This window comes from Hippopotamus amphibius, chromosome 3, assembly GCF_030028045.1.
Source record: "Hippopotamus amphibius kiboko isolate mHipAmp2 chromosome 3, mHipAmp2.hap2, whole genome shotgun sequence".
Lineage (NCBI taxonomy): Eukaryota > Metazoa > Chordata > Mammalia > Artiodactyla > Hippopotamidae > Hippopotamus > Hippopotamus amphibius.
Genome location: NC_080188.1, coordinates 77082930 through 77541593, shown reverse-complemented (window position 1 = coordinate 77541593; position 458664 = coordinate 77082930). Strand labels below are relative to the sequence as shown.

General features: G+C 39.9%; 5 protein-coding genes and 1 long non-coding RNA gene across 18 annotated transcripts; 1 reads left to right on the top strand and 5 right to left on the bottom strand.

Moving 5' to 3' along the window:
- Positions 1-55629: 55629 nt before the first annotated feature.
- Positions 55630-57319, bottom strand: POU4F2 (POU class 4 homeobox 2). The gene is made up of 2 exons (XM_057729217.1): positions 57035-57319; positions 55630-56571 (listed from the first exon to the last, which is right to left on the bottom strand). The coding sequence occupies exons 1-2, from the start codon at positions 57317-57319 to the stop codon at positions 55630-55632; spliced, it is 1227 nt and encodes a 408-aa protein (XP_057585200.1).
- Positions 57320-124484: 67165 nt separating this feature from the next.
- LOC130848471 (uncharacterized) lies at positions 124485-139892 on the bottom strand. Its single transcript, XM_057726954.1, has 5 exons — positions 139864-139892; positions 139635-139749; positions 138992-139448; positions 126179-126271; positions 124485-124742 (listed from the first exon to the last, which is right to left on the bottom strand). Exons 1-5 carry the CDS (start codon positions 139890-139892, stop codon positions 124684-124686), a joined length of 753 nt encoding a protein of 250 aa, XP_057582937.1. The 3' UTR covers positions 124485-124683.
- SLC10A7 (solute carrier family 10 member 7) lies at positions 139798-388990 on the top strand. 10 transcript variants are annotated; one of them, XR_009052642.1, is made up of 12 exons: positions 139798-140100; positions 146263-146345; positions 152810-152946; positions 157878-157953; positions 215457-215495; positions 320155-320190; positions 339379-339462; positions 349316-349481; positions 350579-350630; positions 357503-357576; positions 368237-368348; positions 383509-383579. XR_009052642.1 is itself a non-coding variant. In XM_057727482.1 (12 exons), the coding sequence occupies exons 1-12, from the start codon at positions 140001-140003 to the stop codon at positions 386497-386499; spliced, it is 1023 nt and encodes a 340-aa protein (XP_057583465.1). In that variant the 5' UTR covers positions 139798-140000; the 3' UTR covers positions 386500-388990. The 10 variants fall into 10 exon arrangements, 9 of the variants coding, with proteins under 9 accessions (XP_057583465.1, XP_057583468.1, XP_057583466.1 ...); XM_057727482.1 differs by lacking the exon at positions 368237-368348 and adding an exon at positions 386470-388990 and having other exon boundaries at positions 383509-383654; XM_057727485.1 differs by lacking the exons at positions 146263-146345; positions 368237-368348 and adding an exon at positions 386470-388990 and having other exon boundaries at positions 383509-383654.
- Positions 334781-340392, bottom strand: LOC130848993 (uncharacterized). Its single transcript, XR_009052643.1, has 3 exons — positions 340299-340392; positions 339761-339874; positions 334781-334831 (listed from the first exon to the last, which is right to left on the bottom strand). It is a non-coding gene; the product is annotated as an uncharacterized LOC130848993 (long non-coding RNA).
- A 21646-nt stretch (positions 388991-410636) lies between the features above and the next one.
- On the bottom strand, positions 410637-421274 carry REELD1 (reeler domain containing 1). The gene is made up of 6 exons (XM_057725823.1): positions 421067-421274; positions 417875-418097; positions 415867-416030; positions 412646-412958; positions 412037-412100; positions 410637-411242 (listed from the first exon to the last, which is right to left on the bottom strand). Exons 1-6 carry the CDS (start codon positions 421272-421274, stop codon positions 410637-410639), a joined length of 1578 nt encoding a protein of 525 aa, XP_057581806.1.
- Positions 421275-444483: 23209 nt separating this feature from the next.
- LSM6 (LSM6 homolog, U6 small nuclear RNA and mRNA degradation associated) lies at positions 444484-457995 on the bottom strand. Of its 4 annotated transcripts, XM_057728274.1 has the most exons (5): positions 457310-457394; positions 456439-456470; positions 450517-450632; positions 447097-447210; positions 444484-444669 (listed from the first exon to the last, which is right to left on the bottom strand). In XM_057728274.1, the coding sequence occupies exons 3-5, from the start codon at positions 450608-450610 to the stop codon at positions 444635-444637; spliced, it is 243 nt and encodes an 80-aa protein (XP_057584257.1). In that variant the 5' UTR covers positions 450611-450632; positions 456439-456470; positions 457310-457394; the 3' UTR covers positions 444484-444634. The 4 variants fall into 4 exon arrangements, with proteins under 4 accessions (XP_057584257.1, XP_057584255.1, XP_057584258.1 ...); XM_057728272.1 differs by lacking the exons at positions 456439-456470; positions 457310-457394 and adding an exon at positions 457861-457995; XM_057728275.1 differs by lacking the exon at positions 456439-456470 and having other exon boundaries at positions 457310-457746.
- Between the last annotated feature and the right edge of the window lie 669 nt (positions 457996-458664).

Sequence of the window (458664 nt, the reverse complement as noted above, 5' to 3'; positions counted from 1 at the left end):
AATCAAAAGACATTGAGTAGCTGAATGGAAATATATAGAGATATACTGCCTACAAGATATTCTCTTGAGCTTTAAGGACAAATGGGACTGAAAGTAAAGGGATGGAAAAAGATATTCCATGTAAATGGAAATCAAAAGAAAGCTGGGGTAGCTATATTTATATCAGTCAAAATAAACTTTAAGTCAAAAGACTATAATAAAAGACAAGGACATTATATAATGATAAAGGGGTCAATCCAACAAGAGGATATAACATTGGTAAATATTTATGCACCCAACATAGGATCATCTAAATATACAGAGCAAACATTAACAGACCTAAAGGGAGAAATAGACAACATACAACAATAGTAGGGGATTTTAATACCTCACTTTCATCAATAAATAAATCACCCAAACAGAAAATCAACAAGGACACATTGGCCTTAAATGTTAGATCTGATGGACTTAATAGCCATAACTAGATCAGATGGACTTAACAGACATATCTAGAACATTCCATCCAAAAGCAACAGAATATATATTCTTCTCAAGCACACACAGAATATTTTATAATAGGTCACAAAACAAATCTTAATAAATTAGAGATTAATTACAAGAAGAAAAGTGAAAAAAATCACAAATACGTGGAAATTAAAGGACATGTTACAGGGTCATAAACAAAATGACCAATGGGTAAAAGAAAAAAAAATCAAAAGACAAATTAAAAAATAACTTGAGGGCTTCCCTGGTGGTACAGTGGTTAAGAATCTGCCTGCCAATGCATGGGTTCAAACCCTGGGCCAGGAAGATCCCACATGCTGTGGAGCAACTAAGCCTGTGCACCACAACTACTGAATCTGCACTCTAGAGCCTGTAAGCCACAACTATAGAGCCCACGTACCACAACTACTGAAGCCCGCACATCTAGAGCCCATGTTACACAACAAGAGAAGCCACCTCAATGAGAAGCCTGCACACAACAATGAAGAGTAGCCGCTGCTAACCATAACTAGAGAAAGCCTGTGTGCAGCAACAAAAACCCAATGCAGCCAATAAATAAATTTAAAAAAAATTTTTTTATATTTATAAAAAAGAAAGAAATGGAAAATTTTTTTTTAAAATGACAAAACAAATGAAAATGGAAATACAACATACCAAAACTTATGGGATGCAACAAAAGATGTTGTTGCACTATGAACGAAAGGCACCTACATTAAAAAAAGAAATATCTCAAATAAACAACCTAACTTTACACCTCAAGGAACTAGAAAAATAAGAACAAATGAAGCCCAAAGCTAGTGCAAGGAAGGAAATTTTAAAATATCAGAACAGAAATAAATAAGACACTAAAGAGAAAATAGCAAAGATGAACAAACTAAGAGCTATTTTTTTAAAGATAAACAAAATATACAAAGCTTTAGCTAGACTCAGCAAAGAAAAAAAAACAAGGAGAGAGGACTGAAATAAATAAAATCAGAAATGAAAAAGTAGATGTTAAAATTTATACCACAGAAATACAAAAGATTATACAAAAATACTATGAACAGGGCTTCCCTGGTAGCACAGTGGTTAAAAATCCGCCTGCCAATGGAGGGGACACGGGTTCAATCTCTGGGCTGGGAAGATCCCACATGCTGAGGAGAACTAAGCCTGTGTACCACAAGCTTAAGCCTGTGGCTCGTGGGCTCTGAGCCTGCACTCTAGAGCCCGTGAGCCACAACTATTGAGCCCATGTGCTGCAACTACTGAAGTCCAAGTGCCTAGAGCCCATGCTCCACAACAAGAGAAGCCACCGCAATGAGAAACCCACACACCGCAGCAAGGAGTAGCTCCTGCTCACTGCAATTAGACAAAGCCCACAGGCAGCAATGAAGACCCAACACAGCCAACAAATTAAATAAATAAATAAATAAATAAATAAATAAATAAATAAATGTATTTTAAAAAAAAGAAAATACTGTGAACAATTATATGGCAGCAAACTGAGCAACATAGAAGAAATGGATAAATTCCTACAAACATACAATCTACCAAGACTGAATCATGAAGAAATAGAAAATATGAACAGACTGATTACTAGTAAGGGGATTGACTCAATTATCAAAAACCTTCCAACAAACAAAAGTCCAGGACTGGATGGCTTCGCTGGCAAAATCTACCAAACATTTAAAGAAGAATTAATATCACTCCTTCTCAAACTCTTCCAAAAATAGAATAGGAAGGAACACTGCTAAACTCTTTTTAAAAAACCAGCATTACCCTGATATCAAAATCAGACAAGGACATCACATAAAAAGAAAATTATAGGCCAACATTCCTGATAAACAACAATGCATTAATCCTCAACAAAACATTAGCAAACCAAATTCAACAATACATTAAAAGGATCATATACCATGGTCAAATGGGATTTATTCCAAGAATGCAAGGATGTTTCAACATCTGCCAATCTATCAATGTAATATACCACATTAACAATATGAAGGATAAAAATCATAAGATCACCTCAACAAATGCGGAAAAAGCATTTGACAAAATTCAACATCCATTCACCATAAAAACTCTCAACAAAGTGAGTATAGACAGAATACATCTCAATATATCAAAGGCCATATATAAAAAAACTATAGTTAACATCATTCTCAGTGGTGAAAAGCTGAAATCTTTTCCCTTATATCAGGAACAAGACAAGGATGCCCACTCTTGCCACTTTGATTCAACATAATATTGGAAGTTCTACCCAGGGCAATTAAGCAATAAAAAAGAAATAACAGGCATCCAAACCAGAAAGGAAGAAGTAAAACTGTCTCTATTTGTAGATGACACGGTATTATATATAGAAAACCCTGAAGACTCCACCAAAAGACTGTTAGAACTATTAAGTGAATTTAGTAAAGTTGCAGGATAAAAAAAAAATTATATACAAAAATCAGTTGCATTTTTATACACAAATTATCAGAGAAATTAAGAAAACAATCCTATTTACAATTGCATCAGAAAAGAATAAAATACCTAGGAATAAATTTAACCAAGGTGGTGAAAGACTTGTATATTGAAAACTAATAGGACATTGATGGAAGAAATTGAAGACACAAATAAATGTGAAGATAGATCATGCTCAGTATTAGAAGAATCAATGTTGTTAAAATGTCCATACTAGCCAAAGCAATCTACAGATTCAATGTAATCCCAATGAAAATTCCAATGGCATTTTTGACAGAAATAGAACAAACTTCTAAAATTGGTATGGGAGCACAAAAGATCCCAAATAATCAAAGCAATCTTCAGAAAGAAGAACAAAGCTGGAGGAATCTCATTTCCTGATTTCAAGCTGTATTACAAGTCTCTAGTAATCAAAACAATATGGTATTGCCATAAAAACAGACACATAGATCAATAGAATAGAACAGAGAGCCCAGAATAAACACAGCATACATGGTCAATTATTTATGACAAAAGAGCCAAGAATATACAGGGGGAAAAGATAGTCACTCCATTAAGTAGTGTTGGGAAAACTGAACAGCCACATGCAAAATATTGAAACTGGACCACTATCTTACACCATACACAAAAATTAACTCCAAATGGATTGAAAATTGAATGCAAGACCGGAAATCATAAAACTCCTAAAAGAAAACATAAGGGGTAAGTTCCTTGACATTAGTCTTGGCAATGATAATTTTGGAATTGACACTAAAAGCAAAGGCAACAAAAGTAAAATAAATGACATTAAACTAAAAAGCTTCTTACACAGCAAAGGAGACGATCAACAAAATGTAAAGGAAACCTATGAATAGGAGAAAATATTTGCAAAACATCTATCTGATAAGAACTTGTATTGAGACTATATAAAGAACTCTCATAACTCAGTAATAAGACAAAGAATGCAATTTAAGAAATAGGCAAAAGATTTGAACAGGCATTCTGCCAAAGATACACATATAGCAAATAAGCACATGAAAAGATTCTCAGCACCATTAGTCATTAGAGAAATGCAAATTAAAACCATAATGAGATATCACTACACTCCTAACTAAAATGGCTAAAATTAAAGAGTCTGAAATATCAAATGCTGGAGAAATTAGAATTCTCAGAATCACTATTTGAAATGCAAAACTGTACAGCTGCTTTGGAAAAAAGTTTAGCAGTTTCTTATAAATTGAAACATACACCATACGACCAGCAACCCACTCTTAACCACCTAAGAGAAATGAAAACGTGTCCACACAAAGACCTGTATGTGAATATTTACAGCAATTTTATTCTTAATATCCAAAAACTTGAAATTAACCAAATGTCCATCAATGGTGTGTAAATAAACAAATTGTAGTACATATGAAATGAAATACAACTCAACAACAAAATGAAAGCAACTGTTATTAAATATAACAAGATGAACATCAAAAGCAGTACGTTAAGTGAAAAAAGCCTATCGCAAAAATGCCATTCATATAACATTCTAGAAAAGACAAAATTATAGAACAGAAATCAGATCAGTAGTGCAAGTAGCTAGGGGTAGAGAAAAGGAAGTGACTGTTAAAGGGTATGAGGGAATTTGGGGGGGGGGACGATAGAAATATTCTGATTGTGATAGTGGTTGTACTATGAACATTTCTCAAAGTTAACTGAACTGTACACTAGAGGGTAGATTTTACTATATAAATTATAACAATAAATCTGACTTTTAAAAAAAGCAAAAGACAAAGAATGTGATTAGAGAGCAAATTCACTCTGATCACAGTGTTATTTAAATATAGTTTTGTGTGTTTGTGGTTATGTATATATTTATATGTGCATAGAAAAAGGTCTTAAATGTTCTAAACCCAAGTGTGAACTGTGATTATCGCTAGGGAATAGGAAAGGGGGGATAATTTTACCTTTTATACATATATTGGTTAAAATTTTTCCACATATGTGACTATACGTTGTGTGTATGTGTTTTAACAATAAAAAATATTAACGATAAAAAAGATTCTGCCACCATGGTGTAAAGTGTTTCCTTAAACATTTTATTACAAATAAACCCCATCTCATCTCACTCTACTTAAAAAGTGATATTAACCATGAGAAAACTGCTTTTTTTCCTTTATAAGAACAATTCTAAGCTTTGAAGTTCTAAATCCAAATACCAAATACTTATTTTTCCTCTGAAGCCCTTTCTGTAATAATAGCCTTTTGCTGTAGTGTCTTCTTAAATTAATTTTAAGATCCCTTAAAAAGATGTTTGGAAAGTTTTGTAGGAATATTTTTAATCAAATTCTCACATTTTTGAAAACACTTCAGGAAATTAGATGAATCAAACATAAACCTATCGGGAAGGTCAACAGAAACCAGATTTTACAATCAAATGTTAAACAGCCACACTGCTATCCCTTCTGATAGATGTAATCAAAAGGTTTCTTTGGCGATTTGTCCTTAAATTTCAATTTGAGTCATTTTTATTTGTGAAACTGAAAACAAATCTGAAAACAAAATCAAGATTTCATGATGACAGATGCAAATCACAATTGCATCAAATGCTAGTTCTTATCTATAAAAGGCCCTTCCATAAATAATGAAGGGAGGACCACTCACTGAGAAGGTATAAGTATTTACAATGGCCTCTAATTCCTCTTTTATCAAAATGACAGCGCCTAAAATACAACATGCCATAATGTACCACAATTACTTCAGCTTTCAGTTTCTCCTTTAAAAATTGCTATGATATCATCGTGCCTTTTCAGTTTTTCACACTTTCTAATAAGATTCCCTAAAAGTGGTAAAAAAAAAAATATTGTATCCCAGGTTACAGTAAACAAATATCTTTGTGCTCCCATATTTTAGGTAACACTGATAACATCCTGATGTAGATAGGAACTGATCTAATTTTTAAAGGACCCTTTATCTTTATTCTCTCCCCTTACTTCTTCCCTTCTAGGGGCCTTCCTTTCCTCTCCTAGGATAGTGATAACATATCTGCACAGGAATGATGGTATATATAGAAATGTAGAAGATATATTTTGTTAACTTTCAAGGGTCTCATTTAATGGTGAAATATAGGGAGTATTTAGAAAAAGAAATGAACATAACTTCCATTAAGGTGAAAAGCTTTAAATGCCTTTTTTTTTCCAAATTTACTTTACCCAGATATTTTTCAAGGAAAGTATTGTATTATCATTATTATTAACTGATATTTATCTCTTCTTCTCCCCTCCCCAACACACACACACACCATAGAAATTATAAAGTATGCCCTGGAGAGTAATGTGGCCGTATAGTTATTTGGAGATTCTATTTTTTAAAAAAAGATGACCCGAATTGACTGAAAATAGAAGAAAGAAAAGGATTCAAATGCTCTAGGTTAAATTAATGCTTCACAAAAATTGCTTTTCTTTACAGACCTCTTACTTTTGTTTCTAACTTCTCAAGCTCTATCTAAAATAAGCAGTTCTTCATAAAATCATACCCATAAACTTTATGAAATTGCGATTGATTATATTGTTATTGTCTCAAAAATTGTATATATATACAACTTTATATTTTATAAAACTATATATTTTACATATGTATATGCAAGTATGAGTTGTCTCAATAGTTTAAGAAAACATTTTCATTGTTATTTGCTTGGACAATCTAATAGAATTTACCAGAGTGAATCAATTTGGCATCAGCAAACAATTAGCTTCTCACCACTTGTAAGCCCTAAACTTTAAGACATGTTCTGCATCCACTGGTGGTCAAAGAAATGCAAATTAAAACAACAATGTAATCCTAACATTTTACCTACCATATGATCAAAATTTTTAAAGAATAAAAGTAACCAGTGTTGCAATCGTCAGTAAAATAAGGCATTAGAAAAAATCTTTTTGATATAAGCGCAATTTGACAGCAGCCAATAAGCCTTTAAAAACATTTTGACTCTGCAATTTCATCTCTAAGAATTTATCTCAGGAAACAATCAGACAAATGAGTAATGTTGAAGGTGCAAAGCTACTTATTGAAGTTCCTTTCTCATGCTAGCATAAGAACAAACAAACAAAACTAAGATTCAACCTAAATAGCCAATAGCAAGCAATTGGTCAAATAACTTACAGTACATTCATACTAGGTATAGGTATCTATTGTTGCTGCAACAATTTACTATAAATTTAGCATTTATATTTACATTTATATTACTGAATATGCATAGAAGCAATTCCTGAAAGATATACCACAAAATGTTAACAGTTATTTCTAAAAGGTAGAATTTTAGGTGATATAATTTTTTTTTAATTTTCTGTATTTAAATCTATGAACATGTATTGTTGGCATATTAATACATAAATAAATATAAATATAAGACAAACTAATTTCTGGACTTTTTCTGTTATGACCTCGGGGAAAAAATTTCCCTCATTTTTGAACCTCTGTCTCTTAATCAGTAAAATGAGCTGCACGATATTTTTCTTATCCTTTCCAACTATAAGAGTTTCTGATTATAAATCTGCCACTCAACTATGTACTCAGGTTCAATCTAGGTTTAAAGAAAAAAGGAAAGAAGGAGGGAAATTTTAAGGAAGGAGAGAGGCCATCAGGGTTACAAGAAGTTGTCTTCATTTTGTCAATTTCACACGTAGAAAACTATAATTGCTTTGTAAGGTGACATAATTCATTCAAGACTGAGATTCCCAGTGCAGTTATTTATTCACCTTTGCTAATTGTCAAGATGCTGTAGATTTATTCTAGCTTTTAAACTACATGTCCTGAATTGCCATTATTGAAGCAACAAGCACCAAGGATACTGTAAATTACAGTAGACGAGACAGAGAGGCTACATCCATGGAGCCAACATTCAAGATGGAGAACTCAAATGATGTCTTATCAAGTGAGTGAATAAACAAGACAGATTGCTACAAAAACTTGAAGGATATAAATGAGATGTGGTAGATAATAACGGAGAAGGTCCATAAGGGAGGGACTCTGAGGAAATAGCTTTTGAACTGAGACCTGCAAGATCACTTCACACCCACTTGAATGACTAACAAAAAAAGATGGACAATTACAGGTGCTGAGGAGAATGTAGAGAAATTGGAACCCTCACACATCGATGCTCGGAATATCAAATGATGCAGCTGTTTTGGAAAACTGTTTGGCAGTGCCTCAAAAAATTAAACATAGAGCTATGACTTAGCAATTCTGCTCCTAGGTATCTTCCCCAAAGAAGTGGAAACATACATTCAAACAAAAACGTGTACATAAATGTTCATAGCAGCATTAATCATAATAGCCAAAACGTAGAACAACCCAAATGTCCATAGACTAGATGGATGGATAGATAAATAAAATGTGGTCTATCATACAATAGAATGTATAATGGTTGCACACCTTTGTGAATATGGTAAAATCACAGAACTGTACAGAATAAAATACAGAAAAGGGTATTTTAGGATATGTGAATTTTATCTCAATAAAACTGTTATTTTTGAGGTAACAATAAAAGTAATATGGGATAATGACAGCACCTATCTCACCTATCTCATGGGTTTTATCAAATTTAAAATGAATTATTATGTGTAAAGTGCTTAAAGCAAAATACTTGACCCATTGTAAGTACTATGTAAGTGATAAATAAGAAAACTTCCTGTCAAGGTAACAGTTTATGTTTTGGTATACATTCCCACACCTTCCAAACACATAATATTAATAGAGTAAATATAAAGATAATTTTCAATAAAATATTAGTATTTAGAATGTGATAAATCATACAAAATCAATGAGAAAAAACACAACAGAAAAATGAGCAGAGTATAAGAACAATTCATAAGCAAAGAACTCCAAATAGCCCATAAAAATATGAAAAGGTAATCAACTTCACAGTTAATCTGGAAAATGCATAGTCAGATAAGAAGACACATTTTATACTCAACCACTTTGGCAAAAAATAGAAAATTCTAATAACCTCAAGTGTCGATGAGGATATGGAGAAATGAGCACTTTACAGAACAATTTGACACTATCTAGTATAAGCTTGACACCATACTAGATAATAAAGTTGAAGATACTTAGAATGAATGAACAAGAAATTCCATTTCTAAGCACATTCCATAAAGAAATAGGGAGACAGACTGTGAATTTTTATTGTATCCTTGATTATGGTAATGAAAATTGAAAAATGTCTATTAAAATGAAATTGGATGCACTGTGGTATTCATACAATGGAAACCACATGCAGTAGTTGATAAATGAACTAGAGCTATATGTATTAGCATGGACAAATCTCCAAAAACATAATTTTGTACAAAGAGAAATGTTGAAACAATGCTATATATTTTACATATGCATATACATGTATATAGCTGAAAAACAAAAATAACATGAAAAAAAATTAACAACAAATTCAGGATAGTGATTACCTCTACAGAGGGAAGGAAGAAAATGAGATCATAGAGGGATACACATAAAATAGTAATTATATCTGTAATGTTGTATTTCTTTAAAAATTCCTAACTGAAGTAAATACAGAATAAGATAAAGACTTGATAAAGGTGACTGGTGGGAACATGGGTATATATTATATTTTCCAACCTTGTCTATATAATGTTAAAAAAAGAAATAACAGGCCCAAGTTGGAGTTATTCCACAGGACTGCAAACCAAGACTTAATTGTAGTTTCAACATCTCCCAGGAATGTGTTTTAAACAGACGGTCTGAAATATCCTGATCTGCACTAGTGAAGTAATCTGTATAATAAGACCCCTGCCCTTCCTTTTCCCCAAAAAGAAGATGACGTGGACTGAAACAATTCTGTCTTTTCTTTTGCTAATAATTCCCTCGCCCCGCCCTCCTTCTTCGTATACAAAGCTTCCATTTCGTACAACTCCTTGAAGCACCCTTCTATGTACTAGACGGGATGCTGTTCAATTCATGAATTGTTGTATAAAGCCAATTAGATTTTCAAATTTACTCAGTTGAATTTTGCTTTTTACCAGATTTGGTGGCATCACCTGATCAGCATTTGGGGACAATGAGAAAAACAAGTGTAGCACCCTGGTATGCTTTTGAGTTTTCTATCTTTCTCACCATTTCCAAGGGGCCATTATTGAGTTCCTCTTTTTTTGAGCTCTGCTCTTCTTTCATTCAAGCTCTCAATCTCATAAAACCTTTACCCTCACTTGAACTTGTAAGTGATTCTGCCTGAAGCCCAGTTGAGCTGGCAGAGGATTCTGCCGAGACCCAAGCCCCTAGGCTTTCAGACTGAAATTTTTGAGTGGATAACACCAGCCCTTGATTCTGTTGGCAGATTTCACCTTGGGAACTGCTGATGGTTTAGTCTACAATTCCCTGTTTCTTGGGAATCTGATACCCAGCAGGGCCCTGTGGCGCTCCTGGGCACAAAGCCTTTCTGTGTCCCTGATTTCTTTGATTATAGGAAACAACCTTCATTCAGCCTCCATGATCTTCCGTGAGTTCCAATGGGCAGATCCAAGCAGTTGTTCATTAGGAAAGGGAGGGGATGCGCGAGACCTGGGAGAAGCAGTCCAGAGCAGCCTTGGGGCAGGTCCTGTTTCCCATCAACAATACACACAATGATATCTTTGAGCCCTTTTGCAGATGTTGAAACCCCCTCCACGTGGGAGAAGTTGTTGATTAATGATGGGATGCTGCCCACAAGCATGGAGACTCCAGACCTGCTGGACTTGAAGGCTGATGGTGCTGCCTCTTACCTCACCACCCGCCCATCAGAAGAATGCACGGCTGTGGCTGCCTTGATCCTTATCACCTCCCCCTGACCATGAGCGCCGACTATAAGCCCTCTCCCTATTTCCCAGAGAGGGGGGCACCGTTCTTGAGGTGCTAGCCACTGTGTCCCCCCTTTGTCTGGAAAAGTAAGAAAGCTATTGCTTTCTACGCCTCCAAAGCTCTGTCTCTGTATTTCTATTCAGCATCACTGAACAGAGGCCGGGTTTTTTTCAGCAACAAATTCATCCCCAGATTCCACACTGGGAACTTGGTGGCAGCTGCAGTTCTTCATTTTGTTTCAAATCAGTCCACAGTTCCCAATCCTTGGGGTTTATTGGTTCAATCCTTTCCCATGTCCAAGGTTCCACAGGAATTGGTAGTGGTACACACAGGGTCTTCTTTTGGCCAGCATGCAGTAACATCTCTTGGTTTCTTCTAAAACCGAGCACCTCAGATTGGGACTTGAACCCGCATACTGGGACTCAAACCCAGCCAAAATCCTGATTGGGACTTGAACCCACACAGCTGGGACTCTGAACCCACACACTGGGACTTGAACGCATATGACTGGGACTCAAACCAGCCAAAACCCAAGATCTTCCAACTGGGATCACACACCTGGTTTCAGGACTTAATGAAGCTCAGGTTCTTGGTGTCTCATCACAGAAAGAATTCAGTGAGAGGCAAAGTGATAGGTAAGAAGTTTATTTAGAGATTTAGAGAGAAACACACTCTGCAGACAGAGTGTGGGCCATCTCAGAAGGTGAGAAAGGCACCAGGGCATGGGGGTTGTCAGTTTTTGTAAGGGTGGGTAATTTCATAGGCTAATGAGTGGGTGGAGTATTCCAGAATTGGGCCACTGCCCACTTTTTGATCCTCACGGTAAGCGTTGGAATTGTCCTGGCACCTGGGAGTTGAATTGTCTGCCTGGAAGTTGACTTGTCTGCCATCTTGGACCCATTTGGTTCTAATCAGTTTATGTTATGTCCTCGGGCTATGTCATTCTTTCAAAGGTTGTGCCCTGCCTGCTTCCCTCCTGTTTCACTTCCAATATATCCCTGTTCCTTTGTCTTGATCATGTAGATAAAGGCTAATTGATAATGGGATCCTTTATATTCAAGGAGTTGGGCACTTCCACCTCTGGCACACCTGCTTATTTTATGTCTGGAACTGTGGTGTCGAAAGCTGTGGATGTCTACAAAAAAATGGCATAATTTTATTCCAATTAGACAAGATCACTCATTTAAGAAATGCACTTGAGAGCAAGAGATCTCAAGTTGAACAAATAGAATGGGATGCCTATTTTAATTGGTACATAGACACTTACAAAAGGCTTCAGTTTTCCAGAATGGCCTCATAGAAAGATTTGTTACAAAAGGCTAATGAAAAATTAAAGATGCAAAAGGCATCTAAAACAACTCCTAGGTCTCCCACATTACACCCTCCTAGGGGTTCATCATCAAAACACTGACCCAAAAATCAATGTTTCAATTGTAATTAACTGGGATACTGGAAAAGAGATTGTCCTCAAAGGCCCTATGAAAATTCTTCAATGCCCTCTTATCTACCTTCAGAAAGGCCCTATGTGGACCCCTCCCAAAGTTGATGAGACTCTGAAGGTTTTTCTGGGAAAACCGCGGTTATTCTCTAAAACAGCCAAAGGAAACTAAAATTAAAATTAATGAGGTTGTTTAACACTGCCAGAAATATTTGCTGTTTGTCCCAGCTGAAACCTGAAAAGATATTGATATTTGAAAGGATTTAATAACTTTATGATCAGAAATTTGGTCAAATTGGAAGCTGATAACCAGAGTCTGGTAGGAAAATTTTTTTCAGGCCTTCTCTTCCAAGCTAAAATAAAATAATATGCCCAGAGGGAAAGAAGCAAATTAGAGAAAATGTAGTTGGAAGGGTGAGTCAACCTCTTTATCATTCAGGCTGCAATCCAGTTCTTTGGGGAATTAGAAACAACTGTCTTTGTCTTGCAAATTTCTGCTGCAGGGCCAAAGGTGTGACTCTAAAAGTTCAAAGTTCATCTGCCTTTTTTTTTTTCTCACCAATTCCCCAAACCTTGCCTATTCCTCTCAAAATGCTAAAAAAAAATCAGAACATCTTTAATGTTTTTCCAGATTTAACGAAATCTTTTCTTTGAAGTTATCAATGATTTGGTAAGATATATCTTTGGGAACAAAGATGAAACATTCAATTTTTCTCCCTATATGATCCCTCCAGAATTCAAAACCTCTCCGTGAGTATTCTTATTATCAACAAATCAGTCTTAAAAAGAATTTATAGGGACTTCCCTGGTAGTGCAGTGGTTAAGAATCCGCCTGCCAATGCAGGGGACACGGATTCAATCCCTACCTCAGAGCAACTAAAGCCCGTGTGCCACAACTACTGAAGCCCACGTGCCTAGAGCCCGCGCTGGGCAACAAGGGAAGCCACTGCAATGAGAAGCACATGCACCGCAACAAAGAGTAGCCCCCCGCTCACCATAACTAGAGAAAGCCTACACACAGCAACAAAGGCCCAACGCAGTCAAAACAAAAAAAACACAAAACAAAAACACTTATGTGATCAATCACAATTCTAGCTGCACTTATAAAAATAATCAGGACAAGTTTAATACAAACAAATTAGTTTTACTGTGATTAACTTTGGTAAAAAATGGAAGTAATTGTAGAGAGAAAAATTATAATTGCAGCTTTGTGGATATTAGATTCTAGTCCTGTTAATTGTCTCTCAGGTTTTGTTATACACCTATAAACTGGATTGGATCCTAAATTCTTCTGGTTTCCTCAAATATCTGGCTATGTTTCACCAGACTAACTTTCCCACCCTTCTGATCTGGAATCCCTAAGAACGAAGACAACTCTTGAACCCTGCTGGGAGGGACTTTTCCAAGTATTCCTGAACACTGGTGCTGCTGAAAAACTAGAAAGCATTGAGCCTTGGATATACATCTCACCATATCTGATCCTGTACAGATGCCAAAGACCTCTGAATCAAATTGATGAGGAAAGGAAATAGCTGACAGGTAGTCTATGAGGTAGACTACCTCCATCCAAGATAATGGATCAAAACTTCTCACTTTAACTAAACAGGAAACCCTTTCTCCTTCTTTTCCTTTTCTGTACTCTAGCATTTGCCTGGAAAGATAAAGCCTTAATCTGTATCTCCCAGGCCATTGCTAAGGGGGGATAACCTTTCAGATTGCTGGACTTATCATCAAAGATTCTGATCCGTCCCTAATTATCTAGATCATAATTGTCCCCACTCACTAAGAGATCTTACCAGCAGCTCCCATCTTTGCAAGGGATTTAGGATGACTCTATATTTCAGGCTGTGAGAGTCTCTTCCCACATGTACTAAAACCCTGGCTAACTCCTGGACTGAACACGTAAACACAGAAATCCCTGTGACTAAATACATTCCCTGGTGAGAAGTAAACACAAATGAGAATATAATCAGAAACCTCTTCTTAACTCTTGAAGATATTGCACATTCCATTGCTGAGGTACTGGCTTCCCAGAATAGATCCGTAGACTCTCTGGCCGAGGTTGTTCTTGATAAAAGATGGCCCTTGATTATCTTTTACCGAACAAAGAGGTGCCTGTTCTGCAGCCAACACCACCTGCTGTACCAGGACTGACACTTCTGGGGAAGTTGAAACACAGTTATGTAAAATCACTTGCTCAACCCACTTGGCTTAAAAAGGTGACTCCTTCAATGGGGTCTTTCTCTGATTCATCTGGGTCTTAGGGACAATGGTTCCAAACTGCACTCCAAACATTGGAAATTATCCTGCTTATTGTAATCATAATGATCCCCCAGGCATGCTGTTTTCTCTCAAATGTTTAAATGCACGTGAAGCCACTAACCACCAAGCAAATAATCTCCCTAAGTCTAAAACGTCAAAAAATAAATGAAGAGAATGACCGACTTAAGGATAATGAACCTGACTGGTGAGTGTCACAGGAATTAAGCAAAACGTCATGACCCATGGATATCACACCAAATATCAAGAAAGCTGAGATAACTACAGAGAGGTATGAGAATGGTTTAATTCTTTAATTTTTTATCACATCTCTCCTACTGACAGTTTGATCAAAAGGGAGAATTGTTAAGAAAAGAAACGGAAAAGGAAAAGGAAGGAAAGGAAAAGAAAAGAGAAAAGAAATAACAGGTGCAAGGTGGATTCATTTGTCTCCACAACAGCAAACTAAGACAACTGCAGTTTTAACCTCTCCCAGGAATGTGACTTTTAAACAAACAATATGAAATTTCCTAATTAGCTCTAGTGAGGTAATCTCTATATCTTCCCCCCAAAAAATGACCTAGCAGGAAACAATCTTTCTTTTCTTTTTCTGATAATTTCCTAACCCCTCCCTTCCTTTGCCTATACAAACCTTCCATTTTGTACAACGCCTTGGAGCACCCTTCTATTAAAACTAGATGGGATGCTGCCCAGCTCATGAATAGTTCAATAAAGTCAATTAGATCTTCAAATTTACTCTGTGAAATTTTATTTTTTTAACAATAACAAAGAACAATTTTTAAGGAGTAAAATTTTTTAAATATGTATGCCTTCCAGCCCACAATCAAAAAGAATATTTTTTCAGTCAAAAGCACTAATTTTTTGAATTTTTTTAATATTTTATCTTTTTTTGGTGGAATTTCTTCCCTAATAGCCTCAATGACTAAGTACGTTTGATTGTAATTAAATAACCACTTAATTAAGGATATTTTAAACATTTAAAAAATAATATGCAAAATAATTACAAGTTTGCAATATAGTTCCTTTCATACACTGAATTTTTATTATGAATGTATCAGTAATACTCTAGTTGCTCTTCCATTTCTAGACTTACTGTAGAGTTTTGTTTTTTGTTTTTTTTTAGCAGCTTATACACTTTTAATGTCATACGATGATTCATGGAAGAAATTATTCAGTCAAATTTTAACATCATTCTCTAATAACAATTTAGTCAATTTAGGTTATTCTATCCTTCTAAAAAGGTATGACTATAATCAGCTTCTAATATATCAATATTAGAATAGTATCAATTTCTTAAACCTGTGACTTTTTGACAGGCATAAACAAGAAAAAGGAATAGTCTTCAATCTTTCTTTACCCAATTAATCCACCAGAAACAACTTATGTGAAAATAACTTAGCAATCATTAAATTCCCAATAAAAAACTTAAAGAGAAATATAAGCTTCCGAATTTAGTGCAATAACTTAGCTAACAAAGCAAGCAGGATATGATTAGGAAAATCAAATTCACTCTCATACACGTACAGAATGAACAGAATTCTCCTTTTTTCAAACCCTCTGGATTAACAATTTAATATTTTCTAATAGTTAACCTGTTAGTCAAAAAGCATTAGGGAGAGATTGTATTGTGAGAATACTATAATGGGCTGTGAGCACATATTTTTTAATAGGCCAGGAAGATCTCTGCTCTTAAGAAGCGATTATAGGAGCTGAGGAGTAAAGACTCCACAGGATAAACTTTGTAAATACTCACAATGCAACACATTAGCAAATTATTCAACCCCAGCATCTTATTTCTAATATACACTTCAGATGTCAAGAATAATGACACATCATTATCTTCTACATCTAGCGCACAAAATTATGGCAGAATCAGGAAGTACTCAAGAAGTTTGGTTTTGCTACCCCAGACTTGCAATTCTATTCCAGTTTTTCTTCAACAGCCAGACCCCCTCAAGACCTTATTTATTTATTTATTCATTCATTCATTCATTCATCTATTTTACAATATGTGTCAGATACACTACGCATCAGTTTAAAATAGCATGTTTAATAATAATCATGTTAAAATAATTCTTTTGTATCAGTAAAATTAGGCTACATAAGACAGCAATAAAAAATAACCCCAAATATCAATGGCTCACAACAACAAAGTAGATATCTCACTCATATTATATGTTGATTTTGGGTGTGGTTCTGCCTCATAATCTCTTTACTCCAGGATCCAGGCTGAAGAAACCCCTATCTGAGACATCACCATTCTCATGACAGAGAGAAAAGAGGGAGTGGTGGATATATACGATGGCTCTTAAAATTTTCTGCTTGTAAGCTGTATGTGTATCACATCCACTCACATTTTGCAGGCCCTCCTCTTGCACCTGGGCTGTGGAGAGGTCAGAAATCCAGACCCTCCAGAGCAGGGCCTGCTGTCCTCATCGATTGGGATGAGATCCAATTCTGATTTTACTTTATTCGAGTCTATTTTTCTTTCATCTACCCTCAATCCCAAAGCTCACTTCTTTCCTCAGGCACGTCACCCCCTACTCGACTGTGCCTTAACGTGCGTGTCCTTGACAGACATAAAGTGTTGTTAGGTGTGTGTTTGTGTCTTTAATGGACAGAGACGAGATTGTGCCAGATCTTGTGTCTACCGCATTATAGTTTTCCATTCCCCTAGGATTAAACCTTCACATAGCTTCCAATTTTCCATCCTACAATCTTCAACGAAGACCCTTGTACAAATCCCTCCAGGACTAGGTACAGGGGTCTGAAAGGTATGATCCAGAGTAGGGGTATTGGCCAAAGGGCACACAGGTAATGTTACAGAGGGCTGCCCAAAGGTTTTCTGCACTGCACCAGTTACCCACCCACAGTAGTGTGCTAGAGTCAGTTTACACAGGTTTGCAAGAGCCAATTGTTAAATTTTAAGAATTTTACAAGTTTGTTGTTAAACACAGCCATTATTAAAAGTTAAATTTCACTTTATTGCATTCATTTTACTCCTCTACTTGTTACAATGTATTTTACCTCATTTCACTGTTACCCATGCTCGAAATGTTATTTACATCTATTATAACTAGACAGTAGAAATGCTATATAACACCATACATCTCACCCCATTTCCACTTTCTTTGATGCCACATCAGCAGCTTGGACTCAGTAACAGTGGAACCATTTACACCATGGATATTGGCAAAGCTACAAATCAGGGCTTGACTGATTGCTTAAGGTCTTTGCTCAAATATCACCTACTCAGACAAGCCTTTCCTCACAACTATTTTTAAGAGTACACATGCATCTTCATCACAATAATTACCTCCTTTACTCTTTTTCTTCATAGAATACTCACTTTGTGTGGTTACTTATTTCCTTATTATTAGTCTCCCCCACTGTTAAATTAACATTTGTTAGGTAGAGCACAGGGTGCCAGATGACGAGCAATAAATGACCACAAGAGAAATTGAAATAAAGAAGTTTATTGCTCACAGGTCCTTGAGGAAGTACACAGCACATATTGAGGGGCCACACTGGGAGGCCGGGCAGGATGCAAGCAGAGAGGGGGCAGGACCTGGGTACATGCCTTTATTAGCATCCATGACTGGAGTGCTTTGGGGTTCCTAGACTAAGACCAGATTGGTCAATTCAAATCAAAAGAAGCAGGGTTTCAGTAAGCTCCACATGGGTCTTATCTAAGAGGCACACGAGGAGAAGGTCCTGGGAAGTAGGGAAGACTGTTTATCACAAGCACTGCTGGGGAAGTCATGCCAAGAACTTAAAATTACTTGTGCCTTTGCTATCTAGGGCGTGCTCTTGCATAAAGGGAGTGTCTGTTTAAGGCCCCTGCAGGCTGGTTAGCCAAACAAAATGCATGCCAAGGCAGCAATACCATGGAGTAGCTAGGCCAAACTCTCCATACCCACTAACATTAGTTCTATGAGGGTATGAACACTGTTCATCTTATTCACTGTTGTAATCACAGCACTAGGACAGGAACTGGCATATAGTAGGTTCTCAATAAGTATTTGTTGAGTGAACAGATGAATAGATGTATGTGAGTGAATGAATGAACTCAATGTTTGATACTCATAAAATTGGAGTAAAACTAGCTATGGAAGAAATACTGGAGCAAAGCCCAAAGGACCACAGCAAGACATCCTTCATATTCATTAAAATAATAACTTTTATTGAGTGCCAGCTGTGTGTCAAATCCCGTGACTACAGAAAGCTATAAAATGAATATCCATCCCTGAGGCTCACAATATAATTAAGGAAATAGAATATACTTACAAAGAAATTAATAATAATAGAATGTAATAATTTCATGATTAGTAAAATATCTTCAAGTGGTACAACATGTTTCAACTTCATGCAAATAGGTGTGTGTAAATATATAAATGAGAGATTTTTGTAACTTTCACAAATAAGTGTTATATAGGCAAAAATCAAAGCAGACTTATCAGAACCAAAAAGATCTGCCAGTAATTTGTTGTATCTTACAACACAATACTCAACAGCATTCAAAAAAAACAAAAAACCAGTCTCTCAGAAATGTACCATAACAATGTCCAGCATACAATAGTGAATTATTAGATATATAAAAAATTAGAAAACTATGGCTCATAACCAAGAAAAACAGCAGGCAATAGACACAGACCTGAGATGATCTGGATTCTAGTATTAGCAGACAAGGGCTTTAAAGCAGCTATTATAAATTTGTTCATGGACTTAAAGGAAAAGTGATCATAATAAATAAACATATGAGGAATCACAGCAAAGAAACAGAAACTATAAAAAAAGAGCTGAATGGAAATCTTATAACTGTAAATTATGCTGATATATATTTTTAAATTCCCAGATGGGCTTAAGAGTAAACTGGAGACTGTAGAAGAAAATTATAATGAACTTGAAGGCAAATCAAAAGGAATTATCCAACAGAACAGAGAGGAAAATAATTGAAAAAAATTAACAAACTCAGTGACCTGCAGGACAATATAAAATGGTCTAATGCATATAGTATAACTAGAGTCCCAGATGGAGAAGTGAGAGAAGACAAGGGAAGAAAACAAAACAAAACAAACAAAATATATATATATGTATGTATGTATGCATATACATATATATGTATATGAAAAAATAATGGCCCAAATTTTACAAGTGTGGTGGAAAACATCAACTCATAGCTCCAACAAGCTCAGTGAACCCAAGCATAATAAATACAAAGGGGACAAAACCTGGGTACATCATAGTCAAACTGCTGACAACTCAAGTTAAAGAGAAAATCTAATAGATGAAAAAAAGGTACATGATACACCACAACGCAAGCCATGGCAAACTTCACATCAGAAATAGTGGAAGCCAGAAGACAATGAAATGATATTTTTAAACTGCTGAAGGAAAAAACTGTCAAAACAGAACTCTCTGTCGAGTGAATATATCCCAAATGATTGGAATAAAGACATTTGAGGGGACTTCCCTGGTGGCGTAATGAATAAGACTCCGCATTTCCAGTGCAGGGGGTCCAACTTCAATCCCCGGTCAGGGAACTAGATCCCACATGCATACTGCAACTAAAAGAGTTCACATGCCACGACTAAGAAGCCAGCAAGCCGTAACTAAGGAGACTGCCTGCCCCAACTAAGACCCAGCTAAACCTAAATAAATAAATAATAAATAAATAAATAAATATTTTTTAAAGACATTTGAAAATGAACAAAATCACAGACAATTCAAAATCAGCGGCACTCAACTGCTAACGAAAATTATTATGAAAATAAACTCAAACCACAGATTGGGAGAAACTATTCACAGTACAAATATATGACAAAGATCGTATATCCAGAATACAGAAAGAACTCATACAACTCAATGATATCAAGACACAATTCCAATTTTATAAATAGGCAAAAGATTTGAACAGACACCTCACTTAAGAACATCTACAAATGAACAATGAGCGCATGGAAAGGTGCTCAGCATTACTAGTCACCAGTATAATACAAATTAAAAGCATGAGATATTACTTCACAGCCACTAAAATGGCTAAAATTAAAAAGATTGATACCCCTACACATTGGGCAGGGATGTGAACAACCGGAACTCTCATGTATTGCTTGCGGGAATGTAAAATGGTATGGCTGCTTTGGAAATGATTTGGCAGTTTCTTATAAATTTAAACATATTCCTATGCTATCACCCTCCACCTGTACTTTTAGAGCATTCTCTACTTTTAGAGAAATGAAAATGTATGTCCATGCAAAGTACGTGAATATTTAGAGCAGCTTTATGCATAATAGCCAAAAAAGGAAAACAACCCAAGTGACCACCCACAGGAGAATGCACTAACAAACTGTGAGATATCCATGCAGTGGAAAATTACTCAACAATAAAAAAAAATTTTTTTTAAGTATTTGTGTGTACAGAGCTACACAAAACATGAATAAATCTCAAAAACATTATGTTGAGCAAAAAAGCCAGACAGAAAAGAGGACACACCCAATGAATTTATTTAAAATTCAATAAACACACAAAACTAACCTATGACGATAGAAAACCAGAACAGTGGTTGCTTCTGGCAGGTAGGGATTAACTGAAAGGGATCACAAGGGAACTTTTTGAGGTGAGAGAAACATTCTCTATCTTGATTGACTACTGGCTATATAGGGTTATACACTTTTCAAAACTCATTGAATGGTACATTAAAAATCTCTGTTTTATGGTATGTAAAGTTTACTCCAGGAAACAAAAATCACTGCAGAATTTTCAAATGAATTGGCAACCCAATTTTTAAATTTACAAGGAGACACAAAGCTTACAAATAGTCAAGACACTGTTGAAGAAGGAGGAAGAGAACAAGTTAGGAAAACACTTTTTACACTAAAATCAAGACATTATAAATGCATTATAATTTTAAAATGGATCAATAGGGATTCCCCTGGTGGTGCAATGGTTAAGAATCTACCTGTCAATGCAGGAGACATGGGTTCAATCCCTGGGCCGGGAAGATCTCACATGTTGCGGAGCAACAAAGCCCATGCGTCACAACTACTGAGCCCGCGTGCCTAGACCCTGTGCTCTGTGACAAGAGGAACCCTCGCAATGAGAAGGCCATGCACCACAACAAAGAGTAGTAGCCCCCACTCACTACAACTAGAGAAAGCCCTTGCCCAGCAACAAAGACCCAAAGCAGCCAAAAGAAAAGGATTGAAGGATTCAAAGATCAATAGTATTTGTAAATGAACAGATAAACGACCTATGGAATAGAGGCCTAAAGCAGAACCCCACACAGATGGAATTTATGCTAGAGATGACATTGAAAATCACTGCAGCAGACTACGATGACTAGTACTGAAAGAATTGGCTATTCAAATGGAAATAAAATTGGATCATCTTAATACAGACACACAAAAAATAAATTCCAAATCAATTGAAGACTTAAATGTGAAGGGCAAAACTTCAAAACTTCTAGAAAAAAATATAAGAGAATAGCTTTATGACCTCATGTTAGGAAAGAACTCTTCAAACAAAATATACCAATAAACTTGACAAATTAAAATTTAAAATTTCTGTTCATCAAAAGACATCAAAAGCAGAGTGGGGAAACAAAAGCCACAAAATGAATGGTAAAAAAAGGATAAATAAAATTTATGAAGAACTCTTACAAAACTGTAAGAAAAAAAGATACCCATCACCCCTTAAAAAATGGACAAAATGTAAACAAACATTTCAGAGAAGAAAAAAACTACCAAATAAGTCAACAACAAAGAAAAACACAGAGGAAAGATGTCCTACCTCTTTGTAGCACTATGAGCTCTTCCTTTTTTATTTATTATAAGGCGGGAGTGGGGGGTGATGCTTTTAAAAAGGAGAGATCACCAAGTTATGTGGTAACACAAAATAAACAAATGTTAAAATCAATATTCAGCCAAATCTAGGACCAAACCCTTGGGTCACCACCATAGATTGAACTCCTCAGATGTCAGAATCTTGGGATTTTGCCCCCAAAGTAGTTTTTACTATATTTGTCATTAAAACCACTAGTAAAAATTGTTTTAATTTGACATAATATAGGAAGAACAACTCCTCAATACTGTCAGCTGATGGATTGCTCCTGAGTTCACTGTATACTTCATACACTTCTTCTGTGATACTAAATAGATTCACTCTTTCAACTGAGGTTGGTAGACAGGCATATTCAGGAGTTCCTGATTTTTGTTTAACACTGTCTTCCTTTATTCTATATAGTCTTTGTTATGTCTAGATCAAGGATGATTTATTACAGCTGTTGTACATGATTTGGGTTGTTTCCCCACCTTGTCAAATTTAACAAGGCAAACTTAACATTTTACTTTTTATCCATCCTTCAAGATGTGAAGAATTTCTAAAGAGAACTTTTTCCTGAAAGACTCATGGCCTAAACGGAATTAAATAACTAAAAAATACTGTACAATAAGAATAGTTTTAAATGTTATTTTCATTAATATTTGAACACTAATACAACTTCAGAGCTTAATTCTAATCTCTATGCTATGATTTCTATTATTATTTCTTTTTAAATTTTATAAATACTCACTGCCTCTAAGAGGATATAATACTCTTCCTAAAGTTATCTACCTAACATATTTTATCTTAATACTAATCTTTACTTTAGATCTATTTCCTTATACATTTATTATTTGAAATATTTTATTTTGTATATAATTTCTACAACCATTAACTATTGCTGCATTTTACTCCTGCAATAACATTTACATTTATACTTCAACAGATTGACAGACTGTCAACATTTAGAATCTACAGAGATTTTTTTCATCCCAAACTACACATAGAGTGTAATCTGTTTGAAAGTGAATATCCAGGTAGTAGCAGTAAGTCTGAATTATACGCTTGTTCTTGTTGTTGGCGGCGTTGTTTTATGCTGACTCAGCATGGTAGTAACTTATATTTGATCACATTGCTGAATGTATAGGGATGACAGCTGAAGTAGACATTTGTCTAGTCATCCTTCCTAAACCCTTAGCCTGAACGAAAGACAAACATGTTGGCCAAATAGTTTAGCTAACCCCAAACTATGGTGCATCCCTAAAAGGAAGTATCTATCTCCCAGACATCCACCTCCTAGACAGAACCTTATCCCATACCCACATAAATACATACAGAAATTCTCTATCTCCAAACTTTAAATTGTCCCAGATACGAAAACATAGAGATGGGATAGAAGGATGCTCAATGGATCACGTTATGGTCGTTCTTGTTTGTGTTGATGATGATGACGTCTTCTTATCCATAAGCCTCTGCCACTTGTAAAACTCCAGAGCAGCCTCACCACGCGTAGCCCTGTCCCGTGCTCCATGTACGCCCCCCATGGTGATAGCACTGTTTCAGAATAGACAAAGTGGACAAAGTAGGCTTCTTGGTGAACTCTGAATAAAAGAATAAAAACAAGATTATTTAAGGCATGAAAGGTATTGATACAAATAGGAATCATTTGGCTAGAAGCAAAAATGGTAAAAATAGAAACGCGAGGAAAAGACAAAACACATTCACAATAGTTTGGCTCAGTTTGGGCACTATTCTAAAGCTAACAAATTTCCACTTGTGTCAATGGAGACGTGAGAATTGACTCAGAGGGTAGATCATGCACATTTGAAAAAAAAAGAAAACCTAAGGAATGACTTACCTTGAACCTTCAGATCTCACCCATTTTCAAATGCCCAACCCTAACAGAGAAGCAAGAATATGATTCTCAACAATTTTGGTCTCAGGGGCTTCAGATTCTGAAAAATTACTGATGACTCCAAAGAGATTTTGTTTATGTGGGCTATATATATTGATACTTACCATATTAGAAATTGAAACGGAAGTCTTAAAAATGTTTATTTTAAACGTTTTAATAAACCCATTACATGTTAACGCAAATGGCATTCTTTTATTAAAATAACTGCATTTTCCAAAATAAAAAACTTAGTGAGATGTGTTTTAAACTTTTTCAAGTATCTTTAATGTCTGGCTTAATAAAAGACAGTTGGATTCTCATATCTGCTTCTAAATTCAATCTATTAGCAATATATTGCTTTGAAGTATTATAAGAAGAATCCAACCTCACACAAACATGCAGCTGGAAAAAGGTGGAGTATTTAACAGTTTTTCAGATAATTGTGGGTATTCTTTGATACTACACCAAAATTTAGCAAATGATGATTTCATATAAGTTGGAGGATTGACACTATTCAACTGCAAGTCTTACTATATAGCAATCAAGACAGTGTGGTATTGGCAAAATAAAAGACAAATTAGATCGTTAGGACAGAATAGAGCACCCAGAAATAAGCCCACATAAATGCAGTAAACTGAACTCTGACAAAGGACCAAAGGCAATGCAAGGAACAAAAATCTTTTCAACAAAGGTACTGGATCAACTGGACAGCCACATGCATAAAGATTAATCTAGACCCAAACTCATACCCTTCACAAAAATTAACTTAAAATGGATTATAGACCTAAATATAAAATACAAAACTAACTCCTAGAACATAACATAGAAGAAAACCTAGATGACCTTGGGTATGATGAAGACTTTTTAGATACAATAGCAAAGGCACAATCCACAAAAGAAAGAATTGATAAGCAGAACTTCAGTAAAATTAAAAACTTCTGCTCTGCAAAAGACAACATCAAGAGAATGAGAAGTCACAGACCAGGAGAAAATATTTGCAAAAGACACATCTGATGAGAGACTGTTATCCAAAATATACAGAGAACACTTAAAACTCAACAATAAGAAAACAAACAACATAATTTTAAAATGGGCCAAAGAACCAAAGAGATACCTTACCAAAGAAGATATACAGAAGGAAAATAAATGAAAAAATGTTACACATCATATGTCATCAGGAAAATGCAAATAATAATTTAAAAAATGAGATGCAACTATAACTATTTGGTCATTCTTGGCCAAAATCCAGAAAAAAATGATAATACCAAATGCTGGTAGGGATGTGGAGCAACAGGAATTCTCATATGTTGGTGGTGGGAATGGAAAATAGCACAGCCACATGGGAAGACAGTTGGCAGTTGCCTACAAAACCAAACACACTCCTGTCATACCATCCAGCAATCATACTTCTTGGTATTTACACAAAGGAGTTAAAAACTATGTCCAGGACTTCCCTGGTGGCACAGTGGTTAAGAATCCACCTGCCAATGCAGGGGACATGGGTTCGAGCCCTAGTCCCAGAAAATCCCACATGCCTCAGAGCAATTAAGCCTGTGTACCACAACTACCAAGCCTGCGCTCTAGAGCCCGCAAGCCACAACTATTGAGCCCACGTGCCACAACTACTGAAGCCCATTCACCTAGAGCCCATGCTCCACAAGAGAAGCCACCACAATGAGAAGCCCACACACCACAGCCCAAAGAGTAGCCTCCACTTGCTGCAACTAGAGAAAGCCTACTCACAGAAATGAAGACCCTACACAGCCAATAAATTAATTAACTAATTAAAAAAAAAAAAACATGCCCACACAAAAACCTGCACCTAAGTATTTACAGCAGCTTTATTCATCATTGCCAAAACTTGGATGCAAACAGGATGTCCTTCAGTAGGTAAATGGATAAATAAACTATGGTATATCCAGACAGTGGAATATTATTCAGGACTAAAAAGAAATGAAGTATCAAGCTATGAAAAGACATCGAGTAATAATAAATGATCATTACTATGGAAAAGAAGTCAATGTGAAAAGGCTATATACTAGGATTCCAAATACATGACATTCTGGAAAAGGAAAAACCATGGAGACAGTGAAAAAAATCAGTGGTTGCCAGGGGTTAAGGGTGGGGAGAGGGATGAGCAGGCAGAGCACAGAAGATTTTTAAGGCAGTGAAAATACTCTGTATGATATAATAAGTGTGGATCCACTTCATTATACAGTTGTCTACGCCCATAGAATATACAACACCAAGAGTGAACCCTGATATAAAGGACAGACCCTGGGTAATAACGATGTGTCAACGTAGGTTCATCCATTGTAACAAAGGTATCACTCTGGTGGGGGATGCTCATAAAGGGGGAGGCTATGCACGTGTGGGGGCAGGGAGTACAGAAATCTCTGTACCTTTCTCTCAATTTCATTGTCAATCTAAAACTGCTCTAAAAAATATCTTTTAAAATTCTTAATTTAATTAAAAAAACCAAAACGGTGGAAGGATACACATAAATCTAATAAAAGCGGGTCTGGGTAATAGGGAAAACAGAGACATGAATGAAAGCTAGATTTGGAACTGTATACTTTAGTAGATCTTTAAATTTTGTTTCACAAAAATTATGTACTGCCAACTCATAACAAAATAACAAATACATAATATAATCTTTTTTATAAACAGACAGATATAATAGAGCAAAATATTAATGACATCTTTTTATGATTTTTTTGTTCATTTACTTATTTATGATTTTTATTCTCTTTGTTTACTTATTTACATTTTGTGAGTTTTCTACAATAAATTTGTATCATCTGTGTAATTTTAAGCAACTTCAAAAAATTATCATCCCACTTCCCCAAATTAACGGAGAATAATTTCAGTAGTATCTCAGTATAAGCACTTTGGTCAGTCTCAGGAATGCTTATAAATCCCTGGACCCCCAAAGTACATTTTCTCTACTGAAGTGGCTCTACTGATGATCCCCTCAATGAAGAGTGCTCAGTACTAACTTTAAAAGAGCAAACTGCTTATTATTTTCAAACCACCAAATGCATTTTTAATTTTTTTTTTCATTTTTATTTTTTATTTGTTGAAGTATAGCTGATTTACAGTATCGTGTTCGTTTCAGGTACACAGAACAGCGATTCAGATATATACATATTCAGATATTCTTCTTCCCTTATAAGTTATTATAAAATATTGGGTATAGTTCCCTGTGCTACACAGCAGGTCCTTGTTGGTTATTTATTTTATATATAGTAGTGTGTATATGTTAATCCCAACCTCCTAATTTATCTCTCACCCCACCCCCCTTTCCCCTCTGGGGAAGCCGTCAGTTTGTTTTCTATGTCTGTGAGTCTTTTTCTCTTTTGGAAATAAGTTCATTTGTATCTTTTTTTATATATATATTTCACATATAAGCAATCATTTTTTAAATTTAACACCAGTCAATCTACTCTCTTTCCCAGAAACCAATTTTACCACTTAATATCTAGTGAATGGGTGAACGTTACATTATACGTCCATTCACATTTATTTCTGTGTTGAGAATATTTCATTTACACAGACTCCCCTAGAATATGTTTTATCGATAGCCTCGTCTTTACTGCTTAAACTCATTTGGATTCTCTTCCAATACTTGTCCATTCATAAAGATGAAAAGCGTAAAACTATTTTATTAGAAATATTGATTTTAAATTTAAAACTGTTGAGAATAAATTGCTTGTTTAAGAAAAGCCGGAGGGGAAACAGCAAACTAGGACGTTGTGTGTAAATAAGCGCTGTTAGGGCATGCCATTCTTCTTATAATTTCTGTGAGGAGATATGTTGCAATCAAGTGTAATTCCTGTCTCTGAACCTCAGCTGCAAAGAATAAAGAACTCTGCAGCACAGTATTGTCACAGTCGATGTCTATCAACAACTTAAATTCACAGCACATACATAATACCAGTACATTCATTGTTCCCCTCCTCGTCCACTAAATACACTGGCAGATAAACATTTTGCCAGAGGAATATCACAAAGTGCTTTCAGAAAATGTCTGCAACATACTCTAAAGGAAACAAAGGGAGCATTTAATCAGGTCCAATAAGCCATGATCCAGACCGTCAATATCCTTCAACAAACACTGCTCCAGCTCCCAAAAAGCCGGTCTGTCGGTGGGCAGGAAGGATTCTCCCATCAAGTGTTAAAGAAACCCTCATCGGGGGATGATCTGAGTTCTTCCTAGCACGTCCTTCAGTGAGGAGATAAACACTCGTCTACAAACAACTTTCTAGAACTCCATGCAGTGCGGGTAGGAAAATGCTAAAAAGTACAGCCTCCTTTAAGAGAAAAACATGTCATGCTGTGCAGCATTTTAAGTGTAAGAGCAGTAATTCATATCCTGGTGAATGACATTAATGTGGAAGTTTTCAGCAACTACTAAATACATTCATTTCCTTGTTAGATATTCCACATAAGTGAATGTTACTAATTACAGAAGCCATTATCTCAAAGCAGTTTTTTTTTCCATTCTAAACATGTACAAGGAGTCTATTGTACCGCATTACCATTTTTTAAACAGAGTATTATAAAAATAATTTTACTCTTTTAATTCTATGGTGACTCATGTAAAGTCCTATGAAGCAAGCATTGAGGGGTGTAGGGTTGTCCGTTCCTATATATTATGTACCACTGATGGCTGGGCTGTGCTCTTACAGTTTTTCTGTCAACTTTTTGCATTCCTCTCTTTTCCCTGCTATTTGCTATTAATTCAACTTACTAACAGTATGTGTTGCCTCTTTTTCAAACACTGGGTGAGACTGGTAGCACTCAACCTCTCTTACAGAACCCAGTGTGCTCTGGGCAGGTTTTTGGTGTTCAGAAGCTTTTATCAATTACTTCTAGGCTTAAGACAAAATATGTTAGAGCTTAAATCTGGCTTCTGGGAAAGTGGTGGATTCATTTAATATAATTCCAGAATGTTATTAACTGATTCAACATTCTAACCTGCATCTTGTCATAAAAAACAACACTATATTTAAGTCAAAATTCTATGGCATGAAAACAAAACAAAACAAAACAACAAAAACAAAAATTCTACGGCACTATCTCCTCAAGGTTGTCACTGTTTTCAAAATGATGAACTCAATCAGGATCCCAAAGAGCATCCCTCAGAACACAGGATATTCATAGGTGGTACAGTGACTAGTACTACTTAGAACCAGCTCTGCGGCCCCTACCCTAGGCACTCCCCACCACCCTGGTGCTCTGACCTTCCTCAGGACCAGAAGGGTAGACTTTGGATGTTCGCAAACATGCAAGCAAAACCTCTCCTGGGGTGGGAAAAGTAGTGGGAAAGAGACTCAGAAGCAGAGAGCCAGGGCACAAAATGCCAAGGAATCCAAAAATTCTAAATGAACATCTGCATTCCAGGTCATTTTGCAGGTATATCAGTCAAGGTAAGAGCATGGAACACATTTTAACGATTTGTTTGCTTAATATCTAGCTTTTAAATATATAGGCATATAACATACCTGTGCTCATTTGTACTCTTGTTCCAGCAAGACAAATGGCTGATCCACTGTGAGTTCTACAAATTCCGTGAAAGCAGAGAAACTTCTTACTTTGTTTGCTGCTGTATCTCCAGGATCAAACACATAGCTGCTGATGAAAAAGGTTAAAAAAATGTTTTAAAAAAATGTTTGAGAAATGCTACCTTTTGCAGTCTTCTTTGGAGGATTAACTGTGCAAATTAGCATTTTAAAGGCTTTGAGAAGCTACAATTTTAAGCAAGCCCCTCCCACCTTTTCCCCCAGAGGCCTTCTCACATCTACTTTATGGTAGAAGTCTTTTAGGAATTGCTCAAATCGATGACATACATCAACCAGCCTACTTTGCGAGTAACTCAAGACAACTGGAATGGACATCACTTACCCTCAAATATGGTCCCAGATACAATCCAAACATTACAAAAAGCTAAGAAATATATTGGATAACTGTTGAAGGAAATAAATATAAGATTTTCTTTTTCACGAACAAATCAAGAATTTAATGATAGCCAAAAAAAAAAAATCTTTTCCTAGAATTTTTCTCCCTGAGAATAGACAGTTTAGAGAGGGATGCAGAGAGAAAAAGTAGCAAATCTATCATATCAAATTCAAAGTGAAGAATAAACGTCCTATAAACTTTTAATACTCATTCAACACCTCATTTATTAACTTAAAGTGTATTCACTTCTGTTGTCACTAATCTGGATTCAAATTCTGACCAATTCAGCACTTTTCGTTTAACCACGGGGAGCTATTATAATTAATACTGATGCTGAGGGACTCCTAGGTGGCGCAGCGGTTAAGAATCTGCCTGCCAATGCAGGGGACACAGGTTCGAATCCTGGTCCAGAAAGATCCCACATGCTGTGGAGCAACTAAGCCCATGTGCCACAACAATTGAGCCTGAGCTCTAGAGCCCATGAGCCACAATTGAGCCCATGTGCCGCAACTACTGAGCCCATGTGCCGCAACTACTAAGCCCACGTGCCTAGAGCCCATGTTCCGCAACAAAAGAAGCCACCACAATGAGGAGCCCATGCACCACAGTGAAGAGTAGCCCCCGCCCTTTACAACTAGGGACAGCCCACATGCAGCAACGAAGACCGAACGCAGCATAAATAAATTAATTTTAAAAAAATACTGATGCTGATTATGACTGACACTTGGCATCAGAGCAAGGCAGAGTGGGAAATTTACACTATAGACTTTTAGTTTAACCTGAAACTACAGAAAAAAGTGGGGACATATATCAAGACTCTTTCAAAGACAAGTCAAATATATCCTGTTCAAAGTAACTTAACCACATTAAAGGGGTTACTGGCTGATATAACTGGGAAGGATATGGAGGCCATTGACCTCAGAAGTAACTGAATTAAGGAACTCAATTCACTCCTCTGTCTTTCTACTTCTTTTCCCCATTCCCTTCTCCCCTCTCCTCACGTCTCTTATCCTTTCACACAGCTCCAAGTTATAGCATCACAGCTTAGAAACCCCAAAGGACAGAATACCTCAACTTTCAGTGTACAGAAACTCATTGGCCAAGTTTGGGGCACATGTCCCACTAGATCAATTGCTAAGACCTAGGCAGGTATGCCACTGCTTGACATCAATGACATCACGGGGGTGAGATAAATCAACACACAGCAGGTACTCTTACCAGAAAAGGGTAAAGGGATGCTTAACATACACAACTTCAGATGTCCCAGGGAGAGTGTAATTCACAACACTCTTTAAGCGTCTGTGGAGGAGGATGAGGAAAATCATTAAGAATTATCTTCTAAAAAATAAAATTAAAAAAAAAGGATAAAGATGTGGTACGTATGTATACAATGGAATATTACTCAGCCATAAAAAAGAATGAAATTGTGCCATTTGCAGAGACGAGGATGGACCTAGAGACATACAGTGTGAAGTAAGTCAGAAAGAAAAAAACAAATATCATATATTGACACACATATATGGAATCTAGAAATATAGTATAGGGGGAGGTTGGGGTGGGATGAATTTGGAGATTGGGATTGCCATATATACATTACTAATAAGAAAAAAAATCAAATTGTACACTTTAAATATATGCAGTTTATTGTATATTATTTATGTCACAATAAAAGTCCTTTAAAAATAAATAAATAAATAAATAAATAGAATTTAAAATTCAAAAAAAAAAAGAAAAATAGTATAGATGAATTTATTTGCAAAGCAGAAATAGAGACACAGATGTAGAAAACAAACTTATGCATACCAAGGGGGAAGGGGGGTGGCGGTGGGATGGATTGGGAGGTTGGAATTGACATATATACACTACTATGTATAAAATAGATAACTAATGAGAACTGACTGTACAGCACAGGGAACTCAATGCTCTGTGGTGACTTAAATGGGAAGGAAATCCAAGGAAGAGGGGATATGTGTGTAAGCGTGGCTGATTCACTTTGCTGTACAGCAAAAACTAACACAACATTGTAAAGCAATAAAAAAAAAATAAAATTTAAAAAAATTATCTTCTAGTCAAGAGGTCAACAAGGCAAGTCTGGGCAATGGAGAAGAGACAGCTTCAGAGACAGAGGCACACACAACAGCTGCCTCCTCCTAGTTACGCTACTGAGATAGCAAAGACTAGTTTCTTGTCATGGTCTCTCGGAGTTCAGCTCCACAGTCAGCAAAATGAAAAACTGCTTTGAAAATAATTATGATGAAGGTACAAATATAGTGGTTGATACTGGTAATAACTTATTTTGCTTTTAGGTTATCTTAATTTCTTATGAAGTCATCATCCGATGAAAAGGCATATGATAAAATGTCCTTCTACCAAATTCCAGCATCAACTACTGCTAACTTGCTATGTGATGCTGGATAAGTCATTTCATCCCTTTGTTTATAATATGAGAAATTTGGACTAAATCATCTCTCAAACTTGTTTTAACTATAACATTTTAGTAGTCTATGGAAGTCTTTTTACAAAGCTTTAGCTACTGTGTTTCAAAATAAATAACAGGGCACAAAAAATCCACCCTCTTTCGTTAGTACTCACTGGTTGTCTTCATCTTGGGTGCTTCTCGCAGGATGAACTGGAAACTTTTCAGTTTACCAATGTGCATCTTATATATACTAAGACTTTAAGCTCAACCCTAAAATCAAAATGCTAATATTAAAAACAAAAAGAATCGCTTTCATTTAACGCTTTCACAGACAATTTTTAGCTACTAAAATTTAGCTTTATGATTAATATTTAAATAACCACTCTAATGTAAAATAGATTTCAGATAAAATCTCTTCTAAGGAAAAGACGGAGGGGAGCTTTGAAGAAGAGACTGAATACGAGGAATAAGATGTATGGGGAGGGAGAGGTATCAAGGAAGACATGAAAGAAGGGGAGAAGGAAGTTGTTTACCTTAAGGTAACATGGGAACAGCCTTTGAAAACCTAAAGTTCAGTTAAAACTATCATTTGTATTTGAAAAATACATCCAGGGACGTCAACTTTTATCATCCCTTATATCGTATGTAATGTCTACTAAATCTCCCAGACAATAGAGGTCAAACTATCTGTATTATACACACTCGTGCTCCTCAGCTTCCTCCTCAACCTCCCAATAGAATACAAAAGTCACAAGCAGCTGACTTAGCCGCCAGCCACGTCTTGACCCCGCCTGCATTACCTATACTGTGGGCTGCGCTGCGCCAGTTAAAGAGTCTGAGACGCAAATAACCAATTCTGCTCTGTAGATCATGCGTGACATTGCGCTAAGCAGTAGGTTTCTTCTCTCTTTTCCTTCATGGGGTAAAATTTTGCTTTCACATTGGATGAACCAACTTTAGAGTGCCCTTTCTCAGGACTTTGTATTATGTGAGAACAGTACACATTTCTTATTATGAAAAACGTAAAAGACAGAGACAGAGGCCACTAGAGTATGTGACCACTCAAAACTGTTACCTATAAGAATTGGGGGATTTAAAAGGAGCTTTGGGACTTCCTAGGTGGCACAGTGGTTAAGAATCCACCTTCCAATTCAGGGAACATGAGTTGGATCCCTGCCCCAGGAAGATCCCACATGCGGCGGAGCAAATAAGCCCATGCACCACAACTACTGAGCCTGTGCTCTAGAGCCCATGAGTCACAACTATTGAGGCCATGTGCCACAACTATGGAAGCCCACGTGCCTAGAGCCTGTGCTCCGCAACAAGAGAAGCCACTGCAATGAGAAACCAGTGCACCACAATGAAGAGTAGCCCCTGCTCGCCTACAACTAGAGAAAGCCTGTGTGCAGCAACGAAGATGCAACACAACCAATAAAAAATAAATTAATTAATTAATTTAAAAAAATAAATAAAATAAAAGGAGCTTTGTGTGGATAACGTGCCCAGACTAAGGACCTGCAAGGGCCGTAGTCCCCAGGTGTAAATAAACTGAATGTCTGGAAATAGCCAGGTTAGCTGCATACAAATATGTGAGCGGAACATGTTCAAATGTCTTATTACTTTAATAAATGTCACCTCTGCTTTCCATGCCCAGAAGGATGGCTACAATGACTGCAGCAGAGCTCCCAGCTCCTTGAGGTGCCTCAGATCTCTCATCTCTATCCAAATCCTTGCAGTTCCTAGGTCTGCTGAGTATCTTTTTTTTTTTTTAAGAAAAAAAATCTTTTATTGAGATATAATTGACATACAATAAACTGCATATACTTAAAGTGTACAATTTGATATTTTTTTCTTATTAGTAATGTATATATGGCAATCCCAATCTTCCACTTCATCCCACCCCAACCTCCCCCCTCACTTTTCTGAGTATCTTTTTAAAACCTTGCTGTACCTCTGTACTCTCATACATAAAGCTCAGTAAACTGTGTTATCAGTTACTTCAATAAGTGCGCTCATTGAGCATTTGAAGGATAACTGCAGATTTGAGTCTCTACCCATCCCTGCAACAGGAAAGGGTGAGTTAATTAAAAGCTTAGCTAATTCTCCTCACCCGACTTCCACACGGCCTTTTCTTGTGGCCTGGCTCCTTGCCAAGTCCTGAAGGGCAGTCAGAACTGCCAAAGCCAGCTCCCCAGCTGCTGGGAAATGTGGGGCCCAGGTTATTACAGAGTGGCCAGATTGTTATACGTTAAAAGCAAATAAAAAATAGATTTTTAATAGATAACTGATGCTTACTAACGTGTTATCATTTCCTTAAGTTTATCAGCACTATGAGGTTCTCATCTCACAAAACCACTACTCTTCACATCCACAATTGTTAAAGCACAGAGTGGCTGTTTTTCTCCCCAAAATATTTTCCCTAAATATTGAACTATATTTTGCAAATAATAAAAGTGAAATGTCTTTGAAGCAGTAGCACAGAAAATATACTCAAATAGCTCCACAAAGAGAGTGAAAGAGAAATTTTGCCCAGTTGGCAACGTACTAAATTTCTCAAAACCGTGTTGATTCTAAAAATAAAACCATACCATTTTTGTAAAATACAGAAAGGAAAATTCTTTTATAGTTCTAATATTCTGCTTTCTGGAAACCAAAAGGAAATTATCTATTTTCATTAAAGGGATAGTCAATGGAGTATTGTTTTCATTGAGCCAAGAATGTTTACAGTAAATGTGGATAATCCTAAAATTCTTGAACAAATGTATGTATCAAAAAGCATGTTAGGGGACCTCCCTGGTGGCACAATGGTTAAGAATCCACATGCCAAGGCAGGGGACATGGGTTCGATCCTTGGTCCAGGAAGATCCCATATGCCAAGAAGCAACTAAGCCATTGCGCCACAACTACTGAGCCTGTGCTCTAGAGCATTCGAACCACAACTACGGAAGCCCGTGTGCCTAGAGTCATGCTCTGCAACAGGAAAAGCTCCTGCACACCATGGCGAAGAGTAGCCCCGGCTCGCCACGACTAGAGAAAGCCCTCGAGCAGCAATGAAGACCCAACACAGCCAATACATACATACATACACACATACATTAATTAAAATTTTAAAAAAGGAAAAATAAAGCATGTTGACTTCCCTGGCAGTCCAGCAGTCCAGTGGTTAAGACTTCGCCTTCCCATGCAGGAGGTGCAGGTTGGATCCCTGGTCAGGGAGCTAAGATCCACATGCCTCGGGGCCAAAGAACCAAAACATAAAATAGAAGCAATATTGTAACAAGTTCAATAAAGACTTCTAAAGTGGTCTACATCAAAAATATCTTTAAAAAAAAAACGGCATGTTAGTTGAAATGGCAAAGGCATGCAAAATTCAATGGCAAAAGGGAATCTTTCCTTGACCCTCCACGACAGTTATCTCATTTCTCCACTTGACCTTAACAAATAACTATAGTTTCATAGAAGCCAACCTAGGCTCCAAAGAAGAGAAGTTCTTCACTCTTCCTGTGTTATCACAGGGTGTGTGTTGCAGGAGTGAAGCGAAGAGGGGGCTGCTATAACCAAAACCACCGTCTGACGAGATGTAAATTGTTGCTCCAGCTTCCCTCCTGCCACAGCAAGGGTACTTCACCCCATTGCTCTCACCATCTGCTCCTTATCTTCTTTAGGTGTCTCTCTTCCCGCCAATCCATGAACTTTTCAAAGGTAAGACATGTCTTTTCTCCTCAGCATCTCTCAAAATACCTGAAACTCCAAGTTTGTTAAACTCATGATTTCAATGTTCAATTTACTCATTAATATAGCAACTCCAAGAATCTCGTTTAAAAGAATCATATAATGAGCAAAATAAGCTCTTACATCTCATCCAAATCATAAATATTATAGCAGAATTCCCTAAATGGCAATTACCTCCAGAATATGTCTTCAACCTCAGGTTCATATATAAAGCCCAAAAAGTGTAAAGGAAACTAGAGAAAAATACTCTGCTCATTTCTTTACTATGTATCTGTTGATGGTATCATATTTTGAACTACCTTCATTCTCTACACATTGAACTTCTGCCTACCTGGAATATCAAATACTAGTTTCTCATTCCCTGGTTATCAATCTCCTAGATCCCAGACATTTGGCATGTTTCTGATACCTGGTTCTGCTAGAAGCCTGTGTGGCTGTCTCACCCGTTCTGCTCAGCTGCTATTTAAATCCTAGTATTATAGTACTAAAGCCATTACTTACATCTTAGCTTTCCATCTCCAGAGCTGAAGCAGTAATCTGGTCCATATTTCCCTAGATACTCTATAACCATTTAGGATAGTATAGAAAGTGAATTGTATTATCTTCAATTTTCTCAAGAAATATAAGATGAATTTCCACCTAAAACACTAGTTTAAAAAAAAAACTGGGCTTCCTAGGTGGCGCAGTGGTTAAGAATCTGCCTGCCAATGCAGAGGTCACGGGTTCGATCCCAGCTCCAGGAAGATCCCACATGCCGCGGAGCAACTAAGCCTGTGTGCCACAAAAAAAAAAAAAACAACTACATTTTATGTGATTAATACAAAAACCTGATTATTGAAATTAGAAATGACATTCTCAGCATATCAAATTATCTTTCTATCCTTTTCAAGATTATCCTTGATACAATATATGAGCATCTTCAAATACTGTACACATCAGTAGTATTAACAAATAATTCCCTGAGGTGATATATAATGATTATTATTTTCTACATTTTGTAGATAAAGTAATTGAGAGAAACAAGATTATTTTCCCAAGTTCTCAAAAAAATAGAAAATGTAACATTAACACACCAAACCCTCTGGTTATCAAGGATCCTACTTACCTCCCTCCAAAAAGAATTTGAAGTTACATGCCATAAATGGAAAGAAAGAGAACTAATGTTTTCTGAGTACCTAAAATGAGCTGAACTCTGTGCTAATAACTCAGATAATAATTAAAACAATGAAGAAAGTAGTGTTGGTCTCATTTTACACATGAGAAGCCTAAGACACAGAGGGTTTTTTGTTTGTTTTTTTTTTTCCAGGATCACATAGCTAGGAAGTATTGCAATCCAAGTTTGTTCAGAATTTGAATCCAGGTCTTTCCAACACCAAAGCTTATACCACCTCCTCTATAGTATGCTAACATAGGTATAATTAAACCAGAAAGCACATATTTCTGAACGAATGAATGAATGACAAACCACAAAAAAAGCCAGCTTTAAAATGCTGGAGAAAGAGAAGATAACTACATATTCCCAAAATACATATATTGAAAAAAAACCTATTGCATTTTAACCCAAAATTTAGGTTTGCATTATAAGCAAAGGCAAAGAGGGAAATCACAAGGGTAGCAGCTCTCATTTATCTAATAAAAAGAAGACTGTCCATCTATCAAGAAGGAGAAACACCTTACAAGTTCTAAGAGGGATTTCTTAAGTATGCCAAAAACTGAACCTCATACAATAGAATCCACCTTGGCTGTAGCAGTTATTCAAAGATCTCAGAGATGTCACTCACACAGCTGTTTCTTCCACAGACCCACTTCTATAACCAGGTACAGGCAAACCAAAAATAAACTGCTGATAGCATAATTGAAGAAAAACAACAATGTCACCATTCAAAGCTCTAACTGCCTCAAATCATTAGATCTAAGTCTTCCCTTCTCATCCCATGTTCATTAGCAAGACACCTTTCTAATAACAAGTAAGAATGAGTCTGCTGCCTCTGCCAGAACTACTGGTCATTCTTTAAGTTATTTAGCCTATCAATTAATCAGTCAGTCAACAAACATTTATTGAGTGCCCATGATGTACCAAGCACAAGAGAGCTCAACAGATCTTGTCCATTTTAACGAAGCTGACACTCTGGTGGAGGAAACAATTTACCTAGTCACACAAATAGTTATATGTGAACTCCAGTAAGTGTTCTGAAGGCATTACAAAGTGCTATGAGAGCCGGTGATGGGGCATGATCTAGCTTAGGGCAGAGGCAAGGAACAGGTTTAAAAAATGCATCCCTGAAAAAGTGGCATATGAGCTGAGATCTGACTTGCTTTCATTAAGCACATAATTAGGTATTTACAGTTGCTAATTAGGCATCTTGTACACAGTGCCACCAAGGGGTATACAAAGAAGCCTAACATTCACATTTTTGAAGAAGTTTAAATTCAATTACACAGAAAAGACACATGCACATGAGAAATCAATAATACAGGAAAGCATTAGAAAGGCATCAAATATGTGGCTCAAATGGGTGTTAATGGGCAAAGGGATTGATGAATCATTATGGGCTGGTACAATCCAGAAAGAGTTCTCAGAAAAGGCAGGACATGATGTAGACCCCACAACAATGGTTTTCAAAAGTTTTTGACTAAAACACACAATAAGAAATACATTTTACTGAGTCAGTTTGCTGTACAACAGAAACTAACACAACACTGTAAATCAACTATACTTCAATAAAAATTTTTTAAATTTGTTTAAAAACAAATACATTTTACGTTATGGCACAATATAAACATACAGATATGCTTCTATTCTATTTCATTTTCTTAAATTTTTCTTTATGCTGGTCACAATCCACTAAATTAAGTTCATTACCCACTGAGTCACAACCTAATGTTTAAAATTTCCATAACAGAAAAAATTTCTGCACACAGTAAAGGTGCTTCACGAAATAAAGGGAAACCTGAAAGTAATTCTTACCTGCTGCAAAAGTGATCCAAGCCAGCATGACCTCTAACTCTTTCCCACCACTCATCCTGCTTTTCCTCATTTCCGGTTGCATAGCTACCTTAGCAATAAGAAATCCACATTTAGAACCTGGCTACACCTCATATTTGCATGATAATCTTCTGTGAGGCATTATCCCCACTACTACCTTCTACCACCACCAGAGGCACCAGCCTGATTCTCAGTTGGAATGTATGACGCTTCTTCACAGGAGCATAAGTGAAGGTCGCTGTCAGAGATAGGACTAGATCAAGATTTCAGATCAGACCTACAGTTCAGGTCCTGAGGCTACACATCAACAGAGGGAACTTATCCATTAGTTCCATATGTTTCTTCATAAGCATCAGTTTCCAACACAATTCAGTTTTCCAAGGTCAGACCATGGAATTAAAATTAATCAGACCTCTAGTTATAGAGATAGAGTAGGCTACCAATTTTCCATGAATTCTATGGTGATCCCTCACCTGTGCCCACCAATGTTGATAATCTTTTCATCTGGGAAGGAGCGCTCATTCTTTAGTCACGCCTATCTGAAAAACTCACAGACTTAACAGAAGCCTCCAAAATTGTGTCCTATAGATGTGACCTAAGAGCCTAAGAGGAATAGTGCTCACCGTTACCAGCTTCATAAATACTCCACAGAGACATTCCCCAGTGTTTTTTTTAAACAAGAGATAGTTGTTTAAAAATAAAATGTTAATTCCAAACAAACTAACCATCAGTCTGAATTGGGGGGGGGTGCGGGGGGAGGCACCAGGGGGCGGGTGGAACAGACTCAGAAATGCATCCTTTGTATTTATTGATACAAAGGATGGAAATAAATTTATTGATTGGGTATTAAAAATTAAAACACAAATTAATCAAAATATAGTTCTCTTGTTGCCCTACCATTTACAAGCCTCCTTTACAAATCTGGAGGAATGGTGATCTTAGTCTGCTGACAGGCATAACTAATGTTAACAATCTGGGAAGCAACAGGGGAATTCCTCAGCTGACATGTATGTTACTGTGTTTCACAGGCACCTGCAAACCTACCCCAGTACCAACATTACAGCATAGGAGAGACTGGAGCTGCCTCCTGGCCTAGCTTGGCTCACTCAGGGGCGTTCTTTTTTGTTTGATGTGTGTGTGGTGTGTGTGTGGGGTGTGTGTGTGTGTGTGTGTGTGTGTGTGTGTGTGATCTGAAGAGTACTGATGCTGAAAAGAAGGCACTTAATGCTCTAAAGCTAAACCAGGAAGGCGAGGATGCAAGCTCACTTCTGTCTACTCTTAACCACAGCCACTTCAAAGGGCAGCAGTGTCCCTAGAATTGTCATTCTTCTTAAAATGAATCTTCAAACCCACATAAGGCCCCAATTTTAGGACTAAGGCTCCTCAAAGCATGAGTTAGAGGGTCTCTGTGTCAACCAGATCCCGACAGTTATTATTGAGGTTTTAGTGACTAAACGACTTGTTAATGAGATTCGAAGCAGATCTGATTCTTCTTCCTTCTCTAACGCCAAAGATAGTGGTTAAGCAGCACTTACATGTTTAAACTTCCATATAACAAGCTAAGACCAGGCTGCCCCGTCCATTTGAATTATTGCGGGGGGAGGAAATGCATTCACTTACAAATCACTGTATTTGCTCTCCTCGGCATCTAGCTGTTGATAGGTCAGGACTGGGAAAGGCAAGTTGCTGCTATTACATCTTTTAATCAAAAGGCAAGGTGAGTTGTTTTTCTCGGGTTCTTCGTAGGGTAACTTGTACATTTACATCAGGAGGGGCTGGCTTCCTCCAAGGGTGGCCTTAGGGAGTCCAAGGAAGCCCTGTCATGCACTTCCAGGGTGGGAGTCACCGGAGGAATAGGGCCTTGGAGACCCCAGCGCGCAGGTGGGCCGCTTGCAAGGTACTGGGCCGCAACCGTGCGGCCAGCGAGGCGCCAGGGCGGGCTTGGGCTTCCTCGGCCAAAGTGGGCGGTGAAGGCATCTCGGGGGCCTCTTCGCTCTGGTTTGGGAGAAGAGGTGACAAAGGCCCGAAAGCATCCGGGAGGATGGGAAGGCGAAGCGGCTGCTGCGCTCAGCCACCGCGCCCAAGGTCCCTGGCAGGGCGCAGGCGGGGGCGCTGCCGGGAGGCGCGGCTGCGGAGACTCGCCAGTCCTGGCGGCCAGGGAGGGGAGGGACCCCGGAAAGGCCCTGGCACCCGAGTGGCGCCCGCCTCGCGGCCGGTCTGTGGGGGAGCCTGTGGCTCCCGAGGCGCGAGACGCCCCCGCGCGCGACTGTCCAAGCCCGCAGCCGCGCCGCGCCTCCAGAATGCAATTTGACCGGTGTGTCCCCGGTCGGCCGCCTAAGGCCACGGCTGGGAGGACAGAGAGGCCGAGAGAGAGAAGGGGAATCGGTGGGGGAGGGGATCGGGAGCGAGGAAGCGGTGTCATTTCCACCAACTGGGCTCTCTCCTGACCCAGCCGCTCATCTGTCACCGCTGTCTCATTCCTGTTATTTACATCTGTCTTTAGCATTCTAATTACTCGCTTTATTACTTTAGCCTGAAGGAATCCTGTAAAAAACAACGGAGATGAGGATCCTACCACACAATAAAACTGCCCAAAATCCCCACTGCACATTATACAGAGCACTTGAGAATATTTGTGCTGTTATATGACCTCAATATGTCCTTAGATTGATCTTATTATATCTTTCTCCCTTCTCTTTCTCTGTGTGTATGTGATGAACTCTCTTCAGGTGTGGAGTGCAAGAATAAACTGTTTAACAAATGATGAAAATAAGATTATTCTTGGAGCAGGCGGTAAAGGGAGAGATGGGTCTTCTCTAAAAATACTTGGAAGTATTTGAACCAACCCCGTCCAGGTCCAATTCCTAAACTCTTGGTTTTATTTTTTACTTCAATCTGATAAAGTAGAGCTATCTTCCCATGCAAGCTTCTAAGGCTGAAAGAATCTTGGAAATTTAGAGGAGAAAATAAAATGCCTAATGTCTTTCATTATCTTGCATTAATCTCTGAGTTCCCAGAAGGTCTCAGGAGGGGAAGTGAATTTAAAGTAGAGATAAGGAGTGGGGTTCAAAAATGATGATGGTTTGAATGCTTTTCTTTTAATGTGAGGTTTAGAAGGAGGGATGTGATATCTTACTAAACCCCTGATAGCAAGATTCACAGATACACTCAATACTTGAATCCAAAGGAGGCTGATCTAGCCCACCAGAAAATCCGGGACAAAATGCAGCTTTCTGTTATTTATTCCTGCTAGTGGAATTATCGTTGCACTCACTTGCAATTTTCTGGCTGTACTAATGGTTTTCTTTACTGTGTTACACTAACATAATCTCCTCCAGAAAGAAAATGACAAAATATATGGATTTTCAGATAAATAACTGAGGTAATTTATTGGCCTCTATGCTCTTCGGATGGTGTGGTTGATAAATAATGTAATAATATGTACATAATTAAGCGGGTTTACTGTACCTCCCTCAAAATAGGTTCAAGGGCAGTAGCTCTGTCTTTAGGGCTATGGTTTTCTCAATGGATATTTACCTCCTCCATCCTGTGGCATGAAGAGCAGAACCTTAGGAAGTAAACAACTAGGCACTAAATGAGGGATGAAGGTGTGAAGAAAAAAGAAAAGAAAAGAAAACTGGCAAATTCTCTTATAAAAGATTTTATATTAGAGCCCATTTTTTCATATCCCCACCCCAAACCTCATAAGTTTCAGTGAATTGATCAGAAAAAAAAAAAAGAAAGAAAGAAAGAAACACTGAAGGCAAACATACTCCTTCCCAGAGAAATGAGTGACTTACACCCAGGTCAGGGAGGGGGGCTTCAAAAACACCTTTGCAGGATCCAGAGAGCTTCCATCAAGGAAGCATGAAGGCTTCTGGGAAATCTTTAGTAGTGAACTTGGTCACCACGTGCCCCCTTGCCCTGGCTTCTGGAGGTTGCCCATTCAAGGCATGGTGTACTTGCTCTTCCAAACTCATCTAAATTACATCAATAACAGAGCGCACTCTTTAATGAGCTCTCAACTTTAAAGACTTGAAGGATATTAACAAGCCGCTTGACAAATGGTGCTTAGAAGCACATTAAAGACGCTGCTAATGGAGCGCATAATGACGGCTAATTTTCGATCAGATATAAATTAGAGCCCCAACAGTTATTTGCCTTAAGGACTTTATGTAAATGATTCTGTTCTGTATAAACTGAAAAGCGAAGAGAGCCCTGCCATTTTGGCAATCCTTGTGGATATGATTAATAGATCTGCAACAGAACTGGGCAGAGACAACTGATGGCATTTCCATCTAAAAGTCAGTGTATTTAGGTAGTAAATATGACAGCTTCTAGAGTCAATGTGTGCTTCTTCTTCAACCAAAAGAGTAAAAATGTCCTTGGCATCTCCTCCACATGGTTAGAGAGGTTCACAAAAGAAGAGCATCCAGACTCATCTCCCTTAGACATGTACCTCACGCCACCAAGATGCTTAGAACAGGCACAACTTTCTCCTTCACTGGGACCCAAATCCACATTATGTGCTCCCTAAACGCATATCCCAGCATCATCTTCAAAGACACTGTCAACTTTACTGGGATCTAACCTCTACTGATCACTTTTTAGAGTCCGCGCACTGAGAAATTGCTTGAGCTCTCATTCCTAGCTTCCTAGCTTTGCACACAATTCAGCTTCTCCAAGAGCCTGCTGGGAAGAGGAAGATTGGGAGAAGGAAAGTGAAGAAGAGGAGGAGTGGGGGGAGAAGGGAGGAAATTATGATGGTAATGGTGAGGTGGGAAGAAGGACCGTGGAAAAGAATGTGAGAGCAGAAGGAGTTCAGATAGGAAAGATTGGAGGAACTCTAATACCTATCCATTTTAAAGTGAAGGAGACATGTGGCTTTGCTTTTTTTTTTTTTTTTTTTTTTTCTCCTTCTGTACCTCCCACATTATAAGTGTTAAGTCTCAAGCCATCAGAATGCATAAAATGGTTTGAGGATTGATTTTACAAATTGATTTCCTTCCAGCCTGTTCTTGCTCTGGTGGTTCATGGGAAGCCTGGAAGAGGAGCTACTCTAAGATGCTGTTACCTGTGTCCAATTTCTGCTTTATCACGTCTACTTGGCGTCAACTGGCGTGAATGCCACGTTTACCACTGGGATTGCTTAGAGCTGCATCTGGCTGCAGTTTCAGGGATAACATCCTTTCTGCAAGGGGAAAGAATTTGTGTAAGAGTGAGTTTGCAAAACCTGAAAAACCAGTGAACTCTAGCTTGTCAATGACTTTATTATAAATTGCAAACAAACAAAACCTCAGCCTTTCTGCTGCAGGAAAGTCAACATTACTGCATCTCAGGGCATTTTTCTCTGCCTTATAAGTTAATACAGAAATCCTGCCTCAATAAGGGAGCTATTTCTACCAGTGACACAAGCTTCTAAGATTTCCACATGCCAGCCATTTGAGAGATGAGAGTGATGAGAAGAGCACAGGGGAGTGGAAAATGGAAGGGTGAGGGGCTGAGCATTAAAGACATTTTCTCCTAGACGGATTAAATCATTTTATCTTGCAGTAACTGATACCTAATAGCCAGGAGTTAAATGGTGGAGAGTAAGAATGCTTCTTACCATCATTACTGAGTTATGAAGTAGTTTTAAATTGGGGTACAATAAATACGATTGCTCTCATCTTCCATCAAATCTGTCTACTCTTCCCTCTAACCCTCTTCCCCAATCACACACACTTCTAGGTTTAACGGGACATGCAGGAAACATCTGAACATTTTCTCTACCCAGCAGTGTAGGATTCTGTAGCAATGGGATCAAGTAGAAAGAGCAGACTCAGCTCTCATTTTGTCTGACAGCAACATCTCTGTTTTCCACTGGCTATTGGATGCTCTGTGTGATGGCAGAATCAGATGGTAAAAACTAACTTGGAAAAATAAAACTTAGAGTTATGTGAATAGCAAAATTAATCACAAAACTGCAGAATTCTGATCTTACCAGGTTGCAGGAGGGAAAGTGGCTGAGCTTTTCAGATTGGCAAGTGATGTCTGGCACATTTCAGCTTAGACAGCTTGATCTGCTTCTTCTTCCACTTTTTTCTCCTGCCCAGAGTGGATCATTCATGTCATTTTTAGGGAATTTTGTGATTTTATTTACAGTGAATGAACTCACATTATCAAGATTAATGCCCAGCAATGCGGGTACTTCCACTCCTCCTGGGGACACATGGAGGATACCTGACCAAATGGGGCTGCTCTGGTTCCCAGGGATGCACGCTTTCTATTTTATTATAGCTCCCATTTCTCTCTTAGGCATCTACACTGTCTAAGATAGGAAGAGGGCAGATGTGGTCACTCTTCATGTCTTCCTCTCTCCAGAGAAAGGGAGAGATTATCTCCTATTAGCCACCCATTTCCCCCCACACTCCCTCTTTTTCCTTGTTCACCTCCTAAACTCTGAGCGAATCCCGGGGGCGGGGGAGTGGTGGTAAAAAATAAGTCTTACTGAAAAAGAAAACAGCATGGGGGGGGGGAAGTCAATGAAATGATTTAGGAAATGGAAGAATGGGCCCCTCTGACAATACTGTAATTAAAAGCTCTGAGGGCTGCAAAGTGAAAAGTTGATGAAAGAAACGTGCAAGTTGCCAACCGATTCTTATCGAACCCATTTAGGATCGGTTTGCGGAAGTTAGAGACTTAATTTAGGGACGTGAACCCCACGTCCTCAAAAACGACTTTTCTCTCACAAGGAGTCAGAAGTCCTAGCTGGACAGCCAGCCAGGAGCTGGGTTCTCTTCCCCACTCACCCCCACCCCCATCCCAAAGACCAAAGATCCTGGAGGAAGAGGAGGAAGCAGTTGCCTTCCTTCTGGCTCCAGGTGAAGAAGTGAGTGGCATTGTTAGTTAGAACCTTGAAGTTGATACCAAAATGACACTTACAACTGGTGAGCCAGGTCGCCTTCTCCGGAAGCCACACCGACCGGGAGAGCCCAGAGGCTGAAGCACTGAACCCTGATTTCCCAAGGAACCCTCAATCTAATTCTGCCTCCCCATCCCCGCTAAGCCCAGCTGCTGGCCCAGTCCTCATGTCCTTCTTGGGAGTCACAGACTGCTTCCTCCTCAGAACCAGAGGTGCTGCCCCAAAGACACCGTGTTTGACCTCCGTGTAAAGGCAGGGTGGGCAGGAAGGACACCTGTGGCAAAGAGAAGGTCGGAGGCTGTCGGTGCACTAACAAGAGGCACGCACGGAGTCTGGAGCATCTTCCCAGGAGAATCGCGTGTCTCAGGTAGACGAAGAAGGAAAGATTTTGAGTGAGTTTGAGAAGTTTCACCAAGGCATGCAGGCCCCAGGGAATGCTCTAAGTGTACCTGTGTGTTGGTTTGTGAATGTCCAGCTACTCATGTTATTGGATAACAAGTAGCGAGGAAAATGCCCGAGTTGCAGAAGAGGATCTCCACTTCTCTTCCGGTCTGTGGCTTCAGGCCAAGCCTGCAGAGGCTCAATGCTGCAAAGTGATTTGGTTCACCTAGGACTGGAGCAGAAAAAGTGACTATTCTGGGCAAGGGTCAGGGGCCTTCCTATGAAATCTACACTTGCATAGCTGGGCCCTGGACTGCTGTTGAACTTGGAGCATAAGGTGACTTTTTTCCTCAAAGGGATTCCTGCCTTCCCCCACCTCCATCTCCAATACCTTACACAACCAGGCCAATAACTTCCTAAACCAAGGACCTACTCTGTCTCTAGAAATGAGGGATCCTCCACCCCCGTTTAACCAAAATGCACAGAAATGCAGACTGCCACTTAGCAAAGCCCTGGGGGCATACTGGGAAAGTCGGACTGTCTGGCCTTGTGTGTATTAACCCTCCATCTCCTGGTGAGTCTACCAACCTCCAAGTCACACAGGCCTTCTGAAAACACAGTCACAGTCCCAGCCACTGGTGCAGAGGGTGTTGATTTATGCCTTTCAATCACTTACAAACCCATCAATTGCCTGTTTGTTTGTTTGTTTGTTTGTTTAACCAAGTCCCATTGATTAACAGGACCACCCTGGCATCTTACAAGTACTCCGGAAGCCAGCTGGTTTCTTTCAAAACTATTGGACACATACGTCTCATTTTCTTGTGGCCTCAATTTATTCAGGGAAACCTGGAAGTTACGAGAGAACCTACCCATCAAAAACAAAACAAAACCAAAAAACAAACAAAAACTCACCAATAGACACAAATAAGACTTTGAATATACTCCCAGGGCCCCCAAAATGGGAGGGTTATGGCGAAAGAGGAGCTAATGTGTTTGTGACAAATTATAACAAAATTTTAAGAACCACGACTCAGACCCTAGGGGAGCGCGAGGGGGGCGCCAGCTTCTGTTGGCTACAGCAAAGTCTGGGAATGGGGGAGGGCTCTTGCTCTCCGCCGAGTGACAGCTGGAGTAATGGCTGCAGACCCAGTGCGGGGGTGGGGGCGGGTGAGGCGGGGTGGGGGCAGTAATTACTAGCCAGGCTTACCCGCCTCCCTACTTTAGAGCGAATGCGTTCTTTTTTGCGCGTCCAGCTGCGCGCTCGGCTAGCTGCTCGGCCTCGGGGCATCCTGGAGCCCGAATGGCGGGGAGAGGGGGGTGAGTGCTAGAGGACTTTAAATGGAGGTTCCTAAAAGGCTTCTGAACTAGAATGTCCCCAAGGTCTCACCCGTGCAGGGCTGTGGAGTAAAAGGAGGCTGAGCAGAAACCGCTCTGCGCCCAGTAGCCCTCAACCACTCGACCCTCATTAGGGACCCGCCAGAAAGTGAGGAGTCGGGGGTCGATGCTGAAGGGGGTAGCAGCCCGGGAAACAGTGATCCATCTGATCTGGCTGCACGGGGCTGAAACCTTTCCACAAGGGGGAAAGGAAAAGCGAAGCCAGGTCCCAGCCTACTCCCAGCACCTCCCCTCCCGGTCCACAAAGCGCAAACCCTCAGAAGGCGCACGCGCTCCCTTGGGCCTCAGAACCCTGAAGTTAAGTGTTCACCAAGGGCTCCGCGCTGGGGGGGGGGGGGGGGGGGGCGGAGAGCAGGGGAGAAGGGTAGGGGCTAGGTTCTCCACCTCCTCCCGCCGCCTCCCTCCCGCAGGCTGGAAGCCTCACGTAGTCTGGGATTTTTTCAGAATAATTGATGGGTCCAGTTCTCCAGAGCTTTCCCGGTGAGAGCGCGGCGGACCGCGCTAGAATTTAAATAGACGTGATTAGTAAAATGCAAGGGGGCGAGGCGCCCGGGCCTCTCTTTCTCGCAGGTTCCTGGATGCGCGCTTGGCAAGGCGCCTGCTCCCCCCAGGCTCTAGGGGCCATGCGGGGCCAGGGCAAGCTCGTCCGGCGCGGAGGAAAGCCCTGCTCCCCACTCCCTCACTGTGGACTCTAACACTCACCCCCTCCCAACCAGTTTCTCGTCAACTTGCACCCCGAACTGGATGAGAGGGGAGTTGGAGCTGGCAGGCAACCCAAGGCTGGCGGGTGCAAAGAGATGGCAAGCCAGCGGACGGGGGCAGCGATCGTGATTCCTCCGCACCGTCAGAGCCGCCAGGCAAGCACGAAGCCTTAGCCTTGAGCAGAGCGGAAAGCCTCTCGGTGATCACTGTCCCCGCGCCCTGCTTCTCACGCTCACTGTCCTCTTTCTCTACCTCCGCCCTCACCGGTAGTCCTCGCTCCGGGCTGCCGAGCCCAAGCAGCCAGGGTCGTGGAACTCAAGGCGCCCCTTCACTTACCCAAAGCTCTAAGAAGGTCCCCTCCACAAAGAAGTGACCTGGGCTGGGGAAAGCCTTCGCCTTCGAGCTCTCTCTCACATCCCTATCTCACCGATTTGTTCCTGAAAGGGGGGCTGTGCATTCTTATAACATCTACAGCCAATTAATATTGCATTAACTCTATTAAAAAAAAAAAAACAAAAGCACCAGAATACTGCACCCTATCAAAACCATCTATTATTCACGGAAATGTAATTGGAGACCTAAGATATGTGTATTACGGGCCAATGGAGAAAAACAGTCGTGACAATATTTCAGAAAGGAAGGGGATCCGAGGGTATCTAATATTTAATTTCAAGTCTGTGGTTTTCTAATTTGAGATTAAAAGCAGTCACGTCTTTGAAGCCAGGCAGTTGGTATAAATGTACAGTTAAAATATTCTATTCCACAGTCCCTAGACAGAGCTCTCTGCTCGTCCCAGGCTTCATTAAATTTTTATCATCATCCCAGACTAGAGCAGGGAATGAGCGGAAAGACTGTCCATCTAATTGCAATTGATAAAAAAAAAAAAAAAGCTCTTAGATTTCCCCCCTCATTTTAATATATTAACAGCAGTTTTCTTCGTATGTCCAGCCTTTTCCCAGCCCTGTGATACACATACTTAATCACACAGATATATTTTCCACTTTCCAACAGGCACCGGGCTTGGCTGTCTTCCCTGCCCTTTGAGAAGGCCTGGGGTGGGGGTGGGGGGATTGGTGGGAGTAGAAGGAGAGAGGGTAGTGGAACCTGGCTTCAGAAAGTGATGCTATATGGGGGTGGGGGGGAAGGTGACATCAGTTCTTGAAGCATCTGGTGAAAGAAGAGACAACATTTGCACTAAGCTGGTTCTTCGTGTGGCAAGATGAAAGCATATTGTTACCTAAACAAAACAAACAGTTTATTAGACCAGGCTGCACTTTTTTTGACAGGCGTTCCACTGTGTGGGATGAAAGCAAAGCGTAATATTTTCATTTTCTTTCTTTCTTTCTCGCAGCTGCCCCCCAACACAGACACACACACACATACACACCCCAAAAGGTTTGTTCTTCTTGAGCCTTCTTTATGTGCTACTAATCTGACTGTCACACTAGATGACTGGGTGTGTGTGTGTGTGTGTGTTCAGGAAGCCTGTCTCAACAAGGGTACTTCAAAAAATTTTGAAACTGGTGTAAATAGAGCTTTTCATCTCCAGGCAGAATAAAACCCATAGTTTGCTTTCTGAGCAGCTTCCTATTATCACATCGCCACTTAATTTTATTTCTATTCTCTCCAAGTTAAATAGAAAGACTGGCTCACAAGGGAGCTGCCATGTGCCTACAGACTGGGGATGTCAAGCAGAGAGACTCACTGTGCAAAGTTAATTTCAATTCCCGAGGAGGATTTCACATTCCGGCTGGCTGTGACCCACAGTAATTAGCTGAGATAACTAATGATTACTTACTTATTCCTTGTAATTATCTGGATTTAATAATTCGCTGTGTAATTTATTAATTTGCTCATAATAGCCTTTCAGGACTGGGAATGGCTCCTTTAAAGGAGCAAAGCAGGGAAAATTTAGTGATTTTTTTCTCATTGTCATAAATCTGTCTCCTGACAAATGTAGACTTCAGGAACATTTCTATCATCATAACTATCTGGGAACCTTTGTCTTCCTTTTTGTCCTATCAGGATACCAATCCAACTTCTTTTTTCTTTTTCTTTACCCCCTTCTGTTACAGTCCCTCCCTCCAAGGCCAACCGAAAAGTAAAGTGCAGTTTTGAGTTCTAATGGGGACCATTTACCTAGAAATATAAATTGTTGTTGCCAAACAAGTGAAAGGATGAATTTCTAAACTTACTGTCATGGCTTGCTTAGAAAAACTTGAGCTTCATCCCCTGAATAACATGCCTTTTAATATCAAGTGAATGTTTTAATGCCTTTTCCACCATCTCCTCAAGAGCTTCCCCAACAGATACATCAAAATGAATTGATTTATTTAAAGTTTGAAATAAAGCATTTTTACCCCCCAAATTCCAATTCTCTTTGCAAAAAGAGGTCCCAGAATCTGTCCTTGATAATAAAAAGACTTAGTGACGTATTGTTATTTATTATTAAAGTACATTTTATAGAAGATAGGAGAGTGTTACACTGAATGTAAAACCCAGTTATTTCATTTGCTTTTTTCATATTTCCAGTATTTTTCCCCAAGTTGTGTGTCAATGAAACAATCTATAAAGGATTGACCAACTGATTTAATGTCAAATATCAAAAAAAATTGCAGATAATAGTATTATCCAATTGGTGTAGAGAGTACTTCGCTATCAACCAGGCTGTAAGGATCTTTGCTATTAGTCACTATTCCATTCCATTTTATACTTATATTATTATCCATTGAATCATCTGGATCATTTGCCTTTAAAGAAATTAAAAGAAGATAAACTACATAGTTCTGAAACATCAAATTGAGCAAGACTAGGTATGCCGCTAAGTCAATTCATAAAATATCTTTTTCCAATAAAATAGCCATTGTGGACCTTTAGGAGAAAAAAATAAGAAATGAGTCATGTATACCAATGGATTTGATTGATATGACAAGGATCTTCAGCCACAATTTGCTATTTATCCATCTGAATATTTTGAAAGCCAATACCAAATGGATATTTCTCAACAATTTATACACAATTCCTTCTAGTCTTACCTTTAATTTCTTCAAGACCAATCCTCTTCTCTTCAAATCTCTTTGTTTTGGTATATCTCTGCAACTATCATTAATAAAAAAAAAAACTTCAGAATATATTTCTTTTTAAAATTCTGCTTTTTTCATAAAAACAAACACATTTAAGCAGACTTAAATAATGGATATAATTTCTGTTTTGTAGGCAAGAAAGTTTTTTTTATGATAACATAAAGAAGATGAACTTAAAATGTGATAGTTGTAAAAGTCCGGGAACACAAGAGAAAAACAACAGTTAATGAATGAAGGGGGAAATATAGGCCTTCACTCTCAGTTGTTGAAGTGAATGGATAGTTGCTTTTCTGTCACATTCCTCACAAAAATCTAGGACAAACATGCCTACATGCAAGTTATCATATATTTCAAAATGCACTAAAGAGAACACCTATTTTATTTCTATCCATTATATTTCTCAATTTCTACAACTCTTACAGGATTCCTCTCTTCATTTAAAGATGTTATATTTGTAGAGGAAAACACAAGCACACCTGTCTTTCCCCTGACTCCCCTTTCTCCTAACTCACATTTCCTAGACCCTTAGATAACAGCCAGATATGGGAAGGAGGAGGTGTTATTTATTGAAGATAATTTTTATTCTAGATCAGAAAGTCTGATTTGCTATATATTCAAGCCATTTAATTCATTTTCTCCACTCTGGAAAGAAGTAAGCACACAGAAAGTTCTCCAACTGACTAGAACTGTATAGTCAGATGTGTGTTGAAGCAAGACTGTGTTACCTGGTTACTATCCGTGGTGCTGAAACCAGTACCCAGTACAGTGAGATTGGAGGTTGGCTGTTTCAAAAGACTTTCAGGAAAACTGAACCTAGTAAGAGGGGGTAAAGTGGAAGAAGGAACATTCAGCCTTCACAAAACAGAAATAAAATTAAACCATGAATATCACTATACATGAAATTACAATTTTTTCTTTTAAATCCCCACAACTTTCTGTATTTCCTTAGATATCTATGCAAAATATCTCATTCTTAAATGGATTTTGTTCTTTCAGGTGTCTTTTTTATTTCTGTTATAGAGAAAGAAGTCGCTCTACCCATTATCCATCCAACTTTCACAACTCTTTTTGTTACATCTGAAAGTCATAATCAATTTTCCAACAACATTTAATTCTAACTTGAGCTACTATAACAATTTTCATTGATTCATGGGATATTTCCTAACCCCATCCTCAAAATGAGAAATATTCCAAGACAGTTCCATATTAGAGGGGTAACAGCTCAGGTTAGCAGAATTACCCATGGAGGATGGCCTGATTCCTCTCTCTTGCTGGACTTATGATTAATATGATGCTTTCATCATTAATAATGTAAATATCAAAACCAGAGCTTTCTTGAAAAGAAAAAAAAATAACTCTGAAAACTTAATACATTGCCCAACTGTTGTAGGAAGTCTAAAATTATTAAAATTTGTGAGGAAGTTTCCTTAAACTAGGATCAGAAAAAGAAAAGTCAGTGTATCAAATGGGCAGAGTTTCTTTGTGCCAAACCACCAATAGACAGACTTCCACCAACTCTGGTGTCTAGATGAGTCATAGAAAGGGGGCAAAATTTTGCTCCCTCTAACCACCCAGGATTTCTTCCTCAGCCCTACTCTGCCTCTTGCACAATGTGAGTTTCCTTAAATGTCGTGGGAATGGAAAGAGAGACAGAGAGAGGGAGAGGGGTTCTTTTCTTCATAACCCAGTAACCCAGGTACTTCCTGCTCTGGCTGTGGGGCACTGCTCTCCAGGAGTGGTGACTGAACTGAGAACTCTGGAGGCCAGCCCCTAGGCCTCAACCAGAGTGTCCTACTCTCCCAACCAGGCCCTGACATTTGCCACACCCAGTCTCCCAGTGCTGCTGAAAACTCAACAGAGTTCCTTTCTTCCTTTTACCCATGCAATACCTCTGCTCACAAAGATTCTCTTTGCAGAATTTTGCCGATCTGGAGAAAGAACTTCAAGTGAGGCATTTGGAGCCAAATGTTGTGACCTCCTCTGGGCAGAAAAGCAAAGCACCCTGTGAGATGAGCTCTGGTTATTAGAAGGCTATTATAAATCCTGTTCTTTTATACTTTCCTAGAGAAACACCCTCTACTAAATCCAAGTCAGACTTTGGCAGCAACCACTGCATAATAAACCATTAAAATGTGTTTCTGCTTTAAAAAAATCCCCCATCAAAATAATTCCCATGTAAATGATTTAAAACAACATCACATTTTAAAAGCCATTTAATTTTAATAGCATATTTTAATGAAAAAAGCAGCATACTTTGCCAATAAAACATTAAAATCATCTCTTCAATGAAAGACAATCAAACAACACCAAAAATAACTTAATACATTACCATAGTAAATAAACCATCTATTAACAAAAACAAGAAACCAGATCATATACAGAACTCAAGACTTCAGAGAGCCTTAAATGGAACAGCAATACAGCAAAATTTGTAAGAATATATCTATATGTGCATCATTTTGAATGGAATATTTACAATAGATAAGGTACTAGTCATCATGTACCTAATTTTTTTTTGTTCCAAAAGAATTCTACCAAACAATGTGAATTTACAAGCAGTGCACTGTCTTTCTTATAGTTCAAAGTAGTTTTTCTACAAACAAACCTCCAAAAGGAAAAATGGAAGGATTCTTGTAAATGTTAAAATGTAGTCAGCAAAGCAATTGAAAACTAGAAGATTGAAATACCTTGGTGAAATCTTAGAATCTGGAAGGACAAACACCAAGTGACAAATGCACCTAAAGCTAGAAAGTGATGCATCATATCGTGCTTTCAACTGCTTGACTTCTCTTCCATTAGAGGTGTGTGTGTGTGAGTGTGTGTAAGGGTGAGTGAGAGAGTGTGTGTGTAGCAGGGACAATGTGGGAATCCCCATTAAATATGTAATGAAGTAAACAATACTTTGGACAGTGAATCAGGTCTACACAATTAAGACATCCATTACTGAGTGTCGAATCACAAATCAGAACACTACCAGTAAAAACAAAGAAAAAGCAATCTTCATTCAAAGTGAGAATATACAAATGGGCCAAAAGGAACACAGTTTAAGAGGAAAGCTGTAAAAATTCAGTAAACTCATCAAACATAAAAAAAATTGTAATTCACTAGCCATACGTTTCCCCCATTTTTTAAGAGTAAAGAAGTTTAATTAATTAGAATGTGCACAAATTAAGTTGCTAGAGATAAATTAATAATTTACAGAGGGTTGTTCAGCAATAATCTAATAATAGCTTTCAAAATCAGTGAACACAGCAGGCGCAACTCCTTTCTTAAGCATTAACACTTCAGAGAAGGAAGGGGGTAAGAACCACAATAAAAATATATATATAATATACAGTGTAAATGCAGAAAATCTGCCATCTTTCTTTAAAATTCAAAATACTTTAGAGATGTCTCTATCACATTAAGCATCAACTCTAGGTTAAAGTTTCAGTCCTGAATCAATTTCTATTTCTGAAAAATAGCTGCAAAGTGTACTTTTAAACTTGAACAAGGGTGATGTCTTTAGGAATAAAAACAAATCTTACTTGATCATTCTGGGGGCCTTTTAAAAGGCTGTCTCGTCTGCCTTCCTGCAAACAGCCAGCTCCAGACTTCCTCTGAAGAGGCCGAGGTGCCTTTTCCGGATGGGGTGGGGTCGAAAGGGACAACTTTGCTACAACTTGACAAATCCCTTCTTTTGTTTTTTTTTTCCTTTGCGAAATCGTTTCACATTCTCACCGGGCTTGGGCTCAGCTGCTCGCTCGTTTGCTCGCTCTCCAATCCCCGCTTTCTCTGGATTCACATTTACTGGAATTGTTTCTGGTCGCGAAAAGTGGAAAGAAAAGAGGCAGGAGAGAGAGGGAGGGAAAAGAGGAGATGAGGAGGGGCCTGTCCCTGGAGAGGCCTTGGGTCTCCTAAATGCCCGCGGAATATTTCATTCTTTTCTGTTTCTGCCTCTGGTTGCAGAACCAGACGCGCACCACATTTTTCTTAAGGTCCAGCTTCTCCGCGATGGCGGCGATCTTCTCGGAGGAGGGCCGCGGCTGGATGGCGAAATAGGCTTCGAGCGAGCGCTTCTCCGGCGCCGCGATGGACGTGCGCTTGCGCTTCTTCTCCACGCCGTTGAAGAGCTCCGGCTTGGTGAGCTTCTCGCGGTGGGACTTCTCCGCCTCCTCCAGCCACGCTTGCAGGATGGGTTTGAGCGCGATCATATTGTTGTGAGACAACGTGAGGGACTCGAACCTGCAGATGGTGCTCTGGCTGAGCGAGCCCACGCCGGGGATCTTGAGGTTGGCCAGCGCGGAGCCCACATCGGCCTGGGTCACCCCCAGCTTGATGCGTCGCTGCTTGAAGCGTTCGGCGAATGCCTCCAGGTCCCGGGGGTCGGCGTCCACGTCGCTCATGCAGCCCATGTGTGAGGGCAGCCCGTGCGCGTGGGCCATGCTGAGAGCAGCTTGGTGCATGGGGTTCATGGTAGCCATGTGCGGCGCGTGAGCTGGAGTGGACACCACGGCGCCGTCGGGGCCCGCCATGGCTCCCAGCGCCAGCCCGGGACTCAGATGCTCCAGCAGCTCGCCCTCAAGCGCCTGATGCGGCTGGTGGTGGTGATGGTGGTGATGGTGGTGGTGGTGGTGCGTGCCCGCCAGCGCGGAGGGGTGCGAGATGGGCACCGACGAAGAGGAGGCAGCCGACGTGCACGGGATGGTATTCATGGTGTGGTAGGTGGCGTCCGGCTTGAAGGGGCTGTGGTGGGGCGGGTGATGGTGGTGGCTCTTGCTCTGGGAGACGATATCCACCGCCGCCAGAGCCTCGGCGCGGGCCAGCAGACTCTCATCCAGCCCGCCGAATATATTGCTCTGTAATTGCAAGTAAAAGGCACACATTACTCTCAGCAGGGAATTGTGCGCACTCTCTCCGGAAGCTCCGGCCCAGCGCTCGACACCGCCGCCGCGCCTACAACATTCCCAGAACGTTAAAATAATAATAATAATAATAATAATAATAATAATAATAATAATAATGGCCCGAAACTAGCAGGTGAAGAGGAGAGGAGGGAAGCCACGGAGAGAAGCCAAGCGTGCACAAGGAGGAGGAAAGGGAGCCTGCAAACACAACGCAACACAACACGCGCACAGGCAACATTCCAGGTCATAAAAATTAATATGAAAGGAAAGACCCGCTGAATACATAAGAGAGAGAGGGGGGAAAATTGGTTGGAGGTGTGGGGTGATTTGCTGTGCAGACATGAAAAAAACATCAAGCAGATAAAGGGGGCTGTCAAAATGTGCCTTTAAGCGGTGATTATGCAGAAATACGCACCGGTGGGGTTGGAAGACACGCTCTCCGCATCGCCTCGGAGCCCCCGCCGCTGCCGCCGCTGCTGCCGCTGCTGCTGGAGCTGCTGCTCCGGCCTCCGCCGCCCCCGCCACTGCCGCCCCCGCCGCCAGCGTTGCTCGAGCTGCTTGGAGAGCTGGCGGAGGGCGCCGCGGGTGCGGAGGAGCCGGGCGAGGCGCTGTGCAATGCCGAGTACTTGGGCTCCACGTGCAGGCTGCCGCCGTGCGGCATGCTGAACGCCTGCTTGCTGTTCAGGGACATCATCATCATCTTCCCCGCCCGCCCGGGCGCTTGTCGGCGGCGCACGCAGCTGGCCCCGGCTGCCTGGACCCTCCGGAGAAGCGCTGGGCGAGAGCGGGAGCGGGGAAGGGCGATGGAAAGTTGTGCTCTCTCGCCACCGCTCCGAGCTCTGCGCGCCTTGCCCCGGCTACGCGCTCCACCGCTGGCCACGAGGTCAGTCTGAGCGGACGCCGGGCTCCGCTTGGCGCTGGCTGCAGACCTGGGAGCCCGAAACTGCCCCCGCGCTTCGCGGCCGCCGAGTTATACTCGCCTCTCCCCGCGCCTGCCCCCGCACCCCCGCCCTCCCTCCCTCCCGCGCGCCTCCGCCCTCCCCTGCCTGGAAGTGTCGGTTTCTCCAGCGCGGGCTCTGGCGTCGCCCCTTCTCGCTCTTGGCTTCCTCCAGGCTTTGGTCCTTTCTGCTCTCCTGACACCCGCCTCCTGTTCCCCCGCCGCGCCCTCCGCCTCCCCTTCCCGCCCCCGCCCGCGCTCCGACGCCGCCGCCCCTTCCCGGCGCCCCGCAGCTCTCACTTGGGAGTGTCCCTGCTCCACCCCACCCCGCCGGCCAGGTCTGCGCTCCGGTCGCGGGGCAGGTCCTACCTAAGAGCCGGCCTCCAGCCCCTCCTGCTTCTTCACCCCGGTCTCTGCCTCGCTGGGAAAAGAAACTGCTAAATAAAGTTGCGGGCCAAGGCAGCCTCGGGTGGGTTTTTCCCTAGACTGCAAGGAACGCCTCCTACCTGGCTGCCTCCCCCGCCTCCTGCTCACCGATAAGTTCCAGGCCTCCGCCCCCAACTCGGCCCGCCCCTCCCCGCCGCTCAGGTGACCCTGATCCCTGGCTCGCGACCACAGTGGAGAGCGCGGACCCTGCCGCCGACCTGGATCCTCGGCGCTGCTCTGCGCTTCCGGCTGGTAGCGCAGCGGTTGGCGCTCGACTCTGCGCCCCCTCGGCCCGGCGGGTGCCTGATGCGGAAGAGACCCGGGGTCGACAGGGCTGCAGGGCTTTCTCTCACTCGGTTTCTCACAGCTCTCAGCGGATTGGACCGCGGAGAAGCCGGCTCCGGGAGCCTGTGCGCATGCGACTCCCCCCCACCCCTGCCCGCCAGGCCCGCGTGTACTCCCCCAACGCCACCACCGACATACACTCCTCTCCACCCTCTTTTTCTCTTCCTCCGGATCTTCCTCCTCCTCCTCCCCGTCTCCAGTTCAGTGTGAGTTGGGTCTTGGGCGGATCCACTGGCAAACCCTGCCACTGGATTTATTATTCTTCATTAGCCACAATCAAAGGAGGAAGGGGCAACTGACGGAGAGGCAGGGCCAGAGATCACAGAGCGCATGTGCTGCAGAACATCCCCCCCGCCCCAACACACACACACACACACACACACACACACACACACACACACACGCCCTCAGGGGCTGGCACAAGCCCCACTTATCTTCATTTCCACAGCCGATCAGTGCAGAGGGCCTATTTTTAGCCAACACTTTGCTCGCACTTTTGTCCCAGTGTGAACCACTTTTCTTAGAAGTGGACACACACTCTTAGTTCCAGTTGTAAAAGAAGCAGATAACCTCTCCTACACACAGACACGCACCCATACACATACACACACACCCCCGCCTTCCTCTCCTCCCCGCTCCGGTCTTCTCTCTACTTCCCTCAGTGTTGGGGGCTGCTGCCACCTGCCCGGAGCGCGGAAGGAGCGAGGTACAGGCGAGGGTGAGAAGGCCCGGAGACCCGGACGCTGGAGCCCGCGGGTGGCCCGACCCGGACGGGGGTGGCTGGGAGCAGGTGCAGGCACACAGTGCCTGGGGAAGGCGAGCAGGTGCGAGAGCAGGCGGCAGGCCTGAGAGGCGCTGGCGCGCGCTGGGACAAAACAGAGTGGGAAAGAGAGTGGCGAAGGGGGGCCCTCGAGTGGTCAGCGCCTGGAAGCCCCGCGGCAGCGGCAAGTAGGGGGTCTCTCGTTCACCCATGACCCCTGCGGGGCAGGATGGCAGGTTCAAGTCGGGAGCGCAGTCCTCCGGAGTCGCCAGAGTCCTAGGAAGACTGCAGCAAAAGCCGCGCGACGGGCTCTGTCCATGGTGCTTAACCCGCTTGCAACTCCGAGGCTTGCCTTCCTCCTCCCCGATGTGGAGGAAAATAATAAATCGTAGCCGAAGGGAATTCCTACCAGCAGTGTTCCGAGCAGAAGCCCAAAGAAAACTGGACACGGGACTGGAGAGGGGGTGTTCACATGAATGAATGTGTCTTGCGCCGGTCGGTTCGAGTAAATGCTTAGGTGTTTAATTTCTACCTCAACAACAGCCAGGGTAATTTCAAGGAAATAAATTTTAAAAAATGACATTGCACAGCTCTCACTGTCTCAAGCTTCGAGAAATGAAATAAATCAAAGTTAAAGGCTTGAGTATCATTTAATTATAGTGCGAATAGCGCTTTGAAAGAAGTAGAACAACATCTCTAAACAAATTATGACTGGGCCAGGAAGGAATTATTAGATTGAAATTTCATTTAGGCTCGGGAGACACCGCGCTTCGCTGTGTAATCTGCTATGCCTCATCTGATTTGTATGCTTAATTCAGCTTGACGAATTTATTAGTTTTCATAATAGTGAAAAAATTGAGCAGCACTATGGGCTAATGCATTGTGTGTACTATAAATTGTATGTCATCGTGGAAAGGCTGAAGTCTATAGAAATCTTTTATTAATGTCGATATAGGAGGGAGGATTTTCGTGCAAACCTTGGAGAGGTTCATGCCAAACTCCAGTGTTCCTGGGTCTCACTGGTCCATTAACATATCGTCATGCTAATTAGACTACTTCATCAGTGATATAATTTCAAACTTCAAATTATGTTCTAATTAACAAGGGTTGTCCAATTTGCTTAATCTTCAAAAGGCTTTGGATGGTCTAATTAGTATAAACTGTTGAGCACCTTTAAAGTCTAAAAAAAATCATTAAAATATTTTCCGTAGGTATTCTATCAGTGCTGTGCAAGAACCAAAGGGCTAAAAGTGAGAGTGGAGGAGGAAAATAACTGGAAGGCAAAGGTCTGCACCTACCAGTTTCCCCAGATTATAATAGTAAGTGAATCACAGGAGAAATTTTTGGGTATTGCACCTCCTAGACAGGGTGTTTATGTGTTTAGATAAAGGCATAAGAATATCAAGGAGAAAAAAATCACAAGGGGAAAAAATTCTTCTCTTTCATTAGGTGCCTAATTAGATGTAAAGTGAAAAGCAACCCTGAGGAGTTTCCCAAGCATTATTGTGGCATCAGTCAGCTGAACTTGGATTGCAAAACCAAATATTTGGGGGTGTTTTGAACCTCTCCGTCTCCCCTCCCCCTTCATTGAGCTTAATTACTTGCAATAGTTGTTTTAATGTATGTTGTCACCTGGGAGTATTGAGAAATGCATATCGTTAATATGAATTAATCTTGATTTTAATAGCAACTGACAACTCATCTCCAAAATGCTAAACACTTGTCACCCCTTCATATGGTAAATAAGGTAGTATGATAAATTCATGAAATAAAGAGGGCACTGTTGAAATGACTGGACAAACTTTGATATGGAATTTAGTCATTAAAACTATTTTAAGCAGGGCAACTCCCAAGAGAATATTTTTCTGATGGCTAGAATCCATATATCATTAAATTAATTCAATATAACTTTTAAAAGTCTTTCAGATATTTCTCAGTGATATCTCTAACTCCAGACAGAAAAAAAAAAGGAAGCCCTTTATCCTACTTATCACAGTAAGATAAATTAATACGTAGTTGTCGAGCAATTCAACAGCTTATTTACCTGTACTCACTTCCTCTTAGAAAACACAGACATTTTTTTCAAAAGGAGGTCAGCGTTACAGTTCTCCTTTTCTCCCTCAAAGTGAAAAGTGAACTGCAGTGATTGTGTTGTATTAGAGTGAAAATGCAATTCTTCTTTCATCACCACAACTTACAATCTTGCAATCTCTTCTACTGGGAGTGTCCAGAATATCAACGTCTTTGCAGTGATATCAATAAAACCCATTTCGGTTTTGCCCACAGGCAATGTTGCAAAGTGCTCCGGCAAGCGTAGAAGCTGCTCTCTGAGGAAGTAAGACTCCAGCCCCCCAGGTCGTGGAAACCATCTAAACAACTGAAAGTTAGGAATACCAAGGGGTGGCAGCAAATGGCCCAACACTGGAAATCTGCTTCATATGACTTCAACATACACTTTTACGTCCAAGCACCTTTCCGTGCTGGCGCCTATGCAAACCCTCAGATCCACCTAATAAACCGAAAACAGAGAAGTGACTTCTTTAAAAATAGAGAAATGGAAAACGAATCAACTGTGTGACTACACAAGGGGTGCCTTTCTTCTCGCCAAGCCTCTTTGTTTGACAATAGCTTCTGTCCCATCCGCTGCCAGATGTGGATAGATAAGACCAGCTTCCCTCCCGGCTCGGGAAGAATCGCTTGAGGTTCCACCCAAGCTCCCAAGCAGCGGGGTCCCTGCAATAGGCACCCCCCCACCCCGAAATCAGCCCTTAGCCATCCCGAAGGGAGAAATCACTGTCTCCTCTCCTGTTTCTGGGACCTAATTTACTATTAAAATTTTAAGCAGTGCATTCATATTTTACTGGACCTAATGTGTTTTATTAAATTTTAATCCATTGAGGGCAGTGTGATTTCTCTGTATTTCAAACAGAATTGAGTTGGATTACAAGGAAGACTTCTTAAAAGAAAGATCTGACCCTATTTGTGCACCATCTCCACCTCGGGTAGACAAGGCTTGAGGGAGGAAAGAGGGAAAGGATGGATTCTCCTCCATCCCATCTCCTCAAGGTCAATCTGCGCTGGATTCTGAATAGAGTCAGATCCACTGAGCTATCTCTGCACTCGGTAGTTTGGGGCAGAAGGGTGTGGGGTGATTAAACTCCTCCATGGCCTCCGCTGTTCCAAGAAAGAAAAAAGGAGGGAATTATTCCTGAAATTGAGACCTCTAGAAGCGCCCAGAGAGCCTGGTACAGGGCAAAGGGCCGGGAAGGAGAGCTCTCCTGGGTTTCTTAGGTCCAGGTGCTAAATTCGAGGAGTATGTGTGCGTTTTGCTCAAACACCTTTTCTCTTCCGAGCAAGTCCACCACTGTTCTTGTGTTTGTCGCTTTCCCTCTCCACTGGCTCCCCCGTGAGCTCCAAGTCCCCCTCGCTTAGAGATTCGAAGGACCCCCTCTTTTGCCCAAAGCTGCCAGGCACCTCCTGTGCCCGAGGGCACAGCCTCGCCCCAGCGCCTTCCTGGCTAACTCTCACTCTCAGCGCCCACTGCAAGCGCTCAGTAAGTGTCTCCGGAAACCTCTGCATCTGGCAGTTCACAGGCCCTCCTAGATCAAAATTCGGGCTCGCCAACTCCTGCCTTCCCGTCTTGACCTGGCAGCGCTAAGGGAGGAGAACTAAAACAAGTGGCTGTTGGAGCCTGGCAGGGCGCACTTTGAGGGTAGGGGGAGACTTGCGCCAGGGCCAGGCCCCTGTAGTCACCGAATGAGCCGAGTGGGACTGTCTCTGGATAATTCTGGACTGAGGACAGTGGCCGGGCAGGAGACAAGAGGATGAAAAGAGGCAAGGCAGAAAGGAAAGTAACGGCTCCCTCTTTCCCCAGCGGATCGAAAGGCGCAGAGCTGAATTTCCAATCAAACAGACTGGGAAGAAGGGACGCGGGACCCAGCCAGCCCCAGGCCCGTGAATGCCCACGAGGCTCCTAGATGCCTTTACAATTCCGCGGGGTACGGCGGCTGAGGCCGAGTGTGGCGAGGAACCCGCACCCGGGAACAGCTCGTTGCACCCACTGGATTCGACCAACCTTTGGAGCAAACACAACAGGCGCCGAGAAATTAACATCGGCCAGGGGGAAAGCGTAAGTCCTCAGTTTCCAACTCCGCACTCCCCAGAGCGCGGGGGCGCAAATTCACACACTCAGGCACGGACACACACAGACACGCTCACACCCACGCATGCAGACACACAAGTGCTAACACACGCACACTCACTCAGATTCACACCTGTTTCTCCCCTCCCCACTTTCCTTGGAAGGGGCTGGCTGCGGGGGAGGAGGCAGAGCTCCGAGTTCTATCCACATGCAAACGCCCCTGTGTTTACTTTCCACGACGAAACTGTTATCTTTCGTAGTAGTGAATTTCCTTGGTTGGTGTGTTTACCTCTACCCAAAGTTAAGTCCAGTCACGAAATCAAACTTAAAGCATTGGAACAATCAATGAAGACTTTTGCAATCCATGGCGCCTTGCGCTTCCTGGAACTAAAATAAATGCAAGAAATCGAAACTTAATTACTTGAAAGAAATCCAGAAATCCCTCTGCATAATTTATCCAGTCATTTTTCGTAGCGTTCGTGTTCGGTGCAGTGTATGTTAACCATACTTTAGGCTAAGATCTGGCTTCTTCGTGGATTCCTTAGGGGTGGCTTCACCCGACCTCAGCCAGGAATTTTGCCCTGCACTAGACTCCCTCTTCCTCCCACTCCTCACAGCTGATCTAGTAATTTTTTTTTTCCAGAAGTCACCAACTGTAACGGTGCAAGAATCCCTGGGGCTGAATTGTGTGCAGCTAAAAAAAAAAAAAAAAATCTCACCCATTCTGTCTTCTTTTTGCTCGCTGGGGCTATTCTTGAATTTGTGTGAGTTGCTTAAAACTAAATCTGAAATCAGGACCCTTAGTAAATACAAGGCAGGAACATTTCTCTGAAGGAACAGTGCCCCATCAAAAAGTGCCATTCCGCTGGTGATGGAAAAATTGATTAAAAGGTGGACTTTTTTTCCTGCTCTCCAGGGAAATTCCCTCTCTTTCTCTCTCATCTCCCCACATCTCTCTTGCTCTCTCTCTCTCCATTATCTTCCTAAGGCACACTACTTGAATATTTGTCCTGACTAAACTACCATTCCAGGTATTCAGCTGGACCACAAACCCAGGGCACTAATTTCTTCCTCTGATGTCTGTTCCTTTCAAACTCACTCATTTTCTCCTCTCCTTTGGTTTCTAATTAATTGAGAGTCTTCATAACTATAAAGTGCCAAAAGATCTTCATGTGGGGGCACTAAACAAAATAGATGTTCCTGCATTCAGCTTAAAAATACCGGCTCATATCAGATGACTTCCGTACATATTGTGATTCTGACTTTGAGTACAATAGGGAATTTAGAAATTTTGTGATTACTAAAGCTATGGCCAGTGGCTCTGCAAAACAGAATGATCCCTGAATCTATTAGTATGGTGAGGGTGATTCCAGAAACACAAGCTTTCTCATAGACACCTTACAGAAATCTGAAGTAATGTTATGAAAGAATGAAAAATACATTGGGGAACAGCTTGGAAACTGAAGTACATTTTGATTTAACTTACATTAACAGAAATGTAATGTAAAAGTGAAAGGATCTAACAAAACCATTAATAATTAAAAAATAATTACAGATAGTCTATCCTTACTATTCATAACCACTCAACACTTTAGACAAAGAAAACGGAATACTCTTAATGGGAATGAGATGTGAGCAGACTGCTAATGAGAAGTTAACCAAAGACTGTGCATTAGTCAAAGGAGACGAGTTTCCTTGTTTCCTACCTCTCCCCACCGCCCCCACATATTTAAATTCTCTCAGAGTTAGCTTGGACCGTCCTCTTCATATACGCTGAGTGTCGGAGTTTATGCAACAGAAATCTCTTGAGCAGTAACAATACAGACCTTAGCAAATTGTGAAGATCAGGGGCACCAGATGGCTTGCCTATTAACCATCCTCACTGACAAATATTTATAGGTGCCTAAGAGATCTATGCTTCTATAATAGATTTTGGTTGGACAATCCCATCCCACAAGGATTTCCACAAAATAATGACCCTATGAAGACAGCAGTTTGTCCCCTGTTCTTGTTTGTGACCACTTTTTTAAAAAAGATGAGTCATCCTTTAAGGATTCATTGTCATCCTTTTTCTTATACTCCTCGCCAGAGGAGTTGCGTTCCAGTATTTTTTTTTAATGTGTGTGTATTTTTCTGTTACCTAAATTATATTTATTTTTCTTTCCAGTATGTATTTTACAATGTTCCAAGGCTTTTAGAGCAGTTTTCTGCATATAACCATGCAGTAAACTTTTAATCATGCACTAGACCTTTAAAAAGATGTTGGGAAGGAAAATACAGTGACTGCATTCTGATTTTCACTGCATATTCTTCTTTATTTTGTTTGAGAGACAAATGGGACTGCCCTAGAGTGCTCGGTTGATGTTTGGAGACACAGGGTGGAAATCAAAGCAGCCTGGCAGAAAGCAAACTTCACTGCCTCTTTTCAGAGATAAAGGAAATTCTTACAAAAGGAGAGATTTGCAGACATACAACTGGAATTCAATGAAGTCATGGCTGAGGCATCTGCTGGGAAGCTACTAGGAAGCGGAGACCTACAGCCCATGTCAACTCTTTCGATTCTAAAGAATTTGAAGCTTCCTTCCTTCCTTCCCCATCCCCAGATGAATTAGAAACAGCACAGCATGCCTTTTGTAGGAAACAGAAAAACCAAAGGAGGAATGCTAATAGATTGCCTGCAAAGATTATAAATACTTCTTAGCTGTATAAATATGACCTGAGTGCATAAAATATGAAAGAGTCCATGTAGGCATCCACTCTCAGTTTTTGTTTATTGCTGCAGAAGGACGTTGCCACAACAATGACAATAAACTCACATCTAAACATTTTACCCTTTCTTGAAATTTTACATATTGCCTATGATTTGCCTGTTAATCTCACGTGTATATGAGTCAATCAATCATAGAATTATAATATTTGAACCTAAGTATGTGTTGTTGTCTCTGTCTTTCTCTCCTTTATATGTGTATACAGAACACCAAGATAGACTTCAGCTAACATGTGCTCTGGAAGATGTCATAATTTTGTGTCTTGACTAGTTTTTCCTGATATGCACTTACAGGAAATTGCTCTAGCATTATGACAAGCCAGCTGTATTTGAAAGCATTAAGGTGTCTCTTCTTCAAAGCATGAACTTTATATACTTTGTGATGCCATGTGCTCATTGCACCCCTTCTTTGCTTGTCAAGGGCAAGGCCAAAGAAGGCGTTGTCAACATCGTGCTTATCTGGCATACTGGGCGTATCTGACGTACAGTGGAATTACTCGTATTCCATTGGTTTCTCCTGGACTCCACTGTCTAGTCTGGACCACATGACAAGTCATTTCTACAGTAACCCTGCTAGACACCTTGATCTCTTTGCTCCCTTACCTTTCCCATATCAAACTTACCTTTCCTGTTTTCTCCACTTTTGCCAGTAGGCTGCTGATTTCACTGGCAATAGAAGAATAGGCTAGTTTCTCTTTAAATTATAATTTATTATATATTCATGGTATGCATCTGATATATATATATATATCAGATATGTACAGATATGTATATCTGTAATAGCTTGAAACTCAATTTCCTTCTGATGAGCCTTCTTCTACTGTGCAGACTGTGAAGAGTTCAGGTACTGGCTGTGACCAAGAGGCAAAGGTGTAGCTCAGGTATTCTCTCTCAGTGTGAATCTAAGAGGAGTTATACTTCCTTAGAGCCAACAGTTATGTGCTGCTAAGACGGAATATTCCTAAAGTCTGTAGTTTCATCCTTGTCTTTCTTTTTCCCCTCCTTCTTAACTGTGGTAGAGCTCACAGCTTTCCTGGCAAGCTAGTCCTGCACTTTGGTTCTGGGAGTTGTTCCCAGAAGTTCATTGTAGAGTCTGCTACTTCATTCTTTCCAAAGATGTGAAAGCACCTGCCTGTGTGAAATCTCTCTTTGTTTAAAAGAGATAAAGTAGTTTCTGTTATTTGCAGCGTTAAGATGTCTTTCCTTCAAAACATGAACTTTACATATTTTGTGATGCCATGTGCTCACTGCACCCCTTCTTCGCTCGTCAAGGGCAAGGCCCTGACCTATACTGCAGCCTTTACGTTATTTTCTCTACTGCGCAGTATCCTTCTTACTCACCTCTCAATTGACTCTCCTTCTCACTCCCTACGGAATCTACTGCAAACATTTTCCACCTCTGCCATCATGACTTTGAGCACATAATCTCACCTCATAGTTACACTAAGAAATCAGTTTACTGCCACACATTCTCTTAAGTTTTCTACCTCCACTTAGGCATGTTTTCTGTGTTTTTACCCAGTGTCTCCTCCTTTGATTCTCTCAGAAGTGTTCACTTCTTCCTTTAAGTTAACCCTTTAATGTGCTCATGATTTCTTATCCTCTAACTGCCTTCTGAACCTTGGTCTGTCAATTTACTCTTGCATCTTCAATATTTCCTCTCCAGTCTATCTCTCCTTACCCTACTAATACATTCAAAATGAGTTGGCCGTAAATTTTAAATAAAAAGAAACTCTTTCCATTTCTCTCCTCCAATATCTCTCTTCTTTTGCCATCAAGTTTTGGAAATGGTTGCATTTCCAAAAGCAGTTGCATTTACTGCTTCTTCCATCTTCTCACCACCCAATCTCTTCTTAACTTCTTAACTCTCTACTGATGATGCTGCCTCATAAGATACCAATGGCCTTTTAGTTTACACACTCTGTGGTACTTGTTCCAAAAGCCTTGGCTTCAAATGGAATTTTGTGCTAGTTCTACTAGTTATTGACCCCAATTCCCATTTTACCGCTCTGAAAAATGTGGATTGTAATAGCATATTCTTCCCCCAGATTTCTGAGTGGATTAAACAACACATAGTATGTAAAAGGCTTAGCATATTTCCTTGTATGTGATAAAGTACTTGATAAATATTAGCTAATGATACAACAATACCAATAATAATCTTTGCAGAATATGGGAGCTGGCAATTCTCTCTTTCCTGAAATGGGTTGCTTGGATCTCAGCATATGATCGGTAAAGGCAGGATTTACCAGCCTCAACAGAATCATCCTTTAAACCAGGTTTTGGCCTTTCTCAGTATTTTTTTCAATCCTCTTCTGCCCATCAAACAAGGTCAGCAGCTCAGTGACCTATCTCCCCAAGGATGTTATAGCAAAAATGTGCGCTTATATATCACTTATTCATTAACCCAGAGACACATTCAGAGAAACCAGGGATTAATTATTGTTGATTAAATGCTTTATCTTGCTCAGGAAGACCCAAAATTTTGTCACCAGGCTTCCCCTACCACTTTAACATGATTTCTAACTTATTTCCTCAAAAAGCTAATAAATTTTGAAAGAATGACATACCCAATATTTACACCTGGGCATATGAATTCCTTTCTCGAGTCAAGAGTAGTCTGCATATCTAGCTTCTGAAATAGTTTCCTTCCTTCTATTCTTTGGCTACTTTTCCATTTTCTGTAAAGTAGTGATTACCTAAGGATATATCAACTCTGTTTCTGCTTCTCCCTTGATAATTAAATTATTTTCATAGTTTCTACTCTCACCAAAATGCCACCCCAAACTATATTACTCTGATCTCTTCTGAAAGTCAGTTTCACATTCCAACAGTTTACTCAATTTCTCCACCTGGATACCTGCTATACCTTCAGACCAATCCCTACAGACCGGACCACTTTATCAATATTTCATTAATGAAATGTATTATTTTCCATTTGTATAATTTTTTATTCTGGTCTGATTTACTAGATGAAACTGTGAGATCCCTGAAGACAGGGTCTATGTTTAACTTCTCCTGCGCCCTTAACAAGCTTATCATCGCATCCTGTGTAGAGTAGGTCCTTGATACTTATTTGCTGGTTGACAATGGATGATAGTATGATAGCAAATGATGAGACTGCTATGCATTAAAATCACACCAATCTGAATCTTTTCAGTACCTTACCTCAAATTACCAGGTAAATGAGAGACTAAGAGGAAACATTTGTATTGGCTAAAAACGACAAAGAAAAAACTAGATTATACAAAGTACCCCTGCAAACTAACATGAAAAGAAATATAATAGAAAAAGATACAAATAGGCAATTTGTAGACTGGCAAAGCCAAGCACTAACTAAGATTGAAGAAGTGCCAAATCTCACTTAAGTGACCACACAAATGCTGATAAAAACAGTGACGTACCAATTTATAGCTATCATCTTCATAAAATTGAAAAGTTAGATAATCCCAAAAGTTATTAAGGATGTAGGATAGAAACCATAATGCACTATTGATAGAAGTGCAAGTATTGGATGGCCATTGTGAAATGCAAACTGGTAATCTTTAGTAAACAGATACTGTCTGACCTGTCAATTCCATTGTTGGGTTATACTCCAAAGAAATTTTTCTACAGGTCCAAAAGGTGATATTTGAAGAATTTCCTATCAGTGTTGTTTATAATGTCAGAGTGGTAGAGGCAGCAGATAGAAGCAATGACTCTAATGGCAATATAGAAAGGCTTTAAAAAGTTGAATGAAAAATGAAAGAGGTATGCAATATAATGCTATTTTTACACGTGAACACAAAAAATAGCTGTGTATTTTTCAAGGATATATATATACACACACAGATAGATTCCACTCATTAGCATAAGTGCCACTGGCTAGTAGGAATGTAACTGGGAAATAAATTCATTAAGATACATCAAAGGCCTTAAAGGTTCATTTTCTCCTATGAATCCTACTTCTAGGAATTTCTCTTAAGAAAATAATTTTTTTCAATGCCCATAAAGATGAAAGGAAGCTTTGATTATAAGAGTAAAAATTGGAGAGTGTCCAGTAACAGAGAAATAGTTTAATAAACTGCAGCACAGCAATATTATTAAATAGTATTCAGTCACTACAAGCATGTTTTCAGAGAATATTTAATGACATGGAAAAATACACTCTTTAAGAAAAAGCAAAAAAAACAAAAAAAAAAACAAAAAAAAAAGAAAAAGCAAACATGATATAAAACAATGGTTCTTTTTGTTCAAAAGAAGTATATAGATGCACATAAAATAGTGAAAAAAAGCATTTCATTTAAGTATTTCATTGTAAGAGATTTTAATTTTCCAAATTGTCAGTGATGAACTGTATTCCTTTAATTATCAGAATTACATGTGTATACAGATTTAGATGTAGTTATATGTAACTTTCCCAGGTTGCATACTTTATTGTATAAGATTCATTGTATCTCTTATTTAAAGTGCTGTAACTAAGTGATCCATCAGCTGGTCCATAAGCTGAAGTCATACACTATCACTAACTGTGATGAGTATTTATAGACTGAAAATGGTATTTAATTGATTTGAGAAGGATGTATTTTACCATCTAAGTTTTATGATACATCCCTGAAATGTGGAGAAGCTCACAGGATTACATAAAGAAGCCAGTCTTCACTATCACATACTTAGCTGGGGACCCCACAAAATGATCCTCTAAGTATGGCCTAAATCATTTCAGCTTCAATCCATATTGCCTCTCTTTGCCTAGAGCGAGACCAAGATGCTCCCTAGGTAGCTAAGAGAAAGGGACAAGAAGGGGTATGTTATCAGACTCCTTATTTTCACCCTTTCCAATATTTTATTAGGGAAAAAAGGCATACTTGGTTAGTTTAAGAGAAACAAAGACACTTTGAGAAAGTGTTAACATAGCATCTTTATTTTCAGAGGCAGGATCCATTATATTCTCTACCTTGGTTCCCTAGCTGATATACACTTGGAGAACTTCTGTAAACAAGTGGTTGTTGTTGACTGAAAAATTAACACACAATGATGATTGGATTTATGCTGAAGATGGTGTAGTAACTTCAATCTTTGACTACCCCATTAGCTGCAAACACATGGCAAATTTAGATAAAATATAAGAAAACAAAACCTCATAGGACTTTGTCTATATAAATAATTTGGTCAAGAAATATATTATGAGATTCATGGGCCTATGTGAAATGGAGGGATTTACTGATAAAGATTTAGAATGATGGATAGAGAAGAGGTACTTACATATGCATTTATTGTCCAATCAGTTCGTGTGAAGATTCTTTCTTCATACTATGCAGGCACCATTTCTTCCTGTACATGACCATGAACCATCACCACATTCTTTATTGTTAAATATGCTCTTTCTGGCTGATTTCATATCTCCCATGATAAGAAGAACATGGCTCTTTAGAATCTGTTTGGGTTCATGTGATATAGATTTTCTCGCTCTGCAGTGTCTTAATACCATTTACTTAATATTAGTTTCATCATTACTCATGAGTCTGCATTCTCCATCCTGTGGTCCATGAATACTGTCTTCCACTGACTCTTTCAAACATAATGTTGTACTCTATTGATGATGACCTCAAATGCAAGTCACACTCAGAGTGTGCAGAAAAATGTGAATTATAATTTGTTTTCTGGTGATTTTAAATTTACCTTTCAGAATTTTATAGAAAAAAGGTAAATAATGTATTTTCCAACCCTGTTTTCTCTTGAACATTTTTAGGCCATAATCAGTGCCTTTCTAGACTGTACAGTGTAAACTGTACCCCTGCCTTCCACACACCACCACCAGCAAAGAGGATAGGTGAGGCCCATATGAGCAGAGAAAAAAGAGTGGTCCTATTTACTCAAGGATATCCATCCCTAATTCAGCGTGGCATAAAACCGATCCAGAAGAATATGGCATCTATCTGGGAATACTGCCAAGAGAGGACATTAATCAGAAGAGCTTTGGTATTGTGGACCCATGTTTTCAAAATCTCTCAGAGGAGGAAGGCATGGCCATCCAAAGGATGCCTGACATGAATGGTAAAGACAGTGAGATAACGACTTTTGGTTCCAGGGACAGAAGACAATAGTAAAACCCTGACAGCCTCCCCTCCTCCACTGCCCTTGGGTGTTGTAGACCAGAGGTGACATTGTGGTTAGAAAACAGATGGGCAAAGTCAACACACAGTCTGAGACACTTGACTCAAGCCCCCAGTCAGAGTGCCGACAGCATTCTGGTGGTCCAATCTTGTACTCTCCTGTGAAAGAAATATTACACAGGTCAGCAGTAACTATCCATTTACTAAACTGCCCTCCTGGAACAAGAATAAGGCCACAGAAATTTAGGATAACCCATAGACTCCAGTCCTGGAGGTCTTTGGAGTATCTGGTTGAAACCACGGGTAGAGAAGAGGGTCTAAAAGCAAGCTGAGGATGAAAACTGGGACAGGATCCATGCAGGTCCCAGTACAGGCATGAGATGCACTTCCCAGACAGCCTTATTGGCCAAGTCCCATTTTGGCAACAGAAGAGGAATTAGAAAATTTCACAAAGTGCTTCTGGCAGCTAGGACCCATGCAAGACAGGGTCTGAGCATGGTAAGCCCTGTCTGGATGGTACTACTGGTCCTGGCCAACTTAAGGCATCAGAAGATGACTTTAAAATTTCAAGGAAGGTAGGGAATTCCCTGGTGATCCGGTGGTTAGGATTCCACGCTCTCACTGCTGAGGGCCTGGGTTCAATCCCTGGTCAGGGAACTAAGATCCCACAAGCTGTGTAGCACAGCCAAAAAACAAACAAACAAACAAGCAAACAAAAAACTAAGGGAGGTACACCAAAGCACAAGCACACCCACCAGTGTGGTCCTGGTATAGTGCCTAGTTGGTCCTGGTTTAAAAGCAGTATTGCCTGAATGGACTGTCCCTGAGAATAGAGAGGTTTTTTTTAAAACAATGTAAGGCATTTATGAAAAAAATGTATCAATAATACAAGGAAATAGACCAAAAGACCAAAAAATAAGGGAAAAAAAAAAAACAGTTGAGAGAATGGCCCCTCTAGGTGATAGAGATATTTGGTCAGCAGACAAACACTTTTAAATAACTGTGATTAATATGCTTAAGAAAGTAGATGACGGTTATAATCCATAAAAAACCAAATGGAAATACTGGAGGTGAATAAAATAACAAAATATGTTTAATATCAGATTAGATACAGCAGAAGAGAGGAGTATTGGCCTGGAATATGGGTTTGGACTGAATCATGGGGAGAAAAAAGGATGGAGTATGTAGAAAAAACCTGCAGCTTCAAAAAGCTCTATGAACTTCCAGTAGAATAAGTGCAAAGAAAACAATACTTAGGTACTTCATAGTAAAACTGCTGAAAGCAAAGAGAAAGTCTTAACATAGCAAGGGGAAAAACATATATGAATTTCAAAGGAGCAAAAATAAGATTTACGGCAGACTTTCCGAGGAAAATATGGCATGAGATCTTTAGAGCCCTGAACGACAGTACCTGCCAATCTGAAACCCGGTGACTGAGAAAGGTGCTTTGAAATGAAGATGTTTCAGACAAACCACCAAAAGAATTTTTTACCAACAGACTTCTACTCAAAGGAATTCTGAAGTGAGTTCTTCAAGAAGAAGAAAAATGATTAAAAAAAGCAGCATTGAAAGTCACGAAGAATTGGTGAGCATTGTAATAGATTAACACAGAGTAAATATAAATGTATACAGACTCAAAATATATGACAACAATTACACAAAAGAGGGGGAAGGAATTAAATAGAGTCCAAGTGTGCTAAAATCCCTGCATTATCCAAGAGAGGATAAAATCCTAATGTATAGTTAACTCTATTAAGTTAAGGATGCAAGCTGTAATATTCAGGTAACTACTAAAAGAATAATAAAAGCTAGTAAAGAGGCGTGATAGAATTTTTAAATACCCAATTGACACAAAAGAAGTATGAAAGTAAATAATAAGGAACAAAGACCAGAGGCAATAAAGAAAAGACAAATAGTAATATGGTTGATTTAAATCAAATATACCAGTAATTACATCAAATGTGAATGGACTAAATATTCCAATTAAACAGGCCTCCTTTCAAAAAGACAAGGGGGTGGCAAACTTCTATGTAACAGGCCAGGTAGTGTTTTAAGTTTTGAGGGCTACATATCCCTCAGCTGCATATTCTTCTTTGTTTTTTCATTTATAACCATTTAAATGTGTAAAAATTATTCTTAGCTGGCAGGCAATATTTGGATCCCAAGTTTGCCAATCCTGCTCTAGACTGTGATTATGATGGTAATCATAATAACAATATTTACTTAGGGCCTATGATGTACTGGGAACACATCAGATGTATGTGTGTAAATTCATTCAAATATTTATTTCACATTATGAAATAAATACTGCTATAATCTCCATTTTACCGAAGAGGAACTTGAAGCACAGACAAGTCTTATGTCTTACCATGAGTAAAATAGCAAAACCAAGCAGTCTGGCTACAGAGCTAACCTTCTTACTGAGTTGATTCGGAGCATGTCTGGCTAATGTGTGGTGGGCAAGAAAACAGTAGCATAGGATTAGAAGGATCTTGCATCTGAAGGCTAGAGATTAGAACCAGTTTGGAACTTGAAATATCCTAAAAAATCTAGATTCTAGCAAGAATTATTTTCTGTAATAATCAAGGCTGTTGATTTATGCCACTTTTAGTGGTAGCTTGGAATTGATTTTCCTTTATCAAATTTCAATATTTTCAGTCTTCATGGAAGGACATTTCTAAGATATCTGTTGTCCCAGCACAATGTTGATCTGTGATGGATTTTAAGAGAATCTAGACAACTGCCCATTTCAATCCTATGATCTTACAGAGGGACATGGATCAACTGTACAACAACAGCTTATGAAGTTCTAATGAAGTTGCAGTCTGTATTTCAATCAATAACATTTTTTTGTGTGTATTTTTAAAAGTAACAACTACAAAATTAAGTTGTTTCTTGCTCAAATTACAGGTTAATGTTTTTATTAGCTAGTGTGTAATGTATAAATGTTTATCCATTATCAACACACAAGTGGTCATTTTCAAAATCTTAATATTTTTGTTTCCTAAAGACCTTATAGATGAAAAGTGAATACAATTAAGATGTATAGTTTACAAATAACTATAGGTGTGAAGACTAGTTTTACCCTTTTCTTTCTTTTAGAAAAAAGCAGATGAAAGAAAATGTTTAAACATCAGTGATAGTATGATGCAATGAATTTTTATTTGAGGTTCAAATGTTCGATTAAGCATTTTATGTACTGTAATTTGGACACCAAAGTATATTGTCTGAGAGTTATAGATTAGGCAATTAAGAAAGTGCTCTAGTAAAAATTGTATCATACAAAGGCTAGGTTACAGACTATTTCCAGAGTCAATTTTACCAATAAATTAAAATATATTCAGTAATATCTTTATGTCCTTATTGATTTCTCCCTAAGAGTTAATTTAGCTCTTAAAATAAGCAGTAGTGCTGTATTTTAAAATATTATTTTGAACAGAAGTAAATCTGAAAGAAGTATTGTGGCATCAGAAAGAAACAAGTTTCCCCTTAAATCTCAGTTCATTTTGTGCAACACTAAACCCTGTAAGTAAATCACTTACATATGTGAAACCATTAAGTGAATCAAGCTTTATTACAGTGAACACACACACAAAAGTTTGATTCCAGTTGGCATTAAATATATAAGCACAAGTTTAAAATTTCCTTCCCCTTACAGATGGGATGTTTAAAATCCCCAGTGGTAAATTCATTTTAATTTTGCTTGTTTTCATTCTTCATTCCTCTGGCAACTTCAGTCTCTTACCAAATAATTGTCCCTATAATTTGGCCTAATTTCTGCTGGCAACACAAAAAGGGAGGGGGAATCATTGGAGATGTTCTTACTGAAACCAAACATGTGGGGTTGCAGTCGTTGGCAGCTTTTAATTATTCTTCAATAACCAGAGCCTGCAAAGAAGTTTCAGGGGCGGTACATTTTTTTCACTGAAGATTTCCCTATAAAGACGTTTTCCACAGGAAAATAGCCTGCACATCTCTTTATTTTTTGATTTATTTATTTTTTCCTCCAGTTTTATTGAGACATAATTGACATACAACTTTGTATATGTTTAAGTTGTACAGCATGATGATTTGACTTAGATCATGAAATGTTTATCAAAGTAGGTTTAGTGAACATCCATTATCACATATAGATACAAAATTAAAGAACTAGAAAAACATTTTGTCTGTGATGAGAACTCTTAGGATTTACTCTCTTAAAAACTTTCATGTATAACATACAATCTACAGATTCAATGCAATCCCTATCAAAATACCAATGGCATTTTTCATAGAACTAGAGCAAATAATTCTAAAATTTGTATGGAAACACAAAAGACCCCCCCCCAATAGTCAAAACAATACTGAGAAAGAACAAAGTTGGAAATCACGCTCCCTGATTTCAAACTACGCTACAAACCTACAGTCCTCAAAACAGTATGGTCCTGGCACAAAAACAGACACATAGATCAATGGAACAGACTAGAGAGCCCAGAAATAAACTCACACTTGTATGGGCAAATAATCTATGGCAAAGGAGGCAAGAATATACAGTGGAGAAAGGACAGCCTCTTTAATAAATGGTATTGGGAAAACTGAACAGCTACATACAAAAGTATCAAACTGGACTGCTTTCTCAAACCATGCACAAAATGGATTAAAGACAAATGTAAGGCCTGAAACCATAAAACTTCTAGAAGAAAACAAAGGCAATACTTTCTTTGATATGGGTCTTAGCAATATTTTTTGGATATGTCTCCTCAGGCAAGGGAAACAAAAGCAAAAATAAAGAAACGGATTCCATCAAACTGAAAAGCTTGTGCACAGCAAAGAAAATTATCAACAAAATAAAAAGGAAGCCTACTGAATGGGAGAAGATATTTGCAAACAATTTATTTGATAATGGGTTAATACCAAAAAATGTCAATAGGAAGAACTCATAAAACTCAATAGCAAAAAAGCAAATGATCTGATTAAAAAAATGGGCAGAAGATCTGAATAGATATTTTCCCAAAGAAGATATACAGAGGATCAACAGGCACAAAAAGAGATGCTCACCATTACTAATCAACAGGGAAATACAAATCAAAATCACAATAACACCTCACATCTGTCAGAATGGCAATTATCAAAAAGACAACAAAAAACAAGTGTTGGCAAGGATGTGGAGAAAAGGGAACCCTCATGGGCTGTTGGTAGAAATGTAAATTGGTGCAGCCACTACAGAAAAGAGTATGGAGATTCCTCAACAAATTAAAAACAGAATTACCGTATGATCCAGGAATTCCACTCTTAGGTTTCTATCAGAGGAAAAGAAAAACACTAATTCAAAAAGATACATGCCCTCAGTGTTCACAGCAGCATTATTTGCAATAGCCAAAATACAGAAGAAACCCAAGTGTACATCAACAGATGAATGGATAAAGAAGCTGTGGCGTGTGTGCGTGTGTGCGTGTGTGTGTGTGTGTGTGTGTGTGTGTATGTAATGGAATATTACTTGGCTTGCACGCCTCTTTAAAAGAACTGTCTGGATCCTCTGTCTTTTCTCTTTCTTTATCCTGATTGCTTCATTCCCTTTTTTCTTTCAGGGTCCTCTGCTCCCACCATGCTCAAAACCAGCTCTCAGGAAAGGCTCTGACACATTCATTCACATTAAGGTGTAGTTGACTTGTTGCTCTATTAGGCAGGAATCATGAATCACTTTTTCTGGGAAAATCTGCATTTTAATAGAATTTCTCAAAGAGAATCTCTAGTTGTAGAGGGTACAAATTAGCAAAGAAGACAATGGTGGAGAAAGAGAAGTAACCTGAAATCATAGCATGCAAGTTGCTGTTTAGTCTACCTACTTGTTAGGGTGGACATGACAAAAAAAGGCTAAACTACTTAGGATCACTTGGTAATATAAGCAGAGAGTTGATCTATCACCAAGAAAACTTAAACCTGTGAATAGGCAATATGTAAACTGAAGACAATATTGAGGTATTATCTTCAATAATTCAACATGCATGTAAGTATCCACATGCATATAAGATTGATGAGAGATGACACATTTGTCAAAGGAAATATACATTTAAATTTTACTCATGTTGGCCTTATTACTTCTTTCAATTACTTTTTGCCATTTTTATGGACTGAACAACAGAGGTGAAGGAAAACATGGCTTTAAAATGGTGAAGAGAATTCCCTGGCAGTCCAGTGGTTAGGACTCTGCACTTCCAGCACCACACAGTGCAGTCAAAAAAATAAAATAAAATAAATAAGATGGTGAAAAAATATCAGGGATATAGCTGGAATTCTTTCTTAAGGAAAGCCATTTTGCAACTTGTGCAATTTGAAATGGCAGCAATTAGTTTCTTAGTGGGACTAATCACTTGCACAAAGAGAAAACATATCATTTTAGATACAGAATCAGCATTTGATTTGATCAGCAAATTCCTAATTTGAAGGAAGAAAAATAGCTTCAGGGCCTGGGTGGGCCAGAGTAGTGAGCCATGAATGTAAAATGCCAAGCCTTTGATTAAGAATATAAATAATTATTAGCTTATACCACATGGTGTTTCTCCTTCTTTCTCTCTCATGGTCTGTCTCTGCAGGGTATTTTATAAAATTTAACTGTGGGGAGGAGGACAAGCTAGGGGCGGGGCCCTGATCCTCGATTATCTCTTGTTAACACAGAATTCTGAATGCGTTAATAAATGCAGATTCCAGTTGTTAGAGGGGTAAGGAAAATCACAGGCATCCACTGTGGACAGATTACAGTAATACTGGGGGGATGCTAAGAACCTTCTTTCTTTCTTCTTTTTTTTTTTTTTTTTTTGCCTTTTTTTGTTCACTTTTACTAATTGTTTTATTAAGCAAATAACATATTTATTTTTTGAGAAAGTACATAACTTGGATTAATTTTTTTTCAAATCAACCATAATCCCGTTACACTGAGATACTGATTGTTAGTTGAAAATTTAATGTCTAATCTCCACAGTGTGTTAAAGCTTTTCTTTAGGAAATCAAGTCTGTGTTCTTTAGCTTGTTCACAATAGGAAAAAATAAAAAGAAACCTCCTTAATGTCCAGGAATCCACTGACGGTAAATGTTGTTATGTATAAGTACCTATGTGTTTATATGCCTGAGGCTTATTTAAATGGTATCAGACTATATGTATTATAAGACACCTTGTTTCTGGTTTCTTTTTTCTAAAACAGCAAGTAATTGTTTATTCAAAAATTAAATATGGACATATTCAGTTTTAGGTAATAGGGCTTTTCTGCCAAAATTACCATGGAGATCATACGGCCTTTTTTTTTCAGAATTTTATTTATGGAATTAATTTTAATTAAGTAATTCTTATTCATCTCCAGTGAGATAAAGCACTACTATTATCTCAGTTTCTTAGTAAAGAAAAAAAAGATATATTTTGGCTAAATGTTTTTTTCTGAGAATCAAAACAATGAAATTTGATGGAGTGGCTTTGTGGACTTTAGAAAAATGTATTATGCCTAAACTTGAACAAACTCTGCCTGAATATACAGACGTACACAATAATGTGGGAAATCTGTGTAATTATTCAGAAGAATTCAATATATACTCTCAGCCTGTTTCCTTTCAAGGAAGGATTAGTCTAAGTACTAAATAATCCAAATGTATTGTATGTGTCAATTGAAAGGACAAACCTCCTAAACAGAAATGAGGGCTAGAGAGCCATTTTACACTTACATTTCTGTCTCTGAGGACGCAAATGTCAGAGCAGACCTCCCAGCTCACCTCCTTAACATCTAAAGGAATAGTGTTTGCTCAGTTCTTTACTGAGACAACAAACAGATAAATTAACTGCAACCCCATTATAAGCAGTTTATTTTCAGGTAATTTAAACAAAGAACCGGCCATGGTGCCCAGTGTTGATCTGTAGTTTACCTCCAAGTCCCCAGTGCCCAGTGGAATCTTCATGACTCATTGTCTTAGCTGTGTGCCTCTGACCCACCATTTATTCCTCATTTTACTCTGACCCACATTTGTCTGGCCACTTGCAAATACTAATATTTATTCAGTAGTTGTAGAGAACTTGAGTCACTTTGTCTGCAACTGTTCTAGGTTTTTTCCTTAGATGTAGGCTTTCTGTTTCTTGGCAGAGTTCATTCACTTTTGCCTTCTCTGTTTCAATCTTGTCCCTAATTTCCATTGTTCAAATGCATATAACCCAAGACATGCAGAAGACTCTCCTGGGTCATGCTCTTTCTACATGATGTTTTTCTCCTCTTGTCTATTTCCTAAAACTTGGGGAAGGACTTTATAGTCTACCATGGATATAGGTAGGAAGAGAAATAAATCTCTAAACCCAGAGTTGTGTGGAAGTCTTTTCCCAGTATTCAAATTTTTCATTTTTTTTCTCATTCATGTTAAAGGTCCCTTTAACTGCTGCCAAGAAAGATGGAGAGAATTTGGTGGGTACATATATAGGAATGATCATTAGTAACATGATCCATGATCCATGTCTCTTACCAAAAAAACGGAATTTTGTCTCTAATCTTTTATTTCAGAAGTAGAATGTATCTTCAGAAAGTTCAACTTTAGCTGATACATAGAGGTTTTGAGGTGTAGATGTGTTTTAAAATATCAAGAACACAACTCGATGATTGGTGATGACCTAGAGGGGTGGGATAGGGAGTGAGGGAGGGAGGCTCAAGAGGGAGGGGATATGGGGATATGTGTATAAATACAGCGAGTTCACTTTGTTTTACCATGGAAACTAGCACAAAAGTATAAAGCTATTATGCTCCAATAAAGATCAAAAAAAAAAATAAAATATCAAGAACAGATTTATGTTTTAAAACATTCTCAGTTTGGCCTGGATTGGAAGGAAGATGAAAAATGGAGGTTTAAAGTGCTGTATATTCCTCGTACCCGTCATTCAACTATACATGCTTTGTAAGACCAAAAAAAAACATTCATTCACTTGAAAAAAAATTTATCAAGTGCCCACTAAGTGTTGCATATTGTTTTAGGAATCATTTTAGGTGCTATGGAATCAACAGCGAAGAAGATAAACTCCAGAACTTACATTTTAGTGGGATGGGCAGATAATTAACAAGTGGCTAAATAGATGTACAAAATCAGATGCTTAAAAATAATGAAGGAAAATAAAAAAGGGTAAGGAGATAGAGAAGATCAGGGTGTGCTATTTTAGATAAAGTGGGTTTGCGAAGGCCTATCTATGGAAGAAGAGCATTCCAGGAAGAGAAGAGTTACACAAAGGCCGGAAGCAGGAGAGAGCATGATTCTTGAAGGACAGCAAGGAGCCAGTGTGACTAGAGTGGAGTGAAGGGGTTGGGGAGGAGGAAAAGGAGGAGGAGTAGGGCATGAGCTCAGAGAGGTCACCAAGGGACAAACTATGTAGAGCCTAGTAACCATGGAAAAGATGGATTCATTCCCAATGTGACAGGAAACCACTGGAGGACTGAAGTCAGGGAAGTGAATGTGATTCAAACTAAGTTTTGGTTTTAAAAGATCAGTCTGGTTGCTGTGTTGAGAGTAGTCTATAGAAGGTCAATCTGGGAGTAGGGAAACTAATTGAAAGCCTATAGCTATAGTCCAGACAAGAGATGCTGGCACCTCAGATAGGATATTAGCAATGACAAGTAGTGAGAAACAGTTTCAGTTTCACAATATATTTAGAAAGTAAAAAAACACAGGATTTGCTAATACATTGGATATGAGATGGAGAGAAAAAGAGTCTCAAGAATGACTCCAAGATTTTGGCCTGAGCACTGGGATGTATGGACATCCCATTTACTGAGAGGGAGAACTCTGGGAGAGGAAGAAGCTTAAAGAAAGAAAATCAATTAGAAAAACAATTAGAGATTGAACTGTGTATGTTGCAATGTGTCTCATATATTTTTCATTTTTTAATTTTTTAAATATTTATTTAATTATTTGGCCACACCAGGTCTTACTTGCAGCATGTGGGATCTTCGTTGCAGCGTGCAGGATCTTTAGTTGCAGTGTGTGGGATCTTTTGGTTGCGGCATGGGAACCCTTAGTTACGGTATGTGAGACATAGTTCCCTGACCAGGGACCGAACCCGGGCTCCCTGCACTGGGAACCCGGAGTCTTAGCTATTGCACCACCAGGGAAGTCCCTATTTTTCCATTTTAAAGACTTTTTTCTTTGTTGTGAAATAAAACATTCACCCAGAGAAGAACATAAACCACAGATATACAGTTTAACAAATAGTAATAAAACAAACACCTGTATAAGCACCACCTGGGTCACTGATATTTTAAAAATCTTCCCTGATGGTTTAATATGTAGCCAGAATTGTGAATGACTACTTGGTGGTTACAAATTCAACAAGCAATTATAGTCTCTGAGAGAACTTTGGAACAATCTTTCTTGAGACCAGAGGTTTGGATTAGATGAATGTGTACAATCTTTTTGAAGCTGTGGTAAGGTGGAGCAAAATCTTGATTAATTAGAATATGCAGTTGTGGGATGTGGTAGTTAATTGGTGTTTCTGGCCAAAGCTTGTTCTGATTCTTACAGTTAAGGAGGCTTTGAGAAGGCATTCAACGTCTTCTGACTATAGTAACAAAGGCAGAGTAACTCTATATGCCTCTTTTTCCACTGTTGAAGACTGAACCTATATAATATGATGATATTGTTTTCAGTATTATGGTTGTGCTGTCTGGTGAGTAATGCTATAAGTGTTTGAATCTCCTCTGGGTTAAACAAGCAACAATTGGGAATCCCTGGTGGTCCAGTATGTAGGGCTCTGCGCTTCCACTGCAGGAACTCGGGTTTGATCCCTGGTCAGGGAACTACGATTCCACATGCCACGCAGCCAAACAAAAATGAAAGATATATTAATTAATTAATTAAAAAATTAAAAAAGATTAAAAACACATCAATTAATAGCCTTATAAATCCAGCCCATCAAACCAGAAAGCCGCAACACTCTGAAGAGGAACACGGACACAAAGCACCGCACGTGGTCGCCCTGCGGGTCACCCGTGGACCTCTCCCTCCTCGTTATGCCCACTGCCCCGGCCACGGTTTCCAGGAGAGCACCTGTTCCTCGCTCTGGCCTTGGTCGTCACAAAGGATCAGCTGGAGCAGAACTGAAATGGACAAGGAATTTGCAAATGTGTGAGTCACCGACAGCAATAAAGACCGGAGATGAGGACGCTGAATTGGAAGTAGCAATTCCTGACGACCACACCTGACGGTCACACGGGCTGGGGACTGCCGCTCTCCCAGGTCAAGGGCAATAGATGGTCCCGTGACTGAGAAGCTGCATTCCGTTCCAACAACTTCACAGAAATCATTAAATCGTGCTGGAAATTATCAAAAGGCGGTATCAGACCCTAAACTTAATTTATAGATAGAATGCTTGCTTCTCGAAACAGGGCTTAAACACACCTGGAGCTAGATGGCTGTGGACAAGGTCACACACAAGATGACACACACAGCTCATCTGTCAAGACTTCAAAGTCTGATTGAATAACTGCTTTTTCCCTGGGGAGATACATTAGTTTTAAAATTTTTTTCTCTGATCTTGATTCACAAGTATTTTATGTTAAAAAACCAACAAGGAAATACAGAAGAGAACAAAGAAAAATATTATTTTTTAGCATTATCTTTTAAATCAAAGCACCAGAACTATAAGCTATTTCACGCTTTAGACCACCTCTTTAAAACAACTCAGAGCCCCAGGTGAGGCTGAGAAGGGGTATGGAACATTCGCTGTTCTCGGCCACCAGGGGCTCTTCACTGTGGAGTTCTGACATCCTCATACCACTCCACCCCATCTCCACCCAGCCTCCACTCTTACTAACTTACTGAAAACACACTATTACATCTGGAACTATGCTAAGCTCTATATACACATTATCTCATCTACCGTTAAGTCAACAGACTTGAGAATTTGAAGTCTGTACTACCAGACTTAAAAAAAAATCTGCTATTTTTCTTAGAAAAATCATGTATATAATAATAAAATTCAAATGTTATAAAAGGGTAAGCAGTGAAGAATAAACTTCCACTGCCTCCTGGACCTCCCCATGAGCATGTTTCCATGCTATACAACTGTATGTATCTATACACACACACATACCGCCCCCCTGCCACAGACTTAATTTTTACACAAATGTTAGCATCTGTTCTGCACCTTATTCTTGTCAGTTAAAAATGTACACAGTAGATGCCCAATAGAAGTCCAGTATTGCATGTAGAGCTACTTCATTATTTTACACAGTGAAGAGTAGTGCGTCATAATGAAAGCCCCACAATGTATTTAGCCATTTCCCTATTGAACATTTAAATTTTTTCAATATTTTGCTAAAATGAATAAATCTATAAAGAACGCCCTTGTACACATATGTTGGCATATACATAAAAGCATTTTTAGGATAAACTCCTAAAAGCTGAATTGCAAGGTCAAATGGTTTATGCATCTTAAACTTGGACAGGGCCAAATGGTTGTCCCCAGCAGGACTGTCCCCAATTAGGAGTCCCACCAAAGACGTATAAGTATCAGGCTCCCTGCACCCTCTGTAACCCCGTGCCTGATCAAATCATTTTACCCCTATGCTGCCAGAGAGTTTACTAAAATGAAGCCACACTAAGTAATTTGTAAGATTTGTTTTTTTAGTCCTACATTGTGTAAAACACTGTTGTTCAAATCACCATTCATGACATTGAAGAGTTTAAAATGTATGAAGCTGGAGCACCGCGGCATTCACCGTGACACAAGGAAATGCATTTATAAAGCAGTGTATGATCAGCTAGAGGACACCAGAGAGCCCCGCAGAGGTGCAGGAGGAGGAGCAACCCATGCAGGAAATGATGGGATGCATCCACGGAGGAGGCGAGGCCCCAAGAAGATGTCAGTGACGGATGCTCTAAGTCTGGAGAGCCAAGAAGGACCAGGGAAGACACAGCAGATGGTGCGCAGACCAGACAAGCAAAGGCAGAGTTCAAAGTCACAACAGACACTTGGGTGGTGTGCTGGCTGGTCTGACAGCTCGCTAGGCATGCTCAAAATACCAAGTGGCCAGGCAGACAAGTGAAGCAGGACAGCCGCCCAATATCACAGTTTCACAAGTAACAGCTACCAATAAAAAGTTCTAAAAATCAATTATGAGCAGAGACCAGCAACTCAGAAAGGCACCTTCCTCTAGGTGATCACATCCTTGAAAAAAGGCTCCAAACCTAGGGAGGCAGGACTCTCCTCACACATTTCCCAGGCTCATGCTAGGACCCTCTTAAAAACATCTACTTGTTGCTCAAAATAAGGAGATTGAAAGCAACACTACAACTTCACTACTTTGTGTTCCGTAATCTTCTGACAACTGCAGTTCAGTCTTTTCCAAATGGAGACAGCAGCAAACACCAACAAAAACAGAGCTTTGAAAGAAAAAGTCCTCGGTTCAAACTCTAAAAAAAAAAAATTAAAAAAAAATGCAACAATCCCTCTTTGAACCAATAAGGTGAAAAATGTTGATTAGATTGCACAGTCTCTTCTTAATCTCTATTTCTATAATTGATGAAACAGGCTGAGTGGTGGCCATAAGTAACTTTTGTTAGAATTTGCCTTGATCATCCAATAGTACCATGAAGAGTATTCAAGATAAAGTTTTAATTAATTGGGACTTATGTCTGGTTGGGTTTTAGATAATTGAATTTTGCTTCCAAACACAATAAACTCTTCACTCTTTACAGCTGAGTGTCTTCTCTCCCCTTGCTCTGTTCTCCTTCCTTTTTCAATGCCTCATATTTAATAATTATCTTAATAGTGTAGATATAAAGTTCACATGTACGAAGCAAAAAGTCCAGAATGTGTAACACCTATGATCATGTACTCCTTCTATATAAAAGGTTCTGGCAGTTAGGGACAGGGTGGGGACAGAAGACTATACATTTTAACAAATGTAGTTTAAAATCTAAGATGGTTATTATATTTTCCTTCCAAAGGGAAAAATAGCCAACTTTTCAAAATAATTTCTTTGCATGTGTTCTTTAAAATTACAAAACCCACATATTTAGCATTTCCCACACTAGCATTATCTTAAAATGTGTCTTTTCACCAAAAGTCTTATGAAACATATTAGCAGAGCAGTAAAAAGAGTGGACTATACAAAAATTGTTTTTGAGGGCCATCCATCACCACTTCTGGCAATGCCTGGAAAAAAGAGGAAGCCTATCAATCGAAAGGTGCTACATCACATAAGATGCCAGAAGCACGTTCAAAAGTATTGGGAAAGCCAATAAATCATCTAAGATAATTCTCAGCTGACCAGGGTGGAAAGGGTCTCCTGGTGTTTCTAGCTCTTCCGGGAGCACTGATTGCAGACCCAGAGCATCCCCTCTAAGTCTCTGGTGTTTACCTGCTCCGCTCTGTACCCATCTGATGTTGGCATGGCAGCTGTCTTTTTTGGTGATTTTTAACTTTGTGAGTAGCCAATGATGCATTAGGTCTTGCATGGCAGAAGTTTAGACTAATTTGAGGGTCCAGACTTTTGCATGTGTTTGCTAAATAAAGCTTGTTAACTGTGTTCTTCAAGTCTTACTTGTTTACAAATTTTTTTGTTGTTTTATCTATCAATCTTTGGAAGAAAGGTGTTGAAATCTTCCACTATAATTGTGCATTTAACAGTTTCTCTGTAGTTTCATACATTTTTCTTTACACATTTTGAGGTCAATTTATTAGTAGAGGCATATCACTTAAGCATCAACATATCTTTCGTTAAGAAGTAAATTTTTATCATTATATAATGACATCTCTTATCCTTAAAAATAATTTATAAGATAAAGCCTATTTTGTATGACATTGTATAGAAACTCCAGCTTTCTTTTGGTTACATTTCTGACTTTTTAATTTTTATTTTAATTTTTTCCTGTTTCTTTGTTTCCTCATTTCATTATTTTACTGTTTTATTCTGTTAGTAGTAATCTTTGAAATTTTACCATGGTTACTTAACAACTTGAGAAAGCTTAAAGTTGATCAATATATTAACTCCTCTTCCCCAAAAATAGAAGTGCCTTAGAACAATTTTACTTCAATTGCCCTCTCCCCAAATTATATTGATCTATTTTAACATGATAACTTTGGCTTCTGTGAGGAGAATGGAGGGTAGGAAGGGCGAACGTGGATACATGAAACAAGTCAGGAGGCATTGGCCCGGGTGCAGCCAAGCAGTGATGGCGGCTTAGATTGATGGATTGGGTTCAGTAAGACAATTAGGTGCAGTTGCTTCCTAGCATAAGATGGAATCAGAGTGCTGTCTCGTACAATGTAGCTGGCTTCAATGCGTGTTGCCATAAATAATAGCTAATATTAATTGAAGGTCTCTACGGGCCAGGGCCTTGGATAGGACTTAAAATGGATTTCTCCTTTAATCCTCACAAGAATCCTGTAAGATAGATTTTTTGCTTCATTCAGAGAGAGACCCGAGGTTGCAGACTAAGTGCTCAGCCACCTTAACGCATTAGAAAGGTAAGAAGTCAGACCACAATGTGGACAGCTGAGTTAAAGGGCTGTGATTTGGAACAAGAATAAAATCATCCCCCTGAGAACCAAGGATCTAAAACCACCCTGCTTTTGTTGGCTTGTTTGTGTTATATTTCAAAGTAAGGTTAAATATCCTTATCTTTTTGTTCTAGAAACTACAAAGTATGTTACAGAATTGGAATAATTGTGAGAATAGAGAGTCCTTTTTTTTCTATGTTAGGGTAGAAAAATAAATATTCAATTTTTCTGTGAATATACTCAACTGTTGTATAAACATATATAGTATCTATTTTGCATTTCATGATTACAACTCTAAGTTAATAGCTATTGAAAATTCTCCTTTGTATTAAAAGGGTGAAAGTTTTGAAAGCCTGTCTCACATTAAGCAGTTTTTTTGTCAGTAAATGTTAAGAGTGATAAAAACTGTTAGTGAGATATTGATCATGGGTAGTCCCAATTTATAAATAGGTGGTGTTCCCAAAATTGGTTTGAAATCTCATTTATATTTCTGTATAAAGCAAAAATTATAGTCAGCATTTTAAAAAGTGTCTACTATGTATTAAGTGCTTTACAAATATGACTTTCTAGTCTCCCAGAAAATATTATAAAGTGTATCAATTACTCCCATTTTACAGCTGAGGAAACTGAAGCTGAAAGAGGTTAAGGAACTTGCTGACAGTCACACGGCTTACAGATAGCAAAGCTGGGATCGTAACCCAGGTCAGCTCCAAGTCTTGGCCTCATTACGCCATTCTTGACAAGCTCAAAAAGGCTAATGCAGGCACAGACGCAGCTTCAATATTACTCCTAAGAAATCAGAGTTTACCTACTCCCCCTAAGCGTTTCCAAACCCTGAGCACTGTTTGAACTTGGAGTCTTTCTCAGTCCAGAGCCCAATTTCCTGTAAGGTTGGAGCAGCCCCCAAACCAGCATTTCTCTAAAGCCAGATACGATGTAGAACAGGATCAGGGCTGGTGGAGAATCAACACCTGGGCAGCTCCCATAGTGTGCTGTGAGTTAACAAGAGGCTCCAACAACAGCTGGGGCATGAAAGAAATGAGAGGCCTGGCTCAAGAGTTTATACTTTGGGTGTGGGAGGTGGAGGCAGGGACTTGGATGGGGGCAGCCCTGTGGCAGGTACCGGATGGAGAGGGCTCTGTTTACAGGTGGCATAAATAGGATGTTAGAGGGAGTTTCCTGGTGGTACAGTGGTTAGGTCTTGGCGCTTCCACTGCAGGGTCATAGGTCCTATCCCTGGTCGGGGAATTAAGATCCCACAAGCCATGCCTCGGTATGACAAAAAAAAAAAAGAAAGAAAGAAAAGATGTTAAAAAGATATTCTGGGGAAAGCGGGGAGGGTTGGGGGGGAACAAACTGGGAGACTGGGATACCAAATTGTACACTCTAAATATATGCAGTTATTGTAAAAAATCAACAAATAAAAAGTTAAAAAAAAAAGATATTCTGTGTCATAGGGATAGCAGTTTTCCTTAGATTTCAGGTTTTATGTATGAGATGTGTCTGTATATTTTCCTTTTTTTTTTCTCCTTCCAAAGATATCCCATTGGGAAATAAATGTATTTCAGCAAAGAGGAAGGTAAATGAATTTTGGTAAAATAATTCAGAACTAGGTCCTCCTACCCCATACGATCATGTGTTTATTCTTATACAACTTTTGTCACCCTGGGTCATACAAAGTGAAAGACCATGTCTAATTTATTTTTGTACTTTCTATAATGACCTAGACATAATAGGGGTTCAATAAACATGTGATGAAGGAAATTGAATTCTTGACGACCAATGATAAAATCAGAAATACATTTTCCTAATAGACTTCACTGAAAATGTTTGAAGAAGACAGGATTACCAAGGTAGACAGCATTGTAACTCATTTGTAAGGCTATATCTGCTAGGTTTTTACTTTAATCAAGTGTTTCCAACTACTTTTTTTTTTTATTGTGCCAGTTTTTGCTGTACAACAAAGTGAATCAGCTGTATTTATACATATATTCCCATATCCTCTTCCTCCTGCGACTCCCTCCCACCCTCCCTATCCCAGCCCTCTAAGTCATCACCCATCATCGAGTTGATCTCCCTGTGTTATGCAGCAGCTTCCCACTAGCTATCTACCAACTACTTCTTAAAATCACCGACAATCTTAGATCTTTCTGCTGAAACGTAAGTTTCCATTCCCTAAAGAATAAAGTCCAAACTGTTAGTCACAGCCCACTTGGCTCACCAAGGTCTGGTCTCTTACTTAATTCTTCAGTCTTCTTTCTCATTGCCGTGTCTGCCCCAACCTGTCAACAGACACCCAAGACTCTACTCCTGCTGTTCTCGCTGCTGGGAAAAAACCTTTCAAGATAGTTGAGGGCCATTTCCCCCATTTGAAATCTTTGTGCTCCCTCCATCCCCTACCTCAAGTTCAACAGCATATTTACTGACCTTGCTGTTTATAAGGCTGTTTCCCTGTACTAGATGAACTTCTTAGTGACACATCTTCTGAAAGATTTGTATTCTCAATGCTCAGCATATACAAGGTTTTCAACAAAGGTTTATTGTTGAATTGTATGTCAGTAGCTTGTTAGGTAAAAGAGGAAATTATGTTAGCACCGGGAATTAGAAGAACTGGTTATTTATTTATTGTTGTTGCTGTCTCAGAAGCAGGCTAGTGCAAAAGTTTAGTACTAAAAATTGGAAGAGTTTGAATACTTTCTTTACATGCTACAAAATACTCTCTGGCAAACCAATGGCTTCATGCTTCATTCATTCACTCGCCAAAAAGGATTTGTAGACCTCTTGTCCCAGGCGCTGGGATATCACTGTGAATGTGAGAGGGAAGGTCCTACCCACATGGGTCTCGCAATATAGCAGAATAAACAGAGATAAATGTTCATACAGATTACTGTGCCAACACATATGTTGCATGTGAAGAAGTGGAGGGTGCTCTGAGAAGCTCTAATAGGAGGACCTAAACTAATCTGGGATCCAGGGAAGGCTTCTCTGAGGGATGCTTAAGATGAACTCTGAAAGCTGAGTAGAAAGTGAGGCAAATTTACCGTGTGGAGCAAGCATCTTTTCTACATCTTGGCAAATCGTCATACTCCTTTCTAAGTATGGACCAGCCTCCAATATTTTCTTTTGTGCTTTCAGTGTCATAGAATATATCTGAGAGTTTTTCATGAAAAAAAAAGAAAACAGTAGGGCATGTTCTGAGTGGAAGGAAGAGCACGTATGAAGACCTCCAAGGTAAGAAGGATCAAAGTGTGTTCTGTGAACAGAGGGACGTCAGTGTCATCTCTCAACATTACTAATAATCAAAGAAAAGTCGGTCAAAATTTTTAAAAGATTGATAAACCATATTGGATGAAATGGTTTGGAAAGTGGAAAAATATACAATGTTTGCAGAAGTATAATAATTTTCCTGAAGGCAAGTTTGCAGTATGTATCAAAATTTGAAATGTATGTAGTTTTGACTATGAAATGCCCTGATTAAAAATTTAACCAAAAACAAGAACCAGTCAAATGCGCAAAGACCCAGTTACTCTAGGTCACTCCCTGTGATGTTATTTTTATTAGCAAATATTTGGAAACAATTTAAATATTAGTAGAGGATCAGTGGGTTAAGTCGCAGAACTAAATGGGCTTTAGAAATGAATCTGTATAACTAGGGCTTCCCTGGTGGCGCAGTGGTTAGGAATCCGCCTGCCAATGCAGGGGACACAGGTTCAATCCCTGGGCCAGGAAGATCCCACATGCCTCTGAGCAACAAAGCCTGTGGGCCATAACTACAGAGCCTGCATGTCACAACTACTGAACTCTGTGAGCCTAGAGCCTGTGCTCCAAAACAAGAGAAGCCATCACAACGAGAAGCCCACGCACTGCAACAAAGAGTAGCCCCCACTCTCCACAACTAGAGAAAGCTTGTGCACAGCAGTGAAGACCCAACACAGCCAATAAATAAATTAATTAATATAAAAAAAAGAAATGAATCTGTAGAACTATATTTATCATTCAACAAAAAGAGAAAACTTCAACACTACATTTATAATATAATCCCATGTTGTGAAAAATGTGGTGTGGATTTCCAGTCAAGAGGACATTGAAACTTCAGGATGATCTGAAACAATGGTAAAAGAAAGAAATTGGAGAAATTTAATTCAGGGAGAGAGAAATTGGATCCAGAGAGATAAACAGGGAACATATAAACTGGAAAAATTAATAATAACAACTTATATTCATAAGTTATAATTAAATTCCAAACACCAATAACAGGAAAGATGACAGAGGGTTTTCAGTGTGTGGTTAGAGCAAGCCAGGGTCTTCATCTTGAGGAGAAGTGCAGAGACAGTGGATAGCTTGAGATGACTGGAGAAACTTGTTGACTACGCATAGTAAAACTTTATAAGTACCACCATGTGTAACTGCATAAGTCTAGGAGACGTAATATTAAGTAAACAAGCAAACAAAGGACAAAATAACATAGAGAAAAGAATACCACTCATCTAAGGCTTAAACATTTACAAAACCATATTATATTGCTTAGAAGTTCAAAAACATATAGTAAAAGAATAAAAACATGGGTAAAAACAACACCTACTTTGAAATAAAATGCTATTTGCATTCCTTAAAAATCTAAATACTGAAAAAAATAAAAAACAAATAAAACAAAACAAAACAAACCAAAAAAACCAATGCATACTAACCTCAGATACTGTAACTTCCAAAAGAAAAAGGAGAAAGAAAGGAAGATGGGATCATGGGATCATGGAAGGGTACAAAGTTCACTACAGCACATTTTATTTCCTACAATAATATATATACACACAATAATATCTATATGTATATATACACATATACATAAAGCCAATACAGTAAAATGTTAACATTGATTAAATCCGGAGGCGGGTGTGTGGATTTTGCCCTTGGGAACCGTGACCTCCAGTTTGAGCAATGGGATGGCCCCGAGTTGAATGAACTTCATCACTGCCATGGATACCTTCAAAATTCTGGGTGTGCACTTAGAGCGAAATGAAATGGAGATGTGATCTAGGGCCTCATCACCGGGTGCTGATCTTGGTGGGGCTGATACACTTCAAGTCCTGTGCTTGGCTCAGTAGGTCAAGAAACATGATTTTCATCAGTTCACTCCGAGGTAATGATCGAGTTTAGAGTCCCTAAGTCATACTCACCAAGCAGGGAAGAGCCAATGCGTTCATTTAAGAAATGCATAACTTATCAAACGGGCCAGGAAGTTCACTCAGGGAGCCAACTCTGCTTCTGAGTGAATGTGAAATTGGAGCCAAGCATATGTGTGTATCTATATACATATGTATAGATACACACACACACACACATATTTTGGCCTCACTATCCAGCTTGCAGGATCTTAGTTCCCCAACCAGGGATCGAACCAGTTCTCCCTGCAGTGGAAGCGCAGAGTCCTAATCACTGGACTGCCAGGGAATTCCCGAGCCAGGGATATTCTTAATGGTTAGTATTATTGCGTTGTGCTAGGTTAATTTATCTATTTCAAATATTGGGTTGGCCAAAAAGTTCACTCGGGTTGTTCTGTACCATCGTACAAAAAAGCCCGAATGAACTTTTTGGCCAAGCCAATAGAATTAATTTAATTTGGTGATTGTCTGTTGAGCTTCCTCCAAAGCCCCACGAGGAAGGCCCAGCAATTCTGACAGCCTGTTTGTGCAGCCTCTTCTCTGACAGCCCTGGAGACATATTGACAGATACTTCATCTCTGCTTCTCCACTCTCTGACCTTCCTGCTGCCACACCTCTGATGGACCTTTCCTTGGACCAGCCAGGGTGCAAGATGTTAGCTCAAATGTTCTAGATGCTACTGCATTCCGGCTGTGCCTTCGTATGATGTGTCCACATCACCCAAATTCAACCTGTGTCCCCACATGTTTTTTAGCACACTTCACAGATGAGCCCTCAGATTACTAGAACAGCTGGTGATTTTATCATGTTGATGCTCACTAGATTAACCCGTTTAAAATAGAATGATTATTCTTTTAAAAGGTTAACTTTTTTATATACGTAATACATGCACATGATATGAAATGCAACAATGCAAAAGGACATACAGTAAAATCTCCACTTCCTTTCCACCTCTGTCGCCTATTTATTTTTTTATCTTCTTCCAACCATCGTCTTCCTGCTGCCAAAAGCTGAGCAGGTGCTTAGAAAACACATTCTGGGTTAGGTTCCTCTCATGTAAGTTCTCCCAACAAGCCATACTTTCCTATTATTAGCACATAATTTCTTGTTTAGTTGTTTGTCTCTACTATATCTTGTCAGCTTCTTGAAGGATGAGATAGTCTCTATTTTGTTTTATCACCAGCCTCCAGCATAATAAATGTACCTTAGTACACAGTACAATAGATAATTGTTAAATGAATAAATATTATCAGTAATTGACATTTACTAAGTGTTTAGGATAAATTGGAATAGATATTGTACTAAGATCATTATTTATGGCAGTAAAAGGATGTGCCCCACCCACATTTCCCATGCTTTGCTATTTTGTACACACAGGACCAACTTCCAAATGTATTTCTCCACCTGAAGGCTTTCTCTGATCACCCAAGCCCCAAATGCAAAGGGATTAATGACCCCCTTCCCACCACCACGCGTTGCCCTCAGCCAGTGACTGAGGGGAGGTGGAATATTAACATCCAGTTCCTTTGCCTCTAGGGTGGGATAACTCTGAGGTATGCGTCCTACATTTGCTTCGAGGATTTCAAAACAAGATTAAGTCTCAGTTACCTATAATGGTAACTTGTCTGAAAATGTACTGGCTGATACCAACGATGTCCTGAAATTAATATTGTTGTCTCTAACTGGTCTAACTGGAATCACGTTCCCTCTCTGAACTAATCACTATTCCTGGTCTGATTGGCCAGACTTGGGTCACATGTCCGCCCTTGGACTAAATTTCACCAGAATCACAAAGATTGAGAATGAGAAAGAGAAGAAAATCAGAGGCCATTTCCAGAAAGTATTGTGATTAGATGTGAAACAGCCAAAGAACAGCTATGTTCCATTAAAGACAGAGTACTGAGACTCACTGAAAAAGAAAAAAAGATTTTTTTTCATTAAGATTTATAGCTAGTCTGAATTATTTATCAGCTCTTCTAAGGAAAATAATATTTCTCTATTTTAAACTTTCCCATAGAGCATAAAATGAAAGATTTCTGTTTTAAATAAGATAGATATTTTTCTTTGGTGGGAGCAGGATAACATCCATTCCAGTGAGGCCACAGGCCAAGCATTTGGCTTTTACAAACATATTGGAATATTATTCACCTCTGCAAGTATACCTGAATGGACAGAATTTTTTGAAACAATATTTTAAGAAGTTTTCATAAAGAGGTAAATATTTTGAGCAGCTGTCCATAGAAAGTTTGAGGTGTCAGCAATCTGGCACACTTGAAGTTTCTTACATTAAAAAGCGTAAAACTGAGCTTTTCTCTCTAAAGTGTCCCCTTTCTGCAGTCAGTAAATGCCTCAAACATAAAGGATTAAGCTTCTCAGCAAACATTCCTATCCTTTTACTCTCTTACCTTCTACTGTCCTAGAAACACTAAATTTCTCATCAATTCAGTATGTTCAAGTACAGGAATAATAATACCCCTCCATCTTCAGTGTAGAATCTAATTAGTTAAGGAATCGTTTGCTCTGTGGATGGCTGGGGAGCTCAGTCTTATCTTAAGGATGGTTGCTTGGTAAGTTGTCTCTTAAGTCAAGATGCATAATAAAGACCTGTCTGCTGAGCACACATGCTGTCTTTTTTTTTTATTCTTGTTTTGGCCGCACCTCTCGAGATTCTAGTTCCCCAACAAGGGATGGAACCTGGAGGCCCTCAGCAGTGAAAGCATGGAATCTTAACCACTGGACCACCAGGGAATTCCCCTGAGTGTCTTCCTCATGAATAGGAAAAGCAGGAGGTGCATCTAAACTATCCTTAAGATGTTCAGAGAGGGGACAAGCCACTTATTTTCTTCATCGGCCCATTTTCCCTAATAATAGCTCACAATAGAATATTAAATATTGGTGAGGAAATTGGAGAATTGGTTGAGTGGCACTTTTCCCCTGTCTTTGGACAGCAGCATCAAGGTAGGGCAAAGGAAATGGTTGTATCTTTTCTTGTTAATTTTATTGGAGTATAGTTGATTTACAATGTTGTGTTAGTTTCAGGTGTACAGCAAAGTGATTCAGTTATACACATACATATATTCATTCTTTTTCAGGTTCTTTTCTCATATACGTTATCACAGAATATTGAGTCGAGTTCCCTGTGCTACACACTGGGTCCTTGTTGGTTATCTATCTTATGCATAGTGTGTGTTGACTATATCTTAAAGACTAAGTCTCCTTCCTGAGTCTATAGGGATCAAGAGAATGGTTAGAAAGAAATGACCAGAAAGAAAGATCAAACCATTCCTCCAAATCTGATGTTACGTAAGAAATAAAACTGCAAAAACTTTAAAAGTCGAAGAGAAAAGATAGGGGATCCTTTAGTGAGATATTGTTGTTGTTGTTTTTTTTCAATTAATTTTATTCATTTATTTTTTGTCTCTGTTGGGTCTCCGCTGCTGTGCACGGGCTTTTTCTAGCTGTGGTGAGTGGGGGCCCCTCTTCTTTGCGGTACACACGCTTCTCAGTGCATTGGCTTCTCTTGTTGTGGAGCACAGGTTCTAGGCACGTGAGCTTCAGTAGTTGTGGCATACAGGCTCAGTAGTTGTGGCTCACAGGCTCTAGAGCTCAGGCTCAGTAGTTGTGGCACATGGGTTGAAATGTTCTGTGGCATGTGGGATCCTCCCAGACCAGGAATTGAACCTGTGTCCCTTGCATTGGCAGGCAGATTCCCAACCACTGAGCCAGCAGAGAAGTCCCTAGTGAGATATTTTAGAACAGAGAAGAGTAGGGTGAGAAAGAGAACATTTCTACAAAAGCCAATACATGCATGCAATTTTGCATTTTCCTTAGACAACCATGTACAGAAATCCTGCACTTTCCCTCCAGTGCTGGCTTAGACGTTTATGTCCCCAGGGTGATTGACTGAAGCACAATTAAGGCCTGCTTGACTTTCAGTTATATCAATATAAAGGAAAGTTTCTTTTTAACAGAAAGAAAAGACTTTGTGGGGATAGTAATTGCTGGAATGAAATTCCAGCTTGACATCTGTTCCAGATTCACCTGCAGCTGTTGCTTACCTACTTAGAGGCAGCTGGTGACATGACAAAACACAAGATGCACGAGAGAAGGAGCTAGGAAAACAGACTCTTTCCAGGCCGCCACCCCCTCACCCCCAGGCTGAGTTACATGGGGGTCACGATCATTTTCTCTACTGCATTGTCCTCAATTCTAGCGGCACATTAGAATCCCCTGGGAGCTTTAAAAATTCTGATGTCCAGTCTACAGCCTAGACCTCTAAGAATCTCGAAAAGTGAGATTCGAGCATTGACAGTTTGCAAAGCTCCCAGGGGGATTACAATGTGCAGTTAAGGCTGAGAACCATTGCCTAGAACCCTAGGATTTTTGCTTCTTTGCTGGTGGAAGTTAGAAAGAATGGAGAGTAAAGATTTTTTTTAAAAAATTTTATTTATTTGTTTATTTATTTATTGGCTGTGTTGGGTATTTGTTGCTGCACACGGGCTTTCTCTAGTTGCGGTGAGTGCAGGCTACTCTTCGTTGTGGTGTGCAGGCTCCTCATTGCTGTGGCTTCTCTTGTTGCGAAGCATGGGCTCTAGACGCATGGGCTTCAGTAGTTGCAGAACATGGGCTCAATAGTTGTTGCTCATGGACTCTAAAGCGCAGGCTCAATAGTTGTTGCGCATGGGCTTAGTTGCTCCATGGCTTGTGGGATCTTCCTGCAGCAGGGATCGAACCTGTGTCCTCTGCATTGGCAGGTGAATTCTTTTTTTTTTTTTTTTTTTTTTTATTATTTTATTATTTTTTTTTGGGGGGGTACACCAGGTTCAATCAACTGTTTTTATACACATATCCCCATATTCCCTCCCTTCCTTGACGCCCCCCCCTCGAGTCCCCCCCACCCTCCCTGCCCCAGTCCTCTAAGGCATCTTCCATCCTCCAGTTGGACTCCCTTTGTTATACAACAACTTCCCACTGACTATTTTACAGTTGGTAGTATATATATGTCTGTGCTACTCTCTCGCTTCTTCTCAGTTTCCCCTTCACCCCCGCCCCCTCCCATACCTCGAGTTCTCCAGTCCATTCTCTGTATCTGCTTCCTTGTTCTTGTCACTGAGTTCATCAGTACCATTTTTAGATTCCGTATATGTGAGTTAGCATACAATATTTGTCCTTCTCTTTCTGACTTACTTCACTCTGTATGACAGATTGTAGTTCTATCCACCTCATTACATATAGCTCCATCTCATCCCTTTTTATAGCTGAGTAATATTCCATTGTATATATATGCCACATCTTCTGTATCCATTCATTTGTTGATGGGCATTTAGGTTGCTTCCATGTCCTGGCTATTGTAAATAGTGCTGCAATAAACATTATGGTACAAGTTTCTTTTGGGATTATGGTTTTCTTTGGGTATATGCCCAGGAGTGGGATGACTGGATCATATGGTAGTTCTATTTGTAGTTTTTTTTTTTTTTTTTTTTTTTTTTATTTGTAGTTTTTTAAGGAACCTCCAAATTGTTTTCCATAGTGGCTGTACCAACTTACAGTCCCACCAACAGTGCAGGAGAGTTCCCTTTTCTCCACACCCTCTCCAACATTTGTTTCCAGACTTTGTGATGATGGCCATTCTGATTGGTGTGAGGTGATACCTCACTGTGGCTTTGACTTGCATTTCTCTGATGATGAGTGATGTTGAGCATCTTTTCATGTGTTTGTTGGCCATCTGTATGTCTTCTTTGGAGAAATGACTATTTAGGTCTTCTGCCCATTTGTGGATTGGGTTATTTGCTTTTTTGGTATGAAGCTGCATGAGCTGCTTGTATATTTTGGAGGTTAATCCTTTGTCCGTTGTTTCATAGGCAATTATTTTTTCCCATTCTGAGGGTTGCCTTTTAGTCTTGTTTATGGTTTCTTTTGCTGTGCAAAAGCTTTTAAGTTTCATGAGGTCCCATTCGTTTATTCTTGATTTTATTTCCCTGATTCTAGGAGGTGGGTCAAAAAGGATGTTGCTTTGATGTATGTCAAAGAGTGTTCTGGCAGGTGAATTCTTAACCACTGTACCACCTAGGAAGTCCTGAGAGCAAAGGTTAAAAGAATAGAGGCATCTGGGAAAAGACATGGAGGGCAGCGGAGAAAGAAGAGGTTACATTTGTGAAGACTTGGTCATCATGTAGAAGATATATACTTTTGGAAAAACATCGGAGTTAAGATTTGGGACTTCCTGGGAGATCCAGTGGTTAAGACTCTGCACAGGTTCGATCCCTGGTCGGGGATCTAAGATCCAGCATGCGGCATGGTGTGACAAAAACAAACAAACAAAAAACAGTCACTCTCTGTTACCTCTTCCCTCTAGCTCCTGTAAAAAAAATGCAGTCTATCCATACAACGGAATATTATTCAGCAATAAAAGTGGATGAAGTATTGACACATACTATAACATAAATGAACCCTGAAAGAAGCCAGAGACAAAAGACCACATACTCTATGGTCCCATTGATATCGAATGCCCAGAATAGGCAAATCCATAAAGCCATTAGCGTTTTTTTAAATTGTGGTAAAATATGCATAACATAAAATTTGTCATCATAACCGGTTTTATGGTACAGTTGAGTACACTTTGTTAATTTCAGTACAGTTTATTAATGTCATTCACATTATCGTTCAGTCATCACCACCATCCACCTCCAGAACTTTTTCATCACCCCCAAATGAAGCTCTATACTCCTTAAGCCATGACTTCCCATTCCCCCCTCCCCCCAGCCCCTGGCAGCCACCCTTCTGCTATGAATTTGACTCCTCTAGGCATCTCATATAAGAGGAATCATAGAGTGTTCTTCCATGTCTAGTTTACTTCACTTGGCATAACATAAGATACATCCACTCTGTAGCATATGTCAGAATTTCCTTCCTTTTTAAGGTTGTATAATATTCCATTGTATGTATATACCACGCTTTGTTCACCCATTCATCTGTCACTGGGCATTTGGGTTGCTTCCACCCTTGACTTTTGTGGATAATGTTGCCATAAACATGAGTGTACAGAGAGCACGAGTGTCACTGAGGTCTTGCTTTCAATTCTTTTGGGTATAGATCCAGGATGAAATTGCTGGGACGTATGGTGATCTTATTTTTAGTCTTTTCAAGGAACAGCAGTGCTCTTCCCGTTTGCATTTGTAAGGAGTCACAGGAACTTACAGTAAATGAATGCTTCAATCCTACCCATCACTGGTGTGGACAAACCTACCTGATAATAGCTTAATTCCAGGCTCCCAAACAATGAGGTAAGAAACAAGTAATCTACTCCCCATCATTCGCACTGCTTTTCATAAACTATCAAGCTAATAAAATGTCTCATTGTTCAAAATTCAGCGACTAAAACTGATATCCTTCTCAGCGTATTGTCTGCTAACTTAAGGAAAATTTTTAAGTGTTACTTCATTTTTAATAATCCTGTGAGTCAAACTTTTCTTCTTGCTTGAGCAGAGCCTGCCTGTGAATGTTCAGAGGAAAAGCCCATTTATGAATGGGTGGTTTCTGCATGTGGCCCAAACAGTTTGTTATACACTGAATTTTAGTCAGAGAGGATTCAATTTGCATCCCCTAATGGTTTAGTTACAGTCATGCCTCAAGGCATAGGAATAGACTGGATTTTGTATCACTTTATTTTTCTGACTCATGAGGGAAAAGGCAAATTGAAGCAGTTTCTGATTTGGAAAGAAGGAGAGAAGTCTTCCCCATTTTCCCTCACCCTCCAGTGCTTTCCTTTTTTTTTTTTTTTCCCAACCTAAATGTCATTCTCCTTGAAAAGAAGATATTCATAGCCTTAAATTCCTCAGTTTACCACTAACATTTTCTTTGCAGAAGTAATGGATGGAAAACCACCAGATGATCCAATTGGTATCAATGCCCTATGGGGAGGACATTCAGCAACACATAATCTTCCTGTGTCGGGAAACACCCTTCCATGCCCCCTTAAGATGGGCTCCAACTTCATAAGCCCGTGAACATTTTTCCATGAAAAAGTCATCTCTTTCTCAATGCAACTCACAGTAAGTCATCTCAGAATTATTCATCTTGCAAATTCTAAGCCAACCAAGCATATTGAGTGGTTTTGGGGTTTTTGTTTTTTGTTTTTGGGGTTTTTTATGGCTGTGCAGTGAGGCCTGTGGGATCTTAGTTCCCCAACCAGACATCGAACCCTTGCCCCCTGCAGTGGAAGTGTGGCGTCCCAACCCCTGGACCACCAGGGAAGTCCCCAGTAATTTTTTAAATTAACTAATTTGCCTCGTTTATGTAGTTTGTGGAACACTCATCTTCTTACTAAAGAGAATCAATGTGACCCCCACCCACCCCGGTTTTGTAGAGTGATGTGTGTGCTCCCAAGAGTGAGCTCCAGGGGAAACATTTGTTATGTTTGTTATTCTTTTAGATAGAGAAAATTATTTTGCCCATACTGGATGGAAGGCCGTCAAGACTTCTCTCTGCCCATTTCTAAGGCCCCATTGCATCAACTGACTGTGTCAAAGTCCCCAGGGTCCCTGGTGCCGCTGCATCAGCCCCAAAGCCAGCATCAGAATGACTTAGCCGTGAGTCCTCAGAGCTCTACCTGCTGTGGGCAGGAGCCCTGACTTCACGCTTCAATGCACTCCCAGCCTCTGCACCTTTATCTGCCCAAGAATCCACTAGGAAAAATCCCATCATATTCTCCATTCCTTTTCACTTCAGCAACCTCAAGAAAGCCAAGATTCCCAGATCTTACTGGTTTACTCCAACACTCACTCCCTAAGGCTCTGTGAATCCCATAATAATCTGGCCTAATATTTCTTCCCTCTACAATCATGGTCACTTTTGCTGTAACCTCTAGAATTCAGATCTATATCAACAAAATCTCCTAGGGAATTCCCTGGCGGTCCAGTTGTTATGACCCCAAGCTCTCACTACCGAGGGCCCAGGTACAATCCCTCATTGGGGAACTAAGATCCCACGAGCTGTGTGGCATGGCCAAAAAACAAAACAAACAAAACCCCCCATAAAATCTCCTATACCCTCAAACTTGTCTTGCTGCAACTCTAACCCAGCTGTCCCCTGAAAATGCTACTTCCCCTAAAGTCCCCTCAGGTAGTGACTGTTTTTGTCTCCTACCTCTGGGCCCAGATGTGGTAGCTGCTCTTTGTGTCCTTCATGGCCACTTCCAGACCATGCTTTCTCCTCTTCCCTAAACCTAGCAGCTCCTTGGAAGCTCATGCTTTTGTCAATTCTGCCACTATGCCTCCAAGTTGCCATCACCTACAGCTCCCCAGGTCACTCTCCATCCGTCCTGAAAGGTTTTAGCTCTTACCTCACCGTCCACCTCTCCAGTCACGTCATCATCACTGAGATGATCCTTCCATTAAAGTGAGTTCTCGGTGCCTTGACTGCCTCTCTCCAAGGATCTTGTCCTTCATGCTCTTCAGCCACCTACCTCCAACATCACCTAGACCTCTTCACCGCCTTTCCCGTAATTCATTCTCAAGCACTTTACACTCTAACCCCACTTCACTCCCTCCAATATCCAGACACCAGTGATTCTCCAACCTTACCAGAACCTCCAAATCCATTGCTTCAGCCACCATTTCCCTCAGCCTCATTCCCTTCATGTCTTTTTCTTTTCTTTCTTTTTTTTTTTTTTTTCTCTCTTTTGCATTACAAGGCTTGTGGGATCTTAGTTTTCTGACCAGGGATTGGACCTGGGCCCTGGACAGTGAAAATACTGAGTCCTAATCACTGGACCGCCAGGGAATTCCCACTCGCCTCCGGTCTTTACTTCCCTTCTAACATAGTTTAGACTCAATTGTTCTTCATTAAAATGATTCCTTTGGCATACCTTCAAGTCTCTTGATTTTCTTTCCTCAAGCAGTGGTTATGTAGAAAAATGCCGACATGGTTAAACCCAACCCGAACCCTACCCCTTGCCTGCTGGTCTCACTGCAAGTTCGCCACCGCCATCTCAGAGTCCACTTACTACTGCGCTGTGACCCCACCTCACGGCCCCAGTCCAATCACTCTTAATTCCCCCAGATCATTGTTGCTCACTCCTTCTGTTCCTTCTCCTGCCTTTTCTCAGCTCTCAGTTAATGACCTTGATTCTTATTTCCTTGAGAAAATAGAAACAATCAGAAAGTAATTTCTCTTTGCTCCTACAACCAAATTTATAAAATCACCTGTATACTTGCCCACCTCTTATGCTTTCTCTCCTGTTGTAGGGAAACAAAACCAAAAACCATGAGTTTATGTTTATGTATCCTCTTTAACCCCAATTCCCAATTCCATTTCCGTTCCTTCTTTCACCCAAGGATCTCACTCTCCTAGTGGTCTCTTCTCCTGCATCATCGACTTTTTTCCTCTTTACTGCATTATTCCCCTTGGCCTATAAACGTGCAATAATATTACCCAACTTAAATTTAAAAAAAGACATCTCTTGGTCCTACATCTCCACTCAGCGATAAGCTCATTCTTTTCTCCTCTTTGTAGCAAAATTCTTAGGCCAATTTGTCTTATTCTCACTGTCTCCACTTCCTCTTTTCCCACTTTTTTCCTGAGCCCTCTCTAATGTGGCTTTTGTCTCCCCATTTTGTGAGGCAGCTCTTGTCAAGGTCGCTAATGGTCTCTGTGTTTCTCATGTCTCCTCTTACTGTCTGCCCTGTCAGACACAGAAAATCTCTCCCTCCTTCTCGAAACACTTTCTGCACGTGGCCTATGGGACTCCACCCTTCCTAGATTCTCTTTCACTCCCAGGCTCCTTTGCTGATTGCTTCTCAGCTTTGAGATCTGCTCAGATCTCATCTCTATTACGTTCACTCTCTGGAAACTTCATCCAACCCCACGGCTTTAAATACTATCTCCCAAATTTGTATCTTCAGCCCCTGTCTCTTCCCTGGATTCCAGTCCCATACCACCAACTGCATACTGAGACTCTTGGCTTGAGAGTTTGAGAACCTCAAACTTTGCTTTAAAAAAAAAAATTCTTGATTTGAGCTATTGACCCCACCCCTCAAAATCTGCCTCTTCTAATGAAGTGGCAACTCTAGGCTCCTAGCTATTCAGCCCAATGTGCTGGAGTTGTCTTAAATCTTCTCTAATATATTCCACATCTCATCTCAAATTCTGTTGGCTCTACCTTCAAATTACTTCCAAACCTTACCCCTCTTTACTGCTTCTACTAATGCCATCAACTCCTTCTTGACGAAGGCCATTGGCTTCCATGTTGCTGCCCTTAACTCCGCACACGCTATCCTCCACCCAGCAGCCTGGTGAGCCTTCTAACATGCAAGTCAGATCATGCCTCTCTTCTACTCAAGACTGTCTGATGGCTCCCCAGCTCACTCCAAGTATAATCCAGAAGCTGCACCCCAGCCTGCAAGAACTCAAATGAGCTGAGCCCGGGGTATCCCTTGACTTTCCCTCAACACCCCCTCCCTATATCAGGCTCTCTCTGCCCCATCCTCCTAGCCTAACTATGGCCACCCCAACACCCTGGTGTACACTTGCCTCACGGCCTTTGTACTTGCAATCTCTTCTGTGTGGAAACCAGTCACCCCAAATATCCACTTGGCTTCCTTCCTCACTTCCTTTAGGTCCCTACTCAGATACCACCTCCTTTAAGAGGCTTTCTAAAATAGCACATCCATAATGTACAGCATGGTAACTAGAGTCAATACTACTGGTGTGCATATTTGAAAGTTGCCAAGACAGTAAATCTTAGAAGCCCTCAGCACTAGGAAAAGAAAAATTGTAACTTTGTATAGTGACTGATGGTAACTAGACTTATTGTGTAGATCACTTTGCAATGTATACAAATACCAAACTGTTGTACACCTGAAACTACTATGATGTTATATGGCAATTATACCTCAATAAAATAAATAAAGCACATCCACACCATTGCTATCTTCCCCTTCATTCACCGTTTTCTTTTCTGCAGCATTTATCATTTGATGCACTATGTACTGTCCTTCGTTTGTTTGGTTGATTTTTAGTTTATTACTACCTCCTCCCACAAGAACAAGAGTTACAGTTCACCCTAACATTTCACTTCATAAAAGCAGTGACTTCCTATCACCATCACTTTAAATCATACTGTCATCACTTTCTATTATCATCATTTGATATTTCCACTCTATCCACTCAATAAATATCTGTTAATTGACATGAAGAGTCCAAATGCTACAAATACAGGAAATGCTTTCCCCAGAAATATATACCAGCTATGACAGGAATGATCTGTGTAAACATTTCAAAGAATTTTTTAGTCAAAATCCACCTGCTATGTGCCAGACATCATTCTAGGTGCTTGCTATATAATATCGAACAAAACTAAAAAATACTCTACGCTCATGGATCTTCTAGAAGAGGATATTGAATAAATAAGGCAAATAAGCAAAATATTTAGCATGTAAGACAACACTAAGTGCTAAAAAGAAAAAATAAGGACAGAAGATATAAAATAAAAGGGGTTGAGGAAATTGAAATTTAAGTAGGGTGGCCAGGGAATGCCTCAAAGAGAAGGTCATTTTTTGAAAGATGTGAGAGAGCTAGCGAAGCGAGAAAGCATATGAAAAGACCTTGAGAGCATAATTGGCATGTTCTACGACCAGTAAGAAGGGCTGTGTAGCTGCTGCAGAGAGGACAAGGGAGAGAGTAGGTGATGAAGGTTAGAGAGATGAAAGGGCTGCCTTGCCGGTAATAATGGGCAGGTTGTCTTTTACTCTAAGTGATGGGAAGCCATTGGAAAGCTCTGAGCAGGTAAACAACATTACTTGTCTGCAGTTTTTCAAGCTAACTCTGGCCACTGCGCTGAGAACAGCCTTCAGAAAGGTAAGAGCAGAAGAGAGCAAGGCTTTTCATACATAATCCAGATGAGGGATGATTGGTTTGGGACAGAGAGATGATAAAGCAGGTAGTGGAAAGTGGTTTTATGCTAGATATATTTTAAAGGTAGAGCTGCCAGTTTTTACAGATGGACTTGTGTGGATTTTTAGGAAAATAAAGGAGTGAAGGATGACACCAAAGTGATTGGCTTGAGCAACTGTGGGGAGGTAATTGCCATAAACGGAGTTGAGGAAGACTGCAAAAGAAGATGACAGGAGCTCAGTTTTCAATATGTTTACACTGAGGTGCCTATTATACGTGTATCAAAATGTCAAGTAACATTGGGCTGTGTGATTCTGAATGAGAACGTTTTGAACATTAAGTCTAGACTGGTATATTTTTTTAAATCATCGTTTGTAAATAAAAGGAGAAGGTTGGAAGTAGGCTGTATCGGTCATAATAATCTAGGGATTTTGAGCAGGATTGAATTATTCTAGGAGTTAGAAGCGCATATAATTACTGAAAAAAAGAAGGGTGAAGGTCTACCCATGATCACCTCTAGCTTCTTGATGAAGCAGGACAGAAGGTAAAGAGCTAAGCATACGAGGAGTAAAGAAGGCTGAGCAGGAGGTTTCAAGGAATTAGTAAAAGTTGAACTGGGCATCAAAAAGATTCCTCTGAGCCCGCTCATGATATGTCAAACCAAGAGCTAGGTGTGTGACATAATGATATTATATGCTGTTTGTCTTCTTTGGTCTTCTTTGTGGACATTTAAAGTAGTTCTATTCAAAAACTCTTTCATGAGCACAGCTGCACACTAGTTGCCAATAGAAGATGTAAGCAAAGGTTCAACTCTGAGTTCATAAAATGCAGATTTTCAGCCCACCCTAGTGATCCCGATTCATTATGTCCGGGGTAAGATCCAGGAATTTTTAACATACACCATAGATGATTTTGAACACTGTGGTAAACACTGCGCTGAGTTGCTTGCAGACTGGAAGTGTTACTGGAAACAGCTGCTGACTGGGTGGGGTGCCCTTGACTGGTGCTAGAAGACACCGCCGCTGACGAGCAGCCTTTGTTCAAGGTTCAGAGACAGAAAGTTTTCTTATAACACATGCTGAAGATCTCCATTATTCTAGAATGTCCTCCACTATTCTAGAATGAATCACCTTTAAGGAAGAAGTAGGTCAGGCCCCACTGTCTACCTAACAGAGGGGGAAAAGTGGAGATTTATGGTCTTTTGTTGTAGTTTTTAATAAAGAGAAGAAACAGTAATTCTTTCCTTAAAAATTTCCTAGAGTTTAGCTCATAAATGCTAGACTTTGAATCTTTTACAAATTTTAAAATAATAATTCAGCCTTCAAATGCCTAGCCAGGATGATGTATCCAAGAGAAACCAGAAAATAGTAATTTTCCCAGGGCTGGTGTTATTAACTTTTAACTATATTTGGCCAAATAGGAGCTGTGGGCAGAGATAATTATGTGGCTTTTTTTCTTAAGAAATGTTATTGAGATGTAATTGACATACAATAAACTGCATGTATTTAAAGTGTACAATTTGATTTTTTTCTTATTAGTAATGTATATATGGCAATCCCAATCTCCCAATTCATCCCACTCCCCGACCCCCCACCCCTGCTTTCCCCATCATGTGACTTTTTAATGTGCTAATAAATCCCAAGTGAAGCAACTTCATATGATAGTTGCAGATTTTTTTTAATAAGGCTGATTTCATTATAAAAGAGTTCTTTGGCTTTTTTTTTTTTTTTTTTTGCCTTAGAAGATTGTTTAATCAAGGTGTAACTGTATTAACATTAAAGAAGAGGTTTCAACCATTTAAATAAAACCATATCAGTATGTACCTGGAATATTTTCCTAAAAATTTAAAAATTTCTCCCTATTGCTAGCAACCACTCTACAACCTTTAACTACTCAGCTCAATCAATTAAATTAATCCCATGAAATAAAATGTGCAATAGAGATGATATCTGAAATCATTTTTATTCATGGTTAGAGACTATGAAGAGTCTTTTGACAAGCCCTTAAAAACCTTGTGGGTGATGTTGAAAACTTCAACGTACAAGTGCTGATTCAGTTTGAGGGGTGAGAGCGTCCTGGTCTGATAAGAGGCAATTCTACACAGAATACACGAGAATAGCAAACCCCCAAGCTATACAAAGGCTGCTAGAGTTTTCACACGCTCATTACCGCAGTTTTCTAGTGCTGAGCAACTGAGGACTATGAATATGCAAAACTCACAGACTCTCACCAGCATCTGCCCTGCTCAGCCTCTCCTTCTGAAAAGGAAGCTGCTGTGCCCCTGGCTTTCTAGGCTCTGTGTTCTGAATCCCCAAAGCAAGCAGAAAAGCGAAGAGAAGGGGAAGGAGTTTTGTTTGTTTGTTTTTATTGCAAAAAACTGAATTTGCCTTTTACAGAGCATGTGTTTTCAGACAAATATCAGGATTTAGCCAGTGATTTCTCATACGGCTGTTTACCAGGATTAGTTGCACATTGTTTACCAGGATTAGTTGCACATTGCTTATCAGGATTAGTTAGAGGAGAAATAAGAGAAATCCCAATGGCTTGGCATCCTGCATTTCTTCAGTGGTTCTTGAAGTTTCCGTCTCTTGCTCTATTTCTAATTTTTTTTTAATCCAAAAGATAAAAAGCAAATGCACCATCATGTCCACTTTATATATTTACATAACTGTCTTTATACGCAAGGGTTTTTTAAAGTCCCAGTCCTTTTGAGAATTAGTGCTCATTTGTCTATCCTAAAAATAAACAAACAAAAAACACATTGATTTTGTATAAGAATGATTAATCTAATAAAGGAGATCTCTTAAGTCTACTAGCATCCTCTACATTTTACCTGGTGGCAGATCTGCCTTCTCCCCATCACACCCAGTCTATGACCTCCTTCCCTTCTCTATGCTGAACAGCAACCAAGCTATCTCAGACCAACAGCGTCACCTACTGGTCATGGTGGTAAATTGTCTAAAGAAAGGGCTTTAGCATATGCGCTAGGCATAATTCTCCCATGTTCTCTACTTTCGAAACTCAGTAAATTGTTTTGGAAACTTTTCTTCAATTGCAAATCACATATACACATGTTATCTCAGCCATCAAGAGAAACCCCAACACCACTCAACCCTTTAAATCACATCCCCATACAGCTCTGTCCCTCCCTTTATATGGCTCAATCTCACACTCTTCCCAAGGACACAAACGCCACTGTGCCCTCTGGAATGCCTTGTCTGTCATCAGCAAAATTTCCTATATCTTCAAGGTCTTCTCCACATTACCTCCACCTCTTTATTCTTCCTACAGCTGTGAGGACTCACCGCCAATTCCAGATGGTCCCCCTTTTCTTCTCCCTAAACTTTCTTACTTCTTTGAAGCTCAGCCATTGGTCATCCACTTCTCCATGTGTCCAGCATCTACAGACTTTATGGTCACATCTGATCCTTTCTTGAATAGTCTCATGCCTGACCCAATGTCACTCTCTCCAACAGCACTCTTCTCATAATTTTTGGTGATTTCAAAATCATTGGAAAGAGCCTTGCAGTAGACTCACCACAGGCTCTTGATGTCCTCTTCTCCCCTGATCTTATTCTCTGCACCACACCAGCCACCTGCTTCATGGTCACACCCTAAACAGTATCATTACCAGGAACTGCAACCCCTGCGTAATGTTAATTTCAGACATCACGCACTCCCACTCTAATCATTTTTTCACCCAAGAGAAACACCTACCTATTGACCTTAGCATCTGCCCCCATCTCTCTCCTCATTTTACTAAGGAAATATAATCAAATAGGAGGAACTTCCTCATGTTCCCACTACCAAATCCACAGACTTTCCTCCCTCAATGCCCACCCTGTGCCACCCCCTGCCCCCCAATAAAATGGCTCCTCTTCCACTCAAGAACGTCCATCCTGAAGTTGCGTCTTCTCTGCGTTGTCGATATCTCCCTCTCTAACTAGATCATTTTCATCTTTAAAAATAAAACCTAACGTTGATGACACATGCGCCTCCACATACCACCCCCTTTCTCTGCTCCCCTTCATAGCAAAAATTTTCCAAATGGTGAGCTCCCTTTGCTGTCTGCCTGTCTTCTAATATTTTCTGAGCCAATTCCACTTGCAAGCCCTAGCTCTCAAAGATTAACAGTGATTCCCCTGTTGCCAAGCTAATAGTTTTTTTCTCAGTTCTCATTGGCTCCATGATCAGTAGCATTTGTGTCAGTCGATCCTTAAAATGTTCTGTTTGTCTCTTTTTGTCTTCCTATTTCTCTGGTCACTCCCCCATCATATCCTTGCTGGCTCCTCCTCGTATTCCAGACTCCAAACTTGAGAGTGCCAGAGTGTTCACTCCTCAGGTCTCTTCTTTGTCATTCAGCCTTCACATGACCTCACTCAGTCCTCTAAGTTTAAATGCCAACTTATCTGTACATAACTTAAATTTTCTATCTATAGCTCACACCTCCCCTTTGAATTCTAGACTCAAATAATCAACTTCCATCTTGGTATCATCCCACAGAAGTCTAAACAGACATCTCAAAAATAACGTATCACAAACTGGACACATGATCCCATGCTCTCGAATGTGCTCCTCTCCCTGGTTTTGCTCATAACAGTAAATGTAACTCAATACTCTTATTTTCTTGAGCCCAACATCTTGAGTCATCCTAGACTCTTTTTTCACTTTTGTTATGGACATTTTTAACATACACAAAAGTAGAGTGCACCTTGACTCCTTTTTTTTTTTTTGCTCACACTCTACATCTAGTCCACCGACAAATCCTATTTGTTCTACCATCAAAGAATATAAAGACCACTTCCCAGCAGCCCTACCATTATTGCCCTCCTGACCAATAATTAGTACTGCAAGAGATTCTTTGTGGTTTATTCTTTTTTTTTTTTAATTTGTTTAGTACTGCAAGAGGCTCTTAACCGTTCTAGTAGCTTCTGCCCTTGACTCTGTTTTCAACAGGACAACCAGATCCTTCTGAAATTCATGCAAGGTCTCATCATTACTCAGATCAAACTTCTCATCTCTCTCAGAGGAAATGCCAAAGGTCTTAAGACGGCTGTTATGTGGTCAGGCCACCGGAGATGGCTGTTCTCTTGCTCTCTGTACATCCCCTGCTTGACCCCTGCCTGCTTCACCTACGCCCTACTCACATGACTGACTTCCTATTGATACATACTTGCCCCAGGGCTCAGCTAGTAATTGTTCTAAATTTTAGATCAGAACATCTCCACCATGGGAGCTGATCAAAGGGGCGGTGCAGGGCCTGCCCCTCTGCTAGTTTCCCTGGTAACCGAGGAGCCAATCTGACGTCAGTTCCCCCTTTAAGTGGGAACCTCCCCTTCCCTCGGACACTGCTGCTGTGTCCTGCTCCACATGGTGGGGTGTCGCACCAGGACCTTGCTTCAGATGTGTAAGATCCTCCTACCCATTAAACTGTTGATGTCTCTGTTGCTGACTCTGGGCTCTTTCTTCAGTCCTGAAGCTGGGCAAGTACAGGCCTTGGAGGTCTTTGGGGTGCAGCCCAACAGCGGTGCCCTACACCATCTGGCCCACTGCCACATGTCTTATCACTTCCCCACTCATGTTTTCTGTCCCCAGGCTGGTCTCCTTTCTCCTCTAATTCACTGCCCATGCTCCGGCCCCAGGATCTTTGCACTTCCCATTTCTCTGTCTGGAAGGCCATTTCTTTACACGCTTTAAGTCTCTGGTCAAATGTAACCTGGTCAAGGAACTTCCCTGGTGGTGCAGTGTTTAAGACTCCACACTCCCAATTCAGGGGCCCGGGTTAGGGTCAGGGAGCTAGATCCCACAGCCATGCTGCAACTAAGAGTTCTCATGCCACAACTAAGGAGTCCTCGAGCTGCAATTAAGGAGACCGCCTTCTGCAATTAAGACCCAGCACAACCAAATAAATGAATGAATGAATACATACATACATACATACATAAAGTAACCTTATCAAAAAGTCCTTCCCTGACCCCTCTACATATTAGCATCTTTCTTTATCCTCCACCATGACTTATAGCTCTTATTTTGCTTCATTTTTCTTCATATTTCTTATCCCCACTGACTGTACTGATTTGTTTGTTTTATATTTCTTCCCACTAGAATATAAACTCCATGAGAATAGAGACTTTGTTTTATTTATTGTTTCTTACCTAGTGTTTTGAACTGTGCTCAGTGCAGAGAAGAAACCAAATAAGTGCTTGCCATGCAAATCTCCTTTTTTTCTTTCTCTAACCCTTGCATTTCCTTCTCTCCTCTCCTGCTCATCTGTATTTTACTGCTTCTCTTAACATTTCTGTGTTCCAAAGTAACATAATATAGGGGTAAAAAATTCACCTTCAGGACCCCAGGACACTATAAATGTGTGAAGCAACTAGGAGTAGAAATATAGGTGTGGCAGTGTGCATCTGCCTGCCCTAAGCGATTCAAGTTCCGATTTTAAAAGGTTAAATAACACACCTCTGAACACAACTTTTTTTTTTTAAGGGAAGTAATTTATTTATCAGCTGTATTGTGAATATAATTTTTAGACAATCAGATATAGACACTTGAAAATTCCACAGTACTTTACAGAAACGAAGACATAGATACAATTGATTTCCTATGTTTTTAAACAGTGACAAAGGGAATATTAATTCTGGGAGATTTTTGATCAATTCAACACTATTATACACTAGAGAAAAAAAAATTCACAAATATCCCCTCGCAAAGCCAGTAGTTTTATATTCACATAGTATTATAATAGTAATTTTATTTTATTTTTTTAAAATACTTTATTATTTTGGCTGTGCTGGGTCTTAGTTGTGGCACATGGGACCTTCCTTATGCATGCAGGATCTTTCAGTTGCAGCATGCAGGATCTTTCAGTTGCAGCATGCAGGCTTCTCAGTTTTGGCAGGCATGCAGGATCTAGTTCCCTGACCAAAGATGGAATCGGGGCTCCCTGCATTGGGGCATGGAGCCTTACCCACTGGACCACCAGGGAAGTCCCTATAGCAATTTTAAATGTTAATATATGATACAATAATGTTCGTTCAGAAAACATTAAAAAATACGCTTTTTGTTTTTTTTTAAGTAGCCAAGCTCCCATTTTTGATGAGAGCTGGTCAGTTCATCCTAATGTTAGTTTGGCTCTACGTTTTGGCTTAAGGTCCATACATTTGCCATCCTTGCCCTGACAGTGCTAGGCAACTCTTCTATTAAGACCAATTTCATAACTTTTGAAATTAAATTTTTTTAAAAGCTCTTTATTGGAATATAATTGCTTTACACTGTTGTGCCAGTTTTTTCTATACAACAAAGTGAATCAGCTGTATTTACACATCTATCCTCATATGCTCTCCCTCCCGCAACTCCCTTCCGCCCTCCCTATCCCAGCCCTCCAAGCATCGCCCATCAACGAGTTGATCTCCCTGTGTTATACAGCAGCTTCCCACTAGCTATCTATTTTACATTTGGTAGTGTATATATGTCAGTGCTACTCTCTCACTTCGTCCCAGCTTCCCCTTTGCCGCCCCCCCCCACCCTGTGTCCTCAAGTCAGTTCTCTACATCTTTATTCCTGCCCTGTCACTGGGTTCATCAGTACCATTTTTTTAGATTCCATATATATGAGTTAGCATACGGTATGCGGTACTTGAAAGTAAATTTGACAAAATATAAATACATTGCAGTCACTTTCAGAATTTCCTCACATTTCTCCCCAATATTTCATCCACATTAAATTAAACCTACTGTTTCTCAAGTTCTAACACTTTCTTTTGTTCCTTCTATCTTTCTTTCTTTCTTTTTTCCACATAGTGCAGCTTGAAAAATCTTAGTTCCCTGACCAGGGACTGAAATTGGGCCTCAGCAGTGAGAGCATGGAGTCCTAACCACTGGACCACCAGGGAATTCCCTGAGGTGTTTTCTGTAAGTTTTCATTGTTTTCCATGCATTTCGACTAATATTATAAAATTACTTTTTTTCTATTTTCCATGTAAATTTTTCTGTTTAGTACAGAGCATTTTATGGACTCTTTATAAGGTCTCAGACCCCCTAACACAAGCATATAGTGACTCTTCTTAGGGGAAGCAAGTGGGATTAATGAAGTGTGATTAGCATAAGCAAGGTAGATCAAAATCTGTGTGCTTCTTTCTAGAAAATAGATCACAGAGGAAAGAAAATGTGTTGTGTCAAAATTCTCTGCCTAAAGCTCCTTTATGCAAAAACCTTGCTCATTTATACTTATGTTTCTCTAAAAAGAATAGGGAACCATCTCCCTGCAGTGTCCCCAGACAGGGTAAGAGAGCTGTGTTGGAGATTCACACAGGACCATCATTTCTGCCCTAGTTTACTACTAAAATGAGTCAGAACCCAACTCCTGATCCTACCTTTTCTCCTCCTCTCTCCGAATCATCACCCAGTTATACAAACCAGTTATGAGTCACCCTCTGCTGTTGCCGCAAAGCCGAGTCTCCTCATCAAGCCAAGAGGGGCTCAGGGCTCTCTGCTTCTCTCTCAGCATTTGAGAAGGAGTAAAGGCCTGGGCTTTCGTCCAGTATTGTCTGTGTTACTGAAATCTTTAAAAATCGCACACATTCCACTCCACCTTCTTCACTCTTGCCTGACCCCAAATACCTGTGTGTGCATTTCAGCCTTTAATTTTAAACACTGTTTTCATTGGACAATGCATTCCAAGCAGCTAACTAATGAATGAATATGTGAAACACAGTTCAAGTAGAAATTGGGAATACTGCTTCTTCTAGAAAAGGACCAAATTCGACAAAGAATGTTCTGGTCTGGCTGGGTGGCTACCAACGAAGGAGAAGGGAGTTGAGCCCTTGTCATAACTTGTATGTTAGCAGTGTAGGCAGCCCCCCAGATAACCAAGACTTCCAAAACCCATCTGTTTTTCCCCTTGAAATGTATGGCTTTTGCAGAACTAACCAGATAATGCTCGAGAGTGGGTTATGGGGAGAACTATACAAGCATGTCACTCCAATATGGACCCTAAAAAGAACAAGATTTAATTGCTGAGTCCTAAGTGAGGAAACTGGCTGAGTTGTGAAATATGTTGGCAACAAAACTTCACTTGGTATTAGCGCTGGCTTCTGAGCTCAGCTGTAAGATTTTCTACCTCTGAGCAGACTCCTAATATGCAAACGGAAAAGTCAGACTATAAGGCTCACAGGAAATTGTATCGTCTCAGAGGTCAAATTTGCTAAAACTTTTGAATAAGGTACAAAAGGGCAAGAGGACCAAGGACCCTGGTGAAATCAGGACCCTGTCCCCTGAAGCCAGTGACTGACTGGGAAAATAATTTCATATCCTCATGCCTGGATTTTAAGTGCAGAAAGCAATATAGGCTGGCAAAAATATGGGACATAAATTTAATAAAATGAGTTTTATGAGATGGGGCACCGCAGAGCTTCCCTAATTAAACTTTATCCTCACGTTAGGGCAATTTTCTCCTTTTTGAGGCCAGCCTGTCCTTTATTTCTTAACTTCCTGTCATTCTTTTTATTGGTAAAGCAATTATTTTTACTAAAACCTGTGGACAGAGCTCATAAAGTGACACTGTTTTGCCCACACTCTGCATTGTTGAAAGATATAAAGAATAAGTATACATTTTTGGAGGGGAAATAAATCACCTAAATAAGTATTACTCAACATAGTAGATTGTGCCCATGCTTGTGATTTTTTAAAAGTTTATCTTTGTGAAGTATAGTTAATTTACAATGTTGTGTTAGTTTCTGGTGTACAGCAAAGCGATTCAGTTATACATATATATAATAGTTTGCATTTGCTAATCCCAAACTCTCAATCTATCCCTCTCCCCCCCATGATTATAATTTTAAGCTAGGCTTTCTGGGGACTTCCCTGGCAGTCCAGTGGTTAAGATTCTACACTTCTACTGCAGGGGGCATGGGTTCAATACCTGGTCATAGAACTATCCTGCATGCCACAGGAAGCGGCCAAAAAAAAAAAAAAAAAAAAAAAACAACCTAGGTTTTCTGGATATAGACTGGAAAAGTATCCTTTTTAATGGAGGAAAACAATGTCTGTTTTGGGAGACATTATGTAAAACAGATTTTTAAAAATTAATTAACTTATTTGGTTGTTCCAGGTCTTAGTTGCAACGTGCATGTGGGCTCTTGTTTCCTGACCAGGGATCGAACCCAGGCCCCCTGCATTGGGGGCATGGAGTCTTAACCACTGTGCCAACTGGGAAATCCCTAAAAGATTTTAGATTAAAATATTAACTCATAGGACTGAAGGAAGATGTCCCCCAGATGTCCTTAAATATATTTTCTTAGGGCAGAAAACTGTACCCAACCAGTTACTGCTGCTAAAACTATCTCATGAAAGTTACTCAGTGATTTGGTATGGGTGCATAGCTAAAATCTCTTCCTGTAACTATACCCGCAGGCAAAATGAACTCCTGACACAAGTCACTACCAACTTCTATTATTTAAAAAATGCATATCAAGGACTTCCTAGGTGGCTCAGTGGTTAAGAATTCACCTGCCAATGCAGGGGACACGGGTTTGATCCATGCCCCAGGAAGATACCATATGCCGTGGAGCAACAAAGCTCATGCACCACAACTATTGAGCCTGCACTCTAGAGCCTGTGAGCCACAACTATTGAGCCCATGTGCTGCAACTACTGAACCCCACATGCCTAGAACCCGTGCTCCGCAACAGGAGAAGCCACTACAATGAGGAGCCCACACACCACAATGAAGAGTAGCCCCCACTCACTGCAACTGGAGAAAGCCCCTGTGCAGCAATGAAGACCCAACACAGCCAACAAGTAAATAAACAAATTTTTAAAAAAATATATATCAAGTTTCATTGTTAAATATCTTTTTTGGTTATTGAAAAGTCAACCACATGTATACTGAGCACTATCCATTGGTAAAGTACCAGTAGCAATGGAATTTTGTACTGTAAGGTAAAATTTTGTACATGAAAAGATTTCATCACAAATTTATACAAATCACGTGCTTTATTATATTGGGTTAACTTTTGGATAGGTAGATGGATAGATAGATATTTAGGAAAAAGTTAAGAACTATGAGCTCTAGTCTCTTCAAAGAGTTGTATTATCATTTGTAGAAGGGGATGGGACAGATCATACCATTAGGTACAGTTTTGATGTACTAAGTCTTTTCTTTAAGCTGAAAAGACCCTAAGTTATAAGTATAGTGATGTAACATATCCACAAAAGAAATTATAACCACACTCTTTGAAGTCAATATTCTCAAGATATCAAAGAATCCACAACGAAATGCCCAATGATGTTGGCGATAGCCTCAGACTATTTTCCTTTGAAAAACCAAGACTTATTCTGATGAAGCACCAGATGCCATGTGGATACAATTGTTATAAGGAGACCACAAGCACTTCAAAGCTGCTGATCCAAGATGGATTCATGAGGTAGTCTCTGTAAGATTAATTTGCTTTCATTATCTTTTATTAAAAAAAAAAAGGTTTCAGGGATTTTGCCATTACAAAGGGGGTAGAAACCTGTGCAGTGAGAGAGTGGAGGTAAAACTAAGAGGTAGATTGAAGAAGCAAATCTGAAAAAAGGGACTCTATTCTTTCCCATTATACTTTTTCTCCCAGAAATAAAAAATTTTTAGTATAAACATAGGTAGATTATTGGCTTTGGGCTATGTTCAATACAACCTAAATAAAAGGATGCCAAGTGTGGATTCAATCAGTGTCTTTTAGCATCACAATATAGGCTTTCTTAATTTTCAAAAGCAGAAAATTTAAAAAGCGATCCAGTGTTCAGGAATATTTTACTTACTATTTTAATAAACCTTTGTTTATGCCTAGAGGTGCCATTAAATTACCAGCCAGGCATTAATACACAGCTCACTGGGGACTGGCGTATACACAGTGATTATTGCTGGGCGTTTCATTTGGGGCTCGCTCAGCTGTTTATAAACTGGACAGAAAATTTAAAAAAAAAAAAGTCTGGGTTTCATTTATATCCCAAGATTATTTTTCTATCATACTTGGAGATGAATAGCTATTTATGATGTGGATCAAATAATCACAATAGCAGGCTTTTAAAAAGAAGGCATCTTTTAACTGACAAGGACCTACTGTATAGCACAGGGAACTCTACCCAATATTCTATGATAACCCGTATGAGAAAGGAACCTAAAAAAAAATGAATTTATGTATATGCATAACAGAATCACTTTGCTGTACACCTGAAAGTAACACAACATTGTAAGTCAACTATACTCCAATAAAATTAAAACATTAAAAAAATAATAAGGCAGCTTTAGACATTTTTTGTGTGGTTACAGTAGAAGGCAACAATTTTTTCTTACTTGGAGAGGTGACCAAAAATACAATAGTTGATACTGAGTAGTCTTTTGCCCTTTTTCAGTTTATAGTTCAGAGCTTAGCATGAGAGTCAAGTTAAGAGACTGTTATACTTGGGAGGACCACTGAGGCGACACTGATTTCCACCTGTGCAAATATATGCCAGTGATTGTGTATTTCAGGAAATCAATCAGAACATTGCCATGAAACCCGAGCCTAAATGTGTTTGGTATGTTAACTCTAATTATAATAATTAGATTATAAATAATTCATCCTCCATCAGTACAATGGGTTAAATGGCATTATACTTCTTTGATGGGTGATCTTGATTTTTTTTCTAGTACTTAAAAAATAATGCTACCAAGATGTTGTGATTCACAGCTCTAAATTGTCTTTTTTTTTAAGTTTATAATAAAAATCAGAGCATAGAAATTCTAGTCAATGTTTTAAAATGCATTTTTATACTGCTTTCAGGTGCTGAAAGCAACTAGCATAGCAGCAGGATAAAAATCAGAAAGCAGTGCTGGCAAAATGGAGCTGTTTTTGTCTGTGAAATGGGATGCAGAGAGCATTCTTAACTTCAAGAGCTGGTGGAATGAGGAATAACTTCCCACTGTGGCTCTTAGAACTATCGGCTAGAGCTCTATTTGGTTACCTGGCTGAGCTTCAAAAACGTGGTTATTGAAGGCCTGCTTCACTTACTTTTTTTTTTTGGCCGCACTATGCAGCATGCGGGATCCTATTTCCCCAACCAGGGATAGAACCCATACCCCCTGCAGTGGAAAGGCAGAGTTTTAACCGCTGGACCTCCAGGGAAGTCCCTCACTTATTTTTAAAATACAGGTGACAAGATCAATGAGTCAGGGAAAACTTGAATAATAACTGAATTTTTCCAGCATCACTAAAGAAGCAATAAGTGTATAGTAATTACCCCCAATTGTGTGTGCACATATGCATATAAACACTAAAAACAAGCATTGGCTAAAACACAAGGGAATGGGACTTCCCTGGTGGTGCAGTGGTTGGGAATCCGCCTCCCAATGCAGGGGACACGGGTTCGAGCGCTGCTCCAGGAAGATCCCACATTCCGAGGAGCAACTAAGCCCTTGTGCCACAGCTATTGAGCCTGTGTGCCTCAACTACTGAAGCCCTTATGCCTAGAGCCTGTGCTCCACAACAAGAGAAGCCACTGCAATGAGAATCCAGTGCACCACAATGAAGAGTAGCCCCCACTCGCCACAACTACTGAAAGCCTGTGTGCAGCAATGAAGACCCAACACAACCAATAAATAAATAAATAAATATATATATATATAAATAAAACAAAACAACAACAACAAAAAAAAAAACACAAGGGGAAATGCAAACTGTTAACATCTTTTGAGAATGCAATTCTGGACATCTCTACTAAGATTACATGTACACACACCCCCTCTCCTAGCAATACCATAAAAACGAATCTACTACCCCATAGGGGTGCCTGGGAAAGGATGTTTACTGTAGCTTTGTTCACAGGGATAAAAAACAGGACTACAAAAGGAGTGCTCATCACTAGGGATATAGGTAAGTAAACTGAGGTTCATGTTATACATTCACTAAAGAAAACTTATGTCTGTATTATCTGATTTGGAGGCATTTTCACACTGTGTTTTCAAGTGAGAAAAATAGTTTTCTAACATTTTTTACAGTAATGGTGAGGAGGGATGGATACGAGAGGGTGAGGAAAGACATAAAGGACTTAACAACATGCTTTAAAGCATATTCTTGGGCTTCCTAGGTGGCTCACTGGTTGGGAATCTGCCTGCCAGTGCAGGGGACACGGGTTCGATCCCTGCTCCGGGAAGATCCCACATGCCGCAGAGCAACTAAGCCCGTGCGCTACAACTATTGAGCCTGTGCTTTAGAGCCAGTGAGCCACAACTATTGAGCCCATGGGCTGCAATTACTGAAGCCCATGTGCCTAGAGCCCGTGCTCTGCAACAAGAGAAGCCATGGCAATGAGGAGCCCTCACACCACAACGAAGAGTAGCCCCCACTCACCGCAACTAAAGAAAGCCCGCGCACAGCAAAAAAAGACCCAACACAGCCGATAAAATAAATAGATAAATAAATAAATAAATAAAAATGATTGAAGACCTTGAGGAATTTAAAGAAAAAGGGGGGGATTCTTGATAAAATACATGTATAATATGATCCTATTTAATTAAATTTATTTTGGCCAAGTAGCGTGGCTTATGGTATCTTAGTTCCCTGACCAGGGATCAAACCCAGGCCCCCTGCACCCCTACCCTGCAGTGGAAGAGCAGAGTCCTAACCCCTGGACCACCAGGGAATTCCCTCAACATTTTATATATAAGACTGTATATATTAGTCTGAAGAGATATATTAAAGGATGGTTACTAAAGTTTTAATAGTGGTTATCTCAGATGATTTTTAGTTTCTTCCTTAATTTTTTTTTGTCCTGGTTGACTACAATATAGCATATTTTACTTGTGTAATGAGATGAAAAGAGATGTAAAGAATCACCAGGAAAACAGCAATTTTAATGTTCAATTTAATAAAAAACTTTCCAAATTTATAAAATACAGAATATATAAACAGGCTTTCGAAAGGCCAAAAATTAATATGTTTTCAAATATAAGGCATCATGTACGCTCCAGGCAACCAGTAAAAAACATTTTGACTTGGCAAATTTTTAAAATTGCATCAAGGATTTATGGTCCAAGTACAAGACCATTTGCAAAGTCTAATCCTGTTCAACAGTCCTTAAAACCAACTAGAATATCTGTTAAAATGGGATATGCAGCCTTTGAAATGTTGAGTTTTGATATAGCAAGTCAGAATGTATAGCAGATCCTGATCCTGCGGGGGCAGGAGTTAAGTCCTCGTTCCTTCCAAGGACTTGGAGCATGCAAGCCCAAGGTTTGCAAAAATCCCCAAAAGCCATCTAGACAGATGCATGCATCATAGCACCACGGACTTGTCTCGGTTTTGAACATGGTGAATGAATATCTTGGTTGCCATCTATAGACATAACAATAATATCTACTATAGTGGAGGAAAACTATCTTTTTTTCCTCTGCCCTCCTAAGTTCTCACCTGGGATCCCTGTCCCAAAAGATTAACAAGAGAAGAGCATACAAATTTATTTAATGTAAGTTTTACAGGATGCTGGAGACTTCATAAGAAAATAAGACCTGAAGAAGCAGTTAAATGTGAATGCTTTTATGCCAGGTTTGATGAAGAAAGGAGAGTAGTGGGAAAATGTAATAAGACCAAAAGAGGGGTGGGGTGCTTCTCTTGGTGTCCCTCTGTTTTGGTAGAGAAGGATGTTCCTTTCCCAGGGAGGCACCTGTCCTATGAAGATTTTGTGACCTGTCCCAGAGGAAGGTCAGAAAGCCCTTTCTTCACCTGCCATTTCTCATATTCCCTTAGCTTAAAATACTTAATATGCCAAGGCACCACATTTTGGGGTATTGTGTCCTGAACCTCATCACTACCATTTGCTGACCACTGAGATAACTGTTTTCTATGCATAATCTAATTGAATGCTGCAACAACAGGTAGGCCGTACTATCTTTGCATGGTTTGCTCTCTCATTTCATTCAGATCTCAAAGAGCGGCTCCTCCAAGATGCCTTCCCTGGTGACCCAGGCTAAATTAGAATACCTCTGATACCGAGCAGGATCCTGTGGGGCTCCTGGTTACCAAAGCCTTTCTGTGTTTCCCATTTCTTGATTACAGGCAATAGGCATCATTCAGCCTCCATGACTCTCCCTGAGTTCCAATGAGCAGGTTCAAATTGTTATTCATTAGGGAAGGGAGAGGATGCAGAGACAAGGGAGGAGCAGCCAAGAAACAATAGTGCAGCCTTGGGGCAGGGTCCTGGTTCCCCCTCAAGGGTACACATAACAGTATCTTTGAGCTGTTTTGCAGATACTGAAACCCCCACCAGATGGGAGACGTTAACTGTATGCTGCCCACAAACACGCAGACCCCAGATCAGGTGGAACCAGAAGGTTGATGATGCTGACTCCCACTGACCTCACCACCAACCCATCAGCAAATGTCCATGAGCTGATCACGCCATCCTTTTTGAACCGTTACTATAAAACTCCTCACTACCTGCTCCAGCGCGGGACACACATTTTTGAGGGCATTAGCCTGCTGTGGCCCCCTTTGCCTGGCAAAGCAATAAAGCAATTCTTTTCTAATTCACCCAAAACTCTGTCTCCAAGATTTAATTCGATGTTGGGGTACAGAGGCTGGATTTGGCTTCACCTCCCCCAGGCAGTGGTGCAGTGGTTCCAGTTCAGATTCTCTGAATCTCTAGAACTTCTTAGGCATTCAGTCAGCATTTGATGAATAAATGAATTCTTTTTACTTCTCCAATAAAGTAAGGTTGTGAGCCCAAATTTGTTTCCTTTGTCCGTTCATTTATTAACTCAGCAAGTATTTATTAAGTACTTACTATATTCCAGGACTGTTCAAGGCCTTTTGGGGTGTGCCAGTGAACAAAGTGACAAAGTTCCTGCTTCCTTGGAGCTTGCTTTTTAGTCACTAAAATCTTAGGTTCTTTTTTTTTCCACCTAGTTTCACTAAATGCCATAAAAATAGTAACAAATGTAAACACTGTCTTAATTTCCTCTTGTGGTACTTAAAAATGTAGATATGCCCCTTTCAGAATGATAAAAATCAGACAAAATCTTTACTTTTTTTTTTTTTTTGTAAATATTTGATTCTATATCTAAGTTGTCTTGGCTGAAGGAGTAAAATGGACTTCTTTATAAGCTAATGATAGAAATGTCTACTTAATAAAACCAATTTCCTTATATACAAGGTCATGACAAAGAAATCAAGGAAGAATTCATTTTGAACCCATATTTTCTATTCCTTGGTAGTACTGATAGATTTTAACACTTGAAAATTGTTTTACCAAGCTTAAAATGCTGTACCCCATACATTCCCTTCTTAGAAAAAAAGAATGCTTGCAACTGCCTATGCACAAGCTCTTCTCAGGAATCAGACAACTTGATTTGTTTGTTTGTTTTTGAACCAATGTTAACCCTGCCTGGGCAGAGTCCTCAAACCACCCTGAATTTCCTTAGCAGTAAAATGGAGATAATAATACCTACTCTGTGCCATTAGGAGAAGTGAATGAATTCGTGTGGTTTCCATAACTATAAAGTGCTCCATATCATTATAAATAAAATACAATTTTTACTTGGTACGATTTTAAGAATATAAAAATGGAGCCTCTTAACCATACCCCCTGATATGTACATAAATAGTTTTAGAATGAGAAAAATTAAAGTTAGTGATAATTTCCAAACATGCTCCACCTTCATGAATAAATGCCAGACACTAAGAATAACTAATTTCAAGTCTACATTGGTCTTAGAGATGGTACAAGAATAAAAACTCAAGGGACTTCCCTGGCTGTCCAGTGGTTAAGTTTCATCCCTGGTCTGGGAACTAAGATCCTTCATACCTCTTTGCCAAGGCAAGAAAAAAAAAGAAGAAGAAGAAGAAAAACTCAAGAATTCAGTTTGCTTCCAGATCGAATTTGTAGTTCCTATAGAAGTCCAAAAGGCAAGGTCAGGCTGCTGGGAAATTGTAAGTCTTTTGGTATTTCCCCTTGATAATTTAACTGGGCAGATTAATATAAATACAAAAAAATAAGGTGATATTCAATGTAAATAAAGAGAAGATTTTGATAAAAAATGCTAGATTAAAATTGATTCTCAGGAATTCCCTGGAGATCCAGTGGTTAGGACTATGCACTTCCACTGCAAGTGGCCCAGATTTGATGCCTGATCACAGAACTAAGATCTCACAAGTTGCACAGCACAGCCAAATAAAAAATTAAATTAAATTAAAATAAAATTGATTCTCAGCATATATGGGCTAATCCCCCACAGAGTGGGAATTCCCTCTTGGTCCAGTGGTTAGGGCTCCAAGCTTCCACTGCAGGGGGCATGGTTCAATCCCTGGTCAGGGAACTAAGATTCCACAAGCCCTGCAGTGCAGGAAAAAAAAAAAAAAGACCCCCATCCCCCACCCCAGAGGATGGCTCAGGCAGGGAGAATGAGTCCCACAGCTGGGCTTTTTCCTGTTTTGCTCTCCTGCTTAGACACTGGTCCAGCATCCCTGATCCCCCAAGGGCACAGTGACCTTTGATCTTCTCTGTATATTGCTGGTGAATTCTCCTTGCCTTCTTTGCACAGGACAGTCCCCATATCAGAGGCTAGGTGTGTGGGGGATGGAGACATAATAGGAAGCAGACCTCATTTACTGTCTCAGGGGTGTCAGCAGCACTTCCTAGAGGAGGAGACACCTAAAGTGAGTCCTGAAAAACGAGTAGAAATTGTGCAGAAGAGCTAAGCTACTGGGGGAAGAGAAGATGAACCACATCTATAAAAACAGGAAAAAGTCCAAAATACAGAGTGACGCGGAACCCAAGTTTCTGTGTCCAACACACATCGAGGTCAAGCAAACTGAAACGTCAGCGTTTGGAGCCAAAAAGATTTATTGCGAGGGCCATGCAAGAAGAACAGGCGGTTCATGCTTAAAAACCCCAAGGGGTTTTGGGGGAAGAGTATTTATAGGCAAAATTTGGGGGAAGGGCTGCAGGGCATGAGACTTTTCTCTGATTGGTTGGTGACAACAGGGAGCTGTTCCAGGAATCATCCTTCTGGTTTCAACCAGTCTGGGGTCTATGTGCTTGTGCTCAGCCTGAAGTTGCCATCCTCCACGTGGGTGGGCATCCTCGTTCCTGCAGAAGAACTCAGAGATAGGTCGTTATGTATATTCCTTGCCGAGGAACCAGGACTCTGCCCCTCCACTGCACCATTGTTTCATGACTGCCTTTCCTTTGTTTCTGCATTCCCTCACTCCCCTAATTAGTAGCTCTTTGAATCTGCCTTTTGGAACTCACAAAAAGTCTAGGAGGCTGAGAAACTTTCCTACAAGAAAGAAAAGAGGGACATGGAGTCTTTTGTACCCAAAAGGGCCCCACTGGGTCTTGCTCAGTTTCAGTGTTTCCAAAGCATTCTAGTTAGTCTTCATAGAAACATAAATCTCTTTCTTTTCTATTCATATTTTCTTAGTCCAGATAACATTTAATTAAATAACAAAATTCAAATAACTAGTACAAAAGACAGGCTGGTTTGGGAACAAATATAATTGACTCTTGGTAAGAGTCTTTCTGCTATATTCTTGAGTAACTTCACGCTGGTACATAAGGGCACTCCCCAAGCAGCTCTTAACTGGAGTTTAAGAAATTAGGAAGGTCTGGGTTGAATCCAGACTCTGTAGTCTATTTTCACTAGCTGTGTGACCTTGAGTAAGTGATCTATTTTTTCTGAGCCACGGTTTCTTGGCAGGTAGCATGGTAATTATAACTCTCAAAATCCAGTGCCTAAATGAGTTCATCTAAAAGAGCTCCTGGTGCAATGTAGATGCTCAATAAATACTCTTTTCCTTACTTCTTGGTAAAAAAAAGAGATAAATTTCATCACCCTTCCCAACTTTTTTTGTCAATACTCTGTACAGTTATCAAGAGCTCTACTAAATAAATAGTCACATCAAACTGATTTAATCCTTGGAAATAAAAGGTTCTTCAGATATGCTTAATGGATTACGCTAATTATTTGGAAATACCAAATAAAAATGTTGGTCTCTGATCTAGAGACAGGTGAGTATTTCAAATAACAGGATCAATATTTTGAGACAGGAAGAGGGCAGGGCACAACCTTTAAAAGAATGACTCAGTTGTTGAGGACACAACATACACTGGTTAGAACCAACTAAGTTGAAGATGGTGGACAAGTGGACTTTCACTAGACCTTGAGCCTGTTACATACTCATTGTAACACATTAGCATCTAAAGGACACACCCACAGGTGCCATGACAGTTCCAAGGCCCGCGATAAAAGGCCAAAAAGTGGACAGTGGCCCAAATCCTGGAAATTTCCACCCTGTCTTCCGAATAGTTGGAAAAATCCTCCTACTCATGAGCCTAGGAAATTATTCACCCTTATAAAACTGACAACCTCATACCCTGTGGCCTCTTCCGAGATGGCCCACACTCTGTCTATGGAGTGTGTATCTCCCTGAATGAACCTTCTTTCCCTTTACTATGGCTCCCTCTTGAATTCTTTCCTGTGTGAAGCCAAGAACCCACACTCGGCAGCCATCCCAGGGACTTGCCTGAGAATTGTGACGTGACCATCCTCTCCAGCCCCTGCAACAATTTCACAGGCTCGTGGTCCAGTTGGCTCCATGCCTCCCTGCCACTCTTTTCTGTAATGATAATAATAACTGGTAACGGGAGAACCAGAGAAACAAGAAATCAAAAAGGAAGGGTCTTCAACACAATGGGCTCGTTTTGTAGCCTTCTCTTTCTATACCCCTTTCTTCTGCCCTTAAGAAAGTGTTGTTTTCTTGGGTTGAAAGAATTATGCCCCAAATCCTTTGCCAGAGCCTGAACATTCATATACAATCCTAACAGGCCTACTCTTGGGTCCAGTGTGAGTTTTATTCTGCTCTCTAGAAAGCCTTCGTGTGCTTTCATTTGAACACTGAGCCTGGTGATGATGGGGAAGACGATATGGACTATTTTCCCTCACGGAGGTGTCATAAGGATAAATGAAATGATATTCATACAGCACTTTAGGATGTTCTTATAAAATGCACCTTTGTAAATGTGACGTATTCCAAAAGACCAGTGACTGCAACTTCTATTTAAAACCAAAATTGCTGACAACAATTTCAACCCTGGAAAGTAAACACATCAGCTTGAAATTGAAGTGCACTTTGCCAAGTAGCAGCAGGCTGATTGCCTATCTGGGTCCTTACTGCAAATAAGGCTAAAATGTTCACATCGATCGTTGTGTACAGTTCATCTTGCTCTGGTATTTGGAAGCATCGAAAGGCAGTGGCCTGGTCCTGTGTTCTTCATGATCCAGGAACATCTGGAAAGCATGGCTTGGTCTTAGAGTCTCCAAGGGCATTGCTGTCTATCTCAAGAAAACTGTGATTAGAGACATCTTGAGGATATTGAACTGTAGCAGGATCAAACCTATAGATACACATTAAAGCCATTCCATTGGGGTCACTCTGAAACCAGATCAAAGTGATTCTCTGGAAAACCTTCAACCTGGAGACAGGAGTAAAACTCTCATCCCTCAGTGGCCATGGGCTGAGAATGAGGCCACATCCAGGAATACATTTGGAGATCTTTGTATGCAAACACTGCATGTTACCTGCTTACAGCATACTGGGGGATGTTCTAACACTGTCACAGGGCACTGATGTCTTTTATACCCTATGAAGCAAAGGACACCCTAGGACTACCAAGGATCACACAGTAAGTAGCATCCTGGGTGCAGAGGGCGATAACCAGGCAGCAGTGAAGCACATGTGTGTGGACAGAGGGCCAAGCCAGCAAGTGCAATAGGGAGAACTAGGAAAAGAGACAGTCGTGACGAGTGCAGCCCTGGGAGAGACCCCAGGCAACTATGCAAGTGGGACCTGGCTCTAAAGTAGCAGAGAATAAAGTTTCACAGATTCGGCAATAGAAACACAGGAAGTTCAGTAAGAGGCAGAGGAGGAGGATGTCAGTCACTGAAACAAAACAGCTTTTCCACAATGACAGCCATGAGAGCTGCACCTGCACTTGCTTGCTTAAGGCCTCATTCTTTGCTCTCCACTGTGGGTCTCCTTAGGCCTCGTTGCCTTCCTGATCTAAACCTGTAACGAGGTATCTATTTAAAAATGCACAGAAGAAAAACACCACCTAAAAATAACTAGCGATTTCACTACCGGCTGCTGACATGCATACAAATACACCAAATGAGATATCTCCAAAATAATGTGCTTGGTTTTAGAATTTTGCACTTCAAATTTGGAGATTTTGACATTCTTTTTGTATCTGATCTTAAGTTACTTCAGAGAAGGTGTTAACATTTTCATGCCGCTATGTCCATGTTTTCAAAATGAGGGACGTATGATATCTTCCCCGTGCAAAAGGCATTAGAAAGGCATTACAGGTCTTGCCATCATTTTATGTTTATCATTAAAAAGTCTGACACTTTCCTCTTATTCTGTTTCTAAGTCCATTTCGCAAATATTCATGTTTAGGATCACTGCAGACTTTTCTCCTTTTTAGGAACAGGAAGAAAGACAAAACAGAAGGGGAAAAGAATGAACATTTATTGACCATTAACTCCACTGCTTAGGTGCTTTGTCTATATTAAACTGTCATGACAACCTTGTGAAGTGTTATTAACCATAACATGCTTCACTGGGGAGTAAAAGGGTCACTTGCCTCTCAAATGAGATAGCATGAGATTTTTATACAATTCTTTAAAGTGACAACAAAATCATGTCTTCCCTGCGATTTTTGAGAGCTCACATATGCCAGATAGCAACCTTGTTGCTTGACAACTCTGTTCTGTCAGTGAAGAAACAGACCTATAACTGTGGTTAGGTAATTTACTCAAATGGTGGATGTGGAGTTTGAAGGCTCCAGGTTTTCACTCTCTTGCATTCCTGTGTTTTAAAGTAAGGCATTTCAAATGGGTGATTCATCTGTAATCACCACTTAGCCTTCAAAATAAATCTTCAGGTAGATGACTAAAATGATCATGAGAAAGTCATAAAGCATGAAAATGGAATCATTTAGAACATGTTTACTCTTTCCTTCTTTATTGTTTTTAGAGTGTTTGGTCTTAGGACATTCGACAAGTGAAAATAACACCATGACAAGTGATAGACTCCAGCTGTTTGCAATGTGGTACCAAGTGAGGAGGCATATGATTTTAAGAAAAAGGGGGTGGGGGGAAACAGACTGTTTACAAAGTACTTTTTTATTGCTTTCCCCCATGTTCTTCTAGAAAGCAATACAAAAACAGAATTACAAGATCTTGTTTGTGGTTAGTTATTTCTTAAAGCCCCAAGGTTTATGCTTTGCTTTCTTGGGCTAGGTGGTTAGTGGGGTTAGGCATGCTTCCTATAACATATGTCTCAAGTACAGGGACCCATGTTGGGAAGAGATAAAATATTTGTCAGATATTTCCAGCTCTTCATGAAGTGAACCCAATAAAGACATAACACATAACCAGAGGAAATGAAGATCTTCTTATTCTTTGAGATACTCCCAGTCTTCTCACAAGTCCATCAGAGCAGAGAACCAGAAAGAGCTTTTTAAAAAGAGATGTCAGTTTAAAACGCAGCAGATGACAAATTCAGTCCAAGAGCCCTCTGGGGATTTGACTGCCAAACACTGATATATCACAGAAACCTTTATTTTGTAAGTAATGTTAATGACATTCTCAGAGCTCTGTGTTTATTGTTTAACACTGCTATCATTTATTGATGACTAATGGCCAATAAACAGAGCCCCTTGCCTTACTCTGGCTTCCAGTCAGTCTTTATGGGTTAGGTCCATTAGTCTCCTCTTGAAAGCCACCGGGACAATGCAGCTGGCACCCAGCTGCAGAAGAGATGCAAAAAGTATTACATGCCACTCCAGGTAAGACAAAGAAGAGAACTTGTAAGGAAGATGTGCTATTGCCACCACAAAGAAGCACTTAAGTATTATTATGACCTAATTAATATTCCTCAATATCTAGTAGTATGGCTTACCTTTTCATTCTCATTTCTACCTCTAAAACACTCCATACTCTCTAACATGGTTCTACAAAGGACTATGGGAATACAGTGACAGGGATCACTGAAAGGAAAATACAAGCTCAGGTATTTAAGAATGTGGAAATAAAGAGATGATAAGAAAATTTAATTACTGGAAGCAGATGGTAAAAGGAAGATAGCACACAGTTCAGAGAAAAATATGTCAAAAAGTTACAGTAATTAAAACACTCAAAATTGTTCTATTAATTTGTTTACCACATGAGGAAAGAGGAAAAATATTAGTGGAGTTTTCCCTTTCTCTGATCTTAAGATATATTTGGGTTATCAAAGTACTGTTATATTACATTCATTTTGCAGCTAGCACAGGTGCACTTAGGAATTGACTTTATCTTTCAAAGGAACTCCTAAAGGCTTCTCTTCCAATTGTTTAAGGCAACTCTAAATCTCTGAAGGTTTTGGAACTTTCTTTCCCCAGACTGAATTCTGTGCTAATAATCTTCACCATTAAAAGAGCTTCCTGGGAGGGTATGTCCTAATGTAGTGTAGGTGGGAGGAAGCACAGCATGATTAAGAGCTGTGATTGCTTGTCCGAGCTCTGCTACCATGCTGTGATTTTCAAGAGGGGTACAATTGGTTCTTGTTGGTATAATGGGCATGTTAGACTAGAATGGTTTTTTTTTTAAGAACTTTTATTGAGATATAATTGACATACAATAAACCAGAATCATTTTTGGTTTTAAAATTTAGTTTTAGTTTTGAAGCTGAATCTGGCCTCTGTACACCGACAACAAACTAAACCTCCAAGACAGAGTTTTGGGTGAAATAGAAAAGAACAGCTTTATTGCTTTGCCAGGCAAAGGGGGCTACAGTGCGCTAATATCATTAAAATCATGCGTCCCAACTGGGAGGGGCTCGTGCAGAGTTTTATAGTAATAGTTCAAAGGGGCGTGATCAGCTCATGGATATTTTCTGATGGGTGGGTGGTGAGGTACCTGGGAGTCAGCATCATCAGCCTTCTGGTTCCAACCTGTCTGGGGTTTCTGTGCTTGTGGGCAGCATGCAGTTAACGTCTCCCCTCTGGTGGGGGTTTCAGTATCTGCAAAACAGCTCAAACCTTGTTATGTGTACTCTTGAGGGGGAACCAGGACCCTGCCCCAAGGCTGCGCTATTGTTTCTTGACGGCTCCTCCCTTGTCTCTGCTTCCCCTCCCTTCTCTGATGAGCAACTGTTTGAACCTACTCATTGAAACTCAGGGAAAGTTAATCAAGACATGGAGAACACAGAAAGGATGTTGTGTCTAGGAGCCCCCACAGGGTCTTGCTTGGTATGTTTCACCTTCAGTTTTAAATTTCTAAAATCCCAGGAAAATGGTGACACAGGTCACCATAGGGTCAATCTTTTTTGGGTAAACACTCATCTGTTAGGGGAACCACTGACCGAAACCATCCACCCTGGCCAGGCCCAATAGTAACCACTTGCATGAGTTATCTTACAACAGGAGGTCCTGGTAAGGAATACAGAGCTAACAAGCTACCACCAACCAGAAGAATTCGGGAAAAGTCAAAAGGAGAGAGGAGACACCAGTCCATATGTCCTACCAACCTTCTAGAATCCTTCTCGCTAGAATCCACCTTGGCCGAGTGACACGCACGCCCCCAGGAAGGATCCCAAGGCAGAATGATTGGCCAGAAACAACCCCCAAACTAACCCCATTCCCATAAAACCCGAGACTGCGAGCCACATGGCAGAACAGTTCTCCTGGGTTTCCTTACCCTGTTGCTCTCCGCCTGGGCGCCCCTTCCCAATAAAGTCTCTTGCTTTGTCAGCATGTGTGTCTCCTTGGACAATTCATTTCCAAGTGTTAGACAAGAGCCCACTCTTGGGACCTGGAAGGGGTCTCCCTTCCTGCAACACGTGGAAAAAAACATGTGAATAACTTTCAACCAGAAATGAATGACTTGAGACTAGGAAAGTCTATTTGCCTTATTGGAATTATTTCTGCCTACCTTAATACACCTCCTCCCACTGCTTTTCCTCTATGCTACTTTAAATTTCTCCTATCCTTAACTTTACTTCTTTCCCTCAGCCATATATGGTCTGCTGAATCCTTTCTCTGTTTCTTTCCTTAATCTTTTGTTGGTTTCATTTCCTCTGAATTTTTTTCTACATTCCAGAGGGGAGCAAAAATTATGTCATGACATCCTCTGGCTACCCAAGGACATAACTTTCTAGATGCAAGAACTAACATGCATCGATACCATCTTTGGCTTTAGATCTTTATATTGTCAGGAGAGTGTTGCAGGCAAATTTGACAGTGAGACTTGATAATAAATTTCTGCTCATGCCCTAGCAAATAGCTGCACCCAGAAGTAGATATATGTGGGGAGTTAAAAGGAGTTAAAACCAAAGAGGAAGCTTAGCCTTAACTTCTTCTTATCTAAGGTAGTGCTGTATGGGGAGGGAGAGGGCAGCAAACATTTTTTACAGAGACAAACCCCTGGAACAGGCCAGATAATAAAATTTCTTGGCTTTGCTGGGTAACGTCATTGTGCAAACTATTCAACTCTACTTTGTAGTAAAAACAATCATAGATAATACCAAACAGGCAGAACTATGGCTAGGTTTCAATTAATTTTATTTATAAACACAGGATTTGTTTTATCTACCAAAAAAAAAAAAAAAAGCAACAACCAACAAAACCAAATGGGGGCGGGGGTGAGCTTTAATTTGCTCACTGCTGGTATAAGAGAAATACTAGGCTAGTAATTTGGAGATGTGAATTTAAGAGTGCTGCTTTGATAAACTGAACAGATTAGGAAATGCCATTGGTCCAGTTATTCAATCCTCTGTTTCTAGGGAAACACAACTGCCACAGCCCTTCCAGTAGAAGAATAAATGACACTTTCCTTGGAGCATGGTTGTGGCACTTGTTTTCTCCCTCATTGTTCAGGAGTTTCAACACCAGTACCCAGGGCCACTTAAGAGATCAGAAGCCAGCCTCATGAATGATGCTAGGAGATGCAGTGTATTAAAAAATAATATTTATAGACTCCTGGCCAATGCGGCTCTAAACTGTATTCAGATAGAGCTTCTGCCCTCTAGGTTCACCCTCTTTCTTCCTCCAAATAATATGCACAAATTGGATTCACCAAGACAGGTAGGCCAATCACAATAGCAAATTCCAGTCTTAGTTTTTCTACTTAATAATCTATTGCTTTTCTGCAAAGTTGCCAAGGAAGGAAGGCAGGCATGTGAGGCACCGTCAGCCACGCCAGCCAGGCAGCAGGAGAGCCTTCAAGGCACAGCAAAGCCTGTGAGTTCTGAAGATGCATGAAGGTCACTGGGATAAATGTTTTCCAAGGACTTGTCATAGAGGATAGCTGTGAGAAAGCCACTAGGACCCCTAGAAATCAGGTGCTTCCAATCACATTCTATTCCTGGAATTTAGTCACATGACCATTTACTAGCTGCAAAGGAAGCCGTAAACTTTATTTGGTGGCCTTGTGCCCAGCTAGAATCAGGAGTTTTGCCACTAAGAATGAGTCCTACCACCCATTCTAATTACATACACAGCCTTTATATTAATCAATCAAGTCTATGAAACATGAAGCTTTGGGGACTCCATGAACCTGTAATACACACAGGTCTCCATATCACAGAGACTTAAAGCTCTCTGAATTTCTTTTAGATCTTTGCTTTCTTAAAGTGGACTTATAATTCCAGTTGATGCCCCATTTCAGAAGACACTCTGAGATATAGCTATATGTAATTTTCTAGGTGGAGAAAAAACTGCCCTCTGGAGAATTTTAATATGTTTGGCATTTCTCTCAGGAATATGAAGTGGGCAACCACTCTATAAATGATCTTTCACCTGCCCTACAGGAATGCAGGAGGATGTCTCTTCCCTGGAAAGCAACATTAAAAAAAAATTACATGGTGATTATTATATTAATTTTTTTCTGATAATATATGGTAAAGTTATATATTTAAGCAACAACATTCATACTGTTACTCATACTGTTTTCCACACACACACGCTTCTGAATTTTCCCTTTTCATCTCAGTCATTCTTTGTTAAAGGTGCCAAGTTATGTCTGTTTTTAGCTTAGCCAGTTTTTCCAAGTGCTTCTTTGATATTGTTATGCAGTGTTGGCTTTATTTCTTTTACTCTTTCTATCCTTCATCATTTATTAATGACCCAGATTGTGTGATGAAGAGTTGTCAACATTATCATTTTTCTATATTTACAGGTATAATAACTGCATTGAAGTGGATTTGTCATCTAATAGCCTTAAATGATCCCTCTCTTTCGGGCTACATTTCCCTCCATTATTTACTGCTCCTCCCAATAGCTTATCATCCACTGCTGTCCACTCTCCTCTCTGTCCTTAATTTCCTGAGACAGAGTTCCACTTAAGAGACTGAGAAACTATTGATAGAGAGTTTCTACAAACCATGGGAGCAGAAGGTCTTCTGCAAAAAGACACATTCACCCACTATCCGTTAAAGAAAGAAAGCAGCATTGCATCTCCACCTGACAAATCCAGTCCCTATCAACATGAAGAGGGCAGAAACCCATTTAAATTGAGGGAATCTACATGCGTTAACATTCATTAACACAAATACAATAGGAGCTAAGTACCTAAATTCCTGTGCAGGAAAACCCGAAGGGGTATACTTCTAGTCTAATGTAAAACATGGCCTCCTATATTTGAGTTGGAATTTTCATAACTGTTTAATATTAGCCTGTGAGTTGTTCTAGGGAGAGCCAATATCAAAAAAGAAAATACTACTCTATCTCCGTAAAGCATTTTAGCAACGCTCAGAGAAGTGGACTACCAGATATTTATTTTGGAAACTAGCTAGCTAGCTACGATATATTTTCAAATTATGCATGTATTGGTAGTTTTCTGCTGTAATTGGCAAGGCCACTATATATCTTTATCTTTGCTATACTTAGAATACTGTACAGGAAAATAAGTCAGCATTTCCTTTCATGGTAACATTTTGGAGCCAACAATATTCACTAGTGTAAAAGTATTCTCTGATCAAAACAGTTGCTCTTAAATATGTTTGCTGGAAGATGACATGCCATGTTGAAGTCCTTATGGATTTTTTCATTTAATTTGTAATTACTTCCAATGATTAAAAAGAATACAAATGACTTTACTTCTCAAAAGAAAAAATATAAAATAATATCACCATGCTCTATATAATTTTCACAAATTATTTATCAGTGATAAATAAATTACATGGGTTGATTACTGAACCAGACACTACCATCTAAATTGTTTCTATGCATTGTCACGTGTCTTTTTATTAAACTTTTATGCTGTGGGATACATGGAGCCATTGAAGATCTTTGAGTTGATTGGGGCCCTATTTCTGGAAAGAGGGTGGGATTTCTGGACAGTCAGTTGACTCACAGTGCTTTATTTAAAGAAACATTTTTCTGTTCACACTGTCTCTCTGGGTAATCTTATCGAATCACATGGCTTTTAAGAACACTCATGCCTACGACTCCTAAATTTTTCTCTCTCCCTAGTCCTGCTCTCCCTCTGTGAACAGTTTATTCAACTGCTTGATCTCCACCTGAATTTCTTTCCTTTTTTTTTTTGGCCATGGGGTCATGCAGCTTAAGGGATTTTAGTTCCCTGACCAGGGATCAAACCCAGAGCCCAGACAGTGACAGTGCACTGGACTGACAGGGAATTTCCTCCACCTGAATTTATTTTTAAAATAAATAAATAAATTTATTTATTTATTTATTGGCTTCACTGGGTCTTTGTTGTTGTGTGCAGGCTTTCTCTAAGCTGCGGCAAGTGCCGGCTATTCTTCATTGTGGTGCACGGGCTTCTCAGTGTAGTGACTTCTCTTGTTGCAGAGCACGGGCTCTAGGTGCGTGGGCTTCAATAGCTGTGGCACATGAGCTCAATAGTTCTGGCTCTTGGGGTCTAGAGCACTGGCTCAGTAGTTTTGGCGCACAGGCTTAGTTGCTCCGTGGCATGTGGGATCTTCCCAGACCAGGGATCGAAGCCGTGTTCCCTACATTGGTAGGCAAATTCTTAACCACTGCACCACCAGGTAAGTCCCTCCACCTGAATTTCTAACAGGCCCCTCAAAGCTATCTCAAAATAAATTTTGATTTTCCTCACTAAATCTGCTCTTCCTTATCTTTTTCATCTTTGTAAATTGGTACCAACATTCATCCACATAGTGGATTTAGCTAAGCCCGAGGAGCTAAGTCCCTGATGCCTCCTTCTCTAACTCACCTAAATCCAGTCCAGCAGCAAATGCTGTCTCTGCCTCTGTGACATAACTGGAAATGATTGCCTTTTCTCCTCTCCATTTCCAGAGCACCTCCATTACAGGCCAACAGGACCTCTTCTTTCAACTACTCCAAAAGCCTCAACTTCTTTCCTGTCTTCTTTAAAACTCCAGCTCCACCCAACAGTCAGAGTGACTTAAGAACAATTTTTCCGTGCTTAAAAATTTCCTATAGCTTCCCACCACACTTAAATAAAATCTAAACTTTATCATCTAGTCTCCAAATACCTACATGATCTGGATGCTCTGGCCCCTGCCTCCTCTGACCCCCAGCACACTGTATTCCAGGCATCTGGCCTGTCTTCTACCCCTTCAACATGCTGTAGGCAGAATAATGGCCCCTAAAGAGGGACACATGCTAACCCCCAGAAACTGTACTTATGTTATTGTGATTAAATTAAGGATTAACCTAAAATAGGAACATTACCCTGGATTATCTGGGTGTGCTCATTGGAATCTGAAGTGAAAGAAGCCTCTGTAAGTGAAAAAGGCGGTGCCAGAATGATACATCATGAGAAAGACCGGGTGGACCTTCATGAACTTTGAAGATGAAGGGGCCTGAAGCCAAGGAATGCATGAAGCCCCTGGAAGCAGGAAGAGGAAACAGATTCTCCTCTAGAAACCCAGAAAGGAATGCAGAGTTGTGGACACATTGATCTTAGCCCAATGAGAGCCATTTTGAACTTCTGAGCCCCTGAACTGTAAGATAATAAATTTGTGTGTTTTTTAAAACCACTAAGTTGGGGCCATTTGTTACAGCAGCAATAGGAAACTAATACACATGTCAAGATCATTTCCACCTTAAGGCATTTATGAAGGTTGTTCACCAGTTCTCCCACTGCCTGAGGTGCTCATCTCCCAGGTGTCAGCATCATGAAGGATCCCCCATCGTTTGGGTCTCTGCTTAAATTGCACCCCTTCAGAAAGGCCTTCCCAGACCACTCAAACTAGCCTCCTTGTTACTCTCTCAAGCGACCTGTTTCATTTTCATTATGACACTTATCACTACCTGTTACTTTTCTTTTTTATGTCATTATTGGAACACACAAGGAAAGCTGAAACGTTGTCTTTGACTTTTCCTTGTAACCCCAGTATTTAGAATAACACCTGGCACAAAGTAGGAGCTCAATAAATATCTGTGGAATAAACGAATAACTGAGCATTTTTTCCATGCAAAGCAACGTATATACACTATCCCACTGAATCTTTTCAACAGCCTGATGGGATAGGTTCCTATCATCATGAGAGCAATCACAAGGTGTACTCCTATTCTTGGCACATAATAAATGTTCATAAATATTATAAGTAAATGAAGTATATTCAGAGATTCAGTAACCAATGTAAGTAACAAAGTATAAAAGCAAATGTTTGCTACATTAATGCCTATGATTTCCATAATCTATTGTTGAAGAATCTCAGAGCTGTGGCAACTCTGTTTTCATGAGCTCAAACCTCCATTCTACCTGCCTCTGGACGTCTCTATCTGCATGCTCCAATGGCCCTGAACACAAGATATAAAGTGAATTTATAATCTCCTCCCCACATCTACTATAAAAAGTTTCCCTGGCTGAGTGAATAGCACCAGCATCTGCCTAACAAACATATTCTGGGAGTCATTTTACACTGCTTTGCCACTCCCCTGTAGGCAACTGGTCATTTATTTTTGATTCTTCCTGCTTAACAGTTCTCATACAAATTACCTTTTCCACCTCCACTGATTTAGTCACTTCTTCCTGAGCTATTGTTTAGAGACCGCCTCTAAAGTAATCTCTCCAGCAAAACTGGACATGCCTTCACCAGCTAGTTTAAATTTTTTTCTGTGACTTCCTACAATGTTTAGTGATATCTAAATCCTTTAACACAACTTCCAGTTGCCCCTTCTGGAAATTTCAAGCTTCTGCTGGTTGGTTCCAAAATGGAACCTTTGGATTCCTTGGCTTGTAGACACATCACTCCAATCTCTGCTTTCATATTCACGTGATCTCTTCTTCCTGATTTTTTTGTGTGTCTTCACCTGACTTTCTTGTAGGAACACGAATCACTGGATTTAAACCCATCTTAACACAGTATGAGCTTATCTTAACCAATAACATGGGCAAGACCCCATTTCCAAACAAGGTTACATTCTGAAGTTTGGGGTTGACATGAACATTTGGGAGACACCATTCAACAAAGTACAGTTCCCTAATTTGGCAAAACGATATTTGCAGATATAGTTATGGATCTTAAAATGAGATCATTCTTATGACAAATGTCTTTATAGGAGACACACAGAAGAGCAGGGGGCAATGTGAAGATAGATGCAGAGACTGGAGGGTTGTGACCACAAGCCAAGGAAGCCAAGTGATGCCAACAACGAGCAGAAGCTGTAAGAGACCAGGAAGGATTCTCTCCTTAAAATCCCCAGAGGAAGTGTGGCCTTGCCAACACTTTGATTTTAGACTTCTGGCTTCCAGAACTATGAGAGGCTAAATTTCCATTATTTTAAGGCCTCCAGTTTTAGATATTTGTTACAGCATCCACAGGAAACTAATACAGAATTCACAGTGCATTGTAGTCTTTCCCCTTAAGTAACCACCCAAAACAAAAATAATTTCCATGAGTTTGATTCCGCTCTAAGCAGATTAAAGAGTTCTTAATAAATAAGAACACAGCATTTTCCTGATTTATTTATTTGCGTGCATAGTGGGAGGAGTTGATGTTCCTGCAGGGTCTATGGATAGGAAGTCCATTCATGAAACTGTCAGTGTCACTGGTTGCCAGAAAATACTTCAAGGGAGAAATGGGGACGGACAGAATCTAGCACGTGGGGCAATGGGAGGCAGGAGCCCCCCTCCCCCACCCCCGCCCCCCACCCCGATCCCTCACCACTTTTGCCTTGGGGATCCTGACCCCACCTTCCCACAGTTCCCCTGATGCTTGGGTGTGCAAGTTCCAGGGGGTCAAGTGAGAGCGTGCACCCTTCAGACTTGCCACCTCAGACCCCACACTCTGCCCAACGTCAGCTTTACTGGGAGGTAGGGCGGGAGCTCGAGAACTCACCCACCATCCCCAAAGGAAGATCGGGTCCTCGCTTCCCGGCAGGGGGGCTGAACCTCTGCGGTCCCCACTCCCAGGCCGGTGCTGGCGAAGGTGCTCGGGGCCCAACGCCCACCCGCGGGAGACCGACCTGGAGGTCCCGCCCGCCCTCCCGGGTGGCACTGGTCCTGCGTACGCGGGCGTCGCCTCGGTGCCCAATTCTCAACCCATTTCCGGGGCTAAAGCTCCCCCCGCTCGGGTGCCGCTTCCCGCGCTGGTTTACGAGCGCTGCCACCTCCGGAGGCTCCGGCCAGGAACTGCGAGAGCGAGCGCGGCCTCCCCTTCCCTCCGCGTCCACGTCAACGCCGGCGTCGAGGGAGCGCCGTAATGCCTCGAAGAAGCTCGCCGCCGGAAAACCCTGCACCCCGCCGCCGCCGCCGCCGCCGCCCAAGAAATCCCTGCCCGAAAGCGCACGCCGGCCCTTCCCGCAGGTTCAAGGCGAGGCGAAAGAGAGTCTCTCCGTGGACTTACTCCGGGGGCGCGGGAGGCTATGCCGAAAGGTTTGTTGGAGCGGGACCCTTGATAGAGTTAGGAGGCTGTGGCGCCTCACGCCACTCCCCGCCTAAGCTTCGGCAGGTCTTGACGGTGGCGAATTTGTCAGCCCTACGCGGCAGCCGGCTTCCCTTCCCCGATCGCCCGAGCCGGCCAGCCTGGCCCAAACGACCGCTTCAGAGCATTTGCGCTCGAGAGGCGCGGCCAAAGCCGCGGAGGCGTTTGCGCGTCTATTAGGGGGCGCACGGTAGTGATGGCGGCGCTCAGTGAGACTTTCCTGTCACTGGATACTACTACTCCCCGCCCTCAGAGCCGCCGGAGCAACCCCATGGTCTTTAATTTACAAGTAGCAATTTGACTTGCTCTGCTGCATGTCAGGTGGGAGCGTAGAAAGTGTGGAGACGCCCCGGGGATTAAGCGACCGCAGCTTAAAAAGAAAAAAAGCCAAACAAATAAACAGAACGCACCCACCCTAACAAACATGAGGCTGCTGGAGAGAATGAGGAAAGAATGGTTCATGATTGGAATAGTACTGGCGATCGCCGGAGCAAAACTGGAGCCGTCCATAGGGGTGAATGGGGGTAAGTGCTGCACCTCTGCGTGTTCCATCGCGATTCCCACTTCGGAACTAATTTGCGAGTCTTGGGAAGGAGGGAAGACCTCCCTTAGGGGCGCTGACCAGCCCAAGGTGTCTTTTGGCCCTTTTGCTGATTTGTTTAATTTGCCTGCCCCAGAGAGGATTTATCATTAGGAATGGGGCAAGGGAATTTGAACGTAGGTTGCCTTTTTCCGCGAACAATCAATGAGTATCCGCAGTGTCAAGGAGTGAGGTTACCGAGAATGAAACTTATCCCTCTTGCTTTCAAAGCAGCATCCTATCCCAAGGGGCGCTAGGTTGCCAGGATATCCTTATCTGCTTGGGAGTGGACACAGTACCTTGTCTGTTTCCGACACTCCCCTCCCCCACGTAAAAAGGAAAAAGAGTAGGGGAAGAAAAGGGGACACCCGTTCCTCTTCCAACTCAGATTTGGTGGCCCACATGCTGGAGAGTGATGATTTGCTGCAGTTGCTGCCGCTCCACAAACTCCCAAGCCGACTGACACGTTGCACTCACTGCTTCCGTGTGCTGCCGGGACTCAGCTGCTAAACTGAGCAGTCTCACAGATCCAGGCTGTTAGACCCTGTGTAGTGTGTATTTTGGCAAGGAAATGTAGGCGGGCTAAAAATCACACTCAGGTCTTTGAATAGTGGGATCCTTGTCACGTGTGGATGAGCAGTGGTGGAAATGACTGGAAATATCGTTAGGCTTTCATGCTCCCCCCGCACCCCCCCCCGACAATCATGTCTCACTTTTCATAAACATTAATCGAATTTCTTCAGTTCATTGTCTGTTTGACCTTGTTTGGCAGTTTTCACGCTTGTTGACAGGTTTTACACATCAGTCATACACACAGATAAGGACGGATACACAATCTTTATGCTAGGAGGCGCTCAGGAGAATATTTGAAGTTATTTGTACCTTTTTGTTCAAACACGATGGAAGTGAATGAAGTGATGTCTCAGGAGAACAGTGGTTCCTTTTACCCTCTACCCCTCAATACCTCCATTTAGAGGTAGCTTCCGAGAACATTTAAAAGGAATTTTTTGAACAAAGATAGTGGGGATTCAAACTGCTTTGTTTATTTTATGTTCTTTTCTTCTATGTTCGACTTAGTACAAAATGTGGGGGTGTGTAACTGTGAGAGTAAAGCTGTTTGGGGTGGTTACCCAGCTGAAGATACCAGTTTCTCACTTGACACAGTTTCTCTGTGAGCTTTGGAGGAACTTGTGAAAGTTGATATTCAGGTTCTGTCCCATGAGTTCCGGGTCCCTGCGGCTAGGCGGATAGTAAGAGGTAATGTTAGAGAGCATCTTTGTGGTGATCTAGAATGTACATTTCACTTCCTTCACTTGCAGACTTTGTAGCTTCTCGTGTTAGACCTCTGATTCGCTTAGTGTTAAGGTGAAATTACAAGATGATGTGTGATCTTTGAGCTTAGACCTGCAGAGAGGAGGTTTGGTAAAATTCCTTTTCTCTTATGTTCCTGGGCTGCTGGGTGGGAAGGAGAGTTGTTGAATGCTGAATCATTTCGCTAGGGCTTCCCCCCAGTGGATGTGTGAGAGGGATTCTGTAATCTTATTTGTTCCCTCAGACTCTGCTTCTTGAAGTTTTGGGAATTATCGTATCTTAGAAATATTGTTTCCCATTTTCACTAGTCCTTATGCCAGTAATCTAGGAGAGTTCATTTCTTTGCTTAATGATAAAAAAGGAGACTGTTAAGAGCTGAGAGGGATCTTTATTTTAAGCCAATATGCTTCTTTTACAGTTGAAGATACTGAGACCTGAGGTCAGGTGATTCACCGTAGGTCAAGTTAGCTAGCTTAGGGAAGAGGAAGAACTGGGGACCAGGACTCCCCCTTATTTCATACCAGTTGCAACATCCATCCAAATGTTCTTGGGAAAAATCGCTTAAAATGAATAACCATTATAAAGAAAGACTCTCTGTAAAAAAAAGACATTTTCCATGCCCTGATTTTTAGTCCAAAAGAGGCTGAGCAGAATCAACAGTGTACTCATGTGATTGCTTCCAGATCTCTCCAAGTGTAAAGGTTACTGTTTCTAAAAACAAAAGTTAAACAAATAATTGTTTGGGATTTCTTTTATAGGCCATCAGGCTAAGTTCTTGATACAATTGACCTTCCCACTTGTAAAACTTCTTCAATAAAAACAAACTTCCTAATAGTACCAAATAACACTTTGACTTCATCAGTTAACACAAATCTAGGAACAAGGAGAGTAATGGTGGCTGAAAGTGTTCGGTCATTTTCTGCTCTACAGAATGATCTAAAGCACCTCTTTTTGCTTGTCACTTTTAATCAGAAGTTCCATTTTTGGGTCTGTGTACTGGAACACGTGCATTTTTAACGCACTCACATTGACTGAACAATTTTCAATTGAACAGTTTTCTAGGCATTCTTTTCTCTTCAGTAGGAAGTTTTGTTTTCAACTTAAGATACTCACTTAGCCTTTACCTGGATGAATATCTTAATGACTCTCTTTTGAAGTGTAAGACTTCTACACAAAGTATCATACCTTTGCTCTGCCCTCCCTTTAAAAACAATCATTTAGCCAATGGGTGAGTTATGTATGGCAGGAAATTTGCAGAGGTGGGAACCCTGAAGCTAGAGAAGTTGAATGACTTTCCCTGTGGGAAAAAAATGTAACAGGTACCAGCATAGATAATTTAATTTTTAGTTCCCTGTTCTTTTTACGCATTTTTAAATGTATAGCAGGTTGAAAGTAAAGAGTCACAGGAGATATACATGTGTAGATTCTGAGATGTAGATACTCTATTGCACTTCCCAGCAGGGGAGCCCTGGGCTCTGCACATCTTAGAGTTTACCAGAGTTCAACACTGTGCTCCTCCTTCTCCAAGAGAAAGTCTTGCTTCTTTGGAAGTACAGAGTAGGCGTCTCATTTCTACCTGCATCTTAACTGAAATTATTACTGTTAATAAGACATAAATCCTAAAAAGAAAATTGCTTTATTTTTTCCATTAGGAAAACACAACCAGAAACATGCTATAAACTTAAGAATATTAGCGTGAATACCTTAGATTAGGTTTAGGAGTGAAATTTACTTGGTTATAAGTAGATTTTATGAAACGGTAATAGTTCTTTGCATTCTTAAGCATTCCAAATCATTTTCTTTACCTCCACCCCCACCCCCATATTAAAAAGCATGGGCCATAAAAAACAAAGCAAACTTGTCATTTTCTGCTCTACAGAATGATCTAAAGCACCTCTTTTTGCTTGTAAAAAACTTTGTTTTTTATGGCCAATTTTTCTTTTGATGTTGCTACCCCGTTTCATTTTCACTGATATTTCTTTTTTTTTTTTTGGCTTTGGATTGAGGAAGAGTGAAAACTTATATTTCCACTTTGTGCTTTATAGCCTTCTCAAGGTCTGAATCTGGTTATTTTTATGACTTGGAGGATATAATCATTACTTTGGAGAGGGGCCAAATATCATTTCATAGCACAGTTTCAACTCTCACCTCTGTGCAAATGTTTACCAGCTTTTTATTTCAGCCCTGCCTGCTTCTAGTTCCGCATTCACACAGTGGGCAATCCCTTAGCAGCTGTCTCAAAGGGGCCTTAGGTTTCCCCAAATCAGAATTAATTCCTCCTTTTTTAAAAGGTACATTGTAGGTAGCCCTGGAATAGCCTCACCGGTCCTTTCATGGATTAGCGTTATTTAAATTTGCACCTAATACAAAAGATAGTGTACTGTGCACCGTTTTTAGGATTTAAAAATTCAAAGTGAGGAGTCATTCCACTGAATTATGCCAGTTAGTTAATAGCTATCTTGTGTATTTATATATATGTGCATGGAGTGTGGGAAGAGTTAGCTTCTGAAAAAATCCAGTTGTTGGCTAACTAAGGTAGATGCTTTAGCTGCCCCTAAGCAACATGCAGTCTAAGTCAGTGCCGTGTGCTTGCTGTGGAGTTGCATCTTTGCACACGTCCCCTAGCTCTCGCTTGTGAATATACTGCTAACTAGCCCATCCTATACAGAAAATCTGGGGCACCACTGTGGATGGAAGCACAGTTGACAAGAGTGAGTGTCACAAAAAGCAGGGGGTTGGAGGAAAAGAAAAAGGATATGAGTTTGAAAAAAAAAAAAAGAAAAAAGAAAAACAGGATATTAAAAATTCCTGGAAGGCATTTACTTCCAAAACAAGCCAGATTCCTTGAGTTTCAAATCTGCTCCTGAATCACCTTCTTCAGCTTTTGAGGAAATATTATTTCAAATCTGAGACAGATTCACTCACAAGTATGGAAAAAAAACAAAAACAAAAAACTTCTTTTTATGTTTTTGAACCGCTTTCACTGCCCTGAACTGTAATGCCTCTTCCCCTGCGTTCTCCCTTTTGCTACCTTTTCTCAGAGCACAGCAAAATGATTTGAGGAAATGCCAGGTGTCTAAAAGAAGGTATTGCAGCCTTTGAGGAGCTCTTTGTTTCTTTTATTCACTGATGTACTACAGATGCCTAAAATGTAATGTAGTTCCTCGATGAATATTTATTGACCAACTGAGTGGTGATTTTTCTGGAGATTGGTCTTACTGGTTGACCGGTAGCTGTAGGAATGGTGGAAGGTGGCACGCAGTGGAGGGACCATGAATGTGGTCCTGTTGTTTGGCTTGAGAGAGTGTGTTTGTTTCCTAGTGCTGCCACAACAAATTACCACAAACTGGGTGGCTTAAAACAACAGAATTTTTTTTTCCAGAAATTACTCTGGAAGCTAGAATTCAGAAATCAATATGTCAGCAGGGCTCTAGAACCCTTCGAATGCTCTAGAACCCTTCCTTGCTTCTTCTGGCTTGTGCTGGTTGCCAGCTATCCTTGGTTCTTCACATGGCCATCTTCCCTCTGTGTGTGACCGTGTCCACATTTCCCTCTGCTTATTGGAGTACCAGTCGCTGGACTACCCCCTAATCCAGTAAGACCACATCTTAATTTGATTACATCTGCAAAGCCCCAATTTCCACATAAGGTCCCATTCGTAGGTTCTAGTAGACATGAATTTTGGGGGGACACTATTCAACCCAGTGCAAGAGGGCTGAATAGAATGTCAACTATGCGATGATCTCAGATTTTAAAATGTTAATGCACACCAGGGTTTCTCAACCCTGGCACATTTTGGACATGATAACTCTTTGTTGTTGCAAGGGCTGTTCTGTGTCTTCCAGGATGTTTAGGAGAATTCCTGAGCTCTACTAGGTGATAGTAATGCACCCCACCCCCCTGAGTTATAACAACCAAAAAAATGTTTCCAAACACTGCCAAACATCCATGGAGGGGCAAACTTGCTGCAGCTGGAAAACCACTGGTATACAGGTATAAAATGGCATTTTCTCAGAACTGCATCTTTTAAAAGAGTGTTGTTCTTCGGTGAGTGCATTAGGTCTTTAAGCCAATTATAAGCTACAAAATAAATAAATATTAGGATCGCCCCTGTTGTACCCACAGTATTAAGACATCTGGGGTGATGCCAGCCTATCTCCAGAGAGGGTTTTCCAGAGGTCAGAGGTCAGGCCTCTTTGGTTTACTACAGTATGCTGGGGCCTGGCATAATTTAATGATAATTACAATCTTAACAACATATTGTTAAGTACTCTGCTACTCTATATGCATTACCTCATTCACATAGTAAGTGCTCAATAAATATTTGTAGACTGAATGCTCTTGGGTGGAACTGAATATATGCACGAATATAAGCTTTGATCTCTGGTGTCCTAGGAGGAATAAAATAATATTCACTAAAGAGAAGGAAATTTCTTCCATTGATTCTCTTCTTTTGATGGGGGAATTTTGATTGTTATATAAGCACTGATACTGTGGCAGATAAAATTAGGACCTAATATCAAAGGATGCTGCCTATCTGCTCTGCTGTGTGAGAGCAGCATTTATCTTCATTCTTCTGGTCTGAAGATACTGTGCTGTACTGGACAACCATGGTCTTTGCCCTCTGGAAAATCCTCTCTGTGGTTAGGCTGCCTCACAACAAACGTGACGACATTAGTATATTAGAGGGGACACCAAGATTTAAAGTACTTGTTTGTTCTTCAATGGATTCATCTTTCATATCAAGTTATCTACAGGAAATGCTTGTCTAACAGTGACTCCTCTCTCTCTTTAGGACCACTGAAGCCAGAAATAACTGTCTCCTACATTGCTGTCGCAACAATATTCTTTAACAGTGGACTGTCACTAAATACGGAGGTACTGTCACTTATGGGGCACATGAAAAGCAGGGAGAAAAATTTAATTTGTGCTTACTGTTTTGAAATTTCAGATTCCTTTTGTAAAACCGTGTGTAGGTATAGTCTGAAGGCTTCACTATCACAGAAGATAACTTGGACTTCTGCAAAGGACTTGCGTTTTGTACCTACGTATTATAGACACTGTGTAGTTGGGCAGCATGGAGACTGAGGGTGTGGTTATAGTGGGTATATTTTTAATACAGTGACTGAAGTGAAACATGTACTTCAGGTCTACCTCAGATTGTGGTGGTCACTATAGCGGCCTGGGGCACACTGGAGTCATTGATGTTTAGTTAGGTTTCCATAACTTGTGGATCATTTTTTGCTTCCAGGATTCATGCTGCTCAAGTGATGCTTCTTATGTTATAATTTTTAACTAATTTGTGTTTTTTTTTAAAGTATATTTGCTGGCATATCTATTACATATTTTTTAGCACTATTTATTTGTTTATTTATTTATTTATTTGGCTGCATTGGGTCTTTGTTGCTACGCGTGGGCTTTCTCTAGTTGTGGCGAGTGGGGCTACTCTGTTGCAGTGCGTGGCTTCTCATTGTGGTGACTTCTCTTATCGCTGAGCATGGGCTCTAGGTGTGTGGGCTTCAGGAATTGAGGTGTGTGGGCTCAGTAGTTGTGGCTCATGGGCTTAGTTGCTCCGCGGCATGTGGGATCTTTCTGGACCAGGGCTCAAACCTGTGTCCCCTGCTTTGGCAGGTGGATTCTTAACTACCGCACCACCAGGGCAGTCCCTCTATTACATATTAATAAACATTTTAAGAGAAATGCTGGAATTTTTCATACTAAGCCACAATCTATTAATATCATGAAGACACAGGTAATGTTATTTACTGATCTAGGCATCACTGAACATGGGATTCTTTTAGAATTAAACAAATCCAGGCATTTTTACATCCAAGACAGGAATGTGTAGAATTTATGATTCTCTTTTGAATTGTAAGAGAAGAAAAAAAGAGAAGATTCCTACTTACTTTTGAAGAAATTACATTGAGTTTTTAAAGTTGTCATTCTAAGATGCTTATTCTTATGTAGATAGAGAAATCTTACTATGTCAGGATTTTGGAGTTTTTTGGAACAGGCTGTAAAATTCTGTTTCAGCATTATGTCTTGCCTTTATTTTAAGTTTATTTTCTTTTATTTTAAGTGTGCTTGGACCAAATTTAGTTACATTCTTCTTTGACCATCCTAGTAGCGACATGGAAAAAGCATGGTTTTACTAAATTTATGTACTCGGTAGTTGTCAGGTTGGTATAAATCTTATTAATGGGGCATTTTTGATATAGATGGGATCCCTGTGTAGTGTCTGAGAAGTTTCGTCTCAAGAATTCAAAATAGTCTCATTAATTACTTGCTCTTTTGAAAACTGATGTAGAATGGGATTTCCTAAATATGTTGAATTCAGTTCTTATAAATTATACTGACATGAAAGGACTACGATTAGTGCTTGAGGGGGCCCAGGCTTTTTCTGTCAACACCTGAGTTCTACTATTGGTTCTCAACTGTGGGACCCAGTGATACAGAAGGCTCGCTGCCACTCCCGTGGTGCTGGACTGATCTTCCCTGGAGGTCTTCCTGCTGGCCTTGGCTGACACTCTTTGTGGAGCAGCTGCCTCACCCAAGTCCTCTGCTTGGGACGTTGCTCTAACTACGTCCCCTGGTGGCTGCTTAATGGCTACAGCTGTTCCTTATGCCATGGGAAATCTGGCAAGATTTGATTCTCTCCCTCCTTTAGCTTCTTGCTTAATACTCTTCTGTCAAGCAGCCAACTTTGTGGGATGCAGGAGCTGAAGAAGGAAGAATGTCATACTTACCGGCATTTCTCTAAGGACCAAATTCTTCTGTAAGTACCTAGGAAACCTTCAGAGTCATCCAGCTAATTTGGATCTAACGATGAAATGCCTTGATCCTGTGCTTTAGTGTGGTGTCTAAGTAGCCATCAAAGCCACTTCCTCCATTAAAAACCCTTTTCAAACTAATACAACATTAAGTCATTTTCAAGATCCATTTAACTTAAGATGCCCTAGATTGCATCATTGTGTAATGTTAAACCATCTCTAAGCCCTGTTAATTTCCCAGGCAACCGAACAGTTGTAAGTTAGGAGGTAGTGATCTTCTTGTTATTTGTTTTCTAGCGTTAACAATCTTAAATTAGTTTCAGCTGGGACTGCTATTTTTGTATCCTATTCGGTCTTGGAATAGTGCATTTTTGCACACAGGAGACAGTAAGTTATTATCAACTTGAGTTTATTTGAAAGTATTTGCATTGGCCCCACTCAAGTTTGATTTATAGTAAACGTTTCATGTAGTATTACATTATACATTGTTGTAATGATGTGTATTCTAAAATGTTTTGTTCATTTATTAAAGTTATAAAGGACTCTGTTGATACTTCATGCTAAAAAGATTTAACGCTAAATCTTCAGTTTTGTGACTGGTGATTTCTAGTTTGTGAAATACCTGTTGAAATGGTTTCTGAAATTTTGTTGTAGTGAAATGAAATAAGGTTACATTTGAAATATATTTAGCTAACTTCAGACCTACAGTTTCAGAGGATTTGTCGCTTAAGAGACTGTGACAAGACCAGTCTCATTTAAACAAGGACCTATTAAGAGCCTGTGGCCGCAAGGCGCTGCAGTCTTGTACACTTGTACTTGGCCTGAAACAAAAGCAAAGATGAGCAGGAAACTCAGGGCCTGAAAAGGGTCCCCACTAGGCCAGAATATGCAGGGTTTCTCTTATTTTCCTAAACAGATCATTTTTTAAAAATCCCATCAGCTTAGAAGTAAATACAGCAAATTCTAAACTTGAGGCTCTTGCTGCTTGTTTCCAGCCCAGAGCTATGAGCCTGAATCTCAGAAAGCCAATCCAATAAAGGTCAAATAAGGGTTAGGAGGGAAATTGGTATATAATGAAAATATTTCAAAGTCCCAGTCAGAGCCCCTGATTTTAAGCAATTCTTGATGCTGTCAGTGAGGCCCTGGTATGTGGAGTATCTCCTTAAGTTTATTTTAGTGGAATTCGGCCTGTATTACATGTGAATAAATAAAATGTCATGTGGAATCAACTCTTCAATTATTCATGATGATATTTATTTGAGTATGTGGCCCTAAATCCTACACAGATACGTATGGAATAATACTCTTTGGAATTTCGTAGGGTTTACTTGGTTCTTCTTTTCCATTGCAACCTTATTTTATCTTTAAGGTTGAATGAAGAAGATATAGAAAACAGAGAACACTGGGTTTTTGTGACAGTCCTGAAAATCCTTCTTGGAAACACTTCATGTCTGTTATTTCCCTGTTGTTAAGAAGCCCCTGAGGACTCACCGTGGTGGCTCCTTGTGATTCATTTTGCTAGGTTCTTTACTGTTCCATTATTCTGACACAGTGTCAGTTGTTTCTAACTGTCATTTATCAGGTCAACTAGTATTTTCTAACTACATTTTATTTTTTATAACTTTTTTCGTGATTACAAAAGCAGTATTCCCCCATGTAGAAAGATTAGAAAGGATAAAAGTAACTGCTATTAACGTTCGTGTGTATTTTGGTTCTTTTTTCCCTAAACATATTTTTTATAGATAGACTTTTAAAAATAAAATATCTAAAAAATTGTATATCTCAATATATGTATATATGTATACACATACTTGCATAAATGTACACATATACATACATATACAATTTTATTTTTATGTGACTGAATAATAGTAATTTTTCATGTAATATGATATCTCATTTAATTTTTCTTTATATTTGAAAGTAAGATAATTTATATTTTATTTACTTTTATTTACATAAATCAAAAGGTACAAAACTATGTATGATGAGAAGTCTTCTTTTCACCCCTCTACTAAATATTCATTTGTCTTCTCTGGAGGCAACCAATGTTAACAGTTTCTGTGTATCTTTCCAGAGATATTCTATGCAAAACATACATATGTGTATCCCCCCCTGCCCCCGCCTGCGTCAAACGGTGGTATTTTATACGGTTTGCCATCTTACCTTATTTTACTCAAAACACATATCTTGGAGACTGTTTCATATCAACACATAAAAAACTCCCTGTTTCTTTTTGGATGCTGAAAAATATTCCATTTTTGAATGTGTCTCGATATATTTTCCTCGTTTTCTATTGAATGACATTTAGGTAACTTAAGAGGTTTTGCTATTATAAACATTCTGCAAAGGATAACCTAAAAATATGTCATTTCCTACATTTGGGAATATATGTGAAGGATTAATTCCTTGAAGTAGAATTGCTAGGTCAGATGAGATGTGCAGTGTGAGTTGTGAGAGATAGCCCAAGTACCTAGAAAGGAGGCAGGTTCTGGGTGAGTGTTTATTGCCTGAAGGAATGAGTTGCCAGGTTGGTCTCCATAGGTTGTGCCAATGACACGCCTGTTGGTTAAGTAGGGAGAGACCCTGAGTTCTTATATCCTTGTCCTACACAGTGTTAACATAGTTTCTAATAGCTCTTAACACTCTGTTGCTACCGTCAGTTATTTAGTTATTCTCCCACTTTTGGACATTCTTCCAGACTTTACTGTAATAGATAATGCTGTGACCATCGATCAATTCTATATATAAATGCTTGTAACCACTTTTTATATCCTTAGGAGAAATGCCTAGACATAAAATTTCGGAGTCCAAGAATATGAATCATATTATAACCCTTGAGATATTTTCCCAAATTACTTTTCAGAAAAGTTATAACGTTTTATATTCCTATGAGAAGTATATGCAGATGCCTTTGTTACTGCATTCTGGCTAACCATTTTATTTTAATTTTTTTTAAATAAAAAAATCCACTGATGCTTATTTGATATTTATGGAATATCACTGAGTGTGTTTGAGTGAGATTTGGTTTCAAGACTGCTGAGAATTCTTGGAACTACTGGTGCTCAAGTTTTCCCTGGGGTGAAACTACTGGTTTAGTGTAAAGATGGCTCCTTTTATTTTAGCTCTGATCCATGGACCCAGTGTGGCTTCCAGCCTGCCTAGTGTTTCGCAGTTGCCCTGCATTAAACCCAGATTGCCGGAAGTTCCATAGATGCCATTAGGGACGTGTTGTGATTAGGCTGGAACTGCTGTGTAACATGAAGGGAGATGAATGGTGGCAGCTGATGAGACAGATCGCAGAAAGTGGTGACCACTGAATGAGTCTGCATTAACCTGCAGTTTATTACACCATAAACTTTGGCTAACGTCTCTGAGGCTAGTGCATGACTTACTTGAACTAGGGGAGGTGGGAGACATTTTAGTACTATGTTTATAACCAGTGAATCTCTGGCATCTTTGTGTTTAATGACCGCCTGCATGTTTTATATTTCTACTACTTTCTGAATTTATTTCCTCTGAATAACCACATACCTCAAAGAAATTCAAATGTAAGTGCTTTTAGTTTGTCCATATGGAAATCCCAAAGTTTACTGGAGTAGCCTTTTTCAGCCGTGAGACTCACAGCATGTGCCTGGTGTGTCATGTTTCATGCAAATCTCTTCTCTCCTGTGGCAGCGGTGTTGCATGGTGGAAGAAGCAGGCGTGTGTGGGTTTGATAGCATGCCAGAAATGGGTTTGATTCTGAACTTCACTCTCAATCTCGATTTCCTCATCAGTACTGTTGGGATAATAACGTCTTCCTAACGGGGTTGTTGTCAGCGTTAAATGAGATAACATACATAGAGTGGCAAGCTCAGAGCATGGCATAGAGCTGCTCTTCAGTCAATGTTAATAAAGAAATCTAGTGAGTAGATCTGGGGAATAAAGCCCTTTTGAATCGTAGAATATTGTTGGGGAAAACATTTTTAAAAATTAGGATTTGTGTGTAGATTTAGTAACATCTTGCCAAACTGAGGCCTTGCTAGGTCTGGTATCATGAATAGAGGTTAATTATCATATTTAATTAAAATGATAGGTCCTGCCAAAAGTTTTAAACAAGATTTTGTTTTAGATAGTTAAACATACATGTTTGTTTATAGTGTCGACAATTCTGACATCTATACTAGCATAACGGTAGTTAGCTTAGTCCTGTTCCAGAATTTTACACATTTGAATTGTTGGGGTCTATGTTTGAAAGAAATTAGAATGTTTCAGAAATTTTATATAAAAATACTTTATAATCATGAAAACTTTTTTGTTTTCTTAAAGTCTATCTCTTATGTGTATGCTTATAGGTAAAAATTTTAGCTATGTAATAACTCAAAATTGATGGATATTAACTAGACTTATTGTGGTGATCATTTTGCTTTATACACAATGAATCATCCTGTTGTATACCGAAAACCAATATAACGTTATATGTCGATTATATCAATTAAAAAAATCTGATTCATGTGGTGTTGTTTTGGGAGCAGTCTCTGCAGAAATAGTTTTCTTACCTTTGTTATTTTGTGTCCTTCATTTTTACAGGAGCTGACAAGTGCTTTGGTGCATATAAAACTACATCTTTTTATTCAGATCTTTACACTTGCATTCTTCCCAGCAGCAATATGGCTTTTTCTTCAGCTTTTATCAATCACACCCATCAATGAATGGCTTTTAAAAGGGTATGTTTAAATATTTTGAAGGGTCCACTTTTAATGGGGCATCTTTAGTGACATTATCATTTCTATGGCAATTTTATACAAAAGTGCGCATGTGTGAAATCTTATAAGGAAATAAACACTTTTAACATTATTATTATCCCTTAAAATGATAGTATTTCATCAAGGAAGCTCATTAAAGAATTTTATAACAGAATCTTAAAATATCACTCTTGCTTAATCTTAAGGTTCTAGGAGAGACGTTTTTCTGTTGGGAGAAAAATGGAAGGCACTAGAGGATGTTAGATCTGTGTGCATGTGTGTAATGTAGGCTGTCAGTTGGGTGCTTTAACTTTTGCATTCTGTACCTTAACAAATGTATACAGCTACTGGCTGACTATATGTGTTTTAAAAATATATAGGAAAGAAAAAAATGTATAGAGGGTACAAACATTTACTTTTTCACTTGTTCTGTTTTATGTTTGATAGGATAATTGAATTAGCATTAGATTTTTATTAGAATCTTTTCTCCCATTAAAAATGTTCCCATGTGAAGTTGTTGTATAACAAGGGGAGTCCAACTAGAGGATGGAAGATGCCTTAGAGGACTGGGGCGGGGAGGGTGGGGGGGACTCGAGGGGGGGGAGTCAAGGAAGGGAGGGAATACGGGGATATGTGTATAAAAACAGATGATTGAACTTGGTGTACACCCCCCCCCCCAAAAAAAAAGTTCCCATGTTTGTTAAAAGGATTTAATGATTTTTAAAAATTATTTGAAGTGGTTCATAACTAATCACATTTTAGCATCATGGTATAAGAGCTAAAATACTGAACTTAAAGCCTAAAGATTGCATTCTGACCTTGTTCCTAACTTGCTTTGTGACTTTGAGGAAAGTCATTTAATAGTTTTGAACCTCAACTTCCCTGTGTATAAAGTGAGGATAATCATACTTTTATTGCCTGTTTAATAATGATGTTGGGGATCTCAGTTGAGATCACTTATTAATTCATTTGTCATTTATTTAGCTCCTACTGTTTGCCAGGAATTATTATAGGTATGGGAGAAACAACAGTGAACAAAACTGGCAAGTGCCAGTTAGTTTTGCATGTCACGGACACTCTAGGTGTGATTGTCAATAAACAAGTAAATAGATGATCAAGATATAGATAAGTGATGTGAAGTAAAACTGTATGATATGGTTGAGAGGGCAGGCTGGTCATTAATTGAGACTGCAGAGTTCTGGGGGCAGATGATCTAGGCAAAGGAAACAAAATGTGGAAGGACTGGAACAAGCCTGGTGTGTTCTAGGGTCAGAAAAGTGACAGTGATGGTCAAAGCCTGATGATGTGGAGGACAAATAATGTGACTTGGGGTTGGAAAGATGGATAGGATCCCAGTCATGCAGAGCCTTGTAGGCTTGTAAAGCATTCAGGTTTTATTTTGAGTGCTGCAGAAAGCTACTGGAGGGATTTAAATAAGAGAGTGATGTGTTTCTGATTTATATTTGCAAAAGATTCTTCTAGTTCTTGTATGAAGAATAGATAGTAGAAGAGCCTGAGAGAAAGCTGGGAGACCAGCTTGGAGGCTAACGTGGTGAGATAGCAGTGCACTAGAAAGAAATGGAGGTGTAGAGCATATATTTTAAAAGTACAGATCTCAGAACCCATGGGTGGATAGGATGTGGAGAAGAAAGGACAGGGAGGAGTCAAGGATGACTTCTGGATTTTGGGTAATTGGTGGCATCATTTGCTTAGCTGAGGGAGAAATAGGTTAGGACGAGAGGGGGAAGTCAAGAGTGCTGTTATGACCAGATTGAGTTGGTGAGAATGAACATAAAATTTCACCAGAAAGCATAAAATGGTACATAAATATGATGACATTATTTTAGAGCAACAATGTATGATGCGTATTAAGTATCAGTATTTACTGAGTATCTGCCTTTTATGAAGCACTCAAGAAATTGGAAGATATTAACTCATTTTCCTTGTGTTCAGGGAACTTGCAATTTAGCTGGATATGTAGGACATAAATATGTAAAATAGTAACTAATCAAAGTGGGGTGGCATGTGATTTGTTAGATGAGTGGTGTAATCAGTTAAAGGGGAAGAGGTTCAGCAGGGCTTGTGTACCCCTAAAGTAGAGAATTCAAACATGAGGCATTAGTGGGAGACAAAGATAAAAAGTTTCCTTAAGGCCAAGTTGCAGAAGGCCGGAACTACTGGGCTGAGGCGTTTAAGTTTGAATCTGTAGATGCTGGAGAGTTCTTAAATGTGCAAAACAAACAAGAGAACAACACGCTAAAAGTGGTCATTAAGGAAGATTATCTGATAGTACAGTCCGGGGTATGTAAGCAGAGCAGAGCAGAGTTAGTAATCTCAGCATGCTAACTAAAAAAAAGCCTACAATTCTCAGCTCAGGATATTAAACTTAAAGCAGTACAAACTCAGTCTGCCTCACTTAGAGAAAGCTCTTCCTCACTCACTTTTTCTCTCTTCCCCTCCCACTTTGAGAGTACACACCCAGTATGTTAATTGGAGGGAGTTGCTGACTCCTACGTCAGGATCCTGTTTAAATCACTGAAATCACTATATTCTGAGCACACACTCTTTATCTTGCTGTGTTAAAGGGAAAGAGTGGAGGTAGAGAGAGCGTTGAGTAGGCTTTTAGAAATGTCCAGATTTGGGTAAAAAGAATCTGAAGGAGGATGATAACAACAGTCATGGGAGAGAATGGAAAGTTGGTTGTGGCGATTGATTGGTTTATTAAGAGTGAGTGGAGCTCCACTTAACTCCACAGTTTCAGACTGGATCATTAGGAAAAAACTGTCCCACTGACAGAAATAGATTGAGAGGCAAAACTGATTTCTTAGCAAATATATAAATTCAGCTTTAGACATATTTAGTGTGAGGTGGCAGTTATAGGCAGCAACAAATCTGGGAATGGAGGTTAGGGCTAGAAGTATAAATTTGTAAGTATTCTTATAGATTCAGATTGCAGATAGTATTGAGAAGAAGACAGGAGTAGGCAGCAAAAAACTAGAGTGGGTGGGTTTAAAAGATAGGAAATAAGTTAGAATGATGATGTACTATGGCAACGAAAAGAATAGAGTGCTTTGGGAAGCAAGGAGGTAAGAAGAATGAAAAAAAGGAAAAGGATGTTGGGATTTGGTAATTAGGAGATCACTGGTTACTTATAAGTTTACTGCTTTTATTAGAAGGGGCATAAGTCAGATTCCAGGGGAGTAAAGAGAGAATGAGCTTTGGTGTCATGGAGGTAGAGCACAACAGTGAACCACAATGGAAAAGTAGGATTACATCCTGAGGAGGCAACAGTGCTAATTTTGAGGTTAGTTATCTACATTTGTGTGTTGAATGTTCTGCCTCCTTGAAGGCAGGAATGATGTCTTATACTTTTTTTTATACCCTTGTGTAGTATCCTACCTATAGAAAGTATATGTATTCAGTATATATCTTAGTGATTTTTTTTTAAAGATATGGAGAACTCTTCTTTGTGCATAGAAGGGAAGAGGCCAGAAAAGAGGGAAAGATTGAAAAAGTTAGAACGATTGAGAATACCTGAGAGGACTTGTTCCTTGTGTTGGTGGTAGAGAATAAGGCAGAGAGCCTAGAGAAGTAGGCTTTGGTAAGGGTCCCTAGATTCCAGAATAAAAGTTTAACCCTAAATAGGCAGCTTTGTGAGTTTGGTCATATTATTTAACTCCTTTCTTAACTTCATTTTTCAGAAAAATGAGAATAATATCTTAAATACTTGTGAGGAATAAATGAGTAAAGTGTCTAGAACAGTATCTACTACAGATGGTAAAAGCTCAGTAAGTATTAGTGATGGTGAGGGTGATGATCACAAGGGAGGGACAGAGACTGGGAATTCAGAGTAAAACAGGCTACTCCAACATCACTTGGGAAGATAGGCCTTACAAAAAGATCACATTGAAGTGAATTGAATCAGAAATTCCATATAAGGTTTTTTCTTAAGTTTTCAGTCAAAATTAATTAAAACTTTTATTTTTATTTTTTTCTTATTTCAGAGCTAATATCATTTCACTGCATTAAGAGTAGACAATACATTATTACAAAAGTGAATAAAAATCACCTGTGATCCTACATTCAAAATATTAGTCAGATACTGTGTGTTCTTGATTCTTTATATACACTTTTCACTTTAGTTGGGCCTTGTCCCCAGAATGTATACTCTGTATGAATACTGAGGAATGTTTTTTATCTTTAACGCTTGGATTTACTACTCATAATTTCATTTGCTCGTCACGCAATATGTTTTCTGTTCTAAACAAAAAGAATAGACTTCTTGTCACGATCTTGGGAGTATACACATAGTTTAATAAAAAACAAATTTAGAATAGACAGAATTTACTACAGGGTCTGAATCTAAGAAGTATAAGATTGTATCATGCCTATTTTTATAATGATATTACAACAACATGAAAATGTTTTTTATGAGATGTAAGTTTGAGAATTGCTGCTTTGTAGAAAGGAATCAGCAATTGTAAGCTTGTCTTTTGTTAAATACTTTTGAGCTTTGGAAGAGGTTTTAAAGTTTTATTTTTGCCAAAAGCCTTCCTATAAAAAATGTAGGGAAAAGATACCTAATAATAACTAAGATTATATACACTTACCAAATAATTAGCTATTTTGGTTATCTTTCAATGACTACACTCACCACTTGCCTGTTTTTTGAATTGTATAAGAGCTTAAATAATTTAAAAAATGAAACCACCCAAGTCCATGCAGTGGAGTGAGAGCTTCTACTAAGCCATGTTGGGTCGTACAGAATTGTCTAAACTCAACAGGGCATGTGTATCAGTAAACATTCTCCTATTTTCATTTACTCAGCTCTGATATTTTAGAATGAATGTAGTGAAAACTATTTATAATTGAAAAACAATTCTATTTATAGTCGCTTTTTCTTTGTTTTTTAGGTTGCAGACAGTAGGTTGCATGCCTCCCCCTGTGTCTTCTGCAGTGATTTTAACCAAGGCAGTTGGTGGAAATGAGGTGAGTCACGGGGCTAACTTTGTTTACACATAAGTGGGTGCTATCCTTTTATTTTATATTTCATTTTATTTTATGACGAAGGAGTCATGTCACAGAAAGCACATAACCGTGGCAGCTTATAAAAGAGGAGGGTGGATTCATGTATTAGGATGATGCTAAAATTGACGATAATGAATGGGATTTAGGATTTCAAAGAGAAGAGCAAGGGAGGTGAATGAAACAGAGATGGTGATTTTCTACCTCAGTGGAAAATGAGGAGACAGAGGACAAGGAATCCAAGGCAAGGGACTTTTACATCCAAGACTCATGAACTGAGGACACCTGCTACGACCATTCCTCAGTTCTTAAAAAATTTGTAGCAAGCTAAATGTATAGATAAAGGCAGTGTAAGTTTAATGGCAGGTGAAGATGACATAAAAAAGGAGAAATGAGGCTAGATTTCTAAGATGAGTTCAAATAAATTATCCAACTTCTAGGGAACTGTGGCCAGAGAAGAGTGCTTGTATATTGGGATGGCAGTTGTCCATTTCGGAAGCTACCTAGAGGTGGTTCTTCTTGGCCAAAAGGCCCTACAATTTTGTACTGAGGAACTCTGCTTTGTAGTAGCTTATTCCTCCTTTTCCACGAATGTTTTATTTTTCAGAAAAGAATACTGTTGAATGAGGGAGGAGATAAGGGGTTCCCATTGTGATTCAGTCTTGGGATTTTGCTTTCTTTGCATCTGTTTTCATCTTCATTCACTTTATTCAGTACCTGCTATATTACTTTTTTAAAAAGTTTATTGAAGTATCATTGCATACAAAGACATATATATATATATATATATATATATATATGTATATAGTGAAACCATCACCACAGTTGAGATAGTGAACATATTCATCAACCTCTTTTTTTTTTTTTTTTTTTTAATTTTTTATCTGCGCTGCGAGGCATGTGGGATCTTAGTTCCCTAACCAGGAATCAAACTCGTGCCTGTTGCATTGGAAGCACAGATTCTTAACCACTGGACCGCCAGAGGAATCCCATATTCATCACCCTCAAGAGTTTCCTTGTACCCCTTGGTAATCCCTCCCTCCTGCTGTCTTCCCCAGGCAACTTCTGATCTGTTTTCTGTCACTGTAGATGTTTGCATTTTCTAGAGTTTGGTATAACGGAATCATAGTATGTACTCTTAGTTTTTTTCCTTTTCATCTTTTACTCAGCATAAATTATTTTGAGATTCATGTATATTGTGTGTATCAATAATTCAGTCCTTTTTATTGCTGGATAGTAGTATTTTGTATGGATATGCCACAATTTGATTATCTATTCACTTGTTGATGGACATTTGGGCAGTTTCTACTTCTGGGCTCTGCACATTTGTGTACAAATCTTTAAGTGGACATATACTTTCTCTTGGGAATACTTAGGAGTGGAATGGCTGAATCATCTAATAGATCTGTGTTTTAGTGCTTTTTAGCTAAGGGAAGAATCACCAATAAATATGTCATCTATAAATAGCTTCTGGAGTGGACCTTATCTGTCAATATACAAACACTCTTCTTTACTACCAGTGTATGTTTAACTTTTTAAGAAATTGCCAGTATTTTCCAAAGTGATTGTACCATTTTACACTTTAAATAGAAGTGTATGAGAATTCCAGTGTTCCACGTCTCATCAGCAATTCGTGGTGTCATTCTTTTTAATTTTAGCCATTCTAATATGTATGTAGTGGTTTCTCACTGTGGTTTGAATTTAACTTGTGTTTCCCAGTGACTAATAATGGTGACCATTTTTATCTTTCCATGTGCTCATTTGCTATCCATGTCTTTTCTGGGGCAATGTCTAGTAAATTTTTGTTTTTTTAAAAATTGGATGTTTTGTTTTCTTATTGATGAGCTTTGAGAGTTTTATCTATTATGGATACAAGCCCTTTATTTTATCTGTATGCTTTGTAAATATTTCCTCCTAGTCTCTGGTTTGTCTTTTCAATTTCTTACCAGCATCTTTTGAAGAGTAGAATGGTAGTAGAGGAAGTAAAAGGTGGATGGATTCTGTATGTATTTTGAAGACACAGGATATGCTGATGAATTGGATGTGGGGTATGCGAGAAAGAAAGGGGTCAAGAGTGACTTCAAGGTTTTTGACTGAGCAGTTGAAAGGATGGTGTTTGCTGAGATGGAGAAGACTACTATGTGAGAGCAGCTTTGGAGAGTATTTAGTCTGGGTAGGCAAGGCTACACTGTGATAACTAAGAACCCCCAAATCTCAGTGGCTTGTTAGGCATATAGGTTTATTCTTGCTAATGGTACCTGTCCCATGTGGGTCAGTGGGAAGGCCTTTGCCATCACTAAGGAAGCCTGGTTAGTGGAGGCTCCATGTCTTGAAGATACACCACCTGGTTGGAACACAAAGCATTTTCAGTTGCCACAGGAGGGAAAAAGAGAGATTGGAGAATCACAAGTGGGCCTTTCATGTCCAGGCTGGAAGTGATATGTGACACTTGCGCTCGCGTTACATTGGCCAGAACAAGTCATGTGGCCTAACCATGTGTTGTCATTCCTGTGCCTTGAAGGGGAGGGGAATTGGATGTTGATGAACACCTGTAATGTAGCCATTTGATAAAGATCAAAAGCTTGTTTTTATGATGTGTCAAGATGCCTACTACATATCCAAATGAAAATGTCCGTGAGCAAGGAGACATACAAGGGTTGAGAGTTGAGGGAGTGGCCTAAGCCTGGAGACATAAATTAGGGAGTCATCAGTGACTAAATGGTATTTAAAGCCAAGATTGGGGATGGATTTCCTTAGGGAGAGGGCATAGATAGAAAAAAGCAGAGGTTCAATGTTTGAGCCCTGGGACCCTCCAACATTAAGAGGTCAAGACAATGAGGGCAACCAGCAAGGGCAGCGGAGAGAGTGTAATTAGTGAGACGGAAGGAAGAACAAGAGAGGGTAGCATCCTGGAAGCCAGGTGAAGAGGCGGTTTGAAGGAGGGGGGTACGATGAGTGGTGTCAGATTCTGCTGATGTCAGTTGCATAAGATGAGTTCTGAGAGTTGATTGCTGAATTAAGCTATATGGACATTACTGGTAACCTTGACCAGAGTGGTTCTGGTGGAGCATAGGCGCAAAAGCTTGCTTAGAGTGGGTTTAAGGAAAACAGGGAGAGAAGAATTAGAGACAAGAGGTATAGACCACAGTTATGACATCCTTTGTGACAAAAGGGAATAGAGAAATGGGGCTATTATTAGAGAGGAACGGGGGAGGAGGTCAAGATTTTTTTAATCTTGTGGAAAGGATGGCATGTTTCTATCATAATGGGAATTGTACAGTAGAGCGGGAGCTGTGGATTTAAGAGAGAGTGCTGGAGTAATTTATTTGATCAAGTGGGAGAGAATGGTACCAGGTTATATGAGCTTCTGTAGGAGCTTGGACTGTTTATTCATAATAGGTGAGTAGGCAGAGTCTGTGGCTATAGATCTGTGTAAATGAGTAGAGGGGATATACTTGGGAGTTTTCTTCTGATGACTTTTATTTTTCACTGAGAGCAATGGTGGGGGTAAGTGCTATGAACGTTTGAGATGAGAGGAGAAAATGTGGAATTGCCAGCTAGATGAGGAAAATGAGTCAACCAGAGAGGATGGCAGCATTGCCAGGCAGCACCAAGGACCCAGCTGAGTTCTAGCCATACATTTAAAGTGAAGCCAGGCATCATGGATGTCACATGATGATGTCACATAATAAGCCACATTTAACTTCTTGGTGTAGAAATGGAATTGGCAGATAGTTGGATTTAACCAGCATTTCATTATGCCAAGTGATTCTTTCAGTTGCCACATATTTAGTGAGGTAGAGAAGTTATCGAAGCCTTGGATTAGCGCCTGCTATGATTATCTTTCTATTGCCATGAAAGAATTTGAGGGAAGGGTCTCTTTTGGTCTATCTGAGACTAGTGGTAATTGATTTAACAGTGTCATTTATCTCTTCTTTCTAATGTGATTCCTTTAACCTTTTTGTTCTCAAATGACTTTTGGCAGAAGTTCAAAGTTCACTCATTTTCTTGACATTAATATATAGCATTTGAAAGTGTATCTACGTGTTCATTCCCTAGTAGATATGTAAATTATTTACATTAATGTTGCATGTTAGTAATGTTGAATTTATTAACATCTTTGTTTTCTTACATCACTGGTCTAGTTCTTTTTTTTTTTAATAAATTTATTTTATTTATTTATTGGCTGTGCTGGGTCTTCGTTGCTGCACACGGACTTTCTCTAGTTGCTGTGAGCGGGGGCTACTCTTCATTGTGGTGCGCAGGCTCCTCATTGTAGTAGCGTCTCTTGTTGTGGAGCATGGGCCCTAGGCGCATGGGCTTCAATCGTTGCGGCACATGGGCTCAGAAGCTGTGGCTCACGGGCTCTAGAGCGCAGGCTCAATAGTTGTGGCCTACGGGCTTAGTTGCTCTGTGGCATGTGGAATCTTCCCAGGGCAGGGCTCGAACCCATGTCCCCTGCATTGGGAGGCGGATTCTTTACCACTGTGCCACCAGAGAAGTCCACATCACTGGTCTAGCTCTTTAAGTGTTTATAATGTGCAACTTCATGATTGTCACGCATTTTTGTAGTCTTGGGGAGTAAGATACAATTTTTCATAAATATGGAAAATTGAGCTTCAGAAATGAAGCTTGTAAAGTCTAGTTTGGTCATATCTTCTGATGTGAAGTGAACAGATATTTTATATTTATATCAGATTATGGAAGAAAATGATCTGCAGATAAAGATATTAGATAATTTTAAGTTTCATGTTTTTTTAAAATACTGATATAAGATAAATGAATATAGGGTTTTGTTGAAGTAAATGTAAGGGAAGATTAATCTTCTGTATCATATATTGGAAAAACCTAATCTAAGGATAGAAAGTGAGTTTTCTGGTGCATGTAAATGAACAGATCCAAAAGCCAAGCCTAATGTCAGGTGCCATTAGATGAAAGTTTTGATTCTACTTCGCAATGATTGGCTGCCCTGCCTTGCGCACGGTGGCTATCCCTGTGCTTTCCAACTGACCATTCTTTGCAGTGCAAAACTTTTTTCCTTCTAGATTTTGTGTTATTAAACTTTTTGACATTGAGTTTATGCTCTCATATACTTATATATACATCTTAGTTACCTATACGCATGTTTAGCATATGCTCGTCTTAAAATTTTAGTGCGGCTGTGTAGCATGTTTGTATTTAATGATTTTGGGAACGTATGCAGATGTAATAGTGTCATTTGAAATGAGTCTCTTCATTTTATTTTGCAAAGTTGTTGTATAACTTAGGAGGAATTTTTTTCTGTTACTTATATACGTCTTATTGTAAATGCTTTTTCAGTAAAACTGTTAGTTACCAAAAGGTTTTGTCACGGATTGAAAGTTATTGCATCTCTTAAAGTCATATCTTGGACTTTGCTGAGAATAGCCTTATTACTTATTGTTAAAGAACAATTTCCGTTTTTATAACTTAGGTTGTTTTTGTTCAGTGAGCCAGCTAGAATTTATAATCATTTTTAGCAGCAGAGGGAACTCAATGTGTGTGCCTAACAGCGCGTGTGCGCCGGAATGCCAGCACAGCCTTCAGGTGTTAAAGTGAGGCTGTTTAAGGGCAGAGCTGACTGACAGTCTTATTTTGTGGCTTTTAAATTTTAAACTACTTTCATTTAAATATTGGAAACTTGGTTAGGTTCTTTTCGTGACTTATTTATTCATTCCAGTGCTTTAAATGCAAATTCTCAAAACTGCAGGATTGTAGTGTGTGCTGGTGACATGGTCTGATTGGTGGCAATGGTGGTAGTGTGTGTGTGTGTGCGCGTGAAGTTGTAGTTCTTTTTTTGAGTAATAGAGAAAGTGATGACTTGGTGAACCCTAATTTCATTGCCAAGTACAGAAAAGAAGATAGGTCAAATGTATTCTCTTTTAGTCTAACATGGGAGACATAATAAAAATACATATTTTTGTTTAAAACTGTATACATTCTGTTCCAAATGTAAAGTTCTGTGGTATAAAACATGGTTTTTTTTTTAAAGCCATGCATAGATTTTAAACCTTATGGGACTTGCTAAGAGAATCATCGTGTTCAAATTCAAGTAACTTCTGCCTTATAGTAACTACCACAGGGATTTCTTTTATAAAAGAAGTTTCTTTTTTAAAAAACTGGAAAATTGTTTCTCTAAGTTTGGAGAGAATGTATTATGTGGTTTTCGTGTTGCTGTTATAGAGGTATTTTTATTTCATTTGACACTTATACTGTTATTTAATGAAAAAGCAAGAGTGGTAGGGTTTGGAAGAGATGCACTATCTTCTTTTATCTCTGTTTCTTTTTTTGCAAACTGAGATGGGGAAGGATTCAGCTAAAAGCCATTCCTCAAAATGTGAAGTAAACATGAGGTCTTAATTCCTGAGTAAAGTTGCAAAGCTATATAACTTTGTAAAACTTTGTGAGTCTGGGCATTAACCCAAGTAGGAGAGAAATATAATTAAGGATTTCTAGCTTCAAATATCTGCAGGAAAAAAGGAAAGGAAAAGAAAGGCATTAAGAATTATAATAGAGAAAAATCAAAGGAAGTTAGGAAGGAATTTCCAGGTGTATCTGAGAGTAATATTTCATGCTAAATACTGTCTTCTCTGTGTTTAAGTCTAAGCTTGATAATTTGAACCATGAAAATAAGACACCTTCACCACTAATAGCAGTGTACTGATTACAGGCATGTTATTTATGTTGGTTTGTTTATTTTTTGGTCATTTTGTTTCCCAAAGTGAATTGTATAGATCACCCATGTCTGCGTTACCTGGGGTGGTTAGAAAAAAAAAATCCCTTATCTCTACGTTAGACCTGTTGAATTAGAATGCATAGTGGATGGGCCTCAGGATTCTCCTTTTTAAAATTATGAAATATCATATCTATGAAAGGTATGTAACACACATGTATACAGTTTAAAGCATAATACTAAATACCACTGTGCCTACCATCAACCTTTAGAAATAGAATGTGCTAGTCAACAGTAGTTTAGGAACTTCCCTAGTGGTGTAGTGGTTAAGGATCCGTCTGCCAGTGCAGGGGACACGGGTTCAACCCCTGGGCCGGGAAGATCCCACATAGTGCAGCATGTGCCAACTAAGTCTGTGCACCACAACTACTGAGCCTGTGTTCTAGAGCCCGTGAGCCACAACTATGGAGCCTGCGTGCCGCAAGTACTGAAGCCCATGTGCCTAGAGCCTGTGCTTCACAATAAGAGAAGCCACCACAATGAGAAGCCCTCGCACCACAAGGAAGAGTAGCCTCCGCTCACTGCAACTAGAGAAAGCCCATGCGCAGCAACAAAGACCCAACATAGCTAATAAATAAATAAATAAATAAGTTAATTAATTAATAAACAAACAGAAAATACAGTAGTTTAGCACCCGCTTTATGTAGACACTGCCTTCTACGATAGGGAATCAAAAGGAGAGTAAGATCTGGGGCCTGCTTTCAGGAAGCCTGCATTCAGTGTGATGTTATACTATTCAGAACCTCTATTTCATGTTATAAGCCTCACAAAAGTAGGCAAAACAGTAGAATGGCTTTACATTGGTCCATACCATTAAAATCATTGTTGTTGTTTTTTTTTTAGTGTAGGAAAAAAACCAAGATGTACACCAAGTGAGTTCAGCCTCATTCAGCTGTGTGGGGCAGCCAGAAGTTCCATTTGGGGATCTGGGACTGTGTTTGCTTCCTGTAGACAGTAGGCTCTCTTCTTGCTTATTCTAGAGTTAAGACGGTGTGCTTCTTTTACTGTAAACAGATTTAGTTGATATTTTTATTATATTTAATTAACAGGCTGATGATTTTAGAACCCTTTGACAGTCGTGCAGAATTCCAAGTACATTTTAAAGAAAAGTTTTGATTTCAGGTAGGGTAGAAAGGTGACAGGTTGAAAGTGTGTGTGCGCGCACGCACTCGTGATCGCGCCAAATTTCATCCGTGGAGTTATTGCCCAAATCTCTTCAAAGAAAGCTTAAGAATGTCTCCCGAGCAAAGAAAATTATTACATGTGGTGAACTCTTTAAGTCATTGACGAAGGTCATGGCAGTCTGAGTGTATTTAAAAAAGGTGTTCTATCTGCTTGGAAAGCAAATGAAGTGCTCATTATGAACTTTAAAATTATAGCTATGAGAAGATTTTTGCTAGAGGTGAAAGATCAAGATCATCACAGTCCAAATGGAAATGGCAAGTGCAATTTCTGGCTGATCAGCAAGGCATGAAACATTTCAGGGTTATTTTGCATTATCAGTGGGGAGTTGATCTTGCTAATCCAATGCATGAAGATAAGATTCACTGAAACATTTATAAAGGCATTTAGAGTAGATCTGATCAGCGGAGAGAGGACTCCAAGTGAGAAAGAAATCTGATCTGTCAGTCACTGTCTCAGCTTCAGCCATCACTGGGCTTTTGTGTACCTTGCCTTTCTCTTCTGTTAAATGGACTTGGTCACTGCTTTTGCTTGCAGTGGGAGTTTACTGGCCTCCTGGAGCAATCTTGTACAGCCTGAAAAAGGCTGTCAGTGTTGAGCCCTCTTGCAATCTGGCCTGTGTGTACTTTTTACCCTCCTGTGCTCTCACAGAAATGGTAACATTTTTTCCTCTTTGACAGATGAAGAAAGAACTGAAGTAATAGCAGCAAGAAATTCCATGTCCCTACTCATCTTTTTTAACTTTTTTAACATTTCTAACTTTTAACTTTAGTCTCATTTTTTGGATTGGGTTAGCATTCTTAGGAGCCCTGGAAAGAGTTGACTGGGTTTGTTTGAAGCTGCTATAAAACTGGCTTGAAACATACCTAGATTTCTCAAGATTTTTGTGTATCACTTAGAATTCTCTCATTTAACCCCATAAAGCCTCTCAATTGTCTTCCATTTCTACCCCTCCAACCACATGGGCCCTCTCAGTGGTTGGCAGTGACATCTGTTCACCAACTCCAGTGGTCAGCTCTCACTTCTCATCCTCCATGACCTGACTTCAGCCTGTGACACCATGCCTACTTGCCTCCAATTTCCTTTTGCTTCCCTAATTCTCTTTTCTCCTAATTCTCTTGCTACGTCCCTCATCACCCCTTTTCTTCTTATCTGGCTCCTTTCCCATCTGAATGGGAGTATCTTCCAGGGACTTGATCTTGAAACACCTTATTCAGCACCACTAGATTTCTGTTTCTGAGCCCTTCCTTCTGTAGCTGAAGTCATTTGCCCCGCCACCTTTGGGTCCAACTCTGCCTCAGACATAAGGACCAGTCCTGACTTGGGTGAGAAGTATTTAAACAGCACCAGCACAACGTGCTGAGGGACAGCATCACCCCCTGTGCTGCCAGGCCACCTGACCTTTTAGCAAAGGGGACACTTGCCAGGAAATCGAAGCAGGTATTTGATTCCTGCTTTTGCCATTACTCACCTAGTGCTCTGAGTGGTCACCAGGTAAACCCTGGGCCTCTCTGAGCCTTGGTTTTCTCATCTGAGGAGCAATAGTGTTTGCATCCTTATCACATAGAATTGCATACAAGGATCTCCTGCAGTCACATGCAGAAGTACTTATAAGCAGTGAGGGAACGCATCCAGTGTGCATCTGCATTACCCCCGTTGTAGAGGTTTGTCACTGACGAAATCACCTAGTTTTCTGAGTCATTTTCATTGCTTCCTCAAAGTTTGATCTAAGTTCATTCATTCATTCATGCAAAACTATATGTTGAGTACTTGCTATAGCTTCCTATAAATGGTACCTTCCTAGAATTTTCAGTTGAGAAAGTGATATAAAACATCAACAGTAAATTGCAATATAAGAAGGCTGGCGTTTAAATACATTTACAAGATGGCAGGTGTCTAAATAAATTTAACAAACTGGGTAATCCCAGTTTATTATTTTGTATGATAGGTCCTCAATATTTTTTTTATAAATATTTCTTACCATAACATGGGATATTCATGTCAAATACCCAAGATTACCGCCTCTGGAAACTAAAGAGCACGGGAAGTCAAATTAGTTATGGAAAGATTGCTTTGGGAATTTAGAATCAGATAAAGGGGATTGAACAGACCTGCAGGATGTTTCTTCTAAACTGTAAAGCAGGGAAAACCACCCCGGTTCCATTCCAACTAACAAACAAACAGACCACAGAAATAATCAAGACACAAAGGTACCATGTGTTCTTTGAACAAGTCTTCATAAGCATTGGACATTTGTTATCTAATTCTTTTTTCAATATCAGATTGTCTTCATATATTATGACCAGCATAAAACATTTTTCAATGATTTGGTTTATTTCTATTAGTTACATTTTAATTATCAAACTTCCATTTTAGGGAGGTACCCTGGGTCCATTAGTGATTTTGAGGAAACACTAGTCTAAACAACAGCACACTCATACCTTTTTTCTGAGTAAATCTCATTTGAGTGATGTTCATATTTGTTGTATCTTATTATAGAGAATTTGATTATTTATACCTTTATTTCCAAATTCTGGGCAAGTACCTTTTTTAGGTTCTTTGGCTTATCTGTGCATTGACTACATGCCAGTTACATATATATTTGTATATATTTATAAAGTTGTTACTGTTGAAAATAGGAGACTTATTTGCAACCATTTTTAAACCATGGAGTTATGGGAATATTAATAACTTAAATCTGAGAAGACTTAGTTTCTTCTCTTGGCCCCATCGCTAACTAACTCTATGATCTTGGGTGTTTTCTTTTTCAGCTTTTTAATCAGTTGTATATAGGTAGGATTGTTTTAGATGAATATACTTTCGGAAAAAAATATATAAAGATCTATGTAAATTAAAGGAGGTAATCTGTCATTTTAAGCTGTTTGCTTCTTGGTGAAATATGATCTACTCCGTTGCATTAATTGTAGATCTTTGTGCTTTCTCAGTTTATTCTCCCTCTGAGATTATCTACTTCATAACAGAGAATTACATTGTCCATGTATCTTTAGTATGAAGGCGTTCAGCATCTCTCAGTCTAAAGGAAACAAGCATAATCTTGACTGCATTGCTACCAACTTTGGAAATGAGTCTTTTAAACTTTACTTGCTTTATGAAGACATCAAACTGTGTCTTCTAAGTATCTAATGAGAACATCTTGCTTAGTGCAAAAAGGTTTTTCAGGCAGATTATTCATGACCAAGAACACTTGGACCCAAACTAATGGTCTGAATATACTGAGTGAGACTGAGCTGCATTCTAATCAAGTGCCGTGATGTTAGACCTGCAGGGCCCTCTAAATGAGTGATTTTCATTTCTTAAAAAAACACAGCACAGTTAGAAACTGAAACGTTACTCTGTGTGGAATTCACTCTCTCCTCTCCTCTCTTGCCCTCTCCCCTTCCTCCTCCACCTCTCTCCTTTCCTTCCCTTCCTTTTCCTCCGTCTCTTCCATTTTGGAAAATAAATGTGAATCAGTATTCACTAAGTTAGTTTTGGGAGCTACAGTTTGAAAAATACTACCCTAAACTGTAGTGGAAACATGCCATCTGTGTTTCCTCCTGAGTTAGCTCCTTTGATCCTCTGGACAAACTTTCTGGCCTTTGGTCTATTCTCAAGGAAATTCCTGGCCTCCTATTACTTGCAGACAGTTCCTTTGGTGTTGGCCCTCAGACCAGTCTAAGAACTTTGTGTTCCTGAGAAAGTCTTCTGCTGCTTGTGGTCAGCTCACTTGGCTGGTCTGTTCCTGTAATAGAGACTTCCTCATCTTCCAGTATCTGCCAGTGGCGGTTATTGCCTGTCAATCAAGGCCCAGCTCAAATAAGCATTTCCCTCTCAAGAAGCCTGGCAGGTGCCCAGGCAGAATTATTAATCTTTTCTTCCTTCTACGGTAGACACGGTTTTTGTACCCTTAATCAGGTACTTTTGCATGTATTTGGCTCTTTAATCAACTTTTGAATTCTCTTGGCAGGAACTGTTTTTCTTTGTATCCCTTTAATGCAATACAAGAGTATCCATAATACAAATGGTAAAGGATTGGGGAAGCTGGAGAATGACTGCGGGTTCCTCTTAGTCATGCAGTGGTCCCAGCAGAGTTGTTCAGAACAGTGATGAGGTCACTTACATTGCAGTAGTTTCCATAAGTACATGTTCTCAATCTCTCTTTCAATGATCTTTTTGTAAATTTACTGTGCCAGAATAAAGTGGGATAGAATTGAACAATATTCTCTCTAGATTAGACATATTTTCTCATTGATGCACGTACATTTCAGATCCCATTAAGAGTGCTTATTTGCAGGAAGTTTTCAGAATTTATGCTCCATAGTGTTTCTTATTAAATAGTGTTTAAGATCTGGACTCTGAGATGGTGTTACTACCAAGTTCCTGTCTAATTACAATTACATTAAGTTCATATTGTTTGAGAATGGTATATTTTCTCAAATAGGCAGATCATGATAGTTTAATTCTAGAAAACAGTCTGAGAAACTAACTATATGAGGTAAAGTGTTTTTATATATTTATACATACTAATCTTTTTTTTTAAGTGCATGATAGCCTATGAAAAATGCTTTTCAACTTTTGTGGCCCTCCTTATCAAGGATAGCTGGGACTGATATGCCTTAATTCTTGTTTGAATTTACATTAAGCACTTGTCAAAATAAGCCATCGTAGACACTCATTTCATTTATGCGATGGAGTTGCTGGCATGCATTTACTCTTCTTATTCCTCCAGCGTTTGATGTTTCCAGTTCCCCAATAGTTTTAATGACCAGTTATTCTGCTGTGTGTTTGCACGCTTGCTGTTAAAGGTGGGATACGTAGTCACGTTTTCATGTGAAAAATGGAAGCTGACATTAAAATTAAAACAGTATCTACCATGCTCAAGTAGTGTATAAAGAGAGACTTGAATTCTGTTGGTTTGGTGTCATTATCTTTTTGTAGATAAGCAAAAATGGAATTTTTGTTGGAGGATTATGCAGCTCTTTTGAAAAAATTTTTATTTTCAAATTGTGGTTGCAATACTTCTGAGGGTAAAAAAAAACCCTACTTGAAGAAACAGTTTGCCTGCAGTTGATGAACTTGTACAACTTCAGGCCCAATTCATTATAAATTGATTGTCAATAGAGAAAGAGGAAAGAAGTTAATTGAGTTAGAAGCTTGTTTGCTTAATTAAAGGAGCCTTTTACCGGTTGGAAGAAGCCTGACCTCAGGTTTTACAAAGCCTCTTAAGGATGTGAAGAACTGCTAGCATTTTTCTATACTTTCCCAATTTCTGACTTGGAAGGGAAAAAAAAGGGCACAGAAGGATGAGGGAATGACGCAGGACCTCAATAACACACAATTCCGGGAAACATTCTGAACTTTTGTGGGCAATTCCTCTGCCCTAGGTGGATTTATTTAGCTGCTGAGCTGCACAGCAAGAGATGACTGCAGTCACAGTAAGGTCTTGCCATCAAAATAACAACATCCCAGTGCCTTTATGGCTTATGATATGTGTCAGTCCCTGTTCTCAGTTTCTGTATCTGTTAACTCCTTTAAGCCTTTTAACAACCTTTTGAGCTAGGTACTATTATTATCTCCATTTTATAGATGAGAAAACTGACGCGAAAAGAGATTAAGAAACTTGCCCAGGGTTCTGTAGCGCAAAAGAAGAGCGAGGATGTAAACCCAGGCGCTCTGCTTTCAATGCCTGTGCTCCTAGCCTTCCCTTAAATACTAGACTCTCAGTTAACACTGGAGGTAGGACCCATGATACTAAAAGCTCTCCATCTACACATGGCTTAGGACCGGAACTACCTAGGTAAGAAAAGTAAGGGTCGATCTACGAGTAGACTAAAAAGCCAGTAGTTAGCAGGGAAAAAAAAAGGGGTTAGGTGAAAAACTAAGAAGTTGTATAGATATTGATTTTCTCACTTAACTGCAAGCCTCCTTTGAGGAAGCTTTCCCATCTCTCTACCAGGGCTCTGTGGTACTTACCCCATCAAGGCACAAGTAGCAGGGTATTGTAAATGCCTCTGTATCTCACTGTCATCATCAGATGGCAGGAAATGTGTATTTCTTATTCACAGTTTTATCCTCTGTGTCTGGTGCAGTATTTGGCATGTGTTGGTGACACAATAAATACGAGGGTGAGTCAAAAATTATCCGCACTCTGACTGTAGAAGTTATAGATGTTTTGCTATAACTGGAGTGCGGATAATTTTTGACTCACCCTTGTATGTTTGAATGGAATCATATCCTTGAAGGACTTTAAATCTAGCCCTATTAGTGTCTGGATTTAAATGTCTTATTGAAGTAATGACTGATATCTGGTTTTACTTTGTCCTATGTTAAATAAAGTTTTATAGAAAAATCATAATTTTTTTGTAGAAAAATCAAGACACATAATTGGCTGTCTCTTGTCATATTTTTACTTTTCTCCATTATTCACACCTGTTCTGCTTTGTCTAAACATGACAGCCACAGCCACTTACATGGTGGCAGCCTCCAGAATGGCTGGCATAATGCCTAGAAGGAAAGAAGAGATTTCTAGTGCTTGGAAGGAAATAAAAGACTTTTATGTGGTTGATCTGGCCTCGAAGGGAATAAAAGACTTCTGTAGGGTTGATCTTGCATTTTCAAACCTATTAAGTGATGAAAAACATACACAGACATTTTAGTAGCTGAATGGGACCTTTTAGTCTATTTTCTTCCCTTTTAAGTTTTGGATGATCTTTAGTCTAGTAAATATCTCATATGGGAAAAAGGATTTTGACATTAGAGGCATTAGTAGATATTTAAAATATATATATTTTTTGCTTGAATGATGAGGTAAAATTTCTTTTCCTTATTTAAAATAAATAGTGATTTCTGGACGGAAGTTTTAGTATACAGCTGACCCTTGAACAACGTAGGGGTTAGGGGTACCCACTCTCCTTGCAGTTGAAATCCATGTATAATTTATAGTTGGTTTCTCAGTATCCATGGATTCAACTCCTTATACCCAGCCACAGACTCAACCACTGATCATCTAGTACTGTAGTACAGTAAATTCTGTAGTATTTACTGTTGAAAAAAAATCTGCATGTACGTGGACATGGGCAGTCCAAACCCTTGTTCAAGGGTCGACTGTATATGGAATTAAAATATATGACACTACTTGTTTACATCGTCTATAATACATTTATTTTGCATATCTTATGAAATGCTCTTACCTGTATTTTCTTTTCCTAACCTCCCAACAATTATATGAAGTAGATAGGACTGGTATTATGTTAACTTGACTTCTGTAGTTGGTCAGATTAGGAGTTGACTAAAGTCACGCAGTTGGGAAGTGTAGACCCTTTCTCCAGGACCCTTTCATCCTGTTATGCAATATCTTCAGCAAAACCCACAACACTCCAGATATCAGTTATATAAGAAGGAACACCTTGATCTTGTGTTGGCTTCTCATTAAAGGTGGACAGCTTGAAATTTTTCTGAGAAATGAATGTCAGTGTATGATTAAAACAAATGATCGAACATTTGCAATTTACAGAGCACTGAGCTAGTATGAATATTTTGAGGAGTGGGGAGGTTGAGTGCAAAGAGAATGGCACGTCTTGTGCTTTCACAGAGGTTGGTAATGACATAGGGAAAACTGGGAGCATTAACAACAGGTGCGTGTGAGTGAGCAGGTAGGGAAGGTCAGGATGGGGCTGGGGAGGTCACGAGAGCTCGAGCTGGGCCCATGGGTCCTTTTTGGCAACTTGGTTCTTGGTAGTGATAGGCTTTCAGATTCTCTCTTAGGGGTTAGGGCATCTTTTGAAAGGCCTTCCCGGTGGAGTTGAGATAACACACTGGTTGAAAGGTTCAAGAGAATGGATGGGTCTGATGGAAGGGGTGCTGCTCACAAATCCTGTCCCAGTGGCCTGATTGATGCAACATACTTACCTGCATGTGGAAGCCGGAGTGTAGACTGACCGAGGAAGCAATTGCATTGTGGCTGACAATTTGACTGCAAATGTTGCTTCTTTTATACATAGTGAGTTGGTGGCAGAATTATGGTTTTGCTGTGTGACATAGGTACCAAATCTGAACGGTCAGTGGCACAGGGAGGCCAAGCCTGTGTGCCCTGCTTCATGGCAGTTGTAGAGTTAAAAGAAAAGATCACCACTGCCCTAGTCACAGGAAGATTCTTCACATACATCTCAGCAGTTTTCATTCCCTGCAGGATGAAGGGGTGAAAAGCAAAGCTGAGGTTTCCTTCTGTGCCTCGAACATGAGAGGCCTTTTGTCTTGAATTTGTTTTGGTACCACAGAGCCAAATTCTACCACCAGGAAGCCAGTCTCACCCAGAAACACAGCAGCAAATGCATCCCTTTCCAGCAAATGTTATTCCAATATCTGAAACTGTGATAACCACGTACATGCTTTTTCTTTAAATGCTGTTTATTTAAATAGAAAAAATTAATTTCAATGTTAGAAACCCTATAAGTACATACCCACTTTCTCCTCCTATATCCATACCATAGATTATATAAAATATCTCCTGGCAATAGATACATGTTGTTTAGTGTTAGCTTGTTAAATGATTAAATTAACATAATGTGTACATGCTTTGCAAATTACAAAACATTATATAATTATGTTATTGCTATAGATGACTGGCTTTTAAAAGTTTTGTTGATTGGAAAGTCTATTGGATATAGTTAATTGTTCATAAATTAATCACTGCTCTCTTGAAAGATTATTTGAATGGCCTATAGTTTCTAGTTGAGTATTGAATTGTCTTATTGGATGTTGTGTTATTACTTTGGGGGTTAGACATTAAATGTGATATTTTTCACCTTGGTTGAGAAAACTAGTTTTATCATGCTACCTGAAGAAACATTTAGTATTTATTATCTCTCTTACTTGCCTAAGTTGCTTCACGTATTTTTTTTTGCCTCATAAGCCTGGGAAGAGAGGATGCTATGATAGTCTACTTGATTTTTTAAAGCTTATTTCCTTTTTATATTTATATTTTAAAAATCTATGCCTTTGTCATCTGAGCTTTCCCCCTTTCTCTTCCCTGTACTTCTCCTCTTTTTCTTTCACCATTGTTTCTCCCTCTCTTTGCTGGTGCATTGCAGTTCCTCCACTGACTAGGTCTTAACCCAGCTAGATTTTTCTTTTCTTTCTTTCTTTTTTTCTTTTTCTGGCTGTGTTGGGTCTTTGTTGCTGCCTGTGGGCTTTCTCTAGTTGTGGCGAGTGGGGGCTACTCTTCACTCTAGTGCGTGGGCTTCCTATTCCAGTGGCTTCTCTGGTGGCTTCTCTGGTGGCTTCTCCGGTGGCTCAGTGGTTGTGGCGCACGGGCTTAGTTGCTCCTTGGCGTGTGGGATCTTCCTGGACCAGGGATCGAACCCGTGTGCCCTGCATTGGCAGGCGGATTCTCAACCACTGCGCCACCAGGGATGTCCCCCAGCTAGACTTTCCAGTAGGTTCCTGCGTGGTCCTCTGGCGCCTTTGTTGTTGTCACTGCCCTCCTGGTCATCTCGCCATTGTGTGGTCTCTTGGAAGCTCTGGGTGTAACTGTTTTTTAACCCAGAGTGGGACGTCCACTCAGGTCTCCAAATCCTGAACTGGGCCTTATAATGTTGAACGTGTCTACTTTCCTGGCACTATGTATTCTTCCAAAAGCTGTTAGGGTTGGTCAGCCTGCTCCGGCAGTGATGGTCTCTGAAGGTCTCCTAGGACAGGGGACTGCCTTCCACACCAGCTCTGTGGGTAGCAGGTATTTGCAGGGTCCATGGGACTCCATGAATCATTCTGCCCTCAGCACCAAGGTATTAGGAAGCTTCCTCTAGCATGTGTGACCCTGTCGTGCTTGCTGCTACTGTCACGCACCTTTGGGCCTTTCTTCTTGGCAGCCAGCTTTAAATTGGCTGCTTCCAATGTCTTCTCAGAATGAGTCACTGCAGCTTTATATGGATGTTGCAGAAGTTACGGAGATCAATGGCCAAATGAGAGGAATCTAGGCTACGACTGGAACGCTCTGAAATCTCCAGTCAGAGTCCAATCATATAATCTTAAACTCCCTCCTCCATGATTCTGTACAAATAATTCTCCATTTGATCTGGGAGATAGGCCTTAAAGGGAATGGGTTTGGTTATTCTGATTTTCACTCTTTTGCTTCTTTTCTGACTTTTTTTTCCTTAGTGGTGGCAAGGGATGGGGGTGGGGTGATGGAAAATCATTGTCTTCAGTCCACACCTAAAGTTATGTTTTCATCTCTACATTGACTCAGTCTAAGTCAACACACAATATTAACTCATTGGGAGAATCTGCCTGATTCATTTGTTTAGTAAGTACTCAATTCATACTTAATGAAATAAATGAAATTCACTGTGTTGCAAGGAAATGAATTGATTTCCTGTCTCTTTAATTGGATATTATTGATATTTTTTCGAATTGAAACCTAATTTCAAATTTCTTTTTTTCATCATGGTAATTTGTTGATAATTCTTTCTTTCATATGAATTATACTAATCAGATACCAGTAATAGTTAATGGATTTGTTTTCCCCCCCTTTTTTTTTTGACTTGTTTATTTAGCTATAATAGTACTTGTATTTAAGTGACTATCCTGGTTAACATATGTATGAGACACCCCTGTTGCTTTCTAATATCCTTTTCCCTTCATCTTTGGAGCAGAACCCAAACTTTCAGCTGGGCACATTGCCACCAAAATACTGTATTGACTAGACTTCCTGGTGTTTTAGTGGCCATGTAACTAAATTCTGGCCAGTGAAATGTAAACAGAAGTATTGTATATCACATCCAGGACATCTCTTTAAAAGTGGGTGGTACAGCCTTCGTTTTTCCTTCCTCTCTGCTTACTGGAATGTGGATTTGATGACTAGAGCTTGAGGAGAAATCTTAGGCCATGCTAGTGATTAGAGTTTGTAAGGATAGCAGAGCAGCAAGAACAGGATTCTGGGTCCTTTGGACAATGGGTTGCCTGCCTCTGGACTTCCCTCACGTGAAAGAGAAGTGAATACCTCTCTTGTAGAAGCTACTATTATTTGGAGTGTGTGTATGCAGTTAAACTCAATCACAATTAATATACAATATATGTGTATAGTTTTCAAATAATAGAATAAAGTAAGCTTAACGCTGGAACTACACTGAATATAATTAAAAATAATATGATATTTGGAAGACACTTGGAGAGCTGGATTAATTCCTGGGTCCATTATAACTTAATAGTGCACAGTATTGTAAAAAACATCTCATTGGTTGTCTTGAATTTTCTACCTCTTTTGATTCTGGAAATGTAGATTAATACTGAAAAATAGCTTTGTTACTTAGCAGCAGTATTCCTAATGCTAGGTACCAAACTCTAGACTTCTAGGGGAATTTCTGGAAATTTTTTTTGGAATCCATTTTACTAATGTGTTCAGGAACTGATTTGGGGCTTTTTTTCCATTTCATGAGTGATGGTGATAAGAGTGTGTAAATTAAAAGGTGATTGCTGATGCTCCTCATGAACTTTATGTATCTATGGTCAAGGAAAGACATTCAAAATAAGAGATCTCCAGATTTTTGAGTTTTCATATTATTGTTATCTAACATAATTCTTTTAAAAATTGTGGTAAAATACACGTACATAATAAAATTTACCATTTTAGTTATTTTCTTACTTTAAAAAAAATCAGAGGTCATTTCCACCTTTTTTAAAAATTAAAAAAAAATTTTATTATTATTTTTTGGCTATGTTGGGTCTTCGTTGCTGTGCGAGGGCTTCTCATTGTGGTGACTTCTCTTGTGGAGCACAAGCTCTAGACATGTGGACTTCAGTAGTTGCAGCATGCAGGCCCAGTAGTTGTGGGACGCAGGCCCTAGAGCACAGGCTCAGTAGTTGTGGTGCACGCGCTTAGTTGCCCCATGGCATGTGGGATCTTCCTGGCCCAGGGATTGAACCCGTGTCCCCCACACTGGCAGGTGGATTCTTAACCACTGTGCCACCAGGGAAGTCCCTAATTATGTTTAAGTGTTCAGTTCATTGGCACTAATTACATTGCTGTGTAGTCATTACCACCCAGGACTTTTTTAGCTTCCCAAAATAAAACTCCATACCCATGAAACAATAACTCCCCATTTCTCGCTTCCTCCTAGCCCCCGGCAACCGACACTCTTGTTTTGTCTTTATACATTAGACTACTCTAGAAGCCTCATATAAGTGGGATCATATAATATTTGTCTTTTTATGACTGGCTTATTCCACACTAACATAATTCTTTTGCTTTATTTGATAATAAATGAATTGTTATTGCTTAAACTGTATTTCTTATGTTCATCCTCTGAAAAGTTTTGTCTCTAGTGGTAATTATAATGGATGTTAACAGAGTAGATATTGTTAGGATAAAATAGGGTATTAGAATTGTTAACTTATGAAGTACAGTACAAGGTAAAAGTCACTATATAGTTATGTGTCTTGCATATTATAAAGACAATTGAAACATAAAACAAGGACTTTCTTTTAATAGATATGAGATGAATGCATTAGATATTTTAGCCAGTCTCGTGAGTTTTGTCACCCTTGTAATAACATAAATGTCATATCTAGTGTAACCCTTGATTTCATATATTATCTGAATGTATTACAAATAGATAAAATGTGACTTTAGGATAAAATATTGAAGTTCACAGGTTAAGCAGTTATCCCACTTGGCTTATATTCTGTTTGTGTAACAAATGGTAAATTTTTTTTTTTCTCAGAATATATAGACTTGGGGGATTGAACAATAATCCCTAAAAAAAGAATTAAGATGTTGATGGTTATTTGTTGCCTTGGGGGGAAAATATTGATAATCTTTGTCATTTCAAAAATAACATTTTGTCCTTGACCGAATTGTTTGGCTTTTTGTTTTTTTTTTTGAAGCTTCTGTCACTTCTTGTACCCTCTTTTTCCTCAGAGGCACATTACAGAAGTACACTTTAATCAGACCTTTCTGGTAGATTGGTAGCTAAGATTCTTTAAAAAAAAAAAATCTCCCTTAAAAGAAGAAACATGATAGGGAGTTGGCGTAATGGAAGGCATACAAATGTATTTGCAGATCTTAGACATTATCCCACAGTTTTGGTGTAACCCTTCAGCTGACAATTAAAATCTTTATCAGTCATCACCCAGCCCTAACAGATGGGTGAAGAATTAATCCGATTTGTATTTTTCCTCACAACTTTCTCCTACACATTGTAATATTCTATGATTAACATTCAGTGAGTTCTTAAAGATGATTGATGGGCCTTAAAGATATAATATATACATCCTATTTAAATTATGCTGGAGTAAAACCAGAGAACAGAAGCGCTCCTAAGACGCCTGTAGAAATTTGAAGACAATTTTGATACTCTGGTCCACTCGAAAAGAAATCTGCTAATACTGTAATGTTTTTTCCCTTGCCAGGACCCTCCTTGCCTGGTGTCATTTCTTGAGCTCTCCTGGGAGGAGATTAGTCTAAAACAACAAAGTAGCCAGATGTCTGGTTCTGAGAGAGTCCCAGAGGCCAGGCTCCGGTAGGCAACAGAAACCGCGTGGGGCTGAAGATCAAAGATACCTGAGAATTACTTATGGGCACATAGTATGTGTCATTCCCATTATTAACAGTCTGAGAAAATTTGTTTCTCTAATTAACCCTTTTGTTGGAGTAACCTTAAATTTTAGTGAGTATATTTCTTTTTTGATATGTATTCTTTTGTGGAATTTTGAGAAGCGCACGTATCAAAAAAGAGAAATGAAAAGGAAGTCACGTGCTTGACTGAAATCTCTAAGCTATTATCCTTATCCAAATAGATAAGCTATCCAGTGTGTAATCATTTATCATGAAATAAGTGGGCATTATGGTTCTAAGTTAAATTACAAATTAAGAGTCTGGAACTACATGGTTTCTATGTACAAATAGCTGTTCTTAAAGCCCCAGTCCTTACTTTTAAAGTACTATTAGTTCAACTTTTAACCCTTTCAGAGTGGAGATGTTTAGATCACAGCTTCCTGGTCTTAGAATGCATTCGGAATAAATCCCAGTGGTGGGAAATCTGTCCCCTATTAATAGTTGACCTGTTTCTTTTCACATTGGTATTATAATGAAATGCTAATTAAAAATTCTTGCCATCCTTTACCTGTTTGCTTTATAGGTACAATTTTATATTGTTTAGACATATACAGATTTGGACAATATGAATACGTTTGCTTTCTAGAGTTCGTCTTAATCCTAAAGCCTCTCAAAGCTTTTAGCTGAATTTATTCTAAGGTATAATGAAAAATCTAATGATAGCTTCTAATGTCGTAGCCCCTAGATGAGAGTATCAAAGGAGAGAATAAAAGATTTGGGTTGGCCTTGCCTCTTGTTTTTGTTCCTGTTCCGTATCATCATGTAACAACAAAATGATGTAAATGCCTTATTCCTGCTTTCCTTGAGGTATAATCATAAACCATTGTTATCAAGAGTGTGATTAGCCAGCGTTAGCGCTTTTAAGTGCTACCACACATTCTTTAACATCTGGTAATATAAACTTGGCATAAAAGCTGTAAAAATGTCCTTAAACCTAATTGGAGATATGTGTTTGCTATATAGTGCAGAGATTTCATCTCCTTTGTGCGGTGGTCAAGGCTTCTGTTAACTCCTTGAGGAAAAGGAAGCTCCTAGGAGCAGTTTATGAGGATTAATTGATTGATCTCTTTGTTTTTAGATTTAAGCATGGAAGCAAGAATAAAATTGGCTTCTTGCACAAGGAACTGGAGAGGCAACTGTATTTTTTTTCAGAGCAGAATTTGTTGTTCCTTCTGTGACAAAGGGCGATCTGTGTTTTCACTCTTACCACCTGTGTTTCTCTTACTGGCTACCATTGTGAACACCATTTGCTATCACCAGAGGCTGTTTATTGTTTTTTTTTTCCCCTTTTATTTATTTGCCTTTATTTTATGCTGAATTTATTCCCAGGCCATAAGTTTTTATTTCTTCAGTTTCTTCTGGGATATCTTTTTCTCCTCTGCAACCTCCTTGTCTGGTTTAGGAACAGTCTGCTGTGTTTCAGTGAGGATCAGCTCAGTGCGGCAGGGAGAACTCATGCACGGGTTGTCTGTAAGTCCTGCACCGCATCTGGGGGGCTGTGTTCACCTGGATATACTCAACGACCAGACAATCTGCTTCTAGGCCCTGTAGTTCAGCATTACTCTCTGCTTTTTTAAGCATGTGCAGCAAAAACTCAGCACTCTTTTTGGGCCATCGACTCTGTGTCGTTGAACCTCTTGATTGGTATGACTTTGTGGGATTTTCTGGGTCAAGTGACTAGCAAACCATTTTCAGAGGTCACTTCGCTGCTTATAGGAAGAGGAAGCTCTGTTTTCCGGTTTTAATGCAAGTTGTCAGTTACGACCACTGTATCGTAAATATTTCTCAGCCCCAGTTAATGGCTTACTTTAAGCAAGTAGTATTCAGAGTAACAAAATACCTCCCAGTACCACAGTATTAGTCAGTTCCTTGGAATTGGTTATATGGCAAGATTTGATCTGAAGGAATGAGTGTCATTGTTCCAGGACTGAGGTCCAGTGGTAGAAGTAGCATTCCACCCTTTGTAGCCTAGGGGGCTGTTCTTGTTTCCCTCTTTCCCCTCACTCCCAAGACACACAGACTCATGTACACACACACACACACACACAAAACAGGGATTTGCTAAGGAGAAGGCCAAAAGGTAACTCCTCTTTTTGTCTTCCAGGTGTTATCAATGTTGCGGGCCATGAGCTTGTGAATGTCTTCAACTTGGGTGAAGACATTGACTATTGTCACTCTCTCTCCACCCCCTCCACCCGCTTCCCCCCCCTCCATGAACCATTGCTGTGTGAATCAGCTCTTTGTGGGGTATTTCTCTCACAACACTGTGTACACTGTGTACAGAGATGTATTTAATTATGTTTTTTAAAAAGTAGATATTATCAGCTTTAAGGAAGTGAAGAAGTATGGGTTTTCTAGTTTCTGCTTTTTATTTATTCACTCTGTCTTCCTTATTCATAATTTCTTTTTATATTACCTCCTCTAACCTTTCATATTTTATTTCTCTTTTTCTTCATCTTTTAGTTCTTAACTCTGTTTCAGCATTCTGTCTACAGTTTTCTAGGACAGGTTCTGATTTGAAATAAGAACTAGGTTGTTAGAGCAGGCAATTAAGACCGCTTGAAAAATTTTTAAAATAACAATGCATAATGATCTAGTGCTTGAGTGGGCACTGAGGGGGTCATCTGTAAACTTTTTTGATGGGATTATGTGCTAAATAAAAATCTTGTAATATAAATCAAGTTGGCTTTGTTAGAAAGTGATGACAATATGCATTTTAATTTCTCTTAATTTTAAAAGCTTTGAGGGTAAGGGTAGAATCTTAAACTTTACTCTTTAATCTATTATGGTCTGAAATATCTTAAGAGCTACTTACTTATTTACCTTTACTTGCTTGCTAAATTTCTTTAGTTTTAATTTAAAGTTATATTTATCCTTACCTGAGGTTTGAAGTAATAGCCTTGGAACATCTGTTTACTGTTTAAAATGGTGCTCTTTGACTTTAAGTCGCCTGAGAGTCTGAGGCTGCAAAGTGAGGATTAGATCTTAGCAGATGGGAAGGTCCTTTCCCCAGTGGCAAGTGTAGGGTAGCATGCTGCTGGAGAGGGCAGTCCTGGAAGGAAAGTTATGTTTTGAATACAAAATGATCAGTTCTTGAATCCTTGTGACTTCTAACTCTATTACTAAAATTTTAAAAAATTTTTACTAAGTTATAGAAAATTAAATGTTGTCATTGATGGTATCCAATATGAGCGGTTGACTGAAGAGAAATGTTTCCAGTGGAGTATTTTTCCTTTTTCAAGTAAGATTTACATGATTCACTACAAAATGAAACTACAGCCCATAGATAATCAGATACCTAAGTATAATGTTTGGGAAGCTGGGTTTCCTGAAGATATGAGGCTTAGTTATTTTAGCCTGGGGATTTTGCCTGGGGAAAAATGTATGTGCCTCAGCAGCTGAAGGGCTATTCAGGAAGAAACAAAGTAAAATGGCATCTAATTTAACGTGTAATTTCGATATTTCATACTTAATCTTATCCTTGGCAGAAATGTGAGAATACACTAGCTGCAAACCATCTCTAAAACCACATCTACAGTACCAAACTGAACTGGGTACAGTCCTTAAGAATCAAGTAGTTTTCCATGGGGAGGAGAGGGTTCTTTCTAGGTAATTCTCTGGTGGGAAGGGACTACTCTAGTAGAATAAAAATGAAGATGTGGTGTATTTCAAATATAGGTATATGCAGCCTAAAGGAATGGCTGCAGGGAGGGAAGGGGAGAGATTTTAAATTATGGTGTATCATTTTTAAACATAAGTATGGTTTCTTTTGCATTATTTTCTATTTCTATTTACTCCCACTTAAATTTGAAATAGCACTTTCCTTCATTTATGCTTAGTTTTTGTTTTTGTTCTTAATTTTAACCTCATCTAAAATTGAATATCTCATGGTAGAAATGATACTACAGTTCTGTCCCTTATTTCCTTCTCTACCATTCTTTATAGGCTGAATTATTCTAGCTGCATAAGTTGCTGTTTAAGTTAAAATCAAGTTCTTACTAATGGACTAGCTAGATTTCTGTTTTCTATAAATGCTTTTCTTTTGTTTATGCTAGAATAGAAACATACCCCTTGAAGGAAGTAAAATGATAAAGTCTAGGCTGCCATTTATTCTCTCACCACATGGCTGTTGTTTATTGTTTTTTAATCAAAAATCAAGTTTCTGTACTTAATGACTTGGGAGATGCATTACGTTTTGTCAAAATATAAGAATTTATGAAGAATAAAGAGCCTCTGGAATCCCCAAAAGATCAAGGAGGGGATGTATATAATTTTGTTGTTTTAACACATATATAAGCATTAATATTTATTATTGAGTTTAGTATTTTGTATTTACACTCCCATCAACATATAATGTATTATAGTGTATTGTTTAAAGGCTGTTAAACAGCTCTTGATTTATTCACAGAAGAAAAAAAAAATGTTAGGTGTTTTTTTTCTCTCTTTTATTTGAATTTTCCCTAGGTTGTTAGGTAATGAGCAAACAGAGTTGTTCCTGATGAGGGAATTTACATTATATAAAACCTGGTCTCCAGTCTGGTATGTGTGGAAGTAATCAGAGAGCTGACAAGTTGCTGCATGGTCACCATCATCAGTTAACGTAATGCACCAACTGTTAATGCTAAGGTAGCAGACGTAGCCTTGACAGTGAAAATCCGTGGCATGTGCAGACATGGCCCTTGGTACTTAGTTTTTACTCTAATTATTAGAACACACATAAAGCACATCAGGTTGCTTGGCTTAAACAGTAGTATTAGTTCCCTATCATTTAAAATTCATAGAAATATTAGATAAATGCACTTTTGTTTGACTGGAGGATTCATTTTTTATTAAAATAGCCATTTAAAAACCAAAATATAACATTCTAGAAAATCAATTTTTTTTAAGAAATACTTGACCATAAGAAAATGTTTCTCTAGCCAAATTGGTGGCGTCATGATCTTTTAAATAGCATTATTTGGAATGCCTCTAAAAGTACTTTTTCCCATATTAAATTAAATGCCAAATTATGCACCCTCCTTGCAAGCTTTTTAAGGAGAAATTTCATCAAAGAATGAGACTACTGTGTTTAATTTACTGAAGTGAATTATAATTTCAAACATACGTTTATGGTGTTTTAAAGGTGATCTTGTATAACGTATGAATAATTTCTTTTTAGTGGAATATACCCCTTGGCTTTTCCTTACTTGGTAGATATTGCAGCTTGGAAAGAAAACCACACATGGAGTAAATCAAAGACTCCAGGAACTGAGCAGCATTGAAACAAAACTTGGATTTCATACACGTAAAAAAGTAAAAAGGATAAAAATGGGCCGACTTTTTTTTTTTTAAAGAGTCTTCAATAATAATTTGAGATTAACATTTTTTCCATCATATCTTTTGTGATTTTCTACTTTGGCCAGTTGTAGTGATCCATACACTTTCCACATGAGGGGATCGGTATGCTTTGTGGGAACCTTAAAATAGGCTTGGGTTAGAATTAAGAAAAACTACATTTCGAGAAGACATGGGGATAGGATTCCCCCCACCTCTGTCCCCTCAAGGAAATAGTGATGGAAGCCTTTCAGCTCTTTCCCAGACCTCTAGTCCTCTGTATTGATGATGAAAGAATCTTTAGACAACTGGTGACCAAGCAGTTTGCTTTACCAACCTGGGCTCATGTATTTGAAATTTGGTTTTCAGTCTCATTCCTGCCTACCGCAGCGATATGGCCTTTGGACAACTAGACTTTCAAAAGTTAAAAGGCAATAAGTCAGTCCCCTGGAAACGATGCAGAAACGTAGATTCAAATCGTAAATAAGGAAATGCATTGAGTACATTAAATAGACATAGAAAAATGGATTTCTGTCTTTTGTAGTAAGGTAATTGGGCACCACTGCTTGGCAGGAGCTGGTGCTATTGAGCCCGCTGTAGCTGCCACAGGTTGATAGGCAGGTGATCAGGCAGCTTCCACCAGGGTCTGCACAGGAGGCCTACCTAATATGCTGTCTGCCCTAAGGGCCTATGGGAACACAGTTGGATTATTATGTTAATGCCTGAGCCTGCTGCCCTCTTCCTATCCCAGCTGGGTTCCCTGTTGTTAGGAACTGCTTTGCACTGACAGTGGAGTAATATGCTTCATGATTGAAAGGGCAAAGGGGCTTGGAAGGAAAAAAAAAAGAGAGATTAGGCCTGCACAGATATGTAAATGAGGGAAGGCAATCTGTAGGAAGATTTCACTCTAAGTATAGAGAAAAAGTTTATTACAGAGTTCTTTCATAGCATGAGTGATTTTACTCACTTCTTAATTAATTTCTGCCCTTGCTTTCCTTCCTAGCACTGGCATATACAGCACAGGGCAGTGTTTTCCAAAATAGGCACTTAGGTGGATTTGTTTTCAACTAAGATGCTATGACACGTTGGTACCCAGGTAGAGGGCTGACAGTAATGCATTTTTTCGCACATTCATTATTCTTTAATACTCATTCCTTAGTTATTTCACTGTAATTTTTAGAAAAGTTATTTTTTTAAGATGCTGAAGGATTTATACTTTGTGTGGACACCACTTTTATTTCTCTTTATTCTTGATGCAGCTTTAGAAAACTGCCTAAACCTATGTTTTGGGAGTAGGTAGGGATGGATGTGAGGAAATGATTGAATGAGGTGGAAGGATATTTTGGCGAGTTATGTGTTTGATATGAGTAGGTGTTGAAATTGCAGTAGCATTTTGTTTTCAGTTGAGGTTTTTAATGTTAACATCGTAACATAATGAAAAGAGTATGGGCTTTGGTGTCTACAGACCTATACAAATCCTGGCTCTACTAAGTACTAGCTATCTAACTTCAGATAAATTACTTTACTGCTAATCTACCCTATCTGTAAAATGGGTGTGATATGAATTTTAAATGAGAGGAAAATGAATATAAATCATTTAGTCTGATGTAGAGTGAGTACTCATAAATGCTTGCCATAAAGATGATACTTTGTTGCCATTATAACAGTACTAATTTTTGGTTATTAGATGATTATTTTAATATGTATGGCTCTGTACTTTCAGTGGACTGAAGATTTTCTATCTTTCCCCTAGATTATCACCAAGCCTCACCAAGTGAGAGTAACTTTAGCTTCAACCAGAATTTGAGACAGAAAATTATTCAGATAGACATTATTTAACTGAAAGAGTTAATGCTAGAATATGTTCTTAAACAGTTTTATAATAAGCCATTCTTCAAATGCTAAGAGAATAGTGAATGGAAAAGAAAATCTAGTCAGGCCAGTGTTCTAGACAGTTCTGAAGGTACTTCTAGTGTTTGCCTAAATTTGGAAAAGTTTCTAAATATTCCTACATGTGTAACTGTTTCTAATACATTTGTTTATTTGAACTAACTTAAAATGGCGTATATGATTAGTAAGTACTTTTTTTAAAATTTTTAAATTTTAATTTTATATTGGAGTACAGTTGATTAACAATGTTGTTTCAGGTTTACAGTAAAATGATTCAGTTATACATATACTTGTATCTATTATTTCTCCATTTAGGTTATTACAGGATATTGAGCAGAATTCGATTGGGAACTATTTTAAATATATCTCTTGGGTTTTTTACTTAGCACCATATCTGTTGCACAAGATGATTGTGTAAAGATGATCAGTGTGCAGTGCCTGACACACATGCAGGAATTGGGAGGTGGTGGTCACTGATATTAGTGGTAGTGCACGTTCCATACCGACAGACCAGCCTGTGTTAGTAAGTTTGCAGATTAAAAAGGAGAAGCTTCAGGGAGATTCTCAAGGTCAGCAAATGCAGAAAGTCTGGGTCTAGTATAGGCTCCGCAGGGTAGTAGGATGGTTACCATATATCCGGTGAAAAAGGATCTACATGATTCTTTGTCATTTTTTCTAGTCATTTTACTACTCTGTTGAAAACTTTGTTAAAGTTTAAGATGGGTACCTTGTGTTATATTAGGAAAAAGACTCTTTTCTCAAAAGGTAATTGTGCATTTGACTTTGCATGTGCAGATTAAACGCAGAAGGAACCAGTTCTAAGCAATCCTTCTTTGTGGTTATAGCAAAATTTTATAACATGTCTTTACACTGTGGGTAATATGCTATATGTAATGTGTTTTATGTATGGGGTGTGTGTGTGGAAGCAGTAAGACCATGAGATAAGTAGAGGAATAGTCGAACAATTATCCCTTTCTTTACATCTTTATTCTCGTACCGACCATCAGTGCAGGCTGTGTACCCTGCCTGTTGACAGAACATAGTTAAACATCCACCCCAGACGTAGCCATTGTGCACAGAAAGAGGCTCATCACAGAGTAAATAATACACTGTTTTAAAGTTAAAGGAAATCTACTTTGAAGAAAATCTATGCATCTATTTGGTATAAATAAACATTTGTCCAGTGTCTGGTTTTCTTTAAAGTAGCTTTGGATTTGATACACCCTATACTCCCTTGTAGATTGAAATATTCTTGAGGACAGGGGTCACATCTTATATTAAAAAAAGGAATCCCAGTTCCTTATACACAGTAGGAATTCATCAGATACTCATCAGCTGGATAACTGGGTTGGTTTTGATGGTAATACTCAGATTTTAAGTCCACGGATCCAAGTGTTTCTTGCGTTCCCTTCCCTTTCCTTAGTGCTGCTTTCAAGGAAACATTATCCACATGCCCTTTGGCAGCTTTGTGAAGCTGCTGACTGAGTTCAATTTTCAACCTTTCTGACGACAATGGTAACTTCTGGTGACTACCTTTCTACCTCTACTGGCCATTTGTACCTCCTTACACCCTCCCCACATTGTTATTTTATCAGAGGTTCAGGAAAGGCCAGAGGTGGGGAAATGATGACTGGACTGAGATGCACTTCATAGAAGGATGCAGAGATTTTGCCAGACAGGTTGGTTTCTGTTCTCCTGGAAGCCATTAGCTTCTCCAGTGACCGTGCCGTCCCTCTGGTTGTGTTCCCCATTCAGCCTTTGCCTTTCGGGAGACTTTATGAGCACCCTGAATGATTATTTTATTCCAAGCCCCAATCCTAATTAGAATTGTTAGGACCCGCTCCGCTATAAAGGTTCCTTTCCATCTCTTCTCCCAACCCTATTCCAGGACTTCTTTCAGGTTTTTACCCCAAAAGTGGTAAAAAAATTTTTTTGTTGGATAGTTTCTGAGGTCTGACAAATCTCTAAATATTAACAAAGAATACTACATAACAGGTTATAATTCTAAAACATAGTGAGTTATGTTGTGAAAAACAAACACTGCATTTTTAAAAAGCCTCGCTTGCCTCACACCCCAATGTCCATCCTTCCTTCTTTTTCCCACCTTAAGATGTTTGTCTCTATTTTTTCAAATATACCGGAAGTTTTATCTCTATTTCTGGATTTCTAATTTGGCAAGTCATTAATGATTAATGGTTCTTACCAGTTAATAATATAATATTAATGATATTATAAATCATGTAATATATAATATAACATATAATAATTAAGCATTTACTGTGCTAATACTTTCATGAATTGTCTCATTTAATTCTCACTTCGTACTTACAAGTAGATATTAATATTACACCTATTTTTGAGATGAGGAAACAGGCTTGAGATGGTTAAATTGATCTGCTTGGAGGTACCTCTAGCTTTGGCACTGGATTCAGACCTAGGTCAGCTAAGTCTAGCACCCTCTAGTGTGTGCCTGTATATCTCATGGCTGTTTTAGGTGGTAAACTACATACTGAAAACATAGCCCTCAGTTCTCCCTGGTGATGCAGTGGTTAAGAATCCCCCTGCCAATGCAGGGGACACGGATTCAATCCCTGGTCCAGAAAGATCCCACGTGCCGTGCAGCAACTAAGCCCATGAGCCGCAGCTACTGAAGCCTGTGTGCCTAGAGCCCATGCTCCACAACATGAGAAGCCACTGCCATGAGAAGCCCGAGCACCGCAACGAAGAGTAGCTCCCGCTATCTGTAACTAGGGAAAGCCCTCACGCAGCAACAAAGACCCAACACAGCCAAAAAACAAAACAAAAAACAAAACAAAACAAAAAAACCCCATAGCCCTTGTCTCTCTGCGGTCTTTGGGTTCTCTGTATCTATTTTTGCACAGGAGGTTGTGTCACATAGGTCTAGGAGGATGGATCATGGATAAATAAAAGGAAAACCATGCTAGTTAAGTTTTTTTATTAAACTCTACTTTTCAGGGTTGACTGAGTAGGCAGCTTAGTAACTTGGTATTATCTCATAATAATGATCTCAAAGGAAAAAGTAAGAGCTAGCCTAACTAGTCCCTCTTTTACTAGTAAAGCTTGGCAGCAGAGGTTGTGTGGGTAGTAAATAGTTAACAGGAAGGTGACAGGTGAAGGGAGTGAAATTTGTATTAGTTTTCTTAAAGATAAACATTGCCTTGGAGGCAACAGTCTGCTAAGTGCACAGACAGACCCTGAAGAGAAAAGTTACCAAAAGGAAACTGGGTATAAGTTAATAAGTCAGGTCTTGACTTCCTGAGAAAGCCTGTCTTGACTGCCAGACATGGATTGAGAAGGCAGTGAAATAAGCCTGGCTTTCAGCAAGCTTTTGGATTTTGCAGAAAGAGCCCTGAGAATCCCAAGAATGAAACTTCTTGAATCATTTTCCCTAAGCGTCGGACCTGACAGGAAGATGTCTGGTGGGGTGCCTGAAATTCCAGCGGCCTGTTTGAGAGGATTCTAGTTAAAATGGAAAATTGAACAGGTGCTCTATCCTAGGCTTTCTTCCTAAGGTCTTTATTTATTTATTTATTGGCTTTATTTATTTATTTATTGGCTGCATTGGGTCTTTGTTGCTGTGTGCAGGCTTTCTCTAGTTGTGGCGAGTGGAGGCTACTCTTTGTTACGATGCGCTGGCTTCTTGTTTCAATGACTTCTTTTGTTGCAGAGCACGGGTTCTAGGAGCTCGGGCTTCAGTAATTGTAGCCTGCTGGCTCAGTAGTTGTGGCTCATGGGCCTTAGAGCACAGGTTCAGTAGTTGTGGCACACAGGCTTGGTTGCTGCTCGGCACGTGGGACCTTCCCAGACTGGGGATTGAACCCATGTCCCCTGCATTGGCAGGTGGATTCTTAACCACTGTGCCACCAGGGGAGTCACGGCCTCCCATTTATGATACTGTCCTTTTACAAGAGCATGGGTTTAGGAGTCCCAGTGTCACCACTGATTCATTGCACTTATTTCTCTCAACCACTTCACTTCTCTGAACCTTACTTTTCACAATCTATAAAATGGAATTATACCTGATAGGGTTATTTTGAGGATTAAGTGAATTATCACTTGTTTGGCATATAGAAGGTGCTCAAAAAAAGTCATCTTTTTTTTTTCCTTTCTTCCTGCTTATGAAATGCTATTTTGAAGGAAAAGTAAAGTAGAAGAGGTTAAATCATTTCATTGTAATTTCTGGGTCAGAAAACAGGTTTCATCTCCTGATCTTATAGAATATTATGCATCATCTGTCATTTAAGACATTGTGAGCCCTCCATGTAGGGGAAGAAAATGAAATTTAGTTTGGTTAATGAAAACTCTTAGAAGGGAGTTTTTAAACTGTGATGAAGCTAGGTTAAATGGTAGCCAAGCGGGGCTGTTTCCAGGGGTCTTGGAGGTGAAACGATTTGTTTTTGTAGTTGTATCAGTGCTTTTACTCTTTTAAATCTCATTTTCTAGTCCCTTAGGTTCCATAATAAAGTCTTAAGTACTATACATTTTTATTAAACATCTTTTTTGGACTCCAATTTGCATTTCAGATAATGTAACAAAATGTATGTGTTTCAAGTATTCACTGCATAATTGTGATTAGAACATGTAATCCCTCAAAAGATGTTAATTGCAATTTAAATTCATGCTGAATTTAATTAAGTGAGTTGGGGATTAGAAAGTAGATGTAGGGAGTAGTTAAGGGAATACATCTTGAAAAAGCATCCATATTTTTTCTGAAAAATGTAAACCTCTTTCAGGTTTAATATTAGATAAAGGAACTATGGAAGAGCAGGGGAGGAAGCAGGTTAAACGACATATTAGCAAAATCTTAAAACTGTGTTCACAATTTGGATCTTGAATTTAAGCTAGTTGTGGTTAAAGAAGGAGGGTTGGTTTGAGTAACCTTCTCATTTATATTCCTAAAGAGTCTTTCAGCATGTGTTAACTCACTTGATGTCTGATAAAGACTTCAGTTAATCTGAGCTCTTTAAGAACTGCGGAGAATAGGAAGGAAGTATACAGAAACAGAGGTCTTTCAATCCAACCATTACCTGATCCTTCAATCTTCCTTACAATATTCTGGTCAAGGGGGTGTTTTATGAATAGTTAGGTGTAATAGATACTTTGTGCTTGGACAATTCATATTTAAGCAGTGCTCTTCTATGATAACTTCATTATATTAATGGCAATAAAGAGTAGTATTGGAAGGAAAACAAATACCTTATTTTTTTCCCCTAATTTCTGTAGAATACTAAAATTTGAGATTTAAGGTCTTAAGAAAGTGTTGAGAAGTCATATCTCTCAGTGATTGGGGGAATGAAGTATTGAAATTAAATATTTGATATTGAGTCTGAAAACAGTTTTTCAGAAGGAATAAATAACATTGTGTCTCATTTTATTGTTAAAATTTCCCAGGAACACATTTTAAATCAAGAACTCATTTTAAGATGATCTAAACACAGCTTTTAAAAAAATGTTCTGTTTTTATTTTAATTTATATTTTTGGCTGCGCCACACAGCTTGTGGGATCTTAGTTCACCCAATCAGGGATGGAACTCAGGCCCCCAGCAGTGGAAGTGTGGAGTTATAACCACTGGACCACCAGGGAATCCCCTAAACACAGTTGTAAATGCAGCGGTCTTATTCCTACTTTTAAGTCATTTGTTTATTTTCACATGTGTCTACAAGAGGAAAATATTTACTTCATAAATCTGTTTTGAATAAGTCATACCATAAATGTGATACACAAACCACTCTGTGTGTGTGTGTATGTATGTGTGTGTTACACACATGGGCTACCTCATATTTACTGGAATCTATAAACATAATTCTAAAAACATTTTTTTCAAAGACTTTTAGATTGTCTCTTAGTAGAAATATGTCATGTGAAAATTCAAGTGGGAAGCTCTGTCTTTGTTTCATTTGAACTTGAGCATCCTTAAAATAGAAACGTGAATCTGACTTTACATCTGAAACAGAATTCTTTGACTTTATCTGTGCTAAATTGTGAGGAGTATTTAAGGGAATTCATTTTTTTTAAATGAGTAAATAATAAACTCTGTTTTAAAGGAAATAAAAACTGTTTTTACCTAAGGTACTATTTGTGACTTTAAGTATTTAAACCCTCATCCATTTTGCTTGCAACCTAAAATCATTCTATGTAAACATCTTTGCAATTTAATTTCCCAAAAATGACTGTGATAATGACTGTCATAGGTTCTTTTTCTAATAACATAAAATTACTGTTATTCTCAATGAAATAATTTTTTTTTCTTTTGGGTTAGATTGGGTTAGATATCACATAAACATAATTTTTGACCAGTGGCATATCAAAGGCAAGGCTTACCATTTCTTCACTGCCCTAAAGCACATTGTATTGTGGCATTTTGAAGTCACATACAATATTCCAAAATGACTATATAAAATTCTATAGTCTTGTACTGTTTAGAAGATTTTTAATAACTTGTTTTTTTTCTTATTACAAAAGCAGTATGTATTCCTCGTGGATAATCTAGAAAATATAGGTAAACTAAACAAAGAAATATCATAATCCCACTGGTCTGATAACCATAGGGATATTTTAATGTGTACCTTCCAGACCTTTTTTTTTTTTTTTAATTTTTTTTCAGACCTTTTTATTTGTACATATGTTTAATAAAATGAGATCGTATACTATACACTGTTTTGTAACTGTATTTGTCCACTTAACAATACATTGTGAACATGTCTCCATAGGGTTCTAAACATTCTTTTAAAGACTACTGACCATTCTCTTTTCAGCCCTGGATAACTTTTGCTATTAAAAATAATGTTAAAATGGAGATCCTTTTAGTAATCTTTTCTTGGATCTGTATTATTTTCTTAGATAAAATTTTAAAAGTGAAATTCCTGGATTAAGGGATGTGTATGACATTTTTAAGGTTTTGCTACTTACTGCAACATGCTTAGCAAGGTTATAAAGGATGCAAAGCGTCTTTTCCCTGAACTCTGATCAATCATTAGCATTATTAATTTTTTAATTCTTTGCTTGTTTGATATTTTCTTCCAACACGACTTTCATTTTTTCTTCCCAGTACAAGTTGTTCCATGTTGTAAAGATGAGGAGGCCACATAATATTTTATAGAACAGTGTATTTAATAAATAGTTTTGTTTCATCCTCCCCAGCCCCCTCTCAATTTCTGCTGCTCGTATTTTAGAGTAAAATCTTGAGGACAACATTTAAGAAGTTGCCCTGTTTCTTTATTTTACTTCAATGAAAAGAAATACATAGCATAGTTACCCAATGTGTTGTTTAACTAGATCTCTAACCATGTTATAAATGGTGCCTGTAGAAGGTTCTGGGAACAAGACCTTTAAGCTTTTTTTTTTAAATCACGTCTTTTAGATCTCAGAGAATCTGAACTTATATAAGAATGTTTGGGCTGCTGTTATTACAGTGAAACCTTCTGAGAGTATCTTCTCCGGTAATTTTTTTTAGAGAAAGTCACTTACAGATATAAAACGTTTGACCAGAAGAAAGCCTCAGGTTGTCAGAGTTACTTATACACCATTGTTCAGCTGGGCCTCTTTATTAAATCATCTCTTGGCAGTCCATTAGTTGTGGTGCTACAGCTATTGCATGGCCCACTAAGCTAATATACCTTCAATCACTAACAGAAGGATAACCTTAATAAAAATTTGAAGTCGATTTAGTGCTTCACTGCTTGCTGACTAGTGTTTTACGTTTTAGTGTGTCTATATAATTTCCATTCCGTGTATTTTTGATACTCATGTATATCTTACCTACATAATATATTAGAGTCAAATAAAGATTAATGGCCTAGAGAAGGTCCTCAGTCTTTGGGAGCTCTTATAACCCCAACTTGGCTACTTTCAGAAACTGTGTGATCTTGAGCAAGTCACTTCCCATGCTGGGCTTCTGTCCAAACCTTATATGTAAAATTTAGGAAATTGGGAAGATGTTTGCTGATATTTCTTCCTGCATTATTCTATTATTTTGTAGAAAAACTTAAAATACATTCTGCTGAATGTAATACATTGAAACATTTTTAACCTCAGCAATGCTTTTATAGGAAATAAAAACAATTGCTGTATCCTGCCCCCCCATAAAAATTTGAGTAACTAGAATAAAAAAAAAAGCCACATTATTCTATGGTAAACGATATAGAAAAAGCTCACTCAAAGTCAAATAACTTTAAAAAAAGAATTAGCATTTAGTAATAATTACTGAAAAAATATATTTAATTGGTTTTTATTTTTTAAAAAATAGAAATGTAAATCATGGAAATAAGCTTATTTTTTAATTTATTGAACAAGATTCAGGTTATATTATAACTGTCTGCTAATTCTTGGAGTGAATGAAGAAAGAATCAAGTGCTGTTTTGAAAGGCGGAGATTGATGTAATTTTCCCAAGGAGATTGTATGATGATGACATGATGTCACATCCTTTCTCCTGTTTATTTTTATAAAAGAGTCATAAAGATACAGTTTGCAAAAAAAAAAAAAAAATTGAGGCTTCATCAATTTTCACAGGTTGCTCTCATAAAAAAAAATGTCGATTTCTCTCCTTTTAAGTACCTCTCCTGTCATTTATTTTTTTCTCACTTGTCATTGACTTTGTTCTGATTTCATTGACAAATGAAATCCTGCATTTTCTATAGGACTTGCAATTATATTTAGCAGCCTATTTGTGTTGTATTGTCAGGTGCTTAAAGTAGCGTACAGTAGGAGAGAATAAACTAACCAAAGCTGAAGTACAGAGATAGATATTATTGTGAAGTAGCTGGGGTGTGAGTGTGGGAGGAGAAAATATTTTCTTGAGAATCATTTTAGAAATGGTCATTTCTAAAATGCTATGCTGTCTCTTGTTTCCATGTACAATCTAAACCTAAATTCTTCAGGAACTTGGAGAATGAATACTTATATGATGAAGGCTTGCTGGGCCTTGCTGTATATGAGACTTTATATGGTTGGAGAATACCCAGGGAGGTTATATTTGTCATCTTATTTAATCCTTACAAAAATTTTATGAAGTGGATGTTGTTATTCCCATTTAATAAAGTGAAGAAACTGAGATTTAAAGAGTTTTCATAGCCAAGTATGTGATCAGGTTGTTTTGAAACTAAGTCTTCTGACTTTTTTTATCATTACTTTTTCTACTTTTTTCAGAGATGTCTCTGTGATGATTCTATTTTACTTTTTTTAACATTTCTTTTTAAAAAATATTTATTTATTTATTTGGCTGTGCCGGGTCTTAGTTGCAGCACGTGGGATCTTTGTTGCAGCATGTGGGATCTTTAGTTATGGCATGTGGGCTTCTTAGTTACAGCATGCGGGATCTAGTTTCCTGACCAGGGATTGATCCCAGGCCCCCTGCAGTGGGAGCACGGAGTCTTAATCACTGGACCACCAGGGAAGTCCCTTACCATTTCTTTTTTTTAAAGATTTTTTAAAAATAAATTTTTTTGGAGTATAGTTGATTTACAATTTTGTATTAGTTTCTGCTGTACAGCAAAGTGAGTCAGCTATACATATACACATACCCATTCTTTTTTAGCTTCTCTTCCCATGTAGGTCATTACAGAGTACTGAGTAGAGTTCCCTGTGCTATATAGTAGGTTCTCACTAGTTATCTATTTTATACATAGTAGTGTGTATGTGTCAATCTCAGCCTCCCAATTTATCTCTCCCCCACTTTCCCCCTTGGTAACCATAAGTTTGTTTTCTACATCTGTGACTCTATTCCTGTTTTGAAAATAGGTTCATTTGTTCCATTTTTGTCTCTGTGATGACTTTAAATTAAAACAGTTATTTAACATGATACCTTTATCATCTTTAAAACAAGTGTATCTGTTTTGAATATCAGATATACCTTTAGAGTCTAAGTATCCACGTTATGTTATGTTAATGTTTAAAACAATGACTTGGAAAGACATTTTTACAAATTACAGACAGAGCTCTGAAGCTTCAGTTTTCACAGGTAGTAAGTAGTAACAGTAATGCTGTGCTTTTGATTAACTTATGTTTTTATTAAAGACCTGTTAATGCTTATTTATTGAAATTTTCTCTGTACACCTCAAAACAGAGTATGAAAAAGCTAAATCATAATGTCATCTAGTTATATTTCTCTGCTTTTTTGTTTACTTTCAAAATTTTTATAAATCTGCAAAGTCAGGTTTATGGCTATATGACTTACAGATAGTGAAATTCCCTCTTTTGAAGTATATAGTTTGATTAGTTTGGAAAATAAACTTGTGTAGAATATTGCTATCATGCTAACAAATTCTTTTGTGCCTCTTTTCCTTTTCCCTGCCTGCAGTCCCTGACAGCTAGTGATCTGAATTCTGTCTGTATAGTTTTGCCTTTTCCAGAATATCATATCAATGCACTCGTGTAGTACATAGCCTTTTGTGTCTGGCTGCATTCACTCAGCAAAATGCTTTAGAAATCCATCCATGTTGTTCCACATATCAGTAGTCAATTCCTTTTTGTTGCTAAGTAGTATTCTCTTGTACAGATGTGCCATAATGTGTTTATTTACCAGTTGATGGATATTTGGGTAATTTCCAATTATGAGCTATTACAAATAAAGCTGCTCTGAATATTTGAGTACAAGTTTTTGTATGAACATATTAATATCTGTCTCTTGGTTAAATAAATGCCCAGTGGTGGGATAGCTGGGCCATATGATAAGTATATGTGCAACTTTAAAAGAGACTGCTAAACCTTTTCCATGGTGGCTGTATCATTTGAATTCATTCTAGCCATATATGAGAGTTTTATTTGGTCCACATCCTAACCAGCCCTGAACTAAGGTTTGGTTTTGTTTTGTTTTGTTTTTTTAAATTTTAGCCGTTTTAGTAGGTGTGTAGTGGTATCTCATGATTTTAATTTACATACCTCAAATAACTAATGATGTTGAGCATATTTTCTTGTGTTGATTTGTCACTCAAATCTCTTCTTTAGTGAATCATTAGCCCACTTTTTTTACTGGATTGTCATCTTATTATTTACTTGTAAGAATTTTTAAAATATATTCTACCTAAAAGTGCTTTATCAGATATTTTGTAAATATATTCTCTCAATATGTAGCTTGCTTTTGCATTTTTTTAACAGTGTCTTCGAAGGAAAAAAGTTTTAAATTGTGATGAAGTCTAATTTATCATTTTTTAATTTTAAGGTTATGAGTTTTGTGTCCTATCTGAGAAATCTTCTCCTAACCCAAAGTCATGAAGATTTCCTCTTCTAGAAGTTTTATAGATTTAGGTCTTGCATTTAGCTCTACAATCCATTCCAGCTTATGTTTTGTGTACGGTGTGAGGTAAGGGTCAAAGTTCTGGGTTGTTTTGTTCTTTGCATAGAGATGCCAGTTACCACTTAACTAAAAAGGTTATTCTTTTCTGGGACTTCCCTGGTAGTCCAGTGGTAAAGAATCCGCCTTCCAATGCAGGGGACTCAGGGTTCGATCCCTACTTGGGGAACTAAGATCCCACATGCTGCAGGGCAACTAAGTCTGCATGCCACAACTACTGAGCTCACACACTTCAACTAGAGATCCTGTGTGCTGCAAACTACAGAGCCCACATGCTCTGGAACCCCCCCCACCACAACTACAGAGCCCATGTGCTCTGGAGCCTTCACACCACAACTAGAGAAGAGAAAAACCCACACGCCACAACTAGAGAGAAGCCCGCACACACTGCAATGAAGAGCCGCATGCCTCAACTAAGATCCTGCATGCCGCAACTAAGACCCAATACAGCCAAAAATAAACAAAAAAATAAATAAATAAAATGAATATTAAAAAAAGATTAATATTTTCCCATTGAATTACTATAGCGCCCTTGTCAAAAATCAATTTACCATTTGGTTCTATTTCTGGACTTTCTATTCTGTTCCATTGACTTACATACTTGTCCTTAAGCCAGTAGCACACTATCTTAATTAATATAGCTTTGTATTGTGTTGAAATCAAGTAGTGTGAGTCTTCCAAATCTTTTGTTTTTTTTTCCCCAAGAAGAAGCTTTCCGAATAAATTTTAGTTATCTTGTCATTTTCTTCTAAAAATCATGCAGGGATTTTGATTGGCATTACATTAAATCTATAGATCAATCTGGGAAAATTTGACATCTTAATAATAGAGGATTCTAATACATCTCTCTCTATTTGGAACTTTAAATATTTCTCAAATATTTTATGGTTTTGATGTGTTATTGTAAATGGTATTTTTAATAATTTGAATTTTAAATTAGTCCTTGCCAGTATATAGACATTCATTGATTTTTATACCTTGTATTCCTCAACATTGCTAAATTCACTTAATATTTCCTAGAGTTTGTTTGTTTGGTTTTGGTTGAGGTTTTCTAGGATGATACAATTTGTGAAAAATGGGCTTATTTCTTCTTTTCCAGTCTCTCTGCCTTTTATGTCTTTTTCTTGCATTATTGCATGGCAAGGACTTTCAAGCCAATGTTGGATAGAAGTGGTAGTAAGAGTAGACATCCTTACTGTGTTCCTGATTTTAGGCAGAAAGCACTCAGTCTTTTCTCATTAAGTATGATGTTATCTGTTTGGTTTTTGATAAAGATGCACTTTATCAGTTGGAAGAAATTCTCATCAGTTCTAATTTTCCAAGAGTTTTTATCATGAATATATATGGACTTTTGTGAAATACTTTTTCTCCATCTATTGATATGATCATGTTTTTTCTTTTAATCTGTTGATGAGATGAATTGCCTTGATTGATTTCAAATCTTAAGCCAACTTTGCATTTCTGGAATAACTGCACTTGGTCATGATATATTATCCTTTCTGTATATTATTGAGTTTAATTAGCTAAAATTTTGTAAGTTTTGTGTATGTCTACGTGCATGAGAATTATTGTTCTGCAGTTCTTTTATGATATTTTGATTTGGTTTCAGTATCAAGCTAATGATGATTTCATAAAATGGTTTTCCCTCCTTTTGTATTTTCTGGGTCAGTTTTTACAGAATTAATATTAATCTTTAAATGTTTGTTAGAATTCATCAGTGAAGCCATTTGGTCTTGGATATTTCTTTTGTGGGAAAATTTTAAACCGCAGATTCAGTGTCTTTCAATATATAATGAGCTATTTAGGTTATTTATTTATTCTTGAGAGATCTTTGGTTATTTTCATCTTTTAAGGAACTTGTCCATTTCATCTAAGTTGTCAAAGTTGGGGGTATGATGTTGTTCACAATATTCTTATTCTTTAAATATCTAAAGGATCTCAAGATGTCACTTCTTTTATTCCTGATCCTGATTATTTCTATCTTCTCTTTTTCTCCTGGAGCAAAGATGGGCAATCTATGGCTTGCAGGCTAAATCAGGCTTGCAGCATATTTTGTACAGTAAATGAGTTAAGAATGGTTTGTACAGTTTTTAAACAGTTAAAAAAATCAAAAGAAAATAAAATTTCATGACATAAAAATTAAATGAACATGAAATTTTAGTACTCATAGATGAACTTTTATTTCAATACAACCACACTCATCTTATACATTATCTGTGGCTGCTTTTGTGCTATAACAGTAGCACATATGGGCTGCAAAGCCTAAAATATTTATTATGTTGCTGTGGTATAATAAAAAATATATCTAATCTCTGTTCCAGGTTCTTGGTACAGAACTTCAAAAACTCTTGGAATTTCCTGAGTGATTAGAGTATCTTTGTTATGCTAATTAGGTGACTCTTATGGGCTCCTGGATAACTTTAGGTTGGAGGCTGGTCTTAAGAAAGACCAAACGTGATTAGACTGTTGAAACTTTTAGCCATTTGACCTTCTGGGAATGAGAGGGGGCTAGAGATTGAGTTCAATCACATGGTCAGTGATTATGCCTACATAATGAAACCCAAATTAAAAACTCTGAACACTGAAGCTCAATGATGCTTCCTAGTTGGTGAACACATTGATGTGATGAGAGACTGATGTGCTCTGACCCCATGGGGCCCAGCCTGGAAGCTCTCAGACCTCACTCTGTATGTACTCCTTATATAAAACTATATTCACAGCACTTCCATTGAGATCCATGAGTGGTTCTATTGAATTATTGAACCAGAGGGGGTCATGGGAACCCCTATATTTATAGCCAGTTGGTCAGAAATGCTAGTGGTCTGGGGACTCTGAAAGTTCAGCTGACATTTGAAGTGAGGGCAGTCTTGTGGAAGACTGTGCCTTTAACCTGTGGGGTCTGCAGTAATTCCATGTGGTTAGTGTTGGAATTGTATTGCAGTATATGGTTTTGTTAGACCAGTTGGGTTGAAATGAAACAGTAAGTAACCCTTTGCAGAAAAAGTATGCCAGTCCCTCCTCTAAAGGTATATTAGTTTTATTGATTTTTTCCCCCAAAGAACCATCTTTTGATTTCATTGATGTCTATAACCTTTCTGGGTTTGATTTCATTAGTTCCTGCTCACATCTTTATTTAATTTCCTTTCTTTGCTTATTTTGTGTTTAATTTGCCCTTCTATTCCTAATTTTTATGCCTTTGGAATTATACCATCTCTTTCCGTCTTGGTGTTCAGTGACAATCATGTTTACAGCTTGAAACTGGCCATGGGGGGGAGCACTTATAGCACAAAAATCAGCAAATATCGCAAACTGGTAGTTCTCCCTTCATCCTGAGAGCCAGTTGTTAAACCTACCAGCATACTACTTATAATAGCAATTACACAGCTCTGTTCTTTTTTTTAATATAAATTTATTTATTTATTGACTGTGTTGGGTCTTCATTGCTGCACATGGGCATTCTCTAGTTGTGGTGAGCTGGGACTACTCTTCGTTGTGGTGCACAGGCTTCTCATTGTGGTGGCATCTCGTCACGGAGCATGGGCTCTAGGCGCATGGGCTTCAGTAGTTGCAGCACATGGGTTCAATAGTTGTGGCTTACCAGCTCTAGAGCTCAGGCTCAGTAGTTGTGGCACATGGGCTTAGTTGCTCTGTGGTATGTGGGATCTTCCTGGAGCAGAATCAAACCTGTGACCCCTGCATTGGCAGGTGGATTCTTAATCACTGTGCCACTTAGGAAGTCTGCTTTGTTTTTTAATTAAAAGAATTTTTTAAATTGAAGTATAGTTAATTTACCATGCTGTGTTAGTTTCAGGTGTACAGCAAAGTGATTCATATATATCTATTTTTCCACATTCTTTTCCATTATAGGTTATTATAAGATATTGAATATAGTGGTCCTTGTTTATCTATTTTATATATAATTGTATGTATCTGTTAATCCCAAACCCCTTATTTATTCCTTCCCCCTTTTCCCCTTTGGTAACCATAAATTTATTTTCTATGTCTATGAGTCTATTTCTGTTTCGTAAATAAGTTCATTTGTATCATTTTTTTTAGATTGCACATGTAAGTGATATATATTTGCCTTTCTCTGTTTGACTTACTTCACTTAGTATGATAATCTCTAGGTCCATCCATTTTGCAGCAAATGGCATTATTTCATTCTTTTTTATGGGTGAGTAAATAATATATTCCAGAGTGTGTGTGTGTGTGTGTGTGTGTGTGTGTGTGTGTGTGTGTGTGTGTGTGTGTGTGTATGTATGTATGTGTATATATATATATTACATCTTCTTTATCCATTCATCTGTCAATGGACATTTAGGTTGCTTCCATGTCTTGGCTATTGTAAATATTGCTGCAATGAACATTGGGGTGCATGTATCTTTTCAAATTATGGTTTTCTCTGGATACATGCCCTGGAGTGGAATTGCAGAATCATATGGTAGCTCTATTTTTGTTTTTGTTTTTTAAGGAAACTTCATACTGTTTCCCATAGCGGCCACACCAGTTTACATTTCCACCAACATTTCCACCACTCACTCTCCAGCATTTCTTATTTGTAGACTTTTTGATGATGGCCATTTTGACTGGTGTGAGGTGATACCTCATTGTAGTTTTGATTTGCATTTCTCTAATAACTGGTGATATTGAGCATCTCTTCATGTGCCTGTTGGCTATCAACACAGCTCTTTTGTTGCTAGGACCCCTGAGAGGGGTCCTAACATAAAAAGATAATCTCAGAAGTTAATTCAGAAAAGGAGACTTGTTAGTGAAAAAATGTGATTTTACAATATAGATTTTTTTTAAGCTCTTTATTGGAATATAATTGCTTTACACTCTTTTTTTTTAAATTTTATTTATTTATTAATTATTTTTTGGGAGGTACACCAAGTTCAATCATCTGTTTTTATACACATATCCCCGTATTCCCTCCCTTCCTTGACTCCCCCCCCTCGAATTTGCATTACACTCTTGTACTAGCTTTTGAGGTACACCAAAGTGAATCACCTGTATTTATACATATATCCCCATATTCCATTCCTCCTGCGACTCCCTCCCACCCTCTCTGTCCTGGCCCTCTAAGACATCACCCATCATCGAGTTGATCTCCCTTTGTTATACAGCTACTTCCCACTAGCTATCTATTTTACAGCTGGTAGTGTATATATGTCTATGCTACTCTCTCACTTCGTCCCAGCTTCTCCTTCCCACCCCCACCAACCCCGTGTCCTCCAGTCCATTCTCTGCATTTGCATCCTTATTCTTGCCCTGTCACTGGGTTCATCAGTACCATTTTTTAAAATTTTTCTTAGATTCCGTATATATGAGTTAGCATACAATATTTGTTTTTCTCTTTCTGGCTTACTTCACTCTGTATGACAGACTCTAGGTCTATCCACCTCATTACATATAGCTCCATTTCACTCCTTTTTATGGCTGAGTAATATTCCATTGTATATATGTGCCACATCTTCTTTATCCATTCATCTGTTGCTGGGCATTTAGGTTGCTTCCCTTTCCTGGCTATTGTAAATAGTGCTGCAGTGAACATTGTGGTCCATGTTTCTTTTTGGATTATGGTTTTCTCTGGGTATATGCCCAGGAGTGGGATTACTGGAACATATGGTAGTTCTATTTTTAGTTTTTTAAGGAACCGCCAAACTGTTTTCCATAGTGGATGTACCAACTTACATTCCCACCAACAGTGCAGGAGAGTTCCCTTTTCTCCACACCTTCTCCAGCATTTATTGTTTCTAGATTTTTTGATGATGGCCATTCTGACCAGAGTGAGGTGGTACTTCATAGTGGCTTTGACTTGCATTTCTCTAATGATTTGTGATGTTGAGCATCTTTTCATGTGTTTGTTGGCCATTTGTATGTCTGCTCTGGAGAAATATCGTTTTAGGTCTTCTGCCCATTTGTGGATTGGGTTATTTCCTTTTTTGGTATTAAGCTGCATGAACTCCTTGTATATTTTTACAATATAGATTTTAAACATAAAATTCTAAGAGATTATGCAGTCTCTGATCCTGAAGTCATGAAGAACAGGATAGTAGGTTCCATTTGTTAGTGACTTCAGTGTAGTCGTTTTTGAGGAAAAGTGCCTTGATTAGATGATCTGCAGAAGTCCATTGCAGTTCTGTGAATCTATGGTAAGTTATTTCCCAGAAGATGGTAGGAAAGCTATTTTATTGCTAATGAAAAGCTGATGAGAGAGTTATTGCTGAGGGATTGATCCATTGCCCTTTTAAGAAGCTGTAAGATTCCCAGACCTAATGGATGGAAAAGAGCAGAAAAAGCAGAGTTAGGTAGCTCGAATCTAAAATTTGTAAGAAACATTAGATGGTTTGACATAGGTTGTCACTTATGTTTTGTGGATGCCCATCTAAGCAAAGCGTTAGGGGAATTCTTGGCCAATTTCTCTGTTGGTGTGCTGAGAGCTTAGTTCACATGTTTGGCATTAAATAGAGCTTCCATTAATTGATCAGAAAAGTGCTTGTATATCACTAAGAGGCATTGAAAAAGCCCACTTAAAAGGAAATTTTAGTAGTTAATTTCTGTGCTGCCATAACTTTGATCCCATTGATCTTCTTGTATTAGAAGTATTATGATGTCTGTCTGCTGGCCCAATACTGTGAGCAGATACTCTATGGTATTTATTTTTGTATTCTCAGTGCTTAGTGTAGTAAATTGCTTAATAAATGTGTTTTTTGTGTTGAATGAATGAATAATTAAAGGAACATTTATTTTGTTCCTTTTTGGCAGGACATAGGTAACCCAAAAGATTAAGCACAATTAAACTTCAGAAATATTGAGAAAATTGGCATTAAAAAAAAGATGTAATGTCAAGTCATGTGTAATATTTCAAGTATGTTTTGTTCAGCTTCATCTTAGATATTTACGAGTGTTTAATAAGCTATTAATAAATAACATGTTTTCAATTTAATAGTTGATATTCTGAGTTACAGTCACACTTTGTTCCTCTCACTATTCAGTGCTAATATAACAAGTAAGACTATTTAGGTAGTTTCTTCTTGGTATTATCCTCAATTTCACTCAGCTTTTAGTCAGACATCAATTGACTGCAACATAATTCAAGGTTTGCCTAAAGATTAAAGAGAGAATCTCTAAAATGTTAGTTGTATTTAACATATAACATTTACTGTATGCTTTTTTCCCTAATAAATACATAATCAGTACAGAAAACCTTGAAAATCTGGGAAAAGCATGAAGGAAAAAAATGTCCATAATTCTGTTACCCCAGTATAACCACTATGAGTGTTTTGGTGTATGCCCTTTTTATATTATAAATCTATAAATATCATATTAAAAATAATATGTAAAATAGGCAGTGTGGGTGTTATAGAGAGGGTAGAGGGGACATCTGGAGATGAGTTCTATTTTGGCTTTGCCACTAGCCAGTATGACCTTGGGAAAGATCCTTTATCTCTCTAGAGTTCTGTTTCTTCATTTATAAAGGGATTGTCATAGTATCTAAGGGCCTTTTCTCACTTGAAAATTGTGATTTCATTGAAATTGAACACCTTTGAAGACTGAGATTTCAGGAGGATGAAATCAAAAGTGTTTAAGTCTATATTCATCTTAATTATGAGGCAGATTTAAAAATCTTGAACTGGTATAAATATTTCTTGCTAATATCATTAGGTTTTATTACTATGAAGCAGTTATACTTAAAGTAGCAAATTTCTCTTGGAAAAAGAACCACAGTCTGAATTCTAGATGGAGGTATTTGAGCTGATAGATGTTTTTAGGAAAATGCTAAAATAATTCTCATAAGCCTTAAAGTATGTGACCAGAAATAAGAAATACAGTATCACCACTATTTTCAGTACATGGTGTTTTATCAAAAAAGCATGCTGAGGAGAAAAATCAAAGCAACTATTTTACTTGATTCTTTTTGCACCTCAAGAAAATGGATTTTGTCTTCCCTCCTCTCCTCCACACATATTGTAAAAATGTAGGTTGGTATGCAAGAACTTGTGCACATGATAAGTGCATAAAAAGCTTAAAAGTATTCAGCGGTGTCGGGTTTATCTTAGAAGGGTCAGTTTTCACATTAAACAATTTTTGTTGAACAGTTAAGATGTCCTTTTACTTTTACCATTTCTTAGTAGGGTTTTTGGTCTGCATTTTAACGGTTATTTAAGAGTCCCCATATGCTTAGAAAGGAATCTGAATATATGTGCCTTTTTTTTTTTTTTAAAGCCTCAGCACAATGTAGGTTATTCCATCAATACCATCAAATGACTGGGAGCTGGAGTTGGAACAATATGTAAAAATATGGCTTGTGAAAGATTTCCTTTATTAACTGTCATCATACACAGAATATATGTTCAAATAAACGTTGTGTAATAACTAAATTTGAGATTAATAGGCCCCTTAAGAAACAGCGAAGTCATTCAGAATAGTCAGTGAAAAATAGGCTGTAAGACTGTAACATGCACATATTGTCCTGCTTACATGCTCTCTCTGGTGTCATTCCCATTTATCACTGTCGGCGGGCTCGGTTCTCATTAAAACACTCTTGCACAAAAGCAACTTAATTTTCTTAAGAGGAGAGGACACCTGATTCAATTTGGCGCCCAGAAACAGTAACTTGAATATATTTTTTCCTTGCCTGAATTGAGATGAATAGTTACAAATGAGAATAGCCACCCTCCCATTCACCTCAAGATTAAGGATGTTAAATAATTTTTTCCCTTGATATCAAGAAATGGACCCACAGAAATAGGCAAGAAATATCACAGAAAAGCAGCTGGATGGCATTTTCTCATAACTTGCATATAGATGAACTTGTCTTCATTCCTGTAATGTTTTTAAAACAAAGAATGAAGGTGGTCATTAAGATGGTGAATTTTAATGGTATATTAAATAATCTTCTTTAAATTGGAGAATGCCTTGTAGCAGTTCTATAGTCTTCATTTAGATGTATTTTTGAGAAGAAATACTCAGTAATGATTTTAAAACAATATTCTACTTTTTAGCCATTGCTGCTTAAAAAATACAACATAAATAATGGAATCAAATGAATAATGCCCCTTTAATATTGAGCATAGTATATAAACTCTCATTTAAGCTGATGTCTTATATATTTACTTTTGTATAGTATGATTCCATAATACTTAAATGTAATATAGAAATGTATAACTCAAATTTTACTTGTCATGAGATTTATACAGTGAAAATAGTGATAATTAAGTACTCAGTACTAAAATGTCCTAGCAACTAATGTGCTTGTCAGCCAATTATAATTTTTTAAAACAAGCAGAATAAGCTTTTCTTAATTTTTTTTGGCCTTTCTATAGCATTTTGCAAAATACCTTACAAGTAAAAAGAAAATATTTTGTATTTCCTTATTTAATTGGAGACCAATGATAAGAATTCAATCTTTGACGTCTTTATGCATTTTCCAACTACACCTATGCTTAGAAAGGAAATAAATATTAAGGCCAGTTCTCCTTCTTGTGAATTAGAGGCAGCAGTGATATAAATTCACATAGTTGAGGAACTTTTCCAGGGTAGGGTATGCAGCTTTGATCTCCAGCAACTGTCATCAGTAGTCAATTTTTTTTTTCTCTTGGTTTTTCATGATGTGTTATGCCATATGCAATGGGAACAAGAGATTATGCTAAATAAAATTTAATAGCCTACTCAAGTTTATGTCTTGGAAGTGCTTTTGATTTATATAACCTGCCTGATTCATCCTTTATTACTTACGCCTTTGTTTAGGAACATGATTGTATCAGTTAGGCTTCAAGTAAAAGAAAAAAAGACTAAAAGTAGCTTAAACAAGCAGGGACTTATTTCTCTCATATACCAAGATGCCTGGAGGTGAGGGTGGCTGGCATTTGTTCTGTGGCTCAGTGATATTAGAGTGGTTATCTGTGCGTTGCTCTTGGCCTTTCTCTGCTGGCTGCAAGGTAGCTTTCACTGCTCTAGGCAGGAAGAATGGAAGAAGGGCAGTGCCAGAAACTACCTTCCCTAACCTCCGACCATCAAGCAAAAACCAATTTATATCTCATTGGCCAGAACTTTGTTGCATGGCAACCCTGGCTTTTCCTTTTTCATGTGTACTTTTTGTTTCTTATTTAAAAAATTGTTTCCTTTCCAGGAGGCATACAGTTAGTCTCATATTTTCTTCTGAGAGTTTAGAAGTTGTGCCTTCCAAAGCTAGGTCTCTAATTTATATAGTATTTTCTTTTTTTGCATATTGTGAAAAACTCAGTTTCCCTTCCTTTCCTAACTGCGTTACGATGGAGCTGCTGTCATGTACAGCTTTCTCACGTTGTTTGTACTTTTTTTTTTTAATTGTAAACTCCTGTTCCGTGGGGGTTAACTGGGAATCTGCCTTGTTCTGGATTACTGACGTGACTCAAATGAGAAGTTTTGCATGCGCTTCTTTCCGGGCCGCAGGGGTTCCAATGGTCTTTGATCCGTTTTGTCTTTCCTTTGAATTAATCGTTAGTTTGGGATTCCTGAATCACATGGGTAGTGTAAATTCCATCCCGTGCCCACCCTTGATGCAGGCCTTATATTACCTTCTTCACTGTCTGAGGAGAGTGTTCTAGTTGCTCTCACCTGGTTAGCAGCCCCTCCAGCATTCTGCTCTGCTGGCCACAGGTGCCTCAGCTCCGGTCCTCACCCTTTGCAGCCAAAGCCAATACGTCCTAATGCTTCATGCGCATGCGTCAGTTCGCCTGCGCTTGTGCAACTTCAGCGCTTGTGCTTGACCGCTCTGGCTTTGACCGACTTCTGGAATACTCCTACCAGGGTTTTTTGTTTTGTTTTAGCTCAGCTATACATTTAAAATATGTTGTTATTGAGTGGTGTGAATTTGAGGATTATGCACATGAAATGCCGTCTCACGTACTCTTTTTCCCCACTTCTACCCCCTCCTTTAACAATATCTCTTGGCAAATCTCGAGGTTTTTCCCGTCACTTTTTGAACAGAAACAGTCATATATTTAGTAATTAAGTTTAACTTTCAAGTGTTAGTTAATTCCGGACAGTCTAGCTTAACCGGGTTCCCATCTTTGCCAACCTGGGCCTAGTCTATTTGTGTTTTTTTTTCTTTTTTGGTTTTTTTGGGGGGTGGGAGGGTAGAAGGAAGCATTTATTACTTGCAGCAAGTAAGGAGAACACTGGAGATCTTTTCCCAAAGCAGTGTCTCCCTAAACTATAAAATTGGGGAAGTTTTTAGCTACTGGTACATGTATACTCATGAAGAGGCTTGAGCAGAGGAGAATTCAACATAGAATTGGGGCAGAGGTCTACAGAGTCCAAGCTTTAGTTAATTGAAGTCCAGAGGGTCAAGGTCATCATTCCATCCTCCACCTGGGTAGGGGTCTTAGTTCCTGGTGTCTGGACTTTACTGAAGCTCAGGTTCTTTATGCCTTGTCACAGAAAGAATTCAGTGAGGGACAAAGTGATAGGTAAGAAGTGGATTTATTTAGAGAGGTGCACATACCATAGACAGAATGGCGTCCATCTCAAAAGGCTAGAAGCGGCCCTGGGAGAAACACACTCCACAGAGAGGGAGTGTGGGCCATCTCAGAAGGCGAGAGGTCCTAATCTGTGTTTTTAAAGCACAGGAAATTGTACTTTTTTCTTAATGAATATGTACACATGATAAAAATGTAATTTTTTTTTTTTTAATTAAACAGGTAGAACCAGTGGGGAAGAGGGCATAGTCTATTTCACTATTTTTTTACTTTCTCACCCTACTCTTTAGAGTCCGGGGTGAGAGTAGGTCACTGGATTAGAGGGAGAGGCACAGAGTCTGATTTTACCGGCTGTTCTAATCTGGCCCTCAGTGTCCTATGTCATAGCAGGTGTCCACCTTCTATTTCTTTTTCTGTTAGGGAGCTCCCTCCCACACAGGTTAGGGGAGGGAGTTCTTCAGAACTTCTCACCCTCAACATAGCGCTTCAGCCTCTCCTTGCTGGAGTCTTTTCTTTGCTTTTTGGTGTGTTTTTTTGTTTTTAGTTTTTAAATTTACCTTTTTATTTCAAATAGTTCCAAGCAAGTTATGAAGAAATTAATTTGTTATTGAACTTGCTCAATTTTCCAAAATAATTTAATAAAGATATGCTGTAATACATAATGAAACATTAGTAAAACACCATATATCAAGTAAAATTGGGCTGATACTAAAAGCATTATCTAAAAATGCGTAATATAAAGGAAGCCAGTTTACTCACTATTAAAAAACCACCTCAGTATGAACTTTTTTAGTTAGCATTGATCAAATTATCCATCAAACGTGATTACAGCAAGGTATATACTTTGCAGATGGGATTCCTGAGTTAATAATGAAAACATTACTGTGCAGGACATTCAGTTAACATAAGAACTAGTCATTCATTTATTCATTTGTTCTTTGATTCAATAATATTCATTGAGGATTTACTACAAGTCAGGTACTGTTCCAGGCAGTGATGATACAACCTTGTACAAATTAGACAAAATTCTTCTTGTGATGGAGCATTCTAGAGGGGGAATGGGTAATTAAGTTATTTCTAGCAAAAGAGATAACAAATGAAATGCTCTATTTAAAAATCAGTGAGCTCTCTCAGGTATGACTTCCAGAAGGCAGAGGAGATGAAGCTCGTATCCTAAGAGAGTCTGGTCATATAACCTGGAGGATCCTCCTTTCAGAACAAATTGTCTTTGGTAGCTCACGTTTGATCTCAGTACATGAAGTTTGTACACAGTCATGTTTGCTTTAATATAAAAATAAAAGTACATTTTTGGTTTATTTTCAAAACCAAATATTCACATGCTACAGATTCTCATGCAAGATGCCCTCAGTTCATCCTGTGGCTTCTTATACCCCCAGCACAATGATGTCCATTCCAGAGAATTCTCAACCTCCAGCTTGTCAGGCAGCCAGCAAGAGATAGCACTGATGTGCAAAGTAGGGACTGAAATCTTAATTTTCTTTAAAAATGAAACATGTATTGCATTTTTAACACAAAGGGATTTAAAATGCGAACAATAAATGGCTCAACATCTTCCTGCCCAGATGTAGAGATATATAACATGTTAAAGAAAAAGACAAACAGGACAGACAGAACAAAATGAAAAACGAAAAGGACCCCTACGCAATTCCTTTCAACAAATTTAACCATAGTTAAGAGGTTTTTTTTGTGACCCTTTCAGAAAAAAAGTGTTGTGTGTGTGTGTTTACATTTACACAATAGGAATGCGCTATTATGATTATAATAAGAAATATGTATTTGGTCTTTGTCTCAATTCCTGGCACGGAACTCCTAAAACTGGATTTCCTAAGCGAAGAGAGCCAGAAAAGGTGCCTTTTGTTATGCTAATTAGGTGACTTTTGGAAAGCCCTTAGGTAACCTGAGGATGGAGCTGGTTGCCAGGGGAACCAACCAGAGATTAGGAGGCTGGACTTTTGGGGAGGGGAGAAGGGCTAGAGATTGAATTCAGTCACCAATGGCCAATGTTTAAATCAGTCATGCTGTGTAATGCAGCCTCCATAGAAACCCAAAAGGATGGGTTTGGAGAGCTTCTGGGTTGGTGAGCACTGGAGGTGATGAGAGAGAAGTGCGATCAGAGGGCATGGCAGCTCCACCCCCTTTCCCCGTCCCTTGCCCTATGCCTCTCTTCCATCTGGTTGTTCCTGAGGTATAGCCTTTTATGATAAAGCAGTAATCTAGTGAGGAAGCTGGTTTCCTGAGTTCTGTGAAGTGCTCTAGCAAATTAATGAAATTGGAGGACGGGTTTGTGGGAACCTCCGATTTATAGCCAGTTGGTCAGAAGCACAGATGACAACCTTGACTTTTGATTGACAAGCTTGTGGTCCTGAACCCTTAACCAGGGGAATGTGATGCTCTTTCAAGGTAGCTAATGTCAGAACTGTTTTGAATTGTAGGAAACCCAGCTGATGGTGAGTGAATTTCATGGGGGTGTGGAGAAACACATATTGAAGGAATCAAACACACTGTTTTGAAACTTGCTTTTTTTTCCCCTTAAAATATGTTAGCTTCCTTTCATGTCAGTATGTGCAAATCATCTTTTTAATGGCTACAGAGTATTCCTTGGAAATTCTAGATTTTATTTAACTAACTCTATTGCTATATAGCAGTGGCAAATTTTAAAACATCATACTACATTAAGCATATTTCTATAACTATATCAGAATAGGGAGGTTAAGAGAAGTAAAATACAATGCTGTGAAAGAGATAATTATATTGGGTGGGAGACCAAAGTCTAAATGTCATTTCCATTGCTTGGCTGTGGTGCCAGGTGGCAGATCCAGTTTTCTGTGTCTGCCAGTCCTTGGATTTTACCAAACACATAGAATAACGTAGATGGAGAAGTGGGCTTTGGACATGTCTGGGAATCCTATTTGTTTTAGAAATCCAGTTAGCAAACATGGAGGTGCTCAGGATGAGCTTCATCAGATTCCTTCCTTAGAAGACTTGAGTCTGTTGTGGGGCAGGGAGGCATGTAGATAGGTCACTCAATAGTGTGACAGGTACCAGGGCAGAAGTATGCTCAGAATGTTGTGGCAGCAGGTGTGGGGACACTCAGGCCACCTAGAAGTGTGGATGTGTGGGTGTTGAGGAGGTTATTGAAAGCTTCTTGGAAGGATGATGCCTGCGCTGAGTCACTAAGATAAGTAAATGAGAGTTCCCTGGAAGGCAGAAGGGCATTCCAGGCCAAGAAGCAAAGCGGTAAGTAACAGCACGATGAGTGTGAGGAATCACAAGTAGCTTAGTGTTGTCAGAATATAAATTTTGAGGCATTAAATGAGATGGACAGAGACCTGTACAGGGAGGGCCTAGTTCTTCATGCTGAGGAGCTGGGAATTCCCCCTTAAATCAAAAGATATGCATGTCTTTATATATCAATTAACAACTCTCTAGATATTTACCACTCTTTGGAACTCTGGAAAACGTAATTCCTTTCTATGCTGCAACTGCAGAGTTGAGCCAACTGTTAGCTTAATTACCTGTTGCTGTTGAGCCCAAGATCGTTGGTTCGGTGTCCAATGGTTCTTCAGAGAACTCAGAACCTTAATCAGCCTTGTCACCAACGGTTGCCAGAGCCCACTACATGATGAGTGAGTTCAAATCCATCAGCACTGTCAGGAAAACAGCTAAGAAGTTGGCCTGCAGCATCTTTGGATACCTGAGATATCTCATCACTGTCATCACCATCATTTATAAAATGCAAGAACATAGCCAATCCACATAAAATATATCGCTTTGGTTTGGGTTAAAAGAGAACAGGATGGAGTGGGAGTATAACAATGTGATCTGATGAGTAGTAGTTGATACTTATTTTACTTGGACTTCTGAGTCTTTTTCCTTCTAATGTTCCATGTTTTTAAAATTTTTTATAAGATTTTTTAAAATTAATTTTTTATTTTTGGCTGCATTGAGTCTTCATTGCTGTGCGTGTGCTTTCTCTAGTTGTGGCGAGTGGGGGCTACTCTTTGTTGCAGCTTCTTATTGCTGTGGTTTCTTGCAGAGCACGGGTTCTAGGCATGTGGGCTTCAGTAGTTGCGGCACATAGGCTCAGTAGTTGTGGCACACGGGCTTAGTTACTTGGAGGCATGTGGGAGCTTCCCAGACCAGGGATTAAAGCGATGTTCCCTGCATTGGCAGGCAGATTCTTAACCACTGCACCACCAGGGAAGTCCCTCCGTGTTTTTTTTTGTTTTTGTTTTTGATATTGTTGTTTTTTAATTACTAGGCAAAACCATTAGTGATATAAGGTTGGTGAAAAGCACTGCAAAGAAATGAATTCGGAAGAGAGGAGCTCAAACGGGAATACCTCATTCCTTTACTAAAAAGAGATAAATTCATTCTAAGCACAAAATAGGGTCTAGAAATAAACATTGTGGGGAAGGTGCATTTTTATAGAAAGGAAGGCAGTGTTCCATATTGATCTCCCCACAACTCATTTATTTTTACTTATTTTTCTCCACACACAAAACTTTTTCCTGAATCATCCATAATGGGATTCCAGGAAGCTGGGTTAAATATGTTGCTATAGTTTACATTTGTCATCTGTGATGTTTTATTTAGCCAGATCTTTCTGTGTTTTTTTCCATTGCTCCCTGTACAACACGGAACACCATATGCCATTGTCCCTGTCAGGAAGCAAAGGGTTCCCTGGTCTGTGCCTGTGCCTATGTTTATGCCACAGAGGAACTGTGGTCCAGTGCCATCTTTTATTGATAAGGCCAGCAAAGGAGAAATCTAATGAAATTATCAAAGCTTTGAATTAATTATGAACTTGAATAGGAGAGCTAAGCTCTCTGGAGCCAAGGATCTCATTACCCATGCACTCTCATTGCATTCTCTTTTGGAGCAGAAGGCATTTTCAGCTATAGCTCTTAGCTTGGCTTTGGACTTTATTCAAACTTGCTAAACTGACATCTTCTTCTTACTACAATGTGGCTGCTAATGTCCATGATGATTAATTTACTTCTGCTCTGGATCTACAGGAGATGTCAATAGGTTTTGTCTACCCCTCCTCTGCCTTTTGTTGTTTTTCTTTCTCTCCTCTTTTTTCTTTTTCATCAAATTGGATATTATATGAGTTTTTATCTTTTGGGGGTCATGTGAGAAGCTGTCAGAATTCAGAGGTAGCTTCATGGAATATAGTGATTGATATAAAGTTAAGAACTATATTATATCTCCTATGTATTCCCGGGATATTTAGGTAAGCACAAAGTCAAATATTTCTTCTCTGAATTTTGAACAACAAATGGAAGTGTTTCTTGCCTGTTTCTACTTTAGAATTAGTGGTGTAGCAATGACTTCCGTGGTCTTAACAGCATTGTTCATATTTCTAATGTGTGTTGTATGGGAACTACAGATCTCACTTTGTGGATATAGCTCAGAGGACTTATGCTCCCTGATGGAGAGTAGTTAATGTTTGCTTTATAATTCTGGTATTCCTCTTCCCAATGATATGAATTTTCTTTCTTTCCTCCCTTCCTTCCTTCCCTCTCTCTTTCTTTCTCTTTCTTTCTTTCCTTTTTTTTCTTTCTTTCTTTTTTTTTTTTTGGTGAGTAAATCAACCTCTGATTATTTTAAGTGTAGTAGCAAAATCAATAACAACAAGGTTTCGATTTGCTATTGGTGATGATTCTTTAGTACTGTCATATAGGTTGAAAGCATCTTATGGAAAGCCTTTTCTGGTTGCTTTTGAGACCTATTATTTATGAATTCCTAAGCTGCTGCTCATCTGTCTTAGTAAACTACAGGCCACTGGCAATTTTTGTAAGCAGTGACTAACTTTGCTTTACAGAGTCAGTGTTTTAAGGTTTTGAATGGTGGGGGATGGGAGAATGATAATCTTTGATTTCCTTTCGTATTTGAGTTTTTTTCACCCCATTTATTTTCTCTATAGGCAGCTGCAATATTTAATTCAGCCTTTGGAAGTTTTTTGGTAAGTAAACATGGTTTAATTTGTTTTTTATAACTTTTGTTGTGATGTCGTTTGTATGCAAGATTTAGTGAAAATTGGGCTTTTATTTTCTTTTTTACTATTTGGTTAAATATAAAAGTTCTTGAACCCTGTCATGTGCCGTTATCATACCCTAAAGCAAATTAGTTAATAAATAAAGGAAATGTTCTCTTACAATATAATTTGGAGGCTTGGGTTTAATATTCCATTTAATGGATTCAAAGAATCAATTAAAACACTATGTGTCTCCTTATAGAGGTTATGTCAATATATTGATCATTTAATGAGGTCTTTTAGATTATTATTATTTTGTATCAGGGGACTGAGGATTTTGAAAAGGAAACATGACCCAGCTGGTCAGAAAGGGAATGCTAATTTACTTGTTGACATGTCATTTATTTTGTATGTTTCACTGTCAAAGAAGCTACTGTCTTAGATACTTTTGAGAAATCTATGTGAAAAAGAATTTGAAATGAGGAAATAACTAATGAGTAATTTGCAAGAAAATACAATATTTTTTGAGATGTGAACTATAAATTGTATATAAAAAGATTAAAAAATAGTTCACCTTTCATAAGCAGAACCAATATAATTATAAGGACAATCCTAATTTAGCATTTCTTAATCATTATCTTTTAAACAGATGATATAACAGAGACTTGGTTTGTGTTATGAAAGAGTGACAAAGAAACTGAATTTTCTGTCAGTTGAGTATTTTATTTATACCCTCCCTAAAACTTTGCTAAGTTCATGAAAACAAATTAGAATATTGTATTTTTAGATGTATAACTCATTCACAGATAAGTGGTACAGCGATTTACAAAAAATTGAGAATGAAATCGGTGAGGTATATAAATTGATTCATGAGTCTAGGCAAAATATCAATTACTTCTGTTTAAAATGCTCTTTATGTCACTTGTTATGTATGTATTTAAATGTAGTTGAAGCTTTAAAATATATTGTTACATAGTGTTAATTCCGCACAGTGCTATATATAGCTTTTAATGTCCCTGTGTTACAGAGCTTTTAGTGATGTCGCTTCTGCAAAATATATGCTTAGATTCTGTCTAGTTTTTAAAGAAGTAGGATGTTATTCCTGACAGCGTATTATTATTATTGGGTTTTAGAAGAGCGGTAATAGAGTCTATTTGATGAAAACGATCTCTTAAGCTACTTATTTTAGACTCAGTAATGTTTTCTTGTCATTATTTCATGTGTCCAAGTATTATTTTCTATATGTTGTCACAATTGACAAAATAATATCTGTAAGATATGTTCTTAGTAGAAGCCAGTCTTTTTTAATATGGTTTGGATTTGTATATATCCACTATCAAAACATGGTTTCCTAAGCTGGACCTCTTACTATTTAAAATGTCTAGCGTAATTGAGAAAATAACTTTGAGGCAATTTGTCTGAGTAACTAAAGCAAAATACAGTCCTTTAGTTGGAGGACAAGCTCACTAAGTACAGTGTGAGCCTTGTACTGACTGACTGTATGAACAATAAATATATCGTGATACTTGTTCTACCAGGCCCAACTCTTTGATAAGATCCAGTGAAGTAAAACTTGTTCTAGGGATTCTTTCGGATTTTTTTTATGCTCTTTCACTTTTAAAAAGTTGTGCAGTCTCACTGCTTAGTCTTTTGCTCTTTTCCCTCTCTTCACCTTTTTTTGCTTTTATCAATGAGTCAATGAAGAGTATTTATTGATCTCTTGCGCACAGAGATGGTTTTCTAATAGCTATAGAGGTGCAAAAAAATAGGACATGGTCCCACTCTGCTGTGGAGATAAATATAGAAAAAGAAATACAATTAAAAGCTAACAAGTCAAACAAAAGATGCTACTAGATGATGTACCATTGTCAGATATGAACTCTGAGTTGAAAGGTGAGACAGAACTGACTTCACTGTTGGGCCTTGAAGTGTGATAGGACTTAGCTACTAGAGAATAGAGGAGAGGAAAAGGCATGAGCAGTGGCAGAGAAGCAGAGGTATCTTCCATTTTTTTCCTTCCCCTTCCTTTCTCTCCTTTTTGTTCCCCCCTAAAACTGAAAATTACCAGAAGGTGTTGAGAATAAAAATTATGATTGGAAATGTTTTGCTCCAGTGTTGTAAGAGAAATAATTCTATTTCTTCTTTTTCCTTCTTCACCATACTTACAACAAACCTTAGATTATGAACTATGCTCAAGTCTGAACTAAATCAGTTAGAAATTAGGCTCAGCTTATTTGTTTTTTTATTTTTTTATTTTATTTTAGGCTCAGCTTATTTGCCAGAAAAAAAAATAGTAATGGCTTGGACAAAGATAAACGTTTGTTTCTCTATCATGTAAAAGCTGGAAGGAGGCTGTCGTGGGAGCATCATGGTCTCATTGTGGACAGAGACACCTAACTTTCCCCTGTACCATCCACAGCATACAGCTTCCTTCATCAGTGTTGCCTCATGGTGCAAGATAGCTGCTGGAGCTCCAGTCAAAAAGATACCTGGAGAGCAAGGTCTTTACTTTGGGAAAGTACAAAAGAGCTCCCTTAAAAGCTAAGCCTGCTTTCTTTAAACAGCATTCCGGGAATTCCAACGCCATACTTGCAGTAATATCTTATTGCAGAACTTAGTCATATGATCCTATCTAGCCCCTGGAGAGGTTGGGACATGTGGCAATTTGCTAAGAGCTACAAATTGGACTTCTATAACTAAGGAAGAAGAGAATGTATAAGAGGCAGCTAGTCCTTTCTGCAGAAGAACAGTGTACAGCAATTGTCAAAGAGTTTGAAGAACGAGATTAAGCTTAATTGAGTGATATGAGAAGGCTTCAAGGAGAATTTGGTGCTTGAGTTGGGCTTGGGGAAAGGACTTATTTTAGAGGAGGAAAATTCCAGACTATAACCTTCATGTTTTATTTTGTTATTCCTGAAGGATGGTACCTGTTAGAGTTTTTGTGGGTTTTTTTTTTTTAATTTTCTTTATAAATGAAAAATATTCATTTATCCTTAAAATTTAGGGTTATTGGTAGTAGTATGGGTTCTAGAGTCAGACCAGGTTTAAATCCTTACCTGATTGAGTACTATTCTAACCACAAAACCTTCCCTATATATAAAATGGGGTAATGGTAGTACCTAAACTATACAGTTGAGGTAAGGATTAAATGGAATAATCTATATAAAATGCTTGAGTGATGTAGTAGAAATAACTGGTCTAGGTTTTGTGCAAGTTCTACCATGAAATTTTTTGTGTGTGACCATGAACATTCATAAAATGAAGTAATTGGTTATTGTGTCTAAGCCCTGTAATTCTATAATACCCTGATTCAATGGTTATTCTCTGGTTATGAGTGACCATTTCTTTTGTATTTACAACATAGAGTCTGAAAAAGCTGTTTACTTCAGGTTACGTTAAAACTTTGAATGAAAGGCTTTTATTAGAAGAATTTTTGAAGAAAGAACTCTGGGTATTCTTGTTGATTTTCAGACATCTGGGTATATCAAATAAACTACTGTACATGTTTATAGCTAGTTTAATAATGTCCCAGGTCTAATTAAAACACAGTGTTTTTAAGAACTAATTGTTACAGAAAACTTTTTTTTTAAATGTAGCTAGGCTGGTAATAACTAATGATAGATGAATTCAATTTACATAAATTTCAGACCAAGAGAATATTTTAAAATTATGCCACAGAGGATTGCTTTAAGTTAAGAAGTTAATGTTATTATCTCCTCTCATTTGAATTGTTTGGTTTACAGTAATTGTGGATCATAATAAGTGTTTTGAGATTTCCCTCTTGATGAAATTTTAATAAAATTTAATAGTCAACCACCTGAATAATGAAAATGTTATCAAAATTTATATGTATATCTTTTTTTTCTATGTAAAACCATGTATTTCAAGTTCAACCATTTCATATGTTGCTTCCTCATCAAAAGAAAGATTTTTTAAAAATAGATTTAGATATTGGCAACTTTTTGAAAAATTCCAATTGAAAAATCATTAATTTAAAAAGATTCAGCTGTGTTGAAAAAATTGATCACATGATTTGTTAGATTCTTGGCATTTTTGGTTTGGAGGCTAAATTCAATTTTTTCATGTCTTCAAGAATTACAAGTTAAAGTTTAAAAGGAAAAGGTAGAATTTTTTCTTTTTAGATACCTTAGTCTATTTTATTGTTTTTGGTAGTTCCAATCTTAAAGGGAAACCCTAGTGAGTAACAAAGTCTATATGCCAAATTGAGTTTGTAACAGCTGTGTTATACAACATTATAGCAATTCATGGCAGCATAAATGTAAGGAGTTCTGAAACAGCAGCAAACGATTATAAGCAAAGTTACATCATTTTTGTGAATTGATAACACCTAGTCTAAAAGAGATCTTTAAGAGTCACTGTGTAATTTCTAAATCTTGTCATTTAAAGTATCAAGAAACGGGTTTCTTTTACATAATTCTCCTTTAAAATACTCATTGCTGGAACCAGTAGAAGCTATTCTAAGATGAATAATTTTATTTCTTTTTATGCCAGACCAAGGGTTAAAAGAAACTTCTTCCCTTGAGCTGAAGAACTAGTCAACACATGCTTTTCTTCCTGTACCCAACAGTTCTGTTTTCCCTCTTTGCTTTGGCTGGTCTCCTTTATTACGCATCTTTGTAGAACAATTTAATAGTTAACTGATGCTACAGTAGTTGCTGAAAGAAAAGACGTCTCAAATACAAATGCCATGTTTTAATAACTTGGGATATATGTTTATCACCTTCTTTATTCTTACTTTCTTGTACAAAAATGTGCTCAGCCACACTCAGAACAGTTACAGAGGAAGCACATTAACTTTGTTACTCATTGATCACTCTGAAGTACTGCTTTTTAAAAATCAGATCAAGAATCTCAAATATTAACGAAGACGGTTAAGGTTGGTACCATACAAGTCTTGATTATTAATTAGGTTTTCCTTTCACCTAAATCTAGGATGTCAATTTTTAATGTAGTTTATGTTTACAGAATACTCATTTTGTGCAATACTTTTGCAAACTATGCCGATTTTTTTTCTTAATTTGTTTAAAATCTTAACCACCCCGAATTATTCAGTTGAGATCTTGGTTTCCCCACAAAAGTTCATGACTTGTTTATATTACAGGTTTTTCTTTTCATTAAGCTTAAAAGCCCAGACAAACAAACAACTGAATTTTTTAGCAATATTCAGTACTACCTTACAGGATGTTATTTCAAGTTTATCCTTTTATTGCTAAGGACGTGATAAAACCAGGATTTTAAATAACCTGTCCTGGACTTTAAAATAACTTATGAACTATGTTCAGACGATAGGAAGCTGGTTTCTACCTTTATAAAACAGAATCCATCATTATGCTATGGACTTCATTTGATCACCTCTTCAGGCAAATGGACACTATGAAAGCTGAGAACAGACTACTTTCTCTTTGAACAATACCATTGGTTCAATTAACAGTATGGTACAAAATAGGAAAATAGCATGTAAAATTAACACACGTATACTCAGAGTCAGTTAGATTCAAGGCACTTTTCCTGATACTGAAGCAAATACACAAAACATAAATATGTGAAAAAATAAGCAATAGTAAAAGAATTAAGAGGGAAGACAGGAATTGCCTTTAAGGCAGTGTCTTCCAAATTTCAGGCACCTTTATGACTTTTGCCATGTCAACATATTATTTGTATTATTAAGTTAAAACTCACTTCTAAAATTTAAATTTAGTTTAAAGCAAAACTCTACATCAGCACAGCAAGTAAAAAACAATCTTGTTATGAATAGAAGGTAACTGAAATTAAATCAAATGGGAAAGCTACTATAAATTTGAACTCTGCTGCCTTCACAAGGCTCTGAGTCCCATGCCTACCCTCCTTTTGATAAGAAGTGGAATTAGTGTTGGTACCTAACCAGGAACAGTCTCTTCCTGCTATCTGAAAGACTGGGAAAGATTTTTTGAGAAGAGAGTACGTTTTATTACTAATTTGGTCTGTGTGCTGTTTAGATCATCTTGCTTTGACTTCCATTTTGGGCTGCATTGTGCTTACACCCTGGGAAGCACTGTTCTCTGGGGTCGTTTCTCAATCATTTCAGCAAAAAGGTGAATTAGAACCATTTGGGGAGGCCAGATGAGGAAACGCCCAGAATCAGGGACTCTGGCAACATGAACATGTTCGTGTTTCTTTCATTAGAGTATTTTCTATCTAACACTTGTCCAGAAAAGCAGTATGTCTGTGTGCCAAATGTCTTTGTAGAGGTAAAAGTATGCTATATTGCCAGAGTAAGGAAAACCCTGTGATAGCTGCATTTGGATTCATTTCTTAAGCAAACTCTTATCCAAAGTACAGTCACTGTAAATAAAAAATGGTCTTTGTTACTTCATAAAAATGTACAGAATCCTTACCTACTCCATTATAGTAGCATAATGCTCTATGCCGTCTGACAGGACTTGTGTAGCAAGTAAATGCATTAGTCACAGTGACCATTTTTCTTGCAAATTTGTGACATAGATTTAATTATAGGAATGACCAGCAAGTTACAAATCTAATTTTGGTGGAGGCTGAGGCAACTTTTTTTTTTTTTTTTTAATAATGATGGATTTTTTTAAAGCAATGATTTCATTACTATTTAAAGAAATCTACTGGTGTAGAACTAGCCAATTGACTGAAGTTATTTTATTACCCTTTAACAAATGCCGTGTACTTTCATTTTTATTTTTATTAATTTTTAAAATATCATTTGCAAACTGGAAAAGTACTTGTTCCTTGATTTAGGTAAAAATAAATAAATATAAATTGGGTGGGGGGTGGACAGGATATCTGTAAAGGACCTCCTAAGAAACATGATCCTAGTAGTTGGTTAAAAGCAAGACTATTTCCTTAATTTGAATCCAGCCTAACTACAGAACTGCTTAGTCTATAACATTTAGTAGGAGATACCCACTAACTACTAAATGATAATAATATGGTAGATAGTTCTCATTTCTCTGCTTCTATTTCTCCAAACTAAAAATTTACCATGATTAACTTAGTTATTAAGCTAATATTTGGGGGATCTGGGGTTACTTGTGTGGTGAGCCAAACAATTAAGTTTCCTGTCTTCAGCTGCATTAGAGATTCTTAAGGTGAGATTATCAAGTCCCGTGGTGGGGGAGGGGAGGAGGTAATGATTTTCCGTTCTTAATATACCTCATTGACTCAGACCCCACTGCCATTCCAAAATAAACCTGGGCATGAGCAAAGAAGCAGGAGGGCATCTGAGGATGCATAAGCTGTTTAAACTTGTGGATTCCACAAATCAGAAAGAACCTTCCCTTTAAGTACTGGTCTTTAGGATGAAAGCAAAGTTAGAATCTAAACTCCATTGTGGACTCAGGTTTTCAAGTAAACATTTAGCACTTTTAAAAAACAATGGTCTGTGTTATTGGCAATGGCAGATTGTAGTTTGAAATTAAGAAATCAAACTTTTTTTTTTTTTTTTTTAGCTCAATTCACTGTGTGTTTGACCTTCTATCATTAATGAAACAGTAGGAAGTAGCCTGCTATGTGCTAGGCTCTGGGCTAGGTTTTAGAACTAACTAAATTATATATATATAATAACATAATGTATATATATTTTATATATATATAAAATAATGAGGTCTTAGCATCAAGGAGTATAAAATTCCTGGATTTATTATTATTTTATTTTATTTTTTTTGGGGGGTACACCAGGTTCAATCAACTGTTTTTATACACATATCCCCATATTCCCTCCCTTCCTTGACGCCCCCCCCTCGATTCCCCCCCACCCTCCCTGCCCCAGTCCTCTAAGGCATCTTCCATCCTCGAGTTGGACTCCCTTTGTTATACAACAACTTCCCACTGACTATTTTACAGTTGGTAGTATATATATGTCTGTACTACTCTCCCGCTTCTTCTCAGTTTCCCCTTCACCCCCCACCCCCTCCCATACCTCGAGTTCTCCAGTCCATTCTCTGTATCTGCTTCCCTGTTCTTGTCACTGAGTTCATCAGTACCATTTTTAGATTCCGTATATGTGAGTTAGCATACAATATTTGTCTTTCTCTTTCTGACTTACTTCACTCTGTATGACAGATTGTAGTTCTATCCACCTCATTACATAGAGCTCCATCTCATCCCTTTTTATAGCTGAGTAATATTCCATTGTATATATATGCCACATCTTCTGTATCCATTCATTTGTTGATGGGCATTTAGGTTGCTTCCATGTCCTGGCTATTGTAAAGAGTGCTGCAATAAACATTATGGTACAAGTTTCTTTTGGGATTATGGTTTTCTTTGGGTATATGCCCAGGAGTGGGATGACTGGATCATATGGTAGTTCTATTTGTAGTTTTTTAAGGAACCTCCAAATTGTTTTCCATAGTGGCTGTACCAACTTACAGTCCCACCAACAGTGCAGAAGAGTTCCCTTTTCTCCACACCCTCTCCAACATTTGTTGTTTCCAGACTTTGTGATGATGGCCATTCTGATTGGTGTGAGGTGATACCTCATTGTGGCTTTGACTTGCATTTCTCTGATGATTAGTGATGTTGAGCATCTTTTCATGTGTTTGTTGGCCATCTGTATGTCTTCTTTGGAGAAATGTCTATTTAGGTCTTCTGCCCATTTGTGGATTGGGTTATTTGCTTTTTTGGTATGAAGCTGCATGAGCTGCTTGTATATTTTGGAGGTTAATCCTTTGTCCGTTGTTTCATAGGCAATTATTTTTTCCCATTCTGAGGGTTGCCTTTTAGTCTTGTTTATGGTTTCTTTTGCTGTGCAAAAGCTTTTAAGTTTCATGAGGTCCCATTCGTTTATTCTTGATTTTATTTCCATGATTCTAGGAGGTGGGTCAAAAAGGATGTTGCTTTGATGTATGTCAAAGAGTGTTCTGCCTATGTTTTCCTCTAGGAGTTTGATAGTGTCTGGCCTTCCATGTAGGTCTTTAATCCATTTGGAGTTTATTTTTGTGTATGGTGTTAGGAAGTGTTCTAATTTCATTCTTTTACATGTTGCTGTCCAATTTTCCCAGCACCACTTATTGAAGAGGCTGTCTTTTTTCCATTGTATACTCGTTCCTCCTTTGTCAAAGATAAGGTGCCCATATGTGTTTGGGCTTACTTCTGAGTTCTCTATTCTGTTCCATTGATCTTCCTTTCTATTTTTGTGCCAGTACCATACTGTCTTGATCACTATGGCCTTGTAGTATAGTTTGAAGTCAGGAAGCCTGATTCCACCAACTCCATTTTTCCTTCTCAAGATTGCTTTGGCTATTCGGGGTCTTTTGCGTTTCCATACAAATCGTAAGATTTCTTGCTCTAGTTCTGTGAAAAATGCCATTGGTAATCTGATCGGGATTGCATTGAATCTGTAAATTGCTTTGGGTAGTACAGTCATTTTCACGATGTTGATTCTTCCAATCCAGGAACATGGTATATCCCTCCATCTGTTTATGTCATCTTTGATTTCTTTCATCAATGTCTTAAAGTTTTCTGCATACAGATCTTTTGCCTCCTTAGGCAGGTTTATTCCTAGGTATTTTATTCTTTTGGTTGCAATGGTGAATGGGAGAGTTTCCTTCATTTCTCTTTCTGCTCTTCCGTTGTTAGTGTATAGGAATGCAAGAGATTTCTGTGCATTAATTTTGTATCCTGCTACTTTACTAAACTCATCAATGAGTGCTAGCAGTTTTCTGGTAGAGTCTTTAGGGTTTTCTATATATAGTATCATGTCATCTGCAAAGAGTGATAATTTTACTTCTTCTTTTCCAATTTGGATTCCTTTAATTTCTTTTTCTTCTCTGATTGCTGTGGCTAACACTTCCAAAACTATGTTGAATAACAGTGGTGAGAGTGGACACCCTTGTCTTGTTCCTGTTCTTAGAGGGAATTCTTCCAGTTTTTCTCCATTGAGAACAATGTTGGCTTTTGGTTTGTCATATATGGCTTTTATGATGTTGAGGTAATTTCCTTCTATGCCCATTTTCTGGAGAGCTTTTATCATAAATGGATGTTGAACTTTGTCAAAAGCTTTTTCTGCATCTATTGAAATGATCATATGGTTTTTATCCTTCAATTTGTTGATATGATGTATCACGTTGATTGATTTGCGTATATTGAAGAATCCTTGCATCCCAGGGATAAACCCCACTTGATCGTGGTGTATGATTTTTTTAATGTGCTGTTGCAGTCTGTTAGCTAGTATTTTGTTGAGGATTTTTGCATCTCTATTCATCAGTGATATTGGTCTGTAGTTTTCTTTTTTTGTGACATCTTTGCCTGGTTTTGGTATCAGGGTGATGGTAGCCTCATAGAATGAGTTTGGGAGTGCTCCGCCTTCTGCAATATTTTGGAAGAGTTTGAGAAGGATAGGTGTTAACTCTTCTCGAAATGTTTGATAGAATTCGCCTGTGAATCCATCTGGTCCTGGGCTTTTGTGTGTTGGGAGATTTTTAATCACTGCCTCAATTTCTGTACTTGTGATTGGTCTGTTCATGGTTTCTATTTCTTCCTGGTTCAGTCTTGGAAGATTGTATTTTTCTAAGAATGTATCCATTTCTTCCAGGTTATCCAATTGATTGGCATATAGTTGCTTGTAGTAGTCTCTCATGATGTTTTGTATTTCTGAGGTGTCCGTTGTGACTTCTCCTTTTTCATTTCTAATTCTGTTGATTTGCATCTTCTCTCTTTTTTTCTTGATGAGTCTGGCTAATGGTTTATCAATTTTGTTAATCTTCTCAAAGAACCAGCTTTTAGTTTTATTTATTTTTCTTATGGTTTCTTTCCTTTCTTTTTCATTTATTTCTGCTCTGATCTTTACGATTTCTTTCCTTCTGCTCACTTTGGGGTTTCTTTGTTCTTCTTTCTCTAGTTGTTTGAGGTGTAAGCTTAGGTTGTTTATTCGATCATTTTCTTGTTTCTTAAGGTAGGACTGTATTGCTATAAACTTCCCTCTTAGAACTGCTTTTGCTGCGTCCCATAGGTTTTGGGTTGTTGTGTTTTCGTTGTCATTTGTTTCTAGATACTTTTTGATTTCCTCTTTGATTTCTGTAGTGATTCCTTGGTTGTTTAAGAGTGAATTGTTTAGCCTCCATGTGTTTGTATTTTTTGCAGTTTTTTTCCTGTAATTGATATCTAGTCTCATGGCGTTGTGGTCTGAGAAGATGCTTGATATGATTTCAATTTTCTTGAATTTGCTGAGGTTTGATTTGTGACCCAAGATGTGATCTATCCTGGAAAATGTTCCGTGTGCACTTGAGAAGAACGTGTAGTCTGTCGTTTTTGGATGGAATGTCCTATAAATATCAATTAAGTCGAGATGGTCTAATGTGTCATTTAAAGCTTGTGTGTCTTTATTTATTTTCTGTTTGGATGATCTGTCCATTGATGTAAGTGGGGTGTTCAAGTCTCCCACTATTATTGTGTTCCTGTCGATGTCCCCTTTTATAGCTGTTAGCATTTGCCTTATGTATTGAGGTGCTCCTATATTGGGGGCATAGATATTTACCATTGTGATATGTTCTTCTTGGATGGATCCCTTGATCATTATGTAGTGACCTTCCTTGTCTCTTGTAATAGTCTTTACTTTCAAGTCTAATTTGTCTGATATGAGTATTGCTACTCCAGCTTTCTTTTGACTTCCATTTGCATGGAATATCTTTTTCCATCCCTTCACTTTCAGTCTATATGTATCCCTTGGTCTGAAGTGGGTTTCTTGTAGGCAGCATATAGAAGGGTCTTGTTTTTGTATCCATTCAGCCAGTCTGTGTCTTTTGGTTGGAGCATTTAATCCATTGACATTTAAAGTGATTATTGACATGTGTGTTCCAATGACCATTTTCTTAATTGTTTTGGGTTTGTATTTGTAGGTGTTTTCCTTTTCTTGTGTTTCCTACTTAGAGAAGTTCCTTTAGCACTTGTTGTAAGGCTGGTTTGGTGGTGCTGAATTCTCTTAACTTTTGCTTGTCTGGAAAGCTTTTGATTTCTCCCTCAAATCTGAATGAGATTCTTGCTGGGTAAAGTATTCTTGGCTGTAGGTTTCTCTCTTTCAGGACTTTCAGTATATCCTGCCATTCCCTTCTGGCCTGCAGAGTTTCTGTAGAAAGGTCAGCTGTTATCCTGATGGGTTTTCCTTTATATGTTGTTTGTTGCTTTTCTCTTGCTGCTTTTAATATTTTTTCTTTGTGTTGAATTGTCGTTAGTTTGATTAATATGTGTCTTGGTGTATTTCTCCTTGGGTTTATTCTGTATGGGACTCTCTGTGCTTCTTGGACTTGGTGAATTATTTCCTTTCCCATGTTGGGGAAGTTTTCCACTAGAACCTCTTCAAATATTTTCACAGACCCTTTCTTGTTTTCTTCTTCTTCTGGGATGCCTATAATTCGAATGTTGGTACGTTTAAGGTTATCACTGAGGTCTCTGAGGCTGTCTTCTAGTCTTTTTATTTTTTTATCTTTTTCCTGCTCTGTGGCGTTTATTTCTTCCATTCTATCTTCCAACTCACTTATTCGTTCTTCTGCCTCAGTCATTCTGCTGGTTAGAGCATCTAGAGTATTTTTAATTTCAGTTATTTTGTTATCCATTGCTGTTTGTTTTTCTGAGTTCTTATGAACTGTTTCTTGTACTTTCTCTATTTTGTTATCGAGATTTTGTATCATTTTTACTATCATTACTCTAAATTCTTTTTCAGGCATTTTTCCTATTTCCTCCTCATTTATTTGGTCTTGTGGGTTTTTTTCCTGCTCCTTTGCCTGCATGGTGTTTCTTTGTTTCCTCATGGTTGTCCAAGCTTTTGGGGTTGCTTGTCCTGGTGATAGAGGTGTTTATAGAAGACTGTCCAAGCCTCAGACTAATGTCCAAGTATTGGATTAGACGAATATTCAGTCTAGGAAGCACATACATGTATAAGACACACAATTATTGAATCCGTTAGGACATAAGGCTCTAGAAAGACCTGACAGAACCCCAGTGTGCTATCAGATATTCAGAGAGAAACCCAGCAGAAATTGACAACTGAAACAGAACAAATCAGAGACAAAAGCAAAAGCAAACAAACAACAAATAACACCCTACACATACAAACATCAATCCAGGGAGATTTTGTAAGCTAGGATCAAATATAGAAATGAGCTGGAGTACCACCAGAGAGAATGGAGATTCTCAGAATGTAATTAGACAACTGTACTAAGAACTAAGATAAAGACAAAAGCCTAATATTAATACCAAGGCCGTGCATCATCTGGAGAATAGAGCAAGGAGTCTGAGCAGACCGATAGTGTTGCTTATAAGTATGTTAAGATAAAATACACTTAAAATGGCTGGAAGAAAGGGGAACAGAAGAGCGTAATGTGGTTGGAAATATGCAAAGAAAAAGAAAGGAATAGAAGTGTATAAAAGAAAGGGATGAAAGGAAAGTATGAAAGATATTTTGTCCGTACTACCAAAAACTTAGCTAGATATAGAAGTATTTTAAAAGGCAAAAAAAAAAAAAAAAAAAAAGAGTAAAAAATATCCTTATAAAATTATGTTGTAAAACTTGTAGATCCCTTAGGGCTAAGATCGTATTTAATAAATCAAAAAAAAAAAAAAAAAAAAAAAAAAGAGAAAGAAAAAAAAAAAAAAAAATCCAGAACTGATCCCCGAATGGACCAGTTCAATAGGTATTGATACTACTATTTCTGTTTCCTTAGCGTCTCAGCTGTAAGTGTCCTTTTCCTTGCCTTGGGTTTTTTTTTTTTTTTTTTGCGTTATTCTGTGACCAGCAGAGGTTCCTTTATTGTTCGTCTGTAAGCCTCGGTGTGTGGGGAGGGAGAGGGTGCAATAGTGGCTCCTTCTCCTGGGAGGGAGTGAGCAGTGGCGCACTGTTGCTTCAGTCAGGCTTGGAGGTGCCTGTTGCAGAGAGCGCTGGTGGCTCAGGCGTACACAGAAAGTCTTAGAGTTGGGCCTCTCTCGGGGTTTTTTCTTTTTGATGCTGGTTTTTTTTTTTTTTTGTTCTCTCGGCAGCCTCCCTGCTGCTGGCATTGCAAGGAGTTTTAATCTAGCCCCGCCCGAGCGCCTGAGGGTGCTTGTTATCCCTGAGCGCCTTATGTGGCCCCGCAGGGCGTCTCTCCGCTGCCTGTTGCAGAGGCGCAGAAAGAGAGAGAGAGGCTATGCACGCGGCTCCTCCCCCCCGCCCGGGAGCCTGCAGCCTCCAGCCGCCATCATGGCCGGGCAGCTCTCAGGGATCGGCACTCCTCTCCGCGGACCTCCTCCCTCCTGTCCTCTCGGTCCGTCACCCTACCAGCAACAATGTTTCTCCCCCTGAACCAGCTCTCCGGTTCCCACGCTCCCGCTCCTGGACCCTCCGTTCAGCCGCGGATCGATGTCTGGGTCCGGGAACGCTGAGCTGCGCTGCGGACCCTCTGTATGTTTCTCACTCCCTCCCGTCTGCCACAGCTCCGCCGCTTCACCCTCTTTGAGCCCTCGTAGATGCCTCCCTACCGGCTATGTCAGGTTCTCCGCAGCCCTTTCCGGTGTCCGAGGCTGTCTGCTGGTGTTCAGCTGGTTCTCTGTGGGAATGACTGCGTCCTTCCGTGCATTCCCAATGCATCTGTGGAGAGGGATGCACTCCACGTCTCTCTACTTCGCCGCCATCTTTTTCTCTCTAAAATTCCTGGATTTAAATGGCATTTTTCACAATGTGATTCCCCAAGCAACCTGATTCTTAATTACCTCTAAATGATGATTTGGCCCCAAAGAGTTTGAGGACCACTTATTTTGACTATAAAACTTTAAAGCAGAAGATTAGCATCTCTATTAAAACAAAACTCTTTTGTTTTTATTACAAGTCCAAAGAAAACTGAATTTTAAGTTTGTGTCTGCCAATGTAGATTTTTTAAAAAGCAGCTTATCAGATGCTAGATTCAGTTTGTAAGTGTATCAAAAGCTGACTTAGAAAAATACCTTACATATATAACTTGTTCTGTGGGAACATTGTGTTAAAAATTAACTTTTTTGAAAGCTGTTATAATTGTAGTATACCACATCCGAGAATTCAACCAGCTGAGATCAAAAATATTCAGAAGAAAAAAAAAAGATTCCAGAAAGTTTTTTTTTATGTTGAATGCCTATAAGGACTGTTATTTATTTATTTATTTGTTTGTTTATTTATTTATTTATTTATGGCTATGTTGGGTCTTTGTTGCTGCGTGCTGGGCTTTCTCTAGTTGTGGCAAGCAGGGGCTACTCGTTGTTGCGGTGCGGGGGCTTTTCGATGCCGTGGCTTCTCTTGTTGCTGGGCACGGGCTCTAGGGGCACAGGCTTCCGAGGTTGCAGCATGTGAGGTCAGCAGTTGTGGCACATGGGCATAGTTGCTCTGCAGCATGTGAGATCTTCCCAGCCCAGGACTGGAACCTGTGTCCCCTGTGTTGGCAGGTGAATTCTTAACCACTGAGCCACCAGGGAAGTCCCCAGAAAGTTCTAAAAAGGAAAACTTGAACTTACTACACCAAGAACTATTTACATAGCATCTACATGGTATCAGGTGTTATACATAATCTAGAGGTTATTTAAAGTATATAGGAGGATGTGCATAGGTTATATGCAAATACTGCATCATTTTATATAAGGGACTTGAGTGTGGATTTTAGCATCCATGGGGTTCCTAGAATTAATTCCCTGAAGATACTGAGGGACAACTGCATATGTTTAATATATGAAATCCCCAAATTGTTTTCCAAAGTGGTTATACCATTTAACATTTCTACCAGAAATGCTTGAGGAATCTAGTTGTTCCATATCCTGACTAGCCCTTGGTGTTAGCAGTACTTTTTGTTTTAGCCATTCTAATAGGTGTATAGTGATACATCATCATAGCTTTAATTTGTATTTCCCTAATGGCGAATGATGTTGGATATCTTTTTTTGTGCTTATTTGCCACCTTTGTATCTTCTTGGGGGTGTCTGCTCATATCTCTTGTCCATTTTTTAATGGGGTTGTTTTCTTTTAATTGGATTGTGGATTTTTAAATATGTTTTGAACACCAGCCATTTATCAGATATGTACTTTGCAGGTGTTTTCTCCCAGGCTGTGGCTTGTCCTCTCATTTTCTTAATGGTGCCTTTCAAAGAGCAGAAGTTTTAAATTTTGATTAAATCCATTATTTTTTTCTCTTAATGGTTCTTGGTTTTTGTGTCCTCTTGGAAGTTCTTGTTTAATCCAGAATCACAAAATTCTTCACCTATGTTTTCTTCTAGATGTTTTATAGTTTTTGTTTTTACATTTAAGTCTTTAATCCATTTTGAGTTAATGCTCGTACGTGATGCCATATATGAGTTGGGATTCATTATTTTGCATATAGTTGTAGAAGTTTAAAGTTTTTATGTCTGTCAGATGTATCCATCTTTCCCTTTATGGATTTTTCCATAGTCTTTATACTTATAAAGCCCTTCCCTAATCACAGTATCAGGTAAAATTTCACATGTGTTTTCTTTTAGCTTTATAGACAAAATGCACATATATAAAATGTTTAAAAGTAAAGCCTGTCATACAGGTGTTCAGTAAACACAAATAACAGTTTGAAAGTACTTCACCTGATTAAAGTATCATTGGTTAAAGAAGTCAGTTTGTGTTGTTGCTGTCCCTACTGTTGTTTTTTATTTTTTTGTTTTCTTTTCATGTAAGTCCATCTTTGTAGTGATACCCTCATATCTACATAGTGACATATATGCTTGTCCCTGAAAATAATTAGATCAGTATTCATGACTGTTAAAAATGGTTTCTCTATCTTAGGATATTACTCATGACATTAATGTAATTACCTACGATAAAATTATTTGTTTGAAGTATAAAATGGAGATGTACATAGAATAGTGATTGAAAATTATAGGAACCTCATTTTAATCTCTATCAATTTAATTTGCAAATATTCACACGAACTAACAGTAAAATGTTTCTACTTGGAGTATTGTCAAGTAAGGTGAATATCTCTCTTAGTTAAAGTTTCAAATAATAGAGGACTTTTGAAAAGTAAAATGTATGATTTTAGAAACCCTGATCTATTTGATTTTAACTTTTATAACTGAACAGTCTGTGCTAGTCAGGGGAAAGAAACTTTTCATGACGAGAACACAGTACCTTGGAAATTAAAGTCAAAGCATCACAGTTTTCCAGGCTCATGAGATGAACACTGATTCATATTTTACATGTCCACTGATGGTTGTACTTCGAGTTTGCAGTTTGTACATTTTCTTTCTCTTCTGACAGAACCACATACTTGTTTACTTTTCCTGGGTAGCTTTTTCTGTGATGTTTCTAATAAGTAGAGTAATTAAATTGAAAATGTCCACTGTGTTTATAGTTTTACTGTAACAGTGCTTGGTCTCGTGGTCAGTATTTGTGGTTTAGTTTTTTTTTATTATTCTGGCAGTTCTCTTATAAGTAGTTATTTTCTAAAGTGTTCCTATGTTTTCACTTGAAATATTAACATTATTGTGATTTTGGTTATTCTCGAGAACCAGGGTGGTGCATCCTATCTTCTTTCATTTATTTATTTATTTATTTATTTTATTTATTTATTGGCTGCGTTGAGTCTTCGTTGCTGCACACGGGCTTTCTCTAGTTGCTGTGAGTGGAGGTTACTCTTCATTGTGGTGCGAGGGCTCGTCATTGTAGTGGCTTCTCTTGTTGCAGAGCACAGGCTCTAGACGTTGGGCTTCAATAGTTGCGGCACACAGGCTCAATAGTTGTGGCTCATGGGCTCTAGAGCACAGGCTCAATAGTTGTGGCGCATGGGCGCCGCGGCATGTGGGATCTTCCCAGAGAAGGGCTCAAACCCGTGTCCCCTGCAGGTGGATTCCCAACCACTGCGCCACCTAGGAAGTCCCATCCTATCTTCTTTCTCACCATCTTATACATTATTGTAGGATAAACTATCTTCACATACTACTTTTATATGTTACTCCTATGCCTCAATGCCTTAAGTGGCTCTTGGTTGCCCACCACCCAGTTGGCCATTCTGGAGTCCTCTCAGTGCAACCCCACCCCCTCTCTCTTTCATTCGCATTTTAACTGTTGATTCACTCTTCTCCTCCCTCTCCTCCAACACTTGGGGTTCCCACCTCTTTGCTTTTACTATTCTCATCCTTTCCATATCCAATCCATCTCTCAAAAGACTGGCTGCCCCTTCAAGCAAGTTCTCCAGCTTTTCTTTGCTTTTTCTTTTTTTCTTTCAGCTTTTCTTTTATGGTTATTTAGCTCTTGGGATGACTTTCCATCTAGATTATAACTGCTTGATATACTTAGCTTAAAATTCTGATCTTGTCTCCCACCCCTGGCTCCTCCTGTGATCCTGCTCTTATTATTTTTTTTCTAAAATACTTATCTCCTAACATATATATTTGCTTATTATTTTTATTGTCTGTCTCTCTTTATTCCAATAAAACTCTGTGAAGGCAGGTATTATTACTTTTTTTGGGGGTGGTTTGGTTCACTGCTCTACCCACAGCACCTATAATACCTGGCACATGGTCAGAACTAAAGAATATTTCTACTTATTCATTATTTTAACCTCTCTTCTTCATGTATCTAAGATTGTAGAATATCTTATATATAATATGCACTTAAAATGCATGCTAATTATTACAATTATATGTTAAATTAGTTTGACAAAAATCCCAATGTCACTGTAGTTGGTTATCCACCAAATTTTTCTTACTTATGTTAAAGTAATTTTAAATTGTAAGCTTTTAGTCTCAATAAAACATATGCTATAGCCATAGAAATTTGTATTGCTTTATATTCATGGTATTGATGAGGATGCAAACTCTTTCCCACATCTAAATTTGATATTGGGTAGTTTGTAAGATTTTCTTATAATAACTCCCTGTGAGTAGATTAGGGCAGATTAGCTCTATGTAATAGATTACCGACCCATATGCTATTATCATTCAAATAATTTATTTTAAATATCAGAAAGCTTTCCATGAAAAATTGTTACAGGTTTGATTACTACGTATATGTTCATAAAGAACTGGAGGTTTGTAAATAAGAGGATATAATAAATGAGTGCATTTTAAAGAATTGTTGCACTGTTGGTATCAAGGAAAAGGATTTTATCATTAAAGTTTATCCTTTAACAACTTGTGAAATATATAATTACATTGATAGGTGAGAGCCAAATTCCTAGAAAATGCTGAAAAAGAAATTGTATAGTATCCTAGAGAAGTAAAAATACAAGTTAAGTCTGAAAAAAAAAGAAAAAGAACCAATTCAATAAAAATGAGATCAAATCCATATCTGAGAGGCACTGGAAGTACTTAGGAAATAGAAATGACCAAAAACAGAAAAAGAAAGAAAGACAGGCCAAGGTGATGATTAGAATGCAGATAGTTTGAACTTGCAATATGATATGACAGCAAATGAAAGCTAATGCAGTTCCTCCTTTAGAAGGATCAAGTTGCAGCCGTCTGCACTTGAGTTTGGTAAGTTCATGATTCAGAATATTACTTTGATGTTGGTCTTATTATCTTGTCAGAGGTTAAAATTTGTTAAGTGAGATATAGAAAATAATTAAGATGTGACTTTGGCTAGAGGAGCTTTGGAGAGTGAGATATACCTCTATGTAATGGAGTAAAGAAGAGAGAATTTTAAGATACTGAAGGAAAAGATGTATAGTTAATCAGATGATTATGATAACCTTTTCATTTTCTTGTGATAACCTAAAAAATACCTTTGTGCCATTTATATTTGTAATAGCAGCCTAATAAGCCGCTCAGAATTCCTGATCAGTAACTGCTGAGGTATACAAATTTGGAGCAGGACAGCTTTTCAGTTTATTTCAATAACTAAAATCAGCAATAGGAAAGGTTATTTCTTCTTTACTGCCCTCCACCAAAGAAAGCAGGCTTACATATTACTTTTTTTTTCTTCATTTACTTCTACTTCTTTAAACTAAAGAGGAAAAAATTAGTAGAAATAATGGAAAACATTAGAGAAATATATGTGGAGGTCTCTTGCCTTTTGCCCTTTAATTCGTAAGTATTTTCCCTCAAAGATGGTTGAATCCTGATTCTGTATCATTAAATGTCTCTATAGAATTTTGGATCTATATCTTGTGTAGTTTCAAGCCAAACAATTGTTGAAGTCAAAAGGTTAAATTTCCAGCTCTTAAAAAATTGAATAAAAACTCCCACCAGTGCAGACAAGTGGTTTTTAAAAAAAGGCATGTGTGTAATATTAGAAAGTATCTAAATTAGGAATAATACTTCCTCTTATAACAGAGTGCTATTTTTTTTTGTATGAAGCTTCAAGATATATTTGAAAAGTAACGTTAAGATCTCCCTAAGGAGCAATCTCAACAAATAGTCTTAAAAAGAATCTTCCATTAGGTCTAAATTTTTTTCCCAAATTCTATCAACCTGATGCCACAATCACTAAGGGTTTTCTAGTGACAAAAATACCATAAACTAATGGAGATCTAAAGTAGCATTGTGCATCTCTGTCTCAGTATTCCTAGATGTTGTTAGCCTTTCATTTTCTATATGGGAAATGTACATGGTGAGTCACCTAACATATATGTTTTGATATGTGTTATAAAAATACAAACAAACTAGAAGGGGAAGTTTTTCTCCTTTAAGAAGTTGGATGCCACATACTTTGAAAGGAAGTTTTTCTTTCTCTGCTGGAAATCACTCTTGTTGCTTCAAAGATCTGGGACCTCTTTTCTTGGGTTAAGCCTTTTCTTGGCGTGATGTCACCCCTAAGCAGAATCATTTCCAGTAACATTACTGTTTTTTTCTTTGTCTGTTTGAATCATCCACTGTTAAGTTACGGAGCTCCTCATTGCTTGTAAATTTACTATGGTCCTGTTTCAGAAACTGATTTTGTGGCTCCAGCTCGCAGGGATGGACTCACATTAATCATACTCATAGATGATGATATATCAAGCAGATTGCCAGTTTATTAATTGAAAGTGGAAAAGATAATTATGAGAAGCTCTTTGACACATGGGTTGACGCCTTCTCTCCTCATGGTTAAATTCACACGAGAAGATATTTTAATAAGTTTACTTGCTGGGAATTAGAGGAACGAGAGGTAGGGAGATAATTCCCAAGTTTGTAAGTAGATGTGTCTGGCTCCACAACAAGGGTTATGTTGTCCTTGGAAACAGATAGGTCCACCATTTGCATCAGGGATCTTCTTTCCTAGATGGTGCTTAAGTAGGTGTTCTTTTTTTTTTTTAATAAATTTATTTATTTTTTTTATTGGCTGTGTTGCGTCTTTTTTGCTGTGCGCGGGCTTTCTTTAGTTGCGGTCGGTGGGGGCGCCTCTTCATTGTGTTGCACAGGCCCCTCATTGCCGTGGCTTCTGTTGTTGCGGAGCATGGGTTCTAGGCGTGTGTGGGCTTCAGTAGTTGCAGCACATGGGCTCAACAGTTGTGGCTCACGGGTTCTAAATAGCAGGCTCAATAGTTGTGGCACCCAGGCTTAGTTGCTCCACAGCATGTGGGATCTTCCTGGAGCAGGGATCGAACCCATGTCCCCTGAATTGGCAGGCAGATTCTCAACCACTGCGCCACCTAGGAAGCCCTAGGTAGGTGTTCTTAATAGTTACTTTAAGGTACTTTCTCTGCTTCCGTTGCTGACTGGTTTCCCTTTTTATATAGACTTCCCATACCTTAAAGTGAAGTCTTGCTGACATTAATGTTTTAAGGTGATTTTGCATATCTGTGCTGTAAAGGCATTTCCTTTATTTTGAAGTTCAAAGAGGGAAGAAATACAAGTATAAAATCCGATTTTGTATCATCTATATAGTTAAACTGACCGATACGGTAGCCACAAGCTACATGCAGCTATTTAAAATTTAATTAGTTAAAAATTAAACAAAAGTAAACATTCAGTTCCTCAGTCACACATTTCAGGGATTCAGTAACCACATGTGACTGCTGGTTACTGTAGTGAACAGTGCACAATGTTGCACATTTTCATTGTTGCAGCAAGTTCTATTGGACAAGACCAAAGAGATGTTTAATTGAAAAAATAGTTTGAAATTGGCTATTTTAATGTAATTTGCTGTCTAATATCTTTATATGTCTTCATTTTTGTTTGTATATTTCATATATAGCCCAACTTACTATTCTAATCTTCTCTAGTGAATTTGAAGTCGATCATATACAAATGTTCAGCTGGACAGGGATTCTATTAAGATAATTATTGGTTAAGCACTTAAGTATTCTGCTTATTAAAAAGTGCTCATGAATTTTATTTGCAATTCTCCTTCAGTTACTGAGAGGACTGTTTACTTTGAAGTATTGGAAAAACAAAACTCCAGTGTATAGCCAAAACATTTTTAAATGGTTATATTATAATTTTCATAATTTTGACTTATTGTAATGGTAGATTTCTTTCTTTTTCCAACACTTTGCTGTTTTGATAAATTAATAAAGCTCGTTCAGAAGTGCTGACAGAGCCAGGAGAATAAATGTATGAGATGTCCTTTGGAAAATGGTATGATGTTATATAGCTAGAGGTGTCTGAAAATCAATCCATTTTCAAAGTCTGCATATGATTGTATTTTTAATTTTTGTGCCTTCCTCTGCATTTAAGAACTGTTTAAGAATTTTAAAAAAATCTGCTTTAACCCCCAGCACATTCGAAAGATCGTGTTCAATAAGACTGGGCTTTCTTACGTGGTAATTTAATGAGGTCAGTGATTTTCAACATTTGGATTTCTTGATCAGTAAAATTTCAAAAGAAATTTTGGGGAGTGCCTGATGTCTTTAATCCTTTATTTTGCTAAATAAGAACTACCATTTATTAGCATTATCATTCCATGAAAGAATGGACATTTAAACTTAAAGCCCAAAAGGATGTATTTCAGACATCCTTAAATAAATTTAGCTTTATGATAGTCACACTATATTCTTCTTATTTTTCCCATTTATTCCTTTTGAGCTTTTGGCTACTCCCAAGCCTAAGCTCTTCAGTGTTTAAATTACCAACCTTTGTTGATTTTCTTCTTCTCCTTCTTCTCCTTCTTCTCTTTCTTCTTCTTCTTCTCCTTCTTCTCCTTCTCCTTCTCCTTCTCCTTCTCCTTCTCCTTCTCCTTCTTCTTCTTCTTCTTCTTCTTCTTCTTCTCCTTCTCCTTCTCCTTCTTCTTCTTTCTTCTTATATTTTTACCACCTCTATTTGGTGTTTTGAATTATAATTTTGATATAGATTCTTTACTATTAGTTAGGCAAAGACTGTCTCTAGTCAGGGAAATCCTATAATATAATCAAGGCGGTCAGAGCATTACTAAGTGGCAGTGATTTATCAAAAAGTTATTTAAAAGTCTCAACCATGCTAACTGTTAACCAGATTTTCATTTGTCTGATTTATACTCTGAGTTAAGTTTGTCCAAGTTATACTCTGTAGGGACTAGGAAGAAATGGATATCTCTTACAGAACTGGAGGAAGATGAAAACAAAGGGATAAAGACAAAGTAACTTCTTAAGTAGACCTAAGAATTTGTTTTCAAAGAAAAGTCTATTTGGAGAATATTTGGATAATATAGCTCCCTTTTCAGGAGCTTAGAATTTTAGAAAAAATATGTAGTCTGGAAAAATATTTTTAAGGTATCATTAAAAAAATATATATATATATATTATTACCTGTGGAATTTTTATGTGCTTGGTGGACTTGTGAAAGAGCTCCTTGGAAGGTATGTATAAACACTCAAATACTTATTCATCCATATTCTTATTTATTTATTTATTTATTTAGGCTGCATTAGGTCTTCATTGATGAATGCAGGCTTTCTCTAGTTGTGGAGAATGGGGGCTAGTCTTTGTTGTGGTGGCTTCTCTTGTTGTGGAGCATAGGCTCTAGGCACGCAGGCTTCAGTAGTTGCAGCATATGGGCTCAGTAGCTGTGGCTTGCGGGCTTTAAGAGTACAGGCTCAGTAGTGGCACATGGGCTTAGCTAGCCCTGCGCTGAGTGGGATCTTGCCGGACAAGGGATCAAACCTGTGACCCCCGCATTGGCAGGCAGATTCTTAACCACTGCACCACCAGGGAAGTCCCATCCATGCTCTTATACACAATTGTTCTTATCATTAGAAAAGGTCACTTTGTAGTGAGTATTTTAGAGGTAATGGATTCGGTGTAGCTGCTGGGAGGAGCACCAAGAGGTCTCTAGGCACAGATCTTGTTGTCAGAGGGTTTACACTGTAGTAATAAAATTTATACAAAGGTACACATAAAGGATTAGCTATAGTATGGGCGATTGGGAATATTTCTCAGTGGGGATGGTGTGAGAAGAAGCCTTGCAGACTAAATAGAATTTGGGAATATAGTGATGTTCATTCCAGACTAAGGCTAAGGGGGATTTTAGTATTACTGATTCTCTATGCAAAAGTCTCTCTAGTAGGTCTAGTTTATGATGAGTTATAATGTTAGCGTTTTGTAAATAAAATCTGATATAATCCACAATAATAGTCCAACAGGGACAAGTAGTACATAGGAGGAGGCCTCGTCAAATATTTGTCATAGCTGAATTTCTGCAGGAAAGGTGTATTTGACATGAAAAACCTACAAATTCATTTATTAGACTTTCTAGTTACTCTTTTACACATGATTAAGCTATAGTGATATTCTTTTTACATAAATGTAGAAGATATATATATATACACACACACAATAGTCTATATATAGACAATGAAAATGGTCTCTACATATAGAATATTAATCTTTGCTTTGTTGAAAATAATATTCTTTTAAAAATTAAATAAGTAAAGACCTCATTTACTTTTATCAATATTATTGACGTCTTAGCAGAACCCTATTAAATTTGGCCTATGGTATGGTCTCTAAATTATGTTCTACAAAATACACGAATTAAAGAAAAAGACTGATGTTTCATAGAACTTATAAAGTATCACACATGATTGGGAGACAGTTATACCACATAGGAGAAATTTTCCTTTTTGTTCCTCTCCTCTTTTCATTTACATAACTATACCTTTTATATACGTGTTCCTTCGCTAGAGATTTTTTTTTGTATCTCTATTTGCAAAGATAAATTAGATCTTGGTCTATGGTTAGTTTGACTTAGTATTCTAAACCCTTTTCAATACCGAAAGTTTTTATTAAGGACTTTTATTATATGCTGTGTACATATCCATGAATTCAGTTGCATTACATTCAGTTGGGTGAGGAAGAAAAGTATAAGACACAGTTTCTGTTTAAGAGACTTAGTGTGATGGAGGAAATGAGACAGGCGTTAAGTAAAATGCTGGGAGAAAAAGAAGAAAGAAAATAATCTAGTGCTTAAATGTGTGGTACCATCAATTCAGAAAGGAAGAGCAAGGCAGGGTAAAGTGGTCAGGAAAGGATTCCTGGAGGATGTTCAATATAGGACCTTGAAAATCCAGAACAACCCAAGCAGAGAAGGTCAACCTGAGAGTGGATACGACCCAGCAAGGGCAGGGACTGTGCTTGTTAAGCTCTTTGTTCTCTCTCTGTGTACATGTAATGGCAAATATAGTGCCAGGTACATAGTAGATGATCAGCATGTAATGAATAAATAAATGGGTATTGCAGGCAAAACACAGTGAAAAGAGAGGTGTTTACTGGACTAACCCCATTCTTGTTGGTGACTGGTGGAAATTATGTGAGATAGGTTAATGAAGAGCTTTGAATGGGAAGCAAAACTTGAACTTGCTATCAGGTGAGGCATTACTGGGGTGTCTTCTAGGAATATATCATGCTGGAAGTGGTATCTTAAGAGGAGCGGCCTGGCAGGAGTGTGTTTGTTGGTGAGTTTGTATGTGAAAGACTGATGTACACCATTCTGAGTGTAGACAAACGGTGATGAGAAACACCCTGGCTAGAGTCTTTGAATTTTCTTACAAAGAAGGAAACACAAGCACAAAAGAAAAAGGAAAAGCTTTCTTAGCCATTTATTAAATTATTTAGACAGCTATTATTAGCCTCGTGCCTATTGTATGCAGGCCCTGACACAGGAGTCTCACTACCAAGATTTGAACCCGAGATACTTCTCTTCCAGCACTGTTAAAGGGATTCAGTGAGATCAAGTCTCCGAGATGCTTAGCAGAATGTCTGGCACATTAGCAAGCATTATAAGTGATAGCTGCTATTATTATTATCCAGCTTATTTTAGCAACCCTGACCCTCCTCATCCCTGTGGCCAAAATTCTCTCTATAATCCTGTATCTAGACCCTTTATCTAGTCCCTAGGTACAGTATTTTCCTAAACCTCTGGTTCCTTGCCATCTAAAGGCTGGTGTCCAGGAATGGACATGGTTGGAATCTGTTTTTCCTTCATAAATGAAGGACACATGGATATTAAACCAATATAGATTCTTTGGGGTTGACCATTAATTCCCTCCCCCCCCCCCTTTTTTTTTTTTAAAAAAAACTTCTGATCTCATCCTTTCTGTATCCCAGCCTCCACCTCTCTGCTGCCACTCCCCTCCACTCCCATACATTTTTGGTACATTTTTAAACCTTACTTTTCTATTAATTATGTTTGAGTTCATTAGGTTAAAGCTTATTATTTTTTTTTCTTAAAAATAATTTGGCCTATCTGACAGTACTTCAAGTCGGTGATGATTAGGTAATGAATAAATATGCAAATGGGATGATGATAGCTTCAATTTTGATTTTATAGTGATTTCAGCTTAAGATATTTTTCAAAGGAAAAATGTAAAATAGTATCATAACCAAAGTTCCATTCATCAAAGGGAGACATAAATAGTTGCCACTGATTCCTGAAATTAAATTAGAACCAAAAATGCTCGTAAATTAACCACTTTAATTCTTTTTTAAAAAAGTTCTTTGCATTCAAAATGTCTCTTCCTATTTTACTTTGAAAGTAGTGTAAACAATTTAGCTCATAGGCCAAAATAGAAATGTTATTCTTTTTGATGCATAGGTGTCATGACATTAATGCTAATTTGGGTTATGTGTATTCATTGAGAGTAAAAATCAGGCTCATTTTAACACCTGATTTAAGCCTGCAGCAGACTTTCATATTCGAATTAGAAATTTAGAGATTTCCTTTTATAGAAAGTGGAGATATATATGGCTAGGAGCTACTTTGGCTTTTTAACAGGCTCATAATTATTAACCACAGGATCCATGCTGTTAACATTGGATACTGTTTGAATGTTCTGTGGTAATTTATAGGGTTGATTACTCCAGCCTCAAGTGGAACCTTAGGAAGAAGAGCAGCAAATGGTAAATCTTTGTGGTGGTCCCTGGAGTAGCGTTTCAGTTTGAGGCTCTGAGTTATGTGGGTCTCAACCTCGTTTCCTCCCCTGGCCTTTCCTGTGGCTCACCATCATCATCATCATCATCCGTTCAGATCATGCCTGTTCAGAAATCACAGGTCCCCAGGGAGGGGAGAGTGGGGAGAGTCCTGTTATAAGCACACTCGCTGCAAACCTTTCACCTTGCTGTCAAGGTGACAAATGTTTGTCCTTAAGGGAACGCTGGAGGTTAAATCATCAGTGTTTCTCTCACTTATCTTCTTTCCCATACTACCCAAGCGCTTAACCAAATGTATAGCTAAAAGAATCTCAGAAAATTAGGCTCCCCATAACCTTTATGCACCTGGTTCAGAGAGATGTTTTGTATAAGCTCAAAGTACTGACTACCAGTGGGAAGTTGTTGTATAACAAAGGGAGTCCAACTCGAGGATGGAAGATGCCTTAGAGGACTGGGGCGGGGAGGGTGGGGGGGACTTGGGGCGGGGGGGGTCAAGGAAGGGAGAGAATATGGGGATATGTGTATAAAAACAGATGATTGAACTTGGTGTACCCCCCAAAAATAATAAATAAATAAATAAAATTAAAAAAAAAAGTACTGACTACATTATGTATTGAGTAATTAGAATTTCCTAAAAGTCATTATATAAGTACATTTTCAGCTCAGGGTTTATTCAGAAGGAAAAGATATAGGAAAGAAACATTTAAATTTTGAGAGATAGTATTGGGAGCTTTGCAAATATAATTTTGATAAGGTGAGCAATGCCTTCTTTTTACATCAGCATGTATTAAGGGTGTACACATCCTCACATGAAGAGACACCAAAACGTGCATTAACTCTGGAAATGGAAGTTGCTCTGGATTTCTCCATCTCTCTTTTTTGGCCCATTCCATTCCATTCTCTGTATAGCAGTGAGAATGCTCTTGAATGATGTAAATTGATAAGTCATTTTCCTTCAGTGTTTCTTAAAATAAATACCCAAATTCCTTATTTGGCTTACAAGGTCCTGCACGATCTATGCCATGCCATGCTCTCCAGCTTCATCCATGCCACCCTCTTCACCCACAGGGCAGCTTCCATGCGGACATCCTTGAGTTTCTCCAGTTCATTCATTCAACAAATACTTTATTGAGCACGTACTCTATGTTGAGGCTATGGAAATGTATAAAACAGACAAAAACATATAGAGATTACGTTCTAGTGAGGGAATATAACAACTAAAATATATAGATTTGTGACTAAACATACATATATTTCATGTGATTATTATATATTAATTTTATATTATATATTTTAGTTACAAATCTATATATTTTAGTTTATCTATATGTGTATATACATCATATGGAGAAAATGGAGAAAAATGAAGCAGGAAGGGAGAAAGACAAGGAGGAAGCTAGAGGGATTGCAATTATTTTAAAAAGTGATGGTGATGGTCTCACTTAAAATAATGTTTGAACAGAAACTTGAAGCAGGTGAGGGAGAAAGCCATGAGAATATTTGGGGAAGTAGTGTCCATATAAAGAGAATGTCCCCAAAGTGCAAAGGCCCAGACAGGAGAAGGGCCAGAATAGGGTGGGCAGTAGAGATAAATTCAGATATGTGACAAGGGGCCAGATTATATGTGGGCCATTGAAAGACCTTTGATTTAAATCTAAATAAGGTGGTGTATTAGTCAACTTGAGGTGCCAAAACAAAATGCCATGGACTGGGTGGCTTAAGAGAGACAGAGACAGAGAGAAAGAGGGATCCGGTGTCTCTCTTCTAATAAGTCACTACTCCTTCGGATTAGGGCCCCATCCTTATGACCTCATTTAACCTTAATTACCTCCCAAAGGCCACATCTCCAAATACAGTCACATTAGGGGTTAGGGCTTCAACATATGAATTTTAGGGGAACAGAATTCAATTCATAGCAGATGGGAAGACATTTGAGAGTTCTGAGCAGACCAGTAATATAATCTCAATGACCAGTCTGCTGAGAATAGACTGTAGGATTAAGGGCAGGAGCAGAGGGAGCTGTTAGGAAATGATAGTGGCTTGAACCTGGGTAATAGGTACTGAATCAAGGTCATTCTCATAGGCTGTTCCCTGGATTGCTTACATATATATAGTGTCTTATGAATTTCAAAGTTCTTATACATGCATTTTCTCAGGCAAGCACCATACCTCTCCTGTGAGGCAAGCACAGTATTGTGAGACTGAAGTTTTGAATGAGATGAATTCCGGAGCAACTGCCTGGGTGTGTATTTCCTCATGTGCCTCTAATTCCTGGGAATCGCAAATGTGCCTCCTTTGTGTAGTATTGTGCAGATTAAGTGAAATATTCTTTGTTAAATGTTTAGTAGAGTGTGTGGCACACTAGTAAGTAATAAACATTAGCTGTTGTTACTTTTGTCATTTAATAGATAATGAAATTAAGAGTCAGAAAAATCCATTGGTTTGTCCAAACTTACCTAGCTAGTAAAGAGAAGAAACACAGCTAGTATCGAGTTCCTATTATTTCTCATACAGTCTACTTTCCATTAGATCGTGTAGCTGAAGGAGTTCCATTTTAAACCAGAGGAAAGTTCAAGTTTTAGAACGTAGTAAAAGTTTCTTTCTTTTAAAATACTCTATAATTTGAACTTTGCAGCATTCTATCCTGACCCACCTTCCTTCCTTCTGATGGCATTTCCCCCATATCTATTTTTTCATAAAGTTTAGCTTTGTTTCCTTGAAGTAGTCCAAAAGTTTGAACCTCCTTTGAATTATTAAATGATTCCTTCTCTGGAAATTGCTTAATTTCTTTCTGTTATTTTCTCAGCTGTTCACTGCTTACTGTTTTCACTAGGAATGAAAGTACTGATTCTGGGGCTGTAAAATTAAGACTTTAAGGAGATACCTGCTCCCCGAATAGAGAAGTTCAAATGGTTCTTCAGAATCTCTTTCAATGTAATCTGTTAGAAAAATTTTAAATTCATTTATTTAAGGAATTTTTACTTAGTATTTACTGTATGCCTAGGACTAAGCTAGACATTAGGAATAGGGTGATAAATAAGCCAGCGGTGGTCCTTGTCCAGATGGAGTTTACACTCAAATAGGGAAATGAACAACAGATGAAATAATTACATTATCATTTTAATTAGGAAAGAAATAAGCAGAGTGATGATAAAGCAGAAATTGTTCCATTTTAGTCTAGTTCTTTCCTCAACTACTCCCCATTTTTCCTCTTTTCCTAAGATAATTTCTTTATCAGAGAAACTCATTCCTAAAGTTTTTTGCTTAAATCATCCATATGAAGTTGTTTAATACTGGGCAAATAATGTGAGTCATTGACAATAGATGGACAGTCACAGTTTGGCCGGTATTTATGTTGATATACACAAAACTTTAACCTAGGTCACCTTAGGCATGCTAAGCTAGAAGAGTATCATTTTAATAGCAGCCCAATAATAAGTTTAGAAGAGAGATGTGTGTACTTTACAAACAGTATCAGTCATTGTATTTAATTTTTTACTTTGTTCCTAAAACAAAGACACTCATTGCAGAAAAGTGTCGATGCTGTTATTTTTGCCATACCAAATTAATATTTAAAGATGTATACAATAAAAAATGATGATTAGTACCTTGTTTTAAAATTACCTTTGGATAAGATAAAGGAAAATACCTTTCAGAAGATCATGTGAGTTCCTCCCTATCTCTTTTAGGCCAAGTAATTATACTCTATCATGCAATTTTTTTTTTTTGGTTGGAGGGACAGAGTAAAGATAAAAGACAGCCACAGAGATAACAGCCTACTTCACAGCTGACTGAAGCAGGTGTTAGAAATGCAGATGAAGCGTGGTGACTAAAGACTATACAAATTTGAAGTGAAAACGCCGCTGGTCTGCATGCAGCGTTCTGCACATATGAAGTTTCAGGCAGTTCAATTATTCATTGTATTATGTGAACTAGTTCAGGAGTTAGGGAAAAGGTGCCTTTTACATTTAAACTGTTTCTTCCCCTTCTTCCTTTTATCTGCACTTGACAAGCAAAATGAACTTCATTTTGTAAGTTTTATTCTAGCAAGTGACTTACATCTCTATATGAAAAAAAAAAAATACACCTAGGAACAGATAACTCATGGGTTTGAGGGACGATATAAAACAATAGAAACTGGAAATTGTTTTTCTTTCTCATTTTTTTGCTATCATGAAAGCCACTAAAGACAAATGTGAAAGTGGCTTTTCTAATAGTCATTACCATCAAGCTCTCCATGAAATATCTCTCACGTGCCTGCGTGTGTATTATTCCATGCTGCGTAAGAAGATTTAAAAAAAAAATAAGCCATTTGTTTTATAATCTTATAATTGAATCCTGATTTTTAAAAGATAGAACTGAGATATTTTTAAACACTTAATATGTAATTTTAAAGCAGACTTACACTTTAAGGGAAATATCGCAATTCCTGAAATTATTTCTACTCTCATTTTGGCTCATTTTACTTATTGACCTTGTGGGCTGGCTGACCTTGCTACAGAGTACGGCACTAGTACCTGGAGACTGACACTAATGTCAAAACACCCGCTTTTGGTAAACTCAGAGCACTTCAGGACACCCAAAGAGGTTTTATGTATTTTGAGGAGGAAAACATAAACACTTCATTTTAAAGGTGAAGGAGCTATGAACAAGATATGCCTTTCTCCCTCCCTCCCTTCCTTTCTCCCTCCCCTCGCCTCCTTCTTTCCTTCCTTCCTTCCTTCCTTCCTTCCTTCCTTCCTTCCTTCCTTCCTTCCTTCCTTCCTTCCTTCCTTCCTTCCTCTGTTGAACTCAAAGTTTTGAAACTGCTGAAATTTTGACTCAGTCTGTGCAAATGTATAGGTTTAAAATATCTTTCTTTTGCCTCTGAAGACAAAAGGCTTTAGCATCCATGCTTTGTGGCCTCGTGGTAGGAAGATGGCTGCTGCAGCTTCAGGCATTGTGTCTTTGTTCAAGGTAGGATGGAAGGCAAAAGGCATTTCTGGGAAGCTACCTTCTCATCTCTGTCCTTTAAATAAGTAAGAACAAACATTCCCAAGAGGCTCTCAGCAGACTTGCTCTAATATTTTATTGGTCAGAGCTCAATCCCAGGGTTACTGCTAGCTGTAAGGAAAGAAGACAGGGTATCAAAGGGAACAGAGTTTGGCTTAGAACTGTGCTTCTTGTCCCCTTCCCTTCATGACACACGTAAGAAATGTAGCAATTGTATCTCCTAGGGGTAAAAAGAGTGTTCTTCCTGCTCTAGGTCCTGCCCTTCTGCCCTGAGGGTTAAGGGGAATCAATATCTTGGCTATCTGTGGTGCATTTAAGACTCATATTGGTTGGAAATGACTAGTTTAGACTAGTCATGAGTCACATCCTAGATTAGACATATTGTTACTCTAAAGAAAACAGGGTTCTATTAGCATATAAGAAGATGGAGTGGCTTTTAGGTAGCCCATTAATAGAGTCTGGCACAGTAGCTGTTTGCTTACATAAATTATATTTGATCTTGGAATGTGCTGTTTGGATTTGAATAAATATGTATCTGTTACTCTCAGAAGTTACTTTTTTTCCCCCTTTAGTAGTGAAACTATCATATAATGCGAAAGAGGCTTAGAGCTGGAAAGTTGACTTCTATTTTTCAGGTATACTTTCAGCCTCACTTGTGGTAATGTGACTTCTGCATACATTGAGTTATCCTGACAGTTTGTAAAGGGAAAGTGAGGGGCGGGAAAGGGCCTATCACCGAAGTGAACCGGGTTTATACATGAGAGACCAGAATTGCATCGTAAGGAAGCATCCTAGGAACCAGGCACTGAGCAGATTGGTGGTAGTTGGCTGCTGATGTGTCAAACTGCAAAGCCTGCTCTGGCAAATCATTAGGTCTCCAGTGTAGTCAGTCAGGGTGCTCTTTGAAAGTTGTCTGTAACTGAGAGTGGAGATCAGGTAGAAGCTGCATCAGTAGTGAGTTTCAGGGGCTGATAAGGCTTTACTCTGCAAAGCACTAATGAAGAGCTTAAGGATGAGGTGAAACTTATGGTGAAACTTTAATTCTTCTATGCTTCAGAATAGATAGATGGAGTACCTAAGGTAGAAACAGATTAGTTTGTATATTAGGTATTTAGTGATAGTCTTAAAAACCAAATTTCCTCAAGAGCAAGAGTTTCTTAGCCTGGAGGCTTAGAGTCCTAGTATGTTCTGAAAGTTTATATTCAAAATTTATTCTGTAATTGTATATGGATTTTTCTAGACAGGAATGCCATAGCTTTCATCTAATTTTCAAAGATTAAAAACAGAATCTGTTGAATGCTTAAATAACCCAGACTTGAAGCAGTTTTTCAGGTCTCGTTAGAATTATTTTAAGAGAACTGCAGCTTGTAATTGTTCTGTGACCTGATAATCTGTTTAAACAGTAATTTCTCTTTGACATATGTGGTGCTTTACAGTATGTGCAATAGATGGCATAAATGGTTTTATGGAAAAGATATGTTTTTCTGTAAAATATTCATCAGTCTTGAGTCCACGAAATTCAGTTTTTCTCTTGAGAAGGATAAAGTATATTGTATGAGATAACCAAAATTAGGCAGTGTTTCATAAGTGATATTGCAAAGGAGCCGTAAAACTGTTTCTTCTACCTTCAAGATTATGTAAGTTAAGGATAAATTAGTTAGAATAGTCAAATGCTTAATTATTTACTAGTGCTTTCAGAATTTGAATACCCAAGGTATTTGGGTATTTACCTACTTAGACTTTTAATCATGACAAAATAGTGGTAGATGATAGACAGAGAGACAGATAGATATAAAAAATAACTATTTTTCTCTGTTATAAAACAATTCTCAGTTCTTCATTGCCTTCAGAGTTACTCCTACCCTTTAGATGTGTGTGTGTTTAAATAATTTCCCCCCCTGTGGATGAAGCTGACAGCATTTTCCAAATTGATTTTCTATCTGTAATATTCCAACCATATCTCAAACCTCATTAAAGCCCTTTTCATCATTTCTCTGACTCCATTAGTTATGGCAGCATCTCAAAATTTAGTTTTCTCTGTAAATTTCATTATTGTGGTTACTGATTCATTATAAAATGATCAGAGGAGTAGGAGGGAGGGAAGAGGAATTGACACATGAGGACAAAGTGAAAGATTAGGACTCTTTGACTAGGAAAATAGAAATCTATCAAATCATGAATGGCATGGGTGAGGTGAACATGAACCAAGATGCTAGATCTGGAAACAGAAAGATGGAAGGGCGTTCTTGAAACTCCCTTGAAACATAAGAACTGAAGCTACTTAACAGCAACAGAAAAGTAATTTTAAAAGCTTTGGGTGAATTTATTTTCAAACCAAAGAAAAATTAAGATGTAGCAGATCTTCCTATAAACTCTGAACATATCCTAAGTAATTATAAATATTATTATGCTAAACAAGGCCTCCAATTTTTTTTTAAATCATTTTCTCTGGGACATCCTTTAGAAACAGAATTTTGCAAATTAGACAAGATGAGGTCAGGTCTCACCTAGAAAGATGAGGTCATATGCTGTTTTCATATGAAGTTGGCAAATGAGATTGGTAATAGCCAAAACCACTGCAACGGACATTAGTGAAGACTACATCTTCAGTTTATTCTGACAGTGATATGTCAGTGAATTCATCCTCTGTAAAGAAAGTGCCTTCGGTATCCGAAGTTCACCATAACAGAGAGGCAGAATATACACAAGAATGTTTTTCTCTTTAATATATAAACAGTTCTTATAGGTAAAGAAGAAACAAATACATATACCAGGAGGAATGAACAAAGATCTTTAACTGGCCATTCACAGAACAACTATGGATGAGCGATAAACCTATGGAAAGATGTACAACCACACTGCCAATCAGACCAGTGCAAATAATATTTTCCATCTATAAAATTAGCAAAGTTGAGCAAGATTGACAAGACCTATTATTGGTTAGACTGGAAAGACTTAGAAATACACACTGTTGGTAGGTGTGTATGTAGATACAATCTTTCTAGATGGTAGTTTCACAGGGTGAAGCAAAATTGGAAACACTTAAAATAACAGCAGTAATAATAGCATCTATCAAAGCTGCCCTGGACTTGGAGCTGTGCTAAACCTTTAGCATGTATTATATTTTTCCTCACAGTAACTATTATTACTCCTATATTATAAATGAGGAAACCAGAACTTAAAGAGTTTGTGTTCCCCTCTCCCCCAGAGTGATACAGCTATTAAGTGATGAAATCTAGATTTGAACTTACATCTTTCCAACTCCAGATTCCACAGTGATAACCACTGGGTTGTTCAGCCTGCTCTTGGTGGGTGAGTTCCAGTGCTAGGAATTTATCTCAAAAAGACAATCATCAATGGCCCAAGTTGCATGTACAGGAATGTTACATACCTTCATATGTAGGCGCTAAGTATGCTTGTACCTACATGAAATGTAGTTTGGGCATATTGAAAGTAGTTAGCTGGAACTGAGACCACTGAAGAAACTTGGGAACCTCAAAGGTGCCCCCTCAGTGAAAGGGGTACTCGAAAAAACCCTACTCATTGGCCAAGATAAGTGATCGTATTGTCCCAAGCTAGGAGTTTGAATGGAAGAAAAGGAATCTCCTGTGAGCAATGGCAACTCCAAGCCTGTTCTACGGGTGATTGTGGAGTATGAATTTATACTACTTTTATGGGGCCAGAAACTCCAATTAGAAGTTAATTGGAAATTAATCTAAAAACTAGTTTCTGACAAGAGTTCCAAAAAGAGAGAATATTTTAGAATGAGAAGATATGAGTCCCTAGATTGAAGAAGTTTACCAAGTCCCAAGTATGAATAAATGAGAATAAAACTTAATTACAACACAGACTACCAAGACTGCAATTACTACTAATAGTACTAGCAGACGCTTACATAATGGTTACTTTGTGTCGGGTAATCTTCTAAGTGCTTTGTATACATATTAACCCATTTACTTGTGGATAGTAACACAATTATTCGTATTTATTTATTTTTTAATAAATTTATTTATTTATTTATAGTTGTGGCTCACAGGCTCTAGAGCACAGGCTCAATAGTTGTGACGCACAACAGGCTTAGTTGCTCTGTGGCATGTGGGATCTTCCTGGAGCAGGGCTCGAACTGGTGTCCCCTGCATTGGCAGGCAGATTCTTAACCATTGCGCCACCTAGGACGTCCTATTCGTATTTATTGAAGAGGAAAATAAGGCCCAAAAAAGTTACTGAATTTTCCTAAGGCCATTCAGCTACTATGTGGCCAAGCCAGGATTTGAACCCAGATAATCTAGCTCCCAAGTTTGAGCTCTTAACCACTGCACGTAGTGCTCAAGGAGAAAATCTTCAAAACAACCAGAGGGAAAAGACAGTTTTCTAAAGCAACAAGAAAAACTAGTCTGGTAGCTGACTTCTCTAAAGCAGTAAGAGAGGACAAAGTACAATGGAATATCTTCAAGTGCTGTGGGGAAATGACCACCCCGCCCCAAGGTTATTGACAAGTCATCATTCAAGAGTGAGGCTGAGTTCTTCTTCTCCTCTCCCTGTTCCTCCTCCTTTCCTCATCTTCTCTTTACAAAATAATTTGGATCCCCTTCCCTCCTCTTGAGGCAGCTGGGGTTGGGGTACCTGCGGGTCCAGGGCTGAGGAGGCAGTCAGGACCAAGAGGGTTGGTCAGTGGTCAAGCTGAGGAGGCGACTGGGTTCTGGGTGGGAGATGAGACTAAAGAGGCTGACAGGGCCAGGATACTGATTGTATGTAAGAGGTGTGAGAGCATGACTAAATTGAGAATAATATGTGCTTATATGTGGAATTTGAAAAATAAAACAAAATAGTGACTATAACGAGAAAGAAACAGACTTAGGTATAGAGAACCAACTAGTGGTCTACGGCCATACCACCCTGAACGCGCCCGATCTCGTCTGATCTCAGAAGCTAAGCAGGGCCGGGCCTGGTTAGTACTTGGATGGGAGAACCAACTAGTGGTGACCAGTGTGGAAAGAGAAGTGGGGAGGGACAAGGTAGGGTTAGGGGATTAAGAGATCCAAACTATTATGTATAAAATAAATAAGCTACAAGGATATACAACACATGGAACATAGCCAGTATTTTGTAATAACTATTAATGGAATATAACCTTTACAAATTGTGAATCACTGTGCTATACACCTGTAACTTATGTAATATTGTACACCAACTATACTTCAATTTTAAACAATGATGAGGCCATGTCAGAAGTTATACAGGAGCCAACCTGAAAGGATATACACTGGTCAAATCTGGAATTATTTGAGCATCAAAATAAATAATGATAGTAAAAGATTATACCCCACTGAATAAAATAGGAACCCAGGAATCCATACAGATATAAATAAATAACCGAAAACCACAAATCAATGGGGAGAATGGAGCTATAAACATAGAAGTAATGACGGAGTGAGGAAATCACCACTCGGCAACTGTCGTACAAGTAATACTAATAATTGATTCAGGGATGCGTCATCCATGGATGTTAAACTAGCTCACGAAAGTTCATGAAGGAACAGAGTGGTAGTATTCCCAAAGTATTTTAATTAAAAAGGGGAAAATAGGAATTTGCTGGGGGTCCAGTGATTAGGATTCCATGCTTCCACTGCAGGGGGCATGGGTTCAATCCCTGGTCGGGAAACTAAGATCCCACAAGCTGTGCAGCACGGTCAAAAAATAATACTAATAAAATAAATAAATAAAAATAAAAAGGAAAAAAAGCCATGAAAAAAAGAATGACAAAGTTTAAGATAAAAAAGGGAGGGAAATAATGACTCCACTGAGGAGAAACCTAAGAAGACACTATCTTTAAACCAAGCGAGCAAAGTGAACATCCCCAGTAATGGGGCAAATGGACATCATTGTCACCGGGTCTGGTACACTGAGAAAAGCACAGTGTCACTTCTGAGGCATTCTTGTCAAAGTGCATCACCTGAATTTAGTCACGAGAATGATACAGGCAAACCCAAACAGAAGGACACTATGAAGTAACTGGCCTGTATGCTTCAAAAATACCAAGGTTATGAGAAGCATGGAAAGATTAAGGAATTGTTCTAGATAAAGAGACATGGTAACTAAGTACAAAATATGATTCTAGATTGCGACAGTTGGTGAAGTTTGATGAAACTGGATTTAATAGTAGATGGTAGTATCATTATCAAGATAATATCCTAATTTAGCAAGTTTTACTTTAGTTATGTAGGGGAGTATCCTTGTCTTTTAGGAAATACACACTGAAGTATTAATGGTGTATCACATCTGCACCTTACTCTCAGTTGGTTCTAAAGATAATGATTGTGTGTGTGTGCATGTTTATACTTCTTTTGTGGTGGTTGTGTAGATGTAAATTTTTATTTCATTCTAAATAGACCTGTGTAATATGTAATTATTACCCTTTAACCTGTTTTATGAAAATGTTTCATAAAGTTTCTTTTGATTTAGTTTTGGGCTTAGTTGACCTTTGTAATCTCAACAAAAAATGCTGATCCAAAGCACCCCAAATCACAAATTCATTACATTTATACATTTTTTACTTATTATTTTCATGTAATTTCTTATTTATTTGCTTTGTATTTTGTTTGTTTCTAACTTTTTTATTGAGATATACTTGATGCACAATATTATATAAGTTCATAATTTCTAATTAATTTATTTTAAACATATAGGATATACTCCATGGTATTTTATAATTAGAAAATAATGTTATTTAGAGTCAGACAGACCTGGTTTCACACCCCAGCTCTGCTTCTGTCTAGCTGTCAAATGTTGGTAAAATTCCTATCTTTTTTTTTTTTTTGGTCACAGTTTCCTCATCCACAGGCAGCTCAGGATTGTTGTCAGGAACAAACGTGGAAATGTGAGAAGTCTCAGTAGAGTTGCTGGCATGTAAGAGGCATGCATAGGCATGGCCTTCCCTCACTTCATTCTTCCTTTTCTCACCAAAAGCATCCACACAAGCCTCCCAGGCATAGGGAAGTACAAAGCTTATTAATAAGGGACCATAGGAAAGGGCTCTGTCCCTGCCCTTTTGTTCATATTTGGCTTCTCTCCTTGTGGCTGATTCTTTCCGTTATTTCTGTAATTAAGTCATCCATCATCATCCACAAGATGAACCAAGCCAGGCGGTGATCACAGTTTGAGGGGAGGATGGGAGTAGAGCACAGAGAGGACAAGAGGATTGCCAGAGAGGGTTAGTGGGGACCAGCAGCCAGTGTAAGTGAGGAGGATCAGATAGAGCAGGTCTTCCCAACCTGGGGACTGTTATTATCTCTGCTGTTACAGCAGCCGACAGTCTCTAAGAAAAATACTGATCGATCACGGCCCAATGACTGTCTGATTCTCCTCTCTGACTCCTTACTGAGCAAGCAAATTTTAGCTGTCCCTAGTCTTGGGACCATTCAATGTTTACAATTTCTTTCCTTTCACTGAGAGCTTCATTTTTCTTGTGTTCTTTCCTGGGCATTTTTCTTATTGTTAACCTTCTTTACATGTTTATATGTAAATATATATTCCTTAAGTGTCAACATATATTTTACACACTCTTTATTATGTTTTAGTTCATTTCTATTTCCTTTGTATTCTTTCACTTCTTTTTCTTTTACTTTTTCTTTATCTGCAGGAGTGGGGAGTAACCTGGATGAAGGTGGTGAAAAGTTACAAGCATCCAGTTGAAAAATATAAAGAAAAAATGTATATGTCTGCAAGGTCAGACTGGTAATTGTTGTATATGTGTGGAGAGTAGGAACTCTTATTGACAACCTGTCTGTTCATCTGTCTGTCATAAGACATGATGTACAGTTAAGTCCAGTGAGATCTGAAGCTTAGCCTCCTTTTTTGGAACCAAATCCCACAAGTCTAGGGTTAGGGGTCTGCTCCCTATCAAGAGCTCAAGTGCTGAAATTCCAAGCCCATATCCTTTTAAAAAAAAAAATTTTTTTTATCGAAGTATAGTTTCTTTACGATGTTGTGTTAGTTTCAGGTGTACAGCAAAGTGATTCAGAGATATATATATATATATGTATGCATATAAAATCTTTTTAAGATCTTTTCCATTATAGATTATAGTTCCCTGTGCTGTAAGTAAATCCTTGTTGGTTATCTTTTTTATATATAGTAGTGTGTATCTGTTAATCCCAAACTCCTAATTTATCCTTTCCGCCCCTCTTTCTCCTTTGTTTGTTTGAAAACAAACCATATTTGTTTCTATGTCTGTGAGTCTGTTTCTGTTTTGTAAATAATTTCATTTGTATCATTTTTTTTAGATTCCACATATAAGTGATATTATATTTGTCTTTCTCTGTCTTATTTCACTCAGTATGATAAACTCTAGGTCCATCCATGTTGCTGCAAAGGGCATTATTTCATTCTTTTTTTATGGCTGACTAATAGCCATTGTATACATGTACCACATCTTCTTTATCCACTCATCTGTTGATGGACACTTAGGTTGCTTCCATATCTTGGCTATTGTAAACAGTGCTGCTGTGAACATTGAGGTGCGTGTATCTTTTCAAATGAGAATTTTCTTTGGCTATATGTCCAGGAGTGGGATTGCTGGATCATATGGTAGTTCTAGTTTTAGTTTTTTAAGAAACCTCCATACTGTTCTCCATAGTGGCTGCACTAATTTACATTCCCACCAGCAGTGTAGGAGGGTTCCCTTTTCTCCACACCCTCTCCAGCATTTGTTGTTTGTAGATTTTTTGATGATGGCCATCCTGACTCGTGTGAGGTGATACCTCATTGTAGTTTTGATTTCAAGTCCATACCCTTAGTTCTATTCTGACTTCTACCACAGTGGGCATCTTGCATCTCATAGATGTTTAATAAATGTTTCAACAAGTATTTATTGCATCTGCGACTCAGTAAATAACTCAAGATCCTGCTTTCCACCCCAGATATTTATACTAAGCCTACAAACGAGAATAAGTTTGAATGTGGGCCTCTACTGGACTCTTATAACACTTCCCAAGTGCCCTCCAGCCACTGCCCCATTTCACTGCTCATCTTCCAAGCAAGCAAAATTTGAAACAGCTGTCCCAGTCTTCACTACTTAGAACACCGCCTCTTCTCAATTTACGCTAATCAAGCCTCCCTGCACTCTACTTAGAACTTGACTCTGCTGTTGTCGAGGTCACCAGTGACCTCCATCTTGCCAAAGCCCCTGGTAGTTTCTCTGTCCTTGTCTTACTTAAACACTTGACAATACTAGACACAATGGATCACTTTCTCCTTGAAACATGTTTTCCTCTTCATTTCCATGCTACCTCCTTCTTCTGAGATCTCAATATCCTATGTGGGTTCTCTGCTCCGCTTAACTTATGCATGTTAGAGTGTCTCAGGGCTTGGTGGCAGGTTCTGGTCTTTTCTTTGTCTCCCTAGGAAAGTTCATCCAATCTCATGGTTTTGTGGAACATCAAAATGCATAAGGAACACCAACTTGATATCATCAGCTCCAGCTTCTCCCCCAAACGCCAGACTCATGTATCAAAATGCCCATTTGATGTCTCATCTGGGATACGTAGTGAGCATCTCAAGCTTACCATATGCAAAATAGAATTCTTGACCCCCCACCCCTTCTTAAACTGCTTCTCCCTTTATCTTCATCATTTCAGTAAGTGACTCTAGCCAATACTTGGGTTTAAGAGTGTTCCTAGATTTCTCTCTTTTCACCATTTCCTCCTCCCCATATCTAAGTCATCAGCAAATCCTATTGGATCTACCTTCAAAATGTGTCTTGAGTTCATCAACTTCTCTTCGTCTTGACTGTCTATCCAAATGCAAGATGCCATCAACTCTTACCTGTTATGCTGCAATTATGCCCTAATTGGTCCCCCTGCTTCCACTCTGATCCCCCTAAAATTCTGATTGCACATATCAGCTAAAGTACTCTTTTCAGATATAAAACTCACATTGTGTCACCATACTCTGTCCCAGCTCTTCCCTGGTTTTAAGACACCTCTGGTGTCTTCTAGTGCCCTTAGAATGAAATCTAGACTCCTCATTCCAACCAGCGAAGTCCTATTACCTAGCCCTGCCTTCCTCCTTGGCCCTACCATATACCACACCACATACTCAGCACACTTCAGCAACACAAAGTTTCTCTCCTCAGACACACCAAGCCTGTTTTTTTACTTAGGGCCTTTGTACTAGCCACCCCTCTGTCTGGAATGTTCTTTCTTCCAGTCAGGCAGGTGTCAACTCGAATGGCACCTCCTCAGTGACCTTCCCTGAGTGTCTTCCCAGTACTTTCTATCACATCAACCTTTTTTATCTTCTTCAAAGCCATTATCATTATCAAAATTACCTTGTTCATTTATCTATTGTATGTCAGTCCTCTGAGAGAGGATGGTCCTTGTCTGCCTTTTTCACTCCAATATTCCTGCTATTTATATAGTGCCTGGCACCTAGACTGTGCTAAATAGCTACAGAATAAATTAACCATTTTCCAGGACTCAGAGTAGAACAAAAAGCCTGGGGATTTGCAAGTCTTACTAGTTAGCAGTCTGTCTGTGATACATATTCACAGACAAGGTTTCACTTTTCCCACCTTGGCTATTTTTTTCTCTCCCTCTTTTCTCTTCTCCAGGGTGGACTTGTCTTTGTTTCCATCTCTAAACAGCCTTTCCAAGGCCACATTTCATCCTTCTTGTCTTTTGACACTGCCCAGAGATTCGTTTCTGAAGTAAAGTCCAGCATGCAGTGGTCCATAAAGCTGTTTCTTATTATATCAAATTAAAGGACTTCCTGATCACTGGTTTAAGGCTTGTCTACTTTTCTTAAAACAAATGTTCCACTGTTGTTACAGTGTAATCTTGTATCGATTCTCCTTTGGAGTTTCTGATTTTCTTGATCTTCATTTTTCTTCTTTGACTTCTTTTGTGATGAAAAATCATTTTGATATTCCTTCTCTTACTATACTGAAAGTGGAAAGATAACCAAATATTTAAGCTATAGTGGATGTCACACATTCCTTTGTGTGTATGTATATATAACTATTACCAGTTTTCACATGGCTCGTTCTATCTTGATATTTCATTGCTGAAATAGATACGAAATTGTAGGACACTGACTTACGTAAAGAGATTTATCTATTTTTTTCTCAGTACAGAATCTTTTTCTTTTTTTGATTGAGAGGGTCCAGCAGAAGAGTTCTGCTTGTTCTCAGGCATTTGCTCATGTCCACGCATTTCCACATATTTTCAGAAATCTCAAGGTGTTCTGATTACATGATGCTGCAGAAAATGCCAGTGCTCTATTGATAACACTTTGAACACTTGTACCATTATACATCTGCACTGTCTGAAGAGCTCACTGTGCTTTACAACTCTACCTCTTAAACTCTGGTCCCCAGAGCCTCTGCCCAAAATGAACAACTTCTTTTGTTATTGCTTTATCCAGTTTTTTTCTTTCAGCTTTAGTGTCCACTCTGGTTTGTATTGTTAAATCATACTCCAGAGAATCCTTAAAGGTGTTTCTTCTGCTCTCCTGTTTTGATGCTACCCCAGATCTGCTCACTGTACAGTGATTACATCCTTGGGTATCCTGCTGCAATCTTTTATTTACTCTTGAACAACCCACAGACTTAATGTCTCAACACCGAATCAGCATAAGAGGATGGGCCAAACTGAAGGACTTCTGTTGGACAATCTCACTTTGAGATGATGTTCAGGAGTGATATTAGTGAAAAGCTCCATTAAGCAGGGTGTGAAGGAAAGCTCACGCTGTCCAACTGCTAAAAATCCCAGGCTTCTGTGCAAATTGTTCCTGATGCAGACCAGAACATAGTCATGGGTGGTTTTTTGTTTTTGTTTTTCAAGCTAAAGCTTATAGTCCCACAGAAAAAGCAGAAAAGTTACCTGTGATCAATTGTGTATATTTGGTGGGGTGGGGTGGCAGGGGAGTGTATTTTGAAAGTAGTTCTGTCTTATCCTGAAGTTTCTGGATGACTTTGTTGTTGCTGGTAGTTGTAAGCTGGAAGAAATTCCCAGATGTCTGAAGACTTTTCTGACATTATTTTAGTTGACAAATAGTGTACAGGTGGCCTGGTATTATTTAATCCACATTAAATCATCTTTTAAGTTCTTACAACTGTCAACTTTATTAAAGTCAAAAGTAATGTTTAGAGAGGGCGAAATCATAAATATGATTCATGAATACTTAAAAAAACAATAGAGCTCCTAGTTGAATAGAAATCTCACTTAGAACTGTAGTTTATCTTTGAAAGAAAAACTTCTGGGATTGAGGGTAAACCAGTTTTAGAAAAGAAATCAAATATTATGGAATTTGAAAATCTAATTTGGCATATATTAGATTAATGCCCTGTAAAACTCTAAAGTCAGAATTCAGTTTACAGAATGTTTGACTTAATTCTTTTATTTTTTTCTCTTTTTTCCTTTGTTATATATGTGTAAATCTCGGTGACTTTTCCTTTTATGGGTTTAAACATTTAGTACTGAATTCTAAAAGGGCAGGTCCCTCCCTGCTTTTTATTCTCAGTGAACTTTTGAGGAGGTAGTAGACAGGAATTTGTTGAGTGTGTGTGTGTGTGTGTGTGTATGAAATTACTCTTTCTATGAATATATGCATAATCCCACAACGTCACCAATGTACATATTTTTCGCTTGCAAATAAGAAGGGATAAAAAATGTGGTACGTAAAAAGCAAGGTTGAAAAAGACCTTTTCATGTATTTGTATCCTAATATGTTTTTATTTTTTAAAAATATGCCACAGCTGATTGAACTAAATTTGATTTTGACTTGTGCCACACAACTATAATTCCTTCAAAAACATGTTAGTATGCAGTATATTTAAGGTGGTTGTCAGCACCAGTTCCTTCTTTATTTAGAGTAATGTAATCTAAAACTATCAACCTTTTCTACTTTCATGAGCTTTTGACTTTCATACCATAACGCATGAAATAATGCATTTTATTTAAAGCTTTCTGTAAAATGTCCATCACTGGAGGGAAGATTTTTATTTAAATATGCCCCCTCCATTGAAATAGGCTTTTCTACCATTGTCTGTGTGTCTTCCAATATTCTAAGCCCTTTGGATTACTTTGGATTAATTAGTTATCTCTTTACTTAAATAAAACAGTGTAATGATCTGCTTTTGAGGCCAAAGAATTGGACTAAGCAGGGTGATTAAGCTGGAGAATAAAATGTCAAACGATACTAGAGTCTAAGTTATCTTGTCACTTCTCCTCAGATAGACACGATTAAGCAATCTGTTGGAGAGTAGATCTGGACTAGAGAGAAGAAAGAATAATTAATATTGGAAGGATATGGGGGGGGGGGACCTGTAAATTGACCTATAGTGAGAATAATCCATGATGCATTGTAAAGAGAATGACCGGTGTCTGGAATTCAAGGCCAACTTGGCTTACTTTTATGAGGATATCTTATTCATTTTTATGAATATTAAGTTCTCTAAAGTCCAAATTGAACAAGAAAAAACCAGATGACATATATGATTATCTACAAGTACAGGATCGGGGAGCTCAGGGAATAGAAAATGCACTGAAATATTGAATAACCAAAGTAGAAACACTCCTCTAGCAAGATAGTCATGCCATGCTGTCTTTCTAGCTAGCTAGATATCCATATGCACGTTGTTTTGGTTTTTCACTTGTTATAAAAATTTAGCAAGTTATCATGTCTGATGTTAGTATGTGTTGGAACAGATATCTGTTAGCACCTGAATCCACTGCACACACAGACAGCCATGTTCATTTACTTGTGAAGTGAATTGTTCTATTGATTATGTGCGTCCATTGTGACAAGTGCTTGGGGGAAGCAGGGCAGATTTTATTCAGATGAAAAACCTATCCGGAATGAGCTTCTACTTGAGCGTCTACTGTAAAAGGGGATACATGGACACATAAATATATGAAAAGCAACATAGTAGAAACTGTGCTTTAACAGGGAAGCTTATAACTGAGGGACAGGTACCATGGTAACAAGGAGTTAAGAGCTCAGAGATTTAGGAGGAAAGATAGAAATATTCAGGGAAGGCTTCATGGAAGAAGTAGAGCTGTTGATCAGAGAACAGTATTAATTCTGATAGCTGGACAAAGTTCATGTATATCTATTAAGTTATGTGTTTTGAAAAATGTAGATTATTTATTTTATACTCATGTGAATGAGAATGTGAAGAAATGTGATCTCACAGGTACTGGAATGGAAAAGGGATTTAGAAGGGAGATGTCTTTGCATCTTTCCCAGGTCCTTCATGTTTTCATTTGCTCATGTGGTTCATATTTACTGTGTGTGTACGTGGTGGGCTCTGCAGGCTAAGTAAGTACTTTGCTGAAGATATAGTGGCAGACTGTTGTCTTGGTATCCTCGTATAAGTACTGATCTAGTAAGTTAGCCCTTATTAGTTTGTGTTTTAAGGTATGATATTTGTACTCGTGAAAACTTTTTCATGGCAGGTCGCCTCCTGCCTTTGACTATGCCAGTACTCAGTAACCACTTTGTTACAGAAAGGTAGAAAGGAAGAAGACGAAGCAAGACCTATTTATTTTGCTTTTCAGTTGCAGCACTGGTAGGTAAAAGAATTAATGAGGTGAAATGTTGAAATAAACACTTAAGTCAGGTTTTCATTCATGTTATAACCATGGATTATGAGAATTTGGAATCCAGGGCTGACCTTGACCAATCGCCAGAATCAGTGGTATTGGCCTTACATATTAAGTTCAAGGAAATTTGCGATTATTCTGAATAGATTTCCTGATATAATATGAGTAATACTGACTGTTTAGAGGCTAGGATTAGCTGTATTCATTGAGGTAGATCTTCTATGGATCTTTGAGATGATTTTACCGTAACGATACACAGTTTTTCAGTGTGATTTAATTTCTTTACCTATTTTTATTGAAGTATAGTTGCTGTGCAGTATTATGTAAGTTACCAGGGGTACAATATAGTGATTCACAATTTGTAAAGGTTATAATTCATTTATGGTTATTGTAAAATATTGGCTATATTCCCCATGTTGTGCAATATATTCTTGTAGCTTCTTTTATACCTAATAGTTTGTACCTCGTAGTTCCCTACACCTATATTCCCCCCTTCCCTCTCTTCACTGGTAACCACCAGTCTCTTCTCCGTGTCTGTGAGTCTGTTTCTTTTTTGTTATAGTCACTAATCTGTTGCATTTTTGTTTATTCCACATACAGGTGACATCATACAGTATCTGTCTTTCTCTGACTTATTTCATTTAGCATAATGCCCTCCAAGTCCATCCATATTGCTGCAAGTGGCATAATTTCATCATTTTTATGGCTGAGTAGTATTCCATTGTGTGTGTGTGTGTGTGTGTGTGTGTGTGTATCTCACATCTTCTTTCTCCATCCACCTGTTGTTGGACACTTACGTTGCTTCCATACCTTGGTAATTGTAAATAATGCTGCTAAGAACATTAGGGTGTATGTGTGTCTGTATGCATGTATCTTTTCGAATTAGTGTTTTTGGTTTTTTCGAATATGTACCCAGGAGTGGAATTCCTGGGTCATGTGATAGTTCTATTTTTAGCTTTTTGAGAAACTTCCATACTGTTTTCCACAGTGGCTGCACCAATTATACTTTGAAGTTGGAATTGGGAGCTATCAAGCTGACTCTGAAAACTATAAAGAACTGAATTTTCAAAAAGTGCTCTGAGTAATTGCTCTTACTGTTAGGTTTCAGTATGGAGTTAGATGTGCACACTGCCTTGCCTTTTTCTAACACATGCTTCATACGTTTCCTACTCAGATTATCTTTACTATGGACTTGATTTGACTTCAAACAGTACTTAATAAGTTATGTGTATTTCAGCGTTACAAATTCAGTGCTAGAACTTCATCGGTAGCAACTTATGAGCCTTTTTAGTTAGCCTTTCTTTTCTTTGTGTTAGAAATGACTTGGTATGTCATGTGCTCCATTCATACAACAAGAAACATTTGTTTACCTCTGCATTCCCAGTACCAGCGCAGTATCTTAGTAGAAGGTAGAACCCTTTACTGCCTTTATGGAGGTTACCTTCTAGTGTGGAAAGCAAACATTAAGCAAGTGATTATGTGCTAAGTATTAACCAAAGAGTATAGGGTGTGAAGAGAGAGTACACCAAGGGGAAGATCTCAGTGGGTTCCTCTTCCACCATTTACAAGATGTATGATCTTGCATATTAATCTTTCTGGGACTCATCTTCGCATCTGTAAACAGAGATATTATGATAATGCTAACTTCATGGGGTTTTTGTGAAGATTTGGGCATGGTGCCCAACACATAGGAGCATTTGGTGATTATTACCTATTCATTTTTGGGGGGAGAAGGAGGGTCAGGGAGACGGCTTCTGTGAGAGTTGACTTTTAAGCTGAGAGCTGCACGATGGTAGGAATTTGCTAAGTGGAGAACATTTTGTAAGAAAGAACACCATGTTCAAAGGCCCTGAGACGGGATTGCCCGTGGTGTTTCCAAAGAAGTGAAGGAAGGCCATTGTGCCTAGGGCTCTGAAAATGAAGAGTGGCTTAAGATGAGGCTGAGGTAGGCTGGGGTAGCTAGATCACACAGGGTCTCGTGAGCCTTGTTAAAGAGGATTTAGGCCTTTATTCTAACGGCAATAGGAAGAGTTTCCACAGGGGAATGGCATGATTAGATGTGAGTTTTAGAAAGATTGTTCTGGCTTAAGTATTGACAATGGTTTGAAATCTTTAATCAAAGATTGAGGGTCTGGCCCATCTCTAAAGGAAACTTTTGGGGGAGATACTGGATATTTTTGCTAGTATCACCTTCTTGGGTGTCAGTCCCTGGGATAACAGCCAGTGATAAAATTGGCATTGCCAATTTCTAGGTTTTCAGTAAATCTGGGGTTCAGAATTATATGAGTGTGTGCATGTATGAGTATATGCATATATGTGCAAATATATATAAACGCATCACGTATTGTATATTGATGCATATATACATATAAATGCGTGTATATATGAGGACACACACACCACACGTTCTACTTCCCAAAAGGGAGGGAGCCCAATATGTTTCTCTCTCCTATCTTCTGCCTCTGACCATTCGACTTCAACATTGAGTTTTGCCATATGTTTAAGAGATGAGAGAGAGAAAATATATTTACCAATCCCTTTAATCTTTAAGCTATAGTGACATCATGATTACTCTTCATAAGAGACTGGGAATGTATCGTATTGTGCAGAGCGACTTTATAATATAGATTCCAAGTTTTCAGGAATTGCAGAGATACAGGAGAATGCTGTGTTCTCTGCGTCGTGATGAACGCAGCAGCTGTGCACATATACAGGACTCGACTGTACACAGCATCCCCTGAGCTCTGTTTGCAGACAAGTCGTATCTCCACCATGACAAAATTCCCATAATATTTTGAATAATTAATTTCTTGGAATTTGCGGAATTCAGCAGATATGTTCAGCGTTATTGATTGCAGCAAACTTTACCTCTTTTATTTCTGAGACACATAATGAAATAGGGAGTCCCTCAAATAACCACAGTTAGCGTTGAGGCTAATTTTGTAAGGGCCGGTGGGCTTTTACCTTAATGTGTATAAATACGATTTTTTCTCTCTCACAGCAGATTGCATGGTAGACAGAGGCAGAGTGAATTGGCACTAATTTATGAACCCTCCGAGCCTTCTCTGTGCAGTACACCCTGTGAGGGCAAGGTACTCTAATTACACTTACTTCACATAATGAGAGCTTTTAATGACAATTACTGATTAGTGTTGGGATGTTTGGGGACCTTAAGAGAAGATGTATTGACTTTCAGCAGGAAGGACTTCATCTGCCCTTTGTGTAGCTCAGCCCCAACCACTGACCAGTTATTCAATGAAATCCAGCTCTGTGGCCCCAAGATGTGAATGGGCTCTGAAAGGAGGGGCTGAAGGACACTTTGTTTCTCAACTCAAATTAGGTCAAAGAGTTGGAGAATTCTGTTTGCTTTTAGCAGTGTTTTTACTTTGCGCTTTTTCTCCTTAGTGATGGTCACACAGACTGTTTTTCTTTTTGGTAGCAAGAATAACCTATAGTCCAGACTGCTCTTTTTAGAGACATTGATTTGCACAGTCATAAATGGATACCTGACATTGTTTTCCTCTTTACACATTTGCAGTGTTCAAATTTGGGGGGCCAGTATTTAAAAGCTCTGGTATCCTTTATATTAATATGGATGTGAGATTTACAATAAAGATAAAAATTCGAGATCATTACTAATTGTTGTACTAAGGGCATGAGTTTATATGGTCTGCATGTCCTTTTTCGAGCAAAGCAGAAATTTTCTTTACAAGTCAAGATGACATGTATATGTCATCTTTTGTAAACAATTAGAAATTTCAATTACCTAACACAGCGACATTTTACTAGTAGGATGATATTACCCTTTCTAGCTTCAGTATCTATCCCTCTCTTTAATGAGAATAGATCAAGCTTTGTTTGTCTGTTTCTTTTTCCCTTTCAAGTCACTCTGAGCATTAGTGTCTCCTAAAGTCTTCTTGCTTTTTATATTCTCTATCTATACCACCATTTCCATTATTCATTATTTCCTTCTTTTTTTTTTTCTTTTTTTGCATTTCGAATTTTCTTTCTTTACGTCTGCTAAATCTTAAGTTAGACTTAAAAGCAAAAAGTATTTGCAATGCAGGCAAGTTTAAACTTGGTAAATTTAAATAACTTACAAGTAATATAACTGATAAAATTGGAAGGGAAAATGGCTCATGTTTTCTTGGTTCTTCCTACTCAGAACCTTCCCTGTTCTAGGATTCTGATTTAAATGACTATCTTTTACATATTCTATATCCTTACCATACAACTCCCCAAAGTTAGCATACTTTAAGCCCTTAGTAAGTACTGGCTTTAGCCATATTATCATTAATTGAAACTATGAAACATTCCAATTGCCTTTCCTCAGTTTTAATACAGTTTCTTGTGGACAGGTATGTTTATAACCCAAAATCCCATTTTTCAGTCATGTATTCATTTATTCATTCAGTGGACACACACATTTATTGATTGGTTGCTCTGGGTGAGGTATAAAATTTAAGTCTTCCTTCAAATAGCAGAATCTAGGATGCCTACAACAAATTTTACTAAAAGATTAAAACTCAAACACATACACTTCAGTAATGGCTAATGCTATTACACTTTTCATTGTCCTAATCCCTAAAAAAAAATATGTTTTGAGTCCCCATAGGTTGCATTGAACTCACATTTATTGAGTATTTATTAAGCTAGGTAACTGCGCTGTGAGCTTTCACACCCACAATCAGAAATTCTACCAGCTGCCCCAGGGAGGAATGGACACCTGCATGTTTTTGCTGAGGACCCCGAGGGTTACAGAGGCTAGATAAGTGATGTGCCCAGGGTCTCAGAGACAGGAGGCCATCCCCGCAGGCTTCTCAGTTCCAAACGTGGAGTTTATATCCAAACAGCCAATCACTTCCCCCTTCCCCACCCCCTGCCACTATTTTGGAAGTTGATCTCTTGACCTTGGCCGTAAAGACTCCGAGGCTGAACAAGGAGACTGAATTTCTCTCTGGAGCTGTTGGTCTGCTACTTGTCTTGGCCACTTACAGCTCTTAAGAGGGTTAATAGAGCTTATTAAGAGTATACGTATATTCAAAACTAAATGTCTATGTAATTCAGGGAAACAAAATTTGATTCAAGTTGTTCTATGCACTAACTTTTTTTTTCTTTTTTCATTTAAAGCGCAAAGTCTGTCTAGTTACTATGGCATCAGAGTTTAGGAGAACTGAAACTATAGCCCAGTTATTTGAGATTTCACAGCCCTGGTCAAGCAGAAAGGTTGTACGTGGCCCAGTGAATCTCGGACCTGTGAGAAATAGATGCCAGATCCCCTGTTTGGTAACAAAGGGCCCTGGACTCTTGGCCTGAGCATTTTCCAGGGTAACATAAAATGCTTAATAGAGAAATCACAGATGCCCATCTGAGGGATTTTGGTGGAATTGCCAATTATAAAAGCAGAGCTAAAATAACCTAGTTTATCACCAGAACCCCCCAAAGAAAAAGCCCCAATTTTGCATATGTTTCAAGCAGTGCCTCTCTTAAGTATTGTCACTGTTCATGATAAAACAAAAGTTATCCTGAGAAGTTGTTGTATAACAAAGGGAGTCCAACTCGAGGATGGAAGATGCCTTAGAGGACTGGGGCAGGGAGGGTGGGGGGGAATCGAGGGGGGGGCGTCAAGGAAGGGAGGGAATATGGGGATATGTGTATAAAAACAGTTGATTGAACCTGGTGTACCCCCCAAAAAAATAAAATAAAATAATAATAAAAAAAAAAAAATAAAGCAAACAAGATAAGTATGGGGAAAAAAAAAAAAAAAGTTATCCTGAGGAAACTCAGGATGTGAAAATATAGGATACAGGTCCCCTCAGTGTGTGGTACATATGAAATAAAAATGATTTCAGTGAGCTCAGCCTCTTGCATCTTCCCATACATAGAAAAATGCTAAATTCTTTAACTTGAGATGAGGCCTCCTGGGTTTGAAGCCCTCAAAATTCCTGATAACTCTCAGCTTTTAGGTTGTGAATATTTTTTTAAATCTACAGGTGGAAAGTAGACACTTCCAAAGTGGAACAAAAGACAAATCTCAACATTTGGAACACTGACACCGACACTCGGAGAAAGATCCATCTGGTGGAGCAGTTAGAACATTGTCACCCCTTTTCCCACAAGATTGTGGAATGGACATTGACAGTGGGGAACTGTAACAGGGAAGAATTAAATTGGACTCCATGTTGAATCTGTTTCTTTGACTTTAACCTTTGCTTTTTGCTGCTTTTGTTATTATAATCATTCATGATGGCCTGCCTCGGAGAACCCTACCCCTCTGCCTGAATGTTAAACTAAAATGCCTCTGTTCAGCTCACAGGCAGACAATCTGCCCTGCCCACCTGTGAATGCTGCAGAAAAGAAGAAATTAACATATCTCCTCACTGAGGCTGGTCATTCTTAGAGATGTTTTGTAAGACTGATGGCCCTTTCACTCTAGTTCCTCACAGCCTCTCCCTCTCTGATTCTATAAAAGAAACTGGCATCCAGACCCCAATAAGATGGTTTTTTGGAGACACTAGTCTGTCATCTTCTTGGTCTGCCGGCTTTCCAAATAAAGTCGTATTCCTTGCCTCAAAAAAAAAAAAAAAAAAAAAAAAAGGAAGTTAAAAAGCCAAACCAATCTATCATAGATTCCCAAAGATCAGTATGTTGCTTTCTGTGTATAACAGAAAGTATCAGTTTTTCTTTAATTATCTGTTTGGGTTTTTTTGGCTAAGTAGCATTAGTCATTGAATTCATAAAAGCCCGAGCAGGCACAAAGAAACACCCAGTTTATTTATTTATTTACAGTTTTTTTCTCCAGTTTCATTGAGAAATAATTGACATACATCACTGTGTACATTTAAGGCATGCAGCATGATGGCGTGATGTACATACATTATGAAATGATTACCACAGTAGGTCCAGCTAACATCTATCCTCTCATATAGATCGAAAGAAAAAAGAAGAAAGTTTTCTCCTGAAGAAACACACAGTTTTAAACAAGTCATTTTTCAAACACTTATTGAACACATACATCAGGTCAGGCGAGCAATAAAAACAATACAAAGATGAACAAGACAGAAATCATAAGCCAACACCTCACCTGTGTGACCTTGACATGTTACTTGATCTCTCCACACTTCTGTTTCCTCTTGTAATATGGTAATAATGTCTACCTCATAAAGCTGTTGTAAGGACTAAATGACACAGTATATGTAAAGTGCCTAGTCTTGAAAAAGAAAGAGCTATTATTTTATGAATATTATCACTACTAAAGTTAAGTGACTTGTAGAAAATCAGAAAAGAGTTGCTGACAGGATCAGAATCTCCCTCTGCGTCTCTCATAAACAAACATTTATTCATTGATTTTGCTTGTTGATTTTGCAGATGTTTGTTAAGTGTCTCCTGTCTGCAAGGAGCTATGCTAAGCCCTGTGAAAATACAAGTTGCTATTGGACACACTTCTTGTCTTCAAGTGCTCATGGATTAATTGGGGATGTGAGACATATACATAAATAATCATGGTGCCTAGAAGAAAGCGAAAAGTGGTATAACAGGCACAGACAACGGAAGGAAAATTGGAAAGGGAAGGCTTCATGGACTACAGGACATTTGATTTGGGCCTTGAAGGATGGATAGCTTTGGACATTCCAAGGAAGGGAAACAGTAAATGCATGATACAGGAAAGTGGTGAGAATTCATCATGCTTGAGAAAGGATCTCTAAAGGGCCAGGATAGCAGAAGGTATCAGTAGGCATAGAATACATGCTATAATATTTCCATGAGAAGTGTTACAATGTCTCAAAGTCTACAAGTAACAGAGAGAGAATTTGGAGGGGGGAGGTTTGAGAGAGGGGTGGCAAAGCGTGAATAACCGGTAGTTGGTGAATAGAAGTGAAGGATACATGGGTGTTCATTATACCATTCTTGGAACCTCTCTGGAGGTTTGAATTTTTTTTTTTTTTAAGTTGAGGGGAAAAAATAAAAATATGTAAGAAACTCCTATAATCAATAAACAAAGAACAAATTACCTAGTTTTAAAAAGGGGTAAAATATGACAGGAAATGCCACAGGGGATTATAGAAAGGCCAATAAATAAATGAAAATATGTTTAATCTCTTAGGAGTTAGAGAAACTTAATTCAAAGCAATGACATGTTACTTTCACCCACCTGCTCACTCCATTTGAAAAATGTGGTCATACTGTGTATATCTGAAAAAGAGAGATTTTAATACCGATCTTCTGTAATTGCTGTAGGGATTCAGGAGTAGAGTACATGAGGTATTAACACCTGGCACGTAAAAGAGCTCAGTAGCAACATCTCCGTCTACTACTACCATCATCTTGTTGAAGATGCTGAACACCTGAACTAGGGAAGCGGCAGGGGAATAGGAGAGAATTCATAGGATTTAGCACTGATTACACTGAGGAACCAAGAAGGAGAATAAACTCCAGGTGTTGTTTGTAGAAGAGAAATTGCTAAGGAAAGGAGGAGATGCTGGCTTAATTGGGTTGTTTGGTACACTGATTGCTGTACATGCTGAGGGGGTCTTTTCAGGAAGGGTGATTGATCCCTAGAAATTATTAAAGATAGACCCATAATTTAAAGACTTCTTATATAAATGCTCCTTTAAAGAATTATGATCTTAAATATATATTACAGGCACACACACAAGACAGAACAAGTAATGAAAGTACCTTTTTCCAGCCTCTCCTTGCGGATACCCATTGTTAAGTTTCTCATGTTTTCTACCAGAAAAATATTTATGACAATATCAGTATAATATGTGTATGTACACACAGATGCATATGCGTGTACTTTCAAAAATTCACTCGAGTGGTAATATATCATATAGAACTAGGGGCTTTGCTTTTTGTTTTTTTCTTAACTCAATGCAGTCTTCCTTTGTTCTGTTAAACATCTGCTTAAGAGTCCATTGACAAGGTATATCATAATGGATTTAACTAATTCCCTATGAATGAACATAGGTCGTTTTTAGTTTTTTAGTGTTACGAATAAGTGGTCACAGACATTAGTGTGCATTTATCTTGATGTTTGGTTGGTTGGTTTTGGAGCATATTATTAGCAACAGTTCCTAGAAGTAGAGTTGCTGGGCCAAAAAGTGTTTCTATTTTTAATTTTGATAATTTCCCTCTTAAGAGGCTCTGCTATTTACCCTCCTTTCAACAGTGTGAGAGGGTTTTCGCCACACCCACCAATAGTAGGTATTACCGACTTGTAAATTCATTAAGAGAAAATATTATCTTGTTTAGATATGTATTTATCAATTCTATGTTATAGCATTACTTATATTATTTATTGTTAATTATAAGTGAGGTTGAGCAGTTTTTAAAATATTCATTACTTTTACCTACCTTTATCTTTTTTTTTTTATTTTTTATTTTATTTTTTGGGGGGTACACCAGGTTCAATCATCTGTTTTTATACACATATCCCCGTATTCCCTCCCTTCCTTGACTCCCCCCCCTCGAGTCCCCCCCACCCTCCCCGCCCCAGTCCTCTAAGGCATCTTCCATCCTCGAGTTGGGCTCCCTTTGTTATACAACAACTTCCCACTGACTATTTTACAGTTGGTAGTATATATATGTCTGTGCTACTCTCTCGCTTCGTCTCAGCTTCCCCTTCACCCCCCGCCTCCTCCCATACCTCGAGTTCTCCAGTCCATTCTCTGTATCTGCTTCCTTGTTCTTGTCACTGAGTTCATTACCTTTATCTTTTTTAATACAATATTCTGATTTTTTATTCCTATAAAATTATATATTTAAAATTAACCTTATTATCTAAATCACTATATATATAATATATATGTATATGTGTATATATATACTGTATACACATATATAATATATATATGTATACAATGTGCTTTAGAAAACCTAACAGTGATAATAAAATTACAGTTTATGTATTTAGTTCAATTAATCATTCACTAATTTACCATCGATTTCTCTCAGGTAACAATGCTAGGCACCAAAGATACAAAAATGTTCGTATCTTTTTACCAATTTTATCATTAATCATTTATATTGATTTCATAAGCTATTCATATAATAATAATCTAGCCTATGACATATGTGGCAAGTTTTTTTTATTCATCTATATTTTGGCTGTATTTTTTTCATGTAGTTGTTGTTTAATATGCAATTAAATTTAGCAGTCTCTTCCTTTATAGCTTCTAGGAATTTTTTTTTTTTAATTACTTAGTGTGCTCAGTAAGTAGACTGAGTGGCTTAAACAATGTAAATTTATTCCTCCCAGTGGCTAGGAAGTTCAAGATCAAGGTGCTGACTGATTCAGTTCCTGGTGAAGGATCTGTTTCTCGCCTGTGTATAGCCACCTTCTCGCTGTGTCCTCACGTGGTAGAGACAGAGAGAGATTGAGATCTCTGGTGTCTCTTCCTCTTGTTATAAGGCACCAGGGCTGTTGATTAAGACCGTTCTCTTATGACCTCATTTAACCTAATTACATCCTAAAGGCCCTATCACCAAATAGAGTCAGAGTGGGAATTAGGGACTCAACATACGAATTTGGGATCGGGGGAACATAATTCAGTCACAGCAATTACCAAATGTAATCTTGCATTCTGTGGTCATCCACCGAATGGCAGTTTTGAGCACTACGTGAGATCTTTGTTGGTCTTCAGTCATTGATATTGTTTGACTTAGTATACAACTTTTTTGAGAGCAAGAATATAATTTCATTCCAGTACCCCACACTCATCTCAGGGGCCTCTTCTGTCCTATTGTGAATGGGCCAACTGTAAACATGATGTTAGGGCTCGGAGATCATCTGGTACAATACCTTTAATGTTTATGTGTAGAAAATGAGACCCAGACTGGCTGAAGTGACTCCTCTAAAGTTTGGAGTTAATCAGCACCAGAATTTGGACTGGAATACTGGTCTTTTGGACTTCTAGTCTAGTGTTGATTCTTCAATAAGTGAATAAATACTTATAAGTATTTAGAACATGCTTGGTACTTAATAAGTCTGCCTACATATTAGCTACTTTGCTGTTATTACTTTGCTGTTGTCATCAGTATGACCATCATTATTCATAGAGAACAGATTCTGGAAGCAGATTGACTGAGATTGTATCTCAGTGAGATGAGCAGTTAGTTGTTAGTCCTTCTGAGCCTCAGGTGTCTCAACTATAATAGAGGACAGTAGTGGAAGCTATCTTATAAGGGAGTTGAAAGAAACTTTTTTTTTTTAAATATGCAGAACACTTGGAGCAGTACCTGGATCAAAATAATAATTCTGTAAATATTATATAAAATATTTTTTTAATTTACCAGCCTATTAAAAAGGGTACAAATGCACAGTGGATGAAGAGGCACACCCGGCGAGGTCTGGAAGGATCCTGAGTGTAGGACCTCCTGTCCGCAGGACTTAGGGTGTGCCGTCCTCCTAATCTTATTATAGGACCACTTAGTCTCCTAGAATCAGCTTGAGCCAACTAATCTTGTCTAGTTGCTTCCCTCCTCCTTATGGAGTTGTGATTGTGAGTACAATCTACAGCGGTCACTGATACAATAAAAATACTTCAGTTGTGGGATGCGAGAGCAGAGCGCAAACTGGGTAAGGAGACAAATTGAACATTGAATTGTTTTCGAGACCTGCTTGCATAAACAAGTTAGAGCCATGCAAGAAGGAGGTGGTACCAAGAGGAGGTTAGAAGATATCAAGGAAAGTGTCATCAATATTGATTAGATTTAAGTCTTCTCTTTCCATCCTTTCAATATTGATATAATTCTGTCTTGAGATATCCTGGGCTCATAATAGAGAAGAGTTTCGTAAGTCAACTGAGTTTTGCATTTTTCTCATGTACAAAAATATAAATGTTATGAAAAGCAAAGTCAGGACTTAAGGTGTCAATCTTATAAGAAATTTGAAACAAATGATATAATTTTAAACACATCTGGAATATTTTTAATCTCTAGGTTTTGAAAGGTTTTTCCGGAAAGAGAAGTTACTGTGTATTAAAAAAATCACTCCATATTTAATATTGCTCAGTTCCACAGAGAACATCTTTTGTGGTAGCTCTTTATGAAGTAGCTTCACTATTTGTTTTTCAAAATGTCATGTCCCTGCCATTCACATTTAATTGAAGAGCACAATTCCAAGTCAGTTTTTAAAATATTGAAAATCTCATCACTTACTATTATCCATTCCACGATTCTCCTTTAGTAAATATGCTCATTGAGTGCCTATTCTGTGTCACCACTCTACTCATCACTAAGGAGACACAAATGAAAACAGCCCAGTGCTCCCCATGCATCCCAGCCCCGGGAGTTTACAGTCTGTGGGTGTAACAGTCATGAGAAAAAGTAACTGCAGCATGATACAAGTGTTGTGATAGTATAAATCCAGTGATAGCATAAAGGAAGAAATGACTGATCAGAAATAGACCACTTCACACAGTCCTTGAGCACATTTAGTCCTTTACAGGAAAAAAACAATTACCAAACTGTCAACATAACCAGAAATCTTTATCCATTCATAGGTGTCATTTTATACAATTGCTGTGGTTGCATGATGTGTGTAATCTCCATATCATGAACCCCAAAACTTAGTTTTTTGTTTTTGTTTTTGTTTTTTGCAAAGGAAAAAAAGCAATCTTTGTAACAAAGCCTTTTGTTGTGTTAGAATTTCTGCTTGTCCCATGAAGTTAGAGAGACTGAATGCCTTCTCTAATTATACAGAAGATGATTTCAGGTTTTAGAAATCATTTTCTATGTAGTCTTCTGTAAACAATTGATACCACACATGCATCTTAAAGACTTATTGAATATCTCCTTTTGCAAATTTTAGACTCTAGGGCTAAACAGTCTTCTTATGACAGGTGGAGAGCAGGCAGAGAAAAAGGGATAAATGCTGTCTAGGTGATTGATAATATGGTTGTCTGTCTCAGGGGCTAGCTTCTGGAAAGGGCCATCCAAGGGTAGTTTTAAGAACAATTGCCTACGGCTGTCTTGGGCTGAATGTGTGGAAGAAACAGAACTCACTCCTCTGGGGGAATGGAAAAGAAGGCCCAGCATCCCAGAAGACTTAGGGCTTCTCTCTTTGTCTGATGAAAGAATGGCATTGACAGAGTGCAGAGTGGATGATAGCAAATCTTGCTTGTCTCTGGTGAAGATTTTTCTTTAGTGGGGCGGAGGGATTCAAATTGTGCAGTCTATTTGGAATGAGTTATCTGCAGTCTCTCCCTATCCCTGGAGAGAAGGAGAATGACTAATTGCAGCATCCTATAACAGTAATTGAGACAGATTGAAAGGGGAAATGAGTGATTAACCTTGAGCTGTCTCCTGATGCTGTACATGGTAATGGTGGAGGTTTCTGGGGGATGCCTTAAGAGTTCATTTTCACAAAAGTCCACATAGCTCCTATAATTAAATTTCAGAGAAATATATTTCCGCCCCAACTTAAGTTTCAGATACTTGTTGCTCTGTTTTACATCACGTCATTAACAAAAGCTGATTACTGATGGCTGAAAAGCAGAGACAGATTTCCTCAGAAGCTAATGAAGCTTAAACTTGAGGGCCCCTCACCCTGGGACTAATTTTGCATTCCTTTCTTAAAGAAGAGCCCCCAGATTGTGAGGCCTCAGGTCCCAGAAAACCTGGATCTGTCTCTGCTGATAAAAGTCCAATTACGAATGAATGATTTGGCATAAATTGAAAAAGTTCTCCAAAATGAAGGCCAGCATTTCTTCACTTCTTAGCGATTCCGGAATTAAGTTTCTTAAGTGCTTAGACACAGATCTGTTTACTCTAAATGATCAAGTTTCTGAAATTCTGGGAGTTGAGATGAACAATATCCTAGCTAAGTACATGTTTTTGTGAGTACAGTGGTTATTCCCTAAACAGTGTTAGTAATGCTGAAAAAGGAAAAGTAGAAAAAAATACGATATAATAATATAAAGGTACCGTTTTTTATATATTTCTATGTACTGGTACAATAATTATAAATAAGAATCAAATGGGTTCGTTTTTAAAAGACTCAGATTTCCTATATTTTGAATTGTGATACAATGTATCCTTCTAACTTTTAGCAATATCTAATTTAGTGCCCTGTGTACAGGTGGTCAAAAAACATCTGTTGAATTGAAACTAAGTGTATGTTGTGAATTGGATTGCTTTAAAACTAAAAAGAAGTGCTGGCAGAATCTGGCTGATTTGAAAAAAATAAAACTCTTAACCTAAATGTATGCACATCAGTGGCAAATAACTTTTATAAAGGAAAACTCTTTACTTTCTAGAAATTACGTAATCATCCTTTGGCAAGTACAATTAACATCCCACTACCACATTTTTATTTGATGAGTGAGTCTGTGGTTAACTCAGACATTCTGTATGACTCATCTGAAGATTCATATATGCCTGAAAGAGGTGGGGATCTTTTTTTCCTTATTTTTTATTATTGTTGTTGATTTTTTTCCTGCTTTTGATAAGGTTGTAAATTGACCTGGAGAAATGATAACTAATGGAATATACTTGGGTTTAGACAAAATTTTGTTTGACTAGTTATATACTTGTATCTGAAACTTATATCCTTTGGTTAGTTTTCTTCCCAGTGGATGTCAAAGGTTGCTCCAACAGCTTTTTAAAACAGAGGTTAGCTCTCTTGCTTACTCACTAATATTCTTGTACACACATTCAAACACACACACACACACACACACACACACAAGCAATCCACACACACAGATAGTTTTTTGACAGGCAGATGTTTGTATAGTTTGAAGAACTGAATACATAATTTGGCAAGGGCTGGGGCATTCTTCAAGCTATCAGGAATTTTACCCCTCTCAGCTAGGAGTAATTCCCGATTCACTACTCAAATGGTGGGATGGTCTAGAAATACACAGTGAAAGAGTATAGTCTCTTATGGCCATGTTCTTTGGAGAGAATTAAAAATATAGAAAGAATACAGTGATTTCAAGCAAAGTTCTTAATTGTTACTATCAACAGAGTCCATTTAAAGTGTTTTCTTCCTGAGAGGTTGTCAAGATTGGGATTTTCATCTCTGAAAATGCTTGTTTCTCATCCTCCCCATTGGGCTGATCCTCTTAGTTATTCAGACAATGTCACAAGCAATTAAATGAGGTGAAATATTTGCTTCATTTTAGACCAGGTGTCCTAGCTTTGAATATCATTTATTCTGTCAGCAACAGCAATTACAGTATTAAGGTAACCAGTGACTTTTTGTTTGTTTGTTTTTGTTTTTCGTTTTTTTCTTTTAAAAAGAGTTTTATTGAGATATAATTGACATGCAATAAGCTGCTTATATTTAAAGTGTACATTTTGATTTTTTCTCATTAGTCATGTATTTTATACATATTAATGTATATATGTCAATCCTAATCTCCTAATTCATCCCACCCACCGCACCCCCCGACCAGTAACTTTTTTTATTGGAGGTCTTGTTCCTCCCAGACCTGTTTGTTCTGATGATCTTGATGAGGCTTCTGATAAATCTGCGTCAATAAAAGATGTATTCGTTGATCAAGCATAGAGCTGAAGCTGCAAACACACGTGTTCCATGTGTTAAGGATTGTCACTTTTGATAGGAGTAAAGGATAGGTAATTGTTAAGAATGCCAAAGCCCTCTATAACAAAGACTACTATGAACTGTTTTGAGCTGGTGGGCCAGCATACATCTGGACAAATAGGATCCTAATGGTTTTGTGAACTAGAAGACAGAATGAAAGTAATTTGGGCAGCATTCCTAAGTCTGCAGTTCTGTTAGGCCAGTCCAGATTCTCTCCACAGGAAGCAGACATTGAGGTCAGAAGTTGGGTCAAGGCCTTTTAATTGTGAGCCTCCATGATGCCTCTGGGCTCAGGTCAATAACCTGAGACGCTCTGTTTGTGGGCCTGGAAAGGGTATATTATGGGGGCTCAGGTGGCCCACTAGACTGTTCTAATACTCAATTGTGAGAGGCAGATGATGTGCTTTGCAGATTATCTGATCTTCTCTCATCGGCCTCCCCATTGGGCTTTCAGCTGCCAAGGATGGGACTCACATGAGAAGTGCAGGAAGTTGGGCACAGTGGACTCTGTGTGCAGTCCCATTAGAAAACCAAATAGAAATCAATCAACAGGCACTGCTTTGTTAAATGACTTCAGGCTTATTTGGTTTGGCATTTTCTCTATCTTAATCTGTATTCTCTAGAGTTGCCTAAATCCCATTTATTTTATTCTTATCTCCTAGAAATCTTTAGACTAAAGAACAGATGTATCATGAAATCCATGCAAAATGGAATTACCCCAACTCCTTTCCTTTTTTCATGTTCTCTATAATGTAGGTAGAGCATTGCAATGTAATTTAATATCTTCTCTGGAAACTCGTAGTGGTTCCAGCCTAGGCTGTCCTAGGTGCCCTGGTCATCTTGCTTGATTGTGCCTTTCAAGGCAGCTGTGGTTCAGTCGCGGGAAGATTGGTTATGTCTCTGAGTCACAGTTTTCTGTGGATTAGGAAGCCAGGGCTGGATTGTGAATTATGTTTTTATCAAAGACAAGAATATTATCATCATTCTCTCCTATTTTCAGAAACAAAGAGAGAAAGGGACATAAAGAAAGAGGGAGGGAGGTGGCGGGGGGGCGAGGGGGGAGAGAGAGAAAACACTAATGACATTTTGGCCTGCTATAAGTTATAATCGTCTCTATAGCTAGAGAGGTAGTATCCCTGATAAGTTGTTGATAAGAAAGCATATTTTTACGCCCTTCTTTGGCATATGAAAGCATCTGCCCACACTTAAAAGGAAAATAGCAAACTCCTAAATCCTAAGCTTTGTTTTCATCACTAGATCATGTCTCACTCCCAAAGTACTGCTTCCAAAGCTAGTTTTCCCCCTAAAACACATATTTTTTCCTGTTTTCCACTAGTCCTGGCACAGATACTCTAAGAACAGAGCACTCATTGGTACTGGTGAACAAAAAATGTTGGTTTCAACAACCCCTTCACCTATCCTTTTTTAATCAGTTTTGATGACTTGGTATTATATTAGTCACATGCTTACGTGTGATACTGGCATATACATCTATGAATTTTGAATTTTATTGGCAATTTTTAAATCTTTTATTATTCAACAGATATTTATTTTATACCTACCTGATGCCAGGCACTATTCTAGGTCTTTGGCATAATAACAACAAATTAATAAAACAATCTTAGATTTCTGCCCTCATGGAGTTTATATCCTATTGGGAATAGACAGTGAAAAATAAATTAGTAAATTATACAGTTTGTTAAAAAGAGACAAGAGCTATGGAAAAAGAAAAAACAAAAAGAAAAAGAGTGATAGGTTAAAGGAAGCCAGAAGTGCTGAGGCAGAGGTAGGGAGGTTGTGATTTAAGTGGGGTAATCAAGTTGGCCTCGTTTATGAAGAGCAAAAACTTGAGGGTTCTCATTGGAGTTAGTCATGAAGATTTCTGGAGAAGAACATTCCAGGCAAAGGGAACAGCCAGTGCAAAGGCCATGAGGTGAGAGCATCCCTCCAGGTATTCAGAGACTCTGTTTTTATACATTGAAGTTAGAATGCTTTTCCTAAGATTAGTCTTTCATTATCAAGCTCCTATCTATCCTTACTGTTTGCTTTTGAAATAATTTAACAAAATTAGAAGCAGATGGTTTCCTTCAATGTATCTGTGTTTCCAGAAATGATAGTAAACTATTTCCCAGCATCGAAGACATCCTTTTTAAATGTCTTGCATCTTCCGAGAAGTAGAAATCATAGTATTTGTTAAATATTATGTTAAAATAATTTTATGTATTGAAACAAATTTAGTTCCTTTAGGAATTTAAATAGGTACACCTGAAATAGCTGTGTTACAATAAGGAAGGGCAAAACATTTATTAAGCACCTATTATGTGACAGGCACTGTCCTAGGTCCTTTATATGTGTTAGCTAGTATAATCTCTACTACTGTCAGGTAAGCAATAGTGACTCCGTTTTGTATGAGGATTCAAAGAGATATTAGATAATTTGGCCAAAGGCTCAAAATAGAAAATGGACAAGCCAGCTCCAACTCAGGTCCAGGAGAAATTAAGGCCAATGAATAGCATTACAGTTTGTCCATTTTCCTGGGGTAACCTGCAGGTAATTTTTGCTTCCTGTATGTCCCTCACTTGCCACAGGTAACCAATCAATACATCCTATTCATTTTATCACCCGAGGTTCTGTCAAATATATTCACGTTTCCCCATCCCATCTCTACCATCAGGACCCTTGTTCGGCCGTCGTCTCTCCACAGCCCTGCTGATCTCCTGGCTTCCAATATGAGCAGTAGTTCTCAACCCTGGCCATATAGTAAAATAACTTGGGTAGTTTTCTTTTTAAGAAAATTGCTGCTGTTTGGCCACACTCCAGACCATTTAAATTAGAATCTGGTGTAGAGGGGTTTAGACACTGATATTTTTTTAAAAGCTCCTGGGTGATTCTAATATGTATTCAGTGCTGAGAACTACTGTATTAGACCCTTTTACAGTATAAATTTTACCACTAAAATCCCTGAGTAGCTCCTCCTTCTTCTCAGGATAAAATCTGGACTTAATATGGCACTTCTTGACCTGGTCCCTGGGCTTACCTTGCTAGCCCTTGTATCTTGCCCTGCCCTTGAATTTATTTGTAAATCACATAAAATTACTTTAAAGTTATAACCTCAGGGATGTTTATTTGTATTTCGAATCAGCCTTTTGCTTAAAGTGTTCTTCCTCTAGGACTTCCTGTCCAATAATGATCAACAAACCCTTAGGTGCACTAGGAAGCTATAAATGATCTTAATCAAATAAATAATTATTTTGTGAAGCTAATAGGGCTCTCCGGTATGGCTGATTGATATTCTGTCAGACAAATCTACTGAAAGAACAAACAGACTCTGACCAATCAAAATCTGAGTCTTCCTGGTAGTAATGTTGAAACCAACATGAATTCCTTGGATTTCTCATTTCATAATTTACGTTCCTAAGTATATGTGAGAGTAGAGTCAATAATGGTGAAAACTTATTTTGGCAGTGTTGTGATATTTAATCTGAGAAAGCGTATTTTCTTTTTTAATGTTTGGTGAAAAGATAACTTGCCTCTGTCATTCCAAGCTCTTTCATGCCATCATCCTTGCAAAATGTTTCAGTAACTAATTAACAAAGAAGTTATACTCTTATTAATGCCTTCTGTCAATGAGTCAGAGTGTTTTTGTAAGATTAAAAATAAAAAGGAGACTAGCACTTTTATGCATGTCTTATTATTAGACAAGCTGCTGTTATTTTATTCAGTGGGCAGTAAGAGTGAAACATATTGACCTGGCTTCTGAGTAGACTACAATGAAGGTCACCACATTTAGCTGTTTATCAGAATCACCAGGGAAGCTTTTTAAAAAATGCAGTTTTCTCAGCTCCACCTTAAATTTATTGAATAAGTATCTCTAGGTTTAGACCCGTGAGTCAGTCTCTCTCTCTTTCTCTGTGTGTGTGTGTGTCTTTTTATCAGATTCCCAAGGGATTCTGATGCACGGTCAGGTTTAGAAATCAGTGGACCAGAATATATTTAGCAATGGGAGGAGACGTAGAGTAGCCTGATACTGATAGAAGTAACTCATTCACCCAGTTGAGATAAAATATTGCTTTTAGAGTACTACATAATCAGATGCCTGGTAGTCAAAAGGCAGAAAGAGGGCTTCCTAGGTGGCGCAGTGGTTAAGAATCCGCCTGACAATGCAGAGGTCACGGGTTCGATCCCAGCTCCAGGAAGATCCCACATGCCACGGAGCAACTAAGCCTGTGTGCCAAAAAAAAAAAAAGGCAGAAAGAAAAATACAACTCCGATGACCCATACTTCTTCCATTTTCCTTACGCTTGAGCCTTCCCCAACCCATCTAGACTTCTCTAATAATAATAGGTCTCTAGTAGTAATAGCTCTAACAATAATGGCAGTAACATTGATTCTACAGGAAACCCACATGTATATGGAGGATATATACATATATCCTCCATTTAATCTTCAATACACCCTATGACATAGGTATTATTATATGTGGGCAATACACAAGGAAAGTGAATAAGCAAGTTACTCACCCAGGTCATCCCAAGTAGGCAACATGATCCCAGCTCAGGCAGGCCAACCCTATAACCCCACCCTTAACCACTCTGCTCTGCTCCCTCTAAACACGCCACGTGCTTTAAAAGAAAAAAAGTACTTTTTACAGTTCCATTTTTTCCTCCTCATGATGCCAAGAATCCCTTACTTCCCATTCTTCCCTATTGAAATCCTACTTTTTCTACAGAGGCAGCCTCAGCTCTGCCCTTTTTTTGGCCCCTTGTCTCATTATCTTCTCTGCCCTTAGACCAAATGAATTTCCTTGACTTTGTCTCCAAGGAGGAAAAGCAAACTAATGTCTATTAACCATCTACCAAGATAAATAATACTATGTCTATGTTGTATTTGGGCAAAATGAAGTTCAAGAAGGTAGGTGATTTTTCCAAGAGCCCTCCTATGTGTGGAGAAAGACAAATTTGAGCCCTACTCTGTCTAACTCCAGCTCTTTATGCCATGATATGCTGTTGTATCCCTTGACATTTGGTTTATGTCCTATCACAGCACATATCATGCTGTAAGATAATGTTGTGAATTCTCTGAGGGCAAGCATATCATATCCATCTTTGAAACCCTCATTCCAGAAAAAGTGCTGTGCATATAATATGTGCTCTGGAAAGTGTTTGATGAATGAATTTTGAGGTTCTTCCAATAATCCAGATCTTGGGACTTTTTATGGTACTAAGCATACAGTAGGCAAATATGGCTAACTTTACTTTTTCCTTGTTCAAAGGGTACAGATAATCTCACAAGTCATCAGGAAAACAGCAGATTAACCTATTAGGGGAGTTACTAGATCCTCTTTTTCCAGCCTTGGTGTGATTTAGTGACTTCATTTGCCTTAAGATTTCTCTTCTTCGGAGTAACCATTTGGATAGATACATAAAAGAGATGAAAGAAAGCATGGAAACTAAGAAGAAGGGTTTAAAATAATTTTTGTTTTTACAAAACCAAATTTTCTTCCATGAGAGGTAACGCCGAACTCTGTGGGGAAAGATAAAACCATGAAAGGTTGAATGTTGGTATTTGTTTGGCATGCTTGAGAAGTCTACAATCTTCTTGTCTCTGTGCCCTGCACTTTTAATGTAGAAACAGACAATTCTGACTTGACCTTAAGTGCCTCACCAATCTACTCAGGGGACTCCCTTTAGGAATATGAGCTGACACCACCTTGCCTGAGCTTCTTTCAATCAATAACATGGCAGAGTACACATGATACGAATAGGCAGACCGATAAGAAATAAAAGCATATCTGTTGATACAAATGGAGCGATAAATGGACGGGTCTCTAGCCAAGGACTTTGAAGGGGAAATCAAGGAGGGACAAAATGATGGCCAAATGTGAGCGTAGAGCAAATTAATTTTTTTTCTGAGGGATGATTTCTCTCTCATTACTTACCTTCAGAAGAAAATGGTCTAGTTGTTCTCTGTGTGAAAGGAATTTTGTTCTCTGATTCTTGGAATAAAATAAGCCTCTTGGGAGTGTGCATTTTGTGACTGTAAATCTACAGTGGCAAAATTGCGTTAATTTGACTGACTATAAATATTAACCACATTATATCAAATAACTGCCAGAAATAATTCTCTATCATGCCCTGTGACTTTATTTTAATTGATTTTTTTTTACTTTCAGCTTCTGTGATTTTTGTTTCTTCTGACACATGTTTATTAAATGCAGGAAGAAAATTGTTTTGCAAATTATTTTTTGTGTGTTTATCTTGTTTAAATTGGTGGGTTAAAGAACTCTTTTTCTTCGCAATTCCAACCTCTTGTATCTGCAGGCTCAGTACTGCTGATTTAGCTTTTTGGGCCCACTAATAGCATTATCGTCCCCATCAGCAGTCTCCACAATTAAGCTTTGTGCTTAGCAGTATCATCTGATGTTTCACAAAGATTTGAAAGTCAAAATTGAATATGATTGATTGCTGCAAGATATGTTAATATTAGGATTCCTGAGCTCTGGTGTAGAATAAATCATTCGCTGTAATAACAAAGATAATGCCTCTAACATTACTCATTTTGTGTTCTATCAGTAATCAGGCCTTAGGAATAAGCCTCATTTGTCTACTGTAGAGCCCTCATATTATACGAATCACAAGGTGGCTGTTCATAGAAACGTCATTTAGGACAGTAGAATTTACCTGTCAGTATTACCAGCAAAGATATATTCAAAAGGATAATCTCATTTCCTTTATCAGGTTTTCTTTCTATTTACACAATATTGGATGTTTAAAAATGAAGCTGTTTTATCCTTCACATCAGAGTTTCTATAATACATCCCCCAATCCAGAAAAAAAAAATCTGTTTTGTTATTTTTTAACTATACTTGTCCAAAAAAACCTACTAATAATAATGTAAACCAACATCTTTTGAATACTTACTAAGTGCCAAGAACTGTACCATGCATTTGGCATGTATAAATGTATTCAATCCTTACAATAACACAAAGGCATCTAGATACTGTGTTTATCCCCCGTTTACTGAGGAAACCTGGGCCCAGAGAGGTTAGATAACTTGCTTAGGGTCACACAGATAGTCAGTGATAGAACAAGATTTGAACCCAGGATGTCTGGCCCCAGGGCCCATGCTCCTGACTTCTATAGCAGCCCTGGCGGAGGCATGGGTGAGAGATTTAGTCCCTGTCCTTGGTGGCTCGCTTTCCCATTTTGGTGATGGTAATCATTAATAGGAAGTCATAATACGAGATCGACTATTAAGTCGCAGAGTTAGTCCCTACAATAGGCGCTGCAAGAATTCAAGAAGAGACAAGGACTAATATGGGCTGGATAGCATTCAGAACAACTTGTCATTATTTACTTAAAACAGATGCCTAGAAAAGCTTTAAAATTCTCGAACACTGAATGTTAATACTGGAAGTAATTTTATAGACTGCAGTATCTTTATTTTTTACACGCGATTCTAGGTATTGGTAGGAGTGTGTCTTACTGATTTTAATTTACTCCCAGATTATTTTGAGTATTTATACTTTGGGCTGAACTTTGCATCTGTAGATCTTTCACCTGTGAAATAAATTGAATTTACACCTGATAAAAATGTTACACTATACCAACTTAATATCTAGTGGATTTGTTCCAGAAGGAAGGAAGGGGTACTAGTTGTATTTTCTCATGGTCTCTAATCTTGTTCCTTTAAAGTTTTAGGCTGAACAAAAAGATCCTTCATTTTCATCAGTTAATGAGATCAATGCAGGGTCACTACCTATATAAAAATAACTTACTAATTTAATGTCAAAGTCTAGAGTGAATTAATTTCACTCCTTTGGTTGTCAACAACTTTGGAGGTTTGGGCAGTTCTGGTGAAGTAAAGCCCTGTGTAACAGTACCAGTGACAGAACATTTGTACCATAATGGCTTCAAACTCTTACTCAGCTGTCAACGCATGGGCACTTCCTGGAGCCAGATTCTCTCACGCTGTGCACTGCCTGCAGCTCGCCGGAAGCTCGACTTTGACTAAAAGGGTTGATTTCTCTTCTGTTACCCTTGTTCTCATTTAGTGTTAAAACCCGCTTAAAGTCCACCCTTCATTCTGAAAAGTACACAGGCACGTGTCATCTCTTAAACTATGGTGATGTGGAAGTAAAGGGCTCCAAAGAAATGCTGGACATCTGAGCGAATAATTGATCAGGGAGGATTCTGGCAGTGTTCATTGTGAGTTGCAATGTAATGACTGCTGAAAGCAGAGCTTTCTGGAGGTTTTCAAAACTTGGGTAAAGTTTCTAATAGTGAGTGATAGGGTCAGTGTACTGAGGTGGAATTTAAAGTGGTTTTTTTCACAGTGATAGGTTTTGTTTTTTGTTTTTTTGTGTTTTTGTCTTTTGGGGTTTTTTTTTGAGTATGGTTGATTTACGATGTTGTGTCAGTTTCAGGTGTACAGCAAAATGAATCAGTTATACATATACATATATCCACTCTTTTTTAGATTCTTTTCCTGTGTAGGTTATTATAGAATATTGAGTAGAGACTTGGCTTTTGTCACTTGCCACTTTTTTTCTCTGATTGCAGGCTCGTTTGTTATTGACTATGTGTGTTGTTGTTTGTTTTGTTTTTAATGTTGGTCTGCCTGAAGCCACTTGGTAATGCAGGGTGGAGAGAGCAGCCTAAAGAACCAGAGAATAATAGACAGAATTCATTCAACAAATGTTGGGTAAAGCAATGAATTCTTTAGTCAACTCCCACCAACACAATGAAACAGAAACTTTAATTCAGGCAGACTCTGACAATTTGATCTTAAGTAATTCTTTTCAAGTAAAATCATAAAAAGAGCTCCCAAATTTCATCCAATGGATAACATTACAAATCACTTAAAAATAGAAGTGGCATTCAGTGTCTCCATTGAAAAAGAATTCATAAACAATTGGCGTTTGTGGCCCTGCACTATCTAATACACTACTGACTAGCCACATGTGGCTAATTAAATTTAAATTTGAATTAATTAGAAAATTAAATAAAATGTAAAATTCAGGTCCTTGGCTGCACTAGCCACATTTCAAGTGTTTAAATAATTACATATGGCTACTGGCTGTTGTGTTGAACAGTGCAGACTGGAACTTTTCCATCGTTGCAGAAAGTTCTAGTGGACAGCACTGTACTGGACAATACTAGAGAAAGCCAAATAAGCTTTCCTTTGTTTCTTTTGTTTTGTTGTTTTGGGTTTTGGTCTTTAGTTATAATTTTAAAATATTTTTTTATGGAGGCAGAGACTATAACTGTTAGAAGAATTAGTGTGAGAATTTTGGTATTCATCTTGGTATCTCAATGTTATGATATTAAACAGCTCACAAATCTATAAATACATTGTTCCAGTAACTCAGGAACTGAAGAAATACCTTGTAGATTAGCTAAGCCATGTTTTTTTAGGATGCGTAGCAAAAAAAAGCCTTGCTTATAGGTTGCTCAGAAGAGAAAAAAATCTGAATATGGAGTCAAAGAATAGAGTTTGTTTGCCCCTAATGAATTTATAACCCAAGAACATTTTTAACACAGGAAACTCAGAAGAAGTTTCTGTCTGCGTGATAAAAGGCAAGACCAAGAAAATCTAGAAGGAAATACTTAAGAAAGTAGACCCTTTTAAATGAAGGGAGAATTAGTATTTTCTTAAGTTGTTTAAAACTGTTTTATTCTAAAAATAGTAAAGGTCTATTATAAAGAATTTATAAACTAGAGATAAGTATAGATAACAAAATTCACTTAGAATTCCATCATACAGCAGTCATCACTTTCAACACTTTAATATATTTTATACTCTGTCAAAATTATAATGTTGATGACAAGAGGGGACATTGACGGCTGAATGTGGCCCAGTGTGGGCTGTGTGCTCCCCCTGTGTTATTTAATACCCACCGCAGACCCACAAAGAGGGAATCACAGGTCTTCCACTCCTCATCCACATCCAGAAATGGAAAAGCTCTGAAAACCAAGAGGAAAACAGAAAAGTTTGGGTCAGGGCAGTATCTGACCTGCGATGACATGAGGCTGCTTTTCTACTTTATTTATCTCATTAAATATGAATACTAATATATTTTGCTGCAGAAATAGCTAGTGTACTTAATTATAGAGCGCTTCCCCAGAGCTTACTGAAGTGGTTACTTAAAAAATATATATACACTGTATAACCTTTCATAAATGTAAAAAATATTGAAAGCCATCTGGCTGCAAGATTTTTGGATAAAGGATATAAAACTGAATTCTCTGAGTTTTACTGCAGAGGACATCAGGACATGAAAGAACTTGCTCAGCGAGATGTTCTGTATCTAAACTGTGATGGTGGCCACACAGATCTACACGTGATAGAGTTGCATGCAATCAAACACACACACACACAAATACACGTAAACCTGGGACAAATTAGGAGATTGGGATTAACATATACATGCTACTGTGTATACAGGGACCTACTGTATAGCACAGGGAACTGTACTAAATATTTTGTAATAACCTATAAAGGAAGAAAATCTGAAGAAGATTATATATATATGCACGTATATATGTATATAACTGAATTGCTGTGCTGTATACCTGAAACTAACATGATATTGTAAATCAACTATACTTCAATTTAAAAAAAAGAAATAAAAAGAAATGCAGAAAAATATAAACAAACAAACAAAACCTGTTGAACTCTGGGTAAGATGGCTGGATTGTATCACTACCAATTTCCTGGTTGTGATATTGTAAATACTAAAGTTGTATAAGATGTTACCATTGGGAAAAATTGGGTGAAGCATACACAGATCTCTGTGTTGTTTCTTATAAGTGCATGTGAACCTACAATGATCTCAAAATTGCAAGTTTAAAAAAAGAAAGAAAGAAAGAACTTGCTGAAGTCCTCGTGGCTAATAGGAAACAGAGCTAAGACTCAGACTCTCTGACTCCAGAATTTGAGTGCCTAAAGCATTGCTTCATTTGAATAAAATTACTATATATTGAGAAACAGTAAATATATACCTACCCACCTTTTGGAGCCAGAGCAGAACTTTCAGATATTGATAACTTGGTAACCATCCCTATAATTTTGAAGCATTATTCATCAATAATAAGAAAATTTTGGTTTTTTAAATTTCTGAGGTTAAATTTAATGACTTAATTAAATTTAATGATTTAATTTAGAACTTCTGTTACCTGTGCTTAAAGTAAAGATAAACTTTAATGTTAAACTCAGTCATAAAGTCAGCTACTATCAATCATGAGGCACTAAAATAATATTTGGACATATACTTTGTGATTTTTAATCATTATATCAGATTTTTACTGTATTTTACACAGTAAAAAATATTACAGTAAAAAAATCCAGATAAAATTTAAAACTAAAAATGCATGTATAGATACTTTAAAAAAAAGGAAGCAAATATCTGACTTATTATTGATTAAATTCAGTGTTTACATAAATATAAAAGTGTTTTCCTTTGTGCTTTTTAGGGGTACAAAAGATATTATTAATGAACCATAATTTTTTGGCAAAATTTTATATTTTCTAATTTACTGGATCTTAAGCTATAATAATGTGGTCTTAATATATAATAAGCAGAGTTAGAATTACAGAGTCCCCTGATACTTTGCTCACTCCATGGATCTCATGACCTCAGTTTCTACCAAGGATTGGCAGTCGGCTTTTTGGGTGAGGTTTGGTTTACCTCGCTGGATGCTCTCCAGTGAAAGTAGTATTAAAAAGGAAATGGAAGAGGCTTCCTCTGTGTGTATTGGCTTATTTTTTTTTCTTAAATTGTGTGCTTGTCAGTATCTTGGACGAGTAAGCAAGAATCAGTGACCTAAATCCTCTTTGTGATTTTGCTGTGGCAGCCCCATATTAATTGGCTCCATCAAAATAACTTTTCTAAAGCCTTCCAAGAGCATTCTTCCAACTTACCTACAAAGCACAGTTTTGACTTAGCTTGAAACAAATAATGAACATTTGACCTACCTAAAAAAACCTTTCATCTGACGCTCCGGCATTGGCTTTTTTTAGAAATGCAATAATCTCTCAGCCTACCCAGCTAATACTTATTATGGACCAACGATGTGTGAGGCATTATACCTGGCATTGTGGATGGCGGTAAAAAGATAACTAACACATTTGCTTTCAAGAAGTTCAGAGAAGGGAAGGATTAGTTTTAGTGGCAATAGTAGTAGTAGTACTAGTAGTATAAATAGTAGCAGTAGTATCATAGTACTTTCTCTGTGTCTGGCACTGTTGTAATACTTTATGTTAACTCATGTAATCCTCGAATCAACCTATGAAGTAGGTATGTTGGAGGATAAAGGGAACAAAAAGTGCCCACTGAACTGAGAAGGCATCTTGAGACTGAAAAATGGGGCAGGCAGCTCCATGTAATCAATAGATCAGTTTATCACGGGGCAGCTTACTCACAGGGTGGGATTGGGCAGACAGTGATCCAGAAGTATTCGCAGCTGCACTGCATAGGGCCCAGGGGCTATCGTGACACTTTTATAGTTAACCTAGGGTATGGGGTAGGTGCTTGGGCACAGGATGTGCAGTCCTAAGTCAAGACTCATGAATGGGTAACTAGTCTTGTGGGCTCTGGGAATTCCTCAGCGGTTTTCATCATTGTTTGGGGACTAACAGAGCATAGAGGCCACCCAGTCCTAGTGATTATTAAATAATATCTATTAACTACACAGCCCTTGACAACAGAGAACTGGGTTACTGAGTAGGTTTGCAGAAGGACAGGAGAAACTGTAAGGGTCCAAGATGGCGTCAGTTATGTTAATACCCATACATAGGTACAATTATTATGTCCATTTTACAGATGAAGATACTGAGATACACAAGGGTTTAATCATTTCCTACGATCCTACACCAGATGACGCTAGAATTTGAACAGGAGTAGTCTGGCTCCAGAATTCATAAGAGTCTGTATTTTCAAATGAGAGGTCTTGGGTGTGTCTGCAGTAATGGATGTGAAAGATCATCCAAAGAGAGAGGCATTGCAAGCAGTTCTGCTTGACAGTCGCTTAGTAAGTGTCCATTGTGTGGAAAGCTCTGTAGAAATGAACAAGATACAGATACTGCACTCAAGAAACTTAGAGAAAATTTACATCCTTCCTGATGATCTATTTGGGAGCTGTTTGAGAAGAGAATGTAATTTCTTTTTTTTTTTAATTTTTATTTATTTATTTATTTATTTATTTATTTATTTATTTATTTATTTATTTATTTATTGGCTGCGTTGGGTCTTTGTTGCTGCGTGTGAGCTTTTCTCTCCAGTTGTGGTGAGCTGGGGCTACTGCTCTTCATTGCGGTGCGCGGGCTTCTTATTGCAGTGGCTTCTCTTGTTGTGGAGCATGGGCGCTAACAGGCTTCAGTAGTTTTGGAGTAGTTGTGGCACACGGGCTTAGTTGCTCCATGGCATGTGAGATCTTCCTGGACCAGAGATTGAACCTGTGTCCCCTGCATTGGCAGGTGGATTCTTAACCACTGCGCCACCAGGGAAGGCCCAAGAATATAATGTCTATTTGATGGTTTATTTTGCAGTCTTGTGGTCCATTGTATTTCTCATTGAACAATCCACTAATCACACAATATTTTGCTGACATTTTTTTTCTTTTAACATTTATTGAGTGCCTACTAAAAGTTCTGCAGTGTGTGGGGACCACAGGAACAGTTATAAGTGAGAGAGACTGTCCCTCCCCTCACAGAATTCGCATCTCATGGAGAAGACAATTAAGTATCAAAATAAAATGTGAAAAATGCTATGAGAGAAGAAGTTCAGGAACTATGAGAGTATTTAAATAGAGACGTTAACCCTCAGGAACGTCAGGCGTGCTGAGGCCTGAAAGATGAGGTGTCAGTCAGGGAAAGGGGGTGTGGGGAGTAGAGAGTAGAAAAAAAAGTGTTCCAGGCAAGGGAACAGCAGGCATAGGGGGCCAGCACAGAGGAAGAACCTGGTTCATTTGATGGACTTAAGGGCGCGTGGGGCGAGCAGCCTGATCAAGTTTGCGGATTCCTTCCTTATCTGAATCATTGTGGGGAAGTTACTCTTCCTCTTTAGGCTTCAGTGACTCCGTTTAAAGGAAAGAGAAGTACAGTACCTCCCTCCTAGGGCTGTTAGAAACATCCAATGAGATCATGCTTATAAAGGACCAAGCACAGAGTAAGTGCTGTAGAAGACTTCGTCATTATCAACCCAGAGGGGCCATCTCGACTGCACGTGGGAAGTAGAGCAGGGCTAGACTGGAGGTGTGGAGACTAATTAGGAGGCTGGTAGGGTGATTCAAGAGAAAAAGAACATTGGCCCAGAGGAAAGTAGCAGTGGGATGAAGAGAGACAAATATATATTGCAAAGTTATTTTAGAAGTGGAAGAGAGTCCTTTGTGGGTGTAGATGTAGCAGGTGAGGGGGAGAGGAGTTAGGGTTGACTCCTAGGTTTCTCGTTTTGGGCCATTGGGTGGGGACAGAAAGGCAGGTTAGGAATCCAAATCCAACCTTGTACTGTACAGTTTTGGAAAATTAACTCTGTGGTTGAGGATGAGCTATTGCTAGGCAGTCAGTGACAGAGCAGACTGGAAACACTTCTGAATTCCTTCCTGGCATCTCTTCAGTATGACACACAAACTCCAATAGCAAATACCATTTCTAAGAAAGCCAGATTATGAGAAAAGAAGCATGCATACCTTTTGTATGGAGTGCCCTAAGGCACTCGATATATATTCAGTAATGGAAAGTCTTGATTCTGTATAAGTATGTCGTATCTATAATAAACTTAGCTAATAAATGAGGAGTGTCTTATATACTCACTAGGAGGATTGCTCATTTTAAAAAAAGGGTACTATACTTACTTCTCAAATGAATCTTCATAGTCAAGTCAAGTATAACTGACTTACTGATGAGCTAGACTCTTATTGGGTACAAGAGAGAGCAATATTACTGTCACTCATTAGTACTTTTTTTATACTTGCTCTGTGAAATCATTCTTTCCCCGTTTTGCATAAAATTTTGGAATAAACCCATAGTTTCTCCAGTCATTTTCAAGTATGAAAAAGTCCAGTCTACTAGAAGAAAACATAGGAGAACATCTTCTTAAATCACAAAATCATAACTATATATGAAAAGATTGATCAAATGGACTTTGTTAAAATTAAAAACATCTGTTCAACAAAAACCACCATTAAGAGAGTAAAAGGCAAGCCACAAGCCAGAGAAAATATTTAGATACACACATCATTTGTCAGGTATCCAACAAAAGAATTGTATCCAGACTACGTAAATAGCTCACACAAATCAATTAAAAATATAGGTGACACAATAAGAAATGGGCAAAGAAATGAAATGTCTATTCATTTCATTTCATTGAAGATGAATAGACATTTCGTTAAAGATGATATCCAAATCTTCAAAAGCATATGAAAAGGACTCCACATCATCAGTCATCAGGAAAGTGCAGAAAGGCTAAAATTTAGAAAGACTGTCAATAGCAAGTATTAATGCAGATGCCTAGTAACTGAAATTCTCATATATTACTGTTGGGAGTGGAAAATGGTTCTAATACTTTGGGAAACTGTTTGACAATATCTATGAATGCTAAATGCACGTCTACCCCTGACTCAGCAGTTCTACTCTCACATATATGCCCAACAGATGAGTGCACATGTCCACCAGAAGACGTGCTGTAGCAACTTTGTTTCATAAACCAAAATGGAAAAATTCAAATGTCCATCATCAGGGAATGGATAAATAAGTTGTGATGTATTCATACAATAGAACACAACATGTGAATGGAAAAGATGAGCTACTGCTCCACCCCAAAACATGGTTAACTCTTATAGACATAAGACGGAGCAAATGAAGCCAGACACAAAAGAGTTTATATGTATGATTTCATGTATATGAAGTTTAAGGTGAGGAAAATTAACCTATGGTGATAAAAGTGAGAATAGTGGTGACTTTGGCTGGGTGGGTCTTGACTAGGAGAAAGAATGAGGGATCTTTCTAGATTACTAGAAATGTTTCATATTTGGGTCTGTGTGATGGTTACTCAGGTATCTGTATGTGTGTATGAGATATACATGTAGAAGTTTAGACTATGTTTGTGATACTTCAATAAATATAGAGAAAAACCCGAGTCCAGTGTAATGTCAAAACTTCAGTTTCTTATCCAATTGAAAGCTTTTCCCCTTTATTCCCCTCCCCCATCAACTCACGGTCAATAATCTGTAGTAAGGAAGGGAGAACTCTGATAGGTTCCTTCTCTCATCCTCCTTTCCCATTCTTGAGCCACTGTTTTAGTCCCTTCTAGGATCAGGTATATGGGGGAAGGAGGGACCAGAGAAGAATGGACACAGTGATGTGTCTTGGCTTGTAATTGGGCTTTTATGCCCTCCAAGTGTGGCACATCTCAAAGACCTTTGTGGCACAGCTCTTCCTCTCGTTAGGGTGCTTCTATAGGTTTCAGTGATCCTGCTTCACTAGGAACCTCCCAATACAACATTGCCTGGCATGGGCAATGATCGTCTTAGCACTCCAGCCGCAGCCCTTGGCCTTTAGTGAGCTACTCCTCTGGGTGGAGTTCTGGTCAGAAGGACTGAAGTCCATCTCTTCCTTAGGTCAGTTGACCCAGAGGAAAAGTGACGTGTCTTTGCCTGGCCAGTGGAGAACTTGCAGTTCACGCCCATTGTAGCCTCTCTCCCTCCCAGCCTCTCAGCTTTAAGCTTCTCAAGGAGGGAGCCAGGGCCCACTCTCTTGCTTTGTATTATTGCCATGAGGATAAAATAGAAAGGAATTATATGTATACAGAAATAGGCACATGCAAGTATACACGTGCACATACACACATATTATACGCATATGACTCAGAACAAGGTAAGTGTGCAATAGCATTTTCTTCTTTCTTCCTGGAACAGGTGACTTTTCACTCCCTTTCCTTCAGTAAAGCATCTTTCTTTAGCCCTAGGGTTTGGGTAGAGCAGAGAGGGACAGGACTTTAGGATTCATTATGAAGATGTATTGTGTCCTTGGAGTTTACTATTTACTGTTGTCCTCAGGAAACTTTCACTAAAGCTGCACCATATTTGAAATTAAACCAGGTGTGGTAAAATCATATCCCTAGAGTTTAGAAAGACCTGGATTTGAATCCCAGCTTCACACTTCTAGCCACTCAGTCAGCATATTCATTGAGGGCTTCCTTTGTGCCAGCACTGCTGTAGGCACTGAGAATATAGGGGAAAGTAGACAGACTAGATCCCAACCTTGGGGACCTTCACGGGGGGTAGGGGTAGGTGAACAGCAGGGGTAATAAGCACAATAAGCAAATAACGAAATATAATATCAAGTGGTGATAAATTTTGTGAACAAAAATAAAGCAAGATAAGGGAATAGAAAGTAGTTGGGAAGGGAAAATAGGTGTCTGTGGTGGGGGTGGGGCAGGTGGCTAAGGCGGTCAGGGAAGGTCTTCTTAGAGACCTGAATTAAGTGAGGAAGGAAGATCTGGGAGACGAAGATTAAAGAGGAGTTTGCCATATTCCATGAGCCAAAGAACAAGGTGTTTCAGGAAGGAGAGAGTCAGACGCTGGTGAGTGATGGGTAACACGAGGGGCTGTCAGAAGCCGTGTGACCCTTGGACAAGTTATGTACCTTACTGGAGTAATAGTCAACAGTAAATTTCTGAGGATTGAGATAATTTATGTAAGTCACCTGTCATATAGTAGACCAGTAACAGAAGATTTTCTTCACATTTCATGTGTGTAATAACATATGAATTTAAAAATTCACAGTGAACGATACTTTTTAAATGATCTCAATTCCTTTTTCACTGAATTTGCAATATCTTCCATTAACTATACATAAGCCACAATATGGAATTCAGTGAGTTAAAGTATAATTGTTGTGGAACTGTAGCTTTATCTTTGTTAACAGACTATGTTAGTAACAAGTAGTTAATTTGATGTGTCATGTGTTTTGTTTCATGTGCCGTGTGAATTGTCATGTGTTTAAATGTAATTTTTCACATTTAAACTGGCAGAGATCACGTGTTAAAAAAAATAAGAGCTAGGAAAATCAGATGTTTGAGCATTCACAGGAGTCTGTTTTGCTAAATTACGGTTTCTCTGAATGGTCAGCAAATTATTTCCATGTTGAATCTAAGGAATAAGGAAATTGATTTGGTTCTTATCTGTTTCAGGCATTCCCTAATGACTTAGCACTGATTTTTAAACATGCTTTCAATTTTATAGAATTTGGCTAAATAATATGACATTTGATCTAACCTCTATAGAAGTGACAAAATGAGACTGTCGCATACTCTTTAAACTAATATAAAATTATGATATCTTTGTCCTGCTACTTCACAATATTTGTATGTCACCTACATTATTTTATAAGTAAGGCATTAAAAATTCTACCCATAAAGTAAGTGTTGAAGAATGAGGATATACATTCAAGCATGTGCATTTAAATCTGCACAAAGGATATGTTTTTATGCACTATAGTTTCCTGCGGAAGAAATCTGTATGCTTTTTGAAAGCACGACTCTCACTCTTAGATGTTTAAAAGCTTGTCAGCTACCTTACAGGAAAGGAAATAAAGCCATTTTACTTAAAGTAAATCATATCTCCAAATTTTCTTGAGCACATTTATGTAGGTACTGAGAGAGAGCTTTTTCACGATTTAAATACAAAACACACCAGCTGCTACCCCAGCTATCCACTAGAGAAAGGGAGAATAACTAAATTTCTGCAGCAATGTGTAGAACTACATTTATTGAAATCCCAGTGAAAGCTTTTGAGTTTGGGATAATAGGGAAAATTCCATAAGATATCTTAGATTGCATTTTCAATCCTAGTCCTTGTGCTCTCTGGCCAGTGTCTAAATATGCTTCATTCATTTAGAATGAAAACTCACACCTCAGAAGCCAGCCAGGTTTGGGGATTACAAGACATTGTATTTCAAATAGCGTGACTACTCCTTGTTGTAAATGTTGAAGCCGTTGAATTTAGTTGAGAGAGGCTGGAGCTTGGTGACCCCCATTTAGTTATTTTTCCTCACATGCATAAGGAATGAATGTGTATTCTAAAGTGTGTGGTTTTTGATGAACCAATGTCAGCCTTTCATATTATTTTTGAGCCTTTTCCCCCACTTGTATTTCTGGCTTCAAGTACTTTTTTAACATTCATTTTCCATTTATTACAAGAAGGCAATTTATGCATTGAGGATTACTCATATTTGCTTTCCAAGATCTTCCTCTTTTCACCTAGCCTTGTGTTTTCTAAAAGAAGATGCAGTCAAATGTTTTTGTTCCTCTTAAGAAATCCCAGACAGGCACACGACACTGGCTATGCTGTAGCTGTACATTTCTATGCATAATTGATGACCTGAGGCCCAGCAGACAGTACACAAGCCATAGAGATTAACATACAGTGCGGGGTCTTAGGTCTTCGAATTTTCCATTTTTGAATAGAAATAACTCTTTTGCCAACTAACAAAAACTCCAGAAGGAGCAAGTTTACCATAGTAATAAATATTCTTCAGCAAACAAAACATTCGCCAGCAATAGAAGATTCAGAAAGTCTTAAGATCCTAACTTTATTACCCTACCTTCCACTCTCACCGTCTCTCAACCTAGCAGCCCTGGAAGTGGTTGGTTTGGCTGACATATTAGTAATACGTTTTTCAAAAAGTTTAGTGCTATGGAAAGTTAAAATCCCAAATGACACTTTTTGAGGGATCCCTCGATCTAATTGCCCTTTCTGGTTCTTTGATTTACTAGGTGAGAAGACTAGTAGATAAAACTGATTATCTTTTCAAGAGCAATTTGTGAGATTCTCGTTGCCAGAGTGGTTTTGTTACATCCCATGCATCCTGCCTATCCTAAACGCCATGAGCGCACTTCCTTGTGCTTAGGCCTTTGTGTGAGCTGTCCCCCCACTTCCAGGCCATTTTCAGAACCTTCTACCTCCACCCTTCTATTGGCCCTTTGTGTTCATCATTCTGTCCTCAGTTTAGATATCAGCTCTTTCAGAATCCCTCATTCAGTTAGGTGAGGTGAGCAGCCCTTCCTCCCCCATTATCTGGCCTCTGCCTTTTTACTTTCCCACAACTAGACCGTAATACCTTGTAGAGAACAGGCCACCTTTAACATTGTTTCCTCAGCTTCTAGGATGTGACTGACTTAGAGTAGTGTCCAACAGTTATTTGTTGAACAGAATTACAAGGTACCAAAAATATAAAATTGAACTTAAATGTAAAAATGATGAAATGGATTGTTAGGTTTTAGATGATAAGTTGTCAGAATTTATAGTATTCCTAGATTTGCACTTTTTTTGTGTGTGTGAAGTTCAGTAGCCACCAGACTATTTCTTTCTTTTTTTCTTTTTAACAAATTATTTGTTTGTTTGTTTATTATTTTTGGCTGTGTTTGGGTTTTTGTTGCTGCACACGGGCTTTCTCTAGTTGTGGCGAGCAGGGGCTACTCTTCGTTGTGGTGCCCGGGCTTCTCAGTGTGGTGGCTTCTCTCATTGTGGAGCACGGGCCCTAGGTGTGAGGGCTTCAGTAGTTGTGGTGTGTGGGCTCTAGAACGCAGGCTCAGTAGTTGTGGTGCATGGGCTTAGCTGCTCCGGGGCATGTGGGATCTCCCAGAACCAGGGATTGAACCCGTGTCCCCTATATTGTCAGGTGGATTCTTAACCACTGAGCCACCAGGGAAGTCCCAGCACTTTGTTTTTCTTATAGTGATATGTGTTCTTAAGAATGCTGTGATAACAGAAAAAAATAGATTTGAATTACAATTATGTTTTGTATTTAAAGACTCATGAGACTAATTTGTAATTTCAAATGACCAGGTTAATATAAATAAAACCTGTATTTAAGAAATAAACATACTGAAAATTTTTAATCAAATTAAACCAAATTGGGAGGAGGACATGTATCTATTTAATTTGGAGAGTTTAGGCTCATTACTTTATTTTGGTTCACTTCCTTTTTAAAAAATATAATTTCTGAAAGAGCAGAGATTTTTTCCCCCTAAATCCTAACAAATGTATTATCTAGTTCTAGATGTCTAGAAGAGAACATCATTTTTGTCATTATTTCTTGGATCCCCTCATACTTTTGGAAAACAGAATGTACAAGTGTCTTTTTCTCTTTTAACCGATGAAACACAGAAAGCTAGTAAAGCGCTAATGCAAAAATGACTGGTTGCTGTTTTTTAAATACCTTTAATCCAGAACATACTCCACAGTTCCCCATTAGAGTCACTCATCAGTTTGCTAGTTAGCTTCCTAAACTTTGTGAATCATTTGTTGATTTCTATGGGAAATGTTTGAATGCCAACCTTATGGATGGAAATTGGGCCCACAAATTATAGTTATGATTTACAGGCTCTAGAATTAAACTATCGAGTTCATATCCTGACCTCAAAAATTACTGTTTGACCTTGGGCAAACTGGCTAACTTCTGTGTGCCTCGATTTCTTCCTCTGTAAATGGGGATAATAATTGTACCTATTCATTGGCCTGTTTTCAAAATTATATTACACTAGCAAAGTACATAGAATAGTGTCTGTGCTCAGTAAATACTACCTATTATTGTTATTATAATTATTAATCAGTCCTAGAAGCAAGAAATCATTTATCCTCCATTTGAAAATATTAATTGAACTCGTACTATGTTCTAGGCATTTTACTAGGTACAGGGAGTACAAGAGGGAGTAAAAATGAGAAGGGCCTCTACCCTCATAAGCTTACAGTCTAGTGTAGGACACACAGATAATAATTTAAAAATAATACAAGTAAATATAAAATTGCAACTATGGGAAGTACTACAGAGGAAATCAATGATACCGTAAGAGTGCATGTTCAGGGGAGATTGATGCCAGGAGGAAGCCTTCCTTGATGGCTGAAGGAAAGCAAGGCCTGTGGGTAGAAGGGAACATAACCCAATGAAGGGAACAGACCAGGCGCCCCCGGGCTGGAGCATGGAGAGCCTAATGGAGAATGAGGAGGGACGGAGGTGGAGAGGTAGGCAGAAGCAGATCATACAGGATGTTGTAGGTCATGACTGGTCTTTAAAGATGAGTGGGAAACCAATGCAGGACTGCATTTCAGTGTGGAGACTGGATTGGAGTCTCCCAAAGCACAAGAGGTAAGAGAAGGTGAAGAGCAATGACCCCTTTCTAGATGTAGCATCGGTTCCAGGCTACATTCGGAAATCCAAACATCACTGGACCCTCCTGACTCCCCCTCCGCTCCCTCTTCTACCTGAGTCAACTCACCTGGGCCCCTGGCTCTCCCACCACTGTTTACCCCTCTGCATCAAGCTTGGCAGGCTCGCCCTGCCCAGATCAGCGCTTCCTGCCCCCAGATGCTCTACCGTCCCTGATTCCTAACAAAGCTCATTCTGATGGAAGTTTTACATTAGTATTAATATTTAGAGGAAAGCCCCCTAATAGAATTGATTTAGACTAAGATGTGAGCAGCTCACCTCAAGAACAGTGTTCTCAAACTTTTTGGACCCCTTTACATTCTTAAAATTTGTTGAAAACCACGAAGAGCTTTCATTTGTATCAGTTACATCTATCTGTATTCACCACGTTTGAAATTAGAGCTGGGAAATTATTAATACATTTTAAAATAACAATAAACCCTGTGATATTCAAACATACATTTTTTAAAAAAATTTTTTGGGGGTACACCAGGTTCAATCATCTTTTTTTTTTTTTTTTTTAAGGTGGGCTTTTTTTTTTTTTTTTTTGGGGGGGGGGGTACACCAGGTTCAGTCATCTGTTTTTATACACATATCCCCGTATTCCCTCCCTTCCTTGACTCCCCCCCCTCGAGTCCCCCCCACCCTCCCTGCCCCAGTCCTCTAAGGCATCTTCCATCCTCCAGTTGGACTCCCTTTGTTATACAACAACTTCCCACTGACTATTTTACAGTTGGTAGTATATATATGTCTGTGCTGCTCTCTCGCTTCGTCTCAGTTTCCCCTTCATCCCCCGCCCCCTCCCATACCTCGAGTTCTCCAGTCCATTCTCTGTATCTGCATCCTTGTTCTTGTCACTGAGTTCATCAGTACCATTTTTAGATTCCGTATATGTGAGTTAGCATACAATATTTGTCCTTCTCTTTCTGACTTAACTTCACTCTGTATGACAGATTGTAGTTCTATCCACCTCATTACATATAGCTCCATCTCATCCCTTTTTATAGCTGAGTAATATTCCATTGTATATATATGCCACATCTTCTGTATCCATTCATTTGTTGATGGGCATTTAGGTTGCTTCCATGTCCTGGCTATTGTAAATAGTGCTGCAATAAACATGATGGTACAAGTTTCTTTTGGGATTATGGTTTTCTTTGGGTATATGCCCAGGAGTGGGATTACTGGATCATATGGTAGTTCTATGTGTAGTTTTTTAAGGAACCTCCAAATTGTTTTCCATCGTGGCTGTACCAACTTACAGTCCCACGAACAGTGCAGGAGAGTTCCCTTTTCTCCACACCCTCTCCAACATTTGTTGTTTCCAGACTTTGTGATGATGGCCATTCTGATTGGTGTGAGGTGATACCTCATTGTGTCTTTGACTTGCATTTCTCTGATGATGAGTGATGTTGAGCATCTTTTCATGTGTGTATTGGCCATCTGTATGTCTTCTTTGGAGAAATGTCTATTTAGGTCTTCTGCCCATTTGTGGATTGGGTTATTTGCTTTTTTGGTATGAAGCTGCATGAGCTGCTTGTATATTTTGGAGGTTAATCCTTTGTCCGTTGTTTCATAGGCAATTATTTTTTCCCATTCTGAGGGTTGCCTTTTAGTCTTGTTTATGGTTTCTTTTGCTGTGCAAAAGCTTTTAAGTTTCATGAGGTCCCATTCGTTTATTCTTGATTTTATTTCCATGATTCTAGGAGGTGGGTCAAAAAGGATGTTGCTTTAATGGATGTCAAAGAGTGTTCTGCCTATGTTTTCCTCTAGGAGTTTGATAGTGTCTGGCCTTCCATGTAGGTCTTTAATCCATTTGGAGTTTATTTTTGTGTATGGTGTTAGGAAGTGTTCTAATTTCATTCTTTTACATGTTGCTGTCCAATTTTCCCAGCACCACTTATTGAAGAGGCTGTCTGTTTTCCATTGTATACTCGTGCCTCCTTTGTCAAAGATAAGGTACCCATATGTGTTTGGGCTTACTTCTGAGTTCTCTATTCTATTCCATTGATCGTCCTTTCTATTTTTGTGCCAGTACCATACTGTCTTGATCACTATGGCCTTGTAGTATAGTTTGAAGTCAGGAAGCCTGATTCCACCAACTCCATGTTTCCTTCTCAAGATTGCTTTGGCTATTCGGGGTCTTTTGCGTTTCCATACAAATCGTAAGATTTCTTGCTCTAGTTCTGTGAAAAATGCCATTGGTAATTTGATCGGGATTGCATTAAATCTGTAAATTGCTTTGGGTAGTACAGTCATTTTCACGATGTTGATTCTTCCAATCCAAGAACATGGTATGTCCCTCCATCTGTTTGTGTCGTCTTTGATTTCTTTCATCAATGTCTTAAAGTTTTCTGCATACAGATCTTTTGCCTCCTTAGGCAGGTTTATTCCTAGGTATTTTATTCTTTTTGTTGCAATGGTGAATGGGAGAGTTTCCTTAATTTCTCTTTCTGCTCTTCCGTTGTTAGTGTATAGGAATGCAAGAGATTTCTGTGCATTAATTTTGTATCCTGCTACTTTACTAAACTCATCAATTAGTGCTAGCAGTTTTCTGGTAGAGTCTTTAGTGTTTTCTATATATAATATCATGTCATCTGCAAAGAGTGACAATTTTACTTCTTCTTTTCCAATTTGGATTCCTTTGATTTCTTTTTCTTCTCTGATTGCTGTGGCTAAAACTTCCAAAACTATGTTGAATAATAGTGGTGAGAGTGGACACCCTTGTCTTGTTCCTATTCTTAGAGGGAATTCTTCCAGTTTTTCCCCATTGAGAACGATGTTGGCTTTTGGTTTTTCATATAACAAACATACATATTTTTATGAAAAATAACTATTTACCAAAACAAAAAGAAAAACCAGTAAGAATACCATTATTTTACATTTTGCAAATCTCCTTAATGTCTGGCTTAATACAGGACAGCTGGAGTCTCGTATCTGTTTCTATATAAAATCTTTCAGCATCGCATGTTGGGTAGCCTCTGGAAAACGTCACTGTACAACTATCAAAGAATGAAAGTGAAAAAGGCAAATAGTGTCCTAGTATTATCATGAAAGTAGTTTTTTCTCACCGACTCCCCCCAGATTGGTCTTAGGGACCCCTGGTTCCCCAGACCACACAGTAGGAACTGCTGTTCTAGAAGAAGGAACGCAATTTAAACAAAACAAGGTGCTGTTAAGTCAGAAGACGCTCATCTGAGATGGTATTTCAGGCAATCTAAAAAGTGAGTGAAAAATTCACTTTTCATTCATTAGGCACGTGTGGCTCTAATCTGTTTCTGCCTTTCATCACCTGTTCCATACATCTGTGTTTTTGAATGCATTAAATTCTCTGAAAATTCCAAATGATTTTTAGTGTTAGTAAAGACTCTTGTGGATGTTTAGACAATATTTGAAATTCCTGAAACATGCTGATTTTGCCTTGATTTCTGGTATAAGGCTTATTCCCCATACAAAGTGAATTGTGATTTGCCCTCAGTTTCCCCTGAGCATGAGGTCACAGCCTCGCCTGGAGACTGCAGCTTCACCGTGTTTACTTTTCAAGAAGAACTGATTTGTGAGGTGTAGCTAAAGTAACAAGAGGATTGTTCATCCCTGTGGTCTCTTCCAGTTCAGAAATGACATGATTTTATATTATTTTCTTACGTGGCACACAAGTGCTTTCTGAAGACAGCTAAAAATGTTTGGAATGATGCGTCATTTAAAATTGAGTTTGGCTTCTCTCAATAACAGACTCGAAGGACCACATTCCTTTAAATGAGCTTTGTTGCAATGGTCAAAAATTTACTTTTGTTCCTTTTAATCACACCTTTTACCATAATATAAATTCCACCATCACCATCTGCCCTTTTAAAATGTATGTTAATCGTATATTTCTATCCATTCGATATTAAATGCTTCATACTGTCCCACCCACCCCCGGGCATACAAGTGGCTGCAGGGAGAGAAGACCCTGCCGCTGGAGGAAGGTTGCTAAATCTATGCTTTTCATTGAACCAGTAGCTCGTCATGGGGAATTAACTCTCTTGACCACTACAGTTTGTCTCCTGAATCATTAGTAATCTCTGTCCGTTAAGGAGGGACTTACATAAGTGATTGTAAACATTCTAGAAGGACAGCTGAAACACCACTTGGACTCCTTCATTTGAACTGAAATTCTTGGATTATCTTCTCAAATACATCACTCATAGATAAAAAGTTAGGGGTGTGTTGGGCTTGGTGTGAGGTCACAAGTAAGTGGCCCACAGAGTTCATGTAGACTACAGATGTGCTTTCTTTAGCCTGCACAGCAGAGTGGTGGGGTGCGTGTGTGTGCACGTGTGTCGGTTTTGTTTTTGGTCTGGATTTGAATGCCTATACTCTGTTTTTTCTAGGGTGCCCTCACTCCCTATTATCTTAACGTGGCCTGACCCAGACATTTACCTTGTCAGTCCGGCCACTGTCAGCATTTGAGTTAACAGCTCTACAACAAGCAGTCACATCTAGGGAGAATAGAAAAATAGAACCGAAGAACACAGTATGTGCTGTGAAATAAGAAATCGCCTAATAGAAAATTATTTGACAAGAATATATCATTGCTGATCTTTTTTATTCTTGGATGCATATGAAAAAATAACGTTAAAGATTAGTGAAAAATAATAATCGATTAAGAAGCATGCCTCAAAAATGGCATTTATAATATAGAGATTTTTTTTAATAGTTTAACATATCAGTAGAAGCTAGAGTATGTAATTATGAAAGGGGGTCATGTCTTTCTGAAAGATGGCATCATCAAAACGTTGCTTTTCTATTATGTTATTTTTACTGTTTACATGGCGTTAGTTTATCTAGAAAAAATATGTAATGTACATTTAAATATACAGAGTAGGCCACACAAGTAATTTATCAAGTGCAGAACTTTGCAGTGTGGGTTTATCTGGAAGGTCCCACAGCACCACCTAGTGCCCTGCATTTTATTTTGCATAATATTTTTGTAAATTAAAAAATTCTGATCATATTTTAATATCAAATCTGGCACTGAAATAAATACATGGTTTAAGCAGTATTATAAATTGAATGAGATAAAGTAATTCTTACATGTTTAATTGAAAAATTTTAAGTGGAACTCAAAAAAAATGATGATTGTATAACACAGAACTATTATAAAAATTGATTTGTAAAAAAAAAATTAGTATTTCTAATTCACAACTAAAGATGTTACATTGTGTGTGATCTGATGGAGTTATTGGTAATTTTTTTATCCAAGGCAGACGTTGATTCCTTTTTTTCTCATTTTCTGCTCAATAGGAAAGGTAATTTTTCCAGGCTTCTTTTTGAAATCCATAAATTCCCAGTCTTCACAAATTAAAACTCACTAGTAATGACACATTCTACAGCTCTTATCAGTTTCAGACAAAATTATATAACCACTTTTAAAACTAGAATTTTGAGGTTTTTAGAGATGGAATGTTATAAAATACTTCTATATTAAAAAATAAAATGAGTCAAATAGAAGAATGAGATACACATATTTTATGGAAAGCACTTCAAGAAATATAGTGGAGGAAAAAATAAAGTATAGGAAAAAATAAAGCTATGTGTAGTTCTGCAGATAGCTTTATTTTTGTGTGATTGTATGATTGTCTTAAGAAAACTGTATAAATTTGAATAAGAAGACTAGATGGATGAGTGGGAAGAATGATATATGAATACAGTGTATTCTTTTCTGGAAAGAGTCACAAGAAACTGTTAACATCTCTGGGAGAGTGGGGTGCTAGAAAATGTCATTTTTCATTTTGTACTTTTCCATACAATTAATATTTTTCTAATCAAATTTATTTATTACTTTATTTAAGGCCAACAAGTGTTCTTTGAATGTTAAGATTATAAAGCATTTCATTTTTCCTAGTAATATTTCTCTAAATTAAAAACAAAACCTAATTTTTTATTAAAAAATGAAATTAGTGTTATGAGACATGGTAAACATCTATCTTATAAGCTTATCTTTTCAGAAGCCTTCATGATACAGTATTTTTTATTGGGGGGGGGTGTAAGCTCCAAGAAGGTAAAGAATTTTGTCAGATTTGTCACACTGTATTCTTGACTTCTAGAATAGTCTCTGGCACATAGTAAGTGCTCAGTAAATAAATGTTGAATGGGTGAATGAATGAGAACATAACACATTATGTCCAAATCTCTATAGTAATGAGATGTGTTATAGTACAATTTTACTCTATTTGCAAATACATAAATACACATGTATAGTTGCATTCTTATGTCTGATGTCATTTAAAACATGAACATTGATAAGTTTTAACTTCAAAGTTTATAATAACAAAGGCAGTTAATTATACTTTGAGGTGTTTATGTTACAGCTTTTTTTTTTTGCCTATTTTTAGATTTTATGCATTCACATTAGCTGTATTTGGAACTCAGTCATAATGAAATTCAATCAAAATGTTTACTAAAGAACAGTACTCTCATCATTTACCTTTTATATTTCAGTTACTCTCTATCGTAGTGACCTAAATGGTTGCTACTTTAAATTCCCACAATAACACTTATATTAATCATAAAATGCTAATTACTCATTATTAAGTATATTCAATTTCTAATTACATATTTAAAATTTCATGACATTTTATAGCTACCCGTTAGTGACAATCCATTCATAGACATAAATTGTGTTATTTTAAACATACAGTGGTTCTTACTGATGCCGTATGCATAGATTTTTTTTTTTTGACTGTCAGAGTGTGTAGAAGTTGCCCTCTACTGGGGAACTAGAAAATTATGTTGATATAGATTTCCAATTTTCTTAAAGACTCTTAGTTAAATTCATTGATGTTACTTACCCAATGATCACTTCTTGCTCTCTGACACTTTTAAGTTCCAAACATACTGAAGTGATTAGCAGAGTACACTTCAAAATAAATATCTGATGTGACGATACCCACAGCTGTGTCTAAGTGAAAACATTGGCTATTCCTTCTTAAAAACCCCTTAATAACAACATATAGTGTAGCTCCAGGAATAACTATATAGGGATGAGTCTTTACGGAAACATTAAGGGGAATTAGCTGTATATAATTACATAACCAAAAATGAGTCAGGAATGTATTAGCAATTGACCATAGGAATTTTGAGGATAAAAGTCTAATCACTGTAAAAAAAAATTTAGCTAGTTCATTTGCATTTTCCTGAGTCATAAGGTGAAATTTAATTATGCAGAAGTGATTTACTTGTTGTATTAATTATTGAGATTTTTATACCTAAAAAAAAAACACATGATCATAAAATGGCAAGGTCTATATACCAGTTCTTATAAACTAAGACAATGTTCTTCCTCACTTCATCAGTGCTTTTCCCTCTGCTTGCAGGAATCCTGTCAGGCTTTGGGTAGCACTCCCCTAGGGAGGTTCAGGATCTAGAATCCATCGTCTTCAGACCCCAGTATCACGTTGTATGTTTTTCTCCTCGTACCCGCTGATATTTAATAAAACTAAACGTGTGTGTGTAAGGAGAAAGCTGTTTAAAATAGACATCAATGGTGGGGTTTGGGTTAGGAAAGAAAAAACTCCCACAAGTCAGCCTGAATATCAGGATTCTACTGCCTCTGCCTTGGTGATGGTGGGAGGATTTGTGGACCAAGGATGACCACACAAGGAACAGACCTTTATTAGGGGCCATCAGTGAATCCACCTCCTTCCCTTGACTGAAGCATCTCTGAGTCATAAAGCTCAGGGCCACTTAGCTCTGGCTTAGGAATATTATAAAAACTAGAGTAAAATCAGACCATTGATATATGGGACAAGGCAAGTGGACTGCAGCTGTCTCCATTCATTTTGTCCATCTTTACACTCAGTATTGATCGTCACAGCTAGATCTAGTGGCAGCATGTGCTGTCACTTAGACACATCCAAAAGAAATGGATGAATTGGGCCAAACCCATTCATTTCACGTGTGCACATGGTCTGGGTTTTTTGTTTGTTATTTGTTTATGATAAAGGTCTGTTATAAGTTTGAACACTGGTTTTGAATAAACCGTTATTTTGAATATCTTATTTAAAAGAAAATCAATGTACAATTGTTCTAGAAGTTTATTTTAACATCCAGAGGCCTGTATTAAAAGCTTTTTCCACAAATAGCTCATAAATTGCCTTGCATTGCCTCCCTTCTCCATTCTCATTGGCCCTCATACTCTCCCTTTCCTGCATCTTCCACATCTCTACCTTGCTTTTGCAACATTTTGCAAAAGTGTTCTCCCATAGCCTTGTTGACAATTCATAGGCCTTTTGGGGAGGCGAGAGAGGATCTATTTCAAGATTTGATTTCCTTCAAAAAACCCTTCTATAGTCCTTTCTAGTTTTATTATCTATGTCTTTTTTGTCTTATGCATATGATAAATAAAATAATAATTACTCATAATAATATAAGTAATAGCTTTCAGTTCTTCCATATGTGAGTTTTGCTCTATTCACCTGGTTTGAAAGAGGCAGCGTGGTGCCAGGAACCAGGATCCAGGTAGGGAATTTGAGACATTTCCTGTCCCAGTCCTATTGTTTCCACTAACTCTGAAGCTATGGCTGAGAGACATCGCCTGCTTGGGCCTCAACTTTGCAATCTGTTAAGTGAGATATCAAATTTTCTCTAATATTCCTTTCAGTTAAAATCCCCTGACATCTCTAAATTTTCAAAGAGCTCTTAACCATTATGTAAACACATAGTGGTGGAGACCATGGATTCTGGAGCCAGATGCATGGCTTGCTTCCCATTCTGCCACTCATTGCTTGGGAGTTTTGTATTCTTCTGTCTGTACACCTCAATTTTCTCCTCTTTAAAATGGGAATCATAGCAGCACCTCGCCTAGGTTTGTTGTGAGGACTGGACGAGTTACTACATTTGAAGAGCATAGGATATTTCCTGACACATACAAAGTAGGCGTTTAATAAATTTCAACTTGTCTTTTTTTTGAGAGAAATTAATTAATTAATTAATTAATTGTCTGTGTTGGGTCTTTGTTGGGCTATGCAGTCTTTCTCTAGTTGTGGCAAGTGGGGGCTACTCTTTGTAGTGGTGCAGAGGCTTCTCATTGCGATGGCTTCTCTTGTTGTGGTGCATGGGCTCTAGCCCATGGGCTTCAGTAGTTGTGGCTCGTAGGCTCTAGAGCACAGGCTCAGTAGTTGTGGCGCACGGGCTTAATTGTTCCACGGCATGTGGGATCTTCCTGGACCAGGGTCGAACCTGTGTCCCCTGCATTGGCAGGCAGATTCTTAACCACTGCGCCACCAAGGAAGTCCCAAATGTCAACTAGCCCTTTTATTACAACCATAAGGGTTTTAAAGCATTTCAGAAAGTGTGTGTTTCCCATCAAATGGATATGCTGCTTCTTGGGCTTCCTAGGTGGCACAGTGGTTAAGAATCCGCCTGCCAATGCAGGGGACACGGGTTCGTTCCCTGCTCCAGGAAGATCCCACATGCCGTGGAGCAACTAAGCCTGTGAGCCACACTATTGAGCCTGCGCTTTAGATCCCTTGAGCCACAACAACTGAAGCCCACGTGCCTAGAGCCCATGGTCCACAGCAAGAGAAGCCACAGCAATGAGGAGCCTGCGCACCACAACGAAGAGTAGCCCCCACTCACTGCAACTAAAGAAAGCCCACGCACAGCAAAAAAAGACCCAACACAGCCAATAAAATAAATAAATAAATACATACATAAATTTAAAAAAAAAATGGATATGCTGCTTCTTGAGAGAAGACTTGTGGACATACATTCATTAATTTGTTCAGCAAAAACTGTATTGAGTGCCTAATATGTGCCAGGTGGGATTCTCTTATAGACACCAGCAAGCATAATGGTAGATACACATCAATCTTTTAAGCCAGTGAGTAGTAAATATTCAGTGTTTCTCTCGTGGCCTGAGAGAGTTACTTGGTGCATTCTTTTCATATATTCTTACACCACTGGTAGATTGTGTGTGTGATCTTTGACCCTATTTTAAGTTTATATTACATATTTTATGTTGGTTTCTGACAATCCATTTCCTGTATATCTTTTTATTTTGTTTCCTCCTACCTCCTTTACTCTTTTTTTTTTCCTAAACTTTTCTTCCGTTTGACCCATCTCTTGACCTCTCAACTTTAGTTTTTGTTCCTCTCACTGGCGTTCTGCCCCTGGTATTTCCTAGTTTCTTTAGGCCTCTTTTCTCACCTATAAAATTGAGATAATCAATTTACTTATTGGAATTTTAAGCTAGATAACGTTTGTAAGGCACTTAGCACAGTTCCTAGTACATAATATACCTTAAGAAGTGTCGACCCTTGTTGTGATGGTGCTCTCTTGTATTACTGAAGCAGTGATTCCAAAGAAAGAGAAGCTCCTGTGTATAAGATTCAGACCTTAGGAGCGTGGGCTGACCAGTGGGTACCGTGGGAGCATCCTCTTGATATTTGTGAGAGTTTGTTGTTTTACTGATGTAAAATGTTTGTTGTGTTACTGACAATACTTAATAGGCTGCCACATGCACACCCTCAGGGAAAAGAAAACTTCAGCACATCGGCTTGCAGCCGTGTGCCTACCGTGGAGGCCTGGAAGGCAAAGTGAACTCTGGCAAGTCTTTCCTCAGCTGTGAAAGCTTGTGTCATCAAAAAAGAAATTTTGACTTAATTTCCTTTTGCTCCATTTTTTGTCTAATTTATACTCTACAGAAAAGCATTTTTAAGAAACTCCTTTAGAAAACATTTATTGCATGTTAAGTCTATACACTTAGAAGTCATTTACATGGAAGATTCTTGGAAAATACAGAAAATTCCCACATCCACCTCGCTGTGCACTTTAGCTGAATTTCAAATTGTTCTTATCACTCTTAACCTGGATAGAAAAATCCAACTTAATGGTTAATAGTTTTAATACAAGTCTACAAGTTTACATGGTCTGAAAAAAAAAGATTGACTTTTTCAGTTAAAAAGTAAAAGGAAAAATCATGAATTTGAACACTGTATTTCAGCTTTAATATATATCACTATATAGTTCTAATTAGCAATGTACATGTTCTTCCCCTTTTGTGTTCTTGTGTTATTATTTTTCTCTTATGCAGCTCTGGATATTAGGACTCTAAATGCCACACATTCTGCCTGCTATTCAACATTCTTAATTAATTTCTCCCTCCCTGCGGGCCTTTCCCTTTGCTTCCATCATCTTTGGCAAAGATTAAGATTAGAAATGGTAAAATAAATATTGGTAAGAGGAAAGTTGGTTCAAGATAAGCTGACTCTATCTGCTGGCTCAGACAAATTACTTCGTAGGTTCCTGAAAAAACTAATGTTTGAGATTACTGAATCTCTATCTTTGATAAATCATAAAGAAAAGGAGTAGAAGCAGCAGCTGACCGTGTGCAAATGGCACTGCAAATATCAAAAAGAGGAAAAAAGTAGATTTTACACGCTATTAACTGATAATTTTGTTTTCAGTCTGGAGAAAAGTTGGAAGACTGGATAATTAAATAGCCTGTTATAAGCAGTTACAGAGGAACCACCTGTGATGTTTAGAAGCCAGCTTGGGTTCACTAAAAACCAAGTCATTAAAAATAAAAGTTTGTTACACTAACTTATTTCTTTTTAAAATGTAATTGCTAATCTAAAACAAGGGCTTATAGTAGGGGTCCAAGCTACAGCCCTTGGGCCACATTTGACCATGCCCATTTATTTACTTATCGTTTGGGCTGCTTTCCAGCTAAAATAGCAGAGTTGAGTAATATTAACAGAGGCTTTATGGCCAGCAAAGCCTGAAATAATTATTATCTGACCTCATACAGAAAAGACTTGCATACCCCTGCTCTAGAGCCTAAATCAGTTCTTTTTGAATTTAAATATGTCCACAAATTACCTGGAAATCTTGTTAAAAATGCAGATAATGATACAGTAGGGGTGGGGTCTGAGATTCAGCAATTCCTGACAAGCTTCCTGGTGAGGCTGGTATTGCTAGTCTACAAACCACAGTTCAATCTAGCAAGGATCTAGATTTCAAAAAGATTTAAAATTCCCCCATTTAAAAAAATCAAGAGAATAAGTTATGAGTTGGAAGTCAATTCACTTGGTTCAACTCTTACTTGTTTGAATCATCGTGCCCAAGGAGTGTTAAAGAGTCCGTGTCATCTTGGAGAGAGGTTTTCTTGATCATTTAAAAAATGATTATCTAATGATCATTTCCTTGTATAAGGACATTGGCTCATTGATGCTATTTGAAGGGAGCAACAATTAGCTTGATAGCTCAAATGTTTAGGTGACCAGTATCAACTGGATTGGTCTGCTGGACATTTCCTCTGTTGGAAGATAGTTCAGCATGTGTCTCTTACATTTCTGTTCATCTTGTCCCCTGACTGCTCTTTGGTACCCTGTTCTCTTTCCAAGGATGTTTGTATAGTGAACCGCCTTGAAAGATACAAATAGTATCTCCCTCTGGAGCAAATGGCAGGTTTGCTTACTAACTGTTATAAAAGGCTTGGGTTCCCTAAACTCAGTATTCCTTTCCTGTAATGTAACCTACCACATGTGTAGGCATCTACCCAAGCCCATATGCACCACTGTCTTGTCGTGAGGGCAAGGGGAACTGATGCTAATATCATGCTAGGCTGCTTGCTGTGCTGTGTGTGAGTGACACACACCTTTGGCTCTGACCTGGAAGTCCTGTGTCTGCTTCCAGCATCCATGAAGCCATGGCAGGCTAACTCATTATCTTCAAGTATGGTAAAATCTCAGCCCCTCCACAGTTTTAGGCACCCTTTCCCATGAGTCACAGCCCGGGTTTCTAATCACTGACTTTCCCCTTTCTCTGTACCTGTCTTCACCTCATTTTAATAAATCTTCACCTTCTACTTAATATAGAAAATAGACTCTCTTAAATGAAAGCCCCTTCAACTTTCCAACATCAAGCATACAACTCTGTCTTCATCTGTACCTAATCTATCTTTTCTTCTCCTTTTACAATGAAGAAGTGTTGGCCCTACCTCTTTTCTAAAGTTAAGCCCTCCAGCTGTGCACTGGAACTCTCTCCCTGCTGCCTCCTTAGGTGTAGTAAGTAGAATCCCTTTTCTTAATGAAATCTCCATACCCCTGCCCCCTTTTTATGAATTTTAGAAATCCTCAAGTTTCTCCTTTCAAAAACAAAGCAAACAGCAAAGTTCCTTTCTCTCATCTTCATTCCCCTCAAGTTCCAGCTCTATTTCTCTCTTCTTCTCTACAGCCAGATTTCTTGAAAGAGTTGTCCAAACTCTGTCTCTCTTTCTCCTCTTCCTTCTCAGTCCTCAATCTACTCCAGTTTATTTTCCATACTACTCATCCCAGTGAAATTGTATTCTTCTAAGCCTCCTCTGAGTTGCAGTATTTATTCTATATTCCCTAATTGCTTATCTTTTCTGTAACAGTAAACCACCAACCAGTTGCTGAGGACTCACTCCTCTGTAGCCACTGTCCACACCACTCTGAGCCTAAGTCCCATATATTCAACTTCTTACAGTATCTCTAATTGAAGGCCTTGTAGACACCTCAAACTCATCATCTTCCGCAAGACGAAATTAATCTATACATCCCAGTTCTTTCCTGGCTCAGTAATTGGATCTACCATCTACCTAGTTGGTCAAAAATTCCTTAATTCAGAAGACTAAGAAACTATCCTTCCTTTCTTTTTATCACCACTCCCCCAATATTTAGTTAATCTATCAGTCTACATTTCAGATACTTCTTGAATGTGTTATGTCTCTCAGATTTGATCACTAAGGTTCTATCTCCTTAGCCCAAATCAACAACTGCCTGGATTACTGAACAATCTCCTAGTTACTCTCCCTCCCTTTAATTTTTCACCATTCTAATCTCTTCTCTAAACTATACCCAGAGTGAGATATATATCACTTAATATTGGTCTGAAAAAAAGTCTCAGTCTTTTGAGAATGAGCTGATAGAGGCATTTCTTAGCAGAAGCATTGACATTACAGAAGGACAAGGTAGAACTACTGTCTATGATGGTGACTGTTTGTGGGCATGGGCCATAACATCAGTGAAAGATCAAACATACACATAGCAGAGATGTGGCTTCAAAAATCAAAAATCACTCGAAGTGCATTAGCGAGGATAAGCAGTGCTTAACAGTGGTTGTAGGAGAAGGAAAATAGAAAAGAAAGAATAAAGATCTTCCGAGACCGTCTTCAAAGACAACACGAAGGACTTCACAGAAACTATTTTCTGGCATTCTAGGTAAAAGTCTACTTCAAAATGACTAAAGTTTTATGTGCTTAGGAGACTGGGAATCCTTTCCCCCTTAGCACCTATGATGTTTGTACACAGTTGGAACTCAATAAATGTCTGTTTAATTAAATGTATGTCTTTGAGACAAGGCAGCTGCTTGAGGCTTCACAGGGTGACGTTGCTATATGGGGTCACCACAATCCACGAATAGACCCTTCGCTTTGCGCGTCCAGAAATTCAGTTGTCATGACCACAGCCCAACGTGGTTGTGCTCTAGGAGACTGGTATCAACTAGTGAGTGTCTTCTCTTCCTATCAGAAATACTAAGAGACAAAATTATTATTCAGCATTTTCTTGGCAAGCATGGACTCTGACTAGAGAGAATTAATTGGATGTTTTCAATGGCTGGTGTATCAAGCTCAAATCTGATGCATCTGTCTTTACTGTAGTGCAGTGGGACCGGTGCATAAGCCAGAACGCTCATATCAGCTGCTGAGAGACCCCTATCCCCTGATAGAGCTATGAAATGCTTGATTGAGCATTTTAAGGCACTGACTCTGTGAAGGCCCAGTTTTAAAGAGGAAAATACAGGCAGAGGAGCCGAAAGAGGCCCTCACCTACCAGTCAACCACCACTTTCTTTCCAACTGCCCTTCCCTAGATTCCTAACGCATTTTGCTTTCCTTTATGAAGTTTCCTCAACTATATATTTTGAGATCCATGTTTATAAGGTCATGTTTCCTGGAATCCATATACCCTGACCATTTCATTTAAATTTATGGAGCCAAAATTCCCCATACCATCCTTTTTAATTTATTGCTTGGGATATGTTGGCCAATGTCACTCATTACATATTGATTTGATATAATTCCATTCTTAAAGATTAAACTTTCCTCCTACTTTTTAAGATATGACTACATACTGACCACAGAACAAAATATGAAGACAACCTGCGAGTTTGTTAGCATTAATCTTAAAAAAAAAAAAGTGATCTTTCCGTTAACATAAAACAAGACTCAGAATAAAAGAGTTGTCAAAGCATAATTTTCAAAAGTTGAAAATACGACTTTCTAAAGGGTTATGTAGTTCATCAGAAAAGCACACCAAAATAAGTTTACTGAGTTAGAGACAAAACCAGCTAATTCCTACAGGGTAATAAAACTGTCACCTTTGTGGTTGTTTTCCTACAAGATAGAAATTATTTCCATCTCTACTGGACAAAGCTTTGTAAGTTAACATGTAATTCCACAGTCTGGACCCTGATCAATAGTAAGTAGAAGTCAAACAAAGGTATATCCCTCTAGGTAATTAAGTAATTCTTGGATTGGCCCATTAGACAATGTTCCAGGGTGACATCAAAAGGACACGGAGTCCTCTTTTGGCCTTATTTCCAACTTTTGGTCAGTTTTTATTAAGCAAGTGCTGTGGACTCTTAAATTCATCTGGATAAGATGATGTCTAAAAGAAGGCTCAGAACTGCTCCTCCTGCCAGGAGGAACAGTGGGGGGGCCTGAGGACTTTTAGCCTGGACAAGTCTTAGTGTGGGGACCCAAGTGCTCGCTGTAGCATTACTCAAACTATAGCCCTGAGGAAATAGTTTAAGAGGGCAGAGACTTTGTGTACACCATTCAACAGCAGCAGCTGAAAGGCCATCACAAGAAAGGAGGGGTGAGGTGTGCTCTAAGTTGCTCCAAAGGGAGGTCAGGGCAGCAGTGGAAGTGGTTTGGGTTCAGATTGAGAAAGAGCTTCCTCACCGTGAAAGAGCGTCAGCCGGGGGCAGCGTGTGCCCTGAGAGTAGGAACAGCTGTCCGTCTGCAGGTTCTCTGGCAAAGGTGTGGCCATCCCAGCCTCACATCAGGAGTGAGTGAGGGAGACAGAAGAGGGTCACCTTTAAGATGAGGACTGGACCAGTCTCATCCAAGATCCCTTGCAAAACTGAGATTCTGTTATTCTGAGAAAATTGAGTTATTGCCCTTTAATTCAAAAATAAAAAGCACCTCTTCCAAGGCTTAACATGTAATATCCTGTAGACAGAAGCCTTATGTTAGTTTTAGTAGCTGTGTGATCACAATAGTTGTTGCAGCAAAGCCATTTGATACTTTTTTCTGCTTTTAAAAGCTGATAATTTACTTCAGTTTTGCCTTTTTTACAACTCCTACTCCCAAGAGAAGTGCATTCACAGTTGTGTTGTTGTTGTTATTTGGAGGGAGGAGTGCTGGTTTGTATTTTAATGGGACTAAATTTCAGTGTCTCGGGTCTGACACTTTTTTTTTCCTTTCCACTGAAGTCATTGAAATATATTCACCCAGTCATTCACATCAGAGGTGTAAATGGATTTCCTGAAGGTTTTTAAGAGACAACCAAAGTCAGTCACTTTGTGACTTGACTTCTTCAGGTGTTGCAAAAAGAGAGCTTAACACACCATCTCAGTTTAAGGATGCTAAAACTATGCTTGACCTTGAATCTGCAAGGAGGTGGGTAACGTCTTTTGCTGGAAGTGCCCATCCACCACTTCTTTGGTTTTATCCCCCTGTATAGGATTTACTTGGGAAAAAGAAAAGAGAAGGAATCAGGTATATTCAAGAGGAACTAGCGTGTATATTTGATTTTCCAGCTTCCAGTCATTGGACTGTTGCAGTTACAGTTTAAATTTGTAGTTTACCCTTTTTACCATTCATATTTGCCAGAACTCAACTTTAAAAAAATGTATCTGCCATGTATCCACGAAGGCTTATATCTCAATTTGTTTCATGTCATCAAAAAGACATACTGAGTTTGAAGTTCTGCCCAGGTTTACTCTTAAAATATAAACCTGAGGAAGTAGCGTAAGATTGAAGAGATTTTATTTACACCGTTTAGGATCACAGGCTCTGGAGTCAGGGAACTAGAGATTGAATTCCTAACATCGCCTTTTCCTGCTTCACTCAGTGTCTCTGAGACCCAGGCTCCTTCCCTAATAGATGGGGATAGTGTTAGTACCTCCCGTACAGGGTTGTTGTGAGACTCACTAATTAGAACACCTTCACCAAAACTTAATTACGGTGCTCTTGTCAGGATTAACGGCACCATGGCTGACTCATTTCCTAATACAACTGAAAAGCAAGTTTCAGCATTGTGTAACAATTCAATCTTAGTTATTAATGAACTTGAACAGCCATTCTTGAGAAAATAATGAGGAATTGTGAATCTCGAATTAGAAGATACATCCTATTCACTAGGAGATTTTTAACATCTTAGAAACAAATATCGTTGTCCTTCTAAGAACTGTTGTGTGTTGGTGACCATACACTTGAAATTTTCAGGCAGGAAAACCTGGAGATAATCGTGCTCTGCCTTCCAGAATGAGACCATCTCTAAGAATTGGTGATCAGCTGGAGGCCAAGATTATACAGCAACTGATCACTATGCAGTATGTCCTAAGCAGGACTCTGTAGGAAACTGTACTGGTTATTAATCTGCTACCCAGGGACCAGTGCTGTAGTGGAGTCAGTTCAGGATTTGGAGTTAGACAAAGCAGGCTCTAGTTTAAGCTTTGCCATTTATTTCCTGTGAGGTTTTGGGATGGTTGCTTGGCATTTCTGAACTTCAGTTTCCTCATCTGTAAAGTGGGGCTGTTGTAGAACCCAACACTCTCAATAGAGGAAGGTCAAATTTTTAAATGTGCATAAAAGTACTGAAGCAAAATACTATTAATAGTACTGATATGTTTTACTAATACTATTACTATTGCAAAAGAAAATGAAACAGGCACCAGGAAGAACATGGGTCCCCACATGTTACATGACACCAATGTGACTTCAAACTCCTCTAATATAAGACAGATGTCCCCAGAGTGGTAACAGTGCTCAGCCTTCTTCCTAGGAGAAAATTCTTATCCTATCACAAATATCATACTGTTTCTCAGAAGTGTTATTAGTGCTATTGAAATTCCATAATTAACATTAATATGTTTCTATTTTCTTTTATCTGAATTTAGGTGAACTGTTAGATAACATAAGGGTAAAACTGGCTAGGTTAGAAGCAAAGTAAAATCCATTCTCCATTTACTAAATTATTTACTAACTCATTTTACCCCCACCTTTAATAGTTTGCCAGTGTTGAAAGGATCAACTGCAAGCTCCCTCTCCTGGCCTCCAAGACCTTTAATGATCTGGTCTCTGAATCCTCCATTTCATACTTTTCTTCCCTCCCTACTCAATTTTTTATAGCTTTGCAAATGCCCTTACCTCTTCCTGTAATATCCTAACCCCCTTTCTGCCAGATCAGTTTTCATTAATTCTTCTAATTAATTGGAACCATGCCTGGCGTGTAAGCGGACGTTCAATAAACATTTACACAAATTGACTTGAAATCAGATGGCTCCCACGTAGACTGTAACAGCCAGATATTTACATTCCTGCATGGCCTCGAAAAGTTTGGAATTCCTCCTAGAGTCTGAATGGATTCCATGTCATTGAAGGACAATAGCTCTTAAAGAGTATTTTGGCATTTTGCTCATTGAGCTGTTATAAATGGTGCTGATGAGAACTTGCTTCATAGGCACCAGTGGAGCTGCTAAACCACAACACATGTTTTAATAAGTAGATTTGAAAATATAGCAGTTAAATTAAAATGTGGTATTCCCTATTGCCAATTGCAAAAGTTTGCACAATAAAGAAGCATTTATTCTATTATTTAACAGTAAAACAAGTCTGTGTGGATATTCACATGTGTATATGCCTAAGAAAGTTACGGTAGCAATGCTCATATAAGGTAAGCCATGCCCTCTGGGCCACATCCAAAAGAATTTAGTTACTGTAAAGACAAAAGGGCTTCTATATATTAATACCAAAAGGACTTTTTCCCCAAAGTAATGAAGTGATCCCAGACCTGGATCCTGGGCACAGTATGGTCTCTGTCTGTCTGTATGTCTCTCTCTCTCTCTCATACACACACACACACACACACACACACCCAGACTCTTTGGAATTTTAAAGTTCCAAGTAGAATTCATTAATAAAAATGTGAACTGCCTTTTCTTGTATAAATCATAATGAAGTGTTGAGAGATAAAGGAACAACTAAGGGGGCAAGTCATCAGCTGCGGCTCTAAAACCAAGACCTGTCACGTTAGCTCCCAACTCAGACACCTAGTTTTAAAGATTTACCTTCAAGAAACCTAAAAGCTTGTATCCTGCCTCATCAACAACAGCCTCAAACTGTTCCCTGTCATCGAAGAAAACAAATCTTTTGCTCCTTCCTGCCTCGGGGAGGCAGAGGGACTGAGGTGGTCCTAGGTGGCTGAATTAGATGAAAGACTTGCCTTCCACCATGGAGACATGGAGTCTAATCAAGTGAAATGAGCTTTGAGATCCCAGCTCGTTTCCTAGGGGAGATCTGTTCACATTACAAAATCACGACATCTCATTCATCACAACTGACGTGGTCTTTGCTCAGGAGAGGACCCCAACTGGGACTAAACCACCTGTCTTCTCTTGAAAAGGGGCACTTTATCCAAGTTAGAGTTGAAAGCCTTGGAGTGAGGAAGCTTGCCAGCTTCTACCCAAGTGATGCATATGCAACGTGGAAGGGAACTTAGGCTTAAAAAAGGGAAGACAAGTTTAAGGAAGATTGGTGGTTGTACTTTCGGTGATGCCAGATGTGAATAATTATGCTGGAGATGCTAAGGCATGATGGTTGGGAGAGCCAAGAGTGGAGCTCCCTCTTCTTTATCTCCTAGATTTTATTAAACAGAAATGAGAAGGATATGCATTTGCATGCATTAGAGTTTAAAATGGCAAAGAAAGTGTCCTGCTTTCCAGGCTGTTTAATGATCATCTCCTTTCTTTCTTTCAGGGCATCGTTGTAACACCCCTGCTACTGCTGCTTTTTGTGAGTATTTTGATGTTGTTTTTAAAATCTTTTATTAAAAGCCATCTACAACCCTTTAAGAAAGGTCATTAGAAATAAGTTGAAATTTGACTGCTTTTATACCACTTTGCATCATATTTTGAGCTGTTCTTCCAGTGGAGCTGTACCAAGTCATAACATGCATACACAAAGAATCTCTGTAGTCTCTTGGTCCAGGGACAGCGATAGGACCCAGTTCTTGGGCCTCTGACTCCTGGCTGAATCATTATTACAAATTAATGACCTGTGACGTCAGTCACAATTGTGCTATACTAGTACATTTATTTTCTCACTAGTAAGACTAAAGTGATTGCTAGTGACCAAGGGTTTGATAGAAAGAGCCTTGGAACAGGGGACTAGATGAAGCTTAGTTTCTAGTGCTGATACTGATAGGAATGGCATCCTCACTTTGGGGAATACTGCCTCCATTTTTTCATCTGTAGAATGGGAAACAGGAACACCTACCCCAGTCAGTCTCCCAGGGATAATGAAATGTGCTTTAGAAAGAAAAAATACAGGCTACTGGTAAACCAAGCAAAAATTCTTCCGAAAATAAGAAATGCTCATTAACTGTCTTATTTCTTTTGGCACTAAGCATGTGAGAAATTAGATGAGAGATTATAATAGAAATTAATGTTATCTCATGCTGAGAAAAGCATATGTAATCATGAATGATACCTAAAATATTTTATGAACTGTGCATTTTTCATACACACATCTCCCGAATATAAATCACTCCACTCATCACTGAAATAGAGTAGGGATGCATTTCTGGGAGTGAAATGTAGCTGTTTGACTAGCACTATTTGTCAGTGAATTAAAACTATGGGGAAAATTTATTTAATTATAGTGTAATTACCCAAGTTGGAATTCAATTAGAGTAACAGAGTGAGGGACTTCATTTCTTACAAGCTGTGTAGGAAGTGGAGAGGGAGAGATGCCCTACTAAACAGTTGGATTTTGCATCTTTCATGAAAGCCATTACCTTCCAGTAATAACCCTCAGCCTTACCATCCCTTCTGAAATGCTAGCTCCATCCTGACAAGGTAAGGAGAGTCACGTAATCAGATCACTTCCCACATCACGGACCTCATTAGACTTAGCAATTCAGAATTTGCAGTGAGTCAAATTGAAACTGAAGTGAATGTTGACTGGCATTCATTGGGAGGAAAAGACTTGGTATGTACCTACCTGCTCACTAGATGTGAAGAACTGGGATCATCCCTCAGTGTTTTTTCCAAGACTTGGGATCATAATTTCCCAGGAGCAGCCCTCAGGGACACAGGATGCAGGCCAGTCTGGGGTCCCCACTGGCAGTGAGTCAGAGAAGTAGGGTAGAGCGGGCCGTATAGAGAGTGTCCAGTAAATGGCTGTGGAGCCTAGGTTGTCTCCATTGCAGGAGAGTAGCATCTCTTACTCATGGGATTCTTTGAAGAAGATCATGGGAGAAGTCACAGCCACAACTAGGGGGCTGAGACCTAGGTAGAGCTTTTGAGTATCTCAGAGTCTAGAACCCCCGAGACACTGTTTCAGCTCGTGACTAAAGAACCAGATGCGCACCTCCTCCCCTCTCTTCCCTTCTCCTTACCATCTCCATGCCATAGCCCAGCTGGTTCATGTTAATGGCATCATGGAAGCTTGCCCCCACTCTTAGACCCATAGACTAGTGAGCTTCAGTTGCTTCAGCATTTTTAAATCATCGAGCTACAGTGAAAGAGACCCCAAAACCCTCAACTTAAAAGTTTAATGCTTCCCTTTTGAGCTAACTGGGCTGTCCCACTAGGTTCGATGGCACCATCACAGAACATCAGTAGTTACTTTTATGTTACGTAACTTGAAATCGCATGCACAGTAGATAACACCTTTTGTCTGTTTAGGTTGATGTGCATTTTACAAACAGTGGAAATGGATTAAACACTTGGGTGGCCAGATTTCACTAACTGAGCAGAACAAAAACCTGAGTGACTTAAAATAGGAACACAGGGACTTCCCTGGTGGTGCAGTGGTTAAGAATCCTCCTGCCAATTCAGGGGACACTGGTTCAAGCCCTGGTCTGGGAAGATCTCACATGCTGCGGAGCGGCTAAGCCCATGCACCACAAGTACTGAGCGTGCACTCTGGAGCCCGCAAGCCACACCTACTGAGCCCATGTGCTACAACTACTGAAGCCCTTGCACCTAGAGCCCATGCTCTGCAACAAGAGAAGCCACCGCAATGAGAAGCCCACTGAAACAAAGAGTAGCTCCTGCTTACCACTGCTGGAGAAAGCCTACGCACGGCAACGAACACCCGACACAGCCAATAAATAAATACATTTTAAAAAATAGAGACACATTTCATTAAAGATGTAGTGTTTTTCATTAACACCCCTGCTATGGGTTAAATTGTGATTCCCTAAAAGATAGGGTGAAGTTCTGTTCCCTAGTACATGAGAATGTGACCTTATTTGAAAATAGGGGTGTTGCAGATGTAATTAATCAAGATGAAGTCAAACTGGTGTAGGGTGGGCCCTTAATCCAATATGACTGGTGTCCTGAAAGAACAGGAGTCAGAGACCCCCAGGGAGAGTGGCGTGTCACAACGGAGGCAGAGATTAGAGTGATGAGTCTACAAGCCGAGGAACACCGAGGGTTGCCGGCGAACGTCAGTAGCTAGAGGAGACGAGGAAGGCTTCTCCTCTGGAGATTTCAGAGGGAGCATGGTCTTGGTTGACTTCAGACTTACAGTTTCCACAACTGTGAAACAATATGTTTCTATAGTCTTAAGCCACCCAGTTTGTGGTATTTCATTACAGAAGTCAAGAAAACTAATACAACCCCTGAAAATTGTCTTTTTTTAAAATCATACCTTGAAATGGAAATTTCTGGATAGTCAAGCACAGTAGCTAGTGAAAGCCATTTTTGCTGATGGAATCCCAGTTCCCTGTATCCTTAGCATCTTCACAGAATGTTCCCTTTACTGTCTTGCTGCAACTGAAACCTGTCTTCTGATTCATGTTTCTGCTGCTGGCATCTTTCATATCACTGAGCCTTGAAATGGGATAAGGTGTCTTCCTTGTACCTCATCACCAATCCCAGATCACTCCTCATGCCTTCTCCATAAAACCCCCTATTACCTTTAAAGGTTGTGCCAGTACATTTGTACTGCCTGCTGCTGCTCCTTGTTGTAACTGTCCGTGGAACGCCAGGTCACACTCTAAGAGTCCAGAAAATGTTGGCACCTTTCTGGTGTCTTCTTTTTGACAATAAACTTGGATTCATTCTTGGTGTTTTCAGTATTCACATAGTTGACCTTCCCAATACCCCAGCTTTTAGATTCTTGACCGTCCTCTGATAAGATTGCCTTCCACCTCATCTCAGCCAATCACCCTGTGGTCAGACCCTTGACTTTTTACTGCCAATAATAGCATCCTTCCATAATCCTATTTTCAAACATCTTCTCCTACTAGCAGCTCCTGTCTTGTGACTTATTCCCCAAATTAAGAATTCTTCAAACTTGCCAGAAGGGCCAATTTATTTACCTTATCACCTTCAGTGCTTCCAACTAATGCACCCTACCCTCACCCTCTTACCCTCCGATTCCACCTGACCTAGCCTAGATCTCATGGCCCATCATTGTGATTACTTTATTACATACACCATCAACAATCTTGCTTATCTCTTACTTCTTCCTATTTGCCTGGCAAGTGCCAAGCCTGCTTAAATCCAACTCTATCTACACCTTTCTGTATTTGTACTTGAACACACTGGAGCACCCACTCTCATGCCGACTGGTCTCATTCAAAATTCATGACAACTAATTGTAAATGAGCCTGGCAGTCCTACTCCCTTCCCCTAATGGATGCACATCCCCAGTCTCTAGAGAATCATTTCACACCTTCTCCTTCTCAGATCTCCAGTGCCTCTTCTCTTTTTTCATCTCAACTGATGCAGAAAGGAAATTAGCTGATGAGGAAGTCAGAAGCAATCAGAGAAACTTACAAGATGCCACCTACTTGCATCTATATTCTTTGCCTTCTTTCCTCTTTCAGTAGATAAACTATCTTTTCTCCCATCTAAGGTCAGTCCCTCCAGTTGTGCCATCCCTTACAGTCTACTTAACAACAGGAGCCACACAGATGTCCCTCTTTATCCTCTGTCATTAAATTTTCTGTTTCCGCTGGATCATTTCTGTCAGCGTGTAAGCATTCTGTAATATTACACATCTTAAAAATTAAATTTCACCTTATCTTACCTGCACTCCACTTCTGTGCTCTCTTTGATAGCATAATTCCTCCAAAAAGTTATTTACATTTTTTCAGCACTCATTCAGTAATATGTATTGAGTTCTTCCAACATACCACGCACTTTCCTGGGTGCCAGGGATATCGCAGTGAGCAAAACAGATACAGCTTTGTTCTAATGGAGGTTCTACACTAGTGTAAAGAAGCAACTGACAAATAAGCAAAAATACATTGTATAAGATGGGTGCTAAAGAAAAAATAAAGTAAGGAAGGGGAGTGGGTTGGGGGGTTGCTATTTTAAATAGGGCGGTCAAGGTTGGACTCAGTGAGAAAATGATATTGGAGCAAAGGCCTAGAGGAGATAACAGAGTGAGCTTTCTGGTTATAGAATGTTCCAGGTGGAAGGAACAGCAAGTGCAAAGGTCCTGAGAGTATGCCTGGTGTCTAAGGAACAGCAAGGAGGCCAGTGTGGCTGAAATGGAGTGAGCAAGGGGGAGAGTAGATGGAGATGAGGTCAGAGACATAGCAGGGGCCAAATGATGGAGGACCTTAAAGTCCTTCATAAAGACTTTGAATTCTAATTCAAGAGAGACAGGAAAGAATTGATCAAGGGAATGGCATGTTCTGACATACCTTGGAAAGGGTGATTATGGTTGCTGGGTTGAGAGTAGATTGTTAAGGGGATCGTGGTGGAGACAGGAAGACCAGTTAGAAAGCCAGTGCAAGAGATGCCATTAGCTTGAGCCAGGGTGGTTGAATAAATCTGGTGAGAAGTAGTTCTTTATTTTCTTGAAAGAACTGAGAGACTGAATGAAAATTATGAGGGAAAGATAAAAATCAAGTATGACTCGATGCCTGTGCAACTGGAAGTGTAGCATTGACATTTATTAAGATAGGGAAGGCTGTAGGGTTGAACAGGTTGATGGAACTCACAACAAATTGAGTCTTGGACATGTCTGGATTAAGATGCCTTTCAGACATCTAAGTAGAGAAGTCAAGAAAGCAGTTGACTCTGTGTCTGGAATTCAGGAGACAGGTCTGGATTAGAGATACATATTTGGGAGAGGTCAGCATAGAGATGGATTTTGAGTTAGACTAGGTAAGTTCACCAAAAGAGACTAGAGAAGGAGAGGTATCAGTGGACTGAATTCAGGGCATTCTAATATTAAGAGGTCAGCAAAGAAGACCAAGGATATCCAGTTTGCTTAGGAAGAATGCCAAGAGATTTTGATGTCCTAGAAACCTAGCAGAGAATGTTTCAAAAGGGGGAGAGTGGTCAACTACTTCAAATGCCGGTAATAACTCAGATAAAATGAAGTCCAGCAATTAGCCATTGATTTTAACAATATGGAGACCACAGAAGACCTTAAGAGAGTTATTTCAGCAAAGTTTTGGGGGGGCTGGTGAAAGCCTGAGTGAAGTTTGTTCAGGAGTGAATGAAGACGGACTTCCCTGGTGGTCCAGTAGTTAAGATTCCGAGCTTCCACCGCAGGAGGCATGGGTTCTATCCCTGGTCGGGGAACTAAGATCCTACATGTCAGGTAGCATATATGTATGCTCTTGAGAGTGAGTGCAAAGCATTTGGGAGCCATTAAAATAGCTAAATAAATGGAAGAAAAGTAGCATTAAAAAATGAATAAAGAAAGAAGAGTTAAAGACAGAGTTCATTTTCCTGTAAAGTGTACAGAAAATGGGAGAGCAACAAAGTTAATGAAGGATCGAGAGAGGATTTTTTTTAATCTGGGAAAATTATTAGTATACTTGTGTTGATAGATTAACCCAGTTAGAGAAGGAAAGTTTGATGCAGAAAAAAACGGGAAGAATTCGTGGACCCATGTCCTTGAGTAGGGGAAAGGAGATGAGTTTTAGTTTGTAAAGGGAGTATGGCCTCCTAAGCACAGATAGTTCATCCGGAGTAATGGGAGGTAAGCCCTGGGATATGGGCAGAGATGCAAGTAAATTGGTTGATGTAATTATAGGAGCTTGATCTCCTCTGGTTCTGTTTTCTCAGTGAAGTGGCAATTAAGGGTAGGGGTAGAGGACAAGAAAAAGCAAGAAGATGTTGGAGATTTGCTGAGAAAGGAGAAGACATGAAATCATCATGTGGGAGAGTGAATGGAATGGGCAGATGCAGTGGGATGGTCCAGCAGCACCGAGGAGTGTCCTCAGAGGCTTTACACTTGGCGCTGACTCAGCCTGGATCCCCACCCTCGCCGCCGCCGCCCCCCACCCCCACCCCAGATATCCACATGGCTCCCTCCTTCACTTTCATCAGGTCTCTGGTCAAATATTTTAGAGGAGAGGAATAATAATTCCTATTATTTAGGAATAATCTATTCCATCACTGTCTCCCCACCTACCATTCTTAATTGTTCCTCTTAGCACTTATTATCACGTGACATCTTAATCATAGGCTAATTTGTTTATTATCCATCTTCCCTAACTAGAGCAAAGCATCACAAGATAGCAGAGACTTTATGTTCTGGTCACTCTATGTAACCCCAATGCTCAAAATACTACCTGGCCATGGAAGCCACTCACAAACATTTTTGAATGGATGCTTGGTAAAGAAAAACTGTTTCTGTGCTCACAGTATTTCTAACATGAAAAGTATGGGTTTTGCGCACCAAGCAATTCTGTAATTCCCTGACGATACCAACCAGGTGTTCTTCAATTTAATTCATTTTGACACTGGCTACCCAGAGTTAACACAGACCCCATAGGTGAAGGGCTCAGTCGAACAAGATTGCCTCTCACTTCAGGTGCCAATTGGAAGTAGTGGTTCCCAGGTTACCCACACTTCTGTTCGACTTGGCTACAAATCAGGGAGTCCTACGACCCCCTCCTCAGGTCCAATAATTTGCTATACGACGTTCACAGAATCCAGTGAAACACTTTATTTATTGTTACCAGTTAATTATAAAGGAAACAAATAAACAGCCAGGTGAAGTGGTACATAGAGCAGGGTCCAGAAGGGTCCCAAGTTCAGGAACTTCTGTCCTATGCAGTTTGGGGTGCACCACCCAACCTGCATATGGGTGCGTTCACTAACCCAGGAGCTCTCTGAACCGTTCTGTGCCAGGTACTGGGGACAAAACCCAAATAATGTAACAAAAGACACTCTTATCACCCTTATCACTCCGGAAGTTCTAAGGGTTTTACAAGCTCTGTGCTAGGAATTGGAGACAAAGACCAAATATATTTTTCTTACTATATCGCTACATCACAGTTGGACAGGTAGATAGGAGCCTCTGTTCAAAGAGTCAGGCTAGGACTACTTTTAAGGCTAGTACTTCCTTGTTACATGCTCTGCCTTCAGGGCCACATTCCATATCGTAAAGCTGTTTTGAAGGGACTGACTTCACTTCCATCACAGTCTGTTGTGGAGAGGTGGGGTGGTATGGGGAGAAGGCGTCCTGTTTTGGTTCAGTCTGCAGTATTTGTTGTGAACAGTGGATTTTCTTTTACCCTTTGTAGCCTCTGTAAAGTGAGAATTATAAGATGAAATGAGTTCATTTGCAGGAAAACCTGTTGTAAACTGTAAAGAACCATCAAATGCTAGTTATTTAAATTTGACACTTTATAAAGGAAAATAGAAAGTAATGCCAGGAAGGATGTCAAGGTTTTGCCAAAGCACTTATCTGATGAAATGCAGTGAGGGTCCCACTAGTCCAGACCGTAATGATGGGCTGAGCCTTAAAACTTTAAGATTCTATAATCATCTGTAATCTTATAAACTTGTGTGTAGGCAAATTCAATATTTACCGTGGCTGGCAGCGAGGACAGTGAAACTTCCTGAAATAGCACCATTCATGCCTAAGACTCAAAGTGTTTTTTCCATGTATCACCTCAGTTTTCTTGATCACATACCTTTGATATCAGCAGGGGTAGAAATTATTGTCTATACTTCTCAGTGGATATGTCTCAGACCATGGAGTTCCAGTCTGTAAGGGTAAATAAAGGCCTTGTCTAGCTAAAAACTACACTTACAGGTTCATTACTCGAAAGTCCATATGAATTGTCTTTCTGAAACAATGTTCCAAGGGGTAAGCACCCACTAGATTTTGTCCTCCTGGGCCAGGACCCGTGCATATCTTATTCATTAACTTATCTCTGATACCAGGTATTCAATACATGTCGGAAGGAGGGGAATAGGGAGATGGGTGAACAATGATTAAAATGTGTCAAATAATGAGTAAGTGGTTCGAAGGTTAGGATCCCAGCCTGAGTCATAAAATTTTACTTTATATTTGCTATGAAAAGTAATTTACAGATTTTTTCAACATTATTAAACGAAACATCCCTTCTTTTGTTCAGTGCTTGAATGCCTACTGTGCATTGTGAATATTACACAGATCAGTCTGACATTGATCCTTCCCTCGAAGAATTTATGATTTAATAGAGGAAGTAGACTATATTCAGATAATTAAAATCCAAGGTGGAAATTGTGTCACAATTATCATAATATTTCAAAGGAGATTACTAAGAAAGAAAACATTTTATTTAATAGAAGTGGGGTTTTTGACAATAATTTTGTACTGAAAGTTTTTTTTTAATTTATTGTATTCAAGTACAGTTGATTTACAATGTTGTGTTAATTTCTGCTGTACAGCAAAGCGATTCAGTTATACATATACATTCTTTTTTATATTCTTTTCCATTATGTTTTATCCCAAGATACTGAATATAGTTCCCTGTGTTGTACAGTAAGACCTTGTTGTTTATCCATCCTATATATAATAGTTTGCATCTGCTAATCCCAAACTCCCACTCCATTCCTCCCCCAACTCCCCCTCTCCCTTGGCAACCACAAGTCTGTTCTCTATTGTCTGTGAGTTTGTTTCTATTTCATAGATGAGTTCCTTTGTGTCATATTTTAGATTCCACATACAAGTGATATCATATATTTGTCTTTCTCTGTCCGACTTACTTCACTTAGTATAATAATCTCTAGTTCCATCCGTGTTGCTGCAGATGGCATTATTTTATTCTTTTTATGGCTGAGCAATATTTCATTGTATATACATACCACATCTTCTTTATCCATTCATCTGTCAGTGGACCCTTAGGTTGCTTCCATGTCTTGGCTATTGTAAGTAGTGCTGCTGTGAACACTGGGGTGCAGGGATCTTTTCAAATTTGAGTTTTCATCATTTCTGGATATATGTCCAGGAGTGGGATTGCTGGATCATATGCCAACTCAATTTTTAATTTGCTGAGGAACCTCCTTACTGTTTTCCATAGTGGCTGTACCAGTTTACATTCCCACCAGCAGTGTAGGAGGGTTTCCTTTTGAAAGAAAACTTTTAATTTGAGGAAAACTTTTAATTTGAGAGGTAGATGGAAACCATATTTCTTGAGGGATCTCCTACTTCAGTTTTTTTTTCACGTGCATGGTTCTGATTCTCGGTTGTGTCTGACGTCACTTAAAACTTGCAGACCTTTCCTTTCCTTTGATGGGATTTCTTGCTATGTTTACCAACCACTATTATAGTTTTTATTCAGCGGCAAATAATAGAGAAGACTGCAGGAGAGAGATTTGAAAACTTGAAATGGAGTGTTGTGGGTGGTGAAGATAAAGAGGCCCTGGTGCTTGCTGAGTCAAGCGCTTAGGCTGTGAGGCCAGGGACGGGCTGTCGGGCAGCGTGAAGCTACTGCCTCTGTGGACCTCTGTCCCCGCACGTCTCCTTAGCCGCTCCCTCACACCGTCTTCCCAGCTACATCTTGGTGACTGTGAGGACCGAAAGGAAGCGATGTCTAAACTTCTCTCTTACTCCCTTTAAAGTTAAGCCAGAGAAGGTCAGGGGTAACTGTGTCCACACCATGGGACAGGTCAGTCTAATTCTATGCAATTACGATCTACCGAGACCAGGTATTGGATGGTGTTGTCATGGTCTTAAGCCCCATAATTCTGCAGACCACCAGTTTATTTAAATAAGTTCCTGCTTAGCAGGAGAAGGTCAGTAGCGCTTTGAGCTTGTGCCCTCATAATGAAAGCTCAAGGCCTCACTTTCCCCCCAGCCACAAAGGTCAACTGAACATCAAGACCTCTGGAAACACATGGGGTGGAAACGTTGACCACTGATGCAAGTCATGTCCTCAGAGTTATAGATCAGACTGTCTTCATATGTGGGGATGGTCACATCCGTCCCTTGGGATATTTAATAAACATTCACCCTCATGCTTACCCACTCCATAGCATAAGCACCACGTAAGTAAGTGGGAGCACCACCAGCTCTGCTACTATATCGTATGTATGATTTTATATGACTTTATTCCTTAGAAATCTGGCCCCTCATCAAGTAGACATTTACAAGGCACTGTTATACCTGGACATGTACACACACATGCACACACACACAGACATGTACGTGCACCCCATGCGTGCACACCAGACCCTGTTTCTAGGCTAACTGTGTGTTCCGTTCATCTGTCTCTTCTGTTACTTTCCTTTTCAGCAGTTTTTAAATCCAGTAGGCTTGAATTCTTACAACACTGTGTAGGAAACCTTATTTTTCCAGAGATGGAGGTGGAGGGGAGGTGGTGGGGGAGAGGTAGAAGAATCTTTACTGAGTAGCCATCACGGGTACTTTATACATAGTTACATGTGAGTAGCATGAGTACCTTTAGAGGTAGGTATTATCCTCACTCATGTGAGAAAACTTAAGTTCAAAGAGGTTTTGTAACTCTTGAGACTGCATGAGTCGTCAAGAACACAAGACTTCCTAGGTAGCACAGTGGTTCAGAATCCGCCTGCCAATTCAGGGGACACGGGTTCAATCCCTGGTCTGGGAAGATCCCACATGCCCAGGAGCAACTAAGCCTGTGCGCCCCAACTACTGAGCCTGCACTCTAGAGCCCGTGAGCCACAACTGTTGAGCCCATGTGCCGCAACTACTGAAGCCCATGCGCCTACAGCCTGTGCTCTGCAACAAGAGAGAAGCCACTGCAATGAGGGGCCCGCACACAATGAAGAGTAGCCCCCGCTCGCCGTGTGCAGCAACAAAGACCCAATTCAGCAAATAAATAAACAATTTTTTAAAAAAGAAAAGGAACACAAGGTGCTTTCAGGCAGCATTCCTTCCAGGTTGTGCTTTACATAGCATGCCTCCTAGGAGACAGGTGATTTTAAGACATACTATCAGCACTCAGTTACTACTTCCTGGACATGTAAGTTCTAGGTAACATCGGAAAGACAAAACAGAACAAAGTGTAATCATTGCCTTGAAGAAAGGTGACGCTTATGTTGGTAAACAAGAATAAAGGCTATGGAAGAAATTTAGAGGAAAAATTAACTACTAAACTATGTGATTCAGATTGAATTTCATTGGAGTTCACAAAAGAGCGAGGTCAGGCTTGGGGCAGAGACATCAGTAGCAGCTTTCAAGGCTATGGTCATCATTAGTTTCTTTAATAATTGGCTACCTATGATAGAAAATCTTTCAACTTTTGATCCCATCAGTGTAAACAAAACAATGAATACAGCCATTAGTATCACGTACAGTACTCATTATTTTTCGTAGTATGTTCGAAAATGGTTGCATAACTGATGGTCACACATGTGCGATATATAAAGTAATAATAAAACATAAAGCACTTGAAGAGACACTCGCCCATTGATTGCCTCAGTTTCTCCGCACAGAGCCCGGCTCTCCACCATGTGCCCAGGAGTGTTTGTTCCTGAAGCAAGTGAGACGGATCTCCTTTCCTCGAGCCTGAGAGCAGCTTATCTTCTGACTGCGTGTGTAAAGCACTCAGAGGTGCTTCTCACGCAGGGAGAATTTTGTGATGCAAAATAATCTGTGGAGTCTTTCATAAATGCTCCGCCCAGGGCTCCCCCAGACCTTGTTGAAATAATGGGGAAGGGAGAGCACCCGGTAAGCTGTTTTCAAATGCGCTAGAAGCAACATAGATAAAATCCCTCCGCTCCCACCCCCTCTTGAAGGACCACTGACCCAGAGAGGCCAAGTCCACGGCTGCTCTGGGACTTGGCAGACATCTGAAGGGAGGTGGTGGCACAGGCGCAGCTCGGCGCAGCGCCGACTTAGCCAGGCTTCTCCCCGCCAACACCAGCTGCTGCTCCTGGAGCACTTCTGATCCAGCCAGAGTGAGGAGGACGCTGCTTCCTTACGCCAGCCTTGTCTGTTGGTCCCTCCTCTGGAGGAACTTAAAACTTTGTCTGCGTAAAGGGACTGTTAGCAACAGCAGGTTCTGTGGTTCCTGAACCAAACTCAGGATTGACGAGACCGAATCCTGTGGCTGGGGAATAAGGGACAAGTTTGTTCCTTGATGCCTCTGCGTATCTCCGCCTCTAGTCTGTCATGTCCTGGGAGCCCATCTCCCCACAGCTTTCCTTTGAGGGCGATAATAACCCGATTTACAGTTCATTTGGGCACATCTCACTACAAGTTCTGTGTGGTTTGAATAACTAGAATTTACGATTGTACGTAGTTTCTGTCAGTTATTGGAAGGTAATCTTTTCATCTTATGTTTTAAATTAGCATATAACAAAAAGGGATGTTTTACATATTTTTTAAGCTTTAAAAAATCATTTAAAGCCTATTTCTGTTGCTCAGAGAAGGAAAAATACCATGCTTCTAGACATAAAAAGGAGCATTTCTTTCACTAAATACACACTTTCCGTGCCGTAACCCAGTTTTAGTTTGGTACATGCAGCTGAATCAATATGGGTTTTTAACAACCATGTTCTCAATTTTGATAAAAATGATAGTCATTTTTTCCATTGAGCCTGTCAGCTGGTATACACCTAAGTCATTGATTTGGTGTAAGTAGTCGGTTCAGTTTGCATGTATCCTTGTGACATTAGGGACAGCAGGAATGAAAGAAAAGCCGGACTGTAGCTTCCGGGGAAAGACAGAAGTCTAGAAGGGCTCGGGGGCTGAGGCCTGGGAACACTCTCCCTTCTTCTGCCTGCATGTCTTTGTGACGGGAGGAGGATGGTGTCTATGGGTGTGTCTGTGTGCAGGTACAAGAAAGATCCAGTAGTAAGCAGGTCCCCTGCTTCTTTCCCTCACCTGGGGCTGGGCTCTGGGTAATGTGGGGAGGGGCTGGCACTGGGCAGGACGGGAACCCATCCTGCTCTCTGGATAGGTCTGAAGTGGCTTCATGATTTCCTCGCAAAAGAGACTTAACATTCGTTACTCTATAGTATAAATGGTACATATCTATTCTTATTTTTCTCTGAATGTGGTGCTAATGAAAGCAAAGACCGGTCATCAAGGGTGAATTATTTAATACAATAATGTTTTAATAGCCGAGGAGAGACACAAACAGTCATGATGCCTGTGGCTAATGGATTTCCCTGGTAGGAGATAAAAGGCTGATTACACAGCAGAGCAAGTGAGGACCTGGAGCGTTAATGACAATTTACAGGTCAGCTCACTTACAGGAGTGATTTAAAACGCACCATCTGTTTTCTAACTGTAGGTTGATAACTGTGATTTTACAGGCAGTCAGCGTCTCTTCATCAAGAATTTGCTTATTGTCTTTCTGAGTCTGGTTAGTTGGGCTCCATGAAATGTCACTGACTGGAGCACCCCCCTCCCCCAGATTTTTTCCAAATCAAGTAGTTTCTAAATTGAATGGATTGATAGCGGCCAATCTTGCATCATTCAACTCAGCCTTTCTTTGCCAGGTTAGAAAATTAAATTCTAATGCCCTAAAGCAGCCCTTGTATGTACTGGATTAACTTCTTTCTGATGCATCTACCCTGCTACTAATTATGTACCATCCTTGAGAGAGTTAAGAAGAGAGTCACTCAAATAATGTTCTGTGTCCTGTGGTTCAAATTCAGAAACCCAGGTAAGAAAGGCTGCACCATCATCCACTGCTTATCAAGTTTCTTCCCATCCCCTTTTTGTCTTTTTTCCCCCTCCCTTCTTTTGCTTCCGCCTACCCTTCAGCTCCCCATCCCCTCGCAGCGCCCCCGCCCCCAACACACATACAGACACACAGAGACTCTTCTCCTTCGCTCACATGGACAAGATAAGGGGAGCCCAGCTTTGGCCTCCACTCCTGCCCTCTTCCCCATCTCACTGCTCTGTCCCTTCTGTCATTAACGTGCGGTGCAATATAAGGATTACGTTTGAGGGTTGTGGAGCCGACCTTTGGTTGAGATCCCTGGCTCTGTCACTTTTTGGGTATGGTGACCACGTCTAAGTTGTTTAACTGTCCTGTGCCTCTGTTTCCTCTTATGAAAATGAGGGTACTGATGAGACCCACCTCAAGGGTCACTGTGTTAAATCGTGAAACACATGAAGCATTTGGAGCAGTGCACAATAAATGTTACCATATTTGTAATTATAGGAGACAGTCCGATGGGAGGCTGCTGGTCCTTTCTCGGGGCTGTGAATTCAGTAGCGCTTTGTAACTTAACCAAAGCTGGAAGGATAGAAAGAAAACAAAAAGTCGTCAAGCCCCACTTTCTACCTGTGGGTTGTGGTCATTCATTAGGCGAACGCACATTTTGGAGCACCTACTGTGCACTAACAGTGGTTCTCAAATGTGAACCCCAGCTCCGCAGCGTCAGCAGCACCTGTGGCCTGGTTAGAACTGCAGGTTCTCCCCATCCTCCCCTCATCCTTCCCGCTGGGTGTTCTGAATTGGAAACTCTGAAGGTGGAGCCAAGGAACAGGTGTTTTCACAAGCCCTCCCGATATTTCTGGTGTTCCAGTGTTTGAGAACCATCACCCTAGATGTAAAATGTAGTCACTCTGCTGGACACCTGGAACGTAAACGTGGAGAAGACCCACGTCCCTGACCGTCAGGAACGTACAGTCTGTTGGGAAGAGGCAGGTGTGTAAACAAGAACAACCAAGGATTCTGAGCGGTAGGGTGGCAGCACAGAGTCACAAAAGAGGGGTGGCCACATCTGCATGTGAGGAGGAGGGTTTGGAAATAATTCCCAAAGAAGTGATGCTTGAAGTAATCCTTAGAAAAAGACTAGAATTTTTCCACTTATAAGTGGAGGGAAGAAAGGAGTGTGCACTTGGTGATGGGTGGGCCCACAGGCAGACCTCAACTTTTATTGATAAAAAGCAGCTCCTGGAGGGAATTCCCTGGTGGTCCAGTGGTTAGGACTCCACACTCTCACTGCCAATGGCAGGGTTCGATCCCCGGTTAGGGAACTAAGATCCCACAACTGACATGGCACACCCCCCCCCCCGCCCCCCGCTAAAAGGCCGCTCCTGGAGAGAGAGAGTTTGGTGTTTTGTTCATTGTTGGGGGGCCTAGAACATGCCTCTGCTCACAGGAGGCACCAGTAACTATCTGCATGATTGAACACAAAGGTCTTAAATTCCCACATATTTAATTTTCGCTGAAACATTTCTTCTCAGCATGATATTAAAACAAATAAACCTAATTGTGAGCTCTCTGCTTTAAAGCACGATATTCCTGAAAGAAATTAGCCGGTGCCTGGATTGTTTATTTCACATGCTGTATCTTAAAGCACGGGTTGGCAATGTGAGACATAGGACCTTTAAACCTGCCGGGTGACTCAGCAAAGCTCAGAGCACTTGCTTGACACAAGCTTATCCTGAACCCACAACTTTATCCAAACATGCAAATTATTGATGCTTCTTATAAACACACTGGTCTCTGAAATAGAAACCACATGAGGTTTCCTCATTAAAATGTGAAGAACCAAATGGCTCAGGCAGCGTAGTTCCTTCTGCTTTAGTTAAAGTCAACCCTGCATGCAAAATGACTGGGTCTTGTAACTTTCTAGCCATGCTCTCAAATGCAAATGCTCACTCTTCTTTCTCCTGGATGCCAGGGCATACTTCACAGCGTCAGGAACCTCCCCAAGGGGACCTCTGCATCTTCCCACGGACCACAGCGACAGGTCTGGTGGCCGATTCAAAAGAAAAGGCTTATGCCAAATTCGACCCCAGGGCAGAGGTTTCCTTCCTTTCAGAGCCACTTCTAAGAGAGCCACCCTGCGGGACGTCCTCCCCAGCATCCCTGCCGTACTTAGTCTGGTTTCATGTACCCAGTTAATTACATCCCTGGCTGGCTTGCTCTGGCTTCGGATCTGACAGAGCCTCGGAGGAGGGCTGCTCTAACCTGTGTCTCTCATCAAGTGGATCAGAGATCATGGGTGTTTTCGAGGACAAAGGGACCTTGGGGATTGTGGACAACCTCCTGCCCTCCCCCTCACCCTATAGCCTTTTCCACTGTTTTCTTGGAACAAGAGGCTTCCAAACACTGAACATGCCGGTGGTCTGTTATGTGATGGATCTAGAAAGTAAAACACAGAATATTCTTCAACACTAAAGCTGAAATGGGTTTTCCTCTGCTTCCCTTTTAGATTGAATTGGGATTAAAAAGAACCCCCCAAATAGACTTAATACACGAAATCACATTTTAACTTTTCTCTCCATTTGATCTGAGTTTACTGCTCTGCAGTAGTACTTGATGGTTAAACTAATAAGCCTTCCCAGTATGAATCTGCCTGAAGAATTTCTTGGATGTGTTTGAGAAGCACCGCCAATTTCATGCAACACAGGTATTAGAAGTGTTAATTACGAGCCACTTCTCTCTGGACCTCAGTTTTCAATCTTTGGAAAGAGCGAATGGGACTACAAGTCTCTTGCAGGTTAGGATTCTATCAATTTTAGGTCTTCACTTCCAGAGCAGCATTAAGGAGCTGAGGAGGGGGTGGAGGAGAACTGAAGGAGAGAACGTGCACCATCAGGCTCACGCTGCTGTTTTACATGGACGTGCATGAACGAGCTGGTCCTTTCTTCGCTTGGTTGTTGTCATGAACAGATGCTCTTAGTTTCTAGGTGCACATTAGAATTCATTGTGTTACTGGTGATAAACAAGCAGTGAATAAAATACGAACTGATTTTGTGATGCTACATGATAATGAGATTTTTAGATATACTTAAGTTTTGTGTTTTTTTTAACTTTAGAAAAAACAGGGATGTGATTTTGGATAAGAGTTTGTCCCTTTTTAGCACCCCATGTGCACAGATTACTTCATCTGTTCATTCTTCACAGGTTTGTGCTTCTGCAAACATATACTGTGTGTCGGTTCCTGGGATAAGCACTGAGCTGACAGAGGGAATATAACTTCCTATGATTATTCATGAAAACATTTTAAAAATACATTAAATAACGTAGTAAAGTTGAAATAGAAAGAGGAGCAGAGATGTGTGAGATCACCCATGAGATTCCAGGCAAGAATTGAGACTTTTAACTCGAGGATTGTCACCCTGAACCCTACTGCCTGTCTTCAAACATTGTGAACCCTATGGATAGAGCACTGGGCTGAATGTTTTTGAACTTGAGAACTTTATTCTTTGAAGTTTGTTTTTCTATTATCCGGTGCCTCAATTTATTTGTAAAATATGTTTTTCCTTATTTCAGTCCTTGCCCCCGAAATATCCTTAGGGTTAATGTTTGTGGAGAGAACATATTTTTTAAATACTTTGCACTTCAAAAACATCCTTGCTCTAAAATAGGGTGTAATCATTAGCTTTTAATCTTGATACTTTGGCTTTGCTTAAAAAGAAACATCTAACAGCCGTGTAACATTTAACGCGCCACAAATCCTATGTGTCCTTCACCAGTTTCATTTTTTCTGTGTGTATTTCCTTAGTTTATATTGCTTCTGGAGGAAAAGGCTAGAGGCTACCCTTTTTGTGGGTGAAACTGACAGCCAGTGCTCAGTGTTGAAAGCAGTATTAAGTGAGTGGGCCACTGATGGACAAGACATACATTCTTGGCCTTTTGAGTGCTTATAGATTGGGGCTGAGGGTGGTGGACAGAGTTTTATAAAATACACCAGGGCGTAGAAGCGATTTTGGGAAGCCAGTTCATGCAGAAATCAGAAATGAGTGAAGACACTGGTCCCAGGTCATTTCATTCTGAGCCATTGACTTCACTTATCTAAATATTTGGTATGTTTTATTTAACATTCTCTGCCCTCTGTCATTACCGCCTCCACATCTTTCACAAAAATTACTTTTCCAAAAGATATTTCCAAGTTTAACTAAACTTAGGTAAATATGAAAATTGAGGTTAGGTCTGCAGGGGAAGGTGAAAGTAAGTTCCAAGGGCCAGGGAGATCATCATTGTTGATTTGGGAGAACCTGGTTGCAGAAGGGACTCATGAAAGGGATAAACATCTATGGAACAGGCTACTATTTGTCCAGAAAGGAGGTTTTGAAAAAACATTAGAAAGTTAATAGGAAGACAGCAATTCTTGGCAGCTGAGGTTAATGTGAGTGTGTGACTGTGTTCACCGAGAAACACTGCCTTGTGCTGCTGGCAGTAGCATCTTTATGAAGCTAAGACTGCAGTCATTAGCAAAGAAAGAACCACAAAATGAGGATGGAGTCAAAACAGGACTTATGAACAATGTTAAGACATGCAAATTTAGGAGTGGTATATTGAAATTTTAAGTTGAAAAATAAGTTATGTTTCAGGATTTATTTCCTAGATTTTGCTTAAGAAAATTTTGTTTTGGAGGAATAGGAAAGATAGAAATTCTTTCATTTACATAAATAAAAATATTATATTGATAATAAAATGAGACATACTTGTTTGCGTTACGTATCTGCAGATGGGTGAAATAGGAATCACGTAAACTATGATTACAGGTGATCTGTCATGTCATATGAGTACAGTGTGAACACAGAATGACTTTACAATTCAGAAACGTGTTTAAAATGAGCAGTTTAAGTTAATTGCAAAACAGTAGTTGTCTTCAATCTTAGTCTCCCAATAAAAATTATGTATTAAACCACTCAGTCTATTTTGTGCTGCATTTCAAAAATAAAAGTAACTTCACTTGCTCTTTGTATATAGCTACCAAGTTTTTGATGCATGTGAGAGAATTCATTTATTACACTAATTAACAGCATTATTGATAACTGATTTAAAGTAATTCTAACTCCTCTTGTATTCTTGTTTTACAGCTTGGCTCCTCTTCTTCTGTGCCTTTTACATCTATTTTTTCTCAGCTTTTTATGACTGTTGTGGTTCCCCTCATTATTGGACAGGTAAGGTCTCCAATTCTCTCTGCTCTTTTCTTTATAGATCAAATTGTGAATCCTTATGTAATGTCAGGACCATGGAGAGAAAAGCTAATCAGAGGAAGAGACGGTTAAATGAAAATCTAAGACTGTGAAACAAGGTTTCCTCAATCACAATAGTCTCATCTATTTTTTAAATTAATATCAGTCTACTTTGCAGATATCTATATATAGGGACACCTGCACACAATCTTGATTTTTTAAAATGTATCATCCCTTCTTTGTAGCTATGTAGCTAACTTGAAAACATCTCGCACATCATTACCTTGATTTCCGATAAGGTCTCAGCAGTTATGACCGTTTGGGGAACAAGCATCTGTGTTTGACTGGCTGCTTCTTAGGCTCCTCTGATAGTAGTGATCAGATCATATGTGTGATGCTGTAATTGATAAACATTTAATTCTATTAGCTTTTAAAATTAGATCTTAGGAAATTTAGTTTCCTTTATCATTCTTACTGAATTAGACTCACAGAAGAAATCCCTAACTTCTTATAACAGGTTGATAATGAGTATATAATTCAGTTATAAGCATACAGATTTAAAAACAAAGTGGTGGTTCTTGTTTTAATCATTGGTGGCCGCAGTAACAGCACACAGAAATTAATGTACTGCCAAAGCTGAGTGAGTCTTAGAAAAATAGTGCAATACCTTAGAATGCCGGAGAGCACAGATATTGGATTAAGAGCAACTAGACTCTGGTTCTTAGCTCTGCCCGTTATTTGCTGTGTGACCTTGGGCAAGTCGCTTAATCTCCTTAGCTCCAGGTTCATTATTTATCAAATTGTATAATAATGGGACCTACCTTAAAGGGTTGTGGTGAGGATCAAGTGAAGTGCGATACATGTAAAGTTTCTGTCCTCACAGAGCCTGGTACAGGTAAGTGCTCTGTAGTTTCACCATCACGTTCAAGTTCCCTGCAGGTACTAAATAGGAAGCAACTCTCTGAGGTGTTAACTATAAAAAAGGGTGTATATATAGACATGTAATATTTACATGCTGTCTTAGGTTCTGTGGGAAATCAACTCTGGGACAGAGGTTTCCATGCAGAAAGCTGAATGGGGGAGAACCCTTGGGAGCAACACCTGGGAGAACACCTGGGAGGACAAGACAAGCAGGATGGGGATGAGGGAGGGGTTGAACTGTGGGACCATCCCAGCAAGGCCTCGGGCTGGAGCGGCCCCTCAGCGTTGTCCTGCCTGAGACAGGCGTGCCTGCTTTCTCTCCTCTTGCACTGAGCCGTCATCAGATGCTGGCTTCCCTCCCCCTCCCCAGGAGAGGCATGCCCTTGGGTGCGTCTGCTCTCTTAGCGGCAGTTCCTGAAGAGGAACTCACCTGAGATCTTTCAGTCAATCCACACACCCTACAGGTGTGGGACTAAGCATCTCGCTCTCGAAGAGATGGATCTGGGGGACACAGCACCGCATGGGCTACACATGCGCTATTTTTTTTTAATGAAACATTTTTTTAAAAAAAATTTACAGGAAAGAGGGAGGGTGTTAAATCATTCAAAGAATGCCATTTAATTAACTATAAGATAATTCTTGAAAAAATATTCCCGCAGTACTGCTCATCTAACAGGTATCCCAAACAAATCTTTTGGTGCCTACCTCTCTCTTTGCTGCATTTCCTAAACTCTAGCCTCCTTGGCTTTTTCTCAATTGCTGCTTAATTTTTCTGTTTAGAGTGTCTTTCTACCCACCCTACCACTGCAACTCGGTGCTCATCGGACTCTTTAACTCATACCTTGTTTGGACCACCTACCTTAGCATGGTTCCCTTTTATTCTTTATTGTGGTACCTTCTTTGAGTTCTTTTTTGACCTTTGTCAAAATGTAGGCTTTTTTTTTTTTTTTTTTTTTTTTGATGTGGACCACTTTTAAAGTCTTCATTGAATTTCTTACGATATTTCTTCCACTTTATGTTTTGGTTTTTTGGCTGCAAGGCAGGTGGGATCTTAGCTCCCCAACCAGGGATCAGACCCGCACCCCCTGCATTGGAAGGTGAGGGCTCAACCACTGGACCACCAGGGAAGTCCCCACAATATATACCTATCTTTTGTTTGTTTGTTAACTGTTGGTCTCCCTCATTAGACCCTAAACTTCGTGAGTACAGGAATCACATTTGCTTTTTTTATCGTTACATACCAAGACCTCAGGCGCCCAATATTGGGCGTGCTAGATGAGTGAGGGAGGGAGTGAACGTGTGAGAGGTCTAAGATCAATTAGGGAAATGCTGTGTCTTATAGAGGAACCTACCTGCCCTGCTCAGCTCTGGACAGGTTAAGCTGTGGAGAGTATTAGTTTAAACCCATACTTATTCTCTTGGTTCTGAAATTAATTCCATATAATAATTCAGGGCTCACACATTCTTCTCTTAGTGGATCTCAGAAATAATCTCTCTTAATAATAAATGTTTGGCTTAAAGTATATGGACCAAAAAAAAAACCTGTGTCTAAGCTATTCAGTGTTTTTTTTTAATATATAGGGTTATATAATTGATGCAATTAAGCATATTTATCCAGAGAGAAAAATGAATTGTTAGATTGCTTGCGTGCCCAGTAGTAAATTATTATACTAAATTATAAAGTAGTAAAGGTAGTCAAAAAGTAACATGAGTGGTTTTTAAACAGTACTCTAGTACCAAAGTACTTTAATGTTTTTTTTTCAAAGAGGAAACCTTTATGTTTGCAACTACGTACAAACAAAAAGGTTTGTGTGTTTGCATCTGTCCCTTTATATTCTAGTCTTGGGAGTGAACAGTCACACCCCTAGGCTCTCCCCCTAGAAACCACCCTGTCTCCTCACATCCTTACTCCCTTACATTCTAGGCAGGCGCTAAATGCCACTGCTTCTGCCTCCGAACTCTTTCGGCTCTGGCATCTGCAGCCTCGTTCGCACTGCCGGAGAGAGTGCCACGCCTTCAGCATCTCTTGTCTAAATTTCTGCGCCTCCCAAACCTGTCTCTCTGCTGGGAATCTCTTCCAATTCCCATCCATTGTCTTCACTACCTCCAGGGTGGTCCTAAAGCACAAACCAGATTATGTTATTCCTCTGCTTAGAAACTTCCCTCGTGGCTCCCTGTTGCCCACTCCTCCGGTGGCCCACAAAGGCCCTCACAGCCTGTCCCCTCCCGCCATCCCCGTCATACAGCCTCCTCTTCTGCCACGCGGTAAGCTACCACCCGCTCACCCGACTGTGCCCCTTCACTGCTCCATGCTTTTATCTTATTGTTTCCATCCTTTTTGCCAGTAAACTCCTACCCATCCCTGAAAACTCAGTTCTCCCATCATACTTCACTTGTCATATTTATCAGGAGAGACAATAATGTACCCGTGAGCTTCCAGGAAGCGGAAACTCTATCATGAGTGTATCTAATAGCATACTCAGTAGTTGGGTGTAAGCTGTATAAAAACATCGGCTGAAGAAAACTTTGAACTTATCCTCTCAGAGCCCCCTGCAGCCACTTTCCCTAGGTCTCCAGCTTCGCTAGAGAGAAACATATAATTCACTCTCATCTTGCTTTCAATTCATGACCCCAAATTTAAAATGTCATTCGATACTTCCCAGACATCTTACTCTGCTTCCTTACAGGAGTATTTCACCCTGTCCTCTATTTTCAAGTCCCTTTTACTTCCCCTGACACTCTCCCACTTGCCGTTAGCCTCGGGGCTCACTGACTTTGCTTCTGTTTTCTGGAACCTGCCAGCCTTGATCCTGCCTTAGAACCTTTGCACTGGCTGGTCCTTCTGTGTGGAACGCCCTCTCACCTGTCACCTCCTCAGAAAGACCTTCCCTCACCCCTCCTCCAGAGGCTACCCACTCAGCCGCTAGCGGATGAGCCAGTTTGAATCTGTACTTGGTGGGGATCATTATCTGCTGCTTGTTTATTTACTGTTTTTGCTTTTTATTTATCTCCTCAAATGTGAGCTCTAGGAGACCAGGGACCTTGTCTACTCTTTTATCTCTCTGCTTATTTGTAATTGATTGACAACCCTAACCTTTGTGATCTTTGAGGGCCTCGTTAGAAGTGCTCAGTGTACTACTTCAGAGGAACTAGATTCCCAGCAAGGTAGCCTCGTTTCTTGATTGTAACCAGAGGTGCCACATTATGAAAATAAACATTTCTATAGATTTTTGTATGCATTCTTTTGGAGGAGTAGAAAAGAATAGCTTTCTTACTTTGCCAGGCAAAGGGGGAACACAGTGCCTAGCGCCTCAAGAACTGTGTCCCCCTCCCTGGGGAATAGGGAGAGGGCTTATAGTCGGGGCTGGTGGTCAGGGGTAGGAGGTAAGGACCAAGACAGTAACAGTCCTGCATTCTTCTGATGGGCTGGTGGTGAGCTAAGGAGGAGTCAGCGTCATCAACCTTCAAATCCAGCTGGTCTGGGGTCTACATGCTTGTGGGCAGCATCCCAACCTTAACCATTAACTTCTCACACCTGGAGGGGGTTTCAACCTCTGCAAAACAGCTCAAAGATATTGTTGTGTGTATTGTTGATATATGCACTTTTAAATGAGATTTTATTATTATCTGTTAAATAAACAATGGGAACTAGAGGGAGAAGAAAAAGACCAGGAAGGGTGAGTTGAAAATATTTTCCTTCATCTTTTAGTGATGATAAAACTTCATCATTCCATTTTTTATTTATATTTCTGAGAGTGGATTTTATTTTCTTTTGTGTGTGTGTGTTTTCTCCAAACAATACTTCTTTTGGGTTGAAATCATTATTGACTGACTGTGATTTGACGTGAGATCTAGTCGGGTCTTTGCCACTGCCTGGCTATACACGTGACTTCTCACTTACCTCATTTGTAGGACGGGGAGTTTAATATTTTCCAGCTCAACGATGCTGTGACTCTGTGAGATAAGATTAGTCTTTCTATAGATGGTTGGGAGATTGCTTGCTTCTGTCAATTGTAGAAAGAAATAAAATGTGTGTTATTGTAATATTTCTTCTCCTTTTCTGATAAAGCCTTCAATATATCTAAGTGCTTGTGGCAAATACTTCTTTTATGCATTAAATTTGAGAGATTTATGAGTAAATGTTAATGAAACAGAATTTCCACCACCTTTGAAAAATGTTTTTAAAACAGCACACTAAACCCCACTTTTCTTTCAATAAATTAACAGTAAAAAAAAGCATATTACTTATCATTTATGCATTCTCTAGTCTTAGAGAACAAGTGATTTGTTTCACAGTTTGAGACTGGCTTTTCATACTCAATAATCTCCAGCTAACGCTGCAGTTAATGTTATTAATGCTAGTAAAATTTTGCACTTACAAAATTATATTAGATATGAACTGTTTTCATTGCTTCCCTTGAATTGCTTTGAGAGAAGAATGGCTTTTACGTTATGCAGTGGGATATATTGGTGAACAGTGTTGTGATAGAAACATCACCAAACTGGGACTTGGAAATAGGAATAGCCATCATTTACCACGTACAGTCCCTGGTTCTAATGCATGTTATATTTCATTACTTAGTCCTCACTACAACTACTGTTCTGTGCGTTTTAGAGATGAGGCACAGGGAAGTTAAGGAATTTGCCCACGATTACAAAGTAAGAAGCTCCAAAGTCTGTACGTTGAGCCCCCTGTGCTGTTATTCCCTCAGGAAATAGAGGTCAGATTCCTGATTATCCACCTGACTAGCTTTTTAACATCTTATGCAAGCTGTTTGGGCTCCCTGCGCCCTTGTCTTCAGCTATAAACTGAGCAGGATAATGCCTGCGTGACCTTGCTCCTGAGAGTGGAAGTAAATAATGGAGGGAAAGAATTTTTGAAAAGTGAAGTAGGCGATAGGTGCTTCTTGTATCCATTTATTATTACTGTTTCTACTTTTTTTAATTAATAAATTTTATTTATTTATTGGCTGCGTTGGGTCTTTGTTGCTGCACACGGGCTTTCTCCAGTTGCTGCGAGCGGGGGTTACTCTTCATTGTGGTGCACGGGCTCCTCATTGTAGTGGCTTCTCTTGTGGCAGAGCACGGGCCCTAGGCGCGTGGGCTTCAATAGTTGTGGCACATGGGCTCAATAGTTGTGGCACATGGGCTCAATAGTTGTGGCTCACAGGTGCTAGAGCACAGGCTCAGTAGTTGTGGCTCACGGGCTTAGTTGCTCCGTGGCATGTGGGATCTTCCCGGATCAGGGCTCAAACCCGTGTCCCCTGCATTGGCAGGCGGATTCTTTACGACTGTGCCACCTAGGAAGTCCCAATTGTTTCTACTTTTTAAGAAGGGGTACGGATATTATTTTGAATCTACTCAGTATTTAATGTGTTACTTAATTGGATTTGATATCATATTCCTGACTGTATATTTCAACAGAATACTAATGAAGAAACAAAACACTTTATGAAAATGTATGGATTCAGTGGAATAGAGAATAAAAATTGAAGATAGCAAAAAAGAAGCAGACTCACAGATACAGAGAACAAACAAGGAGTTACCAGTGGGGGGGGGGAGGGGCAGTATAAGGGTGGGGGAGTGGGGGTTACTAACTATTGGGTGTAAGATAGGCTCAAGGACGCGTTGTACAGCACGAGGAATACAGCCAATATTTTATAATAGCTGTAAATGGAAAGCAGCCTTTAAAAACTGTGTTAAAATTTTAAAAAATGTTTTAAAATAAAACACAAAAAAAATCTCTTAAAAGAAATTGAAGAAACAGTCTAAAGCCACCTGAAGAAATTTTAAAATTCAGACTTAACATGAAAAATTATCCATCATATATCCCCACTCAAAATCAATTTATAAATGTAAAGACAGAGTAGAAGGAGAAACACAAGAAAATACCCTGAAAAAAAAAATGAAGAAAACAAAATGATGGCTATTATACTTCTCACTTACCTCTGCAAATCAACCTTCTTCACCTAAGACGTGTTATTTTTTGGGGGTTCAGCTTGGCGGTAATTGACATGTGGCTCAGCTTATTAGAAGTACAGGGATTCGAATTTGTTTCCCTTTAACCTTTCCTGGTGATTCATTTAAAATAAAGAAAATCAAAATGTAGAAGGTGAGACAATAAAATAAAAAGCTTCCTGTGAAGGATTTTTTTTCCCTTCTCTCGCCATAGGAAAAGCAAAAAGTTAATGAGGATGTGTCATTTAATTTTGAATGCATGGGTTTCTGTGAGCTCTGAGGGCAAATGAATGAGTATAGATTCTGAAGAACGCTACAACCAGCCACCTCACCGGGAGTGCATTTTCGCATCTCATCTTGGGACACCCCCGCTCCCCCTGCAAGAGAGAATTCTGAGGGGTTTATATCGGGTTGTGTTCATATATCTCTAGCAAAATCTTGTTTTGTGTAAGGTTATTAAAATTTATATTGGGTTAACCAAAAAGTTCGTTAGAGTTTTTTTTTTTCCCATAAGGGGTTTAGCGAATTTAAAAATGACATGAATTCTTGGCAAGTGGCGAATGATTGTGTCAAAAGTGTGAGAGAAGATGGGATTCCCGGAGTTTATATCCAGAGCACACATTTGAGGTACAGTAGTTTATGAGATATTTTAACACTTTTCTTGCTACATAGTGCAGAGGCGGGTGCTTTGTGAATTTAATTTTAGAAGAAGATGGAAAAGCCCTATGGAGGCTGGCAAAGTATAAAAACACAGACAAATATCACTATAAGACTAAAAGCAGTAAAGGACAACCTGTTTTCCCCTACGGTTATTGTTTCATTTGTGGGTCTGTCTGGTTTCCAACTTTCTAGTTGTTTTCTTTATCGAGATTAAGCATCCAGCATTGAGAGCTTAGAAGAAAGGCATTTTGGCTAGGAGTATGCAGGATTTGGAGCCTGTGTTTCTTGCCATATTGAAAGAATCCTAATATACTGTGAGATTCTGAGTACTTTGTAATGAAGAAAGAGATACTAATTAGGTTGACTAAGTCAAATTACAGCTTATAAAGTTGATTGATGATTACAGATTTGTCCTGGTTTTTAAAATGGCTTTGACTTTCGAGTTACACCTCATTCATATTTATTTGTTTATTTTGTCAGAGAGGTCGATGGTGGTGGGAGAAGATGCTTTTACTTCTGGAACTGGAATCATACACTCTGTAACCTATTGCAGAGAGAGGACTTCTGTGTTTTTAACCTTTGTATATTAAAACAAAATTGGAGGACAGTATCGATTTCAATAACTCCATGTCATTTCCATTTATTTTATTTCCTGAAGAAGTTGAGTTGCCGTGAATTGGAGCAATTACCAGCTTTACGCTACCAGAAACAACAGATTATGAAATAACCTTTTAAGTGAAGTCCCTGTAGCCTTCTATTAAGCAGCTACCCTCATAGTGACATATCTGAACATGGGGCGATCTGGGTTCTTTGGGCACCAAAATTTGTGTGCTAATACATCAGTCCAGAACACCATGTGACAGAACTACTCTTATTTCTCTATACCTCACTACATTTTAACTTTAAAGAAAGAAATAAACACTAGGTAAATTACTGTGGTTTGGGATCACTTGTACAAAACCAAAACATGATTTTTTTATAAATGCAGCTGTACCTTTAATTATAAGATCTACTTTTAAAAAATATTGTCACGATTTATCTGTATACATAAAACCCTCTTTCTTCTCCCACCCCACCCAACCTTCAAGGTGCTGCACCTGTACCTCTTACCAACCGGTCAGCTTTCTGCCAGGACACTCTTTTTCAGCACTTATTTCACTTACTGAGTCCTTGGGATCAGAGGAAATTGATCCAATAGCTGTTTGTCCACAGTTCTCCGGAGAGTCGTTTATTTGTTCTTGCGTATCTGTGAAGGCATGCCTCATTGCGAATTAAGCCTTTTTAGTGACAGAGTGGAAGATGACAGAACCCCATCAGCCTTGTCAGGAGAAGTTCCCTGACCTCATTATTGCTAATGGATCATGGTAATTCAGCCTGTTGTGAAATCTCATGTTCAATTATGCAGGATAATGAGTGACTCAAAACTTAATGTGTCTCAACTCTAGTCCTCATTATTGGGTTTGTTCAGCTGCTTTCAAAAGCCAGAGGTTTTAAATAGAGTGGTTCACTTTTATATCCAAACTTAAAGTTATCACCAGTGTTCAGGCTGTCCTGATCTGAAATATCTGATTTGATTTTAAAATAAGAGAGGATTGCCATATAACTTCATATTTCACTCATCCTTTTGTAGGAAAGTTAGGACAGGTTTATTCATTTTTAAGTGTTAATTCTGGAATTCTAAAAGCATGCAAATGGCATTTGTCTTTGGATTCACAAAAACTCTAGATATTCAGAGTCTGAATTATTTAAACTCCCACAACACATGCACTTTTGCTTTTCAAGCATGAGTTATCATTTAATTAAAAACTTCTGGTGCATTGCTAGCATTTTAAATATTAATATGTTCCATGGATCACTTTCGATTATCTACCGTCTTGAAATTCTTGAAGATGTCAGATTTTTAAGATTCCCAAAGTTGCACTTGGAATTGTCTGTCGAGGCAAAGGGGACTGTGATAATTACACACATCCATTAGGATCAGCAGAGGAGATAAACTTTGGGGAGGCTTAATGGGCATGTCTCAGTGACAGCTAGCAAAGAGCATTTGGCATGATTAAGGATGGATTTGAATGCAGTTGAAAATATACTCTCATTATGGACACCAGTGGAAGTTGCACTACAAATGTTAAATTCCCCAGAAGAAGAGTGGTGTGGCGGGGAAGCTTTGAAATCCTCTGTGGCCATCATCCAAATTATTCTCTTTCCTTTATGTCTTTGTGCTGTCAGAATCACTTTGCGATGCCCAATTCAACTCACTCCATCACTGAAAAGAGGCAACCTGTTGGTCTCTGTGTTTCAGATTGTCCGAAGATACATCAAGGACTGGCTTGAAAGAAAGAAACCCCCTTTTGGTGCTGTCAGCAGCAGTGTGCTTCTCATGATCATCTACACAACCTTCTGTGACACGTTCTCGAACCCAAATATTGACCTGGATAAGTTCAGCCTTATTCTCATACTGTTCATAAGTAAGTTGGAAGGTGGGATATCCTTGCTCTCCCCTCAGCCTCTTCAATAGCAAAGCATCGCCATCTGTGGTCCCCCGTGTTCATTTGATTAGAAAAGAATACTTTGTTTTGTATGCTATGTACGGACGCAGTGACTCTATCGTGTGTATCTGTTCTTTAAAAGGCATCAGTTATGCACTTATGACGTAATCGCCTTTGTTTTTTATGACCGATTTACAATAGTTGATGCCAAATGAAAGAAGCCATAATCTGTCAGATTCAAGTGTTAGATGGAGCACTCTTTCACCAACTTATTTTATTGTAACTTGAAGCTAATCTTACCCTTTATTGTGAATTAAAAGTAGGATTTATAATAGATAGTACTATTGTTTTCTAAGTATAGTAATCGGCTGCATTGCTGCAAATGTAACCATTTGCATAATTTTTTCTATTAAAATATACCCAAAGTAATATTTCATTTTAAGAAGCAGCAGGCTGTAAAATTCAAGTTACTGCTAGGGTCCAAAACTAACCTTTTGTTCTATTTACCCAGTAATACCAAAGACAGCTTTGGTAATTGTAATATGAGAGAATGTTTTATTATTAAATCAACATGAGTTTTTCCAAAATATATGTTATATGCTACCACATTTATGCTATTTGCTATTATTCTTAGTACAAACTAGCTCTTAAGTTGAACAAATTAAATAAGGAAGTTATAAATCAAAGGCAGTTTTAGAGTTACCCTGAGTAGCAAATATCATAGGGTATATCTGAAAATATCTTCAGTAAGAACAAGTTGAGGGGCTTTCCTGGTGGTCCAGTGGTTAAGACTCTGCACTTGCACTGCAGGGGGCACAGATTCCCATCCCTGATCAGGAAACTAAGATCCTGCGTGCCGAGAGGCGTGGGAAAAAAAAGAAAAAGAGAACATGTTGAGTCCCACTAGTTTAAATGATTCTGTCAGTTTAGCAATGTGTGTGTGTTTGGCTGATTCATTTGTTTATTTTTCTATGTGAGTTCCTATAAGTTTCAGACAAAACTAAGCATACCAGTAAGTATGCTACAGATACTGATTTTACAGTGCTAATTTAGATTTAATCTCTTTTTTCCTTCAGTATGTTCCATTCAGCTGAGTTTTATGCTTTTAACTTTCATCTTTTCAACAAGGTAAGTGATTTGGTGTCTCTTGTTAGTTTCCTAATTGACAAATCATACTCTTTACTGGGCATCTAAGCTCCTACACTCTTCTTCTTGGTCTCCTGTCTCCTGACTGTTCCATCTCGTCCCTGCCACCCTCAGGTTGTAGACGTTACCACAGGATCTGTTCTTGGTCCACGTTTCAGTATTCACGTTGTGTGCTCAGGCAGCCTCCTCCCCTCTGTTCCACTGGCGCACGCTCTCGGCTTCCTGCTGAGGAAGCCTGGACCTTCCGCTGCAGTGTTTTCCGGAGCTCCGGCACTGCTTGTCACTTACCGTTTAGATATCTTAACCTGACTGTCTTAACAAGACCTCAGACTCAGAACATTCAACATGGAATTAATCTTTTCCCCCCCAATATTTCCTCTTTCTCTCTTATTTTTTGATGGAACTACCATCCATGGAGTTACTCAGACCGGACTCCTTCACATTGTTATTTTTTAAATGTCTTGATCCTTCCTCGGTAATAATATTTCTTGTGCTTTCAAAGCCTCTTCCCTAATTCAGGCTTTCTTTCCCTAGACCATTGCCATGGATGTCTTACTGGAATCTTCGTTTCCAGACTGAACTTTTCTCGTGCATTTCATATTGCTTCCAATAACTCAGAGTCCTGATAGTAGCTCTCTTGGTCAGAGACCTTCAGTGGTCACCCAGTGCCTGCAGAATGAGGTTCGTTCTAGGGGGCTCAGTGAACCACTGCTAGTGTTCACACTTTCTAAGCTTTAGCTTGAGGTCAAATCTTTGCTGTTTCCTAGAGGAACCTCAAACATTCTCATTTCTGTCCCTCACTTAGGCTGACCCCATGTCAAAATTGGCCCCGTGTCCTAGTTCATCTTTGCTGTTCTTAAAGGTTCACCTATAATGCAACTTCTTCCACCAGTATTATATAACATTCAACAGATATGACTTAAGTCTTTGGTGGCAGAAGTTACCATACTGAATGCCACAAATAGTGATTTGGATCCTGTATGACTTTATAGACTAGATATATGTACCGGTAGCTGAGTGTTCTCCTAGTGCTATGGTAACACAACCTGGAGTCAATTCAAAGAAGAAAGCACGACTTCCAAAGAGAGTGGTAGAGCAGGACGTCATGGAAGAGATAGGATTTGACATGAGTCATAAAGAATAGCTAATTATTCAGCAAACACAGATGCAGAGAGGGAGTTCTTGGGAGAAGAAATAGTAATGCAGATGTAGACACACACATACACACACACACACACACACACACACACACACACACACACACACACACAGACCTAGTGGAACAATAAGAGTAGAGGAAAATTAAAAATAATAATAGTAGTTGGAAAGGTAAGCTCGGGCCAGATTGCCAGGGCCTTGAATGCCTGCTGCTGGCAGTGAGTTGCCGCAAGGGAAGGGGCCTGGGTTGTTTCTAGGGCCTGAAACAGCGTCCGAGGGTGGATGGTTCAGGCCTCACGTTAGGCACTTGGCTCTTAGAGCACTTGGTACAGCACGAGGCCGGTTGTAAACAGTCAATAAAAATTTATTGATTGGTGTAATTTGAAGCATTTTCCCAAGCTTGTGGTTGTGATTTATGAAGTAAGAGTAGAGCCTGGAGCCATTAAGTCACAGAGAAAATGTGACTTAATTGGGTGAGTCTGAGAGGGGGAGCTATTTTAAAGTTCTTTTTGAAAATGACGTGTTACGTCACCTTCGAAAAGATGTTTGCCTCTCGTTGGCTGTTTGTTTGCTGGTCCTTGTGGCAGACGTAATCATCATACCCGCTCATCCTATCACATCAGACTGTCAGTGACTGAAAAATTCCTTGCAAAGCACAGAAAAGCCACCACTGGGATTGCTGCAGGAGGGGTGGGGATGGGGAGTACCCGACTAGTTGAAGGAGAAGTGGGAATTTTCAGCATGCAGTAGGCTGGACTTTCATGAGGCCCTGTGGTTTTGAGGCCCTTCTATTTTGCCTTATTCTGCCCTCACTGAAGTTTTGTGGTGGTTTGAACTCGCATGGCCCACTGCCAGACATGCATGTTCCTCGGTAAACAACAGAATATGGGGTAGCTATAATTGTGCTCCTGGGTAGTGGTTGCGTAGCCCCAAAATATGCCATTAAAATTTGGAGATGTTTCACTTAGACAAAATTTATGATTTCCGCATTCTGTTTTCATGCTGGAAGACCTGAGGATTTTGTTGAAGGAATGAAAAATGCCAACCTTTATTGAACCCCACTCTGTGCCAGGCAGAGTGCTGTGCTGGGGATTGTGCAGATGTTATTTTGTGCAAGTCTGACAGCAAGAGACTAGGATACTATGCATTTTTGTTGCCATCTTGCAGATGATGACCCACACTTAGAGTAGTTTAGGGACGTGCCTAAAATCAGATTTTAGTAGTTTAGTAACTTACTCAAAATCGTTTGGCAAATACTATACTTAGAATTGAAATTCATCTCCATTTGACATTCCCAAAAGCATTTACCCATGCTTTCTCCACTGCACTAAGCTACTTCAATTACTTTTAATGTTCATAATACTTGTTTTGGTTGGGGAATTTGTAGAGAGTGTATAACTGGATTCTTCAAGTTCAGACACACACACACACAAACACACACACAGACACACACATTAATCAGAGATACCAAGAATTAGAACTATGACTCATTGGTCTATTCTCTGTTGAGTTCTTTTCTTTTCCTGCTTTTTGTTCCTTCCTTCTTAAAATTAGTGAAATTGACCTGTGCGGGATTTTTCCTTTTCTTTTACTTACCAATTCAATAAAGCGAAAACCAATCCAGGTATCCAGAGACAAAAAATCTCAGCATAGAAATCATGCTGTCTTTTTTGGACTGCATGCCACTGACCTCTGATGGTGGAAGTTTTGCATCAACCAGGAGAGACCCAGACTAGAAAATTCAACTTCCCTGCAACACTCTGCTTACCTGGTTAATATTTGTTTTGCAGATCTGACGTGTTACCATTGTAGCGTATGGCATGGGAGCCTCTTCTACTTTGAGTATTTAAAATACATTTGAGAGTTATTATTCTGTGTTCTCATTGATCTGTCCACAGAACAGTGTCAGGGTCAAAAATTACACCTCTGGAGTCAGACGGACTTGAGGTTCAATCCTGTTTAATAACTTTGTAACTTTTGTCAGTGTCCTCATTTATAAAATGGAAATAGTAGTAGTATCTATCTCATAGGGTCATTTGGAGAATTAAATAATATGTACATAAAGCCCAGAGCATAATACCTAGCATATAGTAAGTGCTCAAGAAATGTTAGCTACTGTAAAATATTTGTTATATCACAGTAGTTTTATATTATTTCAGAAACGAATTATGGAAGAGGGAGAATTTGCATTTTTAGTTTTGCAGTGTATTCTTTTGGATGTTTCTCTGTCACAGTTGCTACGAATGGGGAGTTGAGTCATCAAACCAAGAGTCCACTGTCCATAGTGACCTCAGCTTTCTGCAACTTTCAGAAGCTTCAGAGTTAGGAGAAAAAAAGTAGAAAAAGAAAGCAGTCATTGGGAGCCTTTTAAAAATGTATATAAGATAGTTTGGTAGGTTGATAACTAGAGTAATAGAAACCTAGAATGTCCCTAGAGTGACAAAAGAAACTTGTTAAGAAAGGAAAAGGAAGAAAACGAATATAAATATTGGCATTCAATGCTTTAGTCTTTATCAGTACCTTTTCAATCAGATGTCTCATTCAGCCTCAGGCTGCAGCCCTGGGAGGGAAGGAGGGTGACCTGCAGGGTAGGAGAGGGAGAAAGGGGAGAAGGAGAGAAGATGAGCATTGTTATTAATGGGAAGTCTCCTTAACATTTCAGAGGTGGGACAACTAAGCCAGAGCTCTGGGTAACTTGTTTAGTGCCGCACAGTTGGTAACAGAGGAGGTCGCTCCTAAAACGGGTAAAGGCAAAACAGGTACAGGGGTTAACAAAGGAAGGTATTTCACATGGAAATTTCCCCTGTAAAAACAGTGGGCTTAGACAGGACTGTCTCAGAGGACCTTTTCTGCTCCACATTCTGTAATTCTGCTAGTAAAACCTTCTGACATGTTTTCCTTTGTGGGTACTGCAAAGGGAGGCAAAATAAATATTATGTGGAAATCACTGATTGAAAGCTTTGTGAGAGAATGAAAAGACCAGTTGGGAAGAAAAGGAAATAAACATCTCGAGGGAAGCCAAAGTAATCAAAAGGATTATAAAAACAAGATAAAAAGAAAATCAATATTAAAAAGAGATAAGGTGGAGTTAGAAAATAAATAGTAATGCGATTCCTTTCAAGAATGTGAGCAGACACAGTAGAGAGGATAATCAACTGAAAATAATAACAGTCATAACTACTTATCATAATATACGGGATGCTTCGATTTTCTGTGTGTTGTCGTGACTTTCCACCATTTAACCACCCCTGGACAGAGAGTGGGTGAGGGAACATTAGTCCAGCATAGCAGCTCTCATCCACTAAATTGTGTGGTGATTTTGGTTTCTGCTTTTGTTTTTTATACTGTTCGTCTCAGAAGGCAAACTCATCCTCATGATTTGGGACAGCCTCCTTACTTGCTGTGTGACTTGAGGCAACTGTGCTTCAAGATTACTTCTTGGAAAAAGCAAGACAAAAATACTGTTACCGTATAAGACTGTTCTGTGAAGAAAGAAATACTGGATACAAAGTGCTTAGAAAAGTGCTCAATAAATGTTTACTGCAAATCAACTATACTTCAGACATTAAAAAAAATTTCTTAATGTTTACTGCTGTGGTTACACACCATCCTCCTCCTCCTCCTCATCTTGGACAGAGAGTTGAGCACATGCTCTGCTGGCTTCTGCAAGATCTGTGGTGTGGAACAATCTGTTACTGTAGAGATAGGGTGTAAGTCAGCCCTATTTGGGTGGAATATTGTTTTCAACCTCAAACATTCCATTTTGTGTCCTGATTCCCTCTCCCCACTGAAGGGCTTCATGTCAGTAGAACCACAGGGCAGTGTTCCAGCCCACATCAGGCCAGGCACCTCCCCATGTGGGCTTACCTTCAGTCTCCTCACCCGGGAGCAGAGGACCATTAAGGATACAAACATCTCTTTAGCCACACTGGATATGCTGCTCCAGCGTGACAGCCAGTGCCAGATTAAATCAGAGCTTTCTTGGCCAGGGAGATTTAGACACATTAGAAATGTGCTATAATCTGGAAAACAACAAGTATCAAGCAGAATAGCACTCATCAAAGAAGTGGCCAACGGCGACTCCCATACTTCTGTTCTGCTCCCCCTTACCTAAAATAACGCATCTGCGCATGTCTAAAGCTGTTCTTTAAAGCTCAGCCCAATTGTAATTCCCTCCAAGAAGTTCTCTGTGGAGTTCTTCATCGTCCCCTACCCTCCTGCCAAGCTTGAGGTCATCCTCTTCGGTGCCAAAACATCCTCTCTCTCTCTCTTTCTCTCTTTCTCGCTCTGTCTCCCTCCCTCATCTCTCAACTGAGGTGAGACACCGAAAATTCAGTTTGGAAAGTGTTATTTAAAAAAGAAAAAAAAGGCTTCAGATAAGACTGGTTAGGAAGCATGAGTTTACATGATGTTTCAAAGGAGAGGAGACTAAAGGGCAATTTAAATATTCTCTTAACACATGAGGAGGAGGTGGTGGAGGAGAGGGTCCTTCTCCCCTCCAGTGAGTATATAACAAAGAAATAGAATGTGGAATCTGTTGAGGGAAGCTTCCTCTCTCAGTGAAAGTTATATATAAGGATGAGGTTACTAAGGGAAATGGTGGGATCTCTTTCTTTAGAGATGCTTGACAACTGGATAGATTGTTATATATGCAACTATACACATGCAGTAGGGTTCTAGAACATTATTCCATTTACAAACTCTCTTGTCTGAGTTCAGGGTGGGGAATGAATAGACTCACTGTATCTTCAAACACCTATCCTGCAGGAAGGAATAGTTTCTAACATATCAAGGATACAATAATAATAATTACATTTCTAACCTTTTTGGTTCCTGGTTCTCTAAATCTTTATGGTCTAAGATAGGATATCTGAAAATGATATTCTCTAGTACTGATCCCCATAACATTTCATGGATTTTGGCTAAGCAAGACTTTTTTTTATCCTTAACATATTATATAATAAAACATCAGTTAAGCACAGGCACAGGAGCCAAACTTGGTTTAAATCCTGGCTCTGTCACTTCCTGGCTATGGGGTCCTGGGTAGGTTATATAACTTCTGTGTGCTTCAGTTTTCTCGTTTGTAAATGGGGACATCGTATTGCCCACTCGATGGGGTTTTTGTCTTTACATGCAAAGACCTTTATTAAAGGAATACTTGATACATGGTAACGGCTAAAAATTGGTAATTTATTATTTTTACTGAAACATATGATGTTAAATCTTTGTTCATACCATGTAGTTCTTAAAGGTGTGTGTCTGCTGCCAAAAGAATGTGTTGCTCTTTGAGGGAAGCCTTTGTGGAGATACATTAACTCTTTCAAGCCACTGGGTTAAAATCGAGTGATAGCCTAGTGACTGAGCTAACAGAGTTCCTTGCTGTGTGATTTTGATAAAGTCCTGCATCACAGGCTGATTACACGTGCTTCTAGGAGATCACCACCACACATTTTTAAGGCTGTCTCCTTTTCATGGATAAACAGCTCAGAAATTATTCTCTAAAAAGATACTTGGACATTTCTGTACATTTGGGTATACAATTACTTCCGTCACCAGGATTGATGAGAGGGATGTTAGCACGAAGGAAGGCACATCATTTGATTGAGGATGTGTTAAATAGGCTTTTTATAAAAGTATTTGTAAAATGCTCTTTTTTGCTTTTTTTTCCTTTTTTTCTTTTTTTTTTTTGCCACTAGGAATAATTCGGGTTTCACACCAGCAGACACTGTGGCTGTCATGTTCTGTTCTACACACAAATCCCTCACATTGGGTAAGTGATTCACAGACTTAAAAACCAACCTAATATTACCTTCAGATAATTGCATTTTATGATTTTGAAGTTCAAACAACTCCTCAAATTAAATGGAATGGGGGTATTGTCCACTCTGGTACCTAAAGAACAATAGCAAAGTGAGGCTGCGTCATGGCTTTGAAATACCATCGTTGGATTGAATCTCGTTTTGAGAGTCTAAATTTACTGTGTAAGATTTAGCTTTACTTGTGATCATGTTTTCCATTCTCACAGAAGGTCTTCAGTGTAGAATGTTCATGTTGAAAGTCTGGGGGGTGGGGAGAGGGTGCCGTGAGCACAGAGGTGGCTTTGGAAGGCTCCAGAGTGACCCCTGGAAAATGGCAACTTTTATTTTTTGGAAGCTTGGAGCAAGATGGAAATAATATTATTACTCTAATTTGGTACTGACATTGGTTTGACGTTTGTTTCAGAAGGTTATTTCTATAAAGAAACACAATATAGGTATCATTAACTCAATCTGATTAGCACCTAAAGTGGAATAAGTATTGCATTTAATAGGCAAAGTAGATCAAGAAAAGTGCTGTTTTCTATTTAGCTTTATCCAGTTTAATGGCATTATCCCAATAACCTGTCTAGACATCTGGAATCCACGTTTTTAGTCATTAAAGGTCATTAAGCAATGAGAAATTTTATTGAAATTTACATCATTCACAAACTCCATGGGGTAGTAGGCACATTGTGGTAAAACTAATGTTAAAATTTTCTTTATATTTGGCGTGTGACTAACTTAAGAGAATAACATTGCTCTAAGGCTGCTCACGTTCCGTCTAGAAAACAGAGACATTTCCTAATGGTTTTACTAGCCCCAAACATATTTGTCTGATAGAATTATTTTTAGTCTTGCAGAGTTAGGGAAATGATATAGAAATTGGACATACTCTTAAAGAAGCAATTGCTATCTAGGGCTTCAGCTGATTTGAATAAATTACGTATGTGTATATATACACACACACTATCCATATGTTGCAGTATGTCTGTTAGGTTTTCTTTATAATCATCACCAAATAGAAGTTGAAAGAGCTTTGGAAGCCACATTCCAGTCCTGATTTTGTGATCTTGGACAAATCACTTAAGCTCCCTGAACCTTAGCTTTCTCACTTTGTAAGGCTTTTTCTTACTTTTTCTTACTTTGTAAGGCTGTTGTAAAGATTAAAGATAAAATTTGTTAAGCACCCAACACAGTACTTGTACCTAATACAAGTCAGTACATGACAGAGTGTGTTCAGTAATTGTGCCGTATGTAGATTGCTGTGGACGACACGAGGACGCCCACCTAGAGAGCTTGGTGCGAGCCTGGCACACAACACATACCCTGAAAGCAGCAGCTGCTATTAGTTATTATTAACCGTGTTACCATTTCCAGGGTTCCAGTCCCCTGACCCCAGTCTTGTTCGTGTAACTGATGTGGGTTAATTGTTGACCTCAAAGAAATCATCTTGCACTTTTTCCCTCGTGTGGTTGTTGTGATGTGATGCCCGGTGCTCCACGTCTCCTGGAGAGGAAGGGGCTGCTATAGAGGTAGAGAGTCCAGAGGCAGATGCTGCCAGGCTCCTCAGAGGTGGAGAGTCAGGATCAAATGAGACTGTGTCATTAGAGCAGACGCTGAGCCCTGGCTGCACCAAATATGCTTCTGCATTTCTGCAGTGGCCTTTCAAACCCGCCCCGGCCCTAGGGTTTGCTTTTGTCAGGAAGACCAAAATGGGTTGTATTTGTTTCTCCATGCTTTTCTCCTGTGCTGGAGCTGACCGTGGTGAACAAAGCTCTTCCCAAGAAGCATGCTGCAGCGTGATCAGTATTCTTTTCTTTTCTATGAGCACAATACCTACCCATCCTATCTTTTTTTTTTCCTTTTCTTTTCTTTTTTTAATCTAAAAGCCATATCCTTCTGTCCTTGATGCTTTCTAATTTTCAGGCAAACAGGTGCTCTGAACACCAATCAAAAGTGGCCATTTTGCTAAAATTGTTTGGGTTAACTTGGACTTCTGCTTTTGCACTTTGTTTTTGCAGTGTTCTCCCATGAAATAGACACTTGGATCCTCCAGTGAGATACTAGTGTGGTATCTAAGTAACCATGGTAATGAAAATCCTTAGTTGTTTTCATAACATGGTACACGTGTGCTCTCTAGGAATTGCAAGACCAAAATACTCATCCTGACTCTTCCACTGAGACATCCCCAGGCCTCGGTTTCTGTAGCTCTTAGATTAGGGAATTTTACTTCCAGCGAGGCTATTTGATCATGCCTCAGTCAGTCCTGGCTTCCTGCCTGCAGTGTCCTAGGCTGCGTTTATAAAAATGACCTCTTTGCTGCTTCCTTCTCTCAGTGAGATGGCACAGATCACCCTTGTCCCAGGAGCACCCTTGTTTCTGCACCCAGCAAGGGGTGTGTGGGTCCTAGTGCTTGAATGGCCTTGTTAAGCCCTGTACATTTCTCAGTTTTCACAAGATCCAATGCATGTTTCCCTCTGCTGATGACCTAACATCTCTGATGCAGAGGATATGCCTGGCAGTGACCTGAGCTATAGGCTGATAATTATCCTAATGGAAGTTCTCATCTGCATGGCAATGAAAGAACATCACAGTAAGTATGAAGAACTCATATGCCAGAAAGCAGGGGGCAAATTTCAGGTAGTATCACTCAAAGTTATATTTTCTCTTATTTCTCACCAAGATGAAATACAACAGATTAAAATGTATCTATTTGCCATGTAGAAAATATATCTATCCCTTTTGTGATCACTGTCAAAATATTTCTTCTAATGATTTTACACACACACACACACACACACACACACACCCCATCTCAAATAGAATACATTAAAAAATCCCTGTGAAATAACATTTTTTATTATTATATCCGGTATTTGTATTTAAGAATAAATTATCGCAGGCCAGTGGTACCCAGGTAACTCATGAACCAAAGATGAAAACTCCAGCTTTGAGAAGCCTTGTGAATGTTCTCTTGTACATACACCTGTGATTTATTTTATTGTTCTTGCTTTTGCCCTGTCTCAGTCTCTTCAGTGTACTTGCATCTACACATGCTGAATTTGATTCATTGCTTTTATTAGTGCATTTGCCATTGATTGATTAGTTCTTCGTATTAGTACTTTTTCTATTGATTGATTGCAGATGAAGTGACTATTTGACCTTTAATTATGAGGCTTCCTATTGAAAATGACATTGAGCTATGGCTTCACATAATCCATCTGGAAAGCCTGACATGATGCCATTCCCTGGAGTTCGTTCAGGAAGAAAGAGGAGGCCTGGAGGAAGTGCAGAGCTTTCACTGTGCTTCATCTAAAACAATACTACAGGGCTTGTTTGCTGCTCTCCTGTAGTTGCAACTCAGGGTTGGAGGTAATTATATTTTGTCAAGACAGCATCACTTGCTGTGGGTTGCTCCAAAAGCCATAAACTCTCCCAAATTATTTTCTAGTTTGAGGGTGATATTTGTATAATGACGAGAAGATATTTTACATAGCAGAGGTGGGAGAACAGCTTGCACCCTAGTTACCAGTGGTTCTGTGCTCCCTCAGTCAATAGAGCTCATCACAAAAGAAATTCGATCCGAGGGACCCTTTGGAATTAGTATTTTACTTTTATTTATCTTTTTCTCTTGAGTGTTCCGATCACTTTGCTTTCTAACATATGTAGGAAGCTTTCTCACTATTCCTAAAAAGAGAACGTTTAAGGATGTTTGAGATCCTTAAGTTAAGTGTATGTTTATATTAGTTTTTCATGTTTTCAAATGGCAAAATGAAAGCAGATCCTCCTAGAGCCTGTCAACTGACAATTGGCAATCAATTGAGACTCCCAGTTGTTTATTTACAAAAGCTTTTCTGAATTGAAAGAATGCTCTTTAAATTTTAAATAGAGTGTCGTGATCAATGTATATTAAAAGTCCACTATGGGTCTTACCATTTATAGACATTTGTGTACAAAGACCAATCAAGACAGCAGCTGTTCCTTACATTGAACTTCGTTATGAGTCTACGCTTGCAGTTACACAGCTGGGCTGTGATAAGAAACTGCATTAAGCAAAAAGAACATAGCGTTTTGGTAGACGTAGGATTCTGGAAAGAGTGGAATGAACATATACCTGATTCTAGTTTGGATTCAAGTTGCAGTTCTCTCACCAAAAGCTGAACAAATCACTTAACTGCTATCAGCCTCAATTTCCAAGTCTGTAAAATGAGAAGCTGGACAAGACGATACTTGAGATTCCTTCCAGTTTTAAGTTCCTGAGTCTTGTACTCAGTGACTGGTATTACCACCATTCTATAAGATAAACAGTTTCCCTGCTACGTGTGAAAAGGAAAATATTCTTGAAAGGAACAGCTATGTAAATAATGTTAAAATATTACAAGAAAAGAAATATGGCTGCTACATCTTCCTAAAGAGGCTAAAAAAATATCTTCATACTCTCCAAAGAGTTTCATAGGAGAAACAAAATCTGAAAAGTATCTTGCTTTCAATTTTACTTCAAGGCTTTTCAGGAGTGCTAAAGGATTACCCTGCAACTTGGGCTGAAAAGATCATTTAAAAACATCTGGGTTATTTTCTCCAGAAGAAGTGAAATTGAAATAGGAAAGTTTGCATTTTTGTTTTTCTTTTCCCCTAAAGCTTCTCTGCAATTCTATTTGGCACATAAAGACTGTTATCTTGATGAAACTACCGTACAATTGGGAAGCACTTTTTTAAAGCCTTTAACCCATTAACTTATGTTACCTAAGCAAACTTGAATACTAGCAAATCAGTAATTATTATCTTATTTTCCATACAAAGAAGTGAAAGCATAGAAAAAAAAATCTAAAAATTTATCCCAGGTCATATAACTAACACAGACTAGATTCCAGGTCTCCTAACTCCCAGAACTGCATTGGACAATAGGATGTGAAAGCCCTTTGAAGACCGAAAAGTGCTAGACTGGTTCAGAGTGTTGTAAGCATACACTCTCAGTGTGGGTTTGAATCATCTTATTGGTTGTTTAAAAAAGAAAATTATTTCTGATTACGTAGCTAGTTATAAGACAGTTTAAAAATATTCAGTATCCATAATTGTGGCCACATGTATATATTCCTGTGACCCCGTCATAAACTGGCACGTAGTCCTTATGTTTTCTTTATTAACAAAAGGTTTTATTCTGTTTAAAGTGTGTCTTGATGAGCCAGGCCTTACCTTTCATGGGGCATCAGTGTCTGCACTCTGTTCTTGCAAACTAAGAGCCGCAATACTGTTTAACAATAAGCTATTAAAGTACAAATCGAAGTCCAGGGTGGACAGAAAATAGAAGTTTGTCTCTAAGGCATACGTGTAAATATATTTTTTGTCCTGCAGTTTGCTCTTGGAGTTTCAGTTCTGTAAGGAAAGGCAGTATGGGGTCCTCTACCATCTGTCAGATTCTTTTTTTTTAAATTGAAGTATAATTGATGTATGATGTGTTAATTTCAAGTGTACAGCACAGTTTTGTGGGTGTGTCTGTATTCTTTTTCAGATTCTTTTCCATTATAGGTTATTACAGGATATTGAGTATAGTTCCCTGTGCCATATAGTAGGTCCTTGTTTGCCTATTTTATATATACTAGTGGGTATCTGTTAATCCCATACTCCTAATTTATCCCTCCCTCTACTTCCTTCCCCTTTGGTAACCATAGGATTGCTTTCTATGGCTGAGTCTGTTTCTGTTTTATAAATAAGTTAATCTGTATCATATTTTAGTTTCCACTTATAAGTGATGCTATATGATATTTGTCTTCTCCACCTGACTTACTTCACTTAATGTGTGATAATCTCTAGGTCCGTCCATGTTGCTACAAATGGCATTATTTCATTCTTTTTTATGGTTGAGTAATATTCCATTTTATATATATTCCATTTTATATATTTATATAAATATATAAAAATTATGTATGTATAGATACATATATATAACATCTTCTTTATGCATTCATCTGGCATCTGACAGATTCTTAAAGATGCCACTGAAATAAAGGCCCAGTAGGTTTTACCACCATGCTGAAGACAAGCTGGGGAGTGTCTGTCCTTTTGTACTGTTTTCTGATCCACATAAAGAAACAGAAATGCAGGTTCTCAAACAAAGTAATACGCTATGTTCAGAGGTTTGCAGATTATTTTGTTTTAAATTTTTGATTTCTCAGTTTGATGTCTGAACGTCATCACTACCATATCCATACTTTGTGATAAAAATTTAGAAAACCCAAAAAAAAAAAAAATGTAGAAAGTCCCTAGGTTCTGCATGAGTATCAAATTAGAGACATTAAAACCTCTTTGAGGGATTCGCTAGCCTGGTGCTCAGGTACCATCCTTCTTAATGATACTGCACATGTTTGCCATGTCCAGTGTTCGCTAGGACCGATGCCCTGATACTCCCACACTTCTGCTCCTTCTCCATGTTTCCTGTGCCGGGAACTGTCAGACATTTTTAACCACAACCTGCAGTTAGAAATATATTTCACAGTGTGATCCTGAAAACATTTGCATATGTGTAAAAGTTTTACAAAACAACATTCACTCTCACTTTCTGTGATACCTTCCATATCCTAGCCAAGTGCTAGATGAAAGCCCCTTACACTGATTCTGGAACTCATTAATGGGTCCTAATCCAAGGTCTGAAAAATACTACTTTACATCTTGCTTGGTGAAATTTTACCCCTCTCTCCAATAGTTCCCATGTAGGCTTTGGCTACTGCTGTCCCTTTTCACTGAACTTTAACCCAAATTTCTGATACCACGTAGGAACCAGATCTAACTTAAGACGTGGTATAATTCTTGATTTGCAATAAGATCACCTCCATTTAGATTTTATTAATCCAGCTTATATGAGTTTCTATACATTTTGTTGATTTATTTTTTAAATTGTTTCTCTATTCAGCATCTTTTCAGTTAGTAATAATAATAATAATGAAGATTAATTGGGTACTTAATAGTCTAAGTGCTAGTTACAAGAAATCATTTACTTGAAAACATTTTATGCTGACAGTTAGTGTAGACTTCAGCATCCAGGACAGCCCACGGCTCTCATGGAAAATTCTCTCTGGAGTGTTCAGCTACTATTTTATCAGAAAGAAAGTACTCTAGGGGCAGCTACAACAGATGCTTTTGTTATCTATATCTCTGTCAACCAGAGACTTCACTAATTAGCATAATGAATTCAGAAATAGGTTTTTCTTGATGAAATTACTGACTTTTTGCTTTGCGTGATACATGCAATAAACAGACCCTCACTGATACAGAGACTGCCTAAAACCTTTAGAGACACACTTCCCACTTGCTAGAAGAATCTAGCAAATCCCGTATCCTGAATATGAAATCCCCAGGGCTGTGCTGGAGGCCCCATCTCTACCGGTTTTGTACTCAGCCTCTGTCTGGTGGCCCTGTAGTTGCCTGAGGCTGACTGTAAGGGTTACTAAATCCTGCTTTGGGAGACCGTCTCATGCAGGGTGCTAGTGAGAGCACTAGAAAGGTCAGAGCTGGAACTTTAGTTGACACTTTTACTGCTAATATGTGTTAAGTTAAAAATACCTGTGTGTGTGGCAGCTTCTCTTCATTCAGATCTGCTAGCGTGGCTGTGGGGTGGAGGGAGTTTTCGCCTACCTTTCAAAATTTCTTTAGCCACTGTACAATGTCTGCTAGAAGAATCTGGAACTTATGCATGACCAGCCTGGTGCAGGTCAGGTCCCAACAGTCCTGATACACCAGCTCACATCACTCCCACAGTCACCCCTACAAGGGAAGTGAGGTCCCAGAGTGATAAACAACTTGCCCAAGTCACATGGCCCCAAGTGGCAGAGCCAGAAGTCAAGCCAGGTGTGACTCTTAGCCACTGTGCCCAGCTGTAATGAGCGTTCCAGGGGAGGCCCTATGCTGTGAAACCCAGGCTCTAGGATCAGCCCTTCATTGCTAGCATGAAAAGTCTAGGCTGGATGATCTCTGGGATCCTTCTAGTTCTAACATTCAACAATTCTCTGATTTTTAAAGACAAATATACTTAAGAATCTCGAGTCCTTCAGAGGGACATCATAAGATCAGCATTTCCCAAAGGGTGGCCCTTAAAAATACAGCAAATTGCTTCCTTCAAAAAAAAAAAAAAAAAAAAGGTAGATTACTGGGCCTCATTTGAGGCCTCCTAATTCAGAATTTTTAAGAATAAGACCTTGGAGCCTGATTTTTGTAACACATTCTAAAAAATAGGGTATTATGCACACAGAAGTGTAAGAGCCACCAGATCACATACATCCATAATTACCTCTCAGTTTCTAGAGACGCTGACCCACCCACCCAGGTTCTTGGGCAAGCATTTGACCTAGTAGAGCACTGGGTCAGGTTTTGTGTAAGTGCTTTGTGGTGATGGTGGGAACCAGCTGGGCCAGCCTAGGTTGGTGGGGTTTTATTAACTCTAACATGGCCATGATGTGCCCCACTTTTAGATACTTTTTATCTCATCATTAGCCAAAATGAGATGCCTAGGACATAGAGGCTAATGACACACCACTAAGTACTATAAAAAGATAAACAACAAAAACAATTTTTAAAAACTCAGTAGGCCTGGACCCTGATTTCTAGGAATCATCCACTTCATTCCATGGCCTCATGGTCATGTCTAGGAAGGATAAAAACCTGTACCATTTTTTTCTGATCTGTGGCTGGGGTTCCCATATTTTTGCCTCCAGATGTTCTCTTGAGTTCCCTTGCTACCAATCTGGTTAAACCACAGTGCTTGGATGTAGAAGTGTGCCAATAATTCGCAAGGTGCAACCCGAGCAAAAGAAAACCATCCATTTTATGCCCATCATACCAAGCACTCACTCCTGAAAGGGGGCTGTCTTCCTCTAACACCGTGTCTTCCTGGCAAGCTGAGGGTCAAATTTAAGCATATTTAAAAACAATTTCAGAATGCCTTACTATTTGAAAATTATCCTTACGTAAGTCCCTTTATGAAAGGAAATATGATGATTTTTCCCAAGTCTCACAGCATAATTAATACTGTAGAAAGATTTAAGAAAAAGAAGGAAAGAAAGAAGGAAAGAAAGAAAGAAAGAAAGAAAGAAAGAAAGAAAGAAAGAAAGAAAAAGAAAAAGAGAGAAAGAAATAAAGAAAAAGAAAGAGAGAAAGAAAAAGGAAGAAAAAGAAAGAGAGAGAGAAAGAAAGGAAGGAAGGGAAAGAGAGAAAGAAACGCAAAATAGAATCATGCCTTCCGGAAGTCAGGGCTCTGAAGGGGACAGCAGACCAGACAGAATCCTAAGTACTTGTAAAGAAGTTGTAAACAGATGGGGCCATTGGAGGTCTGGGCGGCATTCGAGGCAGAGGTTTCAGTTCCCATGGCAGTCCTCAGCAGCCCCCACTCTCAAGATTTTAGGAATGCTTCAGAACTCCTACTAGATGATTTCAGTGACAGATCCCTTCCCTGCTCAGTCCTGTAGACCAGTGTCCCCCACCTTTTTGACATGGTTTCAGGATGACTCGAGCACATTGCATGTATCGTGCACTTTATTGTTATCGCATCAGTTCCACCTCAGATCATCAGGCATTAGGTCCCAGGGTTGGGGTCCCCTGCTGTAGACTACCAAATTTGAACCCCACAATACTGCTTCATAATGCTATTTATAATAATAATAGATATCATTTCAGAGGTGCTGACTTTATGCCAGGCACTGTTCTACGTACTTGTACACTGTCTCACTGAAACCTCCAACTACCACTTGAGATAGTTATTTTAACCTCATTGGAGCAGATGTGGAAACTGAGGGTAGTCAGGTCAGGTCACCCAATCACCTTGTCAGGATTAAAAACCAGATCTCTGACATCAAAGCCCAGGTCGTTTCCACCACACCACCCAGTCCTCTAGAAATACCTGCAGCGGTGCGTCGTCTGCTGCTCGCTCGGTCTCAGTGATGGAGCAGGAGCGAGAGGGGCCAAGGCTTACGTGCTGCAGCCGAGCTCAACTCACAGTTGTTACCCTGCAGCTCAACGGCAAAGAAACAAAAACTCCCATGTTATACAGCAGCGCCTCAGACTACACATCGAATCCGTATCCCTATGTACCTCTTAATGTCAGTTGTTCGTGGTGGAAGCTTTTAATTCCGCAGTTTCATATTTCTTTCAGAATAAAAACCAGCATGTCATAGTTAGAAGGAGCTCTAAATTTAGAGATTCATTTTACACGTTGATAATCAACCCACGTGCCCGAAGCTGTATGCACCCCATACTTCTGAAAGGGGAATTTCACAAGAAGTGAAGGGCCCACATTCCGTTGTCCTGGGGCTTGTCCTTTCTGAGGCCTTTGCCATGTCCAGGAGAGCCGGCCACGGCCCGTCTCCCAGGGCTCCCTGTTCATCTCTGCACCCGCTGTCAGTTGCAGAGGGGATTGTTTATTATTATTATTAATGTTTAGAAAGGTTGCCTCTAGTGGTGCTAAAATGTGCATCACAGAACAACAGTTGTTTACTGCGTTTGAAGTGAAGGATCTCACCCAGGAGAGCCCCTTCACTTGAAGTTTCTCTCTCTCCATCTCCACTTGCAAACAGAGATTGATGAATAACAATTATTGTTTCAGAGTTGCATCTCTCCCATTATTTATTTGGCCATGTCTCTTCCCAGAAATTCCATTAATTGAACCAGACACTACAAACCAGTTTGCATGGATTTGATGACAGCCAGCTCCATGCTTCTTTACAGTAAAGAATAAAGGACTCCACGGCTACAGAATGAGGTGACACCCACCGCTTCCTTGTCCCCATCTATAGACCCATCCAAACAACTCCAGCCAGATATTAAAGTCAGCGGCCCATTTTTTAAAGCCATGGGGGACACAATAGGTTGTTGACAAATTACCCTGGAGGCAGGAGGAGACATAAAATTGGACATAACTCAAAAGATTCCTGGGCCCCAGGAAGCGAGCTCATTTGGAATGTCACCTGTCAGAAGCTAAGCATGCTCATAGTTTCGGAGCAGTGACACTTCCCAGGGCTGCCTTTGCTGCAGGTCTTCTCTCCGTACTGGTACTAGTACCCTACTCTCTGTGCTAGTACTGCTGTATTCTAGTACTGCTGAGCAAGCTTTCTGAATATTAACGATACAAACCAACTCCTCTGCAACTGACAGCCAGTGCAGAAATGGGCAGGAGTTAACGGTGCCAATGAGGGATGCTTTTCAAACATCGTTTGCTCAATTCACATGTCCTTTCAACAAGTGTTTATTTTGTACCTGCTACACTCCAGGCACTGTGCTAGGCCCTAGGCAGGTACCGCAGTGAACAAAACATGAACAAGCACTCCCCCTTATCAAGCTTCCTTTCCAGCAGGTTCGACAGAAAAACACTCAGACATACTGCACATGAGATGATGGGAAGCGTGTGGAGGAAAAGAAAACCAGAAAGGAGAATAAGGAGAGCCAGATGGAGGTGGGGATGTTTTAGGCTTAAAGGGAGCTTTGGGTCAAAGACCTGTAGGAAAGAGGGAGCAAGCCATGTGATCTATAGAGGCAGGAACAGCAAGGGACCTGAGGCCACAGTGTGCTTGGCAAGTTGGAGGAAGAGGAAGCGGCCAGTGTTCAGGGAGCAGAAGGGGTGAGGAGAGACTGCTAGGAGGCATGGTAAAAGGTCCCCGGAGAGGGTGGGTGATACTGTGTGAGACCTTATTGACCCATTGTGAGGACTTGCCTCTACTCCCCGAAGGAGGGGGAAAAGCCTTGAGAGGTTCAAGTGAACAAGTGATAAGATCCAGCTTCGCCTTAGGCTGCTGTGTTAAATAAGGACTGGGCTCGGCTGGGGGGAAGGGTGCAAGGTGAGAGACAGGAAAGCCAGTTAAAAGCCTGTAATCCAGACAAAGCTTGGGGTGGTGTGGTTAAAGGTAATAGCAGTGGAGGTGGTAAGAAGCCTCGGTCAGATTCTGGTTGTATTTTGAATGCAGAACTACTGGGATTTGCTGATGAATTGGATGTGTATGTGGGAGAAAGAGGAGTTAAAGACGATTCCAAGGGATTTGACCTGAGGGGCTGGAAGGATGGAGTTACCATTTACTAGGCTGAATGAGAAACAGATTTTACCGGTGGGAAAGGGATGTTGGGCAGATCAGAAGTTCCGTCTTGAACATGTCAAGTTTGAGATGTCTTTTTGACATCCAGAGAAGAGTTGGCTTTATGAGTCTAGAATTCTGGTCCAGGCTGGAGTTTTCAGCATATAGATGTTAGTTTAAGCTATCAAGCTGCATGAGATCACTAAGGAATGGGTAGACAGAGGAGAAAAGGGCTCCGAGCACTGGGACCTGAGGTCCTCCAGCGGTTAGGGAGGCTATGAAATTACTTTGAGGGTCAAATGATATGACATTCAACATCAGCCAGACATACAGACGTCCAAACTGGCTAGCTTGTATTTTTCTCCTATCTCCCAAGGCTAAGGGGAACATGAAATAAGAAAGTAGCTATGAAGCCACTTGGAAACATTAAAAGGACAAGGTCTGGCATTCTTGTGGCACCTACTGCGTGCCAGCCCCTGCATCAGGCACGTGGGCTGCCTTCTTATCTCATTGGATCTTCACAGCAGCCCTGCACAGTAGCCATTATTGATCCATTGTCCAAGAAAACTGAGCCTCGGAGAGGTCAACCTCAGCTTACATAGTGAGGAGAACGGCAGAGCCCGCACACAGTGGCCATCTGTCTACCTCCAGAAACCCCCAGAAATCTCTAGGACCCTCTTGCTCTCCCACATGACCAGACCCATCGTCTCAGCCCAGCTCACATAGGAATCACCCGGGAGCTATGCAAAGCTGTGCCCGGACCCTCCCCATTCCTGTTTGCTTAGAAGCTCTCAGGATAGACCCAGGTATCAGGGTGTTTAAAAGCTACCCAGGTGATTCTCATGAGCAGCTGGCACGGAGAACCACAGCGTCAGGCTGCTGCCTGTGTCCGTGCACATGCATGCTCCGCTGTGTTCCAGAAAGGATGCAGGGTGGGATTACACCTGCACATTTGTTAATAAAACCGACCATTTGTTTGTGCGGATGTGTGAAAATCACAGTTCTCTGTGGTGTGATTAGATACATTAAAGTGTTCAAAGTGTAAAGAAAACCGAGGGGATTAGGAAAACACCATTATTTCCAGAAATGGCTTCCAGGATTTTCTTATTTTCTTCCTCTGCCTGGACGTCTTCTGAAGGAGGTCATCAATCCCCAATTTTTATATCTTGAAAACAAATGAAGGGCAGAAGTAGTTTAGCGGGACAACATCTAGCCAAGTTAAACCACAGAAACGTGAGTCAGCCTTTTTATTTTATTTTTTTAATTTATTATTTTTATTTGTTGGCTACGTTGGGTCTTCATTGCTGTGTGCGGGCTTTCTGTAGTTGTGGGAGAGCAGGGGCTACTCTTCATTGTGGTGCCCGGGCCTCTCATTGCTGTGGCTTCTCTTGTTGCAGAGCACAGGCTTTAAGCGTGTGGGCTTCAGTAGTTATGGCACATGGCCTCAGTAGTTGTGGCTTGCAGGCTCCAGAGCACAGGCTCAATAGTTGTGGCACATGGGCTCAGTTGCTCTGCAGCGTGTGTGATCTTCCCAGACCAGGGCTCGAACCCGTGTCCACTGCATTGGCAGGTGGATTACCAACTACTGCGCCACCAGGGAAGCCCGTGAGTCAGCTTTTTAAAAGAGAGATGGATTTAAGAGTAAATAACCCTGATTTCTAATCCCCAAATCAAAACTGCCTTGTTCTTCTGTGTCAGAAGACATCTCTTCTGAGGTTTATTTAGGTTTATCCTAAACATGGTACCATCAAGAACAAAATTACCACCAGAGGGTGGTTAATGACCGTGTCGACAAAACAAAAAGTGTATGTGCATTTGGGTCACAGTTTACTACCATTTACCACTTAACTACAGTTTGGATGCCTTCTGGAAGTTCTTCTGTCCGTTGTTAAGAAGATTATGAATGCACAATCGTAGGGAAAACTAAGTTTTGGGTGTTGGAAGCTGTGGCAGCATCGGTGAAAGTGCATGTCACATTCATCAGCCTCTCATTGGCTCACACTTAAAAAGTTCCAAGTGTTTTTCTTCATTTGTATAGAAGCACATCTTAAAAGATCTGTAAAACTAGGCAAGATTTTCCAGAGCCAGTCCGGTGGGGCCAGTCCTGTGTTGATGACCCTGTTAAATCTATTCTGATGACCGTGTGTTATTTTTGTCGTGAAATTCTCATTCTGTTTTTGAGGTTTCACATCCTGTGATTGTGAACATTAGGCAGATTTTCCTCTTTAGAAGACAAATGACTCTTCCCTCGCAGCCCAGAAAAGGAAAAAAGTAAGCTCACTTTCCTTGCTTCCACCTGTCTCCGTAAATATGGTGACCCCTCCTGGAAGCCTCCGCCGGCACCTGAATCAAGCCTCCAAGGCTCAGCTCTTTAATGCATTCTTGAATTCCCTGTCTGCTAATTACTCCTGCAATGCTGTCAGACAGGTGAGGGTGTACCTCATCTTCCGAGGCCGAAACCTTCGATTGGTAGAGTTAAATGTTTCATTGTAAGCATCTGGTGAGCTGGCGCAGGCCATTCGTTAAACATCTTTTCCAATCAGAACGTACCTGTTTCAAAACAGAAGTAACACCAGCTGCTCATTTGGATCGTTTCTTGCATCTTTATTTACATGTAACTTTCAGCAAAAGGGTGGGATTACAGCCCAGGTGACTGAAGGCTAAAACACAGTCTTTCATTTTCCTTTTCCGAATGGGCTGAAAATGGTCAGCAAATGGTCATCAATCACCTTTTATTCGCAGTGAGCAGATGCTGAGCGCCTCTGTTGAAAGCAATACTTCTCTTCTTTGCAGACCTTTCTTGTGGAAACAGTCTGTTCCTTAGGTTCTATATTCTATTCCTCTTCACCCTTCATTATTCTGTGTTAATGTCATCAAGCATCTCTTTTTCTCTCAGGTTCTGGGGTGCTCTGACAGATCACCATTTCAGGCACGTACTGTGGTGGAGGGCACAGAACCGGAGCCAGTCTGTCTGTGTGTTCCCATCCCAGCTACACCCTGTTGCTCACTGCTTGTGGCCTTGGGGAGATTTTCATTCTTCTGCTGCTTCAGTTTTCTCATCTGAAAAGTGGAGATAATAACAGTAGCCTTTACTCACACTGTAGATGTGAGGAGTGAATGAGCTAATGTTGGCACACTCTCAGAACAGTGCCCGACCCATGGTAAGCGCTGTGTGATGACTTTCTACAATCTGTATGCCACCTACCAACATGCAAATAAGGGCCAGAAAGGTCCATGAACTTCAGGTATGGCTTCCTGCCTGAGGTGGGATGGCCGAAAGACTACGGCATGAACACTGCTCTTCTTTTCTAAAGCTCTCTATTACTGGAAAGATTGTTCCTTTCTCTTAGTAATGGTCTCGGACTTTTAGTTTGTACCCTTGTATGTGTTCATTTTCCTGCCCTTCCAGGCCTAATTCTGCCTTTTGGATAAAGGGAGATGTATTTTTATATATTATTATAGACTATATTTTATAATATATAAAAATGTTATATTTTTGAATTCTGGTTTTGAAATACGAAGGAAGGATAAATCTCTTAGGAAAGTTTTATATAAACATCGATATAGCACAACTAAATAGCTCCTGACCACGCTGAAAAGAAATGGAGCTGTGAGTCTTCCTAACTGTAGAGGGGAAGGTGGTGGGAGAGCCCTGTCAGGACCTCAGAGGAATATTTGAGTCCAGCGTGTGAAGCGTGTTGCTGACACCTCCTGTGTGCATTTCCACGTTTCTTTCCTTCTCGTATGCCATCTACAGAGATAACCACAGGACGTTTTTCAGGCTTCAGAGGTTGGAAATTAAAATTCCATTTGTACTTACCTGTGAAACTGGTACAAGATTGTCTTATTTTGCTGCCAGAGGTCTAGCCAAGGGGGTTGTTAGCCACCCCCGAGCTGCTGCTGTTGCCTTTGTGTTCAGTGATTTGGAAATGCTCTAGTCAGTATGGATTCCCTGAACCCATCACTGGGATGCTGAGAAAAGTAGAGAGCTCTTATTTGCATATATCATTTAGTTGTCCATCATTTTGGATGACTCTTTCTGCAAAAAGGACAAAAATCTTTCCTACTTTGTCTCATAAAGCCACAATAGAGGTTCTGATGGTGGAGTCACACCAGACATAATATGGTAGTTTTCCGTTACAGATGGAATCACACGAAAAGAACAGGGAAGCAAATAAAATGTAAGTCATTGGCAGGGATAAGGCAGCCCCATCTGTGTATTAAAATACCTCGGAGAATTTGGGCAAAAGGTCAGTCATTTTTTTTTAAGAACTTTTATTGAGATACAGTTAACAGACAATAAACTGCATACATTTAGAGCATACAATTTGGTATCCCAATCTCCCAATTTATTCCTCCCCAACCCTCCCCGCTTTCCCCACTTGCTGTCCATATGTTTGTTCTTTACATCTATGTCTCTATTTCCGCCTTGCAAACCAGTTGATTTGTACCATTTTTCTATTGTCTGCATATATGTGTTAATATACAGTATTTGTTTTTCTCTTTCTGACTCACTTCACTCTGTATGACAGTCTCCAGGTCCACCCATGTCTCTATAAATGTCCCAGTTGCATTGCTTTTTACAGCTGTATATATGTATATATGTACCACATCTTTTTTATCCATTCATCTGTTGATGGACATTTAGATTGCTTCCATGTCCTGGCTATTGTAAATAGTGCTGCAATGAACATTGGCGTGCATGTGTCTTTTTGAATTATGGTGTTCTCTGGGTATATGCCCAGCAGTGGGATTGCTGAGTCATATGGTAACTCTATTTTAGTTTTCCAAGGAACCTCCATACTGTTCTCCATAGTGGCTGTAGCAATTTACATTCCCACCAGCAGTGCAAGAGCGTTCCCTTTTCTCCACATCCTCTCCAGCATTTACTGTTTGTAGATTTTCTGATGATGCCCATTCTAACCGGTGTGAGGTGATACCTCATTGTAGTTTTGATGTGCATTTCTCTAATCATTAGTGATGTTGAGCAGCTTTTCATGTGCCTCTTGGCCATCCGTATGTGTTCTTTGGAGAAATGCCTATTTAGGTCTTCTGCCCATTTTTTGATTGGGTTGCTTGTTTTTTTTTCGATATTGAGCTGCATGAACTGTTTATATATTTTGGAGATTAGTCCTTTGTTGATTCGTTTGCAGATATTTTCTCCCATTCTGAGGGTTGTCTTTTCGTCTTGCTTACAGTTTCCTTTGCTGTGCAGAAGCTTTGAAGTTTCATTAGGTCCCACTTATTTATTTTTGTTTTTATTTCCATGACTCTAGGGGGTGGATCAAAAAAGATCTTGCTGTTATTTATGTCAAAGAGTGTTCTTCCTATGGTTTCCTCTAGGAGTTTTATAGTGACTGGCCTTACATTTAGGTCTTTAATCCATTTGGAGTTTATTTTTGTGTATGGTGTTAGGGAGTGTTCTAATCTCATTCTTTTACATGTAGCTGTCCAGTTTTCCCAGCAAAAAGGTCAGTCATTTAGATGGAAGTGAATGAGAGCAGGTCACACAATCCGTGATATCCTGTCCGCCTTCCTAAGGGAATCTGCGGGAAGTGGACTTGCCAGCCTTTGGGACGTTCCAGAATGGGTTTCAGGGGACGTCCTAGAAGAGCCAGAGTTACAAGCAGAATGTAATTCTGGGGGCTGTACAGACTGAACACCACCTGCTCCAACAGGTTGCACCTCAGTGGGCTTCTCTCTGACAGACAGCAAGCCAAGCCATGCCCATCAACCTGGAAGTAGGTGGTCTTTCTGTTACCCGCTCTAAAAGAGAGACAAAAATTAGAGTAAGCCAGATGTTCATTGCGTCCACTTTGCCTAACAGCTTTTTTCCTGGGTGGCAGTGCTGCGTTTCCTCACTGCCCTGTGCCATGATTCTGTGGTTGGGTGGTATTTGCTCTTGGCCTAGCTTTGGCATGGTACTCTGCATCTTCTCTCTATAGTCAATAAAAGTATAAGCTCCATGAAGGCAGAGGGGGTGGGGGACGGAGTGGTTTACCCATTTATTCACTGCACCAAGAATGGTGTGTGAAGACTTACTACTTACCAGACATTGTGTATTGTTTCACTTACTGTTTATTAAGAAAAAAAAAAAAACCTACAAAGTAGGTACATTTCACAGATGTGAAAACTGAGGTTCAGTCACTTGCTAGCCAAGGTAACACAAGCGGTCAGTGATGGGCATGGGATTCCAACCGGGGGCTCTCTGAGTCCTGTATCAGGCATCCTAATAGCTATACTGTACTGCCTCCTGTGGGCTGCCGGACGTAATAAATTATAAATTGCTGCATGAAATGACAGCTATATTACTGAATATTAACTCGCTTTAGAATAATCCTAACTGAAAGCCTTTTCTAATCAAATTCCAAAACTGCTGTTGTACCTTATCATGGCATCATTTTGTGTTCTAGAAATGGCATATAATTGCCTCTTTGTGTAATAATTGAGATAAATCAGTATCAGTGAGTTTGACTTTCTGTGACTGTTTGTCTCTGAGGAGAATGTGTGTGTGTGTGTGTGGGGGGGGGGGGGTGGGGTGGGGAAGGGGACCCAGATTGGCATTTAGTGATGCCGGAAAAGAATGGCTGTGCTCCTCTAACAGTGACTGCCTTCTTGGTTACATTATGATTGGGGAGACCATCTATCCCAATGACCCTTAAAGACAAGCATGGGCTTTTAAACTGAGAGATTCACTAAGAAGGAAGAGATAGAATTCACGTAACAATGTGTAGGACATTTGGGGAGTAAAATTATGGATGTTTCTAACAAAGAACAAATGCAACAAAAGTGGGAAATCTCCATGACAACTAAAGAGCCAAGCAACTGGATTCCAGATTTGCCAGCAGCTCTCTCCAGAACTCGGTGGAACGTCTGAGAAAGCATTTAAATGGAAAACAAGTCATGTGAATTCAGGCGAATGAATCTTTGAAAGGCAGGAAATGATCCAGGTGATCGGAGTATACTGTCTCTTAGTGAAGTGGGAAAGTAAGGGTGATATTCAAGTTCAAAAGACAACACAGGGTGTTTTTCTGTATATTTCCTCTCCTACTCCATAATTCAATACTCATTTCAAAGTTTGGGCTCCCCGGTCAGTCCAGTTTCTTTCCTTCCTGCCATATCGAATCTATTTTTCTCCGATGAAATACAACCCTCTCTCAGAGGGGTGTGCGAATGATTCTCTTTTTAGTCCAGTAAAGCAACTAGTGTTTGTTCTTGTCCTGTCTTTTCTGATGGGAAACATTGCTTTAGCACCTATTCTTTAATAATCAATCATTCATGTATTGAGTACCAGTCCTGTGCTTACACACTGCAGGAGATTAGAAGAAGAATATAAGACTTTGCCTATGTTCAGGGGAAAACAAAACCTGCACAAAAGAAAATAATGGCAACATAAGCAAATGCTGAATTATGGGATGCAACTAGGAAGAACCTTCATTCTTCAAAAGAGGAAGAAGTCAGTAGGGAGGCCACCTTCACCATGGAGGAAAATGTAAAGCAGAGCCCAAAAGAACCCATAGGATTTAGTTACCCAGAGAGAAAGGACAAGATCCAGGCAGGGGCTCAGCTTTTACAAAGACAAGAAAGTGCTAGACCTGAACCAGTGACGTCAGTTGGCAGCTGAGAGTTTGGTTTAACGGCGTTAACATAGCTTAGTGATTACAAGTAAATGGGCTGTGGTCTAATTCTGGCTCCACCACCTAACAGATGTGCGATGTTAGGCAAGTCCCACAGCTGCTCTCATCTTCAGTTGCCTCGTGTTGAAATGGGAAAACGGCCACCTACTTCTTAGGGCAGCTGTGGGGACTAAATGAGATAATGCAGGCCAAGCGCTTACAAAATGGCGGTAGTCACAGTCATGCTTTACTGGTGTTGAAGGGGTAGAGGATTTGATGAATGGGCACTGGAAGGTCATTGTAATTCTTGAGCAGGGTATTGGCTTTAATTAATGTGGGTTTGGGGAAGATTAATCTGGCTGTGGTTTGTAGGATTGATGAAGGGAAGACTCTGAAGACGGGGGTTATGTCAGGAGGCTGAAAGAGTCATTTGGCTTGATTTTATGAGGAACTGACTTAGGAAAGTGGCAGTGAAAACTAAGGGGGAAGGACAGTGCTCAGGGGAGGAAAGACTCTCCAGAACTTGGTGACTTGATCTACAAGTAGAAAGACAAATGGGATTAGTCAAAGATGATCCCCAAACTCTGAGTTGTAGAAACTGGGTAGGTACACACTAGGCTGGCACTCACCCCTTGGACAAAGGAAAGCTGAAGTGATTGGGGCAAGAGCTACAGAAAGCGGGCCCCAAGAAGGCAGGGGCCTTGTCTGTGTTATTCTCCTTATATCCTCAGCACAGGGAACAGTCAGTCATATACAGCAGGGGCCCAGGAAGTATTTTTTGAATGAATGAGAGAAAGAAAGAGAGAAAGAAAGAGTAGGTGGTGAGAACATCGTGCACCTACAAGTAAACTGAACAATGCTATAAAGTAGATGGTTTTTATATTGTGAGCAACAGAGCAGGCTTCCGTGAGAGGTATACAAAGGTCTGTATTTAATCGAGGAAGAAAAATGTCTTTCTCAACGAAAAATTTAAAACCCATCCATCCAATAGAAAGTAGTAAGTGTTGAAACTTGAACACTGAGACAAAGGGAATTTTCTAATTCAGAGAACATAAAATAAACATATTTAAAATAGGGGGGAAAAAACCCCACTTATTCTGGTACGTATTGTTTTATCCTTTCCATCCTGGGTATAGGATAAAAGAAACCCCTTACTTGCTTGTTAGAAGAAGAAAGCTCTCACTTGAAGTTCTTAGTTGGCAGATGTCAGTTGAAAGCTCTGCTTGTGGAATATGCCGCAGTGTCAAAGTCTGTTGGATAATTTTAGACGAATGTGTCATGTGTGACATGGAAATATGGCATGCTCTACATTAGTGATTTCCCAAGTGTTTGGAGCAGGTAGTAATGTGCTGGGAAAGTGCTCTTTCTCTCTCCACACAGTGTACTTGTAGAGCAGTGGGGAAATGCTTTTGGTAGAAATTACTTTAGTCAGAAAAAGAATCCATTTACAATATGCGCCTTCTAACATCTTTCAGACAATGCATTGTATTAAAGAGGCATTTTTTGATTAATGTTTTATAAACATTTTTCAGCATGACAGCTTAAAGTCCCTGTAAAATTGTAAATGCGCGCATGGTGTTCACTTCCATAAAGTCAAACGCCATCTCATAAAGTCTAGTCGGATCCTGTCAACCACGGTGACACAGAATCAGTACCTGGGAGCATTAAAATTAATTTGCTTCATTTATATTACTGCAGTGATCGCAAGATGAAAAGAGTCCTATATTTAAATTTTACTTGAAAAAGAAAACTCTTTCGAGTAAGTTTGTTTGGTTTTTTGAAATTATTGCTCTATTTTTTTCTCCCTAGTTAATGAATGGAGTGAAAATGGAGTGATAGTCTGCTCGGTAACTTTATGATGGGGTCTGGAAAAGCGCAAGGCCAGTCCTTCAACACTCTCCCTCTGAGCTCTGAGATGCTCAGAGATGAAGGAGAAACAGTCGCTGACCCTAAGAACTTCACAGCTTAGTGAGGGAAACACACACACACACACACACACACACACACACACACACCACGAAGCAGGCAGTGGTGATAAATGCAGCAAACACGAGGCTAGACGGCACCCCAGCTGGGTAAGCCTAGAGCAGAAAGGAGCCTTGGGACATCAAGGATGGCTTCCCAGAGGAGGCGAGTTAGAAGCTGAGGGCTAAAGAATTGGGCAGGTCAAGAAGTGGGTGACAAGCATTCTGGGCAAAAGGCACTCGTGTGCAAAGACCGAGAGGTGAGACCTTTAGAGCCTAGAGGGTAGGCGTGGGCGCGGGCAGTGCTGGAGAGGAGAGGGCACCGTGCTCTTGGTGGCTGGAGCACAGGCAGCTGAGGGGAGGGGTGGTGAGACGTAGAGAGATTTTGTACTCAGTCTGGTTGCAGACTGGAAAATACCCTGCACAGGACAAGCCTGAAGGCAGAGAGATGAGTTTGGGGAGAGTGTGGGGGGTGCACGTGAGGGCTGACTGTGCCCTGAAGGATGGTCAGGGGGAGGAGGTGTGAGTGGTCACAGAGGGGCCGGTGAGTTACCTGAGTGTTGTGTCACATGTCTCGCCCTTCAGTTAATCTAAGTGAGTGCTAGTTGAATGAAAGGGTGATCAAGTAAATTGTTAAAAGGGTGGGTGAAGAGGATGAAAGGGTGGTGCTGTATTACATGGGCTTTTGGGGAAAGAGACATAGCCGATGTTCTCTGATTCGATTTGAAGATCAAATTTTGCCAAATTCATGGCCAGGTGACAGAAATCACAGTGTGGTGAGTGCAGTGGCCCTCACAGTTTCCAGGACTCACTCTGTTGCCTTTCTAGTGTTTGTCTTGATAGTGCTGGAAACACGGCAAAGATGCCCTAGGACGGAGATGGTCAACTCGCTGCTTCCAAACGATTGCTGCCGCTGCCTGGGCCCCTGGGGCGTGGAGAAGTCAACTCTCCCTCCGCTGCTCCCAACTTCTCTTCCTACCCTGACCCACGAGAAAATGAAAATACCCTGAGCAGAAGCTGCCAGGAGGGCAGGTGGGGAGAAACTGAAGGAAGAAGCAGAGGAGAGACTGAGATAAATAGGAGATGTCTAAGAAACTAATAACTGACAAGGAAGTGGATAACCGGGTGATTGAGCAGTAAGGTCGTGTTTCAGACTGAGGGAACGGAAGGCTTCCCCAGCAAAGAGCTTGACCTGCATCTCTGCAGTCCCCTCCCCTCATCCAGGATTGGCCTGTGGTGAGTCCACCCTGAGAGAGTGGTAAGCAAGGGCACGGCAAAGGGACCTGGCCCTTGTCTCCGGAAGCTAAGTCTTTCTCTCTGATGTTATTTGCAATCATATTTTCTAACGTTAGTTACCGGGAACGGTGATGATAGGAAATCTGATTAACAATTAACAAGAAGGTGCTGCAGGCGCACAAAGTGGTGAAGAGAAATCCCTACTTCTTTCAACAAATGTCTGCAGCAGCTGCCAATCATGGGGGAGACCTCTCTTCCAGGCGAGTTGGATGACTGGAGGACGAGGCCAAGTGAGAGAGGGTCTGTGTCTCCAGGGTGAGTCAGGCAAGCACACCACCCCGTCACCTTAGGGATGCTTAAACAGTGTTGGAAAACTGGAAGGCGGGGGGGTGGTGGATAGTGAGGAAACAAAGGAGTAATAACTGCAGGAAGTAGCCGGAGCTGGAGGAACAAAGGAAGACGTTGGGGTTCTGAGAACCTAGACGTCTGGAGAGGAAACGGGGGTGAGACCTCCAAGAAGGGGGCACAGGGGACCAGCCACGGGGGCCGAGCCCCAGCCCCCTGCTCCTTCTGCAGCCTTCCTCTAGTGCCCCTTGTTGGCAGAACGGTCCAGGGGGCCTCCTGCTGACAAGGAGGAGTGATGTTTGCAGAGTCCCAGCCTGTACAGTGAGCATGTACAAAGGGATGTGTTTGAAGATGAGATGGAAGAGCTGAAGAGCTGGCCCAGGACCAGAAGAGAACGTCATACAAAGGGATACCAGAGTCCACAAAAGGTAGAAGGTCACTTATACACTGGAGGCTTCTTGAAGGCAGTGTCAATCTGGGGTTCCCTTGCCACTAGTGGGGTGGGCCTAGCAGTTACTGAGCTCCTTGCCGATGTGAAATCACAGAAACACCCCAGTGTGGGTAGCAGGGGAGTCTGAGGTCTGCTGGCACCGGCAGTGCTGCCGGGAGGGGCCCAAGGGGAGCGAGCTCCAAATGGACTTCAGGACTGGAAAGCTTTTTGCATCCCAGGCCCTCTTCTTCATGAAACCATCATCCCCGTGGCACCTTGAACCGAAGACCTCACAGGCCTTGACCTTAACTTGACACAGAGAACTGGAAACCCAGGTAGCCTGGATTGCAGTAAAGACTCCAGCACTTGGCAAAGTTTTCTAACCACTAAGTGTTTCAGTCTCCTCATTAGTAAAATGAGGCGTTTTCATCAACCTCCCAGGCTTGTTGTCAGTTCATTTGGTAAAGCCCTTGACAGCGCCTGGCATCTAGTAAGCGCTCACTGCCGTCAAACCGTTATCATTATGACTGTCTTTGCGAACCGAATGCGTCACACTGCCGTGAATTGCTGATGTCACTTCCATTAAGATACCTTGTGTATCTTGCTTATTGGAGCAGCAGCCCTGTGACCGCAGCTGTGGCTTGCTTGAGCTTGCTTGAGAACGACCCGGAGCCTCCTGCGCTTAGCCAAGAAAGCATAACTCCGGTGATTTAGCCCAGCAGCCATGGTCCTCGAGTCTTGGGTCAGAACCCTACTCTGATCTTTTTGTAGAGACCGATACCTCCATATTTTTACCATTTGCTCCCTTTAGCCCCATTATTACTGCACCCCACTCCCCAGCTCCTTTGCATCGTCCTTTTGGGCCAAATAACCTTTCGTGGAAACAGGAGGACTATATGTTTAGGTCTTCCTCATTTCTCATCATAGTAACTTTCTGGGATTATAATATTAGATGCTGCTTCTCAACATCTAATATTGATCTAATTCAAATCCAATAAATGGATTAAGCATATTTTAAAGAGAAAACTCCTTTGTTCTTTATATTAGTGGGAAGACAGAAACTGCAAAAATCGAAACGCTTCCGCTTGAAGCTTTGAGAGAGACATTGTTTGGGAAGAGTTAAATGTTTGCAGTTTATGGCAATGATATGTGAGGCTATGAAAAAGCAAGCAGCCGTGAAATACATTTTTGCATAAAGGTTTGAAATTTATTAGAAGGTAAAAATAATTGAAAAAGCAGAGCTTTCCTCACTGGGTTATAATAAAACTTTATGTGCCATCACGGTGTGTATTTGGGAGCTTGGGTCCTTTTCAGTGACTGTTCTTAAAGAAACAAAAAGAAAGCTAAGCTCTTAAAGCTATTCAGTTGAAAAAGCTGACATACATACACAGCTGTACTGACAACTGGACCACATTAAAGCAATTGGTGATAATAGTTAAATCGCCAGTGTCTGAATTCTGTTACAGAAGCTTAATAGGTACACACGATAGGCAGCTGCTTATGAACTATGCACTCCTTGCCCTGGATATAACAGAGCAATAGACTCAGAAGTAGTATTCATTTACCTGAGTTCCATTAAGGCCTTCACTGTGGGATTTAATCATTCAGCACAGATTTTAGGATTCATCTGCCATACACAATACTGCTTAAAGCGCTTTGAGATTCCTGGCCAAAAGAGAATGTGCAAAATCCTTTATTAACGTCTGTTTGGCTAAAAGTACCCTCCTACTTATAGCTGCATATATCATACTTTACCTTACCATATCCTTTCAGCCCCAAAGTGAACTTGGGGGCTTTGAAATGATGCCAGGCAGGCTTCCCTAAAGACCAACAGAGTGTTTCACTACTAAGCAAGAAAAGATCCTTTTTTTTTTTAACTGGGGTATAGTTGCTTTATAATGTTGTGTAGAAAAGATCCATTGTCAACCTCTGCCTTCCTAATATGCCTCAGCCTTCCCGAAGCAACTCTGTTGCCCACTGTCTTCTCTCCCCTCCTTGTTAGGCTGCTAACTTGCAACAAGAGTTATTGGTGCCCTTGAACTGACCGCCTTTTCAGTTTTAATCTGTTCTAGGTAGAGCTTGGAGCTTTACGCGGTGAAAGGAAGTTGGAAAGATTTGGTGACTCGTTCCAGACTTTTCCTTTTTAGTTCTGTGACTGTACACAGGGCAAAGATGGTGCGTTCCAAAGTCCAGTTTTAATGGTATGTCTTTAGTTTGGTGACAGACTGAATTTGCCTCTAGGTTTTCTGTCTTCTTTGTTCATCAGGGATTCCAATGCTGAAGATCGTGTTTGCAGGCCACGAGTACCTCTCTTTAATATCCGTCCCCTTGCTCATCTACCACCCGGTGCAGATCCTTTTGGGAAGTGTGTTGGTGCCAACAATAAAGTCTTGGATGGTGTCAAGGCAGAAGGTGAGACTCTAGAAGGATCTTATTTGGATCCAAATCAGATTGAAATGCTGTGTCTGAATCTTAGCTGTTCATAGTATACCTTTTACATTTGCTATATAATCTTGTTCTCAAGTACACATTTTCTTTTTTTTTATAAGTTTATTTATTTTATTTCTTTATTGGCTGTGTTGGGTCTTCGTTGCTGCACACGGGCTTTCTCTAGTTGCTGCGAGTGGGGGCTACTCTTCATTGTGGTGCACGGGCTCCTCATCGTAGTGGCTTCTCTTGTTGTGCAGCAGGGGCTCTAGGTGCATGGGCTTCAATAGTTGTGGCACATGGGTTCAATAGTTGTGGCTCATGGGCTCTAGAGCACAGGCTCAATAGTTGTGGCGCACGGGCTTAGTTGCTCCACAACACGTGGAATCTTCCCAGAGCAGGACTCGAGCCCGTGTCCCCTGCATTGGCAGGAGGATACTTAACCACTGTGCCACCTAGGAAGTCCTCAAGTACACATTTTCTTAACTAAATAAAATAATACTGATGCATTAATCCATTTAAATTTGAATAAGAGGGTTGAGGGCTGATTGTTCTATATTGTTATAAAAGCACAATGATACTTAACATGCAGTTTTTAAAAGCTCTTTAACGTGCCTATATTGAAGGGCATATTGCAGTAGAGTAAAGGTTCAGTAAATATACTCAGAATATGCATGCCCCTCTGCTCAGGTACACACCGTCTTTGCCCCACGATTCGTATGTGTCCTGATTTCACATGCCTTTCTAAATATGATAGCACCTGGGTTTATCCAGAATGTCTGTTTTTAACTTTCCAGACACATCATAACTTCTTTGTACCACCAAACTGTGTATCTGGGAATTAAAAAATAAAATTTCAGTAGCAAGGAGGCTACACAATGATGTCAATTTTGCCACACTTGGCTCAGAAGTCTCGTTACTTGATATTTGTGATTTCCTGAATTATCAGCCAAAATAAAATAAACTGAGTGACTCATACAAAATTTAGATGTAGCACACACCACAGTAGCACCCATAAGAGCTACCTTCTTCCCAGTGGCTCGGACTTTGCAAGACCTTTCAGCCCATTCACAAGGTGGCAAAGAGACAGCCAGTGACAGAGCACCCTGTGTCATGTCCTTAGTGTCCTGACGCGGAAATAGCCCACCACTGCCTGTTAAGCTCCATGTATGCTAAGCACGCCCCAGCCTTCACCAGGTTCAGAGGGTGGGCCCTTGAGCCAGCCTGCCAGCTCTGCCACCTCCCCCCATGTGACCCTGGGTGTGTTCCTTCACTTCTCTGTACCTGTCTCTGCCACGCTAAGACTCATGATAACATCTACTCTTTAGAGTTGTGGAGGCTTGCATGGCAGGTGTTTGACAAAAGCTAGCTGATGTAATCACTGTCATCATCACTGCTGTTCCTTATTTCCTACAACACTGTTCGTAGCAACTCTGCTATCCCATTGAACTTGTAGGAACTAGGCCCAGAGAGTTGAGCAACCTGCCCGGAGTTATGAGGGCGGCTTAGTCAGTGCTAGAGTTAGGACTTGAACCCTGGTCTCTTTGTCCCCCCAGATCTTTCCCCTACACCATGACAGTGCTCTAAACAGAAATATAAAACTGCTTTCATTTAATTTTTTGTACTGAAGTATAGTTAATTTACCATGTGTTAGTTTCAGGTGTACAGCAAAGTGATTCAGTTATGTATATATAATACAAGAATATATGTAATAAGAATATGAATGTATTGGACTATATATATATATATATATATATATATATTCTTTTTCAGATTCTTTTCCATTATAGGTTATTATAAGATATTGAGTATACTTCCCTGTGCTGTACAGTAGGTCCTTGTTGTTTATGCATTTTATATATAGTAGGATGTATATGTTAATCCCAATCTCTCTTAATTTATCTCTCCCCACCCCAAGATTGCTTTTGGAAGGAGAGCCCTAGGTGCCCAGAATCCTACCTGAGAAGGTAGCCCTTCAGGACCTTCCCTCATCTTACTGAACAGAATGTTCGCAAACACCATCCTGTACTGGGGACCACTCCAGGCCGGGGTCTTTCCCACTCAGGGTTGGTAGAGGAGCAGTTTAGTAACTTTCTTTCTTTTAATGTTTATCCTTTTTGAAAACTTCCATTTGTATTTATGCTCGTATTTCACAACGTGTATGTGCAGGACAGACCAGAATTTGTACATATAAATTTTGACAAAGAATGAAGAAAATTATTTGAAAATCCTAATACTTCATCAATAATATACAGTCATAGTGAACAGCAAATTAATCAGAATGAAGTTTTCTTCTAAATGTTTACGAGCTCTGGGATTTATCCTACAGAGTAACAGAAGCATTTCCAAAAGGGAGACTAAACTGGACACCGTTCATTTTTCCCTTTGCACAGAAACCACTCCAAACCAGGGGGCCACTGGCTAACGTCAAATAATCCGGAAGGCTTGGAATATTTAGCCATCCCATCTGGCCACAGATATAAAGTGTCCATCATGAGGGTATCCATGAGTGTCTCCTCAGCTTTACAGACAAGACTGACTTGAGACCCTCGGCCACCATCTAGTGCCCAGCAGACAGGATGAGGAGCCATGCCAGGCGTGGGGAGGTGCCAGAGTCCGCGGGCCAGTGAGGCGGGCGGGTGGATTTGTTTGGATCCAGGGGTTTGGATCGTGAGTTATATAATGCTATCCAGGCAGGCCTCTTCTTCCTTCTCGTAGCATAAATTATCTAGTGTTAATTGATGCTCTCACGGTGCTCGTGGATACTGTCCAACTCTGACACCGTTTTCCTTTCTTATAGGGAGTGAAATTGACGAGGCCAACAGTATAACGAAGGAGGCAGTCTTTCCACAGCGATGTATATATATACAGGGTTGTATATACAAACAGTTCTGAAGACTTGTATTTGTGAACGTTGCTTCGAAGCATATTTTATTTTTTTACACACAAAAATATAACTGTTTAAGTGCCTTAAAATGTATTTGATGAGAGCGTTATTTCCAAAATCTACTTTGTTGGTTATTGCCAGGGGTGGTACAGTATTTTGGAGTTTTTTTTTTTTTTTTTTTCCCTAACACAGGAAACAGTCACTGTAAGTGACAAAAAGCAAATGTTTTCCTCATACCACCTTCCATGCAATACAGCTCTCTACTAGTTACTGTACTGTTTGAAATGAGGTCACACCATCAGGCAAATGCCCTTCTCATGACAGTGAAAATTTCCAAAGTCTTATTCACGAATACTTTGATTTACCATGTGATTCTTTTTTTCTGCAACTGTGACATGCCTCTTCCTTATCAACTCAGCAGGGGTCATAGATTGAATAGGTGCTGAAAAGCATAAGTCATCTGCATTTCTTGGCATCATTTTTTAAGACATTCCTTCAAATAGTTTCCACACAGAAATTCCTCAGTTCCATTACAAGAGATTGTGGTGTTATATGTCTTAAATTTATCATAAGCTGCTTCAAAGAAAGGGCTTGATGTTTGAGTTATGAATCAAAGTACATGAAGTTTTGAGATAAACTACAGGATTTGGGTTTCAGGATTTTTAAAATTATATTTCAAATGTTTTTCCTTTTTTTTTCATCATTTCCTTCTTACCTGTTTTCCAGGACACTTGCAAACTCATAACAGCCAAATGTGAGACACAAAAATGTTACAGTTAGTTTGAGAGTGGCAACGATTATTAATGGTTTATTTCACATTCCACAACTGAGACCAAAATTTTTTTCCTGTTACACAAATGTGCTCTGCACAAATTTCCCCTTTCAGCCAGAAGCAGCCTGTTACATCTTTGAATTAAGCACACTTAAGGCATGTGAGACACGTTATTAATGAGAATTTCCTTGGCAGATTTGACAAATGTTTGCAACATTTTTTTTTTAAAAATTAAATCACATTGCTTTCACGAATAAATGAAAATATAAAGGTCAGAGAGGCAAACAAATGTTACATGTACACATTCTGTCTGGCTAGATGGAAAGAAAAATAGACACAGAAGATGCAAAACCATTCACTAACCAAAACATCAAGTAAAATTAGCTCCCAGTTGGGCATCAGCTTGCCACGGAGTATCCAATATTTGCTTGTACTATGGCTGAAAGAGCTTTCACGACCCAAATAGAGAATAAAGCAATGTCTAGAAATAAGGGAACACTTTTTCTCTATTTCCCGCACACCATTCTGTCACATCCTCACTACACATCTTTTCGTGATTTGACAGATGATATCAACATCCTGAGTCACACCATATCTTCAGCAGCTGTTTTGCTGTTTTGTCAACAACAAAAAATCATTCCTTAGAAGCTCACCATGTTTATCAGTATCGTAAATTTGCATTATTGTTACTAGCAGCTCTCATCTTGTGTTACTTCTGACTCATTTCAGTGTCACTGAACCTCATAAATGTCAGAGTTAGCCTCGGTGTAAGTTTTAAGGCTAGTGCCAGACCCTGCAAAAATGTATGCTAAACATTGGCTGTTTGGCAAGAATCCCTATTGTCAAGAATTTCACTTGTGTCTAAAAGTACAGTAATTTCACTTGATACTTTTGATGCTTACATATGGAGCACAGAAAGGTTTTCATGTTTTGTTCCTCCAAGCTTCTTTGAATTTCAGAGTGAATGGAATTGTCTGAGCGATTATAAAAATCTTCTTCCTAGCATTAGAATACTGATTTTCCCCCCAACTTATCTACCTCTATTATCTCACACCTATAATAGGTGTGACTATGGGATAAAATTCAACTGAAAATGCTCTAACGTTTTACCTTTTGCTTTAAAAAAACATGTTCTGTTTTCAAATAATCTTTACATAGTGAATTTTGGTGGCTTTATTGATACGCATGTGCCTATTTCTTTTTTTACACAAATGCCGTTCATATTTTTCCATAAAGGACAAAAGAATAAAAGCAAAATTTATTTTTAATTCATGTTTATTGGGATTTAATTATTCATATTTTAAAATATGTTATGTCTGTGCACTATCTGTTTTATGCATTTGTTTTGTCTAAATGTATTTATGAAAGAAATACATTAGATTATATTTATGTTTGCTCATTTTTCCACCTGGATTTTTTTTAATGGTTGTTATGAAATTTGATTTTTTAAATGGATGAGAATGTTCATCTTTTCATGTACTCTTTTCTAAGTTTTAAAATTTTGTGGGTTCTTTTTATTATTCCTTCTTCTGGTTAAAGCTAACACACCTCTGGCTAATGTTCAGTGTCTGTTTATGCTAAATACCAAATTTTTTCAAAAGGATTGGTGAAGTAATGAAGTGGATTGTTTATGATGAATGGAAGATGAAAATAATTCTATGATTAAACAAAGATGTTCCAAAAATCACAAGAGAACCTGCGGCTTATTTTTAACCTGATTTCAAATGCACTCAGAATGCCTTCCAAGTATCTGTAGATTTCTTTTGATTCGTTCCAATCCTCTTATATTACTTGTGGTTAACTGACATAAGTTCCATAGTCTTCCCAGGTATTCATCTCAATACCCCTGCCATGCCATAACATTAAAATCCAGAACTAGCCCTTGGTAGTTAGAGATTTTCTCTGCACCAGAGTTGAGGACCAAAAGAGAAACATACCCAACAGAAGGGACAGAATATAGGTGATCTGAGTTTTAGCCACCCTTATCAATTTTTTCAGGGATGGGAAGGATGAACCCTTAGAATGCAGAATGCCTTTTCCAAACCCGGAGGTTTTTTTTATGGGCAAGTTACCTTGTATAGAATTCGGTACCTTTGTGTTCTCCTTTTGCTGTTTTGGCTTAGCAATCCTCTTCTCCCTGGAAGGCTGATGGAAATGTCACCTCTTCCAGGAAGCTTTCCTGCTTCCCCAGCCAGTTCTAGACTTACTCCCTGGGACGTGCCCTTAGAACAAGTCCCTCAAGTCTTCTAAAACCTTTGCTTGTCTTATCATCACTTTACATTTCCGTCTCCTCCAATGTGGTCCTCGTTTGTTTTTCTCCTGTGCCTAGCACAGTGCCTGACTGATTAATCACCAAAAAAATATCATTTCCTAAACTATGATCTTAATAGGTAGGACATGAAATTTCATAATTATGAGAGCTCTTCCTTACACATAGATCATTACTAAGTTACAAGGAGAACTGACTTTTTTTGCTGCTATTCTTGTCCTGAGGGAAACTGTGAAGCCACATTTTGCTGCTGAGAGAAATGCATGGCTTCATGACTGTGTAAATACTCGCTCTCCAAATTGATGCTGCAGATGCGATATGCAAACAACTTTCATCTTTTATATTTTGACAGAACAATAAACCTTTAATAATTCAAGTTAGATCAGCTTGGGTTGATCGAAATTAGTGAATACTTTATACTATTATGCATAAAAAATAAAGGGTTTTCCTTATTGGAATTCTGACATACTTACCATAAAGACTAGATACAAATTATGATTACCATCCTAATACGAAAGGTCTTACAAGAGTTTATTCTCTTTAGCAAAGCAACCAATCTTATTTACACTATAGGACAGTTACTCAAATATGAATAAGTTACTAACCTCACTTAAAGGAAAACAATTTCTCATAGACCCTGGAGAACTTATCTACAGAGCCAATGATGAGAAACTGTATTAAACATTAAACATCACTATCGGTGGGTCCCAATGTGCTTGTAAACACGGGTGTAGATGAGAGCACTGAAGTTGCAGGGCTGACCTGAATCACAGGGGGTCCCCCAGAAGATCCCAGATCCTCCTCCCCACCGAACTCTCCAGCATGTCAGACTCCACCACCCACACATGGAATTCTGTTCCAGTTCCTAGATTTCTACTGAAGTCTGGACACACTGAGTTTGGGGGGGATATACAAACTTAAAATGGAATGTTAGGGGGAAAAATGGAATATTAGACATCCTGTTCCCACCCATCTCCTAGCCACCCCTCCCACCTGTAATTTCTCACTGACCACCTTTCCCTGTGACCCCATCCACCTGCCCTGTTACCAACTCTTCCCCTCACCTCCCTCTCTTCTCCCTTCTCTCCCCAACCCCCAAGTTCACAGAAGTTCAGCCACCTTTTTGTTCAGTCTCTGACTTCCTGAACTTCCCTGGGGCCAATGGCTGTGTAACGTAACAGAAACTTCATTTCCACTTTCCTCTGGTTTTGCCAACTGGACATTGGAATGAGGCAACATGAGGATTCGGGTATGTCCTGGACGAGCTGTAGCCCAAATGTTGGGAAGGAGATGGAAAAGGAGTTGTGACTCTTCTGTCTACATTAGAAAAACAGGCAAAGTTTGTGAATGGGTAATTTATACAAAATGGATAATAGACATATTTTTAAATATTCAGTCTTACCAGAGATCAGGGAAATATACATTTCAATGAGATACTAAAAAAAAAAAAACTAAAAATAAAAAAAATTTTTTTAGATGAGATCCTATTCACCTATGAGATTGGCAAAAAGTTTAAAGTTTGATAATATTCAAATATTTATAAGGGTTTGGGGAGAGGGCCCTCATGCCCTTATAGTGGGGCGTTAATGGGGATGGGATTTTCTGGAGGGCTGTTTAGCTATACCATCAAAAGTTTAAATATATGTATTCTTCAGCCCAGCTCTTTTTCTTCTATGAATCCAGAAATAAATAAGTGCCCTAGGATCTACTGACAAGGATGCTTCAAAACACTGATAAGGCTGAAAAGCCACCCAGATTCCCCAAATCAAGAAAATGTTTAAACACTCAATGGTATTTTCTTATTATAGAACCTTATCTAGGCATTAAAAGAAATGAGGGTAGATTACTGTGTAATAACAATATACTGTTGAGTGGGAAGAAGAATAAATTTCAGGGAAAAAGATGCATTTTTTCATCCTATTTTTATAGATCCTGTTTTTTCATTAGTTAAAATATATGTCACGTGTGTAGCGACACTCTACACATAAAAAATGTTGAGAAGGATAATTATAAGTAACATTATTGAGCTTTTTCTTTAGGCTTGGCACTGTCCAGTATCTCATCTAACCCTCTCAACAACTCTATAAGGTAGGTGGTATTATCCCCATTTTACAGATGAGAAACTGAGTCCCAGGCTAAGTGGCTTGCCAAGGTCACAAAATTAATAAGCGGGCTCATTTTAACCACTCTTAGACTACTTAACAGTGATGAATTCTAGGACCAGGAATGCAGAGGTGTTCATACTCTTAATTGTACATTTTATGTTAATCATGCTTTGGAAGAGTTCTAACAAGCGCGAAGCGCAAATCAGGGCTACTTCTGCTAATTCTTGAGTGAACGGCATAATTCGTTTCTGAGCCATGGCGCACTTGTCAAGCAAAACATCTTTTGGTTGAGAAAGCTGAGTCTCGAAGCACAGCCTAAGTGGTTAAGGGCCAGACAAGGGAATCTGACTGTCCCATGCATTGAGGTGACAGGAATTTTGAGTCAGAGGCGACAGCATGGGAAAGGGGGCTGAGAAGTCCAAGAATTGGAAGAGGAACCAGAGAGGAAATGGGCCCAGCACATGCCTACAGATGAAAAAAAAAAATCCAGTGGGAAATGTCTGATGGCCTAAGTGATGGTGGTGGTGGGTGACTTTTATTATCATCATTTTAATTTGTTTCCAGCTTTATTGAGGTATAATTGACAAATAAAATTGTAAGCTCTCTGAAGTGTACAATGTGATGATTCGGTATACACATACATTGTGAAAGTATTCCCACAATTGATGAACACACCCTGCGCCTCACGTAGTTACTGCTGTGTGTGCGAGGATACTTAACACGCAGTCTCTCATTGAATTTCAGGGAGATGATACAGTTATCAACCACAGTCACCACAATGTCCATTAGATCTTCAGACCTTAGTCACCTTATAACTGGAAGTTTGTACCCTTTTACCAAGCTCTTCTCACTCCCACACCCCCAGCCCCTGGCAACCCCTTTTGTACTCTCTACTTCTGAGTTCTACTTGTTTCTTTTTAAGATTCCACACATAAGTGATACCACGCGGTGTGTGTCTGTCTCTTTCTGGTTTATTTCACTTAGCATAATGCCCCCCAGGTTCATCCATGCTGTGGCAAGTGGCAGGATTTCCTTCCTTTTAAAGGCTGAATAATATTTCATTGTGTATATATACCACATTTTCTTCATTCATCTGTCGATGGACACTTAGGTTGTTTTCACACCTTGGCTATTGTGAGCAATGCTGCAATGAACACGGGGTGCAGATATCTGTTTGAGTTAGTGATTCCATTTCATTTGAATATATACCCGGAAGTGGAATTACTGGATCATATTCTATTTTTAATTTCTTGAGGAACCACCATACTGTTTTCCATAGTGGCTGCTTCTGCAGTTTAAAACACCTGCCACCCATCACCCCCACCAAGCAAACAAAAAAACTTTTAGTACAAATCTGCTTTTTTTACAGCAGAAATTTTTGTTCATTGAGAGGAAAAAGCAACATCCACCAATTATATAGGAGAGAAAAAGAGCATTCCAGTAACACAGATACCAAGTCATAGGTAGGAATTCTGTGCATGAGATGATAAAAATGGAAGCTTCTGGAACTCTTGGGAGGGGCGGTACGCTTCCCATAGAACATGGAATTCATTCTCAAACCATCATACCCAAATATACATTAACATGTATCCAGATGGACCAGGGGATTGCAACAATTGTAGCTAATATTCAGTGCCCTGATTGGTAGCCGTTGCTGATTTCTGTGGTGTAAACACATCCACCCTTGCCAATTTCAAGCTACCTGCTCATTGTTCCCAAGGTGGCATCGGGAAAGGATGCCCTCGACTAACTCTCGGGAGATGATACGAGCTGACTCCAGCCTACCTCTGCCCTCCAGGTCGATGCTAGGTTCTTTATTCCAGGTTTTCATTTAATTATTTCAACAACCCTAGGAGGATATGTCCCATTATTACCTGCATTATACAGATAAGGAAACCAAGATGAAAAAGTACATGGTGAGTACAAGCCTCGCGACGCCTACATGGTGGAGCTGGGATTTGAACTCAGATATTCCTGACCCCAGAGCCCACACTGCTAACCACTAAGTAGACTCTTGTACACCCCAGAAACCATATGCTCCGTGCAAGATCTTATTTTCACATATTCTAAAATCCTAGAAATTAGCAATGATTCCAAACTCTACCTGAACTCTGCAACCAAGGTATTGACAAAGGATGCTGTTCTCTCTTCACGTGGAGCGAATCAAAAGCCCAACTCAGAAATTCCAGAGAATTGGCAGGAAGGAGCCTAGGGTTTCTGACACAGGCCAGACCCCAGAGTCCACTGGTCGGAAAAGGCCACACGCGGAGGAAACAGGTCTTGGCCTCAGCCCTAGAAATGGATCCCTTTTACTGGCAGTTCCCTCGTTACTGTTTATTCCAAACTAGGAATTCCAGGTCGATTTGGGATCCCTGGTAGGCATTCTAGACCCTGATGCTAGGTGTTCACTGAGAGCACTTCTGTCAGTGCGGCCTCCCAGGCTGGTTTTGCCAATGTGGCTAGAACTCATCCACCATTAAATGTTTACGGTGACTTCCTACCCTGAGACCCACTGCTCTCACCGTCTCACACATGGTGCATCTGACAACACCCCTTCCCCTCAGCGGCCACTCCACCTCCACATCTAAGAGCATCTCTGTGCCTGTGCACGTTGAAGATGGGGCAAAATACCATCTGTATCACTTTTCTGCTCATGAAACCAAAGTGAGAATCGTGTAACGTCACAGGTTTGTTATTAGGACTGAATGAGAGAATCCCTGCAAACAGCTGTCACAGTGCCTGGCGCTTGGTAAGAATCCGATCAGTGACAGCTATTATTATGGTTCCCCTCAGATGGGACCTGGGTAAACTTTATCAGATGTGTGGGGTCAAGTGTCAGGGTCTATTCTGCATGACTTCTAATCTATGCAAAAGATCTATTAGGCAGTCCATTAAATGTCACCGATCAAGTCAGGACATGACCAGGGCATGAGTCCTTACTTCATCAGTTAATGAAGACACCTGATTCTTGTAAGACAACGCAACCATCCCTGGCCTCTGGCAGGAATTAAAAGGCCTTTCTAGCCCGCCAGTGCTGCTTGGGTCTTGCCTTTTTCTACCTACTCTAAAGAACTCTAAGCAGAAATTTCACCCAACTCCTCCAAACGCCCTGAGTCTGGCTGAGAACCACCTGATAAAGCAGTTGCCCTGTATGGATTCCGATTTGCTAACAGCCGGCTGACCTGAGTTCCAACTGTGTGGCTGCTCTAGGGCTGCCCCCTAAAACCACGGTCCTCTTGGAGGGCCACTCAGTTCCACTCCATTGGGTGCCCCAGTGGCCCTGGAGCAGCTGGCTATGTGTTCACAGGTCCCCTTCCCACTCACCCTTTAAATGTTAACATTTGCAGGCATCCTGGTCTCTGATCTTTCTTCCTACACCCCGTGCACTCCCACTGGGAGCCTGTGGGCCACTCCCGCAGCGCCAGTCACCACGGTAACTCAGCCGCAGCTCCCAGGCCTGTAGCCCTGAGCTCACATTTCCAATTGCATTTGGACACCTACCCCCCACCTCCAAGCATCCTCAAGGCACCCCTGACCCACAGGCCCTGAAGGAGAAGTCAGTAACCTCTTTCCCTACACATTGTCCTCCCCAGCTAGCTCCCTGGGTTGTCATAGCAACCAGGACTGCAGTCCTCCCCTCAGCCTTCCCATTTCACTTTTCACATTCAGCTAATCACCAAATTCTCTTGATTCTATCTGCAAAATCTCTCAGTCTCTACCTTCTTCATCCCACTGCTACTGTCATTTAGTATTCTTTTTTCCTCCAGTAACCCCTCCTCTGATCCAGAAAGCCCCTGCAGACATTTATTAATCACCTACCATCACGTACTCGGTGCTCTGCTCAATGCTTTACATGAATGACCCTGTGTCATCCTTATGAAGATTGTTGATATTGGTATAATTATTCCCATTTTACAGATTAGAAAGTGGAGGCTCCAAGAGAGAAAATTTCAGATGCCATAGCTTCTAAGTGGCAAAGCCTGGCTGCCCACCTGGGGCACTGACCTGGCCAGCACCTGTGGCATCCCTCCCCCTCTGCACTGCTGACTCCTGTTCCCCAGGCTCCCCCCGTCCCTCCCACCTCTCCCACACCCCCTTGGTTTTCAACTGTCTACTGAATTTCTTCATTTGGTTATTGATCACTCATCATACTGTGCCAAATCATTTTTGTCCACATGCCTCTCCCCCTCTACATGATTCATTCCTTCAATGGGACCTTGTTTTGTTTATCTCTGTAACCCTGATAACTAGAAGAATGCTTATCTGAGAGCAGGAATCTCAGTGTTTATTGAACGATGGGTCGGCCCTCATGGCCCCCCAGGTTGCTTTTCTGATTGTGGAGAAGACATTTTCAGATTACAAAACACTATTTTGGAGAGTGGCATGTGACTCAATTATCATTCAGTGGATGGGAATCACATCAATCAACCCATGAATACTCCTAAAAGGGCTTTTTTTTTTTTTTCCATGAAAACTACCAGCAAAAAAAAAAAAGGATGACAACATCAACCTCAGAGTAATTGCGACCCAGAGCATCTAGGACTCAGTACTCCTGCAGATGTACATTTCTTGCTGTAGCTTTTGCTGTAGGGGCCATCTCTATATGCACAGGTCCTGAGGTCAGGATCAGGCACCCAGCCTGGGAGAAGCACGTGGCTTTTGGTCCCAGGCTAATCAAGGTGGCCCCCTTCCCCTCTGCCCTTCAACGGTCTTCCGTCTCCCCTCCCCTCAGGACATAAAAGCACCTCTGCTTGCCCTCCTGGGACATTAACCACTCAGCCCCAAGTGCTAAGTTAGGATCCAACCAGAACTCAACTGGATGAGGAGAATGCAGGAGCAGAGGAACAGAGAGCACAGGGCCCGACAAAAGGAGGCAGAGGCAGGCCACTTATTGTACAGGGAGCCCTGCATCGGGGCCTTTTACCTCTGGGTCACTGGTTCAAATCCAGCCAGGCCTTGCCTGACAGAAAATCATTAGCGGCTCTGTGTCAGGCTGCTTGACAAATGGAAAATGAGTTTCTGTCTCCATCCAGCAGGCAAGTGTCCACATCACGCTTGGCACTGAGCAGCCCTGGACTCTGCGGAGACAGAGCAGAAGTCACGCAACAGCCGCCCGGGTCTCGGCAGGTCTCTGAGGCCAGGCCAGCCTGCATCTCAGCATCCTCCGCTCGGGGGACTGACAGCTCCCTCATCGCACCCCTTTCCTGAGCACTTTATTCATTTAGGTTTGTGTGTTTTCCCCTCTGAGGACATTGTTTAACAAGCAGTCTGAAGTAATGGAACAACGAAGAATATCTGATTCTGCGGCATCAAAAGAAGAGCGGCCAAAATCACAACAGAAAAAGACCTAGAAGACATGTTTACCCTTGGTGGCTGCGTGGTGCAGGGCTGGGCGGCTGAATGTGTCCCCAGAAGGTGTGCGTTACAGGGCAGTGTGGGCAGGGGCGGTGGCTTCACCAGTAGCTCTCTGGGTGGGGGGCATGGGGGACAGCCCCCGCTAAGGGTATTTTAATTTCGCCCTTTTCTTCCCTCCTAGAACTACCTAAGCCACCAGCCTAATGGCATCTGAAGCTAAGAAAGACCCTTCCTCCCTTTCTGAGCACAGACAAGCCCTGCCAGACTCTCAGAAGACAGTCTATGGCAGGGGTCCCCAAACCCCGGGCCAAGGACCGGTAGGGTCAGTGGCCTTGTAGGAACTGGGCTGCGCAGCAGGAGGTGAGTGGCGAGCAAGCCACTGAAGCTTCATCTGCTGCTCCCCATCGCTGCCCATCGCTCGCTGTACCACCTGAACCATCCCCCCACCCCCACCCCCGTGGAAAAACTGTCTTCCACGGACCTGGTCCCTGGTGCCAAAAGGGTTGGGGACCGCTGGTCTATGGAACGTCCACAGACTGCACGTCTCCTCACCACCAAGGAGGAGGAATTCCCACCCACCCTGGATTGTTCTGGCAAATGCACAGCGCGGTCTGACTCAGCTGCAAACTTTCAAACCCCTTCCCATCGCTGGGTGATGAAACCTACAGCGGCAAGCATCCCCGATCTGGGCCTCGGAGAGTTTCCTCCTCCGAAGTGTACTTTCTCTAACCCCTCCGGGACGGCTGCAGAGGGGCCCCTCCTGGGTCATCCCAGGAGCGCCCGGTCCTCCCAAGACTCTGGGGCTCCGGATGGAAGGCACCCCCTGGGCTGCTCGGGAACGTTCTCGTCCGTTCGCGCCGTCCGCATCCCCTCGGCCAGCAGGGGGCAGACCGCGCCCACAGCCCCTTCTGCGGGCCCGCGGCGGCCAAAGCGCAGGGGATGGGGCCTGGAGGATGTGAACCATGGGTCCCGAGCCTCGGGAGCTTGCCTGGCTTTGAGGAACCCGGCCAAAATGTGTGTGTGGGGGGTGGGGGGGGGGGGGAACCTTCTGAGCCACCCGTATGAGCCATGAACCAGGAAATCCACCGCCACATTTCTGTGCCCAGGGAAACCTGTTTCCTCCTCCTCTCTGGGTCCCTCCCGCCCTGCTTGTTAGGTCAGGAGCCTGTGGTTCCCAGACCTGAGCTTGATTTGTTTGGATGAATCGAGAAGAGACCAGAGCCCGGGGCCACTAGCAGCAGGCCAGAGCCTCTGCTCCTGCCTCTCTTACCCCCTCAGCCCTCGTACCCCCTCCTCACAGAGTTCTGCCACTCTCCGTTAGACGCCTTGGTGTTATCAAATGGAGACCACCTAGTGTGTCTGTTTCTGTTCACAGGTGTCAACAGTTTTAGTATAGATTCCCTGCTGCATCCGAATTTCGGGGCGGGGGGAGGGGGATCTCTCTGTGTGCGCAGTCACTGTTCCAGCGTATGGTGTTACTCGCCCTGACAAACCGGACAGGAGCTGGGTTTTAAAGCTGCATGTGTGGTGTGTGTACCTGTGTGTTTAGTTATAAACTCATACGTACTCACGGAGAGAAGTCCAGAATGGGGTCATGGGAAAGCCGATCTGTCAAGCACACTTTAGGAACCCACTGCCCAGAGCCCCTCTGTGCTCTTCGTCTCTCCGACGGTAGGAGCTCTTCAGGTATCACTGCGGCCACCTTGCTTCTTGAAAGCCCTAAGGCTACTTTCAAATGCAGCCTCCCTCCAGTCACAGAGAGCAAGAAGGACACAGAGCAAACCCCTGGACAGAGAGGAGACTTCTGAGGACTGCCGTCTGCCCCTCTGGGAATGCACAGATGGGGCCAAGGTCAGCAGGAAGGAGTGGCGCCCAGGAGGAGAGGACGGATGCCTGACTGCAGGAGCCTGGAGCAAGCTGTGGTCTTGGGCCCCTGGCCTACCCTGACCATCCCCGGATGCCCAGAGGGAGGGATGGGCAACCCCTGCTGGCCTTGCCCGGACCGACAGGAGCTCTGACGACAGGGAAGATGCCCCCAACGTGGACGAAGGAAGCAGCCGCCTTGGTACTTCCCCCTTCTTTCTCTAGCTATGCTTCTGGGGGAATGAGGAACATTTCCAAGTGAAGTCAAAGGCTTGCCTTGCCATTTGGACAGCCTGTTTTTTGAGGGAGAGCAAGAAGAAGCGGCCGGTTCACACCCAGCGCAGAGCATGGCACATGGCGCATGCTCAGTAAAACGGCACAGCTGAAAGTGAACCGTCTCTACCGCGGGCTTCCTACCGCTGCTGTGTGCCTGCTCCTCCCTGAGTTTAGTTTCCTCTGTGAAATGGGACATTGATGGTAATACCCGCCTCACAGAGCTGATTCCAGGATGAAATGAGTTCACTCACATGAGTGAATAATGTCAACTCTACAAGGTGACAGAAATGTCAGGGGTGGGAAAGTTTAGTGCTGTGTATCAAATATGCACCAGAATTAAGATTATAGTGGCTAAAAATCAGTTCTGATTTATTCATCGACACTCTTCTATTCATCGAGTAAGAAATCTCAGTTGTAAGAATAATCTCCTGCCCTTCACCCCCCACCCCACGAATGGAATTCAATTTGGGGTTGAAAAAAGAATTTTTTTTTTTCAAAATTGGTCTGTATGTGGAATAAAGGCCGCCCAGCACCGTCCAGACAGCCCTGGCTGCACAAAATGTGCACAGCGTCCTCCCAGCACCGAGGCTTGCTCTTATTTACACTTATTTACATATGAGCCACATCTCCATGGCTGCCTGCCCGGAAGCCCTATTTTTAATTGTTTGACGCCTCCGCCACCCCTCTGACCCTTCCTGGCACTTTTCTGAGGATTTCCGGCCACTGCTGGCTTGTGAGGGAAGGCCCCCCACCCAAAGCAGAGGTCCCCAAATTCAGCATCTCTAAACCCCTTTCCAAGGGGATTTTCTAGGTAGGTCAGGGCTGGCCTCCTGTGGCGGGGTGGGGGTGGGGGAGGGGCGGGGCAGCTGCAAGCCATGGGGACAAAAGGACAGAGGACGAGGGAAGCAGCTGCCCATGGGCGCTCCAGCTTCTTTCTCTAACTATGCTTCTAGAAGAATCAGGAAGAGTTGCAAGTGAAGGCAAAAGGCTTGCCCTGAAATTTAAAACTGGGCTATGCCGGTGTTCTTTCCCCCCTACTTTTTAAAAACAGCATTTCCTAGGCAGAGCAATTAAATATGTATTTATAAATATTTTCCAAGAGTGCCCTCTAGTGGAAACCTGAAGGCAGTGGCACGTTTTACAAAGTTAAGTGACTTGGCTCCCAAACTCCTGAATAAAAATAAAGTACCTTCCACCCAGACCTTCTTTACACGTGACCTGAAAACAGATCCAGTTTCTTCCACGCGTCCCTAAAATGTCACATGGCCTTGATTGGAAATGGAGGCTGCTTTAAGTCTTTAAAAGGAAACAGTGCTCCCCTTTTAGAACTGGAAATCACACACGGTGTTTAGGAACTTCCAGGGCAGGGAAGTGTGTGGAAGGGGACAATGGGAGAGCTCCGCGGGTTGTACTCCTAGGCTGCGCCTGGGTTGCTGGCCGACGGCTTTTATTTTGGCTGCGGAGGGAGCCAAGGCTGCAATAACGTCCAGCCCCAAAGGCCACACACACTGCTGGGTTTTTACCTTGGAGGATGTGGGACAATGAGTCATTTGTGCCTCTTCCTGGTTCTTCCTGGCCAAGGTCAGCGTTCCCACTGGAACCAAGCAGCCTGGCGCAGAGCCCGAGCCGTCTGGAGCCTTCCCCTGGTGCAGAGCCCAGGAGAGGGTGTGGCCCCCGCCCGCTCCCCCCAGCGGGCCCCAGTTCGGGCTCCGCAGCCCTCGTCCACGTCATAAAACCCCGTTCACGCTGCCCAGTTTAGCAGGAAGGGCCCCCTGGCGGAGACCTGAGGAACTCGCCGGCCCTAAAGGAAAGCTCCCAGGCAGAATTTTGGGCCGAGGAGACTCAACCCTGGCTTCTCACTATTCCCACCCTTTCTGGTCGGCTTTCCAGAGTCAATTAACGTTTCTCCTTTTGGATGGATTCCAGTTCATCTTGCAACCACGAGTAGTAACAAAATAGCTGCCGTTCCTTCTCTTTCCCCATTCGACAAGCTGATTGGAGCACCTACTCTGCACCAGGCGCTGTTCTGGACTCTGACCACCCAGACAAGGTCCTGATCCCATGGAAATTACAGTCTAATTCCGAGGTAGATGGTACCCAAGCAAATATATCATTTTGAGGCCCTGAAGGAAACCAAGAGCGTGTAATGAATAACTCCGGGATCACCAGATGAAGCATTTGGGCAGACTACTCTGGGAAGGTTACCTTAAGCATCTATTATGTGCCAGCTGTTTCCTGTGTTAGAGGCTAAGGATTCAAAGATCAAAAGACAATGCTGTCTGTACCTTCAAAGAGCTCAGAGCCCAACGATGAAATAGTAATTCCATTGGAGTCCAACAATAGGATTTCACAATAGCCCTAAGATCTGTTGCTCACCATGAATCTGCCTAGTAAACTGCGTCATCCTCAGTTTACAGATGTGAACACTGAGTTAAAGAAAGGACTGGCCAGAAGTCGTAGAGTTCATCAGTAGCACTGTCAAGTTTGGAATTGAGGCCAGTCTCACTCCCCAGTATTTTCTTTCTTCTCCTGTGCCTTGTTTCTTGGTGGAAATGGGGAGATACACAATGAGATCCCAATGTCTCTCCCAGCCCAAACATTTCGCACAGGCATCCCACACCGTCTGAAGTGGGTTCACAGTAGGTGGCTCCCTCTGCCGCAGCATCTGCTGAAGGTCTCTCGCGAGAGTAGAGGAAGCACCCAGAGCACATGCTGGTTCTACCTCCAGTCAAAAGAGTTGCTTCGCCAGCTCTTGACGGTGGTACACAAGGCTGACAGCAGATGCCAGACTCCCTCGGCCTCCGTCCTGCTGAAGAGATGCTCCTCCACCACAGTAACTCAGATCTAAGTCCACACCCAGGGCCCCTCCTTAGCGTCCCTTCACGAGGCTCCTCTCATCCAGCAGCTAAAGGGACAGATCTGCTGCCTCTGGGAAAAGGTCACTCAGCACTTCTGCCCAACTCGTCACTGACCGGACCCTGAGCAGAAACAGGAAGGAAGAAAAGGCCGCCGGAAGTGACCCTTGACTATTCCTCAGTTGCTGGCAGGGAAGATTAACGACCCACAGCGGGCTGCGTGCAGACAGTGGTGTGATGGTGTGAGCCTCCCTGAAAGCCATGTTGTCACACCAGCACTTCCAGGAGCACAAAGGAAGACAACTGGACCAACTCCTTGGGTGGTAGGGTTGTGGATTTGGTGTCAACTAAGTGATCCACACCCAGTGTGCAACATCTGTGTGTCTGCTTGTGCTGGGACAACAAGAGACAAACGTGCCCCCGACAGCATGGCTCTTGGAGGGCTGGGAGGTAACTCCTCTGCACAGATGCCCTGCTTGCCCTAATTATATACAGACTTGTTGCTGTTACAGAAATGCCTCGTTTCACCCACTATCCCTTCATGTAGTAAATCTATGTTCAGTTTCTACTGTGTGCCAGGCACTGTGCTAGATGCCAGGGGATATAGCAGAAAAATAAACACACGAGAGAGTATGGAGTTTACATCCATCAGAATCTAAAGCAGCACTTCTCAGCCCTGGCAGCCTATTGGAGTCACCTGGAAAGCTTTAAAAAATGTGGGCATGGGCCCCACTCCCAAGAAGTCTTATTTGATTGGACTGGGAACCTGATGTCAGTGTTTATGTCTGAAGGATTTGGGGCTGGGTGGGAGGGTCTCTGAGAGTCTGCGGAGAAGCGTCTAGTCTTTCCAATTTTGCCGTGAACCAGCCTCCCTCCTGGGTTACTTGTGAAAGCTGGACCTTTCCCCTAGTGCCAGGCTGTGGGAGGGGAAGCAAGAACACACTTGGGCTGTGTCTCCTCCAGAATTTCACTATAGCCGTGTGTTTTACCTCTGTTTCTTAGTTTCCCACATCAGGAGCCTTTTCTTCTGAAAGTAGGACCTTGCCAATTCAGGTCCCAAAATCTGGATTCAGAGATGCACAGCCTTTGCCTTCTGTCACCCTGGGCTGCAAATCAACTGCCTCTGACTTTTCCCCTTCTCGCTGACTTCCTTTTCTTTGTTTCTTGATTCTGAGCTCTTTTTTGTCTCCACCTCGTAGATCCGGGAGCCTTCTCAGTTTGCTTTATGGCCCGGTAGATAGCAGGGACCCATGTCCGGGGCTGAAGGACCTTTCCCCTCCTTAGGCCCTTTCTTCTCTAATCTGCAGTATCTTTCTCTTTTCCATCCTCCTCACCATTTTCCACCCGCAGATCTGCCCCCCTCTCCTGCCCCAGCTTCTCTAAACACCTCAGTCACTGGGGCATAATTCTTGGAGGAGACAGGAGGAGATGAAGCAACAGGGAGTAGAAATTAGACTTTGTGAAACTCTCGCCTTGCTGGAAAGCACCCCCTCCACAAACATTAAAGAGAGAGAACAAAATATATTTGTTTATTTATTTAACATCAAGAAGAGTTGATTTTCAACCCTAGAGGGTCTGGGCAAGTAGAGACTCAGCTCAATCAGAGGGCTCGGGCTTACATCATGCCCTACAAATAATAATAATCATAACATAATAGTACTAATGCTTGTGCTACATTTGGAGCTTGAAATGATCAGTGACATTTCCCCTGATGAGGTTAAACAGCCCAGCTCTCAGGACTGCACATTTGCATAATAAAGATCAGAAGTCACCGCCTTCTGCATCTCTCTCGGCACCAGCCTCATGTCCTTGATTCGGGGACACCACATCCACATCCTAATGTACTCCCATATGTGGTCCTGTGCCGTGATTCTAATCTTTGCCTTGCAAGTGAAATGTCAGGGTTTTTTCTTTTTTTTTTGTCTGCGAGAACAACAAATTATGTTTCTAAATGAGAAGATGCCGTCTGTAATGGATAATACAATCTGAAAATGCAGAGGCAACATCTGTGACCCGTAGTGCTAACCTGGCAAGCTGTAGTCTATTTTTCTAGCCTATCAGTTGATAGGAAAACATCACTTTAGATATAATAATTAATCATTAGTCAAAGTGGATATCCCCATTGGTTCCTTGCCTCTCAGACAACTCTGCCTAGCCTGACTATAAATCAGGAAAGCACATTCTTTAATATCCAACGGAATGTATTTCCAGGCAGCTTCTTTCCCCGACGAAGTATCTAACAAAACACTGGGCAGAAACTGTGTCTCACCAGCTGATGGGGGGAGATTCTCCCACGGTGCTATTTGAAGGAAGGAAAAGGCAGAGCCCAGAGGAAGAGAGGCAGTGAGTTCAAGGTGGTGGCTGTAAACCAAAGAAACATCTTAACAGTGGTGGCTCTTAGCTGGGTGGTGAATGGTGACAGCCAGCACTTTCTCCATGGGGACGGGGCCTATTGGTCTCTTTTCCCTCCGTTATGTCTCCTCCCCTTGTAATAGGGAGGATACTTTGTATTCTATTACAAGGTAATCACTAAAGGGATGTTGCCTATAAGCTTGAATTATACATAATGGCCCATGTCTGGGAACCCTGCTTCCCAGGTAACGAGCATTAAGCTAAAATGCCTTTGTTTAGCTCATAGGAAATATCCTGACCAGGCCCACCTGTAAATGACTGCAGGGAGGAAGAAATGAACACATCCCTTCCGGAAACTGATGGGAACCAGGAAGTGTTTGACTGTACTCCCTCCCCTTTTATTATAAAAGAAGCCTGAACTCTAACTCAGGCAAGATAGTTCTTTGGGGCGCGGAGCCCACCATCTTCTCGGCTTCCTAGCTTTCTGAATAAAGTCGTTACTCCTTGCCCCAACACCTTGTCTCTCGATTATTGCCGTGCGCAGTACCAGCTTGGACTTGGTAACACCCTCAGCCCATCATGGTGGCCAGTCCCCAAAGTCCCGTCATCCTTCTGGTTCTAATGGCAACTGTAGATCAATCATTCTAGACCATTTTTCTGCTTGATTCCAGACTCTCTCTGGATCCATTGAAATATTTACAGCACCCGCCATGCTCCAAGAAAATAAATGATCAGCCGAGTATGGTGGAAAGAAGAGTGGGTTGGAAGTTGGGATAAGAGGCGGGAATCCAAGGACCACCTAGACCCTAACTTGTTCTCGTTTGACTGTGACAGCTCAGGGGCCTTGCTCTCCTCGTCTGTCATGAGGAGGTGTTGTTAATGGTTTTGGTCCACGCTTGTTGGAGCCCTGTATTTCTGAGGCAGTGCCTCAAGGTGAGAGAGAAGGCTGGGTGCGGGGAGGGTGAGGAGGAAGGGGAAATATACTCAGTCTTCAACTAGAGCATTCAGCTTTTACTCTCGCACCTGACAGGCAACATTCAAAACCACTGATTCAGGTGATCTTTAAATGCACTTCCAATTTTTATAATCCTTTAGTTCTCTATCCCAATACTGCCCACTCCATCACTGAATATGGGAATGATTTAGGAGATTCATCTTAGGGCCTATCATTACATCTCTTAGTTGCTCAGAAAGTGGTCCCCGATTGGGGATGATTCAGCTCCCAGGGGACACCTGACAATGTCTGGGAATGTTTTCGTTGTCACGCCCGAGGGTGCCACTGGCATCTGGCAGGTAGAGACCAGGGGTGCTGCTAAACCTACTACCATGCACAAGACAGTCCCCCACAGCAAAGAATGATTCAGCCCCAAATGTGACAGCGTGAAGGATGAGAAACCCTGTGCCAGACCACATAAACTGAAGAAAGTACGCACATAGGTGAATTGGGAAGTCTTCATTCCGTTTATCTTCTGCCCAGCCCAGATGGAAAGGTCAAGTCCATTCTCAACTCCTCCCCACCAAGCCCTCCCCCAGCCTTGGATCTGAGACGCAGATTATCCCCACCTGAGACAATGGAGCACAGCACTCTCTAGTTCACCTCTGGAAAGAAACTTTTGCTTGACACCCAGGCGCCTGCAGTGGCCCAAGGTACTGCATATTCAAGTTCAATCTCTACCAGGCAGTGGTGACAGTAACATGAACACTGAGCTTTTCACTCACTGGTTATTTATTCATTGCTTACTGCGTATTGAGAATAATTCTAGGTACTGGGAAGGTAGCAATGAATAAAGCAATGTCTCTGCCTTTATAAAGCATCCTGGTCAAGAAGAGTCAGAAAATAAACACACACATGAATGCATCGACTCAGGAGGCAGGAAGTGCTATCAATATTATAAAGCAGGGAGGGGCATAGAGAGTGAGAAGGGTGACAGTGGTCAGGAGATGCTGTTCTGATGAGACACCATGGGAGCAAAGTTCTGAAGGCTGTGGATGTCTAGGGGGAACCGGGTTCCAGACGATAAGAGCAGTCAGGCCAAGGGAGCTGGATGCAGCTGTGCAGCACCGCTGGACCGTTCTTGGAAACTCAGGGAATATGCGAGACGTGGTCCGAGGACCAGGTCTCACAGTACCTCGTCAGTCCAGTCCAGGTGTTGAGATTTTATTCTAAACAAGATGGAAAGCCATTAGCGAATGTGGAGACAGTACAGCATACACGGATTTATGTTTTAAAAGCAAAATACAAAAACCAAAAAACATTTGCCAGACTTCAGTTGTCTTGGCTGCTCAGCCCACCATTGTCAAAGGAGCAGAGTCTCAAAATGCTCACTTTTCTTTTTGCATTTAAAGAACAGGACAAACCCACAAAACATCAGCCTGCCTTTCGTCATAAAGGCCATCCTGATATTCCAAGCCAGCGATAATTATGCCTGGTTTTGCAAACCCCTGAAGGTCAGATGAAGCTGAGTTCTGTATAGCTTAAGAATGTGGAGAAAACCTCAAATTTAATAAAACAAATGAATGCAAATTTATTTCACTTGAATAGAAGAAACTTCTTGCCACACACCATTTTTAGAAGAGGGGAATAGGTTGGGGTGACATAACATCAAATCACAGAGCCTGCATTCCAGAAAGGCTGGGATCACTTTTTAATACCGGAAGTCCAAGACCGGGAGAGGGTATGCTATCCATAATTTATTCATAAATTGCCAGCTCTTCCCAGACAACTTTTCAAATAAAACGTGACACTTGTTTAAATATTTACTGGCTTGTTGACCCATTTTTTTTGTTGTTGTTAATTAGAATTTTTTTTAAAAGAAAACAAACATTGTAACAGCAAATTAATCCAGACAGCCTTGACAAGTGAGCTAGCTCAGCCAAGCTACAGTTAAGCATTAAGTTGTGATTTACCAAAATTATTGTATCCAAGGGGAGAAATTAATTTAAAAATATCAAAAGTAGTCTCTAAATGTAAAAAGGTTAAAGCCCACCCCAGCCCCATCTGTGATTATGAAATTAGCACAATAGATGTAAAACCATTTGTTTAAAATAGAGTTTTCAGCAATTGTTTTTCTGTTATTTTCCCTGAAATGTGTGTTTAGCCTCAAACCTCTTTCTCCTCCAAGAAGTGGTTGGCTGAACAATTCTCTAGCTGTTCCTACAAAACAAAAAAGCTATTTTAAGATGCTGCATTTGAGTTCTTTGCCTTTTTATAACTTTTAAGGGCTTTGTGCTTTAGTAAGTGCCTTCAGGTTAAGTTAACACTTCCTACTCACTGCCCTCTGGGGCTTCTCTGAAGCCAGGCTTAGAGGACCTTCAAGATCACAGTGACAGAGGGGCTTATGTGTCCTGACTTCAGGCCTGGGGATTCCAGCCGCCTTTGCCAAAATGTCTCAGCAAAAATTGTCTGACCCCCTAGCAGGAACTGTAGCCAATGGCTGCCATGACAACCAATGCGGTGATGATGCCTCCGTCGGCCAGGCCAGGGCAGCCAGGGCACAGGGGGAGAGGTTGTCGCGGACAGGGAATCACATTTTTGGTGACCAGGGGATTTCTCTAAACGGACTGGATTTAAAGATAGTGTTGCAGCTGCAGGATGATGTTAATAACAATGGTATGTCGATTAGTTAAAGACAGCTAAGTATGAAACATGCATTTGATCTTCAAAACAGCATAAGAGGTAAATCATTTTGTGATCCGTTTATCTCTGATGAAGAAGCTGAGGCTCATAAGTCTGGCTGACTTTTTTGCACTCTTTCTCTATTGTGCCTAACCTGGAGTTCCCAGCTGGGGAAGAGGAGGTGTCTAAACCCTACAGCCTGGGGAACTCCCTGGCGATCCAGGGGTTAGGACTCTGCGCTTTCATTGCCGTGGGCCTGGATTTGATTCCTGATTGGGGAACTAAGATCCCATAAGCCTCAAAGGGCTGCCAAAAAAAAAAAAAAAAAAAAAAAAACCCCAAACAAACAAAAGAAAAAAAACCCTAAAGCTTGGAGAGTTCCCTCAGCCCCTTTGGTGCTGTGCAGGGACGGTGACCCACAGCATCTCCTGGGGATAAGCAGCCTGTCCCCTCTCACACAAGCCCCGTGGCAGGTCAGCCGTCTAACCAGCGATGCAATGAATTATACATGGCTTCAACTCCTTTGACCCTTCTTCCTTTGAAATCTGTTGCCCTTCCCTTGGAAGAATGAGGGCTGTGACATGCTGTGACCACCAGAACGTGGTGGGAGTGTTCCTTCCCAGGCTAAGCCTTATGAGATGCCCAGCTTCTGCTTTTGTCTGCCTGGGACCCTCCTTCTTGGAACCCAGCCACTCTGCCACAAAGAGGAGACGCAAATTGTTTCCCACACTCATCCACAGGGCCAGTGAGTGCCAGCCAGCAGCGCGCATGAACAGCAAGCCCTGTGAGTGAGTCATCTGGGATGTTCCAGCCCCTCTGACAACACACAGAGCAGAAGAACTGCCCAGCTGAGCCCATGCAACCCCAGCATCATGTGAGACCATCAGGGGTAGGCATTGTTTTAAAGCACTGAGTTATGGGGTAGTTTTTTTCACAGCAATAGACCATCAAAAGTTTGTTTACACAGGATAATATCCTCTTGGACAGGAAATATATGGAAGGTGTTGTACATGTGGTGCTCCTAGCTCTGATGTGATGCCAGATGGGAGCCCTCCACTAGTGAGATGTGTCGTCTGCATCTTGGTGGAGGGCATCTCTGGGGGGAAACGGTATGTAGGAGGGATATCTGTGGCATCCACTGGAGTACGGTACACATGTCTATCTCCACAGCATTCCTAGAACACCTTCATTTGTGAACACACAATTACCTAGGTCTCCACATGCCCAATGGGGCGCTTGCCTGAAGCCAGGTGACGTATCTGTCAACCCCAGAATCCAGGAGGAGAGAGTCTCAGAAGTGATGCCCGGTGAGCTAACAGGGGCTGGGAAAACAGAAGCAGCTCTTTCCTACACAACCTATGTTTTTTGAAGTGTTTTTGTTGTTGAATTGAGATGTCATGAATGCCTCTTTCTCTTTAGCAAATTGCTGCACTGATTCCACATGAAGTTATTGTGAGAGTTACATGTGAAAATATATGTACAGTTCTTAGCACAGAACCTTCACGATGTAGGTGCTCAATCAATAAATACCTTTTCCAAATCTATAGTGGGTTTTGTTTTCCACGTTAAAATGGATTGTGAGTCTGTAATAGGTTTACCTCTGAAAAGGCAGCTAATTCCGATGTGTTATATTGGGTGAGCATATTCAAGAGTTATATTCAAACCTGTTATTTTGACCCCATGTAGTATCTACGAAACTCTTGCTAAATCAAAGTGATCTTCATAAAGTCACGTGAGCGGGTAGATGGTCTTAGTCCATTGTGCTTTCTTAGACAAGTAAAGACTCTTTCCTAAAACTGTGCTGGTGTCAACATTTTTTTTTTTCGGCCTGACCTTTAGCAAAAGGCAAGATGTCTGCTAGTTGTTGGGTACATGTCTCTCATCAAGTGTAAATGGATGGGAGATCTCCAATCCATTTACACCTGATGAAGAGGCTTGCTTACCCCTCTCTAGTGTTTATGGCCTTGTGCTGCATGTACATTTCCCCACAGATGTGGGCAATAAAACTCTCTAAAATCTTCCTTGCTTTGGATCAATTTCCATGGCAGGTTTGCCAGGCTTCTGAATTTCCAAGAAGGCTGAATACCTTTGCACTCACCCAGTCAACGACACCAGAGCCGACTTTGAACTCTAGTTTGGAAAACAAAACTCCTTTGGGGGTGGTTTGAAGAGGCAAAGGGAGGGCTGCAGTTCTTTTTCTTGCAAGAGACACAACCCCAACGTTACTATTTTTTCAAAGAGTTAGAGGCGATGAGGCTGACACACTGAGGAGGGACAGAAGTTCTATTTCTGCGGGTTCCTTAAGGCAATGGAGGAAGCTCAGCGGCCACGGGAGTCTATTTAATGAGCAGGTTATACAATATTCATTGTGTCAAGTTTAACTCTTCAAACAGAACATCTAATTGCAAAAAGAAAAAAGCTGCTAAATTACAGATGTTAAGACAACAAAGCTGGGGAAGAATTCCCTCTGTTGATAAAAGTGTCCTTTGCTGCTTCCTCCACTAACTGCTCCCTGACGGGGAGGCACAGTGAATCCCTGTCCTCATCAGCTAGCCTCAGGAGCTCTGCTCCGGCTGAGACACTCTACGAGGTCTAAGAGGGACACTGAGAAGCCTTCTCAGAGGACTGTTTTCTTGCTTCCCACAGAGGGCGCGATCCAGTTGTATTCCGATTCAAGCAAAACAAAACTGTTCTCCCCGATCCTCCTGACATGCACGATCTCGCCACCATCACTCCTGGCAACTGCATCCCTGGCAGGCTCACTCAAGGACACGTCTGTCTGCTTGTGGCAATACTGGGTGTGCAGGTAGCGGAGGCCAACAGCCATGGCCATGCCCAAAGCAGCCGAAAGGCAAAGCAGGAGTCCCAGCTGCGGGGTCCCCAGCTGGATCCCCGAAGGGGCCCTGGCGTCACCTTGCCCAACCTCAGGCCTTGGGTTGGTCTTCCTGGGGTGTCCCACACCACTCTCTTCACTACCCTCCCCTACTCTGGGCTCCTTGTGCTTTGACTGAGGCAAGAAGCTAGCAGAGGGTCTTGATGCCTCTGACTGGCCATCAGCAGTGGGCGGCCTGGAGGTGGCAGAGGTGCGGAGGACAGGGGTTGGGTTGACTGCCCCGGCCCCGTGTCCAGTGAATGCCCCAGAGGACCAGAGGCGAGGATAAGAAAGATGGACAGTGTGCAGAGGAAGCCTCATCACCGTTCTATTAGAGGCCTTCATCTTGTCCTAGAAAAACAAAGGGAAACAGAGAAATCAAAGGGGCTGTTTTCCCCCAAGCAGCCACTGAACTTTGCAACTAACCTGAGTTCCTTACAGAATCCCAGGCAGCAGCTGAAAACCCTGCCTCATGCCTGCTCTTAAAAGAGCTCAGAGGAAAATGTCCACGCAGATAAATATGCACTTGTTATTGATGGGGATGAGGAGGCTAATGGAAACCCCACCGAAAGAGCATGGAGGCCACTTACAAGAATAAACTTAGGGTCCTTTAAGAGGCTTCTGGACCAATATGGGTAACAGCTCCAATGGCTGAAAGCTTTGAGTGTGTCTTTTTATGCTAAGACCCACGCAAGAGGGCCCATTGAATCTTGCAGTAGGTTCCAATAAATTTGAGTAAGGATATTATACCATGTTTTATTTTGTGTTCCTTTTAAGACTTCAAAGGAATAGCAAATCATTTGGGCATGTATATTTTATATTGCCCATTGATCTAACCTCTGGGACCATACGTGGTATTTTGAGGCCTATGTTATGAAGGAGAGGGAGGGGGAGGAGGAGAGAGGGATTATTAACTGAAGCTAAATGGGAACAAATCACTAAAACCATCCATTTCTGCAATTGCCAATAACTTCAGAGACACTGCATATAATGGAAAGGCTGGTACTGATTGGAAAAAGATGCTGTTTGTATATCCTTCTCTCTGATTTTGGCTACTAGTCTAATGACTCCGATTTCCCAGCCTGGAACTTCCTACTCTGGGGTCAAAAATACCAAACTTTCCCCGTGTACAACTTGGCTGTTACCTGTTCTTCCCTATCCGAGGGAAGGCAAGTTTCCAATGCATCAAAGCTTGGATTCTTCTGAGTCCTAAAGGGAAAAGAAAAAAGGCTGAGAAGGAGTACTAAGTATTTGGATCAAAAAGCAATGTTTCCTATCACTGCTGTATATATTGATAAAATTATATTCTTTGGCACCCCTCTTGAGTTTGGAATTGGGGACTGGAGAGGAAATGGGGGCTGGAGAGGGAATTGGGGGCTGCAGAGAGAATGGGGGGTGGTGAGTGAGAATGGCAGCAAAGACTCACTGCTTTTATTGATTTATATAAGTGTATATTTGTATATTATACATATTTATATAATAAATTTATGTATCTAAAATATAAAACCTATATTTACATTTTATTTATGGCAGCATCTTAGAGACCTCACCCTGTCCAAGACAGTACAGTTTCCCCAGGTGATTTATATACCCAGCCCTTCTGACCAGTGGCCTTCTACAATCAGTGTTTCTCACACACGTAAGAATAAATATGGTTGGGATGTTTTTCTGTCTGACTCCAAGATTTCCTCAGCACCCTTGTGTTTGGTCTCATCCACCACCTGTCCTGAATGGCTCACCCCCTGGCCCGTTACCTGCGGTGGGTGCTAGGACTGGAAGCAAAGCTCTCTGAGGAGAATCCCCTGATGGCCATGAACCTCTCCAGCCCATGAATGTCCAGGGATGGTTCCAGGGTTGGGCTGCTCTCCCCACTGGGTTGGTGGCCATCGCTGACTACAGCAGCTATGTGTGAAGATGCTTGGAATGGAGTCTTTGCCACCCCGGGAGGCTCTGTCACCCAAACACTGGCAGGAACAGGATCTAAGCTGCCCTCTTCTGCAACTCCAGGTACGGCCACAGCAGAGACATCTGTGTGCTGCTGAGGAAGAGCGACGGGGAGACTGGGAGCTGAGCGGAGGCCCAGAGAAGCTACAGGGAGAGAGGGAGAAATTGTCCTTGTATTGATTAGCACACACAGCTAGGACCGTGGGCTAAATGCCAGAGACCTGAAGGTGCCGGAGGACAGACCATTAAGTGTGAACCATTCAAAAGCATCCCCATAAGGATGATCTGCTCAGTGATAGAAACCCCTGACCAAGCAGCAAAGCACATGACTTCTCATGTCTTCTTAAAGAGTAAGCTCCTAGCCTTCTGGGCTTGTGTATCCTTGACAGCCACCAATCAGAGAATATAGAAACCACTGTGACCACGCTATGTTTTCTTACTTCTGCTAAAAACTGCTTCTAACTAGAAAAATAAAGTGGAATCCCACAAATCACAGATGTTTTAAAGCCCCAGATCATTCTTGCCATAGTATTAATGCTAAAAGTTTCCCCAGTGAGGATCAGGACTTGAGCCTCCGCTATGGAGAGAGGTGGGATCACTGCCCTCCACTGTCTCCTTTCCCATCTGTGATGAGCTGACATGATGGCCCAGAGCATTAGACATAGCTTCACACGGGGCAGCAAAGAAACAAGCACAGGTTTTGGAGTTGCTGTCTGACTCTTCACTCTGCTGATTCCTGATTTGGGGTAAATTCATCAGAATGTCAGTTTCTTCTTTTGCAAAATGAGACAAGCACTGGTACCTGCAGCCTAGAACTGTTGAGGGGGTAAAGTGAAATCAGTGATGTAAACACATGAAGCACAGTGCCTGGTACAGATGCAACGTGCACTGCATGTCTACCACGATGATGAGTAGGGTGACCACTCTGCTGTTCACAAAACAAGTGCTGGCAGAAGTTTCTCTGGCCAGGACTCCAACTGGGTTGAATTGAATTCTTTCTTTCTTCCTTTTTTTGGTGACACTTTGTTCTAATGTCTTCATTACTCAAAAATATCAAGATTGAAGTGAAAAGTAAAGACGGCTTACACAGACACACAGAATTTAGCAAAAATGTGTACAGTTTAACTCTTGCCTGAACTCTAAATGCTTTCAGACACTTCCTGCAGACCCACTGTGTGCTGGGCATCATTCCAGGTACTGGGATGCAGAAATGATGCCTATTGCTAACTATTGTTTCTGAACTCAAAATCTAGGAGGACAGACTCCTAGATGCCCAACCTTATAAATCACAGTGTGATCAGAGCTTTAACACCAGTGCTAAGGAAAGCAATTACATTTGCCTACCAAGAAGTAAGGGGGAAAGGTTCACAAAGGAGATATTTGAACTGCTCCTTGAAAGGTAAATCGTTCATCATGAGGAACAGTTCTGTTTAAGGAAATGTCAGAAGGTAAAACCTGGAGGTATAAAAGTAGGTCATGCCTAGTGCTGTTGGGTAGGAACGCCAAGTGTTCCAAGGCTCTGTTGGAAAATGTTTGAGAAATACAATATACTGTCTTCCCAATGGGACAATTTGTCACTCACATTTGCCAAACTGAAGTCTTCTTACAGTTAAAGCAACCCATTTAACTCTGTTAGATGACCGCTCCTCCAATGTGTGCACGTGAACACACACACACACACACACACACACACACACACACACTCGCTTTTTCTCTGGGAAACACTGGGGTTTGTGTAGGGTAATGGGCAGGAAAACAGGCAGGCGCAGAGGGGAGGAATGTGAGCAGCAGATAAGGAGTTTACCCTGTAGCTGCTCAGATCAGAGTCTGTCACCCCCCGGGGGATGAGGTGCCCAGCAGGGTCAACCATCAGAGAGACTTTGCAGGATCAATGGGACGCAACTTCCTGAAGCCTCACTTTCATTCACATTCATCTTAAACATGCCTGGGATCAGAAAGCAACATTCGCATGATTCATAGCATGAAACAGGAGACTTCAAACCCACGCTGGATTTGTAGGGTCTTCCTAAGGCCACCCTCTCAGACTCTGAGTCCTTTTCTCTGTGTTTAAGAGTATCTTGGAGGAAAGATTGGAGGAGCAGTGCTGGGCAATGGGGAGAAGACAAAGGTTTTGGTCACAGACAGAGATGGAGGGTGGCCCAGGGTTGGCTCTGAGCCTGGGTCTGCTAGACTAGACACGTCAGGGATTCATATTGGATCCTGGCCTTACCATGTCAGCCTGGAATAAAGGAAAGTGGAATTGAAGGGGTTAAAGGTTGGCTCTTCTGTGCAAGTGATTGGGTGCCTTTATGAAGGCATCTGTTCAGAGCACTTAACTACAAATAAATCATGAAAACGAGTTCCATTTCACCAGGAATTTTCAGATGGGTCAAACATTTTCTAGCTGGTTACGGATTTTTGCATTGTCTGTTTCTGTTTGTTTGTTTTCTCAGAAGCTCATGGGCCAATGACGTCTAAAGGCATGTGGCAAGCTAGGAACATATCCGTCGCCATCGAAACAGTCTCTCTGTGCTGATTCTGTTCTCCAACCCGAGCTGCACAGAGCCATCTACCTACCTTGGAAAGTAGCAATCAAAACTGGATGAGCTTTTATTAAAAAAAAAAAAAAATTAAAGGATTATTTCTTTCTGGTGCTCCCTGGGCAGCCTCTGGGGTCTGGGGAAAACAGCTGAAATACTGTGGTGATTTGTTAAGTGTGGGAGTGGGGGGAAGTGTGGGATGATGTTTTTGGTCCTGCAGCTCAGTTCCAACACTCCAGGGCCCAACTCCGTCTGTGAGGTTGAGCCCGACAAAGCGTGTTTACTGCAGCGAACCCTGAACTAGCGAGCATCCCCCATCCCCACCCACGGCTGTGGCATCGAGTCCCCAGGAACCACTGTCACTCCCAAGGCAGCTGCTTGTTGTTTGTGTCCCAGGAACTGGACACTGGCAGGAATCACTTTTAAGTGAAAATAAGTAGCTGTGAAAATACTGCTGCCAACCAGCTGGTGAAGGCCGCAGCAAGCTGTACCTGGGGCAGGTCCTCCCATGCCCTCCAGCCTCTGCCCAGGGTTTGGCGCTGGCGAGCCAGGCTCCACGTGGCCGTCAGAATGATCTCTACTGTGTGTCTGTTGAGACACAATAGATGATTCAATCCTCGCCCAGTAAACGAAATATGACTGGACTACTGATAAACTGTGGAGAAAGAAAGCAGAGTGATTCGAGGATTTAGTTTCCCTTAAATCATACCTCCGGCCATCCTAGTAGAAAGGAGAGAACAAACAAGAAGATAAAGAAGAATCCAAGTCTACGCGGATAGAAGAACTTAGAGACATGATTGTGTTACTCCCTTGGGTGACTTCGTTCTTTTTAAAAACAAAAACTCAAATAATTAAAATGAGACAAGAGGTACAAATCAATTATAATCAATAATCCCCCTGAATAAATGTGATTGTTAAGAATCACCTTTTGGCTAAAAGGTGTCTTCTAGAAATGTCGACTCAAAATGTTTCAACTTCAACTGTGATCATTCGCCATTACTGGTATGTTGTGAATTGAAATACACCATTCATTGAAAATTGTATAAATCTGTTGTACAATTGTATAATCTTATTGGAATTGTAAATGCTTTTGAAAATGAGAGATAAATCATTCATATTGTAAGTAATATTTTGAATACACAATGCTTTTCTTCAGTAAAAATCATTTGCACCAACGTGATCTCATTCATCCTCCTCCAGATTTCACCGAAGTAGGGATTATTGGCAAGCACCATTTTTCTCACTTTACGTATTCAGAAAGCCGTTATAAAAAAGGGATGAAGTTAGCTGAGGTCACCCAGAGAGTTAAGGGGCAAGTAAAAGTCATGGTTCATCGACATGTCCAGGTTATGGTGGGAAAGGATCCCGGGAGGTGAGAGAATATAGGGGGACTTGGGAGATGCTTCTGACCAGTGACTTAGCTTCTTTTCCTGCCAAAAGGTGATAATAGTTTCTGAACTACTTCTTCTGTAGCACAGCGCAGCTATGATGGTAAATCTAAAAATAGAAACGGAGGGGCTTTGAGAAATAGAAGTAACTGTACAGATGGAAGGCCTCCAGGCACGACACATCCCTTGCATTGGAACCGAAGTCCTGGCAGGAGCAGGTTACACCGACCGTCGAGTGGGTCCTGGCCTTTCCAGATGGGCAACGTCATCAGGGCACAGGTGTTTTCCTCCTTGTTTGTCCTGCTTGCCTGATTTAGGCCACCAGGAGGGGATGGAAAGGGGACCCTGAGGGGTGGAGGCCACCCACCTCATCTCTCACATTTCCCAGTGCAGAAATGGGGTCTGGATGTCTCTACCCTTCAGCACAGCCTTCCTTTTCTGTATATGAGGGTGTGGGGGAAAGAAACTGAGGAACAGAGACCCTTTTCTAAAAACCAAATCAAAAAAAAAAGTTTGCTTTCTTGGTACACGTGAGGGTTTGAAAAGAAGGACAAAGCCAGTGTCTCATTTTGAGGAATAATGACGCTTATAGGATGCTTCTGGTTGCCGGAAACTGGTCCCCGCCCGTGGCACATACTGGCTTCTTAGTCCTTACGCAAGCCTACGAGGTGGGCGCTGCCATGCTCGCACCCCTCTGGTGGACAAGAAGCCAAGGCCCAGAGGGGTCATCAGCTCCCCCTGGGCCCAGGAAGTGTCCACTGTCCGCCTGCCTCTGTCTCTCTCTTCCTGGGCTCTCTCCGAACTCTCTCACCAGGAGCTCTTTTGCCCCCTAGTGAGAATTTCCTGGAGAGACTGGCCAAGGTTCATTTGTGACCAGAAAGGAGGGACATCACACACTCCTGGACCAGGGCTAACAGCACAGAGGGGAGTTGGAGGCAATTGTGTTTTACCTCATCCCTTGTGTAGATGTTTAAGTAGGGGCAGCCCCAGTGACTCTGTCCTTGTTATAAGGTGGGGGGTGGGAGGTAGGAAACAAGAAGGAAGGGAGGAGAAGCCCCCTCCCTTCAAAGTGGAAGCTCAGTTGCCAAGAACCAGAACTTGATTCTCTTACAGGAACCTGACGTCCCCCGCGGGCTGGGCAGGGGCCCGCCACTCAAACGACAGGTTTCTCTTCCGGGACTTGTCCGCGTGGGTGACTGTGTCAGCCTCTTCAAAACAAGCCATCGGTTTGGAATGAGAAGGAATGAAAACAAAAGTGCCAGCTATCTGATGATCAGACACTCTCCGGGCCTGAAGTAGAAATCCCGTGAAATCACGACTGCTCCTCACAGCCACTGCAACAGAAAACATCCATTCAAGGTCAACACGCTTGAGACAGCTCCACTTGGTGACTTTATATGATTATTTTCAAAATGAAAAGCTTAGGGCCAGCGCAGCCTCCAGAAAGTAAACAATGCATTAGGGAAAAAAAAAGGTTGACGTGTTATCTCACACCCAAAATAAATTCCATTTGTAAGAACGGAATACAGAAGATATGTAAAAATGAAATACAAAAGAACTAGAAACAATGGTTTGGCTTTTTTTTTTATTGTTGTTTTGTTTTGTTTTTTGTTTTTTTTAATATGGGAGTTAGGAATGCCTCTCTACGCAAACCTCAGTAGCTGTAAAGGAAAAGATGAGTTCTTAAAATTCTCAATATAGAAGAAATCAAAAAACAAACGGTAAACTGAGAAAGGTATTTGTAAGATACAACAGACAAACATACCAAGAGTTATGGTGAATTAACAAAAAGATGACCAAACTGAAAATTATTAACAGACACAAACAGAAAATAAAACAAGCTCAATCATAAATGTTTAAAACAACTATAAATGAGACACTATTTTATACCTATCATATTAACAAATATCAAAATGTGTAATTATAACCAGTATTGATAGGACAACAGAAAAACTAGGGCACTCATTCAGTAGTGCTAGAACTATAAGACGTGAAACTCTTTGAGGGGGTTACCCAATAATACTTTCCTTTTATTTTTATTCCCCACACTAACCAATAGAACAAAATGATTGGATAAAACCATATGGAGAGCATAAATTTCCTTTCCATTTATCACCTTTAATTCGCATCAAAAGAGTTAGTGTACATCAAAAGAGAAGGGGGATTCATCAGTGCCATTGTTCTAGATTCTGTATACATGTGTTAGCATACGGTATTTGTTTTTCTCTTCCTGGCTTACTTCACTCTGTATGACAGACTCTAGATCTATCCACCTCACTACGAATAGCTCAATTTCATTCCTTTTTATGGCTGAGTAATATTCCATTGTATATATGTGCCACATCTTCTTTATTTATTCATCTGTCAATGGACATTTAGGTTGCTTCCTTGTCCTGGCTATTGTAAATAATGCTGCAATGAACATTGTGATCCATGAAAAATGGTACTGATGAACCTAGTGGCAGGGTAGGGATAGAGATGCAGACGTAGAGAATGGACCTGAGGACACCGGGGGAAGGGGAAGTAGTGAGAGAGTAGCATCGATATGGACACACTTTCAAATGTAAAATAGATGGCTAGTGGGAAGCTCCTACAGAGCACAGGGAGATCAGCTTGATGCTTTTTGTGAAGACCTAAAGGGGTGGGATAGGGAGGTTGGGCGGGAGGCTTAAGAGGGAGGGGATATGGGGATATATGTATACATGTGGCTCTTTCATTTTGTTGTACAGCAGAACTGACACAATACTGTAAAGCAATTATAGTCCAATAAAGATTTTTAAAATTTTTTTTAAAATGAAAAAAAAAAAGAGAAGGGAGCCAATGAGGCTGATGTGCTTGAGTTCCCTGTAACTATTAAATAGATACTTTCCTGTCCACACTTAGCTGCTATCTTCATCAGTAGCTGTTTTTTAAACTTTTAAATTTTATATTGGAGTATAGTTGACTAACACTGTTGTGTTATTTTCAGGATGGAGGAGGGGTATTTATTGGTTGAGGGTAGCTTCCCCCAGGAGTGTATCTGTATATGTATAACGGAATCACATCAGCAGCTTTCTTTTCTGCTTTTTCCAGCTGGCATCTTGGGAGCTTGGTCCAAGGTAGGCAGGTGTGACTCTGAAGTCTGTGCATGTGCGTTGGGGGGTGGGGTTGGGGAATGGATGGTGGAAACACCCCTGGGGGGCTACCCACAATAAATAAATGCCCCTCCTCCATCCTCCCAAGGGATGATTCAGAGGTGTGTTTCATGTGGTTTCTCAGAGGGTTCCCAGTGGAACTGCCCCTGCCCCGTTACTCATATTTAATGGGTACATAACATACCATTCATTAGCAGTGAACCACTCTATTTTACTCCTCTTACTAGTGTTTTTCTTCCCTATCACCCTTTCTTCTCTAAGCTTCCTGGATCTCTTCCTCAATAAACCATCTGCATTCAAGTTCTCGCTCTGCTTTTGCAGGCACCTGAACTAAAATAGCAAGAAATGCTCTTTTCACTTCTCAAATAACATTAGTTTTAAATAAGGAGGAAAAAAGGCTATTTCTCACACATACTTGATACATGTGACGTTTGTTCAGTGTAACTATATTTATATCCTATAAGAAAGACAAAATAACTTTTTATCACAAGGCCATTGTGCCCTCTTCTCTTACAAAGATTAATATCAATACAGAGATTTGTTATATGATTTTCATGATACAAATATTTCATGCTTCATGGATGCAACTAGAGATTATCATACTAAGTGAAGTAAGTCAGAAAGAGAAAGACAAATACCATATGATATCACTTACATATGGAATTTAAAATAGGGCACAAATGAACTTATCTATGAAACAGAAACAGACTCACAGACATAGAGAACAGACTGGTGGTTGCCAAGGGGGAGGGCGGTGGGGGAGGGATGGCGTGGGAGTTTAGGACTGACAGACGCAAACTATTACACATAGAATGGATAGACAACAAGGTCCTACTGTGTAGCACAAGGAACTATATTCAGTATTCTGTGATAAACCATAATGGAAAAGAATATGAAAAAGATTATGTATGTATATATATAAGTGAATCACTTTACTGTACAATAGAAATTAACACATTGTAAATCAACTATACTTCAATAAAAAAAATTTTTTAAAAATCACAAAAAAGCCACAAATATTTCACGCTTATTTTTGGCTACATAATTTCTTCTTAGGATTAAGCCAAATTTTAGCCCAGGAAATTCCTGCCTGGGACAAACACAACTTGGAATTTGTCACTAGGGCCCTGGGGCTCGTGGGGATCTCTCAAAACCTCCCCCATACGTACCTGAAACTGTGTCACCCGGTGCGTAGGAAGAGCTGCCGGTGAGAATGGTGATGTGGTGGGTCCTGGGGTTCTGAGGCTGGGCTGGAATGTGCTTGGGCTGCATGTCCATACAGGCCACCGAGCCGGCCCCGTGGGAAAAGGCAGAGGAGCTGGACGCCAGGCAGAGGGCGGCACAGGCCCAGCCTGCGAGGGCCGCAGGGACCCTCATCCTACCCTCTCCTGTGCCCCAAGAAACAGCAGCTTCAGTCCAGACGCTATTTAAGAAAATGATATGATGTCTTTCTGAATGGGCCTGACCTGAATCCCGCACTGCCTTTAAACCTGAAATACCTTTGGTGTCGCCTCCCCGGATTGTAAGCACTCAAGGTCAAGATCAAAAAGATGTGCCACGTTACTATATATAAAATAGATAACCAACAAGGACCTACTGCAATAGCATAAGGAATTGTACTCCATATTTTGTAATAACCGATAAAGGAAAATAATCTGAATAAAAATAGATACATATGTATAACTGAACCACTGTGCTGTACACCTGAAACTAACACAACATTGTAAATCAGCTATACTTCAATTAAAAAAAAAAGTATATCTCTTTAAAATAGCATTAAAAAAAAAAAACCCAAAAAACCAATGTAGAAATGATCAATAAATATAGGTAGAACAACTCGTTAAGTAAAAGGAATTTCAACTGAATTAAAGCTTAAATGTGCAAAATGAAACCACAAGGGAAAAAAATGTGCCAGACCCTAGGAAGTATTTCATTTCTAAATCCTTTTTTTAAACCTCTCTTCTTGTAATTTTTTTGTAAGGATGCTTCTTTTTAAAGAGAGGCTATACTAATTACATCAAAGAAATAAGACCAGAAAATGTTTGAATCCTAAAGTGAACTCCTTACAAACTGCCTGATATCCAAGGACAATGTAAGCTGTAATATATTATTGCTGAAGTGAGACACCCAATATTCCAACATGGGCAGGCAGCCTGGCATATGGTGGCTTGGTTTAACATCTTCTCTCTCTAATTGCAAATTACAGAGTTAAATGCTACAAATCTTCTGCCAACTATCAATTATTTAGAGGAGATTGTTAAATTTGCAATGCTTTGATAGCTTCTGTCCTTTCTCCTGTTGATGCTTTTTGATTATTTCACTCCTTTCTCACGGAGAAGAGGGGCAGAGAAACATACCCAAGCCCATCCATTCTATACCTTGTTAAATACACTGGGGGAGAAAAAACCCACAAAAAAAGTGGCTCAGAAATAGAATAAAATGTTTGGGCAAAATAACATTTATAGAGTAAATATCATTTGTGTTTACAATTCTGATGCCCATCCACAGAAAGAATGAAAAGTTGACTGTCAAAGCCGTTCACAGATGAAAATAAAGTGAGAAATAGAAAATACGACAGATGAAAAGCTCTCTGAATAAATATTCAGTAGTCCTGAATATTTTCAAATAATAGCTATTTGTTTTTAAAGTCCTATGCACACGTATTTTAAAAGTTCTGCTAATATTGTGATCTAAGGAGCAATGCAAAGCAACGACAGCTCTCCTCTCTTATAAGCTGGTTTTAAAAGGTAAAAATAAAACGTAAACATGTAGTGAAATTAGGTATAAAAGCAGTAGACTAAGGATGTAATCTATACAACCAAATCATCGTGTCATCTACTGCCATCCTATCTGCACACACCACACACACCATCGCCGCCACCACCCTCTACATTGACCAGACACAGGGAACAGAGTATGATCTATTGTATAATGCGAATCTCTTAGACTTGTCCTAAGAGACCTTCAGACACTACCTTTCTATGCTAGGTTTGTTCTCCATAAGGCAGTAAAAGTCAAACCCCTACACCACAAGGGGCCATTCCTACAGATTTCCAGACACATTAGAAGATGATGAACAAGGAGCTGCAAAAGCATATTCTCAGATGAGGAGACCCAGGGCACTTCTCATTTCCTTTCCAAGGGGCCACATAGGCAATGGCCCGGGGAGCCCTTGTTGATGGCGGAAAATGGTCCCCTCCCCCCAAAGACAGATCAAACACAGATGCCTACAGAGGAAGTGGGGTGAGTGCCGCGTCCCCTATCATGGCCGAAGCCATAAAATTCATCCTTCCCCTCCTTAGATCTCAAATTTCTTTCCCACCAGCGCTTTCTTGTCTACTTGAACCAGAAAAACAACCACTTACCAAGGAACACACTTTCCTCCAGGCTTGATGGAAGAGTTTCCCCTCCCAGAGCTGCAAACACATCCTTTACATAAGTCCTTTCTTCTCCCTTCAGTTACTCCTCCAACAGGCTGGATAACAGCTGTTACCGCTAATCCTCAGTGTTCCCAGGAACTGTCCCTCGGAGTCCAGATCCAGCCTTAATCGCATTGGTTTCCCTAAGATCACATACACATCCTCACGCACAGTTTCCACGTCAACACTGTTCAAGCCTGTGTGAAGAATTAGAAGGAACTGGGACTGGTTTTTCACACGACTTCCTTTGGCATCCTCAGAAGGAGCCGGATGCCTTCATTGTGGTCCCCCTACCCAGGGGAGACTGATCAAATCAAACAAATCTCAGCGTTCTCTGCTTCTGAGTCTATGTGGGCTGAAGAAGGTGACCCCGGTGAAGTGGGGGACTGAGGGCCATGGCCAGGGTGCAATGTTTGGTACAAAAATGTCCCACATAGCACACTCCCTCCCCATCAATGGCTCTGAAGCTGGAGCTCACACCTGCATGTACATACCAGGATCGTCGGAGACACTTGATAATAGTGCAGAGCAGGAGATCAGTGATTCTCAAAGTGGGGTCCCCAGAGCACAACATCAGTAACATGTGGGAACTTGCTAGAAGTGCAGATTCCTGGACCTCACTCCAGACCCACTGAATCAGAAACTCTGGGGTGGGACTGCTATGACTCAAGTGATTCTGACATTAGTGCAATTTGAGAAACACTGGTACAATCAGTCCCCCTACGTACGAACCTTCAAGTTGTGAACTTTCAAAGATGTGAACGTGTGTTTGAATGTCCAATCACCTAAGTTAGTTCACGTGTCTGACATACATTGTCACGTGCGTGCCTCCGCTACAAATGGTTATGCTTTTGTGTACTTTACCATACAGTGCCGTCTCGAGTATAGTAGGACAGTACCATCTCCCACCTCCTCTCCCTCCTCCAGTCAGTAACCAGTCAGTAACAGCCAGCCCCTGGATGCCAGCTGTTGTACTGCACTACTGTACTTTTCAAGGTACTGTACTGTAAGATCAAACATGTTGTCTTTATTTTTTGTGTGTTTGTTATGTATTATTTGTGCGAAAAGTATTATAAACCTATCACAGTACAATACTATGTAGCCGATTGTGTGAGTTGGGTACCTAGGCTCACTTTGTCGGACTTAATTGGACTTATGAATGCACTCTCGAAATGGAACTCGTTCGTAGGTGGGGGACTTACTGTAGATTTCCCAGGCTTCTTTCCAGACCTGTGAAATCAGCCTGTGCTGAGAGAGTTCTGGAAATCCGTCTTCTTATTACACACCCAGGAGACAGGAGATTCTTTGATCATGCAAGTTAGGAAAACACTGAGGTGAAGAATCACCCCCAAGCCTCTAGAGGTCCCAGCCCACCTGGAGGTTTATTAATAAAGAGTCAGGCTTCTGAAAGGACATTGGACTCACTACAAGCGTCACGCATGTGGGTATCTAAACTCTAACTTTGTGTTAGGCACTTATTTAGGCAAAAACAAAGATGAATCAGATGCAAACCCAGACCCATAGATACAGCAAGACGGAGGAGATGCACAAGGCTACAGAGTGTGTGCTTCTGTTCAGATAACATTCTGGAAAAGGCAAAATTGTAGAACAGAGACAGGTCAGTGGTTGCCAGGGGCTGGGGTTGTGGGGAGGAGTGACTCCAAAGGGCAGCAGGAGAGACTCTTTTGAGGGAAGAAACTACTGCGAGTCTGAACGGATGGTGGTGGTAGTTACACGACTGTATGAGCTGGTTAAAACTCACAGACGGTGTACCAAAAAGTAGATTTCACTGTGTATACATAAAAAAGTAGAAGAAGCAAAAAATGGACATGACTAATATACACAAGTAACTATTAGGCAAATGACAAGTGGGATAGCATAAAGGAACTGTGAGATTAGCTCTATAAGACCCAACATCTTTGTAGATCTTACGTTCTAACTGCACCTTAGTGAGCAACATTTTTCCTGACAACAAAGAACGGAGAACATTCTAGAATAAGAGGAATGTGTTGAATATATGCTCTGACTACAGTCCGTGGTAGAGTCTCACTGTTCAAAATATTGTCCGTGGACCAGCAGCACTGCATCACCTGGGAGCTTGTGAGAAATGCAGACTCTCAGGCCCCCACGGCAGAGCCACTGAGCTGGTTTCTGCATTTTCACAGGCTCCCCAGAGAATATGCCAGATCTCAACCCTTGGAAGAGCTGCTTCCCAGGCATGACTGATTGGTCAGAGGTGGCCACTTTACCCGAGACCAGTCAGTCACCGATGGGGTAGCCACCAACTAGGCTGCCTGGAGAGTTTGGACTTTTCAAGAAACACATCATGCGAGCTGAAAGTATATGGAAAGCGAGGACTGCAGCAGGTGACATGGCCAACTGAGAGCTCTCTCTCTCTCTGTAACGTCCTCCTTCCCCTTTGTTGGAACTATGTGAGAGGGCTTTTGTGTGTTTACTGGTTTGTCTTTGATTTTCTGCTTCTGAGACTTGACCATAGAGTCCTGAGAAGGGCCTGCCTGGCGTGTTTGAGACATGCCCGGAAAGAAGGCTCTAGGGAGAGGACAGGCAGGCTGAGAACTGTGGTAGCAACCAAACACTGGAGGGATTTGCACATCATAGTATTAGGAGGTTTAATCGTATTCAGTGGGAAGGAAGGCGTTTCCATGGCTGTCTAAGCAGCGGAGTCGTCAGGCCGGCAGTGGGATCCCATAAGACAACTTCGGGAGAGCCAGGGACAGAGCCCAGGGGCTGTGGAGGAGGCCGCTGTATTGCGGGTCAGTCAGAAAGGGTGAGGTGAACAGTGAGGATGCAGATAATGAGAGGGAGGGACTCAAGAAGCCATTTGGAGATGGACTTGGCAGCATTTGGGACCAACTGAATGCAGAGTGTCCTACATAGAGAACAGACTGTGGTTGCCAAGGGGGAGGCAGATGGGGGAGGGATGCAGTGGGAGTCTGGGGTTAGTAGATGCAAACCAGTATACATAGGATGGATAAACAACAAGGTCCTACTGTAGAACACAGGGAACTATATTCAATATCCTGTGATAAACCGTAATGGAAAAGATGTGAAAAAGAACACATATATGTATAACTGAATCACTTGGCTGTACAGCAGAAATTAACACAACGATATAAAGCAACTCTACTTGAATAAAGTTTATTTTAAAAAAGTAAAAAATAGTAAATGCAGGGTGTCCTAGCTAGAGAGCATCCTAGCATAGGCAGTGGCGGGTAACATGGCGTGGGGGCTCAGGAGAGAGCAGCAGTCAGACCATTAGGCCTGGTCTCCACGCCAGGTGATGAAATGAGTGACTTAATGGGCAAAGCACCAATATAGAGACCACAGTTCTAGCCCCATAATGTCGGTTTGGGGGCCAAGTTGCTCAGGCCGTCGTCATGGCAAGTGCGAGACCATCTGCTCTGCAGACACCAGAGGAGGTCACGCTCGCTCGGCCAGAACGTCAGTGTTCCCCTGCAGGTGAAATCACGTGGATAGAATCTGACTCCTCTAAGCCTCTGTCCCACCAGGAAGGAGGACATCTGAAATCTCAATCTTTGTTAAGTCAAGAGAGAATCTGGGGGATCCAGAAAATGAGTGTGAGGGTCTTCCATCGCCGCTATTATCCTGGTTTGTCCAAGTTCACCAGGTCACTTGAAAGCCGTTGTTCAGATGTTTTGGTGCAAAGAAAGTCTCAAGCCTCCAGCCAGGCTGGACCTCGACCTCCCCAGATGTACTGTGTGGCCTTTGCCCTCTGAGGGTCTGCTACCCCCTCCACCGGGTCCCCCAAAAGTGGGGCACAGATTCCTGCTGCTGGGAAAGAGGCAGTGTGGCCAACTTCTTACCCACTTCCACTCCCTGCCTAGTCTTGGGGACCACAAGCTGTCTCCCCTTTCCCAGTCTCTCCCCACCCTCCCCACCCCTTCGACCCCCCCACCCCCGGTCCCCTGGTATTACCTACCCACTAGAGAGAGGAGGGTGAAGTGTCAACATTTCTGCTTTGGCCCCGTGACAAAAACACCCCTGATTCTCAAAAGGCCAGCCCCCAGGGTAGAGAGGGAGCGCAAACAGCTGGAGAGTGTGCGCACACACACACACACACACACACACACACACACACACACACACGTCAATAAATAACCCTGCCACTCACCCAGGTGCTAAGAGTTCCTGTTGTCCGAAACCAGGAGGACGCCTCATCCGAGGCATGACCTTCATTGCGGCCACCCACACAGCCTCCGCTGAGCTGACAGCACGCCCTGTGGGGGTGTTTGGACACTTAGCAAATGAATACTCACACAGCAGAGGGGCCATACTACTGTTATCCCATTTTATAGGGGAGGAAACTGAGCCCCTGTGTCCAACTTGCCGAAGGTCTCAGAGCTTCCAGGCTGTGATAGACACGGTCTCGCCCCACAGCTCTGCCACCGACCCCCTTTATACCCTCCTCCAAACATGAGGACAATCATCGTTCTTGTACCTGCCTCCCCACGTTCTTGTGAGATTTCAGTGAGGTAATAAAGAGTAAGCATGGGAGCCTTCACGCGGGGTTGGACCCAAAGGAGGGGCTCAAAGCACTGTTTGGGGAAGGAGAAGGAGAGCTGAGCTGCAGAGAGGATGGAGCTGGTTCACAGCGAGGCGAGGCTCCCGTACCAGGCAGCCTGCGGTGGAGGGGCGTGTGTGTCTGTGTCTGTATGTGTGTGTGTGTGTCTGTGTGTGTGTGTGAGAGGGTGTCATTGGGAGGAAACAAGAACCAAAGTGCGGGGCGAGAAGGAGTGTGCCCAGCATCCGGGCTCCACAGGCCTTCCAATCTCAATATCCAGTCAGGGTGCAACAGGGAAAGCCAGCAAACGTTGCTTTTTGCCTGAATCTGCTGGAGTCACTTCACACTAGCAGTCTGGCTGGTCTTCATACATTAAGTGACTCAATGGTCGCATTAACATCCCACGGTTCCCACTAGAACAGTTACATTACTGTCACACACAGGAAAAGTCTCTTTCGTGATGTGTTTTATGGTTATAAATCAGCACCTCTGTGTCCTCTGGTAAGTCACTTAACTTCTCTGGGTTGCCTCTGGTATAACATAAAAGGCTTGTATTAAATGATCCCTCAGGTTTCTTTCAGCTACAGAATTACACATATGTTTAAAGTTTTATTGTAGCCATGAAGGCGTAGAATGAGCTTCTCTTAGAGCATCTTGGGATGACATGGACCAAGTCTGGCACGTGATGATGGCCGAATTCACACCACCTGCATCCTCCAGGTTTGGGAGCAGCCTTGGAAAAGTGTTTCTCAATCTCCATGGACTGCTCAGAGAGGAAAGACCTGCCAAGTTCACCAGCCCAGTCCCATCCCTGGGATATTTTCTTCATTTTTTAGAGGTCTCTGAAAGGGAGAAATGGAGAATGTGCCTTTGGTAGCTTATTAACAAAATTTGTCTTTTTTTCATGCATTGGTCATGAATTTCCATTGACGTTGATTTGTGTTTGTAAGTGGACATTGACTATAATAGTATCATTATCGTAGTGAGCATTGTACTATTACATAAATGAAAATTTATTTAAAAACCTACAGATTTCTGAGGTACTGGGACAACCAGTGTAAGAAAAGAGAAAATTTTTCACATTTTTTAGACTCAACTTTACTTAAAAATGAGAAATCAATGGACATTTATGTACATGTAGCAGGCTTGTTGACTCTTGCTTCCTTCTCTATACTGCTGTGCACTTTCTTCCACTAGAAGAAAAGAATGACTTGGTGCTTTTTTCCTACCCAATTATCCTCTCCTATATTCTCCTTGTTAAAAAACAATACAGATAAACAGGACTTTAAAATGAATCTATATTTGAATTCTTAGTATTTGCAAAGCAGTACTTAAAGAGAGTTGGCTGATGTAAGAAAAGTATCAGCAGGATCTCTCCTCTCTAGGAGTTAACATTTTACTTGGGGTGGGGTGGCAGGATGCAGAAGAAAGAAGTCACACAGCAAGTTAGTTGTGTGGCCTTGGAAAGTTAATTAATGTTGGTGAGGCTCAGTTTTCCCATCTGTGAGATGGGGAGATGATTAGATTTCTCACAAGGATGTTGTAAGGACTAGACATCCTTGCACAGTAACACATAGCAATAAATCACAGCTGTTATCAGAAGGGAGGCTGAAGCCAGGCTACCACAAATTAGAGCAGAGAGGTATTTCAACTAGAAGCAAGGAAAGATGGTCGATCTTAGAGGTTAGGTGGGGCTTGGGTAGATAGAGAGGGTCAGTAGAACATTCAAAGCTGGAGAGAGAGATTGAACAATGGTGTGAAAGTGGGAAGAAACAGATGGCGTTTGTTGTAATTATCCAGAAATAAAATGAGGCACACCTGATGTGGGGTGATGGAGCCATCGATGTTGATGGGAGGAAATGGAAGTAAAGGGAAGAGTCAGTAAGATTTGGAGACTATACGGAGGCAAAAGAGCAGTTTTTCAAGATTGGTATTTAGAAAGCCTGAACGAAAAACATAACCTATACGGAAATAGGGAAGACAGCATTCAATTCTAGACATGCTGAAAATGCCCTCTTAGCATCATGCACTCCTCAGCCAACCGTTCCTAAGTGCCTGCTCAGTGCACGCCATGTGCCCGGGCTGGGCCATCAGGATGAATAACACATACCATCAGCCTTCGCAAAGCTGGAGATGGAGACTTAAGCATCAGCAGATAATCACGAAACTATGGGATAAACGATCAGCAGAGGTAGAATCACATACGACCACAGCAGCACAGAGAAGGAGTATCTGGGGGTCGGTTAACAATTTCCTTTTCCCTTTGCAAAAAGCCCAAACATTTACGCCTTGTGATTGGATGCCAAAAATTAGTCTCAAAGGTCAGTCTTCAAATAATTCATTTGTGACTGTTCTGTAGCCTTTTTAAAGGATCCTACACCACGTATACTCTTTATCCTCACATGGCCACTTGGTCCCCCCCCACCCCCCACTGCCCTGCATTGCAAATGATCGGCTTTGTGTGTCCTGTCTTCTCTACCAACCTAGCTCCAAACCCCTGCAGGGTAGGATTCATCTTATAGTTGCTAAGCTCCAATGCATAGCACAGTACCGTAGTTATTGTTAGGATACCTGTTAAATAAGTTAGTACAGACAGAAGCTAAGGAAGATCAAGGTGCACGCATCTCTGTGTTCCGAACTCTATGTTTCATTTATTTTAATCATCCTCTTGCAAACTTTCCAGGGAACGAGGAATAATAGCTCCTATTTATTGAGCTCTTCTTACTATGTGCCTGGCACACATCTAACTCTACTTGTACAGACTCATCTAATCTTCACAAAGACCCTATAAATGATGTATTAAAACCCTCCCATTTTACAGATAAGGAGCCTGAGGCATAGAAAGATTAGGACATCTTGTCTGAGGGTCTCATTGCTTCTAAGTGGAGGAGCTCTGGAGCCTGTGCCCCAACCCCTGTGCTGTTACAACTGCCATCAATGTTCCAGAAAACTGAAGCACACAGAAAGCATGGGTTGTGATAGTTCTAAAGAGTAGATTAAGGATGGGGGAGAGACTTCAGTTTTCTGCTTCTCGGACCAGGGTTTGGAAGGCGCTCTGGGTAAGCAGGACATCCTGCGAGAACTTCCCCTCACAGCGGACCTCAAATCCTGAACTTGCAAGCCTAACAAAAACAGGCAAACCCACTCCTTCAAAGGATGCAGGTAGAAAGCCTGCAGCGTAACTAGAGATAAGGGAGCCTTAGTACTGAACACTGTCAAACGTTTTCCTTCCTTCCATCCATGGTAGATTTTCTCAAATTAAAGAAATTTTAAAATTCTAAGGATATATTTTCTTTTTCCCTTTTTTCTCTCCCTCTTTTTAAAATAAAGAACATGCTTATTCTAGTACCTAAAGAGCATCCTTCACTGTCTGCCCTTCACACTGCTTTTTTCTGTCCCATCACAGAAGCAGTCACAAAGAGGGTTCTCTAAGTTTCTCCGTTATGGAAGCAATCCACACCTCTTATCCAACCTGCATCAAATAGAAGCAGATTGTTTGAGTAGCACCACCCAGCCTGCCCTCCTCTGACGATGGCAAATACCAGAATCTTTGAACATGAAGGCCCTTCGTCAAAATTTAGAAGTTTATTGTTATTTTTTATTTATTGGCTGCATTGGGTCTTCGTTGCTGTGCGCGGGCTTTCTGTAGTTGTGGAGAGTGGGGGCTACTCTTTGATGCAGTGTGCAGGCTGCTCATTGCAGTGGCTTCTCTTGTTGCAAAGCACAGGCTCTAGGCGCGCGGGCTTCAGTAGTTGCGGCACGTGAGTTCAATAGTTATGGCTCGTGGGCTCTAGAGCGCAGGCTCAGTAGTTGTGGCCCTCGGGCTTAGTTGCTCCTCAGCATGTGGGATCTTCCTGCACCAGGGATTGAGCCCATGTCCACTGCATTGGCAAGCGGGCTCTCAACCACTTCGCCACCAGGGAAGTCCCTCTGTGTCACTTTGTAGAGACCATTTCTGCAGGACAAATTCCTTCTTTTGCTTTATGACCCTCAACTCTGGAGCTGGGTCCACATTCCCACCTAGATCCACTGGAGTTCTCTCACAGTCTGTTAACACAGCCCTTTCTTCTCCTAAACAGACACCTAAAATGGACAGGCCTCTTTCATTGGCCTCCTGTTAAATCGCAGTAGAAGTTGGCCTCTTGGGCAGTGCCCCACAGCCGCTAATACTACACTTGCACTTGCCACCGGGAGTCTGGCCGGTGTCGTTAGTGAATTATTGGAGTCTTCTGCACGTACCTGTAATATGTGAGAGGGGCCCACACCTGCGTGAGTCTGAGGCATCTCAGAGAAATGTACGCATTTGCTTCTGATCAGGAAAGCTGGAAGGAGAACACCAGCTTTCCCAATTCCTAGGCCAGTACTTAATTCTTCCTTCACATAAAAACACTGCAGCGAAGAGGGCAAAATCCACGTGGCAATAGCACCCACCTTTCAAAGTTTAATAAAAGGTCTACTGTGGGCTGAGCCAATAATACCACTTTAACTCCTTCATCTCACTAAACCTCCTGCTGACTTGTTTGCTTACCTCCCATGATAAGATGGAGCATCCGTCCTAATTCCTCCACCAAAGACCTCTATCTCCCTCCCAAAGCCAGCTTCACACACGTTACTGAAGGATCTATAGTTAAGCAGAAAATATTATTTGAACATAGTTTTCGTTGAAACAAAATTCAAATATAGCAGGCCCGTAGTGTTTTGCTTTTCTGTGCCACGTGCATAAAAATAACCTGATTTGACATATACAAGATACAGAACAGAATACTCCCAAGTGGAATTTATATAGCCAAATTCTTATAAATTATGTATATTATGGAAATACATCTTTTTTAAAAAAGCTTTTAATCACGTGTTATTAGTTTATTTCTATGGATTTTGAATGGTTTAGACCCACTGAAAATGGATCATTGGCCCAGGCTCTGAGCTTCCTGGCAGCTAAGTATGAAAGGTAAATATAATCAGTTGCCTACTTCTCATTATCTTTATGGACCATAGGGAGAAAAATGGGCTAAAATAACACAAGGATAACGAGAAGGATGTTAAACTGGCTGAAGGACCTCCCCAAAAGGATACTGATCGTCAGCTCCTTTATGCCACCTGGCCAGGGACTCCCTATGGCCCCTTCCCTCCAGGGCTGTGGGAGGAAGGTGTGGTGGGCATGCGACTGCGGCCCGTGGGTGACCAGCCCTGGGAGGAGCAGGCAGACCACTACACCACAGAATAATGATGAAAAACGATCTTGACAGGCCAGAGCAATGAGCTGAATCTAACAAGATGAAATTAAACAAGGACAAATGTTAAGTGCTTTCCTTAGGTCAGAAAAAAACCAATGGCACAAACCCAAGATGACAGAGATATGGCTCACCAGCAGGCATAAAAAACAAAATGAAACAAACAAAAAAACTCTGGAGTTTTAAACTACAAGCATGTCACTAAAAACAACCCAAAACTTTTTAGTGCAATCATGTCTTTTGAACAAGGGACAGTTGTTCATCATATTTTGAAATCACTCGTCTACATTTGGAGTTAGATTCTAGGAACGCTGCTTTGTTTCTATGGAAGATGGGTCTGTGCTAATATTAAAAACAATTTTGAAACAGCAAAGTCATTTTCAGTAAGTTCCTTCACCCAACGTGGCTATTTTCATTGCTTGCATGTCACTTTTCATGTTGCATACTTACTTTAAAATGAGGATACAGGAGAAAACAAATAAAACAGAATAAACATATACAAACTGGAGTGCATTTAGAAGAGAATGGCCAGAGTAGCTTGTGGACTCTGAACCTGCATTTCTGAAGAGTCGTTGGACAGACAGGGCAGAAGCTTCGTAAGAGCGGTTTTCAAATAGCTTGAAGGGTTGACAAGAGAAGATTAGGTTTGTCTAAGATAAACTTAAGGATTATGAAGAAGAATAGCATTTATGAAATCTTGAGTTTTTAAAAGTGCCTTCTCTTAAAAAGAAAAAAAAGGAAAAAAAAGATTTTATTGTCACATTAAGTTTGGAAAGCATTACTGCTTTATTAGTAGCAATATTTGTATTTTTCCAGGTTAGGATATTTTGAATTAAAGTTGTCAAAGCAAGATCATCTGGCCAGTACGTGACAGAGCTGAGAGACAACAAATGTACTCAAGCTTGGGACAAATTTAAATTCAACATTAATAGAAAAAATCCTCGTATGAGTCAGATCTGTACAAAGACAAAGTAGAAGTCTGCAGATTTTCATACAGACAGTGTCTTATTTATGAAGCAATGAAAAAAGGTATTTAAGAATGGGCCATTGGACTTCCCTGGTGGTGCAGTGGTTAAGAATTCACCTGCCAATGCAGGGGACACGGGTTCAATCCCTGGTCCAGGAAGATCTAACATGCCATAGAACAACTAAGCCCGTGTGCCACTACTACAGAGCCTGCATGCTGCAACTACTGAAGCCTGAGCTCCTAGAGCTCGTGCTCTGCAACAAGAGAAGCCATTGCAATGAGAAGCCCATGCACCTCAACAAAGAGTAGCCCCCACTCAACACAACACAGAAAGCCTGTGTGCAGCAACAAAGACCCAATGCAACCAAAAAATAAAAAAGTAAAGAATGGGTCATAGCAATTGTTTTCAAATTTTTCAACCACAATCTACAGAAAATTATATATATAGAATTTTATGTATATATATAATTCTATATATATATAATTTTATATATACATAAAATACATAGTGTATATTATATATAGTATATACCTATAGTAGAAAATATATTTTATATCACCACCATATACATGCCTACATGATTGAGAATAAAATGGAAAGAAAAGTCTAACTACTGCTAATGATAATTGCTACAAATGGTGTACTTTGAGTTTTTCTTTCTATTTTACTTTTTTAAAATGCTGAACTTTATCCACTAAATAGATTTCCTCTCCAGTGCCATGTCGTGAAGACTGTAAAGCATTGGCCGAGGAACTATTGAGTAGAATTGCTTGGGTGAGCTAGAGGGCCAAAAATTCCTTCCTACAGTGAGATTCAATCATTCAATAACACAACCTGGGTTATGTAGCTAAAAACAAAAACAAAAACAAAAAACAAAAACAGAAAAACCCAAAACCCCAAACCCTAATTGAAGTGTTTTCTATTTCCAGTTTATTGCTTTCATTCTCTTATTCTAGATTACTGAGCTTTTTCACTCTTGATTCTATTTCTAATATTATCTGTCCCTACTTATTTGATTCCTTTACCTGAGTAATTGATGAAAATATGAAACTGTATAGAACCAAGAATAGAAGCTTGCAACTCATTTTAGGTGTAGTTGCTCACCCAGCCGTGTTTATTTATGTACAGCTTTTTTTTCCCCCCAAGAATCAGTTACAAACCCTCCAGTCACACCAACAACTTCTCTATTTTATTTCTGTCCACAAAGTTGAGAAATTTTGTTCAGTGTGTTAAGGAGAAGAGACCATGGAAAGACAAATACCATATGATATCACTTATATGTGGAATCTAAAATACAACACAAATGAACATATCTACGAACCAGAAACAGACTCCCAGGCAAAGAGAACAGACTTGTGGTTGCCAACGGGGAGGGCAGGTGGGGGAGGCAAGGACTGGGAGTTTGGGATTAGCAGTTGCAAACTATTTTATATAGGATGGATAAACAACAAGGTCCTACTGTATAGCACAGGGAATTATATTCAATATTCTGTAAGGAACCATAATGGAAAAGAATATGAAAAAGAATATATAGGTATAACTGAATCGCTTTGCTGTACAGCAGAAATTAACACAACGTTGTAAATCAACTATACTTCAATAAAATATATATATGAAAAAAGGGAGAGGGACCATGCCTATGCCATAGGGTGGTTGGTTCTGAGGATGAAATGAGGTGATGTAAGCCGAGTGCTCTAGACAGCGCCTGGCTCGATGGCTCTTAGCTGGGATGACATTGATGGTGACGACGGTGGTATCACAATGATCTTCCTCTAGTGTAGCTGTCTCAAAACCACACTAATTAAAATACTAAGTGGTCTTGGCATGCCTTCTTCAAGTGAAGCCAAACTGCCTCCTAAAAATCACCCCTTTTTTATCTCTTTTTCAAATTCTTTTTGAGTATTTCATGGTTGTAACCTCAAGTCATGGATCTGTTGTTTGCCTAACCTTTTCTTCCTTTTAAAAAAACCAGGACACTTGCTCGGCTCTCATTTTCTTGGATCTCACAGACTGCTAACAGTGTTTCCTCAAGGTCACTGGCAAGTCGTTTTGTGTAGGGGGACCTGATTCAATGAGTTAACTTGGATGACGTCAACTACAGTCTCCTGCATTTTGGTGGATTCTGTTCCTCTCTTAGGAGTGTTTTCAGCTTGGAGTGTTTCTTTCTTTTGTTTTTGTTTGTTTGTTTTTTGTGTTTTTTTGAAGAATAAAGAAACAAAATGAGACCTGAGGAGCCTGGTCTTCTTACCACCTGGTAGCACCCCACCAACAAGTGGCATGTCCCTTGGTGGTTCCCTTTATTCTGAAAAGCCTCAGCTCATTTGTGGTTTGGGCTTCTTGATATATTCAGGTGGTGGTTTAGGGTCTTTGAAATCAGACTGCTGGGTGAAAATCCCGCCCCTGCCACTTACCAGCTGGGTGAGGCCCAGCGAGTCCCTCTTTGTGATTCAACTTGCTCCTCTGCAGAAGGAAGAATACTGTCTATCCCGTGGGGTTGCTGTGAGGAGCTTAGAACAGTGGCCAGTACGAAGTAAGCTGCTGTTGGCATCCCCAGTTTCATGGGGAATTCTCTGAAGGCCAATCCTTCACTTTCTCTTTGGAGTTTCTGTACAGGAAGAAACTTTACAAAGGTTTCTAACCTTCTGGAGTCTCTTCCCACAAGATGATGTTTTCTCTGAACTTTTGGATCTCTGCCTTCCTGAAGGCTAGGATGAGTGTCTGACTACATTCGTGTTTATTTTATGTGACAAAGTCACTTTCCCCAATTCCCATCGCTTCTCTGTCAGTGAGCATTTCCTCCTCTGAGCCCAGTATCAACCCTCCTTGGTGTTTCTTCTGATTTCTAAGCAACGAAACTGTCAGCTGGGCAAGCCAAAGATGTGTCAGATGGCCTCCTTGTAGCAGAACAAACTGCCAGCAGATGTTAGAAGTTCAAGGTCCCGCTGCACTGTAACCTGCCTCTTTGCCAGTGTTTTCAAACTTTCCAATAATAATAATAATGGGCCTCGTGCTGAGGATGAGAGCAGGTCTATCTGGAAGCAAAAATGTTTGCCAACAACCCCGGCTAAATTATTTAAAGGTGTCAGGATGGTGCTCCTGTGTGGTTACTTTTCATCAGGAAGACAGTAAATGAACACCAGTGATCCAGACACTTGTAGGCACTGGAAATACAAAGCCAAACACAGCCCTACCTGCAAGGAGCCTCCAGCCTACAATGGCTCTAAAATCCATCTAGTCTCCTTGTTGCTTTCCACCTAAACTGGAGTGCTGTCTCTCACGCCCGCGCACATGCCAGAGAGGAGTGTCTTTCTTCATGTTTTGTTAAATTCCTAAAGCACTCACATCGGTGACATTGACCCACCAGCCCCTCAAGGGGTCACTGTCTGTGGGATGGGCGCTGCTTCCACTGAAGTTCAGCCGTGACTTTGGCCTATCTCCTCCACCCCCACACAGAAAGCTTGAGGAAGGGTCACCTTGTGCAAAAAATATAGAAATTGACATGACATTCAGAAGAAGGGCAACTGTAGAGAAATGATGCCTGTGTAAGTTGGGAGGGGTGTGTTGGGAACAGGAACTGTAGAGTCTCAAGGCTGGTCTCTCCCACAACACAGAAGAGGTGAGATGGTGTGAGAAGAGCATCTCTTAGTTTGGGTTAAGTTTCCCTCCATTAAAGGGGAATGAATGACAATAATAAAAGGAATCATATTAAGAGTCTGTTCTGGTTTTTAAATAAAAAGAATGGTTTTTAAATTCTCTGCCTGATGGCTTGATTATTTACCCTCGTTTTTCTTTTCAGTTAAAACAATACTTTCATTTCGCTGAACAGGCAAAAGAGGTTCATTTGGGAAATCACTGTTCTAATCAGGGGAAAAGCATCCATTCTCTCTCAACCTCTCACCCATTCTTAAGAAGTATTTTAAATACTTCTTAAAATAGATGTTTTTCTTTTTTTCCAAAATGCAAACACAATAGGACATTTTGATTGAGGCCTGCTACATCTCTTAACATCCTGGACTTTTCCCTCACAGTTGTCAAAGCGATCAGTTTCAGTGAAAACCTTTTTTTTAAGTAATTTTTCTTTAAGTTATATAATAAAGTGAAAGATGGTAAGGAAAAGAGTGAAAGAGGAGTCATCAGTAAACCTATCAAGTAAAATGTATCTAACAGGAAACACAACACGACCTGGTTGGATTTTGAGCCCCAAGTGTTGGGTGCGGTGGTTTCATGCGGTGGGTCCTGCTTCAAGGAGGGGGAGGGGTGGGGGAGCCCTGAGCACACACCGTGGGGGTGAGGGGGTGCAGGGGAGGGCGGTCGAGAGGCATGGCAAATCTCACTCTAGAAAGGGCACCAAACAGTTTCAGTCTTTGACATCTGAGCACTCGCACCTGTGACCAGGGACAATGGATGCACCCCCAGTTGGGCTGGGGAGGAAAAGGAGAGTCCGACGCACGCACAGCCCGTCTCCATCTCTCCCACATGCCTAGGGTCCAACGATGCAGCTTCTAACATGAAGATGCAGCAAAGGGCTGCTGGGAAACAGCCTGTCATGTAGTAATTAGGATTCGGGAGACTCGGGGCGGAGGGGTGGGGGTGGGGTGGGAAATTCTAAGAGACAGTCATCTCAAAAAACTCAAGACACAGAGCCTGCAGACACAGCCAAAGGGCAGCTTGTACCTCGGCCGGGGTGCAAAGGGCTGTCGGCCGCCTATTGATCTTTCCTGTCACACCCAAGCAGAGCGCCAACCAATCACTGTCAGCAACATCATCTTTGAACGCACAGGACAGCAGTCTGTGCACGCACCTTGGGACCTTCTTATTGCGACTACTGGGAGGATGAGTGAAGAGAACATTGATTTATTGATTAAATGCACAATCAACGGAGGAGTCAACGGCGCTCACCACTTAAGAGCCTGATCAAGCAGCAGTGGGACCAAATTCAGGCTTCAGCATCTGGGAAAGGGGAATGCCTTGTTCAGGGACCACAAATGGAGACTGCGGGGATAAGCCCAGTCGGCTCATGAGATCAGGGCGGGGATCCTCTACTGCACTCCCAAGGTGGGGAAATCATCCCAGAAATCTTTGCACCCGTGCCCATGCCAGAGGGACTCGTAAGAGGGTGTGAGACAGGCTCTGCCCAACTCAAAGATCAGGTCTGACCAATGGGACATCTTTGAAGAAAGAGGTGGCACATTTGCTTTCTCAGGATAAAGATACTTGCAAAGGGTTTCAGATATACCGAGAGCCATATCAGCCTAATGTCTGAAAAGCGATACAGTTCAATTTTAGATGTAATATACCCTGTGCCTCTGAGACACAGTTGACACACGGCGTGGCTGTGATGTACACGAAAGGCTCCGTGGCTCTCCACAATATGTGGACAGAACACATATTTGTCTGGCCTGGGATCATGCTTACCTGCTCTATGGAAAGCTTTCTCTTACCTTCTGCATTTCCTTTTAAATCCAGAAATATATTAATGGGGAATTTTTAAGTTATCCTGCAACAAAACCAAATCTACCTATCCATACCCAGTTTTGGAAACTATGGAAGGAACAATCACTATTTTCCTTTGGAATCTAGTGAAGAAGTACTTAAGGTACCAGGAACACAGGTACCTCAACCCCCGTCTTAGCAAAACAAGGACTATTTTCAATGCAATAAAAATCTGAGACTTTGCTGCTTGGGATTTGGGATTTACATCCTTTCTGTAAGAAAAATTTATAATGCAAAGGATATAGTTAACATTCTGTGATGGCTAATTTTATGAGTCAACTTGGCTAGGCCATGGTACTGAGGTTTTCGGTCAAACATTCTAGATGTTTTTGTGAGGGTATTTTTAAGATGAGATTAACATTTAAATAAGCAGACTTTGAGTAATGCAAAATTACCCTCCATAATGTGGCCAGACTTCATCCAATTAGTTGAAGACCTTAATAGAAAAAAACTGACCTCCCCAGAAGAAGGAATTCTGCCAGATTGCCTTTGGACTCAAACTGCAATTCCTCCTCAGGTCTCTAGCCTACCAGCCAACGCTGTAAAATTTGAAATTGCTAGTCTCCACAATTGTGTGAGCCAGTCTTTTAAAATAAATGCCCCTCCCAACTCCCCGTGGATAGATGGACAGACACACACACACACACACCCCCTATTGGTTCTGTTTCTCTGGAGAACTCTAATACACATACTGCAGTAACTATTAACATTGTCCACCAATATTTCTGGTTTCTTCTCTGTCTGGGTCCGTGAAAAGATTATACTTTACTGAAAACTTAAGGTTAACCACGGCCATGTAACTTGCTTTGGCTAATAAGATGGGAGTGGGAGTGACTGGTGTCACTTTTAAGCAGAAGCATTTAAGAGCCAGGGCATGATGCTTTATGCTCTTCCCCGAGGGCACCAAGCCTTGAGTCACGCTGAGATGGTAGAAACCAAAGGTGCTGCCTCTGTCTCCCTGGGCCCCCAGGTGACCACATGAGCAGAGTGCCACCTATGAGCCCCTGTGGATATGCAGCACAAGTTAAAATAATTTGTTTCAACCACTGGGATTTGGGGGTTATGACTGACATAGCACCTAGAAAAGAAAAGTTCTGCGGTATCCTAGCAATATCCATTCAACATGCCAATTACATTTTTTTTTTCATTATTACAAGCTCAGCAAGACTTCTATTTGATATAAACACTGAATAGTGACTTGGAATGCTATATGCACATGATGGCAGTAAAACAGTTTCTCTAAAATTATTTCATGTAAACTTTTCACAAACTGGCCTCACCTTTAATCCAAATTATTGGTAGAATATTTTGCCAAACCCACCGGCATCCATTCCATTATGAAACTTGGAATAAATGGAGTCCATATGGATTTGAACATCTTGTAAACGAGCCCTCGAAAACGAGTCTATTTCAACTGCTCCAGTGTTTTATGATTTTATGAAGATCCTAGAATAGGTCCACCTTCTATTTGTTCTAACCCCCAAATGACTACTAAGAAGAGATAATCTTTCAATAAGACAGATGAATCGAAACCAAAAATCTGGCTTTTGCTAGATGGAAAAAAGGAAAAAAGGAGAGAGAGTATAAAGATGAGAGTTTGAAACATATGGGCCTGTGAGGAAATGGGATAAACAGATGGAGATGATCAGATTTCAAAATCATCTAGTCCTGAGGTTATCTGGAATTTCAAGATATGAACATAGTTGAGATTATCACACCCATCTAAAGGGTGCCGACTTTTAAAAGAATTCTCAAAATTTTGCCTCAGTTTAAAAAAAAAAAAAGGATAGCATCATTTTCTGCCATGAACACCTTAACCTACAAACTTTGTGTGGAGACCATGAACAGGGTCACATTTACTTTTCAGGTTGCTTCCCCACAGGGCCTGCCTGTTATCAGTCTATAAATATGAAACTGACTTCTGCTACCACTTCCTCAAATCCCACTGCCGGGCCCCCTCCCCCATCCCCTAAATGAGGGAAGCAGGCTAAGAGAGGAGCAGAGCAAGTATGTTAGGGGCACATCCACTGTCCCGTGGCACGTGCCACCCTTGCCCACCCTCACTTTGGCTAACCAGTCTCCAACTGGTGAGTCAAGGCTGGTTGGTCAACAACGGAGACGTGCGTGGGTGCATCGCCGTGTACTAGCACAAACTGGAATAAAAGTAGCTGCAGGGTGTTCAGACCCCAGAGGTCAAGCCTCACTCTTAGGTGGAGGCTGGCTCCGCAGTGATCGGGACAATCTTAGTGAAGGCAGTCAGAGCTCGGCTGTTGAGTGCAGGTCCTCCAGAAACAAGGTCACGGCAGATAAAAACTGTAGTCTGTCTTCCTTTCACCAACAATTTCTTTTTGTGGAGAGAAAAAGGATGGTTAATGCAGTTTGGCTGTGGAGACGGGTCCTGGCCACAGAATGGGCCAGGATTTGCCTCTGAATAGAAGAGCTAGCCTAAACTTTAGGATCATTTTCTCTGAGGACAAAGGTCGGTGTCAGCCCACAGTAAGAGGACACATTGGCCCTTTGGCCTGGAATGCTGCCCTGAGGTCACTTGTGGGTCAGTGTGATTATCAAGGACATTTCCACCCCCGCCCCCCCCCCCACCTCCTCCCAGGTCCCTTCTATTCTTATAGATTATTGCAGCCTCCTGGGTGAGAAACCATACCCAGCAAGTCATCACAGCTGAGTTCTCAGACCTTACAGAAGTCCCTTACACACTATTTGTCACATAATGAAGCACTCCCAGCATGCATTCCACGTCGCCCTGAATAAAAAAGCTGAAGATGTAAACCATCTCTCCATAGCATTCCTTCCCCGAATGCTGCGATGTGAACGTGGAAGTCACAGCACATGTCTGCCATCTGTATTTGTACTTGTCAACAGCTCTGTTTTGGGATAAACAGTTTTGAAGTAAGAATCAATTCAACTTGTTGGAAGATTAGCCAAAGAACAGCTCAAAAGACCAAAACAGAACATGAAGTCAGATAGTCTTAAAAAAAAAAAAAAAAATCAAGCACAATGTTCTGTTTCTCACTAAATGCTGTTTTGTCACAGCCCAAGAGAAAGAGCTGGTAGCTGGGGGTTGGAGGCAGAGAGACAGGGAAAAATGTATTTACTCAAGTGAAAAATTCTTCAACTCAGAACAAATATCTTTGCTACAATGCAATTGGAAATCATTCACTGACCTCTAGGAGACTACAGTTAAGAAAAAAAGTAATTTTAGCATTTACACTTCACAGTTCTACTATGTGAAGGTATACACAGGGGACAACTTATATCGGTACAAGTGAATAATATAGTCCTTTATTACCATAAAAATGGTAGCATTTCCCAAAGTCGATTTTGATTAAAAGTAGTTCCACGGTTGAAAACACTACTCCACCGTAGAGCTTATTAGAACAGGGACAGCAAGGGGAAAATAAAGACATATACCAAAAGGAGGTCAGGAACGAAGTTAGTAAAAACAGGATGCTACAGATTGGCGGCAGGTAACAATGGAACTGCTTTTAGAAGCGGCTGGAGTGAGTACATGAAGGGACGTGGTAACCTGGCAGCCCCATATTCTACAAAACAAATGAGTACGTGTATGCTCCACATGGAGAGACATCCATTTTCCCCTTAGAAGACGTCATTTACAAAAGAGCAAACTGGTGATTTGTACTTACATACTGGACCCTTTTCAAGCCCGTCAAGGAGTGATAAATTATTGAAGCATAGTTTTATTTTTCGTGTGCACACAGTAAAACCTTGTGAAATGTTTCTGTTCCCCTTTCCAAGTTATTAAAAAATAATTGTTTCCAATTACTCTGTGATCTTTACGCGAAAACCAGACAAAATACCACACATGCCTCTCCAGACCCAGCACTGCCCCCTCCCTCCCCTCCTCCCCCATCCTGCCCGCACATCCCTCAACCAGGAAACTGGTTAGAAGGGGGAGGGGCAGAGGAGGAAGGCCAACAGGATGGTCACACAGCTGTCTGGTGTTCGTTCAACCGCAGTACCCAGATATATTTGTTGTTCTGAGAGACAGCATAACTGTTCAGGGAATACGACAGGCTTGTGGAAATGCCATGAATAGAGTGGGAAAACCTCTCAGCAGGAGCCACAGGACGCAGAGCAGCTGCCTTGTGCCAAGCCACGTGGGTGTCTGTGCCCTGCCCTCGGACCATGTGACACCAAGCTCAGCGGGGACTGGAGAGAAAGGCTTCCTGGGAGCCCCTCCCTAAGCCAGAGCGCGGAGAAATTCCTCCTGCCACAGTGGGCGGAACACCTGCAACCTGAATGAGTTTACAGATGCCAGGCCTTGCTTTCATCTTAATGACTGCCAGACCGTACAGGACCGGCTCCTCCCCACCGTGTTCACAAAGGAGCGGAGGGCGTGGGTGCCGGGATTCCGGAAAGGGAGCAAGAAAACCCAGCAGGTGAACCGCACGGGGGAGATGCAAGATGAGTTCGTAGAGACTTGGGTTAAAAGGAACGTTTACAGCTACCTGGCATGTTGGAACCTTTAGAATCTCTCCCCCAGCTCAATTTGGATTCCTTCTCCTTCCACGGAAGTGCCACTGTTAGATGCCCAATTCTATTTCCTACTGAGGTGATGGAACCAGAGGCTGAGCGTTTGGTCTCAGGGACCTTTTTCAGCTTCAGACTGAAACTGGATGCCTCATGGAACATTATCCCTCGAGCATTCTGTACAGTGAACAGAAGAGGATGAGACAGAAGAGGCTATCTCCACAGTGTTTTAATCATTCTCACGTCCATCATTTCAGTTTGGCAAGTAAAGCAGTCAAATCAAACGGCATTGTTTGAAACTTCAGTTACAAATCATGTAGGGAAAAAAAGATTTTCTCTTTTCTACAAATTCTTTTTGCTTTCTGCTCACTGACATACAGGTAACAGAAAACGACTACAGCTTAAATATGGAAGAACTCTTTACAATTAAATCCACAATTTTATACATTTATCTCACTCCTCACGTGTCAGTGAAAAATCAACGACTATAACAAAATAGGACAAATTATATGACAGAAGAACTAAAAAACTTAATAAAAAACATCCAAGTATGAAACGCATGGTACTCTTGGTATCTTCACATCCTCCTCTTCTGTGTACTTATGTACAACACTGAAAAGAAAAAATAACAAATTGAAAAAACTTTCCTAAGTATCGTAATAGCAAGTTTTAAAAGCAAGCAGATTTTAGCCTGACACCTCTGCAAATTTCAAAGGAATTTTCAAACCACACAATAAATTCTAGAACTACTATAAGACTAATTTTATGACTCCAGAACTGGGTTTGATGTCTTAGAGGACTGTGTTCGGGTCTTAGCTATACATTTGACTGGATTTGCAAACCGTGACCAAGGGGATAAAATAAAATGTATGCAAAAGTCTCTGGAATCTTAGAATGTTTTATAATCGTAGGTATAACAATTATGCTTGTAGTTAGAGTAAATTAGTAAATCTACCAGGCCAGACTTCAGATTAAAAACAAAGAACATATTTTCACCCATCTCTTCAATATAATCACTCAACTTCCTGTTTACTTTTTTAATTGCATCAGGATAAACAAGAGCTGAGGAGTTTGTCATTTTTGTTAAAGATACCAAAGCCCTTATTCTGAGTTACCTGTAAAGTATCAACCTTCAGTGTTATCCAAAGTTTTGCTCAGCTAGTCCTCTCGTGACCATCCCTGATGACTGGTCACTGGAGGCAAGCTTTCACCAGAGGTGCCCCTCCCCTCCCACCCCCAAAACCTACTCAGATTCTGAAGGTTTACAAAAAGTGAACATTGAGAGATATCTTGATCAAAGGATGTAGCACAGATTAATCAAATAAGCCAAGATCCTCTTTAAGAACCAAGGATGTGAATTACAGAGCCTAAAGATAACTAGCACTAATTACCCATGGAAAAAGTTATATAAAGGAAAGCATCAGAATGACAGTAAAGACACTCCTAGGAAACTGGCCAAGTCAGAGATGTAGTGTGTATGTGACAGGATCCACCCTATCACCTCTCACAGAATCTGCAGCTGACTGTTGTCATCAGCTGTTTTGAGAAGGGGAAAGATCATGAACATTTCTTAGTAAATGGAAAGAGTCAAATAAGAACAATATTAAAAATAGGAGAAGAAATTCTACAGATTGGAAAGACTAAAAAGGTATACATATATATAAAGATATGATGTGACCCCAATGTTTACAGCAGCACTAATTACAATAGCCAAGACATGGAAGCCATCTGTGTCCACTGGCAGATAAAGAAGATGTGGTAAATATAGACAATGGAATATTACTCAGCCATAACAAAGAATGAAATAATACCATTTGCAACAACACAGATGGACCTAGAGATTATTATATTAAGTGAAGTCAGACAGAGAAAGACAAATATCATATGTATCACTTATATGTGGAATCTAAATAAATAATACAAACTTATTTACAAAATAGAAATAGACATAGAAAACAAACATGGTTACCAAAGGGAAGTGGGGGGAGGAGTAAATTAGGAGTTTGGGATTAGCAAACATAAACTACTATATATATAAAATAGATAAACAACAAGGATCTGCTGTATAGCACAGGGAACTATATCCAATATCTTATAATAAACTATAATGGAAAAGAATATATATATTCAGTTTACATGTAAATATATATATATATGAATAACTTTACTGTACACCAGAAACTAACACAACATTGTAAATCAACTGTACTTTAATAAAAAATTTTTAAATAAAACAAAATGAGATATAATGTGAAGCAACATGGTACTATAAGGACAGGAGATGGAACAATAAAAGTCAGGATGTTTAGTTCACAGCAGAGATCCGACTGTTAAGGGGGCTGAAGAAGTCATCTAGAACTAAAGAATGCACATCAATGAAAACCCAAAATCAGGAGTCCCAAAGTTCCATTTGGGGGATGGGACCAAAAAGTGGGGATTAATCAAGGGATAATTCCCACAGTTCTGATGTCCCCCCACTCCCCGCCCCCCAACTCAGATACGGATAATGTGTTTTTAAACCAGGTACTTGAAAGTAACCATAATAATCACAGCAATATATAAGTTGTTAAAAGCTGCGTAGCTTCAAAACCATATTTCCTCTTTTGTCATTTTTGCCAGACTAAAGGATACAAATCTCCCACATAAGAGCATCTGAATGCTTAACAGAGAAACAGGACAAGCTAACTGCCAAATGATGCAAACCAAAGGTAGCAGCAAAACAGTGGCCATCCAGAGCTCCAGCCACCCGCGTGAGAGGCTCTGCTGGGGAATATAACACACTGTATTCGGAAACAGAGCTCTGGGTCAGTGTACCAAGGCCTCTCTGTTCCTCATCAGCAAAGGAAGGGAAGAAGAGAATTTCTAGTTCCAAAATGCTATGAAGCATCTAAAAAAGAACTGGCCACACCGAGATCTGAGATGCAGTAAGAACTGAAAAACAAACAAAGCAAAACTAAAACTGAACTTTTCAATTATCTAGAAAACCTGCTGGTGATCCTATTCTGGATGCTGTATAACTGTAGAGTGAAGGGCTATTACCATTGTTTCCTCGGATAAATGCATCCCCGTACTTATTCTTCAGCTGTCCATTTACATACTCCTCTGTCTGCTCCAAGGCTATATTCATGTAGCCATCCAGGCACGCCAGGACCCCTGGAGACGGATTCAGTCAAAGAGAAGACATACAAAGCAAAGAGTTGAAAATTACAGGGTATACCTTATAGCTGACAATCTCTTTATTCATTAGCTCTTACATGCTTAGGATAAAAATTCACACTGTAAATGAAACAATAGAGTGAAGCACAAAAAAAGTCTTTGCTCTCTGCCTGTCTGAATGAAGGCTAAGATGCTACAGCATGAAGGCCGTCATGCACCCACCACTGGCAGGAAAAACGGGCTGCCACCTCCCTCATGGCATGTGTGGCAACAATGGCAACTTTTAAAGCCTTCACAAAAGTAACACAATAAGAATATTCCAAGTAAAATACCATTCTTTGAAAGCTAAAGACAGGAGAGGGTGATTATGCAGGAAGAAATGATCACTAGCCACGACTCCTCGTGCTCAGGGCCACTTCTGACTCTGGCCACTAAGTGAAACACGGGTCTGGCAGATTGATCTCATCCTTTTACAGCATCTCCCGCAGCAGATGAACGCACTCCAGGGCTAAGAGGAAGGCGCCACAATCTGTTAAAATAATGGAGAAGAGGAGACGGCAGGTGCTCCTGAAAGAACATCTTAAAGCTGTGACTCCCAGTGAGGAGCAGCTTGAGAACGCGGGCGCCATATTGCTTTATAGCACATCCCTCTCTGCCTCGTTCCAGTCAGAATATGTGCAAATCCAGACTAATACGGAAGAACAGCCAAAAACCTTCCAGGCAGCTCTCAAGGAAACTGTTCAAGCGAATCTTTTTAATTGTGTTAAGACAGTATCAATTTTGCAAAATTTGACCTGATGATCCTTTTCTAAAAAAGATGAAGATATGTAAACCATTAACTCTAACTTTAAGTGGTATTTTCTAGAAAAACAACTTACGTAAAAGCAAATACTACACATTTGATTTGATTAACCAAGTCGGTAGCTCCATTGAGTCTCAACTTCGTTAATATGCGCCTCACTCCCTGCCTCTGCCTCCATTATCCTCTCAACAAAAGTTTCTTTTCAAAATTGTGTGTGTGTAATGAGAGCACAAGACAGTAAGCTAACAAAATTCTGCTAGAAGCTGCAAACTTTCGAAGCACCAGAATGGATCTGAATAATTAATAATAATTATTTCCTATCAAAAGAAAGCTGAAGCTACAACTTCAGAGTTTCTTTCCTGCTGTATTACTTTATATCTAAACCATAATCATAAATGAGCAAGAAACTTGAGACATGATATGCAAATGTTTAAAAATTAAAAAGATTTGAAAATGAAATGTTCCCTTCTAATAAAAATATGCTCATAGCAAAGAGTTTTTTTAAAAGAAAAAGGTTTCCAGAGGTTGGGATTTTAATCCCCTCCCTTCTCTAAGGGGTTAAATTACAATGAATAACAGAAAACAATTTTCTTCAAACTTGAAGGGAAATTGCTATAGAGAACTGGGTTGGTTCATTTGTTTTTATTTAACCACATTCTTTATAGCAGGCTTGCAACAGTGTACAACATTTTGTTTTAATAGTATGGAAGCCATGACCAGACAATCATAAAAGGAGAAAAATTAGGGCTACTACTTCCCATCTGAAAGGTTGTTCAACCTTACTAGTAAACAAAGAAACATAAATGAAATAAGATATTACTTGTTGCCAATTAGAATGGAAAAGTTGAAATTAAAGGCTAGCACAAGGGTTGATGAGAACAGAGAAGAATGAGCCATCTGCCCTGATGGAGGGCCATTTGGCACCCTCTGTGACTTCGAAACCCCAGCCTAGGCAATTTATTATTGACACTCAAACGAGGCTTGAGATACATGTAAAAGGAGCTGTCATTTACAATAGAAAAAAAAATTGGTAAACACCTAAACGGCCATTAGTGGGACATTGGTTAAAAACAAAAAGTGTGGTCCATCTACTCATGGCATTCCTATGAAGCCAGTAAACACTCTATATTTTCAGAGAACTGAAAGCATTTTTTAATGTCAAAAAAAAAAATCAGAATGCATGTACAACTGATCCCACTTACGTAAAATTATACTTATATGGAGACAGATCCAAATGGGTAAAGGTATCTCTGGATGGGAGAATTTAGGGGAGATTTAGCTTTCTTCTATATACTTTTCTCCACTATTTGATTTGAAATTTCTTTAGAAAAAAAAGAAAAACCTATACATTACCTTTAAAAATGGAAAATGTTTTCCTAAAGAGTAGAGAGACAAAAGGTCACACTGGTTGACATCCTCAATGAAGGGTGTACTGAGAAGACACTGAACACATGTCCCCACCCTAACCAGCTGTGGATACTGCCTAGGCATCTACCACCTCCTCTGGGCCCATGAATGGTTCACGGGTGAGAAGCAACACACAGAGATGTTATAATACCTCAGTATTCAGGAGAAACCCACTAATCGCACAATAAAAATCAAATTAAACTGGAGATAGCCAAGAAACCAAAGCAGTACATAAACAGCAGAGTATTTTTTAACAAGGCTTTTGAGTCAAGCTTGAGTTTGGGTCCTAGCTCCTCCCTTATTAGCTGGGGATAATCAACAGATCTCAAAGGATTTATGTGAAGAGAAAATGAAAATTAAACTGATCCGCGCACATTGGACCCAAAGTAAATTCTCAATACAATTAAGTTTCTACGTGTAGAAAGTGGAAAAATCTCAAGAGATTATGATCATTACTCAGGAACGAGACCAAGAAAAGGCTTTAAAACTTTGCTAATCAATTAGTTATCTATACCTGTGAAACATTCCCAGTAATTGAACATACCTTAATTTTGGAAGATCCGTAATTTAGTTACTTCAAAAAATGAAATTGGATACCGTTCCCTCCACAAAGTTAATTTCAGTAGTGTCAGAGCCTCTTAAAAAGAGCATTTCATTTTCTACAAGAACAGAAAGGTGTCTTTGGATACCCCACATATTATACGAGTAGGAAGTTCACGCTGTAAAGTGATACTGTCTAAAACAGTTGCATGCCAATCTTGACTACTTCCACAAAAACAAACACTGCTGGGCCAAGGAGTTCTTCAGTATCCAGTTCTTCACACCTGCCTATCACTGGGGACGCAGGTACACACAACCTCAAAGCAGAGCCAGGAGCCCCAGATCACGCCACAAGTCAGAGCCACAAGCTCTGCTGTCAGAGTCGTCTCTCTAAAATGAACCGTCTCAGAGGTAGAAAAAGAAATGGGCATAAAAGCTGTTGACAACCAATGGTTTCTTTGGTCTACGGGGTACCTTGAAGAGGTTAACAAAAAGGTTAGGTCACCTTTGCTTCTTTAGTGAACACCAGTGAGGATGAAGCATGGAAATCTTACCTCGGTAATCCACTCCAGAATTTAATTTTACCACAACTGGTCGTCCGATGATTTGCTTCAGGAAGTCACTGGGTGTTTGCTTCCGCAGACTCATTTTAACAACCCTGATCAGAAATCTGAAAAGGATAAGTAAAGGTAAAGACGAAAGTTAATTATCCAACAAAAGAGCCCGGAAGCCCTTAATGTATTCTAGGAAATCAAGTGTCAAAGGACCACACATGAAGAGTCAACACTACTCCATCACCATGCCCACCACACGACAGCTAACGTGATTCCAGTTCTTACCAGGAGCCGATACTAAGCATTTGACATGCACTACCTCATTCAGTCCCGCAAGAATCCTCAGACACAGCCTTACCACAGAAGAGCCCTGTGTTTCCAGAGTCCCTGTTCCTAACCACTTGTCACCACTGTCCCCCACACAGTCAGTATACCCATTACCACCACAACCATCCCACCACTTACCCAATGCTTATTTTATGCTGAGCACAATGCTAAGATCCTTAGAAACCTATCAAACTTAATCTTTACAAGAACCTTGGGAAGAAGGTCTTAATATCCCCATTTTGCTGATGAAAATAAAGACCCAGAAAGATAAAATAATGTGCCCCCTAATGTGAGGGAATCAACACTCAAGTTCGAATCAGTCATGTTATAAAGCCACTGTTTACGTAATGTTTATATAGTATTTACAACAGCTGATGCCAAAACAGTATCTCTAGAAAGAATTATAATCATAATTGAGAGCTAATATTTGAGTGTACTACAGGCTGGCACTTATGTAAGCACTTTACACATATTAATCCACTTAGAGCTCACTGAGGCAGGTATTGTTTTAACCTCATTTTACGGATGACTAGACACAGAAATGGCTAAACATCCTGCTCAAGGTCACGTAGCCAGTAAGTAGATGGCCAGCCCGTGTCTCAATCACATGTTTATGCAGCCTCCTGAAAGCCGCTAATGTAACCAAACATTTTTATTTATCCTATTGTAATTATAGCAGATATACATTCTCTATAACAAAGAAAAAATCTTAAAAATCAAGTATAATAGGAATATGAAATAAGGAATGACCATTATACACCCAAATCAATCACAGACATACATAGCTACCTAATACCCCTTTCAAAGCTCATCCTGTTTTATAAGTTCTCTCTCTCAAAATACATTGGTAAACAAATATAACAAAACTGTAGTTACTTAAGCAAAAACTTTGGAAATTAATTATTCTGTTTCAGTCAAATTCAGCATCACTTTTATTTAGTAGCCATATAGCATTCACACTTAAAAATTAGTATGATATAATACTGGAAGGACTCTCCTCAAGAACTCAAGTTGTTTTCTTGTTGTTTTCAAATCAAAATTTTCACTAAACATTCTCCCGTAAATAGCACTACTTTTATTTCACTCCAAGTCCATCCACTCAACGATCTGAATTCAGGTTTACGATCATTGTTTGGAGATTTTTCTCAATGTGAATCCATGCGGACTCAGCAATCTGGCTAAACTAGAATGCTAGATTACTGGCTTTCCATTTGTTTAACAATTATGTGTATGGATACACTCTGCAAGAAGAATTTTAAAATATACACACAGGCTCTGACCTTAAAGAACTTAGAATCCTGAAGAACTTAAATTTTTGTTTAAAGGGCCTGAGTAAACAAAAAATGATTGTAATTTAAGTAAAACAATTTTCTTTAACCAAGAAAAGTCAACATCCCAAGTTAAACAAATTTCAAACACTATTCTTGAATTTAGGGCTGATATTTGGTCCACTCCCAACCATTCCATCTCTCCAAGGGTTGAAGGAAAATTTTAACATGATCAACTAATTATTTCACTTGGCAAATTTTAACTTTTCCACTGAACTGCCAATTTATTTTTCTAGCTACAGTCTCAACAGGTAACTGAAATTACAACTACTATTCAGGACAATCATTCTTCATTCATGAGGCAGACCACACAACAATGTTATTTATGGTGTTTTGAGCCTAAGAAAAAATTACAAAGTAAATACTGTAGCAGATTCAGAACCTTTAATGAGTTTATTAAAAAGAAACAAATCTTCCTGTTTATCTATAAAGTGCTTTATTTCTGTCTTGAACATGCATTGATGTTGAGACAATGAATGCTGAAAGCCCCAGAGACTCACTCACTGAGTCTTAGGTTCATTTCCCATCAGATGCTAAGTCCCATTATGCCAGCTTCTCATGTACAAAATTGATAGGAAACTAGCTGTTTATTTTGTGTTAAAATAAACATTAAAATGTTTTCTGATGTGAAAATCTATTATTAACTACCTTGTCCAAAGTTAAAAGTTAATGACAGAGAACAGTTCGCAAAGCTTTGAGATGCTCTTCCTGGGTTATGATCCTCAAATTTGACTCAAATAAAATTTCCCATAAAAAAAAAGGTTAAAGACAGATTAAAGACTACAAACCTAGGCTGATAGTTACTTCAGTAATGGTATTAGTTATTTTTAAAATGTTACTATCTTTCCTCACCTTTTAAAAAAGCACACATACATTCTTCTTCTAAGCTCAAAAAAGATCACACCTCTGACATTAAGCCTCATCTTTACCCCAGTGAACATGGATCTCTTCCTGAAGGCATTTAACACTTCATTTTCACGCAGCACCTCCGGTCAGGCACTTAGGCTGGGGATATAACACCAGTAAGACATGGCCTTGGGCCCTCAGAGTTGACACTCCAAAGGGGCAGAAACATGGAAACAGAGAAGTTTTAATGCTGTATGCATCTGGATAAAATTATGCAGAGAACCGCACACTGAGAATACTTGCTTAGCCCAGTCCTGGTAGATCGAAGAACAGTTTCAGGAGCTGAACCTGAGCTGAGTATGGAGGAAAAGGAGTCCACCAGCCTAAAAGCAGAGACATCTTAGCAAAGGCAGTGGACAGTGTTTGGGTTCAGGGGGGAAATGCTACCTAGGAGGATAAGACACAGCCACAGAAGGGAGCAGGGCCACCATCATGGGAGCACAGCAAGTCAGGCTGAGAGAGCGTGGCCCAGAGCCTCTAGGTCAGTTTCCCCAAAAGTGAATCATTCTGCATCACTTGAAGATCCCGATTCAGTAGTTCTGGGACAGGACCCAGGAATACGTTTGCAAAAGCCGAGGAGACTCCTATGAACTGGCAAACGTGGGAAATGCTTGTGTCAGTGATGGAGACCCTGAGAAGGGCTGATGCTGAGACTTGCATGATTGCAGATTGGAGACAGGCCCTCTCACTTAGTTCTGGCATCACAGTTTCCCATTTGGTTACCTGTCACTATTAACTCTTTTTTATATACTTTACTTTTTTTTAAATAGGAGTCTTTTCTCCCTTGAAAGACTGGAAGCCACATGAAAGGAGAGACTAGTACCAAGTTCTCGTTTACTCTCTAGAACAGCGACATTGTGCTAAACCTCTTGGAAAAAAATAATTTGTTTCAAGTTATTTGGAAAGAGGATAGTTGCTTCAAACACATTTTATCCATCACTTTAGGAGAGCATATCTTTTATATTCGTCTTCATTAGGTTTCCGTGGTACTCCCTGTTACTTAATGACTTGCCCATAAATCCATTTTGTATGAGTAAATTGGTCTCGACACCACAATTTTTCCCATGACTTGGCTCACGTAATTTTAAGTTTTCATCTTTTAAATTGGATAAGGCAGAAGGAATAGTTCTGACTGTTTCTGAAGGAAGAAAAAAGCCTCTTGAACCATAAACATATAAGAGGAAAAAGGCTTCCCTGCTTCAGGGTCACCTTGATAAAACTTCTCTTCAAAATTAAAGCCATAATCACCCTCTAGGCCTCCTCTCCCTTCCCTGACTCCTACTCAGGCTTTTAAATGTCCTATTTTCATAAATGGCTATTAAGTCGAAAGCAGTATATTTTCTGGCAGGAGCTACTGAGAGGTCTGGTACAAAAACGTCTGCCTACTGCCTTGCAGAGACTTTTTTACTTAGAAGAACTGGGCGGGGGGGGAACCAAATTTTATCCATCCCACTACAGGCCAGGCCACACTAGATTCCCCAGAAATTCACACAGTAACCCTGTGAGGGGGTGAGCAGAACTAAGGCTCCAACCCAAAGCCCAAGCCCTTTCAGAGGTACAGCTGCCCTTCTGAATGTGTCTTAAACCTGGGGAATGTCCACAGAGACAGTGAGAGATCTATTTGGAGAGTAGCAGTATTGCGGGGAAAACACCGAAAGTGACAAAATACTGTAAATTAGCCTGTGAAGACCTATAAAAATGATCACACAGAAAGAAATACATATGCAAGAAGGCATGGAAATCCTTGTTTCTTGGCAATGTTCACTGTAAACTTTCACCTACTCTTGCAGTACTTACAGTTTAGGGTGAAAAAAACTGAAAAGGAAAAACTGCAATGAAGCCTAACACTGCAACCCAAGTAAATGCAGCTGTAAACTAACACATCACTGTCAGAGAGGGCATCAGACACGGAGAAAAACAGCTCTCTATATATCTCCCTTCTGAGACAGTGGATACGTGGCTCTCTTCCAAAGGCTTCAGACCAATCCCTCCTTCCCATTCACAGGGGGCTACCCTCCTCTCTTCTCTCCCAGGGGCCACACTGAGTTGGCCCTCTGCGCATCCAGGGTACCTCTCTCCACTCCACAGCCACGGCCCTTAGCAGGCAGTTTTGTAGTTTTTCTGTCTGCTGACTAGTCTCCCACAGCGGGTTCTAAGCTTCTCGGGGACAAGGAAAATGCGTTACTTATTTAGTAACCCTGGTACCTAAGCACACGGCCCAGGCCTGAGAAAGCGGCACTTAAGGGCAGTGCCAAGGAAAAGCCCTGTCCCTTACCCTTCCCTCCCAACTGTGTGGACCTTGTTGAGTACAGCATCACCCACACATGTAAACAGCTACAGCCTGGTAACACCTCTATTACTGGCCACCACATGAAAGAAAGATGGAGAAAACAGCAATGTTTCTGTATTGTCCAAGAACCAGCTACATCTGAATCAACACAGATGCTTGTTAAAATGCAAATTCCTGAAAGCTGAGTCCTAGTCAGGCTGTCTAGGTAAAGAGCACTGTAATTTACATTCTATAAAAGTCCCTAAATATCTTCCATAAGCAAGTGGCTCCCCACCAGCAGCGATTTTCAACCCCACCCTCAGGGACCTTCAGAAATGCCTGGAGACATTTTGGACTCTCTTAACTGAGGAGGGTGGTGCCACTGCTATCTAGTAGGTAGAGGCCAGGGATTCGGCTCAACACTCTACAAAGCATAGGACGGCCCTCCACAACAAAGGAGGGTCTGCCCCCAAATGTCAGCTGAGGTTGAGAAACTCTGTTGTAAGTCCTAAAACCATTGTTCTCTGATGTTAAAGCAACAAGGAGTTTTTAAAAACCTTCAAGGGTTAACAAATGAGAACCAACAGCTAAGTTCTAACCACATGACAGAGTACAAATCATAACTTATTAGATATTTTATTCCAATATATAAAGAATGTGAAAACAACGGTCAAAAAAAATCTTGACAGGACTGCCATTCTAAATAATGAATTTCTAGTACTGACCATGAAACAGTCACTTTTCCCACTTTTCAGGGCTACAGATCACTCAGATGATTACAATCTGTTATTTGGCACAATTTTGAAAGAGTAGAATATACATATTACACATATACATAGCTGAATCACTTTGCTGTGCACCTGAAACTAACACGACATTGTAAATCAATCACACTTCAATAAAAACATAAATAAATAAAATGGTTGAATAATCCGAGTGATGTAAACATCTTTTTAAATTCTATTACTGAGTATGTCACAGTTCAGTGGGAGACCACCTGCTGCAGCATAAAGTACTCACTTGGGATGCAGGAAACCTGAGTTCTAATCCCAGCTCTGCTACTTAATTAGCTGTTTGCCTTGGATAACTCACCATTTCACCTCTCCAGGCCCCAGGTTCCTCATCTGCAAAATAAGGGAGTTATGCCAGACGATCGCTTTAAGAGACCATCCTGCTCCAACATTCAGTCAGGGCCTATGCAGTAACTCCGGTAACACACATACACACCCATACTAACATCCTCTGAAGAGTCCTGCACAAAACTGAAGCAAGTGGAATTGCCACAGACCAACACTGAAAAAAAAAAATCCAAAGAGGCTCAACCTTGTTGGTTGATATCCTAGAAAAGAATTACTTTTGGTGAAAAAAGCACAAACGTGAATGATGGAAACTACTAAAACTATTTTTGGCAAACAATCTGGCCATGTGTATGAAGACCTAAAAAGATCACACAAGCTCACAGCATCTATTCTAATAATTTCACTTCTCAGAATTAGTCCAAGTTAATCACCTGAAATTTTTTTTTAGAAAGGTTTACCAAAGTGTTACCTGGAATCCTAAAACGAAGCAAAAATTCACAAATACCCTAAATGCCCCACAGCCCAGAAATGGTTAAATAATGTATTAGGACCTACACAGTGACGGCTTAGGTAGCCAATCAAAAAAAAAAAAAGAAAGAAAAAAATTAGAAATTATATTTAAGAATGATTTCTAAGCGAAAGTGAAAAACTAAACATACTGTTAAGTGATAAAACGGGTACAGCCTTAGCTCAAATACAAACTAGCCCATACAAGAGTAAAATACAGATTGTGGGTGGAAAGGTGCCTTGAACGTGATTTTCTTCACTAAACTCTTCTGTTATTCCCAATTTTTCTGTAGCCGTCTTGTATTAATAGGAGGTAGGGCAAGGACACACCAAGGATCCCACTGTCAGGACCACCCGCCTTTCCCGGTTCCAGACACCTTAAATGAAGGTACGTGCAGACCGCGCGCGCACACACAAGCCGCGGTGACAGGACTGCACGCCGGGCCGCGGCGGTCGTCCCCAGGCCGACAGCTCGGGAAGTGGGCCAGCCCAGCCCTTCATTCCTGCGGCTCGGGCGCAGCCCCTCCCATGCAGGGGTGCCCGGCAATTCCCGGCCAAGCCCGGCCCGGTGTTCCGCTCCGCCTTCCCGCCGAAGCCCCGGGCTCCGCTCGGGCTTCCCTGCGGAACTTCGGCCACCAAGCGCAGCCCCAGAAGCCAGCTCGGTCGATGCCGTCCCTCCCCGCGCGATCCAGGCGGCTCTCGGGGCGGGCTTCTCAGGGCCGCGCCGGCGACCCCAGGCCTCCCGGCCGCTGTAGGCGCCGAGGACCGAGCGGGAGCGCGGGGACCCGCCACCCTCACGCTCCGGAGTCCGCGCTCGCTCCCGGCCCCTTCAAGGGCTGCCGGCCCTGCCCGGGGATGCTGCTCCCGAACCCTGCCCACGGCGACGGAACAGGAAGCCTCGGACGGCCAGCGCGGCCTCGTGGCTCACCTCGCGGCCGGGTTCCGACGCCCTGCTCCGGGCACGCCACAAGCCCGGCCTCCGCCGGCCCACCGGGCGAAACCGAAACTGAAACCGCCGAGGCGGTGGCACTTTTCAGCCTCAGCCAATCATTGCTTTCCATGACTATGGCAGCCCGCGAGGACCGAAAAGCCCCACCGCGCCGGAGCGCTCCGATGCCAGATTCCTGGTGTGCATGAAGGCGAAGTTGGTGGCTGGAGTCTAAGTGGAAAAAGCGCTGGTGCTCTGTTCTAGCAGAAAGCAAACGCCACGACCGCTCCCTCCCCCACTCCCGCAAAGAAAAAAGCAACACTGGAAGTGATCTTTTAACCAGGATTTCTTTTAGGCAGAAATGTTAAAAAATAGCTTGAAGTCATAAGAAACTGGAGTTTACTGCCAAAGTAATGACTGTACATACTTAGAAATGTCCTGAATTTGAATAACTAAATGCAGATAAATAAATAAAACGAGCAGGCTTGAATCTTTAAATCTACTTTTGGCTTTTGCTTCAATGTGTGAAGACGAAGTAGTTATTAGCAAGAGATTGTTTCCATAGCGACGTTAATCGACGCCAAAAAATTAAAATCACTGAAGTAACTCGTATTATAAAGGCATAAAGTGCGTTGCATGACAAAGTAGTCCTAATTGGAAATGGTGTACAGACATTATCAGTGCTGCTATGGGAACTTGGTTTGGAACTTTGCATGAATTCTCAATATGCTTGCTATTCAAAGGAGAGGAAAAAGGAGAAAACTGTTATGCCAAGACGATTCCTTTTTTCCGTACACACATAGC

What these genes read in the sequence shown, in the direction of transcription:
- POU4F2 (XM_057729217.1), bottom strand. Translation starts at nt 57,319, where the DNA reads ATGATGATGATGTCCCTGAACAGCAAGCAGGCGTTCAGCATGCCGCAC. An exon ending in CGTGTCTTCCAACCCCACCG is followed by an intron (nt 56,572 to 57,034) that starts GTGCGTATTTCT and finishes TTGCAATTACAG; the next exon opens with AGCAATATATTCGGCGGGCT.
- LOC130848471 (XM_057726954.1), bottom strand. Translation starts at nt 139,892, where the DNA reads ATGCAGCAGAGCAAGTCAAATTGCTACTT. An exon ending in AGCAAGTCAAATTGCTACTT is followed by an intron (nt 139,750 to 139,863) that starts GTAAATTAAAGA and finishes GCCCCCTAATAG; the next exon opens with ACGCGCAAACGCCTCCGCGG. An exon ending in GAAGGGAAGCCGGCTGCCGC is followed by an intron (nt 139,449 to 139,634) that starts GTAGGGCTGACA and finishes ACCTGCGGGAAG; the next exon opens with GGCCGGCGTGCGCTTTCGGG.
- SLC10A7 (XM_057727482.1), top strand. Translation starts at nt 140,001, where the DNA reads ATGAGGCTGCTGGAGAGAATGAGGAAAGAATGGTTCATGATTGGAATA. An exon ending in GACTGTCACTAAATACGGAG is followed by an intron (nt 146,346 to 152,809) that starts GTACTGTCACTT and finishes TCATTTTTACAG; the next exon opens with GAGCTGACAAGTGCTTTGGT. An exon ending in AGGCAGTTGGTGGAAATGAG is followed by an intron (nt 157,954 to 215,456) that starts GTGAGTCACGGG and finishes TTTTCTCTATAG; the next exon opens with GCAGCTGCAATATTTAATTC.
- REELD1 (XM_057725823.1), bottom strand. Translation starts at nt 421,274, where the DNA reads ATGAGGGTCCCTGCGGCCCTCGCAGGCTGGGCCTGTGCCGCCCTCTGC. An exon ending in ACCGGGTGACACAGTTTCAG is followed by an intron (nt 418,098 to 421,066) that starts GTACGTATGGGG and finishes TTTCTGTTGCAG; the next exon opens with TGGCTGTGAGGAGCAGTCGT. An exon ending in GCGGGGGACGTCAGGTTCCT is followed by an intron (nt 416,031 to 417,874) that starts GTAAGAGAATCA and finishes CTTTCTCCACAG; the next exon opens with TTTATCAGTAGTCCAGTCAT.
- LSM6 (XM_057728272.1), bottom strand. Translation starts at nt 450,610, where the DNA reads ATGAGTCTGCGGAAGCAAACACCCAGTGACTTCCTGAAGCAAATCATC. An exon ending in TTCTGGAGTGGATTACCGAG is followed by an intron (nt 447,211 to 450,516) that starts GTAAGATTTCCA and finishes ATCCGTCTCCAG; the next exon opens with GGGTCCTGGCGTGCCTGGAT. An exon ending in ATTTATCCGAGGAAACAATG is followed by an intron (nt 444,670 to 447,096) that starts GTAATAGCCCTT and finishes TTTTCTTTTCAG; the next exon opens with TGTTGTACATAAGTACACAG.